Genomic DNA, 576716 nt, shown 5'->3' on the forward strand with positions numbered 1-576716 from the left:
CACTGACAGAAAAAAATCCTGTGTATGTTGCATATATTTATGTCATAAAATCATGGTGTGGTATTAGATGCCACAATAAGAATGAGTTACAGAAACCTCAGAAGAACTATCCAGACAGGAGTGTCTCAAGATTTTGCAGATGAAAAGGAGCTGTCTGATCTAGGAAATGTAGCTAGTAATAAACCCACTTTTCATGTATTTCCAGCTGATCAGTTACATGTACAGAACAAGAGTAATGACATTTTTTTCTGCTATTTAAAAGAAAAATTGTCCTTCTTAGCAGTTAACAGAAGCCTGCCCTGCAAGAAAAATTCCTGTTGGATGGTATTTCTCAGGACACAACCTGATATAGATGTATGGATGGGGGAGTGGGGTGTTGTTGCTGATAAAAAGGAATACATGCAAAGGGCATATGCAGATTTATGAAAAATAAATTTATTACATAACACCTTGTTTTAACAATGTTTGATTTTTTTTTTTTACTCAGAATACTTGTGTCATTCATGTAAAATAGTTTGATACAGTACATTGTATGTAAGTTTTTCCTCATAAATTCTAAGGCTCTCCTAACAGCTTGTTCCTCTGCAGTAGGAATGGCACCCCTAAACAACGTGCGAACGTTTAAAAAAATAATTAACCGAACAAAATTTAAAATCCACTACACCAAGCTGGTTCTCAAAAATCATGACAAAATATCTGAATGGATGCCACACCTTTTTAGGAAATATCACTCATGCTTTTTTAATCCCAAAGCATGCTCACAAATCATTAACACCAACAGGAAAAAAAATAAAACACTGTCTATGACAATCATTTTAGTTTGTTTGCTGAACCAAACATGTTTATATCAATGACAACATACTTATTTTACTATCAAATAGCAGCTTTAAGACCAGTCAAGTCATAGATTTTAAAACAAAAACAAAAACTTATGTTGGAAATTAATCTTTGGGACGTTTGTAATTGCTGGGAAAAAATGCAAACACTTTCATGTTCTTAAAAAAATCTCATTGTAGCAATTGCGTCGGTCATAAAACACTGATCTAGGTGGAAAATGAACCAACCCACAAAAGTCACTAAAAATAAACGTCTATCAAAACTGTCTGAGAGTTACAGTTAGTTTGCTTTTTTGCCATGGTAACATATACTGTATGCTTCAAGTACCAGTTCAAAGATGTTGCGTGCTATTTTGTCAGATAAAGTTGTTACATCAAGAGAATTCACCACATACGACAACAAAAATGCTTGCCCCTAGCACATTTCACAGTTTCAACTGCTACAGACTGTCACTGAAAAAAATGCATCGGTCAGTCTGAACCATGTCAAGTAAACTACAGAAGTAGCATATCCACAACACAAACTGTGCTAGCACTTTCTTTTCAAGTCTAACCCCAAAACCAGGTACAATTTGGGAGTCACTACTCCGCTCTGTGGCAGGGGGTGGATCGTGGTGGTCAGACAGGTTGGAGGTGTGGTTGTACAGTACATTCTCGTGGCCCAAGCCGGGTTCCAGGCAGGCACAGCTGCGCGGCCGGTCCTGCAGCATTAGCAACAGTGCATTGACGTCGTCGGGGTGCAGCTCAGTACCGGTGAGTCTGATGCGAGTACTGTGGCGGCTGCTGGGAGGTAGCTGAATATCCCATGCTGCTCTGTGGCTGTGATGTGCTTGGTCCGGGGTTGGGGTAGGCAGCATGGGGGTTGGAACGCTGCAGAGGGGCAGAAGCAGAGGACATGCAATCCTTTGTAACAGGGACATCACAACACAGTTTCACCTACTGATCTATTCTTCAAGAGGTACCAGGCACACACACAGTCTCAAAGCAGATGCACTTCCAGGCTTCTTTTCACTTACTCTGATTACAGCAGGTAATGAACACCAGGAATACATCATATTAGAAAGTGACAGTTGCCACCCTTCAGTTATCCATCCTAATGACCTCCTGTGAATCTTCACCCATCATAGTCAAACCTCCACCCAACCCTCTGGATGGCTACACTGCATCTGCACATTACACAAGGCTACCACCACTCACGGCAATACTCTTCTCCACTTGCTCCCTTGCATTAACAAGAAGGTAGGCTGGGATGGAGATCCAGATGAGGCATCTTACTGCTGATGAGCCACTCTGCCTTATTCTGGAGATTTTCACATATTAAGAATATATTTGCCACCCTTTTGTGTGACCTAGGAGTAAAGGCTGAGAGCGCTGTGACTGGCCTAAGGTGTCATCTAGCAGCAGCCTTAAAATACTTGAAGGAGAGTTTAAAGACAACGTGTTCCTCTGTGGAAATAGATATTTCAGGGGAAAATAGCAACAGATTGCGGCTTAGGAGGTTCAGGTAGGACATTGGAGGAGGGACTACTAAGGGACACTGGAAGAACTTGTCCAGAGAGTCTGTGAGGTCTCTATATATGAAGACTCATTTAAGTAAAGCCACAGCTGACCTGAGTTAGTTAGCATTAGCAACAGTCCTGCTCCATGCAAGAGACTGGGCTAGATGGTATCTGGAGGCCCCTTTCAACCAGCATTTCTACAATTATTTACTGAGTGGAACATTCATCATTGCAAGAAGCTCTGAGCAAACCAGAAATTACCTACTTCAATTTTAACCTAAAAGTTTTTACTTACTGACCATGTGTTATAAAGGAAAGAAGGACTGCATATGAGATTTGCAATCTAAGCATCTGACTACTTTGGAGCATTTAATATTTAATTAAATTAACACAATTTCAGTACATTACTGTGCTGTTTTACATTCATGTTAAGGTTTACACACACAGAAACTTTGCAGCATTGTAGAAACTGCTGTGTAGCTTCTGAACTCTTGATATGACACAACATATTAGGTTTTTTAGAAAAAGCTGCTTCTGATAAAGGTCTGGAAACTTATCTGAAACGACAATTCCAGGACTAGGATATTGCTACTGAGACCCAAATAAGCAAAATTGTGGTGAACCAACATCCTGAGAAAGTAAAATATTAAAACAGCTTTACAGGTAAGTCACAACATAAAATAAACAACCCCATTTTTTCCTGCCTTTCCACATTTAGAAAGGAAACTAGGCCCAGGATGCTGCGATGATGGCAGAAATAAAAAAGGCAAACTCTAGTTGTTAACACATGCTCATAGGACTGAGCTAACACTATAAACCTCTAGAGAAAAGGGGAAGAAATGGCTGGACCAGCAGTTAATGCCAGTGGGAACAAACCAGCACTGCTGAACTTCACTGTTAGCACAGTGACTGAACTTCTGTGGCATTTGCCTTCAGCCTTGAGAGAAGGACTAAGTCACTCATCAACAGAAGAGTCACAGCTCTGGGTCACCCTTCCCCATCTTACAAATACAGGATGTACTTCAGAGAGCAAAAATTCTGAACATTCATTGTGCCCAAGTGTGGCTCCTGTATGGTGGAAACTATCACAAGTTTAACCACTTAAAAACTGATCATTCATATCAGTTGTAAGCACTCTCTGCGTCCTTACTTCTAAAAGAGATCTTATTTTAAGACAAAGGCAATGAAAAATCAGATTCTTTCACGACACCCAGTGCAACAAATGGCTTTTGTTTAAGAACAAAAGTAAATATCCAATCCTTTCTAAATACCATTAAGCACCCAGAGGGGTTATTACAAGCAAAAGCTCAGAGTAGTGGAGTTGCTACAGCCTGTTAAATCACATTGCCTTTGGGAGTGTCACACTGCAGATTTGAACAATAAGTCAAGGAAGTCTGTGTGCCATGTGCCTACTATTTTTACGCATGGCAGAAAAGGATACAAGGTCAACACGCCCTGCAGAGAATAATTCAACTTCTGAGTGAATGGAGAAATTGTCTTAGTGTGCCTTGCCCAGGAGATGGCAATCCTTCTTCACAAACTTTATAGGGGGAATTTGAGCAAATTAAACAAAGAACAAAGGAACAGGTGTTTGGTTAAAACAGAGGGCTGTACAATAATGTTTGTTTGCAGTCTCCTCAAGTTGCAGGATCAGAAGTAAAAAATGTGAGGAACTTTTTTCAGGGAGACCTGAAACCATCAAGAGGTAAGTCTTAACTGCTTCTGTTCTAGTGCTAGCACCTTTGGGTCTCCTCCCTTTGATTACTGTGTTTTCCAAATAACTTAATCAGAACAAATCTACCCACTGCCTTCTTGCAAGGCTAGGGGGAAGATGATGAAGGGTTTTTATTGAAAACCAGGTATTTTGACTCCTAGAGAGACAGCAAAGAGATTGGTCAGGAGCAGTCAAGTTACCCATAGGAGCTACTGAGATAGCAAAGCAGCAGTTATCACTATCTCAAAAGAAAAGTATTCTGAAATTACGTTTATGAACAAGGGCTGCCCCCAGCTGTAATCCTGGGATGGATCTCTGAGATGACAAAAGTTCTGCTGAGCATGAGCTGAAAACAAACTAATGTCAACTCCTGCTGAGGCAATTTGAGCCCTCTGACTTGTCAACTAGCAAACCTCACCTCTGGCTCACAGAAGTCTAAGCTGAGGTTTGTTAAAAATGCTACAAAGCAGCAGCAAAATGAGGTGAAGGGTGTGTAAATAGGGCACATAAATGGGGCTCCCTGACACAGTACATGCAATCACTGCATCAACCTCCTTAGATATGTGACTCCACCTGAGGGCAGGATTAAGAAACTTACAGCTGCATTTGCCTTCTGTTATGTGTGTGTTTTCAAGAAGTGGTAGAAAGAGTCAATTTAAGAGGCCAAACCAGCAATCAACTGCAGCCTGCCAAACTGAAAGGGATGAAACTCCTGTAAAATAGCCTGAGACGGATAATCTAACTAGAACAAAGATGCCATTTATACTTAGAGGCACCCCACCCTGCAGCACTGTAGTTAAGGCTCACCACTGTCTCAAACAGCTCTCAAAATGTACACCGTTCAAGGAGAGTGACTTGAAAAATATGTGTTATTCATGTTCTGGGATAAACTGAACGAAGGCACTTGGGGACTATATGAAGAGTCTCACAATAAAGCTCCTGAAAGTTACCTTATTTTATGTTTTTTAGTACTTTCAAGTTTTGGCCAATGCTGGGAAGTATACAGATTTAGATAAGGATGAAGGTAATGCCTCCAGGCAGCCTTTAAGGATATTTGGTGCCCTCTGGAACAAAGTCTGAAATGCAAGATTTCAAAGCCCAATGGTGTTCATGGAGAAGCAGCACCAAACTGAAAATGCAAGTCGACCGTAGTTTTACTGACACGGTTCTTTAACTCTCCCTACGTTTTGCTACAGAATATAAACACAGCTAAGTAGGTTTCCAATATCAGGGTCTCAGATTCAGATATTAATCTTTAAATTACCTGAAAGCATTACCAAAAAAATTTCTGACTTCCTTTTCTTTTGTTTTCATCCAAGACTCTCTGCCAACTGGCCTCCTGTACTATGCATTTCATGTACAATAATAGTTCCTGCAGACTAACATTTCCAGTAGCAAGCCTCCTCTTGCAATCTTCTATTCCCTAGGTTTCCAAAAATCTGCCATTCTCTAACTGACCCCTACATGTATCATTTGAAGTCTTCCCTGCTCCTCTTTCATAATTTCTTAGCTTCAATTAAACTAAAGGTTCTGTCCTTAACTCTCTTCTCCCCAGTCTCCAGTAGTAACCCAAATAACTCAGGTATCGTTCCCTGGAATGACTAAACTATTCTTATGCTCCAGGCTCTGATTCCTGATGTCTGACCATGAGCTCAAATGTAGGAAGGCTAGAATACATTTTTCATGTTTTCCTCAAGTTTTTTTCCCCCTACACTCCTCATCTTCCTCACTCTTTGACTGCCACCATCTTGCCTGTCTTCAGATCTGTAATATTTGGTTTACTCAACCTGGAATCTCCCTTGATCTTCAAAACAGAGATTATGACAGCATCATGCCAAGTCTTTGTCATCCAAAATACTGTTTTCACATCCACCTGCCCAACTAAAATTCTTGTTCAGATTCTTATTTCACAATATCCTTTGCCTCCTACCACTATGGGTTTGTTCAAGTAAGAAATGGCATTTATAGGTGATACAGTGCACAGCACAACTGGCTCCTGTTCCACGACCAGCATTTCCTAATATGAAGGTAATAAATTAGTAACTGTAGTAATATCTGATCCTGATTTCGTTACTGCTAACCTAAAGAGCATCAGCATATCAACAAACCATCAACTAAATGAATCTGAAAAAAACCCTTGAAAGATGTAAAAAAATATCAGTTAATACAGTGACACTTACAAAATTACTTTTTTAGCTTGAAGAAACACTGCTGTAAACATGAGAAACAAATAAAAAATATGTGAATAAAACAAATACCTGATAGTCTGAGGTCATAATAAGTCCACCTGAGGTAGTGGTAGGAGGAACAACTCTCACTTTTTTCAGTGGGGGTCCCTGTGTGTGACTGTTGTCTTGGTTCCCTGGATGACCAGTTCCATTAGTATGGTTATTGCCCTGCTGCTGCTGCTGGTTCTTCTCAATTGTTTAAACACAAAGAAAAATTTCAACTCAAAAGCAGTACATGAAATAACATGAAATCAGGAAATAGTGTGAAAGCCAGTGAAACATGATGATACTGTTCTTCTAGTACTTACTTTGTCTCCTTTATCATCTGGTTCTTCTTCTGTTAAAAATTCCCGTTTTGGGTAAGGGATTTGACAACCTGCAAAAACACTGCCCCCCAAAAAAGTCTATTTATCACTGTATTAGAGCAGAAGGGTTAGACCTGTAAGATTCATACTTCACCCATGCCAGTTTCAAATTGCCTGAGCCATCCCTTTCCCTGTCTTATTATCATCATAGTAACAACCTATTCACATTTGATTTTAATGTTCAGTTGACTCTTTTACACTAATTTAAAGTCCCAGTAGATTTTTCACAGTTTCTGCTAACTGCTGGCTGGAAAGGTATGCCACCCGTTAGGTATCTGCACAGGCAAAAAGAGCTGTTCACAATTTCAGGAATAACAAAAACAATCCTGGAAACTCCACTGACTACTAATAAAACCACCTGGAAAAAGGTTTAAATAGAAATGTCACCTGTCAATTCATATCTCATGGTCCACATGGATTTGCTACTGCTAGTGCAAGCTAATATTTACCTGCCCTTAATCAGCAGAATGTATTTATAATGAAGTCTCTGTACACCTGTTAGCAATATTCATGTATTCACATTAAAAGGCCAACCTAAACTTGAGAAAAAAGACAAACACTGTCCTAAAAGCAGTTTCTGCAACAGCCAGGCATTCACATGACTTTAAACCAAGAAGAGGGGTCAGGAGATACTATAAATAATCCAGTAGGTTTTAGTGAAATAGTTGAATTTTTAATTAATTGTTTATAAATATACATATTTTATAAATTCTTCCCTAGATAAGGGTAGAGAATCACACATGGGATATACTAATAGTTTTCCTAAAAAGGTGTATAATCTTCTCTCTGGCTAGTCTTTTGGGAGGGGGGCTTAATTTTTAATGAAATCATTCACTGTCCATAAATTTTCTCCCTTTTGTAAATCTGCCTGCGTAAACAAAATTGAGATGTGTCTACAGAAGATGGCTTTAAGTTGTTAAGGATGACAGCACAGAGACACAGAGTTGACTTTCCCCACCCACTGAATTTACAACAAAGGCTAAGACAGAAAAATGTAAACTAATTAGAGAATGTCATCTGGCATTCTAGAGCAGAGAAGTGGACCTGCGGCACTTAGCAGTTGTCTACCAAGATCTGTAGCATGCATAATCAACCTGTCAGTGAATAAGAAGATTAGTGCTGCAACTAATAGGATCTAAGTTCCATAAAGCAAGAGATTAATAAAAATGCTATTTAATTTTAAAAACCACAAATGGCATTTAAGTGGTTTCTTCAGTTGTTAGACAGTAAGTATTTAGCTCAATATTCACAAACATATTTAGGGAAGAGAGAAAGCACACAGTTCCAAAGCATCTCTGAACGTACTGAGAGATTAATAAACTGACCACTTACTCGGACGTGGGAAGAGGATCTTCCAAGAAATAGGGATCCTGCATAGCCTGTTCTGAGGTAATTCTCTTAATTGGATCCATAGTGAGCAATTTCTGAAGCTGCAAAAAAATAAAAGATAAAAAGCTCTGCATTACCAAAACCATTTGCAGAAACTTTACTGTATTCCTGAAAGACAATACAAATGTGTCTGAACTCAAAAGCCTAACTACATTATGCCATAAATGGCATAACTACATTCTTCTCTTCTTTTAAAATAGTAACTTCATTTCCTATGAAAGAACACATTTTCACTTGCAAAGCCCAGGACACTCAGTTCCAGTCACAAATGCTGTATTGAAAACATTCAGAAACTTTCCATAATGTACTAGCAAGATTTGATCATACAGTAGTTTGGGCTGGAAGGGATCTTTCAAGGTCATCTAGTCCAATCCCCTGCAATAAGCAGGCACACCTACTAGAACAGCTGAGCCCCATCCAGCCTGTCCTTAACATTTCCATGGATGGGGTATCCATAACTTCTCTGGACAACAAGTTCTACTGCCTCACCATCCTCTGAGTAAAGAATTTCTTCCTAGTATCCAATCTAAATCTACCTCCTTTCAGTATAAAGCCATTACCTCTAGTCCTATCAAAAAAAGTCCCTCTCCAACTGTCTTGCAGGCCCCCTTCAGGTGCCTGCAAAGTACTATAAGGTCTCCCCAGAGCCTTCTCTTCTCAAGGTTGAACAACCCCAACTCTCTAGACTGTCTTCACAGGAGAGATGCTCCAGCCCTCTGATTATCTTTACGGCCTTCCTCTGGACACAGCACTCCAGCTGGGGTCTCACGAATTAGGAATGAAAGACCAGTGATTTTATTTAACTCTAGTGCTGAACTGCAGTGATGCATTCTAAAAGAAAGCAGCTTAAAAACCCTTGGATCTGATCATCAGAGAAGGTAGAGCTTCCAATGACTTGAATAAAAGCCACATGGTCCTCAGACATCCAGGCCTCTTAACCATCTTCCCTTTTCTCCAATTTGATACATACATACATATATATATATATATATATATATACACACACACAGAGTTTATTTTAGTGGCTTGAATGTTCTTTAAAAAACAGAGAAAAAGGCCCAATATAGTATAATTTCTGAAACAACATAAAGCAGGCACTTCCAGGGCTGAGCAAGTGCATAATTTTAACTGGAGTCTTCATTAAAAAAAAGTAATACATTCTAGAAAGAAAATTATTGTTGTAAAGGTTCTACAAAGTATTCATAAGAAAGCTATATAAGATTAGCGCACTGGGAAGACATATTAAAACTTTCCGAACTACATGTTCAAGTCTTAAGTTAATTTTATTTTTAAGTCTAAGATACAAGCTTGTATCACAGAATCATCTCATAGAATGATCTGGGTTGGAAGAGACCTTAAAAGATCATCTAGTTCCAACCCCTCTGCTGTGGGCAGGGGCACTTTGCAGGTTGCTCAAAGTCCCATCCAGCCCGGTGTTGAACACTTCCAGGGACAGGGCATCCACAACTTCTCTGTGCAACCTGTTCCAGTGCCTCACTACCCTCACAGTCAAGAATTTATTCCTAATATCCAATACAAATCTACCTTCTTTCAGCTTAAATCCATTACCCCATGTCCTATCACTGCTTGCCCTTGCAAAAAGTCCTCCAGCCTTTCTACATGTCCCCCCTTTAAATACTGCTATAAGGTCTCCCCAAAAGCTTAATAATGAATATGTAAAAAAAATGAGGCATATAGGAACTTTTAAAACGTAAAAAATAAGCTATTGAAAGTACGCAAAGCAGCAAAATGGCTGAGTTGCAGCAACACTGCAAATTTAATTGAGAGCTAAACATGACTTGAAGACAGAAAACTTTAAAATTACTGGACACTGAAGCTAATCCAGTGAATGACACACAGAATAATTTTATCAATGTGGAAAGATACAGTGATTTTGCAACTCTCAGATTGTAGAGTATCAGTTATTCCCAACTTTATTTACAAAATAAACTTAGTCACAGTGTACTTGACTCCAGTTCAACTCTTACTTTGAACAACTGTAACTTATAGGAGGGGTTTGATTTTTTATGTATGCATGAACTTACCAAGTGGAATGCCTTACTATCTGGTTTAACTTTATGTTTTTCCATATATTTGATAAGGCTGCAGTTGGTATACCTAAAAAAAAGGAATAAAAGTGACACTTCTAATGTGTAAATCATTGATAGTGCCAAACTTTCTTAGTAGCCACAAAACATATTAATAAAAACAGTTTAGTCTCCGTTGCAAATCTGCTAAGCAGGGAAAAACCACAACTACTAACACCAGAGATTGCTTAAAAATCAGACACTACATAAGGCATCTGTTTCCCTCATACGCTTGTAAAAAGCACAGTTTTAACCCACATTCAGACAGCAAACTATCAGTTGGATTTAAACTGCCTGTGGGCAATTTTACTACTATATTATTTGATTCTGTGTATTTCCCAAGACAGTAAAGATGCAGATAAATACTAAACCCATTTGAACATACAGGTTGCTACAAGAAAATTCATTAACTTTTTTGAAGAGGAACTCAAAAATAAGGTTTCTAAATGGTTACAATAGCATGGCAGATGCAAGAAATGCATGTAACTGTACAGCCCCAAATCCTTCAGCATGGAAATCAAGCAACAGGGTGGCATTTTAAGTGCAGGTTTTAGATGCTGTCAATGTGACAGCAAAGCTGAAGGGTATTTTTTTCTTTAGCCTTCATAAGCTACCCCAGACACCAACCCTAAAAATTATACCCACTGTTTGCTGGAAACGGTATAAGGTTACCAGACCCCTTTTATGCAGCTATTACAGAAAAATCATTTCCAGGACCACGGATTTGGGAACAGCTGTGACAAACTGTGCTTTGCCAGCTTCCAAGCTGTGTGGGGTCTTACTGGCATCACCTGTTTCACATCTGCTACCTTACCACTTACAGGCTGTCTCTGGCTACCCCCTTCTAATTCACACCACCTCAACAGGCCAAGTTCACCACTACAAAACAACTTCATTTCTCATTTCACAATCTAAGTCATAACTATTTCATAGTCCTTGTTTGGCATTTACACACAAAAGAACCTGAGCTACAAGAAATTTAGTGTAGGAGAGAGATATGTTTTCTTAAGAAAGCTCAACTCAGACTTACGTGTTTCTCCGGAAATCTTTCATTAAAGTTGAATGTTCGGGCATCTTTTTTATGTCTTCCCAATCTTTATCTGCAAAATCAGTATTAACTTTGGTTTTTCCCTTTTCCACAAGTAAAACAAAGGGTTTCCAAGTATCTCCATAGCCCTTTTTTGTTTTTTTTTCAGTCTGCTTCTCTAACCTTGCAGTTACTTATTTCTTTATATTCTTCAGCCCAGATTTCTTCATCACCTTTTCACAAAAAAATCTTACCAACACCTAAGAGGTTCCAGCTGTGTGCTGATTAACTCAAGAACTTGAAAAAACAGATGCCAGCTACAGTGAAAATCACCATATGCCCCAAACACAATACTGATGAAAAACAAATCGGGCATTGTGCCTGAACCCTTCAAGACTGTTATTTAACTTATTTAGACACAGTTGCATCTCGGGACAGGAGTACATAAGACTCCAGCAAACGCTGTCTCCTTCTAAGGGATTCTTCATTCTGACAGCTTTTAATTACAGGAAAATATCCAGAGGTGCTTGCGCAAAGTCCTGCTGTCTCAACCGAAAAGAAATCTGTTAGCCAACAAAAAGTTAAGAAAAAGTAAAATTTGCACACTCAAACTGACAATTATTTCATCTTATCTTCTCTGAAGCCAAGGCCAAAATGGATTTAAAAATTAAACAAAAAATTTACTATCAGCACCTAACCTCACACATATTACAGTCTAACTCCTGAAAAGGCTCTATGGGCAAGTAGTTTGGTTCAATTCAGATCTTTACGAAGACTGATCACAACTGAGATTAAAAGTATTGGGTGAACAAATAAATCAGAGATTAATTATTTAATTATTACTTAGTTAAACAAAATGTTCTCCTCTTTCCCAAAGACATGTGAAACTATTTCAAATATAGTGTCAATTAAAAAGCAAAAAAATTGTTGCAACTAAATGAAATATATTTCTTGATAACAACAAAGGATCTTCAAAGGTCAAATGCAGACCATTGGAGAGGATTAATTAAATCAATCAGGGAACAGTAATGAGAGTATCATCTATTTATGTAAGCTATAGAAAATCAATGTAAAACCCAAAAGAAGTAAGAAAAGCATAAAAAGGTAAAATTTTAGGCTAAAAGCAGAAAAGAACAGTGCTGCTTAAAGAAGTAAAACTAAGGAGGATTTTCCAGAAAATAAAAGTACATAATATGCAAAAGAAACATTTCCAAGAATCTCATAGAGCAATACAGAAACAATGAAGTACATACACAAAAAAAGTCAAAGGGAAAAATAACAGCATGTTAAATAACAAAATTCTAGAACCACACAAACATATAGACCACAAAATTCATGTGATAGAAAGAGGAAAATCCACAAGAACAGTCAAGAAAAACATTTTTAACAGTGAATGGACAACAGCAGGGAACACAAGCAGTGAGAAAGATAACCAAAAAGTAAAAATAAGGCCCCTGTTATCCTGACATCTGCAATCATGTGAACCCTAGAAGACGAAGCATTAACTGCGCAGATGCAAGGCAGCCTGTAGAAATACAAGATATAACCAACACTGAGGGGAAAATGCAACAAATTATATCCACAATGTTATTTGTTTTGGTTCATGCAACCAGTTTGTTCTTCTGGTTTGAAATAAAGAAATTTTCTCCACACCACAAGCTTTCTACCAGGGAAAAAAAAAAAATTAAATACCCTCCCTTACTTCCAAATGTTTATTTTAGCATAAAATATTTATGTTTAATTTAGCATAAGTTAAACAACTGCATAATATTCACTAAATGTATATATTTTGCTTTGTTTCATGTAATTATCAGTTGCATTCTACATCTATAATCAGTACCGTTGAAATGCAGAAATACTCCTGATTTTTAATCATCCAGCATTTCAACATAATCTTTTAATAAAACACTGATACTTGCATACACAAAGATAATCCTATCATTAATAATAGGGGAAATACATAATTTGACCATTAGATTCTATATTTATACCTAATGAAATAAAGACTGTGTTTGAACAGCTCTGTTGCTTTGATCAGCTGTCACCTTCATATGCAAAGAAAGCCATACAGATATCTTTCTTTGAAAAGTGGTGATAAAAAAAATACAGTATGTACCTGCAGGAAATCCCATTACATTGAATATTCTGTCCAGCTGGTCATGGTGATAAGGGTTACTAGTTTTGATATCTTCTTGTCGACAATGGAATATTGGCTCTGATGTTAGCAGCTCTGCAAATATACACCCTATGGCCCAAATATCTTTAAAAAAGGAGAACAGAAATTAAAAAGAAAAATCAAATTAATCTTTCCGAAAGCATCTGGGTGAGGCAGAATGTCAGGGTTTAGCTTATCAGAGATAAGGTTCCTCCACTGAAAATGTCAAGTTTCTATTGAAGAGATGTAACACTTCTTCAACTTTTTCTTTTAGCTATGGATGGAAATACATAATTCAGTAACTACATGGGAGCTGAGAGAGCATCATACAAGCTTTTGTTGTTTTTTTTAAAGTGTAGTTACCATTTAACATTGTAAAAAAATTAATCTAGTTAAAAAAAAAAAGCAAAGGAAACTACTTGGGTATTTGTGGATGCATAAAACACAAAGAAAAGCTAAGCAGCATCTTGGTGCTTCACTGCCACACTGGCCTGGCCAAGATGGGTGTCTTTTGCTGATCAACCACTGAGTTTTATATTAAATGACCCAAAATATATAAGCTGAAAAGCCACGATATTGGACTAAACCAAATGCTATTTATAAAACCTTGCAGAAAGAGAGTAACAAGAAAATTTCTCCACGCTCACATACATCACCCTCTTTTTTTTGTAACATTCATTAAAATAAAACCCAAGCCCTAGCTTCCACAGCTTTTATGTTTTAACTGTTGCATCCCAATCTTTAAATCAGATAGCCTGCATTTTCCCAGTTGTATTACCGATTTTTTCTAGTATATACAAATGCAATTTTTAACTTAAAGTAATGCTACACTGAACCTTGAATAAACAAGAAAAGGGTCATGAACAAGGACAAAAGCAAATGATGCAGCGAACATAACCCCATTAGTCAGTGTTTCTACACAGTCAGTTTTTATCTACACTGAAAAAATTATGTACTGAAGGCTATGACTGCCCATGCAGTTTTCACATGCTGCAAGCAGAAGAAAGTGCCAGTAAAGTGAGGGAACATGCAAATACAATAAAAAAAGCAGTTTAAAGGAACATATAAAGAAATGTATTTGATCTATAAAAGAAACACAGTATTAACAGAGAAGTAAATGAAAATACATTTGAGGCATAAAGATTAGAATGTCTGACAAAAACATCGACACAAGCTCTTAAAAAAAAAAAAAAAAAGACTGAGTTCTGAGGAAAGAATACAGAAATGACACAGTACGCTGACATACATCCTCCATGTCTGTGCAAACCAAGTGAAGCATTGCAGGGGAAGTTATCTCCCAAAAAATGGTTGCCAGGCTCTAGCATATCTTTTAAACCAGCCAGCAAAAGAAAAACTTCCCAATCCTTTTCTCTACAGTCTCTCTCCCTTCCATAGCAAAGCTGTTCACACTCAGTAAAGGTGAACGTCCCTCCAGCCTGCTGTTGGGTTGTTCCCTGTCCTACAGCCCCAGCACACAACGGCTCTGGCCATCTGTCATCCATCTTTGAAAAAAACACAGAGAGGCTAAAATGCAGCTTGATTTTACAGTTTAGTTTCAGTACTCAATATATTTTCCATTCTGTACATTCCTTATTTCATGTATTTATTACACTAGATAATAACCTCTGCAATAAAACTAATGCACTGTGCCTCACAGTCATCATAACATGAATTCTACTAGCAGTTTAAAGATACATCCATATTTTTATTTAACAGCATTTATGAAAGTCTTGTGTGAAAGCCATATAAACTTAGATTGTATCACAGGGCATTTGGAACCAAAACCCAGAAATATTTCATTCCTATATACAGCCAGAGGCCGCAGTAAACTAAACAACTTGTTAAAGATTAATATTTCTTCAAGAAGCAAGTAACGCACCTTTAACTCAGCAACTGTCCTTTGAATTATTTATCAGTACTTCAGTATTTGGATTCAGATTACATAAAGAACAAAATAGTCAGTTTTCGTCCAATTTACTTACCAATAGCTTTGGTATAATGCCTTGCTCCAAGAAGCAACTCTGGAGCTCGATACCAGAAGGTTACAACTACTGGATCCAAGTCTGCTAAAGGCTTCAGAGGTGAATTAAATAATCGGGCAAAGCCCATGTCAGCTGCAAAATTCAAAGAGAGATGCTTTAAAATTTGAGGAAAACTACCAATTATTTTTTTTTTAAACAAACTGATTGAGTTTACTTGTTAGTGCTACCACCACTGCTAAATAAAGTGCAAACGCGGACTGTAGCAGATATGAACTCTGTGAGCAGATTTTTCTTAAAGCTTTTGTAGAAGTTACTGGATGGCATAATCTACAAAGTATATAATTATAAATCATTACTAAGCCATTTAGAATGAAGAATTAACCATTGTTCTGAAGAAGTGCATCAACTCACTTCTTAGGACACTGGTAAATCCTGACTCATTTTACTGATACTCTCTGGTAAAATACTCTGTTATTATAGGATGGTTCTTCAAAAAGCAGTTTTTAAAGTGAGCAAAATGCAGGTTCTGCAAAGGTTAGAATGATTTATAATACATACATGCACATGACAAAAGCTTCCTCCTCATGAAGTTAGCTGTAGCAAGACTTCCTTCACACAAAACCAGCAACTAAGCCTACAGCATCTGCCTCCCCGCTGATTTTCTGTCAAGATGTATTTCCAGTATCAATATACCAGCACTGAATACCATTTAGGCTATAATTTTAAAATTCTGGTTGTGGGCACTATATCATTAAAAACTACTTTTTAGAATTGGCATTATACAACTGCCTAGAAAGCTGTCTGAACTATCAAATATAAGTCTTACAGGAAAAAATGGGCAGAGACTAAAACACGCAGCTTCTCCCACCAGGTCTCTTTCCCAACCCACCACTCCCCAAACCCCAAGACAGAGGGACTCTGCGGTGTAGGGATATTCATATGCTGAGAAAGACTCAAATGAAATGAGATGAGTAGCCATTCCAAGGGAAAAGGACCTACATGAGGGAAAACTGTAGTGTAAATATGGGTCTAACTTGACTACAGAATTCTTCATTATTTTTCATATGCATTCCTATTTATGATTGTTTTAATGCATTTAAAAAGAGAAACATTTTACCGTTTTCTACACTGAAATATCAATTACTCAAAATTGATCAAGTCACTAATAACTATGAATAATAAGGAAAATTGTTGGCAGAAAGTGAATTTATGACTCAGAATGACACAAAAAGCCTATGAAATTATTTTAAGTTATGTATTTTTTAGAAAAATTAGTTACACTGGAAAAGTGGAAGCCCTTGGTATGGGTATAACTTCTGCATTCTTTTACTGCTGTGGCAATATCTTTAGAAAATAAGAAACAAAAATTCTACATTTTGATAACACACTTAGAAATCCAGGGATCCCCTCCCTCTTCCCCCACTGGGAATGGATGGCTCAGAGGACTGGCGGCCCAATACAGAATCTTTCATCTGTCCATTAACAGAGTGACTTAATTTAGTTGTTTTCTAAGTTATTCCCAAATTAATTCAAAGTTATAAGCTAAGAAATAAATGGGTGGTCTACATGAAATTACTAGCAAGCAGTTGTGTACAGCAATTATCACCACCACTGTCAGAAGTGAACGTGCCCAGAGGATGACCTACATTCTCTGTTTTGGAAGCAACTGCTCAATGAAGAATAAGGTAACATGAAGGAATTCTCCCTTCTGCTGTCCATGCTGTGCCTGTTTTCTGTGCAGAAGACTTCAAACCCTACTGTCAACCTTAAAGCTTGGAAGGGCATTAAAAACTTTCAGGGTAGGATCTGCAGAAGCATTCAGCCCTAGCCCATCTGCTCTATGAGTTTCAAAGGGCAAGGGAAGGACTAGAGCAGCACTGAATGCTCCAAGAAAATCCTACCCTGAATCATTATACTGGTGATTAACAATATAGTTCAGATAAACAAAACACTAAGAGAACAGAGCAACAATGCAGAAGAATAATCTCATAAAAGAAAGCCAGAGGGAAGTGAAAAAGATGAACTAGCTTTAGAAAACCCTTCCAAACAAGGCTGCCTTACCATAACAAATGTAAGCAGGCTGTGCATTAGCAGCCTGCTGTCACAGCACTGCCACGATAATGCACAGCCCGCTACAGTTTATTACTGTTAGACTACTGTTAATTTTTGTTTACGTATTTAATTTAAAACAATTGAAGTTCTATAAATTATCCTCTCACTCCAAACACTAACTCCCACCACAAAATGTTACAATAGTGGGAAAACATTGGGTCTTTCCTTCCCTGGTAAATCCCAGGTTGAGCATTTAGCAGGAGTTCTCACTAAGCATTTTGGGTGGATTACTGTGTTTTCTCAACTTTTAAGATCCCTTTGTCTACCTCCAAGGGACTTGCCTACTCTTTCAAGAATATTTTGTAGTCTAAATGACAACTGTGATTCCATTAAAAAACATTTAAGTTTTGTAGCAATGAGTAGTTCCCTATTTAGATTTTTATAAGCAGCAGCAAAGTAATGTCATGGCATTACAGAGGTAAATGGAGGAAATTTTAAAATCCCCTTTCTTTCTCCTCCTTTCCCCCTAGCTAGTTGTCATCTTTTATTCCCACATCAAAATCCCCCACCCCACACAAACACCCACTTAAACAAAATATAATGACATTTTCCACGTTTTATTGATGAGGCTACAGCATTTCATCGTCAGAACTGGTGCATGGGGCTAATATCATGAAGTCAGTCACTCAGAAAACAGCATTTGGGCAATGTGCCCAGGCATATACTAGTATTACAGTGACTACTTTAGGTGGTACAACTGCACTTTCAGAACATTCTAACTTAAATGCTACACTGGGACTTATCAAAGATATAAACATACCAATTTTTACTCTTCCTCGCTCAGGACCTTCACCCATAACTAAAATATTAGCAGGTTTCTGTGGAAAAAAAAATAAATATACAATACATATACCACGATAAACCTAAACATTAGTCTCTGAAAAGTTAGTTAAGGTTTGTTTTCCAGTTTTAAACCAATTTCGTATTGATAAAAATGCCAAGTTTCTCTGTCCCGGTAAAGCTGTGCAAGGATCCAGACACAGGCTCTCCCTGACTGCATCTTCCTTGCGTTTCCTTTCGCTGTTGCTGTGCTCCAGCACCATGTTCCCTCACTGACACCCTGGTGTCTATCCTCAACCTGCATGAGCTGGCAGCCGCCAAGCTGCTGACATTTCTACCCAAATTGCCATAGATCCTTTGGCGGGAGGCAGTACCACTGCTGTCCACCACCCCAGCACAGGGATGGGAAACCAGCTCTACAGTTGCCCAGGTTTATTAGGCACATTTGCAGACACATTTTACATAAAAAATATGCAAGTGAGATACAGATGAAACATTACCATATCACTTAATATCGGAGAGAAAAATGATCTAATTATTCCTATTTACAAGTGTCCTGTGTACAATTTACCAATTCACGTAGCTGCAAAACTGGAAAGCATTGCCTTTACATTATTTTTCTCTCCATCTTCTCTTTCTTTGTTTTACTATCGAGGTGAGTTAAAGAATTGAACTAGAGCTCAGTTGGTTTGAAACATAATTAACTCCATAATCCTGTATTTCCTGTTGTCCTGCTTCTTGTAATCCATTCTTGGTATCTGCAGTCAAAAGATTCCTCAAATGCTAATGTTTATATAATGAAACCTGCAGTGCTTATTTTGAGGGGAAAAAAGTAAGGAAACTCACAACTAAAGCTGATAATCTATGTCAGACTTGCTCTCAAATAGAGTGATTTAGATACCCTTCGTTCTGTAAATCCTGGACAAAACAGGGGCTCCTATTCAGGTGTGACCTGTAAAAATTATAAGGCTGAGTTACAGCTCTTGTCTTGCTTTCCCAGTTTAAACTGATCTAAGGAAAAGAGTATTCCACCAAAACAGTTTAGACTACCTAAAAGTTAACATAACAAATCCCAATATCTTAGTGTGATTTACTGAACACATTCTAGGCAATTCCCAAGCCCTTCCTGAATCTATCAGGCTCTGTTGTAAACACATGCAAAGAGGCAAAAGATCACAATTTGATAAGTAATAAGTAATTCACATTGTGTAAAACAGGTACAAAAAATTAGTAATCCAGAAAAAAATTTCCTTGAGAAACATAATTACTGTTGTTTATGAAAGGCTCCAAAGTGGATTTCTGTAACTCTACAATTCGTGTACAAAATACGTAAAAGGAATCTGAGGTGTTGCATTTCTGAGAGCAGGTTAAAGATGGAAGAAAATATTATAGCTTGACTGTGATCAAAAGAGGTAAGATATATCCCATTGTCTTCCAACAGCAATAACAGATCCAACTTGTGCTGTATTAAGCTCAGTGATTTGCAGAAGAAATTGTCCCCCATACCACCACCCTCCCCGTTTCTATTTTGTTTTTTAATAAAGGCATACATTCCAGGTAAATACTGCTTCAACATCAAAAAAATGCAGTAGGTGGGCACACAGCTCTCAAAGCACTCCATTTAGATTGTTTCCACAAAAGTTCTAGAAATAAACAAGCAGCGTACATCTTTAAATTCAGAGTTAACGCTGAACTTTGTAGCAATTCAATCCGTTAGGTAAGAAACACACCATTTCACCACATAAGACTTTCTACTGTTACACTGTGACTCAAAGAACAAAACCATACCTTTCTCAAAATGTGCTTCAATATAAACAGGGTGCTAATAAGCTACATGCCTAATTAATATTTTTTGAGTAGAGTTAATGACACATTACACAGGCACTAAAATTTTTCAGATATATAATACATCGACCTAAAGCATCATTTTTCCCCCTGCAAATTCACAAGTTGATAATATTCTACAAAAATGCTTGTAACATCCCCATGGTGTTTTCACCTTAAGATATTTTACTGTTTGGATTTTGATAAGGACAAGGAGCCCTATTCACACAAAGACTCCATTATACCAGATGGCTAATCAACACAGCACTGGGTAACAATTCCTGCACCGAAGATCTTCTACCCTAAGTTCAAGGTAGGTAGAGATGAGAAGAGAAAGTACAATGAGATAAGACAGTACTGGTTAGCAAAATAAGTATCAACACCCTGACTCACGCTCAAGATTTCAGGAGTTACAGAACCTGTTTAACAACAGAGACAATTTAGAAATCCGTGTAGGAGCATTCTAAAGCTGCAAAATGAAAAACACCCCTCAGTTGTTCTGGAATAACCATTCACAGCAGTTCACCTTTTTTTCTAGAGTCAAAGGTCCTTCACTTAAACAGCTCTGTTTGGAACAGAAGATTCTTCCTACAGACAAAAATATTTATATAGTCATACCACTGTAAAAATACAGCATCACATTTAAAAAAATTAAATTTTAAATAAGATGTCTTATTAGGAAGGTTCCCATTTCTAATATCATTGCATGAGTAGCCTGGAACAACATTTTTGGTTGAAAGAATTTTCCAAACAAGACCATTCAATTTAAATGCACATATGCATTTTGAGGAATCCCTGAAAAACACTGAAGTTCACTAACAGAAGTCAATATATGGGTCAGGGATCCTTATTAAGTATCTTTTACTCTAATCTGTCATCTGGAAAAAAAAAACCCAAAACCAACAACTCACAGATTTTGGGCAACTCATTACACATTAGAAACTTATTTGCAAAAAAAAATAAGCAGAAAGAGAAGAGAGAAATCTGGATAAGCATTAGTTTAATTTGTTAATTTTCAATTAAAATTTAATTATTCAGAAAAAATGAAAGCTGAAATAGCTTATTCAAATTACTTGGGCTGAACAAGTGAAGAAAAATCTTTCAGCAATTTTTATACTCTGTTCTGAAAACACACTAAGACAGCTATCTTTTTTTTTTATAACTACAAATAATCAACTTGAAGTCACTAATTTTTGTTCTAATAGAGGGATCTTTAGTTTTGCCATTAAGTAAAATAATTTGCTCATGCCAAACAAATGCAAATGAAAAACCTGTTATAATCATAAACCAAATGTGAAAAGCCATGCAGCAATTTACAGCTGTAACTTCAGAGACTAACAAGTTTCTGGCAACCCCACAGAACTACACTTCAGAAAAATCACCCTTCCTTTCCCAAACCTCACCTCAACAGCAGGGGAAGAATTCACTTTCATGAATGAATTCTTGTGACCATAGCACAGCACTAAATTTTATCTGGCTTTGTAGGATGCTTTGTTGCGATACCTGGACAAATCCTAATCTTGTGCATTTAATCACTATTACTATCGATGAGAGAAAAAAGATCCTCACTGAATCATTTTTAGGTGCTTCTAATTTAATCATTATTTGCAAAGTGTAAAAAGAAATCCTAAGAAGCAAGCTAATTTCGAACAAAGGACATAAAAACCCACAGGCTACAGCAGGAACTTCAGGCATTCATCTTCATCCATCTGCCTGACCTGACGCGATACCACTCTCTCTTCACTCTGATCCTGAAGTCCCTGGTGATGAAGGTTGCACAATTCCCAGGCAATCTATCCTCTTTCATTCTTCTCCACTGCACTGTCTTTCCTTTCCTTCTCACACAACAGACAAGGTTACTCTCATTGCCTCTTCTACATCAGCAGAAGGAGCAGACAGCCCCTCCTTCACTGCAAGAACTTCTTACACTTCCCAAGACAAACCTCTCTCTTCAGTCCTATCACCAAGATTAAAAAAAACCCAAACACGTGAACTCATGCCTGCTCCGTGTTTCCTAGTTGGTTATTTTTTTCTGGATGTATGATCATTCTGGTGGATTCCCTTTAGCTGTTCTGCCTTGGGTCACCTATTTATTTCAACTCAAGTGCTCCAAATTACACACTGCTCCTGTTGAAGCTTCACTAATGCTAAATGCAGTAGAGGGATTGTTTTACATACCTTGCACAGTATCTTCCACTTTATATGATCCTTATATGATATTTATATGAGTGAGGTATCCTGCCTCACTCTGTAAGACTATTGACTCATGTTAAGGTTACCAGCCATGCATTTTCTTCACATCTTTTCTGCAGGACTGCTACTTAGAACGAACATTGCAGTCACACACTGCTGCTTAACATACGCTGAAAATGTTTGTGTACATTCACAGAGAGGAAACTCAAGACTTCAAAACTTACTTATCTAAATTTCTATTTTGAAGGTAAAAATGCAAACAAAATGAAAATTATACCAGTCTGTCTTGATGAGATGTGACCAAAAAAAACCCAAACAAAACCACCACCATCACCACCACAACAAAAAAAACAAAACAAAAAAACAAACCAAAACAAACAAAAAAAAGCCTCACCACCAAAACCATCATTCCTGTTGCTCAGAGCAAGTTATTGATAGGAGCAGGAGATGATTATTTATTCTGTGTTTGCATACTAGATGTCTGGAAGTCACAGAACATTGTCTCATGCTCCAGAAAAAGTACTTTGCTGCTGAGTCCTCCTCTAACTACACTTTACTCATCAAAGCAACGAGGAAAAAATGCGCCTTTTCAGACAGCTTAGCCATTGCGATCTTTGATTCTTAGTACTTTTAGCATCAAACCAGGTCTGCAGGAACTATTGATCTACATATTTTTGCTACTAGTCTGTTTCTGAAATTGGTAATTTTCAAAGATTGATTTTAAACATAGCTATTGGTGACTAATACAAATTCCTTTGAATTGTGTATTATATTATTATTATAACGTAGATAGATGCTACCTCCTCCCCACCCCTATTATTAACTCTTTGCAGCAGTCTATGTATATTTATGAACAGACTCATACTCTTTACACCTGCATTTTAATGCACCTTTTAACAACGTTTTAGTATCATCCTTACTAATTTTCATTTGGATAATTCAATACTTATGAGTTTGACTACTAAAATATTAGTCCGCAGAGGATTCACAGTGATGGGGTGAGTCACACCAGTGACTTTTGTTAACCACTGCTATTTGTGCATCATTAATGGCTGTGCCACCAATATTCAGAACTGGCCATGCCATCCATTTCTACCTGTGACAAGGTAACTGATAGAAGTGTAACATTCCTTTTCAGTTTAAAAAAAAAAGTAGTTTAACTTGAAAAGAACAATGCTAAGCAAAGGGCTTTTATCCCTAAAATGTTTTGCTTTTGCAATCATGACCTCAATGATTCTATTAAGATTTATATTTAATGACTTCTTTATATTTTAGATTTCAAAGTATTAAACAATACAGGAACAGAATCAAAAACACAACCCTACAATCATACCAAATCAAAACTGAACTTCTTCAATTGCATGTGACCAAGTGCCTGAGAAGTATGAAACACAAATAAGTTAAAAATGTCTAGCTGTGAAATTCATAATTCAATGGCACAGAAAAAAATAATCAAAAAGGTTTAGAAAGACAACTGCAAGGGCTTAGCAAAATGTAGCCTGCTTAAAAGAGCACTTTTGTGGCATAGCAGTAGAAATTTTAATATATTGTTGTGGTTTATCACTTCCCAGTTAAGTCCTCGGATAAGAAGAGCTGTGAAGCAAAACCTACTAGGCTTCGGTCTATGACCAACAACACATTCAGTGTTCATGCTTCTTTAAGTACATCTCTAATAACCTTGCTGATCTTCAAGCAGTCATAACACACACCAAAATAGTTCCTTATTATCAAGGTGGGATGCTCCCTTATTGCATTCTTAGGGACTGGAACTGTCTTTTTGGAATATTTTCTGATTGAAGAAAATAATCCATTTTCCTTCCACTTTGAAAAAAACTGACTACTTCAATGCTAAACAGCACTCTCTCACAATAACAGTGTCAATACATCCTCATTCAAGTGATAGTATCAGCACTTTTCTGAAGTTAATTTCTTTCCTTGAATTCAAAGATGTGTATTCGCAATCAAGATAATTTCTGTTGCATCTATTAACTGATTTGGGGCTTTAAAATAAATTATAATCAAAAGACCAGCACAACCACTGGTGAAAACAATGGCTCCACAGAACTCAACAGGTATTAAATCTAATCATCAAAACACTTTTTTATTACAGAACACATTAATTGTGAAAAGCACTGGAAAATTAAGAAAACCTATTTTAATGTAATACTTCCTGCAATTATTTTCCTATAAAGAACATCCCAGAGCTGTTTAAAATAAATAAATCAAGCATCTAAATAAAATTCTCATTAAAACCTGGAGTCGTTAAAATAATCAGTAACAGCCAAACAAAAACAAAACTCTAAATTATCAAAGCACACATGCTCAAAAATTTTAAAAGTACAGGAAGTGTTTGGCAAGATAAAAGGATGCTGTATCTATGCCAGGGAGGCCTTCTGCTACTTACCATCAACTGTATTTTATCTCTGTTTCAGTCTGATAAAAGCTGCTGGTCTCACTATTACATTTTTATGCACTGAACACAGTCCAAAAATTTCCTTTCAAAGCCTGTACACCACCTAATAGATAGGTTTTTCTATCACTTTCATTGGATCTGAATTCAAGTTGAAAGAAAAAAAAATTAATTACATTTCTCAGGACATCAGGACAAGCTGCAGGGCATGACTTTCTGTATTAAGTCTCCAAGAAAGGAAAGGTGGGTATCATAGGCCAAAAATACTATTATAGCAGGAAAATCTAACAAGTCAAATATCATTAACACATCAGTCAAAAGTGTAGTAACAAACTTTACACACTGAAACAATCAATCTTGAAGAAATATATTTCCTAAGGGTTTTGCTAAAGCACCAGATGTCAGGATGACTCTGGATGCTGTGGACACATCAGATGCAAGAGCAGAGCGTGCTCTGAAACTGGTTTTTAGGTACTATGTTATTCCACACATAATTCCAACTCCCTTTTATATTTAGAGTTCTGCCTCACAAGCAGGGATTTTGAATGGGAAATAGAAACACTGAGTACCATTTTTACTCATTAATTTTGTTGGAGCAGTTTCCACAGGTTGACAAATATTCAGTAGTACTGTAATGTCATACATCCCAATCCTTTCACACAAAGGCAGAAAATTGCCTTATTTACTCCTTGGATTGCATGCAGTTGTGGTAACTCATACCATTTTCCTTAACAGCCCTATTTTATTGTTTTTCATTTTAATAATACTCTCATTGCTTCCATATCACCCTATTTGTATTGACTAACACAACTCCTCCTGTTCTGGATTAAGAAAAAATAACAAAGGTGAAAAGCCTATGTATTAGTATGCACTTTCCAGTGGTTGTATGGGCTTTCTGTTTACCCGTTAAAGCAACTTTGTATTTCAAACAACACCTTAAAGATTGTGTTTTGTGTCACTCATGTTAAGAGCAAGACATGAAGTTGGGAGTTCATAAAGAACGAGTTTTTTATAAGTTTATATAAGTTTGTCCTATTTATAAGGTTATTTTAAAACTGCTTAAATTTCATCAAATGGCTGTTTTCTTATAATCTTTTCCTCTACGAGTATAAATCATACAAAACACAGCATTTTCTTTCTACAGCAGACTGCAGTAAAAGCATTTACTATGGCTCCTTCCTGTATTTTGAACAATTTATATTCCTCTCTCTCACAGCATTTTATGTGTTAACTTGTTTGACACAATCTTAAGGTATTTAGCAGTTAAAAAAAAAAAAACAAAACTAAACTGCAAACTGCATCTGTTTCTAAAATCATACTCTAGGGTTTTTTAAATCCTACTGCAGAGATTTTATTGACTAAGCTTACTTCAAAGGTAGATTTGTGATGAAAGAGCTTCCAGTCCCCCATACCTCTCTCAGGTCAGAACCACAAGTTATGCTGATGCTTTTTCTGTCTGGCTAGTACAGCTCATCACCTTAGTGGCAGAAATTCCATCTGAAGTTTCTACAATGCCTTTCCCCTGTAGAAGTCTTACCTCTAAATGTATTTATCTAAATGGATATGAGTTATTGCAGCCACTTTACCTGTAATTACTGCATGGCAATGCACTGAGATGACTTGAGCTAACCTTCAAACAGTGAAGGATTACCTACATTACTCTTTCAAGCACCAGAATTAGTTATTTGGCCATCTTGGAAAGCCAGTACATGAAAAAAACAGGCTAATAATGAAAGAACAAGTTCATAGTTACAGAAAACAAAGAGATCTACTATAGTCCTCCCATGAGCTAATGTCTTTGCATCGTCAAACGTGTCATATATATACAGGGAGATAGATAGAAAAATTATCTATGTAGCAGGTATCCATCTATGAATGATATTCCTCAATATTACTTACATGACACCCATATAGTTTTCATTACATTATTCTACTTTAGTTATCAATCTACTCAAATGCCTTGGAATTTAAGTTGAAGTATTTCTAAGCCTAAAAAAAGTAATAGCAAAAGTACTTTACCAGTTGGCTCTGGTGCAACTCTCAATGCATTTCTCCCACAACACATACCCTCCTGTATCTGACATCTATTTCTCATGAAATTTGGTCTGTTTTGATATCCTATCTTCTTACCAAATGTACCTGAATTTTGCTAACAGATACAAAGGTTACTCGGGGGAAAGTAACAAAGAACCAGCTTGCCCAGGTGACCTTTGTCTCCTTAAGCAGCTACACAGTATCAACACATCAAAATAATGGGGTTTTTTCCTTGTAAAAACAGAACTTGCTTTTTTTTTAAACTATTTTTTCCTAGAGACTGTAAAAGCAATGCTATTACTTTGCATATCTAGAACTCTAAAGCACCACCTTGTTTCCAGTTCACAAGTCAATATGCAATATGAGGACACTTGTGTTTCTGGTGCTGTTATTAAACATATATTCCACCAGACAAGGACAAACTTCCCAAAGGCACAGAAGAGGTCTGCATTGACTTCATATCCTGTAAGGTAAAGATACAAGTGGTTATAAAGATCAGTCCTGAAACATTGGATCTAGTCCTGAAGGACTCCAAGGAAACAAGGAGAGAGAAAACAAAAGCAGTACTCTTCACATTTATAGTGTTTATATTAATATAAAGAAAAACTACAAGTTACTTTCAGATTCAAATTTGTAGTTCCCCTTTTGCAATAGCTCTTCACTGCCTGTTAATCTGTCTAGGATTACTGGTTAAAATTATTTGATTTACAATGATGTAGAAATGTCAGGGAAAAAATACTCCACTTCCATTGCTTCTTGTGTCTGACAGTTCTACAGCAGATAAGGTAAAAATATATCACTAAAACATCAATAATCATGTAATGCAACTTCATGTCTACAAATACTAATCTGTGTTGCATTTGTATGTCCCTAAGACATGTGGTGGCAGTTCAATAGAAGTTTACACTGATTACAGAACTCCAAATTCAGAAACTCTATTTGTATTTTCTCCAGGCAATAACAGTCTCAGAGTAATTCTGCCTAGGTTTGGTCACATTATTGAACTGGTAAATTAGCAAAGCTCCTCTTATAATACATATATTGCTCTCCCTTGACCTCCTCTTTAAACTTTGGACAAAGATTGTATTTAACTTACTGTAGTTTCAAAACAAGATAGAGCAAAAAATAGTTGCCAGTATTATTGCCAGCTGTAAACATGAAGGTTGTGAGACTTCGGTTTTATCACCACAGAGGATTAATTATTTTGAGGATGGTTTATGGAAAAGAAATACTGAGCTAAAAAGCAGAAAAACCAAATTTAGGTTCCACCAGACAAAGCATAAGTCAGTACCCCAGACAAACTGATACAGTCAGATCTTTTGGAAACACCTGCAGAAGATAATAAAAGGCTACAAAAAAATTACAGATAAGGTTGGACTCAACAATCACATAAATGGGGCTTTGAACAAAAGCAGTAGTCTAAGAGAAGTGGATTTGAAAAACCCATACCTGAAATAGAGATTTCTGACATTTCCTTGCACCTTACTTTCATTTGAATCAACTTAAGAAATAAGCTTTTCACTTGGAAGTCAGAAAAATACCCACCAAATGTTCCCCTATTCAGCACTCCATCTTATTATTAATTTGAAACTAATAGCACTGTGTGGTAAAATATTATCAAGATTTTTAGGACATTTTGCTAAACACCAGTTGCTTGGACAAAAATTTTCAGGTGTTTTCTGTTGATCTCACATACTATGTAAATCTTTGAGTTTATAGTATCCTTTCACTATCCTTACTTAAAACTTGTTAAATGGCCTTGCATTTTCTTATAAGACATCTAAGGTTAAAGATGATCCATCTATAAAAAGCTATGAAAGAGTACATTCATATTCAGGAATTGCTTGAATGGATGTGCCCTGTGAACTATAAAAAACAAACCCAAAACTTTTCACTATCTTTAAAGACTGTCAATTTACAAAATCACCAGGAAGCCTTGCAATGAAGACTAAATATTGTGTTTTCATTTATATTTTCCATTGGATTCCAGTACTTAGCACCTCCAGCTAAGAATAAAAGATATAGGGCTAATCCAATAAAAGTCTAAAAATACGAATCTCTGTAACACTTTAATCCTATAGAATTAACAGGTTTTTTAATATCTTTAGGTATCTCTTTCTAGAGACACTCGTGTTACACAAGTGTTTCATACCAAAGTCCGTAACAACTGATGATCCAGTAGAAGTATATCTTTCATTTTTTGACCACACAGTTTCCAAAAAAACTTTTGGTGATACATCACCTTTTTTCTTCAGGAAAAGAAAATGGCACCACATCCTCCCCCTCATCATACTGCTGTCAAGATATATTGCAAAAACGTCTTCCTTTGCTGCAAAGTATTCCACTGCGGTCTTCACATTGTTACTTATTCCATATGAGCTATTTGATCTTTCATATTCATCTTACACTTGTTCCCTCATAGCTCCCCATTCCCTTGGTTTCTCTTCTATTATTTGTCATGAGCTGGATTTTAGACTTTGAAAAAACAGTAAGTTTTCAAGACAGATCAAATGATGAAGATATAACACATTCACAGAATAACTGGGGTTGGAAGGCACGTCTGGATATCATCTGCCAACTTGTTGAGGGTGTGTTTTCTCTCTTTGTTCACATCACTGACGATGATGTTAAACAGCACTGGTCTCAGTATCAACCCTTGGGACACCGCTCTAGTGACTGGTGTCCAGCTCAATTCCATGGCACTGATCCTTTGAGCCCATCAACTCAGTCAGTTCTCAATCCACTTCACTGTGCATTTCCTAGTCTCTACTTCATTAGTTTGTCTACAAGGATGTACAGGATGAAGAGTTGAAAGTCTTACTAAAGGAAGCTATATCCACTGCTGTTATGCCATCCATCAAGCTAGTCACTGAAGGCTTTCAGGTTGGTGAACCACGGTTTCCCCTTCATAAAAATCCATGTTGACTACTCCCAATCACCTTCATATCTTTCAGATGCTTGCAAATGCCTTCCAGGAGGATTTGATCCATCACCTTTCCAATGATCAAGGCAAGAGTGATTGACTGGCGTGTAATTTCCCAGATTCTCCTTGAAGACAGGAGTGACATTTCCTTTTTTCCCCACAGGTACATCCCCTTCCTTATGGCTATGACCTTTCAAAGAAAGTGGTCTCACAATGACTTGCATACATGAATATGAAGCACATTATTTTATGTATCTCTATAGGCTTCTCTATGGTAAACTCAAAGATCTCTACACAAACTCACACATCTCTCTGTACTTTTCTAACTGGAAGGCTGGTAGTACTGCAGCAATATGCTCCACTTCTACTTTTAAATCTGCATTTCTATAAAGTTGACAGACATTATTCAGTCAAAAGTTTGACCCAAGAGGCTATTTCTTTCAAGTTTTTTGGGTTGTTTTCCTTTTTTTGGTAGTTTCTCTCTTTTTTTTTTTTTAATCACTGGCATGAGCACCAAATACTTAAATTTTGCAATCTCCTGTGATCCATTTCTATATTTGGATTAGTTACTCGCTTGAAAGTTTAATCTAAGACAAAGAAAATACTAAGAAAAGCAGGCAAGGGAGTAGTCATGTTCCCCATAAATAGAAGCATTAAGGTACACTAGATATTATTTTAACTAGAGAACATTTAGAATTATAGTAAACTACAACTCAGAGAAGAGCACGTAATTGTAAGCATATGCAAGAAAACAAGGTTCTGCCAGACACACTGTTCTTTTGTGATCTCATGAAAGCGCACACCTAATGAAAAACACCTTGCAAACAAAAATCCTGGGAAATATAACAGCTGACAACCAAAAGAGTGATTGGACTTGGACTGGGCTTTTTTTTTTTTTCTCCTCTGAAAGAAAATCACTACCAAGTCATTATAATGCCTTTCCGGAAACGATGCCTATTACCTGTTGATATACTTAAACAGAGTAGAAAACCACTCTGCTTTTAAAAGCTGCAAACTTCTTTCTAGTAATGTGCACAGCTTTTCCTATTAATTATTTCTTCTTTTTAAGCATTTAGGTTCGTTCCTTCAAATGACCGCAGATTTGGAAGCTCTACAGCAAGACCAAAGGGCATTCCTGTATTTCTGAAGCCATCATTGAATATTGATGAGGGAGAAATCCTTGGATTCTAAAGCTCTAATGGGGAAAACAGTAAGCTGCTAGGGTAAAAATTCCACGTATTTAACTTTGCCTAATGCACACAATTAAGTGATTCACCTTCCAGAGCTTGAAAAGTAATTAAGATTTTGTCTACAAAAAAACCCCACAAAACCACTCCGGCAGTGGCTTCTCCTCACTGATTAGAACATTTCTAATCCCAAACCTGGCAGCAGGTATCCTTGGGAAGAGTCCAGGTGCCAGGAAGTTATGTTCCAACTATAATAAAGCTTAACTACCTCAAAGCAGCAGTTTAGCTGAGCTACACACTAGAACGCATTCACTAGCAGTATCCTGTGCTAGTTTGCAAATGTTCACCTCCACAGAGACACAATCCCAGACCAACTAGGACCCAGATGTTATTGACAAAGGTTTACAAACTGTCATTCCTTTGGCAAGATACAGGAGGAGGGGAACAGGAAGCAGGAGCCCAACACTGTGTTAACCCCTCTTCCATACCTGGCTTGCCAAGTGGCAATTCATCTGTTCAACACCCACTCACAACCCCACATAAAGAAATGGGCCAGAGAATGTAGTCTGAAGATTTAGAAACAAAAATAATTTTATCCTAGTGTCCCAGCTGCAGTACTATAAGTAAGACCTGTGAGATTTCCTCTGTGGTTTTTTGTTTGTAGTTTTTTTTGGGGGGTGGTGGTATGCTTTTAAGCATTGCTGCACCATGGAAGTACTTCAAATAGTTTAGATGCAAATTCTATTATTAATGTAAATTGCAGACTAATCTTACTGTCAGTGACCACACATGTAGTGGAGGGGTGCTCCTCTCTTAGCTGAGACTGGATCCTGACTGTGTAGACAGGACTACTACAAAATATTATTAAATAAAGATGCACTTTCAAACACTAACAGGCATGGCACAAAAGTTACTGTACCATGCAAAGGGACTGCTGTTTTGAGCCCATTACTCGAAAAAACCTTCCAAGCATGCTGTAAAATGCATCTTCTCTTTTCCCTTGCTGTTGAGGTTGCAGATTGATGAAAACAGATCTATGGATAATCTTCTGCTTATGCTTATTTTTGGGGTAAAATAAGAACTTGAAGCAAAGGAAGAAGTCCAATAGCTGGATATTATAAAATGGAAAAAATACTAGGAAAAGAAGTCAGCAAAATGCATGCTTCATAACTAAATTCAAAATATTATTAAAACTGTAATTGATGCACTTTGTAGTAATTACATGAAGCGTTCCTATTTCCTTCCTGCTACAATCAGAGCATGAATAAACTATCTGCTTTCAATTACTTTAAGCCATGAAATTTAAGAAAGCTGAAGAATATGCAAGTCAAGTAAGAAATTTTAAGAAGGCTGGCATTTATTTGTTGAAAAATTCTACTGGGGTGTTTCAAAGACTTATGGAAAATCTAACTACTGAAGCACTGCAGTATTCAAAGATAAATACAATCAACATCTCCCTTGCTCTGATGGAAATGGTGAACTGGCTTTCGTGTACCCAGGGAAAGAAAACAAACAGTTAACTATTTAAATAGTTAAGTTACTGTAAAGATTTGTAGGCATTTTCTTTGTTAAAGACAAACCATGAATACAAAATTCACAGTAGACAATTGTTGTCTTCTTACAGAAGGATACAGAAGGATAGTCATTTACACAAACCTTAAATAAATTAAGATTCCTTGATTCCAACACCGTGAAGACAAATTTCAGTCTAAGATCCTGTGATTTAATAGCCACTAAGTTATACTGCGTGGTTTGTGGACACTAGCAAAAAGGGAGTTGCTTTATGCTATACTTTGTTTCTGGTTAAATAAGTCAAGATCTCAAACTCCAGAACATTACCTACCTAAAAGCTAACTTCACTAAGACGTCTTAAAAAAAACCCCAACAACCAAACAACCCAACAGAAAATCAAACCAAAAGCAGAAAATTGCACTTAGATGGAAGATAATCATATAAATAACTCATATCCTTTAAAAAAAATCTTTAGTTTATGAGAGAGAAGTAGCAAATAACAGATTTTTCTGCCAAAGTACTACACTCTTTGGCTTTCTACCACCCCCAAGCACCATCACTCTTATAATAGCTAGTATATGACATGAAAGCAAGTGTGTTACTTAAGCAGCTCTGTGGGTGTATCTAAATCCAGGAAAATATAAACCACCTAGAAACTGCAGCAACACCTATCATTTTAAAGGCACAGTAAGAAAAACATAGTAAATCTGTCCAGCCATCCAATCTGGAGTTAAAATTGACAACTTAACACTGTTATTCCTGAAGAGTACCATATTCTGGAATAGAAAACCACATCTAAGCACTAACATCAGTTATTCTGCTTTGAATCAGAATATAGGTGCTAGCAAAGTCCCAATTTTTAGCTTTACTTTTCACCACTCTATCTTTCTAAGATAAAACACTAGGTAGAATCCTTTTTGTTACTCCGGTTACTCCCAGGAACTCTACGACTAAAATAAAAGGAAGAGAGCACTGGCAGGTACAATTCTGTCTTTTGTCCTGCATGAAACATGTGCCTTCTAAATGCAGCTCAAACTGGACAGTTTCAAAATGACAAGCCTGAAGGTTTCCACAGACAAGGCAGCACAGGCAGCCCCTGTACATCTTTTATAGGATTCTCACCAACACAGCTTGACAAGGTTCCGGTGGGAAGACCTCTCAATCTCTGCCTCAAGCTTTTGGTCTTTTCCTCAGATTATCAAAAGATAGCCAATTGTGAGGTGGATTTTCTGCTGGAAGAAAACTTCATGCTGGACTGAGACCACCAACTCATTTCACACAGACCAGAAAATGAGATGGTAATAGTTTTTTGCAGTTGCCAACTTATACTGTATTTGAGCTACAGACCTAGATGTGAAAGGCTCTGTAACAAATTACCCATCTCCTGAGCCATCCAGTTAACAACATGCATGGTTTTCTTTTAAGCATAACTGAGTTTTAAGTTAATAAATTTTCTGAAACTGTAGAAAGTAAAATATGAGAAAAATCTGATTCTTGATAACAGGTCATTTACTTTCTGTATGCCTCTTAAAAATATACTCAGAGTACTATTGCAGGCAGAACATTAAAGGAAGACATTACATTTTGGTTTCAAACCAAGTTGTCTAAGTAGTAAGATGCACTATGAATTTCTTTATTATATTTTGCTCCACTACTTTGAGTTATCACAAGGCCACCAGAATATTTTTGATTTTCTTTTTTCCACTCAGTGCTGAGGCTTTTGTTCTTTTCCTAAAACCAGGAGCAAATTAGAAGCAACATTCATACAATGACTTTGATAAAACAAAGCTTCTTTGTATTTCAGTTCTGAAAATGACGTTTAGCAGAGATAAATCTTTTCCCATCTTTTAAAAAGAGATATTGGCAATCTGTAAAAGCATGTATCAGGCATGAAAATAGACAAATAACTAGTCCTTGACCACATTCCCAGGAACACTACTAAAACCTGTTCAAAGACTAAAAGTGTTCAAAGACTAAAAGGAAGAGTAATAAGGAAGCCAGACTTATTGCACCAAACAGAACAGAACTAGTAATAAGGACTCATAGCAATGAAAGGTCAAAGTAATGATACTCTCATACACAAATGAAATTTCAATAATTAGAACTATCCTATGTAGGTATCATACTTTGATCACATTTTTTTTTTCACTTTACTTCTAAGAATAAGAGCTAAAGACAACTGGCTCAGGAAAACTACCAAATTTTAAGACAACAGACAAAACAAGGCCAGCTAGCTATGAGCATATTTCAAGGGCAAATAGGTAAGAATTGGTGGGATTCACCAATTTAAAAGAATTTGATGATTAAAAAACACTCAGGTTCAAAACATTTTGCTTACACTGTGGTTTGGACAGACAGCAGTTTATTTGCAGAATACTTCAGAAGTTGGCATGGCTATATTTCTGGTAGATTATAAATATTAGGAGAAGATAATGGCCTTCAAAAGCTACTTTCCTATGTAAAACTTAATTTTAGAGAATTTTTATTTTTCAGCAGTTCTTACAGCCAATCATCCTCTCCCCCACCTACACAAAAGCCTCATTTAGTTATTTATCTTCCCTGCAGTGATACTACCAGAGGCATTTTCTGTACCTCAATGTGCCTGTTATTTAAGTGAACACTTTTAAAATAGTTTGTTTAGAAAAATCAAAAAATGAAAACAGCCATCTGATACACTTGCCCTCATAAGCATATCAGATCACAGCCAGCTTTTAAAATTCACACTACTAATCAAGGCTGTTTGACTGCAGCATAAAAATACATATTTATTAGCACAAGCGTTTTTGTTTCCCAGTGATTTTTCATTAAAAAAACAATCCTTGCCCTCAATCATCATCCCAGTGCTGAAACCCATTGTGGATCCACTTACCAAATCCCTGTGTAACACCCAGTTAGCATGCAGGTAGTGAATACCATCTAGGATCTGATATAACAGCGACTTCACCATTCCTCGAGGTAACTGAACTGGTTTCTTGTTTGCTTTAGAAGCCCTGTGAAACTTGATTATATGCTGCGAAGGGGAAAAAAGAAAGGAAAATTAAAAAAGTGTAATGTTTGCGCAAAAAGATTGCCACTGATTGCTTACACAGTCTTCTTAGGCTTTTTCCCAACCCTTTATGATTCATTTTCAAAACTAGAAACATGTACCTTAAGTACTAGAAAATTAATACTGTACTAGGTAAAGTGATCACTGTCTCAAGAAAATCTCTAAAAATGAAATCAGTTTTCACTGTGGTTTAACCCCAGCAGGCAGCTAAGCCCTATGGAGCTGCTCACTCACTCTCACACACTGGTATGAGGAATACAAAACCAATACAACTGTCAAAGCTAGTTTCCTAGCAGATCACTGATCCTGGAGGTTTTAGAGATGTTTTTGTTTGGGGAGTCTTTTTGCTAAGATATGCTGATATCTTGTCTGTCACATCACATAATTACAAGGGCATTACCTCCTACACTATTTTACTTTTAGGTTTTTCTCCTACAGTAATAATGACAGTGTATTATTCAAGACCTAATGCCAAACAGAAACTTTTGCAAACTGTACTGGGAGTTTTTCACATTTAAATCAGAAGCTCGGATTTATTGCTTCTTTATTCACTATACTCTTAAAATAGTACTGTCAAAAAAGAAGCTGCTGACAGAGCAAAGCTATAGATCTGTCCATCTGAAAGTCAGCCACCAGGCCTTTAGCAATTTTAAGTGTATATACAAGCAGTGATATCAGCAACAATGAGGAGTCCAAAACAATTATGTTGTCTTAGCACTTGAGTCTCAAGTGTCACTAACTTCAATAGCAAGGTGTGCCACGGCCATGGTAACCATTTCCATTCGTCTCCTTCAAACAGAGGCAATTTCTAGAACGAACTTCTTAATTCCGTAATGGCTCGCACTTCTGTGATCATCAAAATAGCCCTGATTTTGTCCATCCAAAACCTGGCACCAGACTTCTATCATGTGTTCTTCCTACCTTCCTGATCTCTCATATTCCAGGTGCTAGTTAGCTAAACCAACTCCCCCACACCCTTTGGGAAACTGCCTTTCCTCTCCTGCCACAGCCCAGCTCCATACAGCCTGCCCTCCTTTGCTTCAAGCATCAAGTTTGGCTTTCCTGTGAGGAACAGGCACATTCCTGCCCTGCCAATGATAAAAATGAAGCTGCACAGAGGAAAGAAACACTGATGAAAAGGTGACAGTCCCTGCACAGTCAGCCAAGCACCATGTGCATGAGCATCCCTCAGCTACAAGTTTTCGCCTCCCACTTCCTCTGACTCCAAAGCTAATGTTATTTTTCACACAGTGGACAGAGAGAAGTGAATCTTCAGAGACAGGCAGAAAAACAGATGGCTGTCCTGGACTTTTTTGTTCCTGCTCTAATACACTCTGTGCCCTTTCCCAGCCTTACTTGACACCTGTTGTGCTAAATATGCACAGCACTGGAGGGCTTGGTCCATAGCTGGGGCCCAGAGCCAGCCCAGACACTGCAACTAAGTCTCTTTCATCCACGTACAGGGAACAACCAGGAGCTGGTATGACTGGGGAGCTTTGGAATTCATACAGGTATGTGCATGTAAGCATAGAAGTCAAAATTGAGGGTCATTCCTAAGTTACTTATATACAAACCAGTGTTTCATTAACAGAAATGCTTCTGCAGTGATTTAGGTTAAATATGAAGCAATGCAGAAATGTATAAATACAAAGACAGGTAACTAATAGTCACAATCATCCTAACAAATATAAAGCCTTGCAGCACATTTTGAAACAGAAAAAAACCCCGAACATTGCTAAATTTCTGTAGCTTAGCATATCATAAATGCAGGGAAGCAGTGGGAAAAAAAGAATGTGCTTGTTTTTCCTCTACATTAAACAAAACCAAAACCAACTTTACTCAATTTCCTGAAGATGATGTGGTTTTTGTTTATCAGCCTTCAGAATGTCTCAACATTTCAGCTGTTTGATAACTTTCTTTGTCTCTAATTTTATCTTGGTAACAAAATCTCAATGCCAAGTACCAGAACTTCCAAGACACTTAACAGTGAGAAAGTATCTTTGACTTAGCTTAGCAGAAAGAACACTGACACACTAGTTTTTAGGCACTAGTTTTTCAGGCTACTGAGTTATTCCCAACTACAAGAAACACTATTTTCCAAAATTAATTTTACTCTGATTTGTGTTCAGCTACATGCTGAGGAAAAAACAACTCATGACTAATACTGTTAAATTCTTACATGAACACAAACATAAAAACGTCCATCTCATTCCAAATTGCTTCCACTGCACCCTTTGATCTGAATCTTAGTATCTTTTAAGGTTAGTATTACAATATTTGTACCATTGAGAGCAATGGTCAACTTGTATGTCAATTAATTCGAGGCACACACACCTTTTTTCAGGGAAGACAAGGTTGCATGGTATTCTTAATTTTTCATGATCCTACTTTTATTTTTTTAAGTATTCCAAATGGGTATTAAGCTTAAAAATACTGAGTTAACAGAGGAAAGTGGTATCTATCTTAAAACAAGTACTTTTACTCCAACATGTTTATATTTTAAAGTTCTATCTTGCAATTAGGAATAAACAGCTTTCCTCCCGAATATATAAAATTTCTGCAGAGGAGTTGAGTAAAAATTCTTCCTACTGAAACATATGAATTAAATTTCCATTATATACAGTGCCACTACTCTCACTTCATGTATTCACGGATGACAATCAATGTAACAAACTCTAAACTGTCCTAATCAGAAAATAAGTTTGTCATTTTTCAAAGGGAATTCACTTGTATCATCAATTACATTTTCCTGCACCCTACTTTAACTGTAATAGGCAGTTCTATTCTATATTTATTTAACTAGAGTTCTAGCTACTGAGAACTAATTGCAGATTTTTATCTTCTTAAAGAGATCACAGGTTAACTGTGTACTGTGTTGACTCAACATTTTCCGTTGCTTTCCCTTTAGTACTGAAAATGCATCCAACAAGCATGGAGTATGAGGCTATACCGTGCTTAAAATGATGTCTCCCCTGATCTTGTCCCTTTGCAGCAGCTAAAACTCTAAGCCTGGTACCTACAAACAATTTACCTTACCCAGAGGTCATGCTCAGCGTAGTCAAAGAGAAGCCACACCTTCCTGTCAGCATGAGAAAGAAACACCTTTTGCAGAGAAATGACATTTGGATGCTTGAGCTCCCGCAGCAACTGCAAAAGACAGAAAGTCCGCAACAGTTATATCCACACATCCAGAGTTGTGAAAGGGCTGGAAAGTCCTTTTAATAGTCTTTGCTACACACTCTACAACACAAATAACAAAAGTTGAAATCTGCAAGTCACAGAGAACCACATATCTTTTAATGAAAAAAAGAGTCCTTGGTTTGAAATCAAAGCTGAAAGCAGGTCATAACCCCCTCAGGGCATTCACTCCCTACTCATTTCCTAAAAGTTGAAGTCTATGTAAACCTCACTATTATCCAGGATCAAGACGACTCCGCAAACAGCCAGCTGTAGCATCTGTCCTTTCCCACAGGCTGTAATCTTCGACAGTGCCATCTGGGGGACCCAATTTTCTCCTGACTCCCAGTTATCTGAAAATGTCACATTCTGGTTGCGGACATTTGAAACTGAATGACTCGTTTCAGAGCCTGTCGATGCAGTCAGCTAAATGAAGATGTGGTTTGTAAGGTGGAATCAGCTGATCTACAAGGTCACCACTCTCTACAGAAGTAGGTCCAACTCCCTCCTACAACACAGATTACATGAGACAGTGCACTCAAGAAGCCACCCATAAAACAGCTCCCAGTTCAAGAGAAAACTACCCCAGATGCACAAAGGCAATGACCTGCTGCAGAGCTCTTGAGCCAAGCACTAACAGCAGAGACAGCCCCAGTGACCCCAGTGAAGGGACACAGCTAGAAGAACTTCTTTCAGCAGCACTGAGCCATTAAGCCTGCTCAGCTGCTTCAGAAACTACAGCTTTAACCCCACCAAAAGAAAAGCATGGATGAGATACAACACAACAACTGAATACAGACAGCATCAGTCTATTTGAGCTCTATGGGTCATACTGCGATCATATCATACTCAATTGTTAAGAAAGAAAAAAAAACTTTATCTAAGCAAACTATGGTCAAGCGTGGCTACCCAAGACTAGATGAATTCTTGCCAGCTCAGTCTGCCAGAAATGATGACATTTGTAATAAAAAGAATTGTGACAAATACCTCTAATTAAAATTTTGGAGACGGCCAAATAAAGTGAAACAAAGAACTTTTATTAATAGCACGCTGGGCGCACTGCACTCGTGACCAGGTCCAAGTACACCCCAAATGTGAGGGATGAGCCCTTTAAAGACTCTTTGATTTACATAACCACTCCCTCGCTCCTCCCATGCCAAGCCTCCCTCTTTTCTTCCTTAAAAGGTGATAGTCTTCTTCTTGCAGTCCATGGGTTGTTTTAACCAACCTATCAAGTTGTTTCCCTGCCCCAGCCGCATGGTCCCTTGGCAGTGAGCCCAGACTGGTCTTACTGCCTTACATGCCTTCCTGCCCGCCTTCACACCATAACTGTAACAGTAAGTAACTGTAGGTAACCCTGTAAGCAGAACAGTAAGCAGCAATAGGTAGCTGTAAGCAGAACAGTAAGCAGCCCACCAGTCCTTGGCCATAAAATGGCTCCCCAACCCCCCAAATAAAATGACCTCCAGGTATCTTGGCATGAGGCAACCACGGAAACCGCTGCTTGTAATAAAACCGTCTTATTTCCTGCAGAATGGTTAAGGGTTTGGGTTTTATTAAAACAATGGAAATTGAAACTACTATTTGAATATGCAATTTTACTTCTGAGAATGAATTATTTTCAAGAAAATATAATTTTCCCTCTACGTAATAGAGGAAACAAAAAAATTCATTCCTTTCTACTTATACCTTTGTCACATATGGTAACTTTTTAGAAGCTACTGAGACAGTAAAATGGAGGTAGATATCCACATGTTTGTTTCCCTCTTTTCTATTTCATTTGAGATAGACTCCCATCCCTACTCACTGAGCAGTCTTCAGTGTGGCATTTCTTGAACAAGAGGGCCTATAGCCCACAGAGATTTTCTCTCAAATATGAGATCAAACAGGGAGACAGAGTTGAGGAGACAAAGCAACAATACAAATCAATGCAGAAAGCAGTAGTTTCAGCATGGTAAAACTCTTAAGATCTGTCAAAGCATTACATCAAGACACTTAAAGGCAGGATCCACAAGAAGTATGGAATTCTTTAAATTCTTCTAATTCCTACAAAGCATAAGATCAGCATGGGAAAACCCAAGAAATGCTTATTTGCAAATTTTTATCAATTACAGGTGGGAACTGCCTGTGGTAAATTAACCCCAGCCAGCAGTTAAGCCCCACATAGCCACTTTCTCACCTTTCTCAGTCAGATGTGAGTGGAAGAACAAAAAAAAAAGCAAGCAAATTTTTGAGTGAAGATAAGACAGTTTAATAAGTGAAGGAAAGAGGAAATAAACAAGCACCAAACCCACAACAAAACAACAGAAGCAATGAAAAGGCAATCACTCACAACTTCCCACAAGAAGACTGATGCCTAGCCAGTCTCAAAAGGGAGGAGAGGCAGAGTGGGAAACAGAGAAAGCCTGAACACTGTCAGCAATAGCCAAAACACTGGTGGGTTATCAACATTACTTTAGCCACAAATCCAAAACACTGCATTCTACAGACTGCTATGGGTAAGATTAACTGCATGGCAGACAGAGCCAGTACAGCATGAAAGACCAGCCTCTCAATGGTGAATGAGGTTACAGTGTTTAAGGATACACTGTGCCAGTCCTTATAACCCAAGAATTTTTGTTTAATCAGCATAAATTCACATCTTAAATTTATGCTAAACATCTTGATGAATTAGCTGTACCAGAAGACTGCATGATAGTTCAGCAACTAAGCATCCATACCAAAATGCCATCATACTTCCTGTGGCCTGATGGACACATCTTTACCAGACACAGACTATTCCTCGATGAAAGATGCAGATATTAGTAAGAGCTCTAGAAAATAATATTAATTTTCTCTTTTCTGTCCTATTTTAAGTCTGTCCTACTCTTTACTCCAGAGGTAGCAGCTATCACTTAGCTAGAAAATCCAATCTCTATACATCAAATCTGATTCAGCTTGGAGAGCACATCAAGAACCCATCACCAAAGCTGGTCCAGAATATCACATAAAGGTGAGAAAATTTTGAGTACTGCAGCAGAAAGCTTTCCTGTCTGCATTGTGAGGTAACATAGATATAATTCTCATTCATTTGTGCTAGAGGTAGTCAATCCCGCAGACTTGGAGATTCACAGCATTCCTTGCTTTTTCCTCCCCAATCCACCTTGATCACTCCCTTTCTTGCCTTTTATCTTTCCTCTAAACATCCCAGCAGTCCTCTCAAATGCCCAAAAAACCCCCTATCCTCCTGTATGATCTACAGCAATCTGCTTTCCTTCTCATCAGTTACAAAGCCCCCGCTGGCCCTCCTCAAGGACACACCTGAGGAGTTCCTTTTGTGGTCCATCACCAACTGTCACTGATGGCAGCTGTTACTGTTTGTGCATCTGTGTACTCAGTTTATCATTATTGCTGATTTCTGCCTTTGCCTCTCGTGCTAAATAGCCGTTAACTACATTCTGCTTAAAAAACCTGATGGGTTTGGTCAAAGCCAGACAGCTACAGGCACCCCAGTGAATAGGATGGCTAACATACAGCAGCAAAAAAGATCGCTGCAGTGGTGACAGATGATTCTTGAATCACTGTCTTGGAAAGGTTGAAACCCTCAGAGTGACAAATGCAAACAGTGTCTGAAGGGCAGAAAGAGCTCATGCAGATCATAACACATCACACGGTCTGTAACAAGCATTTTCAGCAACCTCAGTCTCTCTCTAGCCCATATGCCACATGCCTCTCCTACCAGATGATATGATTTGTGTCCAGCAGCTGACAGAGTTCAAAGACAGTTCAGACACAGTAGACTGCAAGAAACATGGTCTGAGTATTGGTATGATGCCTAGTAATGATAAAAACTCTTTTTTGGCCTAATGACTCTGATACCTAATTGCTTCTGTCTCTCCTAGCTCAGTTCTGTAGAACACAAAGAGAAAGAAAAAAACTATGTGTCTGGCTATCAGTAAATTGCCTTCCTTTTCATCTGTGTATCACACGATGATTCAAACCTATTCTCTCAATCAGAAAGGTTTCCCTTTTATTGGTTAGACCCTCTTTAAAGAAGGAAGACCCAAAAGACCTTTAAAGAGATAGAAATCAGCAAATGATGAAGATGCCAATACATCTGGTTTGACTTGTGTTAGAAGCCCACGTTGTCCCTGACTGGTCTTGCCCTTGCTTTCATATTGTTCAAGATCCAGCAAGGGAAACAGCATCCCTAAGTGTAAGTCCTGGGCTTGCACTGAGGTTCCTCTACCTCCCTCTTGAAATGCAGAAATACTCCTTCCACAGCCATAGGGCAGCTGGGGGACAGCAAAGGAAAGTGTCCCAACGATGCATAAAATCGTTAAATTGCTTCACAAACCAGGACAAAGTGGAGTAAGCCAGGATGTTATTAAATAATCAACAGGAGCATTAAGGGAGCCTGGCAAACTGCTGCATGACTAAAGCCAATCTTTTCTTTCACTAACAACAATTATCTTTCACATCAAATATGAGCTGAACTCAGCACAATTCTTTATGAACATGATCTCCTTCCTCCGGTGATATTCCCACATTTCCCATAAAGCTCTCCACCACTACAGCACTTCTCATGAGCCAAGACACTGCACTTTTCACATAAGTGAGGATTTCTAGCTATACTGCAAATGCCATTCCACCCTGCTCTTGATGCTTGCTAATATTTGTGGTCTGTGGGGAATGTTAACCTGCATAGTGCTGCAATATTACCTTGCTTCTAAAATTCAAGTTGCATCAGGTAGATTTAAATTAGTCATCAGGAAAATTTCTTCACCCAAAGGCTTGTTAAGCAGTGGAACAGGCTGCCCAGGGAAGTGGTTATGTCACCATCCTTGGAGGTATCTAAAAGACATGCAGATATGGTGCTAAACCACTGGTTTAGTGGTAGATTTGGCAATGCTGGGTTAATGGTTGGACTTGATGATACAGGTCTTTCCAAACCTAAACAATTCTATAATTCTATAAATGGAGCACAGACTCATTTGTTAGAGCAACTGGCCAGGTGACCTGGCCTAGAAGGAGTTTCTCTGATGTCCTGATCAGGACATTAGCTGTTTTAGAATAAGCAGCTCCTTGCCCTCACAGCCTTTATTTGAGTGCCATGCAGCACACTTCCTCCAAAGCTTAGAACAGTCAGAAAGCTGGCTACACACAAAGTCATCAGCAATATCAACCAAACATTCATTTAAACAAAATTCACTGTTGTGTTATCTTTGCTAGTTTAATGGCATAAATTCAAACTCTAATCATCATCTCATTCTTCAAAAAGATTCACATCAGTTTCACCAAAGGATCCGGCAACAAACATCATATATTAACAGTCATGCCATGGCCTTAAGATGGAAAAATGGGCAAACAAGGACTTGGAACAGAAAGCAGATTGCAGTTGATGCAGAAAGGCAATTTTCAGACTGGAAAGCGACGGACAAAGATTTAGTCATCCTGTAACAGATAAGATGCCAGTGGAATTACTGCTAAAGCAGATGAGTATAGGCAGTAGTGAGACATTACCTGAAACACTATGCATAATTCTGGCCAATTCAGGGAAGATTAATTCCAACTGCAACAGGGCAAAGAAAGATCAAGCCTATGCCCAGAGGAAGAGAGCGCCTTCAAGGCTCAAAGGAAACAAGCAAGGCTCAAGGTTCAAAGGAAACCAGCAAGCCAAGCCAAAATGCTTATAGCCTGCCAAAACAAAGCCAGAGAAGAAACAGTCTGTATCTCTCTTTAAAATGAAACCAGAAAAGCTATTCTAACTGACAATATTATCATAAAGGGGTATGAATTAGTCATGATTAATTTTGGCTTAAGATCTGAATAATATTTATAGAGTCACTACTACAATAAGACTTGGGAACTGCCTTCAGAGATTTTTCTTTTCCTTACACGTTTAACTTGTAGTTTGCTAAATTTTTGAAGGTACACTTTGCTCGTCTACAAGAACAGGAGCAGAATATGAGGACTCTGGAGATGTCACCCAGTTCTAAGCCACAAAAAAATCTGAAAAAGCCTTCAAATCATTATTCTTGGTTTCCTAACAAACACTGGAGCTCTACTCCAGTACTTTACATTTGTTATTTAAACAAAACCCCAAGTTTTATTACACAAGTTCTTAAATCCTAAGTTGCCTTAGCTGCTATCCAGTAGATTCAAGATCTGTTTGTTTCAATGTAAATATAATTTTACAGTTTCATACTCTCATGAGTCAGATATTCCACAATACTAAAAAAAGAACAGAATACCTGCTCAAAGTACATGCTGTTTTCCTTTCAGAAGTGTTCACATGAAAGCTTACAAAGGCAATGTAACAAAGTTATAATACTGCTCACTCTAAGAATTTATTATGAAGCTGACAATACATTTCTGAAGCTCCAGTTCTTCAGACAAAGCAAAAATTTCACATGGTTGTATATTTTATTTTTAAGTCCTAAATATGCAAAAAAGAAGCCTGACAACACAAAACATCAAGAGGAAAAAAAATGTATTTCTGTTTTTAACTCCCACCATTTCTAAAACAAATGAGTCCTATGTAATCTCACATGCACATCAATATTTATTAGCATCTCCTATGTCCAAACACATTCAGAGTGTTAGAAGAGGCATTATTAAAGATCCTCTGAAAGTAAGGAGATGGACAAAGAACCCTGATGAGGCAGACATTGGATGTCAAGCTTGGTCAAATTCTGCTGTTCACAGAAAACGTGATTCCTAAGGATTTCAATTAAAACATTTAATCACAATACCTTAATGTCTTTGTCTCACTGTCATAGAACTAAAAGTAATGCTACCCTCTCTTTACACAAAATCTCTCAAGAATATTGTTTGCAGCCCAGCAACACAGTTTGATAAAGTTATTGGGACAGTTTTTTGTTCTTTACCAAGGGAAAGTGTTGAAGAGTGAGAATCCTGGAGTCACCCAGTTTAGCTTCTGCCTTATGGAGTCTCTCTGGTTGCTGCAAGCTGCAGAATCCTTGGTCACCCTCAGACCTGCTCTGAAAGACCTCTTACACCCTTCTTCCAGCCCTTCCACTGGCAGAGGCAAAAGAGGTTTGATAATCATGTAAAGACATCCTCTTATCACCCAGGGCATAGAAACCCCAGTGCGTGGGGAGGACCAGTTCACCTCTAGAGTAGCCTCCTCTGCCAAGCTCAACTCAGCCAAGACCACTTATGAACAGCAGCTCCCTTCTCACCTTCTACAGGGCACAGGCCTGCTGCTCCAGCTCTGCCACTACCTCTATCACCTTCTAGCCCAGAAGCTGAAAGCCAAGGGGATGGAGCAGATGCAGAGATGAGCAGGTCTGCTGCAGAGGCTCTCCCTTTCCCGGGAGTTATGTTAAGCCACAGTGCAGCCAAAGGATAGTTCAACTCAGCTTGCTCACTCAATAGGAAACTAACAGAACTGCTCATCTTCCCCCCTTTGGTGAAGATGAACGTCCACAGTCTACAGTCACACTGTCACCAGATCCAACACAGAAGATACCACCTTTTGTGCTAACAGCCTGCATTTGTTACAACAGGAAACCATAAAATCCTATGAATGCCTCCAAGGCCCTGGCAGTCTCAAGGCCGTTTTAACTTGCACAAGCTGGATATGGTGTTTGACAGACACCACAGAGACAGGAGACAGCCAGAACATCACATTGTCCACCCCAGATCTGTCACATTCAGCATTTCCACAACTGAAAGTCTCTGCTACCATACCTTGCACTTCCTCTTTGGAGACAAGTCAAAACCTAATGGTATCATATAAAAAGACTACGTGTTTTATATGTTCCATATAAAACAGTTTTTCCAGGATATTTCTGTCAACCAGAACAGGCACCAAAAAACAAATCTGCATGGAAGACCAGTAAAAAGAAAAAACAAACAACTCCCCCACAGCTAAACAACAAAAAGGCAAACAAAATCCCAACCCAAGCAACTCTTCACTGATCGAACAAAGCAATATGCAAGCATATTGCAAACCTGCTAAAACTGAACGAAAAATGCTAATCAACACAAAAAAATGTCACTTGTTTGGTTCAAAACCTAAGACTCCTGTATAGGAAACTGCCCAAGCCAAAATCCTGAAGCTCCGTTTAAAGCCTGGTTAACTACTTCAGCATCCTACAGCCTTGAAGAATTCTCTTGCCTTGCGAACTGTGAAATAGCATTTGCTGCACTATTCCAGGTAGATAGGCTTTAATGACTTTCTTCGATGTGATTAAATCAGAAGATGAGGAATCAGTCATTTGGGCTTATATGTTTTGCATATTTTTATACAAATCTTCTCACCATTCTATCCCACCTAACACAAATTCTTGGCATGCTGAGCATGCAGTTTTTAGTGCCTGCTTAAATCCTCAGAAGTGAAATTGCAGATCACAAAACAGATACCCAGGATCCCAAGCACCACACAGACCTGCAGAGAAAAAGAAATGAGCAGCCAAATATGTGGTTAAGGTTCTGAAAGAGGCAAGATTCACAAATGTTTATCATGATGGATGAATGGGGAAAAGATTAAGGAAGAATATATAAGTCTTCAACTATCTTGATGTTAAACATACTGATTCAATTAGCACAGTAACTGTTAACTCCACCAGCAAGACAAAATAGTTTACATAAAATGATAGAAATAAGAGGTTGAGGGGGTTTATAATCAAGTAAGAGACTAGCTAGGTTCTTGAACATTAGGTCCAAGTTCTCATGCTGTAGAGAAGTACAGAAACGTACAAAGTCTTTCACATACGTATATATATTGAGTTCATACCATCACCAAGTCAGCTGTTTAAACTCAGGTCTCTGACCTAGTTCAAACTCTTCCCTACAAATGATGGAAGTCGATAATTATTTTATTTTTCTGAAGCTTTTACACTGTTCTTCATCTCAGGTGTCTGTATCAAACTGATGTCTTGAAAGAGTAAGTTATGGACATTTTTAAACATAAAAGTTATTCAATACTCCAAAACTGAAGCTGCATATACAAGACAAAAGCCATGGCAGAGCTGTAAAAACTAGAGTTCTACTGGGATTTATACCAAACTACACTCTTCCCAGATTTTCACAGCTCTCCGGAGAAACTGAAATGCATATAGCTCATATGCAAATGGAATCGTCCTAATTCCTCTTAATAGCACCATGCTCGTAAAATGCATTAATCAGGGTAGTCCAGAACACATTGTAACAAAGTCTGGCATGCAGCCTTGACTTTTTAAGTACAACAAAAATAATTTTATTAGTTAGATGTACAGATCACGTTAAGGTACAAATGTTAAATCTGTAGCATTTTCATACATAAACAGTATGATTATTATCCTCAATTTGATCCATCTCCATGTAAGGTTCATTTTGCTCCTTTTACAATATTAATTGATAGAAGGGGTGGGGGAAAAAAAATCTATTTAGCAAAACACCATGGAAAACACCACTGCGGGGGGGGGAAATCTCCTGTTCACTCCAAACAGCAACATCAAGAGAATGGCAAGAAAAATAGATTCAAGTCCAGGGTGAATTATTAATTCAACTGCAGGAAAATTCAACCACAGTATTAGGAGTTGCAATCCTGGAAGCACAACCAGAAACAAAGTCAACAACAGTTCAGTAAATGCTAATTCAGGTTTCTCTTTCTACCTCTATGCCTGCTTTTGGGCTCCACTCCCCTCTTTGCTCTCAATACCCGCTTTCTTGGCAACTTTGGTATGTTCAGCACATTTCCCTCCTTCCCTCACCTAACCCTGTTCCACGTGGGTCCTGTGTTGTACTGCTGTTCTCTTCAAAGAGCATATGCTGCAGCAGCTCAGAGAAAAGAAAAAGCCTTCCTGCTGCTCGCTCCTTTTCCATCAATACTGGTGACCTTGCTGCCCAAAGGGAATGAGCACACAACACTCCTCAAGCCAAACAATGAGGCCAAATTCTTCCTGACTGTCAGCCAAGTTAATGATTCTCTTAATAGACAAAGTAAGCTAGGGTCCTATCTAGAGCAGAGACACCTCCCCCTAACATCAGTCAGGCTTCTCCTGCCAAATTTTAGCAGAACAAACTCTTCAAATCTTTTTAGGTAAATCACTGCAGAAAGACAAAAAATTATCCCAAATTCCTCTGAAATGGTAGCTGGCATTTCCTAAAGGTATTCAGTCAGTCACAACATTTGGAAAATTTCCACCAAAACAGTTGAAATCGGCAAAATTTAAGACCCTGTTTTCAGTTCATTTAGTTCAGAGTGAATGTCTACAACAGCAGAAGACTCAGCTTTCATCACTGGACAGAAAGAGTATCTCCTGAAGAACAGTCTTTGTGCATCGTTTCTTTCACCTCATTCAGTTCAAGGACTAATGTTTTTGATATCACAAAGTCAACTGGAATTTGACAAAGTGGGAAAGCCCGGTACTAACTTCAGTCAAGAAAATGAAATTAGAGTAAAGTTTTATACTCTTGAGGAATACGGACTGAAAATAAACTATACCCTTCCCACACAGCCCCTGATATTACATGCATTTCCTTTTAGTATGCAATTTCACTTGAAACATTTCAATAACAATAAACTCAAGCAGCAGTAAAACATAAGAATATAAAACAGTTCAGAATACTGGTTTTACCAGTATTGCTTTGGAAGCTTGCTGCAAACCATAACTACATCACACTATTCACCAGTTTCTAATAACATGAAATATACAAATACAAACCTGAAAAACTGAATGAAATGTTTAAATAATATTCATGGTTGTATCACAGCCTCTGAGACAATTTCAGTTTAGTTTGAAGTCTTTGCTTAAATAGAAGTTTAAATGTTTTAATCATTGTAAGCCAATAGGAACTAATCTCTTCAGGAAATGAAGTACTAATGCAAAAACTCAGATCAAATGTGTAATTTAAGTCACTAACTCCAATCATGTTTTTAAAGCACTTGTAATGGGTTTGTTACCCTCCCTGGGAAGGAAAAGGAACTAGACAGACCACCTGATTCATATCATGCCAATAAGGTATTCCATACCATGTTACGTCAGCTCAGATATAAAAGAGACGAGAAGGCAGCAAGGCTCTCTTCTCTTCCAGGTAGCTGCGTGGAATAGTCGGGCCATTTCTTCAGAGGAGGAGAGTGTTCTCGTGGGGAAGTAGTCTTTATTGTTAGTTCTTCTCTGTGTGTATAGTGTTTATAGTTTTTTTCCTCTTTGTGTAAATATTAAACCACCTTTCTTAGCAGCTTTGGTTTCATAGTTTTTTGTGGTGGTTTTTTTTTTTTTTTTTTTTTGTTTTTTACTTTTCCCTCTTTCCTCCTTCCCTCCCCTCCAGGGGGAGGTTGGGCACAGGTCCGGTGGATACCTGGCATTCAGCCAAGGTAAACAATAACACCACTGCATTTAAATATGGTTTGCCCCAAGGCAGGCAGTAAATTGTAACTTAAAAACCCCGTCCTTTTTAGACAGCAAACATAACAGGTACCTAAAATCTTCCATGACGTTTGTACTTACTTTATACCTCTATGATAAAGACATAGTACCCATAGTAGAATAACATGATTCAGCAAACAAAACTCAGCATGCATCCAAGTCAACACTTTCAATAAGTCTGGCTAGTAGAAAGAACTGTTACTTACTGCTATTTCTCTGCATGCAGACATAGAAATTCCAGTACCTTCTATCTGCTTTAAAGCGTAATCTTTATCATCTTTCCTGTGAAAGAGAAAAAGAAGGGTTTTTTTAAAAAAATTGCACCGTGAATTCTAAATGAGCTCTTCAACACCATTCAGAGGACAGCTTTTAATTAATACAAATTCTGCATCTTATTTTCTTTTGATTATTTACTAGTTTAATGTCTGGATATCAAGCTAAACCTTAACTACCACACTACCTTGATAAAGCTAAAATATGTCTGCTCTCATTACACTGAGATGATTTTAAAACCTCTGTTTTAAATACAATGATTAACGTTTCTTCCATTCCTTCCTTATTAAAAAGAAAACAAAGCAAGCAATTAGCACGCACTAGAAATAAGCCTAGCTAGGGTCATATCTCACATAAATTTATTACTCTGGAACACAGTAAATTTCCCCATATTTTAATGAATTCTTGAGTAGCCCAGAACTAATGTCACATTAAAACATCTTTTTTTTCTCCTACCAAAATGTGCCTGAAAATTTTATCACTATCAGGCTAATAAAATTACTAAGATTGATTAAAAAAAACACCAGATATTTGCGCACTCTGAAGAATCCAGAAGTGGGTTCCAGTGGAAGGCGTCCCTGTTCATGGCAGGGGGGCTGGAACTAAAAGACCTTGAAGGTGCCTTCCAACCCAAACCATTCTACAGTTCTATAAAATGCTTATTCAGCTTTAAACATATATAACACATAAACAAACCACCATCACCTCCTTGTACTTGAACCAGTATGTACCTTACAGTCACTTATTTAAAACGTAAGCCTATTAGTAACTCCAGCCACCAAAAGCAAAATGGAGAAGAGATACACTGCAGCAAAAGAAGATACTGAACTCTTGCCCATTCTCAGCCTCAAAGACTCAAAACTTTTAAGAGATGGAATGCTTGTCCTTCCCACTTGTGGGCTGGTATCCACAGCACCCCTGGGGGGCATGACACTTAACAGTACTGCCTTCAATATTTGGAACACTAGTATAGCTTCGAATCTCTAGGTTACATAAGAAAACATATTAATTTTTAATGAATCCAGCTTTCAGAGCTGTGAAGAGTCATCCTAAAAAAATGCAACTCAAATATTTGAAAGGCAAATAAAACCAAACTGTAGCTAAGCATTGAAAACATATACACTTGTTTCCTGCAGCTCTTGATAACTATTTGCAAGGCTTTGAATTGCTTTCTTCCTTCCCGAAACACATGCCTTCCCCTATTCATCACTACCTAGGGAAGAGCAAAGAAGTGAAAAATGAATGGACAAAATCTGAACACAGCTCATTAAAAGAAAGAACAGAACAGCAAATGGATAAAAGCAGATTTCAGCAAGAGGCCAATTACATGGATGCAGCAAGATAACAGATAAGAAAATACACAAGATCTGACACAAACATGAAAAAAAGTAGGTAAGACAATGACAGGGGGCAATAAAAAGCTTGCATATAATAAAACCTGAAATTTGCCAGTCTAGAAGAGAAAGAGCCAATGCTGAGCACAAACACATACGTGGCCAAAACAAGGTGTTATACAATCTCTTAGTTCTCACGTTAAGAGGAAAACAAGTTGTATGAAGCCCAAAAGCAAGAAGCCATTATGGTATTAAGCACATAATTGAACTGTGCAACTCATGATGACAGAATATTACAGGGATCAAAAGCACAAACAGACAGAAGATTAAATTACACAAATTTGCAGCTACTACTCCATGAGCAGCTACTGAACATAATCCCAATCTGCACAGAGATTTCCTACACTGCTCACAGAAAAAGACAGGAAAATTTTCTCAGCTAAAAATTGTTTTACCCTCTGCCTTAAGATACCAAAGGCTTGCAGCTGTTACTGGACAAGTGTGAAGCAAAATGGATTGGACTACAAGTTATTCTCATTGCCCTATGTGCTCATCTACTTAGTTTTGAGGTGTTTGGAGAGATCTCTTTTTCATGAACAGTGCTACCACACAGCTGCTACTGTTACACACATTACCACTGACTGACTAGGGAGCAAAACTGGTCAGACTAAAGGTTATTCTCATTGTCCTATTGCTTATCTGCTTAGATTTCAAGGTATTTGAAGGAGAACTCAGTATAATAAGAAGTACTACAATGTAACTGGTGATATTACAAGCATTTCTGGTAGCACTGTCTACAACGAAGCCTGACATACATTTAAGACAGTACAACTATTTTTAATTGGTCAAATTTTTAACAAATTAAATATGGACTAAAATTTTCCATATCAGATGGTAGACCCTCTCTGGAAATTTTTAGAAAAAAAAACCTCAGCTGTTTCCTAGAAAAAAACTGGAAAAAGACACTTTCAGTTGTGTTTGTTAACTCTCACAATCAGTGCTTTAATGCTGAAATATGACATGGTGGCTTAAAAACATAGCATTTGGTCTTCTCAAAGCAATGGATGAGTATGAAGTCTTTGAAAATTATTTTTCTCACATTAAAAGCCAGTTAAAGAGCTGAGATCCAGAGCTCCAATGCCCAACTTTGCTTTGCCCTTACAGTGACCCAGGGCTGTGGGGAATGAACTGCTTGCTCCTTTGCTCTGCCCAGGTTCTGCATGTGGAAACCCAAAACAAGTGGCCTCTGCCCTGTCCTCCATCTATCCAAGTAGTCTATAGGAAATATAAGCACGGTGAAAAGAAGGAAAATAAATTACAGTTTAGGGATAAAGTCCATTTTTAGCCCCACAGTACTCTCTCCTCCAAAATGCGAACAAAATAACCAAAGACTTCCAAGACTTAAATTCTCTGAATTGTTCTGACACAGTTGAGATACAAAGTAATAAACCAATTTCCAAACCTCTCTAAAATCTGTTCTACTCGGAGGCTGCTAACACACCACGGTTACCCATTACACCACTAGTACCAGCTTCTCTATTTACAAAAGCAGGAAAATCCTACTTCTACCTTTGAGTCAAGTGAGATTTTCTTTATAAAAACCTAGTGTAATTCTTTGTGAGCCAAGGGAACTGGGAAAGTGGCTTTTAAAGGGAGTGATGAGTGTTTACAAAAGTGTTAGGAAGCCAAAAGAAAGGTCAAACACGAGGACCAAGCTCCTTTTACAAAACTCAAAAATATTTTGCCAAGTTTGTTTAGAATCATAACAGCAGCCCAAATGGCTTCCCCAAGATTTTGGATAAGAGTAATTTCCTCCTCTGAAGATAAAGAGAGATGTTTGAAGATAAAGAGAGGTTTGATGAAAAAAAAAAAAAAAAAAAAAAACAGAAAAAAGTAAGAAATAAGGGAAAAAAAGGGGGGGAACAAAAGCCCTGTTTATAAACAACTTCCACAGCTAACTGTAACACTGTAGCAGCTTGCATTTTAAGGGCCCCGCACCATAAAAAGAGTAGGTGTTGCTCTTACAGCTTGAATAAAAAAATTGCCATCTTTAAGAGAATTAAGTTTTTATTATAACATTGCTTCAAAACATTATTTTTTTTAAGTTCTAGTAAATTCAGAAGTACGAGAGCACCATAAGAAACATTCAGTCTCCGAAAAAATAAAAATCAAAAGGAACAGGAAGAGACACCTGCTGAATGTGAGCATGTTGCAAAGCTTTAGTATTAAAAAGTCTGGTATTTCAAAGCCTAATTTAGAAGGATACTTTAAGCACAAATATGTTCAGCAAGTGTGAGAAAATATCCCGCAGATGGAAAAAAAAAGAGACCTATGACATAAAAGGCAGATTAAAAAAATTCTGTTATTTCATCTCACATATCATAAATTTTGTATAAATGTGTTGACACAATACTACAAAATATCCTTCATTTGCATCATTAGAACAGTTTAAAATTCAATTCAGTAATAAATATAGCAGAATAAAGTACCAAAGCCTTAAAATCGGTGATAATCATTCTAAATTTACATTACGGTTAAAAATCTCAAATTCAAAATTAACTGGTCAATGTAGGAATAGTCTTGTCCTCATAAAGAAGGAAATGTAAAACTTGGTTGCAATTAAACATTTGAGGGAAACAAGCTTTACAGTTTTCAACTACCACAGGGAACCGCAGCATCTCTTCCATGGAAAACTCTAAGCAATCTTTTAATTGTTTGTATCTCTTAATCCCTAAAGAATAAGAAACCTGATAATGAAAAGATAAGCCTACCAATAAAACATGTGGGGGATTTTTAAATTTCTCTATGTTAAAATACAAAAATCAAACATAATGGCAAGTTATAACATTTAGGAGACTTGGCATTTTTACTTTGCGGCATCATTCCCTGCCTCTTCCCCCACGTCACAGCAGTGGTATTTTTTCGTTTTCTTTTTCAATAAATGAAAACCACCCTAGACATACAAGACAGGAAGTGAAGTCTACAGGAAGCAGTAATTCAGTTCTTGGGAAGCATATGAATACACAAATGCAGTTTTTGAAGAGAAAATATTTTATAAATTTATACTGAATGCCAATATTATAATCACAGCAAACATTTAAACACCCACCAAAACAATACGTAATTTTCTAGAAAGCACAGCAAGATGAGGGCAAACTGGTACCCATTCAAATGATGACTTGCAAGAATAGAATTATCTGTTTTCTCTTCCAATACCACATTCATGGCACCAAATAATCTTGCCAGAATAAAATACTTATACCAGGAATTCTATTGCATTTTGTACCTACTACCAACCCAGAAAATAAGTGTGTTGGAGAATCAAGTGACAAAGGACAGAAGAGAGGCTGAGGTTTTCAATGATTTTTTGGTACTGGTTTTCACGTCACATTACACTTTCACAACTACACATTCCCAAGGCTAGTGGCACAGTCCTGGTGAAAAGAAGTAGAGGAAAACCAAATTAGGGACATCAACAAATTGGACAGACACAAGACCAGGGGGGCTGCATTCAAGGGTGCTCAACGGAGCTGGCAAATGTCACTGCAAAGCCACTCTGTCATCTGCAAAAGGTCATGGTGCTCAATGGCACATTCCTGAAGATTAGAAAAGGGCAAATATCAGGACCCTCTGAGAAAGGAAAAAAGGTTCAGTGATATTATAGGCCAATCAGCCTAACCTCAGTCCATGGAAAGGTTATGCAGCAAATCCTCCTGGGAAGCTATTTTCAGGCCCATGAAGGAAAATAAATGAGTGGGAACAGCTGGCAAGGATTTTCCAGGGTAAGCTGTGTCTGGTCAACCTGAGTGTCCCATACAGCGAGAGGACTAGCTCTAGGGACAGTGAAAAAGCACTGGATGTTACCTCCACCTTAGCAAAGCTTGTGACATGATCTCATCTTACACTCGGACAAATTAGAGAGCCTAGACAGCATGTGGCTGCGTAGGGTTGAGCTGCTGGGCTTAAACCCCAACAAGCACATCCAAGATATACTGCCTTTATAACTAAATAATACAGTAAGTATTAAATTTACTGGGCTTTATTGACACAATCCAACCGGCTGAGACCGAAAAAAGCTTCAAATTGTAAAAACATTTAAATGCATGAAACCCAGCAGTTATCATTGCATACATTTCAATGTACAAAGCTGAACAGGTATAACTACAGAATGAGATGTAACAGTTCTGTGAGGATAGAGGGTAACAGTCAAATAGCAAAAATTATGTGCATCACCAAAAAATAAATCATACAGGAAAACAGCTTGGTACAAAGGCTGAGAAATTGCATTATAAGCACCTGACTTCCCAGAAAGCACATTTAGGTCAAAACTTTTGTCAAACTAATTAGCACACACAGTAGGTCTCATCACTGATCCTGTACCTCCAGGTAAAATAAAGACCAAAACCTTACAAATCATTCTCTCAAAAAAATCTGAGCTAACAGCGATGAAATGATAACCACTTCCACTGTTTGTAATTTCCTTTTTTCAAAACCTGCTGGGTTTCATATATTTAAATGTGTTGAAATTGTGTTGATAAAAAGAACTGAAAACTACCAATGAAGTTTTGCACAATGGCTTGCTTTGGTTTGCTGCTGAAAGAATCCCATCTTCATCCACACACACTCCTGTCCTTTGCGCTAGAACTCAGGTACTCATTTTCCAATGGAGATGAGCTTATTCAGGGAGTGGAAATACATATTTCCAAGTTTTTCTTTGGTAGACTTTTCTGCCCCATTAGTAAGCTGAAGTGGCCTTCTGACTGCTCAGATGAGCACTGGAGTTACCTAAAGGTATAAAGCAGACCTAGCAAAGTACAGCAGTTTCTGGTCACATTTAAGCTGAAGTTTGGTTACCTTCTAACCACTACTTTCTTTCCACGTCAGCTTGATGCAATACACTCACCTTTGCCAGAAAGCTGCAGCTAAGTGCGACACCCCTTGCAGAAGTAATTCTGGAAACTGGAAAAACTCACTACAGCTAAAGCAGTAAACTTTTTCAAAATATGGACACAATATAAACTAGAATTATGTTCTTTCCTTATAGCTGTTTGAGGGGGGACTTGAAAGTTATTTTACCTTTACTGATGCTCTAAGCATACAACATAAAATTTGATTATTCTAAAGACAATTAATTTTCCAAGGGTCACTTGTGGGTTTTGTTTCGTGACCACATTTCAGTTAAAATAAGTTGGATGAAACAAAACCAGAAGACAAATATGAGCTCAAATTACTGTTTCTTCATTTGACTGCACTTAGAAACATTTTGAAAAATGTGGTAGTCCTATAACATGCATTAAGCCAACAGAAAATAGGTTAACATTATCTTCTCTATTATAAACTGTGCACCACACAACCAAAGCATGACTATTTTTAAAAGTTCAGATTTATTCAAGCCCAGAGTATTTAAATGTATTTACAACCAGATTAAAGTTTATCCCATCATAAATTCCAGCTTGTTCCTTTCAAGGAAAAAATCTGCCAAAAATCAGATAAAATCACAGATTCTGTCATGAAAGCCTCTTACGTATTAATATATGAGAAAGGATCATGAATAATACAATCCACTCAGAAAATCTGAGAGTCTGAACTACTTTGTCAAGCATTTCAGCTAAAAACAGTAGTTTACAACTGTTCTTCTCTCCTCTACAAAGTTACCTGCAAAGAGGTGATGAGAATAAAGGAATACCTCTTTCCTGGAAGAGGTGTGCAGAGAAGAGAATGAATTGCAGCTGGTACGAGTTAATCTGCACATGAGGATAAATTCAGTTCATAAAATAGTGCGACTTCTTATATATTTGCACTTGCCACTAAGAGCAGCACCTCCCACCAGCCAGCATCGGTATGTGCTTTAGTGTCACATACTCACAACAGTGCTCACTCCCAAAGGGGAGATTCAGATTGCTTCCATATTTCTGCAGTAATAAATGCTATTTACTTCTCCAACTTCAAAGATGAGATTCATGAAGAATAAAAAATGCTTGGAAGTGTGTTAAAAATAATAGTAATCGTCTGTCTAGAATCAGCTAGAGCTGGATGGAGCCTCCAAATAATAAAGCATCCCTGCTAAACTTGCATGTTGCAGAAACTTCATATTTAATTTTAATTACCCCACTGATCTCTTCTTTCCCTTATTTTCTTCCAGAGAAGTAACAAAACTATATTACCATCTTAATGCTAGGCAGCAAATATCTTCCACTTTTGTCAATAAATTCTACCTGAATTAAAATTTAACTTTAAGAAGGTCTAATAGAAAGAGTTATATGTAAATACTAAACAACTCAGCAGAAGAAAAAATTTAAAGATTTATCTTTAAGGCAACATTTAAATAAATTTGCATGGTTGAGGTTGGGGCTTTTTCCCTTTTCAAGACAGGTACACAATACACAGAAAAAGGAGAGAGGCAAAAGACAGCATATTAGGAAGCAGGGAAAAAAAGCCAGTTTGTGCTCTTGCTTATTGCTATAAGCCTCCCTCCCCACCCCCCCAATATAGCTTATCCTGAAAGAAAAGTAATGCTTCAGAATGGCAAAGTCTTGTGAACAGTTTAATATGCAATTTTTATAAACTGTGTGCTTTAAGAAAAAGAAAAAATTTTTAAAATTATTAAAGTGCATAAGGTACACAGTTTGTGCATGAAGCCTATTTTATGGACTTGGATGTAATTTTACAAGATGTCATGTGAAAATAAAAACCCATATTACTCACCAAAACACTAACACAAAGAAATTCTTGCAGGGGGAAAATGCACTAACAGAACTGAATTTATTAAGGGTCTAGCTAAGGCATCCATACCTTTTCCATTCCCAAAATACTTAAAAGACATGGCAAGACTGCTGGGCCAGAACGGCATCATTATTCTTATCAGATAGCAAGGCTTCTGCTGAGAATATTTTCTACTTCAAAATAAATCCTTCAATAATCAGAGCTTTCAATGGGTAAAGAAAAGGTAATTTCCACAGCTGGAGGAAAAACCATCAACAGCAAGCTAATAAACACTAGGGCTTCTGAGAGAGCTGATGTGGTGAATGTCAATTACTGATTCACTTTTTCCCTTTTGTTCTTAGATTTTTTTTTAAAATAACACTTTTCACCACAACAGGTAGTTTGGCAAGAAGTTCAAAGTAACCAAGTAAATTCAACGATGCACAGTACATGTGGTTCTTCTGATCTAAGAATTTGCTGCTGTCAAAAGGAAGGCTTTTTTTGACATCTCTGGCCTGCTGCTGCAGAAAAATCCTCTCCCTTATGGCAGCTCTGATCTGTGCCACACTCTATGATATGATTCACCTCCTGCACTTTCCAAAAAGTCATCCACTCCTAAAAAAGAAGTTAACTAATGTTAATTAAGTTGATTAATGTGAGTTAACTAATTCTGTCAGTTTACACCAGGGCGATGAGTATCAAAACCAGCACTAATAAACTATGTGGTAAGAGCAAAAGGCAACAAAGGAATGAGTAGAAGAGAGAGACAGAGAGGGAGCAGAAAAAGCAAGATGCCACTTGCTTCACCCCCTGCTTTCTGATGGTGGTGAAACCACAAGGAGTTCAACTAGCCATAATTCAAAAAAATTGAAAAACATACCAAGCCAATCTCGACCCTAGCCCTGCAATTAACTCCGGCACAAAAGTTCCACAGAGAAGAGAATCCCTGGGATTTGATTACTTTTTCCTCCTTTCTCCCACAAAACTGTAATTTGACAGCCAGCCTAAAACTTAAGTTTTAAACCATGCAATTATGAAGATCATGCCCATGAGACTAGTTGACAGGCAGCAAACCCATACTCCAGACTCAAAGCTCCATGCTGCTTTATTAAAGGTCGTGGTAGTTTTAGCAGTACTTTCATAGGAAGCAAAACAAGAGGTGCCAATGCAAATTGTCTCTAAAGGAAAAGATTGCTGTATTTCATCTGCACTTTCCTCCTGCTCTCAGATTGTTCTTAAGTCATCTCAGTATTTCTACCACTTCAGAAACCAGAAGTTGCATAAAGAGGGTACAGCCTTTCAAACCATCTGTTTTGAAAAGGAAACAACAAACTGGGCTAAAGCACTCAGCTAAACTGAAGAAAATCATAATTTCATTAGTTAACTTCTATTTTTGGTCCATTTTTCTTCAGTAGTCAAATCTGTGAGATTATTTGGTTTACATGGAAGAAGTTACATATTTTTTGCTTTAAAAAACTTCCGTGATGAGAAGCTTTTTAGTCACAACTTTGCCTAGGAGCTACAGGTTCATATATTATATTTTCTTATTTAATAGCCCTTAATGGATTTTTCTATCTTCTCAATGACACTTGTGATTTTAGAGGCTTTCCCTGTCCCTCGCTCTCACAAAGAAGAGTCCTCTAAGGGAATAACTGAAGTTTTCATACAGACACCACTCAACATTTCTTAGTATTGTTGTTGGTCCTCCTTAGGTCTATTATACTCTGCCTGGGATGAAGGGATTAAAAGCGCCTACAGTACTGAAAATAAGACTTACAGCAACAGTGACACTGTGCTTTGTGCTCCACTCCATTGCTAGTAAGTCCTGTGATTCTCTCAGCTTTTTAGCAATTACATGTACTGAACTGGCACTTTCACTAAACTTTCATTATGAACTCCACAATCTTTTTCTTAAAAAGATTACTTTTTCTTAAAAAGTAAAAAACTCAGAGACTACAGTTGTGTGCATATAAAGAAAGGACTATTTTCCCAAATCCCTCCACATGGGGTATGACATGTTATTGGAGGAAGACTTTGTGATCAATATCATGAGGACCAAGCCTTCATGATCAGTCCTTGCCTTCACTATCCCAAGTAACACTCACTCATCAGCAAAGCTGCTTCCCAACAAGTGATTTCCAAACAAAACTTTTGAGCAGCATAGATTCCTGAGAGATACCACTAATGACCTCTCACCATTAATTCACATCTCTAGCTTCTCCATCCAGAGGAGGACTGCCTCTAAGTTCAGCTTAAGTCTTTGGTAGCTGATTTAACAGAATGTCTTCTGGAAATCTAGCTAGATTACATCAACTGCATTGCCCTAACCTCCACTGGTGGATATTAATAGACTTATAAAGTGTTGAATGTGTTTTTTAAGGCTGTTGTCTCTTCATCTCAGCGCTTTTCATGTGTCCACTATCTCTGCTCTTGGTTCACCTTACCAGTTAGTAGTTTTCACTCTCCCAAAAAGTCCTTTTAAAAGCTGATCTCACCACTGCCCCTTTCCAGTCTTTCCTAACTGGGTCAATTTAAAGCACACGGTTATGCTTTCTGGTTAGAAGTTTGCTCCTTCAGATGTGCAAACACATCTCACCTTGACAACTGACTGCTCTTCAGTTTATTCAAACAGGCCTTTTCCCAAACCCTGCAGTTTGAGTCAGATCCCCCAATGAATGCCTTCACCTCCAGTCTTTTAAGTTCTTTCACAATGCATGGACAAAGTAACAGCTTTTCTCTTGCTGTCCTTTCATCTTCTATAAACACTCCTTTTATCGCTCAGTGATGCCTTGATTCTACAGATAGCACTGCAGGACTGACGTATCAGAAAAGACGGAGGGAAAAAAAATATTAATTTCATGCTATTCTCAAGTACTGTCTCAAGGTGGAGGGAGCTTCCGCATGTTTTTGAGGGCTGGGGTAGAAGGGGGTTGCCAAGGAGGTTCTCATATTACAGTTTTACACTTAGCCTACAATCACTTACCTTCTATTTCTTTATTCATCATTCATATTCATTTTTCAGAGAACATATCCTCACTCCCAGGGGCTTCCTTTATTTTAAGATTTCAGCATGTCAGATTTTTTTAATTGATGTGTTTACAGTGCATACTCACTCACTCACTAAGCCCAGCAAAGCTTCAGAAGTGATTCCCAGGCTGTTTGCAACATTTCACCTTCTTGGCTCTTTTTCAGCTTTAAGAGGCCACCTCCTCCTATCATCACCTCCCTTATTTTCTAACCAAAGTGGTACTTCAAGCAAATTTTTTAACCTTGTATAGATTCAGGATCCTTCAGCAGCAAAGAACAAACCATGTTTGTCACCCACAGTCCTCAGTAATACCCTTTTGAATCTGCTCTTTCATCCTGCTGTAAGCCAAGTCCCAAGTCGATTCTCCCTCTGTGCGTGCCTTGACTAGCTGTTTCACTAACTACTCACTACCACAAAGTTTTGTCTTGGCATCCCTCCCTGACAGAAAGCACCCACCTAAATGAAATGAGGCTAACGAGTTGTTCATTGATGTATTTTCTGCTTTGTAGCCTTGCTGATCTGCTGATCCGACACAGCACAGGCAAACTAATCAGGCAGATGTAAATGCAGTCTTAATGATATTTCCTCCTTACATTTTACACACAGAGCTTTCCATGTTGCAATAGCTAGTCTTTTTTTTGAGTCTTTTGGTATTTGACACTCATCTGGCAGAGTCACATAAGCTCCCAGTTGAGCTTTTATAAAATCGAACCAACATAACAGTGAATGGCACTGTTAGCACATTTACTTGTGAAGGGTTGTTTTGTTCAACCCTGCTTAAACAGGATTGAAGTTCACCCAAAAGGAAATGAGAGATTTTGAATGCCAAGCTGTTCAAGTCCAAAAAGTTAGATAAGATTCAAATTACACTCAGGGACAAATTTGCTGCCTTGCTGTCTTGAAGTTCACCTAGGTAAAGTTTGCCCCAGTAGCTTTTGTTGAGCTCCATATCTTGGCACAGTAGTTCCGTGAGAACAGCAGAGCTGATGAAACCTGACTTTCCAAGGCTTCATTGTGGGATTATCCATTATCTGAATGCAAGCTGTAATTGGAAGTACACCTGCAGCTAAGGCGCCCAGCTCACAGGGTAAGGCTATGCCTCTCACAGAAAACACATCATGGCCAGAAACACAAAGTGGAATCAAGGGATTGCTGCAACTCAGATCCTTTTGTATTCCAGGTTCTCAGCTGCATGTATTATTCACACAGATAGTAATAAATTGAGTCTTCTTTTTTAGAGCAACTCTCAAGTGTCCTTTATTCAAATGTCAACATCTTGTATGCAAGGTGTTACAAGCACACATCAGAGAGCTTTCCCAGAAAAACAGGCAGATTGTTTCAGTGACCTTTAGTTGTGTTCTTCCCTGTTCGAAAAACATGTGAATCTTTTCAAGGATAATTTTAATTTTGGATGTTTAGGCTATCATCTGTAGTTGAGAAAAATCACTATGTTCTCTTGAACATTTTGTCCTTTAAAAAGAAGTATCTGGAGCTTTAATTCTGACTTATAGTTCTTTTCCTGCAAATTCTGAACTGACTGCACAATATGCTTTGCCATCCTACCACTCAACACTCAAGGTAGTTAAGACGCAGTTGAATAAAAACTGTTGCCTCAATAGTAGTATCTTTCTGCTTGAACATTACGTATAATTGTACAAGGATTCTTTGGCATCCCAATATTCCTATGCTTAAGTCAGTCTTTTATTAGGACATGCAAAAAAACATGCAACAGGGCAACATCAGTAGAATTCCATAAAAAAAAAAGGCAGAATATTAAATTATCTATCCAGTACCTTTCCTATATAAGCTACTAAGGACTTCATATACTTCTGTGCAAAATCCAATACCTTTATTCGTAAAATCATTGGGTTGGAAAAGACCTTCTGAATTCAAACAGCTATTTCTCAAATGGGAAACCTACAATACACAAAAGTTAGCAATTCATTCACAAGTAGGCTCATACCTAACAAAAAATTGTAACTATGAATAAAGCTATGCTGTAATCCCAAATGTGCTATTATGGGGCTTGACAAGGTCTCAGAAACCATTTGTTGAGCCTTGGAGGAGACAAGAGAGAACAGCAGGCTATTCGGCCAGAACACAAAACCCTCCTGAATGGTTATCAGCCCACACGTAGCAGTAACACACAGCATTACACACAGCATTACGTGCCAAGATCCCGAAGAAAAGATGGGGGACATCGGGGGGAGAGGTACATGAGAGTTAAAGCACTGGTGGGACGAAGTCTGAAACTGAAACTTTATTCCCATTCGTTCACACAAGACAGGCTTCTGTACTCCAGACTCAAGACTACTTTACAGGAGAAGGTAACCACAAAGAAAGCAAGCCTTTTATTAGCAGCGAAGTTAAGTATCTTGATGCTCCTGCCTCGGTTTCATTACTTTACTTTGCCACATTTTAGCTGTATTGAACCTTAAAGAACATTTCCAAGACTTAAAACAACAGATGAGGATGAACTGTTATCATCATCTACCTAAAGTCACAATACAGAACTCTTAAGTATTTTATAATATTACAGACCTACTGGCTTTGTTAATATTTTAAACAAGCATAAAAAAGTGAGCTAGTTACACAGTGATTAAACAATCTTCATATTCTTACTCAGTTTCAAAATGAGAATTCTGAATACATCCCTTTAGCATGGGCCCTTTTGTCATATTGTAAATGTTTAAGATCTGGAAGTTCCTCTTTCCCCAACACATACCCAGAAAGCAAAACATTTTAACCTCAAATCACTTGAGCTGAAGAAATCTAAGATTCTTCACAGCAGCAGACTGGCAGAAGACATGCAGATTATTACTTCTGTACAACACATTACTTACCTCATCCTAGGAAACAGCCCTAGCTGCAAGCATACTTTCAATCTGAATTTGCATTTAGACAGTGGATAATTCCACAATAAAGCAAACACCCTTGGGGAGGAGAACAAATACATCAGGTTTCATAAATGTCATCACTCACGTTACTACTGTGCAAACTACAAAAAGATGCAATCAGAACCAGCACGGTCTATGTAAATTTAAGACAGCAAGGCTGGAAGTCCATCATCAATTTTCCAGTATCTTAAAAGCAGCTAGTACCTCGGATCCCTTTATGGAGGGACTCTGTACAGACACAGAATTCTTTGGGTTTCAGAAATACAGATGTTATTAGTATGTAGAGCTATAAAATTAAGATTCCTTTTTTTTTCTTATGCTTAAGAGACTTCTGATGGTTTTGGAGAAATACTTAAAAGCTGTATTTTCCACAGAACCATTATCGCATGCAGAGACCACGAACAATTTTGCTTAAAATCAGCAAAAAGGCTAGGAAATACATCTGGATATTCATCCCTTACAGGTCATTTTTTTAGAATCTGTAGAGGCCAGCAAAGGTCCTACAGAAGTATGAGAGGTGTTAGAGCCTCAGCACACTCATCCCTGAAAGCAAGGGAGATGCCATCCCCTGGGTTGTTGGGGTTTTTTTGGTTAAAAATCCCCCCCCAAAAACCATTATCAGATATGAGGAAACACTTTCTCAAAATCTGCTTTCAACCTGTTCACTAAAGAACTGCTACTGCATTGCAAATTACCTGCGCTGTGTGTATTTCCCCCTTCCTTGCTTATCTACCTCAACTTTTGTTCTGTAAATACTTTTCTTCAAATGCACAAAATTACAAAATTAGGTCCTACTTTAATGCTACTCTTTTATTTCTGCTTTCAGACATAAGGGGCTCCTTCCAGGTCAAGTCTAGAATTTTTTCCATAATTTCTACCTGGATTCTCAAAACTCAGTGCTGAAAACAAGAGCTGCAAGATCTGCCATCCTGGTCCAGGAGACTCCCAGGACTGACTCACCTCTCCCACCCTACTCATTCTCTAAGACAGACACCCAGTCCTACTCTACACCAACCACTGATTTCAGCTCCAGGAAAGTTTATAACTTTTCTTCCTGTCTCCAGCCTGTTTGTTAACACAAAGAGAAATGCACTGTCATAGTCTGGACCTAGTACAGCTGTACAAACAGGAGCTTTCCCATGAAGATACGATGCCCAAGCTCTGAGCTGCTGAATGCTGCAGAGCCTCACAGCCACCTCCACCGCTTCTCTCACCTTCCCGTGAAGGGCAGTTGAGTTCCAGGTTCATCTCCTCTTCCTTCACAATGTGTTTTTTCAGTGCACCCAACAAATGCACATGTTCTGCACTGTTGTCCCAGAACGAGATAGTGCAGTACATGGTTTCCAGTACTCCACTAGGCATTCTGGTATCTATGGATAGCCACGTTTCCCTTTCACCTCCATCACTTCTATTGCATTAATGTTACCCCCAAGTCCACTCTCTTGGGTATCCTTCATGATTGCATGCAACCTTCATGGCTATAGGCAAGGAAATGGAACAGTCTCTCCCAAAGATCCTCATGAATTTTTCAAGTTTGGTGACATAAACCAGATAAGAAAACCCCAAAGAAACTATTCTCCAAGATGAGGTGAAGAAAGTAACACAATAGCTTCTAGCGTACTGCAGCAGTCTACCAAAAAACCCTCTTGCTTACCAAAAAAATACCCAGTACACGTGTAAGAGCCCATTTTTAGCATGTAGAAAAGGAGAGACAATGAAATCAAAACAAACACAAACATCATCTCTCCCCTTCAACTGGTTTTCAGTTGGATGCTATGTATATACACATACACCATTTCAGAAGGGCAAACATTCCGCAGTCATTCATGTTTACCAGCCATTTCCAATTTATTCTTTTCATATTCAGTTACATACTAGCTAAATGTGTGCAAAAACTAGGATGGCATTAGGCTCCACAGTCCTGGGTAAACAGTTGGACTTTATGATCATAAAGATATTTTCCAACCTAAATGCCTCTAAGATAAATAGGGAGTTTTCTTACATATGTAGAAGTCTAGAGGGTAAAATTACTCTCTGGGAAACTTCAATTGTCTGTCTGCAACCAATGCCATTATCGCTTAAAAAATTTTAATCATTTTTTAATACTCCCCAAGCAGAAGACACTACAAGATCATACAACTATTTATGACCCTCTCTTCACCCACCCCCAACCAGCAATACCCTGCATCAGTAGCACTGCAACAAGTAACTACCACACTTGTGCTTCCATGGCTTCCAAGGCAGTCACGGAAGGAAGCCAGAGAAGTTCACCTATCGCTCCTACTACAGACTCTTGTAGAAGAATTCAGATTAACATCACACTTCAAAATGAAAGGATTATCCTCTGCAGTTAAGAACAAGAGGCAAGCTTGAAAGACTGTATGGCAAAAATACAGACATGGCAAAACATTTTATTTTAAGACAAAAAACCAGCACACCAGGCAAATAGTAAAGACTGAAAACAGTACTCTTTACTCTTAGTCAACACAAAACAAAGGAGATTCTATAAGGTGCACGAGGTGTCTCCTTTTAAGGCTGTAGCCCAGCATTTCTGCTAGCTGCCAGTTGTCAGGACTAGCACTCACCATCCTGCTTTCCACTTCTTACTAAACTAGTTTTATGTTTAAATCCAAATAAAAGAAAGTGAAAGTTCCCTTCTGGAACTGCAGCTGCACCTAACAGTATTAACCACAGCAGAGATGGGAAGACAATCCACACCAGCAGCCTGTGCACTGCCTCATGTCCTCATCTAACTACAGCATCTCAGTCTTAATGACAAGAATAAGGATCCATAGCAGAAAGAAAGAATTCTGTTCCAAAGAAAGTTGATAGGTGAACAAGGTGAAGAGAAAAAACAAAACCCCCAGTACTTTGCTTAGAAGGTCCTGCTACCCAGATCTTTGCAATTAATGTCCTGCTTTTCACTGTCATGCTACTTGGCTAATGCAAATTATTCTGTCAAAAGATGGAAGCATCTCGGTATTAACTGGCCATTCAGAATGATCTGCTTCTATTGGTATTTCAGGTACACCAAGGAATGGCTTTTAAGCAGTAAAGTTGAATAAAGAGTCAGATTTTTACAACCATTTTGATACAGTGGCAAAACAACCACCTTTCAATGCCAAAATGGACACATCTGAGCTGTAACTTGAAAGTCTTGTGAAGTACATACCACTATGTCGGCTGTTGTTGCATACAACCTTGCCATACACAAACCCAAGTCACTCTACTTTCGTCATGTTTCCACTGTAGTTTTCACATTCCAGTAAGACTAAAAGTCTAGTCTTAAGAATAAAGAAATGTTTCAGTTTCTGCTACAGTAGTCAGCAAATTACAGTTCTTCAGATTCCAATGATAATAAAGGACATTGCTGTTCTGTGGTTGAACAAAAAACTTCAGAAAGACTTTCAAAACAGAAAAATCAAAGAATACTCAAGATCTAGAGTGAATATATTACTTCAATGACATTTGGCTGAAAGCAGTGCTCTCTCATGACATGCACCTTCTGTATAATCAGTACTCTCAAAAACTATGCCCTGTTCCCTCATGAGAAATCAAGTACAGCAGTACATGCCCCCATTATTTACATATATTATTGTAATTTATAAATCCAGAATAAAACTACGTAGAGATCTTTGGTGTTTTTCTTTGTTATTTTGCAACACTGCTCTCATGCCCTCCCGTTGGCACTGGTCATAGGCTTCAGGTAGAAATGAAACACTAACTCATCTTTGCTGCAGGGTATGCAAATAAATCAACACATCTGTGACAAGATAAGATCACACCAAATAAAGTCCAAGGGCCACCGAAGGACTCACTCATCCACATGACCTTAAAAACCTATAAAGCCTGGAGCCAACCAACCAGGTGAGAAGGGAAGGAAGCAGATGGAAGACAGCTAAAAGAGTGGTTTACCATAAGTATTTAAGAGCACAAGACTTCATGCAATACAGCATGCCTACCTCATTATGTAGATATAGTTTAATTGGGAACTTTCTAACTACTATGGTGAGGGATCCAAAAGAGACTCAGGGCATATATTCTAAGAAGATAATAGCACATATTACATACATAAATAAAGTCTGTGGCATTTAGAAATTCCACACTATTGTTGACAGGAGTCAGAAGCCGAAGACTTGCATGCTGGCTCTGTGGCTCTCACCACTTGTCTGTAATCTCCACCAACTGCTTCAGGTCAAAACAGTTAAAATCAACACACAAATATTCAGCCAACAAAAACAAACAAACAAAAAAACCAAAACAAAACAACCGCAACCATAAAAGCATAAAAGTTACTATCTCATGTCTATTAAATTAAGAGAAGACAAGAGTTTTTGGAAGTTGATAGAAAAAACTAACAGCATGAACTTCATAATACAACTCCTGTAAAAGCTCGATACAGAACTAATCAAGAAGTTCCAAGTCCAGTCCTGCTGATTCCCTTCTCGCCAAGAAAAATTTTGACTCATTACAACTACCTGTGGCACTCCCAAACTCAATGAAACTCTCATTAAAAATCAGTTTGATATAAACCTTGACAAAATAATATCATTTGATGTAATTCCATCAATACACACCCACAAACACAAGACAAACTGCAACTAATCTACTAACAACCTTATGAAGGGCCAGAAAGTGTTTTGAAGTGTTTAAACAACACAAAACAAAAAGACATCAAAAACTCAGAATTACTTAAATAAACCAAAGTGGGTTTTTCTGCATGCATTGCAGAGCTTGGCTTGATCTCTAACTGAAGAGCTTAACTTCTACAGCAGAAGAACATTCAATGTGTTACAACAGTTAGGCAGAAGTGACTGGTTCTGATAACATTTCAGAACTGACACTAAGCTCTTATCTTTTTCCTTTGACAACAGGTCACACAGTTTATCTACACTGCATTAAAATATTTCCTTATTATTTTCAAAAAAAATTCCATGTCCCCACTCTTCAAATGCTGTGAAACAAGAATAGCACAAGCTTCTTGTACATTAGCCAAACCATTCATTATTTTCTCTAACTTAAATACATTCTGCCTTCTATTTTTTCAAAGATAAATACTCTCCATCCCTTTTTTCTCAAAGTTTCTCCTTATACAAAAGTTTTTTAAACATAATCATCATTTTTGCAATATCTTTTTAACTGGTAAGTAGAAATTATGACATGTTATATTAGAAAATAAGTAACCCAGTAATTTACTGGACATCTACTTTTCCACCATTCTGGTGTTTTTACAACTCATACAGACCCTCAAAGTTAAAAAAAAAAAAAGTAGATTAGATTTGATTGTTCCAAGCATGCCAGTCCAGCACATAAATATATTTTCATAATGTCAATTACAATGTGTCAGTATGTTCAAATGAAAGAATCTGTTCCCCTCGCCTATAGCAATGCTTTCAACACAGAACTGTAATAGCTGAAATATAAAAAAAAAAAATCTCCAATTCCATTGGTGTTTGGGACCAAGATCACTTCTCACAGTTCTTGAGAGTAACTGGGAGAGCACTAGTTTGCTTACTGTTGGTTCCCCACCAGTCTCACAACTTAAGCATCTTTCCCAGACTACGAAAAGCCTTCAATAGAGCACTAGAGGATGTTACAGTTCAATACTTTCAATTATATAATTTTTTGCTGTCATAATTAAAAAGTGAGATGCTGCCTAACAGTGACATTCAAGAGTTTCTTATTCTCATCCAAACCACATCCAATAAACAGGAAAAATGAGTATTTGGAAACACTCCAAATTGCCACTGAAACAGACAGCCTTGCTCCACAGAATAGGCCTCTCTCTCAGATTTCTGTCACTGTATCATAAAAACTGAAGGAGAGGAGAGCGAAGAAAGCAGTGCAAGATCAATCCCATTAAAACTGAGCACCACTGTGACGTTATCACACACTCAGCACATGGTTCCAGTTCCAGGAGAGCATGTACCTGGTGTGCTGCCCAAGCTGGGCCACCAGGTTTGCACAAGCAGCCCCAAGTGTCCTGCCACCTCAGTCTGCCCATACCTGGCATTTGGCTTCTAGCGAGCTTTAAAGGTGCTTTATCTAGTCAATAAAAAAAATAAATAGATAAATAAAAATGTGTATGTTAGTCCACTAATCAAAAACTGCTGGCATGTTTTCCAAGTCCAGTATAACTCAAATAGGTAGGTTTAATATCCGGGTTCAGCAATGGTCCTGAGGGAGCACCCAAATCTCATGCTAAGCAGCCTTTATGCAGGAAATAACTGACATTTTCTGGACCAAAAAGAAAAAAAAAAAGGTAAACTATCCTACCACCACGAGAGACGAGCAACAGTTCCTTTATCTGAAGACTGATGTTCAACACACCATGCCTGCAATTCCTTCTCAGTGTCTGCCTTTAGAGTCAATTGTCTTCTTGTATACCTTTCTGCTATAAAATTAAAGCTCATGAATTCACAGAGCTTGTTCTAAGCAGGTTTTAGAGCCCACTGCAGGTACTGCACTGATGAAAAAGACAGCACCACTCATAAAAAGCCAGGAAGATGCAACCACATAGACCACAGCCTTAAAATAAGAAGGATTAAAATAAAAACTTGAGAATACAATTTTCCTGCAGGCAATGCACCAAGTAGAGCTCAGTTGTGATGCCTGACACTCGGCTGATTCGGTGTTCAGCTGGGTCAAGTTTGGCAGCTAATATGTGAGGAACCCCCATGGAGCTCTACCTGGTGATTCTCAAGAAAGACCAGGTGAGACCCCAACCCTCACCTTATGCCAAAGGGCACTTCAAGGCTTTTCTGCTGGAGCAAGGCATGAAATCCAGGTTACACTGTCACTGGGTCATTAGAGCACATCAGAAGGATTCTCACTCCATCAAGATTCCTATAGGACCATCCTCCAAAATGTTTCTGTGTCGATCCAATGGCATACAATTAACTTCCTACAATTAGGACACACAGCTGCTATCTAGTTTTCAATTGCCATACTGCACCTCAGAGGCAGCTGTAAAAGCAATAAAATAAAAAAAAGGAGGTGAAGACTGCAGTCGTACTACAGACGCTGCTCCTAGTACTCTTGAATTGTATTTTTATCACGAAGGGCTTTAGAATACACATCTGCACAAACTGAATTCCTAAAATTTACTTCTTTTCTGTGATCCTTCTATTCATTAGACATCCATAGTAAAAGATGTCATTTAAGGAAAAGCTGCATCAATATTGTTAACAAAATATTTGTAGTCCTGCAGCCTGCTCTTCAAAGTACTCTAAAAATTACACTGTGTATCAAAAGACTTGAAATATTTGTGCTATTTAAAGAAAGAATTAGAACCATGTAACAAAGTTGAAAGCACACTTGTAAGCTCAAGAGAAATATAAAAAAGAAGGTTTGAGCTGTATAGATATTAGAAACAATTAAAAATGGGTTATTGATTGATCACTACTTACCATTCGAGGAATACTACAACGAGAGAATATTTTTTCAATATTTGCATGTAACAACATGCAAACATTGAAATCTGTTTCAGATACTCTCTGCTGAAAGACATAACATCCATCTACCATAGCTTCAGGAAAACTGTTATTTCACATTTGCTTCATCAATTTTATTGATTCCCTTTAGTTAAAGGTATGTAAATGAAACCCTCAACTTCAATCCTAATTCTACCCTTATAATTTAAGATCACATATGTACAAGTATATCACAAGCTGCAAATGCACCTATGGATGTTTCTATTTTACAAATTTTAGTGATTGTCCAAGGGCAATTACACAGCGTATTTAAAAGTTTTCAGAATCAGAAAGGCAAATGAGAAGTATCAGGGAAAGGGATTGTAAATGAGGCACTAAATGAACAATAAGGCAAAATAAAATGGAGACAATACATGTTGCTCACCTTTTTTTTTTTTTTGTAACTTTATTCAAATACCATACCTTGATTTCCCCACTCACCAACAAGAGAGGATTTAAAATCATAGACATCCTACAATAAAGCCACCTTTGAGTAACTACCCATTTTTAAAGCAAACAATTCCTTTTTTTTTTTCTGAAATTTCTCAAAATGGCACTACCACCAGCAACTCTAAACAGCTTCTCCCAAACAACATGAAGCATACTGATAGTTTCACCAGAATTATGTCTGATTACGTGCTTCAGCAGTATTTCCTACACATAGTGGCAGTCCACCACGCCGAACAGCCGGAAAGAGCCTGACACGAACATTAGAAATGTGGCCGTATCTTTCAGTACCTCAGTCTATTTTTCATATTACGGATCTCCTTATCAGCACAGAAACCAGGGCTAGCTGTACCAGCAAAATTAGTACCTGCATGTGAGGAGACTTGAGGCAATAGCTTATCACAGTCACAACTGGATTTTTCCTCTTAGCCTCCCAGAAGCAAAAGAATTTGGGCAAGTTGAGAACTTCTCCTATGAACAGTTTGAAGGATGCAAATATCAGAGGTGTATAAAAAAGTAGCTACCTGACTCATACCACTAAACAAAATTCATGCTGAAGTAACTGTGCTGCAATTAATATCAACCTGTTTAAGACACAGACAAGAAAAGGTGCAATCAGTCACATTACAATCATTCTACAGGTAATGGCTAAAGCATTTCTTTCTAGAACTAAAGCTTATGTAAACACGATTGGATCATATTTTGGCCATGACTGACCACTGCCTACTTTAAAAGTATTTTTTTTATTTATGGAATGTAAAAATAAGACCCAGACTTTTAAAATACACCTTATTTCAATGACAGCATACAGAGCACCACTGCAATGAGACTGTAACAGAAAGAATGAACGTAATTTAAAATTTAGGAACCTTCTACAGGAACAACCCGTACTTCTCCTGTTTCTCCTACTCCCTACTTCCTATTGTTCCGCCGTTCAGCAAGTGATGCCATGTCACGGACGACGGAAACCTAAATGACAGTTTGCTAGGTCTTTCTTGAAAATGCTTATGCCAAGAAAAATAATTTACTCAGGTCTGCACCGAGAACTGGTCATGCACAAAGGATGATTTAAAGCATTCTAAAGCCTCCAAAAGCACGAGCAGACTTTGGCTTCCGAAGCTGCCAGCAAGAAGACCCAAAATGGTGACTACAAGTAATAAATCATAAAAACCAGCATTGTTTAAAGAAAAAGAAACAGCAAAACAAACAAAAAAAAAACCCGTTCTATGAAGCCGGTAGTCAGGCTTAACAGTGTAAGCCGCCACTCATTTACTCACAATGAAAACCCATTAAGCGAAGGGTTTTCCTCGGCCACAAAATCTTTCTCCCCAAATGCACCCGTGCTGCAAGCAGACCCCGTCACCGCGCTGAGGGGCTGCAGACGCCCGGAGTGACCCAGGGGAGCCAGGCACCGTCCGGCCGGGATAGCGCGGGGCTCCCGGGCAGGGATGGGACAGGGCCGGGGAAAGGGCGGCATAACCCGGGGGGCGGGGGGGCACATGGGGGGAGCACACAGGACGCGGCCCGGGGCAGGGGGGTACGGACGGGCCGGGGCCCGGGGGTGTGGGGAGCCGCGCTCCTCGCCCCCTCTCCCACTTACTCACCCGTCCTTGCGCTTGGCTTTGTAGACGTGCCCGTAGGTGCCCCTGCCCACCTTGCAGCCCTCGTACTCGAACAGGTCCTCCACCCGCTCGCGCTCCCCGGTCAGCTTCACCTTGAAATCATAGTCCATCTTGGGCGCCCGCCGTGACCCGCCGCCGCCACCCCCGGCAGCCGCGCCCCGCCCCGCCGCGCACACCGGGCGGCGGCAGCAGCAGCAGGAGAAGGAGGAGGAGGCCCCCGCGTCGCCCCGCGGAACATTCAGCGGCGGGGCTGCTCCCTTCGCTCCGCGCCCCGAGCCCCGGCGCTCCTTCCCTCCTCCCCCGCCTGCCCCGCTCCGCGGCTCCGCCGGTGCCGCTGCCCGGGCGGACTCTCGGGGCCGCGCCCGCCGCGCTGCCGCAAACCAACGTCGCAAACCGCGGCGCCTCCCCGGCCGCGGGCAGGGCACCACGTGCAACGGCCCGGCCCGGCCCGGCAGGCCCCGCGCGCCGCCGCACGCCGGGAGATGTAGTACGGGCGGGGCGGAGGGCGGTTGGGCCGCGCTGCATGCCGGGAGTTGTAGTCCCCGGGCGGGACACAAGGCCCGCCATCAGGGGCACCGCGAGCAGGGCGTGTTCCCATCGCGAGGGTTGGTTATGGGGGATATGCCGGTCCCCAGCTCCATCCAGGCTGGCGAGGGCAGACTGGTTGGTCTGTGCTGCTCTAACAACCTGTTAGCATCGTTGAAATTAAGAGAATCCCACAACTGAGGACACAGAATCACAGATTATTCCGAGTTGGAAGGGACCCACAGGGATCATCAATGTCCAACTCCTGACCCCGCACAGGATCATCCCCAAGGGTCACACCATGTGCCTGAGAGTATCGTACAAACACTTCTTGAACTCTGTCAGGCTTCCACTTCCCTGGGGAGCCTGTTCCAGTGCCCAACTACCCTCTGGGGGAAGAACCTTTTTCTAATACCCAACCTAAACCTCCCTGACACACCTTCAGGCCATTCCCTTGGGTCCTGTCACTGGTCACCACAGTGGCCCTTTTAATTGATAGGGTTCCTTATCTTTCAGTGGGTGTTTTGTATTCCCTTCTTTCATGCTGTCTGAGGAATCAATTAAAAAATATATGCTGAATTTGGCTTTTTGGAGTTTTCCTCTTTCTCTTTTTTCTTCTAACATTCGTGGTTTGCTCTATCATATCCTTCTGTTCCAAGTTTGTGTAATTTCTAATACATCCAGAATACACACACTTTTGACCCTTTTTTCATTTGACATCACCACACCTTTGAAAAATGTCCAAGTTCTCCATAGGAAAGCCACTGCTACCGTGTTATTTACACAGATAATGTGCAGAGGGATGGAGACAGTTGTCAAAGCAAGCTATGTCCTGAGAGGACAGTAGTTAAGGAGGGCTGACATCATTTAACATCTCTCAATGTATTTCAGGGAATTGTATTTCAGGTGAAAGCCTCGACTGTCTGGGAACGAGCTCGATTGTGATAATAAGTAGATGCTGTCTTTTGGGGTACAGCACCAGCTAACAGAGGTTCCGTATCCAAACAGGAGCAGTGGTACAAGAAGCAAAGCTAGTTTTGGGGGGTGTGTGTTTACATGCTAATGGCCATGGCGATGGTGCTAGAGTCAGAGTCTGTGAAGCAAAGCTTACAGCTGGAGAATGTACAACAAGCTGCTTACTCTGTTTTGCAGTCTTCAAAAATAGAATAAAAACACAGAAAAGTACATGTTTAATGTTTTGTCTTTCTCATCTTTATAAGTGGATAACCTATAACACTCAATCATATCCCCATGCCATTAGAATATCCACTCATTCAACTTACTAATTTTCCAAATTTGAACACGGTTTTGCTTTTCAGAGAACTTTATGTAACAGTTTAACTGCCTGCTAAAAGTTTTCCATATACCCAAAGGGACATTCTTTAGCAGTGTGACTCAGGTGTTCCCAGCTTGGTCTTGAATGAAAAAGGTTCAGTCCTGCTAAGTGCTCTACATCTTCCATTTTTGTTTAGTCCAGGGAAAGCTGAAGGAAAGAGAATAATGTGGTGGCTTTTTTTTTTTTCTTTTCTGTATGCAAAGAAAAACAAACTGTCATACTTGCACAATTTGAGTATTTTTAGAAACCTTGCAGTTGTTTATGGGCAGATGAGTGAGTTAGCTGAATAGTGGCAGCACTTAAGAACACAGTTTACTTAAAGCAGGTAAGTAAAGTGCTGGTTCTATAAACAGTTTTCTATGAAAAGCAATGTGTTGTTTTTTTTTTTTAATTTTCCACTTAACTATATTTTACTATAAAGTTGATCAACTTGATCTAATAAAGCATCCTAGATTCTAGCTGGAGTGCAAGTTTTATTAACAAACATAAATCAGGTCTTTGTATCCAGGTGCTGTATAGGAGAGTTGTGCTTGCATTCAGTGAAACATCTGTTTGCCAGACTTGGGACCACCTACAGTAACTATCAGTCTGGTTGTGTTATGTTCCTTACAGAGAATCAGTTGTCACCATCCCTGGAGGTATTTAAGAGACGTGCAGATGTGGCACTGAGAGACATGGTTTAGTGGTGGACTTGGCAGTGCTGGGTTAATGGTTGGACTCAATGATCTCAAAGGTCTTTTCCAAACTAAATGATTCTGTGATTCTATCTCAACAAACCTTGAAAATTCAGCCTATGAACTCCTGGTTATTCTTGTTATTGAAAAGAGCCCTATCTGAGAGGAAATAAACCCTGAAATTAAATATTATTTTATTATTTTATATTATTTCACATAATCCTAGAAATATTCAGGTTAGAAGGAATCTCTGGATGTTATCTAGGATAATATCCTGCTCAGAGCAGGGCTACTTTTAAATTCAGGTAGCTTGAGGCTTTGTCTACTCAGGTCTCACAAACCTCTATGCAAGGAGATTCCACAGCCTCTCTCGACTTGACTATCCTCAGGGTAAAATTTTTTGTCCTTCTATCAGTACAAATTCTGGCTCTGTTTTCCCAGCAAGCTCCTTTTCAGTACTGGCAAACTGCTCCTTCTTCCAGCTGAAGAAGCCCTGGGGCTCACAGCCTCTCTCACATGGCAAGTGCTCCAGCCGATGACCATCTTAGTGCTCTCGGCAGAAGTCACTCCACTTTATTAGTAATTTTCCATATCAGGATTGTTCTACTGGAGACCTCCCAAACTGGGCATTGTATTTCACGTGCAGGGAATAATGTAAAGGGAAATACTAACTTCCCAATCCCTTCCTGATAATCAGTTTTCTGTGTTCACAGGATCACATAAAGGGTCAGGATGGAGGGACCACAGTGGGTCATCTGGTCCAACCTCTCTGTTCCTGCAGGGTTCTCTAGACCATGTTATTCAGGATTGTGTCCAGATAACTTCTGAATGACTCCAGGGAAGGAGACTCCACAACTTCTCTGGGAAACCTGTTGCAGTGCTCAGTCACCCTCACAGTAAAGAATTACTTCCTCATGTTGAGGTGGAATTCCTGTGTTACAGTTTCTGCCTGTTGCCCCTTGTCCTATTGCTCTGCACCACCAAGAAGAGTTTGGCTTCATCCTCTTGATTATTATATATATTGATAAGATCCCCTCCCAGTCTTCTCCAGATTAATGGCTGTCGGGTCCTGTTAAACTACTGCCATCAGGATCCCTCAGCCTGTCCAGTAGAGACAGTCAGCAAAGCCCCCAGTCAGTATTGTCCCAGAGGGCTGGTCACTCCTAGATAGAGGACTTTGCATTTGTCCTCATTAAACTTCATGAGGTTCGTGATGTCCCATCAACTTCATATCACCAATTTGGTGTCACCTAGACATACAAAGATCCAGTATAAAAAGACTGATTATGAAGCCTTGCTTTGATAATATAAAATAATAAAATATAATAAAGTTACTTTCTAAAGAACTTAAAAGACTGAACAGTCAAATTAAATCCAGGCTCTCAGATTCTCTTTTATACGAAACTTAGTAATTGCCTGAAGTTTGCTGCCCTCCATAGGCTATTTTTATTATAGTTGCAAAGAGAATTTTCCTGTGGAAAGCATTACCACAGTGCAATCACATTCCAAGAAAGAGCCACTCTTGGTTTGTTTTATTAACAACACAGCATAAAATGAACAAATACTTTACTTAGTTATAGTGTGCTGTTGTGAAACATCACTATGAACAGGACATGAACACCAAATTCTGCATTGGAGGACAGGTCAGTGGAAAATATACTAATTCAGTGTAAGGTTTCTGTATAGAAATATGGGTTCATTCACTCATCTAAATAATAAATTTCTTTTTGCTGAGGAGTCCATATGTGGGCTTGATACCAGAGAAGATGTTGAGTTTGACAGTGGAACAATGCTTACCAAAAGCAGACTGTAGGATGAAAGGATTTCAAAACCAGGATCAAAAACAACTGTGGGAAGAAACTGAATTTTCAAGGGATCAGGGCACTACTTTATACACAGACTTTCATTAGGAAAGTAAAATTGATCTTCGAGAAGGACATATTTTAATTGATCCAGGCAAAGAAAATCATAATAGAATACTAATTATTCATACTTTGGCAAGGAACATGAAAAACAAAGAGGGTATCATTTCCTGAATGCAGTGAGCAGGAAGGAGTACTCTCTGGTCTGGCCTCAGTGTTAAGACTGTGTCCCAGCCGTCAATTTGTCTCATGGAAACCACCTCATAGCACAACAGGAATGTAAACTAACACCAAACCTAAATGTAACACTTGTGTAAACTCTTTTTCTCAGCCAGAATAAAATTCTGGGTGTGTAGTGAAAGTATCTTCCTGGAGGGTGGCTCTAGGCCCTTCCTAGCAGCTCATTCATTACTGAGAGTTTTCCTCTGTATCCAGACCAGTTGCACAGAAAATACGCCAACTCTGTTTATTTCTACGAGGAAGTTTAAACAGTGGTATGAGCAGTTTGGATATTCTAGGGATGAGGTTCTTTTGCGTAGTTGAAGCACCCTTCTCGCAAAATCCTCTCATTTTGCTGATTCAGAGAGTCTGTGCAAGACGTGAAACACGCTCCAGTCGTAGCCTGGCAGCTTCCACCACGCATTGTGACAATCTGCAGACGCAACTCGGAGGAGCGAGTTTGTGGATGTCAATGTATCCACAATTAGCATATGCAAAATTTGTGAAAGATTCGGCATCCCGTGTGGAAAAACTTCTGTCTAAGGCTCTGCAAATCGAAATTGCTAAAATCGCGGCTTGAGACGAATCAGCCTCTGTGACGGGACCAAGCAATTAAATTTTTTGAAAATTTTAGCGAAAATGGAGAAGGCGGAAGATTCTTGCAGAAAGGAAGGTAAACAGGAAGGAAGCAAGGAGAGGCAGAGTCATGGAAAACGGAGAGGCGTCCCCTTTACAACAGCAGCAGGCCTGGGAGCAGTGATTATACACAATCCTACTCCTCAGGGGTGTTATTGTCAAGTGCCAAGTGCGCGTGCGCCGGCGGGCGGGGCTCCCGGCAGGGGCCGTCCTCTCCCGCCCTCGGAACCTGCGCCGGCGGCGCCGGTAGTCGCCCGGACCGCAATTGGAGCTGGAGCCGGTGCCCGGACCGCAATCGGGGCTGGAGCGCGCTCCGCTCGTCCACTCAAGGGGTCGGTATCGTCCTGGTGGAGGCGGCTCCTGCCGCTGCCGGGAGACGAGGGGACCGGAGCGGAGCCCGTAGCGGGGTTGAGCCAGGCTGGTCGGCGCCGTCACCGGCAGCAGGCAGGGACAGGCTTTCGGGTCTCCCCGGCTGCGCTCTCGGCAGGCTCCCCCCAGCCGGGGCGGGCGGCAGGCATGGGCCGGTTTACCGCAGCGGGTCGCGCGGCCAGGGCAGCTGGGACCGCGGGCATTGCCGGAGGGTGGCGGTGCGGCCGGGTCGGAGTCGGTCCATGCCGGGCCCGGCCGGGAGCCCCGGGGGCACAGAGGCGGGAGGGCACGCGCTGCCAAGCCCTGCCACCATTGGCCGACGGCCGCGGGCCGGCCCGGTGATTGGGCAGGAGCCCTGTCAGTCACTGCCCTCCCCGCCCCTTCCCCACGGCGACGGGCGGCCGGGCCGGGCCAGAGCCCGGAGAGACCCCAAGAGCCCCGGCCCGCCCGGGCACCTGCCCTGTCCTGCCCGGGAGGCCGCACACCGTGGGCCCGGCGCGGCGCTCGCCTCTGCAGGCCCTGCTGCCGGCGGGGGGGGGTGGGGGCGGGCGGGCGGGCGGTCCCAGGCACCGGGCTTGGGTCGCGCTGGGTGTCCCGCGGGCTGTTCCTTCATTACTCTCTGACTCTTCGTTTCTCTCTTCTTCCTTCCCTCCTTCCCCAGGCTCTGTGCGTGGGGTTTTCTGGGTTTGGTTGATTTTTATTTTTGTGTTTTGGTTGGTTTGTTGTTGGGGTTTTTTTTAATTTTTGAAGTCGGTGAGATCATCCTGCCTGGAGGCTGCAGTGTGACAGAAATGCTTAAATAGCCCTCTGGAGCCAGAGGGGAGGTTTCCTCAGCTAAACTCCGTAGTCAGTCGCCTTACAATCAGGTGCTAGTCTTTCAGAAGATGAGTACCTAATTGAACAGGAGGAGTAGTAATTCATGGAAACAGGCCAAAACCTAAAATCATAAGGTATAAATTATAAGGACTAAATCTTAGGTTGAAAATTCTAGAAAATGTATACTGTTGGCATGTGGGTCCTGTCTCTGCAAAGGAAGAGTAATCCTGAGTCATAAGTGGATTTCGATTTCCGTTTTTTAGTTAATACCCTTCAACTTTTCAATACTCTGAAATATTTTAGTGACAAAGTACCTCATTTTTGATGCAGATAATACCCTTCAACTTTCACAAGTAAAACATTTTAAGTGCCAAAGTACTTAGTTTGGATGGCTTTTGATAAATAAGGATAGTAGTTGTCATCCGTGCAGTTATGTTAAACAGATGGGACGACCAAGCACTTCACACTTCTTAACTGTTTCTAAGTGAGTCATTGAAAGAGTGTGACTAATCATCCTACCATACAGTTGTCAACAAAAGAGTATTTTTTTTTTTTACTACCACCCACAAAATCAAAGAGATTTCCAGATTTGCTGTGGATGGTAACTGAAAAGTAAAGAATGTTTCTTTTGAAAAACACCTTAAATTTAGTTTGAGGGGGACTACATATGATATACTTGTCATTCTAAGAACATACATATATATGATTTTTTTCCGTGTAGCAATACACTGATGTTCCCAGGAAGTCGCTTGACTAGGTATGGTCATTGTGGACATGTTAGTTGTTTTAAGGCTTTCGTCTAAATAGCAATCTCAAGTGAAACTAAATGAATTTTATCTGTCCTCTTATCCCTTCCTGCTTCACCTTCGTTAAGTTGTAAGTCATCCAGGACAGAGGCACTTCAGTATTTAGTGCGGTATGGATTGGGTGTTATGATAATAGTCAAACGATGGGTGTCGTCAAGGTAATGATAGTGCTAATTAGTGGGGGGGTGTTGGGGCTTGGGTGGGAACTGCTATTGTTTTGAGGAACTCAGGGCAGTAAGAGAAAGAACTACCTGAGAAATTTGTATTTAGAAGTGTGATTTGAGAATTGACCTGATTTGAGCGTAGCTCTTGTGGGAAATGGAAGTCAGCAGTTAACTACAGTTTGTGAGGCTGAGCCAAGAGGGCAACAGTGATTTTAACCTCCCCACAAATATTATGGGAATGGAAAGTGTCTTGAAGGGGAGATACTCTACTTAAAAAAAAAAAATAAAAATCTGAGTTAAAGAGCTGGGAGGGAAGTTTCAAATGCATCAACTTTATTTTAAAGTTAGGCACAGGAGGAAGATGAGTAGAAAGACTGATTGGGAAGAGGTGTATAGAAGTGCAGTTACCAGGGGCTGGCAGGGGGAAGTAAGATAGGCTGGAAAATAATGAGACCAAGGATACATCAGAATGGATCTCACAAAGAATGTAAGAAACGTATATTAAATGTATGCCAGCTTCTGCTGTTGGCAAATACACTTTCTGATTTACTTTTTTTTATATCTGCAGCATTGATAAAGATTTGCTCTTAATTGAATGTGTTTCTAATAGTCAGTTCGTTTGGTCTGTTTGTTGTCTCATCACCTGTCCTGTGAAGGCTAATTACTGATCAGGAGTGTGCTGAGAATGCTGTTCTGTGTTTGCCCCGTAATTTAAACTTGAAGTGACTCTTATATGTGTGTGAATTGACAAAAAAACCCCAACAAACGAAAGGTATTTAACCGCATGCAAGCAGAGTGGTGCCCTGTGGTTGGGATTTTTTGGCCTGATGATCTGTGTAGAGAAGTGATCTCTTTTGTCAGGTGTCTGCCTCAGCAGGTGTTACAGATGCCTTTTGTTAAACAAGGAGCTGCATTGAAAGGATGTTTTTTCTTCTTTTAAATTGAGTGTTGAAGAGCAAGTTTTCTTCAGAAAATAGAAAAGCTGATGCTGATGGGACTCAACACTGGACCACATCAGAGAGAGGTGGTAATGGCACAGAAATTGAAGGTTATTTATGCCTTCTAACAGTGTGGACCCATTGGTTCAGTGTTTGAAAAGTGATGAAGAACTATGCGTGAAGTGCAGCCCTTTTCCTTTTACACCTGTTTTCTGGAGATGGGTATTCCTTTGGTAGCTAATCCTTGGATTAGAGTGTGCAAGGAAAATATACAAATGATGTAAAAAGATGTCAAAAGAGTCATTCCACCACAAATAAATCCATAGGCTTTGTGCTATGTGAAGGGTATTACCGATAGAAATACCCCACTGAAATCCCTACGGAAATATGTAGTCTTACCTTACTTGTGGTTGTCAGAAGTCTACACTGGGTAATTGCAGTCCAGTAATTAGAGAACCATGTTTTCAGTTATACTTCATCTTGTAAAATACTGCACACTGTTATTGTATTTTACTTGGAAGAAGGGACGTAGATCTTATGTTATTTCTTTAACTTTCTAAAATATCCTTGCCTAGCTAAAAAAAAAAAATAAATCTGTCATGATTTTTTTATTTTAAAGTTGCCATACCAACCAATAGGTCCTTTTAGTGAGGAAAGGGGGCTTGAAACTATTTTTGAGCAAACTACAAGTAAAACATTTGCATAATAAACTTCTCTGTTTGACTTGACAAATAACATGGAGCTTGGTTCACTTTAATCATCTTTAGCTATTAATAAACTAATTTCATTGAAAATGAAAAGAGGAAACTCTTTACTGTAAATTAGGTAAATTCTTACTGTAATTGCTGCGCAGTCTAACCTTCTGGTTTTGTTCAGGACAGCTCAGCATTATTATTATGGATCGCTCTCGACACCGCACAGGAAATGGCAATGAACAGGCATCTTCACGAGAGCGTAGTCGTGGCGAAGATGAGAGACAACGACAGCTGGAGCGCCTTGGTAGGGAGGAGGCTTATTACCAGTTCATTAATGAGCTCAACGAAGAAGATTACAGGTTAATGAGAGACAGCAACCTGCTTGGCACTCCTGGTAAGATGTGGATACCCTCAGTAGAAAAGATGTAATGCGAAGTAACGCTCTTGCTGTCAGGCACCACATGTGGTAACATGACTCAAGTAGCTTGACTTCTGTGGCTCTGTATAAAGGAAAAAACCTCCATATGGAACAAAAGTATTACACTTTCAAATGTAGCATCTTTGTGTACAGGTAATATCCAAACCCAAATAATTAACATTTGGTACATTAAAGTATATCTGTTGATATGTGGCAATTTTGGGGGCCTCTAAGTTGTTACTGGAAGCCAGCATATTCTTGACATTTTCATCTTCCACCCCAGGACCTACTTCCTCTGTTATCTGTGTACCTGCATTATAATTTCACACTAGTGCTCTTTTCTTTCTGGTTACATCAGTTTTATCTGCCTTCTGAAGATTTTCATTCAAGGTAGAAAATGTTATTTCTGCATGGCTATGTTGAGGCAGTTATAGTGTCTTATCTAACAGCTTTATCAAAATGTAAATTATTTCAGGGGAAATAACAGCAGAAGAGTTGCAGCAACGCTTGGAGGGGGCTAAGGAGCGTCTGGCATCACAGTCTGATCTGGATAACAGAGAAGGTGAAGGTAGAACTGTTGGAGGTAAACATTCTTCATTCATATATATAGATACACATGGTACATGATGCATAAATGCTGTTCTGTACAGATATTTAAGAGAGACTTATCTCAAGTCTTACTTTATTCCATTGCACCTCTCTGAATTGTTAAAAAGTAAGATCTTGAGATTTCCTAATGATATGAAAACAAACTTGAAGTACTTGATGAAAACTGATTTATGTTGACCACAAATTATTTGCTCCTATTTTCCTTTGTTAGTAAATGTAATAGCACAAAAAATTAATTCTTCAATTCTTAGAGGTTTTTCCTATGTATCAGAGCAGTTGGAAAATAAGTTAATTGGAAAACAGTTAATCTCTCTACTGTTTTGCAATTCTTGTTGTTTTATTTCCATTTCTTCCAGTCAAGTGAGGCTTGTTCATATTATGTGCATTCTGTCTTCAATTCCCCAGTAATATTGGCTTAATCATTTGTCCAGTTCTAATCAGACTTAGGAGAGGAATTGGCAGCTCAGAAATGAAGATACCAAAGTTCTTGCAGGTTTCATGGACATAGGGAGATGATGGAGTAGGGGGAATGTAATTTGATCTCTTCAAGGGAAAACCTTCACTGTTATCATGACCATTGGCCTGCTTTATACACATAGTTAGCAGTAACCAATTGGGCTTGTAGTTGGAGGAGATTTGAAAATGGAGCTGGTGGATATTGTAGTAGGGAAAGAGTATATTTGCACAAAAGGAGAAAATCTGTTGAAACCATGCATCCACCTGGATGCGCTCCTGTGTCACCTGCTGTAAGTTGTGGGAACAAGTTAAGCCAGCAGCACCTGCATTCAGTTAACTGGAATCAAAAGGGAGTGTTCGGCCTTGGAGCTGGGAAGGAGCGTGTGAATGAAAACACTGAGTTTGCAAAAAGTCATGAGAATTCTAGTTAATTGAATGACAACACCAGGTGCTGTTTACCAAAAGAACCCTAATAAAAGGGGAATGCAGAGAGAGTTCTGTGGAGAATCTTGAAAACTGAATCATGCTGTGTGTGCAGCCTCATTTCTTCAGTGCTCATATTTGCCATATTAAGTGACCCTGCCTTGGCAGGGGGCTTGGACTAGGTGATCTCCAGAGGTCCCTTCCAACCTTTATGATTCTCTGATCATTTGTTCCACTGCTTAGGGAAAACAACTTTTAAAAATGCTTTCCAAAAGGAGACTAAATCTGTTATGCTTTTTCTTGCTGAATCAAAATCAGCTGACTAGAATACACCCAGATTGATAGCTTAAGGAAGGAACAGCAATGTCCTGCTACTGTGTCGTCTCTGAAGTCAGAGCCCAGCAAGCATAGAGGATTTAGAGTGCATCGTAGTATGCTGAGCATGCAGTCATATGACTTTTTGCAATTCTTTGTTTCTCAGATTCTGATGTTCTTGGAGAAAACTCAAATGGCGACTCTTTGTTCGAATGGCTTAACACATTTCGTCGCACGGGAAATGCCACTCGCAGTGGACAGAGTGGGAACCAAACCTGGAGAGCCGTGAGTCGAACAAATCCGAACAGTGGGGAGTTTCGTTTTAGTCTTGAAATCAATATAAATCATGATCATAACAGTTTTGAAACTCCTGGCGAGGAGTATGTCGATATAGATGCTGCCAGACTGTATTTGGAAAGAAGACGTCAACTAGTTGCCAGTTCAGTAACCCCACGAACAAGGAGCATGGCTGCAAGGGAGGCAAGCACTGAAGCTGCAAGGACCAGGTTTTTAGGACGTACCATGGCACTAAGGTCTGAAGTAGCCTCTCATGCAGTCTCAGGGAGGCTTAGGAGTAGAACAAGGGAGTTGACAGGCCTTTCCCAAACAAATAATACTACACGTAATAATTCTGCAGCTGCTGGTGAACGGAGAGAAATGCTGGGAAGAGTTACTTCTACAAGAGTCAGAAGGGGTAGAGCGAGAACAAATGTTCAGATGAATACAAACCAAAGACTAGAAATTCTGCGGCTGAGGTCAACCTTAAGTAGTCGAAGCCGCTCTCCGCTGCAAAGGCAAGGTGATGCTGTTCACTCTGAGGAACGTGGTCAGAGGCAGGATAGAAATGCACAGCAAGTCAACAGAAGTAGAAGACAGATACCTCAGGCTTCTCCACAACCTGCTGAAGAGCAAGCAAGAGGCAACACTCAGGCTTCTCAACTTCCCAGTGTAGTTCCGTCCTTGGGAATAACTTTGGAGGAGGAGGAATCCAGTAGGCCGGTAGCTGCTGTCAGAAGGCATCCAACAATTACACTAGATCTCCAGGTGAGAAGAATTCGTCCTGGAGAAAACAGAGACCGTGACAGTATTGCCAGCAGAACTCGTTCTAGAGTAGGAATGTCAGAAAACACGGTTACCTTTGAAAGTGACAGTGGGGGATTTCGGCATACAATATCACGATCAGAACGGGCGGGTATTCGAACCTATGTTAGCACTATACGGGTACCTCTCCGTCGTATTTCAGAAGCTGGGCTTGGTGAACCTTCATCAGTGGCTCTTCGCTCAATCCTTAGACAAATTATGACGGGCTTTGGAGAACTGAGCTCTTTAATGGAAACTGAATCCAACTCGGAAGTGCAGAGAGGTGGTCATCCCTTATCAGATGCACAGAACAACTCAAGTTCAGCAAACAGCAGCGATCCAAGTGGGGTTTCGTCGAGAAATAGACATGCAGCAGAAGGCAGCAGGGAAAGAAATGGACAGAGGGATGACGGTCAACGCTATGGGCGCCGTAACGAGAACCAAGATAACAGGCAGTCTCAGGATGTGAACAACTTAGTGGAAAATGGAACACTGCCCATACTTCGACTTGCCCACTTCTTCTTGCTGAATGAAGATGACGATGATGATCGTTTAAGAGGTTTAACCAAAGAGCAGATTGACAATCTTTCTACGCGGAACTATGGGGATATTCACGCTGAAAACGAAAGAAGTAAAACGTGTAGTGTTTGCATTAACGAATATGCAGCAGGGAATAAACTAAGGCAGTTACCTTGTATGCATGAGTTTCACATTCACTGTATTGATCGCTGGCTTTCTGAAAATTCCACTTGCCCAATTTGTCGGCAGCCTGTTTTGGGGTCTAATGCCACAGACAATGGCTAGAATTATTTGTACTGCTCAGTTCTCAAGAATTTGCTTCTGCTCTATTTCTAATGAGCCAAGCCAGATGAACTGACTTACAAAGGGGTCCATTTGTGGGGGGAGTTTTGTTAAATTTCTTTAAAAATGATAGGAAACTTGTCTAAATCTAGCAGTGTAAATACTATTTTTTCCAAATGCAGGTCTAGGAATACACATAGAACCAAATGATATTGGTAAAGTTTATATTTTTTTAGGTAATTTTGTTATGCTAAGCACTTTTGTAAATACAGAAATGCAATAGTTAATCAGTCCTGCTTAATGTATGTTTTTTAACGTTGTAATGAACTCGCTTTATTTAGATTACAAATTGTTTCACACAGACCCACCACTGTGTTGAAAAATTAGTGGCTAAATAGCCATTTGTTAGCTTTTTGTTCTAAGAACAATTTCTTTTACAGGAAGTTTCTTGCTGGACATGTTTGCTAAAGATATTTAAGTTACTTGAAGTGCTTATTTTAATAGACTTTTCTTTTTAATGTTGAAATATCCTTTCCAAAAACTTGCCAATTTGGTTCTATTAAAAAAATTCTATTGCAATTTTTGCATGTAGGTTTACACAGTTCTTAATGCTGATGTTCTTATTCAAAAGTTGATGGGTTAGTGGCATTGTAAAATGTACATAATTAAATGCTGTCCTTGACAATCTGTCTTTTCAATAATGACAGCAATCAAATCTGGTAATTCCAAGAGGCTGTGTCTTACTTATTTGCTTAAAGAGTAAATGAGCACTGAGGAAGCCTTTTTACTCTTCTAAATTACTGAGTTGATATTCTTGGGGGTTTAACTGCCTTAGTTTAAAGAAGGACAATATTTCCTTGACTATTATATTGTCTACAATATGCATGTTTTGGGTATTGTACTCAGAAGAACAAAACAAAGACTTGAAGTGCTTTTGTACAGAAATTAAAGGTACACATGTAATATTTGTCCTCTTAAAACATACCTGAGGACCAAATTGCAAAAGACACTAAAGAGGACAAAATAAGCTTCCCTGAAAGTCCCTCGTATCAGTATAATTAGATACTAAATTTTATACCAATAACTTCCACTGAAATAAAGTTGTGAAGTAAATAATGGAGGGTTTGTGTGAATTACTGTTGATTGGTAAGATCCTATAGATTGGTAAGATGATTTCTTATTCTTGATGTTCAGTCTGTTTTCACTTTATTCTTTCCTTGGTATTCCTCAGCTCTGTTCCTGTGTTTCCAGAATGCCTGTTAGCTGTTATGGTGAATAAAAAACCCAGCACAGAGCACTCTTGGGGTTTCTGGAAGAAACTGAATGTTACAAAGCTTCTTCTGAGCAATGAGTATCTTGATCACTAGAGAAAGGCAGAACTATGCAGTATTCTGGTGTGGGTGTTTGTATATTCTGAATGGTAAGAAGAAAACAAGTCCTACTGACTTTTTTCTCTGCAGATGGTGGCCTTGACAAACGCACTTCTGTGTCAGGTGCTTCAGTTAAAGCATCTGCTCATGACATCCTTGAAGGGTAGCTATAAAATCCCGTGTTGAGCTATTGGATGTCTACTTCAGTTTGGCAAATGAAAAGCTTGTGTTATAAGTTCCAGAGAAGGTCTTGGTTTTATTCATAAGAGTAGTTCTAAGAAATTCTCTTTTGAGATTTAGATAAGTTTAAGGATACAATTAAGACATCTTCTGATGTGATTTGGCTGTTTATTACTGCAAACATTGTTGACCCTTCCTTGAGTGTGGCTTCCTTAGCTGCACTGCAGAGTGAGGAGATGTAAATGTGAGTATTAGAGCTAGGTTATTTTTTGACCTTTTTTTCTGTTACTTCTATTAACTCCTGATGTTGACAGTATATAAAGATATGGATGCTGTCTGCTGCTCCTTTGTCTCCTTATGGCTTTCATTCGTATTTTTGAAAGCTACCTGATTCGAGGGACACATTTGTAGAAGCCTGCTTTAGGCTCACTATTGCCTTGCTGGTTGGGTCCTTCAAGGTCAATTTTAACTTTAATCCTTACAACTGCTTCACTAATGCTCTAGAGATAAAGGGAGATTTCCTGTGCCTTCTTTCACTCAGGGAGGATTTTGCTGTGCAATTGTAAGCACAATTGCATACATGGTTCAAGACAAGATCCTCTATGACAGGCTACATTTAACTGAGCTGTTGGGGGGAACATCTGAAAGTGAGAGCTTTCTGTACAAACTGTAGGCTATGGGAGAAGAAACATGAAGACTTCCGTACTATATTCTTGTCCTGCCCCATTTGAGTTGGTTGTCAGGTATTTCCCCTCCCTTGGAGGAAGGAGCATGTTTTATGTTCCTCCACTTTCCTGGGAAATTGTATTGATGGGACCAATTAAATCATAGTGATTCAGTTTGGTATTGCCTTCTTTTACTTGCTTTCCTGGTGATACAGCTTCAGTTCTATACCACCACAACCCCCCAAACGCTCCTTTCCCTTCTCCATGACTTGGGGGCTCATGTTCCTACAGTCATACCTGTGTTTAAGAGCTTTGTTAATTTGCATTTCCTAGCTCTTCTCCAACCCACCTGTGCTTTTGATCTCTGCAGCTGTCCATTGCAGAGTTACAGTTTGGCTTTTGTGAGAAGCACTTGTTTTATACTTGAAGGTTTTTAGTATCTTACATTCCCTCGTTCTTGTACTTTAGGAAGCAATGCAACCATAACGCCTCTCCATTCACTTTGCTAGTGACTTAGCCCATACTCTTCCTTTCTTTCTTTACTTTTTTTTTTAATAACTGAGGTATCCTATTTAACCTCTTTTTATATAGAAGCTATTCTTATCTAACTAGTCTTGTTGCTCTTTTGAAATGGGAGGACTGGTGCTCATGCAGAATTCGAAATGTGGATGCACTACATATTATATCATGATATAACAACTTTTTTTCCCTTTTGTGACCTTCCAAATAATTCCTATTATTCTGGATTTACTTTTGTTTGCTGCTCACCACTGAGCTGATACCTTACCAAGTCATGCAAAAGATTTCACAATCACTTTTGTGAATGTCAGTTGCTGATTTAGAATGGACTATCGCATGCTTTTTTGTGTGTGTGTACTTCGCATATTTCCTTTTCTCTTGGGTTATTCTGTGTGTCGTGCAAATCAAATTTCCTCTGTCCTTTAATCATCCTGGGCACCTTGCCTCTTGTGATTTGTCCTAGCATTTAATATCCCAATAATTCTGTAGCATTTGTGGATTCGATCACTTATTTCTTTCTTCTGATCGCTTACAAATATGTCACATAGCACAGGTATTTAAGTATCTAGAAATAAATGGTCAAACCTCGATTTAGAAGATGTTACTTCTAAATCAGCAGATTTGTGAGACTTCTTTTTTTAATAAACAGGGACTAGGGGTAAATATATGAAGAATTTCAGAAAATAAATATGTTAATTATCCTTAAGCTGATACTTGTTGAGAAGAACTTGAAATCTTAAGTGTAGCACTGACAGAATTAAACTTGTTTGTTAATTATTAAGTTCCCTTAGTTGTCCCTGAATTGCACCTGATTAGGTGAGCTAATAACATGTTTTACTCTGCATGTAAAAGGGCTGAGGAGAGGAGTAATAGTTGCTTACTCTTCATATATGCCCAGTAAAGGTGCCACAGCCTTTATCTGTATCCTCCTTCACAGGGCAGCTTTGTTGTGTTACTACTTTTCATTAAAAGAAAATCTCTGATAAGTAAATCAGCACAATGATTAAGACACTTGGTCTACCCAGCTTTGTCTATAAAATTAGAAAGGCATCATGATATATTTGTGCATCACATTCATCATCAAGAGCAAGGTGGAGTTTGTGTTGCAGTCTATAACTAGAATAACCTGTGGTCAGACACTAAAGGAAGTGTGCATGAATAACATTGAGATCACTCAGCTATTAGTAACTTCATTTCTGCAATATCAGTCAATCAAGTTCAAACAGTTAACATTCCAGGGTAGATTTGTTTTTAAAGTGCTTCTGTAAACAAATGTGTTAAAAGTACAAATGTCTGGAAAATTGATTAAATACATAAATTTTTGATTCCCATTTGTTATTTATAACAAAGATCAACATTTCCTGTACTATCCAAGATACAGTTTTTTGACGTGCTATTGAAGTTCAGAGATTTTCAATATTTGTAGCTGAGTTTTATTTAATCCTTTCCCACAAAAAGAAATACCAAAGCCTAGTGTTCAAATTCTGGAATGCCACAGGTTTATGTTCTTTTTGTTCTTCCCTCCCCTTGTAAATCTTTATTTTTCTCTCTCATTAAGATGCAAATGATCCAATAATCCACTGCATTCCATTCCTCTTGAAATTTCAGCATAATCTACATCTTCTCATCGATATTTTACATTTACTTCACTTAAACCTCCCAGTTTGAAGTTTTCTCCCAGGGAAATTCTTGGGTTGTTCTAACAGCTCCTATTAGCATGTTTTTCTTCCTTTCCAAAGTAACACTTCTAGCTGCTGTAGAACTGTATTTGTCTCCCTCTCTGAGCTCCATTTCATGAACACATCTCACCTGCTTCTGGATAACTGGCTTGCACGGAAGGCAGCAGAAGCTAGGTACTTCCCAACCAGGTTTATTAAGTTAGGCTATGGAATCCTAACATCATACTCTGTACAAGAAACCTCAAAAACAAATTTGGGCTCTCCTGTAGTTATTGTCTTGAGGTATCTACTGTGGAATTTGTAACCTATATGTGGTGGTAGGTCCACACACTCACTGTTCTTGCACCATTTCTGGCATCAGCTGTTGCATGAGGGATTCACCTGTTGGACTGATTATGCACCTCTTGGGGTTTTGATTTAAACCACGTGTGATGATTTGGTTATCTGCAATTCCTGCCTGTCAGTTGATGTGAAGTTAGCTCTTATTGCTATAAAAATGTATACTGGAAAGTAGGTGTTACCATATATTGGCTTACCTGGCCTGCAGCAGAAAGCTGCCTGGTGCTGAGTTCTGGCTATTCCTAAATGTGCTGAGAAGGTAGCCTAGCCTGGATCAAACCTTCCACCCTATTCATGTGGTAGACAGGAAGATCATGAGAAATTAGAGGCAATGAGAAACTGATTGACTTCCTAAGGCAGCTGGGAGCAACTCTATGGGAAATGTTGGGCAGGAGAGTGAAGGAGAGGAATTGTCTTCAGCAGCTTTGAGGCCTGAGTTTGGGTGCAGAACCAGCATGAGACTGGGCAGGCTGACACCTGCATGGCTGTGTTCAGAAGGTCTCAGGAGAGTCCTGGAGGCTTCTGTTCTGCTGAAGGAATTAGCAACGGGATATGCGTGTCCATTCATGTGTGACACAGGTCCTAAGAGTGAAGATAAACTGTTTAATCTCTGAGATTGAGGGGTCAGAGAAGCTAGCACCAGGTACTCGGCCAACTTGGCCACCCTGCTGGTCCGGCTCCTGGGCTTTATTTTCTCATCTTTCCTAGAAACCCAATGCAAATTAGTGCCTGGTTTCAGTTTAAACTGAGATATATTAAACACTGAAAGTAACTTGGGAAGTGGAGCATTACAAAACTGGGATATGTCCTGGTCAGCTCCTGCTCCAGGGTGCACAGCTATTGGTACTGGCATCAGGCTGGCTGCTTCTTTGGAAGAAGTGACATGTTAATTGGTGACATTGGGAAAAGTGATTTATTTTTAGGGAAGTAAATAGCAGAATGTGGGCAGAAGTTTTAAAAATAACAGTTTATTTAAAATGAAATATTTAACTCAGTTCAAGTGGTAGCACTAACTCAGAGTCTCTAGAAAGCCTTAATGTGAAAAATAACCCAGAGAGCTGCCTTGGACAGGGCCCTGGCAAAGATATAAAGAAATATTAGGCTGAGTTAATAGGTTTTTCCATTTTTTGCATGTATTATGCTATCAGCAACTTTCTAGCTGATATTATGTCCCTGTATGTCTCTCTAATAGTATCTTCTTTAATAATATATGACATAGAAATGGATTCCTGTGTTGCCAAATAACTGCAAAGTGAGCAGAAATGTTTTAATTTTATCCCATTCTTTAGACTCTTTCCAACTTCCTTTTGCTTCCCTTCCATTTTCATTATGTCTCTTTATACACCTGTAACCATTTTCATTCCTTCAACTTAGGAACAGACTATTTCCACAAAGTACTTTCCTGTGGCACTACTGAAAAGTTCATGTGAATCGTGACTAGAAAGGGACAGGGATTTGGGATAATAGGGGCATCACTCTTCTTGGTTTTCAGTCTGACTTGCAGGGTTTATTAAGCACCAAGTGTCCCAGAATAGCTCCAAAACTAATACAAGGGTATCATCCTGGTTTTGTGTTTCAATAGGTCTGTGGCATATTTGTACCATAATAGTGATGTTTGCTTTATACTGCACCATAAACCAGAAAAGCAGGAGCAGAGAACTGAGAAAAGCAAGATATACAACATATATTCACAGTGCTGTGGCCCAAAAAGTTTGTCAGACATGCTAATATGAACTCAACAATATAATGGAAGAAGTTAGGACTTATGCAGAAGCATCGCCAAGAGAGGTTGCACAACTCCTCTTGGCTTGACTCAGTGTCAAGGGGTCATTCTATTCATGGTTTTAGATCTTTAGAAATACAGGGAGGGAATTAGTTACCTAGAGGGGTTGTTGTCTGATATGCAACTGAATCATAAGTGTGGCCTTTTCATCTAAAAACAATAGCCAAATGGAAAATGGAACATGAAATATGATAGTTTGACTGGAATGTGCAGGATAGGTTATCAGGCTGGTTTTGGCATCAAGTATCTTGTTAAGCCACAGACCTGGTTAAGTTATGTTAATATGACAATAAGGTCTGGCTTGGATCTGGGATAAATACGGCTGAATTTGTACAGCCAGGCAGAGGTGCACAGCCTAGTTCTAGTAATATAAGACTGTTGATTAATGTGAAAAGTGAATATATCAGTACATAAAGAAAGGAACCAGAGGCACGTGTGAGAGAGGACAGTTCTCTGTAGTTATTGACAAAACAATTAGCAGCATGTGCAAATTTGGAAATATAAAAGGAAACAGTAAATTATAGCAGGCTATGTCCTACCACTTCATGTTTTTGCCTTGATGGGAAATAACTATTCTGCTTTTAAAAGCAGATGCTGTTTCCCCATGTCAAGCTCCCACTGGAGTAACTCAGTGCAGTCATGTAGTAACTACCAAGTGACTGATCAGAGCCCAACCAACCTGGTGAGGAAACCAACTCTACCAGGCCAACTAGGAATGATGTGGGAAAGGACAGGACATCCTGCAACCAAGTGATGAAGTGGTGGAAGAACTTGATAAGCAGAGTGTGCAGGGCAGTGTGGGCAAGAGAAACCTGTTAACAGAAGAGAGTTGAAGCAGAGTCATTCCAGGTGTGTTCATACAAATAAGGTCCTACAGGCTAGTATGGTGGAGCAGATGTTTTACTTTCTCTAGGAAATCAGCATCTCAAGTGACTGTAGACCAGTGCAGACAGCATGGGGAACAAGCAGGGGGAATCAGATGTCTGTGTGCAGTTAGAAGGCTATGATCCAACCAGGATCACAGAGACCTGGTGGGATAGCTCTCACAACTGGTGTGCTGCACTGGATGGATACAGGCTCTTTAGGAAGGACAGCCCAGGACAGTGATGGGGAAAAGCTGTCCTTTGTGTGTGAGAGCAGCAGAATGCATGAATTCAGTGTCGGGGTGGATGAGGAGTCAGCTGAGAACCTACAGGTCACGAATGGTGACCAACATGGTCAATGTTGTGGTAGCTGTCTGCTGTAGACCACCACATCAGGAAAAAGAGCTAGATGGGATCTTCAGACAAACAGTCCAGAAATTTTCTGGATTTTCATTTCACAAATGCTAGTACTCTTGCCAGTCTCCTCATCCCATCAAAAATTTAAGGAGTATTTCTTTCACAGTATACACCCCTGAAAAGAGTCACTAAGTTGATTGAGGGTTGTAGGATTTACCAGTTCCTGAAGAGACTTTGAGACCTGACTCTCCTTTTGAGTGCACTGACCATATACATCAGTGCAGTCTGCAGGATTTCAAGGGAGAGAGGGGGCAAATGGCAGAAAGCTCAGGACTGCTGTTATCCAGTCATACACTGTGGTTTTAACTGTGGAGCCATGCATACCCAGCTTTGATCAGAGCAACATTCAGAACAACAGACATGGCCAAACTGACAATGCAGCACTCAGAGATCAGTCTTTAAAATTAAAAATATAATTAGCTCTTCTGAGATGCTGTGCAGCTAATATGATTTCAGCCTGCACACAGAAGCCATCAACAACAGGCAAGTACTGCCCAGCATCCTGCAGACTTCCCTCAGCCTGCTCATGTTTACAGCAGGAATGGGGTTAGCCCACCTTTTGGATGCACAAGGTACCTCAAAGCAAAATTTCTCCTATTTCCTTTTTTTCTCTGGACTTATGCTGAACTTTGACTAGTCTGAACCAGACCTGGAGCAGGTTCACCAGATACCAGCTCAGTGCAAGTTGCTCCTTAGCATTCACACTTAGCCCAGAAGGTGTTTATCCCACCACTAAATTTATCTGTAGCGTAATGTAAATTGCCTGAAGTGCAAAAATGAAACATATACGCAATAAACCAAAAACAAACAAAGCTTTGGTTTTCATCCACAGGTTGAACAGCTATAATAGGATATGTGGGATCACTTCGTCCCATTATTTTAAGCAATCCTTTATAAAGGCCTGGCTTCAGGCATTTATAACCCACACTCGGGGTTCTTGTCCTGAAGTAAAGTGGGTCAGATACAGTATGTTGCTTCTATTTCCAAGAAAAGCACTTAAATTTTGTTAAACCTTTCCATCTCATCTTTAGTACTAAGCCTTCATCTAGGCCAGTTCCACTGTAATGTATTTCCTTACACAGCATTGGATCTGCTATGCTGAGCATTTGACATACCTTATAGAGCCGGTGAGCTATTTTTGCAGTTCACACACATTTGAGCTACATTAATAATGGTTCATCTTTTACCTTCAGGCATGCATGCCCAAGAAAGCATACTGTGTTGCTATTTTAATACAGAGGTCTTGCCCTTATCTGAGTGAGTAATGCATGAATAGAGCACTTGGGCTGCTGGTACTATTCCTTCTACTGGTTTTTAAACGCATTTTGCATGCAATTTATTGCATTTGTTCCATGTTAACAGGGTATATATAAACTCTGAAAGAACAGGAATTGCCAATATGTGTATGAGCACAGAGTTAGTGTGTAGTTAATCTGCATATGTGTAGCAGTTAACTTTAATACACATACAGTGATTTTAAAGGATCATATTAGTCCTTACCTAGCCCAGTAGTTTGTCTCTGCACATACACACATATACACGTACAATGAATTGAATGCTACAGGAAAAAAAATATGTATTCATAAGGAAAAAATATAAGCATCATAGTGTAATGTTTACATCAGAATTGTTGCATATCCGGATTCAGGTCCTTCTGTTGAGCTACTTTAGCATTGCATAAACACTGCAGTTGGGGGCTATCTCCAATATTGTTACAGCTGATGCTTTTTTTCCTGTTTGGACTGTTAAAATTCCATTTTCTTATTTTGTTTTTCTTCACATTTTTTGTTCCATGTAGGATTGAAGTAAAAACCCAGGTTCAGGGTTATTTCAGCAAAAGGTCTGTAAAATTTAGCACGCCTCCCCATCCCTTTTTTTAAGGCATCTCCAAGTCCACAGACTCCAATTTTTAATTTTTTTTTTCCCTTGGACATGAATCTCAAAGGATGACTCTGGCCTCCCAGATGATTTCACTCATGACTCCCCTGCACTCCTTGTGAGATACCCCTGAGAGTAATGCAATTTGAGACCCCAAAAAAGAAAGTACCGGGATGAGATTAATTCTCACTTTGATGGTGGTAGAATTAGGGAAGGCAGAACAATTTGAATGAGCCAGTCTTGGACAGAAGCACGCTGAGGGCAAAAGCATGTCCAGAGCCCCAGCGCAGGGTTCCTCAGCAGCCCATGGCGTATCCCTTGCGCTGCCTGGATCCGTTGAATTCACATTAAACTCTCAGCGTCCGAGAGGAAAATATGTCGCACAGCAGGAGAGGGCGCCAGTCAACAAGGAGCAAGTGCTGGCTCGGCAGTGCGTCCTGGAGCACAGACCTGCCTCCGAAGGGGAAGGTGACCGGCAACGGGGCACTGTGTGACGACCCTAACTTAAGGGGAAGGAAGCACTTCAGATTCGAAAATGCTCATTGGTCGAAAGGAAAGACAAAAGTCAGAGGGGCTGCAAACAATCAGAGAGTTTTATTAGTAAACTACAGACTTTGCATGGAAATTGGTATGTTAGCCCCTGATCTGCTCTATAGGCACACGGCAGTGGGGGTTGGATAAAGGAGTAGGGTGGAAGGGAAAAGAGAAATTAAAGAGGCTAATTAAAAAGGGAGAAATGAATTAAGGAAAGGAAAAGAGAAAAGGAGAGGAAAAGAAAAAGAGAGATAAAAAGGGATCACTAGCCCTTACTCCAGTGTTGATCCAGTTGATGGGATGCCAATCCTGCTTTCACCACTGACCCAGCTGAGGGGATGCAAATCCTGGTTTCACCATTGATTCTGCTTATAAATGGCAGTTCAGCTGTGTCAGTCTAGCTGATGAGATGTCCAGGGTCTGGAGGCACCACCCAAGCAGGGAGGGGTACCTTTTTGTAGGCAGCAACCTTTTTTGGTTGGTTTCTCACTTTCTGTGCTAATTAGTTATCATGTGCAGTCCGTTCATTTAGGCTTTTCTGGAAGTGGGTCAGAGGGCTTCGGGGGTCTTTGATGGTCCTAATCCCACCATATAGTCCATGTCCTCTTCCTGCCAATCATTCCAGCGCTTGGGCTGTACTGTGTTGTGGTTCTTTCTAGCAGAAAAGTGCTGTCCTCTATCCACCTGGCTACCCTTCTCTGACCAAAACTTGTTCTTTCTCCTGGCATGTTAATATCAGTAGTCCTTGGTTATTACCAACAATTCTTGTCTGTTATTGCTAACAGTCCTTGGTTTGCTCCACAGCCATCTGGTTATCAGTGTTTGAGACATACACATTAGCCCCTTATCTTCTGGCAACTGAGAGCTCAAAAAGATCTCACTTTGGACCACTGTTTATAGGGTCGTTAGACAGTGGACTTTAGTCATAGTAATTTTTCATACTGGCCAAAATTTGAGTCAGTAACTTTCTTTGAAGGTTTGGCAACAGAAATATTATTCCACTTGCGTTATTATTCAGGCAAGAAAAATAAGTTTCCAAGGCTGTTCCTTAAAATACACATGCTCATTAGAAAACACTAGTTCCTGAGAACAGACAGTGTTTCTGATAAGCTCAAGAGGGACTTAGTCCAGGTGCAGTTCGTCTTGGCTGGGGCCTGATGAGCATTTCTCAGATCACAGTGAGGCCTGAGGTGGGGGAGACGGGGGAGATGTGATTAAAGTCAGCTTCTCTGGACCTCTAGGCACTGGGGGAGTGGCTAGCACCGTGCACCGGGAAGCGAGGGGAGACAAGCTGCTCCTCCCGCCGAGCCCCAGCTGCTTCTAACAGGGAGGGGGGAAAGAAAGGATTTGGGACAAAACGCTTTCCCTTCGTGCTCTGCAGGGCTGGCGCTCCTTGGACGTTGCGCCAGCGCCCTTTGTTTTTCGGGGCATGGAAATACTAGCGGGACGATCAGATAAATGAATGCTAATTCTGAAACAAAATTAATTAACTCAAGTTTAAATAAACTCGAGAAAAGCCAGCTGCGAAGTGCATTGACCGGTGTTTTACTCCCGATGTTGCCCTGCAGAGGCGGCACCTCCAGGCGTGGAGCCCGTCCCGGTGCCCGGTGCCGGGAGCTCTCCGAGGTGCTGGAGCGGGTCCCGTCGGCTCCCTCCCTGGTGTTCCCCAGGGCAGGGGCACTGGGGCCCTGTGTTCCGCACTCCCGTCGGAGCTTTGTTTCTCCAGATGGCTCAACCGAAGCCAGCGCCGCTCCCTCTGCCTCCTCTGCCCTGGGGAAATGGAGATGATGACACTACCCCTCTGTAAGCTTCCTGGAGACCAGTGTCTAGGAAGCAGGTTTCCAGCCTGCAGGAATGGCTCCCAGCAAAGGAAGAAACCTCAGTTTGCAGGACATGAGTCGGACATGTTTCCTGAAAAGCAGCAGGGCAGAGAGCAATGAGCCTTTTGTCCTAGTCCACCAAAGCACTGCAAACAAGGACAGCTGTGAGTGCTGGTCCCTAGAGTACACAAGATCATAGAACCATAGAATAGTTTTGGATGGAAAGGACCTTAAAGGCCATCTAGTTCCAATGTCCCTGCCATGAGCAGAGACACCTTTCACTAGACCAAGTTGCTCAGAGCCCCATCCAGCCTGGCCTTGAACGCCTTCAGGAATGGGGCATCCACAACTACGCTGGGCAACCTGTTCCAGTGCCTTACCACCTTCACAACAAAGAATGTCCCTCTAATACCTAATCTAAACCTATGCTCTTTTAGTTTGAATCCATTCCCCCTTGTCCAGTCACTCACTACACACTCTTCTAAGAAGTCCTTCTCCACCTTCCTTGTTGAGTTCCTTCAGGTCATCTGTTTTATATACATATGTGTGTGTGTGTGTGTGTGTATGTGTGTATGTATATATATATATAAAACTCTCTGCTATACTAAATTATATTTCAGTGGGGTTTTGTCTTTTTTTATTATTATTATTATTCTGTGCTGTACATGACACTATTTTTTTCTGGTATCAAAATATTTTGAATAACATGTAAGTCACAGATACACTATATACTGAACTCTATTATTTCCAATCATATGGTGGCCTGGATGTAATAGCTGGTTCAAAGCATATTGTGGAATATTTACACATGCTGCAGAATATGGTTCAATCTTAACAAGTGTGTCAGTTCTCTCAAGGTTCTTTTCAGTCTTTCTGAGCACACCTACTTGGGACCAACTTTTGCTTTTCTGCATTTGTTTACAACTGTACAAAGTGAGTGCCACCAAATCAGTGTGGCAGAATTATATGCCTGCCTTGGATTCCCTTTGCACCAATCTCATTGATTACAAAACCAAAGAATATTGGACTCACATTAGCCAGCAACCTAGCTGTGGGACAGGGAAGTGAATCAAAATAATGAAAATGCACCTCATGCATTTTGAGAACTATTTACATTCTGAAAATCAATCTTAAATGTTTCCTATGAAGACAGGCTGAGACAGCAGGGACTGTTCAGCCTGGAGAAGAGAAGGGTCTGGGGAGACCTTATAGCACCTTCCAGGACCTGAATGGAGCTGACCAGAGAGCTGGGGAGGGACTTTGTACCAGTGAAAGGACAAGGTGTAATAGCTTTAAAATGGCTCCTTTAAGAGATTACAGATGAATCATACATGGATTGACACATGTTCACATATTAATAGTCACGTCCTGTATTGGTCTGTAGAGATCAGCATCTCTGCGAAGAAGATCCATAAATTGTTTTACTTATTTTCTTAAGCTGAGTGATGCCAAGCACACTTTCTCTATCAATCTAGAAACAGAGGTCCTGGCTTTTTGACTTTTTTTTTTTTATAACCTTTTTAAAAATGTCATGACAGATACCCCCTATGTATCTCAGCATATTATCTGCATCATGCTCGTTTTGATCCTATGCATGTAAGCAAGGGCAAAGTACCACAGCACAAAGATTTAAGACCAAGAGAATCTATTATGTTGTTTTGTTTTGTTTTGTTTTGTTTTGTTTTGTTTTGTTTTGTTTAACACAAGCAGATTTAGACATGCAGAACTTACATGTGCTTACTCTCATCCTGTAGCCTAACACCACCATTGCTGGAAGGAGGCCACAGGCTTATGACTAACATAATGATATATAACATAATAACATAAGGTGTAGAGAAATACAGGCCTGGTATGACAGCAGGGTCCCCTCAGAGTGGGCTCACAGGACACTGTAGAGCAGGTATAGGATGATAAGAAAAGGGGGACAGCCTTGGCACTGGAGAACTTGGGGCTATAAAGAGCTCTCCAGTAGTCAGCTAAAGCAGTGCAGACTTGAGAACTGGAAAAAGACAGTTTAGGGATTACACAAAGAACAAGTATGTAACATACATAAATGGCATCACATATAATACAATTGGATTAAAGTGGAGCTGTAGACAAATGAAGAAAGAGTAAGGTGTAAAAGGATTTTAAAACTCCCATAAAATAGCCCCTTATTAGTTCTTTGCTTTTTTCAGCAAAGAACTTGTTGGGAACACACGGATGACCAGCCACAGCCCCAACACCCACTGCTTGACAAAAGCTGGCAGTGTCGGCCCTAGAGGGGCAGTGGGAGGGTAAGCACAACACCAAAAAAAGGACAGACAGGAAGAGTGTGCCTACAAAGAAATGAACTGCATTATTATTCCTAATTTTTTTTCTTTTGTTTAAGTAGTAGTAGCATTTTTTAATTTCTTTCTTTTTTCTTTTCTGTATTAATTAGCTTTCACCTAATAGTTCTTTGATTAGACTGAGAATGGTGTGCTCCCTTTTTCTTTTCCCTCAGAACCAAACTCTTTGCATAACATTAATAATTGTAGCAGAGAATGCATCTTTTGGAAATTTGGGCTTAACAATCTCTCCAAGGTCCCAGACGGTATCTGGCACAGTCAGAAATACCATAAAGATATCCTGTCTCCCAGTCTGGCACATTAGCTACAGGACCATTCTTCCTGCCTTTGCTTTATTTATTACATTGAAATAATTATTATGTATACTGAGCTCTTTGAAAGTACATTGCTATAAATACTAGAAAAGTCATCACATTGTAATTTGAAAAATACCAACTCCTTTTGTTTTTGGTACATCATTCAAAACATGGATCCATTATGACAGACCCCAGGGAATAATACTGCCCTGACTCATGGTCCAATAATACACAATTTAGTGCACATCAGCGCTACGACAAAGACAGGCATTGCATAACACAATGACAAGGGTGAGTCCTGCACAGCAGAACAATCAGTTTCTTTTCTCAAAGCTCAGGGCTCACCTGCAGCTTGTCAGTTGTTACTGATGAACGTGAGCTTTCAGAAACATAACCAACATGAGTTCACCTCTGGACTGTACACTTAGTTTTCCTGCGGGCCCCACTCTTAAGCCTGCTGAGCAGGATCCAGGTCCTTTCTCAGGTACCAAGATTATCCTGCACACTTGGTTTCCTTAGACACTTTTGCAGTCCACCTTCTCCCCTCAGCTTCCCGTTAGACTGCAGTGTACGATTATACAATTTGTGACTTGAGACAGACATTGCAGGCAGGCCCTCTGAGACTTTCAGTCTATGCAGGGGCAAAGATGTGATTTCTTTCTTCCATGCCATTACGCTTTACAGAAATGCCTGCTCATTAATGTTCAGGGAGCTTCCTTCCACAGGGACACATCTCAGGCTTGTGGAGGTAAGTGTGGGTTGGGTAATTAAATCTCTTCAAAGTGCTCAAGTAGTTAAGTTTACAAGTGAGTAGCCTGTGTAAATGCAAGGCAGATGATGTGCTATGTGGAGCACTCTTTGAGAACACTGAGTGTGCAGAGGTGAAAGCAAGTGTAGTACAGGTGAAGGAATGAGTGCACTTAGCTGCTACGGGCTCACAGGTTGACAGAGTTGACAGCTTACAGTTTGACAATACTTTTAGCGTCCTGTTAACACAGTTCACCTCACAGCTAATTTCTGATTTAAAAAGTAAACATGAAACCAGGAGTTGCCATTCTTTTTTGGTTCTTTTTTTGGAGCACTTTCTTTGACTTTGATCTGGCAGCTCAAACTCAAAGTGAACTTCACTTTATTTTTGTCTACTACCTAAGAATATATGTGAACTGATATTCTGTTATCCAGGCAATTCCTACTGGGGCGAAGACACTGACTGCAACAGAAAATAATTTGTGGAGAGGAGAAAGAGTAAGCTGATGGAGAAAATGATGTTCATGACAATAGTCAGCTCCATGTCATGGACTTAAAATGGGAAAGGCATGCAGGAACACCAGCATTCAGCATTGCCCTTACTGGATGATTTCATTCACACAAGCTCTTGCACCAGCCTTCTCCCAGAGTGATAAAATCCACAAGTGATAGTTTCTCATAGGCAAGAAATGTCTGTCTGCAGCAGTCCAGTCCCAAAGCAAACATCTTCAGGTGGGCTATGATGCACTCAGAGCCATTAGTGTAAAATGCCAAATTTCTAGACTACTTTGTATTTATGAAGCACAAAGTGATTTGACAACCAAAATTCTATTTGCAACATTTAGTGAAGTTGTAGCTGGAAAGTATCAGTTTCCTTATTATCTGTGAGGACATCAAAGTACAGCGAGATTCAGCGGTTTAGCATTATTTATGACCTTTGAAATACCACCCACATTCTCTATTGTGTATGCTAGCCAACTCTGTATGGTAGAGTGGTTTAGACACAGATTCAGGGCCGTTTTTCACAGACCTTCAAGGTACTGAGGACCATTTCTTATACAGTAGGTCTTCTCAAAATTCAGTATATCCTCATCTCATCGGAGCTTCTGCCTCATTTAAACTATGCTACCTTGAAGCTCACTTGGTAGAGAAGGTAACCCATTAAGACGTGGCAATCACTGCTAGCTATGCCTGGTTAAGACCGACGAATGTAAAGACTGAGAGGCAACTTTTTAGTTATTTTTTTTCCCTATTCACTTACATTTCCTCTTTGCCTGTCCTTGGCAGGTAAATTCTCATGGTTGCAAATGTTTTGCACAGAAAGCTGATGCGCTGTAAGAGTTAAGTGCTGTATTGATTAATATTTCCTCTATTTCTTTTTTTATCTTTGATTTACCAGACATTTTGAGGAGGAACGATATCTTTTGTAATGAGGCTGGCGGCATGCCACAGTGATGAAAGATGCCCTTGTAACTGGAACAAAGAATCCCGGCTAAGGACCCTGATCCCAGCGGGGGCTTCGCTGGGATTCTTTATGCTCCTAAAATGTCCAGTAAAATCCTAGTTCCCGACAGACACCTCAAAAGAACCCACAAACCCCAGGTCCTGACTTTATCGTGCCGTCTGCAATGGCTCACACTCGGCGCACAGAGGCTCCCCGGGAGGGCACCCCCAGCCCGGCGGGGAGCGGGGCCCGGCCCGGGCTCAGCGCCTCGCCCGCCCCCGCAGCCCGGGCGCGGCGGTGCCGGCGGCCGCAGCGCGGCGTCTGCGTGCGGGGGGGCCCATGGCCAGCCCGCCCCGGCCGGCCACACCATGCCGAACAGGGCCGGCCTGGACACCGCGCTGAAGATGTCCCTGCGGCGGAAGTCCTCCAAGATCCACTCCTCGGCCGGTAAGGAAAGAGCGAGGCGAGGCGGGCGGGAGCGGCGCGGGGAGGAGGCGCGGCGGCGGAGGAAGGCAGGCGCGCCGAGGGAAGGCAGGCAGCCGGCGCCTCCATGGCGCGGCCGCCCGGCCCCGCCGCCGCCCCCTCGCCGGGGCCTTTGGGAATCCCGCAGTGCCGCCCCCGCCCTCGGAGTCTCCGGTCGGGATGGAGGTGCTCGCAGGCCGGCGCTGCCCGCCCGCCGCCCCCGCCACAAGGGCACCGCGCACCCGGCCCCCGCCTCCAGGCTCCGGCCCGGCACTGCACCCCGCGGGGCCTGCCTAGCCACTGCACCACCTTCCGTCGGCCCGTCCGTCCGTCCATCTGTCCATCCATCCATCCATCCATCCCATCGGGACCCCCTAGGGCCCTCCCGGCATCCACACTCCACGCGGGAACAGCCCGGAGGGGGCAATGTGGCTCCCTTCTTTCTCTTGGTTTTTGACAGGGAAATCTCTGTGTGGGCATCTGCTCAGAGGACAGTATGGCTGGTGGAGGGGAGGCAGGGGTGCCCCACACCCCACCTGGCTGGTCAGGGTCCTCTGTCCTGTGTTCTGGAGTGGGAAGAGCATCAGGCACTGCAGTGAGCCTGCAGAGAGGTAAATGATAAGGTTTCTTAAGAGGTTCATGTAGGAAAATGTTCTTCAACTAGCTCATAAGAAAATACCAGAAATGGAATACTTGGAAGGTAGAATTCTGGTCCCAAAGGACTTGGACTTACTTCTGTAGGACTAAGGTGCATTCAGAATTTAGTTGTGGTATGTTGTACTTAGGGATAGATGAAGCATTGGTGACATTGTCAGTGACTTACAGACACCACTTCCTGTGCAAAATATTTAGGTGCTTCGTACGATCTCTGCGGTGAGTAAGGGTGCAGTATAATGCTGCTTTAGCACTTTTTGTTTCAATAAGGAATGTGCTTTTGAAGCACATTTCCTGATCAGCTCTACTTTGGGTGAAATCTCAGAGCACCTTGGAGAGCATTTGCTGGATGGCTTTTGGATGGCACTGTACTTGAAGATGTCCTCCAGCCACTTGTGGCTGTTCAGCTCATGGAACCAGGCTAACTTGAAGGAGAAACCACCTTTCCTTTGGCTCCTCTGCACAGCCTGGTCACTCCAGTAATATTTCCCTGTTTGGCCGCACTCCTTGGTAATAAGGACAGAACTTCAAGGACTTCTGCATAGCTGCTGAAGTGGGATGCTAAGCAAAGAGGTGTGTAATGACAGCTCATGGGAAATGGTAAGGTTTCAGAGTAGGATTTAGCACATTACCAGCTTTACTTATCTTCAACCTAAGCCATTCAGATGAAACAGTTGCAGTTAAGCAGATTCCACTTTCCAGTGTTTGGGGTTGTGTCGACTTCTGCAGTCCAATCTGAAACCCTATCCTCTTACAGGGAGGCTCCTTTTCCGGAGCTGGAGTTTGGCAGATCTGTTTGTGACCTAAAATTTGGAATCCAAACCGAGGTTCCCTTCGGATATTGGATGCTTGGCACTTGGAGAGTGTTTAGCTTGAATGTGGGATACATAAGGAATTTAAGGTTTAACTTCTGTAAATCACAGACTCAGACTCACAGAATGGATCAGGTTGGAAGGGACCATAGCTGGTTATCTGGTCCAACCTCCCTGCTCAAGCAGGGCCATCCTAGAGCACATGGCACAGGATTGTGTCCAGATGGTTCCTAAATATCTTCAGTGAGGGAGACTCCACAATCTCTCTGAGCAATTTGTTCCAGAGCTTGGTCACCTGCAATCCACCATTGTACTTGTGGGTCTAGGTGGTTAAGTTGTGCCTCAGTTATGCTCTGTGTGCTTGAGGCACCCAAATCTTCTAGCTGGGACTTATCTATACACAGCTTCTGACTTTTACATGTTCTCTTCATTTCACATAAGTACAATCCGAATTAGATCATATTTTGAAGAAAGATGGGGTTGCTGTTTAGCATTATGATCACTGCTTCCTAGCTATTGAACAATATATTTCCTATCTAGAGTATTTTTAAGGATGACAAGAGTAATATTTAGTGTAGGTATATATAATGCCTAAAAAATTACATAATAGAGGTTTGTGTGACTTACTACATAGAATTATTAAAGGATATGATTGTAGTTGGTTTAGGACACTGAGCAAACTGATGGCTTAGAACAACAGAGCCAATCTCTCTGCCACTCAGAGAGAAAGTCCTGCCTTCCCCATTCCTGTGTATTCCCATTGCCTTGCTTGTGTCAACATTAGACATTAGACATTAGATGGTTACATGGTCACCTGGATCAGTGCTGATGTGGCTCACTATCAGCCTGTAGAGTCTGAATGCCAGCAGGGAACAGAAAGGCAGGAACTCTGTTTGCTACAGCATGCTGTGTCTTGGTGTGCAGACCTGCTGTCTGTGTGGGCCAAAAAGGTTCAAGTGAGGGGCTTTGGGCTGTGTGAACCCAACTGTAAAAGCATACATTTGGAGACTGAGACACTGAAAAGCAGTACAGATGTGGTTGTGTGGTGGCATTGCAAAGACCCTTCCGAGCTAAATGGTGTGGAGGGGGAACTGGTCACTCTTTTGTGATCCCTAGTTAGGATCAGGTAACACTATCTCTATCCACCAGGATTTTCTTGGCACCTATGTATCAGAATGTTCTACCTTCTTTCCTTTTTAGAACAGAAGATCTTCCCTGCTTTAGAGACTTGTAGTTTGTTTGCTAGTTCTGTTTACTTTTGAGGGAGTTTTGGTAATCTTAAAGTATTAGGTTTTAGTTTGGGTCACTGAGATTTATTTTCATACTATGTAAAGTATTTTAGTAGCTTATAGGCATTCTTCTTTAGTCAAGAAGAACACTACCTCTGTGTCTAATGATATCTTTTCATCTCAGATTTTCTACACTCTTACAGTATAAAATGTAATTGGTATATTTGGTAAAGTTTTAAACTTAACACTGGTATGAAGCACTTTCCAGAAAAGCAGATGATGTGGAAAGGAGAATTTAGAGATGGAAAGTCACCTCCTGCCACTCAAATGATCAGTCCTGTTCTTTTTTATGCATTTGCTCATTAATCGATTTTTTTTTCTTTGTACAGGTAAACCTTTTTATTGCTGTAATGTTGTACCAGCTGAGCTAAATTGATTAGATTTAAATTATTCTCAAAGAAGTCTCCAACTCCTTACTGTTGGAACCACAGACATCAAAGACTAACTTTTTCTTCTCCTTCCTGCCTCCTTAAAATCACTAAAAATAAGCAACTGTCAATAAGGCATTGGATGAATATACAATGGCATTTTTATTTTAGGGAAAAAAATCGAATTCCAACTTTATAATGGATTAAAGGTACAAATGATCTTGGTGTTATTTACTGTGGTCTTTTTCAACTGCTCAATGATACACATCAGCAAGAAGAAATATTTTCAGTGTAAAGGCAGCAACAGAATCTTCTCTCAGTTTATGAGGATCTGAAATATAAACATCATTACATGCTATGAGACAATGCTCCTTTTGTATGTTTGCCATCTACATTTCCTGTGAAATACTTGCTTATGGTTTATGCTGTCATTTTGGTCTTAAGAACAGTGACTATCTCTTAGAATCACTTCTTTCTAAAGAATCCATCTCTTTCTTTTGTTGGAAGAATGTCTATGAAAGAACTTCTTTGGGCTATTTTTGTGCTGTGATATTATTACCATGGTTGCTACTGTTGGGAAGTGTCATACAGAGCAGTTATAACATCACACAGGCCATGTATTTTGCTCAAAGCTTCTATCTTTGAGAAAAAAATGGTTAAGCATTGGAACAGGCTCCTCAGAGAAGTGGTAGAGTCACCATCCCTGGAAGTGTTCAAAAAACAAGTAGACGTGGCACTTTGTGGTATGGTTTAGTGGGCATGGTGGTATTCGGTCAAAGGTTGGACTTGATGATCTTAGAGATCTTTTCCAACCTTAATGATTCTATGATTATTTGATTCTATCTGTAGCCATTTACAGCCGTTACAGGTTAGACATAATTCCTATAGATATATGTAAAATGCACAGGAGCTATAGGTGAAATAGTTAATCAACTTTGCATTAATTACGTCCGGCTGTTGATGCTTCAAATAAGGTGCAATTTGGTATTGTGGAGGACAGGTTCAGATGGTGTAAGAAACACAGTGAAGGCTAGAAGCTTTCACCTTGAAGCTCATTCGAGTCATGTCTACTCACGGGATATCTACATCCGATTTTGCAGGAGCATGAGCAGTTGTCCTGACTGCATTTTTAAACAAGCATACCCTATGGAGGGGGTCAGCAAAGTGCTGAGCTAAAAAATTCCTAAAATACTAACATTTAAATTTCTTAACTAAGAACAAAAGCCCTATTCTGCGTGAGAAATGTACCTGGCAGGAGTAGTGACAGTAAACCTGTAAACAGAGGGGTGTACTTCCTCAGCAAATGCTTTAACTGCCCGTGAACATTATCAAGAGTTATCGAAACATTTAGCAAGACAATTGCAACCATAGCATTGGCACACAGAAATTCTACCCTGAGAATGTGATGAGAAACTTTTCCAGGTGAAGACTAAACTTCTACTTATTTCATGTCAGAAGTTACTACTAAATAGACTACTTTAGTACATGTTTGTTTATGCACACTTGAACTGCATGGTGGTAATTTTGTGTAAGTGTGACGGAGCTCCTGTTTCTTTTCATCCATGTTTAATTGGCATGTAACATATTATAATGTGCAGCTCACTCAAGCACATCAAAGGCCCAGTCCTATTTACATAAACACCAGTGACAATTACGCCTTTTGACAAAGAGCTCACAATAAACCCCATGTTTTAAGTTACTACGTTTCTATAGTAGCACAAAGGGGAGTCTTCTCAATCAGTGTGAGATCTTGCTCAGCTGTAAAGTGAGGTGGTGACAGTGACAGGGCTAACTGGAGGCCAACTTGACTTTCTTCTGTCTTGGGTAATTCACTTAAAGCTTGTTGGCTGTGATGAGAGTCAGTTTGCATTAGGATAGGAGGGAATTTAAAATACCTCTGCTTACGACACTGAATTAGAAAAAGATGATGTGTACACAGTTACTGTGGAGCAACTTCGTAAATAGACAAGGTCCTGAGCAGTGTGGCAAAAGAAACATTTTTTTTGCCTTATTGTGATGGGGGAGGTGAAATCATGAATAAATCCATTAAAGATCAAACCACTCAGATGATGAGGAATACAGTTATTCAGAAGTTAGTTGGGAAGATAAGAGATTTAACTAAGATTAAATTGAGTTCTTAAGATTAAATTAAATGAATGTATTTAATAAAAATAAAAAAATCCACTCCACTGTATAGTCACTATATTAACTGTCTTATGTTATACTATTTGACTATTCATAAATCCATTGCAGACAGACATATGTACTCTCTATATGTACTGTCTATATATAGGAACTATTTTATTTCTTCTCTGCTCCACTCTCTCTCTACAGGACTTTTGTTTCAGATTTTAGCTCCCTAGCAGTATCTGCTTTTAGTGTACCTCCCTGTGCTGATTAAGTCACTGTTTTCATTTTCTGGGTAGACCTAAAAGCACTGCCCTGCTAGTGTGATTTGGCAGGAATGCTGTTGTAATTCCATGTAGGATGAAAATATCTAACAGTAAAATGATTGCAAGGAAAACTGCTTGTCTGTTCAGGGTCCTAGAATATCGTCAAGATGATAAAATTGCTGGGTATACTTCCTGAATGAAACTTACTGGGTATAGAAAGAATTGTCATTTGGTATATTGCATTTTCATTGCCATAAGGTTTGGATACAATCTTGATCTCTGCCAAATCTGTTGGTGTATTTTTACGTGGAAATCTATCGCTTCAGAAATGATGTTACTCTCAAGCATTCCTTTTTTTTTTTTTTTTTTTTTAAATAATTAACCCTTCTTCCCTCCTCAAGAAGTTCCAAGCTGATAGCTCCCATTGACTCTACATGGCATTTTGGATGATCATCTGAAAATTGATGTCAGCATCTCAAACTGATCACTCCTTAATTAGTTAGTAATGCACAAAGCATTTTTATTGTAGTGAAGCCCTGCTATAAACAACCATGTTATCCATTTCTGCTCTTCTAGAAAGTTGTCAAGTGATACTCTGTAGACTTGCTACATGGTGGTACTCTGAGCTGGTTCATTTCCCTTTGACCATTCTTCTTTGAGCTGTCAAGTATACCCTTCAAATAATCTTTGAGTCTCAGAGAGCCGATTTGCTACTTGTGAAGCAATATTCTAAGCACCCATGTTAGCTTTAGTACTATGGCGGATAAGTGTTTCATATTTATTTTCTTGTACCATGTTGCATTGTGGCAGATTTTAATTAGTCTGTAATAGCACAAATACCAGAATATCTGTTACAGACAGTGTCTGTAGAGCCTGATTGCCAGCATGTTCTTTTAAGGGATAGTTAATCACAAAGTCAGTCTTGTACATATAGCTGGAAGAGCAGAACAATATATTAGACTTTGAAAAGGCAGATGAATATCTCTGCAGCAACAGCTTTCTGCTTCTGGGACAGCCCTTACGTGTAGCAGGCCTTTTTATTGACACAAATATTTTCCTTTCAGTCTCTTATCTTTTCTAGCTCAGCCTTTTGGAGCACTTGCGGGTAGGTAAGACATGACATCTGAGAGCTTTAGATAACTCTAAAGCTTAAAGGTAAACTCAAAGGTTAACTAAGGAAAAATCACCGACATGGTTGATGATTGAGGAAAAAAAAGGTTAAATTTTATAAAATTTGATTTTTTTTGTGCAAAATAAAAAAAAAAAAGAATTATCAATATTGAAAATGTCTTATTTGAAGTTATTCCAGTATTTCTTAGGAAAGCTCTCAGATTTTTGATTAGCATTATTGCCACCTTTTCATAACGAATCCTACCTACTAGAAAAGTTCCTGGGCAGTTTCTTTCCAGCCCCAAGAATGGATAGATGCCTGCCTCTTTGAAAGTTCCAGGGTCTCAGACCACTGGTTGAGACCCATGTCTTACCATGGCGATAATTCTTGATTCTGGACATTTTTTAATATACGATTACTGGAAGCTAGAATGGAGCAAGCATACCTGAAAACAGAAGATGCAGAGTTTTGTATTTCAAGCCAAGGCACAATAAGGCAAACTTGACATGATACAGATTTTAATGAGTGACCCAGTCAAACTACCTACTTGCACTTGTCAGAGAAGCGACAGAATCCATAGTTACAATGCCACATACATCCATTTATGTGACATTCAGAGCAGGTTTCCCTTAGAAGAAACCCCAGCTAGAGGTGTAGTTATCCTTGTGGTGAGCACTAAACCTAAATTAAAAAGAACATGAAGTGTCAGTACATCAGTCTCAATACTCTCCATGTTGTGATGAAGAATCATGAAACATACTGTGGATTTTTCACTACATTTCCACGGCTACTCAGCCTTACATAGAATATTTTTGTTATTTCTAGTTCTAATTAGCCATTTGGAAATTTTTGCATTGGGGCATCAGTGCAAAGGGCAGATAAATGAGAACTTGTCTTCCATTGGACTAAAATGGTAAGAGCCATGGTTGTGTCAGACTCATCATTCATAAGAGATCCAACAAAGTGTGTCGGATTGTTTAACCAAGGGTTTGGTCTGATGAACCTACCTTCTTTTAGAGTGTTGTAAATCAGGCTTAACACAACTGAATTTAATGTATACATTCTATAAAGCAGAGAAGGCAGCCTTATATCTTATTTAACACTGACTGCAAGCTCTTGATTTTTAATTCCTAATCTCTTGAATGCAGATAACCAAACATATTTATTTGATTTCATCAAATAAGCAGGTAGTCAGGAAGAGTGAAAACAGAAGTGTTTATCTCCTTACAATAACATCACCCTGATGAATTTGCTACTCTGAACAGGAGGGCTCATGTGTCATCTCCTGTTGACCCAGCACTGTTCTGCCTATTCGTACAAAACACAGTAAAAGCAATCTAAGATCCCGTGCCTGTGAGATCTAGGAACATTCACTGCAATGCTTATACAAAGGATATATGAAACAAATACCCCAGACTTTTCTGTGCCTTTAAGTACTCTAAGCAAATGTCACCTTAACTTAATAGATGCAGTTTATTTGTAAATGGGAGACAAAAGATACTGAAAGAGTATTTACAAAGTCAACCTCAGCCATCATAACTCTGAAACAGATACGGAGGCTACATCTGCATTTGTCATATCAGTTACACATCTGGGAATCAGGATTTAACTTGGAAACTTTAATCTGAAATCCAGTTGACATTTACTCAACATTTCTGCATCACTGGAAAGGCTCACCATAGTTACTGCTTCAGTGGTCCTGTGGCTACTGAACTGAAATACACTGACATCCATCCCCGTGCCTTGTTTTCTAGAGGGACAGAAAGACAGGGGAATTAAAGTATGCAGGGATTCCCTAGACTGGTGAGGGGACTACTCCTGCTTTACAGATTAACAGTCAGATCTTTTTCCTAGAGTTTCACTAATACAAGTGTACATCTGGAAGCCAACTTTGTGCCATTTATCTGCTTGGTCATAGGAGGTAAAAGGAGCTTTCATGAGAGCTTAGCAGACAGAAGGGAGGAGAGAGTGCTAGCCTTTTCCTTCCAAACCCTTCCCTCAGCCAAACTAATCCTAATCCTGCACTACCTGGAGATTGAGGACTATTCACTAAAATCTTGACCTTTACTGAAGTTTTCCCACAATCTTCAGTAAGCAAAAAGGTTTATACCCCCTGGTTTTGATTGAAGTGATCTTATCTACAAATCTGAAATTTACTTATCTGGTCTTTAAAAAGTTTTTAAACCCTACAGGTCTTCATTAGGGTAAAAAAAGGGGGTGATCAGTCTTCAGAAAGAGAAAGGAGTGGCTGAAAAGATCCAAAATATTTACCTATAGAAACAGGTCGTACTAAATATTGGTCCCCATCTTTCTTGTAGGCACCCTTCAAATACTGAAAGGCTGGAAAAACATGTCCCCAGGCTGAACCTTCTCCAGGCTGAACAATCCCAATTCTCTCAGCCTTTCCTCATAGGAAAGGTGTGTTCCACCTCTCTGATCATCTTGGTGGCCCTCCTCTGGACTTGCTATAGCAGGTCAATGTCCTTCCTGTGCTGGGGACCCCACAGCTGGATGCAGCACTCAAGGTGGGGTTTCACCAGAGCAGAGCAGAAGGGCAGAATCACCTCCCTCAATCTGCTGTCCACACTGCTTTTGATGCAGCCCAGGACACAATTGTCTTTCTGGGCTGTGAGTGCACCTTGCTGGGTCATATCCAGCTTCTCGTCCTCCAGCACTCCCAAGTCCTTCTCCTCAGGGCTGTTCTCAGTCTGTTCATCCCCCGGCCTGTATTGGTACCGGGCATTGCCCTGACCCAGCTGCAGCACCTTGGGCTTGGCTTTGTTGAACCTCATGAGGTTCCCATGGGCCCACTTCTCAAGCTTGTCCATGTCCCTCTGGATGACATCCTGTCCTTTAGGCATGTCAGCCACACTACAAAGCTTGAGAGAGATATAAACTCTGAGAGTGTTCTGCTTCCTGGACTATGTTTTCTGACATCCTGAATTCCAGGTTTCTTTTTTTGATTCTGGAACATGGACAGCCTTTGGATACAGCTGGCAACCAAACCACAAGGGAGTTCTATGCATTACCTACTCAAGAGGTAGGATGGCACGTGTCTTCCAGCATTGCTAATGCCAGTTTATCAAGAGCTTCCTTCTGTGAGATGTATGCTGTCGCTAAAATTGCCCAACAATATAGATGTAGCTTTCCCTAGTGCATTCCAGGTAGCCCTTCTGTCATGGGTTTCTGTTAGTTGGGACTGTGAACACAGCATTTTCCATACACACTATTGCCCCATTACCATTCCCTCTTTTCTGACTGAGTGTCTCATAGGAGGTGTGCAAAATCCAAGATCCTAGAGTAGGCCAAAGAAGGTCTCTTTAGTTGTAGGATCTCCATTGAAAACAGCTGACGTGGAAGTCTTACTTTGGCTCACAGACATTTAAATTGTTGTCTATTTCCATCACTGACTCCATACTCTATGCTATTGTAGCAAGGGATCATGGGAGTTGTAGTGCTATCTCCCTTAGGTGTGCTTAGCCATGTTGGCTATGGTAGTTCAAGTTAGATGGAAAGGACCGTGTCTGGCATGGCATGGGAGACAGAGCAGTAAGTGTTCCCAGCCTGGACTGCAGAGAGACCTTAACAGTCCTAAACTTTTACCATCAAGAAAGACTGGGCTCTGAATAAGAAGATTCTGCAGTCCTCAGCAGTGGGTGGTTTTGTTGAAGTTTTGGCCAGCTAGCTGATTACCTAAACCATTTTATTTGAGGGCTTTCTGCCAAAGCCCAAAAGAGAGAAAAATGGGAATAAAATAGCTGCAATAATAAATCTGATACGATTTTGCTGAGACAGTGCAATTTTGTGTCATTGCTAAATAGCATAGGATTTAAATAATTTAGTACTCCTTTTGGTCCTTTTTGCTTCATTAGGCAGCCAAAGTCCCAGAGTGTGTGTACTTGCCGCTCCTGCTAGGATTGCTGTTGTTTACAGAGACATTAAACTCTTTTATCAGTGTCATCTTCTATGTAGACAAATCCCAACAACCAAAGGCAAGAGTTAATCTTATACCTTCTTCCTGCCAGAAATTCTCCCCCCTTTTTTTTTAATTAAAGTCCCTTGTAAGACACCCAGCACTTCACACACAAACATCTTGCTGAATTTCTGCATCACTGTTACAGGCTGCAAATCAAATCAGAACAGTTTTGCCCACTGATGAGATGGTAGGATTTATATTTCTATGTCCCAGTTCATGCCTAATCAGGGCAGATGGTACTATTGGAGCATATACTGTCATTAATTTTGGACTCAGCAACTGTAAACAACCATATATTTTATTTCCATCAGAATTAGTACACAAACTAGCATTCAGTAATAGATATCCTAAGGAGAAGCCTTAGGATAAACAAAATTTACTGAGGTAGAGAAGGACAACAGTGATGTGGTAGCTTCTGTCTTTGTGGGGAGCTAAAGCTGTCTCACTTCAGCTCCAAGTATTTTGTGATCAGTGTTTCCAGAGAAAGGGAATAACTTTAGTTATCTACTTCATAGGGCATATGAAGATTACAGGCAGCTACGCAGTATTTATATGGTGCAGGAAAACAGAAGGAGGTATACAAATATATTTCTTTAGTCAAGTAAGTTTACAGCCACTAGAGTTACATTTTTTTCATAGTTGCCATCTGGCTTTGGTGGTGTCAGACCTCATGAAACTAAGTCCACATGGATATTCTGGGAAAAACCAAACAGAACATGACCTCTTATTTAATCCAGTATTTCTTATAAAGGTTTATTGTTACAAGGGAATTTTATAAGCCATATTTCTGTAGGTTTTTGGCATTAATTTTTATTGTTTAAATGGTTTATTAACAGTGATTTTACACTAATATAAATAATTCTAATAAGGAAATTGATATATTATTTTTTAAAGACTAAAATTTAAGAAGAGTGATTAACAACCTGAAGAAGGGGGAAGGGAAGTCCTACATTAAGAAGATTGGCAGTGCTTCAACTGGAAGACTATGCTGTGACTGAGGCTATAGCCAAAAATAGAATTGGATTAACAGAAGAAAAGCAAGTAGCTAAAACTAAGGTCAAAGCAGAAATAGATGCTTTAGAATTATCTCATACACCGAAAGATAGGAAGAGATATTTGAGGAGTTTTCCTATTATATGCACCTGTAAAAAGGAAAATCAGTTTACAATAAGAGAAACTGTGAAAGATCACTCAAATAGTAAGTCAATTAAGAAGAATTAAGCTTTAAAATGTGAGGAAAAAATTACAATAACTTTTTCTGGTTGTTTATACAGGATTTAAGATGCATACTATCAAAAATAAATTTAAAAATAAGCTGTAAAAGATAGTTGTAGTAATACCAGCACTTAAAAAAGAAACAGTAAAAATAAGTTGTCTAAAAACTCTCATTCAGGTGGGGTAACATAGTGACCAGTCAAACTGAATAGGTTGTGCTGAACTCCTCACCAGAAAGCAGTCTTAACTAGCTAATAACAAGTTCTACCTGATGGCAATTATTACAGCTCTGTTTACACTAATGAGCTCCAGATCCATAATTTGTGGGTGAGACAAGATAATGCACTGATAAGAAGACTTTAAAAGAGGAGAAAGGTAGTAGAAGGTCATGTCTATAGAGATTCTGGTAGGATAAGTTATAACCTATAAGAGACTTGTCCTTTCTTGTAGCTTTGAATTTCAGTCAGGTGAGTTTTTTTGAAAGGAAGAAAGGTTGCACTTGTTAAATAAATTTATTTTTAATGCCTTCAACTCTAATGCTTTGAGGTCGATAGTGACTATCCTTATGTCTTCTTCAATTTTCTATGTGGAAAAGCTGAAAGCCTGTTTTCCTGATAGGTAGGTTTATACATCAGTAATGTAAGGGTCTAGTAGCAAGCAAAACTCATGTCTGCTTTTTATTGTAATGGTTTTGTTCTTTTATCTGTGATTAGATATTGCTTGGTAAAAGTGTAGCTAAAACTTAAATTTGGACAGCAGACAATTATACATCTATATCAGAATAATTCCTTCCTCTAATCATGTGTTCCTGTTGTCATATGCACTTAAACTGTGTGCTGTGAGCACCTACAGTGGTGGCTCTCAAAAGCTGCATGGTAGGAGTTATGTTAAAAATGAAATGTATCCTTAATGTATGAGGCTTCAAATTTATTAGGGTATAAGGCTTATCAGTGATGAGGAACTGTTGTTTTAACAATGAGCTCAGTATTAAGATAGTGACTGGGTGGAAGGGATTTCTCTCCATTGAGACGTTCTACTATTCACAGCAAAATAGAACAGCTGTGGGGGAATACTGTGGTAGTAATATTTCTAACAACCTCTAAACATGATATAACAAACTAATGCTTACCATTTGGGGGCTTCTGCTCCTATATGTCTAAATATCTTCTGTAATAGTCTGAAGAGAAATCAGGCTTTTAGGCTTTCATGAAAAATAGCTGTATGAAACTTGTCCCCAGTAGTTATTTCAGAGAACTGAGTGTTGCTTTGATGTTTTATTTAAAAAAAAAAAACAACAAAAAAAAGTGAAACATACTGGGGATGGAAGTGACTACTTCCCTTTCACAAGGTGTCTCCACTTTCATGAAGACACTTGACCAACCTGTATATAATCCAGGAGTGGCTATAGGTCAGGATTATCTGAAACTCTCTCCTGAAGAGTTTAGCACCAGTTTTGTGTCTTCAGCCATTCCTTACCCTGAATATAAGGAGAGAGAAGAGTGACTGACATCTAGCTGATAAGACTTTCTTAGTCTTATTAGACACCAGTGCTTGCTGTACCTGGATGGATGCACTGTCATTAGAAATTGAGTCAGCCAGCTGTTGATATTCAGCTTTCAGCAGTGGTTGGCTGGTTTCGTTTTTTTTTTTTCTTCCTTTCCTCCCTAGGGCTACTTTTTAATGAAAAACTCCTCCAGTACTAGCATATGAGTCATAAGCATAATTTCCTCTAAATTCACAGCAGCCTATGCAATACTAGATAATTAAATATTGAAAAGGTCTGTGATTCTTGTCTTTGCTCATTCTAGAAGCAATTGCAATAAAACTCTCCCTATTGCAGGCAGGTACTGGAGTGTCTCAAAAGTGACAGATGGATACAGTACAAATGTACTTAAACCTCAGAAATGATGCAATAGGTCAAGATGAATCCTAATCTGATGAAAAACAATCATTTAATGTTTCAACAATGAAAAGCCCTGTGTGAACCGTAGCAGGAGACGTATATGGTCACAGCCCCAGCTGGTCCAGTCAGCATAACTCTGCCTAAATCAAATTCATTGTCAACAGTCTGCAGCAGTTCAGGGGCTGATATATAGGATTCCCAGAAAAATCTGTGGAAACACCATAATATATCTCTTAGAGGTCAAGCCACTAAGACTGTTAGCTCTCTTTTGGTGAGGGGGGTGGAGGGAAGAGGAAAGAATATTTTTAAAACTCATACAGTACAGATGCTCTTGACAAGGTAGCTGTTCCAGGAAGAACAACCAGCATAAGAAGGCTTATTATGTTGGGATTTTTAAAATAAAAATGCTTTATTGGGGAAAATGTCTCCAGCTATGCTATAGTTCAGGACTTCAGCATAACAGTAGCAGGTGGCTGCAGCATTGAAATAACTGGCAATTATATTTTTGATATAATATGCTTCAAAGGGAAAAGGAAGAATCCACATGAATTTCTAGCTCAATAAGCTTTACTCTCATCCTTGATCTGGTCTTCTGACTGAGGCTGCAGAGCAGAGATAAGACTGGCTGATACTGCAAACCTGTAAGCTTCTCTTATCTGTGACTAGTGCTCTCTTCCTTCAGGGAACAGGCAGAGGAGTGTGATGGCAGCTTTTCTCTTGTCCTTGGTTAAATATAGAACTGCTGTTGAGTTTTCTCTTTTGGAAGTCTGTTTATACATCCATTAAACTGAAAATAAACTTGTCCTACACCAAAGATATTCATTAAGTTCACAAGTCTGTTTTGAGCTTTGTGCAGATGAATGTCTTTGTTAAGCTGCCCTAATCATAACTATTCTGTGTTCTGGTTTTGGTAGTCCTTGGTGGTACAGATCAGTTGTAATCAACATGAGAGGTTCTGCACTAGATTCTACACCTGGTGCTCAAGGCTCAGAGTACAGGAACTATTATTTTGGGTCCAAATGTAAGAAACCTGAAGTGCAGACACCCATTCCTCCACTCCCTTGCTGTAACTCTTCTGTTGGGGAGGTGGTGGTTTCAGTCTAGCATTCCAAGTCCTCTGGAAACTGCCATGTGGTGAGGAGGGCTGCTAATTCTTGCACCAGCATATTTACTCTCGTTTGAAGGTGCCTTAAAAGGAAGAAAATGTCTGTTAGAGACAGAAAATGCATCTTAGGAATGTGCTACCTCTCTGCATATGTCCTTTGTTGTGATCGTGATATAGGACTGTGGAATCCCTCTGCCATGTATCTGTTATTCCTAGAGCTCTGAAAATAGTTAGCTTGAGGTTTATTGTCTTCCTGCTGGTAACAGTCAACTCTGTTGTCCACTCTGCACTGGGGATGGTATTTCTTGTTTCTCTCACTGAAGGAGTGTGATGGGTCTGTGTGGGTTTTGCTCATAGCTCTGGGCTTCAGTGCAGTCTTCTACATGGATGTGAAGTGTGCCCTTCACCATGTGGGATTGCTGAACAGTTCTTGTTCTGAAGGTGGAGGACTAAAATAGTCTGTCTGATTAACAAGACAGTATTAACTTTCTTCTTGCATTATGTCAGACTTCAATGTAATTAGTAGGTATTACATTAGAAAAAACACCAAGAATTAAATAAGAACACGATAGACTAATTTTATTAGTTACTGCACTAGGCAGTTACAAAAGATACTGTTTTGTGCAAGGCATTTGGATGCTGCTTGACACAGCTGAAAGTATACTGCAATTAGAGAGAATGAATTGGTTGCCAATTTCCTCTCTTGAATGCTTCCATTAACAGTCCCACTAACAGTTGTAGTGAACCTTTAATGAATACAATAAGCCACATAATCCACATAAGCCTGTGTGGCTTGGTACATGGTATGTTCTGTAATGGTACCATATAGTCATGTTTTCTATCTGATTTGCTAAGTACTTTATAAACAGTGTGGTATGACTTCTATTAAAAAAAAAAGTTGCCTCAGTGAGAATAAATTATAACTTCATTTTCTCTTCATTATTTGTTTCATATCTACTTGGTTCTTTGTTAAGCATATTTGGAGAAAGCCAGAAGTAACAGAGTAGTAAGGATATAGTTGATTGGTTATGTGCTGTTCTTAGTTTAACATTCAATCCTTAGAATTTGTAGTGTGATGCTGGATTACCCTTTTGGGTAGGCTCATTTTGGTGGCTTGTGCAAACAGTGGAAGTGCTCTGTGATGCAGACAGTATCTGCTTTGTGCCAATTCAAAGGCATGTCTGAGTATCTAAGGCAGTAGTTGGATGCTTATGTCTGTACCAAATAGTAGGGCCTTCATCTAACAGAGCCAGGATGAGGTAAATTTAGGCCTTGCTTCTGCAGCAGCCTTGTCACTCCTTCCTCCAAGTGATCCTTCCCTGTTGTCTTCTGCATTACGTGTAACATCGCTATAAAGTAGAGAGAAGTGGTTTGAAGAAATGCTGGGAGGAAAGACTGGCTGTATCCATCAGTCAGTCCTTGATGATCAGACTTAGTAGTCTTTCTTCCCTCTTGCAGAGGAAGGGATATATGGATTTGAAACCCTGGGATTCAAGGGAGTTTGCTTTAACCTTAGTTTCCTACTCTGTAGTCAGGTGTCTCCTTGTAAAGGCAATATCAGCTGTCTTGTGTGGCATATAGGTGTGCTCAGGGTATGCTCACATGGTCATGTACTTAAATATATTCCTGAAGGCTTGTGTTCTGCTAACATCCTCTGGAGTATGGACTCAGGGGTTCGGGGATGTTATGTTTCTGTTTTGGACAAATGTGGATGTAAAAGGTGAGAGACATCTGGGGAATTTGGTAAAGGTGAGTTGAGAGTTGCCCTCAAACGTGCTGAGTGGGAGCCCCACTGTTTCAAAGATGGCTCCACCTGCAGGATCATTCTCTTCCAATGCCATAGCACAGGTCAGCATTCAGGATGTTGAAGCTGTCAGCAGCACTAGTGAGGAAATGGGGTTTGGTAAGACATGGCTGGCTTGCTGCTGGTTGAACCCTTTCCAGTGGCAGAAGTTGGCAGTGGTTAGATGAAGACATGGTGTTGGATTTGCTGTGCTTTTGCAGTGGGATCCATCACAAAATGTAGAGGGACTATCACTGGATTGGTTGGCAATAGAGCTGTCTTCTGCTGTGTTTTGTTCTTAATTGTTAAAACTTGCCCCAATACTGTTATCAGCTCATATCTGGTCAGGGAAAAATATTCATCCTGGTGTCTGTATAACAGATGAGATGCACTGAAGAAACAGTGCTTTACTAATGTGTGCTTTCTTTCTACTGAACTCTTCCACAATACCTGTACACATGCGTACAGACATGAGAACAAACATGACCTCCTGAATAAATTGTTTTCCCAGTGCTCTTACAATTTAATAAAGCAGTGGGCTTGTCTTACTGCTAATCTGACTGCTGTAGGCTGAAGGCAGGTTAGCAACTCTACTGATCATGCCTGTTGCTTTTAGCTACAAGACCCTCACCTTACCCCATTAAGGGTAGGAGCAATTGTGTCCATATATCTCATAGCTGCTGCACAGTGCTGCCTAGTGAACAAATGCCTGGTCTAAACTGGCTTTGACAAATCCAATGAATTATCTGCAGCCTAGTTCATTAACCAAGTCTGAACAGTGACTACTGTGCTATTAGTATAGTGGTGTATTTTGCATGCTGCCTTTGCTCTTCCTCTCCTGCCGCCTCTTCATCAGCACTGAAGTTATGAGGGTACCTGCTAATGCCCTGGATGTCTAGAGCAGGGGTACTGTGTAAATAATTCATAGGGCTTACAGGTTTCAGGCAAGTCTAGTTAGAGTGGGTGGTGGAAACTGAAGTTGAATGCTGATAGAAGATGCACATCTTCATCTGATGCAACTTTGGATTTTGTTAGAGCTATTCTAGATCTCACTGTGGTAGCTGAAGCCAGCTTTCCCCAAGACTCACCAGATTGCTTATCTTAGTTGCCAGAACAGATCTACCTCTACGGTATAACCTGTCTGCCTGCTATGGATTCCTTTGTGGGTTTTTGGTTTTGTTTTGTTTGCTTGTTTTGTTTTTTGTTTTTGTTTTGTTTTTGTTTTTTTTGTTTTGTTTTTTTGTTTTGTTTTTTGTTTTGTTTTGGTTTGTTTTTGGTTTGTTTTTGGTTTGTTTTTGGTTTGTTTTTGGTTTGTTTTTGGTTTGGTTTTGGTTTGGTTTTGGTTTGGTTTTGGTTTGGTTTTGGTTTGGTTTTGGTTTGGTTTTGGTTTGGTTTTGGTTTGGTTTTGGTTTGGTTTTGGTTTGGTTTTGGTTTGTTTGTTTTAAACCCAATGTGTTTTGCTATGTAATGAGGATTGCTCATAAGGGAGTTGCTATGGATCCATTAATCATTAGAACAACTTTCATGAGAAGAGTGTTGGGGCTGCATTAAATCTGTCTTGAGAACCTATAGGGAAGAGGCTGTGCTTGGTCTCTGTGCTTGTAACTAGAGTGTATCATCTTTGAATCTTTAACTTCTCAGTTAGACTTTGGCCAAAGGCCAGAAATTAGGCCATAGGGCTTTGTTAGGCAAGAATTGGTAAGTGATGCAGTTTGCTTTTGGATTAGTGGATGTGTGGCCTTTTCTTTTATGAGATGTTTTTGTATGTGTTTCAACTGGTAAATGAGTTCTTGTCTGGCCTGTTAGAAGGCAGCAGTCTCAGGCATAGGTCAAGTGCTACTGCCACAGGATATGAGGAATGCATTTCTTTGCTTTATCCTGTGACCCAAGATCTTGTTAAATGTTTTTATTTTCCTTATTACAGAGATCTAGCATTCTTGCCTCTAGAAAGAAAAAAATAGCGAAATCAACTCTATAGCACTTTTAATGCAGACTTAATGTAAGTGCAAATAAATGCAAGAAGCTGTAGTGGCTTCAGGCTACTTACAGCAAATAGAATTATCTTCACATAATGAATATTTGTCTTTTGTTGGTGTTTACCCAAAATGATATTAAGAGTAAAAGGATGGAACAAAAATGCCTGTTCTCTTTATTGATAGTATTACATTGTTTGCAAGTATTTAATCTTCTTTATTGACATCAATATTTTGGTTTTTTAAAGTAGAAAGCCATTTAATGTGGAAGCAAGTGCATTGATAAGTGACACAAAGGCATTGCTAACTGGATTGCAAGGATTATCTATTAATAGTCGTGCTATTTTAGTTTGTTTTGGTGGTCCAAGTTAGTAGAACACAAGCTAGGTGGAAGGGTATTAGTTCACAAAATTGAAAATAGTTCACTATGATTATTTAGTATTATCTTTAGATAACAGATGTATGAGACATTATTCCTATTTATTTAAAGGAATGGTTTTCATGTTAATTGGAAAGGAGATCCAGTGACAGTGAGTGAGAAGTTGGTTGTCCTGCTAGTAAAATCTAAGAACTAATCTGTTCCTGCTGCAAGGTTTTTTCCCCTAGTAGTGTTTGTTAATCAGCGTTTGAAGAACTGTTCTCTGGTAGTCTTGAATGTCTTTGTGAAAGTCATAGATTACTTTGACTGACAAAGCTGTATTCCTAATATACATGGCAGGGGTGGTCTTGCTGTACAAGTACAGAAGTGGCTTCAGAGGTGCAATTAGCTCCCAAGTTTTGTCATATCATATGTTGGCAACGTTGCAGAAGGCATGTTTACAGTAGGATTCTGCGTCTCCTACGTTTGAATACTGGGAGGTGCCTCTTTTTCTAGCCACTAGCATGGGAATATGAGTGACTGTTATCCTCTTTCATGTTTTCTATAATGATAAAATTTATGGTTTGTGCTTTAATTTTGACTGTGATTGCTTGATAAACAATAGTTTCCGGAAAGAAAAGCACTTTGTAAACATCAAGGGCACTGGCTAAAGGTAGTACCAAGCTAATCTAGGAAGAAATGTAGCTTTATTGAAAACTTGTTCTCTCTTCCTTTGCATGTTGGTGTCTTAGAAAATGCGTTTTTTTAAGATGATAACTGCACTTGAGTGTGTGTAGATGGGACAGTGTTTAGAGCTGTCCCATAAGAAGTCTCTAAGCATGCATGCTTATGTAGTGAGTAGTAAGCAAGCAGCACAAATTCGGTGGTAGGTGTACATCATTCTTATCCTTAGAGCTTGCCTAGTTTTATGGTGCACTTTTGTAAATAGTAATGAAAAATCATACTTCAGCAAGATGCTTTTCTTTCAGACAAGCTGTGGGGGCTTCAGGCCACAATACTCTCTCTGTTGTGGGATTTGGTGTACTTCTTGAGATTAAGGCTTGAAGTCATTCTTGAAATGAATTAATGTTTTAGTACCTTGCTGGATTTCTTACAAGAGAAGTCAACAACTTGGAAGACTAAGTTATTCAAACTACAAAACTTCTCCAAGCTGCAGTAAATTATTTTTCTTTAAATTTGAAACTTATTGGTTGCTGTAAGACTGATCTGAAACAAAAGACTGCTAGCGGATGGGACAAAATACCTTTACTGCTAGTCAAAGGATGCCTCACAAAACAGAAGGTAGCATAACCTGGCTGTTTTTTCAGGCTCTCATTTTGCTCTGGAAAAAACACTTGGGATTTCCTTTCTTCCCTTTGCCTTTTGAAAAGGAAGTATTTGAAGTAATTTTTTTCAGAGAGGGGAATATAGGAAGGTATCCTTTAGAGGATTAATAGATTGTGATGAAGCTCAGATTTACTGATTTTAATATTTATTTAAATAAATAGAATAGATATGTAAAAAGCTGAGTCCTCTGTAGATCTTATGGCAGGATGGACTTTGATGCACAATAATGAAATCAAAATTGTTATAGTTTTTGCCATTAAAATTCCATCAGCGTGAATTAGCTGACTCATCACTAATGTCATCAAGATTAAGTGACCTTAATCTTACTCAAACAACATTATAGCCCAGAGTAAGAGGCTGGAAATTGATTTTTTTTTTCTTGTTTGTACTGCATGTGTTTGTATACATGTGTTTACTATTTCCTGATATACGGCATGCTATCAATAGCTTGGAGATGATCTGATAAAAACTGAAAATTCTCTTAGTAAATTATTTGAGGTTACATTCTCAAATACTAAATTATTCGAGGTCTCCCTAGCTGCTGAGCTGCTCTAAGAATTAATTCCCTTCCCAGTCTATGGTAGGGAACCTGAATCTTTGATTATACAAGCTAGGGAAATATATTTAAAAGAGAACCTACAGCTACTGTTTCATTATTAACAAATGCCTGTTAGAAGAATAGTTTTCATGACCCTGCAGGCAGTTCTATGCACATCTGTTAATGTTTGCCATCACGAAAGAGTAAAACTGGTGCTCAATTCAAGTTTTACTTCAGGACTCTCTGAAAAGATGCTTTATATAAATCTTAAAAGCATGAATACTGGAGGAGGGCAAAGAGCAGGTTTCTGAACTTAAACAACATCCAACTATGAACAATAAACAGAAATTGGTTATGCCTTAACTCTTGGCTGGAAAATACTCTTAAATGCAAGTGATAGTAGCAGTTACTACCCTGCTTGCTACCTGCATTTGTAAAGTTGATTTCCTTACTAGGAAAACAGAGCTTGAACTAGTGGGGTTTGATACAACAGTACAATTATCTTAAATCATTTGAACACACTGTGTGAGAAACTGATGCTATTTTTTAATATTCAGCCATTCTGAATATTCAGCAGCCTCAGACAGAAGGGAGTAGATGCTACCCCCACCAATCTGTTTGGAGTTGACATGCTAAAGCTTTTTAACATCTTAGAATGAAATAGCAGTTAAACTAGTATTGGGTGGGATGATGAGGTGTAATGAGTGGAGAACTTGTCAGTTTATCCCAACAAAAATCCCATGAATTTTCGTGATACCAAATCCATTTTGAAATTATTCAAATGTGGGCTTTCTAACTTAATATTTAAACAAAATGTCCTATTTCTGCTGTAAGGTACTAAGAATCCAAATAGTTATATAACAAATATAATTTATGTCTAAATATAACTGTAAAGAAGTACATTCCAGACTTGAGAAATCATTAGCTGCTACAAGACTTGAGTAATTGCTAATTAGTGTGGTTTGTGGCCAGTACTCATGGAGTCACTAGAGTAGGAACAAATGCACTTAAGCCAGTTGTGGTGTTTGGTTTCTGGCTTTTAGTCCTTCTTATTGGCTTGCCAGAAACTTGTCCGATGTATTGACTGGCTTTCCATTTTGAAGTATAAAGAATGAAGAGATATTTGCTTTATTGCAAGTTATTAATTGGGCGAAATTTGTTTTTTTAACAACTTGCAGGATTCTGAGCTCTGCTTGTGGCTGTGGGCATTGTGCTGGTTTCCAGTGCTGTGCTGCATTTCTCTTTGCCCGTCCCATCGACTGTGCTTAGGGAAGGTGCCTTGCTGGCCACCACCGGTAGATACACAGTCAAGTAGTCACTTTGTGTGGAATGAAGGTGCTACAGCTGTTCAGCACATAGTGAAGTGGTCATGTATTTGAGGGTGTGGGCAGAGGAGTGGCTGGAAATCTGAAGTCTACGTGTTAAGCAGCTTAAACTTCTCTACAGAGTAGTCTTTGGGGAGCACAAATCTCTTACTCCCCGCAGAAGGAAAAGCTCTCTACCATTTTTTAGTAAGGAAGTTAAAGTACAACTGTATGCAGAGGAAAAGCGGATACAATACTATCTACTCATGGATTCATCTGTGTAGGGAATAGATAATGTTCTCAAGCATTGTTCTCAGATGTTTTCCTCATGCATTATGCAACATGCTTCCCTAATGAAAGCAGGATAAGAGCACCTAAAATTTTGAACTACCTTCCTCTCCTGAGGAAAAAAGCACTTACTTGTAGCTAGCAGTGTCTTCCATGGTTTCCTGTCATTATGTTGCTCATAATTATTTGATATCCCTTACGTGATTATCTCTTGCCAGCCTTACTGGTGCCAGTTGTCAGGTCATGTCTGATTTTCTGCTCCATGTAGCTTTGTGTTCATGAAAGAGATGGGCTTGATATACCTCTCATATGTGGAGTCTGGCTTTGCACAGGCATGAACAGAACTAAACCCCCAAGCTGATGGTGTAATGCTAGTGTGCTGGTAGCTTCAGAAAGACTGAACTGGCCAAGGTGCAGTTGGTACTTAATAGCCAGTGGTGGTTCCTGTCTTCTTTCCTTGCTAATGTGGTCTGGCTTTCTCAGAGTACACAGCTGTCCTAGCATAACTCTACTCCCTTGCTAAAAATAGCAGATGCACCACTCAAGTAGGCCTATGGCCACAGGGAACTATTCTACAGATCTAATACTTTGCTGGCATGGTTGCTTCTGATACAGTTCAAAAAGCTGAATCTTTACCTCCTCCTATGACTGTCTTCTGAGGTTTTAAGTTTTCTATTCCCTATCCAAAAAGCAAACAAATAATTTGGAGTGAGGCAGTGGGAAGAAGGGGAGACAGACTGCCGGGGAGGAAGGACCCTGGAAAACGGTTCTTAGTGCTTGATAATGATATATGTGGCCCACAAATAAGATTACTAGTCATGGTTATCCAAGGTGCATCTGACATAAGTATATGTGACTCTAAAGAGAGACACATACTCATGGGGTTACTACAGGTAAAAAGCAAATGAAAACTACTATTTCCTTTCTTAAAGGAGAGGGTTTTTTATTAGCTGAAGTGATAGCTGAAATAGTTTTTAACCTTTTCATTTCACAACCAAAATACTTTGCTATTAACCTTGCTCACAGGCAAGGGAAAGTAAATTAAAAATAATCCTTAGACACCCATTCACCTCTGCAGGTATAATGACCTGTAACCTCACAGATACCGTCTCTGGTAGAAACAGAACTTGAGTTCTACTGTATCTTTGTATTAGGATTTCACTTGAGAAATTGTGCTTTGAAACCTAGTGGGGAGGGTGTGTGTGTGTCAACAGTTGAGGAACTGTTGTTTCAAGTGCTGAAATACAATGCTGAATTTCCCTTTTTCTTTTTTTTTTTTTTTTTGAAACATATTAAAATGTTTCAGTGAAAGCCACAGCTGTCTCTTTGTTCATGGGTATACGCAGACACCTACTGCACACTTGCCTTCTGTGAATCCAATGCAGAGCAGTTTGAAAGTGCAAACATATATTTCACAGATTACCATGGGGATCACTTTAATCAGCTTTGAGACCTGCTAATGCTGTAGAGATCTTTGAAGGACTACTGCTGTTTTCATCTCCATGCAGCCAGTGCAAGAAGGAACGGACATCATGTCTCTGTGCCATCGCTGGAAGAGATGCTTCTCTCTAGGTAACTGTACAATGGGCAGCTGCTTTTGTTGTGCATTACACTGAACTGGGGGTGGACAGAATTAAGAACAACAGCTTTGGGAACACTTTAGAGCAAAAGGTCACTATGTATTCAGTAAATCTTTCTAATCTAGTGTTGGCTACAAGCCAATGTTACAGGCCTCTGGGCTTTTAGCAGAAGACAACAGATAGCTTTAAATAATAAGCATATAAATGGAAAAACATTTATTTTTCTTGTTTAAATTGGTCTCTTAGAAATCAAGTTCAGCTGTGCTTGCAGCTGATATGCTTAAAGCTGTTGGTAAATTGTTGCAGAGCAGATGCATTACAGAAAGGAAAAAAGCATTTGGGTGTCAGAATGCTAATAGAATTATGATGTGCCAAGGATATTTTTAGCTTCAACCAATATTAATACAGGGAAACAGGCCTCAAAGGTGGGAGGAGAGAAGGCTGTAACTGCTTTCTTCTGAGGATTAGCTGTGACTGTCAGTTGTGCTAAGGAGATTTCTGGTGGCTGTTTTTGAAATATTTCACTAATCATGTAACAGATACATGTACCTGATAGTTATGTATATGGCCCAAAATGGGATTACTAGTCATGGTTATCCAAGTGTATCTGACAAAAGTACTAGAATTTCAGGATCTTCCTTGAGCAGTGGGATTACTGACAGGAGAGATGCTTTTTTTTGTTTGAAGTGTAAGGGTCCAATTTAGCTGTAGCTTCTGCCACCTTATGTTCACTTTTTAAAAACTATTTTAACAATCAAATCTAATGCATTGAAGGAACTGCAATTAATGAGACTGGAAGAAGGGAGTAGAATTACAGTTTTATGTTGTTAAATGCAATGGTTTCAGTGTTTTAATTTTTTCCCTTTGTATAGAAAGATTTTTTTTTTGAGCTGAAAATTCAAAATAAACTTAAAGACACAGCTTCTTTTATTTCAGAGGCTGAAAGTGTGTGCAGAATGAACACGATGTGTTTTTACGTTTGCCCAATTCATATGCATTTGACCTGTTGCCTTGTCCATAAAAATGCTTCTAAGTTATGTTAAATGAGTAGCACTAAATCCAGTACCCTCCTCACTGTTTCAAATGCTGAAGACTTGTTCAGTGTTTTCTAATGTGTGCATGTGTTTTGAACTCGATTAACAGCTGGTAGGCCATGCTAATCCAGGAATTAAAAAAAAAATAATTTGTGAAAAAAGCAGTGAAATGTTGACATGTGACATTACCTACAGGTGAGCAGAAACATTGTTCTCCAGAGTCTTAAAACCATGTAACCCCAAACATAGCACACAGAAGCAGTGCCTGGTATATTGACTTCTTGCTGAACCAATGCCTCCATTACCTCCTTTAAAGCTGCGTTAGTGCTGCTTTTTGTGGGGCTTGTTCAAGACATATGCTGTTTGTTAGAAAAAAATTGGTGACACATTTCTTTTAGGATGCTTTGGTGTTGTTATAGTATTTGCTAAGTTGTTGGAAACCTGGAGCATATGGAACTCATAGGTAGCTTTCAGAGTTAAATCTGAGTTTGAGAAGTCTGAACAGCTTTGAGAAAACCTATTGCACATGAAGCGTTGGGATTTAAACTTGGGGGTTTCAGTGGCAGCTTGGGAGGTTCCTCAAGCTTACTGGAGCTGCAGTACTTCTTGCCTATTTAAAATTCTGTTGAATTTTGGTGTCGAACAGTAGCTGCTGAAGCTGAGTATTCAACTTTGTGTCAGGCTATTAGATCTAATTCATATGCTACCTGAAATTTATTTTTTCAGGCCTCAGATGTATCATTGGTTCTTATAAATCAGACACGTGTTGTGGATACCAAAAAAAACCTGCTTGAAGTCCAAGTTATGGTGCCAAACTCCTAGCAAATACACAAGGGAGTTTGGAGAACAGAAGGAAAGAGCAGAATAGGAGTGAAGCTTCTAGCAACACCGTTTTTGTTCAGTGCAATATGGGAACTTAAAACTAACAACAAGCCACTTGTTTTAACTGGTGTCAATTATTAGTGCCCCTAATGTTTTTGTAAACTTAGTCTGGAAGCTGGGGCACAGGAAGAAGGAATTATCTTTTTCACTTACTAGTGATACAGGTTCAACCTCGGAATTTAGCTGACAGCTGTGGCTATGAAGCTTGAGGCAGAATAAGAATAGATCATGTGCAATGTTATTAGCTCAGCATTATCAGCAGAAGCTGCTTGTTTTTGACATTAAGTGAGAAGGTACAAAATTACTTAGGAGATGGAGAAGAGCTATTTTAGGCCAAGTACTGTTCCTCTTGTGGTCTCACCAAGGCTGCATATGAGGATTATTAGAGGGAATAGAAACATCAGACCTTTATTTTGTCATTCCAAGATGCAAAAGAAATGGACGAAGGAGACCTTAACACATACCACAGGCAGCCCTAGGCACCTTTGCTTTCCCCTACCTGAGTATTCTGCCAACTCATTTTTGCTTTGAACAGTGTGACTGTCTGCTGTTCATACAGAGGGAAGTGAATTTTATTGGATGGACCTGCTTCTTATCCCTTGCCTCACTAAGAGTTCTGTCCTGTCTCTTGAAATACGGAATATTTTGCATGACAGTGCCTCTGAATCTTCTCTATATACAGTTTCTGTGAAACTGTAAACCCCTGAGGCTGCTGCTGTTTAGTTCTCTGAAGTGTCTCTAGCATTCTGCTAGAAATCTGTTTTGTTTGTGACAACATTTAGCTGCTTCATTCAAATGAACTTGGGTGTATGGATCAACATCCAGGCTCCAGCTGTCTCTGGCATGCAATTCCATTTTCAGTTGGAGGCTGCTCCTCAAAACAAGCAGTGTTTTGTGCCTTGAATGTCTTAGAGTTAAGAACTTTCTAGTTAGTAATTTAAGATTATTCAGAAAGACCATTTTCAGTGTTGTCAAACTTAGTTTAACTCTGCGATAAACAGAGCATGCACAAAGCATGTACTATTCCTTTTAGGCTTAATGTTAACATTAACAGGGCCAAGCAAATGTTCTCCTGATTTCTTTAGTCTCAACAGTTGCTTTTGTATCAGCTAAGGCTACAAGAAGTGTGTGCAGTTCTAGTTAAGCAAGAGCTACTGATGCTGTGGGTCTGTTAACACAATTGATCAATCAGCTATGACCTACTGATCCACCTATACTGTGAGTATCTCTGTATCTGTTATAACACTGCAGTTCTTCTGTAGTTACATGATACCGGTGAATTGGTCTTCCTTGGACTGGCGAGTACATCCAAGCTTTTTTTTTGGCTTAGCTGAGTTCTGTTTTTATAGCAGCAGTCTTTACAGTGATCCCTGAAGTGCACCGTTAGGTGTTTGCACTGTAGGATATTTAACACTTGTATGTTCCTGAAGGCTGGATTAATGCTTCTGTTAAGGACTGACACTTGTAAACTGCAATGTAGCAATCCAGGCTTCAAAGTAAGCAAGCCCAAATTAGAAGACACTCACCTGTCTTGTGTTGTTGACTGACTAAATGAAATTATCCCCCAAATTGGTCTCAGAGTAGGCTGACAAGTGATCTCTTTCTAACGTGACAGCTTCTTTTACAGAGAGAAGCTTGATGGAAGCTCTTTCTGTGTGGCAGCTTCTCTTAGTAGTTACTTACTCTTGCAGGTAACTACTCTTGAGTTTCTTAAAACTTGTGAAATCCATGAGCATTATCACATTTGCTAACTTTTCTGCCCATCAATACCCTTCTTAGTCTTGTTAATTTTGATAATATACACACATTGCATAGCTATAAAGAGAAAAAGAGCTAAGTTACAGACCTGTGTCTGTTTAATTTTCTCTGCAATTTCTGCGTTAACTTGATGGATGACAACTTCCTCCGTGCATCCTGAAATCCAGAAAATAAGGTTTGTTTGTCCAGTTGTCTCCTGTTGGGCTTCTGAAGATTCATTTACTCTAATATCCTTTTGGGGCTACTGTCTTCAACTGAGACATCTTCATCCGACTCTTGCTTTGTTTATTGGTCTATATCTTGCACAGAAAATAATTCTGTGAAAATAAACTTACAAAACTGATTTCCTTCTGTGCATTTATAAAAGATCTGCTATAAAGGTGTGGATGACTTTCCGTGTTCTGATTTGAACAGGGAAGTTATCTGAGAGCTTTAAGATTCCCTGTCCCAAGTTTGATTTGTAGTGGGACTGTCCATAGCAATCTTGAGTTGCTTTAGCTGAACACAAGTTTTTTTTACTTGAGCTTTAGCTGTTGACAGACACAAATTGAGGTTAACTTTTAAGAATAAATTCTAGTGTGAAGAACTCCAACCTGATATTGTTTTGCTCACTTAGTATCCTCATAGTTTTTCTGGAATATGCAACTGCTTAGAAAAACCCAAACAAAACCAAACCCCTGAAAACCCAAACCAGCAATTACAGGCATTTGGAGAATGAACCCATGAGTTACAGAGTCAGAACTGATTCACTTCCACCTTTTCTGTTTTATATTGTCTCTAGTCTGTAAGAAAAACAGTACCTTCCCTGGGACTGTATATAATACTGCTTATGTGTCTTCCTGCAGAGGGGCTTGGTCTGGCTGAGTAGTCACTTAGATATCTGCAATAGCATTTCACATACTAACTGTACTGATTGTTGTCCACTTTATTAATGTTGCATGGTGGCAAGCATTTCAGCTTCTTAGTGTACGAGCCCCATTGTAGGGTTCCTACTGCCTGGAATGACAGATATGAAGGGATAGCTTTTGCATCCAGCATCACAAACGTTTTCTGATGATACTCTGAAGGTTGGGTACATGTGTTCTCATATATTGTGTATGTTATAGCTAACAACTGCCTTCTGTCACTAGAATTTGTCATGGCCTCCTTGTTATCCTAGACTGAAGCCCTGAATGTTAGCATTCAAGTCTAAAAGACTTTAACTGCTTATGCTTAGCACTCATGTTGGCAGAACTGACACCATTATGTTTTTAGGTAACTCTTTACCATCTAAGCTGATTAGACACTACTAGATCAGAAACTCAGTATTAGTCAAGTCCCAGCTGAAAATATAAAGTCCTTTGCTCCTTTTTCCCAGTCAACTTTTCCATTACTGTGAAAATCTTACACTTGTTACTATCATGTATAAAAGATTGTTTTTAGTAAACAGAAGTTCTGGTTGGCCTCAAACCACAAGGAACTGTCTTGGGAAAGCTGAGGAAAGTTTTATAACTGCCTATTAAAACTGACAAGATTGTTTATATTTTCATGATCAAAGTTAATTGGATACCAAACTTCTTAACTGTACCTGCTGAAAGCTTTAAGTTCCTGAAAGATATGTTTTAATAACATCCATGGTGCTTTTACAGAGAAATGCAACTGTGGTATTACCTTCCAGGCTTTTGCTATTATGAACTCTGGTTATTTGCAGGTAGGTGATCTAAAGACATCTTACTTTGCAGGACTTATCTATGATGAAGGAAGCATGTTTAAAAGTACTTTTCATAATAGAAGAGCTAGAAAACAAAAGCTCCACTGTGAATTCTTCCACAACTTCCTTTCTTCAGACATGAGTATGTCAGAATGTTTGCCTACAAATTTACACAATGGAACACTGTAGAAGTTTTCTAAATTCTTAAAAATTAAAGCCATAGCATTGTCAGGTTTTTTCACATGAACTGGTTGTAACTTAAGGTTTAGATATTCCAGTCCTAGTGGGAACAAAGCTTTCCCAGAGGACCTGGTGGCCAAGTTCATGCCCTGCATCTTCTGTTGAGAGCATGCTGTGCTCTATCTCTTTGAACTTCTACCTTATGCACTTTTAGATTAACGTTTAAGTGCGTTTCTGTTGAATAGTGAAGGCAGATAATGAAATAGTGTAAGAAAGAATGGTTTCAGGTAAAACCAGCTCACTTAGCCAAGCTTCAAAGTCACTGTTCAATATATTAACTTGTTGACAATTCTCAACTGCAGAACTCCTCATTTGGTGTCCTCTTCAATATTCAGTTTGTGACAGGAATCCTGTGAAAAAAATGTTATCCCAAGAAAGTAATGGTGTTACCAAAGCTAGGTGGCTTGTTAAGAACTAACTTTGTATTTCAGTGCAGAGAAAACTTGTCTGCCACTTCCCTAAATATGGCTCTTACCTTCTCAGGTGTTCACTTTGCTAACTCTTTCTTTGAGGCTTAACCTATAACAAAAATGCCATGTGTTCAGTAAATGACAGTTTGGAGGCTTGTGGTGAGGCTCTCTCTCTCTGAGGAAAGCAGTCTTTCTTATGTCTCTTTATTCAAAACTTACTACAGTTGGAGGCATACAGAGGACTCTCTACTTAGACTTGTGATTGTATAAGCTTAGAATTGCAGAGTTCTCACAGTGAGAAAGGACTGCTGGAGACTGAGACCAACTCTGCTCTAGTGGGGGCAGCTTCTTTAGCTCAGTGTCCTTTCTTGTTCTAGATCCTACTCCTGCCAAGAGTGTGCAGAATCAGTATGATGATTCCTGGCTATAAACGCTCTTAATGTTGCTTTAGGTTCTAAATGACACGAAGAAGCCTGTTTGGTGAACTTCTCATGTACAAACTGCTGTCTCTCATAGCTTGTGGTTCTGCTGTCGTGGTGAGGGGCTTAATTGCTCGATTATCGCTCTTTGTTAGAAATGGAACCTGTGTTAGAGCAATTAAGCACATCACCAAGCTAGAAGTAGTAACTAGCTGGCTAATCTTCTTAAGAGAAAAGTGATAATTTCAGCATGAGTTCTCTTGTGACTTCTGACAGTTGGCAAGCATCCCAAGGAACTTTAAAAACACTACAGAATTCACAACACTTTATTTATTAATCGTACAGAAGCTATGATTATTACTGAGCAGACATTGAGGAGACAGATACACATGGAAACTGTCATCTTTGCAGGCCTGGTAAGAGTATTAAGCCATAATTCATTGCTTTTCAAGTGATAATAAATGCCATGTGAATTTGTCAGGGCATCAAGTCTGATTTCTCTTATGATGAGAGAAAGCTATAAAATCTTCTTATTTTTGTCAAGCTTTAATCCTATCTTTTTTTAGAAAATAAATTTGTTAAATAGTGTGAACTAAGAGCCTTGAAGAAATGAATGGGCTTTATAAAAGGGAGTTTATAACTCAGGTCTCACTCATTGAACTTTGAAAGCGCAGTGCGACACAGTGTGACACCTGCACTAAGTGTCTTATGCCTCAGAATTGAAGCAAGGTATATTGGACAATGCTGAAACTCTGCAAGGATCTAAGTAGTTGAGTTACCATCCCTGAAGATGTTTAAAAAAACATGTAAAAGTGGTGCTTCAGGACATGGTTTAGTGGTGGACTTGTCAGTGCTGGGTTTATGGTTGGACTTGATGATCCTAAAGGTCTTTTCCAGCCTAAACAATTCTATGATACAGACTTAAGATCGATGTAGTTAAACATCCAAAATTTGATGTAGCTAAGCATGTGAAATGAAGAGGCTGTAAGGGACAACGGTCTACTATTAATATTTCTGCTAATTAAAGCATGAATAGTTTTATACAAGATAAATTTCAGAGCAGAGTTGCAAATCCATGGGTAAATAACAGAAAATATGCAGGTCTTGTGGGAGAGACACCTTTCCAGAGTGGAAAGCTGGTGTGCCCTAAAATGAAGTCAATGAGTCTAATTCCTGTGGATTAGGGAAGTAAACACTACTATGAATAAAAACTGCTGAGACTTCAGTTTTAAGTTCTACCACTGTAGAAGGTGGTCAAGTCTGCTTTATTTATCCATAGCTTTTCTGAAACAAGGAACAGAGGTGAAGTTGCTTTTGCATGGCTGAAGTGATTGTTTGCATGTGGTCAGGTGTCCTTGAAGGGGATGCTTTCTGAAGGTGGTGTAACCCCTGGGACTGCTGCCCACCAGAACCCCCCAGAAGGTCAGAGCTCCTTAACTTTTGTAAGTGCAGGGAGAGGAAAGCATCTACAGCCAGTAGTAAAGGTCGCTGTCTGCAGGCTTTTTAGTGTGATCTGCTTAGTAACAGGGGAGGGAGGTGAAAGGCATTCCTGATGGGCAGGATTACTGGATAATCTTCCAAAATGAGCGTTATTCCACTTAGAGTTGAAGCAGCTTGAGCCACTTTGAGAAACAAAAACCTTTTGGCAGCTGTTTCTACACACTCACAAGTCTGCTTTGAAAATATTTCAGTGCATTCAAAGAGTAAGGCAAATTTTCCTTGCAGTACCTGTCTTGGAGAAAGTAGCCAAGAGTATAGTGTGTTAAATAAACCTAAGTAACTCTGAACTTTATCAGCTGTATTGACTCAGTTAATCCTTAAAGTTGTGGGACAGCTTCATAATACTTTGTGGAGAGGAGAACTAGTCATCAGGAGAACTTCAAGCATCAGAGGGATATATGAAAACCAAAACAAATAAGGTCTTTGGAAAAAACCAGCAATTTTTACAGCATGTTTTTCTAGAATAATTGTGCTTCTGTTTTGGAGCCTGACTAGGAAAACAGATAAAAGCTTCCTTGCACTTAATGCTCTTAAGAGTGTTGTTTGATCTCCTTTGCAGTTACGCAACATGGAATCAATGGGAAAGGACAAGTATCCAGTAGTGCTCTTAGTTCTGGTTTTTTTTGAAGGGGAGAATACTCAGCAAGGTTGAGCTGTTGTGGCAAGCTTCTTTAGGCTGAATAACCTAATATAGTATCATAATGGCATTGCCTTGCATAGTGTATAGTCTTCATATTTCACTTTCTGAATTTATGTCCTTTTTCACAATATAAAAATGATCCGGTTGGCATATTTTTGCTCTCTGAATTAGTTTCAACTGAAATGAGTTATCAATTAATTAGCCTCATACTTACAAGTCAGCTTAATGTCTCCAAAGTGTGAATTCACAGTGTGCAACGCTTGCCTTTGGCAAGTTGAAAGCACATCAGTGTGTTAATTGCATTACCTTTATTGGCCCGCTACTAGCACCACAAAGTTTGTGTGCTTGACTGTATCCTACTATGAATGGGTAACGTTGCCCTCCAGTGGCTGACAGCTAGAGGAGATATAGAGCATTGTTTGCACTAGCAATAAAGAATCAATCACTGAGAAAGTCTGCGATGAGTAAGCTGTTAGCTTAGAACTATATTGTGTTTAAATGGGACAAGTTTTCACACAGTACTAGTACTTAAGTGCTCAATATATTAAGGCTGTGTAGGATGGAAGGTTTTCTCTCAAGCTTTAGTTAAGGAGGACATAATTTCAGGGAGCTCTCCTATTCATTGCAAGAGTCCTTTTTAGCCACTATCTGATCAGATCAGCTTCTTTTGCAGTATGATTTTGAATTTATACAGAAATCAGAAATAGATTTGGCTTTACAGCAGTTGCTTCTAAATGTTAACCTTTGAATGAACCTTTCAAATAACCCTAACATAACACCTTTAATAGATTATTACAAAACAAGTAGTCTTATTCTTCTCTAGAGCCAGCTCTGCTAACTTGTAAATCTATGGCTTATTGAATAAACTGATATTCTTATCTAATATATTTACAGCTCAAGTAAGTCAAACTATCTCCGTGGCTTAGAATGGAAGGGGAAAGCAATAAACCTGTCTCCACAACGTGCTAATGTTTTGAGGCTTGACAGAGGAAATAGCTGGCTCCTTTCCCTCATGTTTTCCCATTCCTTTAATGCAAAGCTAAACAATGCTTATAGAGCTCAATTCACTCCAGAGCAGCTGGAGATGAAAATAAGCTGAAGAAGCCTCAAGTCGAAGCTTTGAAACTGTAAGTGTAAAGCAAGACAGTCTTTTTCTCCTTTCAGTCTAAAACTGAGTCTTGTCTTTGAGTACGGACTCCCAAGCCAGCCCCGGCCGTGGCCACCCCGTACGGTTGCGGGCGGAAGGCCGCTCGGTCCCGCCGCGGGGGCCTGGGCGAGGTCTGGCGGGGATGATGCGCCGCTCCCTGAGCGCGGTTCCGGGCTCGGCCGCCCGGGATGCGCTGCCCGCGGGCAGGCAGCGCCAAGGAGCGGGACGGACCGGGAGCCCCGCGGCGGTGCGGTGGGTGCTGGCTGCCCCATCCCCCCCCGCTTCCCCTTCGCCGGAGCCTACAAGGCTGGAAGGCGGGGGATACCGGCCCCGGGAGAGCCACCCGCCGGCTCCCGGCGGGCGCGGGGCTGGCGCTGGCCCAGGCGGGCGCGGGGGCGGTGCTGCCGGGGCGGGGCGCGGCCCATCCCCGCGGGGCGGGGGGCGCGGGCCCCGGGCTGTCCCCGCCGCCAGCTCCCTGCGACGGCCGCGCTGCCCCCTCCCTGCCCGGCCATTATTTACCAGCCGCCGCCGTGGTAAACACCGTGCAGGGCGCGCTCACCGCCGCTCACCGCCCACCCGCGGCCCTTCCCCGCGGCGCCGTGCGGCCCCGCCGGCCGCGGCCCCCGCCTCGAGAGCTGCCGGCCCGGCCCCGGTAGGTGCGGCTCCTCGCTGACCGCCTCCTCTCCGCGCTCTCCCTGCAGGACCGGTCTGTTCAACATCGGGCTATAAGAAGGCGGATGATGAGATGTCCGGAGCCACGTCCGCGGCGGATCTGGACGAGGCACCAGCCCGCACCATTTACTTGAACCAGCCCCAGCAGAGCAAGTTCCGCGACAACTGGGTCAGGTACGGAGCGGTCCCCGCTTCTCCCTTTCCAGGCGGCAACCCGCACACCCCGCAGCCGTGGGCAGGGAGGGCTCTGGTCCCTCTCCCTCTCCTCCCGACCCTGCCCACACCAGGTTTCAGCACAGTAAAATGTGTCTGTGTCGAAGCAGGCGGGTTTGTTTGGTACGGGGGGCACCGGGGTCTTGCCACCGCACGAGGGAATCCAGCGGCAGCAAGGGAGTGAGGTGCTGGAGTTAACGGTAGTGAGAGTAGGGAGCTGATGGAGCTGCATGGGTAAGATGCATGAAAAGATCTGCACTTAAGGAAAGCCACTGAATTTCGGAATAACAGGACCTGCTCAAGTATTCCTGTATGCAAGGGCTAACCCGTGGAAATTTAGTGGGAGTTTTAGATAGAATCCACTGTGTAAACTCCATAAAGTGTTCTCTTAAAAAGTTGCATTCAGTTGAAAGAGCAAGTAGACTAAGCATAAAAAAAAATAGTATAGAATAGCAAGGAAGAAAAGAAAAATATGTCTAACAGGATGAGGATGTAGTTTCTGTAGTCAATCTGGCATCCCCATGCATGAAAGGCTGTGGTCCACTTGTGTTCTTTAATTGAAGACCAGAGGTAATTTTCTTTGGTGTTTGGAGCCTTTCATTGTAGGTGTGTGTGTTTAAGACTTCTAGTGGTATGGTTAATGCCATGTTACTGCAGTTTGGAAACACAAATAACATGCACTGAAACATGGAGTATGAAGATGTGTAAAATCAGCAAGTTGTGGTGGCTGTGCTCGCCACACTTGCCTGGGGTTAGTTGGATTAGCTAGATGAACAGATGGCTCCCGCCATGAATAAGGAGGAGTGTTATTTATCATCTGTTTGTTAGTGCAGATGTTTGGGTTATTGTTCATAGGACAGTTTACACAATGAGTGCCTTTTTGAAAAGAGAAATTTTATATCCTGCTGAAGTGATGATTTCCATTAACTGTTCTATTGTGTGCATTATCAAGGATAATTCTAAGAATATTCTCTGGATGCTTGTGTTCTGGCCAGCACAGCAACTTATTTATACTTAGTTTTCTCATCAACTTTGACTTGCTGTATAGTCTTCTGGGAAAGCCTGTGGTTTAGGAGCAGTTAAAATGACAGATTTTCTTAGTGTCTTCCTTATCCTACATAGGTAGCAATACTGGATGTTGAACATTTTCTTTCACTGCTTTATTTTCACTTCACTAATTCAGAAATTACTTTGACCATTTCTTGCGGATAGACTACTTGTGCTTTTCCTGACTTAGAGAGGGGAAAAGCAGGGAATAGAGGGTTGACAGAATCTGTAGTTTAGGTTTTCCAGAAGGGATTCTGTTCTGATCTGGCTAAATCTTATGGAAAAGTAGCATGTGACTGTGCTACCAAGAACTTCTTCCTGACAGTGCTATTACCAAGGATCAGTTGTGCCTTACTTGCTGTCTGGAAGCCATCCCCTGATAGCTGCGCAAGCTTCTCAATACCTTTTTGCATCTTTGCTTCATGACAGGCATTGTGAGTCAGGAGGACTATTTGTGTGTGAGGGATAGGACAAAATACAGGTACTGTAATGGCAAAGTAGACATGTCTTCATTACCTGATTAGGAATCTTAGCTCCTTAGAGTCACTTGGAAATCAAGTTAATTTTATAATAATTTGCTGCTGCTTAGTAAGAAAGCTTTGATCTGACTTCTGAAAGGGTGACAGGCATTGCCTGTGCTCCTTCCATCCTCTGGATTAGCTTTCTTCCCTCAGCCCCGTGGGACTGAAGGCAAAGGTGACTTGAGCTGGTAATATCTGAGAAAGGGGGCCTTGTGTGGAGTATGAATGGTTGTTTATTTGCTTACGTAAGTATATTAGAGTTGCTCTTGAGGAGCTGCAGTTCTGTATTGCCCTCAGACTTTTTTACTTACTGTGTTCAGCTTCAGAAACTCATTCAGCACTGGATTTCTCTGGACTGTTGGATTTGCAGATGTATTGTCTCCATAGGAAGCATTAGTGTACCACAGAGCAAGGTGCTGTGTAAGCAGGTAAACACCTCTGTGTGAAGGCTTGTGGTAAATTAAACTGAAGAAGAGGATAAAACAGCTTGTTTTAAATCATGTGAGTTGTGACTGTCATATTTTTGGTAGTCATCTTGTATTCTCTGAATAACAGTGGGAATTTGTGAGCTTTCATAGAAAGTTTTCCACATTAAGAGTGGTGTGAAATAGCTTGCTCAAAACAAAGCAAAATACAACAAGCAATGGAGGTGCAGACTGTGAAGTAAGGTAAGTTAGTGGTATGGCTTTTTGTGTAAGATGTTTAGAACATCTTGAGCTTCTGAACTTTTGGGTAGAGACGCACTGTTAAAAGTGAATTCCAGTGTTTGTGGGAGTAAAAAGACAAAGTGATAAATACCAATATTTTTTAATTTTGGACAAGAAATATGGATAATTCCCTAATACCACTTCTAAATAGTATATGGTGATATTGCAGAAGTTAAGTGGATGGCAAGATGGCATTAACACTTCCAGAAGTCTTGAAGTGTGAGGATGTAGAAGGAAGAAGCCTTTTCTCTTACCCAGGTTTTCTGGCATAAATGAGATTATGAGGACTTGTAGAGAAATGACTAATTCTTTTTGTGTTCTTGGAACTTTGTCATGATCTACTTCAAAACATAGTGCTGTGTGTTGTCGGCTGGATTTAACTTGGCCACTGACCTGCACATGTATATGGCTGTCAATGTTCTTTATTATACTGCAGCAGCACTTCTCCCTTCTGTAGGAATGCCTTTTCTGCCTGCATCAGGAGCTTTCAACCCTGCTGTGTTCAGTTTGGAAAAACTCTGTATATGTGTTACTCTTTAGACCTTTTAATAAAAAGTAACTTATGTTCTGTTTTCAGCTGAAGCATTTTAGAAGCTTTGAAATATGTAAAAAATTGAACAAATATAATGGCTTTGTCCAGTGCAGCTGTGCTTGTGGTATTAAGTATGTTTTTATGAAAGCTAACTAGTACTTATTTTAACATGTTCAATTTACATAACTTACTTTTGTCTGTTTAATCAGAGCATTTCTGTACTTTAAGTTCAGTGAGAAATGAAACATTTATGTTGGGAAAATTCCCAGACATTCTGTATACAACTCTGTGCCACTTACTGTGACACTTGTGTTCTGGAGCAATCCCTGTGCTTACTGAAGTCCTACATCCTGGGAAGTGGCTGGACGTCGCCTGCTGATGGAAAGTAGGGAGTAAGTTTTTTGTTGTCCTTTGTTTCTTGCAATGACCTCTGCTTTTGCTTTATTAAACTGCCTTTATCTTGACACATGAGTTTTTTCCATCTTATTTTCTCCACTTGGCCTGCTGAGGAGAGGTGTGATAGAATAAATCAGGGAGCACCAAGTGTCAAGCCACGGTCAACCCAGCAAAGTTCAGAAACAAACTTCCCTATTGCCTTGTAAAACCAGAGGAGTACAGGTGGGGTGTGATGATAGGGGCTTGAATGCTGTGTCAGTACTTCTGAAATCCCCGAAGAAATGGCATGAATACTTTTCCAAATGTATATTTGGTGAAGATTGGATATTTTACTTAAAGTGAGAATGTTCTATAAATTTTGCTTTCATGTAAATACAGTTCCTGGATGTTGTGTAGTAGTACAAGAATCTACTCTGACATCAGTGGCTTGTGCTGAATGTATAACAGTACTGAAACTTTCTTCTAGTGCATGCAGTAAAAATCTGGTCAAGTGATTTGAGCCCCTCACTTGTTGCGTATGCTAATACTGATGCAAAAGAAGTTTGGCTTCTGGTTTATTGATCCAGGAAGAACAAGTGTGCTGAGATAACTTTAAGAACATTGGAAAATCTCTCTGAATTTTCTAAGTACATTGGAGTTGCTCTTGTAAATGTTGCTCTAGGTGATATTCTTCTGCTCCAGGCCTGGTAGTGCATCCTGGTGCAAATCTGATTTGCATCTGAATCAGGACTCCAGCCTCAGTTTGTGACTTGAGTGAGAGGTTGAGGCAGGGCAGCAGTCAGGAAGGGCAAAATTTGACTTGTTTTTAGTGGATCTTGAATCTGAAAGTCTTGTTTGAAAGCTTCTTATCTAAACAGAATTTGGTGGCTTGATCTGTTAGGGAGGTCCCAAAAGTTGCATTCAGATATCCTGAAAATTCTCGGTTCAGAAATTTTCTTCCATACAGGCAAAAGTTAAATTTTGTTAAAACAGGTAATGATCAAAAAGCCTTTGGTGTTTACTTTTAAATTTTATGGGATCTTAAGACTCAAGTAAACAGGTGAGAAAAAATTTCTTGTCTCATAAGGCAGAAGCACTTCCACTGGGGAATTTAACACTGAAGACTGTAGCAAGACTTCTAGTAGCATCACAAGTCCTGTATAAAACAGTCTTCTGTTTATGTGTAATCCCAGACTGTCCCATCCATGTCTGCAGGAAGCTTGCTTGTGACAAAACTGTAGACACAATCTATATTCTTCCTTTATTCCATGTGTTACATTAAATGAAGAAAAGTGCATTGCTTTATTGACTTCTGAATTGGTACTGTAGAAGCCACTTGTGATTCAGAAGCATTAATGCTTTTTGAATATGTGGGGAGGTTCTCACTGTGCTTAATGAGTCCCTGCTGCTGAAATACAAGTCACTGGTATCACTAGCCAATTAGTATTGACCCTTGTAACCCGAATAGCATTCACTATGATCTGTGCTTGAAAATGTGGATGCTAGTCCACATTTGTCTGCACTACCTGAATTTATTTGCACTTTGTGTGCACTTAGTATTTGCACAGTGTGTTCATCTTGCACTAAAATGTACCTGTGGTCTTTAGGTAAAACTACCCCCTCTTCTATTTATTCTTGGCAGAGTTCAGGCCCTGGCCGTTTGTGTTACTGTGTTTGTATTACATTTGGAAATCTCTTCTGTTGTCATGTGAACAGACTGCTTACCTGACTGCAGAACAGCATTTTGAAATTCTTCAAAGAAGGGATGTATTATTGTATTCTGAATGGTACAAGTCTAGTCACGTGTTAAAATAATCCTCTAACAATCCTCTAACTCTTTTCAGTTCTAGGTAGATACTGTTCTTAACTGAAAAAAAAACAAAACAGTGTTACATGCTCTTGTAAATAAGCAAAAACTTGTTTCTTGCAGTGCAGCTGTTGCTGATACTGCAATCTGTCACAATGAAAAAGTCTGGACTACAGCTATAGAATGATTCCTTTAGCCATTAAAACTCACTAAAAGTAATTGGTATTGTATGCCTGTTGTGTTTCTGAATTGTATTGATATATTTGAAGTTGCTGCGTTTTTGGTCTTAGTGGGCTACGCCTACGGCCTGAACCCCTTGACAGTTAAATTGTTGAATTTTGCATAGATGAAATGTCTGGATGAAAAAAACCTCAGATGTGGGAGTTCTAGTGCCCTTCCACCTGCTGCATACTGAGCTCTCTGGTCTCTTGAAATTGTTTTGGATTTTTTTTGCGTGATAAAGTTCATAAATCAGCAGTAGCAACACAGCAGGAGATTTAAACTGGGTACCCTTCTTCCTCTTCTTAGATAAAGTCACCATTTAAGTGACTTTCAGACTCTGGAGCCAAAACTTAAATGGAGTCTGACTTAATACAAACAAAACTGTTTTCCCACATATTTGTTGACTAAATGCTGGCCCATATTCAGTAGTGAGTTTTTTCTCCTGTGACTCTGCTTTTTTTATGTATTCCTCCACTGTTGGTGATCTCCGTCCAGAGAAATAGGTGAACAAGAAGAAACTAAATGTTTTTGGTGATTGTCTGTTAGGTTTGAATAAGGGTGGAGTCAAAGCAGGTGTGTTTCAGGACTTAGAGGTGGCAAGTATAATAAATCACGGTTAGTCGAGTCTGTGCTACGGACTTCACTGACTACTAGTGGTCTTCAGAGAAAGGTAGGAAAGCAAGACGTTCTCTTAAGTGGACCTAAATAGAGCTTAAGGACTGTAACAACTGCATTCCACTTAGTTTCTCTGGATTTTAAAGATAATCACGTTTCTCTCAGGACTGACTAAATATTAATCTCTTCTACCATCCCTCTGCTTGTCACTAAAATAAAAGCTGCTTAAGTTGTGGTGTTAAAAAATGGCTTTAAAACCTCAAGTTAACACTGGCTTTTAGTCAGCTAGCTACCTTATGTGACTTGTTTGATATTTTTTTCAGTCATCTTCACACGTTGATACTGTGTGAAGGCTATCTTCTGTTTGCATAGTAACTAAATGTGATACTGAACTGACTTTATTAGACAGTAGTATTTTGAGGTTAACTGTTCTGGTCAGCTCTATTTTTATTGAGTTCTATTTGCCAACAGGGCTACTGAAAAGCAAGGGTGTGTTTCTGTAGTGATGACCTGACAAGTATGCTGAAATAGTATCATGCCTTCAGAGCTTTTGGTACTGTTTCTAAACAGTCTTCCTTTAATGTATTTGTTACTGAAAAATAGCCAGGAATCTGGTCCCATTCCTGTAGGGATTTCATGACTAGAGAATAAATGGAAAGGCTTTTTCTATTTGCATGCCTTAGGAAAAGCCTCCAGGGTACAGGATTTGGAAGCAAAAGTGCTACTGCTTCTATTAAATGTGACCACGCAGTCATGGTTTCTAGGTTAAACTGAGTGTAAGCAGTTATGGTAGTGCCTGCTCTATATTAAAGCTGCCATGAGCATTACTGTAGGAGGCTTTTCTAGTGGAAGTAGTACTTACTTGGGTGATATCAATTACATTGGTTATTGCAGTCACAGTGCTGTGCTTTGCATTGTTAACTAGAAAGATGTTGATAACACACCAGTATTTTGGCTACTGCTGAGCAGTGCTGGCATAGCCACCAGAACCATCTCTCAACATTCCTTCCTTCTCCCTGGGAAGGATCCTGGGAGGGGACACAAGTAGGCCAGCTGACCCAAACTAATCATCCATACCATATGATGTCAACTCAGGTATAAAAGCTAAGGAAAGGAGGAGGAAGGGGGGACATTCATTGCTTGCAATGTCTGCCTCCAGAGAAGCTGCTATGCGTGCTGAAGCCCTACTAGAGCTTTGATCATAGCACTTGGATTTAGAGCAACCTCCTCAGTATTCTGCATGGCAGCATTGTTTGTTGGTGAGATGTTCCTATGAATGGGTTTTCTCTGTACTCAGAGTAGTAACTGAATGTTGTTTTTTCTGTTAATATCACTTGAAATGTGTAAAGCTTGCTGCTATGCCTCCTGCAGCAATGGTGACTGCCTGGAGGTAGCTTGTGTCACACTGCTTCTGAGACTTGTAGCAGAACCTTAGATGCTGATGTCAGACTTGCTATTAAGTGTCGTGCCTGGCAGGACCTTAGCATGCCCACAGCATTGCACTGAAGACAGTGTTTGAGCTCTTAATTCAAGCAGATTGTCTTGGATTTTTTGGGTGTTGGGTTGTTTTTTTTTTCTTCCTCCTCTGTTACAGGGCATCTGATCTTTTGTACGTGTTAATGGAAACAAAGCCTGTTTGGTGAGAGAAGAGTTCAAGTCTGTAACATGCACTTTAGTTACCCAGCCTCTTTGCTGTGGTTCAGATGTCTGTGCCAGCCTTTCTTAGTAAGTGTTTCTGCAAATTGTATTAAAATCACCAACACCAAGCAGTATTCATTCTTAAGCTCTGGAGAGTATTTCAAGTGTGTGAACTGTGGCATGAGTAGCTATGGGTGAATACTGCCTAGGATAAGTTTGCTGTACTTATCACCCCTGGAGATGGGACCACATGTGTCTCAAGGAGGTTCTGTTTTCTTAATCATGATTATCCTGAAGGTGAAGTTCATCTCAAGAGTTGTCATTCTAAAGGAAGGGTTGGAAGAGCTTTAGATGGCTGACTGTGAAAATGCAGAGCTGTGTTCAGCTGCACATTGCCAGCACACATATGTGTCTCAAGGACATAACTGCTCTGCTTCGATTACTGACAAAGTTTTCCTCTTCAGGGATTATGCAGTAAAGTAAAACTTGACTTTATAAAATGTTTTTGAGACACAGGGAAAATGGCAACAGCGGAAGTGATTGTGCAAAAATTACATATGAAAGAATGGAGGAAGTATGCTGGAAAACTACTACTGAGTTCTCAGTGCACTTTTTGCTACTTTTCATTTGAGTGTTATAATAATACTTAATTACTAAGTAATACTTAAGTAATATGGTAGTAGGTTTAAGTATGTGAATGACACCAACTTTTTCCAAATTATATAGTGATTACTTTGAGAAAAATCTCTGTGCTGGCCTAAAAAGAGTGGGACCAGACTCTTTCAGCTGTACTCATGTGTATCCAAACTCATTTGTTTAACAGGATTTGGTACTGTTTCTCCCAACTTGCCCAGTGGTATAACTTGAAGCTTGACTTATACAAATTAGGTTGCAGGTATAGAGGAGATGTCTCTTCTAATGTTTGCACACCTGTTTAAATGTTAAATTTGTTTGGTTAAGCAAGGTTTGCATAGTTAACAGCTGTTGCTTCAGGAAACACCAGTTTGTTGTTTGGTTTCCTCCATTGCTCCCCTCACCGTCCCTGCCACAGCCTGTTCTGTGAACTGCAGACCTCCTATTCTTTGATTTGGGTACCAGCCACTTTGAAAACAAGATGACTCTGATTTGGGCTAGCCTGTGCAGATATTTATCTTTAGTGACCAAAACTCTGGTATGAGTGAGCTGATTGATTTTTTTTTTTTTTTTTTTTTTTTTTTAGCTATTCACCTGTAGATTTTAATTTTCCTGAGCTTTGATTATTCTGAAGTCATCTACAATGCATCTATCTCTTGGGAGGGAGCACAAAGCTTTTTTATATTATTTTTAAGAATTGTATTTGTCCTTTTAAGTACTGTTCTTCAGAGCCAAATCAATTGAATACTTCTGCCCAGGTTAGACTATTAGCTTTTGGTAGGAAGTTTTCTTTTTGAATAATATGTACCTGCTTTTTATACATACACATGGTTACTGTATGGTAACAGCGGAATGTAGCCATCTGTAATTACAGTGGTATATATTTTCTGTAGTCATCTGTAATTGCAGTGGTATATATTTTCTGTAGTCATCTGTCGTGTTACTTAAGCAACAGAAAACACAGAGTGACTTAGGATGTACAAAACTTTAAAAAGAACCTTATTGCGTTGGCATTAACACAACTGTTAGAGTAAGAATTGTGTTTGGACCAGCTAACCATGAAGTTGGTAAGTGGTAGAATGTTCTTAATAAATGTTGCAGTTTGGTTGCAGTCAGAAAAATTTTTCCTTTAGTTTAGTCATAGCAATCGGATATCCAGAGGAATACTCTTCTGATATAATGTCTACCAATGCTTGATTTTTTTCATTAGTCCTGCTTGGGCCGTTCACTTTTAGGTCTAAACTGTTAACTTGGTTAACCCATATTTTTAAGTCACAAGGTAATTCTGAGATGTGTTTAATTATGTCCTGTATTAAAGGAAGGTTATTACACATGAGACAAAAAAATACTTACAGTTGGAAGAAATTAAAAAGTACTTCAAGGAAGTAATGTCATTTATATAACTGGACTATGTTACATGCTTTAAGCCTGGATGCATGATTTCACTCAGTTGGCTTAGTTAATAGGATCTGTGTTGAAGTCCATCCATCTGAAATTTCTGTAAAATATCACACTGGGTATTTGATTATATGTATCATACATGATTCTGCTGAGTGGTTGTAGCAATACGAAGTCTGTAGGCTGTAGTGATAGAAATGCTGTCATGTTTCCTTTTATAAGACATCCAGTTAAAGTAATATCTGATTTTCATGAAGTACAGTAGGGATTTGTAGGTGCTTGAAGAAAAAACTAAGTGATAGATGCATCTTAACTGTTTGTTTTTTGGTTGATCTTGATTTTTTTTTCTCTTGCCCCACCGATTGTGCTTGTATCTCATTACTGCTTGATTTTGGAAGATGCAGCAGTGTCTCATTAGATGTCTTGGAGTTGGGGATGGGAAAGATAAGAGGAAAAGGAAAATGCTTAAAGAAAATAAGTTGACTCAGAGAATGTAGTTCTCTAAGCTCGTACAAACAAAGGTAAGAGAACCCCACTAAACATAGCTGCTTGTGGGTTGTAGTAAGAGTTTTATGCATAGCAATCCATTGTGAAAGGCAGATCCTCTAGCTAAAGCATTTGATTATACTAGTCCTTCATGATTTTTGAATAGTAATGCTGTGGATGTTGGTTGACCTGGAAGGTTTATTGGAGGTAGAGAAAGGACCAGGCATAATGGAAAGGTGCTCTTGGCACTTCTAGGAAGCTTCAGTAAAACAGCAACTGGGAAACAATTTCTCTTTTTTTTCTTGAAGAGAGTAACTTAATGATCCTTATTCCTTGGAAACACAAGACTTCTTTAAAAACCAAAACCAAACACAAACACAAACAAAAAAACCCAAAAAACCCCAAACCTGAAACCAAGACAACCAAACAAAATAATACCTCAAAACTCCTGTCACTGCTTGTCTGGCCTTTGCAAGGCATATGGAGCTGCAAGTGCTCAGTTGTTAAAACTCCAACTCATGCTGATGCCCAGTAGTTATAGCGGAGAAATGTTCAGTGCTAATTGGATGGGGAAAAGTAGGGTAGAGTTGTGCTTTGTACTCTAAAAATATTTTTTCCTTGTGTAATGGAACACTGTGCTACTGGATAGACTTGGTCACTTGCACAGCTCAGACAGGTTCTGCAATGTGGTGAGTTTCCTTGCACTGTCTCAAAAAGGTATGTAGATAAATAGGTTGTAAGTAATGTGTTCAGAGAGTGAGGACTTTGCAAGATCAAGAATCTTAATCTCTTTTAGGTTTGTTTTGGTAACTTGGCAGCATGGGTGGCTTACTTTAATTTGAAAATGGAATGGTTAAATCATCATGATGTCGTCTTGGAGACTTTTTTTCTGAAGTTGTATTCATGCCCATTATGGATTTGATGTGAAGAGTACAAGAAATTACATAGATGACATAGATTAATTAGAAATTAATTAATTAGAAATTAATTAGAAATTAATCTGAAAAAGTGAATATTGTTCTGAAGGATTATTTGTAGCTGAGTGTAGAGTGGTTTTGAACTAGGAAGCGAGGCATTTTAAAAACGTCACTGTAGAGTTTCTCTCGTATTTGACTTTGTCTCCTCCAGCATTTAAATTCCATGTTTTGATGAAGGGTAAGTACCTGATCAAGTGCTTGTAACTGAGATGAATGATTGCCTGTTCATGGTGCTGAAGTTTGTATAGATTGTAAATTCTCTGTTAGTTCATCTGATAATAGAGGTACTAGTGATGAAAGTGGAACTGTCAGCCTCTTGGGTCTGTGATAGCTCTTTTGTTTGATACAGCTCTTTATCATAACACAAACAACTTATTTCCTTCGTGTTCTAAATATGCCTTGACTTTATCTTAGAATTACTTTCTGACGCTGGCTTTTTGAAGACTACTTCCAGCTTTTTAGTCATGATCTGTGATATTCTGATGAAGTACTAAGATGAAAATTTTCTAACCTGCAGCACAGCCAAGTACAGTGTGGTGACATTTCTACCTCGATTCCTGTATGAGCAGATAAGAAAAGCTGCAAATGCATTCTTCCTCTTCATTGCCTTATTGCAGGTATTGTTTTATTGCTTTGTCTTGCTTATAAATTGAAATAGTAAGGCAATACAAGTTATTTCAGTTATTATTCTTAACTGCAAATAAATTCTTAAGCATATTTTAATAGTCATATTAATTAGGTATGTGTTAGGTAATTGAAATTGGAAGACAATTTAGATACTCTTTTTGAAGTAGTTTGTAAAGTCAAACTCCTTTTTTTCTTATGAAGTAAAAATAAGTATTGTCATAAAACATGGAACTATTGACCATAGTGAGAAAAGAATGTGTGAATTCTTGTGAAACTGCTGTTTAGATAGTTCGGGTTATCCCTGCTTCCATGTGAATTACATCATTTGAATGCTTTTCTTCTGAAGAGAAGAGAAATAGAATAAAAGGCAGGTTACTGCAACTGTATCTTGTAACTTTATGGTATCGTTTCTTCAAACCTACTGAGACCTTAGGCTAGTTTGCCCACTGAAATTGGGTGGCAGTCAGAAACAAATCAGAAAGCTCTGTGTTCTCTCTTCCGAGAGCTTTACAGAAAATTCTAATTCACTGGAAATTAATTTTAAATACAAATATAAAATGGGTATCTCTTTTCCCTCTGTTCACAGCAAATTCCAGATGTCTCTCCAACAGGAAGGTATACCACCTTGGTGCCATTGCTATTTATTTTAACAGTTGCTGGCATCAAAGAAATCATAGAAGACTACGTGAGTATGGCTATGGGGAAGGCTGTGCTAATGTTTCAAAAAAAAAGCTATAAAATGCCATAAGGCCATGCATCTCTGTAGTCTTGAGTCATCGTTTAACAGCAGCAAAAGATCCTTTTGACTTCCAAAGCTCTGAACTTGACTAGAATTTCTGTAGCCCACTGAGATAAATATTTTCATTACACATGATGAAAAAGAAAACAGTAGAAATCAGGATGCTTGTTTTTACCTCTTCAAATTTGCTTATTCATGCTTTTATTAGAAAGACACTAAGTGTGCAATGCTGGAGTCCTGACAAATATGTAGCCTTTTTAGATGGTCTGGAAAATGCGGGCAGGGAGGAAGCAAGCAACCTGAGCACAGAGCATCCTGTTTTGGGGGAAATCTGCACTAACATGCTTGGATACCATTTATCAAAAAAAGGTCTTTCTGCTTGTGAAGTACTGATGAAAAAAATTATTTAGGTATCAGTCTAAACAACAGCACATAGAATGTGTAGTTCAACTGCTATCTAAATACAGTGCTCCTTATTGTTCCTTTTTTCTTCCAAAAAACTGGTTTGAGATATACTTTTTTGCCATTGGAAGTCAGGTTTGAGCCTGACTCAGTCTGAAGTTACATTACACTGTTTTATAAGCCACGTAGACTTGGATGATCTGTGTGGCTTAAAAAAAACCCCCACAACAAAAAAAAACAAATCCAAAAGCAAACCAATAACAAAAATATAAAGGCAGAAATTACCCAATGTATCGTCTTGCAGTTTGTCTTGTTTTAGCTCTAATGGTTTTGGAATTTGTAATGAAGTGTCATGAGGTGTAATAAATGTTTTGTTTCCTTGCAGAAAAGGCATAAGGCAGACAGTGCAGTGAATAAAAAGAAAACAGTAGGTAAGACTAGACACTCTTTAAATACTTAAAGTGCAAACAGTGAATACTTCCTTTTGAACAATTCTGTTGTTTTAACAGTCCTGATGGTGGGAAATGCATGTCTTGTGGACTTGGTAGTTACCTGTATTTTAGGATATGTTAGGATTTTACTTTGCAGAATGTTTTAGGCTGATCATTGTCTGACACTTAAGGGTGAGGCATTGGGGGGATTATTAGAATTTATAAGTTCATGTAATGTCAAGATTGTCCAAAGGTATGTAGTTCTCAGGTCCTCTGAGAAAATCGAGCAATTTTCTTCTCTGCCAGACTCCATCCTTTCCCCCATACCCCCCCCAAAAAAAAAGCCAACAACCCCCTGAAACACTACGAGTTGGTGTTAAAAGAATTTTAAGTCATTTTTTTAAGTGCTGCTGTCCATAAAACATAAGAAGTCTGGGAATTTTGTAGCTTTACTTTCCTGAAGTGTCACTGAAATAAATTTTAACACTGATATCTACTGAATGCCTGTGAGTCTCCCTAATGTATTAACACTCGTTGGCACTCTGTACCTGAAGACATCACTTTGATTTTCTTCATCTCCCTTAACCAAAAACCTGTACAGAAAATAGGTAGAGCTTATCAATGACCACCCTGTGATCGGCCCATGCCATAGGGCAGGTCCATGTTCCCATGTTGGACAGCTTCTCTTCTGTTCCTTTGTGCAGATCTGCAGGGGAAACAGGATCACCGGGATTTGAACTCTTGAGTAGAGCCCCTTCCTCCCAAACACATATACCTGAAGTATCAAAAAGATAGAGGAACACATGGGGAAGTGAACAACCTGCTAGCTCTCTGCTTCAGATAGTCCTGCAAACGTTATGCCTGTTACTCGAAGTGAATTTGGTGCTTGAAAATTTGGGTTGATCATTAAGTTTGTATCTTCATCAAAAAGCATTGCTTTACCAGTTCTCCGAGGTAATTTCTCTAAAAGAGTCTCTACGAGATGTTTCAAGTGCTGTATACACTTGAAACTTGTTTCAAACACTGTATTTATTAGTCATTGCAAATTGGCAATTAAGTTCGTGTAGCATAACAGGCCTTGTTATAGGTAATAAGAAAGATGGTCCTTTCTAAGGTTAGAGAGCCAGTTGTAATTAATTTGTAGCTAGAGAACACCTGATAACAAACACTTCAAGGAAAGTTTATCACAGTTATTGTGGACAGACAACCTTAAAGAAAACAAAGTATTCTAATGGAGCTAAGCTGAACTAAGCACTTGAAAATTACTTTAGTTCAGGTTTTATTTTTTACATTTGAATACTCAAAATAAATTTTCCATCTGATACTTAAAATTATATCCTTGTACTTCTTAAGAGGAAGGCTAAAGAGCTCATCCTTGAAACGTGTATTATCAGAATGAAAAGCTAATTTAGGTTCAGAGTGGGATTAAGATGAATTAAATTTAGGTTCTCTGTGTGCCTTTAGGTTCCTCTTATAGCCGAGTGATGTCTAATCAATGCATTCAGTACAGAGAGCAGTTGAGCTCACTGAGAAGTAGACACCTGCTCTCTGCTTGGCTGTGTCCTGAGCTCTGCTGCCTGTAAAGGCCAGTTGCTTATTTCAGCAGCATTTATATAGGATTTTAATTTATCTTCATGTTTGGTTTTTTAGAGCAGTGGGGTATCTTCAAAAGGCCTTTGCTGTATTAAATTTACCATGGAAAACATTGGTTTGCTTTGCAGAGTGGCTTTGGTATGTAGGAATTAAATTCACTTCAGAGCAAACTAAACTGAAAGTTCTGCTCTAGGTGAGCACTGTAAGTTTCCATTAGGAGATGGAGCCTGTTAGGCTCTGAGCCAGTGTTTCATATCTTTGGTGGCTTCATGCATTTGTATATGGAGATGATGTTGAATCAAACCAGACTAGTTGTAATCCAGATGAAGCCCCTCAGCAGCACATTGCATAGATGTAGAGGGCTCAGTAATAACCTTTCTGATGTATTGGTCCTCCCATTGTCAAATAACAGAACTAAGTCATGAGCATTTAATGCTATAGGGGGTGCACTTAAATAGTAGACACACACAGGGCTAGCAAACTGTGGCACAAGTCTGATGGGAGATGCTTGCCCTTCAGGAGCCGCACTTGAAATGGCCCTACGTGTCTAGGTGTGAGTGACAGCATTAAGTCCTAGATCTGGAACACCAGTACACTGGGTTTTAGTCTTAGAAAGTCTTAGATAGAAGGTTTATATTGAAATTATTTTTGAGTTGGAACAGTCTTTTTAGGTACTTGTCCTTCATTATTTTAACCAGGTACCTTTTGACAATGAATAATTTATCAATTTTATCCTGTAAGTATTCTAGAGCAGACCTGTCCTTTTCTGTCCTTTGGAGTTAAGCACAGTAGAAAGTGCAAAATTGCAACCCAAAAATTTCAATGTGAACTTCAACAGCTGGGATTTTCCTTCTGCTGAATTTGGTCATTTGTTTTCAGCAGGGCTTTGAGCCTGCTTGGCGTTTAAGATTCAGCCTTACATGGGCAGTTGGTAATGGTAGTGAAGGTGGATGTGTCAGAGTCAAAATATTATGAATAAAATGCCAGAAATAAGATGAGAAGCGAAAATTCTGTGGTAAGTCATTCACAGATGCTTCCTAATACTTCTTGACAGTGGGCAGTAATGCCTTTTGTTTTAAGGAAGGTCACTTCCCACAAGAAGCAATGCTGCCCGTCTGCAGGTTAGTGTGAAATGATGCCAAGAAGAAATCAGGCCGCCAACTGTTGTCTAGCAGGGGATAAAAATTATATAAATATGAAGGGTAGATTCTTCCTTGTTCTTGGATTCATGAGCCTACAACTGTAGACAAAAGTATTGTCTCAGCTTCTGAAAAGTACAGTTCTGATCTGTATGTTAGTTCCTGTTCTGGTCAGTGCTTGCTACTGCTGATATAGTTGTTTTGAAATTTGTCTGAATTGTGACCATTTATCCTATAATATAACTTTAAACTTTCTTTCCAGTTCTAAGAAATGGGATGTGGCAGAACATTATGTGGAAAGAGGTAAATAAAACCTGGGGATGGGAGGGAATAAAAGTAGCTGTTGAAGAATTACTCTTGCCAGAATGAATTCGGAGGCTTAGAATTAATGTGCAGGATGTGAGAGTTCTCTTGTCTCTTGGGATGGGGCTGGTGGGAGGGATCGGTTCTGTTGCAGTAGTCAAAATCGCCCTGAGCAAGTCACCTGAGTACCCATCTTTAAAACCTAATACTATGTTACAGTCAAATGCTAATGAACCATTGTGGTTTTGCTTGTGTAGTTAATATGTAAACTGTAAAGAGTATTTTGTTTGTAGTCAACATCTACAAGAGTAACTTTCACTGCAATACTGTACCTCCCCTGCAAATCTAAAAGAGTCTTGCTTTGCTGCCTGTGCTAAAAGGTTCCCAGGTTTTGAGACTAATTAGTAAGCTGCTTGTTCAAATAAGGAACACAGGCTCTGCTGCTACTGAGGCACTTGGGACCCATGTTCTGTGAAGCCCTCTGCAAGGATCTGGTCAGCTTTGTCTCTAGGACTTGGAAGTTGCTGAAATGCCTTAGGATATATTGATCTAATTGTGGCTCTTAATGCCTTTTAAAGGAAAAAATTAGCCCTCTTAGCTAATAGTTGAGGAGAACGTGCCCCCTGTTAAAACCTCTGGGAAATGACATCAGTCTCAAGACACTTAAAAGCAATCCTGCTGAAGTGTTAGGCTATAGTAGAAACTAAAGATTACCAGGGCTTGTGGTGGCTTGTGTTGGTTCCTGTTCATGCAGTTCCATGTTGTATTTTTGTAGAAAAGGTGGTAAATTTATCTTAAAGCTAAGCCTGGAATCTGTTTTTTTTTAAATAGCATTGAGCACTTCCTGAATCGACCTGTGACTGTATCTGCATGTTGTCCAGGCCTGCATTTATTGTTAGGGAATAACAGTTCTGTGCTAACCACTTTGGTCACTTTAAGGCAGACTTCTGATTTTTTTTTTTTGTGCTGAAATTGATAGGAAATTTATTTTCAGTGGGATCAGAGTAAAACTAATGAATCTGCTTGTTCAAACATGCCATCTGTTTCAATTTGTAAAAATTAATGTCTTAGAAGTATTTTAAGCCCATTTCAGACTTGCAGCAGTGCATTGGCACCAAACAGCCTGATGCTCATCAAGCAAACCTGTTTTACTGTTTTGAGAGTGCTACTTGATTCTTTTTAGAATGAAAGTCCCATGCATGTGACTAATTAAAGGTGGTGTTAATTCTTGGGCCTTCAGTATTCTAGAGTTCTGAACTCTGCATATGTCATGTAACTATGTCAGGGAAGAACTGGATTATGTTATATATCTGTAGAGATGATACTACTTGCTAGTGGCTAGTACAAGCAGTGCATCTATGGAGAATTAAAGGAAAATGATAGTGAGGATTGGGTGGGTAAGTAATATAGAGTATGAGTAGAAGAAACTCTTGATACTTGAGGTGAAGTTTAAAGATGTTTTTTTTTTTTTTCCCGTGACGAAGTTTTCAGTATGTTAAATAAAACTAAAGAAAAACCCTTAAATTTGGATAATGGCAGAATTAAAGAAAAAACTAAGTTTTATTAAATATAAGCCACAGAAGTTAACAATTGCAGTGAAAAGTACTCTGACTTTCAGAAGCACTGTCTCTAGCTGTTCTGTGCATGATGCTGTTCTTCTGACTGGGTGAAAGAAAATAACAAACTAACATTCCAGACAAGCAAACTGTTTGTTTTTCTTTTCCATGCTACTGTACTCCTGACCACAGGTAGCAGTAGGCGATATTGTGAAGGTCACCAATGGGCAACATCTTCCAGCAGACATGATCATTATATCTACCAGGTATCCAGAATGGGTGTGGAAATGATGTGTCTGATGAACTGAGGTGCAGAGGACTTAAGTCTCTGTATTTGTTATTAATAAAACCAGACATCAGATGGCACTAATTCTACTCCACATCTAAAATGAAATTTCAGCAATGTCAAAACACTGCTTTACTAGGCAATGATTCATGTATCACTGTAGATAGGCTCTTCAAAAAGAAGGCTTCTTCAAGACTTCACTTTGTGAATTACAGGTACCTAATACTATGTATTGATGAGTTTGTTGGAAGACTGAAGGTCCTTTACACAAGCTTCATGCAGTCAGTGGCTCTATGGCCTTCTGAGAATCCCTCCACTTAATTAAGGAAGCTTAAGTTTCCTTCCAGTTAATTCCACTGAGTGTTCAGCATATTTTCCTTCCCCCCAGGAATGCTTTCTCTTTAAATTATAAATCTAAAAGGCTAGTGTTGTTGGCATCAAATAACAAAATAGCTTTTTGACTTGTTTACCCCTTGTCTTGGATACAACGCACATATGGCCAATCTCTGACATGGTAGCAAATAGTAGCCTGTTGAGTCCTGCTTGGTTTAGTTTGAAGTATGGGACAACTTTTCATTCAGATATGCTGACAAATGAAGCTTGATCTTAGAATATCCTGAATTGGAAGGCATTCACAAGAATCATAGAAATCCAAGTCCTGGGTAGGACACACCAAGAATCACACCATGTGCCTGAGAGCATTGTTCAAATGCTTCTTGAACTCTGGCAGGGCTGGTGCTGTGGCCACTTCCCTGGGAAGCCTGTTCCAGTGTCCAGTCACCCTCTTCAGTGGGTGAAGAATGTTTCTGTAATAGCTAACCTAAATCTTCCCTGACACAGATTCATGCTTTTGCCTTGGGTCCTGTCATTGGTCATCAGGGAGAAGAGATCAGTGCCTGCCCCTCTGCTTCCTCTTGTGGGGAAGTTGTAGACCACAGTGAGGTCTCCCTTCAATCTTTTCCTCTCCAGGCTGAGCAAGCTAAGTGTCCTCAGCTGCTCCTCATACAACTTCCCCTCAAGGCCCTTCACCATCTTTGTTGCCCTCCTTTGAACACTCTCTAATATCTTTATATCTTTTTTATCTTGTGGCGTCCTAAACTGCACGCAGGATTTGAGGTGTGGCTTCACCAGTGCAGAACAGAGCTGGACAATCACCTCCTTTTTACTGGCTGGTGATGCTTTGCCTGATGCCCCCCTCCCCCGGCACAGTTGGCCCTCACAGCTGCCAGGGCACTGCTAACTCATGGTTAACTTGTTATTGACCAGGACTCTGGGGTCCCTTTCCATGGCACTGCTTGCCAGTGTCTCATTCCCCAGTCTGTACATGCATCCAGGGTTGCTCTGTCCCAGGAGTAGAATCTGGCACTTACCTTAGTTAAACTTCATATGGTTGGTGGTTGCCTAGGCCCCTAATTTGTCTAGGTCTCTTAGTTCCTAAAAGCATTTGAGCGGTACTTGGCTTCTGATCTAGATTCTGTATTGTGTAGAACAACTTCAAGCCAAATCAAGACCCCATAGTCTACTTAGACAGATGAAGTTTAAACATAAGACAATATCACACAATATTGTGATGGTAATAGCAGACAGTAGCACAGTGCCTGTTCTTAAACATGTTTCTAATAGATGAGTCTTATGATACCTTGCTGTTCTCCATAATTTTCTCCTGTCTGTGTGCTTTTCAACAGTGACTGTAGGTTGCTCTAGTCTGTAGGTTACAGTTCTCTTACCTAACCTAACTTTTAAAGGAACTTGTTTTTCAAGCTTCTCTATTTTCTGCTCCATTCTTCTTGTCTATACTGTTTCTGAGAGGTTTCATTTTTTTCAAAGCTATATGTAGAAGCTCAGTCTTCTTAAATTGTCACATGATGAAGGATAGAGACATCTTCATTCCATTGTACACAGTATTGTATTTTTTTAAAACAAACACCCAACTTCAAATAAGCAGTTGTCAACCTTAATATGCAGTGAAGCTAAACTTTGACATCAGTAGTTTTCTATTTCAGCAATGAGGAATATTCTACTTAAGAACTTCTCTAATATGTTACACTAAAAAACCCCTCTGATATATTTCTTGTGTGGGTCAGCTTTTTGTTCTGCATTAGTCTACTGTTCTGTTCTGCTAACCTGCTGTCATTAATAACCACATAATAATTAGAGAATTTAACCCAAGGCATGTTAATTTGGGAGAAGCTTTGCTTGATATAAATAGCAATTTCTATGGCAATGCTGCTTTACAATTGGTATTATTCTCATGATTCCTTTAAATGACAGTACTAAGTGTCCTCAGTTCACCAGAAAGCTCTGCATGCTCTGAAGGATTTGAATCTTATGCTTGTGTGTTGATCTTCTGTGTCTGAGCTAGTTGTCAGAGGTGAAACAAACAACTGTTTTTATCTTGACTCTTTTTCACATAGGAAAAAAGGTGACATCAAATGAATTTTATGTAAAGAATAAATTTACATGAAGGAAAAAACTGTTTGAATCCAAATGCAACTTTTTATGGAAACAATTCCACATTTTTGTAGAAGTGAGAGGAACTGTATTGCAAAAGGTCTACCTCCTGACCTAAGCACATCAGTTGTCAGGAGGTAGACCTGCAGATAAAGTGTTTGGCAGAGGTAAAATTGGAATCAAGCTGGACTTCATCAGTGTCTTTCTTGGGTTCAAATTCAGGTTGCCCATATAGGAGGAGACAAAGAACAGACTCTAACTGTACTTTTTTTAAAGAAAAATATGGAGAGAATAATCTAGTTTCTTACTGTGTTACAAATGTACCTATCCATTTCTTAATTTTTTTTGTCCTAAGGAGCCTTTATTACTTACTCTTCTGCTAATTGAGTACTTTTGCTGTTAAAGCAGTTGGTTACTTTGGAAGAAAACTAGTAATGTATCAAGAATATGGGAAGTGATATGCTGAAGAAGCACTTGTTTGAATCCATATGGGAAACTGATATTCCTTAGCAACCTGAGAAGACAACTGGCAGAAAAATAGTTTTGGTGGTTCCATACAAAATTTTTAAATCTTGAGCGGTATGTCAGGTAAAGAACTGGTAGAAGTACCCTTCCTTATCAAAGGTGCTACTCATGCAGAGCCCCTTCATGTTAGATGTAGATAAGAGCTTAACTAGTGGAAAATTCAGCTCTTTGAGGAATACTTGTGCTGCTATCACTAAGGGCAGAAACATCTTTGGAAGATGCAGATCATAGCCCTCAATCTTAATCTTAATGAACCTTTTTCTGATGCTCAAAAAAAAGCTGTTTGAGCACTAACTTCAGATGAACCTCCACAAACCCCTCAACTTTAAGGTGACCTTGCAGACATGGTCTTTTGTGTGTTCAACTCACAGACAGAATTCAATAGCAGAGAGCATTACTCTCTTCATTCCAATATATCCCTTTTATCTTCAATACGTGGTATTTTGTCTATGGTTCTTGCAATCTGAAACAATTTTATGGATTGCAATTCAAAATAATCCACTTCAGGCATCTGAGTTTATTATGACATGTTAAATTCTTACTAACCCTCTGATTTAGACTTGTCTTTCTCTGTACTTTGGTGTATTACCCTGTTCCTATCCAAAGACATCTCTGTTAAATATGTACTTTCAGCTGACTCTTTCATGGTTGGATACCACCAATATGGTTTTCTGTCTTCTGCAGTGTATTGGAAAAGTCTCTTGTGAACTGTATTAGTACAAAAGCAGTATACAAAAAGTACTGAGTTTTAATATTGAAAATTTCATGCTCCTTCCAGTGAACCACAAGCCATGTGCTATATTGAAACAGCTAACCTCGATGGGGAGACGAATCTTAAAATACGACAGGTAAAACAAATTGAATTTTATTGATTTATTTGATTTTTTTTATTTAGGTATTTAATATTAGCTATGAAGCAGCATTTACCTTAACTGACGACAATACAAGTACTTTTTTTTTTTTTAAAAAGGGATCTCTTTTCAGGTGGCTGTAAGCTGCCTTTTCAACAGATACAAACCCAAGCAACAGTGCATCATATACAAGTGTACAGAAACTAATCTGGAGCAAGTATTTTAAGCCCTCAAAGACAAACAGACCTCTGTTATGTTTTGCCAAAGGTCCAGTAAGTGGGATTTAAGTCCTGTACATAAAAAAAGAATATCAGCAGCGCTTGTGATGAGAGGTTCGGTTTCTTCTGTCACAAGTGCCATTCTAGGAGCATTATGCAGAGGCAGAAGCTGAGAGGGACCTTTTATATGTTTAAGTTAATTTATCTCTTTGCAGTAAGTAGTGGATCTTTTTGGATCTTTTTAATTTGATTATAATCAACACCGTTCATTATAGTGTTTAGAAATAGTTAAGAATCTTCTTTTTTTCATTAAAAAAATTAGATTTGGATTTTGAAACACAGATTATTTGTTTTTAAAAATCTGTATATTTGCTATCTCTTTCCTGCATTTGTAGAAATGTGATTTACTGTTGCAGTTCTGCCTAAAACGTCAGGTCTTGAGTTTCTGTAAGATCTTACTTGCTTCAGGACGCATGGTTAAAATACAAAAATATGGCCTTGCTCTGGCTTGCAGTGCTGCAGTCAAATTCTGGCAAAAGAAACATGAAATGGATCCCTCTGTTCGTAGGTGAAAAGCAGTGGAGCACTGTACATGTACTCTGAGATGGAGTACCAATACATTGGATTACACTTGCATGGCTGGTGAATCATTAACTTTGAGCAGGATTGGAGCATAATGGCTGCAGTGACCCAAGAGACTACACTTAGCAATGACTATATTTAGCAGCAATAACACGTTAGTGGAGCTATACTTTGAGAGAAAAGCCAGGCCTGTTTATACTGCTTCTCTTCTACCTCCTCTTGCTTGTGTGCAACTTTGTGCTTTGTGGATGGAACTTTTTTCTTGGTTAAAGAGATCATGTAGGTAAATATAACTATCTTGTATAGAGAGTTTAAATCGATCTTGTTAGCAGGTTCGTATGTGTCCGTAATAAATCTTGCTTGCACCATTTTCCTAAGTTGCCTTCTAATAACAATTTTTGACAATCTCTTTTGATTTGGTCTTTGCAGGGCTTGTCTCAAACTGCTAGTCTCCAGTCCAGGGAAGAATTGATGAAAGTATCTGGGAGGATAGAATGTGAAGGACCCAACCGTCATCTTTATGACTTCACTGGAAACTTGCGCTTAGATGGCCAAAGGTATTAACTTGACAACAAAGCCAAAGTCACTTGGTTTGGAAAAACGTTTGCTGTGTTCTTTTAGTCTGTAACAGTGAGCACATGCATGTTTTTGCTCTGGAAGAGGAGAGTAATAATTAATAATAGTTAATCAGAGCATCTGCCAGTATAAGATAACATAATCCTGTCTTTGTATGGAGCCTTCTGGTTGTTATGGGAGTCTTGGTTTCTTTGTAATTATGGTGAATTTTTTTAAAAAAAAGGTACATGTAAAGAGAAGGAGTTGGGGAAATGGTAGGGTTTTTTAGGGCTGTCTTGTTACGCAAGATACACAGAGGAAATAGAAACCTGTCCCTTCCAGCTAGAGCCAAAGGCTGTACCGAGGTCAGGTCTATAGAGAAAAATGATCCCAGAATCTGGAGGCTTTATCAGTGTGACTTTTGTTTGTTGCAGCTGTTGAAAGAAAAGTACTTAGTACTTGAATTCACAGATTTTGAAAGGTCGGTAGGAACATACAGGTTTCATTTGGCTGTACCTCTTTTCCTTCACAAAACCTGTATTCTTTGGGCAACTCAGCTGTGTAGTGACAGATGGAAGAATAGCAGATCATCATTTGCATCTGACTTGAAAATCATGTGGGTAATACAGTTTTTCCCAAATGCTTGTATATTGGTGTATGTGATACAGTGTGCTTGGAGTAGATAGTCTCTTTGCAAGTGTGATGCTTCTCTGTCCTTGATGCAAGAAAGAAAGTAGTAGCCAAGGTCAAGTGCAAGACAGGCTTATGTCTGCCACGTAAGTTCTCAAGTTTTGGGTAATTAGAGCAGCTCCCTTGTATCAGCTTTGCCCTACTGTGGTTTAGCAGGAAGTAGAGAGGTTTCAGTGCTTTCTTCAGTTGTGTGGACAATCTAAGGTCATTGTATTACTTTCTCCTCTTTTTTCCCCTCCCCCCCTCCCACTGAGGTGTAAGTCTGAAAGTAGAATTACTGTCCTTAGAGTGTTACCAAGAATTGAAAGATATACTTCTTGCTTTGCAGCCCAGTTCCTGTTGGGCCAGACCAAATCTTGCTGAGGGGTGCACAACTGAGAAACACTCAATGGGTCTTGGGTATTGTTGTGTATACAGGACATGATACAAAACTCATGCAGGTAAAGTTTTTAAGGAGATTTAAATATAAGCTGGTCATCTTTCCTGTATTCTCCTTGTTACTGATTCGATTTTATGAAATGCTTTCACTCATTATAGCTGTTAAAGACCTGGAGGCCTTGAGGAATACAAGGGTACTGTTGTATTTGAGTTTGCATGTGCACGTATGTAAACACTGAAGTATTTGAAAGCAGTTGAATATGTAAGAACTAACTTTCATCTTGATTTATCTGGTAGCTGGATGACATTTAAAACTGAGATTTAACAGCTGAGGACATAGTGAAGTTGATTAGGTTAATACTACTATTACCCTAATGTCAGGGAGTACCTGGAGAGACCAGCAATATGTGTTGCTCCTTGCTGCTGACCAACAGTAGAGGGACAGGAAGTGCTTTAATGACTCTGAAAATAAAGACTGAGTTTGCCTCTGCAATTTTATCTTGTATAAGCCATTGCCAGGCTTTTTTTTCTTTTTCTGCTGCTGTTTAGAATTCAACCAAAGCACCTCTGAAGAGATCAAACGTGGAGAAAGTGACCAACATGCAGATCCTGGTTTTGTTCTGTATTCTCCTGGTAATGGCCCTTGTGAGTTCTGTAGGTGCCTTATTATGGAACAGAACACACGGCGAAGTCGTCTGGTACCTTGGCTCCAACAGTGAGTATCCAGGCATTGAGCCAGGGATGTATCAAACTGTAGGGCCAGCCAGGCTCTTAGCTTCATTAAATGAATGCATAAAATAAGAAATAGAAAAAGAAGAAGGAAAGCCTCTTTGCTAGCTTTTTGATGACCCTTTTTTTTTTTTTTTTTTTTTGAGAATGGGCTGGTGTAAGTGAACTCACCAGTGAGGCTTCTGTTAATAAAACCTTCTAAAGGTTAGGTAAATATCACTGGGCTCTACCACCCAGGGAACAGGGCAGAAACAGAAGAGGGGCAAGAATTATTACTGGATATCTGGTGTTTCCATTCTTCCATCTCTGTGGAGATACCATACACAAATTGACCATACCCATATTATCATACCCAAATTTATTCTCAGAGGAGGTCACATACTGCTGCCTTACATGTGTCTGTCTGCATGATAGACAGTATCAGTCTGATGATGCTGCCTTCAACTCGATGCTTCTATACAGATGCAAAGGATTTTTCTAACTTTTCTCAGTCAGAAATGCTGATCTGCTCTTTTATAGAAAACTTAAATGCTAAATGGTTAGGATTGTTATTTATTGGATAAAGTTTCTGTCTTTGACTCCTGTTATTTTTTTGTGAGAAAACTGATATTTTAGTGTGTTTATTTGAAGGGTTTTGTTTGATTTCGTTCCTAGTCCTTGAACTTATTAGTTCAGTATCAAAGTCAGACATGAAGAATGAAGTACTCTCCAATAGACGTCCATTTTGAGGAGGTTACATTAGCTAGAAAATGTTGTTACGAGCATCTTTAGATGCAGATTTTAAAACAATTATCACAAACTGAAAATGGCTTGTCTGCCAATGATTGCAAAACAGATGGCAAGTGTATATTGTGCAGTTTTAAGAATTGCAGTTGTGTTAGTAATGAAAAAATCCCTTAGGAAGAGCATGGAAATGCCTCATTTTTGACTCTGGGTTTTTGTAGTTGTATTGTCTTCTACTAGTGGTGTCAGCAACTTTCAGAGTTTCTTCCTTGCCCTCCCCTTTGTTTTTTAATGAGTAAGTTTAAATTTGTGCCTTCCAGTGGTGGGAGCAATACTGGAAAAGGTGAATTAAATGAACTCTTGAACTTATAATATAAAACCTGTTCAACTTGAAATAAACTAGGATGACGTAATAGTCTGTATAGACACCTTTTTGTAAATTGAATGCACAATTTCTATTACTTCTATAACTGCCACACACAGGAAAGACACTTTTTGAGGTTATGCAGGTAGATTAATTTTTTGTTAAATGTCTAATCTGTAAAAATTGTATTGGAAAATGTTTCAATACCAAACAAGTTTTGACTTACTGTAAACTTACCAAAGATATGGAATTAGGGTGTACTCACACTTGGAGGTGCCTGTGTCCAGACTGATCTTCACTAGGCTTCAGCAATTTTCTCTGGGTTCTGTCTCCTCCTTGTTGTCTCCCCTGACCTTTAATTAACTTGTAATACTGAAAACCCTGAGTTATGAGCTCTGACCCCATTGTGCTGGATGTTCTGTGTGCTGACTATAGTGCCTCCCTAAGCTTCTGGGAAAGTGAAGAGCATACAAATGTGGAGACTTTGGTTGTAAAGAGAGGCTCTGGGCAGCACCATGAACAGGACCTTTCATCCTGTGTCTCTGCTGAACCTTGTGCATTCCTGCTGGCTGTCTGTAAATGGTTTCCTTTCCCCTTTAGGACCAGTTGTGATGGCAAACTTACTCAGGCAACCTGCCCAAAGTTGTCACCATTAATAACAGCTTCTTTGCTTAAGCAGGATGCCTTAGTTCATTTACTAGATGTCTGTTCAGCAATCGGTTGTTCTGTTAGATTTCTTTAGTGTGGGTAACTTCTCAATTCTGACAATGATGTCAGACTTTAGAATTAATTTTAGTGTTTATTTTTTGTTTCCTAACGCCACTGAGACAAGTAGGCACTTTCTGAAAGATAGTTATATTACTAGTGATATTGGTGGCTCTTAATTGGGCAGTTGACACATCAGATAAATGTCTAAATTTGGGTTATGGTGGGAAATATTGTACTTCTCGCCATCTGTTTAGCAAAAGTTTTTCAGAAAGCGTTCTGTTCTTTAATATATAGACTCACAAATCTTGCCCTTCTTCACCTGGCATAATATGCTGTGTATTCAGGCATGTGTTCTGTGGGTGTTTTATATATATACTATTAAAATCAATATTAAAAAGGCCCTTATAGTAGATGTCAACACACTTGCTGATTATTTTAGCACTGCTAAATCTGACTAGACCAACTGCATAAAGATGATTGCCCCTATACTGTCCCTATACCACTCAGACTTGTGTCTGCTCATATCCTTTGTCTTTCGGTCCACAGAAATGCTGTCTGTCAACTTTGGATACAATCTGCTGACATTTATAATCTTGTACAACAACCTTATTCCAATCAGCCTTCTGGTGACATTGGAAGTTGTCAAGTTTACTCAGGCTCTTTTTATAAATTGGGTAAGTAACAAGAATGAATATATCTCAGTTCTGGATGTTGACATTTAAAAAAAAATAACACAACATCTTTGAGACTTTTAATTAATTTTCTGATGCAACTTCTGGGAAAGGCAGGGGAAAACTCAAAGGATTTATTCTGTATCAGTTCTGTGTTTCACAGGAATTAAACGATTTAATCATAGGAATATCCCCTGTGCAAATGATGACTTGTATTGTAGGCCTTTAGGATGAGAAAGAAGTGTCAGGTCTTGTTGAAGGAGGTCTCTCTGCTGACTCATGTTCAGTAGTTATCTTTTGAAAACTCTTCAGTACCTTATATCTCCTCTCAACCACAGCAGAGGGAAAGACTAGACTTGTTTGAAGGTGTGGTATTGCTTTTTGGTTTTTTTGGTGGTTGTTGTGGTTTGGTTTTTTTTAAATTCTCCGGTATGGATCGTATTTTTGTAGGGAGAGAAGTTGGTGGTGCCTTATGCAACCAAACAGTGATCTTGCTCTGTTCAGGCAAGCTTTGACTTCAGAAATGTCTTTCTCTAGTGATGTCTCTTAAGCTGAACAAAACCAAGAGGAATACCTTGTGCTGGTATGCGTTAATCCTTCGACTTTCAGTAATATAGTAGGTTCCTAAAAATACAAGTAAATGAGGTCTAATATGTCTGTTCCCTGAGCTGCTTATGATGTAGGAGAGACGCTTTTCTGAAAAGTTGCTTTGGTTTGTGTAGCAGCTGGGTTTTTTTACTCACAATAAAATGTAGTAACAGAAGGAATTAATTTCATGAAGCCATTCAAATTGTCTTTTCAGGTATAAATGTGGCTAAAGCAACTAATTGTTGTAATTGAAGACATGTGATTAGCATGGCTAATACCTGTTAAAACTTCCTACTGTACCGTGATATTTTTTTTCCATTGCATCTCTAGTTTGTTAACTATCTTTAGTTAAATCTGGCTTTTCTCATGTACATGTAGTATGGAGGTATGCTTTGGAAAGGAGGCACCCATATTCATCCTGGGATGATGTTCGTGTCAAGCCTTCAGAACCTCCACTAATGGCATTAGACAGTCAAAACAAATTGGAACTGACTAAAAGAACAATGAGTATTTCAGTGTTTAATTTTAATAATATAGGTCTAATTTTGCTCTCATTTCAGGACATAGATATGTATTACCCTGAGACAGATACGCCTGCAATGGCCAGAACCTCAAACCTTAATGAGGAACTTGGGCAGGTAAGACAAAATTTTCTTCAGTGTCATGTTTGTGATTTATTCTGGCAAGATGGAAGGTATGAGAGCAAGCTGTACAAGTCTGCTTTACTCTGTTGCTCCATGGCTCAGGTTAATGGGACATGTTTGTCATTAGTCTGAGTCTTACAAGTAAAATGATGAGATATTGTAGGATTAAATTTAATATAGGCAGTTTTATGCTTGGGAACTGAAACTGTTTCATATGTTCACTCTAAACTGACTTTTTTTCCCTCGAAGGTGTTGAGGAGATGATCTGCCTTTGTGACTGTCTACACCAGAACAGAATGTATAGGACTAAGCTTGGCTTAAGAGGAGGCCAACAGCCTCAGCCTGTGTTCTTAGTTCTTGATGTTTCTGTTTGCTTCCCAGGAGATGGAGGTTAAAACAATACAGTTCTATTCATAATTTATACTGTGCTCCTTCAAGAATCTAGATTTTCAACAACTTGTAGTTGTTGTGGATTTGTTTATTCTGCAAATGACATTTCTTCAAAATAGAAGGGCTTCCCAAAACAAGCGTACTGGAAAATACAATGTTGCTATTGGAGTTTTGTAGTACCATTGAGAAATCCTAGCTTTTTTCCGTGACCATCAGTCATAGATCTTTAACTGAACCTCATGAACTTAGTAATTGTGTGATTTCGTATTGAAGACAATGTTTATACATTTAATGTACATAATTTTTTTGTGCTGCTCAGCAGAGTTGGAGTCAATGTTCTTCCTGTTTAAGCTGATTGGTCTTTTTCTTTGGAATGCTAAAATTTGATTTGTATTCAGATTACTTTGATGTGAACTTAACCTCTAAATTATGGCACTATTTTTGTCTGAAGTGAAGATATGTGGCATAATGTATATTCTTGGCCCATATGTTATTTTCAGAAATTACTTACTAGTGATTCTGTGTAACTAGACTGAGTTTTTTGATTCATTAATTGAATTACCTGTTCACAGATGCCTTTAAAATTTTTGTTTTGTGTAGAATTACTAGTGGCTTGAAGTTCCTCAGATGTTTGGGTACCCGCTTTGACTTCTAACTCACATAAACTCCATTTCCAATGCTGTATTCAAGCAGCAGTGTGGAGCACAGCTAAAGGATCACCTAATTAGTAGTGTAGTGCACTGTCTTGAACTGAATTGCATTTATTTGAGGAAAAGCTTGTTCCGGCTCCAGGCAAAATATTTTGGTCTTTAAATTGTGTAACTCCTATGCTAGCACAAGTGTTGCTGGTTGAAAATCATACGTGGTACAGAGATACGACGGTGGTATTTAACTTGCAATTATTTTTGGTCTGTTGTAACCCACTGCAGGTGGGAACCTTGAATCTGCTCATGCTCCAAGATGTCATGTTGCTGTGTTGGGGTGGCCTCCAAGTTCTACCTGAAAGTCACTAGTTCCATTAAGGGGTTATTAGTTTGGGCAGTGCTGACTGTCGCTTTGTGTCTTGCACTTGAGGACTGTTTATGACTGGATACCAGAAAAAGCAGCTTTTGTTTGACTACAGGATACCAGTTGAACATACCCTAGCATATTTCTTGCACTTTACTGCTTATGGGGGTAAAAGCACCCCAAACGTGTTCTCAGTGATCTTTGGAACATGGCATTTCTTTGTATTGACCTTTCAACAGTCTTAATAGTCTTTGTTTTAATTTCCAGTCTTGCTCTTTGACTTCAGTATAGCTGACAGATTTGTTGAATGTCCAGCTGGCACAACACATCTGTATTGACCACTCTGGAGCCTTGGCAATTGATACCTACTATTTGAGCTTTTCTACATTTAGAAATCAAGAAGAATTAATGCCATTAAACAACTTGTCTGATTATTTTTCTGTAGATCTGGTAGACAAACCTACCTGTAATAAGCCTGCATTGGCCAATATTGTGACATTGTATTTCTTAATCTGTTCTCCACTTTAAGTTTTGTAACTTTACAAGTTGAAAACTAGACTTTTTTTTTTCTTCCAGGTGAAATATCTGTTTTCTGATAAAACAGGCACTCTAACATGCAATATCATGAACTTTAAGAAATGTAGTATTGCTGGAGTGACATACGGGTAGGTATGACACTTTTAGAAACTCTCTAGCTTAATGTGTGCTTACTACTGGTACAGAATTTTATAGTGGAAAAGGATTAGAACATTCTGTTCTTCAGTTTGTGTTTTAGTGTATTTTGTGGTCTTAATTAATAGTTTTCATTTTCATGTCCTGCAGCACAAATTATGAAAGTCAAACCTGTGGAGTACTTTACATGAAGTAAAGGCAACTTACTTCCTAACTTACCTGATCATAATTTAAACAAAAGCAGAAGTGCTAAATAACCTCTGGCCTTTCAAGAGGGAAGAAGCTGCAGCCCAAGGGTAGCAGTTATTAGTCATGTTTCTGTGACTTGTTCGGATGAATCAGGATTTTGTTAGAATCGTGTAGCTCTAATTGTAGAGTTTAATATTCCTTGTATAGGTATACCTACTTCACGGTTTTGTTCTACTTCTGTCTAAAGGATCCCTTTGAGTCATGCCAGTACTCCTTAGCACTTGGCCTTTCGAGTCTTGAATACTAAGTCTTTGTATTTGCTTAGTTTTAAATGGGTAGTCTTAAGTTTTCTGTGCAAGTTAACCTTTGAAATTCATGCTAACTAAATTAGATATCTCAAGAGGCAGAAAACTTGATTCAGATGTATGAACAGCTGAACCTATGGTTCCAGCATATGTTTTTGTGTAATGACTCATTGATCTTCTTTTTTTTTTTTTTTTTTTTTTGGTTACCAAAGTGGAATAAATGTTCTTTTCTTTTTCTACTCCTCAGTCACTTTCCTGAGCTGGAAAGAGAACGCTCATCAGAAGACTTCAGGTAAATATATTCCAGGATGTTTGTGCTCTGTATAGCAAAGTGGGTACAATCTATATAAAGACTTTCCAATTTGGGGCTGGAAGAAGCCCAAGGGAGCAATGTGTTTGAGTAAAATGGTCTTTCAGTGGGAGCCTAATGCAGAGCTGGTGGGTGGTGATGGATCTTCTCTGCATAAAGAGATGGTATGTGAAGGGGGTGAGGAATAGGCAGCGGCTGGGGTGGCTTTGATGCTAATGCAGTGCTTATTTATAAATGTAGACAGTCAGGTTAAAAGTAAACTGCTTTACACTAACCTTACCCCCTAGCTAGAGACCAGATGTTCCTCTTTTTAATCACTAAGTTCAGACATGACAAGGGGAAGAAAAGGGACTTCTTTGTTAAAATCCTATGTTTTAGTAATTAAACTGGGAGAGAGCTTAATATATATAGGTGTATCATGTCAAAAGAATCCTACTCCTTTTTATTCAGGACTTTAATGAGTAGAGGTAATGGATCTGTCCCATTCTGTAGGAACGAGTGAAAACCTGGGGGTGTAACAGAGGTGTCAGTGTAGCACATTTTGATTATCAGGAAAAGGGGGAAGAGCCAGGGAGGACTGACATGGAATTGAATGGCAAATATAGGCAAGAAGTGAGTTCCCACCCAAGAAACAGGTAAACACTGAATGCTGTTAGAAGAGCACTTGCTTATGAGCTAAGCTGGGCTTCTCCACTGACACAAATCGTTTTTGTTATCATCTTTTAGGAAGGTGATACCATGATAGGTTGCTACATCTGCTGAGATGTAATTTCTATTGGTGCCTCTTTTCTTCCAATATATTGCCGTTTCTTTTCTTTCCCTGTACATTTTTTTTTCTAGTCAGTTCTGTGGAAGTTTCTTTCAGGTACTTATATGGACTACTCAGACTTAAAATCCTCCAGAGTCAACTTGTGAAGCAGAACTCTGACTAGGGAGGGAGCTTAGGTATATTGAACTTTTGATCTGTTTTATAAGCAAATTGCCTTGAAATCCATTTATTTCAAGTGTGCTTAAAACTGTTTTTGCAACATCTGTCCCAGGAGGTGCATTGACACTTGAATCTTCTCAAATACACTGTCAACGATAACCGTTTCTTGCTGCTGCTCATTTTTAGCACTTTCTGCATTACTTACATGATCTTTTCACAATACTTTCAAGGGCACTGGAGTCTTATTTTGTTTTTTAAACTTGCTTCCTGAGAAAATAGTTGAAGTATTAAGATTGGCAATGTTGCCACTTGTTTGAATATACTTGTTTTGCTCTGCAGCCAACTACCTCCTTCCACGAGTGAATCATGTGAATTTGATGACCCAAGGCTGCTGCAAAACATTGAAAATGATCATGTAAGTCTACTCTTTGAATATCGTGCCTCTTAAATGCCCTATTCTAGGCCTGTCTGGAATTGAATGCGGAACAAATCTATTTGTGTGATGAAGTCTGCTCCATGAGTGTGTCATGCAAGCACAGAGGGGATAAAAAGGAATCAAAATAGCTCCCTCCAACGTCTTTCTACCCACTTGTCTTACTATTGAATTAAAGAAGCAGTGGCATCGATATGGATACCAGCTACCTATAGAACAGCTTCACATATGCTGTCGTATATGGAAGATAATGTTTTTGTAGCAAGTAATGATAGAAATTATAATTGTTTAAAAGAAAAACTACTGACTGTTCAAACATCTGTCCTGTCAAAATATTGTTTTTAACAGTAACCTCTAGGATTAGAAGGTGGTTCTGGTACGAGCCTTGCTTTAAGTATTGCAAACGTTTGGAATTTCAGTTATGTAAAGGATGTAAGGGATGAGACTTAATTGCAAATCTGAGCTTAGCTTGAGGCTTAGTGATTAGTAATTTTAACCCAAGTGGTTGAGTCCTAAAGGGTTCTAGTCTTTAGGGTGTCAGTTGATTGTTTATTCAGAAGTCATGTGGCTATGAGGTGTCTGACTGGACACCAGACAATTCAAACACTTGCAAAAAGCATGACCCTTGTTCTCTGCAGGCTGTCTCTCAGTATGGGATCTGAGCGCTGGCAAGCACAAACTCCACCAGCTGATTGTTCTTTTTAGACAATATAACTTCTGTGACCGGGCTAGTTAACTTTAGTTATGAGCATTTCAAATGTAGTTACAACATACTGTTTGTCTGCAGGAAAGCTTTGTTTTCTGCTGTACGGTACTTAAGAACTTGAAATGCAGCATGGTGTAAATACCTAAATGAATTCTTAATTACTTGATGTGGCACTACGTATTCCTCGTGGTGATGGAGCTAAAGATGGCTCCTGTGCTCAAACGTACGTCAAGGTGACCCTCCCAGTACAGTGCACTGGTTTCCTATGTGGCTTTTGTAATCATGTTCACTGGAAGGGTTTTCCACTGGACATCACTTGCAGCTAAGACTTGGATATCATCCTGTTCCTTTTTGTCCTGTTTGTTCATTTATGGCTACAGTTATGGCTTGTGGCAGTTGCTGACTCCAGGTATTCGTTCAGGTTTAGGAGTAGGCTGCAGATAAAGCTTGCTTGCACTCTTGCTGGCTGCTGTATAGATAAGTGCTCTGGTATATTTTAATAGACTCAGCAGAAGGGACATAGATGAATTGAGTTGTGAGATGAAATTTCTCATCTAACCTAGAGATGACCCCTTATTTTTGGGCTATTTAATTATCTGATCTTCTCTGTGTAGAGTTTGTACTTTGGGAGATAGAAGAAATATTTGCTGTTGTAGCAGGCAGATAAAGAATTTTGGTAGCTTCCTTAGGTGTCACTTAGTCTAGACAGCTCAGAAGTCTTTGTTCTTTACATGCTGAGCCTTATGTATCAAGCTTCCTTTTGGGTGGGAACTTAAATGGATAAATACTGTTGTCATTGCACAGCTGACTGTTGGGCTGAACACACAGACACTGGGGAAACTTCTGGGTAGTAAGACTGAAAATGTGCCTTGTGTAGGCCAAAGATGTCCTTCAGAGCCTGACTGTACTGGAGGAATGGATGGTGATTTAGCACAAGATGTGGGAATGCAAGGGCTACATCTGACAGTTTGCTTGGCACATTCAGGTGTATTTGTCAGACTGTGTCAGTGAGATTAGGGCTGAATTCCATGATAGTGGTAGAGGGAAGGGTCTTTGTAGCTTTTTTGCATTTGGTCAGCTGCTAATGTGCATAAGCTGCTTCTTTCTGTCAAACTGCATAATGTCTTATTTTTCATAGCTAATAGATAGCTGCAGATGCCATTTGCAGATGTCTGACAATTTCTACTCATTTAGTGAACTGAGGTGATAAAACTGAAGTGTTCTAGCACAAGCTGCCTAGTGGGGCTAGGTGGTACTGTACTTAGTTGGGCAATTAATTCCCTTTAAACATTTGACCTTTCACAACTGAAGCTTTAGGTGTGATATCTACAAACTCTTAAGTGCTCATTGCTTTGGTCTTGAAGATTTTAGGTTTTTTTTCAGTCCAGTCACAAGTGTTAGTTTAGAGCTGTCTCAGTGCCAAGTAGTTTTCTTTCCAGGTTGAAAATAAAAAATTATGTACTTATACTCCCGAGACTGTCTTCCATCTGCTAGGAAGATTTTTAGCATCCTGTGTCACCTCTAGATTTCATAGCTCTTCTGGGCCACTGGTGTGTTAGGGCTGACTGATAGCCAAGTTCACTCTTGAATAGCAGTTCAAGAATTATTGCCCCATAGGAAATGTTCCAAGGAAAAATAACTTGTCTTGAAAACATATGGAAGTTTCTCTTGCCTGCTCTGGGATTTTAATGTGGAAGAAAGTACCTAGGTTTGTCTGCCTGTGCTTTTTCTTTGGAACTGGTTCTTTTGGATGAACTCTGAATGATGCTGTCTTCTCTGTATAGAGAAAATGGCATAAACTCTTAGTTTAGTAAGAAAAGATCAGTTGTTTTCTAAGATGAAAATGAATGTTTGGTGAATACACTAGGTAGTCTTTATCTTGGTGCTTGCTAGTTGCATATGTGCTATGGAGATGCAAACCTCTTTGCTGTGGGGTTGGTTATGTTTTACCTGATGATAGGAGAGCAGGGAAGGAGGTCAAGAAGTGAAGGAACTATAGACTTGGATCTCATCTTGGACTCCTGCATCTCCCCGAATTCTCTCTGAACTTCATCTATGAATTCCAATTTGCACAAGAACTTTGTTCAATGGCCCCCAAATTCTCTCTTGGCCAAGAAGCAGGAAAGTATAGCTGCAAATGCATAAATTGATTCAGTGAGTATGTGTTAGGAGTAGTTTAGCAGCTGGCTTGGCAGAACAGACAACTGTTGTGTTCATGTTGAACCTTTACTACACTGAAAGTGTTTGTTTAGACCTTGCTAATATGTCTACTTATTTTTGTGAAGTGTGTGGAAACTGAGGCTGTTATCTGATCAGGCTTTTCTGAAATGACAGCTATCATCAGCTGATTCTTAATACCTTAGGAAAGCAGAACCAGAAAAGTATATCACTACTAACTGGGATGAAAAACTGGAATTTGGAATACAGTAATGCCAAAAGTATGTTTAGGTAGTGAGATCTGGGAGGCTTTAGTTTGGAAAGTAACTGTTGCTGGAAAACTGTGCAAACTTGTCATTTTATAGCTCACAACTAAATTATTAGAGCTTAGAGAGAAATATTTTTCATTTGTCTGCTTTTGTTCTTACTATGTGTGGGACTTTGCTACTGTTGTTCAAGTATAAGACAGCATCTTTTAATTATAGGTCATATTTCATTGTTTTTGGACAAGATGAACTTGCATTTAATTCTCTTGATATTCAAACACTGGTTAATGTTCTCTTTGAGTCTGTGCCTGAAATATCCTGGTCCTCTTTGGTTTTACCGGCTTCTTTGTTCCATGTGCCCAACACGGCTGGATCCTCACACTGCTCTCCAGATATTTTAGTGAACTAAACAGTAGGAAGTTAACATCTTTTTAAGATGGTGAGTCATAATTCTCCTTGGTAATCAAGTACATAAGTATTTTTGTAGTTGTCCTTGGCAGAATTTGCCACTTCCTTCTTTGAAGGAGTAAGCTCAAGTTGTTAGACTGTGCTTTAATATCCCATTGGCCATTTCTAGACCATTTGCTCAAAAAAATGTCAGTCCTGCTCATCTGGAGATATTATGAATGGAGGCACTGATCTCATACTGCTACAAGTAAAAAGAGAGGTGAAAAATCTTTAACTTCACATTCAACTTCCTTGTAATTTTATCAGCCGGCTAGAGAAAAGTAGTTTGTCTTCAGAATGACCAGGCCAAGATAAGGACTTCTGTGATATATGTGCAGTTATGTAGCTCTGCAGAGTACAGTTTGCTCCCTGAAAAATGGAGGTTTGGCTCAATGTTTTGTTCCTCTGAATAAGGGAGCAAGGAAGGGATAAAAAGTTGTGATGCAGCTTCATGACCAGTTGTCTGTGCCTTGCTTGATAATGGATATTGCTGTGCCTTCTAGATAGCTAAACTTTGCTTTCATGGTGGATAATGCTTTATAGATAACAATCCAGAAACTGCTTTCAGAAATAGGGGATTGTTTCAATATGTATGTGGTTCTTAGCTTGTAGGGGCAGTAGGCAAAATAATTTAGCCGCTGGGGTGTATCCCTGGTGTAGGTGCTTGTACACAAATTTTTTCATGGACCTTTGGAAAAAAAAACCAAACCAAAACCAGAGAAAGAAGCAATGGCTTTTACCCAGAGCTGTTGCCACATAAGGAGAAAAATGAGGGGGAAAAGGCGTTTAAAATGAGAACTACCGATTGTCTGATGAAAAAGAGACTAAAATATGCCAACTTTGTTCCAGCTACAGATAAACAGAGGTGGAAAAAATGGGGTGGAAAGAAATAAGGTTGACCTTAACAAATGAGCAGGCAAGAAATGTCTCCGAGACCATCAGTAAGAATTTGACTACTAAAATATCAGAGACTTAATAGAGGAAAATAAATAATAAGGTAGAATCAGTTAATCTGTAGGACTTCTGTCCTGTGCTGGGGTTAAACTTGGTATGTTGGAAGGGATGTGTTGCCACAGAACCCATTAATGAATCTTCTGTTCACAGATCTGAAAATTTGAACGCTCTACCCTGATTCATGCCTGTGCAACAAATATTGTTAGTATTGGAACAATATAGAAAGGAAACAAGTGACAGCTGTGTGGAGGAGCTGTTGTGATAAGCTGGGACTCTGGTGATCTGTTGCAATAGAATTGGAATGTTGCCCTGTAATACATTGTGAGCTGTGAAAGTATCAACGCAGCAGCAAATTATGTTGCTAACTTGAAAACATAAATATGTACATAGAAAGAATTAAAATCCATGTCATTACTGGAGACAGGTTGTTTCCAGCTGATAGAACACATACTGTGAAAGCATGTTAAGGGGCTGGGTGATAAAAGTGTAAGAAGCACATCGAAGGTCTGCAACAATAGATACTGAAATGAGAATTTGGCAGGCTCTGAATTTTGAGATGGAGATAAAACTTTCCATTATTTCCAGTGAAAGCAAATAGAAGCAGTAACCTCCTGATTGTAATTTGCTGTGGACTTAACATTTTACACATTACTCTCTGATTATATTCCACATGTTCATTTTCTTGAACATAGCCTCTGCACCCTCAGCATGTCGCAAGTTACAACTGTTGTTATTTTAGTGGCATGTTACCGTACAATTTGGAGGTTTCAATATGCAAAGATAAAGGTCCTGTGTGAAACAGTTACTTTGAAAATCTTCATGACGAAGTAGGTGAAGTAAAACAAGGGTATAGGTCTATGATATTCAGTTTTTTTATTCCACTCTTTTCTAATACTCTTACTTTTTTACACATGTTGACATAGTGTATGCCGGCTGACATGGTTTTGTGGCTTTTATAGTAATTTACTTCCTACTCATTAAACCTTGATATTGCCAATAAAAACTCTATAAACTCTCACAGAATTTTTGCACATAAAAATATCATCTAGCTTCCAAAGTCAAGTAAGGCTTTCTGCAAAGGTAAAACTACTAAGTTCGTGTCTGACTCAGTCACTGAGCAAATGGCTGCTGTGACAGAAGACACTGATGATCCACAGAAGATCCAAGTGTGGATGTTATGGTTACAGCACAGTTGGGGAAAGGGAACCATGTGTTCACTTCAGCTGAAATGAATTAGTTGTGTCTGGTTTTGAGCTGGGCAGCTGAGTACCATTTCTGACTGCTGAGACTATAAATACTGTGCCAGAGGCAGGAATGGAGAAGAGGGAAGAGAGGGGTGGGGGACTCAATTTCAAATCACTATAACTGCAGTTGCCAGAGTTGGCTATCACAGGCCTGTGGTTGAAGTGCTGTAGCATCTTTGCTGAGTTGCAGACCTGGTGTCTATCTAAGCACTTGGGGCTGACTGTGAACAGTGTTTTATATTCTATGTTCTCGTGATGCTAAATGCGTAGGGACCATTGATTAATTTTATACTTGGCTGGATGCTGTATTTCTGTGGAAGGGCACATGATATTGCCTTCTATTGGCTGTTCAGCTGCTGTCAGCTCTGGATGTTCATTGCTAATGGAGCAATTGCATCAAGTTTAATTCTGATGTGGTTACTGTCACTCTTTTAGAAGCTGCCATAGTAATATTTCCTGTTGCTAGATTGTCATCAGCTTGTGGCAGATGTCTTCACCTATATGAAGCTTGGGGTGCTACAGAACTAATGCTTGTATATTCGGGGAGGTGGGGGAATATTCTGGCTTCACAGCTCTCTTCAGCTTAAGTGAGGTCTTTATCATTAACACTCTTAATTCATCAATGCTGGCCCTAAACTCTGCTGTCTTGATCTGCTGTAAGTAGAGAACAGAATGTTTTTTGTTTGTTTTTTTTTTTTTGGTCTGTGATACCTCTGTGGTCTTCTCAGTTTAGTGAATAGATGCTTCAGTCTGTGTGTAATGCTAAACCTCACTTTTCTGGTGTCTTGTCTAGCCCACAGCTGTACACATACAGGAGTTCCTCACGCTGCTAGCCGTGTGTCATACTGTTGTTCCTGAGAGACAAGGAAATACAATCATCTACCAGGCCTCCTCTCCAGGTTAATTGTTGCTTTCTTTTTTGGGAGGGAAGGAGTTGAAGGAGTAGAAGGTAGATGGAAGGGAGGTCCATAAATTTCTGTGAAGATCATTGATTTTGAAAGAATGATGTCCCCCATGATGGTAGCAGTAGGTCTGGCATCTCCTGTCATCAGTACATGCTGCTTTTGAATGTCTCCTATGAAACTACAGTGTTCATGATGTTCCTTTAGAGATAGGCTGGGCTCATGATGCCTTCTGCTCTCATGAGACCTTCTACTCTGGCCTTTCTGCAGTGATGAAAAGCAAAAGTAAAACTTGGAGTCTGTAGAGCTGATTCATGGAAGTAATTATTTGTTTCTGCATTAACAACTACTTGCTTTATTTGGCATAAGTACAGACTGTCTTTCTTGATCTAGTAGTATCTGCGTAAAGCAAAATAGGGAGCAACCAAGTGCTGGTACATGACATGGTATAACCAATAGCAGAGTCCTGGCCACATTCAGGCCTGCCCTTGACACATTTTTTTTCTCCTTTAAGTTAACACAGAGGTATTGAAGAGTATAGGCATGGCCAGAATGCAGAACAGCATGACTCTGCTCTCCATCAGTTTTATCTCTGTTAGTGAAGATATTTTTAGAATTGCTGTAGTGGTGTTTTGAGTGAGGAAGCAGTATCATTTCTCATTTATGTTCTAGTGTGTCTGAAAAGTAGGGTGAAGAGCCCATGTAAGGAAGCTCTGGACAGTGTGATGAACCATGAAGAGACTAACAGTACTGTAGAGACATTAGGGTTGCTTAAACTGGGCACTAAATTCACATGTGTGGTGGTTGTGCTTAATGGCACTTGCTCCTTAATGAGGCTCTTTAGGTACCTACTGGAGGTACAAGTGTTGACTCTGGTTTCAGCTCTGTTATTTGAGCTCCTAATGACACTGCTCATTTTAGTCTCCAGAAGACAATGCTGTATTTCGGTAGCATGTGAACTTAGTGCCTTTACAGCAGAAAATGGATTAAAGGCATATTGTAGGAATTTGGAGTAACAACATAGGCTTTGATCTTCTTTCAGAACAGGTATTTTTTCCCTTTTTCCTGTAGAAAATTATGACTTCTCCAAAGAACAGAGTTTAATGCTTCAGTAGTTACAGGATATTTTATATGGATTGAGTACAAAGTTCGTGTAGTAGATATTACATGGCCTTTGTAGAACTAAGCATTGAACCTTTTTGTGTAAGGGTGTGCAGAGCTACTCTAGCAACTGTACACAGGACAGTATATAGGAAAGGGGACTTCTGTTCTGGCAGTCTGACATATTTAATATGGGTTTTGGAGGCCACTCTTACATACCAGATGAAATTTAAGCTTTTTGTTTGTTTGTTTTGGCAGATGAAGGGGCATTAGTGAAAGGAGCAAAAAAACTTGGTTATGTCTTCACAGGACGGACTCCGCATTCAGTTATCATCGATGCGGTAAGTGGTAGATGCGCATGGCACAGGCTGCCAAGCTCATGCAGAGCCTCCCGTGTGGCTCCTGTGAGGGCCCCTTTCCAGGGTCCTTGTGGTGCTTACAGGCAAAAGGCTTTTGCACACGAGGCGAAATGGTTTTAATCTATCTGAAGATGCAAAGTCCTTTACCCTTCTGTGTGGCATGGGCAATAGGAAGTTGCAAGCTTACACGGGAAATAACAGCAGTTGTGCCTGAAAAATATTTTCCTTGTCTGGGAAGCACAGATGGGAACACTCACACTCAGAAGCAAATTCATGTCTCTGGCTGACTATTATGTTTAGTGGTTACAATTCTTCTAAGTGTTTCATTTCTTGTATTAAAAGGAATTTTTTTTCTTCTGAGTAAGATGTTCTGCATCTTCTTAAGATGTATCTACTTAACAAGCTCTTTATGCAGGGATGTGTAGTTAATGGGTTACAGTTGACACAGACAGTGTCAAACTCATGGGCTACGTTCAGACTCAAGTTGCAGTCTAAGCTAAAGTGGTTCCAGATTTATACAGATGCAGCTGGTAGGGTGCTTTTTACAAATGATGGATGTATTTTTGTCCTTCCTCTTGGGTGTGTTCACTTCCAAATTCCTTGGTACACTGCCAAGATGAGCACTTAAAACACATCTTCTAGGACTTGTCACAAACTTTTAACAATTTCTCAGAAATTACTTCTTAATTTAAGGGGAAGAATTTAGGATGAGCAGTCATCTAGAGCTGTCTAGGTGCTTCTCTTCTTTGCAGGAAGAGCCAGGCCTACCTGACCTAGCTTTATACTCCCAATACCAAGTTAGGAGCATGGTCAGTCTACAGCCAGCAATAAAAGCTGTCACTCCCAGAGGTTCCTGTCCCTCCTCATTGCCTATGTCAGTGGCAGCACATGTAACATGGGTCAGAGATGCCTTTTGGTCTTGGGGATATTGCTGAATTGAAATGTGCCTTGTAGGACAGGACATAAGTCTATACTACAATCAGATTTTACTGCAGCACTTTCTTTAACCACATGCTACAAATACCACTGAAGTTTTGAGACTCCAGTAATTCCTACTACTCCTTGTGTCTGTTATATAACAAGTATGGCAGGTGTTTTGAAATCTTGCTCTTTCTTCAGGTGGTTCATGCTCAACCCTAGCAGAGAGTTGTTGGTGATAAGAGGAATTTCTCCTCAGTTAACTTTTTTTTTGCCACGAAAAATGTAATTAATGTTCTTGTAAATTCAAGTAAAAGAAATGCTTAGGGAGTTCAGTCAAAGGTTATTTTAACACCAAATCTGGAGAGCATCTTTATTTTAACTTGGAAAAACACTCACAGCCTGTTGATAGCTGTTAAGAACTAAATATGCAGCTTACGTTTCAGAGCATGCCTGTAGTTTTGGAGTAAGATATTGATTCCATTGTAATGGTGTAGCAGTAGTAAATGAAGGATGCCACAATACTGAATGTTGAAGGAAGTTCATTAAATTGGGCTCTGCGTACTTTAACCAGCAGAGGGAGCCATTGCCATATTTATTTATACTGGGTTGTGTGAGAGACACCTGACCAGCTTGCATGTTTGCACGTGTGAGAACACAATGTGGATTGTACTTATAATAGTACGTGCTTTGTTTTGTAGCTGGGGAAGGAGAAAACCTTTGAAATTCTTAATGTACTGGAGTTTTCCAGGTGAGTTTTCCTCTAATATACTAAATGCAGCATGAGAATACCATTCTTGTAAATGTGTTATTGAGATAAAAAGATACAGCTGATGCAGTAGAAAAGCAGAACTTCATTAGTTCTTGTTCTGCCCCTTCATCTTCTCATTTCTGATGCAGGACGAGTACAGAGCTGGTGGCTGTTGGCATGTGAGCATGAAACTCTCCCTTGCCACTGCATCTTGATTTATTGAAAAGTTGCTGCTCTGGAAGTGTTTTGCTGTAACGTGTGGATATCCTAATGTGTTACTTGTCTTCTTGAAGAACATACTTTGAGATCACGCTTTTATAGATCTTCTGTAAATTACTTGGTTTTGAGTAGATGGAAACTGCAACTGGAGCTGCCCCTTCTTAACAACTGCTCCAACTATGAAAATATAAACATTGCAAGCACTTCGAGCATGTCAGGTCCATTAGGATGGGCATTGCTTGCGTAGCAAGAAGCTTTGTTTGATGAATTGGATCCCTAAATCACTGGAGATGATTTTTATTTTTCAGTTGATAAAAGTTATGTCAGTTTGGATGGTGCTAGTCAGCAGTCTTTTTTGGTGTTTTTTGTTTTTTCTTTTTCTACTCTTACTGTGGATTAAAGCCTTGAACTCTTGTCCTCTGCTGTCTTTGAATTGGCTGGCCTTGCTCAAAAGGACTATGTAAAACTAAAGGTGGGGGATATTAGGGTAGGCAGCTTTTCTTGTGTGCTGGCTTGCTTTGAAGGTTATTCTTGACTACTTTGCCCTTTCCTACTACATAATGTAGCTACATAAGCTACTTGTGGAAAGTATCTAAAAAGGCGCTAAAGAGTCTTTGGGGGTTTTTGACAAGCTGACCACAGTACCCTGATGTCTATAACAGGACTGTAGCCTGCTTGCAGCAGAAAAAAGCTATCTTACTTTTCCCCTGCGTGTAGCAACTTCCCACGTGACCAGCAAGGAAGTTCCTACAATGAGATTTCAAGGAGCATATGGAAGTTTCCCAGTGTCATTAGCACGTTGCAGAAATTCTGGCCACAGCTAATTGCTGCCCTTCTACCCCCTCTTTAGAAAGTCTCAGAAGGGATTGTTTTATCTTATGATACGTGCCAAGAGCTTGCGTACTTACACGTTGCTCTTGACCTCTGAAAAGAGACCAGATCTCCCAGAGCAACTTCAAGAGGAGAAGGAGAGTTGCTCTATGCTCTGATCTGTTTGTTCACATTGGCAAAAAATTGTCCTTTTGCTAAGGCAAATGTTTATACAAAACCACAGGTTCCTAGGGTTTCCTTGATGAGAGTTGATTTGGTTGTGTCTGCCTCTTACAAGTTGTGTTGTGTTTTTTCTAGTACATCTTTTAAAGGAGAGATTACTAAGTAAAATGCCAAAAATTATCTTTAAAAAAACCCTATCCTTGCCTATGTTCCTATGTTAAATGTCTATGTACAGTATGCTACTGTCCACCTTTATGTTATTTTTAAGATACATGCCAGGCTTGACTGTCTTGATAAGCAGCCTTGCTCAGGATGTTTGGCTTCCTTCTACATAATTGCAGCTATATAGGTCTGAGTAGACCTATATAAAAAACCTGTGGGGAGGCCAAGAACTGGTCTATACCATAATTCCATTCTATGATGTTTCTGCTTTCTTTTGAGTTAGGAAGTTAAATAACTGCCCTTGACAGTGGATGGTTGTTTCGATGTCTGTTACACATATAATAGATACATCCAGCCTTAATGATTCTGTTTCTAGAGTGAGTTCCCAAAACAATTTTGCTAGAGGAATAAGAAAAAGTTGAAAGTAAATGTGGCTCCCATTTTTTCCAGAGCATTTTATCCTATCTTGCCTTTTTCTTGCTTACATTTGAGTGTAAGTCTGTGTTCTGGTTAAGTGCTTGGCAACAGGAGCCATAGGGCTGAAGCTGGAAATGGGCAATTTAGTGTTTCTCTCCTTGCTGTCAAGGGTTGTGTGATCTTAAGTTACTACTCTTATATCGCATCATATCTCAGATGCACTGAACACATGTGAGAAAATTCACTGGCTGGAACAGGAATTACTCTTGATCGCTTTGACTAATGAAAGCAAATATTTTTTTTTCACTAGCAACAGGAAGAGAATGTCAGTGATTGTTCGAACTCCAGCAGGACAACTACGTCTCTACTGCAAAGGGGCTGTAAGTAATTATGCTGCCTAATGGAGAATTAACAGTACCAGTTATTGTTTCAACAGCTGTGGCTGATGCTGGCATTTCATGTCTCATACATAATACCTGTTAGCTTTCTGTTTAAGGCCAAGTGATTTAAGAGAGCTGTCATTCTTCCTCTGACTCCTTTTGCAGGCAGGAAGATTGCTAGGCTTTCTACTGCCCAGTTAAAATCCTGAAACTAATGGGAGCAGTACCCTTTACTTCAGCAAAGTCAAGATTTCACCCAGCTGTGCTGTGGGAGTTTAGGAGCTGGACTAAATGCTGTTGTCTGAATTTATAATATTAAAATCTGTTCTCAAGTGGTTGGCTGTTGGTCTGGCTCTTCTACACCTCTGCACCTGCTGTTTGTCATCATGACTTGCTCCATGTTGTGCTTCTGTCTCCACTGACAAGAGCAATAATCTACCACAGTACAAAGTCTGCAAAACTAGCGTTGTCCACAACCAGAAAGTCATTCTAATGTCAGTGGAAAATTATGGACCTGGCTTTTTTTCAACAGGGAAAAAGTATTTTTGACCTCTAAGGCTCTAGTTTACTTGAATTTGTCCTGACATATAGGTCTGGGTGCGTTGCTCTATTGCTTCAGTTTACCTCCCCTGATTTGATAAAGATGTGCTGGCTTCATGCTGGAGTGATGAAAGTGTGTTAAGACCACTACCATTGTGCAGTAATTTACAGTTGCATGTCTAGTAGGACCACACAGACTTGCAACTGCTCGTTGTTCATGCTATGCCTGAATTCACACTGTTTTTTGGAGTGTGGCACTGGAGGGGATGGAGAAAAGGAGAGTTTGTAGTACAAAATTTCATATTGTCTTCCATATGAGCAGCCCTAGATGTACTAACAGAGCAAAAGTGTTGCAGTGATTAGTGTAATCTGGTGGTTTGTCTGCTGCATCTGCCACTCATCTGAGATGTAAGTTAACTGCCTGTTTTGCATTAACTTTTGCACATTCTGGTAGTCATCCTCTGTCCTGTCACTTCCACAGTAAGTTGGTTTGTATGCCTGTCTCTAATCAATGCTAGATGTAGGCCTGTTTACTTAGCTTAAGAGCATATGTATGAGTAAAAGTAGGGTTTCTGTATTTTACATGTTTGTAACAACTTGTTCTGGTAGTTGCAGAATAAAATCCGGAGACTCTAGATACGATGGTGCTGTATTTTGATTGCAGCTTTTAGCCTTTTCAGTTGTCCTTTGATTTAGTGATGAAGAAAGCTGTTGCAGGAGGGAGGTTGGTTCTGAGAGGATTTTGCAGTAGAATGAGATCAGTGTTTCTGCCTCTTAATTTTTAACATCAATGGGAATCTTTTCTAGAAAGGATTGCAGGAAACTCTTCTTCTGCATGCGAGTACAAGTATGTACTGAACTTAAGACCAGACAGTTACTCTCTGAAATCAATAGATTGTCTTATAACTTAGAGAGAAATGTTTTGTACTGCCCAATAATGGTGACCTTTTTATGGAAAGAGGGGAGAAGGGCAGAGTGTACTTCTGTCTTCATTATTTAAAGTGGATGCAGTATTCCCGCCACTGGGCACAACCTAAATGACTTAATCAAATCAGAATCTCTAAAACCCAAATGTGTTACTTTTAAATAAAGTCTTGGTTTTGATATTAGCAAGTCCATGAAGGTTGCTTCACTTGAGCTTGTAAAAACACAAATGGAAACTTCATATGTAGACTTACTCTGTTGTAATGAATTTGGTTTTAATAGGATAATGTAATTTTTGAGAGGCTTTCAAAAGATTCCCAGTATATGGAGCAAACACTGTGCCATCTTGAATACTTCGCAACAGAAGGTAAGAGAAACAGCATGCACTGAGAATTCAGTTTTATCAAATTACTTGCAGCATCTTCTACATTGTCTAAGATAAGCAGTGTCAAATAAGATGATTATGAAGATAAATCGAGAAGTGTGTAATCAGCAATTTAAAAACTGTAAGATGACTTTAAGATTAGAGAGGTTTTTACCCTGCTTCTGTGTGATTTCAGTAGGGAAGTGGAAAAGATGGTGTTCTCTGTGTCCATGATGAAAGGGTATAAGTTGTATTGCCCAGAATAACTCAACTGCACTGGAGTTAGAGTTGTAAAAGTTGAATGCCAAAGTCCCTGGCTTTACGAAGCAGAGTGATAATCTGAATGTGCTGGGAAGCCTTGTAGACCAAGACATCAAAGATGACCTGAAATGGTCTGTATGGCCTTTGGCTGATGTAACACCTCTGTTCACAGGGAAGCACTTGGCTTTGTTCCCTCTGCTGCAATAGCATAAGATACTTGTGCTGTAGTAAAACCATGAACCAGTGGTTTTCTTCCTAAATCTGAAAACATCATTCAGCTTTTAAATATATATTTTTTGCAGACTCCCACGTTCCCAGTAAAGAAATTTTTGTATTTAATGGCACACGTGCATTTCTGCTTAAATCATGCTAGGAAAAAAAATTATTACTTCTCTATGTAAATTTTTGTCAGTGGTGTAATAAATTGATTTTCATACTTCGCGGACCCTATTCACTATTATCATACATGTCCCATTATTAATGTGAGTTAGATTTATACACTGAAGGAGAAATTGGTCTTGCTAAAAAAAAATGGATGATGTGGTATGTTTGACGAAGTAACATCTCCAATCACAGTATGTAGCCAGTTTTTTAATTTGATCTTAAAAATACATGAAAGCAAGGCTTGTTTTCATGCTCACTTAGAAGGTTAAAGATGACACTTTTGTTGGTCAAGTATGGCTAGATTGCAATAGTGAAAATCAGGGACTGGAGACATCTAAGTTTTTACCCATTAGACTCTTGATTTGCACCAACATTAGTAATGAAATGAGCCAGACTTTTGGTTTACATTTGTGGAAATTTAAGTGCTTTAAAAATGTCGAGGGAGATTTTGTGGAATCCAGAGTTTAGCAATCTGTGTTAATAGCTCCTGTTGTTCCAGTGAGAGAGTTGGAATTTAGTGTTCATTAGGGCATTAATGATTTACTGATTCTCAGTGTAATTTTACTGTGGATAATGGCTGCCTTATGTTTCATAGGTCTGAGGACATTGTGCATTGCTTATGCAGATCTATCAGAGAAGTCTTACAGAGAGTGGTTGAATGTCTACAATGAATCCAGTACAGTTCTGAAAGACAGAACTCAGAAGCTGGAGGAGTGCTACGAGATCATTGAAAAGGTGAAACATACTTCTTTGATTAGATGCAGGTTTCCTTAGATGTGTATTTTTCAGTGGAATTTGGGCTTTATACAATAAAGTAAACTGTTAATTTAGTAGATGAGAAACTGAAAAGATGTTCTTAGATGGCAGCCTGTTCAGTCCATAGATCTCTCAAGTTTTAATTTGTAAGTCTGAGACAAACTTATGGATAAAAAAAAATAATTTCTACTTATAAAAGCTTTTCACACACATTTTTTATCTTCCTTTTTTGTGTAAGATTTTTGTAACTTGATAAAGCTAATGTATAAAAATCGTTGTATTGCACCAAATTCCCATGTACTAGTATATGAAGAAATGCACTGCTTTTCATACAGCAGTCACAGTTCAGGTGTTCTGAAGGCTTCATTGTAGGCACAATGAAGTCCTTACCAAAGCCTGTAGTTGCATGGACTGAAAAAAGGTGGATAAACTGCACTCCATGAAAATTGCAGAGCCCTTAATTTTGGAAGGGAAAGGTAGGTATTGGAGAAGCAATTTGAAACACTGATCCCACATAGAATTAAATGTTGAAGTGCCAACACTAGGGGCCAGTGTTTCTCCTAGCCTTGTTGGTCTTGCTGCTTTCTGAAATGCTGGTAGTCGCACTCCTCACCTACAGGTGTTCACGCTCTTCCCCCTTGCTCCAGGTATTTCACTCTCATTTTATTTAGTGGTTTCTTTAAAACATGCTTTGAACTTCAATTTATTTTAAAATTAATATTAAAAATGCTACTTAAGTTCTGGAGCACTCTTTTTTATTGGGGCAGAATCATAGAATGGCCTGGTTTGGAAGGGACCCTAAAGGTCATTGAGTTCCAACCTCCTGTGATGGGCAGGGACACCTTTCACTAGACCAGGTTGCTCAGAGTTCAATCCAAACTGGCCTTGAATACTTCCAGGGATGGGACATCCGTGAGGAGGTTGAGACTAGGATGGGAGTTAACTGTCACAGGGTAACAGAAAAGCTCCAAGAACTCTTTCAGCAAGAGCTGAAGATTGAGTCTTTGTTTTCAAAGTAATGCCTAAAAATCTTCTTTTGTGTTACAGTGTGTCAGTAACAGTGGCTGTCTAATCATTAATTCTGGGTAGCTCCTTTCAGTGTTCTGCTTCTTGCGCTGTGCTCTTGTATTCCTCTGTTGTCACTGAGGTGAAACACGAACGTGGCTTTAACTTAACTTTAAAATGTGTTCTCAAACCTTTGGTCATTTTTGGTCATCTACCTTCCACCTTTTTTCACAATTCAGTATCTTGAAAAAAGGGGAACCCACACATGGGTTTTCGAATTGGAGCTTTGGACTTGGTACCATATTGGCAAGAACTCTCCACTGTATGCCTTTCCTGTTATTGCTTGCTTGCTGCTCATACCAAGGAACAGGGTATTTCCAGATAAACTGGCTTGTGGCTGTGACATAAAATACAATGTATTTTAACAGGCTAATGTTTGTTGGTTTTTTTTTTTTTTCATCTAAGAGCTCAAATTGAGAGCAAGAGAGCTACTTTGTCAGTCTGAGTGTTGAAATGGCTGGATCACAGTACAAGTGCACATGCAGAGACCAGTTTGAACTGGCTTCCTTCCCCAGTTGTACGCTGGTTGAGAGGGCTTTGGTGAGCCCAATAGTAACTCCCCTGCTCAGGTAGCTCAACCATGCTGATCCCTGTGCTGTCATGTTTAGCTGTTTTGGGGGGAAAAAAGACAATCTGCAATTGCACACTTGGATTCCATTTGTAGCAATACTGAGAGCATTTGTAGGACTTAATGTTTCATTGGGAGGCTATAGGGTACTAAAGCATGAGAACTTGCATGAGCTGATTCTGCTATCTTTACCAGCTGAATATCTCATAACAAAAATGAAGCTTTATCAAGACCTGCAACTAATGCCAACTTACACACCTCTATGAATAATAATTTGCTCTTCTGTTCTTTAGGCATCTGTAGATTCATACAAGCAGAAGCTGCTTTAATGCCCTCTTCGTGGTATCATAGAAGGGTTTGGGTTCAAAGGGGCCTTTCAAGATCATCTAGTTCTAACCCCCCCCCCTCCCATGGACAGGGACACATTTCAGTAAACCAGGTTCCTCAAATCTCTACCCAGCCTGGCTTGGAACACTTCCAAGAATGGGTCATCCACCTCTTCTCTTCGCAACCTATTCAGTGTCTCACCACCCTCATCTTTTTCAGTTTAGAAGCATCACCTCTTATCCTGCCACTTCAGCTGTCTTTCTCCATATTTTGTATAAGCCCACTTTTTATATAGAAAGGCCACAATAAGGTCACCCTGGAGCCTCATCATCTCCAGGCTGAACAACAGTAACTTTCCTAACTACTTCTGTTCACTTCATCTGTCTTCATTTCTGTTGAATAATTTTAGTCTCTACCAAGAATAGAAGCTGTTACTTTTTCTGTATAATTACTGAAGTGATACAGTATACTTAAACTCAATTTATATCAATTTATGTTAGATTGAAGATCTTTACATGTCTAAGGAATCATTAATATGCTTTTAAAGGTAAAATTTGAGTAGACTGTACCATTTGACAAGATTTATTTCTTAGCTGTTTTTTCTGCCTCACTTTTTTTTCTCTAAGGTAGCCATATCTCTTCAAGAAATTACTGTAGAATTGCATAAGAATATGGCAAACTCTGTAGTTTTAAATTCATTATATGAAGCATGTTTTTCTGGCAGACATCTGTACATTGACTAGAGATACTTGGATTGATTAATGTTCATACCACTTGTATTACTTAAATGTAGTGATTATATCCATAAATAGTTGCAATAATTTTTGCTTTTAGTGATTGTATCCAATCTGTATGTACATTTTATGGACAGAAATTAGTTTAAATGATGTGATGCCAAATGACTTGTTTTGTGAGCTTAAATACATAAACTGTGACCACTCATCATGTTGCTATGGTGATTAGTGAATGCTCCAGTATATACGTTCATCCATAGGTTAGCTTTGAGTTTTAAAACTTCAATTAATTATTCTTGAAATGTTGCCATCTTTCTGATCAGAAACACTCTGTTCCATTCTGTACCTCTTGAAATGTGAATTGTGTGCAGAGGAAGTAGAATAGCCACACCAGAAATTTACTGTAGTATAAATTGCTTGTCAAAATGCAGTATTAACGAGAGGCAACATGCTGTCTTAATTCTGTTTTGAGTGTGTTTCACACAGAGGTTTAACTTCAGAAAACAATCCCTCAAATTCTTTTTTTTTTTTTTCTTTTTTCAGGATTTGCTGCTTCTTGGAGCTACAGCCATTGAAGACCGCCTGCAAGCAGGTGTTCCAGAAACAATAGCCACACTAATAAAGGCAGAAATTAAGATATGGATTTTGACGGGTGACAAACAGGAAACAGCTCTCAATATAGGTATCCATCCTTCTGGTTACTCTGAATTTGTCTGATACATAGCAGGTTACATGCTATGTGGGATTTTAAACAAAATCAGGCCTGCTTCGTATAGGATGGTTCCTCTGTAGCAGGGCATGACTTTGGAGAAGGGGGTTTTTAGTGAAATCTTCACTATGAGTGTTGGGCTGTATTCAGATGTATTGTTTTTTAAGGCAAAAGGGACATTTCTACTCTTGATTAGGTGCAGTTCTTTTATGGAGTGAATATATGTAACTCTGCTTTCTGATGGAAACCGAACAGCCTAACCAGGCTAATGTTTCCGATATTCTGTGCGTTGTATGAAACTGGTTTAGAGTTTCTTTTTTCTTACTGACTGCCTTTTGTAGGCTTTAATAGAGTTTGGGATATGATGAGAAATATGGTAATGCAAAGTGTGTAGATTACAGGTTCTTGCAAACTGTGTCTGTGAAAGAGGGTGGAAGCTTGAATAATTGACCCTGATGGTACATCTGTTCGTATGTTGTGATTGTTAGCAGAAGTGTGTTGCTGCTGATGCTCGCTATTGAGTGTGTGTGTGTATGGAGATCAGTATGGGTTGTTTTACTGAGGTATAATCCAGATATCTTTGTCTCAACCTTGATGCATCCTGGCTTACAGGCTACACCCTTTGTAATGCAAAAACCCCCCAATGTGCAATGATGTGAAAAGAAAGTACAAATTCAAGTGTTTATTAGACAAGTGTGCTTCCATACTGATGGAGTACGGTGGTAACCTAATTAAGACATAGGTGTTGATCTGGTTACCTGTTTTTGCAGCATAAAACTGGAGAGTTTTAAGCATTTGTAAGTTTAGGTTTGTTATTAGAAGCAGCCCTTAAACATTACATTTCTTCTTGAACATGAGACCCCACCTGTAGTATTGCATCCAGCCCTGGGGCTCCCAGTACAAGACACACATGGACCTGTTAGTGTGGGTGCAGAGGAGGGCCACAAAAACTATCAAAAGGCTAGAACATCTCTCCTATGAAAACAGGCTGAGAGTTGGGGTTGTTCAGCCCGGAGAAGAAAAGGCTCTGGGAAGACCTTTCAATACATAAAGGGAGCTTATACAAAAGACTGAGTATGACTTTTTACCAAGGCCTGTAGTGGCCAGGCGAAAGCCAATCATTAGAAACTGAAAGAGTTTCAGACTGCACATGAGGAAGGTCATAAATGTGTCTGATAATGGTTAATATTCCCAACACCTATCCAATACTAAGATTTTACTGTAAGGGTGGACTGAACTGGAGGTTCACATTGTAATTTCCATCCTATTGCAATTAGGTGCTGTGCTCTCTAGCACTTCTGCTACCATGCTCGTCTTGCATTGGATATACCACATGAGTAGGTCTAGTAAACACTCAAAACGCAAATCTTTCAGCCCTTTTCTCAGTGGGGATGCTGCGAAGGTGGGTAGCCTGGGTAGCAATACCTTGTACCATCACAAAATGCAGCCATGGCTAAAATTTCTGAGCTGTGCCTATGCTACCATTATGCTTCATGCAATGCTAGTAGTCTCCTAGGGAGTGGCTACTCAGGTCTTAACTTAGTAGTAAAGGCTTGGGAAAGGAACATATCCCGATGTAAGCACATCCCCTACCATGCCATCCCATACCTCCCAAAAGTAGCATCTTTGGCAATATAATACCATGATGCTCTTGCATTCTTTTTGATGACTTTTCTCCCTGTCATTGTAAGTCTGCCCAGAAGACAAAATAGCACTCTGTGGTGATCTGACATCTCACATAAGTAGGTTCAGTTACAGACCATCACAGTTCTGCCAGGAGTAGTCTGAAATACTCCCAGACCTGTCTGCATGCAGTTCTAAATGTAAAAAGCTTAAGTTGTCCCCTTATTCATATAAATAGAGAGTCTTGAAGTCAAGATGAGCTCAAGAAGGCTAAAGAAATGTCTCCTTTAACAGGAGGCAACCTATGCCGCTAAGGTTCCACAGTTGCATTCAGATTTGCCAATTAGTCTGTTTAGGTGTAGGTTAAGGGGAACATTAACAGAATACGTTACTTTCTCAAGCTCATGTTGACTTCAAGATTCTCTTAATATTGATGCTCTGTAACTGAACTTAAATTACCTTTAACAAAATTTCAGGCATTTTAATTTTTTTGTCTGGTTTGTTTTGTTTTCTTTTTTTCCTTTTTTTTTCTGTTTTGGTTGGCTTAGTGAAATTTCAGAATGTAGTCTGTTCCAGTTCCAGTTCCAGACTGACTGGAATTTTTGTGTACTTCTCAAAACCAGATCAACTTTCATAAGTCTTTGTATGTTGAAGTTGATACCAAGAGATGAAATTAACTGTTACAGTTGTAGAAGAAATAAGGTGGATGGCTTAAGTAGACAATTGATTTAAAAGCTAATTATCGGTTTCAACCACTATATGCAGATTTTACTTTCTTTACAAGCAGTAGTCAATGAGAGGAGGGAAGCATCATCTTTTGACTACTGAAAAAAAGGTATCTACAGATTTTGGCATAAGTACCTCAAATAAATTGCTATATTAACCAACAGCAGGGAGCTTGAACACAGGTAAATGAGTTTTTTCTGATGGCCGTGAAGGAGACAAATTTCTAGCTTCTCTTTAAAACTGTTGGTTTGTTGTTTCTTTTATTATAGTAATCTGAGGAGAATAAGCATCTCTATGAAAAACTTCTAAATTATCACTTTGTTTAATGTACAGTTTGGTACTAAAACTCTGATTAGCTTCATGTTCAAGTTAGCTTGAAAGTATAAATATGTGGCAGCCTTCTGGTTTTTGTATGTAACTCATTAAAAGACAGTAATAAAGATCGAACTTAAAAAACAACCCACATGTGCACTATTTTTCAGGTGTAAATATGCTATCTGGGGAGTAAAAAGTATTTTCACTTTCTCATTGTGTGTGGAGGCTATCCTTATGGAGTCTTGCTTGCTGTATGGATGTGTGTGTGTATTGAGGTATATTTGAGCTCTTGGCAGGTGTATCAAGGAGCTGGAGTACTTTGTTCTTCCAGCTTCCTCTTGATTCTTTGTTTTTCAGAATTTGCATATGTCTGTCTCCTGATTGCATTTTTGACTTCTCTGGAAAGTAGTAGTTGACCTTATTGTGGGGTGACTGTATGCTTTCTACTCAGCCATGTGCCAATCAATAATTTTGCAGGTGAGGAGGGTGTTCATTATAAGCTTTAATGCTGATCAACCATTTGAACTCTCTACCTCTAGAAAATGGGAGCTCCAGGTTCAGAAACATCTTTGAACACGACCTGCTAACAACTCCTGGAAGGGTTAAGTGTTCTTGTAGCTTCATCCTTTTTCTTCAATCAGTCTGCAGACTCTGGATCTTCATTGTCTTTCACTGAGACAAAAACACCCATGACAGATTTCTGTTTACTACCATCCTGGTGCTCAGCAGACTTACAAAAAATCAGAACTGCTCTATTTGCAGTCATTAACTTCTTTAGGAACAGATTTGTTTTCTAGGAATTCGGGAATACAGTATTTTCTCAATGGTATCCCTCCCCTGAACAATGAATCAGTCTCTACAGTTGAGCTGAGTGCTCTTACCTAGTGTGTGCATTCATAACTATGAGCACTGCCTTAAAATCATAGAAGGGTTTGGGGTTGGAAGGGACCTTTTGAAGACCTAGTCCAATCCTCCTGCTGTGGTCAGAACATGTTTAACTAGATCAGGTTGCTTAAAGCTCTATCCAGCCTGGTCTCAAACACTTGCAGGGATGGGGCATCCACAACTTGTCTGGGCAATCTGTTCCAGTCTCACCACCCCATCATAAGAAATGTCTTCCTCATGTGCAGTCTGAAACTCTTTCAGTTTTAAATGATTGGCTTTCGCCTGGCCACTACAGGCCTTGGTAAAAAGTCATACTCAGTCTTTTGTATAAGCTCCCTTCATGTGTTGAAATGTCTTCCCAGAGCCTTTTCTTCTCTGGGCTGAACAACCCCAACTCTCAGCCTGTTTTCATAGGAGAGATGTTCTAGCCTTTTGATAGTTTTTGTGGCCCTCCTCTGCACCCACACTAACAGGTCCATGTGTGTCTTGTGCTGGGAGCCCCAGGGCTGGATGCAATACTACAGGTGGGCTCTCGTGTTCAATTTTTCATCACTCAGTATCCCCAGGTACTTCTCAGTAGGGCTGCTTTCAATCCATTCATCCCCAGGTCTGCCCTGATTGATATTTGGGATTGCTGCAGCAAAGTGCAGGACCTTGCACTTGCCTTGCACTTGTGGAGCTTCATTCTGTTTCATAGGCCTACTGCTCAAGCCAATCCAAGTGCCTCCTGGTGGCATCGCTTCCCTTGAGTGTATCAAATGCACAATTCAGCTCTGTCTTGTCTGAAGACTTGCTCAGAGTGAACTTGATCCCATAGCATGTCACTGGAGAAGATACTGAATGGTATCAGTCCCAGAACTGACCCCTGAGAACAGTGCTCATTACTGGTTTTCATTTGTGTGTTGCACCACTGAGTGTAACTCCATGGGTGTTGAACCACTGATTGCAACTCTCTGGATGCAGGTGTCCAGCCAATTCCTTACTCATCTAACAGTACATCCATCAGACCCATATCTTTCCAGTTCAGAGGTGAGAACACTTCTCGATGAGCTGTGCTTTTTTTCAGTTGAGGAAACTGAAGCAATGCCAGCACACTTGCCTATATCCCTATGCAAGTTTGAGCAGGTCATATGTACCCTCTCTGAACACAGAGGATAATCATTCTTGCCTCAGATGCTGGATTCTGTATGCCTGCAGTACGAATGTGCCTGTAGGCTATGATCCTGAACTCTGGTTAAAGCAGTCTGGTTAAAGTCTCCCAGGACACTTGAAGTAAGTCCCAGAAGTACCTGATTCATCTGCTTTGTGGACTCTTAATCAGACTTTTAAATTACAGAGCTAGATATCAACTTGCAGGTGTGAATTGACATTTTATATCTGGCTTGGAACCAGCAGCTGATCTTACTCTACTCAGAAGCATTGAGGAAACTATGTACATACGCTAGGGAATGTATTTTTGCTTGCTGTATTAGTATTGCCAGTAATAACTATTATAAAACTATTATAAAACTTTAAAATATTACTGCAAATGTCTAAGATTATTACTGGTAGTCTCACAGTTGCCAGCCACTTTACTTTATACTAGTGCTAGATTTTAATATCATCTTAGCCTGGAATTGTATATAATGTATAGATCTTCTATAAACCCTTGTTAGGCTTGGCTTACATTCTCCTATTCCGATCTTGGTCTTCCTGTTTTAATGTGATAGAAAGATGCAAAATAGCCTCAATTGCAGGGTAAGTTCTTCTGAATCCATGACTTCCAAGATGCACAGCAGAGCAACTCTGTTTTCCACAGTATCTTTTTTTTCTTCCTGCTTGACTTGTAGAATGGCATCTTACTCATTTTGAAAGAGGTAAAGTGAAGCAGTGGTTTAGAAATTACAGCTTACTATTGCAGCTGCTATTCTAATCAAACACTACTAGAAAATCTTTTTGAATTAGTTATGCTGAGTTTATAACACGCTACTGTACAAGACTGTTGCCATTGCCTGGGGAAAGAATAACCCTGGTATGGAAGGAAGTGCCTAAATTTGTACTACTCTCTTTTTCTTCTCAATAAAAATAAGGAAGTGAGTTTTCAGCCTGGGACTAACTTTTAAAAATGGCAAACTGACTTGAGAAAAAAGTCAGTGTTTTGTCTATACCTGCTGGAGGTTTGTTGCTCAGTTCTGTACTACCACCTAAGACTTGTTCCCAGGCAGAATCAGAGGCTGTCTGCAAAGCTTTCATGCTATAGGCTGCATTTCATTAGAATATATTTCATCCTTTTCCCAACAGGTGTGTATGAGTTCAATGTCATTCTGTATTGTTCTCTGAAGCAGAAAGTAAACCTTGGCTCGTTAACAGAACTAAGATGAAAATGTATTTGCAAGGTTGCACTTGATATTCATAGTCTACACAGCTGTGAAAATGGAGGACAAACTAAGCTTATGCAGGTAATCAAACCTGCTGCCTGAGAGTGCCTGGCTGTGCGATGTAAGCATGTCTTCCACAAAGGAAAACAAGAGATTTGCTTTCTTGACAGAAGTCACTCATGCAGGCATGTTAACCCAGGATTATGCCTACAAAACTAGCCCAATTATAAAAACTTTGTAGCCTGAGGAAATGATTTGCATTGCAATTGATGAACCAGTATGGCCTTCCTAAGGAACCAAGAATCCCATAGAAAATGTCATGCCTCGGTTGTTCTGTTGCTGTTGTAAGATATGGAAAGAGGCACTTCATCTTTTTACATTGACTATACTGTTATGCTTTTGAATCAGTCAGCCTTGCAGTGGTTCCTCACTGGGACATTACTCTTACAGTGCAATAGCCTCCAATTGCTGTACGAGAAAAGAGACTTCCTAAGATCTCATTTTATTTGACAGCAATTTCTTAAACTTACTGTAATTCATTTCTACACAAAAACACAGTAGAAATACAAAACAATTCTATTGTATTTCTTTTTACTGTGTAATTTAGATGAGCAGTAAAAGGTGTGTGCTTCAAATAAATTCATTCTCTGCTGTTTTATTAAGCATACGTGACTGTGTCAACCCCAAGTGAACTTGTACGTGCAAGTGAGCTTTTAGGATAAAGCAGTGAGATTGTCTGATGCAAGTTTGCATTTGCCTCTTGCCATTAATATGAGTGGGAATTAAACTGTTTATTCTGCAAATGCTTATAGTTTTATAGATCTAAGAGAGGTTAGGTTTGTGGTGGGTTTTTTTTTGTTTGTTTGTTTTTTTTTTTTTTTTTTTTTTCTTGAGAATTTTCATTTTCCGTTTTGGTGTCCTGGCAATAGTGCAGAACTGCCTTCTGACTGCTGCTCCAGACTATGGCAACTTGCTCTTTCTTGTTCGTGTCCCAGTTTTACACTAAGAATAAGCTACTACAGTTACCTGGTTCCTATAGGGCTTAGTAGGGCCTCTGTGTATGTCATTGATCTGTAGTTTTTAATGATGCTCAGAACCTTCCGCACTGAACTCTCCAACTAATCCATGTATGCACTTCTGGTCCTCTGGCACAGCTGCAACTGTGCATTCAGATCTGTTCCTGTAGTGCGTGGAGGGCAATTCTACCTCCAATGTAGATGAAAAAATAAAATAACTTTTGCTGTAGGGCTGTAGGCTGTATTTGATTCATCTAGTTCACATGGTGCTTTCTTTAATTTAACTATCTCAAGTGATGTATTTGAAAGTGCAGATAAAACTCAGCCTGTGTTGCTAGTAAAATTGTCATTTTGGTGTGTGTCTTATGCACCAGTGTTTCCAGCAGTCTGTCTGATAGGATTAACTACTCAAAAAGTAAATTGTCATCTGATCTATAGATGCTTATCTCAAGGTTGAGCTCAGCCTTAGATAGTCTTCCAAAAAGTAAATCTTTGTGTGTTGTTTTTTTTTTCTCTCTTGCAGGGTACTCTTGCAGACTCATTTCACAGAGTATGTCTCTCATCCTGGTCAATGAAGAATCACTAGATGTAAGTAAGCAAATTCTGTTATAAGTCTTGACAGAAGGAGGTGTTATTAATGAGATGGAAAGTTGTTGAGCTTTCTCACTGAATTTCTCCTGCTTGCCCTTAGGGTAGCAAGATAAACAATGCACAGGTGTGTTGTGCAAAATGTACTCCTGAGGTCTTCAGTCACAAGCTGTAGAAATCAAACTGAAGTCTCAGAACAAGAAACCTATGAGGTTCATGGGTTTACTTCTGGTGCAAACTGGAAAAACATGTGGCATGCCAGCAGGAATATAATTAGGCTTTAAGGTATGGATATAGAAGTAACAGGTTTGAAGAAAGAAAAAAACAAAAAATAAGCTAAATAAGTAATTTCAATGTAATAAGCTATCTTCAGTATTGTATGGAACAGCTGTAACCAAACTGAGGCTTGAGCAAACTACGTTGTGAACTTGCCTATATACAGTAGCTTTTAAAACCTTAAATCAAAATTTGCCTATAAATGATAGCCATGCTCCTCATCTGTGTGTAAAAATTAACTAGAAAAATCATACACTTGTACATGAATTTTCCCAGAAGATCTTTCCCTGTTCTGTGTGTTTCAATGTCAATATCAGTATTTGATATCACTTTGATTTCTATTAGAGGTATTTGTAGAACAGATGAAAGGATCTATAATAGGCAGCATCTGACAGTTGCATTTAGAGTTGGCAGTTCATTGTGCTTGACTGCATGGGAGATGGAAAGCCTGCATCTGAGTGTCAAACGAGTTATTGGATACCTGCAAATCTGGTGGAAGTGGGTCATACTATTGTGGCAAAGTTACCACCTGATAAGTGTTGTTTTCCAGTTACCTTGATATGATTCCAATAATTCAATGTGTAGAAATGTTTGGTTACAGAATCTGGCTGTAAAGAGTATTGGAAATTTATCAGTAAACATAAATAAAGAAAGCTTTCAGAAGATGAACTTGACCCTTGGCAAGTTTGATGACACCAAGCTGTGTGGTACAGTTGCTACACTGGAGAGAGGGGGTGCCATCCTGAGGGACCTGCACAGGCTTGAGAGGTGGGCCTGTGTGAACTTGGTGAAGTTCAGTAAGACTGAGTGCAAGGTCCTGCACCTGGGTTGATGCAGTCCCAAGCACAAGTAGAGGCTGGGAGGAGAATGGGTTGAGGGCAGCCCTGAGGAGAAAGACTTGGGGGTGTTTAGACAAAAAGCTCAGTATCACCCAGCAATATGTGGCTGCAGCCCAGAAAACCAGCTGCATCCTGGACTGCATGAAATGAAGCACAGCTAGCAGGTTAAGGGAGGTGATTCTTCCCCTCTACTCTGCTCTCATGAGACCCCACTTGGAGTGCTATGTTCTGCCCTGTGGGCTCCCAACATGTGATCGTGTTGGAGTGAGTCCAGAGGAGGGCTGCTAAGTTGGAGTCTGGAGTGCCTCTCCTACGAAGACAGGCTGAGAGGGTTTGGGCTGTTCAACCTTGAGAAGGGAAGGCTCTGGGGAGACCTTATAGCACCTTCCAGTGTCTAAAGGGGACCTGCAAGAAGGCTGGAGAGAGGGACCTCTTACAAGGGTATTGAGCGATAGGACGAGGGGGAATGGCCTTATGCTTTAAGAGGGTAGGTTTAGATTAGATATTAGGAAGAAATTCTTTTACTAGGGTGGTGTGACACTGGAAGAGGTTGCCCAGAAAAACTGTGGATGCCCCATCCCTGGAGATGTTCAAGACCAGGCTGAATGGGACTTTGAGCAACCTGGTGTTATGGAAAGTGTCCCTGCCTGTGGCAGGATGATTGGAACTAGATGATGATCTTTAAGGTCTCTTACAACTCTAACCCTTCTATGATTCTATGAAAAAAAAAAAATTGAGAACCATGGCATGTCAGATGAGGAGAAAAAAAACCCCCTTATTGGTATATAGTCAATGGTCTTTTAGGTGAAGAAAATGGATGATTACATGATACACCATGAAGACATACCTAATATTGCAGGTGACTGCTGCTTTAGCTCAGATAGCGTATATTCTCAAAAACATGAGCACAAACTTGTGGAGCTTCTAAACTGGTTCATCAGAAATACTTTGTATTAAATCAGTATTGTTTTCAAACTAAAGTAAATATGTTATTCACCAAAGTACTCTTGTTGCCCTTCTGAATGTAGAATTGAATTTTTTGTAAGTCTGAATAGGAGACTTGTGATTTGTTGATAATTGCTGCTAGTTCTTTTAATTCTAAGGTGTCTCTAGTTACTTACTGCCAATTTTTCAGTGTGGGATCTCCATAGTAATATTTATTTTGTGTTACACCTGTAACAGAAATTTTGACTCCTGTTCAACCGAGCTTAAAATCTATCCCTAGAAGATTCTCACACTGGAATTCTGTAGCATTATATTTAATATATTCCACCTCTGAAATCCATTAATACTAAAAATGAGTTTTTACAAGATCCAGGTTGAGCTTAGAGCCTTTAAATATTGATACACTTACCCCTTTGTGCAGTCCCTGTGTGACTTTCCCCCCCCACTTCTGCTCCTTGGCATGCAGTAGCAGGTGAGATGTGATCGAACAACTGTCTTGCCTTGGTTTTGAGAGCTAAATTTTTTCGAAGTCATGCGCTTCAGGATAAAAATCAATCATTTCTGTTCTCTTCAGGGAACTCCTGGGAATAGAAAAGACTAATCCCTAGCTTGATTCAGCCGAATTCTAGAAACTTAGCATAATAATCTGCAAATGTCTATCCCTTATAGACTTAACTGGATGCATACATATACTCACTTGTTTTTTTCTTTTCCTAATAAAGGTTTTTGAAATGAGAATATTTTGAGCACCAGATTTACTTTGAATGTAATTCTTGGACTCGATTTCTGCTTAATTAAATTGGAACACCATAAAGTCTTACTGTGCAGCTCTTAACCTGGAAAAATTTCTTTCATTGGCATCTCTTAGAATTTGAGTTGTGAGAGAAGTGAGAGGGGTAGCTGAAGAAGGGAAATCAGGTGATTCAGAGAGACCCCTTCTACTGGATATTACAGCCAAGGAATGTTAGGTGTGTTCCTCCCCGTCAGTCCTGTAGAAAGAAGAGCTGGGAGCTGTATCAATTGCTTATCACATGGGGTTGTATTTAATAGTAGTGGAAGGGCAACACTGGAGGGACACAGTTCTGAACCTGTAGGTAGTATTTTGCTATAAAGTAATTTTGCTGATGTAAATGGAGCTGCACAGTGAGTGTGTTCTGCAGAACTCACGTGCCTGGACTGACAGTCATCATCTGGCGTTATACACGGATGTGTAACCCACAGCAAATTGACATTCCAGTGTAAGAACCCTCAATGCTGGTGTCTGTTAATCAGATATGACTAAAGGTATAAGCAGAAGTTGGCTTCTGTTGCTTTTGGGATCCTGGTTCTTTTGCAGGAGAGAGGACATCTGTGCCTTATCAGTGATGTCATGCTGATTACTCCCAAAAAATGGGGGTAAAGTTATTGTCAGCTTTTCAGACTAAAACCAGAGTTACCTAGTACTCCAAATGCTCCAAAGCATTGGTATCGTGTACTTCAGTCATACTAAAAGATAATAAGGGATGCAGATATGGCTGCGAAGATGAGAACAAGCTGTGTACTACTAATACCTTGTAGATGCTTTGAAGGTTACATCTCGTGTGTTGCACTAGGGAGGAAACTGGGATTTTTGTCTCTCTCGGTATCATCTGCCCACATGCTTTGACCAAGGAAAACTGATCAGTGCAGGCAAGCTCAGTTTTAGCCAAGCATCAGCTCTCCTTCAGAGAAGCATCTGCCGTGGTCCTCTAGTGACTTGCGGCTAGTAAGTTACTTCAGTAGTTACCAGTCAGCCTGGAATAGTAATCAGCTCTTCTGTGGACACTGGGGATTTGCCAAGGAAGCTAATTAGGAAAAGAATACATTTCCCTATTGTACCAAGCTTTTCTTATTGGTCAAATTTCTATTTTTCCTTATCTAGAAATAGCTATCAAGCCAGTAAGTGGTTACATAAGGAACACTGTCTAGTAGTCAGATAAGTCTTCAAAAATGTTAGGTAGAAGGGGTTTAGTGTTTTTCTTGTTTGTTTTTGAGGAACAAATAGGATCTTTCATAACTCCAGGTACTTGCTAATCTGCATAGAAAGTTAGTTGTATGGATGTGGAAAATATACAGCTCTTAGTGTGAAAAGCTGCTTTGATTTGAGTGTGCTGTGTAGAATTAGAAATGAAAGAATATAGGTGTTACCCGGACCTGTAGGTTTAAATACACACAGGACTGTGTAACTTAAGTGTTAGATTACCATTTTTTCAGGAAGTAATACTAATAGGTTTGAGCTGTGAGTGGTGAATGAGTTGGGCTGGTATTTTTGTTTCATCCTGCTTTTGCTTTTCAGAATTCATTAATGGCTGTTCTCCCTTATCTGTGGCTGTTTTTTCTCTTGGTGTTTTCTGGCACTGTGATAGTTGATGTGGATGAAGTGGAGGTACTTGGACCTGAAGGAATGCAAGGACCTTTAGGAGTCTTAAGAGAAGGTTACTGAATAACTCTTCTTTCCATAGCTGAAATTTTGGGAGTGGGGGAGGCTTTTAAAAAAGCAAACACACTATTTTCAAAGTTACTTTTACTCTCATATCTTGTTTTATGAGTGATGGTTTCTGACAAAAGCCAGAAAAGAGCTTGCAGATTTAAGCTACAGGTATTTAGGGGGTTAATGCCTTGTCCATGCTACAGGACAGAATAGATCATATTACATAGAAATGGAGAGGAAGAGTGTGTGTTCCCTGAATTCCATCTAAAATTTGCTGTCTTGTTTATAAGAGTTCTCATATGTTAGAAGAAAATGACTTGGAACAAACCCTATTTCTCTTAAAACTGCTAATGATCTTCACATATGTGAAGGCTTGTATCAGCAGATGATCCTGAGTATTATCCAGATCTATTTTCTGTTGTGTAGGTAACAATATAGTAATGGCTTCAGCTGGATGGTGAAGGAAGTATCTGTGTGCTTTGAAGATGGAATTCTGTGCAGCGTACTGATAATGCTTATTTCTATTAAGTACAAGAAAGGACGGAAACGTAAGGATGCATAATGAAGTGTTAAATGGATTTTGTTAAATGAGAAGCTACCAGAAAATGCAGTTTTTGCTGATATTAAATCATGATGGTGTGTTTTGAGGGGAATAAGGCTAAGCTGGTGTCATGTGTAGGTAGATGAGTTTTGGATAATGATCCTCTTGATTGACATGGCTAATAGTGCACATCTGTAAAAAGAATTCAGATTTATCTTTTGTGATGAAGGGTAAGAATTAAATAGTCCTCCTCTCAAGATACTTTTGTATCTGATCTGCTTTTATTGAAGGGGAGTCTCTTGTTTGTGAAAGTTTGTGTGCAGGTTTTAAGAATAAGCAGTGTTCCTTTCTTGGTGCAGAGCCAGCCTAAAGCAATAGGATTTATTTATCTGCAGTGTTAACTTAATGAAGGTAGTGGAGAACTAACTGTTTCAGGGTAACAGTTAGGGTATGTATCATATATTCTGAATCATATATTCAGAAAATAGACATATGAATTTGGTTCCCATAATACTGACTTACTACTACTTTGTTAAATCCTTTTCTGAAGATTATTTGCTTTTTCATGATAATTAGAGGATCATTCTTGCAGCTGAAGCTTGATTACTCCAAGCCTACCCATCAGTCACATAAAGGAATACATCTCTTTCACATGGAAATGAAGAAGAAAAGATGTTTTACATCTGGTTGAAGCTAGAAGAAGTCCCATAGAATTTCTCTGGGTTGATCAGTCTGTCAGAAACTACAATTAAACAGTTCTCTAGATGTATGACTTTAATACCTGACTAAGTATGTGTTCCTTCTGCTTTTTAACCTTCTACATAGAGTAGAACTGATCAGAGGAATCTTTTAGAGACTTGTAGGGTTCTTGCCTACCTTTGCCATAGCTTCGAGAGTATGATCTCCTTGCCATAGCTTCAAGATAAAAGTGATTTGGATATCTTGAATTTTCAACTAATTCCCAAATCCTAAATTATCAAAACCTGTGTTCTAAGCAGGCCTAAAATCACAGTTCTGAAGTGTCAGAATGTAATATTCTTTTGGAGACCTTTTGGAATGGGTGCTCATCAGAGCTGAGGTGATTCTTATGTCCTCCTGAAGCTTCCATCATGCTGGGTTGTGGTTGTATGTATGTATGCTTGTCATGCACTCTGGTTTTTCAAGCTAGCCAGGCAAGGTAAGAGTGTCCTGGCATTCCTGATGGACACCAGGGTTATGGTCATGTTAATAAGACTTACAGAGAAATTGCGTCATGAGTTTAGAATTGGTGTAATCTCTTCAGTTCATTCAGCTTGAGTCTTGTGCTCCTCTTGGGTAAACCTTTTTGCTTCTATCCCGAAATAGGCTAGTTTAGGAAAACAATCAAATTCCTCAGTGAACTTAGCCATTCACTTACACAGCTGTGTTCTACCTCCTGTCTCACTATGATGAAAGAGACATAAGTGATCCAGTATGGCAATTCACATAACAAAGCCCTCAAAAATTTTAGATGAAAACTCGGTTGTCTAGCCCATCATTTTGCTAATATGCTTGTTTGTTAAATGCATGTGCCTTTGCATCCTTTTGTGTTTGTTTCTGGTCAGGTCAAGAGCATTGCTCAATTCAAGATGGTTTTACTTTTTCTTACTTGTTATCTGTAACATTAAGTATAACTAACTTCATCCTAGAAAGGTAATCTGGGTGTTCAGTTCTACCTGCATGTCCCTCTTGTTTGATGTATGGCCGTAGGCATTAACATCCTTCAGATTAATCTTGGGAGCACATCTTTTCTCTGAGACAAGAACTGTTCAGCTGTGGAATATTCTGATTTGGGGCCTCTGCTAGCATATGAAACAGTGACTGGAGAGTAGAAATTAATGTTCATACAAACTTTCCAGATTTAAGCACTTGCTTCCTCTTCAGGCTAATACGTGCAGCCTGCATTCAGCTCTGATCTGCTGTGACACTCCGGAAAAGAGAAAGTGACCCCTGAGACAGCTGTATATTCAAGTGTTTTTCAGCCCGGGATCATATTGATAGTAGGTTGACAATATCCAAATTGCACTAGAAGACTGAGAAATGACAGTGAGTACTTAGTGGAATGCTGGATGTAAAATCTTTGTCCATTTTCTGTGTCCAGCAAAACTGGCACATCACAATGAAGCTTTGCTCTGATTTGAAAGATTGAGAAATTTGGTGTCTGTTATTAATTCAAGTTCTTGTAGCTAAAGTGTAGTATTCACTGAAATACAGCTATTTGTAGAAAGAATGGTATCAAATTCTGTAGTACAACTGGGGACCATTTACATGGCTAATGGTGACCAAGGTCATCTGGCTTTGAGAACTCTGTCCTTGGAGGGGGGGGGGAAGGTCAGCAGAGCATGTATGTTTGGATACAGAGTTTAGTAGTCTGTAGAACTTTGGGAAAATGTGGATTAATAAAACCAATTAATAGTGAAGGGGCTTTGTAAGATCTGGGTTGGTATGGTAATAATTTGTCTTGATTATAGAATTAAAATTTCAGAACTTATCTGTAGATAACATAAGGAAAGGGGGGATGGGTTCGCAACTTAACTAGCTGATTTTTTTGAAAACTTGTACTTTTCAAGTTATTAAAACTTAATTGGTCTGTCTATAGTAGGTTTAATATTATCAAGTTCTCAAGGGATTTATAGTTCTATCCAAGGCTTGACAGACAAACTCTACAGTTCAGTAGACAGAGTTAATAGGTTTAGTAAATATTAATAAAATAAATCTATTGTATAACTAAATCTTTAGGGAAATTACTCTGGCAGTTTAATTTTAAAAAGGAAACATGATCTTGATGATTTTCAGGAGTTTTCTTATTAAAATTATTTTTAGTAATTGAAGTGGGTATCATATTTATTAGATAAACTTCAATAAAAACTTCAGATGTATAGGGTAAACTGATAGGGAACTAGCTGGTGTGTTTTTAAAACTCAGGGAAAAAGAAGTCTTTGAAAGTTAGTGTTCACTTCAGGGAATGGTGTTTGTTTGACTAGAAAAGAGAAGCCTGCCTGGGGCTTTCTTACAGAGAGAGCATCTTTATATTCTTGGCTTTTAAAAAAAAGTAAAAGTGCTGGAAGCCATCAGGATAAAAGCAAATCAGGTGTTGTGGCCAGCTTCTCAGTTGAGTGGGTAGCAGTATCTCTGCTGAGCAACAGTTATAGTGTGTCAATAAGATTTGTTTCCAGTTCTTCCTAGAATTAGACTAAAGCAGTGAGACATGAACAGTGCAGCAGCAGAGCTGTTCTTGCTTCCTGAGCTACCTGTGGATGTCCAGGACATGTCAGTGTTCACCAGCTGTATATGGGAATAGAATATTCATTTAAGCTGTAAGGATATTGATCAGCAGTGTTAAGACTTGGCCAGATTTGAATGCAGAGATGAGTCTGAACTTATGTGAAATGCTGTTGTAAAGCCCTACTTTATAATATAGAGCAGTTCAAGTTAAACAGAACTAGCATCTAGATATGGGCTGCCCTGTGACCTCTAGACGCATTATGCCGTGCAGTCATTCCTAGCAGTGGCAATTGCCAACAAATACATGTCAGTTTAAATGTATTTTTCTTTTAAATCTGCAAGGAATAAGCAAGTCTCTCTTAGAGGAAGGAAGGGAATAGAATGAGTTATTTGTGGGAGTCTGGCAGAGTATAGAGAAGCTAAAAAAAGATGCACTTTCCTCTGTGGTTCGTTACTCAACATTAGCAGTTTTATTGGAACTTTTATTGTAGGTGGACAAAGTATTTTGGAGAAGTCAAGTAAGGACAGTGGAGAAATTGAATATGATGGTTTTGGAGGGAGAAAAGGCAACAGATGGTTGTTTAGTGTGTTTGGGGTTTTTTTGGGTTTTTTGTTTGTATGAAGGAAGTATGTGAAACTTCTTAAGAAATGGAAATTCTTTAGCTACTTGAGGTTACAAATAAAGTATACCTTGTGACAAATAATTTGATTCACGGTTGTGCAGCACCTAGGAGCCCACACAGCCCTTCAGTTAAGGAAATCTGCAAATCAGAGGGATAGTTCTGGCAAAAAGTGTTAGAAAGTATGTTTGCCAAGAATACTAGGAGCTCAAGGTGCCATGCTCAAGGAAATAAAAAGTTGCTGCTGTAGCTCTTGCACAGAACCGTAGTAGAGTTACTAATCTCCCAAGAGCAACGTAGGGCTTCAGTGTAACTTTTTGTGGTGGTCACTTACAGGAAATTCTCAAACTAAATATTATTCAAAATAATGGTAGTCATGTAGGACTAAGCATGGATCTAGGACATCTCTTAATTTTATAAGTGACGAAGCACTCCTACTCAGACTGCCTTAATCTCTACACTGGGAATTAATTACCTTGACTGTTTGCTGACCTAACTGCCTTGCATTGCCTACTCACTGAACATAAAATCTTGGAGTGCCTCTATTTGTCAATCACAGATGCATCTTCCAAAAAAGTACCCGATTCCTTACTTGGGTTTTGGCTGTTAATTTACATGTTGTTATTGTTGCTCTCATTGATTCTAAGATAATCTTTTAAAAACTGGATAGAAGCTTGTTACATAGGTACTTAACAGAAGCCTGGTGCTAATATGAACTATAGTAAACTGCATATTTTAAGGACTAAATAGACTAAATAACATGGACTAAAATAGGAAATTTTTTTTTTAATGTTCTAATAAGACATTGAACAAGACATAGAATACATTGTGCTGTGAAAATGGCCAGTGTGATTTTAAGACCGTGTCTGCTGCCTAATAAATGCAGTTTCAGTAATCTTGAGTTTGGGTTCTCGTGTACAGTTGGCTGGTTACAATTTTCTTTTCCATTAAGCATTTTTGGAGCACATCATTATTTATGAGCAAAGGTTAACTAGGGCCTGAAGGAAGCTTGAAGCAGCAAAGTACAGATGTATTTGTAGCAAGACCACTGACCAAGCTCAGGATAATTACTGCTGCATGTTATTTAAAGGTAGACTCTTTGTTGTTCAGTTCTGCTAGTGTCTTCCAAAAGATGGTGTTCTGCCTTAACTAATTTCAATGTCCAAATTGGTTGCGACCTAGTTCCCACATGGTATGATTGCAATTTAGGTAGTCAGAAAGGCAACCTGTGTGATGTCAGAATCAATATTTTGCTCTTAAAGTTGTGAATATTGTTGCCTTAACTGTGTTTCTTTGCAATGGAATTAGAGCTTTGAAAATCATTATGGTGCTGTCTTTTGAAACAGTACATTAGTGTAGACTTTTTTCAGTGTGTGAACATGATCACCTTGTCAGCTAATGAAATAAGCTTTAGGAGGAATGCAGTATTTGGACTCTTCAGAGGTTGGGATAAATGGGGGCTCATCATCTCTGAGTTTCAGAGGTCTTGCATACGGTCTAAAAAACTGCTGGGATAAACATTATTTTTGGTATTTCTGATTCTTGTGAGAATTCATTGCTTCAGGTAAAGCATTTGGTGACTTGGAGAAGGCTTTTGTGGATTTTGTATTAGATCTAAAGTACTAAATTGCTGAAACCAGTTTTTACATGATATTAAGGTTATATAATATTAAGACTATTTCAGTGGGTAATTATTTGTTTGAGAGCTCTCCCGCAAATTCTTATCAATATCAGAACTTCAAGATTATCAAAGTAGTTGTATGAAGTTCCTTGAAAGCTAACCTTAGTCCAGCATCAGGACAGCTCTTACAAAGTGGTCCTTGGATAAATAATTCAGTCACTGAAACAGGCAAATATATCTCATTTTCATTCCTCCCAAACATACTACCTGGGATTGTTGTCTCCTGTGTAGCTTTGAAAGTACGAAGACGCTAAATTGTCAACTGAACACGTAGTCTTTCAAATGTGCTGTTTGTCTGGAATTTCAGTGCTGGCTGAACTATGGATGAGCAAGAAACTGCCTTAAACATTAAAGGCTGTGATGGCAAGGGCAGATGGTATTTTAGTGTAATTTTATGTAATATTAAATAGGACTTGTTTAGTGAAGGCCATTTTTCTATTCCTGTGCAACTTGGAGGTGCTCAGAATGCTGAAGACTTTACTATATTTTTTTCAAATAGTCTTAGTTAACAAAATTACTAGGACTGCTGCCTAGGGAACAGTTGAATGGAGGCATTTCCTTCCTTTGATCTTCAAGGAGGCCAGTGGCAAAGTTGCCCTCATTCCTGCTTGGATCCTTTTCCACCGCTACATAAGGACATGTCAAGGCCAGACCATGACCATGCAGTGCCTCTCTGAAGCTGCAGTCAGGAGATGTGTGCTTGTTCATGCACATCACCCTTTCCTAAGGATATAGCCTGTGCTGACAAGGTAATGCTATTTAAGAGAGTCAAGTAGCATAAAATAATTTCAGGCTACTGACTGATATTCAGAAAAATCTTGGTACCCTGTACTATCATTTCTTGTAAACCCTTAGGTTTTCATGTTTTATCATGTTTTCATGTTATGTTATATTCATGTTTTTAGAACCCTCTGTATAGGCTTCAGGGTCTTCAGGAGCCTCCAGCCATTCAGCTTTATCATTAAACCCACTCTCTTCTGAGCAGTTGAAGCTGTGGTATAGTAGAAGACCCTTTTTATAAAATAAATTAAATTAATTTGACTTGGAATTGAAGTAAAAATCAGTATGAAAAGTGACAATTGTATTGCAGCTTGTGGAGTACCTGTGGTGAGCTGGTCCATACACTCAGGTAGCCCTTCTGAGATTTCAGGAGGTGAGTGGAGGTTGTACCTTGCTGCTGGTTGTCATGTGCCATATGGCAATGGATGGGCTGGAGGAGCTGCCTGCCTTGTGCCCTGTTGAAAGGGTGGAACTAAAGACAGGAGGGTGGGTTTGGATTTGTGCCACATCTAGTTTGCTTACACGTGTGCTGCCAGTTGAAGTAATATGAATTGCTCCAACAAAGCTTGCTTATATTTTCTTTTTCAAACCTCTTTATTTTTCGTAGAATTGTAGAATGGTCTGAGTTGGAAGCGACCTTAAAGATGATCTAGTTTCAACCCCTTCTGCAGTGGGCGGGGGTGCCATTCCCTACATCAGGTTGCTCAGGGCCCCATGCAACCTGGCCTTGAATATGTCTGGGGATGCAGCTTCCACAACTTCTTAGGGCAGCAGTTTTCATCCTTTCATCACTCTAATCTGCTAAGCTTGGATTGCAAGACAGAAAACTTGCATTTCTTTTGGTGTTATGAAGGTAAATAACATCAAGCATTAATTGATCTTCGTAGAACTCTACTAGAAAGTCTGTCTGTAGACTTTTTCTGACAAAGTTGTTAAAGCTGGACAATCTTATGGTATTTATCTGATGTTATTGTTGTGTAGTACTGATTTGGTAATCAAACTGCAACGGAAGAGTTTGCATCCTGACTAATTTTATTTGAGCAAAACTAGTAAGTAGATTCAACAGGCTGGGTTGCATACAACTGTTTGGGTAATTCTGCCATGCTTTTCTCATTTCATGATCTAATGCTTTGCAGATAGTTCTGTTATGGGTCTTGTATCAGCTGGACAAGTATACGGCTATCTGGATTTCTGCAATCTTGATATTATGACACTGACTTATTTAGTTTTCTTAAATAATCTGCTGTGCCAGTGCTAGTGTTTTAGATAGCTCTCCTATCACTTTCCTTCAATTACTGAATGAGAGTTATTTGATCTATAGATCTAGAACTGTTCAGATAGTAAAGATCTCTGCTGACCTAGCAGCAATGTTTCCTTGTATCTTGCTTGTGTTACTCAGTAGCATTTCTCTCCTTCCCTGTGTGTACCTGTCCTTTCACACTGTAATTTATGGATTTAAAAAACTGTAGTCCAAGGTAAACGTTTTTAGATCTGCTACTGTCCTCTTGCTTGGACAAAAAGCTATAGAGCTCTCACTTTTAGTTTTGAGACATGAGGGAAAATTCAGTTTCCCTACATCTTTGCTGTTCCAGTGTTCCCGTCTCCACTTCTTCCTCTGCCAGTCTGTGTTTCCCAGGTGTGGGAGTGTCCAGGCCCGTGTCCTTTAGGGCATGCTTGGTGTTTTCCTTGTTCAAGGTGTTCCACATCCTTTATCTGCCCTTGTGGGGCAATTTGGGTGCTGTTTTGTCTTAAACAGAAGCATGGTCAGGCTTAAGTGCCTTATTTGTAGTTGCTTACTGAAGGGGCTGGCTCAGGCAGGGGAAGGCTGCCTTGCTGTCTGCTTGCTGGGCTCTTGTTTTGTTAGAAGTCCTGAGAGGGCACAGATGGGACTGAGGCCAAGAATGAAGTGTCTAAGATAGCCTGCCTACTCCTGAGCAGCTGCCAAAGGGCAGGAAGCCTGACCTAATTCTTTAAGAAGTCAAAGTGATCCCAGTTGGATGGAATCAATGAGTGTGCATGTTCCCCATTTCTGGGAGGCTGTTGAGGAAGAGATAAGATCATGGGAGTACAGCTTATATCAGATCCTTCTGGCAACACCTTTGTGTGTTGCTTTATTTGCCTGGTGAACCATGGGTAAAAAGGAAAAATACATAGTCCAAGGAACATGAGTGACTTCTGATGCTTGTCATGCTGTAAAGGTAGAAGTAAAATCTCAAAGGGTATTTCAAGAGCTGTAAGTTCTCTCATATTTCTGTTCAATACCTGTATTGTGTCTAAATCAAAACCAGAGCTTTAAGCAAACAACTTGGGTTAAAAGCAATCTGCTTCTTAAAAGTCAGTTTTATTACAGAGCTTGCCTGTGCTAATCACTCACTCTGGAACTTGCTCTGCTTCGCCTGGAGAACCAGATTTGATAGTACACAAGCACTTGAAAGGAAGACTAACATGACAAGTTGGCTTGTTGCATGTCTGAGTCTGTCTTGAGTAGCTTAGAGTTTATAGTTTGCTGTTTGGCTTAATTCTCAAAGCAGTTTCCTTTTACTTAAGTGCGGGAATAACTTTGGCTATGAACTCTGACAGTGGTATGGCCTCTGTTACTTACACTAGCATGCAACTGAACTATTAACTGCACAGATGCTAATAGCAGTTGGGGTTTTTTCAAGGGGGATTTTGGAGAGGAAATTGAGAGTGGAAGACTAAAAATAATTGAAGCTATAGCTTTCCCTAGCCCTATTTAAATTTTATTAGTCTGTTGAGAGGAAAATTCTGTCCTTCCAACTTTATTGTGATGTCTTACAAATTGACATTACCTTAGGTGAAAAGGTAAAACCAAAACCTTTTCTTTTCCAGACTGCCTATGTAATATGACTTGAAAATATGAAATTTTTTTCTTAGTGCATTTCTGAAACGTGCCTATGTCTGTACCGACAAGGTAAGCGCAACATTAGAAGAGCATGTTGTACAAATTATTGTACAAATCAATCTACTCAATATTGTGTTTCCTGTGCATGATATTGTTTTGGAGAAAAGATGAGTTCTGTCATCTAGTCTCTATTTAATTTTGACTAGTGTTCAGTCTTTTATACGTTAATATCAACATGGATTCCTTAGTTGCTAACAATGATAAAACTCCTTTAGTGTAGCCTTGGCTGCATTGTTGGCTGTTATTTCTCTAAGGAAAGTTTGTTCTGATTTCATTGAATCAGGATAGCTATATTTTATATATATCAATCATAATATATGCATGCACTGCTTCATGTGTATAAAAACCCCCATACACAGACAGGGATATTAACATATGAAAAAGCATCTGTAGCAGAGATCTAGTTCTTTAAAGCACCCTATCAGTCTATTAGGGGTGACCTAATTGTGGCCTCCCTGAGGGGAACCTACAAGAAAGATGGAGAGGGACCTCCTACAAGAGCATGCAGTGACAGGACAAGGGGGAATGGCTTCAAACTGAAAGAGTGGGTTTACATTAGATATTAAGAAAAAATTCTTTACTATGGGGGTGGTGAGGCACTGCAACAGTTTGTCCAGAGAAGTTGTGGATGCTCCATCCCTGGAAGTGTTCAAGGCCAGGCCGGATGGAGTTCTGAGCCACCTGGTCTATGGCAGGGGGTTGGAACTAGAGGATCTTTAAAGTCTTTTCCAACCCAAACCATTCTATGATGCTATATAAGGAGAAATAACTCCCCTCCTGCTTTTTTTTTTTTACTTTGAGGGGAGTATATTACAGGCTGACTTGTATGTCCACACACCAGAGTCATTTTCTTGGCTGAAAAGTCCTTAGCTGTTTGTGGGCATCTGAGTGTATTAACAAAACACAGAAGCATGTGGTTCAGACACTGTAACAGAGAATCCTACATCATCAGGATCTAAAACAAAAGGTTGTAGTTTTCTTGATCTGAAAGGTTGATTTTTATCTTTGAGAAATTACTTTGCAGAAATGTAACTTCCTTGGAGGTCTAAACAAAAGCTTGCTTCTGCTGTGGAAAAGGTTGACTGTTATATTTGAAAGAGGAAAAGTAATTGGGACTTCTTTGACAAAAGTAGAAGGAAATAAAAAGCCTATTCTGTTGAATGAACTAATTTCATAAAGCTGAAATATCAAAATATAAAGACACTGAGTCATTCTGGCTTGTTAGCAAAACTTACAGACTGCTTCCTCTTTGCAGAGTACAGTTACTTTCAGTAATCATGCAGGTGTGCAAGTGTCCAGAACAAGCTTTTTTTTTTAAACTGTTCTGTAGTCAAGCATCTAATATGTATTGAAAGCAATGCACAGATTGACGTACATAGAGCAGTTGTGGAGTAAATGAAAGTCATGTAATAAGCCTAATGCTGTTATTAGTGTAAAGAGAACAGGGTTTTGTCTATATTCTTTGAAATCCTTGGTCTTCCCAGGATACAGATGTTTCTTGGTAAAGTTAGAAATATTAAAAAATGCCACACTGAAAAAATGTGGTATTGTCTTTCATAGCATTTGCAGAACATTTGATGAATCGTCTCTTTGACTTCACTTGTTTGTACCATTGTTTCTTATGCTGCAAGCTTTGCCCTCTGAGAACTCAAAGGATTGCAGAAGGCTCATGGATTTTAAGATGGTGCCTTTGGCAACCATGTTGTACTGGATAACTACTTAGGATGTCAGTTCTTTGGTCTGAGAATGCTGAGACTTTTGAAACTTTCCTTGATTTCTTTTTTTTTTTTTTTAAGAAATCAGTATTTTAGTGAACACTTCAAGTCAAGATTCACATTTTTAAGATGCCACTGCTATAATCAGCATCTTTCTCTTTAATCTGAGGAAAAATTAATGCTGCAGGAAACTGCAGATTTTGTTTCAGAAGGCTAAAACACTAGTACCACCATTCCTGGCAGCACACACTGCCATGATATTTAATCTGCAAGATGAGAGATGACTAGTTAGTGTAATCTTGAACAAATCAGTTTTACTTTTTAATTTGGCAAAAACCTCTCTTTCCTCCTAATTCTTCTCTCCTTCTCCCCCTGAAGCCCCCAACTCTCCTTAATACAGGCACTGCTTCTCTTTACTGAGAGCTTCAGTTTAGCATGCAACCATCTGATAACTAAGCTTTAAGTTTGTTTGAGCATTTAACTACATAGTCTTCAAATGGTCAGCTGTCTGATGCTCCTCCTTACCGTGATCTTGAAGTACCTGCAACACTTTATACAGGATATGTGTTTGAGATGGTATGTCTGACTGAGACATTTGGAGATGATTTTTCTGTGATCAGACAAAGCTTGTAAAAAGGTCTGTTCCATTTTTCTTTTTAAACTATGTGGAACATGCTTGGAGATTGACATACTGATGATAGGATAGATGTTCCTTCAGGGTATATTTTCTTCCCTATTTAACCAAGTTCCCTGGCTCCTGCATAATCAATTTGTTACAGAATTGAAAACATCCTAGAGTAATCATCTACAGCATGTTTTATAGCTCTTGATGGTCGAATTCATCTGGACTTTCAGCTGCCCCTGGAGACAAAAATATTGATATGATCTGTTTATCTAATATCAAGGCAAGGTTTGGTCTGAATATGTGATAACCTGAGACTCGCTATGCAGATTAAGAACTCTTGGTATATAGACGTTTTAAATTACTTGGCTAACTGTGAAGGAATTTCAGGTTGAAGTTAAATTCAAAGCTATGAAAATGATCTGAATGAGGCTATCTAACGTCTCTGGGTCCTCCATACAATGTTTTTCTTGGCATGGTAGGAGATACTATTTATCAAGCAGAATCATAGTGCTATTAGACAAGCAAGTTCTGCTGCGTAGAATCAGTGAGTCATTTGGTTGACATGTTTTAGGAATGGGTTCTTGTCTTGCCTTATGTTTTTAATGATATTTGCACTTTCTGTTTAACAATATTTGCTTAGTATTTTATATGTTGTGATTCTTTAAACACCACAGTGAGCTTAGTATCACAAATGGGTTTGGATGAACAGATGGCATGTTGCTGGCGTTGTGTAACTGTGGTATCTGGGCTTATTAAATACTTCCATAAGAGAAATGCAGATGCTGCTTGATCAACTTCAGACTCTTGTGGGAAGGCCATAATAACATCTTTTGGAAGAATTACCCACTCATACTACTCAGAGTTCAATTGACTCTTCCAGGGGCTTTGTGAGTAATCTTGTTAGGAATGATTTAGAAATGGCACCATGTTTTCTACATGGCACCTGCAGAAATGGTTTAGAATAGACTGTTTTCCAATGACTGTACATACATGGTCCTGTTCCCACCAGGCTTGGAGAATATTAAGCTATTTTGGCATTTCTGTCACTGGAATCTGAGATCAAATGTCTTATAATTAGTTCAGGCTGAAGTTCTGTCAAAAGCATGCTTGCTTTATATTAGAGAGGGAATAGGGGGCACTTGGTTATTCCTGTCAGTCTTTCTTTGGAGAATTACTTCAAAGTGATGAAGTCAAGTAATTGATTGGGACTTATAAAATCAAGTTAGTACTGATTAATGTGAAGTGTCATTGGAGCAGTCACACTGTGTGCTCTTATGTATCTCTTGAAATCAGCATGTGACACAGGCTAAACACTGCAGTAGTACTGAGCAACAGCTGTTGATGAGCCTGTTTGGTTTTTTTCTTAAATTTTTATCTTACTTAAAAGAGTAAATTGAAGGTATTCATCTGGGATCTGATCTTCCATGATCCATTTGCTGAATGGTTTTGTGTGTACAGGTTGAATTTGCAGTGCATCCTGTATTTTAAAGGCTTCCTAAACTGGGAGATGCTCATACTATTTCTTTTAAAATGTGAAGTGGTGAACTATTGACATTCCATTACTGTTCATCTTTCAAAGATTCTCTTGACTCTCAACTCTAGAGGGTGTCTTTATAGTCTCCTCTTCCTATAAAGCTAAGGAATGGATGTACTCTTAAAATTCAGTTTTAGAAATGTGTAATTTTCAGAGGCATCTCTCCATAGTGCTATTTTCAGTGAGTTAGTAAAAAAACAACCTCCCTGCTAATATTTCTACTTCTGGCTTTACAGGAACCTTGGAGGTGATGGATTTTCATATGACGCTGTAGTTTTTCCTTGCATATTATTGAGGAATTTTGGTACATAACTTTCTTTTCCATGAGTCATCTTAGTGTATTTTCTCCTCTTGGGTTTTCTGCTGTAATCCCATAGCTCACAAGTCCCAGTATTACTGCTGCTCTTTCAGATAGGGTCATCTTATGAGACACTTCCAAGCTCCTCATGTCACTCAGTACTTGTATGAGCATGGGATGGCACGTTCCTGCATTTCTAGTCCTTTATTCTGGTATCTTCTAAAAGAAGCTATAGAATAAAAGGAAATGTGCAAGATCATGTTATTGCACAGTCAACCACACAAGATAGGGAGCAGAAAAGGAGTAGGTGGGTCATAAGCTGAACGTGAGTTAAGTGCTGTGTTGTGAAAAAACCAGAAGGCAGGAAAGTATGGCACTGGAATATAACCTGCTCTGTTCAACATATATTGCCTCATCTGTCATGCTATATAGCAAGAATAATGTCCATACTACTGTCAAGTTTGATTTTGTTTTGTGTTTTGTTTTTGGTATTGTCATATGGCTTTAAGGGTATATGAAAGCCAGAGTAGATTTGTGGATGCTCTTGAGAATTGCCTCATTGTTAAAAAAGTATGCAAATGCTTCTCTGCAAGTTTTTGTAAGTTGAATGTGGAGTTCCATGTTATTGTAAGGTTGATTGTATTAGGCCATGCATATCCTCGTATTAGTAACTTGATATTTCCAATTCTGCTGATATTTTTGATTTTCCATTTAGTTGGCCAAAAGCCATGGCTTTTTTATCAGTTCATGTAAGCAGCTGACACAGTGCACCTAGCACAACTTTGCTTGGATTGGTATTTCCATCCACAACCTAGTTCTGAAAGTACACAGAAGCAGTTAAAAAACCAACTGCTTGAAGACTGATCAATTGTGGGAATCACAAAAAAGAGGGAGCAGAGGAAAATGAGAACAAGTCCTGCAGCTGAACTCTTGCTGTACACATGAAGTCATCTTCACTAGGCTTTGTGCCAATATGCTTTGCACTCTTCCTTATAACTAGGTCTTTGTAATTTGCCTATTTGCTTTCGGAAATTGAAATAGTTTGCTGTCCTAGTCATGTTTGGTACCAGACTTGGAAGATGGGCAAAAGTGAGGATCAGTTCAGGAAGTGGTATTTCTTTCTTGGTTTCAAGACAGGTTTCAAGGTTAGCTCTTGCAAATGTTTTGTTTATTGCGGAAAGCACTTCCAGTGACTCTTCTGCCCAACAGGTGTTACACAGTGTTTTGCCAGCTTTGGTTTAAACATTAGGTTTTTTCTTGCCTTTATGTTGATTATTCCTATTCTCCTGTAAATTTGCTTCTGCCAGATGTCTTGACAGATCTCTCTAGCACAGTAACTAGGCAGATTGAAGTCAAAGCCTTCACCTAACATGTGGTGAAGCTTTTAGGTTGCAATTAATATGTAGTGGAAAATCTTCCATGAAGTAGGGTTGACTAGTGTTATCTTGAATGTGGTTATGCAGTGGAGTGCTTGCTTAATTCTTAAGCTATCCTTGGAAGATTTTCCATTTAATTTGATTTAACACTGGGGAGCAGGGGGCATGGCAGATATTTTGAGTTGAAACTACTTTTTTTAGCACAGTAAAAAAAAATGGTTACATGTTACTATTCAGATTATCAATGCACAGGAAGGAAAACAGAAGCCATAAAATGTAAATCCTTGGACTGTTAAAATAAGTTGAGCTGGCACTGCAGTGCACTTCAATGAGTTAGCAGATTGTGCAATTTAAATCTCGTATCAGACTTAGTGGTTTGGAAATTAATTATAGGATGATGGAAGAAGTTAACTTGGAAAATTCTTTAAACTGCTGTAGCTAGCAGTACTTTTTACATAAATATAGAAGCAAGTAGTGTATACAGTTGACTTAAACTTAGAAGTTACTTTAACTATAAACTAATATTTCTTACTGCAGGAGCTTGTTCTGCGAGAGTCATGTTAGGTCTTCTGAGATGGAGGAATGGCCACGCATGGAGGGTGCATGAAATGTAGATGCACAGGAAGGCCAGAATGTAAGGCTGATTTTGACCTTATGGAGATATGTCTATTAGAGGTCACAGATCCAGGGATGAGTGGCTCTCTTCAGCTGAAGAGACCTCCTTGCCTACGTGATGCTACTTGCCATGTTCTCTTCCCAAGATCTTTTGCCTTGTGGGCCATGTATCACTGTATGCTTATGACAAAACCTGAGTGTAGTGGCTGCCCAGATTTCTGTTGTTTCTGTCTCTCACTGTCATCTCAGTGACTTTGTGAGCCTTCCTGGGGAAATGCAGGGGAGGAAGGAGAAGAGGTGGTTTGGAGCTGATCATCTTATAATAATTGTCCAGTTCTTCTCTGGGTATCAGCTTTTTTGTAAGGTAAGCTTAGGGAATGGCTGTTATCCTGCTGGAGTCTTTTGCACCCAGTTTTTGCAAGTCCTACTGACTTAGTTTTGTTTGGTTTTTTTGATTCTTTTTTTTTCCTGGCAACTGTCTGATACTGGGTTCTGTGTTGGATATTGAATTACCTCACACACCGACATTTCTTGCTGTAGTGTGCACACTTCGCAAGCTCTCGTGGGAGGGATTGGGCAGTCTCCACTAAACAAAAAACCCAGCAACTACAAAAAACCCACCCCAAGGCACACACAGAAAATCCCACTAAAGATTAAGTTATATAACCTATATAGTAATGTTCCTAATGTTTTTTATTACAGTATGAGGAGTTTGCTCTTGTTTTTAGTGAAGTCAGCAGAGCTCTGATTAGGTTCACTCTGATTGCATTGACTTTCCAATTGACTTTAAGCATCATGTGAAAAGTATTAGTGTTTGCTCTGTCAACCTGCAAAATAATAGCCTGGGAAATCCCAAACTTTGTTAGTCAGTTTTGTAATTCAGATACAAAGTTGGGCTCAGCAGGGTTTTTTCTGAGGTTTTAGAAAGTGAGATTATACAGGCGTGCCATCAGAAGGTTTGTTAAAGATCCTGAGAGTGCAGTCCAGAGAAAAGACCACACAAATTCTGCTTCAGGATGTTTTTGTTTTCTGCCTGTCAACAAATTATACTATGCTATGAAGATTTATAATAGGGTACTAATAATGTTACTTGGTGTTCTGGATGGAAACTATGCACACAGAGAACAATAACATCTGAAAGTTTATTTTAAGACAGTAACACAAGTAAATGCTCTGTTCAAGGTTTGTATTTGTGGTTATGACTTGGTTAAAATGGAAATGGAAAAACAAACAGGAAAAGCAGGTGAGATGGGTTGATTATGCAATATGGCACCATGTCTTGAATTTAACTCAAGCCCAGAGACCATAATAATTTCCCTTAAATGCATCTGTCAGACTTGTTCATACTTTTAGAAACAAGGCCCCCAGTCATGTCAAATGTGCAAAAGTAAAATAAAAATAAATTAAAACCTAATTTCCTTATCTTCTTCAGTTTGAGTTCTGTGGTTGATTTTTTTTTTCATGTTTGTGCTCTGAAGTTCAGTGGTCTTACGAGTATTTAAGCCGTAGTGAAGCTCTAAACTGATCATGTTGCTCTGATTGAACAGACAGCTTAAGCAGGTGCACATGTCCTCTCCTGGCTAATGAAGTGTCCATGTTTATTGGAATAGCCCACTGAATCAGGGCTACAAAACCAATGGACTTTTCAGTTTTTGCGCCTTCTGACTTTTACTTAAAACTGTGTATTTTTAGTATTTGTTGGAAATTCATATGCCAGTACAATAAGGTCTGATTGACAGGGACCTTTCTAGGCTTCCCCAGAGCAGCTGGATGCTCTGTATGTTAAAAGAAAATCTTGAGGGAAGGAAAACAAAGTTTATTATGGCTAAGTGAGATGCTTGTAATATTTGCTTCTAATACTCTGTTTTTGTCAGAACTCCTGACAGACTTTCCCTTTATACTTGATGGGTTCTCAGTAAAAAGACAGGGGTATTCCACAGGCCTGAGTTTATCCAGACACTTTCTTAAGATTACTGTGATTTCTGCTCCACCATGCTTGTTTTAGTAAAGGATTTATTTAGTTTTGCTTGATGTGACTTGAAGAAACTTATCCCTTGATGTCAAACACAGAGTAAAAGCTAGGTATCAAAGTAGAGATTTCTGCTCTAGTTTCCAGTAATGAGTTGCCCACAAAAGGATATAGTTGTCCATGGTTTCTGAATGTTTGTTCCTCTGCTTACTTAGGAAGTCTTCATTATATGTATACCCAGGGAGTTTGAGGTCTAGTTTATTCTTCTTAATTGCAGTGGCCTACAGGAGCAGTAGTTTGTTTTTGTTTTTAAAACATAGCATTTGTAAGTAGTTGGAAGAAACAGAAATAATAATTCATGCTTTTTTACTGTATAAACTATTAGGTTGTAATTTAACCCGGTGTATAGATGAGTATATTAAGAGTTTTACAAATGCTGGTTAGATTAAGTGCCCAATTTGTAATTCTTAATTTATAGCCTTTTGAGGTATTATTAACCTTGTTACTAATCGAATATAAGATGAATAAGTTCCATGACCAGGGCATGAATTGGATGAGGCTTGTGCATAGCTATGATAATAAGCTGTGGACATAGTAGTAATCTCATTTGATGAGCAACGTTCCCTTTTATTAGTCTTGCTGTTGCCATGTGGCTTTTTCTTTTGAGCAACCAATGATGGATATTGAATAACCCTCCTAAACTTGCCCTCAGGGTTCTCCTGTGCCGCTGTGGGAGAGAGTGGTTAGGCTGTGGCCCTTCATACTTCTTTGGATCAGGTGAAAAATGAGGGTGTTTCCCTTGAAGTGCCCAAAGTGCTAGACAGGAAATAAGGGCAAGGACTGACTCCCTTGGTTTCAAATAGTTAGTGGAGCTTTTAATCCTGTGGGTGCCTTCAGGAAAAGGATGGGGGCTAATTCTGCATTTGAGAGCAAGAAAAATGTTTGAGCAACACTGAGAGGAAGCAGTAAAGACAAAGAAATGACACTCTTAAGTTTCCAGGGGTGGGAGTTCTTGGAATAAAATTTTATTATTGATAACATTACCGAAACTTTATTCCTTATAGAATCATGGCTGGGCTTCGCAAATGAAGATTTGGGAAGGGCTCTATCCACATTTGTCACAAGCGTGCTGGTGGCTAAAAAGGCCAATATGAGACAGGCATGTCTGATTGCAAAAGGCACAGCAGAAAGACTCCTTAGGTGGTAAATTCTGCAAGGCACGATTCTTTCTGCATTGTCTTTTCTCCTTGAGAGTGGTCCTGCGTGCGTTCTCAAAAGAAGCAGCAGCGTTATAGATGGTGTGTCTCCAGACCTCCCGACTGGAGGCCAGAGCAGACCAGTTATGCTGATCAATATGGCCAAGGCTGAGATGTTGTTTCAGGGAGTCCTTGTATCTTCTCTTTGGGGCTCCTCTCATGCAGCAACCTGTGGCAAGTTCACCATAGCAGTGTTGAACTAGATAAAACAGCTTTTTTCCCTGAAGACATACCCTTGTTTTCCCAGCACTGGTCTCTAATGGTTTAAGCACAGTCATCTACTTTGTGTTAAATTTTCAGGTACAGTCATAAAATCATAAATCTAATCCCTCACATTTTAATGGGGAAACAGGGAATAATGCAGTCATTCTTGTAATGAAGAAGGTGCAAAAGGTAGTCTGAGTCTGAAAGGGCTGAATTGGGCAGTCTGTCATACTCATTAACTTAATCTGTAAATTTTTCTCCAGTTTGGGGCTAGTTTTCTTGTGAATCAGAGTGAGTTTGTTTTGACTACTGTATCAGTGAGTGGGGTGAGAGAAAATGAATTGCAAAGCAACTTTCCCTCTTTCCCTCCCCCCCTTTTCTCTCCACTTTGTGTGAAAGTGGCCTGATCCTCCTCCCACCTGTTTGGCCCAGGAAAGTTAATTCATTTGGGCTGCAGTTGAAAAGGATGTATGCCAAGTACTGTGGGCACATGCATCATACAGGACTGTGTAGTGGAGATGCTGGAGTCTGCACTGAAACAAGACATGGTTTCCTAAGCAAGCGGAGGCAACTTTTGCTGATTTGTGACAAATCAATATTTATGCACGAGGTTCTGTAAAAACACAAATTTATGTCTCTGCTGATTTGCATGCACGTATACTGAGCTCTGTTGCATAGTCTGGAGATGCCTTGCTGTAGTTTGGATGCACTATTCTTATATTATGAAGAAACATGATTTCTTTCTATTTATTCTTCAGGCAACAAGAGCCTCTCTGACTCAACACTGTACCAGTCTGGGGGAGTCGCTGGGCAAGGAAAATGATATAGCCCTGATTATTGATGGCCACACACTGAAGTATGCCCTTTCATTTGAAGTCAGGCAGAGCTTTCTAGACTTGGCACTCTCCTGTAAAGCAGTCATTTGTTGCAGGTAAGAAATTTCTGTGACTTTTTCAAGTAACAAAATGGGTGTGAAGCCTGTAAAGTTCAACCTACTATGCACCCTGCTACCAAGCAGGTTGCTTATTAGTGTCTTCCTTGCTCCTATGGAGGAGGAAGCAAGTCCTCCACTAAAATTGTTATCTAATAATGTAGTTCCTTCTGCCACATTCAGTCCCAATTGAGTTTGATCTCTTTTATGAACTGATGAAAGATCATGAGAAAACATTTTGCCTGATTGCCTGATTATAGTAGACACTGATGAGGAGGAATAGTATGGATGTAGTCATTTGTAAGCAAAAAGTTTGTGTTACTGTTCAGTTCAGCTCTAGAGAAGGTCTCTGGATGAATTTGTCTTGACTTAAAATTTTATGTTATGTGAGCATGTGGGTAACAGTGCAATTTGCCCTATTTAAATGTTAGACTTATGCTTGCTTTACGATGTCACAGCAGAATTTATTGCCTTTTGTGGATTTAGCTGTACACAGATGTGATCCTATGTCATGACTACTTCAGAAGAAGGAAATAAGAGCCTTCCTAGAAATACGAAAATGAAAACCAAAAGTTGACCTACTTTACTTTATGGCAGGAGGGCTGCATAATTTTTAACTTGGAAAGATCGTGCAGCTTTGAAGACTGTATATGTATTTGTGCTCATTCCTGGTATCTCGGGAGAACTGTGACCTAGAAGGAACTGTTGATTTAGGCAGACAGGAAGTTTTATCTGCGTCCATAAGCAAGACCTGCTCTGTGGGGAATGACTGTATGGAGACCTTGCACTACTGTTTCGCAGCCTTACTTATCTTTATGTGTATACTATCATACAAGTATGACATGGCAAAAGCAATTGCTGTCCATGCACCTAAAGTAGGTAAACCCATGGGCTTCTGTCTGACTAGCTTCTTTCCAGATGTCTCCTGGACTATCGTACTGCAGGGCACAGTACTGGGGCTAGTGCTGTTTAGCATCTTCATTAATGACCTGATGATGAGATGGAGGATGCCCTCAGCAAGTTTATAGATGATACAAAGCTGTGAGGAGTGGCTAATATACCGGTGACTGTGCTGCCATGCTGAGGGACCTTGACAGGCTGAAGAATTGAGCAGAGAAATCTTATGAAGCTCAAGAAGTGGAGATGCAAAGTCTTGTGCCTTGGGAGTTACAGCACCTTGCACCAGCAAACTGTGGGTGTTGCTAAGCTAGAAAGAACCTTTGTCCAGAAGGATCTTCGGGTCTGGGTGGACAAGCTGACCATGAGCCAGCATGAATCCTAGTGGCAAAAAAAGATCAGCAGTACCCTGGGCTGCAGTGTAAAGAGCATTGCCAAAAACTGAGGGTGGTGATCCTCCTTCTCCACTTGGCATTGGTGAGGTCACATCTGGAATGCTGTGTCCTGTTCTGGGATCCTTAATAGAAGATGCAAACAGGTTTAATGGTGTCCATTTAAATGGAGTCCAGTGCAGGAACCACAAAGATGATAAAGGGGCTAGAGCATCTTTCATATGAGGAGAGGCTGAGAGAATTGGAAGTGTTCAGCCTAGAGAAGGCTCAGAGGGTATCAGTTTGTGCTCCCTGATACTCAGTGTATCAATTTGTATGAATATATAATAAGAGTGAATGAAGATGCAGGAGACAGGCTCACCTCTGTAGCACTCAGTGACAGGACAAAATGCAGCAGACAAATTAAACCACATCGATGTCTGTCTCAACACAAGCAAAATCCTACTGTTTTACTGGGAGTGTGGTCCAGCACTGGAATAGGTTTCCCAGAGGGGTTGTGGAGTCTCTGTTCTTTGAGACATGAAAAATTCAACTGGATGACGTGGTACTGGACAACCTCCTCTAGCTGATCCTGCTTTAGCCAGGGGCATTTCCAGCAGTCTCTTCTAATGTGGGTAATTCTAGGCTTCCGCAACTGGGGACAGGTGTCTCATTTTTTCCAGGCAGTGCTTTTTGTCCTCCTAGTCCTGTTCTGAATGGTTGTCAACTTCAATGACTTTGTTAAACCGGGTTTTTAATACCAATTCTTTTGCTACTGCTGATTGATAATTTCTTTTAAATTTGGGGAGGGGCCTAAAGGGAGAGGGCATTAAGTGTTAGAACAGAGGGTCTTACTTTTGCAGCTGTTTCATGGGAGTGAACAATAGTGTTTTACAAGAGGGAACTAACATAATTGCAGCAATCTTTTGAATGCAACAGGCCCAGATGTAGGTTCAGTAAGAGGGTTGGTGTAGAGTTACCTTGGGCTTAGAGAGCACCAAGTGCCCAGGAAGGGAATTGACCCTGGGTGTAGACTTATGCTCTGTTTGTGGGGAAGTTAATAAACCATGAGCAAATAGAAAGCTCTTCCTTTTGTACTCTATCACAGTGCTTTGGTAGAGATCCTTCCAAGGCAGTTTGTTAGTTTATTTTTCAAAGATTTGACAAGTTAAGTCAAAGACCTATGTAGCTGAAACAAATAATAAATTGCAAATTATTAAAATTATACACAGAATATATGTAATTAAGATAATGAATGATCCTGTTTTGTAAAGAAACATGCAATACTGGGCATTTCCTCTCTTATTATTTCGTTATGGGAGCCAACAGGAGTTTTATTTATTACTGAATTAGCAAATTGAGGAACAATGCGGAAAAAATACTATAAAGTATAAATCAAAGGGGAAAAGATGATGTAATTTCATAGGCTTAAGAGGAGGAATGAAAATAACTGAGTTTTAAGTCCCCAGGGAAAAGGAGGAATGCTTTTAATAACCTTTAAGGCTTTGCAGGAACCTTCCATTTACTTGCCAGGTGCTTGGTACTGAGGCAAGAAAAACATTTTTTTTTTTTCTACTCTGGGTTGTTTTTGATAGTACTTTGTGTGTAAAATAAGATAGTGCACTTAAATTTCACAGGAAAAAGTTTTAAAATGTAATTGGCATAGCAAGAGGAAATTTCAAATTAAATGGTTAGTCTTCAAACAAAAATGTTAATTGGGAGGGGGATCAGGGTGTTTAACTTAGTGGTATGATGTTTAACCACTCTAGGAGGAGTTGTTTTGCTATTCTTAACATTGCATAAATTTGTGAGACTTAATATTTCATAAATTTACTAAAACATTTTCATCTCCTCTGGGGAGTTTCAGCTGCATTTTGCTATTCAATTTTTTTTTTAAATATACTTAAGATACACTGTATATTCACTTACTGGACTTTAGGCATAAACTGTAGCTGAACTTGATTCTCAGGGGTAATCTCTTAAAATGAAACTGTAGTAAACCTGGCTCCATTTTGCATTAAGAGGGAGAGATGGTATCTTGTGATAGGGTTAAGTCTTCCACTGTTACAGTATTTCTATCAGGCCACTGGCACAGTGGAGAAAAATATACCCCTTGGGAGACTTGGTAAAGCTAGCAAAATCAAATCAAACAACTCTTTAAGAAAAAGCCTTGTTTGTTAAAAGTTTTTCCAGAAACTGACAGATCTTATTATCTTCCTTCATACTGACTGGGATGTTAGTATGTCAAGGGCAAGCAGAACTTACTTTTCAGTGGAAGTAAATGTTGTTTTGAGGGCAGTTGAACTCATGACTTCATTTGTGAGATCTGAACTGTTGATTGCCTATCTCAGGTTTTCAAATGTTCCTTAAAGGACCTGTTTTTATTGATGTTTTGTGAGAGAACTAAATGTTAAGGCTTACATAGAAGTGACATTATTTTTTTAATAACAAAATGTAGTGTTACCATTCTTCTAGTGTTTTTACACTAGCTAGTTTGTACAGCAGATTGCCATTTTTGGCTTTTCATATAAAAGTAGCAGCAAAGTCTATAACTTATGTGTTATGGCAGCATATTTAATTCTCTACTGAGGGGCCTGCCTTGAAATATTTGTAATTGAAATGTGTGGTGTTTCAGAAATACTTTTTTATGACTATGCTTTGGGAACTTTTTTGTTGTTTAATAGAACTTTTCTACAGGTGACAGTGAGTCTGCCTTTGTATGGGTTTAATGCCATATTAACAAGACTTGCATCAGGAAGAAGCAATTAACCAGCATTTTAGATGTTAAATAATTCCAAGCAGTTTGTAAGTACTTCCATACTTAAATATAATGGTTGGACAGTAGAGGTGGTCATTTAATTTCTCTTACAGATGTAAGCAGAAAAAAACAAGCATCTCCAGAGTGGTGTGTAGCATAGGGCTGGGACCACATCTGTCATTGGGCTGCCTTAGCATTGTTTCTTTTTTCTCTTGTATTACTGACCATTTCTGCAATACTGCTTGAGGTGATGGTGCTAGAATATTGTTTCAATGGAGTAATACTCTTCCAAACATAGACTTAGATCCTGCAGCTTTTCATCTGAATGAACGAGTTGATGCCCTTGTAGGTGGCATTTCAGGCAATAGGAAAACCAAGAAAAATGTCTCAATTGCTGTAAAATCTGTCAACTTTAACTTTTCTACTATACTTTCATCAGATGTCCTGTTCTGCGGAGATATCTATAAAGTGGTGTAGCATGAGCAGAAACTTAGGAAATCCAGCAGCACCAATGTCTGTGACTCTCTGCTATTTCCACAGGGGCTCTTGCCATCTCATAGCTAATACATCATCATGATTTTGCTTGCTTTTAGGTGTGAAAGGTGTGTGCAGTTGTTGCCCAGTATCTGAATACTGACTGGAGGGCTTCTGCCCAACCTCACCAACTTTGTGAGGTGATAGTGGCACAAACCGTTGCTTTCAGTACCTTGAGCTGTAGCAATAATGGTTGGGAACTGAGTAAAGAAGTAAACAAGATGAGAAAATGGTTGTTCTTTAAACAACCCACCAGCAACAACAAACTCCCCTGTTTTTCCATCTGCATTGCTAGTGTATGTAGTATGCAAGGGTAAGGACATGAGCCCACAAGCATCGCTTTGAGAACAGACACTACATATTCTGGAATGAACATACCCTTTGACTAGAGTGTGCCTGCTTGGGTGTTGGAAGGGCTTTAATGACCTGCAAACAGGAGGCTGGATAAGGGAAGGAAAGAAGTGAGTTGTGAAGAGTACCTGTTGCTAATTGCTAGTGTCACTTCATCAGGTAAGTACTGAGAAGAGATGGGTGAAGTTGTCTTAGCAGTCTGAGTTGTAAGGCCATAGCTTAGGTGCTTCTGGTCTTCCGTCATCATTTGGAGGAGACACTAATAATACAGCTCACAAAATGAACATCTGGAATACTCAAATATTTATGCCCCTAAGTCTCATATTGTTGCTGGTGTTAGTATTTGACAAAATGATTGTTCTGTGCTGTAGTTCAGAATGTACTTATTTATTAAATCAAAAAAGTGTCTTGTTGGCTTTCATTAGATAAGATCCCCATTTTCATGAGCAGTGGAATTATGATTGAGTATGCAAACCAATTCTAATATTAATTGGTCCCAAAGAAAGTCATGGATGTGTTACACTTTGCTGTATGTACGTTTGTTTCCTCGAAACACCTCCTTGTCACCTACTAAATTATCAATGCTAATTCTCTTGTTCTATTTTTGACAACTCATGACAGCAATATTCACCTCATGACTTTGAAAACCAGGAGGGAAGAATCATTCTGACAGCTTTAAAATTTGTAGATAATTGAAGTGGGAGGAAGGTTTGGGGTTGCAGGATTGTGGTGCTCTTTGCACTCCTGAATAAAGAATACACAGATGATTAGAAATGATTACCTAAACTGTCCAATGTGTATGTAGGGATGTGTAAAGTGATCTCGGGATTTTATGGTTACTTTTCTTAAAAGCCTGTTGGCTGCTTTGCAAGAGCTAAGTAAACTTGCAAAATACCACCAATTCTGTGTTGGAAAGCTAATATGGGCCAACTTCAGGAGAGGTTGGTCTTAGAAATTTTAGTAATTGTTTTGCCTTTTGAGTGACAGAGTGAGTTTCTGCTGAATGTTCTGGCTTCTGTTTGTTCTTGTTAATCAGTGTCCTGAGCTTTGACAGCTCCTGAACGTCACTCTCATAGTTTAAATAATTCAAATACATAGCTAGTGTTTAAAGGGTAAAAAAATTACTATTGTTTTAAGTCATTTGTCTGGTCAACTGACAAGTCAAAAAGCCAAGACTTGACTCTAATCTTGAGCGCATTAGTGTTTCTCCAAAATATGACTCAATTAGATGCATTGGTAAACATCCCAGACTCAGGGTAGTATTTCGTAAGGCAGTACATGCTTATTAAGTCAAACATCCATGAATCACTTGTTCACTTCCCTAGGATTATCTTTATTTACATTAAATATATAAACAGTTAACAACAATTAATACTGTTTTGACTGTTTCTTTTTAAAAGACACAGGTGAAGCATGTTTCATTCTTTCCCTTGGGTAACTATTCAGTTGTCTGACAGCCTGAACTTAAATGATTCCTGCTATATGGCCAAACATTCCTTATCACTTAACTGTCTCCCATTAATGTGACTGTGACTATACTTAGAATTATTTTGTGTTTCTTGCCGTGTACTTCAGATGAGGAAATAATTCAGAGAAAGTGATCTCTAAGTTGAACCAGTGTTCCAGTTTCCACTGCCATTCACAATTTGGTAAAATATTTGCTTTTTTGAATTTAATTAAGAAAAATAGTTAATTGACTAAATTTGTGTTTTTGACACTTGTGTACTTCAGTTTGTATTGGGTATCTGTTCTAGTGTTGAGATTGTTTATACGAGATGACCAGCTGAGTGAATTCTCATGCCCATAAGTGTGAGTACGAATGAAAAATCTGTTCGTGAAATATTCTACTTCACCTGAACTTCCTCTTTCTGTTACTGTTTTTACTGGCAAATTCAGTTATCAGCACGTATGTGGAAAAAGTTCGAGGAAAGGCACATTTTCTATATTTCATGTCCTGATAAAAACTTAGCAAGTTTCTCCTCCAAGTGCTGTTTACCTTAGTTGTTATTTTTTAAGTTCATTTGTTGCCTTTTTGTGTTGTAAGCCTAGTATTTAGGTGACCAAAATCTTAGCATTTCACTTGATGTATTTCATAAAAAGCAAGAGAAATTTCTGTCTTGAGCAATGGGGTGGTAATACTCGCAAACAGTTCCAAATGGTATCGGTATCATTTTTTTCACCACACTGCAGTACCTTGTCCAAATTGCTACTAGTCTCTTCAGTTTCTGAGCAGGAGCGTCCAGCAGTGCTATGTTTAGCCCTGCACTTCCCAAATTGGAAAATAAACATTCCATAGATACTGCACATGAGAAAACACTATGCTGCTGGAATGTATGCTGTTTTAGAAGAAAGATAAAACTGTGGTTTGGAATACCTTCTGTTCCATGAGAAATTCATAGTACTGGTATATTTTTCTTTCCACAAGTGTTAGTGTGTTAACCCCTGTGTTTTGGTACAGTTCCAACTTGAACAATTACTTCCTTCTCACTGAAATTCCTTCTGCCTTCTTTACTGAATATAATATTCTTCACTTCCTATGCAAAGCTGTTGAGGGTGACAGTATGAATACCAAAGGTCTCCACATTTTAATCCAGAGGTAGTACACCAAGGTCATACTTGTGAAACCCACCTTGAACTATTTGCATCACTTCATTTTAGGCTTCTGTTTTGTGAAAATAATTTTGGAAGTATGTGTTATCACCACTCTCTTTAATGAGAATGTGTAGGGGTTTGTGTTTTGGGCTTTTTTTTTTTTCTGGAGGAGAGGTTGTTTGTTTTGTATGTGTTTGTTTTTGGGGTTTTTTACAGTTAGGGGGTGGTGCATATTGACTCTGGGCTTACCCAGTTCTTCCAGTTTGCCAGTGGAATTATAGAATAATAAATTAACTTTGTAACTTAGCTGTCAACAAAATGTTTGAGCTCTTTCAAGATGGCTTGTGTTGCATATATAATATGTGGCCTCTAACAGAACGTACAAAAACATTCGTTGGTGTATACACTTATGTTTCATAAGACCAGTTTCTAATTAGGATGTTGTGTAGGCTTAACTGCAGCTCACTGACCTGTCTCAGCTGAAGCTTCTTCACAAATCCAAGTTGTGTCAGATATTCCAATTCTCCATTAGACCTCAGTTATGCAATTTTTTTCCTGTTTGGGCGTTCTGGCACAATTAGACTCTTGACACAGTCATCCCTTTTTCTAACTGCTTCTTGTTTGCTGCACCAAATACCCTTTTCCTGAGTTCCTGGAACAGTATGTTATCTGCCAGGGAGTGACTGAATGTTTCCTCTTAAGGAATTCCCTGCTGGTCCATGAGGCTGGATGGAGGCCAAGGGGGTCTGGTACCTTTCTGCAGTCTTGCAGCTGGTTTGTAAAGGCTTCTGACTGTGTAGAAAAGGTCCTTAATTCCTTGCTTACCAGGTTGCAGTGGCAAAGAAATATTTCACCTTTTCTGTTTTCTTGTAATGGCTTGTAGAACGTTACGAGGGAATAGGTAACCTCATCTTGATCAGTGCTTACTATTCTGAATTTCCTTCTCTGAATATTGGGTAGTTATAAAAGATCTCAAAACTTCTCCTAGGAGAGGATTTGAGAATACGCCTTGCTTTTATGGAAATCCTTATTTTTGTCTTCCAAATATTTGAATTTCACTAATACCCTGATGCTTGAATTTACAGAGGACAGAGGCTTCTAAAGAATACATGGTGCTGCACTGCATTCAGAAACAAGACTCAAAACAACTATGATATTACTCCTTTCATAAGATTCAGCGGAGTCTTGTGCTCTGTCCCACAGGTCCACCTAAATATTGTGTTTTCCATTGTTAAAAGTACAAGCTATAAAATTACAGAGGCAGTAACAGTCTGTTCTGTAAGCTTCTTAGTACTGCTGGGAATTGCCTTGATGAGAACTCTGGGCTTTAGTGCACTGCAGTAATATGCAGGACACTGAACTGGTGAAATAGCTCTGGTCAGGGTTTCCAAAAGTGCTTAGTGTTGGTAGAAACTGACTCTAGAGTATGTCTGAGTTCAGTAGGAGCACGGCTGAATCAGTACTAGATATTTGGAAAAATCTGACCTTCCACTGAATAGAATGGCTAGACTTAGACATGTTTCTCTGCTGTTCATATCTCTGAAGTTGTGACAATAAAAACAAAACTGTGCTTGAGGAAAATAAAGTTAACCTGATTTGATTCAACAGGCTAGACTAGGAAGCAAACTCTTTGAGTTTGTTCATGAGTAGAAGAGTGAAGAGGCACTGGTTCCAGTGGGTTATGCAGTTTTTGGCCTGCTTATGTGCTTGAAACATATAGATCTATAGACTTGACTTTTCTTTAACTATATGAGTAGATCCCACCATATTCTGCAGGGCAATCAAGGCTGCCTCATAGGAAGCCATTTAGCAAAATACCTGTGTTTGTGGTGTGATAGCTTTTGGGAGGGGTTAGACTTTCCTTTGTACAGTTGCCCACAGAGAACAGAAATCATTCTTTGCAGAATCTTCTGTAAGGTATGGTCACTTGCTTATGCAGAGCAATACTGAACTCATCCTTTTAAAAAAGAAAAATCTTTCTCCCTGTGCTAGTCATTCTCCTTAGTACTTCTAAGAAAAGGTAATCTAGCAAATGTGCGAGGACTTGCAAAAATATACTCCAAAACTTGACGAAAAACTCATTTTCTGCTGTAGCAGAACTACCATTAAGCTTGAGAGGCTGTGTGTTCTGAACACAACTGGCAAGATTAAAATGGTAGAGACTTATTTTCTGCATTTACCAGTAGGCTCTTCTTGTGTTTTCTCTGAGAAAGGAGGTTTAAATAACTCCAACCTATTTTGGGAAGGCTACTTTGATATCTCCTTTTGGCATGTGTGTTGCATGAAGTTTTCTTCTCTTTTAAACTTGCTTCTCCCATAGTGTCTAGAACAGATGATACAGTGATAGGCATTGAAAATTATAATGTTTTTAATATCTTGCTTCTTCATAACCCCCTTGTCTTACTGTTTTCCATGTCACTTACTTTAAATTGCTCCGTATCACACTTTGATCAGAATGTCTGAACCTGTGTTGCATGTTACCTGTGGTTATCTACCTACATGTAATCTTGAAAGAGCTATTACTTTTGGGCCCTAATAAGGGAGAACCAAGAAGTCTTAAAAATTAACAAAAAAAACTTGTGACATCATGTGTTAGTGTCTCAAAATGAAGACAAGATACTAACTGCATATAGTTGGGCTGAAGACATCTGTCTGGGAACTCAAATGCATCTTTCTGCAAAATAGCTTCTTATTCTTGAGAAGGATGTACTGAACATTCAGAGGTTGCTGGCTGAACTGATCCTCCTGAGTGGAGAAGCAGGATTTGACAGTCTCTGTGGAGGCTGGAAGGTCTTAAGAATGTTTCTGCAGTTCAAGGAAGGTGGCTCTGTTATGTATGTAGAACCATTTGCCCTGGTTCAGTACTCTCTGTACTCTCTCTTGGTTTTAGTCTTTCATTTGGTGAAACGTTAAGCTCAGAAGTGTCTGTACTCAGAAGGTGGAGGGTCATTTTTGCATACGAGATATTTGGTGTCCAATATATCCAAAAGGGCTCCGAAGGGGCCCCAAAAGGGCCAAGGTTCTCTAAAACTTTCTACCTGACATTCCTCATCCTCCGGGTGAGGTACTTCCATATGCCTTGGTTGTACAGACAGATCATCCAAATCTATGCATTGTGTGATGGGTCTCTTGGAATGGTGGGTCAGTGATTTCTTCCAGGAGATGCAATGGCTCTGTACACTGCCATAGTGATATGAGTGTGTCCAAGACTAAACTAATGATGTTGAGATCATTGCCTGCAGATCAGATGTGTGTGCATGTCTTGGCTCTTTTGAGGGCTATTTGTGGGACCTTTGTGTGTGTTGTTCTTCCATCCCCCAATGAACATCCTTAAAAATGACAAGAGTAGCTGACAAAAACTGGCAAAAATGCATAAAGTTGTCAGACTTGATACAGACATATTTTGAGACCTAACTTGGCTGTGATTTTTATAAATGGAAAGTAGCTGTACTATGGGGTTTTCTGCTGCTCAGATCAGGTCTTTGTAGACTTTTGAATGTTGATTGATATAGCAGGAGTAAGAATGTGACTGAGTTAAACTTAGAATTGAGGACAACCTCCAGGGTAACAAGCAGTTGCTGGATTTTTTTGTTACTGTGCAAGATGTAGCTGCATTCCTGTTGGTTAAGAAGTTCTGATTGCATCTTGGAAGGAAAAAATCAAGCAACACTTGTAAGCAGTTCCCTTCAAGGGAACGTGATTGCTTTTAACCCGTGGTGCTTGTGACTGTCCTTCCACTGGTTCTGAGTGGCTAACTTAGCTTCGTTTTTCCAGTACAGCTGGTTTTAGGAGTCTAAGGAAGAAATATGTGCAAGCTTTCTCCTTCATTGTTTCTCATGTCTGTTTCTTTTGATAACCAACATGTGTGGGCTGGAAATCTAAGCTGTTCAGGGATGTTTAGTTAGGGTAGGCTTTTAAAGGCAACATAGAACTAGGTTTTATCCTGCCCAAGTGTAAGAATCTAATGAATGTTTTTACTTTAATTGCTGAGCTCAGGAGTTCTTAGCACATTCATGGGATTTGCTGGTTTTGTCTGGCTGGTTGAATGGGTGAAGTAAACAGTGGTGATTTAAGAAAAAAAGGTCTAAGAAGCCCACTTTCATGCTTGTTGACAACAACAGAGTTGTTCTGGGAGACTGTCCTGCTGTACCTGGTCAGCTAAAACCCTGTTCAACTGTTTTGGCCGTGTCTGCTTCTAACAATGGACTTGAGGTGATACGGAATTGTAGAATCACCACATAGGTCAGGCTGAAAGGGAACATAATGGGTTATTTGGTCTAATCTCCCTGCTCAAGCAGGGTTATCCTAGAGCACGTGGCACAGGATTACATCCAAACAGATCTTGATATCTCTGAGGGAGAATGCACAACCTCCCTGGACAATCTCTTCCAGTGTGTGGTCACTGTGTGTACCTGTGATACACTGCAGATAACAAAATGAAAAAAAAATATTAGTGGCAGTAGCATACAGTTAAAAGACAGTAAGTCAAAGATGTGGTGAAGTAATTTCAAAACTACTGAATACTATTCTGAAAACTGTCTGTGAAAGGTTCAGTACCTTGTTGTATGGCATTGCTTTAGAGACTTTGAGAAATTTTCTTCTCCCCAGGACAAGGTGACTATTATTCACATTTTGAACTTTATTTTTAGAGTTTTAAAATACGAAGTACCTTCACATTTAGAGAGTAAATATTGCATGACTATTTTTGAAACAGATGACTGCACGATTTTCTGGTTTATAAGAAGCTGGTGTGTGTCTACAAGTATATGCAAGGTTCACGTTGGTTGTATGGATGAGAAGCTGCAGGTATTTTTTTCCTTCCTGTGACCACTTAATTTTATGGGTTTTTTTCATGTTGTGGCTAACCTGGCAATCAATATGGACAGAGTACAGGCATCTCATTTGGGCTGGCATACCTCGTAAACATGCAGGGCATGCCCCAGTGGAGGCTGGTGGACCCAGCGGTTGCTGTCCAGTGCACTGCTGTGAGCATGCTGTGCTTGTGGAGATCCTGGGCTATGAGAAAACCATGTACTTTAAGAAATTGAATTCTGTTTTCTAATGTTTAACCAGGAAGTATATGAATGTTTAATGCCGTGGATTCTAATTGGCCATCAGGGTATTCCCTGCAGAGAAAAGACTGTTTAACTCATGTCCTTGGCTGGGGAGGAGTTACCCTTCTGATACTGTGTGCTGCTGGGGTGTCAGTGCCCACTGCCGCTTACTCGGGTCTATATCTGAGCTTTTAAAGCAGTTAACATGATGGGACTGGAGAGTGTAGACTACCTCAGTCTGAGATGATAGTCTAAACTCAAGTAAAGGGTGAAGGTAGAGGTCCTTTTTGTGCATAATAGCCAGTGGCTGGGGGCCCTTTAAGCATAACAGAGTAGTTGTAGCCTTCCCCAAAGCAAGCACTGTGCCTGATTTTGTTTGAAAACAGAGAATCAAAGAACTCCTTAAACAATTATTTGATTTCTTATAAACCTGTTCTAGTTACTGTTGGTATCATTAAATTAGTTGCTTTGCTTATCCAAAAGACTAATATTTTCTATGATGTGGACAAAATGTGTTCAGTACCTAATCTATGATGTGGTTAGTGGGTCCCTCCCCATCTTAACTGTGAAGACCTGAGGATCAAAGGAAAGCTGTCATTTAACTACTCTTTCCTCCTCAACCACTACTTTCAAATTGTTGGCTTAAAACAAATATTTTTATTTCAAATTGCAAATAGTAAATGAATTCACATTAAACTGAAAAGAACTATATGCAAAAGAAATTGAGTCTGATTTACATGACAGAATTAAGGAAATGTAGAGTTAAAGCTTCAAATCTGCCCACAATGCAACTTGTTGTACCACACATTGCAAAGTTTTGGAGATCCTTTCAGTACTCAAGAGAAATCTTGTGACTAAAGAATGCAGTCCTAGTTTTAATTTTTCTGGTTTTAGTTTCTTCTTTTGTATCCAGTTGGTGGAGGTAGAGAGAGGATCATATAGAAATGTCCAAGTCCAGTAAACAGATGGCAGCAGCTTCTTTAGAGCTTTTGTGGTTTATTAGATGAATAAGCATTTAGGGACCTTTTAAAAGCATATATCCTGGACCCGATACCATATCCTTAGTCCTGAGAGGTCAATATTAATCTTTTGATACAGTTGGGATCTATTACAGTATATAAAAAGCTCCACTGATTCAGAGCTCTTTTTTAGTGGTATTTGTGCCTCTTATCAAAGGTTGGCTTCCAATGTGCAGTTCACAGCTGTGCTGAGAAGGGGAAGAAATGTTCCAGATTTCTGGCTTTTTTGTAGGCATCTCTTGGGGTAAAGCCAGTTCTTGGTCTCTGCAGTCCTTCACTTAAAAGATCGGTCATGTGGAGCACCCACGGTGGTACAAGGGGTCAGACTTGTTGCTCTTTCAGTGACTGGCAGCAACATTTTCAGTTCCTTGGCATGCTAGGGTTAGATGGAGTTTGTGAAAACAGAAAAGAGGTTTTCTCTCAGTCCTAGGTGTCCCATGGTGTGATGGAGGCAGGTCTGTCATTTCAGTTTCTTCACAGCAGTGTGAATTTTCCTGGGCCCTCTTAACATAGAGGGAATTGCAGTGAGCCTGAAGAGCTTTGCTGAAAAATATAAGCTGCTGGGGTCACAGCAAGGAGCTTGGAGAGTAGACAGTGCAAGAGGGAAAGGGATACTGTCAGCTTACACTGGAGTTTTTATACTGTTCCAAATCTATTTATTTAATGTGTGACACCTGATTGCTCCCTACTAGTTTGCCTGTGTTTTTGTGTTTAAAGAACAGGGCATTTTTATTGTGGGATTCTGGCATGGGTTCTCTAATTTGTGCTGATGTTTTAAGGTGTGCAGCCATTTTATATGTATACAGCAGTGTAACAAGACAGCAGTATCTAGATTTTTAGAAACCACATCTTTCACAATCATGGTCTCCTTTTCATATCTGATTTTCCTCTTCTACAACCACTGTTTGCATTTCCTTTTTCCCCATACGCCTTTCACCTTCTTTACATTGCGCCTTCAGTTCATTTTTGGATTTTAGTCTTGCATACCAGGCAGACAGGCTGATCTGTGATCTTGTTGCCAGTTTGCTGTGTTTAGGGGAAAATTAATTTTTTTTCTCTATTGGATATGTACAGCAGAAGCCAATATTTTACGAGATGGTAGAGAGCAGGAACAGTGGTGGCAGCAGTAATTTAGCTGAAGGTGCAGCAAACAAGCCCAGCTCATGCTCAGTATTCACACTCTGGGTCCAGAATGGGTTGGAAAGAATTTTGGTTTTGGCCTGAGAACAAGAAAAGGATTAAAACCAGTAAACTTACTTTAAGTTTTCTTTTTGAGAAAAAGAAGGAACTGAGTGCAGAATGGAGTCCAGTATGGTGTTTTATGTAGTGATGACTGAAGATCGTAAAAAGACTTTCTTCTATTGTCAGTTCTAATTGGAGGCTGGCACTGATTAGCAAGAGGAAAGAAGTCTAGAAAAGGAAAGACAAATGGGGAATTTTATTGAGTGGAAAGCTTCTGAACAGAAGAGGCCTTCTGTTCCTCTGCGTTCTAGTGGTTTTAAAGAAACGTACGAACTGTTTGCCTACAAACTGTTGATAATTCCTCTCTCATCTCTTTCAAATGTAAGGCAGGGAGAGGATAGGAAGAGGTATTAGTGCTAAGTAACTCTTCCAAAGATGGTCTCTAGTATGATTTGTTAGGAATTCCTATACTGTGAGCTTTCATGCAGTGGCGACAGTGACACGAATGTCCTACCTGGGACTCTTTAGCAGTGAAATCTAAGCTTTGGGACTATATCTCCTGGTGATATGAGAAGATCCTGTTGGAATGTCAAACATTAAGTGCTAGTAGCATGAAGGCTGTATATAGATTATATAGTGTAATGCATTATATAGGCCTATGGATCACATGGATTTGACTCTTAAGTCAATTTAAATTGTCATGTCTCTTCCAATTTAACGCAGGGTGTTGTCTGCATGTGGCTTAGTCACACCTTAATTAAAAAAAGCATCTCAACAATGATATGGAAGTCAAGTTGCAATGCTGAAGTTGGCAGGTTGCAGAAGCAGGGAATACAGAGGCAGAAATGCCTTCTCAGGAAGGAGACTGAGCTGAGAATCTATTTCAGCTTCTTGCCTTTCACCAGTAGAAGTAACGGGGTGACTCTGCATCTGTAGTGCTTGTTTTGGAAGTCTGAATACATGATTTGTGCTCTCAGTTTGCTATGGAGACTTGAGACACCTAACCTTCCTCAGCTCGTTGTGAAATCAGAGTTATGTGTGTGATGATGCCTGTTCTACAGGCTTTTCACAGTGAGAGGCTGTATTAACATGTTGTTTGTTACAGGATGGATTCAGGCAATGGATTGATGCTGCAGATACGTAGGTGGGAATTTGTATTTCACCATAATAATGAAAGGACATCTGTAAATGAAGAGTAACTTTATTTTCAAATATAGCTACCCGATTTACAAAATTAGCAAGTGGGTTTTGAAAGGCTGATGATGGCAACAGATAGGAAAAACAAATGCAGCACCCATATCTTAAAGTACAGGAACAAACTGTTGTTTGACTGTGAAATTAATAAAATATCTAGATGGCTTAGGTGCTGAAAGTAGTTGATCTGCAGCTGCCACCAGCTTCTTCAACAGGATGAACTGCATAGTGTGAAGTCTAGGCTTCTGTAACCAGGCTGTGGCTATCGCCAATGTCTGCTGCGAATAAATTGGCTCCCTGTACGTATGTTGACTTACAGTAAGAGTCCTCAGGGTTAATTCTGCACCCATCCTTACATAAAATATTAATACCAGCACTGGAAGGTACATCTGTAGTAGACTTGAAAATAATGGAGCTGTGACAGATGAACTGCTGGTCTCTGTAAATGAAAAAGCATACTATCTCCTCCTAAAAAAAATTAAATTACAGTATTGTTTTGCAGGTAGAGAAATACTTCATGTGACGAATATTTCAGGAAGCCATTTGGAAGCAATTCCTTGTAGAACTTGGGAAAAAATCCCCAACTTCATTGGCCTAAATATTGCATTGACTAGAAACTTGCTGAAGCAAAAATAGTAGATGTGGCAGTAATTTGAGCTGAAAGGCAGAGAGCAGTGCTTGTAGGATAAGTATCAGGCTCAGTTAGAGCGAGTGTCTTAGTGATTTAAAGGAGAAGGTGAAATAGCTCATCAGTTAAAATCAGAATTTGATATTAAATGGGGATTTTTTGCAAGTTCAGATGGAAAGAAAACATAGAGTACAAAGTATGGAGTGGTTAAGTCTTAGAAGACAGTATAAAAACAGGCTAAAATATCTTGCGTGTTTTAGTGAAGAAAGAGAGCTGGCATCTTTTTTTATGTGGGAGAAATTTGTTCAGCATGTTTTACCTGGCTCGGCTGTACGAGTTAAGAGACGTGCTTTGGCAGCTGTAATTAGTGTTGAATTTTGATTAATACCGAAGACTATGGGTAGAAATTAAAATTGGGTCATAAATACTGTAACAAATCAGAGGCTATTGTTCTTAAGACCGTGCTTCTGTAAACGGCAGCCTGATTCTGCAAAGATGCTGAGGGGCCATATCCCTTAGGATTCAAAACAAATGAGGGCATTTAATACTTCAGAAACCAAACTCATTTTTAAAAGTTTCTTTCACGAAGACGTAGTTATCACAGTTTATGCTCTGAGCTAAGCTGCGGTTGAGCCTATTGTTACTCAGTGTTTATGCAAACTACTGTTTCAAAATATTCAATGGCTCAATGAACCAAGTTCTTCTTCTCCTATTCTGTTTGTAGGGCACTCACTGGAGGAGTGGGGAAAGGCCAATTGTTCCCCCTTCCCCAGTCTGTGTATGTGTGTGTACAGTGCCTGGGGGGTATTTCAGAGAAGCAGATGAATGATCTCCAGTGTATTTTTACATTATAACACACTTTAGCTGTGTAGGCAAGAAGTAGGTTTTCAGTGTTGTTTTCTGTGCACTGCTGTGTGGAGTTTTCTGTGCACTGCTGTGGTGTATTTTCAATAGATCCTGATTCAGAACTTCATTAGCTTTCAGGGAACAGAGCAATTCTGGATCTACTAGTGCTATATTTGTCAGTCTTGCCAAAAACATTTTACTAGTTGCTGTTGTAACTGATGCTTGATATTATTATAACTTGGGGAATGCATTGTTTTATAAGTGACATAAATAAAACATGTAATACTGAGGAAATCCAGTGTTAGCCATTTTACAATTGGTCGTGCTCATTGTAAAGGTAAGTTTAAACTCCCTAATAGAAAACATTTGACAGTTTTCTCCAAAATGTCCACTGATATATTCTGCTTAATTAAGACAGACAAACAGGACACAAAGTACTTAACATTTGCTATTACTCTTTCAAAAAATGACTTTATATGGATTTTTTCCAAAGCCTTCCACTTTCTCTATCAAATCATTCAAGTATTTTAAGGATTTATTCCTATTAAACCTTTCAAATTCCTGGTTTGAGTTAAGTCCTAATGCCATCAGTGTGCCTTACCATTGGTTCTGAGTATCTCATCATGTCTTGCATTTGAAAAACTGTCCAATAATTTTCAGAAGTGCTGCGATACTGAGTTTTGCCAGTACTGAAGAAGGGAAAAAACTTTCAGCTAGCAAAGGGTGGAACTTGGGTGGGCTCCAGCAGAGGAAATCTTGCATCAGGCAGTTCATAAACTGCCAAGAAGCCAGTCCTTGAAAAGACAGCAGTATATATGATGGGTTTTGTGCTGCTTATAGTTGTCACAGGATGACTCCGAATGTCATTGTGAACCCTAGTTACTGGATGCTTAATCACTAATATTTTCTGTGTATTTTGTCACAGAGGGGTTGTTGCACTGAAAGGGAAAATCTGGAGGATGGAGTGCCTACAGAGATGCTTATGGCAAATACAGAGAGCAAAAAGAGAGTAAGCTCAGAAAAAGTGGTATTTGGGGAACTTAAGAGATGAGTGGTGAACTGCTGAAGTAAGGGATAGGCCACTTGGCTTTTAAGATGTATATTAGGCAAGCCTGGAAGAACGTTGGAAATTAAAACTTAATGGAGATCAGAGTTTGATGGTGAATGCTGATCTCTTGGAAGCAGCATTTTATATTGTTGTGTGAGAAAGGGGGATTTGTAAAAGTAAAAATAATTGCAGTAGCTGATGGAAGATAATGAGGGTTGGAGTAGAGGCTCCTGTTTCATTTTCAGATGTGCAGGCATGAAGTATGGATTCATCTTGAGAATGCAGAGTAGATTTGAACTGAAGTATCCCAGGCTACAGCTCAGTAACCTCTTCATGATGAGCAAACAAGCAGTTCTTGCAAAGGCTTTCACAGTTCTGTATGTGGCTTATACACTCTTCAAGTGGGCAAGAGTTTAAAAAAAAGATTGGAACAATCTTGTACAGCAGTGTGGAGTATTTCTTTTTCCTAGGATCTATATGGGAGGTCCAGTTTCTACAGTCTGAGGTCTGTCATGGATGTACTTGCACTTCCTGTGATGGAAGCAACAGGGGAAACATGAAGTGTGGGTTGTATAGCAGACAGCGTTTCTCTGAGTCATGGAGAACAGACAACACCATTTTCCTTGACTTGTAGAATGAGATTTTTGGCCCAATAAAAATCTTCCTGTGAAGTTGAAGGGAAAAAATAAGTGAGGTTTAAACATGGGTTTATTGTCAAAATATTGTTCATTCTTTTTATGCACAATATTGAGGTGACAAGTAATTACTGAATTGGGTAACTGAATGGGAAAGCCTCTTGGATATAATATACTTTTAAATAGTGGATCTACCGCAGCCTTAAACGAGTCTTTCTAGTAACTTCTTATATTTACTGTTCCTAGAAAGAACAGATCTTACCCAACTTTACCAACTAGTGACTCTCCTGTGACTTTTGCTAGTCAAGAAAAAAAAGCAGTCACCTTATACCATAGCAAAGAGAACTTGTCCCATTATATAAAGACTGTTAACTGACTGGACTTTGATGCTTTAAAATTACTAAGCTCCTCAAATATCTCACCGTAAGGAAAGTTCTCTGCAGACTCACCTCTGCTGTGATGTGTGCATTTTCCTCTGAATTGTTAATTCCTATTAGCACAACAGACACCTTTTGAGGGCTTGATGCAGAATAAATACTCTGTCTGTAGTAAATGGATTATCAGTTTTGTGATTACAATCTGATCTGTTGGCTGGGTTTTGCTGACTAATAAATCACAAGTTGTAAATTGAGAACTGTGTTTGTTTTGGTGATGACTGGAATTTTGGTGTGTTAGTAGATAATTTTGAGTATCAATAGCTTCAGAACTTATCACAGGTAGGGAAAAAGCTCTTTTTATAGTAACATTTTGCTTAGACAATCTGAACTAACTTGTAAATTCATTTAACCCAGGCCTATCATTGAATAAATTTATTAGCTTTTGATAGGCATTTGGTAGCAATCCAGTGGTGAATGCCTTTTTAAACTTGATTTCACTAACCACTTCTCTCTAACAAATGGTATCACTGTCTGGAATTAAGAAAGTTGAATGCTCCTGAACAGCCAGTCTACTGCTAATGCGTGGGAGCACATCTTTTTTTCTTTTAAGCAACTTATTTAAGGGGTTTTGCTTTCTTTATGTGTTTTTTACAGTCTTCATGCTACTTGTGCAGCGTGGAAGAAAAGTAGCATAACATAATTTTAAAATTAAGTTTCATGGTGTCTTTGTGTTCCCTCTCTTGTACCAAAAGGAGCAATAATTTAAGTGGTGTAGAGGCTATCCCTGTATACGGAATTGAAAAACTATAGAAGTTCAATTGAAAAAAAAAACCTAGTGCAAAGAACCTTTAGGGTGAAGGATATACTACATGTGGAATAGTCAGTTTAGAAAAAAAATAATGTCTCATGTAAAAGAGGAAATGTTGGAACTGGGCATGAAATTGCTACTAGAAGATTGCAAGTACTGTTCACAGCTTGTACCAGAGTGCCTTTGGGGAGAGGAGCTCTGTTCTGTAAGGAGCTGGATGAGTGGTTAGAAGTCAAGAGAAGGAGTGGTTTTTCTGAGAAGGCTACTCCCAAGTCCTGACAAGAAATGAAAAATGGTTGGAATGGTCTTATTTCCTGTGTACTGTCTCACAACTTCCATGTAACATTTAGACCCTGATAGGATCAAATTATGCTGCTACTGTCTGTGGCAGTCGGAAGAGAAATAATTAAGTAACCCTTTAAAAGTTAAGAAGCTGTCATTTCTTCCTCAATTGTACTGCTAGTTGAGTGGTGTGCATAGCTGTCAGACAACATGTTAAGGAAACTTTTTGTTATGAAATGTACTAGAAAATTTTCAGTACAACACTATGAGTAGAAGGCTTGAATGACCCTGTTTTAGTCTAACATTTGGGAACGAGTGCGGTTAAGGAAGATAACATTGAAGACAATTTAAAGTATCCTAATATTTGTCTTATTAGCCAGTTCTTGAGGAATTAATTTACGTGAGTTATTCCCTGGAGCTCCTGGCATAAATCCTCTCTGGAAGTCAGCTGCAATAGCTCCCTGATTCTCTGAGGATGGCAACCTCAACATATATACTGAATTGCCAGACATAGTAGTTATCTGAAAATGGTTTTACAGGTGAGCATTAGACTCTCCCTTCCTACTGGCCATGTACTGGCTTTTATTCATTTGTTTTCTTAGGATCTCTGAGCTGAACTGATAATTTTTTCCCTGAAGTACTATGTCTTTCCAAATAATTATGTACTAAATAGCTTCTTTGTAGAAGAAACAAATGCAAATCTTCCTTGAAATCAACCCTGATGAATAATCACTTAAAACATCAGGTTGCTTTTGTGTTTTTTTGTTTAATGCTAGCAATCCAGCTGTATTTTCCAAACATATTTGAACAGGCACACCTACTCAGTTTTAGAAGTTTTATAAAGCTGTTTTCCAAGAGATTTGATGTCAGAAAGCTGTGACTTACCAAAGTGATTTAAAAGATTGTAAAGGAACTGTTGCTTTATTAAGGTTTGTCTTTGCCATATGTAACTTTAGGATACGGTAGAGATGGGCAGTTTTTCATAAACTCAAGAACAAGCTTGCACTCCAGTGTGAATGCAGCCACTGATACATAAACTCAGACATGGATTTGCAGATACTACTGACAGATGCCAGGGTCTAGAGGACACTGATTAAGGTGGTTCCGTAAAGGTAACTGATATCACACAAATATGAGGAGTAAGTGAACATTTGTTTTTCTACTGCTCCACTACTACAAATCAGAGTGGAATGTCGGCTCAGAAAGGGCAGTTGTGTCCTCCATGGGAATGTTTCAAATTTCCTTGATCTTTGCAATAATAAAGCTGCTAGAAACATCTGAGGCTCTGCCCCTCACTTGCTTTCACTTGATGCCATGGGGGTAGTGCTCAATTTGTGCGGTAATGTGCTGGGGAAAAGGCTGCCTGAATGGTTGTCTAACAAGGGACTTGAGCTATTATAGAGCAGTAAAATCCCTTCCTGTTTTAAGCCATGTCAGCAGAAGAAGGAAGGAAAAAGCAGAAATTGCCTGTTGGGTATGTGTTGTTCTTTTGCCCTTCCTTGTTCTTCCCAGTATTTTTCAGTGTTTTCCACTTCGTTCTCCTTTTTCTGCCAAGTGCCAAATTGTGCCATCTGGGGTTATAAGTTTGGCTGTACATGTGCTTTAAAGACTCACTAATAAAATTCTATTTGCAATTGGCTTCTGTGAGGTGCTAAATGCCGCCTGTTAGATGCTGAGTGCTTGATGCAGTGTAGGATTAGGATTTTAAATTAAGTTTGTGCTTTATTGAAGAAAATTTAAGGCAACAATTGAAACATAAGCATTGAAAGCAGGAATACCTTCAGATGGTGATGACATTTTATCTCTGAGGTCAGATTCAGCATGATACTTGATGCCTTTGGAACACTCCACTAAAACCAAGGGAACTTGTTTTTGGCATGCTTATTGTCTGTGGGCTTGAGCCTGTTTCTGTGCTACTGATTGGGCACAACTACAATCTTTGTAATAGACAATTGACTGCTTTAACCATCTTGAACTATCTTAGAGACTTTATTTAGTGCTCATCCATTTGAAAGATAATAGTTCACTTAATAGCTTTTCAAAGGAAAAACTGCAAGAAAGTGTCATCTTTGAGAATACTTGCTGTTTGCATGATATTTATTTCCAAAGTTACATTGTGTGTTTTTTGGATTTAACTGTACTACTATTCCATTATGTCTGGGAATTAAAATAAATGGATCTAGGTTTTTTTTTCAGTGTAAGTGGACCTTCAGGGCTTCATGTTATCTTCCAATGAATGATGATGAATTCATCATGTTCTATTGTAGTATTGGCTGAGTTCCTGAAATTGTTTGTATACAAGTGCTTTGAGAGCTGCCAAAGATGATTTTGCTTTGTGGGTTCTAATAATGGAATAAGTTTTGTTTGGTGCAACTTTATTCATAGCAAATTAATATTTTTATAATGAAAACCTGTGTAAACTAATAAAACAGAATATGACATAAAATTTCTGCCTTCATACTATTCCTGCGTATTACCGAAATTGACTGTCCTGTTGTATTGAGTTACAGGAAGGTTATAGAAAATCTTGCTACAAGTGATTCACAGTTCTTTGTAAGCAATTGTGCTTTTGCCTGTTCATTCAGGATAGTGAAAAGATTTTTGCTTATAGTATAATGAAAAAGCATATGGCTTTTCTTTCACCCACAAGGAGAAAGAATCGTCAAGTCTGCATGGATTTTTTTGGTAAGACACTGAATCCCCTTTACATGCAGCAGGGGCAGCTGTACACTGCATAATGAAATGCAGAACACTCGCTTGAATTTTATTGTAGCAATGACAAGGAATAGCAGGCAGATGGTTTTCTTTCACCTAAAAATTGCAATTTGCAGTGAAAGCAGTGAAATTGAAGCACAAGCTGCAGTTCCAGCCTCCCCTACTTCCACTGTCCTCAGGCCTGCCAAAATCCAACCCCCAAAAGACACCTTCCTCCCATCCAGCACTGCAGTCTTGAGTTAAACAGCAAAAGCAAAACAGCATCTGTGCTTAAGAGATGGCTAAGATGGAATTAGATTATTACCAGAGAGTAAACACTGTTCTGTTATCTTGAGGAAAATAGCCCTCAGCAGATGTGTCTTCTCTCCTAATTTGAGCAATTTGCACAAATCAGTTTAATGCATCTTTTGGCCTTAATGTGACACTTGCATTCTCAGACAGAGAAGGTCCCACCAGCAAGGGGAGAGGAGGTGGCCCAGGCAAGGCGGAGAGATGCTCAGTGCCAGCTTCAGATGTTGAGAAATGTGAGAACTGACACCTGTCTGAGACAATTCTCAAACGGTGACATGCAAAGCAGTCCTCTCTGGGATTTAGCAGGGGAATGTGTTATGGTATAGTAACAGCTGGCTACAAATATGGATAGCAGGCTTGAAAGCACAAGCAAAAGACAGCCCATGCTAAGCTGGCTACTGTTTTCTTCCTAATACTTTTCTAATTAGTTGTATGGGTAAAAGTGAGGTCTTTGGTTACTCCATTGAGTCTTCTGGTACCCACACTGTGAAATTGCTCTACTTATGAAGGTTTTGCTCTTGGTTAATTACAATATTTGTGTGTCCCCCCCCATTACTTCCCCTTCTGACCGAAATGTTTACCAGCTTTTGGAATAACTGTGGGTGGTTTTTTTCTTAGGTTTTAGAAAATAATAAGCTCCTATTTTGCTTTATGCTTTATCTAATTATGTGATAATTAGATTGAGTTAGTCAATGAAGATCAAGACAGGTCCGTAAACAGTTAAAAGATAATATTCTTCTGAGGCAGGAAGGCATTAGAAATTAGTCTACGTGTCTTGGTCCTATGAATTGTCTCATTGGAGATGGAAGGAAGCCTAACAGGGGGTTCCATGGACCCAGCCCTGATCACAGTTTTACAGCATAGGACCACTTTTAGAATACGTTTCCCAGCACTTTCTAGTTTAATGAATTTCTTCCTATCACATGTAACAGGTGGGATTTGGAGGGAGGTTGTGTGTGCAGGCACTGAAGTGGGCCTCTACCAAATCTTCACCATTTCTTTCTCCAGTCCTGCTTGGGTGAGTCTTAACATAGATGTGGCTTGACCAGATGATTCTACTGTGCTCTTTGGTGTTTTGGGATAGTGTGAGGTTGGACTGGGTAGCCGTCCAACATGCTTTTTGAAAGACTGCTTCATGAAAGGCCCAGTAGCTGCAGGTAGATGCTATCAGGTGGCTCTTTCAAGCTGTTTTGAAGGTTTAAATGCTGCTGATAAGAATTTCTGCAACTGAGCAGAAATACTGCAAATAAAGAGATGTATTTCAGGCCACTGGGGAAGTGTTCCTTATAACTGGTGCATCAAAGCCTTGCATAAAGGTGGAGATGAAAAGTTGTGAAGCAGACAAGTCAATAAAAGAAATTAAAACAAAATAATCATCACAAGGCAGGAAAAAAAGTATATTTGGTATGCTACAGTTTAAGGGCATCAAACCTGGCTGATGGGCTGGATGAAACTTTAGACTTTGAACCAGGCAGTGTTTCAGTGGAACAGTTGCTTTGGATTCTCTATTGTATTTGTATAAAAATGAAAGATGGTCATGATGCTGAAAGATTATGTAAGGACACTTGCATGACCTTGAAATTGTCTAAAGATTTCTAATAGAGATTTCAAATTATTTTTTTTTTTACAACAAAAGTCCATTAGTCAGAAGAACAGAAGGACTAGTTGAAATATTAAGAGAGCCGCACATTCAAATGAGTGTGAAAAATATCTGCATGAGAAGTGGAGAACAAAGTGAATGTGTTTTAAGGGTTTTAATTCTTTAAAAAACGTAAGAAGGTTGTCAGTGGGGAAAGCAGGGATCATAAGTACTTTAAAGCTTTTGGTTGGTTGTTTTTTGGATTTTGTTTGGATTGGGGTTTTTTTGTTTGTTTGGTTGGTTTTTTGTTAGTTAAGAACCAAGAATATCCTATTGCAAGGAACAAGCATTACTTTACCAGAACTTATTGCTTTCTGGAATAGAAAATGAAGGCGTGAAGACTTCTGGAACCAAAGTACTTAAGGAATTGGAAACTTGCCCTTTTTAGATCTCCAGATCTCTTTGTAATGTTTCTGTTCTAAGAGAACTTCCATCCAACTTAAATCTCCCTGGTCTACTGTAACTCTTGCCCTTCTCCTAACTCCACCTAATCTGCAAATTGCAGCATTCTCTCCACACTGCTTTAAGATGTGTGGATTCATGGTGTCCGTAAGTTATGCGTGTTCACCTGTGGCTTGACTTGAGTCTGAAAAGCTTGTTGAACTCAAGTTTTTATGCAAAGTATTAGAGGCAAATGAGAAGGAAAAGCAGACTGCAGGGCTTAAGAGGTGATGTGCAGGTCAGACCTCCACATTTCATAGGTTTATAGTAGGGGGTATAGTAGGGTTTATAGTGTGGGGGTAAGCACGCAGCACAGGAGCATGCTTCTACAACTAGATCTTTCTGACACACCCACACCTCATTTCTGCTACAAAGTGAAGACAAAAGATGTTTATAGGCACAGTAGATCAGAAGGCAACATGAGTGCATTGCAGTGATTAAAGGAAAGAGCTGTGGAGCTGTGTGTGTGAACAGGGTTCTTGTCAAGTGTGTTCATAAATGTCACTTGGCTTATCAAAACTATGTAATGTTAAGGGAAAGCAGAACTCCTTCAGGAAGTTCCCTCTATTTGTGAGACTAGGGGAGTTCATACAGACTGTGTTAAAGCCCATTACCTGGAGTACAGTTTGATAGTCTGTGTTAGCTGGTAGAGTGTAACAGCTTAATAAGGTGTGTAATATTGAAGCACTGAAAGATAAAAACAGTGAGATAATCACAGATGCATTGATGGAAGTGGTGTGTGTCAGGCCATGAACTGGAGTGAACAAAAGACACTTCAGTCAGCTGCAAGGAAGCCTGTGAACACACTGGGGTAATTTGCCTCAAGGCCAGTGTTTTGCACAGTGTAAATAACAGAGGAAGGACTTGTCTGAGGAGACCTAACTGCTGTCATGTATCAGACTGGAGACCAAGCTAGAATGTGCAAGCACAGCTTTGTTTTATTCTCTTGGATCACTAGATATAGCTCAAACCTGTGACTACTTTGGGCCATTTCAATTGTTTGTTTCTGTAACTCCATATTAGCAGATAGTGATCAAATTCTTCTTAAATTGATGAGGGGTAGTCATAGTAGACAAAACTCATCTATCTCTACGTGTATGCGTAAGGATGATGTGGCAAATACATGGGACTGAAAGGATGCAGTTGTTAAATGTGTGGTGGTGACTTAGAGTGATTAAGGAAAGCCTTTAAAAGTACTTCAGTGCACTTAAGTCAGAAGAAATTAATTATGCTGGAATACGTGGGCACTAGCATTGTTTTATGGACAGGACTGGAAGAGATGAAAGGTGGATAATAGGTAGCATGTTCTTTCGAAAACTCTCAAGGAAAGGAACACAAAGCAAACAACCATATCAACTCAGGGATAAAAACAAGTGTTAAAAACTTTCAATGCAAAGCCATTTGTGTTTAATTTTTTTTCACATAAAAATGGATCTAAATTAAAAAAAACCCCAAACATGTAAAATGGAGTCACTTCTTGCCTGGAAAAGATGTGTGTTTTGGGGTTGTTTTTTTTCCATTTCACTGAAAACTGACTTTGCACTCACTGTGATCCAAAAGTCTCTCTTAAATTACCTTTGCTACCAAGATCTCATGTTCTTTCTCATGGGGAAAAAAAACCAACCTACACACTGTTTTCTGCTACTGCATTAGTCTAAATTAGTTAGCTATTACTGAGGGGGGATACACACCAAAAAACCAAAACTCCATCCTTTTCTAAAAGCTACAAGATTCTTGACATTTCAGCTCTTGAGAAGTGTGATTTATGTTATCCTAAATCAGTCTCCTTGATACTAATCAATACTTTCTCTTGGTTTTAAAACAGGAAATAGCTTCAGTCTGTGTTTAAATCCTGCAATGTCTCATGTCATGACCTTTTAGTAGTTTGTTCCTTTTCTCCCCCTTTCCCTGTTTTTTCTTCTTTTCCTTCTCACAAAGGCTCCTCAGCTTGTCTTTGAGTTTTTCCTGAACAGTGGGAACTGTAGATGTTTCAGTTCCTGCTTTGGGTATGTGTATCTTAGAGGCTTCCAGTACCTACTTTCTCACCTTCTTTGGCCTTTCCCTTTGCTTTCCTTTTCCTTTCATATCATGCTGTACTTTTCTCAACTCTTCAGCTTCTTGTGTCCACTTCAGCCCTGGGGCATAGGCTTCTAGTAGTCTGAAAGCCTGCTGCTCCATCTGTGGAGATAATGAACTTCTTGACACCAGCTGCATAAATCACTGTTGTAGATGGTAGTGTCAAGTCAGTAGGAGCATATGGGAGAGTAATTGTGTCCAAACAGGCATTATGGGCATCCAGTGATGCTGTGCATTAGGAAATAGAAAGCCTATATTTCTTTACAGCATTTTGTTGGGTAATTCAGTAGTGTTAAATCCATTCCTGAAGGAGTGTGGGGACACTTGGTATCTCTCCAGTGGTTTTCATTTGTTTCATTTGGAGACCTGACAAACCAAAAGTATTGGAGGGCTAGTAGTCTTAGCTGAGTAGACACGTATTAAGAGAACTCTGTACATAACTTTAACAGACCTTGGCATAATTAACAGGATCTTCCAGGAGGGGCCCAAGGACTAAACTGGCTGGGATATCATGCTTAGCTTTTGCAGACATTGAGAGTGGAGACTCCTGGCAGAGCAACTGTCTGACAGGACACTGGTGCAGTAAGGAATGCTGGTGTTAACTTATTCATTCATGTACCAGAATAAACAGATGGCACTGCTACACTAATGCATATTTTCTTTCCCCTTGGTGCAGATATTTACTGTCTTTATGAACAGAAAATGTTTTAAAAAAAAAGTGCAGAAGAAATGTCTGCTAACTTAATGACTACTTTATTCCTTTTTCCTTCCCTGCAAGATATGCTTTTTCGGTCTGTTTTTTTTCTTTGTTGCTTTTTTTTTGTTGGGTTTTTTTTTGTTGGTTTTTTTTAAAGAACTGAGTCTCATGAGTGCTGTCCTCAAGTTCAGCTTCCTGGTTAAAAATCTACGTGCGGTAATATAATATTCTTTTCCAGGAAAGATTTTTATGGCATATGTAAATGAAATAAGACCAGCCCCTGGTGGTATTGACAGGATGCTGAGAAGGAAGCTGACTCTGTATTAACGTGCTTGGAGCTTAGGTCATTCTCACCGAACCCTGCAGCTCTGTGAGGTTCAGCTGCTTGGTGGAGATGACTTTGCATTCTTTCAGTGACCCTTTGTAAAATACTGTTTCATTAACGAGAAATTTTTTTTTTCCAGACATCTCTTTCCTAAATTATAGATGATACTGATTTGGATGTGTAATAGTTCTGTTTATACAGGCATAATTAAAGAAATGTGAGCAGGAATCCAGCCAAAATCTGGTGTAAACTTTACAGTGGGAATAATCACTTTCTTTTGTGATCATTCCATTCTCTGGATCAAACTGACTTCTCCATATTTTAATCCCTTTGAGACTGGTGTGGTTTCCTTTACTTAAACTTCGAGAGAAACTTTGATTTCTATCAATTTCTTTGTTTTCAATAGTAAGAACTTGTAGTGGGAGTGGAATGGGATTTCAGGAGACATCAAACATCACTGGAACATGGATGTGCCAAAGCAGTTTATAGGCTTGCTGTGGCATTAGATGTATTGCCCTTTTAGAAGGTCTTCTTTTGTGCTGACAGCTTGGTTTGAGGAAACTTCAGAGATCTCTTTCAGGAACAGGAGAAAAATTATCTGGACAAAACTGATCCTCAACATGTTAATGTTGTACTTGATGAAATGTGTGTTAATTGGTACATTTCTTGCAGAACTCATCAAGTTGCCTTATTTCACAGCTGGAGGCTTCCTTGGGATTCTGGAACACTGAGAAGAGTATTTATTTCCTATGTTCGGGAAACAGTAAACTTTGGCTGCCTTTTGTAGTGCTGTGTTGAAAGCAAAGCTTCGCTCAGGTTCTTTTGCCTTTTAGTAAATATGTGTAGCATAAGAAAAAATATCCTTCAATTGAATAATTGGTTGTTTCCAGGAAGTATTCTCTGTTTAGAACGTTGGTAATAAGGCTGAGGACCTTCTGTCAAGCAAAACACTAGCAAAGGAGGAAAAGCTAGTTTGTCTGATGCAAATTTTGTTGTATCCTCTATGGATTGAAGAACCCTTTGACATCTATTCAGAGTGATGAGTGGATGCAATCACCCAAACCAGTGTAGCTAGACTGATCTCAAAGTCTTTCAGTTCTGCAGTGGTGCCCAACATTTTGTTGTAAAACACCTGTAGTACAGTTAATATTGAGACACTTTCAGGGCCACGTGTTCTGATTATCCTCTGCTTTGTAGTACCAAAACTTCTGCCCTCTCATTCTTCTCTCCTGTAAGTGGTGACTCCTCTCCTTCATCTGATCACGTGAGCACATGCATTTGCTGTTCATGTTCACTTCAAGTAAAAATAAAGGCATTAACTGAGATGAATATACTTTGGAAAAATACTGGTTTAATGTTTTTGCCAATTTTGAGATGGCTTTTTATCTTAAAGGATGACTCAAGAATGGTTAAGGAGAAATATGGAGTGTCTGCTTGCGTGTACATGGTGTCTGAGTTCTTGTGTGGGGAGGGGGAATCTTGATGTAATTAGATCTTTGTTATCCTTTCCTGGTGAGAGCTCCTTGGGACCTCTCTATCCCTTTGTGTTTCCTGTTTGCTTTGCCTTCTCAAAGTGCATTAGCTCAATTAGGCATTTAAGACAACTGCCACCAAAGAAGCAAAGGAACAGATATATCAGTAAATACTGAAGTGTGTGGAAGAAGTTGATTCTCCTTGTTAGCTGTCTGACATTTTAGGAACAGTAGTAGCTGTGCTTTCTTATTTTTATCCTATGCTTCTCATATCTTTAGGGGATTTCCTCAGTACTAATGATTAAAGTCTGTTAAAAGCTGAATATTCTAAAACATGCCATTGCTGTTGCATGTTCTTTTTGTCTCTCACAGGTAAAGAAGAAACTGTGGTATACACACAATGAAATGAAATTAGATCCTTTCATTTTCTTTGCAACTGATTATTCAATTAGAAATTGTTATCTTGGGATATTTTTGTGAAGATCTGTATTATCCTGTCATAAGATTTGATTCTTAAAGGTTGCTGCAGCCTTCAGGTATGCCATTTACAAAAACTGAAGAGTTACTTAAGCCTAGAACAGAACAATAGTGAAAGGGACCCTGCAACACAAAGTCTGTTATTACAGAAGTGTAATAACTCACTTAGACTCTGCCAGATACAGAAAAGGCAAAATCTGAGGTAAGGAGATCATAGCAGATGAATCCATAATGTTCATTAAAAGGTTGGCTTTTCTCTTTTGTGAACACTTCCCTTCTCAGAAAGACATAGGCAATGAGAGTAGAAAAATAAACTTGAATTCCCAATGTTCATAAATACTGAAACTTTTCAGAATTTCTTGGATGTCTGAGCTATTCTGCAATTTTTTCAAATTTTTATATGCTGTCAGTGGTGAAAAACTTGTAGAAAGGCAGGCTGTTCATGACAGAGTATTATGTTTCACTGCACAAATTGTTATCCAGTTCACGGCAGTTCTAGAATTAGGTGAACTGGATCGTAGCTTTTCTTTTCCAAGAGGTTTTTAGTAGGCTATCTCCAAACTTAATGGATAATAATGCAGTATAACTGTTCTTTGACTAGTGGTAAAACCATATAGAAACTTATATTTGCTCTAGTTGTCAGCTAATGATCTTAAACCTGTTTTCCTATATTAATTGCAGTGGTCAGCGTTGGACCAGATCCAGTCTAATCCAGTTTATTTCAAACAGTGACCAGTAGTCACTGCCTTGGGAATGTGTGTATAGGTAGTGAATGAAACTTCTGTTGTCAGCAGCTATGTCTTCATCTTGTTTTCATAATTCTTCATTGACTGTTTTTTGTTTATAATTTTTAAATCTTTCTTTCTGAGTGTGTTTAAACTCTAATCTCAATTAGATATTTGTCTATAATCTCAAGCTGGGCAGAATGTGTTATGAACTGTGCAGAGGAAATATTTCCTTTTGCTTTTAAATCTGCCCGGTAATTTCTTTGGATGCCATCAAGTTCTGCATTTGAAGACATTATGGATAATCATACCCTGGCTACTTTTCTTCTCCCCTTCCTCCCCATCAAGTCCACCTCCAGGATATTGACTTTTAGTTGCCTTTTTCAGATAGAGAGTCCTTGTTTGAAAGGACTTTAACATTTTTTTTCTTCCCTGCCTCCTGTTTGTTTTTTTTTTTTGACTTCTTTTTATGTGATTGAGAGAGAAGAGCTGCCTGCCAAAAATGTTGATATGCAGTGGATTTATGTGTTTGCATAATGGGGAGTGTTGTTGTTTATATTTTGTGGGTTTATAAAGTTGTTGCCTTTTTGGACACAGCTGAGCAATTTCCTTATTGATGTGTTGAAGGTATGTAAACATATGGCTTCTAGATAGTCACGTCCAATGTAAGGCCAGGACTGAGACAGATGAGTAACTATCATGCCTGAATTTGTCTGAGATGCATGAAACAGGCCTCCCATATGTGTAAATTCTTTTAGGAACTACCTCTGGTATGTATATTGAAAGTACCACATGAAGAGCTAAGTGTCCTCTTTAGACTGTGGGAGTTTAAAACCATAGCTAATTTTTTTTGCCCCTGAGATCAGGTTTAGGTAAGGTATACCACCCATCTCCTGCTGTGCCACTTGAAGAATCACAGGGTCAGAAAGTATGCTGAGTTGGAAGGGACCCACAAGGATTGAGTCCAACTCTTAGCCCTTCACAGGACCATCCCCAAGAGTCACCCCATGTGCCCGAGAGCATTGTCTAAATGTTTCTTGAACTCTGTCAGGCTTTGTGCTGTGACCACTTCCCTGGGGAGTCTGTTCCAGTACCCAACCATCCTCTGGGGAAAGAACCTTTTTTTGGTATCTAACCTAAACCTCCCCTGACACAACTTCATGCCATTCCCTCATGTCCTGTCACTGGTCATCACAGAGAAGATCAATGCCTGCCCCTCTTCTTCTCCTCACAAGGAAGTTGTAGACTGCAATAAGGTCTCCCCTCAGTCTCCTCTTCTCCAGGCTGAACAGACCCAGTGACCTCAGCTGCTCCTCATACGGCTTCCCCTCAAGGCCCTTCACCATCTTTGTTGTCCTTTGGATGCTCTCTGAGAGCTTTAATATCTTTCTGTGGATCTTGGTTTCTAAACACTGTTCCTGTTATTTCTTCCACCAGTTATTCAGAGAGGTAAATGTCTTCATCTTGTCTAACTTTATCCCTGTCCACAGAAGGAGACTTAGTCATCTGTCAGTACCTAAAGAAACAATTTGTTTAATCTTTTGTTTTTTGTGCATCTGGGGCATGGTCAGTTAAATTTAACCAGAGATTTGTTTTTCTAGCAGTTAAATAACTTCAAATTATAGAGTACCCATCACAGAGGAGGGAAAAAAAAAGAGATTGTGCTGAACCTGGGAGGGTAAAACGTAATGCATTGTAGCCAGAGTTTGTACTACTTGTGACACACTTGAAAGAGTCATACACCATTGGTTCAGATTTATTTTTGTGTGTGTCTTAGTGTTCTTCTGTAAACACTACAGCAGCTTTGTGAAGAAACGGGGTATTGGGACTAGTGGAAAGTTGAAAATGTCTTCACTAAAGTTATACCAGAGGAGTTTGTCACTGGAAGCTCTCCTGTGAAAGGATGTTGAGGGAAAGGTGAGTTAGTGAAATGGAAGACAGAAGAAGGAATTTTAAGCAGCATAAAAAGTGAAGAGAGAGGTCATGTTTGTTTTCTCCAATTATGATTTCAGGAGAGTAACTGGCTGCAAAATTAGTTAATTATCTTGTGTTTATTGTAAATTCCTATGCTTTCTCTGAAGACACCAGGAGTGCCTTTGCTTCATAAATCATGTTAAATCAAAGCACTTTCATTATATTACAGAACTCTGTAAATTGATGTCACAACTTGAGAAAAACACTTTTATCTGCAAGCACTTAAGAACGCTGCCACTTTCAGAACCAAGCAAGACATTAGTAGCTGGCTTGTTGAACTCCTTTCAGCTTTCATGCTGACACATACCATATTGAAGACATGGGTTGTTTGTATAATACTTGGTTTGATCTTTTTTCCTGGTACTTTCGGTACTGTTGAATCAATCAAAGGAAGTTACTGCTCTGTTGGGCATTAGCATACATTTAGATATTTCTGTATTAAGAGCTGTTCATCGAGGAAAAGGCTTTTATGTCAAAAGGAGAGTAAACAGTATGACCGTGGCTGCTTTGAGCTGTTGACCCACATATATTTGAAAGCGAGCCTGTTTGTACTAGCAATTATTCCAGTTTCCCTCCTCTTTTTGAAATTTTAATTCATTTAGTCTTTTGCAATTGTGTGAAGGCTACAGATGGGGAGAGGACTCAGTGGCTTTTGTGGTGGTTTGCTTGATTCATTCATTCGTTAGCATGCACAACAGAGTTGATTTCTTTATCTACTGCTTCACGATGTACTGGGAGTAGTAATGCAAAGACAGTTGCTAAATATTCATAATTTGTGCCTGACATGTGGATGTAACTTCCCTCGGAAACTTTTTAAGGTGAACTTACTGGGAGAACTGAGTTCTACAGAGGACTGACTAATCATCCGGACCTTATTCAAGCCTCATTAAATTCAATGGAAGGATTAATTTTTTGACTGGGTTTGTAGTAATTACTGTCAGCTACTAAATTGAGTAAAGAGCCACTTAAAGCCATCTGTGGCTTTCCTAATGTCCTACTTATGCTGTTTTATAAATGTCACAGATAAGTAGTCAAGCTCAGGAAGGGACAGAGAAGAATAAAAGTGTGTCTCAGATATAAAAGGCTGGGAAATCTTATTGTAGAAATTAGCATTGACTATGATAATTATTGTCCAGTGCAACTGAAAAAGGTTTTTCTTAAAACCTCTGTCTTTGGTCAAACTTCTTTGCAAATATATGTGACATAGCATTTAGGAAGATTCCAACTCTAATATATATGTTTAACTTTCATAGCAACTGTATTAGAGAAATCAGGCTAATGGTCAGTTTTCAGTTCTACTACTTATTCCTGCTCAGTTTCTTAAATTAGGAGAATTAGATCTAGTTCTCACTTTCTTTTTATCTAGCAAAGGTGAGGGAAAGAAACTAGAAATGTCTATTACTACAGGGTATTTCTCTGAGAAGTAGGGTATGATCAGACATTATGAACTAATGAGATGAAAATGTTAATTTTTGCTGGATTTGGAAATAGTAACGTGGAGAGCTAAAGATCTAAGTCTTTGAGAGCTGACCTTCTTGGAAGCAGTCTTTCCCACGTGGAACTTTTTTGCTGGATCAGAGTAGTTTCTGTTGAGTCTACACTGGCTGTCTAGCTTTCTCAGGAGATATGTTTATTTCTTTTGATGGATTGGCTTTTATGCCAGATGTATTTTTTAACTGAAAAGTCTGTGGCATAAAAATAACCAAGAAATTTTATAGTGTCTACCCAAAGAGCTGTTAACTTAAAAGTTGCCAAGTCTGATGTATCCACTGTTAAAATACAAAAAATTCAAGTAAGGAAATTATGCACAAGGTTATTTATATAACTTCAGTACCAGTGGGTTATTCAGGCAAAAGAAAGGGGATGATGTGATGGCGAGAAGAGTTTGAAGTGCTGATGGATGAGAAAAAGGCAAGGCTAGAAGGAGAGGACTGTTTACCTCGGGAAGATGCTCCAATAACATGGGATGATGACTACGTGTAGGGGAAGGAGATGAGGTCACTTCTCTACTGCAGTGCCCAGTTATGCTGGCTCACTGGAGACCTTTAGCACACAAGGCAGCATGTGTACTAAGTGTACTTGTTTGAAATCCAGGCCTTGGCTGTTGACATAACCACATGGGAACCCTCTTCAGGGACCATTTCAGTCTTTTACTAGGGAAGTACCTCCATTACCACTAAACTGAGACTTCAGGTGTAGAACAGTCTAGGTGGAAGAGACCTCTGGAGACCTAGTCCAACCTGTCACTCAAGGCAGGGTTGTCATCTACAATCATGTTTGCCATAAATTCTTGTAGTTGAGCTTTTGGACAGAGGTTCTGCAACCTTTCTGGTAGACCTTTTCCATTGCTCGACACCTTCATGAAACATCCATAAAATATCCCTCCTAACTGTCCCTGTTTGCAATCTGTGGCCATTGGCCCTTGTTTCATTTTTGATGCAACAGGAGACTTGAGGTAACTCACCTTTCTTCCTTGATACACGATGACCCTGATTTTTCAGTAGTTATGCAGTAGTAGTTTAGCAACTCTTGTTGTTAAACTGCCTCTCAAGAGCACAAGCCCAAGTGACACGACCTCCTCTTACAGGTTATATATTTTAGACCCCTGACCATCTTAGGAATTCTCTGCTGGACTCTAACTTTCTCTCCCCTCTTTCCAACTTGGGCTCAAAACCTGGATGTAGTACAGATTTTGCCTCACCTGTGCTGAGGAGAGGGCTGATAATAACTTGTGTCTTTATCCTGGTCACTCTTGTGTCCTGAGTCACTACCTAGTATGTGATGTGTCTCAGTCACACTAATTATGCACTTTTGACTCACATTGAACCTGATGCCCACCATAACCACGTTATGGGATGACCATTTCCAAGCCTGCACTGGTACGTGGGGTTATTCTTCTCTGAAATGCTGAGCTTTGCCTTTCTCTGTCTGAACTCCTTGAGGATGTTGGCTCAGTCCCTGAATTTCTGAAGGTTCCTTTCAATAAAAGCCCTTTGATTCTTTGTAATTTAGTCCCCCTAGTTCAGCATCATCTGTGGACTTGCTGAGGGATATCCCTTTTGTCAGCATCTGGGTTACTGATGATGTTGAGCAGGATGGAATCTCATGGTACCTCTGATCATTGCTAATTGGACACTGAATATCTGACCTTGTTCCCGTGAACTATATTCTGTACAAAGAATGTATTAGTTTTGTCTCAAATATGTTAAAATGTTTGGATCCTCACTTGGGCTAATTGCTGTGCCTTGCTTCAACGTGTTGGCTTGTGTTTGGGGTATTATTTGTACTGGATATGAACAATGTGAATATGAATAAAATCTGTGCTCATAAAAACTAAATATCAGGGTCTCTACAGTACTGTTATACTCGAGTGCATGGAGAGAGTAAGGAGTTATTTTGTTTCATGTAAATAGTTTGGAATTTTTTTTACATTCAGAAAATTTAGTAATTTACTTTTGGCATTTAGTCTGTTTTTATAGAAGTTTTTTTGTAATCTAAATTGTTAGCTTTGATTTTTAAGTCACAATCAAGTGTGAGTGTAAGGCTATTAGTAGCTTGTGATCTTGATGTTTTTCCGTTATACTTCTGGGAGAGTTGCTCATAAAATCTCTCTCCATCTTCATGAAATGAGTGTTTTGCACACTTTCAAGTTAGATTAGAGTTGCTGTGGCCTCCTGGAATCTTGTGGTAGAAACCTTTGATTATACCTTGCACATCACTGCCAGCAAACTTCTGGCAAGGCTACTCCAACCTATTTGGAGAAATAGGGTGTATAGAACTGTGTAGATGTATACAACGTGTAATCACTTTTTAAACTTAGTTTAAGAAAATACAGTACCTAGAAGATGTGTGCTGATGGCTTCTTTGGTGGTTAGAGTACAAACTGTGCCATGAGAACTCTTATGGTGGATTCCCATACACAGTTGCCGTCACTAAAACAATTGGCACATCTGATTTTAAGAGGCTTGAGATCAGTCTCTTGTGCGTTGCCTCCATCTCTTCCCCCCCCAGGCTCTCTGGCACAGTCTATTTGAAGATGGTGTCTATGTACCTTGTATCCTGCAGTGTAGACTAGCTTGTAGAAGGCATTTGTTGTATGTCTGAGTCTGTTGAGCATGAGCGCTTTTCGCATTATCACGTCTGTGTTCAGCTTCTGCAATGTGTCTTAAGATCTTGCTTTCCAGTTACCAGTTCATATTTGAATGTGAGATTCACTTTTTACCTCAATACCTGTTTGGCTATAGGATTTTTCGGTGTGTTGTATTTAAAAATGAATTGCTGTTATTTGAATTTTGACAGTATGTAAAATATATAAAATTATTAACTTTTGATATCTAGTAAACAGATGTAAGTGAACTTAAGCTTCCAAGTCTTAGCTTGTAACAAAAAGATAGACTAAAATTTACTGTGTAAATTGACAGTTGACTACATACTGCTATAAAAGCTGTATTATTGAGTCAGGTGAGCATGCATCAGCTATAAGCCTTTCTCTAAACAGAAATTACTGTAAAATGTCTTGCTTTTCATGGCTGGGTTTAAAAAGGAAAGCATCAACTTAGCCTTACTGGTATGCTCTGGTACATGTGGAGAGTATCCTATCTAACTCAAAAAAGCTGCTTTCCTATTTCCTTTAGAGCCTGTTTTTCAGCACTGGGCAACTCATTGTTTTTCCTCCCAGGTGTTTTACTTCTAATCTGGTTTGAGTCATAGAGAGTGTCAGTGAATACAGTTTGACTTCTAGCAATTCCTTTTTTGTCTCAATTTCCATCATATCTTTTTAACAAGATGTTTCATGTGGTCTGGTTCATGTAGCTCTTGCAGTTGTAGCCGAGGCTATGGGTGATCTAAGTGCTACATTAGCAATAATAAGGTAGCTCTGTCTGATACTTCAAATTTCCTTGGCATTAATGACTTGGATATACTCAAATTCAGCATTATTTTGGCACTAATGGTCTGAAGGAGGCCAGTGCTTAAAAATCATTGTAGCAGTGAGAGGACACTTCTCTTCTAAGAGTACACATGGTAGAGAAGTGTATGTGAAAGAAATCTGCTCTTCTCTGTCCCCGGTAATGCACTGGTACTTCATGCTGCCTCTCATTTGCCCAACAGTTCACCTTAAAAGACCACTAGTTAATAGGAAAGGGCTCATTATAATGCCCGCTGAAATGTTTCAAAGCTGGTTTTCTCTCCAGGAAAGAAGGTCCTTTAGGCAATATTGTTCTGCTAGCTTTCAGGAAAAGATTAACTTAAATGCACCTATTTTCTCTATGCTGTTTCAAAGCTCCTTATGTATAATTGTTCATACGTCTGTCTTTATTCCCTTATATAGAAGGGGTGGAGGAAAGCATGATCTATCCTGGCAGCAATTACTTAGTATTAACTAAGCATGTCCTGTGAGACATGGGCATGTGTGTTATCAAACCGGAACTGCAGCATTTTGCATCCTTTCTGTAAAGATGCAAATGTCTGACATTCTGAAGACTTGTCTCCTAGTTTTGTATTCTTAACTGTGGTGGTTTGAGCCACCACAAAAATCCAAAACTGGGTAATGCAGTCTTTCTCTCGTGGGAATGTTCTGGGCCCCTGAACACTCCCTAGCCAACCTTCAGCTGTTTGCTGCAGTTTTTCCTCCTCACGAAGTCCAAGAAAGTAGCTTTGAGTCCTTTCTCCTCAGTCTGCTGTGTGATCTCTCTCTCTCAGTCTCATACCTCGGTTCGTAGGCTGCTGCAGTGTAGTTCAGGTTATCAAGTGTCCTCTGAGTCAGTCAGTTTTTGGCTGCCCCCAGTCAGCTTCGGCAGGGCAACTCCCGAGCTCTTGGCCCATCTCTAGTTTTGCCTGGGATTCTTCTCCCGGGCACCGGGCCTCCTCCTCCAGCCCGTCTCTTGGCTCAGCTTCAATGCTGAGCCTCTCCTCCACTTTACAGTGGAGGGAAAGAAAAGAAGCCCCCCTCCAGCCTTAACTGCAGAAAGGAGGGGGGAGAGGGCTTGGCTGCAAAGCCTGCCTCTCCTCTTACCTCAGGTGCTGTGAGTCGCGTCCCTCACAAACACTCACTCCAATGCTGTCTCTAACTCTGGCCTAGGCAGAGTTGGGGGCTGCAGGGCTCCCCTTCCCCTCTGAAGGGGGAAAGAAGGAGCCCAGCCACCCCCTGGCCTTCTCCACCTACACCCAGCAGACACCAACAGAAAAAACCACTGCCAACAGCTTCCGGTGCTGTGTGTATGTGATTTTTCGGCAGAAGTGAACAACATGAGTGGCGATTGGCTCTCCAGGGAACACTGCCCTGGCACCCAGTCACCTCTGAGCCCCCCAACTCTCGGGGGGGGGGGGGGCAGTTTCAAACTGTGACAAGGCATAATTCTAAAGTCAGTGAAAGTTTGGGAAAACAGAGGAAATTGTGTTTTGTGAGGCTTCTCCTTGTGTGTGAGGCATTTCAGGCTGTGCATATATACACTGTTAGTAAGAGCAGTAAGAAGCAAGCATGAACACTGGACTGTGTGTGTTCATCCTGTGCTGTTGAAGTACTCTCTGACTCTACCTGGACTGCACCAAAATGCTTGCACAGACTTCTGGGGACAGACCACTCAAGCAGCTTGGCAGAGGTGAGACCAGACTAGGTTGGCCTCCTCTTGCCCAACAGTTGCCAACATTGTTACAGCAAGTGGTGTACTTAGGCTTCATGTGACAGCGTATATGGCTTTAGTTGATGTGCTCTTCTCTGCAACAGTCCTCACGCTTGAAAGGTACTTGACAAACAGAGGTGCAGGGGACCAATATAGTTGTGTTCACTCTGCTGTTTTTCTGTTTTGCCGTTACAGAGGCAGCTACTATTAATCAAAGTTGTTTTCATAAGCCACAGGACATTTCCACACCTCAAACAAGATATGGATATGTTGAACCATGTTTGAGGGTTACAGGTGCCCTAGAATATGGCCATGTTAGTGGCTGGCTATGTGCAGAGATACTGTTAATATATCTTCTTGATGTAAATTTGGTCGTATTAACTTAAAGTAGAGGTGGTGGCTGATGAGTACAAAAGCACCCCCTTACCCCTATATGCTGTACTTTAATGCTTTGATTTAATCATGAACTTAGTGTATAACTGACTTCGCTAAGAAAAGCACGAGGAGGGGAAGGAGGAAAAAGAAAGCAGTAATATTCTAGAGCAGTATTGCTTGTATTGAATCTGACGTTAGAGGTTAATGTCAAGATCCCTTTTTCAGCTTGTGTTTGGGAGTTGTGAGAATACTGTGAATGTTCTCCTGTAAGTTAATACCTAACCTGGCTTTGGACAGAGCACACATTTAATAGTTGACCAAGACTGAGCTGATCCCAGTCAGACTTTCAGTTGTCATTGTCTTTTTTATATAAAAATTGTTTCTGAATTTTTAATCTTAGTAGGAACACCCTGGTACTCAGCTTCCCCAGCTGTGGAGAGATTATGGAAAGTAGAAGTTCAGGGTTTTGGTTTTTTCTAAGTATTAATGATTTAGAGACTTTACTTGTAGGCGTTTTGTTCTTGTTAAATAGACTGAACTTTGGAGAAGTATGGGAAATAACTTGCATTTTGGTGGTGTTGTAATGAAAATTTTGGGACCCCACCTTTCTTCCTTGATACATGATGACTCTGATTTTTCAGGTATACTGGTAACTCTGAAATTGAAAATTTCACGTTTTTACCAATGAGGTACTTTCACTTTGAATAGTGGGTCCTCCACATGATTGCAGCCCTGTGACCATAATTACTGACTAAGATACCCTGCTCCAGATTGTGTCTGTTTATCTGTTCCAGGAGCATGTAATTCAGAAATCCTAGGCTTTTTAACAGTAACATGTAATTGCGAGTTGATCGCTTATATGTATTCTTACATTAAATTCCAGGAAACATTTCACAGAAGGGGTGAAAAATAAATCATTCAGAGTTTTGCTCTGCATGATTCCATTGGGTCTTTTGGCTTTACTGCAGGGCAGAGCCTTGATAAATGGGCTGATGTGCTTATTAATGGACATAGTGTTAATTGTCACTTAATCTCACCGTGTATTGCAAAATTCTGTAAACTGCTCTGCCCTGTGAAACACGTGTGCTTGCTCTCTGTGCATGCCTTCAAGGTTATAAAGGCACTAATATGTATGTTTTGCAGATTGAAATTTTTTTGCTCTGTCATTAGAAAAAGGCCGATTTCTGTGTTGTGTGAGAGCTGCTCAGGCTGGAAATGAATGTGCCCTAATCAACTTGGGGTGACGGAAGCCCAAAATCAATTTGATACGTTAATTTCACTTTAAAAATGTATTATATGTGTTGCCACTAAGTGACCATTATAGTTAAAAATGCAAAATAGTCTCTCATTCAACACTGTGCTTATGCCAACTCATCACTTTGCAAATAACTTGTTTTCCAAACTAGATTTTCCATATTTAACCATTGCTCTGTAAAGCAGGCTGGAGGAAGGGCAATCAAGACAGAAACATGCAGGGAGGGATATCAAAGAGGAAGAAGATGCTGACTTGAAATTTAACCTTGTGTTCACTGAAGTGTTGTGTATTATATCACACTGTTTAATACATTGAATCCTGCTTATAAAGAGACTATTTCCTAACCCTTGTCCTCTGGAGATCATTTCAGTGGCAACTGTGAATGGCAAATGAGTTATTGAAAAGGGCATTTTTAAGAGGAGATGAACTACAACCTGAAAGTACATGTCTAAAGCCAGAGGAATTGCACTCTAGAACTGTCTGTTTCTTTCCATTGACTATTAAAAAAAAAAGTGGCATGATAAGTGAAGATAGAGATGTCTCCATTGAAAACACATAAATGTAGTTGGATGCATCAAGTGCCCTTGGTGCTTTTTTATGGACATTAAATTATCCATCATTTCACTCAGTGCTGTCTCTGGAGTTGTGCTGACTCTCTGTACTGCACCAGAGCCACCCCCTATGAAAGTTGTCAGCAGGGGAAGGAATTTCAGAGCAATTAGTAAATATAAAGCATTCGATGTGATGCACATTTTGAGTCAGTGTGATGTGTTTGTGCTTTTGTTCACTTTTCTTCTGTGTGGGTTTCACAGAAGTCTATCCAAGATATCTCAAGAACATGATGACTGCAATTCAAGCCTAACCCTTGTTTGGATGACTCATGGTTGAGATCTGCATCCTGGTGTATGTCAGGATAAATCACTGTATTTAAGAACTGCTAAATGTGATGCCATTGTAACGTTTCTTTCTTTCTGAGCATTACTGTTCGTGGTGTGTTAATTTATCTTGCTTATTTTTCTGGGAACCAATGCATACACTTATGTGACAGTATTGATAGCTGTCAGCTTTCTAGGCTGTCTCTCATCTGCCTTTTCTGAAGATGAGGTCACTGAGCTTTTTGAAGTACGAGTGTATTTGTTGATGGAATAGGGTAAAATCATGTTCACTGCAATAAAGAGTAGACTCTTAAGGGCCTTTTGTGTTGCATTAACAAGGCATTTCAAGGAAGTAGAGTATCAAATTCACGTTTCATGTTAAAGACATTAATGCCGTTGTTTGTACCTGTTACAGCATGGAAGCTGAAGAAGGTAGCACTTGAAACAGCTTCCTTTTTTGCCTTCCTCTTTGCACGAATAAACATTAAAAATTTAAAATGTGGGTAAGAATGTCTTAATTTTTAATTTTGTATTGAATTGGGGGTGTTGAATGTATGCAGTCTTCAACAGAAATGTTTTAGTCTCTTTTTTTTTTGTGGAGAGGACACAAACAAGTCCCCCCAAAAACCAATACATGTAGACAGAACAGAGGACGTGGCTGAGACTAAGTGTCAAACTCTGCCTTGTTTAGGTGTGGAAGAGCTCGTCTCTTCATGGTCCTTGTAAGATGGACTAGATATAAACTGATCTCTTATAACTTACTCTTTTTTGTGCCTATATCTTACAGATAAAAGGACTCTAATTAGAGTTCACTTGTTTTGTTCTTTATTGATCATGTCTCTTTTTATAAAGAGTTGATAGTTGCAGTTGCTAGTTCTCTATCAGAACCCTGTCTTCATTTGGTCCTTTAGACTTGAATGCAATAAATAAAACTAATTATTTTCCAAAATACTGCATTTCTATTTCTGATCTGTGGTTTAGTTCTGTATACTTCAAAATGTCTGCAGTTTAAGCAACTGTAGTTTAAGGACCTTGTGTGAAAAGTATTATTTTCAGTTGCTGTCATGTGTCTGTAACTGCAATAAATACAGATACACAAAGGAACAGAATTAAGAAACTGTTCATCACTTCTTGCTGACAGTATCATGTGGTGTGTAGCTGACCAATGTGATATAGGGCTATTTGTGCTGATTGCATCTTTCCCATCTCATGTGTGACTGCATCTGTCTTGGTGTATTAGATATAGTCTGGGAATAAGTCTGGGAATAGCTGCCTTGCCAGATTGCAGAAAGTATGCAGTAAAGGAGTTGATTGTTTTAAATCAGTTGAAGTACATTAAAAATTAAAACTCTATTGCATTGCTTTGCTGTGTTAAAATGGATGTTTGCATGTTTTGCTTCTACTTACTTTTTGGATTTTAAAAAATTTTGGTACCGAAATGAGTTTCTAAATAGAATGTTTGATACTTTTTTTTAAAATATCACTTAACTGTTGGTTTAGGGGGTGGGCTGTTGGTTTTGTTTTGTTTTGTTTGTTTTTTTTCTTGGTGAAACCTTTCACTGTATTATGACCGAATTTATTAATTACTCTGGTCGTCCCATAAAGTATTCATGATGAAAAAAATTGGAAGATTTTCATCTTGTTTAAACTCTCTTAAAAAAATAAAGTAAGGCTGACCAAACCTCCCAGCAAAATGCTGAGTCAAATCACAGAATATCTCAAGTTTGAAGGGACCCATAACAATGATAGAGTCCAGCTCCCTGCTCCTTACAGGACTACCTAAGACTAAACCGTCTAAGTAGAATTGTTCTGAACAGACAAAACATATCAGGTAAGAAGTTTGCTCATAAACATTTGTACTCAGGCTTAAGAAGTAAATGCAGACTTATTGTTTAAAGCCATTTGGCGCTGCTCTGCAGAAGTCAGTGGGAAGCCACTTAAAACATCCTCTGTGGAAACCATCTGTGTTATTGCTCTGCGCTGTGCCCTGTGCTGTTTCTTCACAAGCTTCCTCTAAGTTCAAGAGGGACATTTAAGTATTTACTGAGAGTAACAATATAGTACTTCGTTATCTGAAAAGTACTTGCCCCCTTGCTGCCTTCCCCTGTTTCCGTATGAATTTAAGTGATCTAAGGATAGTTAGGTCCATATCTTCCTGAGAATCCCTGTCTCTGGGCTGTACTTCTTTCCCAGTTTTTTCACAAGGTATACTTCTTTGTGCCCTCTCTTGCTTCCACCTGTCCCATTCCAGATGAAGCGATGTGGTATGAAGGCATTAGTCATCCCTTCAGGATGGAAGCTCCTTTTTGTGTTAATCTGTTAAAGGTGCTGATAAAGACTAAGCAGGTTTGAGTCCAAAGAGAACCTTCTATTTTTCTGTATTAGCTTTTACTCTTTCAAGAGCAAGGCTACTGGAAGAAAGTCCCAGAGGTGGGCGAGGACCAGAACTGTTGTATGGCTGACACTTAGCTTCATATATCCCTTCCATCATCCGTGAACACTTTATATTGCAAAGCTAGATGTTGAATGCTAAACACTTTATAAAGGTGAAGTCTTGAGCTCAGGCTCTCTGCAGCCTGAGTAGGTTAAATTCAGATTGTCAGGGAAGCAGTTTGAGCAAGAATCTGAAGACTCGATCTGGCAGCTACAGTTGTGGTTCTTGAAACTTGACTTTTTTTTCCCTGGAGTATGTGTAAAAGAGACAACCAGTCTACAAAAAGTCGATTGTATCTGTTGGGAAACATATTTTTCAACAGAGGTAATAAAAATAACTTCAGTATAAACAAATATTTCCAGTGAACTCTTGAGTTGCACTTGAAGAACCTTTATAAGAAGCATTGCTGTCTGATCAGTGAATGAGTACATGAGTAAGCAGATGATTTGAATGCAACTGATGTTTTATTCACAGCTTAATTCATACTTGAGTGTATATCAAGGCAAGGCATATATCCTGATATTGCTACAGTGAGCTCTGCTGTGAAAGCCAGGGATGTTCCATCAAATGATAAGTACCAATAGTTGCCTGTCACTGCAGATTTTTTTTTTCCAAATAGTTAGTTCTTTTCGTGCACTTTTTACTTTGAACTTATACATTTGTCTGCAATCTTTGTGAACTTGTCTATTCCTCCTCCCCTTCCAAGATATCACCTGGGGGAAGCTGCACATTAATAGTATCCTGTGCTATAATCTTCAGTCATCATGTAGACAGCTTACCAAATGTGGAGAATTGGACCACAGCTCTGATCATCTGGCTAAGGGGATTAATGTTATCTAATGCAGTGCGTTGGTACCAAACAGATTATTAGGAGCAGAAGAGGTTTGGAGGCTGAGAGAGTGAGTTGAAGGAGGAGGGGTGTAAAACCCCTCAGGAAATCAGTAGCCATCTCAATTGCAACTTCTGTAGTTAATGTACTGTGTGCAGCAAAATGTATTCTCTGGAGTTGTGGGCTGTATTTGATGGGGAAAGTGTCAAAGAGGATGCTTGCTAAAAAGCTGCTTTTTAGAAGAAACAACTATAATGAAGTAACACTTTGTGCTGAAGTCTTGTCTTAGATTTCATCTTCTTAAACCAAGTGCATAAATATTTGTGGCATTTAAAATGCATATGTAGTGTTTCTGGTAGTTTGTTTAGTCTTACTAGGCAAATAGGGATGTTAAACATTAACTGAGTGTTATATAACTGTGGATATAATTAAATTTAATTTGGTCAAGACAGTTAAAGCATACTCTGTGTACATTACATAGTAGTTGATAAATACATTTCTATAGAGACTTCCATTGACTTGCCAAGTAATCATTGTCACAATTGTCATTGATGGCAAAGTTCACTTAAAAACTACACTGCAGGCACAGGAGTGAATACAGCCTGTGTTAGCTTGCTTGACCTGTCCCAGCTAAACTACACTGGAACAAGCTTCAGCATCTCTGCCACATTTTGGTCATGTCTGAAGTGTCTGTTTAAACTACAGAATCAGAGATGCTGTTCACGTTCTGTCCTTTTTCCTTCCCATGCTCCTTTAAGCATTTTTGAAACTAGGGAGCTTCTTAGCTATTTCTGTTGCTACATAACTGAGAAGTGAACAGAAACTGAGCTTCCGAGAGATGTGTATGTCTGAAAAGGGTGTTAGCAGATATGCATAATACTCTGCTGTGAAGAATAATTGCAGGAGGGGACTGCCAAATGTATATGGTCCTGTGCACTGGAGGTGTCCCTGGGGCTGGTGAGGAGGGTCTGTGTGCTTATCAATCCAAGCCCTGCAGAACTGGCTCCATGTCCCTCTGGAGTGCACGTTTTGTGGCTTGAAGTCCCTTTGACTCCTTGCTCCATACTTCAGTATTTTATTGTGTGAATACTGGGGGGAGAGGGAGGAGAGTGTGTGGATGATAGAACTGCTTTATAATTACAAACCAACACCTTTCATGCACCCTAGGTTGATAAGTGCATTGGGGTTTTGTGTTGGTACTTTAACTGGGCTTCTATAGTGCCCACAGGTGTTTTCACTGCCAGGTAACAGAGTTCTTCATAAATCTATCCAATGGTATTAAGTAAATTTTATGGCTCAGTCAACTTTTTCCTGTATTCGGCTTTTAGGAACAGGACAGCTGCTAGGCTTCTCAGGTGGTTTAATTCACATATGAAGTTTCAGCCCAGCAAATTTCTTTTTCCCCAAATTACCCATCAAATTATTTTAAGAGTGATTTACTAATAAAATACGTATTTAGGTATTTACTAAAAAAAATCAAGGCCATAAAACATAATGCTGGACAAGATAGCTCTGCTTTTTTTGATCAGCAGTAATCCAGTTGGGTGTATTAAAGGACTGTGTAAGTTGCTCGCACAGGAAATAGCCTCTAGAAAAAATGCTGTGTAAAAAACCCTCTGTCTCCCCTATTCCCCAAGCTCCCCGTTCTCCCCTTATTTTAATAGTAAAGCTTTTAGATATCAGTTACATTCTTTTTCTGGAGTGATATGTGACTGACTTGAGATGTGGAGAAGTTTTGTCTAAAGCTTTATTTAAGGAAATATAAAATGATTTGGAACTATAAGTAAAAGTGATGGGGAAAGGAATTAGAGTTGTTTGTACAGATAGGGTTAGAATGGAAATGTTTAATCTATGCATAGGTATTTCCACAATACCTCATGATTTGGTAACCTGATCCACCTTGTCCATGACAAAAGGGCATTTTGGGTGTCTTCTTTAATTTAGAAATCTAGTCCTGAGTATTTTTCCACTTTTGCGTGGTTTAGACTAGCTCAACTCTTTTGAATTCCGTGAATTTTTGTTGACTTGAAACTGATATAAAATGAGAGAAGGATCAGGTTAAAGTAACTGCCAATAAATTTGATAAGAATATTCAGATGTCATGGAGTCAGCCTTTTGTTTTTGAGTTGGAATTGAGTAACATCATCACTGAAGTCAGAGTTGCACCAGAACACAAGGCCTGTGTAAGATTAGGAGGTGGCCTTATGCTTTCTGATAGATTCTATGTGCTTAGTATGAGATTGGAAAGATGACTTGGCAAATGGGAAGCTAAGCTGGAGGAGGGAATAGAATCATTTAGGTTAGAAGAGACCTTCAAGATCATCCTAACACTGACAAGTCCACCACTAAGCCATGGCTCTAAGTGCCACATCTACATGCTTTTTAAATACTTCCAGGGATGGTGACTCCACCATTTGCTTGTCAACCCTTTCCCTGAAGAAATTTTTCCTAATATCCAAACTAAACCTTCCCTGACACAACTTGAGGCCATTTCCTCTTGCCATTGTCACTTTTTACCTGGTGCAGGAGACCCCCACCTTGCTACCATCTTGGTGATGGCTGTAGAGAGTGACAGGGTGTGTTACCCTGCCGCAAGCCTCCTTTTCTCCAGGCTGAAAAACCACAGCTCCCCTAGCTGCTCCTTCTAAGACTTGTGCTCCAGCCCCTTCACCAGCTTCATTGCCCTTCTCTGGACTTTATCCAGCACCTCCATGTCTTCATGGTGAGGAGCCCAAAACTGAACATAGGACTCAAGGTGTGGCCTCACCAGTGCTGGGTACAGGGAAACCATCACTGCCCTCGTCCTGCTGGCCACACTATTGGTGGTACAAGCCAGGATGCCATTGACCTCCTTGTGTACTTGGACACACTGCTGACTTATATTCAGCCATTGTCAACCAATACCCCCAGTCCTTTTTTGCTGGACAGCTTTCCAGCCCCCAGCTTGCAGCACTGCAGGGGGCTGTTGTGGCCCAAGTGCAGGACAAAGTGCTTGGTCTTGTTGAGCCTCATACAATTGGCCTCAGCCCATCAATCCAACCTGTCCAGATCCCTCTGCAGAACCTTCCTGCCTTTGAGTAGATCAACACTCTCACCAAACTTGGTGTTGTCTGCAAACTGACTGAGGGTGTCCTCGATCCCCTTACTGAGATCACTAATAAAGAGATTAAACAGAACTGGTTTAATAATAAGGTAAGCCTGCGGTACCTTTCGCCAAACCATTGAAAATGTCTCTGTATGTGTTAGTGGTCTTTCTTCTCCTGGATAGTGATGCAGTGTTGATAGCAGACAGGGAAGCCTGCACCGTTAATCTGGAAACTGTCATAGCTGAAGACAAAAGTCACTTCTCCAGTGTTGCAATATAGAATCACTGGTGTATGTCAAAGAGTATTAGGAGGTGCTGTGGAAGGAAAACAAAACTTTGAAATCTTTAGTATCGGTTTGGTCTCTTTTGCATCAGATACGAACAAGTAGAATGTGAAACTATTTTTAAAGCTACTTTTTCCTTCTGAAATAGCTTGGCACAAGTTCTGAAGCGTAGTTAGTTGTTGAATAAAGAAACTTCCCAGCAACTGCCCTTTGATTATTTCTTAATGTAGATTACAGCTGTCCTTTTGGGAAAGGCACATAGCTTAGCATGTGAGACACTGACACCTTTTTCTTTCCTTTTCAGAGTATCTCCTCTACAGAAGTCCGAAATAGTAGACATGGTCAAGAAACACGTCAATGCCATAACACTTGCCATTGGGGATGGTGCCAATGACGTAGGAATGATCCAGACAGCTCACGTTGGAGTGGGGATCAGTGGCAATGAGGGCATGCAGGCAACCAATTGCTCGGATTATGCCATTGCACAGGTCAGATGCGAAAAAGAGCAACTGCCATATCATCTTGTCAGAAATGCACTGTGCAGCAATGTAGAGCTTGATGGCTTCTTCTCCCCTTCAAACTAGAAGCATCTCTGCTTGTTTCCTTTTCCAGGCACCTGTCTAAAACATATTTTGGGTGTATTTTGGAAATTTGTTATTGTTTTGCATTCTTCAGGGCAAAGCTCTACCTCTCTTCAAAGTTTTAGCTTCCTCCTAATAGCTGTGCAGTATCTTGGTTCTTGAGTAATTGGGGGAAGCACTTTCTGTGGTGCTTGTGTTAATATGCTTTTAAGTAACTTATCTGTCTTGTTGCAAGCTCTTTTCTCTTACTACGAGTAGGGCTTATAACCAGATGTGTGAGAGTTTGGCTGTTTGGCAGTTCTTAGAGGTGTCTCCTCCTTTATTTTTATTCCACTCACTCCTGTGGTGCATCCAAGAATTGGTCACAGTTCTAGAGGGCTGTACAGTGTTTTCATTTTACGTATGTTATTTTGATTGTTATTTGGGTGAGTGCTCCCAAACTATTCCATCCAATTCAGCACTGATTACTTGAGCTAAAAAGGAGAGTTAAAAGCCTTTTTGCCTTTTTTATTGTATTACTGAAAAAACAAGATGTAGAATAAAGACTTTAAAAAAAACAGAAGAAAGGAAGGAGGTGCTTCAGTTGCTGGACATCCTCTTAATACTATTTACAGCTGAAGTGCTCTGTGTATGTGTTTGAGACTGATGAAGGGCAAAAACAGATGGAGCTGATGGAAGAGAGATCAATCCACTGTCTCTTCAGTGATCTGTGAACTTCAGCTAATGTTCCCTTCTGGCAGGGTGTAGGCAGATTTGTTCTACCAAGTGACATGAAATACTACCATCTTTTGATAGTTTCAGTAGCAGGTGATGTTTCAAAAAGGTTTGGCTAAGTGTTGTTTGCACACATAACTGTTTATTGTGTTAACCCTGCTGAGAAGCAAAGTGGCACTCTCGAATTGCTGCTCTGTACTGCAGTCAGATGAAGCACACGCAGTATCAGGTTTGAATAACTGAGACCTTTCACCAAATTTATCTTGAGAATTTTAGGCAGTTCTGTCAAGTACTTACTCTGTCATAAAGAGTTGCCTATTTCAAATGTATAGCATTATAGGGAATGCCAAAATCATTGTCCATGGTATCTTGTAATGACTTTTTCATTTTTAATTTCTGAGGATTAAATGTTGCTTCTGCTGTATAATTTAATCGAATGCTCTTTACTTTGACTTCCTCAGATAATTTTTTACTTTTATTTTAATAACTAAGCATAAGCAGTGAGAGTTTATCCATGGAAGACCCTACACACTGAATTACTTTTGTGTTGCAGTAGCATTAAATCTGGAGAAATAATTCCATGTTCATGTTTTGCTTCTGCATTAACAAAATCCCCTGTATTTTCGTTTAGTGTTAGAATGTGGAAGTTGCTTTTGGTTTAAAGTCCAGTTAGTGAGTTACTGAACATAGGAATTAATCTTTTTAGTTCAATATGAAATAAAAGCTGGTCCCACCAGCACAGAATTGTACCTTTCAAAAATCACTAAAACACTGTGGAACTGTATTTTTTGTGATTGTGTAGAAGTGCTTTGCTGATTAGAAAACATATAAAGAAATCCCTCTTGTAAGGGAGACTAATACTGTGTGGTAATGTGGGCTTTAAAAAAAAAAAGTGTTCAAAAGAAAAACTCGATCTCCGTGGAGTATGTTTCTTTCAGCAAAGACACATAACTCCCACTAAAGTGTTACTGTATGTGCATGCCTTGAAGGCAGAGTATGTTCTTATTGAGTAATTTAAGACGACCACTCTAATGTAGCATCTCATGTTCAAATGGTATTTCAAATGCAGTGGTGCCAGAAGTAGGCACTTATAGAAGAGAAAGTCTCTATATAGGCTCATTCGGGATTCCAGGGAAAATCAAAGCATAAACCAAACAAAAATAAAAAGCCAACTTAGGTCTGACTCCGCTCCAAATAGCTTCCACAGGTGCAAGGAGCATCTGTTTGAATCATCCTTTTCCCTTTAAATGAAATTGTACCAGTGATCTCTATTTAGAGAATTCCCAAATCAAATGATCTAACTGTTTAGTGAGACGGTAATAGACTTTAATAACTTTTTTCCTCAGTAACTAGCTTTATCATCTTAATCCAGAGAACATCTGGTGTCTAGGGACTGTTCCCTTTTCTTAATTAGGAAAGCTGCCTTTTTCAACAAATGTTCTTATTTCAGTTTTCTTCTTTGGAAAAATTTGCTTGTATTGAGTATGCATTTTCACTGTCTTAAAACCCCCCAGCATGCCATCAGCACACCCTTCAGTCAAGATAGAGGTATCTTTCTAGAAGATAATCTCTGTATGAAAGAAGTTATGCTAGGGTCGATATAGAGACTGTGAAAGCTTACACAAACTGTTTCACAGGAAGGCTGGCCAGATGGTCGTAATGTTCCCTGCTGATTTAAAACTCTCTAAATACAGGAGTGTCCAAACAAGGGCAGTGTTGTAGTAGAGCCCCTGTCTGTACTGTTACTCTGTGCCAGTAGCTGTGCATTTGCATAATTTCAGCGTCAAAACAAATTTAATTCTTTGCCATGTCGTAGTGGAACTCTTCACCAGTGTGAGCAGGCTCAGCACGTTATTTAGGCTGTGAGTACCTTCCTTACTGTGTTCTGCAGTTCTGCAATGCGCTCATTTTCATGAGAGCACAGATGAGAAAATTAATGGTAGGATTTTTCCTGCCCTGAGCTCCAGAGAAGACTACATCCAAAATGGCCAATCCTTAGTTTCAGCAGAGACAAGTTTTCAGGGTGTGTCCAGCTACACTCTATGAGAGGTTTGGGGTGACTTTTAAAGACATAGTGGCAAGTTTCCCATCACCTCTGATGTGTTTTGTTAGTGATTTTGATGAGGAAAGTTGTTGCTGTCCTGCATATTAACTTGAGGTATTAGGTGTCTAATAGGTCAGCTACTCCCTTGTGAGTCTCCCAGTTTCAGTCCTGGCTCAAGTTGGGCAGAGACTGAACCATGAAACTTGGTTCATTTTTGTTTTCTCTCCTTCTTTACTGGCATATCCTAACAAATCTGAGTTGCTGATGCATGGGAGAGGGGCTGCCCTTACAGGATTTGTGGTTCAGTGATTTCAGTGCTGGAAAGCATGGGACCAGAGCTCTCTCTTGACAGTCCTAACTCATTACTTTAGCTTTCAGTTTCAAATAAGTTTTAGTTAAAATAAATTATATAGAATCTAAATTTAGGCAGACAAGTCACTTTGTGGAAAAGGAAGCAAAGCACAATAATGGTCCCACCTTAGTGTCCCAGATGCCTTCAGGTACACACGTACTAAACAGTAAACACAGTCACCAGTTTCAGCTGGGGAGCTGGACAGAGGAATGCTTCAGGCCATAAAAAAAATTGACTAACAAAACCATCAGTAGAAAATGATGCATTTCCCAGGCTGGATTATGAGACTGGTTCTATAAAAGTTCGATTTTCAAAAAAGTTGAGTTTGAACTCTATCTGTGGTTCAAACTAGCATTAAAAGGTACTCATTTGTACAAGACTTATTTACTTGCCCTTTTTGGCAAATGCCCTTTATATATATATATATATATATATATATATATATATATATATATATATATATATATATATATATATATATATATTTATGCTCCTTATACAATATTTTAGGTGCTTTCTATAACACATGATCGCATACATTTTGTATGGTGGAAATGCTAATGTAAATATCTATTCTCTGTAAATGACTCTATGCATCTTTTTTTCCACTTTTGTTCCCCCTTGTGCACTTTATATCATTTCAAGACAGTTCTAATTATTAGACTGTTCTTTTAACACAGAGAAAAGAGACTCTGAACCTTGTAAGCCATTGAACTATAGGAATGGAATACCAGTTGAAGACTTTTTGCTGATACAAGCCAGTGAAGAACACTTTAAAACATTCAGAAGTTTTCTTACAGAAAGGATGCTACCTGTTTATGTGTTGTTTTTTGCATGTACTGCTAAGCTATTTAAGTTTGCACTTGAATAGCTTTCGTATCTGATTTGAGGATTTTTTTTTTCCTGAGTGCAGGGATTTACTTTATTCCAATTTTTTTTAACAATTCTTCATACATGTGAATACTTCTTTTCTGTCTTTCAGTTTGCCTACTTGGAGAAGCTGTTGTTGGTCCATGGTGCTTGGAGTTACAATCGAGTTACCAAATGCATTCTGTATTGCTTCTACAAAAATGTGGTTTTGTATATTATTGAGGTAAGAGTAACTAAATGGATGGGTCTTACTGGTGCTTACTGCTCAAATTCTCTCTTATAAAAAGCAAAACTCATCCAAATGGATTGAGCTAAAATGATGGGTTTTTTCTTCCATATTTAACAACTTAAAATTCAGTTTCCCTCCTCAGATTTAGTTGACTGTAATCTTGTAACATTTGTAAAAGGAAAAATGAAGGTTTCAGTACAGTGGAACCTGGGATATGAGATGTCAGGGACAAAGTTAATTTCTTCTGTACAAATATTCTTATTGAAAGCATCTTTGTATTCATGGAAACATTTCAAGTAGACCTTATATTTATAAAAACTTGAATTTGGGGCTAATTTAAATCAAAAGTCTGATAGAATTGGGAAAAACTCTATAGACAAATAGTAAACCAGGCAAAATTATAGCTGTTGTTTCCAAATTACAAAGTGTAGATTAGCTGGAACTGAAATTAGTTTGCCTTGTTTTTTGGAAAGAGAAGACATAATTTTGCCCTACAGTGCCAGTGAAATGATAAAATCAGTCAGGTTATTTGATTTCATAATTAAAAGGTAACTAACTGTCTTTTGAAAATTAATTGCCTGAAGATGTCAAGTAGTGAAACTGGATTTTAAAGAGAGCTGAATACTGTTATTACCATTAATACATTGCATTTCAACCTGCTTAGACAGGAGTGTAGTTCTCATGCTGCAAAATATAGTCTTGAATTTAAGAAGTATCAAGAAGGGATTTTTATCATGTGCTGTTGCTTAGAAGCACATGAGGAACTTGAATTCAGTGGTTTGGTCAGTTGAGTATCAAGTAATCACTTGGTACAGCAATTTCCACAGTGTTCATCACTTTTATCAATATAAGCCTGTGTGTGTGTGTATATATATATATATTAGGTTTTCTATTTCTTTCTGCAGTTTAGCAGCCATGAATGAGGTTGACAGATAGGAAAAATGCAACATTTAGAATTAGGCAGATAGTTATATCAGTTACAGGAGACAGTGGATAAGTAATGTTTTGCTATTAAGTAAGTCCTGTAATGGTCAGTGTATGTGTATCTGGCTCTGTCAGGGTTTGATCAGCTTTTGTGCATGATGTTAGACTCTTAGAGAACAAATACTTTACACTGACTTGTTCCATTTTTCCTGTGCTGTTTCTGAATTAGCTGTTGGTTGTTAAAATTTCAGTACAGATTATTCTACTGCAAGAGTTATCCCACACATCATGTTTTTAGGAAGGTTTTTTACATGCTGTTGGAGATGACAATAATATTTGTTATTGTGCAAAAGGAATATAAATAATTTTTAAAATTACTTTTCTAGTGGGTTTCTTATTGAGCGTGGCAATTGCTGGGGTTTTCCCTGAATTGTTCAGAAAATGCTTAACAGCTTCACGATTATCTTCTATGATTCTTTTCTCCATTTGAAAATTAGTGTGCAAGTCCTGCTTCTAGCCCACTGTAGCACTGTTTGTCTTTGCTTCATTTACTGTAGTCTGACAGGTAAATTAAGTTCTGCATTAAATGTTGTATGGCTAAATTATGCTTTCCCATTGAGCAACTGTGCAAGGGGTTGAAGGCAAGTGAACGCCACTGGGACCTCTAGCCAGAGATAACTGAATCATTTTGCCATAGGGAGGAATTTTATTAGCCAGATATCTCTGTATGATACATACAGTGCAAGTCTGCTCTGAGAATGTGGGGTCAGATATTCTCTTCGCTGTCTTAGTCTTTGTTCAGTTCTTTCTGCAGGCTGTACTGAGGCAAAAGAGCTTTTGTGTCTCCTGATATCCATGGCTAAGATCAGTTCCATCAACACCTGAGCACTGAAAAATATGTTACAAGATGCAGCCCTGTACCTCAGTTACCCTTCTGTGCTTATGCTGCATAGAAGTTGGGAACAAATTTAAGACTTAAGGAGGAGGTAAAATGACAGAAGTAATCTTGTAGTCCTGCAGCAGTGGGAAGAGCTCAATTTGGTTTTAGTTTGCTTTACTAGCAGCTTTAAGGAACTTCCCCTCCAAAACTGTATAAAACCAGCCAAATTGCCTGGAAACCCAAGAGATACCAGTTTTGGTATCCTGGGGATGCAAGGGAGAGAGGAGAGATCTTTAATTCCCTCCTTAGCTTTGCACAAAGAAAGATGAGTTGTTTTGTTGTTCTGCTGTGAGGCTCAGGAGTGCTGATCAGTCTGTGGTATGGAGTGATGCTCATGAAAGAGAAGCTCCACAAGGGAATAAATCCTTCAACTTAAGTGCACTTCTGCACTGTTGCACAGTTGTGCGTATGGTGCATTCCTGATTGTTTCCCAGAGCACTGGACAAATTTAATATCTACCTTTACTTTCTGCTTGGATGTGTGGTGTATGGAGAATATTCTTTTAGCATCATAATGAAACAGGGATTTGAACATGAACTACTTTCTAAGCGTATCTTCTGAAAGATTGTACTGAGTAAATATTTATACAGTTGAATCAAAAAGCGCACTGTGAATATGACTGTCAGTTATACCTTTGTTACTGTACCTGTTTTATTTCAATGAAATTTTAACACCTGAGGAATAGATATTGTAAGCCTTACATAAATGGGTTTTGCAGCAGTGAGGCACTGGGGCTCTTCATAACTTTTATTCCCTGATACTATCCAAACACCAGAAGGAAGAGGTCGTGCTCCAGCTTAGCCTACAGAACATCTGGACACAACTTGCAGAGGCATGCATTAAGATTAAACTTAAGTTAATTAAACAACGATAAATGCTTGAGAAGAACATTGCTGTCTCCTTTCCTGGCACCCCAATGTTGGTATACTAAAACCCCTCATACACTTAGAAGTTCATCTTGACACCTGTCACTCTTATACCCAGGGTATCCAAAGTGTTGCATCTCTGAAACATTAAATTTTATCAACTTTTCTTCAGGTTCTGGGTTGAAATACGGACTTTGGGGTTTTGTGGGAAGGATACTCAGGTAACTGCCATCATGGGCTTTACTCCTGAGAGATGCTGCGGGGTTAACGCTGGTGCTTACCTTCCTGCAGTGGCTTGTTGTTTATGGAGAGACAGGTCCAGGAACTGTTTTCAGCTGCTTTGATGACTAAAATGTGCACCCATATTGGGACAATTTCATATAGCTGGAGAGGTAGTATAACAGAAGCCTTGTGGTTTAGTGATTGCAGGGGAAACAGAGGTGAATATATTTTCCCTCTTGCTTGATAAGGCCCTCCTAATATTTTTCAAGAGGTGAATTTTAAGTCAGCAGAGTAATAAAGCTCAGCGAAGTCTGAGAAGATTTTTGGCTTGGCTTAACAGCTGTGTTCCATTCCTTTCTCTGGCTGATCTCTCCCTTAGCATTTCTTCATCGTTGTCCTTCTGCTGTTCTCTTGATTTCTCCCCTTGATTTTTGAAAATACAAAACTCATTGAAATACAAACAAAAAGCAGAAAGAGCAGCAGGTCCTGGAAATGCAAGTCCTTTTGATGTGCTTCTTAGCCTGAGCACTTGCATATCACTATTGTCGAGGTGCTTTAGGGTATTAAGTTGAGGTTCCCTTGCTTAGGGAGTCACTTACCAAGAGGGGTGCAAAATCAAACCTTTCCATCCACAGAGCTGATTGATACATTAATTGCTGCTGCTTTCCCACTCTTGACTGGCCGTGCTGGTTGCAAGGGAATCTACATGGAAAGCTACCAGTATGGCTGCAGGGATGAAATACAAATATAAAGCCCTCTCTTTGATGTCCATTCCTATATTTCCCGTGTCTGGCTGCAGTAGCGCTGTACACTAAAGCCATTTCTGAGGAAAGCAAACCATTCAGCATCATCCTGAGGCAGAAGGTCAGTGACAAGGTTTTGGCTTTTGAAGATTTGACAGGCGAGTACCTGGGTATCCTTACAAAATACCATTTCATTCAATTACTTATGTACCTGGCTTTAAACTGACTAGTGAAATGAAAGATCTGTTTCACATCTGTCGAGCAGATATATTTCACTGCAGATGACATAAAGTTGTCCTGATGGTATCAGAGCTTTGAAATATAGCTGATTTCAAATGTAAAAGAATACAGGAATATTGCTTTCATGTCATTCTTGGAGAAGTAAAACACAGCAAGATCAAAGATGAGATCAGAAATATCAGGTAAGAGTTTAAGACCTTTGGGAATGGTTCTGTGGAAACAGTAACATGGAAGATAGCTTTCAGGCCAACACAATGTGCGGGAAAAGTGTGCTCAGTACTTCACTGCAACATGTTGGTTTTTTGAAATGTGCCTGGTATGAAGTGCTTTTGTATTATATTACAGAATGAGTTGGGGGTCGGAATAGGTGGTCCCAGTGTCAAGGTCTGGCAGTGGAGGGCCATGGCAGAGAAATGGATGACAAGTGGGAAGGGGAGAATATAGCGTCCATCACTTGATGCTGCATTATTCTAATTTCTGCCTTAAGAATCCAGAGATGAATTGTAAGGTGATATTAGAAAGCTGTTTCTTTGTGAATCCTGAAAGGGAAATCTTAATATGTGAGTGGTGTTAAACAAACAAGATAGGAAGAAAATACCAGGATCATAATTTTTCTTCTAGAGTTGAATTTTTGAGTTTCAAAAACTCCGAGTAAACACAATTTATAGATAAACATGCTTTTAAAGAAGTGGTGGTTTAGTGAGTCAGCGAGATCTGGCAATGAGAGCTGTTAAGTACTCCACACACTTAGTGGTCACCACTTCAGATGAGCTCACAGCACAGGCTGCAAAAGCACACATGAAATGTTGCTGCTTGAGACCTTTCATTTGTTTTTTCTGTTTTCATGGTTTCCTGTCAATCACAACAGGTATTTTTAAAAATACGGAAAGCAGACATGGGAATTTTAACTCTGTTATCCAAATGGTATGCAGAAATGAGTGTATCTGATATGTTACTAAAAAATATACAGCTCTAATGCTTTGGTGTGCTTATCCCTGATTTATGTAATCTGACTTCTGCCTACATCCCTGTGCTTTCTGTTTCCAATTGATTTTGCCGCTCTGAGGTTGCAGCCAGGCAATAGAAAACCAAGCATGGGGATTTTTGCAGTAAGTTGAGGACTGAAGCTCAATAATTGTTGTCATATAAAGCAACTTTCTTAAGAGATGAGAGCAGTATTTCCCCCCAGTGTTAAATTAAGGATAAGAACATATGGTTGCAAAATTTTCTAACAAGGATAACAAAAATACAGGCAGCTAGCTGTCTTGTCATACTTATTTATTCAAATTATTCAGTTGCCTGTTCAAATACTTCAAATGCCGATAGGCATTTAATAATCATTACATCTGTGTTCATATACTCAGTTCATGTGGTAAGCTTAGCACAATGCTCTAATTATGATGAAGCAAAGGACGAATGTGTATGTGACTTCCATTTTACATCATTTGGGAATCTAGCCTTTGGATTCTCACAAATGCACGTGTATCCTGAATAAGTAAGTTAACCTCCATAGACAGGTGCTTTCAGGTAGGCAGAAGGTGGGATTCAGTGTCCTTAAGATTGGTATCAGGTATAAATTAGGTGCCTGAGAGAAATGTATGTAGATTACATTTATGGATGCTCTGGGCTCATGGAGGGCAGTATGGGACTGGCAGGTATGTCACAGGACCTGCTGATGACCATCACTTGTCTGAATCACCAGTATTAAGAGGTCTATGTTGAGGTGGCTTAATCCTATCCAGAAAATGAAAGAATCTTTTTTTCTGTTCTTATTACTCATTTGTTTTTGAAACATGTAAAAGGAAAGGAATCCAAATCTCTTAGCTTGGGTAATGTTAATCATTCAGTTCAAAAAGTGCAGAGTATTTACAGAGGGTACAGCACAGAACTTGGAGACATGGAAAGCACAGTAATGGATGCAGTGTGAGGAGAAAAGCATGTGAGACTCAGCACTGGCTCTTGATAATTTGTGGAAAAACAGGTCTGACAGGTGTGCCTATTTTTCTCTTGCACTGTTTATCAGACAGGCTTACCATGCAGAAGACCTAGGGCAGCATAGAATGCTATCCCCTTCCCACCTACCAAAAAAGCCAATTACAGTCTCCAATTCAAGAAAACATTCTTTAGTAGCAATAGTTACAGGAAACAGATACTACGAATAGCCTGCCAACGTTCTTGGAATATTATAAAAACAGTTGGCCAAAATTGTCCAGATAGTGCTTTTCTTTTTGTTCTTAAAAATATACCCTAATTCTTTTTACAGTACCTGGTTTGTATCACTACCACTGACAATCCTGTATTTCTGAAGAAATTCAGCATTATGTATAGGATAGTCTCACCAACTTTAATCCATGATTGACTTCTTGGGTTTGGCTTCATAATTGACCATGTTAACCCCAAGAGTTTCCAAGGAGTCACTAAAAAAGATGAATCCATGCTAATTTACCTCTCTTTTTTAGTGCTATGCACTGCACAGTGAATCACTGGAGAGCACTCCATCTTCTCTGAAAACTAAATTGACCCAACTATGTAATGGCTGGATTTGAATTTTTCCAACCATTTTTAAAAGTCATGGAAACTATCAGCATTGCTCTGAATTTATGAACGCTGCCTTAATTACACCCTACAACCAATGCAACCTGTAATTTTTCAACACTCCAAATATTATAAATGATAATCAGGTTCCTTAGCATGGTCTGAAAATCTCTGGGTGAAACACCCATCAGGTTCAATACATACTGCAGTAGATTACTTCAAGAAGAGATCTACTGTGACATTTTACTGGACACATAATACGTTTGAGAGTGCCTCGATCAATTTACTGTGTACATTTTTATGCGTAAGAGGTATATGAAAGGCACAGTGATTTTTTTTTTTTTCCCCTTGGTAAAATGTATGCTTAATCTGGTGTGAAAGATCTTAGATTCGCATTTGGTGGGCTTATAACAAAGCAATGATAATGCTGTTCTCTAAATTTGAGGCCATTAAATGTAAAACATGTAGTCAGTGTGTTCATCATGAGCAATGTGTTCATCAAAGCCAGAATCCTGTTATCAGTAAATGTTTTTTCAGTTTAACTATGTCACTAATAAAAATACAAGTTCATATTTAGAAGGGAGATAACCTAATGTGAGGAAACTTTTACTAGGGAAATTAAACCTTTATTATGAAAGGTAGGAAAATTCAAACCTAGATTTTTTTCATCGCAAAACCAGCTTTGGAATTCAAGTGTTCATTGTTCTTAATTTGAGCTCCACTCTCTTTCCAAAAACTAAAAGTTTCTGTATAAAATGTAACTCCTCTTATGGCTTTGAACATTGACATGAAAAACATTGGCTGCTCTGCCTCAGTATTGGATAACCCATTGTTTTAATAAAAATAAAGGGAAATGAATCCTCCTTTCACCTAGACTAATTCAGTGTATGGTGTATTACTTGTAGGTACAGAGCAGGCTAAATTTCAACTTTGTATTGATGTTAAAAGTGCAAATAAGCCTCATCATGGAATTACCTGTGCTTAGCACATTCATGCTGAGTTTAGCAATGTATGCTCTGCTGCACTGAGGGGAACAATTTTGAGGCAGATACTTAGATGCATGTTGTAATACAACTATTCACAAATACAACCTTTGTGAAAGGCCTGCACTGGTTTTCTTTATATTTGGCCTATACCTGTATAAATAAACTTCCTTTAATAGAGACATTATTCATTTGCATAGGAATAACTGAGAGCAGAGTAAGGTCCTATGCATCTTGCATGTATGGAGCAGGGGTTTTTGTCTGTTTTCCTTTTTTGTTAAACAAGCCATGGGGCTCTTATGCTGAGGGTGTGAGGGTTTTTCCATTTTTGCTTGTACCTCATTGCTTAAAATAGCAATGTTCAAAATGCATTTCTACAACAATTTACTTGCTTTTCATTGAATCATAGAGTATCCTGAGCTGGAAGGGACCCACAAGGAGATCATCAAAATCTTAATTCCAGGCCCTGCAAAGGACAACACCATATGCCCAAGAGCATTGTCCAAGCATTTGAACTCTCTCAGGCTTGGTACTGTGTCCACTTACCTTGGGACTCTGTTCCAGTGCTCAACCACCCTCTGGGTGAAGAACCTTTTCCTAATATCCAGCCTAAACATCCCCTGACACAGCTTCATGCCATTCCCTTGAGTCCTATTGCAGGACACCTGAGAGAAGAGATCAGTGTTTTTGAAAACGGTAATACACATGCTTACAAAGGAGGCTGAAGAGGACTTGCCCTGGCACCAATGACTGCTGACAAATTGGAACAGTGAATCGAATTCTTTGGTGTAGCTTTGAGGCGCTCAAGTTAAAATGGCTCTGTAAACGTGCATATTCTGTGACTTAATACAACTTGGAAGACTTGAGTCTTCCAGGGGAGAGAAAAGCAGAATTACTTCTACTCAGTTAGCTGTATCTGCTGCAGTTAAACTCAGAAGTTATCCTGGTATTTAAAGACATTGCTCAGCCTAGGTGTGAAGAGGGGTTTGCTGCAGTTCTTTTCGCACAGGTCTGTGTAAAGCATTTTTAGGTAGTGACAGAGAGTTTGGAAGTGTTGCAGACAAGGTATATTACTGATTCACAAGTCATACTTTTGTGCAATTTCACAATGGGGAACTTAGCTTGGAGCCCACATTTGAAAATGTATGGTGGCTTGCCTGTGAGCAGTCCTACTGAAGTCACTGCATTTTCTACTTCTCTGCCAGTTCTTTAGAAATAAAATGAGTTTATTTGTCCCAAGCCATGTGCTAGGATACTATTTGTTGTGTGCACACAAGAAGTGTTCTGGTCTGCATGGACTGTGTTTTGCTTGACTGAACTGAAGTCTGCCTGACTGCCAACTGCTCGCCTGTGGTACAGTAAGGCTTTATGGCTTAGTTTTTCTCGAGCATGGGTAACGCGAACATAACACTGAAACATTCTGTTTTGTGTTCAGTTTTATAATCTTGAAGCATTTTATTCATACTTTGTCTCTTTGTTCTTGGCAAATTCAGCAAAAAAGCTAGCCTTACCTGAGCTTCTGTGCTACAGCAGTCTCAGTGATGACTTCTCCCTTGTAATTTTTGGTAAGGGCATTTCTCTGGCATCTTTAGAGGCACCACTGGAGTATATGTTTCTAAAGGTCAAATTTTTCGTGGGGCCTTGTAGCACAGATGCATACAGCTGATGAATTCATAGCCTTTGGTGTCTTAATGCTGCTTCATAGACAACTCCAAAAACCTTCTGAATGCTAGCTCAGGAATGTAGGGTCACCAGATTTTTGGAATATAAAACTGCTTTCCAGTATCTGTGTTGTGAACTGAGCCAGTCCTAATTATTTTGAGGTTTCTTGGGTTTTTATGCTCATGACCCAAAGAAGCTAGGACAGAGAACAAATTCAACTGAATACAAATTCTACTTTTAAATGCTGCTAGAAAATAATTTTGCCATTTCACTTGGATGAGCACTAATGATAAAAATACCTCTATCCAGTTTCACTAATTAACCACTAGAGATTGTTTTATCTTGGGATGCATAAAAGGCATCTGTAACCTAGTTTAAATGCATGCACAGGATTAAAATAAAATGTATCTTGTGTTTGTCAAGGAAAAAATCCAAAGTATAGGTTTGGAGTGTTTGTTTGCTTGAGTTCAAGGTCTTGAGCCAAATTTTTTTATTAGAGCAGGGTCAGAGGTAAAAAGTATACCATATCCTCCATGATCATTCCGCAGTATAAATCTGCAGCAGCATAGGTGTTACTTGGAAACGTGCTTTTACAGCCTCTTCTGTTGTAAAATTACTTCACTGATTTGACTGTATTTCACCCAAGGGATATCTACCCTGTAAGGAGCTAGATCTCTCTGGCTGGAAGCAAAAAAAAAAAAGAGTTGTTGTCACTCAGTGCCCTTGAGAGACTCCCTTCTATGTGGGAATTAATTGAATTGGCATTAGGAGGTGCTGGCCTGGGTGACAGCACACAGCTTTGTAACAGCTTTGAGTTATCTGTCCAAAACAGGTTATCTTCTCATTCTCTGTTGAGATGTTGAGTCAATGCAGATAGCTATGACTATTTATATGCTTTTGATTAATTATGTGCTCTAGAGAGCATGTAATTGCTTTTTATATCTCCTTGCTCTTTTCAACAAAACCATTTACATGTTAAAATTCACTAGAAATAGCAAATTATGCTATTGATAGTATTACTTCTGAGTTACACTGGCTGCCACAAGAGAGGAACCCCGAAGAGAAGATACAAGGACTCCCTGAAACAACATCTCAGCCTTGGCCATACTGATCAACTGGTCTACTCTGGCCTCCAATCGGGAGGTCTGGAGGTACACCATCTGTAACCCTGCTGCTTCCTTTGAGAACGCACGCAGGATCACTCTCGAGGAGAAAAGACAATGCAGAGAGAATCGTGTCTTGCAGAATTTACCACCTAAGGAGTCTTTCTGCTGTGCCTTTTGCAGCCGGACTTGTCTATCTCACATTGACCTTTTTAACCACGAGTGCACTTGTAGCAAATGTGGGTAGAGCCCTTCCCAAATCTTCGTTCGCAAAGCCCAGCCATGATGAACACAATCTTTTTAGTTGAGTCTGTTGCAGCTCCTGCCCCTGATATTCTAATGACAATTCATAATGTTGTCTGTTACTTCTCCTCTTCCTTGCTATTTTGAACCCGATTCTTTTCATGAGCCATTGCAATTTGAGTGTAACTGCTGTGAAATAAGGGCATCCTGGTCCAATGGATTTTTTTGATATTTCTTAGCCAGGATTCACAGCTCACTGTAATGAGGTCTGTGTCAGGCAAGGGAGAGGAGATTCAGGACCAATACTTAAAGGTTGAGGCCACCATTATTTTAACACACATTTGTGGGTATACTTGAACGTGGAATATAAACATCAGTAATCACTGATTTTAGCTTAAGCTAAAACCCCAAAACTACACCCCAAAAGGCACAGGGGCACATTCTGTGGAAAAATAAGAGCAAAATGTTCTTGGTGCATTTTTAGGTGTATGTTACAATCTGTTTCTGTTCCAAGACAAAGACATGGAGAACCACTGGTGGCTTCATACTTTCAGAAGAGCGAAGGAGGTCAAAACTTGGTCTGCCAGCTTTTAAATGTGACAGTTATTTTGCTTTCTTTCTTTTTGCTGGATTTCTTTCCTTAATTACTTTTGCATGAGTGCATTTGGAAAGTGAGAAGATGGAATATATTAGCCTTAACTGTATCTAGCTTCTGCAGGATTCATTGAAAGTATATATATTTTTGTATGAACTGTATAAATATTGTGTGTGTTAGAAAAGAAATCTAATGCTGTCCTTTCTCATCCAAACCCAAATAATGCCATCTTTATTAATAAATGACAATGCAGATTGATTTTGTTACTGTTAACTGATTAAAATATGTAGGCAGCTCAATAACAGCAGAAACATAAGGCCTCAGTAGCTAGTAATGCATGAACCTCTCAGCATTATTTGTGATGATGGTTCCTGTCAAGTTCAATTTTGGTAGAAAAGTGAGTCTCTCTTTTGGGTTTACTAACAGTGTCTTAACCTTTTCTCCCTTTTGTAGCCAAGGTGTGACAGGTGTCTGGAGCAGCTAACCAATATGACAGTCAGCCTGTGCTTTGTGTCAGCTGTTATTCATTAGACTTAAAAATGACATGTGGTTCTGTACTATTCAGAAATGTGTTTACGCCCATTAATACATCCTGATTAATGGACAGTGTATGGATAGACTATTGAGTTTCTCTACTTTTCCCTGGGTTTTTTTGTTTGTTTGTTTGGGGTTTTTTTTTGTTGTTGTTGTTGTTATTGAATATGTAAATGCTCGATATCTAGGAAGTTTCAAGCTGTGACTCTTATATTGGCATTGTTAATCCTTGTTTGCCTGCTGCAGTCTGCTTTGGTGGTACCACACTGTGCAGTTGCAGTGTGGTACCACCAAAGTCCATCAGCTTTCTCCACTGGAAGCTTTGTGCAGTGCTCACCTTCAAGGTGCCACTTCCCTAAGAAAGTCTAAATCCCTCCAACTGTGTCATGGATGTTGCTGTACCTATCACTGGGCTGTGCTTTCGCCATCACTTGAATTCACCACTGGGCTGTGCTTTAATCTGACATTAACACACACTGTCATTTAAAAGGGTAGTCTGGTCATCATTTCTCCCTGCAAGTATGTTCTTTCCCCTCCTTCTTTGCCAAGGCATTAGTGCTTGCACAGCTGCAGGATAGGCTCTTTAAGGTTAGAATTCACCTTCCTGATGTACATGGGAATCCTTGGACAAGAGGAACAATCAGCTCTTCTCATAGAGTTATAGACTTTTGTCAGACTTAAATGTGTATGTTATTTTAGTAAGCTCAGGTGGGAGCTTTTGCATGTGTATATCTGCAGAAAAGACAAAAATTTTTGTGAGATAGAGCAAATAAAGGACATGAATTGATGTTCACGATATCTGTAGTAATCACATGGCATAACTGCTTGGGGACTTATAATCAAGCAATTTTCCCCTTTTGGGCTGCCTTGGTATCTGTAACTCAAAGACATCCCAAACACAGACCTAGGTAAGAAAGAAGGAAGCTGAGAAATGGTAGTTGATCCCAAAGGCACATCTGAACAAAAAACCCTTTCTCTATGCCCCCCCTGTTGTTCACATGCATAACAAAGCTATGATATCTCAAAAACTGGGAATGCATTAGAGACTATAATTTTAGCAAAATATATGCACAATTACTGGATTTTATGGTGTGTGATTTGTGGCATTGTAGGTGTGTGGAAGTCTTAAAGAATGTGTGTTAGGCCATCTGGGCAACAAGGAGGAGCTGGCTTGTGCTAAAATACGAGGTATTTCTGCAATGGAGGAGTGATAAAATGATAGCAATGAAAGTTCTGGCAGACTTTAGTTCTTTGGAAGCAGTTACTACAATTTTTTAAGCAGATTCTAACTAATGCTGAGTTGAAATAAGAAAGTGGTAGCGGTGAATCTAGGGGAACAAGGAGGAATGTTACCTAAAACCGGGATAGTGCTTCAAGGGATATGAGACATGAGAGTTGCCATTCTCTTCAAGTTGACTGATACTGCTGAGAAAGAATTTTAGGGAAGGCATGAGAGGGAAAACGGGAACACTAAAATATGGCTTAGGATTGGAAATCTGTATATATTTGCCTTTTGGGAATGTAAAAAGTTACAAGTAAGCCTGGCAAGCCCTCCATTCTTGGACTTGGTGAAGAAAGGGGAGTGTGTGCTGGTGGTCTGTGAAGGATCTCTGTGGGCTTTATAAAGCCCAATTTGGCTGTAGGGGGAAAGGAGGTGCCATTTGGATAGGCACAAAGCTCTCCCCTTTAAATTAACCTCCTTTCCTGAGGTGAAGGTCTGTTGTCTCTTCATTGATGAAGTCATTACCTTGTTTATATTTTAAAAGGATAACACACAGACTAATGCAACTTTTAGCATGCTGATTTTGGTACCTATATACATTGTGGGTACATACATGGTTTCTAATGAATGAGACTTAGTTCTGCTTGCTCTCAGGATAGCCACACTCCCTGGGAACTACTCATGAGCATGAAGGACTGTCTGCCCAAAAGCTTGATGTTCATTTTTTATTTTTTAGTCCGACTGTTCCCTATAGAACATGTCAGATCAGTAAATTATGATCTCCTGAGAGCTCTGTTCTTGAGAAACTCAACACAGTTCCTCTGGTCATTGCCTGTCACTCTTCATGTAGCTGATGCATCATAATCTGAGTGTTGATGACTGTTGTTTCTTGGGTGGGTGTTTTGGTTGTGTTGACTCAATCTGTCTTCCTACTTATTTTACTGCAGTGTCGATGGGGAATCATGCTCATGAGATGTTTCAGGTGCTCTCTTTACCCACACTAGTATTCACTTGAGATTGATTGCTAAATTTCTTATTCCTTTCTTATGAAGATGCAAATCTACAGATTTGCATTGCAACCCCAAAGCAGTAGCAAATTATACAAATTCTGGATACAACAAACTCTACTTGGGGTTCAGGCCCTTAGTTAAACTTCTCATTTGTAAGGAAAATTGGTGCTACATACACTCCTGTAATATAAAGTCTAGCAGTACTCCAACATCTGCTGTCACATTAAAAATAATGAAGATAGATAAAATATTAATTATCATATTTCTCCATTTGGAAATATAGCTGGAAGCCACTCTGGTGGGCAGGAAATGTCTGCTGTCTTTTGTTTGAACAGAAGCAATTACTATTTAATTCTAGTAAATGGGGACAAACAGACTTTCACCTGCCAGGCTTCAGTTATTTCCCCTTCCCCCACTGGCATCAGTCACATCAACTCCTGCAGTGAGTATGTGTCTCATTTCAGAAAGCAGTTTTGGCAGATGACTTCCTGCTTAGTAGTATACAGATAATGATATCCTAAAAAAAGGGCATGTTGCATTTAAATAGCTCCTGCTTCCATTGCAGATATGAAGTTCTCCTGGCCTTGGCTTGTGCAGTTTGGTACTGAGATCAGTCTTGTGTGATAACACTGTAAAAAGTAAAATTTAAAAAGTATTAGCAAGTCTTGTCAACACTTCTGGAGCTGGCGTAAATTTTGAGTTGGACACTTCCTCCACTGGGTGCCCAGGTCCTGTAGAAGTGCCCCAAAATAATTAATTATCTGCTTTTGCTAAACCATTCCAGGAAGTTCCATACCTGAAAAATAATTTGGGGTAATACCAGCATTGTTCAGGTGCTTGCTACTGCAACGTCTGAGACTAATTGCAACTATATCAGGGAAGAATTAGAGGTTTAAGGCATTTTCTTAGAAATGCACATGTTGTTCTGTAGCACTCAGGTTTTTTTCCTTCCAGTCCATGAAAGGCTTCCTTCTGAATTGAATGTGCATGTTTGCATGTGCACCACCTGAAGGTGTCTTGTTTTACCAGTCATAAAAATGTTTAGTGTATGCTGTAAAGCAGAAAGGTACCTTTATAGAAGTTGTCAGTCACAGCTGTTCTACTGTGTTGGGGAAGAGGAGCAGGGCAAAAAAAAAAGGTACAAGTTGTAGTAGTACAAAAATGAAAGCCAACTTACAGGTTTCTTTTAAGTATTTCAAACAGCTGGAAGTCCAGCACAGTTCCGTTTGAGAATTAATAGCTTATCTATTAATGATAAGTGAATTTCAGCTATTTCCTGAAAAGCTGACTCCCTTGGATGCACATGTCTCTTTGTATCCTTGATGTATTTCTCAAAGAGGAGCTATTTCTATATTTGCATTACTCTTGCCTAAACCTGTTTCCCAAACTATTTTGAAATCCCCATTGTATGTACAGCAGGAGACTGTATAGTTGCAGTGTGTCAGACTTGGTAATTCCCAATATCCCTCATCTTTAAAAGAAATCAGTTGCTAATGAAAACTTAAAAGGAATAGAGTAGAACAAGGATATTGCAATTAATATTTTCAGTATTTGAATTTGAGGTGGTGGTTTCCCAAGATCTGAAACAAGAATTACTTTGTGAACTTTGTGATATGAATAGAATCTTCTAAAAAATATCTGTTGCCTTAGGAAAATTAATCTGATGCAGCCAAATCAGTTTTCTCTGTGGTATGAGTGTAAAATGTTGTTACTTGGTGTAGGAAACAGTTAAAAAATTAGACCATCTCCCTGTTTCCTTCTTTCCTAGAATGAGAACTTCTTTTGCATCAACAAGTCATTTGTGGTCACTTCTCCATTATGTTGATACCTTCTTTACATTTTCTTTACCCATGCTGTGCACTAGTGACACATCTCTCAAAGCTTGTCTACCTGTTTTTCTGCACTATTTCTGGACATTTTCCTACACCCAATCTCTCTAGCAAAGAATATAAAAGCCTAATGCCCCTGAATATAAGAATATAATAGCTTATTCCATAATATGTTTCAGTGCACTAAAGGACTTAATCAATAATGTTCAAAACTGACAGCTGGGGAATGCCTGAAGGATGACAGATTGTCACTAGGGATGATACAAGTTGCACTGTGTGTGCATTTTTAGTAAGAATGAGTCTCTCTAGAGCCCAGGGGTCTTAGGAAATGCAGGAAACTTGAAGAAAATGCCATCCTGGCTATATCCGACAGGGAAGTAAGCTCACTGTTGTGTGTGTGGTAGTCTCTGTCGTGTTACTGCTGGTCACGATCAGGAGGATTTCTAAACTTCTGGAAGGTGCTTCCTAGGGGCTCATGGCTTTTGTAATAATTACACTAATTATGAACACAGTTCAGAAGCGTAGCTTAGGCATCATTGGCGTTGATGTACAAATGTCTTCCTATATGTCTTTCCTATATGAAGGAAAGGCACCCTTGTTCTGCAGTTGTTTGTGTTCTAGTTATTCATGCTGGCCTACCACAGATAATCTTTCTTTCATCACATTATTTATGTGTTTTCCAGTCAAGATAGGCTTCCCTGAAGTGCTTCTGCTTGTGTTGCTTGATCTTTTACTCAGAACTTGTTATAACGTTGTTAAGTATTTACGTGGTGTCTTGTATAATTTGTTTCTATAAAATATGATTACTGAAAATGTAAAAGTGAATCTTTGTATTCCCCATTAGTTTTTGATTGCCCTGTCACTGCAGAATCGAGTGGTTAGAGTGAAGTCCTGATTCTTTCTCAGGCTTGATCTGTTTAGACCTGAAGACAGATTTGCAAATTGCCAGCTGACTGAGATGGGCCCTTGTTCAAACAGGCAATTCATAAGCTCGGAAAGGGAAGGATTAACACTCATGCTTAAAGAAAATAAAAGAAAATAAGCAAAGCTGTATTTTCAACTATTTGAAAATATGAAAATACAGTAAAATTATTCTTATAGCTTTTCAACAGACACATAACAAAATGGTTTTATTAAATAGATTGTAAGTTATCATATATGGTTTGCTTTTTTCTTAATTGATGATTTATGGCATGGCTTTCCAATCGAGATGTGTGGTGTGTAATACAATATATATACTGAAGTTTTGATTTGAACCTGATAACCTATATTAAGTTTGATCATGTGTGGGTATTAAAGGGATTTACAGTAAGTAGGAATCGATCATAATAAATGACATATGTTAATACCGAGTTCTAACTCTGCGCAGTGCCCACAGCATTGTTCTGATTTGAAGTAACCCATTGCAGTTAAATTGAGCACATACATACAATTGGCTGAATTTGATTCCCTGGCTGTTTACTGTTTGTTTTCTTGATACCGCACAAGATCTGAATACTGACGTCTTTAAAAAATGAAGTGTCCAAAGTTTTCAGCTCTTTATCTGTCAGACATGGTGAGGTGAAGCGTAGAAGACCTTTAGAGAAAAGACTGAGAGGAAAAAAACACCTTTAAATCACTGCAGGGAGAGCTTCAGAAAAGCAGAACCCAAACCAGTGCGTCTCTGTTTTCAAAGCAGCATATGTAGGCGTAGCTGCATGACTCTCATTAAGTTCATCTAAGTCATGCAGCTAAAGCCCCATGCAATGTTTTGAAAATGTAGGAAATAAAAATGGTCTTAAACCAGACATCTGGGCTTCTATCCAGTTTTCTGGTGATAACGTCTGAAGCATGCCGTTAATAAAGCATCATCCATGGGCTAAATTATTAAACTATAGAACTCTTTGCAGAAGGCTTATAAGTCAGTTTTATTTAAAAAAAACAAAACAAAGGAGAAAAAAAAGCCAAAAGGTTCTGTTCACTCTTCAGCAACCACTGCTAACCACAGGGCCCTTTTCCATTTGAAATACATTAACACTTTTTCCCCCCTCATACTTTTCAAATGTATTTTTGACTTCTTCCCACAAATTCCCACAGGTTACCCATCTCAAGTCCATGTTCTGCTTTTAATTTTTCTGGTAAGGTGCCTTCTCTTTGGTTTCTTTGTCTCAGGTGAAATACAGGTGCCAGAGTGGGGAAAACCTTTTCAGAGATGAAGACACTGCTGTTTCCTTGTCCTTTGTATTTTGATGCTGACTGTAAAGTAGTGATGTTAGTAATGCTTTAGAAGCTTAATATTAAAAAAATTCTTGATAGCGAGGAAGGTGATCTAATTAACTACTGCTATAGATGAAGATCTTCATGAGCAAGGTTTGGTTTTACCTTCAAATACCAACAGCTAAGCTGTGTGTAGTTGAGAGATTATTTTAAGATTTCCATAAATATGAGTAACGTGATCATTACTATACTGTAGTCTCAAGTATGTTATCATTTCATGTGTTACCAGTTTTGACAAAGGTTGTGTTTTGTCTTAATCTAGTATAACGTAAGAGGAATTACTAAAAACGTAATTGTGAAAAGATGAGCTACTTACTTTGTTGTGACTCAAATGTCTTTTGTGGCTTTTTGGAATACTGGAATTTAATGAATTCACTGTAATATCTGTAATTTTGCCAAGTTGATGGCAATGCATGCAGAGCAGGCTAAGAGAAATATGTCTTCAATGGCTATGGCAAGTAGGAGCACTTCGGTCTTGAGAAGTTGCATGCAATATGCTTTACTGCCATACTTGTGTGTATGGTTTTTTTAAATTAACCAAGGTGTAAATTACTTTGCAGTGCTGGATTTGCTTCAGTGTATATGGTTAATCTTTGGAAGACATTGGAATTGTTGGTTATAACTCTAAATTTAGTGCTGTGTTTAGAAGAAGCATTGTGCTGTATTAGAAATAACCTTGAAAGGTTTTTAAATTTCTATACAAAGCAAAACAAGTTTTCTATGGGTTGCATGTTACACCTCTTGTGAGAGACCTTGACGCTGAGTGGAATTAAAACCTGAAACTACCAATATTCACTTTTCTGGTAATTTTTTGGGAAAACTAACACAGCAGTTTTGAGTACAGTATCTTGTTTGAAATATGATTTATCCTGCAGATTTATCCATGAGAATGAGTTGATTTTACAGTTCAGTAGTATGCATATGTATGTCATACTGTGAACTTGCCATATCAAATGAATGCCCTTTATTTGTTGTGTAGGTGCTTTGTTCTTAGTTTTTTTAATCATGGAAAACTCAGAGTTCCCAATGCACAAAAGTAGTCATATAAACTGGTTTCTTCAGAGAAGCACCCTGTTACATGAAAAAGGACCCAACAGTAGCCCTGGCAACTCCTCACTTCCTTAAATCTCTGGACATATCTCTAACAGTGGGAAGAAGGGAGAAGCTTCTGTAGAATCTAATTACATGTTTTCTTGTGTGAGGTCTGTTTCTTGGTATCTGAACTTGAAGTCTGGAAACATGTAAAATGTTGCACTGTAGTTCTGGGATCAGGGTGGTGATTTCAGCTGAAAATTGAAATAACTTGTGCTCTGTTTCAGAAGCATGAATAATACTTGGACACAAAAGAGGGCATGTTGATTGTGAGGTAATTCAGATGATTAAACCTAAGCTGCTGTAGTTTTTACTTTAGGAAATATTTCTTGTCAAATTCCCTTCCTCTCTAAAAGAAAATATACAGTAGTCTTCAATTAGGACATTGTAGTATCTGAGTAAAAGGAGCATGTGTTCATGCTAGAACCTGATACTAGTAAGACAAAGATGGAGGATAGCTCCCCAGGAATGACTGAAGGCACTGAGGGCTAAATGTTTGCGTGTCAGCCCCTTACAAAGGACCTCCATCCTACTGCAGTCCGGGAATTACAAGTGTCATACAGACAGTGGTTCTGAGGCTGGGGCTTTTTGTCTGTGTTTTATTTTCAGCACTGATAGGGAAAAAAAATCCCCAGCTGTGAATGGCAGCTTCTAAATGGCAAGATCACTGATTAAGTAACCACTTGCCATCTTAAAGTGATCTGAAGAGCTGACATTATAGCAGTGAAAATGGATTGGATAGTGTTTCTGGGGATTAAGCAAGATTAAAAGAAATTTTTTGTTTTAAAAGCATTACTTATATTTATAATTTACCTGAAAAATGCCAAGTTTACTAAGGGTAGAAAGTCTGACGTATATTCTGGATGTATTTCTCCAGAAGTGGTTGGACGTGGCTGTATGTAGTGGTACATTCTCAGTTGTTAAAATTGAGTGACTGAGACAGATCCCAGTGTAAAGTGGTTTAAAGTTTCTTCTAATATTTGAACAGTGCAAGCAAAATAATAAGCTTTTTCCCCCACCTTTCAACCTTCAGAGCTGAAATCCCCTCACAGTGAAGCAAAGGCTATTTCTGACATCCTCCTTCTCCTCATATAGTTATCCAAACTATAAACAAATGTTCTCTTGCCTGTCATATGGGCTTGTCTACACAAGGAAGTTACAGTGGTTTAACTGCAATGTGATAGTAAATCCACTTAAATTGGTTCCAAATGTTCTGTGAGCACTCTAAGCCTGATTTAAACGAAATGATAGCCTGGATAGTTTGTTCCACAGACTTAAAACCTGCATTTAAAACTGAGTTGATTGTTGTGCTGCAGTATGGTAGATAGTATTAAATAAAACATTAAGTTGCTGTCTGTTGTGATATTCCATTTGGAGTTGAAATGACTGTTTCTGAGAAAGTGCTCCTGAGAGACTGGAGGCTGGGAGAGCCCCATGCAATACAAGGGTGACTTGCTTGTTTAATTCCAGATGGGTCTCTGGTGTCTTTTGAGGAAGTGATAGCCATGCTGTGTTTTTCAGTTTTTCCAGAGAGCTGACTACCAGGCTTATAGATGTGGACTGGCTTGTGTCCACGCTGCTCAGTGCTAGCACCTGGAGGAATAGCAGGGCTCACTGTCTTATGGCCCTTTGTGCTTGTTCTGAGTAGGCCAACTGTGTGGGGTTTTTTTAAAAAACACTTAGAAGTACTGGAAAGAATGAGATTTGTGTTTATAGCATTAGTGAGGTCTCGTGTTGCGGATATAGGGCAAGATAAGAGGATATTTGAGGGTACTAAGCCTACCAAGATAGCTTAAAGGGCTACGTGTGTTGAGGGTGACAGTTTTCAGACAAGCTGTGGGCCATATGCAGTGAAAGGCATTTCATAGCTTAAATGCTTTTGCCAATGGATAATCTTTCTAATGCCTAGATTAAAAGGCTACTTCTTTTACCTCTTAGAAGCATTGTTTAGGACAAATATTTTTTCACCCATTCTGGCCCCGAAAAATGTGTTGGTGATCTGGGTTACCACTCTGTTTCATATATACTGGTCACTAGCCCTATTTTCTAGGTAGAGTTGGTAAAAATCTGTTGTTACACCAAAGTATTCGATATTACTAATTAACCAGCTGGTCGATGCCTCTCCACAAATTTCAAGGCAATCCCTCCACTTCACTTGACTCACTGGTGTCCTGTTCAATGTTCCTTTTCCTTCTTAGCCAGATAGGTCCTAAAAAATAAACCCGTCAGCTGCTGAACTATCTTCTGATTCATATCAAGGCTTGCACCTTGAGCTCATTGTTTTGAACCCTACCTAAAACTCCTTGTCAAAAGGTGTTGTGTTGCAAGGGCTAAAGAGGAAACAGGAAAGCCACAAAGGAGTAGAGCTGTTGCAGGTAACTACACAGGCAAGGCATGTAGCATATCCATAAAGCTGGATATTTCCAGATACTGGGTGATTACCTGCAAACCGTGTGGTTCATAGCCTGCTCTAGGGCTTGGCATGTATGCATGCACTGTTAAAAATAGGCACCGAGGTGGGATGAGCCATTTGTTTGAATAGATATGACTGTCTTGAAACTCTTATGCAAAGTTAGCATTTGCAGTTCTTTGTGGAATTGAGATGCTCCTTCAGGGAGCTGAGCCCTTTCCCAGTAACCAGGATCTTAGGAACACTGATACATGCTTCCAGGGAGGAAAGAATCTGTGACATATATGACTTGAACAGAAGTTTCCCCATACAGCTGATTACTCTTATTTTCTAGGCCTTCAGTTTACATAATATGCTGTGATGGTTCTTTTTTTATTTTATTTAAAGGTCTTATTGTGTCTTCACTCAGATGTTAAATGGCAACGTTCTGCACCAGGAAGAGCTACTTTACTAAAGATGTATGCTGTTCCTATCTAGAATGAGGGGAGAATGCAAGAGAGGGAAAACCATAACTATGATTTAGTTAGGCAAATTTTCATGTAATAGTTGGTTTTCATACAGAAGATGTCTTTTGGAACCTCTGCTGTGTTTGGAAGAGTTCTCTGTCCCAAGAATTCATTAAGAGGGTGTAAAAATGCATCTCCCCAGCATTCAGTTCATTTGGCTTGCAAATAGAACACATCTATTTATGCCCTCCTGCATTCTTCAGGTGCTTTTATGCACCTGAATCTAGTTCTGAAGTACAACTACTGTTGAAGAACTAGAAGGGATGTGTACAGCAGCTAGATCAAGTGAATCATGGTATGGATGCTTTCCGTACATATGTCCCTGCCTCCCATTTTCTCATCTAAGGTGTTTTCCTAGCTACTTTGATTTTTCTTTGTACACAGATATAAGAGAAGATACAGCAAATGCTCTAAAGGGTTACCAAGAATTTCTTTGTACGTATCACAGTGAAAGCAAGCTAATCGCTTTCCAAGAGAAGTTCAAACGTTATTTCTTTAGTGAGAAGTACATCAATGAGTAATTTACCAGTGAAGTGATTGCACATGTTTACAATGTGCTGCATATTTTGGCAAAAGATGTTTAGGACCCAATTCTTTTAGCTTTTGCCAGCACGTAAAGAAATAAATTTAGACTTAAGTTATCAATATTGTATATATTTTCTACATGAGAGGAGAGGCAAAGAGAGCAGGGGACAGACCTTTTGTGAACTAGTCTTGGAGCCTTAAGAGAAGGAGTAGCATGTTTAAAAGCAGCCATGTAAAAAGGAAAATGCTAAGTCCTGTCTGTTTTAAGACTCCCACTGACCAAGAAAATGGTTGTATTACTAGAAATGGAACAAATGCAATAAAAGTAGTGGGAAGCTTTTTAGATTGCATCCTGTGCCCTGGTAATTTTGGGCTAGAATGTTGTCTCTGTGCTGAAATGCTAATAGAGTTGTGGGTAATGAGAAACATGGGCTGCTCCTGGGATTACCCCTGTGAAGGTTTACTCTTGTCAGTATGACAGAAGATGGGCTGCAGTTTCTGTAGTGATTTGACTTTTTTCTGTTGCTAATTTTGCTATTTTCTTTGGGTTCCAAGCTGTCAGAAAACTTCATATAAACTTCCTGGATAAAAGTAGCTTAATTCAAGGTCTTAGAGAGACTGAATTTTATTTCATAGGGAGAAAGGAGGGAAAAAACAGACTTGCAAGGGGAACCTGGCACTTCATGTAGCCATAACAGGGAATCCTAAGGGGACTGCAGTTCCAGACCTGAAATGACCTTGCTACAGAACTGCTCCTATTACGCTTAATTCAGCAGCTCTGCAGAAGGATTCCTTTATGTGGTGACAAGAAAAGCAAAGTCTGTGAACCTGCTTTTATAACAGTAACATAAGGGACTTGTGTGAAGAAAAGTAAGAAGAGAAAGAATTGAAGTAAAATGTCCTATAAGATAGGAGCTGAATAGTGACAGGGTCTTGGTCACCATCAGCTTTATTCAGTCAGTTCTGGGATTGCATCTGGTCCTTGGAAATTTTAAAATAATCCCTATTACTCTAAGACATTGCCTAGGTTCATATCAAAGAAATAAGAATGCACAACTGTATTTTAGCTACATTAAATGAATATTGATTTCCATATTAATTTTTATCCTAGTGACGTTTGTGCCATATACAGGTACAAATGAGTGCATTTGGACATGGATTGGTAACTCTACTTCATTAAACAACATATAGATTAAATGGAAACTGCCAGCCACACAATGCTACGAGAAGAAGCAAACTTAAGAGCAAAAGTAGTACCGTTTTCTTAATGAATTACACCATTCTACATGGTCCTTTCTCTAATTCAATACCTATCTTGCTCCTTCCTGGTAACCTCTGCACCTAAAGGGTTAATGCTTCTGGATTCAAAAAAACCTACGTGTTCCTATGTTCTTGCAATGCTATCCTGGGTTACTACAGGAATGAGGTCTGGGGTTGGGATTTTGTTGTGTTTCACCTAACAGGATGTGAAAACATTATGCTGTGACTTGAGAGAAACAGGCTGCTTGTTAGTCACTTCATCGCATGTGTGTGTGTATATGTGGCAGAATGTGTGGTACTGTAAGGCCAGTTCCAGCTGGAGTCAGACCCAGGTGTATTCTACCAGTGTTCCACAGAGATAGACAGTTCTAATTTGGGTATTTATGTACTGCTTTTTGAGATTTCTACTCTCCTCTTACCAGATACACACAATATTGGGGGGGTGGGTTGGGGATCTTTTTGCATTATCTGTAGTTTTTTCTAGGGCCAGATTTGTGTTCTGTATTTTCCTGTTTTGGTATGAGAGGTGTTGAAATATTTTGTTGTTACAGTCTGTGATGATGTGTTTTATTCAGGCTGCAGTGAGCCCTAGTATACATCCCAGATATCAAGAACCTTGGTGCGTTTAGCGTCTCTTTGGACTTGTGGCATTATCAGGCTTCACTCATGGAGTGCTGTGTGTTTTGTTGGCTTTCCTTCTGCTTGTATGTCCAATATCAGATTGGTTGGTGTTTTTTGTAGCTGTTTCTGTGCTTTCTTTCCATTGCCCTTACTTGGCTTATAGTAGTAGCATCCTTTCTTCAGCAGTTCCCTAATCTTCTATTTCAAATGCTGCCTTTTTTGCTTTCAGACATATTTTTTCTTAATGGATTCCAAGTGCTTAGCAAAATGTTGGGTGGATAAGTTACCTGAAACTGTTGATGTTTTCTCACCTATTAATGTAAATAGTTTAACTTCTATCTTTTTTTATCTGTTTATTTCAGCACTATAGAACAAATTAAGAATAATAAACCTAAAGCACTTCTATTACTTTATCATTGGTTAAAGATACCACTTAGCTCTCTTTTGTGAAGTGAGTCATTTACACAATTGTGAAAGTTGTAGCAAGACCAGTCTGGCATGATTATGTGCTGAGGAGATACCATAAGCTATTAATAGTCATATTGTACTTCTCAGTTCCACAATTATATGCTAGTACTCAAGGGCAACTAAAGAATTTGATCAGGCAAATCTGGGAGGCAAAAAAACCCCCAAACAACCCCCCTCCACCCCCACCCCCCCAAAAAAAATTATCACTACTGAATTGACTCCAACCCTGCAGTCACTCTTGTGTGCATAAGTGCATCTTCCATGTCAGTGGAAACCTTTCTTTATAGTTGCTTTCTTGCTGCTAAATAAAGGAGTGTTACAAGTAGTGTTTGCTTTGTAAAGAAAGGCTGATGGTACTGGGAGTTCATGGCATGAGTTTGCATTGCTGAGCAGCAGACGGCAGCCTGGCATGATGTTTCCAGCTTAGTAACCAAGCAGCTGAGCCCACCTTGTTCCCTAAGCAGGGATAGGAGTAGGATGTAGCCAACAAGCTCCTGCCTTGTTTCCTCTCAGCTAGTGTACCTTCCAGCTGTCTCAGTCTGACTCCCAGCCAGAGCAGGGCACTGGAAAATGATCAGCAATTTCCCAGCATCATCGGTCCTGGTAGCCTTGCTCTAACTGTGGTTTTAGATCCCTTTGACTGTGCAGATATGTTGAAGCTCTGCATCCTGACAGGGCTTGACTGAACTGTCCAGAGCCATGTTGTTGTATAATTTGAGTTTTGGAAAGTCACTGTGTGAGTCCTGTGAGTTCAAGATTGTTGCCTTATAAATCAGACAATCTTAGTGTAGCAATCTCAGCTTTCTTGATACTCCAGAAAACTTAAGGAAGGATGAAAAACAAACTGGGAAGAGCTGACTTTGTTGAAGGGGAGTGTTCTGAGGGATTCCTAAGTTCATCCAAAGTTTCTGGAAAGTACACCTGCCCTTTGGCAAGGCAGGCCATTTCTTATCATGTTATCATAGGCTTGCTTCTGCAGCAATTAGTGTGCTAGGCAAATATTAAGTCCCTGGAATACTTAATACAAAAAGAGCTGGAGAAATAGCTTGCCTTTTCTCTGCTTTGTTTCATAAGGTTTAAGAAAAACCCAAAATGTTAGATTACAGCTCTGTTAAATTTGTTCTAATGGGTTGCATATTCATTTTACCAGTGACGTAAACATTAAAAGCATAATTTGGCATACTGATGAGATGTTTGTGTAACTCAAGGGACACAAAAAAGTAAACCACCACCTCACAAAAGGCGTTTGCATGGCCTGCTATGTTTTGTTGATTTTTTTAAACACATTAATCAGCATATTGGGGCCAAGTGTTGCTGGAAGAGTCAAACTTCTTACGTCTTAGTGGCGAGGTCCTTTGATGTATACTGTGTAGTCTTCTGCAGGTGTAGTATCTTTCCACAATGCTCAAAACTCCCAGGACAAGCAGCATGATTATTCTTTAACTACTGAGGGAAAAAAACAGAACTTTGCTATTTCTTATTTAATTTTTAAGTCTTCAGAATTATTCCATGGATTTTAAACTTTAAGAATTGTGTGTTTAAGTGTGGGGTGAGGCTCCTCTTGCCCCCTTCCTCTTTTCTATTCTGCTCTGTGCACCTCCTGTTGAGTGTTACCTGTGCTTTGGGAAAGGATATTGGTTAGAGGAGCACTCAAACAACTTGTATAAAGAAGGAATACAATTTTCTACGTATGCTTCTTCTATAAGCAGAGAAGGATAAAGCTGATAAAATCTCTGCTATATAAACCCTACGAAGTCAGCAACAGAAGAAATAATTGCTGTTTAGGCTTATTTAATAAATCAGTGTTTAAAGCTAGGAAATCTCTGTTATCTTGGCTTCTTTAGTATGTACCTGACAAAACATTGCAGTCAATGCATAGGGGTTTTTTTAATGAGACAAAAGCAGCATGAAGCTTTGAAAATAATTTTTAACACTAGCAGACAAGACTGGAGATGATTTTTAACCTTGAATAGGCACTTGTTTGGGGTGCACAGGCCTAGAGCAAATGCTTTTCAATTGTAAAATATCAATCTCTTTTCAGCAAAGAGTTAATAAACACTGGGGGGAATAAAAGGAGCGAGAGAAATATTCCTCAGCAAATGAAGACTGAGTCTCAGGCAGCCATGCCTACCCTGTCAAATCTTATTACCAAGATGCTTTACCTGTATTATAAAATTGGTTCTGTACATTCTCTAATGAAGGGATTATTTTAAGGCTGTGAGCATTTGGGCAGGAATAAGAGCCTGGCATTGAGAGCGACATCTGTAATGAGAGATTTTAAATCAGGATACATTATTAATCAACTGCACAGGAGACACACAAACCTGCTTTATTGGGCAAACTGTAAATGAGCCTATTTGGTAAAGAACATGCAAAATGTGTGTGTGCTGAGAGAGGATATTTTGAGAATTTAACTAATTTCTGAATAATAAAGGCATCCAGTCTGGCTGTAATTGGTGCCTGTGGCAATTGTTGATACCCTGACTACATTAGCTTTCTGTGCCCTCTAGCAGAATTGCAAAAACATTTCTAGTACTCGTTAAGCTGTCTATTATCAAGATTTCATAAATATACACGTTTAGAATAGATGATTTGCTATCCCAGTGCCTTAGAGCACTTAAATAAATTAGTTCCTACTATTTCAGGCATTAATTTTGCAGTAATTATGCATGAAGCAATAATGCAATTAAAATTGCATTCCAACTTGCTCGAGTGGGAATATTTTTTGAAAATAATACTTGATCTTTTCTCAAAATATGCTCTAGAGCAGGTGGATGGGCTGGGTGGCTCAAAACAGCAGTGCAGGACTGTTCTACCTTGAGATCTTTTGGCATGCCTGCAGCTGAAGTCAATATTAACCAAGTATTACCATCTGTTGGCTTTTGCTGACCTCTGATTTATTTCCCTCTCCTCTTTCTCTAGTGGCAAAGTGCCCGCATCACAGCTGGCATCAAGTGCCTCAGCAGTGGAGTTTCTTATTTAAAGAGTGCAACCACACTTCAAGGCAGGAACCATGGGCTAGTTTTCAGTTTGCAACATGTTCCAGTTTCTTTTTGCACAGTACCTACTGGTTTCACATCTTTGCAATATCTGCTGTAATAAAGCACAGCAATATATTGACCCAGATTTCAGCCTTAGGTCTGAATCTCTTTACTTTTAAATTGGACTTCTTTTTCCTTGGGAGAAAAATATATATTTTGTAGCTGAGTTACAAATAAGTTTTTCCAGCTTTTTGGCAGCTAAGTAATAGTTAAAGTGAAAAGATTTCTTTTTTCCAGCCAGAAAAGAGGTTTAATAACTTTGGGCCCATTTGTTCATAGCAGTACTGGAGCTGAGCCTTGCAAACCCCTGGAGCTTGGCAAGCCAGCCAGACTTGGCAAGTTTTCCTACCAGCTTACCGAGTCTGAGTCAAGCATGGGTTGTTGCAACTTCAAATATATTTAGTACATTTTGTTAACAGGAACATTGAAGTGGAGGGGTTTTTTCCCTTCGCTGACCTTAAAGTGTACCATACTCTCTTTACAAACAGCTGGTCCTTAAACCATGCATGACAGTTTATGGCTAGTGTTAAATTTAAAATATATATTTTATGCAGAGTATCTGATTTCCTCTTGACACTAAGATATTGAGGAAGTATAAGACAGTATCCCACAGTCTTTCTGTCAATTGGCATTTGATAATGTGAATTTGTGGCAAAACCAAGCTTTTGCCTTCTGTTTGGAGCCTGTGGTGCACACAGACATACATAAGTGTTGGGAATGTTCATGATTCTAATTTTCACCTGTATGGATCCTGCCAAAAGAAGAAGAATTCAAATTGGACTGTGGAAATGGCAGAACACTGAACTTCCTAAATGTCAGTTCTTCCCTAGCCAAGTTATATCAGCCTTGAAATAAGAAGAAAACTTCTCTATAGAAAATATCTTTCAGTGTTGAAAGATGCTGCAGAAGACTAAAAATAGTGATGCCAGATATGTTTACCCCAGTCAGACACATCTATTCTCCTATGGTAATTGACTCATCTCAAGGTCATTTTAGCAGGATCTTTAATGAATTCTGCATCACAGTTGTCGTAGGGTAGTACCTTTCGAGTAGAAGGAGTTGGGCTGTTGAATGGGTATTTTTCACTTGTACTTTGATAGTATGCTGGTTTGTAAGGTGTCTTAACAGCTATGATTTTCACAAGTTTTATGTGATTCTATCAGTATTGCTAATATTTTTGTTGGGAAATGTGAATCTAAGAATCTAAGATGTTAGATTTGCCTGGTTTAGGGCTTGTCTTCTAGCCATGGGCCAGCTACAGAAAGTCTGGCTGCTTTGTTTTCCCCTCTTGATGGAAAATCAGCAATGTCTGTTGCTGGAGGACTAGTTGTGGGAGGCTATGGTTTCAGAAAGCAATTGTTTCCTAAGGAGCATGAGCCAATGTTATAAAAGGCCTCATCATTTGCTACCAAACCTTTGAAGTTTGCTTTGCCCAGTGGGATCTAGAAAACTGAGCACAGTCTGAGGTTGCCGACTAAGCCAGACAGGCTTCTGATTTGTGAGCTATTTATGGTTTCTAGAATTGCTGCCCTCATTCATCGTTGCAATTAATTGCAAGAAGCCTGGAGATGATAAATGCCTAGGTCATTATTGCTAAATATCTGTGAGTATACTTTTTTAAAGCTCTGATTCTTCCTAGAAGAAACCCTCCAGTTCCTAACTTGACAGCCCCAAATTAATTGTGGTTTCTTTTTGGGACCTCAGGCTTTCTACCAAAGATCTTTCATATGTTTCATTTGAAGAGCTGATTTATACAACTGACTGAAACACTGCAAGGGTGAGAGTGCACTGGTCAATGTGCTACTTTGGGCCATGAATTGCATCCTTAGAGGAAGATAAGGAGAGTATTTGTTCAAGGTTTCAATACAATAGAAGTGATGATAAAAAGTTGGGGTGTAGAGTGTGTCTTCTGTCCTTTTTCTGGACAGCGCTGATGAGGTGAATGCTTAAATGCTTATTTAATTTAATGCGTATTTGACAATGTGAAAGAAAGAGGCACTTTTTTTAGGAAACCTAAGAAATATTTTGCTAGTATATTCTAGGCTGGTGCATTTCAACTAAGTGGTAATGGAGTGAAGCTGGTGACCCTTAAGAAGGCTTACAAGGGCACTGTAAACTACAAACTGCAGGTATGGAGAAGTGCAAACTTCAGAATACTATGTTGTGAAATAAATAGGAACTCCCTACTAGAAAGAGCGGATGAAGGTTTAAAAAATGGTGGGAAATAAGTTAAAATAACTGACCTACTGTGCAAGGCATAGCTATAAACAGATGAGTTGGGATCAGTGTAATTGCTTTTTACTTGAACACTGAGAGTGCATTAGAACCGATTAATTTTAAAAAAGAATGGCAATATAGTAGCTGTAAGAACAGCTGTAGAGGGTCAGAATAAGACCTCAACTAACCCGGTCTCTGATTTGTGAACAGTGATAGTTCTCTGACATTCTCATCTGGTGTCCAGCTTTCCTTCTGTGATTTTTTTCTAATTGCCTTTCGCATCCGCAGCATCATTTAGCATGCATTTCCATAGATCAGCAATGTATCGTGTGAAAGCATTTCACTTTTTCCTTTTGTGTAGCCTGCTAATTTCGTGTCTTGCAGTAGTGCCTGTTTGAACAGCTATTTGTTATTCTTACCAGTCTTGTAAATATTTTAATCTTCAATTAAGTTACCTCTGTCCCACGCTAAAGAGTCCTAGTCTGTTTAGATATTGCATCTATGAAAACAGTGGTAGGTCTTGATGCAGTCTCATTTTCTTGTCTTCTTTCCTAATTATTCTATATCCACTTTGGGTGGGAGTAGAGAAAAGATCAGATGACGTACAGTTAAGTAAATGCTATCTGAGGTGTTTTCCTAGGACGCTAGTACTGCACAAGTGAGCCAGAGAACAAACAATGCTGGTAGGAGAGTGCTGCCGTATGAACGACAGAATGGTGACAGAAAAGATACCTGGCAGTAAGTGTCATGGGCTCTCAGGGGGCGAGAAGGGAATAAGTGTGCTTGTCACTTCACTGCTCTGTAATACTTAGTGCATCCCATGCAATGTGAACTTGTGACTTTAACCTGCCAGATGTCTGCTGGGAACTCCACAAAGCGGAGAAGAGGCTGTCTAGGAGATTCCTAGAGTGTACAGAGGATAATTTCCTACTCCAGCTGGTAAATGAGCCTACCAGGGATGGAGCCCTGCTAGACCTTCTGTTCACAAACAGAGAGGGGCTGGTGGGAGATGTGGTGCTCAGTGGACGTCTGGGGCACAGTGATCATGAAATAACAGAGTTTTCAATACTCAGGGATGCAAAGAGGACCATCAATAAAACCTCTACGTTGGACTTCCAGAGGGCAGATTTCAGCCTATTCAGAAGATTGGTTCAAAGTGTACCCTGGGAAACAGCCCTTGAAAACAAAGGGGTCCAGGAGGGATGGATGTACTTCAAGAAGCAAGTTTTGAAAGCACAGGAGCAGGCTGTCCCCGTGTACCGAAAGGCGAGCCGGCAAGGAAGACGACCAGTCTGGCTGAACAGGGAGATTTTGAAAGAAATTAGGGTAAAGAAGAGAGCCTACCAATTATGGAGAAAAAGGCTGGCTACTCAGGAACAGTTTAGGAATATAGTTAGGTGATGTAGAAAGAAAATTAGAGTGACGAAGGCACAACTTGAACTGAATCTCGCCACCTCTGTGAAGGATAACAAAAAGTTCTTCTACAGATACATCAATAGCAAAAGGAGGGGCAAGGAAAACCTCCATTCTTTACCGACTATGGGCAGGAATATAGTTATCAAAGATGAGGAAAAGGCTGAAGTATTTAACACCTTCTTTGTCTCAGTTTTCAACAGTAAGACAGGTTGTCCTGAGGACAGCTGACTTCTGGAGCTTGTAGAAGGAGACAAGAATCTGAACAACCCCCTTGTAATCCAGAAGGAAACAGTGACCTGCTGAGCTGCTTGGATCCCCACAAGTCTATGGGAGCAGATGGGATCCATCCTAGAGTGATGAGGGAGCTGACAGAAGAACTCGCCAAGCCTCTCTCCATCACCTATCAACAGTCCTGGCTCACTGGGGAGGTCCCAGATGATTGGAAGTTGGCGAACGTCACGCCAATCCACAAAAAGGGCCGGAAGGAGGACCCAGGAAACTACAGGCCCATCAGCCTGATCTCAGTGCCTGGCGAGGTTATGGAGCAGATCATCCTCAGTGCAATCACACAGCACCTACAGGATGGACAAGGGATCAGAACCAGCCAGCACGGGTTTAGGATGGGCAGGTCCTGTCTGACCAACCTGATCTCCTTTTATGATCAGGTGACCCACCTGGTGGATGAGGGGAAGGATGTGGATGTGTCTACCTGGACTTCAGCAAGGCCTTTGACACCATCTCCCACAGCATACTCCTGAAAAAGCTGGCAGCCCACGGCTTGGACAGGGGCACCCTATGCTGGGTCAGGAACTGGTTGGAGAGCCGGGCCCAGAGAGTGGTAGTGACTGGTGCTGCATCCAGTTGGTAGCTGGTCACTGGGAGTGTCCCCCAGGGATCAGTGTTGGGTCCAATTCTGTTTAATATCTTTATTGATGATCTAGATGAGGGGATTGAGTCCATCATCAGCAAATTTGCAGATGACACCAAGTTGGGGGGGAGTATCAATCAGCTGGAAGGCAGGAGGGCTCTGCAGAGGGACCTGGATAGGTTGGAGAGTTGGGCTGATTCCAATGGGATGAGGTTCAACAAGGCCAAGTGCTGGGTCCTGCACTTTGGCCACAAGAACCCCCTGCAGCGTTATAGGCTGGGCACAGAGTGGCTGGAGAGCAACCAGACAGAGAGGGACCTGGGAGTTTGGATTGACAGGAAGCTGAACATGAGCCAGCAGTGTGCCCAGGTGGCCAAGAAGGCCAATGGCATCCTGGCCTGTATCAGGAACAGCGTGGCCAGCAGGTCCAGGGAAGTGATTCTTCCCCTGTACTCAGTGCCGGTGAGGCCACACCTTGAGTACTATGTCCAGCTCTGGGCCCCTCAGTTCAGGAAGGATATTGAGGTGCTGGAGCAGGTCCAGAGAAGAGCAACAAGGCTGGTGAAGGGACTGGAGCACAAGTCCTATGAGGAGAGGCTGAGGGAGCTGGGGCTGTTCAGCCTGGAGAAAAGGAGGCTCAGGGGAGACCTCATCACTCTCCTTTCTACTCCCTGAAAGGAGGTTGTAGCCAGGTGGGGGTTGGTCTCTTTTCCCAGGCAACCATCAGCAAGACAAGAGGGCATGGTCTCAAGTTGTGCCAGGGGAGGTTTAGGTTAGATATTAGAAAGAATTTCTTTACAGAGAGGGTGGTCAGACATTGGAATGGGCTGCCCAGGGAAGTGGTGGATTCTCCATCCCTGGAGATTTTTAAAAAGAGACTGGATGTGGCTCTTGGTGCCGTGGTCTAGTAACTGCAGTGGGGTTGGATCAAGGGTTGGACTTGATGATCTCGGAGATCCCTTCCAACCCAACTGATTCTATGATTCTATGATTCTAAAAAATGTGTCACAGGATATGCTGCTATTATTCTTCCAGTTGCCAATTTACTTGCAAAAAGATAATTTTTTCCCCTTCTTATTATATTCTTTCCTAAGCTTCTTTCAATGCCCACTGACTGAGAAACTTTGTTCCAACCCAGTAAAGCAGTTCGTGCTTAAAAAAGGTGCTTAAGCAAGATTAGTAGGCTCAAGGAAGTTGGGTCCAAGGAAGGGCTCAGAAAAGTTTACCTGTGCACTGAAGCTTACAGCTGTTTCCTGGGATCGTGGCATTACAGAATCTGTTTGAAGGCAACTTGGAGTCCATATAGTCCAACCTCTTGTTTAATGTAGGGTGAACATGAAATGCAAACCAGATTGCTCAGGGCTTGTCCAATTGGGCAAGTTCTGTAAACTTGTAAAAGGATAGAGACTCCCCAACCTCTTTGTGCAATTTCTTCCAATTTTGATTGTTAAGTTGGTGGTTTATTAAATAATTATGTTTGCATCATTTAGACAATAAAACTGTCATATAATCATGATAATGTGACCGACAAGCAGATATCACTGCAGTTCTGGGACTGTAAAAATAGGACACAAGCAGCGCATCCATCAAAACACACCTTGAAAATTCTAGTCTTTGCTGACCACAATGGAAATGAGATTGGTTTCTGGCTTCAAGCATGTTAATTTGCCAGTGTTAAGGATTTTGAAATAGTTTGAGACCATCTATTTTTTTAGTGTAGTGATGCAAGTAAAACAAATTGCTCCATCACCTAAGTATTTTATTTTAAACAAGAAGTACTCACTCAGTATTTAAAATGTAAGACCTGAGAGTAACTGCTTTGCACTCCTGATAATTGTTTTTAGAGCATGACAAGCAGCTGTCTCCAGATGGTGGTCTGTATTCCACATCCTTCTCTACTGTAATGGAAACATATACTGCAGTAGTAATCTAAAGCTTTTTGTAACTTGTCTCTTTTTCAGCTTTGGTTTGCTTTCGTTAATGGATTTTCTGGGCAGATCTTATTTGAGCGATGGTGCATTGGTCTGTATAACGTGGTAAGTGTTTTGACTTGGTAATGCTGGGGACTTGTATATTATTTTGTTGTGTCCCATTTTTCACAGGTACCTGTCATAGACATATATGAGGGAAGGTGAGTTCATTTGTAAAAATCATTTTGAATCCACTTTGAGGTAAGAAAAAAGTAATTTAAAATGATGCTTTTATCACAAAAATAAATTTGGGAGAATGCCTTGAAAATAGATGATTAGCCTAATGTAACCTGCAATAAAGCTCTGCAGATTTTTAGATAGAATTTGATTTCCTCTTTCAAAGCATCTTCAGTCTTTTCTACCGAATATTTTGCTGATAGTTCATGTTCAAAATGTCCTAATCTTTGAGTTTTGATTAATTTTTTTTCTCTCAGACCCCATAAGAGTTAGATGCTCAGATAAGTGTCATGCAGATGCTTTGGGTTGACTCATGCTACATTAGGTACAGAAAGAGAAGTAGCATCACTGTGTAACCAGCATTTTTCACTTGAACCAAGGACAGGATGTGTCAGTTTGTGAGTGATTTCTGATTTTTGCCGTGGTCTGCAGAGTGCTACACTGTGTACACTGTCACTGTTGGAGAATCCTTTGGATTTCTCTTTGCAGGGAGGAAATTTAATTTTTTTCTTTAAGAAAACTCATTCCAAATATATGATAATACAGAAAAAACCAGCAAATTATCACTGAGTAGTATTAATGGAAACACTTAACTTCTGTCACATTAATTTTAAAAATGATGACACAAACCCTCATATTCCATAAAATTTGATACTCTTAGTGGAAGATATTTATTCAAGGATTTATCATTCCCTTGATTCTCTTCACCCTAATTTCTTGACTGTTACTCAGTCTCTGTCATTTGTATTTAGATATTTGCATCTATTATCTTTAAACCTCATTTGATGAATTTACCTACCCTACCTAAAGCTTCTGGATGAAACTCATCTTCTATAACCAGTGAAGTAGAAATTAAACCTTGTTTTATAAGCTTAGTATTTTCTAAAATTAGAACTGGTTGCGTGGACTTGTGAAGAATCAAGTGCTAGTAGGTTATTAGGGACTTCCACAGTTTGAAGGGGTTAGATTTTGAAGTGCTTTTAGATCTGTCATTCTATTCTGTGCAGATTAACCCTTTATTTCATTAGTAGTCTCATTAAAATATGAAGTGTATGAAATCATAGTAGCATTATAATTCCTGATTTTGTACTGGTTCACATTGGAGGTTTGCCTTCATAAACAGAACCATTAGAAGATTTACTTCAAGTGAGAATGTAAATGCCCCAATAAGCATAGGAAACCTGGCAAAATACATTAAAGCTGTGTGAGAACATGGCCTTCTATGGAATATATTGGACCAGTGGTCTTTGTTTCAGTTCCCTACCCCCAGCCTGCTGCCATTTTCACCATCTGGTTTATCACTTTATGAGCAAAAGACACACAATTCCCTCTGGATCTAGGGTTGTAATTACCGATTCTCACTCGTCTCTCTTCCACTGTGTGTTGTTCTTTGTCCCTGACTGCCAGCTCGCTCCTGGTGGGAACCACAACCCAACTTCTGCAGATACACATGCACACTTGAAACAGTTCATAACTCCAAGCTGTTTCTTAACCTCAAGGATATTTCTCAAACTGTTAAAAATATATGTATGTATAAGATTAGTACTGATGTTTCTGACATAAACTGTTAATGTGCAAGGAATTGAATGGAGTTTAGTATTCAGACTTCCACGGTGGTGTTATTTTCAGTCTGTGCCTGCACTGCAGACTGCAAGAAACACGGATACCCAAGCTGGCTTTAAATGAGCTGCCTCAGATCCTGGAAACACTTTAAGAGCAGCAATGTCAAAGTCAGTGGAGGCTAATTTACTCTGCTTCTGGCAAAGCGTCCTGCTGCCTCTCTTGGAAAGCTTCCGAGGCTTGGTCATCTAGGAGTCTGCCCATAGCACAGCCAGACATATACTGCAGTTAATTTGTTCCTATCGTTTCATGCCTGCCAGGGGAATCTCCAAAATACCATAATGCAGAATGGCCTTTGTTTTTCAGTAGATTTTTTTTTTAAATGTGATTTCCGCATTTGCTTTGTCTGTAAACTTAGCTCTGATTAAATATATTACATATTTAATTATGGCAACAACTGCAGCTGTATTGGAACCCATTCTCATGGCTATTTTGTAAAAATACTTGTCTTTCCTTTGCAGTCTGATGTGTTTGACCCTTGCTAGATTAGCTGCTACATCAGAAAATAATGATGCTTGACTTCTTGGGTTTGAGCTTATTGGTTAAATATACTAATTTTATTTCATGTTTCTTTTGTTCATAAGTCAATGTTTGAGAGTTATGAATTGCTGAAATTCATGTTTGGACTTGTTTGGACTGCTTAAAATTGTCAAATAACATGTTAGGTAGTAGTGAGTCTTCCCTGAAGTCTGGGAACTTTGCTGTTTTCTAGATAATGAAATATTATCTGAGATCCACTTAAAACTAATAACTGCTTTTAATTAGTATTTGCTTTCCTTGCAGATTTTCACAGCACTGCCACCCTTTACTCTGGGAATTTTTGAAAGATCATGTACTCAAGATAGCATGCTTAGATTTCCACAACTATACAAAATTACTCAAAATGCAGATGGTTTCAACACAAGGGTAAGGGAAAGTCTGTTTCTTTAAGAGCAACTATGGGCATTCTTATTTTCTAGATTTTTCTTGTTAGAATATAACTTGTTTTCCACTGTTACTTCTGCTTTATGCTAGCCACTAAGATTAAGATTGTTCCGTCTCCTAGTTCTTTTCAAGAATATTTTAATTTTCAAGAATTTTTAAATTAAATTTTAAAATAATATTGTATTATAAATAAGGATTTCTGCTGTGACTTCAACTGAAACTGGTCCTGAAATATCCATAAACTTTGATTCAAAGTAAGATTTCTATCAAAGTATGATATTTCAATTCACAACTGCTGATAAGTCATGGGTTTGCCACTTCCAACGGAACTGGATAACATTACCTGGATTTTATTTAATATACATGTTTTCATAACGCTCTCTGCTAGGGTGCTTTTTCACAGCTTTACTATACCTCCATTCCAGTAGTTCTTTTGGAAAATAAAATTTGAATTGGTTTATTTGGTCTTCTGACTTTTGAAGAACGCTTTTTACTTCATTTTGCGATTTAAATGCTGGAAAATGCCAGCATTTGGTATTCCATCTTTATTCCGAAACAAACACATCTAAATTTACTTCTGAATCACGGAAACTGTGCATTTGATTTATCTGAAGGCAAAATTGTAGAGTACGTAAAGTTCTAGTTTGTACAGAGCTGCTGTTATCTTAAAAACCATGGGGCACAAAGTATTTGTCCATTAAGAGAAAACTGAATCAATCTTTTAAAATCACTCTTTGAGGTAATTAAAGAAGGTTGACTCTGTCTGTCTGCTGTATTTTGATAAAGATGTTAAATTGCAAGTGTGCTTGCCTATTATCTTTTAAGTTGGTAGAATAAAACGATCAAACTGGACCAGTGTTTTTCTTGTGAAAAACCAGAAATTATAGGAGGAAATAGATCCTGCAGAATTTTAGGTATTTCACTTCAGGACAAACATTGTCCGATGCTAAACTACACAATGAAGTGTTTGTTAGGAGTTAGAGAGAGGTCAAGAGTTTTGGACTTTACTGATGGCTTGGTTTGTTTTCCCTCAGGTTTTCTGGGGTCACTGCATCAATGCCCTTATCCATTCCATCATTCTTTTCTGGTTTCCACTGAAAGTGCTGGAGCATGGTAAGGGCTTCTTTATTTCTTATGTCAGTAACTGATGTTCAGCTTTACAGAGCCAGTGTGTTTGCAGAACAGGGGGTCTTAACAAGTCTCAAGAAAATAATGCTGACAGACAGTTAGTAGTCTGTAGCTGCTGAACTTTGCCAGTTACCTAGTGGCTTTCAGAAATTATTCTAATTTAACATAGTTATTGTTCATATAGTGACTTTAATATGTGAAAAATGAACCTGTTGCTTTGCAGAAAGTTTTACCCAAATACTGAATAATGTCTTATAAAATGCCTTTTTTTTTTTTTTTGGTAGTGGGTTGATACCTCAACTTCTAGCTGCATAATGTTCTTACAGCAGCTGCCTGACAACCATTTGCTTTATATCTTGTTGAACCTTTCCTATTCAATAATACAGTACTGTAAAAAGTAGGATGAAAGAGAGATTTCACTACTATTTAAGTCTTGTGGAGGAAAAAATGAATTGGCTGAAATGGAAGTAAACCAGATCAAGAGCCAGAGATATTAGGGAAATGAGACTTTTTGTTGTACAAATTAGTGTTATTAAGTCTTGCTTTTAATGAAGGGTAATGCAACTACGTGGTATTTCAGGGACCAGTAAATCCCACATGGTTCCTACCTATCAATATAGTTGTGTGGGAGGGAGGAACTGTGGGAAATCTGTTCTTTTACTGTAGTAAGAAGTAGGACTAGATCAGATGAGGAATTTAGGGATGATGATGAAGGGGATAGTATTTATCTAAAATAACAAACAATTTTTTCAAAAGTGAAACTCTTTCCTGGAAAACACTGATTTCAAGAAAAGCTTCTCAGGTCCAGGACGGATTAATTGGGGAGGAGTTCAAAGAAATGGAAAGGGAAGGAAGATGAATGCTTACATCAGAGGCATGATGGTAAAGATACTTGTGGGAGTCAGGTTCATGTTTCTCTATCTCGCTGAGTAAAATGTCAGTATCGTATCCTCAGTGGGAGCTTCACATGCTGTCTGATGGACCCTATAAAGAAGGGACTTCCCTTTCCTCTCTATGTGGACTGGGAGAAGGTTGAGTTTTGTGGGAGAGGAGTTTTTATGGTTGAGTGGTTTTTGTTTTGATTTGAGGTGTTTTATTGTTCTCTTTCACTGTTTTTATGAGAAATGTTAATCTTGAATAGCTCCTCTTAAAATCCAACTTCAGAAATTTCAGGTTGACTTCTGTAGTAGTAACAGCTAAGGAAAAGTACAAGTTTTGTTTTTTTCTTCTGTAGATATTTTCTGGTTCCTAAATAGATAATGTACTTTTCATTTCACCAATTAAAATTACAAGACCAAAATACCATCTCGAAGGCTAACTTTGAGTTCCTTTGAATAGGTTTGTTAGCTTGCTTTCCAAAGAAGAATGAATATTGAATTTTCAAGTTTCTTTGCATTTCCAAGTGCAAAGGGATTTCAGTGCCAGAGACAAAAATGTGCCATTCACACTGGGACGTTTTTAACCTGTCAGGTTCCTTAGAATATGAAGTACATATAGACCATGAATGAGCACTTGTATAGTTTCAGAAATGAATGTTCACTGAGTGTCCTGCTATTCTCATTAACAGAAATATCATTCCTTTCAGGACTGCATAGCCTTTTAAAGTGAAAGGTCATGCAAATCACTGGAGGGGGGAAAGATGTTAACTTACTGCATTAAAATGTAACCTTAAAAAAATTGAGACTTAGAGCAAAATTTATTCAGTTACTTAAATGTGCACTGTGATGTTACACTAGAGCACAGCCAAGTCATTATGTCAGGTTATTCTATCAAAATTGATACATATTTGGGCATACCTTTTTCTTAATAAACTGAGACTTTTGGCATCAGTAGAGTTCAACAGGCATGGAGGACTGAATTCTGTAGTGCTCTTCACCTTTTCCATTGACACCAGAGGAAAGAGCAAAATGACAGTTTTTAAAACTTGACATATACTTGTGAATGATGTGGGAAATGCCTGACACCACACCATGTACTGCAGGAGGAGTTGGGGTGATAGAGATGCCTGTGGCTAGAAACCAAACCAGTTCCTAACCAAGCTGTCTCAGGCTTTACTCCTGTTCCAATGTTTGTGACTGGTCTATCTGCTGCTGTTTCTTAGTAGTTAACATTCAAAAGAGAAAAGCAAGCAGGGATACAGAACTAGCAATTTCTGGAAAATGCTCACAGCCTGTCAATTCTTTGGAGACAACCACGTGCAGCCATGGTAGAAGAAAAACAAAACAGGTAGCTTGGGTTAACTACACATACTAAATATAGAGGATTTTTTATCTGTAAACTGGGCAGAGTCTTCACTACAGAGGTCAGGGTGTCTGAAACGCTTCTTTATAGGCTTAAAAATTTACTGATCCTGGAGTACATGACCCTTCTTTAAGAATGTCAGATTCAGTTTTGCAAATAAAACTAACAAAATGGTACTGTCATAATATAAGCACACTGTGCTAGGCAGTATGTGTTTAGGAATAGGTCCAGGGTTTTATCTTAAGTGTTTTTCATCCCTGCTGTGCTTGTATTTCTCCAGCAGTTGTCTTAAAACCTGTGAAAATAGCAGTACTTATCATGCTTGAGTAATGCTTGAAAACTCCTGTGAGTTTAAGTTCACTTGGCGTTAGTGTGGCAGTCTAGTTTGTTTTCGTGGTGTTCCGGTTTTATTCCACAAGGGCTAAGGAAGACTAAATGACATTTGAAGTATTGCCAAGGTTGGCCCTTGCACGTGATAGATTAACGTGTATTTACCCTTGTGCACACTTGAGTAGAGAAAGGGTATGTGGAGGCTGAATACTGCTCTGTTACTGAATTAACTTCCCGTGAGATATTTTTGATGTTACATGTGTTCTTTACAGATAAAAGTTTTCTTCTTAATTCAGCTCTCTTTCACCACAAATCAGTTGGTGTTTTACTGGCTTTTTCGTCACAAGCACACAAATAATGAGTTTTATTAGAGGTGACAGTAAGTAGTACAGAACAGACTGACAGAAAAATTGACACACATACCTTAGCTCTTAGAGGCAAATTACATGTTATACTCTGGCAAACATTTCCCCTTTTTCTAGGCCAGCTTCTGGCAACCAGGGCTATGGATATATGCTCTATCTGAGCATCATGTATGAGGTCTGGCTTAGCACAGCTTCTGCATTGCCATTTTCTCAGCTTCTAAAAGTGCTTTTATATGTTCAAAAAGGCAAGGTTAGGACCAGCTGTTTTCTCCTGAAAATCTCTATGTTATTTAATCCATTCCATTGATACACTAATGTCAAATGTGATAATTTTTATGTTTTTTTTTTCAGATGCAGTATTCACAAATGGCCAGGGAATTGACTATTTATTTGTTGGAAACATAGTTTACACTGTAAGTTTGTGCATCCTGGCAATTTTTGAATGGTAGAATTCTTTAGAGTCTTTTTTATACCACCAGAAAACTGTGTAAACCTGAAGAAAGTGTGTGAGTAAAGTAAGATCAAACTGATGCCGTGTGCCTGATTTTCCCTCTTTCTTTTTAATTTTTTCCCAGACATGCGCCTGCAATAGCTTATGCCTTGTCCTTCCCTAATCCCACACTGCCAAGTTCCTGCGTTGCTAGCTACCTAAAATGGTAGTAGCTTTTGAGATGTAAAGGGAAGATTGGGCCATGAACATCTTTGAATTTGAAAGTGTTAGTAATCAAGTTGTCTTTTTTCTTTTTTTTTTTTTTTTTTCCCCTTACAGTATGTTGTAGTCACTGTTTGTCTGAAAGCTGGCTTGGAAACAACTGCGTGGACTAGAGTAAGTGTTTTCCAGTATCTTTTATTTTATTAGCCCACCTTCCTCCCTAATGAGTATTAATGCAGAAAAGAAGTACTAAAAATCACTTGAGACTTCAGAGTTCTAATTGGATCTTTCATGTAAGGATAAACTGCTAAGCTCCCTAAGTACAGATGTGAGAGGAATGAACTCAGAGATCACACGATATGTGTGATGAAAAAGGACAGCCTGACAGAAGTGGGAAGAGTACGCTTAAGTGTATTGTCAACATCTCTACTTAAAAACGAGAAAATTTTGCATGAAATCAACATACTACTGTAATTGCTTAAGGAAATAGATCTGTAGCTCCTTTAAAATTAATGCAATGGGGAACAAAAGGTGTCTGCCCACAGATACACAACTGGGCTTTGAAAACATCTTTGAACCAGGTAAAAAGAACTAGTGACTTCACATTGGTTGAGAGTTTTGTTTGGAAACTTAGTGTAATAAGGATGTTAGTTAAATACTGATGTTGATTCCCAGATTTGAGTTATTTACTTGCAATGAGTGAGGGCTTTGTTACTGATAGGTGACAGAATTCAGCAGGGCAGTGACCTCCAAAGAGTATGTGGGGATAGGAGAGGGCTTCTGTGTTGATGAACCTTCAACACCTTTCTCCCCTGCTTTCCCCCAGCCCCTCTGAAACACTCATTTTTTGATTCTGATCTAATCCCTGTTTCTTCACACCAGTAAGATACCATATTGGAATCTAGTTTTTGTGATGTACAAAGAAACTTTGCTGTTTTGAGGATGCTGTATATTCTCATTTTACCAGTTTCTTGGAGGGGCTTGGCTTACATCTTGTACCCTCATTGTTTTTGTTAGTTATGTTTTATTTCATTCCTCACAGAGGAATTAAAATCAATGAGATGATGTCTGTTCTGAATTTTAAAGATGAAATGGTATCTGTACAAGTTATTTAATTGTTGGGGAGATGGTAGTATTTTCTGCCTCATTCTCTCATCTGAAAATAAAATCTCTTCTTTTTTTCTGCTGTTGCTTATGAATCAGTTCTGTGTTGTGTACCAATGTTTTAAAATGCAAAAATATTTAAATTAGTCCCTCATGCACTAGAAGAGGGTATCCAAGTCTGCATTGGAGGCATGTTAGCCCGCTTAGATCCTGTCTTACTGTGATTTATTTGATGGTTTCTCCTCTCTCCTCTTCCCTTGGTAACTGGTCTTTTCAGTCACGGGGGGGGTAATCATGATGCCCTCTTTTCTAAACTTTTGTTTTAAAAGATACCATAGTGGTTAGTAGATCTCGGTGTTCTATAACACTGACATTTGATAGAGAAATTATTGTTATGCACAGAAAAGTAGTTGTGTTTAGAATCAACTTATCCTCTTGGAATCTTATGTTGGTTATAGTTATTGTTTCAGCTGAGTGAATCAACACACAGAGAATCTTTAGGTTACTTTAAGAGTATTAAATGTACAACCCAGAGTTAAGCCTCTTCTCCATCATCAAGTGGATTGTTTACAGGCAGTTTGTTCTTGAGAGTTACAGGGACACTGCCACTTGGGAGAACACGATGGGTTCAGTGGAAAGCTTTAAATAAATAATACAGAGTCAAAGTGGTTGAGAGCATGGTATATCCAGTAGGTAGTGTGAAAGGAAAGGTTTTGGAAAAATGGTAACATGATGCATAACAAAATCTGCACATTAAAGTTACGTGGAGCAGTTTCATGTTACATGTTACCTATCTGGAATACTGCAGTAGGCTTTTTTCCAAACCCTTACAGCTTTCTTCACTGCTTTATCACACTACATGAACTGTTTCAGATAAATAGGACACATGGCAGAGCCATATACTATGTCTGGGTTTTATGTGAGAACCTTAATTTCTTTTTTTCTGACTGTCATTCATTTAACTCATCTGATGGACTTGCTTCTGATTTGCACATGAATTCTCCAGGGTTAAATGGCAGAGATCAGTGGAGAATCAACAGTGAAAAGGTTGGTGGGGTGAGTGTATAAGGAACATCTTCAAGCAGGGCAAGGAGGGCTCTTCATGAATGCAGAAGCGCTTTTAAAGGTAGAGAAGCAATTTGGGTAGATATAAGCATGAGCTAAGGAGATGATTGGGACAACCATGAGAAGAAGGTAAAGACAACATAAAATGAGCTAAGTCTGCTCAGCTGGAAAGGGTGAGGTGAAGAGCTGCTAAACTCAAAAACTGTCCTGCCAGCAGATTGCAAAGAAAAACCTGAGTGAGACAAAATAATTATGGCATTTCATTAGCATAAATAGACCTCCTACAAAATAAGGCTCTGTCTTAGGTTGGTTTCTCTGCTTGATTTTATTTTTACTGTTTTTAATCATAAAGTCTAGGAATCTACAGCTTGGAAGCATCGGTCCAAGCTATCCTGAGCCTTCTGTCCACTTGTTTGAGAGGAAGGCTGTGGCTTGAGGGTGTATCATGTCCTTTTTTGGAAAGCAGTGCTACCATTACATGGGACTGACTTTTCTTAAAGTTGAGTTCTTGCAGAAGCCTTGCAGTACTTCAGCTTTGGGAAACTGAGGACTACAGTTGTTCACTGGGGCAGGGCTTTTAGTCAGAATCTTGATGTGAATTGACCGTAGTTTTCATAACAGCAAGTAAACTGAAAGGATAAAATCCCTCTTCTCCTCCAAGTGTTTTAAAAAAAATAGAACCAAAAATACTTCAGTCTCTTTGTTTTCTTCATATTAAAACTGAATCAGGCATGAGAGGGTTTTTGTTTGTTTTATTGGTTGGGTTGGGGTTTTTTTGGTTGATTGTTTTGTTTATTGCAGGCTTGTTTGTAATGAAGTAGTTGCTGGTCTGATCTCCTGGGTGAAACAGAATAAATAGCAAAATTTGAAAACAAATCTTCCTGCCCACTGTGTGTCTCCAGGAAGGGGCCTATCCCATGTCCTGCTCATTAGCCCAGCAACTTTTAGGGTTGAACAAAATTCCACGTTTCTGGGAGTGCCTAGAAGAGTGTTCTTTCCACTGCCCCTGACATTTTGCTGTATGAATGCTTCTAGTGTAAGGTGGCCTCTAGTTGGTCTCAACTATCTGCCAGTCTGTAGTGGTGCTGCAGACTCCTTGCTTGTTTGTTTTCACTGCCTCTGCTGGAGAAAGCTGTCCTTTCCAAGGATGTTAAGTGGTTCTAGAGTAGGACAAATCTTCTCCTTCTTCCAGAAGTTTGTATCTGTCTCACAGCAGGCAGAACACAGTACTCCTCAGACACTTCTTTGGTTCTCAGACATACTGTTCAAAAAGTCAACAGACACAGTCATCAAATAGAAAGTATAAAGCTGAGAACTGAACAAGCATACTGTGTCCACCACAGCAACCAGTATGTGAATTCATTCCCATGTTCCTAAACTCATATGTAATTAGTAATTAAGATTTATGCAGGTATTTCTCTGAATTGCAGCCAAAGTCATCAGCCGCAGAAGTTGTTGGCACCCAAAAAAGCTGGAGCAAATAATGAGCTCAGTTGCTTGTTACAACTGAAATTACTGATACCATCCACTGCAGTGTAAAAGTAAAACAACTTAAATCATCCTGAACAGAAAAACAGTTTGGGCGTGTAGAAAAAATTACTTTCTTTAGTGCAACTGAGATGAAATCTGTGCTGGACATATTCTTGGTCACTTCAGAACTACTTTTATTTTCTCTTAGTGAGTCTACAGGCTAAAGAACCAGTAAAGATGTAAACTGTGTTGCATATCTGTAAATCACTTAGAACACCTTTAAAACAAAAAAAGCAAAGTGGATCAGTAGATGTTAATTGTGGTAGTGTATTACATAGCACTGCATCTTCCTCTGTGAAAGGTGAGTGATGCGTACAGTTTGCATGTGTACACTGCCATAAGGGATTTGTCCATGTGAATTTTGACCTAAGCATTTGAAAATTTCCACCTTGATTTATGTGAATCTGGCACGCAGGAACTAGATGAGAGAAATCAGAGTTGCAAGGAAAATCTGGTGGTTTTTTTGGAACTCCAAATAAAATAGATTGGCTGAGAAGACTATCTGTCTGCCCTGTCGCGAGGCAGAGATTAAAGAGAGCTGCTTTATGATGTTTGAACAACCTGTGCCACTGGCCTGAAACCAAGAGCAGTAGACAGGCCTGAGTGAGACCGACAGAGACCTGAACAGGGAAACACTTGTAGGTTGGGTGAATGGAGGAGGTGACCTGTGTTGACTCTCCTTTCCCTGTTGCTTGACAGTTCAGTCACCTGGCCGTCTGGGGAAGCATGCTGCTCTGGCTCGTGTTCTTCGGTGTCTACTCAGCCATCTGGCCCACGTTTCCCATCGCACCAGACATGCTGGGGCAGGTCAGTACGAACATTTGGCTGGGTGGGGAGCTGCCCAGCACAGCTCCCTGAACACTCACACAATGCTTGGAAAGGAATTGTGCTCTAATGAGAGTGCTTGTTCTTCTTTTTAACCTTTTCTTAATCCCTGCATTCATTTAGCTTAATCTCCTCATTAGAAGAGCTCTCTTTCTCCCCAGAAGTGACATCATACATGATTATGTGCACTGGGGATACTATATGACAATTCTCAGTTCATGTCGATAGCAGTGAGACTGACTCTTTCATTAGTGCCTTCCTGGTAAGATTTTGTGTGTTTGACTAAATATCATATTTATTTGTTGTTTTGTGGGTTTTTTTAATCATGGATTCCTTCTTTTCCAAATATTTTGCTTTCATAGTGTTCTGTTTTTCCTTCATTAATTTAAAATAAATTGAATTTTCTTGAAAATCGGATGAGGTGGTCAGAAGCAGAAGGGGAGCTGCTATGTTACTGATCCTTTTATATTACTAGAGGAATTCTGGATTTGTTCCTTCCACATCAGCTGAGTTCCACGTGGTGAAATTTTTCCGTCAGTGTTATTATTTCAACTCGTGGTGAGAAAATCAAGTTGCAAGCCTGTCAAAGTCATTCAGGAGCCTTGTGCATGTTTAAAATAGGGGGCTACCATGAACAATTAAGGGCGTAATAAATGTAGGATAGTATGTTACTCTGTAGAAGTGGAACTGCTTTCAAAATTACCAGCAAAATGTATTTTGTAGTAAGTTTAGACTTTTCTTTGATGGAGAGATGCTGTTTATGATACAGAAAGAAGAAAAGCAAACTAATAATTTTAACAAATTAGCTAAATATGCTTAGATTGCCACCCTTGTACTACAAAATAATGATACAAAAGTCAAGTGATGGCAAGTCACTTAAAGATTTTTGAGGTTACTCCTGTGAGTTGGTATTCAACAAGAGTAGTCAGACATGATTTTTTTGCTGGTTCTAGCTTAATACATATTTTATTATCATGTGCCAAAACACTGAGGGTAATGGAGGCTATTGTAGATTTTCAACAGCTTTTCACAACAGAGACAGACAGCTGACAGGCTGGGATCAGCAAAGCCTGACAGACAAAACCTCAGTCCTCTGACAGTATTTCATGGTGATCTTTATGTGTTTCACAGCAGATACAGCATTGGTAGCTCTAATTCACATTTTCATATATTGGGCAGAAATTTGATGTCGGTATCATGCAGAACCATGAATGACTTGTCTTCCACAGGAGACTTCTAGTGCTTCCACTATCATGTCAGCCTTCTAAAATTCAAACAATACGGTGAGCTGTTGCTTTATACAAGAAGGGTCAGGCTATTGGCTTTAGCTTGGTGTTTCTTCTTTTTTTCCCCCCAAAATAACTCTCTTTTTTGTTATTGCAACTTAAACAGAATTCATGTTGTGTTGGTCATCAACATTTGCTCCAACATATAAAACCACAGGTCTCAGAACAAAAGCTTCATGTTAATAAGGCTTTGGTTTTGCTTGAATGTTTTTAGAAAGTGTTTCTATTTAACCTTTGGTTTCATGGTCTGGTTTTCTGACACTGTGACTTGAGAAGTGATGCTAATATCTTGCCAAGATGAAAATAATGTAATGTACTTTTTTTAAATGAAGAACACATTTACTTTGACTGATAAAGTGTCTGCTCCAGTACTTGTGGAGTTGTGCCCCTGGGTCAGTAATTATCAATCAAAAATGTTAAGAATAGGTCATCATTCTATGAAGATGCTTTTTGAATTCAAGCAGTCAGAAATAAGCTGTTGTATGGCTTTCAGTGTGTGCTGGGGGGATCAGTATCAGTTTTCTTGTATCTATACCAGCTTTCTTGTATTTTTGAGAGCAGGAGCAGCAGTGGAAGAATGTTGGGTTTTTGTTTCTTTTATCTTTTTGTAAAATCAGAGGAAGGTCCCAAGGTAAAGGGAGCTTGTTTACCACTTGAATTAACTCCCACAAAGTCTCTTGAGTAATCAGTTGCTGTCATGAAACTAGCTCGTGGTGAAATGAGCTGGGATTGTGCTAGGCTCTAGCCTGTAAAATGAGTTATGTTGCTGCTTCCCAGACTTAAGCAATTCCTTTACCCTTGCTGTCTTCTTCATTTATAAGTAAACAAGGTATCTTAAAAGCTTTGATTTTGTTTTAAATCTTGCCAGTATGTTTATCTTCAACTAAAATGAACTCCAGGATATTTTAGACCCTCATAGTATGCAAATCCAATAGCACTCAAAGGGAGCTGATTTTAACTGTAATACTCATCTAGCATTTGGGCCAGCCAGGAGTCTGTGCTGTCAGTAGGAGGCATAGGAGGTGCAAAACATTTTGTTCTGTCCATTCACGAAATGTCAGAGGGGAGCCTAAGCAGACTTTTAAGTATGTTAAAAGACGCTTTTTTTCTGCTGGGGTTTACTAAACTAAGTTTGCACTAAGTATTTCTTTATCTTGCCCATAGCATCTTGAGCATTCTCACAGGGAAGATAATACCATTTTCCCTCCTTGAGGGCAAAGGGAAGCAACTTACTTATTCTCTGTCGTCAAAGAGTCAACATATTTCTTCTGTTTCCCCTACAATATTCATAATGGAATACATGTGACATAATAAGACAAAACCCTGATTAAAATCTCAATAGTCCTTGATAGAGGTTTTCCAATAGTATGACATCTGGTACTTTGGAAGTAAACTCTCTGGCTCTTTTGGGGGAACCTTTTCAGAATGCAATTTTTCTTTAGTAGTATAAGGAATAATAATAGAAGAGCAAGGAAGCCTTCTGGTAGCTCTCTTGGCCTTCCTGAATATTTGCACTTTTTCAAGTGAAGTTCTTTTTATAATTGCGGAGAACAGTGACACTGAAAAAAGTTGATGCCTTTTTTTATTGTCTTGCCTTTGGAGCTAAGATACTTTGATGGAACTTACTGTGTTTGAATGGGCACTTCCAGATGACAATATTTTGTACAATATATGAATCCTTTCCCACCTTTCTGTAGTTATGACTTACCACCACAGATTGTTGAAAACAGGTAGATGTCTGTGTTTTTAAAAAGCTACCTACTTTGATACTCATTAATTATAAGAGGCAGTACAGAAATGTACTGCTCTGAGGATGTGGCTGCCTTTTTAATGATCGTTTTCATGAACTTTTGGGGCATTTAGCTCATAACCCAGTGATATTTTGTTGACCAGCACATTAGCCATAGTTCTGCCCTCTTGCAATCTTGGGTATTGTGTTTGTTTGCCTAGGGATGGGGATTTGGTGTCCTGAAGGGAACAGTGAGCGCTAACAATTGTGCTTATTTCTTGCATATATCATATACATGGTGTGTGAGATATTCTGCTCGTATTCTGTTGTGTGGATTTCTTCATAGGAATTGAAGCATACTTTAGGTTTATGGGAATAATATTGCACTGTTTAGGATCAAAGTCTCTCTGTAGGTATTGCCACCCACACACATACCTAAATACCTGTACCTGAAAGTGTGTACAGGAAGGAGGATGTTATGACAGTGATCATGCTTTGAGTCTTGATTTAGATGTTATTTGAGATAAGAAAAACAGATTTCATCATTCCCTGCCTTGAGCTGAAATTTTTAGTGTTTTAAGGGAGAGTGGGGTTGGCAGGGAAGGGATGTTGCCATCACCCCTCTGAAGCATCTGCTGTTGTTGATGATGAAAAGACTGCTTCTTAGATGTGATTTTTTTTTTTTACAGTTTATTTACCTTAATATAAGTGTTGTGTTTTGTGTCTGCCTCATTAGTTGTTGTTACCATTAAGGAAATTTCTTTAGGAAGATGAGTATCAGTCTCATTCCCCCTCTGCCTAGAGGAAAGGGGGTAGAAGAGGGGGAGTTTTAATCTGATTTTGAAAGGGTCGTTATTGTGGTTATTCTACAGTACAGGTTAATGTTCCTAATTTTTTTTGACATTTGCTTTAAGCTGTGTGTGGTCATATCAGAACTGGGGTTTAAGAATCTTTTTGTGTTTGAAACCCGTTATCTTGATCTCAGGACGTCAGGAAGCCCATCTTATCAAAACCTCATGGCTGGAGGTTTTGAAGTTGGAGCTGCTGCACTTCCCAGTTACTTTTATACACCTGTAGTTGAGAGAAAACTCATCAAATCACAGTCCAAACAATTGTACCACCAGCATAGTGGAAACAACTCTGTGTAAGAGCCACTTTCATAACTGTAATGACAGGTGTGCTTTTATTTGCTAGTGCTCTTCACATCCTAGACAGAAGATATTTCTTGATTTTTCCAGCTGAACTGTCAAATTCTTGCTAGGTTATTTGTCTGCTTATAAAGACTTTAAAGAAGCTGTGCACGAGCTTTACCTGGATTAAAGGTGATTTTTAAAAGGTCCCAGTAATGGAGATCCCATGTAATGTGACAGTAGCAGGATTTGCTTGTATTAATGGTTTGTTAAGAAAACGTTTATCCCTCCTTTAGCAAAGCTTCCCATTCCTCTGTGTATGGCATTAGCAAGACAGGTTTGCCTTGAGTGGTGCACTGTTGTTGGCTTTTGAGGGATGGAGGTGATGTAGATGATGGGATGGACTCTGGTTGCACAGTCGGTTTTGTAGTTGGCCTTGAGTCTGAAACTCTCAAAAATCTTTCTGGTTGAGTTCTTACTAAAGCGTGTGAAAACTTCATGGGTTACTAGACTTGGAAATAACACAAAGCAAACCCAAAAAATCCTGAAGGCGAGATAATCATTATTGCAGTGTAATAAACAGGTTTCACATTACTACTCTTTCAAATCCACACTGCAAAACTGACAGCTTAATGTACATTTTCGTGTTTTCCAGAACATTTTTGTCTTTCTCTGTACATTTGAATCTTTTTTCCAGAGGTCTCAGTTGTTGTTCTTTCTGGCTTCTCATATTTCTGCAGTTTGGTGCTAGTTAGAAAATTGGCTGTTCTGATTGTGGTTTGTTTGTCTGCAATTGGTTGCACATTACATTGTGGTGTCAATGTTTTGGTTGGTGAAAATGCTTCATCCAGCTGTTATGCGCAAATCAGACTTGGCCTGCAGACTGAGGTCCTTAATGCCTGCTGATCGTGTTTGTTTTTATTATTATGCACAGAGGTCTCCATGGCACTTGATGTGGTTTTGGAACTTTTTCTGCTCTTTTGGACTAGGCTCTGAGCAGGCAAATTAGACTAACGAAGCATGCATATATTTTTAAGCATCTGTTGAGGGAGTGGGTTTGTTGTTTTTGTGAGCCACACATGGCTTTCAGAAATTAATCTCTCACTTCTAGATCTCTGGCATGGTCTTCTACTATGTCATACAGTGCAAAGATGAAAAAATTGAGATAAATGAATGTTTTAATAAACCCTGAATGTGAAACTAATAGATTAAGCATGCTTATTTTCTGGAGACAAATCCCCCAAAACATCCCCTTTACCTATTTGGCAGCTCTGCAGCAAACCCGTCCTAAATATTTCTAAAAGATGTCCCAGACTTAATTTCTCCTTAGAAAATATTTTATGAAGACTTTAAAGCAGGACTGTATAGGTAGCTGAGTCCAGCACTGTGCTGGCATTTCCTATCTAGAGCCATGTGAAAATAGGATTAAGCCATGATGGTAAAAACTCATTCTGGTTTGGGTATTGGCAGTGCAGAGCAAGGCGGTCAGCTGGCCTTTAGACTTCTCTGAAGTCTTCATGTTTCTCTGAAGTCTTCAAGACTTCCATTTTGATTCCTGCCCTGCAGAAGAGCTGCGGCTGGCAGGTGAGTGTGTTAGATGGGGGAGCAATAGGAAAGGGAGTGGTTATGAGTGGTTACCCCGGGGTTGCACAGATGGTGCATAAGAGGTCAGCTGTTTTTCCTTCAGTGTAGCAGTATAATCTGGATGCCAGCCACACTGTCTGGCCAATGTCTGTTTGGAGATCAGGTAGCCTTAACAAGTTTAAATGCTGCTCAGTAGCTTAAATAGAAATACAGAACATTTACACTTCTGTGTAATTGGCTGATTATCCAGATTTACTGGCTTTGGACTGGGGTGTAGCGGTGTCCAGGAACAAGCTCCTTCACTCAGGATAAAATTGTCATTCTATGGTAATGGACTGTGCTTCAAAAGTTGCATCTTTTTTCAATTTGGAGTCCAGTGTTGCCTCACGTCCTTCAAAATTTCCCCAAATTGCTTTTTTCATATGTTAAAAAGTAGCAAAGCCTTGTTGCAAGCTTGTGGAAAGATGTTTGGAAGATATCCTATTCCGTATTTTCTTAATTAGAAACAGCTGGCTTTTAAATAGAGAAGAGCAACTACTGTATTGTACGAGAGGCAGTGTGTACTAATACTCGTCTACAAAAAAATTCTGTGTTTTGAGCCCCATTGACAAGCAAGAACAAACTAACAATGTATGACTTGCCGTACTGGATCAGAGCATTCCCAATGTAGGCTGTGTTCTGCATTAGAAACTTAAGGATAAAAACCAAACAGCTGTGCAGTGTGGGTTTGTCATGTATGACAAGGGTTTGTGTGCATCTTAGTAAGAAAAAACTTTTTTTTTCCTGTTGGATAGCATAACTGAACAGTAGCCAAACCGTTTTTATGTCTTTTTTGAAGCACTCAGCCTCTGTGGGATCTTTTGCAGATGAGCTTTGTAGGCTAGCAGTGTGCTACATGGTGGGGTGGGTAGGGTGGGCTGGAGGGCAGTGCAAGAGGCTTCGTAGCCAGGAGATTTGGATCTGCCTCTGCATGCATTCACTATGGAGCACTGCTGTGTGAGCTTGTCATGTGTGGGAATCGGCCGCATTTCCAGGCGGCGTGAAGGAATCAAGCAATATCCTCTTCCTATGCGGAGGTTACTGCCTAAATTGTCTGAGATGATGAGGAGAGGCAGGAGAGAGAGGACTTAAAAGTAGATCAATATGCTGCTATTCCTATAACCTGTAGGACAGAGAGAGAGGAAGATGGTAATTGTGTATGTAAGTTGGTTTTTAAAAGAGTATTTAAACTCATAGCAATGAAGTGGTTGCTCCTTTCGAAAATAAGAGGAGTGGCAGATGGGATCTATTTCAGAGGGCAGGAGGTGACTGTCTGTGAGTTGGAATTAGTGGTTTTATGGCTTTCTTTGGTCACACTTAAGTCACTTTGTTTTCTGATGGATGCAGGGAAGCCCAGATAGCAGATATTTGGGGGTTGGTTGGGGTCGTTGTTTTTACCTTCATTCCTTGGGGACAGAAGGGTCATGTTATGTTTTCCTTTGAATTTACATGTTATAAAGGGGATATTTTTTGTGGAAGATTTTTTGTTTGTTTTGCTGAATTTGTGCTCCATGCCACTGTTTCTTTCCTGCACTGCATTTTTGTGAGACAAACATAACTATTTCACATGGGAAAATATTTCCAGATCAATTTGAAACATACCTTTATTCCCTTTCCTCCCTACAGTATACATTTCATGAGATCATTTTTTCCCCCAATTGTATTATGTCAAAATTTGATTCAAAAAGCCCTGAGGAGTGGAAATGATCTCTCTTATGTTGTTCTAACGTTGGTACACAGGCTTCAGGAGTAGTGAGGCTGGGAGGACTACAGCCCTTCCAAATACCCTGCCCACTGCTGTGTCAGCCAGTACAATCTGTCCCCTACAGCTTTCCTGTTAACTCGAGAGTTGACAGCAGTGATGGTATCTTGTGTTGCCTCTCTACTGGCAGATGTGGTAGGCAAAAAGCAACTCTAAACTGAATGCAGTGACTTCTGAGAGTGCCTTTGGGCTTTTGAGTCTGTGAAGGAAGTCAAACTGCACCTCTTTGGCTTGTAGAGTGTAGTTTCTCATTTGGGTATTTGTAGCACTTGAGGTGGTGTATCTATACCAGTAACCTTGTTGGAAGGTGTAGGAAAGAGACTGTGGAAGAGTCACAGTGTTATAAAAGTGGCATGTACACACCTTTCCAGGGAGCTGCACTTTCTTTAGATTAGTACGTTTCAGTAGGATTGATAGGAGTAAAGAACAGAATAATACACATGTTGTCCTTAACATAATGCCTGAAGTGTGGAAGGGCCATTCATGATTAGATGTGCCCCCATTGGTCTCTGTAGCATAAAACCCAACAACAGCACTTCTCAATAGCTTGATGTTGTTAAGCAGGTTTCTTCCTCAACTAAGAGCTGCAGCCTCTTGCTAAGCATCTTGCAGAGCTCCATCTTGCAGCTCTGGGCACATCTCCCTTTTCCAGTATATGACTGAAGGCAATTTCATGCTTACTGTAAGTCAGCAAGCCAGTGCAGAGAAAGCTTGGACAGTAGTGTTGTCACAAAAGACAAGCAAGTATAAACATCCTTTTTCTGTAGTGTGGGAGTGCTTTATGGAGAATACTGGGGAGGAGAAGGAAGGATTCGGTACAGAGGCTGAACATTTAGAATAATAGTTAGAATTGACCCAAAATGGGTCAGTTTTTGTTTTGAATAAAATATTCCAAATTCATGGTGTCGAACAGCATTTTTTGTTTCTCTAAGTGTACTACTTACTACTTCTTACCCTGGTCAGTATCTGGGAGGTGCCCGTTCCTTCCAAAGAAATGAGCCAGAACAATATTTTATGCAGTATTTGTTTTCTTCATCTCATTCTCTCAAGTGATGGACTTGTTTAGATTGAAACATTTTCAATTTCTCATTTTCAGAAGGTTTCTGGGAAGGGAGAGAATGAATGCCTACCAGACATCAGTTCCACCTGTAATAGTCTGTGAGCTGCACCAATACTGAGCAAAGGAGATGCTGAGGGAGTGGGATTCTTAGTTGGAAAGAGAGCAAGGAATAGAAAAGGTAGAATGAAGAAACTGGTTTTGAAAGTTTCCACACCGTACTCAGTTCATTGCTTGCCATTACATGGGTGTGCAACATGTGAGTGACTGACTCTAAGACAAGATAATATGGTTAGCAGAGTGTCATTTGAGATGTTACAAAAAATGGCTGTCACCTTTGCAAGGACTTTTTTTGTGCAGTGTTTTGGAGTAGGCATCTAGGTAAACATCTGAAGGGTTTTCTTTTGGTATTTATTAGTCCTCTGGTTCCTGTATCTGTCCATGTAAGCCGTTACTTGCACTATGCTATCCAGCAGTGTGTATACATTCAGTAGAACTGCCAGTGTTAGGCATTTCATTTTCATGTGTGGAATAAATATGCTTGTTATGGGGTTCTGAGAGAATTTCTAATAAAGATGTACCAAAAGGAATGTTTTTAGGCCGTTTCTATTTCAGAGAAGTAAAAAGAGTACCCAGTTCAAGCTTCGCTTCAACAGAAGCTGCATTCAGGGAAAGCCTTTCCAAATTCAAGTGACATTTCCCCGCTCTGAAACAGAAGGAATTTCTTTGATAGTGCTACACAGTTGGCTTTCATTGTGCTTTTATAAAACTGGATACCAATATAAAACAATTTTTAAAAAATGGAGCAGGGAGAAGTGAGTATATGGAGTAACAAGATGGTTATCTGGTGGGGAGCAGAACACCTAGAAAAAACATTCTGTCAATCAGTTTTTCCTAGGTGCCTATAAAAAGTGCTGTTGTCATTTGGGGTTTAGGGAAAATCTCATTGAGTTGATGGGTCTCATCTCAGCCTTAATGTTCATTCAGAATGTATGTGAAGAACAGTTGAACCCTTGAATCACTGGCATCCTCACACAGACCAAAAGGTGTATGAAAGGAAGCCACAAAATCTGAAATGTTTTCTAAGGACTCAATTAACATTTAGTAACAAATTTATTTGATATCAGCTATGTGTAAGGGAGAAAATATTACTGAGGAGTGTGGAATTATATCAAAAAGTTGGAAATAGCCAGAGAAGGGACTGAGAGGGAACTTCTAAGTAAAATTACTGACTGAATTTAGGGTTAGAACTGTGAAGAGTAGGTGTGGTCTGTTAGAAGTCAGAAGTTTATCATGTTTAAGTGTTTATCATGCTTTTTCTGTGCAAGCAAGCAGAATTGTTAAAGCCATATATATTCTGCATCAGCTTCTAGTGAAAGTGGCCTGCAATTACTCAAATTTAGCCAAGTGCTGGCTGTCATGGGCAAGGCAAAGTAAATGACAGCCTCTAGTGGATCTGAATACTGTGGTTTATTTCAAGACCAGAGAGATTAGTACTCCTACCCTGTTAAATTATTCTCATTCGCATCCTCCTCGTACACTGTTACGTTTCCTAGGTCTTGACTTGTCATCCCTGCAGGGAGGTCGTTGCTGACCTGAAAAGCTGGGCAGAGAGTTGGGTTGGTTCCTGCTGTGCCACTGCAAGTGTTGCTGGTGAAGGTCCCTGGCCGTACCTCAGCATTCATATTTATGCATGTTCCTGTTCTCTGAGATCTTCTGCCACTTCCAGGATCTTTCCTGCAGCCAGCATCTTCATATTCTTTCCAGACATTCTCCTTCATTTTTTTCTTAAGACAGTCACTTCTTTTTCATGGACCTTTCTTTGTGGCATGGAACTCAAAATACCTGGTTTTCCTCATATAAAAAGTCTATATGCAGTAGCACAGAACATGATCAGCCTTGTAATTCGGAGTAGCATCTCATATCTCTCTTCTAGTTAGAGGATTCAGGACATGCCACTTCTGTTTATTCCAAATGTTACCAATTTACAACCAGCCTGTGCCAGCTGCAGCTAGAGCAGGTTTCTGCTTGGTTGTTCAAAATTTCAGTTTGAGTGTTGAAAGATGCACACACGCCCTCCCCCAGTTCTTTACTGCCTTGAAGCTTTAATAAAGTCATAGAGTCATAAAACCATTAAGGTTGGGAAAAAGATGATAGAGTCCACCTATTAGCCCAGCACTGCCAAGTCCACCACTAAACTATGTCCCCAAGTGCCACGTCTGTATGTCTTTTAAGTACTTACAGGGATGGTGACTCTACCACTTCCCTGGACAGCCTGTTCCAATGCCTGACCACCCTAATAGTGAAAAAATTTGTCCAAATATCCAATCTAAACTTCACCTGGCACAACTTGATGCCATTTCCTCTTGTCCTTATTGCTTGTTACCTGAGGCAAGAGACCGACCCCCACCTCACTACAGCCTCCTTTCAGGCAGCTGTAGAGAATCATAAGGTCTCCGCTGAACCTTCTTTTCTTCAGACTAAACAACCCCAGCTCCCTCAGTCACTATTCATAAGACTCATGCTCCAGACCCTTTGCCATCTCTGTTGCCCTTCTCTGGACTCGTTCCAGCACCTCAATGTCTTTCCTGTAGTGTGGAGGCCCAAAACTGAACACAGTATTTCAGATGTGGCCTCATCAGCGCTAAGTGGAGTGGGAAAATCACTGCCCTGGTCCTGCTGGCCACATTGTTGCTGATACAGGCCAGGATGCCATTGGCCTTCTTGGCTACCTGTACACTCTGCTGGTTCATGTTCAGCTGTCAACAAGCACTGCCAGGTCCTTTTCCACTGGGCAGCTTTCCAGCCGCTCTTCCCCAGCCTGTAGCACTACATGGGTTGTTGTGACCCAAGTGTGGGACCCAGCACTTGGCCTTGTTGAGCTTCATACAGTTGGCCTTGGCCTATCAATCCAGGCTGTCCAGATCCTTCTGTAGAGTCTTCCCACCTTCCAGCCGATCAACACTCCTACTAAACTTGGTGTCATCTGCAACCTGGCTGAGGATGCACTCAATCCCCTCATCCAGATCATTGATAGAGAGATTAAACAGGGCTAACCCCAGTACTGAGCACTGGGGAACATCACTGGTGACCATCTACCACCTGGATTTAACTCCATTCACCACCACTCTCTGGGCCCAACCATCAAGTCAGTTTTTTACCCAGGGAACAGTGTACCCATCTAAGCCACACGCAGACAGTTTCTCCAGGAGAATTCTGTGGGAAATGGTATCAAAGGCTTTACTGAAGTCCTGGCAGACAAGATCCACAGCCTTTCCTTTGTCTACTAAACAGGTCACCTAGACTGTTTCCTCTCGTCTGTGTTATATTTCCAGAAGACATCTGATAGGTTGAAATCTCCCACAAGAACAAGGGCTGACGATCATGAGACTTCTCCCAGTTACTTATGAAATATTTTGTCTGCCTCTTTATCGCGTTTGGGTGCTCCATAGCAGACTCCCACCAGGATATTTTCCTTGTTGACCTTTCTCCTGATTCTTACTGATAAACCCTCAACCCCGTTATCATCATCATCAAGATCTAGACATTCATAATGCTCCCTAACATATAAGGCTACCCCACCTCCTCTCTTTCCTTGTCCATCTCACCTGAAGAGCTTATAGTGATCTATTGCAGCACTCCAGTTGAGTCATTCCATCATGTTTCCAGTTTTCCTGCTATGCGATGTTTTCCAGCTTGTCCTCTTTGTTATAGGTATATAACATGGTGTATATATATACCATGCTGTAGGTATTGGTGTAAATGTACTTCCATTGGGCTAATGAGCCTACCAGCTTTTTGGGGGGAGAAGCACTATTTCCTGTGTGACCATTCTCAGAAGCTTCTATGGTTTCTAGCACATCAATAACCCTTGCATTTTTGCTACTTCATGGGTCTCTATCCCTTACCTCCACTGAGATGTCAAACCAAAGAACCTAACTGAAACATTGGCGTGCCACCCCCAGACTTATATTTAGCGAGACTGGTTTTATCCCTTTCCCCCTTCAAATCTAGTTTACAGTTCTTTCAGTGAGATCTGCTACTTGTGCAAAGATCCTTTTCCCTCTGTGAGGCAGTTGGAGCCTGTCTGTTGCCAACTATGTTCTTACATGTTGCTGGTGAAGTGCTAATCTAGCAAATGTATATATCATTAAAGGTTTTATTCCTTTTCTCTAACACTCTTCCACTAGAAGTATATGCCTTTTGTTCTAAGCCTTTCACACCTTGTGTAATATACACAGTATGTGAGAGATACACACTGTACAGGGTGATAATAGAGGGGAGAATGGACTTTGTTAGTCACATGGATGTGAATATTTGGACAAATTTTTTCTGCTCTGTTTCTGCCATAACACGTTGGAAGCACTGCATTGGTCTGCATTAGCAGCGTAACAGAAGTTTCCCGTGTGTGATGTGTCCATACAGTGCTTATAGGGCTTGTTTATGGTGGGAGCCCTTATGCTATGAGTGCAAAATTTCAGATTTCTGAGGGCAGAAATGGGCTGGAGACACCTGTAGAAATGACTTACTAAATATAGTGTGTGAACATTAATGACTGTAAATACATTGTAACATCAGCTGCTCTCATCTGTTGCATCAGAGCTCTTCCCAAGGCTGGGTCTTCAGGAGTGATTAAATGTCGAAGTTTATTGCTAAACTGACAACTTGGATTGCACAAAGCAAATAAGTTCAATTTAACCTTCTGGATACTCATCAAGGGGATCCTGGGCTTTCCATAAAGTAGTACTCTGTAAGCAGGCATGTACAAGTCTATCAACTTGAATGTGTCTGCAGTTTTTTACACCAGTAAAAATCACTTCAGATACTGCTCTAAGACAGACTACAAGAGGGGTTGTGTGTGAGAAAGAAATGTCAAGAGGGGCAAAGAGAAACAAGAGCTGTGGAGGACATTGCCTGAGTTATATTGTGCTCATTAATTCAATTTGAGGCAGGAATGTGTGTAAATAAACCCTGGCAGCTGCAGCAGCTCTCATTTCTGCAGGGCTTTGGCAGGAATGCAGAGGCCAATGGATATGAAATCCTGGCTCTCTTTTGAGAAATTGCAGGCAGACAGCTCAGCAGCCAGGAGAAAGAACAATCTAAGATTTACTGAGAAGACGTAATCACTTTAAGCAGACTTGAAGAGTGTGGAGTTTCAGACATGCAGATTTGGAGGTAAAATTAGTGCAGACAAAAACTAAGTCATTGGAAAACCATGGGGCTTACCTAATTCTCCTGGGTTAATGGCATTATTCATGTTCCAAATATCCAACCTTAAAATATGGAGCATGAGAACTGTAGCTGTACCATTCAGTGTCTTCAGAGTAACCTGAGTCTGGGTTTTCAAAAGCAATTGTTTGTAGGTAGTGTAGGTGTTTGTGCTATGTCCTAAAAGTCAGATATACTGACCACATTAAGTAAACTGGCTTATGTCCCAAGGAGTTTAGTCTTTGGTCCTCTTCCTGATGCTGGATCCCCACAAGTGCCTGTAAGAGCATTCCCATCACTTCACATGGTCCCATAATGTATACCCCCACTAAAATATTCAGAGGACAGATATCTCAATGGGTCCTGCAGAGCCAAGGATGAGAGAGGGACAGTTCTGCAACCTTTAACAAGCAATGATGGATTCTCAGACCAGTGGATTTTTCAGCTGTATTTTTTTAAATAGTAGCAGTTGCTACTTGTCTGAAACTGATTTGAATATGAGCTTGATATGTCAATGTTACATTTAAAAAATTTAAAAAACCCCAAACACAAAACCCCAAACAATGTGAAGAGTCCCTGACCAAAGGAGAATGCTTGGTTTTGCTGGCTTTAATCTAGAATTTTAAATAATAATGCCACCTAAAACTAAAGCAGTTTGAATTTAAAGGCACCCAGATGAATGTTTTAATAACAGTGTTAGAGGTAACTATTAATTGATTATATTTTACCAAATGCTCAAAGTGTGGTAGTTACTTTACTGCTCTATGAAAAAGCAAGACTTTTTCTTCAAATGAAAACCAACTTCAGCGTAGGTCTCATTTATATCTTGGTTCCATTGTCTTCAAATATTTGCATATCCAGAAATTTGTTAGAAGTGGGCTGGTAAGGGAATCTGTGTGAAAGCGAGGTCTAGTAAGGTCAGAATTATAAAGCAAAAGCTGCAATTGGAAGAACTTGACCTTAGCAATAATAATGCTACTTAGTACCCGAATGTTCATTGGGTTTTGGAATATTTCTTTGCACATTAGATAAATTAGTGCAAACAAATGTGCTGATGTATTTAATTGTATTTTTTTTCATGTAACAAAGTTTGTCAATAACACTTTCAAATTTCAAATTAAATTTCCTAAATAGCACTTTGGAATATATATATACTCTGATTTTACCACTGTTCTTTTCTGTAGTGCAGGCACCTATGTATAGCAAACGATAAAGCAGGAAGCATCCAGGGAGTTTCACAAACAAGCAGATTAAGTGTTTGGATTCTGAACTGGCAACTATTTTGTTAAATAGCTGTATCTCTGTAGCTGAAGCAGAGCTACATTAAATACACTGGCTAACACGTTGTAAGTTTTTCTTACAGCTCTTTGAGAGAATCCATGAACAGACTGAAGATTTTGTGCCTTTAATTTGGAGCAGTGATGGACGTTTGGAAATACAGGTCATAAGAACAGGGAACTGGGAAAAGGCAGCCCAACAGTCAAGCAGGGATAGATCCGGTCACACCTAATACTAGCATTATTTTTGTTGAAAGTGGCATAAAAACAACAGCATACAGAAGTTTACTGGTCTTTCAGGCAGTTGAATTATAAACTTGTCATTTATCTGTTCCGTTTACTGTGGAAAGTATCTGTCTGAGAAGTGGTGGTCAAAACTCAGGGCAAACTGCTGAAGTCATTGGGTACATTATTTTATGCTCCTCTCTTTTTTAAACTATTGTTTACATCCACTGTTATTGTCCCTCTCAGCCCAGCTCACCCTTGACACTGCTAGCTTCAAACATCATCTAATGTGTGATTTAGCAATAGAAGAGCAGCAAGATCTGTTCACACCTGCTGTCTTTCAATAGCTGCCTCTGGGTCAGTAGCCTCTGGCTGGCTTTGCCGTTCTTGAGAAACTTGAATTTTAATCATTTGCTCCTGTCAAGAGCAGCATAAGGAACACTCTTTCATCAGTCTCAGTACAGTGAGTCTGAACACACATGTGCAAGTCCCCTGGAAGTCTCTACTTGCTGCTAGTTTTGGCTGGAATAAAATCAGTTGTGATTTGTATTCTGCCTCTTGTACGCTTCCCTGTTGATATACAGAAAAGCATCCAGTGTTTAAAATCTGCACACAGCACAGCCTCTCTGGCATGGTTGCTTTCTTCCTGCTTCTCTACCCATTGCTGCCCAGCACCCTGGTGTATATCCCCACTTAGGTATTCCTGGGTGCAGCCACAGTCATTTGAGTTCACAGTAGTTGTTGCCCACACCACATGTTTTTTGTGTATGTTTGGATGCATACAGTGCTTCAGAACTTAACTTCTACTAATGTACCTGCATCGCTTTGTAGGCAAGATTTTCTCTTTGTTTCTCTTACGTCCTAGACTAAAACTCTTCTCTCGCTAGCTGCTCAGAGACATATGAGGAGCAGCTTTTGCAGTGTCAAGTTTGACTCCTCCTTGACTGGCTCCTTGCAGGACCCCTGAGCTGTGCAGGGCTGGCAGCCACAGTCCTGCTTCCTGCTCACTCCCTGGGCCCCTTGCACCTGTTCAGTTAACCACCTCAAGGAACGTCCCATCCAGAGAAAGCTGCTCCTTTGCCCCAGACTGTGCAGTGCGTATTCCAGCAGGGCTTCTAAAGAGCAGAAAGGACATGAGGGAGAACTTCTGTGAGCCGTCCAGCAGTCACAGCCTGGGATTGAAGGGCATTTTCCAAAGTGCCCTTAATTAATTAGCGTTGCTGTGGCTAAAGACATACAGGAGCCTAGGTACAGCTTTGAGTGCTAACACTGCAGGGAAGGCCCTGAAGAGTCATTTCAGCGAGTTCTTTGCTTTCTATTTGATTCCTTCCTTTTTCTTCCTGTGGGACTTAAGTAGGACAGGAATCACAGCCTGATTGGAACAGAATTTATCACAGTAGAATACATTACTGAGTTAGAACTCTTTGTGTTTAGCTACTGCTGGCCATTTGTGTAATCTGTTAAACAGTTTGGAAAGTTTTAAACTTTGTACCAGAACTCAACTATGAAGCGTAAAACACAGCTACTGCTGTCTTAAGCTGAAAAATCAATTTGATAGTCTCAAATGTGGCTGCATTGCTATGCTTCAGTCATCACAGCGACATGCAGAGCCCTTCTTTGCCACAGCTGCACTCTGCAGTTAGGATTTAGCATTCCAAAGCCCAGTGAGCCTCCTGTTCTGCCTCCATGATCTGCCTGTTTTGGGGATTTTTATTTACTAGATCAGACATCCTAAGAGGTTTTCTCTGTGCATTTTTTTCAAATGTGGAACTTCCTCCTTTTAACCTATACTGGCCAGCATCTCAAATGAAGTGGGTTTTTTAACCTTGAGCCAGTGATGGGTTTGAAATCTGTCTTAAGGTCATAAAGCAAGAAGCTGAATTGGATAGCAGTGAAAAAGGAAAAGATTCACCAATGTCTTATCTTGCGCACGGGCCAGTATATGCTTTCTACCACATAGTGACCACATAGTGTTGTCATGCCGTTTAAAACACTTGGTAGGGATGTATTTAATCAAAATAATTTCATTAAGAATAGTTTTCATATCTTCTAGGGGAAGCAGCTTTTGTTGTTGGAGCCCAAGGCTCCACGGCTGAGAGGATGGGAATGTTAGTATGTTAAAGTAATTATCGCTGTGATTTTATAGACTAGTAGGTTGTGACCTTTCTCTGCCTCTCACTGGAAAGCTGGGGATTTCCCCCTCTGTGGTAATCGAAATTTCCTATTGTTGAATTCTTATGGTGAAAAAATCCCAAGTAGTTGTCAGCTTCCCCATAGAATCAGTCTTGTTGTGGGCTTGACCAATGTCCCTGTAAGGCTTGGGTGGATTTTAATGTGACTTTAATTCCACCATCAATGTGTGATTAACAATATGACTGCTACTATAATGGCATATTTGCCTTCAAACAATAGCTTGCAGTGCTGTGTAATTTTTTTCATTACTTGGTTGCATGTATCATGTTCGATAGCAGTACTTACTGTGCTGTGTGCAAGATGATATATTCCTTGAAATCTTGTAGGGAGGGGGTGTAAGAGTGTGGAATACAGTAACCATTCATACACACGAAATATGCCAAACTGAATACTAGAATATAGGATAATCGTGGAAATGTGGTAATTTTTAAGCTTGTCTAAATTAGCTTTCTAGCCCACTGCATCATCCCCTGAAGTCAAAAAAATGATGCAGTACAGAGCCACCATCTAAATTATTTAAATGTGTTCCTTGGAGAGGAGATATGTTCATATATAAGTCTAAATGAATAAAGATTTATTGGATTTTTTGATAGTACGAACTGAGTAAATAGACAAGAACGGGATGGGGGGAGGGGTGGAATTACCAATGATCAGGTGGTGAAAAAGAAACCCTTGTAATGAATAACATTTCTATGTAAGTAATATATATGGAACATTTTAATGACAGTATTGAAATACTGTACTTCAGCTGTACAATACTCTTCTTGTAGAGGAACTTCACTAGTGCTAGTTCAAGGTCTTTTTTTTTTTCCCTTTGCTATGCCATTTCCCAGCCTTGAACTACTGCTTCACTTTATTATTTTCCCATCCATCTGTTGTCTACCTATTTGACAGTGTTGATTTCTATGTATTCCCTTCCACCATATTCAAGATCTTTAAGGGAAAGAGAAATCAAGATCTGATATAGCTGCTCTGTCTTCTTTTCTGCTATCAGCAGCATTGTTCTCTTTTGCTTTCTCCAGCAGTTCTGCCCTAAACACTTGCTGTGTCCCAAGTTCTTTTACAGCCTTTGACTTTCTTTTATTCAGTATTACTGTTTTCAGCTGACATGTATCAAACCACACTGTTTTTTCTACCTGTCTCACACAATACTTCCTTTTGTCCTTTTTTACCTGTTGTGTCTTTATTCACTGTAATGTTGGTGACCCTTTGTGCAACTTCGCCTTCTCTTCAACCAGAATGTCTTGAGTCCATTTCTGTTATCTACTTATCACAGACTGGTACCTTCTTGACTAATTCTCAAGCCACTGGCTTTTATTTGTCTCCTTTTTTTGATAATTCTGATATTATCTTCTTTGTGGAAGTCACCGCTCATCTCAAGCTATCATGTTGGAGTCTTGCCACCTTAGTTAGTGTGGGAAAGCAATCTGATCATAAACAGCAAGTTGTAGTTATCTTTTAATTATACTTGACACTGCTGGGAGAAAGTGAAGTAGGTCTTGATGAGAGTGTCCTAGCAGAATAGTGACAGAGTAATGGGCAGAGCAGAAGTTTCCTAACAACTATTGACTTTGAGTCTTTTTAAGCAGTGGTGGTGTTTTGTTCTGTATGGGAAGCATATGGCAGATACTACTGCAGTAGAGGGTACTAGCTGTCATAGTAGTCCAGGGTCACAGGTGCTGTGCAACATCATGCTAATGTTTTCCAGTTACACAGTTTGATTCAGGAAAAGCAGTGCAGTGGATTTTAAAATATTATTTCTCTGTACTTAATTTCATAAATTACATGCTAGACAGTTCATTCAAATGCATGGTCAACACAGTTCATTCAAATGCATGGTCAACACTTGTTGTAGTGTTCAAAATAGGTGTGCAGCTGTGACATCTTACTAATAGTCTTCACCCATATTTTGTCATAAAGACGTGTGTGTCAAACTTTGTCGAGCAGAGAAGTACATCAAAAGGGTTAAGAATCCATAAAAGAGATTAAGGATCAAATGGCTCCACAGAGGAAGAGAGAGCTCAAGACTGAATAACGCTGTGAGCTTTCTTGGAACAGAGCACTGCCAGCTGCTGTTATAATCCCATCACTCTCAACAGGCACACAGCTAGTCTGGGACAATTGTGTCTCTGGGTTCAGTATTAAATGAGCTACTTTCGAAGCTGGCATGCAGAGTTATGTCATCCTCATGATGAAGTGGCCTGTAATGTGCATCCTTTACACATCTGTAACCACTTAGGAATGCCCCTTATGTTTTCCAAACTGTTACAAACCACAGGATGAACAAGAGGAAAGAAAGTATGGAGGATCTAGGGGAACACTGGATTTTAAAATGAATAAGCTTCCAGTCTAGAAGATAGTAAATAACTTCAGAGGAGAGACTTCTGCTCTGACTAAGCACTTAGCTTTTTCTTTTTTTGGAAGCTAATCTCTTTAATACTGTGTCACTGGATCTCCCTTTACATGGCTTGTACCAAGCAGACATCTGGACTTAGGCCTCTTAGCAGACAGCATGCAAACTCAGCCCAGTAGCAGTAGATGCAGATGATGATGTTCATACAGTTGTTGGTCTTCTAACAGGTACACTAGGGTAAGCTGAGAGATATAGGTACAAGGAAGGGAGTATGAACACCTGAAGGGCTTAGACTTTCTTTTTGAAAATAATTTCCCTGCCACTTGACTTTTCCCTTTTCTATTGCTCACCTTTCCTCTGTCCATCCCATTGACTGTCTGCATCTTTTAGTGCCTGCATTCCTTTGCTCAGAAGAGATCAGGAAACAGGTTGTCATTTCCCATCACACTTGAATTACAGTAGCTGGTCTAAGAAGTATAAGGCAGAGGCCAGCCCATTACTCAAACTTGCATGCCCTGCTTCAGCTACAATGGGGATTTTAGTGCAGCAGAGTGTAATGTGGGAAGCACTAGTCTGGAGTAAAGAGTTTGAGAACTTTTATGCGTGTCCTGATGGTTTTACTGAAACTGCCCTGGTGTATATTCTAGATCAGACTGTTACACTGACTAGATCAATATGACTTTTCTGAGAAGAATCAATAACATGTTATTTTCTTAATGCTGAGTCCTTTAATTTGAGTGTGGCACTAAGGATCTACATCAGGAACTGCTAGCAAGTTGAGGGGCCTTCTGCAGAGCTGTAAAAGAAGTTCTGGTGCTCAGGCCATCTTCCTCTCCTGTAAAACTGTCTTTCCAAAATGTTTTTTGTCATGACAAAGAATGCCCTTTCCTTTCCAGTACAGGTACAAAAGCAACTTGCTGGTCTGACTGGAGACTGAATTCTACCACCATCCTGTGTGCCAAAATTTCTCTCATTACAACTCACAATCAGTCAAGGGCAAGGATGTTGTCTAGCACCCAACTGCCCTTGTCCACTGTAAATAACTTTACGCACCTATTCTTTTAAAAATAGTAGAATGGAAGGGATTAATTTAAGAAGAGGATTCAGACCATTATTCCCTGAGGTAAAATAGGGTTTTCACTCGGATTTGCAAATGCATCTTGGAATTAAAATGCATTTTTATATGCCCTTGTGTCTACTGCTCAAAGCTGTGCTCTTTCTATGTTAATTCTCTCCTTCCTTGATTACTCCGAACTCCACTGTTTTGATATCCCTAATTCCCAAATCATACTTGCAATCTTTCCAGTCTTCAACATAAAAAATTCTCCTTTCAGCCCATTAACCACACCCTGCATCATTTCAAATCCTCCTCAAGCTCCTCATGCACTGTTTCTAGTGTTGGCAATTCTTGCCAGTTTGTTACAAGGCACTGGAGCCTGACCTTTGCTCAGGAGGCTGTAGGAGAAAATCTGCAGTATACCCGTTCTGCTTTCATAGGCTTTGGAAGTTGAGTAAATCTCTATCTGATGTACTCTAGCATGAAGGAAATTGCTCTGTTCATCAGACAAGGATCCCATATCTTCACAGTTGTTAGTGATAGTCATTGAATATATGTACCTCTCAACCTTTTCTGTTATTTGGTATTACTTTGGACAGATGACCCATTTAACACATAAGACAATTAAGCTTTTAAGGGTGGTATCAAGCCATTCTAAGAATAAAACCTTTTTGTATAAATATAGAGAAAATATGTTGTTCTTTGCCATACTGCCTAAAAAGCAGTATATGCTGTAGGTTTAATTATGCCACACTGGTGTCATAGTGCTTTGCATCCACTTACACCTAAGATGGCTTGAGGTTAGTGCTAATGTCTCTGTACTAGTATAGAAGCCCACTTTGGCCTCTCTAGTATATCACATCAAATGCTGTTGTGTTTTGTTTTTCTCCCTGGTCATGTTAGTACAAAATACTCTGCTAGCACACCCAGAGTTAATCGTTGCCGTATACCTGAGATACAAGATCAAGCAACTGAAACGCTGGAGGATGAAACTTAGTGGCTTATTGATTTAGCAATATAGGTGAAACTTTGCCATCTGCTTCCACCTTCTGTTGCAGGCCTATCAGTGTGTTAGGTTTCCAGTTTCTTTTTTCTATGCTCTCTTTTATGTTACAAAAGGCTGATAGTTCTCCAAAGCATAGGATGTTTGGTGTTAACCTTCTGGCATTGTCAAGTTCTGACTTTCGTTAGGTCTTCTCCTAAGCAATTCTGCAACAGGGCACAGCATGTTGCTGTATGTGATAAATTTTGTCACTGTTGTATGGGTGTCTCCAGGGGAGAGTCTGAAATGAGAACAGAGACTACTTAAATTTTATTTGCCTTGAACTGACTGATGGTTTTTAACTGATCTTTCAGTATTGGCTACCTTTTTATTTCTTGCAACTTACCACCAAGGTCGTAAGTATGTTCCACTGAGTTTTATAGCTTGTGAAGCTAGAATGATCTGTCCATCCTGGTCCTCCCTAACCTTTCTGGGGCTTAGTTTTGTATTAAGAATAATTTTTATAAGACAGAAAAGAATATGTTTTGTGGAACATATATCACAGACAGAATTTACCACTCCTTTTTCAAGATGGTTGTAATAAACAGTTGAACATTTGGTGGCCCCTGCCTGGCAGCAGAAATTATGGTGGTTGAGCGTGCCCATCTATGCAAGATGACATCCTGTGTGGTTCTATGAAACCTTGCCAAATGGTGAACTGAATTTTTTTTTGAAAGGAAAACATCAAGGCAGACTTCTGATGCTCCATTCCTGAGCCTTTGTGAATAGTCCAAAGATGTCTACACTACTGATTTCTTTCTTTAATATCACTCTGAAGCTTGCCAACTTCCAATTGAAACACATTTTAATAAAATAAAGCCATGAATGTAGATTTCTACTTTTGTTTTTACTCCCGAAGTGTGTTGCAATGTCAGTAGTGTAAGTCATGTACTGGAAGGCTGCAATTAAGTCACCCTGAAGCCTTCTCTTCTCCAGTCTGAACAATCCCAATTCTCTCAGCCTTTCCTCATGGGAGAGGTGTTCCATTCCTCTGATAATCTGGGTGATCTCCTCTGGACTCACTCCACCAGGTCAGTGTCCTTCCTGTGCTGGGGACCCCAGAGCTGGATGCAGACTTCTTTTGATGCAGCCAAGGATACAATTGGCTTGCTGAGTCTCTCGTCCACCAGCACCACCAAGTCCTTCTCGACAGGGCTGCTCTCAATCTGTTCATCCCGCAGCCTGTATTGATACCAGGGCTTGCCCCATATGGGTGCAGCACCTTGTACTTGGCCACGTTAAACCTCATGAGATTCCCATGGACCCACTTCGCAAGCTTGTCCAGATCCCTCTGGATGGCATCCTGTCCTTCAGGTCTGTCAACTGAACCACTCAGCTTGGTGCGCTCAACCCCTTTGTCTATTTCATTAATCAAAATGTTTAATAACACTGGTCCCAGTACAGACCCATGAGGGACACCACTTGTCACTGATGTCCATTGGGACTCAAAGGTGTTGACCACTATTCTCTGGATGAGACTGTCCAACCACTTTCTTATCCATCTAATAGTCCATTTGTAAAATCCATCTCTCTCCAATTTAGAGAGAAGAATGTTGTGTGGGACCATGTCAAAGGCTTTACAGAAGTCCAGATAAATGACATCTTGTCGTGGTTTAGGAGTAGTATTCTTCAGTTTAATCTTCCCACTGAAACCGTTCCAAGCCACAGACCGCTTACTTGCTCTCCCCCTTCCCTCCCCCCCCCACACATGCAGTGGGATGGAGAGGAGGATCGGAGGCACAAAAGGTAAAGATCATGGCTTGAGATAAGACCAATTTACTGGAAACAGCAATGAGATAAGAAAACTAGTGGTACAGCAACAATAATGACAGAGGCTACAAGAAAAGAAGCATCATTGCTCACTGTGGAAACCCTCAACAGTAGACAATACCCAACTGCTCCCTCTGCCATGCTACTCCCACTGCTCCCTCTGGCTCAGAACTGGCCCTTCCTATGTTCACTGATGGAGTCACTCCATCATAGGAGGCCACTAGGTTGGTCAGGCAGGACTTGCCATTGGTGAAGCTGTGCTAGCTGTCTCAAATCACCTCCATGTTCTCTGTATGCCTTAACATATAGGATCCTCTTTCAGGAGGATCTGTTTCATGATCTTCTCAGGCACAGCGGTGAGGCTGACAGATTGGTAGATCCCAGGGTCCTTGTTTCTACCCTTTTTAAAGATGTTTCCCTTTTTCCAGTCACCTGAGATTTAATCTGACTGCCATATCTTTCGGAATATCATGAAGAGTGGCTTGGCAAATGCATCAGCCAATTCCTTCAGGGCTTTGGGATGCACCTCATTGGGTTCCATAGACTTATGTACATTCAGGTTCCACAGGTAGTCATGAAGCTGATCTTTACTTACAGTGGGAGGGACTTTGCTCCCCCAGTCCCTGTTCTGCTGTCCCTCCACTCAAGAGGTGTGGGAAGAGAGGTTGCCATTGAAGACAGAGACAGAAAAGTTGAGTACCTCAGCCTTCTCCTCATGCATTGTTACCAGTGTTGTTTATCAGGGAGGGTACACCTTCTTTGAATTTCATATCCTGAAGCAAATTTGCTTATGGAATATGATTTTCACTGTGGTCAGACACCTGCTTTGAACCTGAGTCGCTCTCGCGTTGGTTATTTGTCCAACAGATGAATCTACCCTGCAGCTTTTTCCTTCCTAGAGCACTTGAAGGGCACTTAGAACATCTCTATACGCTTCCTAGTTCAGTGAAATTTGACTGAACTGAATCTACTGCCGAGATGGGGATCTTCTGCCAAACTTCTTTGAGTTCAGCCAGTATATTCCAAAGTTTAAGGAGAGTCAGACAGAACAAGGCATAATAACCTAATTCTTACTCCTAACACAGAGGCTTAAAAGATATCCCTGTTACTTGTTTAGCACTAAATTCTGCTGATACAATTTGAAGCTGTCATGATAGAGTAGTTTAAAAGTCACTGTGTTGTATCAAGACAATATGATGAATGGTGAGGAGTCTGCCAGAAGAACAGTACTGCATCCCTGAAAATGAATCATCTTTCATCTCCTGCTAGGGCATGCTGCTGACCTCAGCATGCCTTGTTACTGTTTTCATCATCTTTTTAGACCAGGGTTTGAAACAGAGATAAATACCTGGCTTTTACACATCCCAGATCATTTTACTTTTGATGGGTTCAGAAGCACAATTGCATTGAGTGCACGTTGTCTTGAGGGGTTCTTGGCCTCTCATGTCCTGGCCCTCCTGTCAGTCTTCATATTGTTCACAGATAAATATGTTGGTGAGAAATTGGGCCGAGCTAATAGCCCTCTGAAGAGGGATAGTTGCTGTCTGAGCATGAGTTGATGCTATTGCATGGACTCTGGATGCGGCTGAGTGTATTACAGCCAAGACTCCTGGAAGGTGCATGAAATCTGTGAATTCCAGCATGATTAAGAGGAGAAGCTTAAAGACAAGTCAGTAGCCTGTGGTGCAGAAGGAAAACAAGCAGGTCATCAAATTTTACAAACCTAGACAAATTGCTGAGCCTGTTCTTTCTGTACAGCTTAGACATGGCCATTACCTCTAAATAGGAGATTCCCTTGAAGGTCACAGGGTGTCTTTTAAGAGTTACACTGTTTTTTCATGGTTTGACAGAGTAATTCTACCTATTCCCTTCCATATGTTTCACTTGGTTCAGGTGCTTTTCAAGTGGAGGTGTTCACTGTTCTGTATTGCAGAGTAAGAGTGGTATAGCAGAATAGTTACTGAATCTGCTAATGGTGCCCCAAACTGGGGAAGCACTTCTTTCACAATAGTTGTAACAGCAGTACAGTACAAAGAGGAGCATGTTTTTCTTGGAACAAGGTCTCTGGAGTACTTCTAAAATCACAAGTAGGAGCTTACTCCTGTAGCAACAGGATCAGTTTGCTTGAGGAATATGCGTACTACACCACTTCATATAAAGCAGTATGTCTTTTTGTTAATTACTTTTAGTTTTGAATCCTATCTTGCTATTTCATGGAGTTGCATAATATCCTGAGTTGGAAGGGACCCATAAGGATTATTGAAGTTCAGCTCCTGGCCATGCACAGGACAACCCCAAGAGTCACACCATGTGCCTGAGAACATTGTCAAGCATTGTTCATATGTCCCAAATGTTTGATTTTCCATGTGAGATTTTCACTGATAATTGTTAGATGTAGTGCTTTAATGGCACTGTTTCTTCCAGAGGCTTCGCTCTAGCTGCAGCTGTCCTTTTTGAGCTGTATTTAACTACAAGATAATCTATGCTAAATTTGAATGGGGAAAAACATCTTATGCTTAGTTTTACCTTTCTTTGTAAAACCTGGGAATACTTTCAAATATACTTTAAAAATTGCGTTTCTGCTCCAAAAATTTAAACTTTCAGGGCCTTTTTTCTGCCTTATGCTTCTGCAAGCACAACCTAATTAAAGTCATCTGAAGATTCTTGCTTAAAAAAAAATGCTCCGTATAAATGCAAAGAATTGAGAATGAAAGGATTTAACTGGCTTATTGTGAAAGGACACAGACCTATTGAGTGCAAAGTTGGTTACCCTTTCATCTATGTACTCTATGCTTTAGGTAACTTCCTAGAGATTCCATGTCATCTAGCTGACATCTTGCCCTGGCAGAAAGGTGGACTAGAAGATCAGAGATGGGGCGAGGACAGCAGACAATAGCCATGTGTCTCTGCAGTCGCAAGCAGGCTTCTGCACAGACAGTTTCTGCCCTCAGGACTGACTTTAAATAAAACTTGGTGGAATGTGGAGGGTTCGGTTTGGCTTGGGTTTTTTGGTGTTGGGTTTTCTTTTCCTGAGAAGTGAACTATCAAGTCTAATACAGTTGGTTTATAGTGAACTTTGATACAGGAAATGCTTTTCCAGATAGTTGGCACGTTTTGTAGTGTTGATCGTGATTTGTAACAAGCCTTCAGTTATTCTCGAGGCCCTTTAATTGGTGTCTTCTCTAATTGCATGTCTAGTTTGCCAATCTATTTTATATCATGCTTTTCATAGCAAAGAGGAAAATATCTCTTACCTATTTAATGCTTGTCTTTGGAGCGTCTGGTCCTATTTCGGGCTAGAGTTAACAGGTAAAACCTCAGGAAAAATATGCAAGAGTTAACATGTAAAACCTCAGGAAACAACTACTTCAATGTTTCCAGAAGTAAAAGAAATAATTATTTGGATGCCAAAGAAAATAACTTTTTTCCTTTTAAAAATAAGGATTTCTAATAGAAATAATTGGGTCCCATGGCGAATCTGAATTATTCAATCAGATTTGCTTAATTTGATCTTTAAAACAGTTTCCCTTCCTACTTGCCAACTGTCAGATAGAGAAATGTTGATGATTTTAAAGGAAAAGTGAATAAGACACTAAATCAGGACGAATGGAGCAAAAAGGACTGGAGAACGAGGTTTAACACTGTGATGTTCATGTGCTTGAAATTCCCTTGAATAGCTTATTTGTATTTTTGTTATTGTTGTCAGAATAAGAATGTTATACATAGAAAATTGGGAATCTTGAGAAATAAGCACACATTCAAGTCTGGCTTTCCAAATTCATCTTGATACCGTTCTGGGTTTTTTCATGTTATGAGGAAAAAAACACTGTGAAAAATTGAAACCATGTGAATTAATGACACTTTAACAAATTATAAGGTTTCGTGAAGGAGCTTACTGGTTAAACCACAGAGTCATGATCTGTGGTGCAAAAATAGCCTGTTGGCTTTAAAAGTATCTCAAAGCAGGTTACATACAGTGTCTGCAAATGATAATTTTGCTAGCTGAAAATAGGTTACTAGGGGTATACTCCAGGGGACTGATCTTTTTAATAATACTTATATAAATAATTTGAATGAGAATATCAGATCTAAGATCATAATATACATTAACTGATGATACTGAAATTAGAGGAAGGGAATAGCAAACACTTCAGAATTTATGTAACCCTATTGAGAGGGATTTGGGATGTTTTAAGTGTCTGAGTCATTCAGTGAAAAGCATGCTTTAATGCAAGCAGATGTAAAACAAGAAGTCTAGTGGCAGCCACAAAAAACAGAGTATATATTAAACAGAACAGTCATGAAGTTCGCTGACCAGACATGAAATTAAGGTTTACCTTACATCTGTTTAGCTGGAAATACAAGCCTGGTATAGCTGTGCAGGAGAAAGTAAGAGGGGGGGATTAATACTAGGAGTGAGAGAGAAAGAGGAAAATGCAGTACAAATCCAATTGTACAGTGTGTCACTGGATCACAAAAAAGGCATATTTCAGTCAGAGGATGCACATGACACTAAAAAACCTCCAGTAGTGAGCTCACAGGATTTTTCTCAAGGGCTTTGTTTCAGTAGGGATTTCATTGTGGTAGGGCTGAAAGAACAACTGGAGGCCAAGTCATCCTTTTTTTTTTTTTTTTTAACAAGAGAGTTGAGCTCTAGGCAGGTGGGTTTGGGTTTTATTTTAGTGGATGTTTTTCCTCATGTTTTGAACCTTTGACTTAGTAATTCTGAACCATGAAAATAACATCAAGAGACATCTGAAAAGGAGAGGCTGAAGTGTCTGGGTACTAATGGGTATTTCTTCACAATGATAAAGTAACCTGAATCTAGAGGAATACTTAGAACAGCAATAGAAGTGGTAGAAATACCTAAGGCAATCAAAGCCCAACAGTAGGAACTAAAAGAGTTGGTTTACTCTCAAGTGTGCTGTGGGTCTAACAGGAAGATGCAAAAAGCTGCTACCACTTTTAGCATGATTTCCAACTACAGCACTTTAAAAGAATTCAAGTTCAGATGGCATCACGAGCATCAAGGAAAAAGAGCTAAAAGCGTGAAGCAAATACGGAACTGGACAAATCTGTGAGAATGTGCCTAGTCCAAGATAATTTTAATATGGCAAACCTAAGATGGAAGTCTCCTTTTTGGGCATCTAAAATGTGTTTATTAATACTGAATAAGTATTTAATGTATTACTTTAGTGGTCCGTGACAGGGAAGAAAGACAAAGTTGCCTTAGCCATGCTAGAAATAGAGCCATGCTTCCAGATGTGGCCAAAGCAGACAGCTTCTGTTTGGATGGTGGATGTCCAATATGTACTGTAGCAGCTGATGAAAAAGGGGGGTTGATTCATTCTCTCTTTGCTCTGAGATGACCTACCTGCCTCAGAACCATGGCAAATGTAGTGGTTCCTGAGAGGACTCTCAAAAAGGGAGAGGGATTTTTGTATTGGAATTGTCTCTTTTCGTTCAGGTAAGTAATCTTGAGGTGGAGAGTAAAGACAGGCTCTAGAGCAGAACTCAGTATTGTCTGTGTCTTTCACTGTCTTGATGGATGCAAATCAGGTTCACTTTAACCTCATCCGTGTTGCAGAAAATACTACTGTTATGTCTGCCTGACTGTGTTTTACTCCGTGTTAGTCCATTAGTCTCATCTTTCCCTGATTCTTCTTTCTTTCTCACTTCCTGAGATATTCTTGGGGATATTATTGTTCTGGGATTCTAATTTCTGACTCTACCTGAAAGAGCAGGTTTTTCATGATCTTGTCCCACTCGGGAGCATATATAGTATATAAACCTCAGGATACAAATCAGAACATTGGTGGAGGGTAGGGTTGTATTATGTTGAGACTCATAGCTCTTATGAAGAACCATGGAAGGAAATTTGGCCAACCAAAATCCCAAAGGTAGGTGTGAAGAGGTAGGGAATAGGATTTTATTCACACAGCCAATAACAAATTGTGATTTGGTTAAAAGATGAATCTACAAGCTGGTATTGATCTTTGGGTGAAGTGGGGCTGATGATCTGTTGCAATTATAGCAATGCTTATGTAGGCATGAAAGTGTTTAGAGGCGAGTGTTTCCCGTCTCATTACAGACATTTCATCTCTTCAATATAAAGTTTAGAAAGAGGATGTGATGTATCAGAGGAACGTTAGAAAGAAATAGTACCTGCTTTTGGTGTAAGGAGGAGAGGTTGGTTGCAGACCATGTCAAGTCTCTGGGTTACCTGAGCAAGCACCAGAGAAATCAGAGGCTGTGGGGATGGCGGGTGGGGGGAAGTATGCGGAAAAGCAGACCTTCTAAAGACAGTAGGCTTTGCCCAGTGGTGTGTGTCTGTAAAAATTATCTGTCTTTTCTCTTTTTTTAAAATAGAAGTAGTTCTTAGGACTTTCCCAATGGAACTAAAACTCGTCACAGTTGTATCTTGTGTGGACACTGGTCTTATTTATGAACTTCATTCAGTCACAGGTACAAACTTTGCAGATGCAGAATGCCTTTGTGAATAGGAGTCCTTCCTCTGATCATTTCCTTTTTGTATCCCACATTTGGTCTTGATTGTGTATCCAGTGAATTCAGTGGGAAATCTGCCATTGACTCTGATGGGAGCTCAGGCCCTCAGGTCCTCATGCTTCTAGTTATTTCCACTCTTTTATTTAACTAATAAGAATTACAGAAATGCTTCTCTTACAAAAATATTCTTTCTGGCAGTAAAAAATATATTTCCCCTGAGAGCTATTTTTGCTATATTGCTATTGCTTTCTGATCCTTAACAGCCGAATCCTGGTTGAGCCCCTCATGCAACTAGTCTATGGGCTTATAGGCTCTGTAGTCAATCAGAGAGCAAGAGAAGCACGACACGGCCCAAGGACTGTCTTACTGCTTTTACTAAAATGTGACCGGAGGATGGTGGCGGTGTAGAAACGTAGTTTTCTAAAATGCATGTTTTTAAAATGGGCATAGAGATGCGTTACACTAAATAAATACGCTTTATAGGTGATCTAATCGTCTGCACAACTAATGGCATGAAAAGGAACAGAAGCCATACAGTTTTGTGTTTTACTGAGTGGAGTGTTTTGGACCCTTATATCGTGTAACTTTACACCTAGAGATGGGAGCAGGGTAGCAGCAAAAGCTGTTCATATCAGGTTGTAGATAAGGGTGTCACTGGAACCTTTTGCCCCCTTTGGGTGTCTTGTAACAGCCTTTCATAGCAGCTGTTCCATTTTAAGGATGAGTGCACACAACAAATTCCAGACATCCCATAGCCGGTGCAGTTGCTGAATGGTGAGTTTAGGCTTCATTTGGTACAGACCTTGAGAGGGCTGAGACGGAGCTGTCAGGGCTTATTGTTAAGCCTACAAGATCTAAATAAAGAATACATTTCAAATTCCAGTTGACACTGTTGTTTTACCAGAGAGAAATAAACATAGAGCACATATGTTCTTAAACTAGTTGTATCCCTGTTGCTTTTATTTTATATTTTAACTGTGCACCTAATAATAAGATGATCTCAGGTTTATATCTTTATAACCTCTGATAGTTAAATAAAGAAAGTAGAAAGGCAGATTTACGCAGTGACCAGAAATAAATGAATATTCATTGCTGAGGATAAATTGACCTATATGCTTTTCTTTTTAAATTGTCTTCAATCTCTCAATTCTGTTTGAGAGCTTGAAGTGTAACTAATGCTTCTTTTCTGAAGTATGCTTTTAATAAGTCAGCTTTTATTAATATTAGTAGTTTATATGTTTATTACTCAAATAGTTACAAGTGGAAAGTTGGTTTTTCATCATTACCTAAAATAACTTTTTTTAGGACAAAAAAGAAATAACTATACATTTGAGATAAAATAATAAAAGTCACAAGAATCAAAGGACAGCCTCAGCCTTAAGATTTATTAAAAAATCAAACTGGCACCTACTAGTGTTTTTTCCTGTAACTTCTTACTCTTTGGTAAGCAGCTGTGTTTATTCTTTTAAAAGCTCTTGTATAGATGATTTCTTGCAGAGTTTTGTGGGCTTTTTTAAAAATAGAATTTTCTTTTAAATTTTTTTTTTCAACTAACACAAAAGCGTTCTAAATGTTCTCCAAAATAAACAAAAAGCTGCAGAAGGAATGTCTGGAATGACTGTCACACATGCTGGTGGAGAAGCAGAGGTAAACAGAGTATTACATATTGCAGCAGAGCTACATGTTCATTTATGACATGGAGATTCATTTTAAGAAAAAAAATTTTACTAGTTGATCGAATTTTTCCATTTCCTTCCACAGCATAGCTGGTCAGGAAACTGCATGTGTGTGACTTGGTCCATGATGGTTCATCTCTGGATGGATTTCAGTGTTTTCCAGGGAGTTGCACGCCTGTCTCGATCCCCGTCCAGCCATAAATCTTCACAATGCATGCAACTACTTTAGAAGCGCGTCCAAAATGTGTTGCTGTCTGACCAAATGGTAGCATAGCTCTCCCAGGAGAAAGGACACATTGTTTTTGCAGTTTTAAATAGACCCGAAAGTGTAGTTGTAGTTGTCCAGCTATTGAATTACTTTCTCAAGTGTGTTAGGAAGTACACTTGTTGGTAGGGGATACAGTGGACGTGTGTAGTCATTGAAACTATACAGAGCTATTTTCCAATGTCAGTATCAAAGTGTATTTTGGGGCAAAGAGTTGTGCTCATTTTATATAAGAATTATTCTGTCTGTAGAGCTAAGAGAAACTGGACATGGTTTATCAGTACAAGATACTTGTGTGCATGTATAAGACTGCAGAGGTACATAGAAATGGCATATGTTGAGGTTAATTGCACATATGTATAATGGTGTCAACTATTACATCCTAAGCTCTCCCAAGAGATAATAAGCAAACATGCTGAAGACAAATGGTCTAATTTTTTTCTTCTGCTTCCCCGTTAGGCAGTCTATGGTTATATAGTTTTGATGATTTATTTCCTCCTCCCTCTTTCTTTTTTTGCTGTTCCTTATGCTCTCCATCCTTCTCGCATTATTGTCATCTTCCTCAGCACCCCCTTCTTCCCTGTATTGAGCTAAGAAAAAAAGAACTTGAGTTTAGAATAGCTGAAAAACTAGTCAAACCGAGTAGTTCTAGATTTATTTCCTAGCACCCCATACTACACCCATTTCAGCTTTTGTTTCATGGTGGAAAAGACTGTTTCTTCCCCTACCCATTTAAGCTTTGGTTTTTGGTGCTGGAGTTCTTTTCACTTTTAAGAGCTTTGTTCCAGGTATAAGTGGTTTGGTTTAGGAACAACCTAGGGCAAGTAGCATGCACTGGTAGTGAGATATCAATAGATCTAGATGGAATTTGCATAAAAATTACCACTTATATCATCATTGCTCCTTAGCCTAATTAACTTGTGTGTATTCCTATAGAATATAGACTAGGTTTTTCTTTAGGTGATTTCCTGGGAAGTAGAGGACTTCTGCGATTATTCAGGTAAGATCCTATAGTTCCCTGTCCAAGGTTATGGTCTTTCCCACTATACTACAGCAAGTCCTGCAGCCTGTAGGTGGTGGCTGGTTTTTCTTTCAGAATTTTTAACATAGCCTGTTCCATAGCGCATGCTGGCTCTTGGAGGGAGAAAAATACATCCCCCTGTGTATATGTATTTCTTTACAGAGATAAATTGCCCAAGGTATTGCTTCCCCTGTCACCTGTCTTAGGCAGACCTGGAGAAGTTTTGGGGTTTTTTTTCCTGCTTTGTAATGTTTTAGGGCTAAAGAACAGTGAAGAAAAAAGAACACTCAGGTGTCATCAGGTCAGTAGTAGTGGCTAGACATGTGACTGGAGAATGTTGGTGATCTTGAGAATTGAGAACTACTCATGTTTGCAGGTCTGTCGTTCAACTGAGTCAGCTCTCTGAAAATGAACAGTAGTGTCTGTCTTTACCTTGTTTGTCAGTCTCTGTTCTGTAGTTACCATCGGGGAAGTCGTAAGTTAGTGTCTGTCTGTCTCTACAACAAGGATCTTGTTTGTAATGTGCTGAGAGGTAAAAAGAATTACACACTTGTCTCATGGTTTACCAGTCCACAGATGACAAAATGAGAAACACTGATCTAGCAAATTACCTGCATGTAGAGCTTTAATCTGACTTTGGCCTTCAATTTCCAAATAAGGTGGACATGCCAAGTAGATTGTACTTTCTTGAGCTTGTGTGGAATTGAGGTTGTCATTCCAGCTAAGCACTCTGACCTGCGAAAGATATGCATGCATCAGTTGCATGTAGAGATACAAAGTATGCTGACACCATCTCTACAATCTTTAATTAACAGCTTTCAGTAGAACATCAGCTTGTCAGTCATGAGCATGTATAGTATTGAGCCTCACGAGTCAGAGGAAGTTCGGTAGCAGGGCTGAGCGTGCTACAATGCTTAATGATTTTATTTTTCTATCTGGGGCCAAGATGGCCTCCCTGATGCTTTAGTCTCTCATTAGTAGAAGATTGAAGAAGACCAGCATTTTGGAGGCTGTATTTGAATGCATCATAATGAAACGTGGCATTGTGCAGAGATCATTTTTTCCAATACTGTCTTAAAACTGGAAAAAAAAAATCAGCTGGCATTACCCTCTGTCTTCTCACTTATTGTTTTCCTCCTCCTTTGCTGTTGTTACCCCAACCCAAAGCAGAATATCTTTCAAAAATAAAAATCTTACATTCTGCATAGTTGAATAGCTCGTCTGCGATACACATCAGGTCACTGTCAAGCCAAAGTACATATTTTCCTTACTCTTTACTCAGTGCCCTACAATCCCTGTAACTTTAGTTTTGGTTTCCAGCCCAAAAGAGGAGGAACTTTTTTCATTTTACTCTTTTTCTCTGAAGCAGAGGAAGGTGATAGGCTTTTGTCAGCAGTGACGGTTCTAACTCTTAACCCTTGGAGGAATACCAGAGGTGCATATTACAAGGTACCTAATGTTACTTATGTGTTAGAGGTTGAGCCTGCAGTGGTGTGGAAGAGCTCTCTTACTGGGATGCATCCTGAAAAACACAGTGTCAGAACAGCACTCCCGCAGAATTTGATGTGGGTTGAATGTGGGGTTATTTACACAGTTTGTAGGACTGGGGTTCTTACTGTTGTTATAGCTATGTCATTGCAGCCTGTTAGCTTTGAAAAGTGCATGTTCATATTTCTTCCATAAAGACAGCATTAAAGAATAGTTTTAAACACCAGTATCCCCAAATATTATAAATTAGCATTAAATGAGCTTATAATAATAATGGGAAAACGTTTAGGAATCACGACCTTTAGAATCATTTGAACTGTCTGCTTTCTGTCAATTTTTGCCTTTTAGAAAGTGCTAATTCTTGTTAAGTCCGCATGAGAGATTTGTTTAATGAGCAGATTAAATGGGTGATTATACGTCTTTTAAAAATGGTTTTTGTGGATGGGCTTCATGATGCCACTCTCCCATTTGGCACAGCAACATAGAGCAGTCTTTTTAATTACCTCAGCAGGGTCACTGGGACCCAAGCTGTTTGCTTTATTAAATCCTGATGGTGCCTTTGGAGCAGCTCCCTCTAAACTCCGCTGTCACAATTGTATCTAAATTAGCATCTGAGTGACCCTCTTTTCAGGCTTTCCAAACCCCAGCTGACAGGGATTGCCAAAAGATGCTAATTGCTTGGGCCGGACTGGGAACAAGGGCTTGCCAAGATAACAAAAGGACTAATGTTTCTTTCAATATGCGTCCAGATTCACATAAGTACCTCTTTTAATTACCAAGAATTATTGTAATGCCCAGTCAATGGAATAATTGACCCTCAACAGGGAGAGCTTATTATGTAATAAATAATGGCGTCAGCCTTGTCAGAGTAGCAGGTACCAAGGTAATTTGCTGAACTGAAAAGGGCTTTTCTCAGCAAGGGCTCTAGGGTAGACCAAGGCATCCCAGTAGGAGTCCAGCAGAGGGGACTAATTTGAGTTTAACTGAGAGGAAATGAACTAAAAGCTTTTGGACTTATCCTTATGATGACAAAGAAGGAAATAAAAAGGATTGGATTGGTAGTTTGGCAGCTTACATTTAAGGGAGTGTTGCATTGATGAGTCAGACAGTCAAGTGTTGGGCAGCTACTTCTAGTCTGTGGGGTTTTTAAGAGCATATTTTCATCAGGAATACTCGGGGATAATGAGAGGGGGCTTATGGCATTGTCCTAATTTATATCTCTATCTCATCACTGTTTATATTCACTGTACTTGCACAAGAATGAAATTACGTTATTGAAACCAACAATTGATACATGTACAACTTTTTTTTTTATGTGAAGTAACAAATCCAACGTTTTTACCTGTTCTCCTATTCTTACGCTTGCCGTCCTTTTCAACTCCTGAATCTCAGGAGGTGCTGCAGACTGGAGGGGTTATAGATCTGTTCTCAACGACACCAGGGTAAAGCCAGGGTTCATTTATTTTGTTAGCGTGCCCAGAATAACTCAGAAATCAAGATCTGGCCTTCTATTCTGAAGTCTCCATGTTCATAAAGGAAATACAGATTACAGTAGAGCAGTTATACCGGTGTTCAAAGTAGGCTCTGGGGATAATCTAGCAACTCTTGGCAAATATATACGGAAAACACATACAGACATGGAAAATCCTTCCCCTCCCCTTTTCAAACATTGAAAGAATCTCTGCGCATAACACTCTCCTGAGGGAAATGTTTGTAGTCTCATTTTTGACAGTCTTCTTGTCCTTTTAGGTCAGACTGTTGCAAGTTTGACTTGAGATATGTTGGCAGAGCTACTTGGGGAGATCTGCATAGTGCCTGACAAAGCAAGTTTTGGACCAAACCATGCTTTTTAGTGCCTTGTTTTTATGATTAAGGTCACTCCTGCAAAGCATTCATGAAGCAACAAAATAAATATTGACTTGGCTAGGTGATGTATGAATAGCACTTTTTGTTGTGTTTATAAGGTCACCGGAAAGATCTGATGGAATTACCTCCTTGTGCTGAATTTCATTTGAGTTTATTGACTGTGTTGTCCTTTGGGAATACTTTTTGTGATGCATGGTACATCAGTATTCTGAAGAAAATGCATTCTAGTTCAGAGATGTTTCCGATGTGATGCTCTTTTAAGTTAGATTCTTCTTGTTTTGCATGCTCCTTAACTAACAGCGTGGATGTCCAGAGGAGGTTTAGCATAACCGAAGAAATATTTCAGTCGAAGTCTGATAAGCTGAGTATGAATGGAAAAAGAATGTTATAGATAAATTGCAAGTAAGTCATATTAAGCTCTTTAATAGTGCTCTTCACTGTTACTTCTAATCTGTCCTTACGTGTCACTCAGAGTCAACATTTTCAGATTGCCAGGGCAGGAGTAAGGAGCAGGCCTGAGGATAAATTTTGCCCAGTAAACCCAACCGTGTCCTTCTGAAGAGCTTGCTCTCCTTTGAAGAGGCTTTCAGATCAGGATGGGATGGCAGCACAGCAGTGGGTGTGGAATTGGGAGCTAGTTCTACTTCATCACAGATATAAATATTTTCTGAAGTTGGAACCCAGTTTAAGCTGTACTTTCAGGTTGTATTAAACTCCTACTGGGGCTGCATGTTTTCTCGATAGAGTTTAAGCTGATACCATAAACCTGGGAAATCTTGAGAGCATCCTGGCTCTTTCATTCTTTCGTTTCCTTTCTGAACTGTGTATTTACTCATACTGCTGAAAACTCCTGAGACCCTTCAGGAGGCTTAGGCTTGTTAATGAAAAGTCTCTATCCCTACAGTGTACTGTGTATATTCAGCACGAGAGAAAGGGGAGAATCAAAGAAAACATACAGTATTGCACACAGTGAGGGTCGTCTATATAGTAGGGTAATGAATACGCAGATCTGGCTGGAAAGAGGAGTTCTGAGGTGGGATACTGAAGGGAAAGAGTGAAATACCTTTGATAGCATTTTCCAAGAAGCAGCTTCAAATAAATTGAGGATGTCCTGCCGCTGCTTCTCTCAAACTCTTTTTTATTTTTTGCTCTCAGTAGGGCTTGAAGCAGTTAGAGAGACTGGCATGTGCCCACTCATGTTTGCATGAGATTCCTCTCATGATGAGTTAAGGAGATCAGTATTATAAAGCTTTATCTTCCTATTTCTGCTCTGTGGGCAGAAATATCAGCTGATCATTGTCCTCCTTTTATCGGTGACTGGAGGGCTGGTCGTTCTGAAGCACCGAGAATTGAGTGATAGCTAAAGTAGATGATGAGGTGGCAGGGAAGTTATGAATTATTTTACATCTATTTTCACCGTAGAATATGAAGGGGAAATTATTATTCCAAGGGCATTTTTTTAATGGAAATCAGTGTGTGACCTTAGCAAATCTTAATGTCTTAGGAGAAAGTTAGGAGATCTATTGAAAATTCAAGAGTAGTAAATCACTCAAATACTATAGTGGAGATAATGACAAGATAGAACAATAAATCTGCACTCTTTAAATTCCTTGATAAAACAGTTATTGTATGAATGGAACATAGTAAGCACTTTGAAAATCCCTTCCTGTTCTTTTTTAACAAATGCTCCTGAAAACCTTAAAGGTATGCAAATGAAGTCTGTCTTCAAGGGAAAGCGTAAGAATTAGATATAACTTAATTTTACTTCAGCTCTTGGAAATGAAATTGAGGAATGAATTTTCCTATTAGGACAGCAATAACCATGAATAACTCCATCAGTTATCTTTTAAATTTTTCCTGATATGGTTTTATGTAAGTGAATATGGATTTCAGCCTACAGAGATTTCATACATGAAGAGTATAAGGGGAAAATTAGGTTAATGTAACTTAAGTCAAAATGGCATGGCTTTGGTGAGGAAATTGTAGTCCTTTATATTATCAGCATTATTGAAGAAGTTGATGGAAGATAAAGGCAACCTGAATGAGACAAATGACTTGGCTTTTCCAAAAGCTTTCCATAATGTCCCTCCTAAGATTCTGTTGAGGAAAATAAATAGCCATGTAATGCAAGAAGACAGAGTGCTAGTGTGGATTAAAACTGTTCAAGCAGGTGTATACATAGGAAGCAGGATTGACACAAGGTTAGTGAAGTGACATAAACACAGCGATGCTTTAAGGCAAAGATGATGTAGGATGTATTCTGTCGAGTTTATCCAAAGGGGAGGCTGATGAAGGAGATCCTAGAATAGAAATCACCTGGTCTTGGACTGGTACAGAGATAGACAAAATCAGTGAGGGATTGACTTGGGGGTCTCTATAACACAAAAACTGAGGAATGGGAGAGAAAAGTGAACAGCAGTTTGTCAAGGACTGCTCAGGAGGAACTGTCAGACTAGTAGACAGTGATGTGTGGTTGCAAGAAGCAGGCAGATTCTAGGTAGATTTAGCTTGAATATTGAAGCATGAAGTAATACCTGAATCAAGAAATTGGAAATTGCTCAGAGGATTAAGATGATATGACCAAGAAGAAACCTTTTAAGAGCATTTGGCATGTAAATACTACACTGTGTACTATGAGGGAAGAGCTGACCAGTCTTCTGCTTATCATACCCTGCAAAAATATGGGGATGTTTGGTGAGATCAAAATGCTAATGAAAGGTCCCTTTTCTATGGAGTAATCAAACTACCCCAAATCATGTGCTGCACTGAGAGGCATTATAAATAAATAAAACAAACCAATCTTCAATAATAGTGCATCTAAGCAGTACTGCTATATAAATTGTGAAAATACATGTAGTTATGACTGCCTAGAGTAACATTTCAGTACCCTTCAGACTTCTGCAAGAATTATCAGTCTGTCTCCTCTTGCAATTCTTACACAGTGCTTGGGTCACTGAACTGCCACAGCAAGGCCTAATGCTGGCCATCACCAAGACCCATCTACCAGATGGATGGCTGAAGTGTAGCATTGCTTCTTCAAATGTTAAAAACTATTCTGTCAGAACATGAAGTTCTTGCTGCTCTTTCCATTTCTAATTAGCACAGGTGCTAGGCCATAGCTCTACAGTTGTCACCACTTAGCTGATGAGGAAACATAATTTTTGTTGGATTTTTTTGGAGACTGGTTTGTTAGAATTTAATTCTGCAGCAATGAAATTTCTAGTGAATCGGCATTAACTCAGTAAAATAGTGTATTTATTAACCCTGACTGAGGAAGCATGTTTAGTCTGTAAATTCTTGCAAGGATGAATATTTGTCTCTTAAAAAAAAAATACAAAACCCTTTCAAGAATGTATTTCATAATCAGTGAAGGAGCTCAGTTTGTTCTGTTGCTTCCTCTGTAAACAAAGCTAGCTGAGCTCTAGTTATAGTATGGCAGTTATGGTACCATATATTATGGTCATGTTTACAGAAATCCTGAGCAACTGCTGGCCTGCAATTATACCAGCCTAAGCAAGCAGAGGAATTCTCCAGCCATCAGTCCTTTCACAGTCTTTGACCAGTTTCCAAGCAGCAGTTACCTCAATCTTACCTTTTCCTTCCATACAGGCTGCACAAATACTCTAATACTTACTTTAGACAATACCCTGGACAGACTTCTAACTTGAACAGTTTTTGTGGTAGCTGTTTTCGGAAAAATGTGATTAGAATTTTTATTAAACACAGGAGAGTAGTTGTCATTCAATCACAACTTTGCAAAAAGTGAGGAAAATTTTGCTTCAGCTTTCTACCAAATACATTTTTTACTTCAAATTTAATCCTGTGTAAAGCTGAAAATGCCAGAAAAAAAGGCTCAGAATTATTATCCAGGTTCATTATTATGGTTGTCTTAATATAGATAAAATTTGGTTGAAATTATTTGGTTTGGGGATTTTTTCCATATTATTAGTTTACAGTGTTCCATTCAAGTTTTCTGTCATGTAAAAAAGGTTTGAGGTTTTTTTCAAATGCTAATTTCATTACTTGACCACCTTGGTAGGCAGGTTAGCTTGTGTGTGAAGTCTTGGCAATACAGAGGAGCTCTGGAAGAAGGAATGGACAGATTTTCTTAATCATACTGGTTCTAGCTTTTTTAATCAGTGTTTTTTAACACCTCTTTTATTATGTTGCCTGGCCAAACCTTTAGGAGAAGGAATGTCTTCGTTTTGTTCACAGCATCTTTAATGTTCTGGATATATCCAATTAATTTGTAAAACTAGGGTAACATGTATGCAGTAACCTAGTATTTCTTGAGTTAAAAATGGTAAAATTCAAAAAAGAAAACCCATCAATTAACGGATTTGATTAAAATTTAACTAAATGCTTTGGAGAAAGAATATCTTCATTGAAAATTCACTAAACAAATGTCTCTGAGATAATCATTTATCAAAAGTAAAGGAGGCTGCAAATAGCAATGACTTGATTCCTAGGCAGAAAGACCTTATTTAATGGGATGAATTAAGATCATTAAAATACAATACAATGAAATGAAGAGACTAATTGCTTTGCAAGTCACCTTTTATACTAATATTCTATCTCACTAATTCTGTGCATTGATGTTGAGAAAGCAGATGGGATTAAGGAAGTTGCTTTTCTAGTCACAGGTATTCCTTTAGAAGAAAAGTGCACTAGGTGTTACTCTGTTAAGCTGTTGCCATTAGTTATTTTTTGAAATAAAACAAATTCTATGTACAAGAGAAGTGCAAACTGAAATGTAAGTAAACTGCCTGCAAAATTTTTTTAAACTTGTTTACTTGCCTGCTGATCTGTACCATGAAAGACTTAGTTGCAAAAACTGGCTTCTGGATTAAGTGATGTATCACTGAGCATTAGAAATATGTGCTATATTTACAATGTGGAAAATATTTATTTCATAGCTTATTTGGGCAGATGTGAGCAAGTGTGGGAAGTATGTTAATATATGGAAATGCGTAACTCTTTAAGTCAAATATTTCCACAGTTGGTAATATCCCCAGCACAGATTAAATTTCCACCCAAAGCACAACCATGTTCTTCACTGCCCTTCTCAACCTTGCCAAGTGAAGGCATGTCACTTCAGCAGGCATGGATTTGGTTTACTCAGAAGTGTTTTGCTCTGGTCACTTCCATAACAGGCCAAGCAGGCTGAGGGTCACTGACTGTCCAGCTTTAAGCAAGAGGATAGTGTTTAAACAGGATTTATGGCAAGCCAAGCCATACAAATTGTTGCTGTATCAGGTCACTAATCCAGTTAGTCCTGTCTTCTCTCAGGTTACATGTAGTAGTAGTATTTTTCAAATAACAGGAATTGAACCATCGAGGTTTGATTGAAACATGAAAAGCTGCTAATTAACCATACTAATCTGGATGGCAGTGGGGAGTACCTTATGCCCTGATCCATGAGGATTTATACCCTAAAAACTGTAATCCCTGCCTTGGCCCTTTTTGTCATGTTTTAGAGGGCATATGTTACTGATCCATACACAGGCCAGCTCAATCACAGAGTGTTGGCTCTCTTTGAATCCAGCTGCTAAGCTACAATAGAAGAAAGCTAAAAATATATCAGATATTTTCCTAATACTCTACTGCCATGAAAGCAACTGGGTAGTTGTAAAAAGTCATCACAGAGTTACAAATGGGAGGAGCTGCCCCCTTTAAGTAGTCCCTCTAATTGCGCAGTGCATTCCAGTAGGAAATCTGAGGGTTGACTTTTGCTCCACAGTCTCATACCAGAAGAGCCAGTGGAGGCAGGAGGGTTCCTCCACAGTTTGGTAGGTTGTTGGCTTCAAAGTGATCTTGTTGAAATGCATTCTTCAGGCTCTGTGGCATGGATTTTCACTTTTAAACCTGCTCCCTCTGTGACTTGGAACACCCCGTGTCCTTTCTTTCCTCCTGCCAAGGGTAATTAGCAATGGGAAACACAAGGCTGGTGATCTTGCAGAATGGAGATGAGCTTGTTCTGTTTTCAGACTCCCTGGAAAGAACTAAGAATCCTGTTTGTGTTCTCAGACTCTCTCATGATGACATATTCACATCCAAGCCCATTACTGGGCCTTATCTTCATTTACTTTGTGATAGAGTTTGACAGCTATATGGTTGTCAAGATGGAAATTTCCAAGATTTTTGTCAATGGAGAATATTCCCATTAGTAGCCGAAAGGGCTCTGCTGCATACATTTATGCAGCTGAGTAGGCTGGATTTTCATGCTGCCTTTTATTTTGTACCTTTCACTGGATTTAGAGATTTTATTTCTCAGTTAAGAGTGTGCTTTGCATCCGCAGAGAGAAAGGTCTTTTTCTGACATACTACCAGGTTGATGTTCACTGAGCCCCTAAATGTTTTCTGTCTGCTCCTTCTCTGTAAGATCTTAACCCAATGCTAATATCCATGACGTGCCCATCTTGTGAACGTCACCACTTGCTTCCTCCTTAACCTTTCTGTGGAAGGGGTGTTTTTGGTAGTGTTCAGTCAAGATGATAGGGAGGTATAGGGAGTAAAGCTACTTTTTGCTGTAAATTTCCACCAAAGGACATGATGTCTTTTGCTACATATTTATTCTTTGTATGATAGAATGAACTGTCCAGTAAGCATCTTGTCTTTGAAGGAAAATGTAACATCCAATGCTGTCATCATGCAGTTAACTTTAAGTTTGAAAAATCAGAGAAAAATTTTCCAGAAGAAAGTGTCAACTTTTTCAGTTTATAATACTGTTCGTGGTCCTGAGCAGTCTCATGAAAGAAAAGTTAATTCTTAGGCTGCAAAGTGTTTCTATGAAATACTTAGGGAAGGCAGGAGAAACTAAGAATTTGCCTTGTACTTTGCAAGGGTGAAAACACGGGGGGAAACACTACTTAAAATACAATTCTACTATTATTAGTTCTACTTAAAATATGTAGATACAGATATCTATGGAGATGGGGCACCAAATAATCAAACGTAATAAGCAAAAATGCTCAAGGATAGTTTGATGCAAAGGGATCAAAACAAACCCTATATAACCTCAGCTGAAGAGTATTTCTTAAGAGCTGCTTTCTAGAGTGAGGAAATTCCAGTAGAGCTTTCCAGTGATAATGGCAGTAGTAGAGCAAGAGGGAAAATAAATTGCTTTGTAAGAAGCAGATTAATATTTTCATGAGGTGACAAACTGACGGTAATTTTGTATTGCAAAAAAACCTGACAGATGATGTGTACATTTGAAGTGGTGCACCAGGAGCCCCAGCAGAGCACTTCGCAGCTTTTAGACAAAACTTTGTAGATGTGTACTTGAATGATGCTCTGCTGCTTTTGTGAGTTCAGTGACCAGCAAGATAGTTTCCATTCTCATGGAAATTCTCATTAGTCTGTCATAAATTTTCAGTTACAAATAAGTCAATTTGGCATTTTAATATTATGATATATTTGGTATTAATTTTTAATGATTTATCATTTTAAAAGAGTTGGCTTAGAGTTCTACACTCTCTCCTGTGCATTATATGCCCGAGTAGTGTGATTACAAGAGTAGGCTCTTCTGGATTTAGTAGACCCAAGACATCTCTTATTTATAATAAATCCCAGATGTGAAAGATGTGTATTTCCTTGGTAATTGCCTTTTTGCATCAACTCGGATATTGAGTATGGAATAAACCATTAAATACATATGTATGTCATATCCTATTGTTCAGCCTTTACTTAAAAAATCATGGTCAGCAAGATTCCCAGTAGGTGATGACTGGCTGGCACAATTTTGATTATCTTTTGATAGGTAATCCTGTTATCCTGCCTTTCCAGAGGGGGCAACCAGGAACTACAATTGGTTTTAGGGGTTTATTCGCTATTACAGCAGAATCTGATTATTCCATTTAGAGTGGTATTTAGAATGCTTTTTGATAACTATGTTGATATATACCAAATCAGAAGAGCAGTTTTTAGCAATTTCTATCCTTTTCCTTTAACCACTCTTATAGTGCATAGCCAAGAAAAAAGTAGGCTTTTTTTTAATATCCTGCAAATCTTTTCAAAATAGTAAGAGGAAAACTAATTTTATATAGCTGACTGAGGTTAGGAGCAGTGCATACTTGATTAGTTCAGACCACACAAACTCTAGTTTGTTTTGGAGCTGTTTAATTACAGATTCTTTCAGCATTGGATTTAAATTATGGTAGAACTGGAAATCTTAAAGCTTTGTGCTACTAAAATTCATCTACAGGTTTCATAATAAAAGTCAGAGAAAGTGCTTAACACAAGTATCAGATTATGTGTCTAGAGCACCAGTTTGTTATATTTTGTTAGTTGTACATTTTGTGACATTGGAACTGGGACTTTGAAGGTGGTGGGTTGTTCTTTTGGGGCTTTTTGGAACAGGAATTCATTTAAGGTGAGGAACAGAAGAGGAAATCAGGGACATGTGTGTCTTTCTTCTCTTTGTAGTTGAAGCTGTGGGTAGAGCAGCTGTGAGTTCAACAGCTAAATGTAGGGTTAGAAGCCAGCACCAGTCTAGAAGTAATCTTAGTGTATTTAGTTCCATACTGTGTGTGCCTTGCTACCAGTTCATTTCTGTGCTTACATAGCTCCTGTCTGCCTGTGCCTCAGCCTCAGTGGTTTATTTCATAGGATTCCTTTTTACTTAAACCACGTAGACTGAGGAAGGATGGTTTTTTGTTTTTCTGGGGAGGATTTTTTTCGAAGAGATTTTTCTCTCCCACTCAGAGACTAAATTGGCCTGTGCAATACTCATAATAGTCTGTTTATTTTTGTGCTGTTAGACTGGCCTCACTTTTGGTTTTGGGAACCTCTGCACTTTCTAGATATGTCAGAGTGAGTAGGGATTGTGTACCTTGAATGTCAGGTCTTCTACTATAAAGCTCTACTGAAAACCTGTGTGGTCTTGGGGCTTTTTGTGTTTGCATTAATTTAATTGCTTCTCTGACCCCTCTTCCTCTGTTGGCCTTTCAAGCTCTGTGGGTTCTTAGCCTCACTGATATCTCTCCACAGGATCTTTGTACCAGGAAACATCCAGGCTTGTCTGGAACTCCCCCAACCCTGCTGTCCAGTTATATGCAGCAGTTTCTCTGGCTTTTATACTAAACTTCTGGTTTTACAATTTTAATACCTGTAATTCACTTCCTTCTGTTCTGTTAAGCTGCAGATGAGGAGTTTATTAGTTTTAGTTCTCTTCATAACACATCTGTTTCATCATCTGACTGCTTTTTCATTTCTTTCTGAAGTTGCTCTCTGAGAAAGGGAAGTAATTTATAAGTATCCTTCTGGACCAGTTCTTTTATGCAGCTCTTCCAGTTATTTGATCACCTGTGTTAATTTCTTATATAGTTTCCTTTTATTTTTTTCCCTTTGGGTTACTTTTCCATACTGTATTTCTTCTATAGTATCCTAGGCAGTGCTTTTAAATTTAAGTCTTTATCATTGCAGTCAAACTAGAACATATTTTCTGCCTTAAAAGCATGCAAATTAAATTTGATCCTACGTTAGGAAATCTTTCAGTCTCACTGTATCTGTTACATAAAATGCAAATTGGGGATCCACAAGTTAAAACAGCAAGAGGTACTGCAGTTTGAAGGGAATGCAGCTGTGTGACTTTCCACTATTTTTTGATTTCACTGACTATGTCTAAGCAGGCTCTTGGTCTGCAGGGAACCCTAACTGTCCACATCAGAAACATGTTGAAATAAGCTATGGCTCAATTCCAGCCCATGCACACCAGCATTTCTCTTCCATGAAAACTATAATGTAGGAAATGTTACCTTCACAGTCATGTCTTTTCCCTGTGTGGACTTGAAATATGACCCAGACACACCCTCAAACTTAATGGCACCCCTGCACCAGCATTCAGACGCATGTATCGAGTCTCACTTGGGTTTTTATTTTTAGAGGTCTCCCTCTTTCCATTCAATCTGAATTTCCAGACCTAATTTTCCTATAGGCATACCTAGATATACCTCCTTTGGACCCAATGTATTAAAAAGATAATACATTAAAAGTCCTCACGGATGTCTGCAGTAAAATTTCTAAAGACAGGAAAATCCAGTGGTTCAGATCTTCACCTTATTTCTGTCAAATATTCTGATGTTGACAGTAATATTACTGGGATGCCTTATTTCTTGGTCTGGATTCTTTACAGGTTTCATAAAAAAGATCTACAAATTCTTGTGGTGTCGTGCATCTGAAAGGGATAATGCTTTTAGCTGAAAATAGAGCTCTTCTGTTTGGTATTTTTTTTCAATTTATAACTTAGATATTCCCACTTTTTTTAAAAATCTTTTCTTTCCCATACATGTGCAAAGTTGTTCTCTGAATGCTCTAAGGGTAAAGGTGGTCTTGGGAAAATAATGCCATATATGACATCAGTGAAGAGAGGCACTCTGGAGAAAGGCCTGTCAGAGGGGGAGCTTACTTCAAGATTGCTGAACTGTGAATGTGGCAGGAAATACCCTAGGCAGTCTGGCTTCCCTAGGCAATGGCTTCTTGGGATCTCTCTTACTTTCAGGTACAGCAAACTCAATGGACACATGAACACTCAGTTGATAAGCTTCTACTGCTGGAATGTGCTAATTTAGATCTTGTTGCATGGAAAGGCTGTAACACTAATAATTGTGTTGTAAACCAACCTAAGAAGAAAGCCTGTCAGGTTCAAAGTGACATCTAAGCAAGCACTGGAGTCTGCTCTAAGTGAGGGAAGGTTAAGAAAACCTGGATTCCATCAGTGGGACTGAACTCAAAACTGGTATGTTTTTAACACCAGTAACTCTTCCAGGGATTGAAAGCAGTGATGTCTCTGAAGGAGGTTAAAGCAGCTGTCTTCTGGGTATTTCATGTTAGTTCTAGCCTTGGAGAACTCCAGGTTCACTTCTGGTCCATTTGCCAATTCCTTTCAGTACATGAACTCCCCTACATTACACTTTCCTGTTTGTTTTCTGAGGACCATTACTGTTGTAATAGTAATGACATGATAGTACCCTACCTTTGACCTGACAGTGAGTCCTCTTGTTTGCACTTGACTAACACTGGCAGTCAAAAGTCACCGAGTTGTGTTACTGTATTATTTTCCTGGAGTTGATTGACCTCTCCTAATTACTGTAATGTTTAATTTCTTTTTTGTTTATTTTCATTATGTTTCATAATTGATTCTGGATGCATGTATATGTATATCTAGCATCAAATCATAGAATGATTTGGATTGGAAGGAACCCTAAAAATCATTTAGTTCCAACCCCCCCGGCATGGGCAGGTTCACTATGTATGGGTAACCTTTGTTTTTATCCTGTTGGTTTGAATCCACTTTGCAGAGAATCACTTGTTTTGTAAGCAGCTCTGTTGTTTTGTTTCTTCTAGACGTTCAATACTCATAAATCTGAACTTACAGTCTCAGACAGTCCTGAAAAATATACTTAAGTATGGATTAGTAAAAATGGATTAGTATAATAGCTTGGATATGGTCTTTTCAGGCCTTGTCAGCACCTTGTTCCTGTGAACATGCCCTAGAACTTGATTGCCAAATGGCACACAGGGTAAGGTTTACTTTGCCAATTTGCATTTGGGTTTGCTTTCCTGTCTTTAAACTGTTTGAGGTAAACCACAGGTGTCTGGACTGAAAAGTTTGCAGAAGGCACCTAACTCCTGAAAATGCATAATCAATATATAGTGCTACAGTCATTTCCGTAAATGTTAGTGGCTAATAGCTGTCTTAGGTTGTAATCATGTTAGGGCAATATTGAATGTGGTAACACCCTGAATCTGTCAAAACAGACACAGAAGCTCACAATGTGTAGAAATCAGTCACTTGATCTCTTTGTTGAAGCAATGTGTCAGTTGTGTACTTTAATAACAGTAGGCTTGAACTCTTGAGCTAATATGTGCGACCATACCAAGATCCAAAATGCAACAGTCTGCCTTTTCCTAATTACTTATTACAAATGCTTTTGCTAATGAAATGACAGTGGCAATTTTAATGCCCTAAATTTAAGAATTTCTGGCTCACTTCCAGAGGAGAATATAGTAGTGGCAAAAATAATTTAGCATTTCTCTAGCATGCTTTAGCATGGATCTGAAATCATTAGAGGCAAGCTAATATCTTCATGATCATTGTGCAATGTCCTCTAGGAAAACCCTGCTTTAGCAGGGAGGTTGGACCAAGTGACCCCATTGGTGGTCCCTCCCAACTTTTAACCCTTCTGTGATTGTATTGTCATTTGCATCAAGTGGATAGAGAAACAAAATTATAGATGGGGGAATGGGCAGAGTGAAGTACATCCAGTAGCAGGGCTTTTTAGTAAAGGAGGAGACAACAGACTGCAAGTAACTGTGTTGTGACCTCTTTCAAATCAGCAAAAAAGCCTAAAGTTTGTGCTGAAATTTTTCCTGGCTACATTTTGAAAGGTTTGGAAAAAGACCACAAAATGCATGCTTGTCAAAATGGTGGGAGTGGGCATCTGTCTATAAGGGGTATTGCGAGCAGAAACAGAAGTGATTTGCCTTTTGTTTTACTGCTAGGGCTGTTGTTCCACTGAAATGCAGGAATCAGACACTGAACCTGATGAAAGTATAAGTGAAGGGGGGTAGTGAGGTTCCTGTGCCAAAAATGAGTATAAATTGGAAAGGCTGAATATGGGTTAGGAAAATCAAAACAATGTAAATATACACAGATGGTACTGTCAGTAACACAGAAGAGGTTAAAAAAAGAAAAAGCAAAGATTCTTGTATGAGGAAGCACCACTGTCACATTAACTTGGGGAAGAATTTGGCTTGTGATATTTAATGTCACATCACTCATTTAGAGCCCTAAAAATAGTGTTTATAATAAAACCCCTGACACAGCCATGACTAGCGTGATTCAGATGGCCCCTTTCCTTTTTTAATTTGTGAACAAAGCTGTTCCTTTGAAGAGAAGTATTTGTTTACAATTGTTTATCAGTGCAGGAAATGGATCAATTAGATAGAACGTTTTAAGTTAATTGAGTGCCACTACTAAAACCACCTGACATTGTGCTGATGCCAGCAATGCCAGCTGAGAAATCTCATTGTTGTTGCTGTGGGAAAGGCAAAGACATGATGGGAAATGTTATTTTTGGCACTCGAAGGATTAAAAATTTTAAATATTTATAGAGTCTTATCTAAAATACTGATTGGTTATTAGTGCCTTGAATTGAGGCAGGGATGTGCAAATCCCTAGAGCTTTATGACCATACCCCATCTGAATTAGTCTGAACCATTAACAGGGAATTGACAGTCTAAATCTTCCTCTAGCTATATCCTCCTTTCCACACTGCACTGCCTTTATTTTTTTCACTTGGATTGTTTCATTAATGATCTAGAATGTAATAACAACATGGAAAAAAAAGTTGCAGATTCATCCCTCTTTGAAATATTTGGTTTCAGAGCTATATTTATATCTTTTTTTTTTTCCCTGCTACACAGGCTCATAATCCTTTTTGCCTGTGCAAAAGCAGAATAGCAGAATGACTTCATTAGCATGGTGCTACCTTGTTGCTGTAGCGAGTTTAGCAATCTTTTCTTATTCAACAATTCTTGCCTGCTGATTTAAGGGGGTTTTGGAAGGGGAAGGGGGGAGCTTTAACATAAATATTCTGGATTATTTTTCCTGGCACATTGATTGCCTGTTTTGAGACTGGAGAAGCTCTTGGATGCATTTGTTGATGTTGCAAACCCACATTTTTTCTGTCAGTTGCAGAATAGCTCCAGCTTTTGACAACTCTAATGAGGTCTTTGATAATGCTTCTGCTGCCTGTAGCAAATGGGCTTATTGTGGGAGCCAGTAACCCTTTCAGAAAGTCCCAATTTCAGAGCTCAGAGAGAAACAGGAGAGCACAACCTATAAGTAAAGACTCCTATCTCGCCTAATCTTGAATCTTGCAGGAGGACCCCCTGAGGCTACAAGTTGAAACTATTTTGTGTTGCTAAAGTTTATCAACTAATATTAAAAAATAAAAAATACTCTTTTCCTCTGATATGATTTTCATGTTGCTGTCAGGCTTGTGGTAAGAGAGTGAATGCACTTGGAACATACTTTAAGGGCAGAGCAGATAGGAAAACTCTCCAGGTCAGTTACCTCAAAAATAAGTCTCAAATTCAGTAGGCTTGTGAACCTAAGGCAAGCTTAATTAAACTTAAAGGAAAGCAAAAATAAGAATTTTAAATGCTGGTTTGGTTCTCATAAACCTGAGTAAGCCAAACTCTGGATTACTCAATTATATATGGTTGGGGGATTTGTTTTGTGAGCATTTTACTGCGTGGTGCAGATTCTCAGTATCCTTCTCTTCTGCTGTGCATGTGTGCCAGTCTCTGAAGAAGGAGAGAAAGGAGTTTTAGGTTATGATTTGGGGGCCCAGAATATGCTCCATGTGCCCCTATTTCATATAAGGCTGCCCTCAGACATGCTGGAAAGTATTTGTAAGGAGGAAGTGATACAATGATGCTCTTTTGAATATTTACCTGAGAATGTATCTGTGCAGTTGTTCATGTCTGTGCCTTGGAAAAGGATGTAGTTTTGTGGTGTGTGTAGTTCTCACTTTGCGGTGCAAGTTTAATAGGAAGGTGCAAGCTGGCCCTAATGTGTGGTTTTGTGGGCTGAAAGCTTGTCACTTTTGAAGGAGCTGAACTCTAGAGCTGGGCACTCTGGTACTGGTTTTCCTCTCTTAAAAATGTTCATTAAGGAGCTCTCCATAATACCTATCTGCATTGAGTTATCTTTGTTCCTTTCACTTTTTGATTGAAATACACATTGCTTTATCATCAGTGTGGTTTACTTGTCTTTAAGCAAAACTAAAAGCTTTAAATCCTCTCCTGCTGCAGTGCATTTAATCACTGAGGCTGGTGCTGCCTTGCCTCTCTGTGAGAGGAGTTAGTCAAATTCCAGCTTCTGTGTGCGCAGGTACTTAGTTTCTCACATCTGAGAATGAGGGATAAAGGAGTAGTGTGAAATTATGCCACATGGTTATCATTTTGAGACAATGGGGTTATTCACTGTAATGTCTGTTAGGTACCCTTGCAGAAGATCTTATGCATGCTAGGTTCATGCATTAGAAGAAATGGATCAGATGTTTTTTTATCAGCATCTGTCTTTGGAAACCAGCGTCCCTGATAATGATTGGTGACTGTCCCAGAGAACTATCAACTCTGTTCATCTTCTCAAGTCAGGCTTCTCAGCAGGCTGGGCGTCACAGAGTGTCATCACCTGAAAGATGAACACAAAATTATGAGACTTTATGAGACAAAAATTAATTTGAGAGTAATGGAAGAGTGGGTTCTAGAAGGTAGAGGAAGTAGGGGGATCTGGGAGATGTAGGAGTAAGAAGGTGGGTAAGGGTCACTGCAGTGTCAGGGGGATTGGACCCCTCAATGTTACGTATCCTCTCAATCTTGCCCAATTGATTTCATGATAGAGAAAAAATGTTTTATCCCTGGAGCCTTTATCTGCAGCCTCCAGCTGATACAATCTAAATAATGCATCTTCAGTCCCACTCTAGGTACCTAACCTATTGTCTTGGCTGTGGCAATGCCCAGTGGCAGAAGATTAGGAAGAGTATGCAAATAGAAACAGATATAATGGTACTTTTGTGATGTAGTCTCCTAGCTCTAAGCAGCTCAGAGATTTCAACACCTAGAAACAGTACCTTTGTTTTTACTAAACTTGAATGGGGTTTTCTTCCAGGAAGCAGTGTAATTTTAAGTTCAAATTAAAGTTTTCCAAGTAGTGTGATCACTCTCTGGTCCACAGCAACCTGCATGAATCATATGCTCTATCTGTGAAAGCATATTACCTCTAAATGGTTTTGAACCTGCCGCTGGCTGTCTGATCTGGTGTCTCCAGTTCTTGTACTAGAAAAAGAAAGGAACAGTTATTCTTTTTACCTGCTTTCTGCCATTCTTACCTTTATAGGCCTTTATATAGTCTCTTTCTCTCTTTCGGTGAAAGTCATCTCATTAGTCATTACTCATAATGAAGCCAAGCCATACTATGATTATTTTAGTTACCTTTCTTCTCAACCTTTTCTAATTCTCTAGTGTCCTTTTTGGAATGAAGGCAACATGCAGATGAAGCGCAGTTGGTTGTTGGTTTGGGGTTTTTTAATATCAGCAAAATATTTAAGTTTCTTCAATCCCATTCCTAGTAAGTCCTATCACTGAATTTCATTTTTTTGGACTGCTGGATAACAGGATTGCATCCTTGGGCCTTCGGCTGACTATTACTTATATTATTTTCCTCTACGTCTATCACTTTCTACTGAAACACATTGAATTTTATTTTATTGCATAAAATGTCCCTTTGATGTTCTTTCTGGTTATTTTGTATTATTTTATAGTCTCTCAAAGGGAAGACAATATTTCCTCTAACTGTTGCCTTGATATTCACCCCTTTCCTAGACTCTTTGATTATCTTGTTTGCCACAAATCATAGTACAGCCTTCTGTAGAACTCCCCCGATGATCTGTCTCCACCCAATTTGTTGTCCTGCTCTTGGCTTTGTGTTACCTAACTGGCTACTCTCCTGTGCAGGGACCTTTCCGACTTACTCTGTGGTACCTTATTTTCTGATGCTCTGATAAAGGACTTGATCAAGCTGGACCAAGCAGAAATTAGAAATCTGAATAAACAGAGGTCATCCAGTGAGGAAGTCTGACTTAGGCAAAGAGACCGCTTGTGCAGCCTGAAATACTGTGCCCAGAACTGGGTGGTGTGGGCACAGCAACAGAGTGATGCCCTGGCATTCTACCTCCCAAGGAAATAGCTGGTGGAGGTGGCCTCACCTGATCTTGACCCAAAACTGCAGTGTGATGTAGGGAAAGCTGTCTTAATTGCTGTGAGTGTTGGTTTTCCTTACCTACATGTCGTGGTTTAGCCCCAGCCAGCAGCCAAGCACCATGCAGCCACTCACTCACTCCCTCACCAACTGGATTAGAGAGAGGATCAGAAGGGTAAAAAGTAGAAAACTCATGGGTTGACATAAGGACAGTTTAATGGGGGAAACAAAAGCCAAGCACACAAGCAAAGCAAAACAAGGAATTAATTCACTGTTTCTCATGGGCAGGCAGGTGTTCAGCAGGAGAGCAGGGCCCCATCACACGTAATGGTTACTTAGGAAGACAAACTCCATTGCTCCAAACATACCTCCCTTCGTCCTTTTCCCCTCCTCTTTATAAACTGAGCATGATGTCATCTGGTCTGGAATACCCCTTTGGTCAGTTGGGGTCACCTGGCTCTGTCTCCTTCCAATCTCCCATGCGCCCCCAGCTTCCTTGCCAGTGTGGCAGTATGAAAAGCAGAAAAGGCCTTGGCTCTGTGTAAGCCCTGCTCAGCAATAACAAAAACATCTCTATATTATCAGTCCTGTATTCAGCACACAAATCCAAAACACAGCCTCATACTAGCCATGGTGAAGAAAATTAACTCTACCCAGCCAAAACCAGCACACTACAGTATGAGTAATAAAATTTTCTACCTCACAGACATGGTATAGTGCTCAAATTAGTAAGCAGCATAGTTCTTGCTGGAAAGCCCTGAATAGAAAGAAACTGGGAAATGCAAAATATTTTAAATATTTGATCTAATTCTACTTGAGCATCAGTGTGACTCGTGCTCCAAGTCACTTAAGTGTTCTTGAAAAATGCCGCAATCATTAGTAAGCAGCTTGCAGTGCAATTGCTGGTCAGATGTGTGCACAGGGAGAAGGGGGAGGTACCCCTATAGGCTGAGATAAACCTCCAAAGTCCTTAAAGGGGAAAAACAGTGGTTTAAATTAAAAGATTGCTGGCAAGCCTTTTAAAAATGCCAGTTGTCTGATACTAAGAGACTTACAGACTTTGGGATTTGTTTCCAATGTCACTGATACAGCTTTGGAAGATCTTGATATTTCTACTATTTTAAAGTTAATTCTAAAATTACTGATCTTCATCTACTGTACCTTGTAGGGCTTAAGTAGAATGTCAATCCACCATTTTTAGTAGTCAGGCAGAAACTATTTAAAAACTATTCCTGATGATATGCAGCTGACACGATTTTAAAGAACAGCCGTATGGGAGTGTTTCTTTTAAAACTACACATAACATGGCATTGTAGGATTCCTGCATACAGAAGAAAATAAACCAGGTCAGCACAGGTCAAACTTCAGTCTTCCAGTGTGAAAAGCATCTATTTTAAGTGGAAGATGAGAAATGATATGGTAACTGTTACCCTGAAGTGAAAAATCATGCTGTTTATGTATTTAATTGGTCAGGGTTTGCAATGGGGCTTTTAATTCTGCTGCTGTCGGATCTTGTACTGCTGCTGTCGATCACAGGTTTTCTCTTTCTTAGAAGACTCATGGTAAATTTATTTTGGATAGTTTCTTAACAGGTGTTTCCTCGACATTGCGAATGCTTTAAATGAGAACTGTGCTCCATGTCCGGAGTTCTCAGCTGAAATCACACGCAGCCTGACACGGGCGCTGGTGTGTTTACTCATCTGTGGCCATACTGACAGCAGGCCCTGGTGGGTCCCTGCTGCCCGGCCTGGACGCAGAACAGATGTCGGGGATTAGGAGGAAGGATCCAGGGAGGCTTTCAGGCTGCACGTTGGCGGAAGTCATTCATTGTGGAGATACAGACAGGGCTGCTGGGCCTGTGCTGAGGAGTCACCCAAAATGGGTCTTGGTGTGTTTGAGTATCTGAATCAAAACCAAATGTTTTCCTGGTACCTTTTAATTAAAGGGAAAGCATAAATCAATACCAAAAAATAAAGTTAATGCAGCAAATGATATTATATTTCAATAGTGTTCTTCCCAGCAAAGAAGCTGGCAATATGGGTCTCCTAAAGTCGCTCTGCCTTGCATGCTGTGGGTGGAAAGGCTGCCCAATCTGTCCTGCTGGGAAGGAGTGTGAGGCAGGAGGTGGCTGTGCTGCCTGACTTGAGGCCGGGTGGCCAGCAGATTCTCTGCACCTTGGACTAGCACTTGTGGTCAATTTGTCATTTTGTCAGTGTTTTATGATAAACAGAGCATTTCCTGTGGGACTACCTATCTTCAGCAGTCACTGGCTCTTATGTTTGGAATGTTGCATGCTCAGAAATCAACCATCTGTGGAAACATAGGGGTGGCACAAGATGACCAAGACTGAGCAGTGCAGAAGATCTGCCGTGGCACTGTGTGTCTCCTACAAACATCAAATACTGCACTGCATTCCTTTGAGGCTTGTCAGGCATTTCTCTGGGCTGGGAACCTAACTTTTGGCTGCAATTCATTTATTTGTAGATTCAGAGCAGGTATCTGTAGCTGTGATTCGTGATGTGGAGAAGAGAATTTATATAAATCGTTACTATACTGTGATGATGCTGTTATGAAGGTTTCAGTAAAGGGTTAAAGGAAGGAAGAAGGCTTTGGCAAGAGAGTGTGGTGGGAATCATTGTAGATGTACTTTGTATGTGGTAATTAAAGGCACAGAGACATGGGGCTCTATGAAGAGGTCGTATGTGCTCAAACAATGGCATAAATTGCTCATTGGGAATGAAAATTAAGAGAAGGAGCAAGGTTTTATGGGAAAAAGTACATATTTGTGGTAAGGCTCCATTGATCTGAGATGAACTGCAGTCATGATAAAAATAACCCCAAGGTTTTGTGGCCTCCAGGAGAGACAGTATGACAGTAAAGAAAACTTTGACCTAGCTGCATTTAGAATATGCTTTAAGAATATAACCATTGAGTGAAGATAAAATCTCAGGTGAATATGTAGTGACTGAGCTAGTAAATTACTCTTTCTGGAGAAATACGATGCGGGGAAGTAATGACTTATCTAATGTGAGTCAACCATTGCTGTAACAGATTAAGAACAGATTAAAATGTCTAGAACTGAGTTTAAAGGCCACAGTTTTTCAGAATGCAGAACTCCCTCTATTGGAAGTGATGTACTTTCAGCTGCTGTTGACTTTGGTAAGAATTTAACCTGCTCATAGATTTATAAACCTATGCCCCAATTTAAAAAACTTGGAAAAGATCTACTTCTGAGCCTTGCAGTTACCAGATCTAATTCATGCTATATGATTATTAGCCATTTTCTGAAATTCTTGAGCTGTTAAGGAACCCACAGGATGTAAGACATGGGGGAATAGTGTTATCCTAGTAAATTTAATCTCAAGTCGTATCAGGAAATAAGTAAGAACGGAATACGAACAACAGTGTTTTCCGTTTGTGGGTTTCAATGCTCTAATACACTGCAAGCAGCAAATCTGTAGGTTCGCAGTACTCTCCAACAAACTGCTTGCAAGAGAGGTGTCTGCCTACCCCATCGAAATTGCTACATCAGGACGCTGGAGAGCAGCAGTCTTCCTAAAGTCAACACATTTGCCAGATTTGGGGACAACATGCTGAATCTAATTTGAACTAATACTGATAGAAGTGTTGCCACTGGCCATTCCAGATTTTTATATGTGCCACAGAACTTGAGTTTTGGTCAGCAGCTTCAGTCAGGAGATAGAATTGTTTAAATGGCTCAGGCAAGTGCATAGATACCTGATTCTACTTACCAGAAATATTTAATAGTGTAGTTAATGTGGTTTATGTTTTTATGTTTTTTAATCCACTCTCTTAAGATGGTCTATAAAAGCCCAAAAAAGCTTAGCACAAGGATACACTCTGTGGCAAAACAGGTAGTAAAAGAGTAAATGCACATCTCAAATATGGTTTTTTTGAAGTTAATAAAACAATCATGTGAGATGAGGAAGTGTTATTTGATACTAATATAAAAACCCCTGTTTTTCGATATAGTATTTGTTTGTTTAAAACCTTGTTTTTGAAACACTCCGTAGAGGTTGATTCTATCTTCTGTGTTTTCTGAAGTTGGGATGTATGCTCACATTCATACCATGAAGCCATGGTAGAGGTAGAATAAGACCAGGGTTCCTGAAAGTGATCTTTCTGCTTATGGCAGAGCATCTTTTTACTTAGAAATGCTACTTTGCTAATAGTGAGGGGGATGTGTTTTATGTGAGGAAACCGGTGCTGTTGCAGTAGCACAGCTGGAAGATTTCAACACACAAAGCCAGGAAATTTGAGGGTTCTGACTCTTTGTAGGTATAACTTTGTAGGTATAACTTGTATCTTGGCTAGCAAGCAACAGCTTCTGCTAAACATAATTACTCTCTTGGAGTTTTAAATTCAAAGGTGGGTTCTATAAAATTTCACTTTTTTCCCCCCTGCAGCTTTCATGATAAAGGCACAGTTATTAAATAAGGCTAGCTACTATACAAGAGTGGTTGCTCCTAAAACCTTCACAGAAAGTTACAGGCAGCTAACAAGAGTGGTTGCATGTTGAACATTACTTCAAGAGGAGGACCATAATGTAAAGGATAAATTTCTTTTTATATGCAGAGTAGAAGTTTATACTGAAGTGCATGAAGAAGTGAATAAGACAAACATTGTCGGGTCTGTCAAAGTTAGTCTTTTGTATTTACTTTGTTCTTTCTATTCATGCCTCTTTTGGTGTAATTTGAAAGGGAAGGAGAGAAAAAATACAAGGATTCTAAAAAAAGTGTCTGTAGGATTGACTTTGCTTTCATACTGGGAAGGACACTTTCCTACATGTTTTACCTTGGCTTGGTGAAGTTACAGCCCCGTGGCAGGTCACTGCCCACCAGTAGCTAGCTACCCATGGGCCTGCCCTTCCACATTTTCAAGGGTGAGTTCATTTTAAATTGAAATACAAAAGAAGATTATACTGTGTTGCACAACTGTCCAGTTGGGTAAATCTCGGAAAACTCAAACTATCTTATGATTCAAAATAGCATCAAGCCTGATGCAGATGAGGAAAAAGAAATCTTGATATAAACATTGTCAGGGGCTGGTTGTTTTTCCCCAAATTGTTCGTAGTCCTCACGAACATGTGCAAAGGAAAGAATTACTTTGATTCAATGATTTTAATTCGTGCTGGGGGAGCTCAGACTAATACAAAATTATATTTTATAGTTGAGTTTTTTTAACCAGGAAGAATAATTAGCGTCTCATGCCATTTAGGTAAAGTTTTACTGAGGTGTTTCATCCTCTTTAAGGAGAAGTTCTTTGGTTGACAAGATCTGTGTTTCCTAATAAAATTTCAGGAATCCACTTATCCATTTACATGGAATATGATTTTACTACTAAGTTTTAACAAACGGTCTTCTCCAAATGACTTTGAAGAAACATTAATTTATGGGGGTTTTTATTGAGCTTACTGTAATCAGTAATGAAAAAAATGATGGGCTGCATGAAATTGCATCAGAGTTTACACTGCTAGTGAACCATAAAATCAAATTAAAGCACCATCTGATTAATTTTCTTAATTTTTTGCTATCAGAGTAATAATAGAAAGTAGCATGGGCAGACTCCTTGTTTAATTGGTACTGTTGTATACTAATTAGATAATGAGATACAATAATTTCTTCCTTAAGTAAGGCTCCAGATGTAGAATATATTTTTAGTTAACGCAAAGCAGAGCTCATTAACATCCTTTGGGACACATTAGTTGATGATATATTCATTCATCTATCAAATATTAATTTCTGTGAATTACATTAAGAAATAAAATAGAAGTAGGTTGCTAACTTGCTGTGTTTCTCCATTATGGAATAAGAATTCCTGACAAGAAAATAAAAGCATGTAGGAGCTCTGAGGATTTCACTGTGCTCCTGTAGTGTTATAACGCTAACTGTTTTTTCCAAAATCATGGCTGTGTATGTCAAGTTACTTTGGGTGGAGCTTTTTCTTGCCCTTGAAGATACTAATTTACTGGTTTGTAGTTTTGTATTGCTAATTCCTGGAATTTTCTGATCATGAAATAGCTTAAAGGAAGCAATTCGTCTTTTTTGAGTTGCCATTGTATTTTTCTGAGTCTTCTGTACTTCAGTTTGTATTTTCCTGCTTTCTTTTATCCATCATAACCAGCAACTTCTTTAACGAAAAGTTTCTTGCCTGAGACCCGTATCTCAAAATTCCTTGGGTTTTGCTAGGAATGCCAAATATATGCCTTTGTGATATTGTGTTGGCATTTTTCTTTTTGCTCAAAGTACTGCTCCTGTTGTCCCTCCCTACATTTGTATCCAGGTGCTACATTAAAATTACCAATAAACTGGATAACTATGTCATGGAAGCTACGCAGTGGAGAGATTTCTTACTCTAGGCTTCCGTATGTCTTTGACTGGCAAAATTAAGGGAAAAGGGTAAAATATGTGAGTGAGGTGTCTTGATTTCTTTTTTTTTCTTTTCTCCTCCTACTGCTCTCAAGGGGATATGGCTACATGAGCAGACACTGCAAGAGGGAGGAAATAGGTTTGAGACTGGACCAATGTATCATTGTGTTAAATCCAGCCAGCCAGTGAGGTCATTGTTTTCATCTGAGTCATTTTAGAACGAAAACTCTTACATTGTGGAAAACATTGCACATCTTTATTTCAGACATGGAAATATCCAGCCAGCCTTTCAGTGGCAGAGCTCTGCTGATTTCATCTGAAGTACTCCTGACTCCCAGTGGTGCAAGCAGGAGGGGAAATAAAATTTTTCTGCCTCATTTTTTACCACTTTGCCACTAACCCAAAGGAGTTACTCTTTAGGCACTTTTGCTGCCTAGACTCTTGTTGAAGAGGGAGCTGGTAAATCTGTTGATCACACCTTTCAGCCCTGAATCTAGTAAAGCTGTCCAGCCTGGAGCTGGCTACAGTTATGCTGTGGGGAAGTCCTTAAGCACCAACTCATGTTGAAGCTAGACTGTATTCCACTGTGCACAGGGAAAATCCTTGAGACTGCATTCTTGGGTATTGATTATATTTCATATTTGGACTTCAAGAGGCTCATTCTCTGTGTAGTGTGATTTAACTGAGGAACTTGGGCAGTCTGCCCAGCACTGCAATTGAGTTGTGTGAGTAGGAGCTGGCCCTGTCATCCCTCTGCACTTTCAGCTTTAATGTATATGATCTTTAAGGTGAGTCTGATATTTGTAGCACTTTGAGGATCTTGTATAATACAGTAATTTTAACACAATTTGTCTGTCTAGTACAGTATTAACAGCATGGGGTGAAGATACTGACCATTCCACATAAGCTAATAGCAATAGCAGGAGGTTTTGACTGCATGTAATAAATGCCTTTTTATCATTTGAAGTGTGAGATAGTTGATGCTTTCAGAGTAATTTATGAAAAATTGATTGGTTTATGGCACAATATCTTCCAGTTGTTACATGGCATGTGTTTAGACTGTTAGTATATGGCAAGTCTTGTGTCTGCTTAAGATCTGTTCAGTTACTTGATTGTTGAGAAATTAATATTTTTACCCATTCAAGGTTAAACTTCCAGGTCTTTTGAAAGAATACTACCTAGTGCTGGTGCTGAAACATTCAGGCTTAAGAGGACCCAAAACATGCAGAGCATGCACAGTGCAGCTCTCTAAAGGAAGAGAGCTCTCTAGAACAGGTGTGGGTAATGGTCTGCAAACTATAAATATATATTTGTTGGGGAGTTTGCACAGTGATATTGTTGACAATCTGTGATAGTTTTTTTAATGCATGGAATCTGTTTCTACTGAAGTTAGGGTTTAAATTTTCTTATGTAAGCATTTAAAAAAAAATCTGCTGCAAAGATGTCTAAGCTGAAGTGCAATAATTTCAAAATTGGGGTAGCATGTTTTACTTTCTACTGCAAATATTTCCTAGACATTTAAAGCAGTGTCTGAATCTATAGAGCCTTGTTGAATCTATAGAGCAAATGGAAGGCCATATTTCCCAGGAGTCTGGAAGTTTCTAGAACATTGCTGTAATGTGTCCCAGTGCTAATGCTTGAGCTTCTCAAGGAGAATAATATATTTGTCCATACACCCTGCCTTTGGGTGAGGCACTGGAACTTAAAGATAAACGGAGGAGGATTGTTTGCCCAAGCTAGCAGCACTAGTGGGAAAGTGTCTGTGATGAAGGCCCTTAGGAGTAGCACCTCACAACAGTGGGCTGAGGCAGAGATAAGCTTTGAAGAAAACTGTCTTCATTGACTGTATAACAGACATGCTTGCAAGTGACTTGCCTAACATGGGATGGGAGCAGAGTGACCAACTGGGATTCCCCTGCCCCAACTGTAGCCTTTCTCAAATGGTGTGCTCAGACCAAGCCACTGGTCTAGAACTAATGGAGGAGAGGTACTGGCAGAGATGTCTACCTCATGCATCTCAGTTGGCTATTTGAGGTGGGGTTGTCTGCTGCTGGGGATGCATTGCTTTCTGCTTTGGGTATTGAGGCAATGCAGATGGAGCAGCAGGGCCAAGGCTCCCAGAGCTGCACTTGCAGCTTCAGCCACATGTCTCATCAGGAGGATCCTTCAGTGTCTTAGAAGTCTAGATCAATAGTATTGAATATCTTGTGCTGTTGCCATATGTGAATCCCTCACAATAGTCATGTGGCCATCTTTTCTCTCACTCCTCCTTTCCCAAGTGCTGCCAAAGGTGGAGCCATGCTATCATCCACATGTGACTACTGGTGACTTAAGTAGTACGCCATCACCTGACTGCAGGTTAGACTTGAATCCCTAGCTTATAAAGCTGGAATTGAACAAATATGAAACCACAATTGAGTGACTTATCGCGTCCTTACCCATGTCTCGTGGAAAGAGCTATGATCAGGCTCCAGGTGCACTTCCAATAATACTTTTTATCGTGCTGTAAATATAAAGCCAGCTGTTTCCATCATGATCTTATGCTTTTGCTGTTCATTTTTTGTCAGAGTTAAGATGCATGGATATATGAGGAAATGAAGTCACAAAGAACTTTTGTTATTCAAAATAAAAATTTAAATTTTGTCTCACTTTTCTAGAATGACAGAAGATGATTGAGATCCTTGTTTGGTTTGTTAGAATCATTTACTGGTTCCCAGTTGTCTAACTATGCTGTGAAAAGAATACTAAAACAGTCTGCATATTGACTTCCCACCCCTGGGCACTTTTGGCCTTGTCCTTCTTGGAAGTTGCTGAAAATAGTGGCACCACCTATTGGTGGAATAGTACAACTAGGAATGATGCTTATTTGCATACTAAGGAAAAGTAGTAAAACAGAGAAAAAAGTTCAAAATGTATTCCATATTGCAATTTAAAATTTGTTTAAAAACAACCTATTCTGTATTTGATATGCTTGTGTATAGCATGTTCTTGAGTTAAAATAAGCAAACAAAAACTCCGAAAAACCCCAAAAACCAAAAAAGCACACCTTAACCTAGGCTTTGTAAAATAATAGTACAAAACAGATCTTCCTGGTCATTCTGAATGACCAGTATTATCACTTTTTTACTGTGTTTAAAAGAAGAAAAAGAAACTACTCACTCTTGCAAAAGTTGTTTACAAGAGGTTAAAGGTATCGGGACCTAAATTATTTTCTCCTCAGTTGTGAAATAGCTGGAGCCAAGATTTTTTTTCTTTCTTTTCTTGTTCCCATTCTTTCTTTTTAACAAATGTTACCAGTTCTCTAAAATGAGTGCTTTGTCTGTGGCAGATTAATCAGTGCTTGAAAGGCAGTCTACTGGTGGCAGCAGTTTAAGTTGCAATGTCCTCAGTAGGAGGACTTGCATTAGTCTCAAGTGTTTTGGGGGGGTGCCTTGTGATTAATGATCTCTGGTAGTTAGATTTGGATGGGATAGTCTCTAATGTTTACATCAGTAGACAGAATAAAAATTACTTAGTTGCATACTGTGGGGCCTGTGTGATGACAGAGCTGCTCAAAATTCTGAATTTTTTTTAAAAACAACCTATTTCTACTGCTTCTTGTGATCTTTACCAAAAAAAAAAAAAAAAAGAAAGAAAGAAAGAAAGAAAGAAAAAGTGATCATTCCTGTTTGGTAGCTCTGCTTTTCGTATCTAGCAGGGTATAACTGATAGCTGAAAGGTGTTATTCACTGGGACTGGGTATAGAAATGCCCTGTTTCACTAAAGATGTAACGTAGTACTGTCTTTGCTGTCAGGAATAGCTGAGCAACTGGAATGCAGCACAGCAACAGCTGGGAAGCCTGAGAAAAGCTTTGCTGGGATATATAGGTGTTCTTATTGTAGCTTCTGTTCATAGCCCAGCTCTCTATCCTGCAAGTTGGAGACTATCCTAAAAGTGGGTAGTCTGTGGATGTCCCCAGAACATGCTAGGTGATTTCCAGTGAATCCTCTGCTGAGGAGCCCCCCATCCTGTGAGCAGATGGTGTGATCCTGCCAGAGAGGAGACTGTTCAGAGGCAGAGCTGTGCATGCAAGACAAACCAGTTCACTGTCAAGCAGCATAGAATAACTCCAAGGGGAAACTAGAGGTGAGCAAGAAAGAAACTTCCAGATGAGCTCAGAAATGGAGTAAAATTTTCGTAAGGATTGTGTGGAAAAAGGCTTGCCAGTAGTAAAATGAGTGTTTGACAGGGTTCAGATGAGATGAATAGTTTCACTGTTATGGTGAAGTTTTTGGAAGAACAATACTTGAGTAAAATACATAATTGCAGGCAAAAAGTATTTGGCTTTGATTTTTTTTTTATGTGAGACATGTCCAAATTCATAGCCATTGGTTGAGATGTCAACATTTATAACAACAATAATAGCATTTAAACTTCTATTGAACACATACTCAGATTGTTCTGCACTTTGAAAGTGTGTCAAGTTGCTTTCAACTAGAAAAGCGAGAAGTGGAACGTAAAATATTTCAGAGCAAAAATAGCAGAAAATGCATATGGAATACTATGGACCCTTTTTAGCCTTTATTAGCAAAGGCAGCGTAAGGATGGTCAGTGGAAATAATGCTGATGTGGTTCTGTGACTGCTAGCACTTGCAGGGTCACAGCCAAAGAAGAGCAAAGCATGAGAATAAATCTCATTAAGTTTTGGCACTGTTATTACAGTTCTGCTTTTTGGCTAACAATGAAGTTATGAATTCTCTCTTATTCCTGCACATCCTTTTCTTTAAATAAGCATTAATCAAAACTGCCTGTATGCTTCTGGCATTCACATGTGAATGAAGGCATGAGGGCTCCCAAATAACTGAGAGCTGATTCTGGGACTGAAATGTGTTTGCTTACTGTCTGTGTGGGTGGCAAAGTGTCCATAAATGTTTTAGCACTGTCTAGCTTGCTCTTGGTTTCAGTACAAGATTTACCACTGGTCTGTCAGTCCAGCAATAGCATAGAGGATTTAACATTTAAAAATTAAAAATGCTTTTGGAAGTACTCGCTACTGGGCAATCCAAGGGCAAGTTACAGAATCACAGAATCAACCAGGTTGGAAAAGACCTGTGAGATCGAGTCCAGCCCACCACTCTTGTCAACTAGACCATGGCACTAAGTGCCACATTCAGTCTCTTGAATACCTCCAGGGACAGTGACTCCACCACCTCCCAGGGTGGCCCATTCCAATGTCTGATCACTCTCGCTGTAAAGAATTTCTTTCTAATGTCTAACCTAAACCTTCCCTGACACAGCTTAAGACCGTGCCCCCTTGTAGTACTGCTGGTTGCCTGGGACAAGAGACCGGCCCCTACCTGGCTACAACCTCCTTTCAGGCAGTTGTAGAGAGCGACGAGGTCTCTCCTGAGCCTTCTCTTCTCCAGGCTGAACGACCCCAGCTCCCTCAGCTGCTCCTCATAGAGCCTATGCTCCAGTCCCTTCCCCAGCCTCATTGCCCTTGTTTGGACACTCTCCAGCACCTCAGTGTCCTTCCTAAACTGAGGGGCCCAGAACTGGACAGAGTACTCAAGGTGCGACCTAACTAGTGCTGAATACAAAGGGCAGAATCACTGCCCTGGTCCTGCTGGCCACACCATTCCTGATCCAGGCCAGGATACCATTGGCCTTCTTGGCCACCTGGGCACACTGCTGGCTCATTGTCCTAGTTAGGACAGCTGAGATCAGTTCATCATGGTGGGTGTAACCCAAAACTGTATTCTATAGCCTTCCATGTCATTTCCCAGAAACTAGACTATTGTTGTCAATAGACTATTCGCACCCTCTGCCCATAGAGCATGGTGGGTGTAACCCAAAACTGTATTCTATAGCATTCCATGTCATTTCCCAGAAACTAGACTATTGTTGTCAATAGACTATTCGCACCCTCTACCCATAGAGCCTGACTCCTCAGGCTATAAACTAGGTGTTAAGAGGCCTGTGAGATAGAAGGATGTTTCTGTCCTCACACCCTTTGTGAACTCCCCGCCCTGAGGGGAGTACCAAGCATTCCTGCCTGAACTGGAGGATATATAATCTTGGAGTTTTGGAACATTTTTTCAACCCACTCGTGGGATCCAGAGGACGGCTGCATCTCATCGCTCTCAACCAGACTTAGACCACCACTGGACTGCGATCACCAGTTCTGGCCAGACTGCAGCAGCTCTCCCACCAGCAGGTTCTTCCCCTCTCCCTTTACTTTGGACTCAAACAGGGCCCAAGGAACACCACTTTGTTCAGGCCCCAGGGTACTGGGTTATACATTTGGGTTTTTGTGGGTTGAGACCAATTGTTTGTTTGTATTATTGTACTTACTGTATTATTTTAATAAATTGTTATTCTGACTTATAATCTCTCCTTTGAGTTGGGTTCATTCCCCCTGCTGGTTAACTTTTAAACCAGCACATTTTGGCGCCCAAACGTCGGGCAGAGAGAGAGAAGTCAGAATCACAATTTCATTTGAAGCATTTGTCTATTTGAATATAGAAACTCCCTGATCACCATGTTGTTTGATGCACTCACATGGATGTTGTATTTGAGCCTGTTCATATTTCCACAGATGGCGTATTATTTGCCTGTTTTGATGCTCTCTTTAAGACCAGGGAGAGGGATCCAAATTGTTTTATTAATATATTATGTTTATGTCATTCTAACATCAGAAGCAATGAGTTTCATTGTAAATGTGTATTCAGTCCTGTTTGCCTGTCCTGGTTTGGGTTGCTACCTCTGGGGCCTCATTAAAAATCGTACCCAGCTTTTTGGGGGAACAGGGGTGGATGGTTTCCAGCCTCCCACCTCCTTCTTCCCCTTCAGACCTGCTAAAACAGTTTTTGAAAATATTGAGTTCCCTTTTGATGTTAAGGACAGCATAATGTTATTGTTAGTGTTGCTCTGTCTGCTCTGTACTGTGTACACCATGTTTAGGGTCAGAAAAGTGCCTTTTAGGGAGGTTGGTTGGACACCTGCCCTGGGAGCAGATAATGCTGAATGGCACGGGAAGTGGGAGGCCATCAGCCAGTATTTGGAAAAGTTTTCTCCTCCAATGACCTGGAAATTCACCCCTGAACAACTGCAGGATCCTGTTAGCATGATAAGACTGGTGAAGGAAAAATGCTCTGGCAGCTCCAGAGATGGCCAGCTCACAGCAACCTGCTGGGCCCTGGCCACTGCCTACCGGGCACTGCTTGACATGATACAGCACTGTCAGGGCGAGGAGAGAAGGACCAAATCCGCAGACACCACGTCCACCCAAACCACAGCTGAGTCAGAGGGAGAAAGAAATGAACCAACCAGCACCGTGTCCACACAAACCATCGAGGAGCCAGAAGAACAAGCAAAACCAATAGCAGTCGCCCCTGTCCAGAAAAGGAAATCAAAGACTAAATCAGTTCGCATAGCAAATGATGACGAAGAGGCGGGACCTTCACATCCACCGGAGGAGACAGAGCCAGAAATAATCACTCGGTCCCTATCCCTGGGTGAGCTACGTGAGCTCCGGAGAGAGTTCACACGACAGGCGAACGAGTCCATTCTGACCTGGCTGCTCCGAATCTGGGATGCCGCAGCTAACGATACGATCCTAGATGGGAGTGAAGCCAGACAGCTGGGATCCCTGTCTCGAGATGTAGTCATTGATCAGGGGATTGGAAGGAGGCAGGAAACTCTCAGCCTCTGGCGGCGACTGTTGTCCAGTGTGAGGGAGAGATACCTTTGCAAGGAGGACCTCCACGTACAGCAAGGACAGTGGAACACGATGGAACAAGGTATCCGGTGCTTAAGGGAGTTAGCTGTACTGGAGATAATCTTTTCAGAGGATGAAAGATTCCCTAAGAGTCCAGATGGCGTACAGTGCACCTCCCAAATGTGGTTAAAGTTTGCACGACTCGGGCCAGAAATGTATTCCCGCTACTTAGCAACGCTGCAATGGAGGGAGGGAGAGGACAAGGTGGGAGCATTGGTTAGCAAACTCAGGATTTATGAAGACACTGTCACCGCCCCATTACGAGCCCACGTCTCATCTGTGGAAACCAAACTGGCTGAACACGTCCGAAACCTGGAAGAGAAAATTGAAGAGGGACACCAGAAGCTAAGAGAAGAGATTAAGGAAGGGATTTTCCATATCTCGCCAGGACGAACAAGAGTCTCTGCTATCAGGAGCCAGCGTTCCCCAGCTAAGGAGAGAAGGTACACTCCACGTGGCGATCTATGGTTTTACCTCCGTGAGCATGGAGAAGATATGAGGAAGTGGGATGGGAAACCCACCTCTTCCTTAGCAGCCCGGGTACGTGAACTGAAAAGAGGAACAAATACCATAAAGAACTCTTCAAGGGTAAACGTTGCTCCAGTCTCTCGTGGGCAAGACTCCAGACGGTACAGGAATGATGATACGTCTGATCCTCTTGAAGGGACCTCCAGGTCATACCCACAAGAAGAGCACAATGAGTACCATGACCAGGACTAGGGGTGCCCTGCCTCTAGCCAGGTAGAGGAGAGGGACAATCGAGTCTATTGGACTGTGTGGATTCGGTGGCCTGGCACATCAGAGCCACAAAGATATAAGGCTTTAGTGGACACTGGCGCACAATGTACATTAATGCCATCAAGATACGTAGGGGCAGAATCCATCTCTATTTCTGGGGTGACAGGGGGATCCCAACAGCTGACTGTACTGGAAGCTGAAGTGAGCCTGACTGGGAAGGAATGGCACAGACATCCCATCGTGACTGGTCCAGAGGCCCCGTGTATCCTTGGCATAGATTACCTGAGGAGTGGGTATTTCAAAGACCCAAAAGGACTTCGTTGGGCTTTTGGCATAGCTGCTGTGGAGACGGAGGAAATCAGACAGTTGAACACCTTGCCTGGTCTCTCAGAGGACCCCTCTGCTGTGGGACTGCTGAAGGTTGAAGAACAATTGGTACCGATAGCCACAGCAACAGTGCACCGTCGGCAATACCGCACCGACCGAGACTCTGTGACCCCTATACATAGAATGATCCGTGAACTGGAGACCCAGGGGGTGGTCAGCAAGACTCGCTCACCCTTTAATAGCCCTATATGGCCAGTGCGTAAGTCCAGCGGAGAGTGGAGGCTGACGGTGGATTACCGTGGACTCAATGAAGTCACACCACCCCTGAGTGCTGCTGTGCCGGACATGCTGGAGCTCCAGTACGAGCTGGAGTCCAAGGAAGCCAAGTGGTATGCCACCATTGACATAGCCAATGCCTTTTTCTCCATTCCTTTGGCAGCGGAGTGCAGGCCACAATTTGCTTTCACTTGGAGAGGTGTGCAGTACACCTGGAATCGACTGCCTCAGGGGTGGAAACACAGTCCCAGCATTTGCCATGGACTGATCCAGACTGCACTGGAAAAGGGTGAGGCTCCAGAGCACCTACAGTACATTGATGACATCATTGTATGGGGGAACACAGCGGGCGAAGTCTTCGAGAAAGGAGAGAAGATAATCCAGATTCTCCTAAGAGCCGGTTTTGCCATTAAACGGAGTAAGGTCAAGGGACCTGCTCAGGAAATTCAGTTCCTAGGAGTGAAGTGGCAAGATGGACGCCGTCTAATTCCAATGGAGGTGATTAACAAAATAGCAGCCATGTCCCCACCAACCAGCAAGAAGGAAACACAGGCTTTCCTAGGCGCTGTGGGCTTTTGGAGGATGCATATCCCCGAGTATAGTCAGATTGTAAGCCCTCTCTACCTTGTGACACGGAAGAAAAATGATTTCCAGTGGGGCCCCGAACAACAACAAGCCTTTGAACAAATTAAACAGGAGATTGCCCATGCGGTAGCCCTTGGGCCAGTAAGGACAGGACAGGACGTGAAGAACGTGCTCTACACCGCAGCCGGGGAGAATGGCCCTTCTTGGAGCCTCTGGCAGAAAGTGCCTGGGGAGACCCGAGGACGACCGCTGGGATTCTGGAGTCGGGGATACAAAGGATCTGAAGCCAGCTATACACCAACTGAGAAAGAGATCCTGGCTGCCTACGAAGGAGTTCGAGCTGCCTCAGAAGTAATCGGCACCGAAGCGCAGCTCCTCCTGGCACCCCGACTACCAGTGCTGGGCTGGATGTTCAAGGGAAGAGTTCCTTCCACACATCATGCCACCGATGCCACATGGAGTAAGTGGATGGCTCTGATCACGCAGCGAACCCGGATAGGGAATCCTAATCGCCCTGGGATTCTGGAAATTATCACCAATTGGCCCGAAGGTGAGAGTTTCGGACTATCCTCTGAAGAAGAGGAGGAGAAGGTGACACGTGCTGAGGAGGCCCCACCATATGACAAGCTACCAGCAGATGAAAGACGATATGTGCTCTTCACGGATGGCTCCTGCCGCATTGTAGGGACAAACCGAAAATGGAAGGCAGCTGTATGGAGTCCCACACGGCGAGTTGCAGAAGCGACCGAAGGACAAGGTGGGTCAAGTCAGTTTGCAGAGCTTAAAGCCGTTCAGTTGGCTTTGGATATAGCTGAACGAGAGAAGTGGCCAAGACTCTATCTCTACACTGACTCATGGATGGTGGCCAATGCTCTGTGGGGATGGCTGGAAAGATGGAAAAAGGCCAACTGGCAGCGCCAAGGGAAACCCATCTGGGCGGCGGAGATGTGGCAGGACATCGCTGGCCGGGTAGAGAAGCTGAGTGTGAAGGTCCGTCACGTGGACGCTCATGTAGGCAAGAAACGGGCTAATGAGGAGCATCATAACAACGAGCAGGCGGACCGAGCTGCCAGGATTAAAGTCTCTCAGGTAGATCTGGATTGGCAGCACAAAGGAGAATTATTTCTGGCTCGATGGGCCCATGACGCCTCCGGTCACCAGGGGAGAGATGCAACATACAGATGGGCTCGTGACCGAGGGGTGGACTTAACCAAGGACATTGTCTCACAGGTCATCCATGACTGTGAGACATGTGCTGCCATCAAGCAGGCCAAGCGGGTGAAGCCTCTATGGTATGGTGGACGGTGGTCGAAGTACAGGTATGGGGAAGCCTGGCAAGTTGACTACATCACGCTCCCCAAAACCCGCCAAGGCAAGCACTATGTACTGACCATGGTAGAAGGAAGCACTGGATGGTTGGAGACATACCCCGTGCCTCATGCCACTGCCCGGAATACCATCCTGGGCCTTGAAAAACAAGTCCTGTGGCGACACGGCACCCCGGAGAGAATTGAGTCTGATAATGGGACCCATTTCAAGAATGGCCTCGTAGACACCTGGGCCAAAGAGCACGGCATTGAGTGGGTGTATCATATCCCCTACCATGCACCAGCTGCTGGAAAAGTTGAGCGGTGCAACAGACTGCTGAAAACCACCCTGAAGGCACTGTGTGGGGAGACTCTCAAACACTGGGAGCTGCATTTAGCAAAGGCCACCTGGTTGGTCAACACCCGAGGTTCCATCAATCGAGCTGGCCCTGCCCAGTCAGAACTTTTGCATACTGTAGATGGAGATAAAGTCCCCGTGGTACATATGAGAGGAATGTTAGGGAAGACTGTTTGGATTAGTCCCACCTCAAGCAAAGGCAAACCCATCCGAGGGATTGTTTTTGCTCAGGGACCTGGTTCCACGTGGTGGGTAATGCAAAAAGATGGGGAGACACGTTGTGTACCACAAGGGGACCTAATTTTGAGTGAGAATGGTCTGTAATGTTTCATTGTATATATATAGATAGATAGATAGATAGATAGATGTATATAGTTTTAAAGGGATATAGTTTTTAAAGAGGGTTAATTTGGGCATGACATGGATGGCATAGAATAAGGGGTGGATAATGTCCTAGTTAGGACAGCTGAGATCAGTTCATCATGGTGGGTGTAACCCAAAACTGTATTCTATAGCCTTCCATGTCATTTCCCAGAAACTAGACTATTGTTGTCAATAGACTATTCGCACCCTCTGCCCATAGAGCATGGTGGGTGTAACCCAAAACTGTATTCTATAGCATTCCATGTCATTTCCCAGAAACTAGACTATTGTTGTCAATAGACTATTCGCACCCTCTACCCATAGAGCCTGACTCCTCAGGCTATAAACTAGGTGTTAAGAGGCCTGTGAGATAGAAGGATGTTTCTGTCCTCACACCCTTTGTGAACTCCCCGCCCTGAGGGGAGTACCAAGCATTCCTGCCTGAACTGGAGGATATATAATCTTGGAGTTTTGGAACATTTTTTCAACCCACTCGTGGGATCCAGAGGACGGCTGCATCTCATCGCTCTCAACCAGACTTAGACCACCACTGGACTGCGATCACCAGTTCTGGCCAGACTGCAGCAGCTCTCCCACCAGCAGGTTCTTCCCCTCTCCCTTTACTTTGGACTCAAACAGGGCCCAAGGAACACCACTTTGTTCAGGCCCCAGGGTACTGGGTTATACATTTGGGTTTTTGTGGGTTGAGACCAATTGTTTGTTTGTATTATTGTACTTACTGTATTATTTTAATAAATTGTTATTCTGACTTATAATCTCTCCTTTGAGTTGGGTTCATTCCCCCTGCTGGTTAACTTTTAAACCAGCACACTCATGTTCAGCTTCCTGTTGATTGGAACCCCCAGGCCCCTCTCTTCCTGGTCACTCTGCAGCCACTCTCTCCTCAGCCTGTAGCACTGCATGGGGTTGTTGTGACCACAGTGCAGGAGCCTGCACTTGGTCTTGTTAAACATCATACTGTTGAATTTGGCCCATCTATCCAGCCTGTCCAGGTCCCTCTGCAGAGCCCTCCTACCCTCCAGCAGGTTGATACTCCCCCCCCCAACTTGGTGTCATCTGCAAATTTGCTAATGGTACACTCAGTCCCCTTGTTCAGATCATCAGTAAAGATATTAAACAGGACTGGGCCCAACACTGATCCCTGGGGGACACCACCAGTGACCGGCTGCCAACTGGATGCAGTCCCGTTCACCAACACGTTCTGGGCCCGGCCCTCCAGCCAGTTCCTAACCCAGCAGAGAGTGCCCCTGTCCAATCCATGGGCTGCCAGCTTTTCCAAGAGTATGCTATGGGAGATGGTGTCAAAGGCTTTGCTGAAGTCCAGATAGGCCACATCCACAGCCTTCCCCTCATCCACCAGGTGGGTCACCTGATCATAAAAGGAGATCAGGTTGGTCAGGCAGGACCTGTCCATCCTAAACCCATGCTGGCTGGCTCTCATCCCCTGTCTGTCCTGTAGGTGCCATGTGATCACACTTAAGGTTATGGAACAGATCATCCTGCCAGGCACTGAGGTCAGGCTGACAGGCCTGTAGTTTCCCAGGTCTTCCTTCCAGCCTTTCTTGTGGGTGGGTGTCACATTAGCCAGCTTCCAATCATCTGGGACCTCCCTGGTGAGCCAGGACTGGCGATAAATGATAGAGAGCAGCTTGATGAGCTCTTGTGCCAGCTCCCTCATCACCTTAGGATGGATCCCATCTGGTCCCATAGACTTGTGAGGATCCAAGTGGCTCAGCAGGTCACTAACTTCTTCCTCCTGGATAACAGGGAAGTTGCTGCTAGATGTGACTTAGTTGTTAGGTGAACAACTTTAAACGGAGATCAACACCAGGAGAACATACTAGATGCTATTGATGAACATTCTGGCAAGGCACTGTGATGGCTTTTCTCGGTTTAAAAGCTTTACTGTAGTGATTGGTAGAAGTCTTTTGTTGTGATCAGTCATGTTTAAGGGTATAATTACAAATTTTGTCTTCTTACAATATATTTCAAAGGTTAGTAGATATTTTGTGTAGTTCCATGTTCTGCAGCTCAGCTTTGTGTTTATCTGTGCAATGCCTTGGCACTCTAGCATTGCAGGCTTGCAATGCTTGTGTGCTACAGTAGTGAGGCAAAGCTGAGCCAGCCAAGCCTGCCTTCCACTGGTGAGGCAGCTGCTACAGTTTTGTGTCCGTGGGTACGGGCCTCCCTGCCTTTGGCAACGTTGCATGTAAATGTCGGTAGATGTGTGTATGGAGCATACAAAATATTGGGAAGTAAATGTTTTGGGAAAAAGATACAGCAGTGTCCATAACTGGCAAGAGAGCAAAATCTGTCTAGACACTGGAAATCCTGTTGAAACCCTTCGGCCTCTATTTCAGTTGTGTCCTCGCACCAAAAAAAAAAAAATCCTTTCTGTCCCTAATGTGCTGGAGAGCTTATTCTGATGGGATTCTGATGGGAAGTGTGTGTGTTGCATGCAAGAGGTGATGACGTCTCAAGTCTTCCATTTACTGAACCTGGGCCTTAATCACCATTAATTTAGCTGCAAAAGATTCTAATGATCTAAAATAGCATTTTTGTAAATAGTGTTGTATTTCAACTTTGTTCTATAACTATGTGTATATGCTGGGTTGTGCAGGGTTTCTTCCTTCTCAAATCCCACCAAGCTTTTTCTTCAAGCATTGCAACAATGCGAAAAACGCAAAGATAAACTTTGAACTCTTTGTTTGTAAAAAAAGCCATTTGCAGGACAGGAGTGAATCTTTCCCACCCTGGGTTTCAGGCAGCAGTAGTTTGAACAAGAAGTGCTGTATTTAAGTGGAATATGACTGAAACATTTTAGTGAGAAACGTGTTTTTTTCATGTCAGTTTGATCCTGCTTAGAGATCCAGGATGGTAGGTAGAAACAGAGTAAGCAAAAGGCACAAAAGATAGTCAGAAGGGCAAGTTAAATATACTTATGGTGCTCTTCTCCATGACTTAAAATGTGTCTGCCTGAATCCACAACTTAATATCATTGGAGGATTTGGTCAAAATGCTTTTAAAAAATTGTTTTCAAAAATTTCTAAGGAATCTGAGGTCATAAAGAAACATTGCAGTGAAAAATACCATTAGTATTTGTTAATTGAAGGCCTATCTTCTGTTAAGAGTTGATGAGGCTTACCAGCACCATCAAATTTCAACATCACCCAGTACCTGTCTGATGCCAGGTACTTTTTGCTTGTAAACAACCACTTAACATGTAATGGCTTGAAAATACTCATGATTTATTTGTTTGTTTCCTTCACAGGCTGGAATGGTGTTAAGATGTGGATACTTCTGGTTTGGCTTGTTTCTTGTGCCCACTGCGTGCCTTGTTAAAGATGTGGCGTGGACAGCGTAAGTCCCAGACCAGTCCTCTTCGTGTTTTAGGAATTATTCTGTATTCACGTGTTGTCCAGTTCAGTGTTGTTCTGTAAAGAACTATGAAGTCTTTCAGTGAACGTGAAATGGTACTCCTTTGGAAGGGAAAAAAGGTGAAATGGGCATGATTTCTCACCTGTCAATGCAACCAGCAATGTGAGAGAATGAATAGTTAGTCCTGAATCTGAAGGAGGAAGCCTTATCTGAGTAATGAAGGTGTGTCACCTTATGATTATCTGTATTGTCTATCCTTTACTTAAAGGCAAATTTAAACTGGACATTAGAGACTTTCTATTCCTAAAAAGGAGCAAATAATTTGTTCAACCTGTCTAAGCTTAGGTAGAAAGTAAAAATGTCACACTCTAATCCATTCTCAGTAAGCTGTCTCAGTAAGTTATTCATCAGCTGCTTTTTAGGTTCTCCTTCAGCAGCAGATCTTCCAAAACTTAACTGAGAGAAGAGCAATACTCCACACTTTATGTTTGAAGTTGTAATGATTCCTTCCCTGACCAGAGAGGAGGAAAAAACTTGTGAAATAGAAACTGGTCTAATCCCCTTCTCTCAAAACTCTGTGGTTTCAAAGCATTACAGGAGGCAAGCAATTTCAAGAACTTGGATTCAAAGGGAAGCAACTTACCTTCTCTACCATTGCAATTTGAAATGCAGAAGTATATTTTCATTTAGAATTTCTGGTGTTTTGTTCAGCATGCTTTTAAGTGTCTTAAGCACTAAACCTTTCATCCTTTCCCTTGGAAAACAACTAAGAAGGTTTTGTTGCATGGATATGTAATAACCTTGTGCAAGGAGGACCCAAGACATTCTTGGGCAAAAGGCAGATCCTAACTGGAGTGAAGGAGAAATACATGTTAGCTTTGTCACTTTTCACAAAGGCTCAAAGTGGAAGTATCATAACACATAACACTTAGCTCCAGGAATGACCTGTTGGTCAGTCAAGGAAGATTCTTAGAATCATAGAACCGTTTAGGTTGGAAAGTAGCATCAAGTCCATTTGTAAACCTAGCACTACAAAGTCCACCAATCTGCTTTACGGAGAAATGCAGAAAATACTGACAAAAAGCAGAAAGTTTCCCAAACACAGGCAAATTTCAAACATCATTATGAAATCAAGTCATATGCATAGATCTGAAAAATGTGGGTTTTATTCATATGGGGTTGATAGCACAGCTAAATTAAATTGGTAGTAGGCAAATCTACCAATCAGTAAGTACTTCTTAAACGCTTTCCTGTTGTCTCCCTCAGCTTAATTTGCATGAACTACTGCTAAAATTAAAACTAGGTATCATACTGTAATATTTCTTTTCAGGGTCAAACTATGATTTAATAGTCCAGCATATCAGAGGGCTTTTTGTTGCACTCACTAAACTTCTTCAATTGAAAATTATTTTAAAATTCTAAAAGTGAAGTCAAAATGTTTAAATTTAGATACTTAACTGTGTCTGTGACCAGCTCCTTAAAACTCTGGGGAAAAAAAAAATCTTAAAATTCATTTAGCATAACAGGCCTTGCTCCTGTGTCAGGCATTATTTAAAATTATCTGCTTAGAAGTCAGTGGAACTTTTGTGATTAAAGCTAAATAGGAGATGAACTGTTTGCAGCATCAGGGATCAAATTTATGTATAGATGTCCAAGATTACACTTCAGTTTTTTAAATGTTTTCATGATAGTTGAGTGTCCTGAAGTTGTCCTCTGTTCTTATCAGTTCTTGGCAAAAAATGACTCATGAATTGTAAAACAGGCCAGGCCATGGCAGGCTCATCCTCAGCTATTAGTCATTTTAAACTCTGTTACTGACTCAGCCTGTTCTTTAATATTTCTTGGAGAAATCTCAGCAACATAATCCTTTCAGTGGTTCAGACCAAGAATGTACAGAGATTGTGAAGCTCTCAAGACAAACGTGTATGATTGATATGCTAGATATTTTCCCAACAGATTTTAAACAGAAGGCTCCTATCAACATTAAGCAAAAAATCTGTTCTGTGAGCAGGACTTTTTTTTTCCCCTAACCCATCACTGAAAAATTAACACCATTAACATTTTAACTAGGATAAATGAAATGACACAGCTATCAGCACTGCCATATGGAAGGAGTAAAGGTCTGTTTGTTTTCCAAGAGGCTTGCCATTTAAAACTGGAGCCTAAGGCCTCTGGAAATCTGCCGGCACATTTCCATAGCAGTGGTTACACCACATTGCTCTCTGTAATTCAACAGAATATGGTTTTGGCTATAAAATTACAGCAACTCTGATTTCTCATGATCATGGAATTTATCCCTTTCGATTTCTTTTGGATGTGAAGCGTATGTCCGCAAGAGGAGCATCCATGTGACCCAAAAGGTACATGCCTAATTGCAGTACAAAATACTGCCAGAATACCATACACATGCTACAGAGTTTTTGTCTGGAAAAAGGTTGATTGGAAAGACCTATACAAATCTTTGTTTCTAGACTGCTGTGCTGCATGCACTATCAAAACTTCTAGTGCTGGAAGCAAGAACTAGTTTTACGTGTTCCCTTTGTTACACAGGCTCCGTTTGTCAAAACATCACTTACCTCCCATGTTCTCTGCAGCTCCAGGCTATTTTTTTCCTTTTTTTTTTTTTTTCTTTTTAAATGAATCAAGGAAATGTGGAAAACTCTCTTTAAAGAGAGGGAAGCTTATTATTAATATTTGGTTGAAATACCACATTATTAACTTTGGTCCACTACCCTGAATTCAGTGCCTTGGTTTACCTTATAAAAGTTCTAGTTGTGCAACCATTTGAATGAACAGAGCTTTATAAGGTGAGTGCTTCCTCACAGTTGGCACTTGTGACTTGAATACGTGTCACCAGCGCTAGGAAGTCTTGAAATAGCTGAGCCACAGAGTTACGTGGGAATCATAAAAATGCAGAGTGTATTTCAGCAAAATCAGGCAAGAGGGCAAGAATTTAGTCATAATTGGTGTCTCAGTACTTACATTACAGTGAAAAATTTCCTGAGCCTTCCAATTACCAAAATTTTCGTGTACTTTTTTTTTTTTTTACTGTGGGGGAAGAAGCATTTTGCACTTACCAGTTCTGCTGTGTGAGAGGGTACAAAGAGTTCTTCCCTTCCTTGCACATACCTGCAGCCCCTGGAGTGCAAGACTTGTAAGATGGTAATGAGGATAATGGCCCACAATAGAGGTGGTGTCGTGTTTGAGAAACATTTGTGAATGCTATCATGCTTCTCCCTGGCAGATTCTGGCCTCCTGACCCCCCTAAATATCCTCCTAGGGCAGCAAAGGGATGCACTTCCCTGGCTTGGAAGGGGAAGGGCCATACAAAATACAGTTAACCTTTTGCCCGTTCTTATGGTCTCTGGTCTTAATATCCCAATGTGTGAGGGGAAGGTGAGTTTGTCTTTATGTAATGCATCAAATTGCAGCTGAACAGTAACATCGAACACAAGGTCTCATCATTTATTGAGAGACTGTGCATCTAGGGCCACTTGTAAAGTACTAAGCTAAAAGCTTAGACTCCTCCCTGTGTTTCTGTGTATCAAAAGTTTATAATGTGCTGTAGTGAAAAAGTCATAAAGTTTCAAGTCCTGTTTCCAGCAGTCCATGGAATATTTGCAGTTGTCTTTGATAGGAGCAAGCCCAGACTCTGAGGCAATTGTAGTACCATATTTTAATATTTGTTTTTGAGGGAACATGTGGATAGGTTAGCTCAGACCCTTTTTATATTTTTTTATTTATTTATAAATACTTGATTACTGACCCTTCCATGGATATTCTTGCTTCCAAGTGAAGGAGTGACTCAATGCACAGCGACTACCTGTGGGCTTATTGTTGCTTTATGGATACCCAGCCCCAGCAGAGCCCTTGTGTTTCATTGTTTCACACTACTTACAAAACACTTCAGGTACTCCCAACTTCAGGCCAACAGTATTTTTTCCGTGCTGTGCCGTATCAGCCTCCTTGAGCTGTGCTGCACAAATTGGACTTGTTGCTCAAGATCTGTTAAGTTTTGGATTCAATATTTATTCTAAAGGTGAACATCATTTCTTATGATGTGTGGCAAGATACACATGGACCCTTGGGAGAGGCTGAATAACTTGTGCATATGTGTTCTTGTCTATGGGGAAAACTGGTTATAAAGGATTTGAAAAATTCCAAACATGCTCAGTCTTCAAGTTTGCAATAGTAGGTATGGCCTCTTTAAAAGGTAAGAGAGAAGTTCAAGGTCAAAATTTCAATGCATTTATTTGAATTAAAGAATGCGATGATGAAGTCAACCAGAAAGATTATAAGAATTAATAGCCTCAAAGCTTTCTCATTTTAATAGCTATATTTTCCCTTCCTCAAAGAGGAGACCAGTCTAATCATTAGCCTAACTAGTTATAGCAACTTGAGTCTAATTAATTTCTGTGCAGCTGTTGGTAATCTCACATTGTTGAAGCATTATGAATTTTAAAAATATCCTTGCTACTCATTTCTTTCTACACAGTATGTTGGTGTTGCAAATCATACACCTTTGTTGGTTTAACAGTATGTTCTTCTAAGTACATCCTGATAATCTTTACTTCCAGATTTTTCTATGCTTCATCTTTTGTTGTTCTATTTTTTTTCTCTTAAATGCAGATATGTTTTGAAAGTAGTTTTTATTTTAGCTTCTCATTTTTAGGCATTTGCCTAATTCAGCAACACAAAGACCAGAGGACTTGGATATCTTAGTATTAATATCAAGGCAGTGTCATCCTAAATAGTTTCAGCAAAGATTTTGCGGTCTTTGTTTCTTATTCCCCATGGAAGGAGCTATAAGTATCATAAGTACCTTTTAAAAATAAATGCGTCTTCATTATATTTTAATTACATATACACCAGTCATTCTTTTTCTCCTAGAGGGAGTTTGACATTGTTTTATATCATTGGTTAAAGATTTTAGTGTCTGCATGTAAGATTTTTATAAAACTTGTAAAGGAATTTTTGCCATCTCTGGAGTTGAAGAATATTATTTTAATGCCATGAAGCAAGTACTGTCTCAGCCAACTTGGCTCCATCTTGTCTTCTTTTGCAGTCACATGCAAATCGTTATATTCTCATGGGACATTTATCCTCCTTTAAGTGACACAAAAGAGGAAGCTGATCAAAAACTGCCCATTGAAGAAAGATCCCTGCTTCTTTTTTTCTTGCTTTGTACATGTCAAGGCGAAGGGGACTAGATTCTCTCCCCTAGATCAATGTAATTTAGGTATAATAGCACTGGAGCAATAGGTACAACTGGGGCTAAAAAGATCAAGTCTCTTTATGGGGGGAATTGCACTCTAAATTTTGGTTACAGGTGTTGTACATAGGTTGCTCTTTCAATCCTCAAACTGAGGAAGCAGGTCACAACCAGTCTTGTTACTGTGAGTTTGGAAGTTCATTGGGGAGAGAAGTTCCTTTCCAGTCATGTGAGAATGATAAACAAAAATCAAGGGGTTTGAATGGCAATTACTATCTGAGACTTTCCTCGGGTTTTCAGAGCAGTACCACACATAGCTCAAAAGACAGGGTGGAATCTTGTTTTACTGCCATGAATATTCAGTGAATCCCAGCCCTTTGTCTGAATGCCCGGGTCCTGAGCAGTTCCACGGCAGCGGTGTCAGATCTCTGTGGTCCCATAGCTTGGCTGCTTAGTTAGGTTTTGAGTGTTCTGTTGAAGCAGCCAAACTCTGTTGTATTTGAAGTCCTCCTGATTTCTCATTTCTTACGTATTTTTTCCCAGGTATTGTGAACCTGAACTAACATGGAAACACTGTGCCTTCTTTTCCAAATCCTTCAAGGGAAGGCCCTGTGCCTCTCCCCTGACAGGTAAATTTGGGGGTTTGTAGCAAAACAAATGTTCACATGGCTTTTTTGTTTTGTTTTTGTCTTTTCCTTGTGGTACAGGGCTAAGCATACCTACCATAAAACTTTGCTGGAACAAGTTCAGGAGCTGGAGACGAAGACAAGAGAGCTGGGAAAAGCCATGCTTCGTGATAGTAATGGAAAGAGGTGGGGCAAGTCTATGCTAAATATTTAAAGCAACAATTTGTCCTTCCTGTCCTCTCCCCTCCCTATTTCTCGTTCACCATTCAAATCTGATTCTAGACAGGGTAAGAAGACTTCTCTCCTCTATTATTCATTTATTGTTATTCCCTTTCATATATATCTGTTCCCCCCCGGTGAAACCAGCCCTTCCATTTTCATTTCTTCTGCATTACTGCTGTGAGGCTGTATTGGAAACTGCTGCTCAGTCACCCTGCCTGGTAACATGTAGTGCTATTACCTGGCTACTGGGCCAGACTGGTTTTGAAAGCACTTTGTCATATATCATCCAGAAAAAATTAAGAAATTGTATGATAACCATGTTAGGGGAGGGAACTGTCAGCAGCTCAGGATATAAAGATTGTAGCTAAAAGAAGAACTGTCTAATCCAATGTGCCCTACTACTTCATCCAGTTTCACCTTAATTTTTTTTTTCATGCTCTTGCTTTTTCTACCACAGCTTACAGGCCTCTTGCTTTCAGGATTCTTAGTTTCTTGTTTTGCCTCTCCCTTATAACCGCACCATATGGACTTGAATATATTGCTATTATTGAATCTTTCATTGTATGGGGAGAGTATGTGTTGTGTGGGAACTTTTGTCTCTTCTGAAAGAAGCTAAAGAAAATCATGGTCAGGCTTTTACATCCAACAGTTTCATTTACCATCTCAGAATGGGGTTCTGCATCAGCTGGTCGGAAAAGCTCTCCAAGTTCAAAAAGGTTTTAGAACTAACTCTTCTGTTTCTTACACAATATGGCACCACATGACTTGCTAAGAAACTACATGATCATTAAACTGGATTTTAGCAAACCTTATAAACTAGCAAACTGAGTGGAATGGGGCTTTTAAAAGATTTTGTTCTTCTGGGGCAGGGTCATCCTTTGAGCCTTTGATGTCTATTCTGAGGTAAACTAATTGCCATATTGTAGCTGCTGCTAAGACGAGCAGATAGTAGATTTTTTTTCAACTGAACTTGTGAGTTAATAAGGACTGTTTTTAGAGAAAATTATCAGGGAGTGAGTTTACTGAGATTATGATAAACTGCAAAGCTTTAAAAAATGCTTGTGTGAACTTCAGTGTGTTTATAAGATGTCCTTAATGACCAGAGTTCGCTTCTCAGAGGCCAAGACAAAGTAAACACAGTGTTATTGATTAAGATCACTTCAAAACACTTGGTATCTTCAGTTTTTATTTAGAGTAATTTTTTTGCTGTGGCTTTTAGATCCCACAGAACACAGTTCATAAGTTGTACTCACTAGCAAAAGTCAAAAACTGCATATCAAATGATTTAAAAAGAGAAAGCAAACTTTGCAGCACTGGTCAACAAAGGCAACCTTCTATGCCAAAATTAAAACCGATAAAGATGCTTTAAATCAGGCATTTAATTAAATAATGGGCCTTGTTTTTAGAGTGCTCAGCAGTCACTTTGAAATCAGTTGGGCCAAAGCACTTGGTTACCATGATCAGGTCAGCCTCCCAAGCAAGAAAGGTATAACTTGGTGTTGGGAGGTGCTGACTAATAGTGAGATTAGATGCCAGCCAGGTAAGTGGAAACAAGACGAGCAGAAACTTGGCTGCTCCCAGGCACACAGCTCTGCTAGTATAAGCCCCTTGGGTGTTGCTATGGTTCCTATCCATGCATAGTACGTGAGGTTGCATTGGTGTTGGTTTGTAGCATTTGTGTTTTTCCTGCCAGTATTTAATGCCAGTTACTGACAGCTGAAGAGGAAAGTGAGTCAGCTTTCTGCCTGATAGATCCCTGGGTTGCAAGGCGGGTTGACATGCTGTTAACAGCAAGAGACACTTAGCATTTGATCTGTTTATATGTGCGTGTCTGTGTCTCCAAGAACTTGATGGGTTTCTTCTCTGTTTACACACTGTCCTGACTTTCTGTAAATTTAATGGCCATGTTGTAATTCATTCATACGCTGCATGTTTTCATAGCCTTTTACTTTATTGCATTCTCACTGCAAACTCTTTCATCTGCATTCCTCCTCCATATAGCTTCACTTCATTCTCGAAACGCTTGCATGGAGATGATGTAAGGAATCCCTTCTGGCTCTCCTTCCCATTTTCCCTCCCCCCTTCTTTCCATGCATTTGTTTGTTCTCATTCCTAATTGCTCCCAGATTTTCTGGGTGGTCCATCTGTGAACTAGATAATGGTAGAGTGCCTCTGCCTGCTAGGAGCTGGTGTGCTGTGCTTGTGTTGTGGCCTCCTGAGTGCTCTCCAGAGTTTTTCTGTCTTTTATCTCCTTTGTTTGTCTCCTGGCTCTTTCACACCTGCTAGAAATCATGTGCTTGTCCAAAGGGAAGGGTGAGGGTGGGAAAGAAACAGAGTTGGAACTTTCTGCAGTTACAGTCTCTGGTTCATGTTCTTTATTTTTTAAAAAATTCCTTGAAGCTGGTGGAAATGTGTTCTAAGGCACATGCTTTGTTCTGCCTTCCTGCCCATAGCCCCATTGGGCTTGGGATATTTCTGGCAATGTGACATTATGCAGGAAGGGAAAGTAATGGGAGTCTTCTCATTTCTAATGGAAAGTGTAGAGCTGTGTAAAACCTCCACGGGTCTGTCTGTCACCTCGGCTCTTGGTTGGAAGTGTTCCTGAAAACATACCCATTAGTTGTTGGTTTGTTCAGTCAGCTGTGGAAGATAAACTGGCTGTCATCAGGGTCTATTTTCCTGGCCCATATAGCGGACACTATTTTTGTTCAGTGTTTTTCACAAACAAACAACAAAAAAATCATACCCAATTACAGATAAGAGAAGGATTTAGGGAGCTAATTGCTTTTATAATTTCCTAGACATTAGACAAAAAATGAGGTGCAAGATTTGAATGTTCAGGACTAATCTGCTAAACAAAAAGCAATTTGCAAAGCTCCAAAAGCATCTAGACTTGCACAACAGGATGCCGTTAGTTTGCTGTGGCTCAGCTGAATTGCTATAAAATGTGAGCAGATAACACCTGGGTCATCTCTGCACTTGGGAAAGGAGTGCTGGGAGAGCTGCGTGTGCCACTTGATACCTAAATATGCATATTGCGTCTTAGAGGGTCTTCACCCTGCCAACTGTTCTTGCTAGACACATTTTTCTGGGCTAATAAAAAATGTCTTCACTGGTGCTTGCTACATGCTTTTGAATCTTAGTCCCTTTGAACAGTTTCTAAAATGGAACTTGCTTGTATTGATCTAAAAAAACAGGTGCAAATTTTTACCGTACCAATGGCAGGGAGCAAACAGCAAAGGAAATGGTAGGTGAGGGACTGTCCAGTCTGTGCAGGGCAGAGTGTCAGCACTCTGAGCACTACAGCTGGGTCCCAAAACCTTTGCAAATAGCATTACAGTGGTGCCTTGGAGATTATATCAAGTGTATAGTTTTGAGCTGTAAAGAGTCATGTTCTGATTCCTTTGTATATCTCATCTGAATAGCTAAAAACTAATTTTCATGGAAGCTAGGATGATCAGTCAGATGATTCCAGGAGCAGGGGATTCATCAGGGAAGCTGGAAAACTGGCAACTCAAGAAACAGCTTGAGAAGCAGTAGAGGGATTGTGCAGTAAGGAGCTGGTGGTGGATCCCATGCCACGCTTGCCTGCGTATGGAAGATGAGTACCCACACTTGCTCTCCCCAGCCTGGGCACCTGGCAGCGCTGGGCTGAACTTCAGCCCAGCTGTGACATGAGCAAGCCTTGGTGTGGGAAGGCAGAGGGGCTCCCTGGCACGCTCATGTAACAAAAGGCAGGCTTTAACACTAAATTTTCATGAATTTAGAGAGGTGAGAGGGGCAGCTTGTGTGCCAAAGCAAACATGGACATGAGAAGACACCTGCCCAGCAGATTTAATCATGTTAACATGTGAGATTTGCACAAAGAAAAACAAGTTTTCTACAGGTTTGTGTTCAAAAGTGGCATTGAGTTCAGCTGCAGAGATTCTTGTGTCTTTAAATAAGTTTACAGCTTAAATCTTGGCTCATAAAGGGCCAAACCTTCAAGTCCTCATTCACTTTTCACTCCATCTAACCTCTCATTGAAGTCAGCAGGAGTTCAGGTGGAGTAAAGCCTGATTAGGCACCAAAGCAAACTTTACTTTGGAAACTCTTGTCACTTTATTGCTCCACTGGCCAGCTAATGGAGAGTGAGCAAAGCTGTGCAGCACCCTCTTTGCAGCAGTAGATTTCCTGTTTCAGAGGGTTTCTCTGTCTTAGAATTGCCAGAGAGCTCCCTTTGAAAGTAGCTTTTTGGTTGTTTTTTCTGTCCTGTTATTAATTGCTTGGTGGCCAGGATTAGAAGATTATTTTATACTGAAAAAGAACATGGGTTTCGTGATCTACTTTACAAGGAGCTGAAGGGCCTGTATGGGGTGTTGCAGGAAAGCGCCCGCATCACTGAAATATTGGGAAGAATTTCTTCAAACGGTTTGGAATTCTGGGAGGCAGTGTCTTGTCTTCAACAAAGGTGAAAGGAAGCAACTACAGACCTAGCGAGGTATTGCCGTGAGCAGTAAGGAAGCGCTGCAGTGTGTGTTTGTGCAGCGTTTTTCAGTATGCCTCTTTCCTCTTGCTGCTTTCAGACTGGGGATGGCTATGGTGCCTCTTTTACCTCCATTGCATAAAAGTTTTTTTGGTACACCTAAAACAGGAGCTCCCCACTGTCTGCCTTCAACAAGGAGGCATGCTGGTGTAAATTCTCTTTCGTTTACGTGCTTCTCACCAAATCTAACTGTTGCTTTAGTGAAACGTGCATGACCAGCTCTCGCCCTGAGAGCAAGTTGTCTTATTTATCTTAGCCTGGGTTTTATTTGGTGCGTGAGGGTAGATGCTTATCTCATTTCAGAAGCTGCATGACCTAGTGGGTAATTGGTGAGCTGACACAGGTACCCGTGGAGATTTCCCCACTCTACAGGTCCCGGGGGAGGAGCAAGAGGGAAACATGGGGAACCTGTCTCAGGCTTGTGGCTGTGCACAGAACTGAGAGGAGCAGAGGCCTCAACCTCGTGCCAGCAGAAGCAGAAACGGCAAAACAGACTTAACTTTTAACAAACACATGAATAAGGTGAGGACCTGGTCTCATGGTTCCTGAGGAAGCTGCAAGCTTTTTCGTTAAGATCAACAGGACTGAGGCTTGGACTCATTCTATTTCAAAGCACTTTGTCTCTTTATTGATGCATTTCAAGTTACATCTACTTGAAATGGGAGACCATGCCAGTAAGGCCCCTTCACATCAGCAGGTACAATGAATCTTACTTGATTCAGACTTAGTCTGGTGCTTTTCAGCTGGTTAATGGCATTGGATGTTTGGAGCCGAATTCTTGTTTCATGAATGTGTTGACTTCAGTGTATTTGCTCAGGATGTGCACGACTGTGATCTGAATCCAGCCCATCCAGTGCAGCTGAGCATAAAATGAGGTTCAAGAGGGAGAGGTGTATTTTGGGTTTTGAGGTTTCAGCATCCTTTTTATCAGTTTTTCCAGATGTTCTTCACACCATTTTTGGGAAGCAAAGGTGAGATTTCTCCACCAGCATACACAAGAAAGTGACTGGCATATTTATGATTTTTCCTTGCAGCTTTTCTAGTAAAAAGATATTAGACTCCTTTTACTAGCAAAAAGCACATAAAATTATGTCAGTGGGGTTTTTTTAAATTCTTTGATTCCATATGGTAAACATTCATGTATGGTAGGTGGAAAATGCATAATTTTGTTTTATTTTACACTTGACCCTTTCTCTCTCCCTCCTGTCCCATATAAGTAAGGCATCATCACATTATTTCCTTGTTTTAACATGTACAATTAATTTCTGGCATTTCTAACCCATGTGTGTGAGGCACTTGAAATCACTAGGTTTGATTCCACTGTGGGGAGGCTGTGGGGCAGAGCTGGGAAGGGGCAGAGGACAGAGGAGGTTTTGGAACCTGGCCAGAGTGTTAAAGGTGGGGAGTTACCATGTTCCCACTGATACTGGGGATCCAAGTGCCTGGTTGCTAGTGCAAACCAGTTGGAGCTGACATGCCTCTTCCCTGGTGCAATTAATTATTTCACATCGTCATTGTACCTATCATGTAACCTTGAGGGAGATCCATTGCACAAATAGGGTTAAAACCTGGTGACATGGAGAAGGATTTACAACTGTGATCAAATCTGCTACCAAAGTCAAAGTTGATGGAGGTACAGTATCAGCACAAAGGCCAAAATGAAGCTGTAAATTGAAAAGAAAGATTAGAAAAAAGAGAACATAACAAGATGAGAGTTAAAACTGATTAAGGGGCCAATCCCTCTGATGCCTAATCCTAAATTACTGGCTTGGGCACTGGGGATCTCCACAGGGGAGAGAAGAAATCTTCCCCTCCAGGCTGCACAGCAGGAGAACTGCTCCATAACAACTGTTCCAGCCTAATGGCTTCAGCAGTCTGCCTGGACCCTGGCTCCCCTCCTGGTTAACATGGTCTGGAAAGAGAGGCAGGACAGTCAGCATTCACCCTTCTGATTTGCGGTAAAGAATAAAGTGCTAAGTTATGCATAGCAAGAACAAGAAAACACAAGTTGTATTAGGTATTAAATATTTAGTGGACAATTACAAAATACTTAAAAGCTTACAGAAAGGCAATTTGGGGTTTTTTTCAGATCAGCTAAATGTCACGGGCTGTGCTCTAAATTGTATCACGACACTTTCAAAGTTCACCATTTTTTGTTGTTGCCTTGAGCTGTTCTTAAGCTTTATTCTTAAGCTTTTATTTTATCTCTAAAGAAAAGGAAGAAAAAAGCTGATAAGAGGAGTTCAGAGTTTTTGAAGACAGAAGTAACTTTAACTTAAATGAGAGTATGTAAGTGGACTTACATGGAAAATCCAGAAAACTTGGAATAAAGAAAAAAACCAAAAAACAAAAAACAAACCACACACAAAGACCCCAAACCAAAAAAACATCTATACATAGAGACCAAGCACAGAAAACTTCAACCTCCAAGGTGACTAGTTCTGAAAAAATGAATGAGTAGGAAAAGAATGTTATAATTACAACTGTATTGCCACCTTATCTGTAAGGGATATGACCCAGCACCCAGTAGAGTAAGTGCAAAGTGAAGCACTTAGGGACAAGAAGTCAACAGCACTGATACCAAAAGGAGGATAGCTGAAAAGCAGCAAGCCACACTTTGCCTTTTCTGCTTCTGAAATGTTTAAATTGAGTCAATTCCCACATTTTGGAAAGGCTGAAGGCAAAACTGGGCAGTGTTAAGTTGGTTGACTTTGGGACAGCTAACAAGGGTGTTTGCCCCCCCTGTCCCAAGGAAATGTATAAACACATGCATAGTGTTTGCAGTGCTTAGAAATGGAAGGTACTTTAAGGAGAGAGATATCTCAATTATTTTCTTAGGGTTGTTGCATTTCAGAGAGGAATGTGATGTTTAGTGTCCAATTTTTGATGGTATTTTTAAAATGTACTTGGTCTTATTGTGGGTTCACCCTGACTGGACATCAGGTTCCCCTCAAAGCTGCTCTGTTACTCACCCTCCGTCTTTGAGCTAAGTGACATTGGCTCTGTAGGACACGAGGGAAGCTTCTGGCAGCTTCTCACAGAAGCCACCTCTGTAGACCCCTACTGCCAAAACCTTGCTACGCAAACCCAATCTATACTCTTCTGTTCTAAGTAGTAGTCTTTGAAAGAAGTTTAGGAGTAAGTCTCAAAAATGAAGGGTAGAATGGACTGTCCAGCTGATTCTAGGAGTCAAAAAGGAATCTAGCTTTTCTGCCTTAGGACATTGTTAATGACAAAAGAAAATGTAAATCATCCTTGCTTGTCACTAAAAGGAAAAGTTTTGTCCTACTTTTATCCATTCCTCTTTAAGAACCAAGTTGAAGAAGATGGTGTGGGCTTAGAGTGGAGGAGAATTTGGCTCTAGAACTCTGTATACGATCTGGGTGCTGCAAATGGGGGCTGGCTGAATCTCACAACGTGCCTTGGCCTCTGCTGTTGCAGGATGGTTCTGCCATGGGTACAAGGTGATGTGGCAACAGGGGTAGACCTGAGTGCACCTGCTGTGGGGCCTGCTGCTGCCCTCTGGCTGCAGGTGCTCCTTCATCCAGACCTCTGGGGTGCAATGGGAAAGCTGCTGTTTGGCTGAAGCAGCATTCTGCCAAGCCAAATCACAAGCTGTAACAACAGTGTTTCTTCAGGGCATTGGTGACAGCCATGGATCTATGGGTTTCTGTTGATGTGGCTGCAAGTCTGGCTTAATAATTTTGCAAACCACTCGTTACCAGCCGTGATCACATGGGCCCATCTTTACCCTGGCTCCTCAGCTAGATCAGCTCCACTGTTGGTGGGGTCGACATGTTAAGTGAGCTGAAGGAAGTCATATGGTGTGGGGAGAACTGTCAGGTTCTCCCACTGATTGGTAAGGGCTGCTTTAGCCATCAGTCACCACGGAAGGACATCCATGGAGCTGTCGCTGAAGGTGTTTGACACTCTTAACCTTTTCACATCCAGGCGGGATAAACAACTTGCAACCACCCCTGGGCTGAGCTCAGTACCCCATGTTGCAGGCCTGGAGAGCTTGCTACATGGCTGCTCTCAGTATGTTCCAAGTTATCCTTGCAGGGCTACACATCCAGATACATTTGATGCTTAACAGGCAAACATTTGGCTGGATAATGTCAAATATAGTTCATAAAGAAGGAAGGTTCCCTAAAGAGTTACCTCCTGTCTGGGGAAGGGGAGTTTCTCTTCTGTGGCTGTCACATGTGCTTGGGAAGCCTGCTGGAGGGGAGCTGCTGCACTAAAAAGGCCTGAAAGTGTTATACTATGGCAAGGCATAAGGGCTCAGCTTCCCTGGAAAGCTGGCTGTTGCTGAGCCCTCATCAAGGACTTGATACTCCTTAAAACATGGCTGTCTGCTGCAGGAATCACTTCTGACAGGTTACTTCTTGCACCTCCCAACCTACAAGTGACACAGGCAACACTTCTGTCTTTATTTCTCTGTGGTTTGTGCTGGTGACCCTTTGATCTCCTAGCCATGGGCCGGAGTTTTTTTGTTGATGGCTCGCTGAATTTTTACAGTAGAATGCAAAAGGAGGACGGTTTGATATGTCTGTTTCATCTGGATCCAGAGTGATTAAGGACCAGTGTGTGTAGACGCTGACTCTGCAAAGAAAATGCTGATTTTTGTTTTATTGTTTATATGCGTCAGACACTTCCTTGTGAAATGCTCCAGAGGTTTCCTTTGATTACACTGCAAATTCATTATCAGTAATGCCTGTTTACCTTTTAAATTAAAAAGACCTCCTCCTCTGACCTCAGAGTAAAACATTCCTGCAATCCAATGCTAGATAACAAAAAATAACATCTCCTCTTTGTGGATCAAAAAACCAGCAGATGCCCATAGTTGCCACTTGTGCTGTTCTGCAGGAAGGTGATTCCTCTCTGTGATGTCTCTGAAGCGCAGAGGACGGAGGTGTATTTGCTCACTCACCCAGTCAGGCTTTTCTTCCTGCCCTGAGTTGTTCTGGGCGTTTGAACACAGAGTTTTGCTGAACGCTCAACATTAGTGTGACTTGCATTTGAGATGACTTTCATGATTTAATTTTGAATTCCTGGTCTGCATTAATGTTGTTTTTACATTCTTCTTATGCCAAGCCTGTGTTAGTTATTTCTCTGTCCACTGCATAACTCTCAACAGTTCCTGTATGCACATTCAAGTAATGCACTTGAGACTAAACTAAAAGAAAACAAGTTAAACTGAGGCCTGCGGCTGTTCTGGGGGAGTACCCTCAGCCAGAAGGGAGTATCTGAAGAAGAAAAATAGGTCTCCTCTGGCCAATTACAAAGGTGTGGCCACAGACTCTTCCTGGTGTATGGTACTTGCTCTCTGTCTGCCAGGACCATGATTGATTCTGTAAGCCTTTAAATAATTCACTAAAGGTGAGAGATGAAACTTGTGAATAAATCCTCAGGAATACCTGAGGTAGTGAATAAATCCTCAGATATGTCCTAGCAGCCAGAGAGGGATCTGTGAGTCCTCTTTGCCAGGTAATAGGTAGGGAGAAGCCACAGCCCCCAGTTGTTCTTCAGAAGACACTTAATGGAGTTTGAGAGCCAAGAGAATGAAGTGAAAATCAGCAATCTGCTTGTAAAGGATTTGGTGGTTAGGATTGATCAAAGCTGGAGAAGTCTGTTTTAGACCTTTCTTCTCGCTCTGTGTATTTTATTTTGTTGTGTTTTTCAGTGACTGAAAAATGTCAACAAGAAACAGCAAACTTTTGTGTAAGTTACTGTTGGTATGGAGGCAATGAATTATTATATTTTAATTCTAAAATTTCAAAAGGGAGAGAAGAATATCCTCTTTTCCCCTCAAAATCTAATCCACAGCTAAAGATGGCAGGGATAGAAACTTTCTAATCTTTTACTCTGTGTGTGGCCACATAGGATATTTTGCAAAAACTTCTTCTCCCTTCCCTCATTCTCTCCCATCCCTGCTGTTGCAGTCGTGGACAATGCATTGCAAGATGCTTCTTCCAATAGGAGGAGAATGCAGGCCAGCCAGGGCAACAGTGTGTTTAGCAGAGTATGTGGCAGTGGAAGGAAAGAGGCTGAACAGAGATTTATCTGCTGCTTTTTTTGAAAATGCATGTGGTCAGGAGTATGGCTGTGGAGTTAAGGGCAAAACTTCAGTCTCAGCCTTGAAGGATTTTCTATTTTAAACCAAGCTGTACAATTATTTACCTGTTGCTATGTGCTGCAGCAGCACTGTAGGATAGAAGAAACAGTGATGCTGCACATGCAGGCAGTATAGTGAGGGCTTCATAGTTATTCAGATGACAGGGAAAACAGCTGCAGCTTTCTTGTTCTCTGGAATTACCCACGGAGGCTGAGTATCTTGCACTGAAGAGCCGTGCTTCTGCCACAGGTTCTTTGCATGTTTTGAGGTGGGGGTAGCAGCTGGGAAGTGGGGGTAGAAGCTGTGCGTTTCAGTTGTGTCATCTCTAGCAGCCCTGGTAGGGCTTTGCTAGTACATCAGTTCTTCCTTCTACAAAGTGGAAAAGCAGAAACAAAGGAAGTCATTTCATATGTGTATATCTGACTGAAGAGGGGCAGTGAATTAAAACCAACGGCAATAAGTGTATTTGCACATTTGGTGTGCTTCTATTCTCTATCTCCTCTAGTACATTGTAACAAAACACAAACAAAAAGTTCAGATCTTGTAAGAGAAGGAGGGCTCTGATGTTTTATTTTGTATTTTTTTAACTGGACTATGTGTGTGTTTTCTCAGGGAAGATTCAATTTTAAGAGACACCTGCATCCACTTTAACCCTCCCTGTTTTGTGATCCCTGCTTTTCCCACCAGCCAATTAGTGGACTCAGGAGGACATTCTGGGTCAAGCTATACCAAATACTACAAATCCTCATTAACGCTAATTAGCGCTCAGTAGAGCTAATTTGTGGTGAAGCTCATCTTTTTTTAATTACTTCAGCAAATGAGACAGCAGAACCTTGTGGTCAGCTTTGAATTATTCTGTTTGTTTTGATGCACCTCATTTGAATGTGTAAAGCCAGATGTTTGTTGCCGAGATTTAAGGGCTGTTTGCTTTTGTGAGGGACGAGAAGAAGAGAACACAAAGATTAAATGAAGGTCTCTGTTGACACCTTAGGGCTATTCAGTTAGGAAGATGGAAGAGTCATTTTATTCATGGAATTGAAAACATTGTTATGAAATAATGTGTTACCTTTAGTTTACCTTTTGATTTGTCATTCACTTAATGGATTTGTGTGATGTTTTTAGCACAGACTTCCAGGCAGGCAGAAGTTGTCTTAACCCTCTTATGAAGCCATTGCAAAAGTATTCCTGGCCCCAGGTATTCTGCATTATTGATAGCAACTGAATCTGGATTTAGCTGACTTGCATACTGACTTTTTTTTAATCATTTTTTTCATAGTAACCCTCAGAGTTGGGACATTTTAATATTTATTATTCTAATCTACTGTTTGTTTAGTTCAAAGCATTTTGTCTGTGTCCTTTGTCCTTCATATAATTACAAATAGATGGTGCCTCTCCCTTACCCCCTCAGAGGTCACCAACCAAAGCATATCTCACTATTGCCTTCCATAAGAATGTCCAAGTTTGTGATTTCTTCCATTCTGACACAATTTTTGAGGTCCTGAATATGAACACAACTATCCTGTGTTCAGAATATGATCTTATGATCTCTTATCCTTTTGCCTCAAGGCATCTTAAGATGCTATCCTTAGACCCCATGGGGGTGCTTAGGCACTGACTCTGAGTCACTGGAAAGCAGAATTAAATTGAAAATCATGGCTAATGCTTGAGATTCTTAACAAGCAGTATTTCTGTGAACAAGGCTTAACCTGTTGCCTGTGAGTCCAGTGTTGTTATTAGTTTTGCATCAAAGTGTGAGGGAGACTGAGAGGTCTTCACTTTGTTACCTGCTGGCAGCAGACAAAAACCTTTTCTGAAAGTGGGGACTCAGTATGAGTGCAAACACTTTAAGAAAGCCACTTCACTTTCCTTTCAGGGTTTGTATTGGGAGATCTAGTATCTGTTAATAAATCAAATACTCATCCATTTCAGAGAGCTGTGCTGCAACTGTGTATTGAGAGCTTATTTTATAGTACTTGACTGGTCTTGACTTGCAGTCTGTTTAGTCATCCCTTCTACTTAAGCCACAAATGCTCTAATTCTTCATGAGTTTTTCTTTCTCTGCATAGATATAATGCAATATAATTTCCCAAATGGGAAAATCAGATGTGACTTCAGTTTTGAAATTGTTGATTATAATTAGCAATATCAAAGATAGTGTAGCTTTGGCTTTCTTAAAGCTGCAATGTGTGGTTCCTGTTCAGAAGTCCCTTGACAGCACACTTTCCTCCACACATTTCATGGAGAAGCCTGAGGAGCTAAACATTATTGGCCTGCACTTCATCTGTTGCTGTGTGGTAGACAGACAGATGAAGAATTTGTTCCTCGCGCTTTTTGCTGCTATGATTAATTCCATTCTCAGTGTAAGAATTTTGTGGCAAATATTGCTTATTTGTCCCTTAAAATAAATATTTTTGATCGATTTAAATTTCCTTCTTTAAATTGCCCTCCAGTTCTGCCACTGAGACGGGAAAGACTCTTCTTGCATATTCTTCACCTGCAGAAGGTGAACAAGTGTTCCACTTCCATCATTCACAGGACAGCAGTTGGTTCAGACAGTGTTTCACTACACCAACAGGTTACCCAGCAGTCCTCTACAATCAGCAGGAGGTTGTACAAAGCAGCATCGCTAATTTGCACGTGCACTAGTAGTGATTGGCTCTGCAGGCTGCCAACTTTGTGAGCAAGCTGTTAAAGGTTAGAGAAGTCTCGTGTCTTGCTTCATGCCTTCCATTGCATCGCCCTTACCTGGTGTAGTTAGTACATGCTTTCTTTGTAGTACATGCTTTCTTTGTAGTACATGCTTTCTATTATGCTGCCTGCTTGGAGCGGTTAGAAATTTCTTTCTGTATGTACTTGATTTTTTTTTACAGACAACAACCAGTCTTTGGTTTTTTAAGCAACTGGGTCTTCCAAGATTTTAGAAGCTTTCATACGGTAACCCTGGTTTTAATGGAAACCTGTGGCCCTCTCTTTTTTGAACACATGCGGATCTCATGATCTTCTTAGAGATTGTTTGACAAACTTGGTTGGAATCTTTACTTTTGCTTCCAAATCTTTTATCAGCTTCTGTTTTATATTGAGGGAGTACTACTGACTGCAGGCAGAGAAAGCAACCTGGCGTATCTGTTGCAGGTGTGATTCTGTGGTGTCAAGGGAAGGAGTGGGGAAGAGACCAAGTGTCTGAAAACACTTGACAGTTTGTAAACATTTTAAAGGAGGAGTCTGTAGGCTCTACAAGCTTCCAGTTCAGGTGTGTGAGCTTAGAGACCCCAGGAAAAAGAAAAGGATTCCTCCCTTTCTTTTGTGGACATCTCATTATGCACTGAACAGAGGACTGAGCCTGGCTGTTACCTTAATGGACTATTAAGTGGAATATAAGCCTGCATGGCTGGATTACATATTATAGGCATCTCAGAGATTCTTCAATTACTTTCTTGTTTGAAGTTAGCAAACTGCTTCAGTGAAAGGGAGTTGTTTGTTTAAATCTGTTGTAAGCTTGTTGCCGGCAGCAGCTGTGCTTGCTGGGATTTCCATTTAATGTACCAAATGCACGTGAATTTGTAATGCATTGGCATTCAGGTGTGTATCCATGTTTTCAGCATAACTAGTGGAATTACTGCTTGTGAATAAAGATGTGAAAGAAAAAGCAGACTGTGAAAATGGAGACACAGTGTAAATGTGGTGCGAATGGGATAAAGACGCTGCAAGGAGCTGCTCCAGCAAGTAGATTCCTTCTATGCACTAGCTCCATCTGGGTGTTAGGAACAAGGGTGAAATGTTAAAAATAGCCCAATTGTAGAGAACTTTGAACTAAAATAGACTGTAATATCTTTCTGAAAGTAATCTGATGTTGAAGTTATTTGAGGCTCCAGTGCAGTGAGATTTGATAACGTTATTTTAAAACCTCATCAAACTTAATAGGACTTGTATACATAATTAAATGCTTTGAAAGGTCAGGATCTTAGTCATCATTTGTTAATTCTGGGCATAAAATTCTTGATTAAATGAATGTTGTGTTTTTAATAAAAATCAGAGTGGAGAGCATCTCTAATGATTTGTGTATGTGTGTTAAACCTAGTGTAAGCATACTGTATTTTTCACCTCAAGTTTGTATTTTTACTTTTTGTAAATTCAACAATAATTTTTTCAGGCCTCTGACAGGAACTGTGAAAAACAAAGTTTTGTGTTCTTTTTTCAAAAAAGGATAGAAAGTTTTCTTTCTCATGAGGAAAATGAGAATGTTCTTTAGGAGACAGAATTAACTATGGTTCCCACCTTTTGTTGCTTCAGGTCATTTTGCAGGTGTGATAGAAGCCTTCTACCTTGTGCTAAGCTTCAATGCTTTGCTCCTTTTCTCTGAGGCCATTTGTGGGTGCTGTGATTAATGTATATAATACTAAAGAGAAATCTTCTTTTTAATGTTCTATATTACTTGATCAGACTTCTGACATGGTTTGTAATAATTTAGAGGCATCAAGCATTCAGAAATTACAATAGCGGTAATATTAGAGATGGACTGACTAAAAGTAGACTTATACAAAGTGTCCTTAGAAAGGATGAGTTTCCATCATTAGACAGTTCTCTTGACAATGTGCAGTTTTAAACAAAAAAAAGGGAAATTATTTTTCATACTACAACCATCTCAAATATTGACAAAGTCAAAGCTGCCAAGTACTTTAAATACAGCTGACTTTTACCTTGAAATTATCTAGTTACTCACTGGTATTTTTTCTTTTTTTTTTTCCTCTCTCCCTTAGCGTGAACGAACGTGATCATTTGTTAAAAAGGCTTGGCAGGAAAACTCCTCCGAGCCTTTTCCGTGCTCATTCTGTCCAGCAAAGTATATCACGTAAGTAGCGGATCATGTGCGTGTGTGTGTTTCACAGCAGTCAGTCCCAGATGAGCGAAGCAAAGGGTGATTATTTTTTAATTAAATTGTAGGTAGAGATAATCTAGCACAGAGGCTGAGCTGCCAAGCAAGACACATACATTTGGAAGTGGAATTAGTGTATTTGGCCGTAGGCAAGTGGAGCTCAAATGCGGTTAATTCCTCAGGAACCAATCAACAGGCCCAAATGACAAAATCCCAGTAAACAGGTTCTCTAAAGGTAGAATGCTGATAGTCTTAAGGATACTGTAAAAAATCAAAAACTCTGCATAAAATAAATGCTGTGATAGAGCCTAGCTTAGATAGAAGTGGTTTCTGAATGAGAAATCATATTACCTGTGGTTAGCTGAGAATACAGCCATGTTTCAGTAATGCCACTTGGGATTCTGTGTGTTGCTGATGAGGAAAGCCGTGGCCTGCAGAGCTGCCTCTCTCCTCTCCCACTTTGGCCACTGCTGGGAGAAGAGTAGTAACATCACATCTCACTACTGCTGCTGTTTCAAATAAATTGCATTTGTTCATCTTCCTAGAGGAATAGGCCTTGTATCTGCTGGACCTGATGGGTTTTTGTCAGTGTTAGAAGGGCTTCCACAGTATTAAAAATCATTGTTAACAGCTCTGTAGGCCAGATACACTGAAGGATCATGCTGTCTTGGGGAACTAGGAAGTCCAGTCAGCCCCTTGTATTGGTAAAATGCAGTCTCTCTTGTGGTTAAACTAGTGGTCAAAATATGCTCATCTTACTAAAGAAAACAGCCCCCCAGTGTGCAGTACTGCAGCGCACAGGGCAAGGGGCAGGCACTCAGGATTTGAGGTTCGTATTGCCATTGCAGTGAGAAGTGACACCTCTGACTAAAGAATCACTGAAATCAAATCTCATTGCTAGCTGTGTCGTCTTCTGTAGCAGAACTGTTATGGTTCAGGTCATGGAGGCAGGGCTGGGATTCGAAAACCCAAATACCTGAGATATTCCTGTTTTCCACAGGGAATTTGACTAGAAGGGGTGGAACAGTGATGGATCTGATAGTCTTTGTCCTTCATAGATCTGTTGCACGGCCATCACTTTAAAGGGGTATAGAGTCCTCAGCAATCAATCCCATTGCTCCTGGGAAGAGAGGCTGGTGTGCAGAGCAGTCCTGTGGACCACATGTTTCTGCCAGTATTTAATCCTTTGTGTCAAGCAGCCGGGAATGCTGGTAGCAACACAGCTTTGGACATGCAAACATGATCTTTGAGAAGATTGCAAAAGCTATGGTTGGCAGAAGAAATCTGTAAAACGCTTAAATAAATTGTGTCAAAGTAGTCTGCTGTAAAGCCTTAACAAGGTACAGAGAGAGATACACTAGTCAGACTTAATATGTGCTTTTAGTCTCATAGAACACATCATCAGGTTATTAGTAGGTAAATAGCTGTTGGGAAAGAAAAATGAGATCAAAATAAATCCTAGTTTGGATAACCAACTTCCCTCTAAATGCAAATGATTAAGTGCTAAATGAGTCAGACCAGTCAGGACAGGTTACAATCAGCAGTCTGTTTTTCACATGAACATAAATTTTGATTTTGAAACTGTTGGGACTGAAAGATGCTTTTTGTGGTGTATCCATGACTTCTGTCATCTCTTGTCAAATATTATTTTCCAGTGTTGCATAGCTGCTATATGTACAAGGCCGTGTGAAATCCAGTGAACACGTGCTGTTTTCACAACCTTAAACTGTTTACTAAATGCTAGAAATCTTCAAAGCAAAGAGTTGATGAATGGGGCAGTAGCCTTGACATGCCAGGCCAGTATCTTAAATCATGCTACAAGCGCTGTGTTTGAAGTCTTGAATTGTTCATGTTTCTACCAGGCCATAAGTTACCAGCCTGTGAAGACCAAAAATTGCTTGTGTGACTTCCACTCTGAATCTGTCACTTGCATATAAAGCAGGAAAATGGTTTGTTTAGTTAGCGCTGATGAGGGCTTAAGCAAATGAATTACCTTAGTCCCAACAAGGAATGAAAATGGGATTAAATTTCCCCTAGCACAGATTGCGAAGATGCAGTACTAGTTTGAGAATCACTTTATTTTTGACAACAACCACTACCAAATGTTTTGAGATGAAGCAATACCGAAATAGCTTTGTTTCCAATCACATGGAAAGGAGAAAAATCTCATGGAGAGTTTCCAGGCTACTACTAGTGGTCTGTGGTGGGAGGAAAGAGCTGACTGAGTTAAGTCTGCACAGCCCTGTGAGAAAGGCAGAAGCTCATTTTGCGTGTGTTTCATTAGCTCTCTGTTGGTAAGTCAGCCCCTCTACAGAAGCACTAGCACAGCACAAGACTTTCAGGCATGATTTGATGATTTGTGGCTGGGATGCTCCCATATGGCACCAGGCTCTTGTGGATCCAGCCCCCAAAGTGGGTAGCAGAACCACACAGACAGTGCCATGTCAGTACTGTTCAGGAGTGCTAGCCAGGATTAGTCTCTTAAATGCTTCCCTCCCTAAAGAGACAGTCTCAGAGTGGCTGCCTTGGAGAGTAGGCCCAGTTTAGTAACCCCTGGAAGGGTATGCGCTTAAAGTAAAACCTTCATGGCTGTTTTGCTTGCTCTGACTTTGTTTTGTGTGTTCCTGAATTTTGTAGAGCTGTCAGAAGCATGAAAGAAATCTGTCTACTAGCTTGTACTATCAAAAATTATGCGGTTTCTTCGTACTAGTGTAATGTCTGGGAAGTTTACTTTAAAAAAAAAAAAAGGAAAAAAAAAGTGAAGCTCCCATTTGGATGTCATTGTCATGAGACTTTAGTGGAAGAGTTTTATGCGGTTGTCAAGCCCATGTGCTAACATAAAACCATCTTAGTGGAATCACGTAGGCAGCAGTGACGATGCTGGTACCCAGGCTTGGTCTGTCTCCTGGCGAAGGTGTCTGGTGAAATCGGGAATTCCCTGATGCCATCTGCTTTCTGAAACCTCTTAAGACTGAGCAGGAAATGTCACCAGGCTCCTCCCAGATGTGTCTTTGGACCCTTCCCTTTAGCTTGCTGTAGGGTTCACACTTGGGGGAACGAGCAATAATGACTTGCAAAAGCTCTCCCTCAGAGGGTTTGCTGGCAACGAAGTTTTCTCTAGGTCTCCATCAAAATCTGTGTCTTTTTTTTGCTGTGACTTTTTGAAAGTAGCACCTCCTTTAGAGAAGCTCTGTAGATTCAGAAGATGCCTCTGACCTCCCCTTTCCTTCTGTGTGACTGACCTGTATCACCTGTGCCTCCAGAGCCTCACCAGCAGGATGGGAGGAGCGATGTTCCCCTCTTGCTCAGGTACCCTCAGACCTGTCCATCTATAAGGAAAGTCCCACAACATCTCTCTAGTGCAGTTTCCCTCCTGTAACATCCCTGGCAGTGTTAGTTATCATTTGTCTCAGCATGCTCTTTAAAAATAGATCCGAATCCCACTCCCATTAAAGCACAACTTCGGCAGAACTCCCCCTGAAATGCCAATAGCCGTGCCTGAATGAGGATTACTGCACTTGGCCCAGATTTCCTGTACTAGCAAAGAAAATCCCTCTTCCTTTGACAGAATATGGTGATTGCATAGAGAAAATCTGAACACAGAGCATATGGTTTGCACCTTATTAATCAACGGAGAAAAAGCACCTGTCATCTGAGGTTCATTTCACAATATGGGAGCTGACAAATAATAAATAATAATAATATGTTCATGCTGAGGGCTCTAATCCCACTATTTATTCACCACTAGCAGACACCTTCTTCCTCTCACTTTTCTGCTGATGCATTTTGATTTGAAAAACAAAGGTGTAGCTACTTGAGATGTTTTTAGACTCCTTTTCCTCTTATCTTGCATGTGTTTGAAATATAATATGAATTCTTAATTTTTTCCAAGCTACATGTTTGTTGATGTTAAGTGGAGTTTCAATCTTCTAAAATTAACTTAAGAAAAAGAAGTAGGAATAATCAGTTTAGATTTGATGCTGTGGCATCTGACTCTATTTTCTACATGCAAATATCAGTAGGTTAGTATCTGGGATGAAAGAGATGGGGTCATTTGTCAGGAATTACTCTTCAGTCCTTTAGAAAACACAGGCACAGTTTATCAGGAGAGGAATTAACGATTTCTGAAAGCATTAGTCAAACTGTTCAAGATTTTAAGCAGCTCTCCCTTTCCCAGGTTAAGTGGAAGTGGGTTGCTGGAGAAGTCAAAGCTGAGTTAGCATTCACTGTTTAACTGGTAAATGTGAACTGTGACATCATAGCAAATATCCTTAAAAACTGTGCAGAACCAGACATTTGCCTGAGAGAGATTTGGCTGGTCAATTGATACCCTAACATTGATTTTTCTTATGTCAGAGAGATTTTTGCTACCTAAGAAGCAACATTTACTAAAAGAGGATTTGGTTGTTTGTGGTTTTTTTTTAAGTCCCTCCCATCCTCACCAACCGCTTAAAAATTATAGTGGATTTGAATTTGGGCATTTTTCTCCAAAGGCAAACAAAAGGGAACATTATTATACTTTGGACTATACTAAACCATAATACCACAGCATGTATGAAATAGTGAACTGCTGCAGCAGGCAAAGGTTCTAATGGACTGCCAGTGAAAATTGCCCTTTTACTGGCTGGCCTAAAGAAATCCTGAGACAAACACTTTGAGTGTATCAGAGGAGAGTGCAAGGAGTAGAAGGCCTCGAAAATAAATCCCCGAAGTGACTAGACCTGTAGGCGGTCCTTCTGTGGAGAGATTTTTCTGGAATAAAAAGACCACCCTGGACCCTTTCTTGGTCCTAGTCTTGGAAGTTGTTGCACATGGGTACGCTCATGTATATGAGTATGTTGAGCTTCCACAAGTTGCTGTTTGTGTTCAAGGCACATGCAATGGAGATGGTTGCTGTAGTCCAGCATCAGACAGACCAGAATAGCCATTGCAGTAAACAGAAAAAGAGTGTGTTAAATTAGAAACCTAATGGGAGACTACATTCTGATCTACTAGTAGAATATCAAAGCTTTAAGAAAACCCAACAGGATGCTTTCAAAATTGAATAGGTTGTCTGATAATATCTGATGCTAATGAAACCTTAGATTTGATGAGAATGTGAATCTCCTCTTAACAAGTGAGCCCCATTGATAGATATTCAAAAGTGTGCCTTTTCTCCATTAATAGAAAGTCTCTGAGTACAAAGACCCTTCCTCCTGTGACAGCCATGAGTGGGTTGTGCCCAGAAAGCCCCAAAGAAATATGCTCCTTCCTTGGGCTGCTGCAGGACAGCTGAACAATGAGGGCATTGTTCCCAGGGCAGGCTTATAGGTGTGGTTTTAAAACTAGAGTTGGGGGAAAAGTTCAAACTTCCGGAAAGTTCCCTAGTAACTGGCAGATGGAAACTTTCATTGTTTTTGGATGGGGTCTAAAAATAGTGGAAATGTAGAGCTGCTTGGGGAGTGTGGATGTGGAATCAAAATGTGTGCATTTTGATTCCACAAGGCACAGTAAGCTGCCTACACAGCTTGAAGTTCAATTTTAATTGTAATGTGAATAGAAAAAATGTAATAAGAACTCATCTTCCTGTATGGAGATCTACAGAAAAGTTTTAAATGAACTGCCAAATGTTGAGCTTCAACTAAGTAGGTGATGTGCAAGGGTCACAGACTTTCCCATGACGTACACACAAAACTCTCGTTGCTGGTATTTCAGGATGGGTGAGGAACATGAAGATGTAAGGATACCCCTGGTACTCTTAACCACCGATTGTAACCTGAAATTTTTTTGTCACTTCAAGGTGTTTTCTACTGATGTGAGAGTGGTGAACCTGTTTCTTTGACTGCCTTTTGCATTGGCATTGTGTAGTGATTGGGGTGCCTGGCTGTTTACAGGCCTATGCTAGCACAGGAAATAGGCAGGAAGATACCTGGGCCTGATGGTCTTTCTTCACACACTTGTGTGGTCAGTGCTGTATTTGCAGTAGTCACGGCAATGGAAGACTTCACTGTGCTGGATGATCTTACTGGATAAGTAAATACAGGAAAGCCATCTCAATGCAAATATCAGGTTATGGGTCATGAGCTTCAGTCTTTAGGGCTTAAGCTTACAGTCTTTGACTAAGTTGACTTACCACTGAGAATTTAGCCAAAAAAGCTAACAGGATGCTGGCCCTTAACATGGAAGAAACCCACTGGAGGTATTTGTTTAAGTGTCAATCTACCCCTTTTTAAATGAAAGCCTCTTTTTATAAGTAGTATTTCCTTTGCAATGATCCAGCATGGACGTACTTTTTTCCAAAAGACTGTTTACACTTCGTGAACCTTCAACTAGAGGCAGGAAAAACCAACCTGTGCCTCTGTAGGGGTATGTATATTGGCATGGAATTGGTCAGGGAAAATAAAATGGGACACTGGGATGATCAATCATGTAATCAAATCAAGGTTCATGCTGTCCTACAATCACTCCAAGAGGAAGATGTGACTGTGATCTATTTCTATTTGAATCCCCTCCACTTAGCGGCAAAGATTTCCTGCTGTACTTGTGATTCAGGTCAGCTAACCTCTCCTGCTAAGGGAGCGTGCCCTCTGCCTTAAGAGCTTGAATCTACAGTGGAATCCCAGTGGCTTCAGAGGGGACATTTACCTGCATTCTGTGAGAGAAAAAACCCTACACATTATCTAGTGGTCAATCGTAGTGTTGCAGATTCTCTTCTCAGCAGCTTACTGCTGTACAGGAGTTGCTGACCACCCTCCCTGTACGGGCATCAGCCAGAGAAAAGATCTAGGACTGCTTGAGCATCTCTGCTTGAGTCACATGGTCCCAACTTGGTTGTTAAGGTGAAGATTTAACAAGCCTCACAGGATACAGTTAATTTCTGGTCTTCTGGACTGCTTCTGGCTACCAGCATTGGTCACCTGCTTCAAAGAAGGCTGCATTCAGGCCCATGGGGAGCAAGTCTAGTCTATAGCAGCAAGCTTCTTGGGAGCCTCATATCCCTCCTGTCTTAAGAGGGTGTTCAGCCCTGTGTGCCTTTCTGTCACACAGACCCTCTTTGTTGTGCTCCAGCCTTACCTCAGTACCTGGTGTAGGGGGGAGAATTAAGGGAGGACTTCTGAAAGGCATTTGATAGGTCTCTGGTTAGTAACTGGGATGTGTCCTTATCTGATTATGTGGTTTTTAGCCTGGGATAAATCTCAGACAGGATTTGAGAATTCTCAAGCTCCTGCTTCCAGAGTTCCTCAAGGGAAATGGACTGTTGCCCATGGAGAGTTAGCCATGGTTTAATTCTTGGATTCTCCCAAGTCTTGCCTGCTTTTCTACTACCAAGCATTATCTGGTTAGGTGTAGCCTGTGACTTTCCTATTTCTTTGTTTTTGTAACTATGCTAATCTGCCCTTCTTATGTTTTATGATTACCCATTTACACCTGAAAACCACGTTTCCTTGGCATCACAAAGTCTGTTGTACTTTGCTATAGTTTTTCATTCAGAATTTTCTGTAGGGTCATGTCTGCAAGTCTGTCTGGTGCTTCACCATGTAGACCCATTAGCTTTTGTGACTGTTGTACCAGCATTGTGGTGTTCTGCAGATGATGTCAGAAATGTCACTTGCCTTGTCCACAGTACTTTAAAAGAAATCATGCACGTGGTTATTTTCATCTGAGTAATTTCTAGGGAGACCAAAGGATTGTGCTAGCTAGCAGGATTAACAAAATAAAGACCTCCAGAATATGTTTGTTTACTCTATGCAAAATATGGATGAATGAAGTTAAGAGGAGGATGTGACAAAGATCCAGTTGCAGGCTAGACATTTCCATATTTCTCCAGAGGAACTGCTGATATCAAGCAAACTGTAGAAGAGTCAAGCTGAAATGCAGATCTCTATTTCTCTCTAAAGTCTTTAAAGAAGCTCTGCCACTGTAGGAGTACACGTGTGTTCAAATCAATCTGTAGCTTTCAAGGCTAACACAGAGGGAGTCACTGACTGTATAAATTAACTGGTCTGGGGAGGGGAGCAACAGGATGAAGCTGGCAGCAGTCATCCTTTCTATGCCACGTGGGCAATGCAATGCACAGCTGTAAGCATCAGAAGTGCAGCACAGAAATGAAGATGGTTGCAGTCTCAATCATGTAACTTTAGTAATGCCTAAAACTGTTTCTAAAAATGGACTGCGCCCTTGAGCTCTACTCTAGTGATTTAATTTTTTCTCTTCCTTTGCTTTTTCAGATGGGTATGCATTTTCTCAAGAAGAACACGGTGTTGTTTCCCAGTCGCAAGTTGTTCGATCCTACGATACAACCAAAAGGAGAACAGAAATAGAATAAATGGTTTTTACTTGATGGGTGGTGGGAATAATGGGATTTGGATCAATGCATCCACTGTTAACACATTCTTGACTAGAATTGGTGGCAGCAGCCAGAACACCAGAGAACTCATTTCTGTGGCCTTAGCCAACAAGTTTCTGTATTCTCCCTGCAAACCTTGAGTACATAATGTGGGGGGAAATCATTGTTTGACTTCAGTTGCAAAGCTCTGCCTAAAGTTTTGTTTATGTTGTTATGAAGCATTTGACTGTGCTATGTGAGGTGTGAAATTAAAAACAATGTTTTACCACTATTTAAAACATCAGCATAAGGTTGTTCTGGGAGAAAAGCAGAAAATTTATGTTCCATGAGAAACAAGCCTTTGCTTAATTGGAACGGGGTGCTGAGATTTCCTGTTTTGTTACACACAGACCAAGTGCACACGACTGCATGCAGACTTTACTCCTTCTGGTATTCACTGTTTACTAATTTGGCTGAAATTTTCAACAGACCATTTGGTGTAAAATTTTTGATTGCAACACAGTTTGTAGCTAAAAATGCTTATTTGCCTTCTTATGACAGAATAACACAAGATAGCAAACAATTACTTAGAATATTTCATGCCCTCTTACAGGATTTATTAGGGATCTGTCTTAGCTTTCTGAAACCCAATTAATAGCTTACTTACAAAGCCAAGATGTGGAAGTCAGAGAGCTTGGCAGGGCAGCTGTCTTGAGTGCATGGCATTGTACACAAAGATTAACTCAAATAGGTGCCTCCTAACGCTTCCTGATGTATTTGGATATGCACTTCCAATGTAGCTAGGGATTTCCCTCCATAGTCCCCTTCCCACTTTAATAGCAGAACAAAACAGCGAGAACTTTAAAGGTATAATCTTGTCAGATATGAAGATATGCATCCACACAGGAGGCTGATGCTGTAACCCTAAAAAAGCATTTCCCTGACCAGGTAGGATAGGTTTGTGAAGAAAAGTTAGGAAGGGTTTACACACATGTGTGCACACACATGTACACAAACAGAGCTGGTCATTGTGAAGAGAAGACCTGCTGTTTGTTTGTTCAGCCAAACCAGTCCCTCTTCTAGGTCTGATCCATCAACAGGCTTCCCAGGCTTCAGACCTGTGAGCCCTGGAAGAAATGCTGGCTCCACAGCCTTGCTGTGCCAGTGGGACAGGCGTGCTGCTGCATAGATTGGAATTTGGGGGGGAAAAAAAAAAAAGGCAAAAACTGACACATAAGTTAAAGCTGAAAGAGCTCTTAGAAAGCTTATGCTGTCCTCCAGACAAGTTCTATTAATTTTAGTCGCCAAGCCATGTTTCTGAATAGTATAAAGTAAATACTGCAGTGTTTAAGCCAGGTTTTGTGGTTAATGTATATACTACATCTGTGTATTTAGAAAGTTGGCGTTGTTTTTTGCCCTATTGACCGTCATCCAGATTTTTTTATTAATTTAAATATATCCGAAAGCAATTTGAATATGAATATTTATGTTTAGCAAAGGAAAGGAAAGCACCAGACTGGCCAACTGGCTTAATCTTCCTTAAGGGTTGTGAGTAAATGCCAGTGCTCAAGTGTCATAATTCAATTCCCAGTGCCACCTCAAAGGCTCAGAGTCCTCTTCCATGTTAAAAAAGGCAAATTTTGCTCCTGCAGCACCAGTCAGGATTGGTCTTGGATTAAGTTGATGGCACAGAGGAAAAAGTCATCACCTTCTTTCTGCAGTGCTAATGAGACAATTATGCAGTAGGGGAAACGTGCAAATAATTTTGCCATAGGCATGAATGTCAAGGGGCCAAGTGTGGATGTGTGTATTTTCTGGGAGATAAATTTTGTTTAAAGGCACAAATACTAGTGCAGAGAATAAATAAGGGAAGAGTAAACCTGATCCCAGGAGCTTCTAAATCTTAATACTGATATAACCTGTTAAACACTTCCTTTTATTTAGAACCCAAATCTATTTAGGAAATGTGTGGTGTAAGCCATTCCTCAGAACTGCTAATTGTTTCTTCCTTTCGTAAAAACACAAGGAAAATTAACTTCCCACCAAGACAAAATAAGATCAGCTTAGTCTTTGTACTCTAAGCCACACACCAAACACTGGTATGTAAACAATTTGGAGGCTTTTCATGAGGATGCAGAAAGAAACTTTTAAAAACCTCTGGATAATGAAGAAGGGCAAGTAAACGTGTTAAGCAGAGAATAGAAGGGATCCTGGAGTCTTTTCTGTTCTTAACTTACTGCAATAAAATTTACAGAACATAATGGGAAATGCTGGGGAGGAGAAGCTGTCATCTGATGTGATTTATTTTATTAGTGCAGACTATGGGCTGTATCATTTTGACCTCCCTGTAAATTGAGGTCAGTGTGTGTCACAAACACAGACCCTCCCCGGAGTGAATGGTGGCTTAGACTGAGGTACGTGTGTTGGTTGTCAGCTCAATGGGAATTGCACATGGGATTTGTCGCAGGGCTATACAGTATGTGACACTGGGGCTAGTGGGTCAGACTTTATCATCACTGTAAGGCCTTAATCTCTAGCTGAGTTAATTCTGTAGAACCCACCCGGGTCAAGACCTGGCATTCTTCTTGTTCTTTGGAGTCATTATGGGAATTAATGTATTGTAATACGCTGTAGACTGGCTGTTGGAGTTGCTTGTCTTCATGAACAATGATGAGGTGTATTCCAGCAAAAGGAGAATGGCAGCTGCTCTGCATCAACAGAATTCCTTGTTCATTAAGGCAAATGCATGTAGCAGTAACAGCAGCCTTTGAAAGCACTGTGTGAAAGTGTTCTCAACTAGACAGGGTATCAGAGCAGAAGGAATGGGAGATTTCTGCATTACCGTCCAGGCTTAACTACCTAGGATTGATCAGAAAAGGATTTCCTGGGCAGCTCTCTGCACTGACCAAAAGGAGATGGGTTTGAATATTCAGAAGAGAGTGATGATTTACCTAAATTAAACGTGGATCTAGTTGCTGCTTTTTGTAACACTGGAATCACTGCTTGCATAGAAACTGCTGTTCCTTTAATGACTGCCTAGTAGCAAATTGAAGCCAGCGAGTGGGAGCCTGAGCTAAGCACTGCTGAGAAGTCTGTTGACATTTTCTTTTCCTTGACAGGACTTCAGGTCTTGCTGTAGGGAGCTAAGCATGGGAAGTCAGTAATAACTTCTCAAGGAGAAATGGTGAATAACCAATAAAAGTATCTAGGTCAAACTAAGCTGCTAATGTATCTAAAAATGTGTGTAGAGTTAACATGAACTATATGGGCTGTAAATTAAGATAACAGTCAAGCCTCGCTAATCTGCGCTTCACTAGACCACATGCCTCTCAGTGCATGCCAAAACTGTGCAGTCCCCTACCTCAGCCAGCAGCTAATAGCAGATGCTGCAGGGAAGTCTCCTCTTACCAAGATTACATTATTTTTACAGCATGTAATGGAGTGTGTTTGCTGGGAGACAGTCATAATAATAAAGTCATAAATAAGAAAGCTCAGGTGGACCAGAATATGTGAAATGTAGGGAATGTGACGTAGTCAGTGTCCACACTGGGTGCAACTTGGCCCTGTATGGAGAACCCAAGAGCTTGAGAGGTGCATGGACCTTACACTGTCCCTGTCCTGCAAGCTTATTTTGTCCTTTTGGGCTAACTCACTAAATCTGCTGTTTCACATTGCCTCCAGTCATCAGTGAAAATTAGTGATGTCCTATTTACATTGTCCCTTGGTTTTGTAAAAAATTACTTAATTTCATCTTTAAATGCTCTGACTGTACTTCTGCTATTACACCTCACAGCTCAAGTTTGAAGCAGAGCAGCCCTTCAGTGGGTGTTTGCCCCCAAGAAGCACTTCAGATTTGTCAGATTTCTCATAGTGTTAAGCACTGAGGATAATTTTACCTTAGTTTTGGATCCACCCAGTATCAATGTGTTAAACTTCAGTCAGTTTGCAGGAAAGCTCTTTGTGTCTTGTTGAGTCTAATAAGAAACAATGATGTTATGAAATACCTGAGGGGTCGGAGAGGAGAATTTGTACTATACCTGTGCTATATAACTGCTATATTTGAGTAGCAGTTTGCTTCTGCTTATGAAACACAGCATTGACCCTGCATATGTTCCTCAATGTCTAGACAGTTGGACTCCTTCTGTTCTGTCAGGAAGGACCCTTTTACTCATTTCTTCCAGAGTCTGTCTATGCTGCAGCTCTGTGCCTCCTCGAGAATGCTGAGCACCAAGTAGATCCAGACCCTTGTCCCTACCTTGTACCTGCAGGGTCCCCTGGGCGCAGCCCTGAGGCTGTCCAGCAGGCAGCTCTTAGAGGCACAGCTAAAGTGCCTATCAAATGAGATTTGAATTCAAATCCAGGTGTTGTTCCTAGCCATAACTCATAACTGTCCCTCCACGCTGCTCAGGAGGTCATGAATCTGATGGCTGGACTTGTACACAGCCCACTCTCATCCCACTGTGTGAGCAATCATGTCACTGGGCAAGCGAGTTGACAGACAGTGATGCTTCTCTTTGGCATGTTGCTTATCTGCAGGCATGTCACTGTTCCTCAGAAGCTCTCTGTGCAGGAGATCCCATTTTGAAGTGTGGCTCCCCAGCCAGGCTGAGAGGGGCAGCCACAGGGAGCTGGCTGTTCCACAGCACGGTAGCATAGTTGTTTTTGTATCATAGACAGTGGCCAGTGGGACTCTGCCAGCAGCAGCAGGGGTAAAATGAGCTGTTCCAGGAGCATAGCCCCTGCTTCCTTGGAAGTTACCTGTTAGTGCTGGTGAGGTGAGGCCTTTGACATGACCTGAGCTTTCAGAGAGGCAGTTTTTTTCTGGAGCTTATTCTTCCTGGTGCTGAGCTTTTTGGGTTGGTGAAACCATACACACTGATTTTTTTCTTAAAAGCTTTTTTGTCCTCTCTGGGGTTGGGGCAAATCTTGTAGGCTTGATAACACAGTTAATACAACTCTATTCCCATTTTATTTTTCCTACTCTTAGAATATTGCTTATACTGACTTCTCAAAACTGAATAACTCCAGGAAGGAAAGAGCTCAAATCTCTCATCTTCAGTATCCTATAGACACCCAAGAGAGCCTTCACCACCTTTCAGCATCTGTGACCAGAGCTGTGTGTCTGGAGAAAGCCACAGGACAGGTCAGTACAATAGGAGACATCAAAATAAGTCCATATGGGTACAGAAAATAACTCTTTCTGTACCTTTTCCATATGTAGCAGTAAGATTAATGGAGGCTTTGAGCTTTGTTGGCAAATGAAAACCAGAAAATGCCCTGTGCTGCTTGGCCCCAGAAGTGAATCCCAAAGGTGATCACTTCTCGGTGACCTGCAGAAAGCCCTGACAGCCTGACTGAGTTTATCTGGCCAGGAATGTGCTCTCGGATTGGCTGTCTGGAGAGGTGAAGGTACTGGGAAACAGAATAGTTTGGCCAAGACCACTGCTGCTGTTAGAGGTTAGAGAAGGGAGGAATTCCTCAGGCTTCCCTGAAGAGCTGTGATAAAGCTTTCTTCTTTGGTTCCTTCCTGAAGCTGAGTTTCTCTGGTACCAAGCTGAGTCCTGGGTTGGAAAAAGGAAAGGTGTCCCTGCCAGAAGTGCCCCCTACTTAGCATACTTTGGCTTTAGTGGGTTGTTTCATGGGTTATGACAGATTGCTAAATTGTTTCCCAGCTACTGTTTTCCTCACGGACCCACCAGAACTGAGCACTGAAATTATTTCAGTCCTGACTGAGAATCCTTCGTGTAGAGTTAATGGGACTTCTTAGGTGTTGCTCCTGGGCAGGTTCCTGTCCCTGAGGCCAGTGCAAGGGACTTGTTAATCTGAGGACCTGGATCTTTTTGTGATAGAGTGTGAAGCCTAGAAGTTGTTTCATTTGGATTCATGGCCTGCTTATTTGTGGTGTGGACAGAAGGTAAAGCAGCTGAGTACTGGTGTTTATCCAAAGGCTACCTTTATATATGAAGAAGGTGAGACAAGTTCTCCTGAAGTCTGCCACAAGGGGTTCATTCTCCTTCAGCATCTCTGTAGTTACTAAAGAGAAAGAGAAGTGGGTAAATGACAAATTCTGTGTGGTCAAGCCCAGCTCTGGGCAGTCAAACAGAGGTCTAATGATGAAGAAAAGTCTAATACATTGCCAAATTGTCCCTATGCATAGCTGGAAGGTCAGCACCTTGTAATTATGGAGTGATGAAGCCAAGGGAAAAAGCCAACATTAACAGAAAGACATGATTATTTTGATTCTAACTACTTTACTGGGTGGCTTCCCTGCGAAGATGTTCCAGATGTCATCTTGGCATAAATTAATTTCAAAACATCTGCAGGGTTTGTTAGAAAACATGGAGTTTACCAGACCGTGCATATGCTCTCCTTTGCCCTTCTGGTTGATATTTTGATTCAGGAAGGGAATGAGGGTACTTGCTTTTCTTACGGTCAAGACCTCATAGACTGGAAAGTTGCTCAAAGTTGTTTCTAAACTCTTTAAAAAAGAAAAAAAAAAAAAAAAGAAAGGACTCCAGATATACAGCAATGAGGCAGCTAAGCCCTCTGGGACTGTGTGCATGTGTGTGTTGGAAGAACTGTCTGATTTGAAAACCTCCCCCTGTCCCTCCTCCTGCCCCCAAAGTGCAGCCTATTGCACTGGGAGGTCAAATATTCAGCGTCTTGAGTGACAGGATCTTAACAGCATCTTTTTCATCAGCAAACCAAGTCATGTGCCCACTTGTCTGTCTTATCTGTACTCAAATTGCTTAAATATTGTTTCAGATGGGGACGTTTTAATCTGGATATGCAGAGAGGAGTGATGCTGTGGGGGGGTGTTTAATTGGCTCCCAGCAGAGCAGCAGTGGTGTGTGGGTTTTTTCCTCTAGAAGTGTTACCATTTTCAGGTCCTATTAATGTCCTTTGGTAGTTTAAATACAGCATCGCATTACAGTGGAGTTTGTTTCCCTTCCAGACTGAATACAAATGAAGGTCATTTACTTGTATTTTTAGAAGGTTCAAAAAACTTAGACAATTTGTAGCTTTGAACAGCATTGTTGACTGTTGTATGTCTGCACAAAAATATTTCCAATAAACCTTTTATTAAAGCAATCCAGTGGACCAAGGCTTGTTTGTTTTATCCCCCCACAAGATTTGCAGCAAGAGTTCAGTGCTAAATGTATTTGAGATTTAGCCTGAAAAGCTGGTGAATGGATTATTTTTATTTTTTCGTGGCCTTTTGGGTGTGTTTTAAGGGCCTGCTTATTAGTGCCTAGGACAAGGCTTGAGTTCCTTTAATGGGTCTCAAATCAGGCCCCAAAGCAAGACTAATATGGCAAAATAAGAATGGTTCTGCTGAGCTTACAGCAGGTGCACGGTATTTGAATACCATCTCCAGGGTGAAAACCATCTTCTTATATAAGCTAGATGGAGAGAGAGTCTCCTCCAAATGATACGCTCGATCTCACCAAGGCTTCACCAAAATAAACGTTGGAAGTCTTTTGTCCCAACTAGGTCATATAGACACAGCAGAGGAAAATTAAGCCCCAAAGCCTCCTTTGCCTCCTTACTTGCAGCTAAATTTGCAAGAGGCTTTTTTAATACTGGGCTTGCACACTCTTGTGTTGGAGGGGGGAGCATGGTCTGATGATGCAGAGAGATGTGAGGTGAGGCAAGACTGTGGCAGACTGGTTTCCTCCAAACTATCCTGAGCACAGGGGCAGGATCTCTCCTGCTTCTGCCTGCTCAGGAATATCACACCTACTCTCTGTTGATGGTGCTCAGCTGATGCTGCTGAACTCGCTCATGTTACCATACCTGGAGAAGTAACTCTCAAGATCACTTGCCTCAAGCAAGACTGACAGCATGAAGCACCACACAAAGGCTCTTGTTTCCCCAGCATCCATATGCTCTGGGGGACACAAGCTGTGATCCTCTCTACTACAATATATTCTTTCCATTTAACAAATATTTTTTCATAGTGAGCTGTGAATCACATCGTCCCTTGTGCTGGACCTGCTGCGAAGTGAGGGGGCTGGAACACCAGAGAGCCTCAGCAGCTCAGCTGGGTGAGCCTGGGCCGTAAGACATGAGGGCACAGCCAGCTGAAGCACAGCATCACCCTTCCTGAAGAAAGCCACCATGCTGCACAGACTCGGAGGGGTAACGCAAGTAACGGCTGAAGATAAATTTGCAGAAAATGCTAGCCTTACCTGATTTTTGGTGACCACGGGGAACATGCATTATAAGATCCCTATAGAAAGTAAAAGGGTATGAGCTTTAACAAAGAGATCTTTTTGTCCAAATATTATTAGATGCTGGAGTTAAACAGATTTTATCAGGAGCAAAATGCATATTTATATATAGTCTGGCTAAAACTTTCCCTCCTTAGGGTGCTGTAACTTGGTGAATAGGTTGTTTCCTTATAGATTGCTGACAACCACTTTTAAGAGCATAGAGAGACTTCTTTAAAACAAGTTTCTGGTGTTTTTTTTTAAATTAGGAAACAAAAAGATGTAAGCCAAATTTCCCCTCTTCCCTTTACAAGTCATTGCTTGAGCACATTTCAAAACACTTTTATCCCAAAAGCCAGAACTAGTTTATGCTTTTCCTTTGCAAAGAAATAGAGAGTGATGAACTCCTTGTGTATCCCTGTTGTGCTGCAGTAAATGCTTGCTCCTTCTCTGGGCCTCCACAGCAGCAGTCCAGCCTGCAAGCATGTAGCAGCAGGAAGTGCACTGTATGTAAAAGCTTCTCACACATCTGGGCAATCAATTACACCAAAGTAAAATTGATGATAAACTTACATAAGCTTTATTCAGTTGGTGGTGGGAGAATTCGATGCTTAGCCAACTGCTCCCTGCACTGTCGTCTCTTGTACAGCACACGAAAAGGGAAATGATTCTCAGAATTGTTAAATGTAATGGATTGCTCCTTAAACCCCTTATTAGATATATTAGTTGACTAATCACCTCAGAGACTTTCCCTCTTAACAGTTTGACAGGCAAGATTGTGAGAGAGTCTAGTGCTCATGTCCCAGAGCCAAATATTTGTTGGAGCAGCTGCTAAGTGTTGATGGCACTCTTGGGTGCCTCATACCAGACCAAAGGAGAATCAAAGTCCCTAAACCTGTAGATTAATGCTCAAGTCTGAAATGGGAACATTAAAAAATAAAAGTGTAACTGAGAAAGGTCCAGTTGAGGAATGTTAAGGAAGAAGATTTAAGAAACATAATCCCTTTTCGTGAGCACTGCTGCAGCAGTACCCAGTCACCTAGAACCAGCCCTCCCTCCAGCACAGCCCTGTGCCTCTTTGAGTTCCCCCAGCATTTGGGGTGCAGCAGGTCCTCGGATACCTGCAAGGAGCAATGAGTTTGTCCTGCTCCCTCCTCAGCAGAAGTACACAGCTGTGGAGAATTAAGGCTTGAAACATCACTGAAAGCCACTGCTGGTTCTTGGCTGTCTGTACTAAGGAAGGAGCCCCAGGGCAAAGGGGGAGTGGGCTATGTCCCAGGTGAGGGAATGGTGAACAGTGCTGGTGAGACTCTGCTGCAGTGGTCATAGTCAGCCAGGACATTCACCATGAGGAAGTTTGATAGGAGGGAGCTCATTTTGCATTTTTCATGCAAAAATGAATGATCTGATGGGACAGTGGGGTGATGGCCAAAGAGGTGGTCCTGGTTTCCCTCTGCATTCCCCTTGATATTAGGTGCTGCCCCTGTGAGGGTGCCATGTCAGAGTGGTGGGGACACTGAGCTTCGTGAGTCACAGAAAGCAGGCCTTCGAGTGACAAAGCTGCAAGTTTTCAGGGCAGTTTGGCACTTAAATCCTGCAGTGAAGAGTCTGGGAGCCTCAGCTCTCACACCGGTCTTGTCTGATGGCTCAGCTGGCACTAGCCTATAGTCTGATAGCAAACATCCAGCAGAGTTGTCACAATAAACCAAGACAGTTTGTTGCCCTGTGGTATTGCTGGTACTTGCTGGTAATCAGTACAGACAGCAGGAGCATACCCCACTCCCTCAGGAGAAAAAGACTGGAAGGAAGGGACTGTGGTTTGGGTTTGTATAATGCACTCGTTTTGTAACTGTGCTGGTCCATCTCACTCATTCCTTTCTCCACACTGGAACTGCCTGCAGGCACACTAATACAGGCCTTTTTAAAAAAAAAAAAACCAGTGCAATCTTAGTGTCAGCTCATTTGAATGTGCCTGGTATCAGAGCTTGAGCTGCATACCATTACCACACATGTTAATTAAATCCTGTATAATGACTGCATGTATTTATCCCTACATAGTGAAGCCAGCACTTCAGCTTTTAAACTGAGAGCCTGATTCTGACTGCACAGTAGGTCAACAGCACTTGCCTTTGGTTTGCACTGATGTAAACTGAGAATCATTTTTTCCTGCGTAACGAGACATTTACAGTCACGCGTAGACTGACTGATGTGTGAAGTCAGTGGGATTGATTGTGTCTCTCAAAAGCAAATATTGAGGGAATTAGCAGCTGCATAAGCCAGTATTTATCATTTGGGTAATAAATCATAGCAGAGAGTGCACAACACACCAACATCCTCATCTTGTCCTATAACTGGTGCGAGTGAACGTAGCACCATTGAGCTGCGGGAAGCTTGTGGCCCAGCAGCATCAAATACTCTGCCAGCTTGTCCCTGTCAGATTTCAAAGCTCTTTCTAAACCTGATTGAAGGAAGCCTGTTTGCCCCATCCCTGGAAGTGTTCAAGGCAAGGCTGGATGGGCTTCTGAGCAACATCTAGTGAGGTCTAGTGAAAGATGTCCCTGCCCATGGCAGGGGGTTGGAACTAGAGGATCTTTCCTTCCAACCCAACCCATTTTTTTATGATTCTGTGAAGCTGCTCAGTATCTCAAAAGGGAGACAGATAAGTAACTTTATTGCTGTCTTATTACTGCTATCTGACATAATGTTCACTTGCCCTCGCTTAATAGCATTGATAGGCTCTGAAGGAGTGCATTTTACTTTTTTGTTTTCAAGTTAACCGACAAAGACAAACCAAGGTGGGCTGTGCCCTGAGCTGGTTCAGCATTAAACATGAGGAAGGCCTGATGGAAAACAACTCATCTTTTGAATTAAACAACATTTTTCAACTTGATGTATCACTGTTTGCCTTGATTTTGCTGGAGGTTTTCTGAAGGACTGATAACAGCCAATAAAGGACTGCTTACCTGAACGTGAAGGATTATCATGTTTAGGAGAAAGGATGTTATTGCTATTTCAAGGTTTAAGGTGAGTTTTCTTTTATATTTCCTGATGTACTGTCAACAATGCAAACAGAAGACAACACATGTCTTTGGTGAGCTGCATGTACCCACTGGGCCTTGCCCAGTGCAGAAGGTGATTGTTTGAGTTGTTACCTGCCTGGTTTCATCTCATCAGAAATAACCACTAAAATTGATTAACATTAAAAAAAGTCAACTAACTTTCTTTTGACAAAGCTAGTGGCCAGTACAATGCTGGAGGCACTTGCAATCTGAGAGCTGTGACTCGTTACATTCCAGAGACGTTTCTCTCCCCTCTTCTAATGAAAATCAGGAAGTAAGAGGATAGTTGGCTTCTGACACACCTAGCAACTTCTCAGCCATGCCTAGTGGAATGTTTGCTGCCTTTTTCTTGGTATTTGGAAGATATCACCTTTGATGTTTAGTGGGCAAGTGTTTTCCTAACAAAGCTGTGCCTCTACTCACTATGCCCCAGATGCCCCCATCCAGCACAGCTGCCCCCACAAGAGGTCTGGCTCAGCAGTCACCACAGTGGAGTGCCCAGCTCCCTGCAGGTCACTGGGCAGACGTGGGGGCAAGCAGGAGATGGACATGGCATGAGGGCCAAGGAAAGCATTGTAAACAAGCCAGCATGGAGAAGCTGGAGAAGGTGAGAGGTGCAGTGTCACAACCCAGATGAAAAAGGCCTGGGGTCAGGTTGGTGTGCTGAGATTTTCCAAATATAAAGTACAAATGAAGCCAAGCACTTAGGACAGCATTTTTGTCAGCAAATCTCAAGACCAGTAAAGTGTCAGCACAGGAAGGGAGATTTCTGCAGCAGAGAGAGAAAAGCCAGCCCTGTGCCAGGCTGATGCAAAGCAGCCACACTGAAATGTTGGCTCAAGTGAGGACTTCCCACTGGTGAAGCCCACATGGGTATTTTGTGCTAAGTGGTCCAGCGTGATGGGTATATCCCCACTGCTGGGCCACAGGAGGCTACAGCACAGGAGTGTTACAGCACCAGTGGCTGGTGTTATCTGTCTGTTCAGGTTCAACAGAAATACTGTCACAGGGATTAAATGTTCTGCTACAGGACAGGGGGCACTGTGAGCCAGCATCTCATGGAGCTGGCTCCATTCAGTGTAGATGGGGAAGGAGAGAAAGGATGGCACAAGCTTATGTAATTTGTTCAGTCCATTTGAAAGGGATCCTGGGCAGGAAAATGTTGCAAGCCTCTCTGAGGACAGAGAAATATTACAAAGAGACCTACAGAGAAGCAGGAAATATGAGGAGGAAACAATAAAATGAGATTCAGCTTGGAAAAATACAAGGGAATACAAGTGGGGAATAATATTTAGTAATAACTTCAGTGAGAGGAAAAGAGTGGAAAAACAGAAAATCTGGAGGGAGAAGAAAAGTTCCGGCAAGACCAAAAGTGAACATTGAATGAGATTTTTTGAAAGGAAGGTGCTGAGGTCAATGTGCTGAGCTGAGACCTGCACCCCAGCTCGCTCTCCTGTGGGCATTAAGGGCCACATGTAAGCAATGGCTTCTAATTGTGCCACACTCCCCACTTTCCACTAATAACCTTGATGATGGCTGGTAACAGCTGTACAGGGGCATGAAAACCCCCTGCTAATGGGCTTTGTCCTCTGACTGTGCCCAGCTAGTAGGTAAGACATTTTGAAGTGGTTCTCCACATGTGTGTTGTGAGGGGGTCACGTCTCTGATGATGATTTCCCTGCATAGCTCAGTGGTATGGGCACTGTGGTCAGTACTGGCCAAGACTGATGGGATTGCCTATGGCCACCTCAGGGGCACAATTCCCCTTGTGAGGACACCACCAGCATCTTGGTGTGTGCTCTGGGCAAACCAGCGCTGGCCTAGCCTGTGTGGGATTTGCTGGCTTCTGCCCACCATCACTACTGCTCACCCTGCACAACGTGACTGAGCACTTCGGTGCCTGAAATAGGTAGCAATGTATTGAGAAACAGGGACAGAAACAGGACAGAAACACTTTAAACTGCAAGTGAGCGAGAACATTTAAGGGGTGTAAGCAGCAGGAAAAAAAGAGGAATGTTTGGGAATATAGGACTGAGTATCAGGATGAAATTGAGCGAGGAAAGAGGTGTACAGCTTCTTGGGGTGAGTTTCCTGAGCCACACATCATCCCTCATCAAGCTGCGTGACTTAATGTGAAGAGCACTCGGCTAAGGTTGCAAGATGTGTGATGTCAGGAGCATTTCCATCCCTTCTTAGGGATCCCTTATAAGGCCAAAAATGTATTTATGGGCCATGCAGCAGGTTTAGAATTTTTTAGCCTCTTGCATTTTAAAGAAAAGAAGGAGACCATCTCTCCTGCAGAGCAGCTGCACATTCCTTGGTAGGAGCTAAGAGCTACTGTGCCCATCCTGGTTCCTGGTTCGAGCCCAACCCTGGACTGCTGTGTCCCAGTGCTATGCAGCAGCACTGCACAAGGGTTTTCCAGTTCCTGTATTGCATGTGGACTATTCCTTCTGAGTTGCAATCCAAATGACCTTGGTCTCAACTGGCACTGTAGCCTATAAAAAGTAAATGCACCACCACTTGCGCTTGCTCAGAGTTCATCAGCAAGTTTCCACACTGTCTTTCCCCATGCCATCCATAGTCACCACATGGAGCAGGAAAAACCCACCTCTCGACCGTGGGAAAAAAACATACCAAGGAGGGAAACACCCCACATAAAAATACAAGGAAAAGCTTTGACACAAACTGTTGGCCTCTCCTGCTGCACAGTGCTTGCCACCTCAGCACATCTACTCCAAGCCATGGCTGACCCCCCCCCCCTTCCCTGACAGCTTTCTGCTTCCAGCCTTGCTCCCTCGCCTCCCCCAGATGCTAGGAAGTGGTGGCATTTTAGGACATGCCGTGTACAGCCTGACCAAGGCTACTTTTGTCCCAGACTGGTCTTATTTGAGTCATAAACAGGCAGATCCAACAAAGACCCAGTTTCCTATCCATGCCCTCTTGGCTCTCCCAGCCATCTGCCTGCCCCACAGAGTGCAGTGCCAGCATCGCCAGCAGCGGCAGGGAGCAAACACCAGGAAAGCAAAGTGGCCTTGTCCCAGGCTTGCATTATGCCCCCTGGCACAACAGGGGTTTGGTTTTGGTCTTGGTCTCACTTATGAGGATGGAGTTTGCTCAAGCAAGAAGGGTCCCCATGCAGAGGGCAGTGAGAACAGCAGGGCCTCTTACTGAGTTGTACACTCAAAATGCTCAACTGGTAACCATGAGTCCTACTGAAACCAAAATCCCCCAAAAATGCTGTTTGCTGCAGAGCATTTGGTATTATTTGGAAATGGGGAACCTCATGGGTCCATGAGCTCTGGCCCATCCTGCTCCTGCTGCTGCTCCTCAGCCACCCTTGTGGCTGCTGAGACATGAGGGGTCCCCATCTCATCTGATGCTCAGATGCCATCTCCCTGCTCCCCTTCTCTACAAACATACACCCTCACACATGCCCCACTGGGGCACCATGTTCAGCCATGTAAGTTGATGGGTTTACTGTTAGTCTTTAAAAATGCAGCAAAAAATCCAAACTTTGCTTTTTTCTGGAGAAGTGGGCTGGTCAGATGTGCTTTTGTAGACAGAAGAAAGTAAATTATTAACTGGAGAAAAAAAGAGCCTATGACAAAGCAAACAAAACTAAAGTCACACTGTAAAGTATTTATTAAGAAACAAAGGGGGCTTTTTTCTTCATTTGTAAGAAACACTTTAAAGCAAGTGCTCTTTCAGAGATTTAAAAGCTATATTAAATGGTAACATTGGTTTTACATTATTGTACATGACATTAAAAAAATCACCACATCTCACAAAATTCCTTCTATTACAACTCAGGTTTCTCTGCCTTCAGTTGTAAATTAATTTCTACAGACTTAAATTTAACTTATTCTTTTTTCTTTTTTTTTTTTTTTTAAACAAGTAAACAATATACAAAGATTCACCTGAATTTCATAGGTCAGAGAAGGTGTCCTTGCCAGGGCCTGTGCAAGGCAGGCAGTGTGTGCACTGGTGGCAGGGGGAGCTGATTTGGTTCACAGCTGGGAAACGTCATGACCACAGAGATGAGCTGCTTGTCTGGCCATGCAGGAACAGGCCAGGTCTCACCTGGGGCCAAGCACCTCCAGCTCCTTCTGAAGCCACGGGCAGCTGCCAGCTCAGCTTGGGAAGGTCAGAGTGATCACAATACAACGTGGCCATGTAGAAACCTAAATCCCCATGAGACCAGACAGCAGGGTGGGTCCTTCAGAAGCTTGGCAGCACCCAGCTCTGGTGCAACCACTACCTTGAAGATCCCCAAGCACCACGCTGAGCAGGCAGAGCAGGGCAGACACTGACACCTCCAGCAGCCGGGCACTGCCTTCCCGAAGACACCCAGCCTGGCTGGAGGGGATGCCAGGTCCCATACACCAATCTTTCTATCCAGGTCCTGCACACTGACTGGGCAATCGCAGCCAGGAACAACAGATCTGGGATAAATTACCTATTCATTTCCCCATGGCAGCAGCCAAACCATTTCTGCCCACTGCAGACTGCCTGTGTGTGGCATGTTTATGAGCAAACCACTGGATTTGGCAAAGTGTCTGCACCTTATGTGTCATTTAAAAACAGACATACAAAAAATAACAGTATCACAGTTATTGCTACATATTGATACAGTATCAGGCAAGAAGAAACCTTTTGTAATGTCTGGTCTGGTTACAGTAATTGCCTGTTCTTTTGTACAGAGCCTCAGTCTTCTGTTGCAGTGTTTTGGCTGAAGAACAAATGGATGGAAACGCAGAGACTGTGCTTTCTTAAGAGACAAAACCAGCCTTAGTTTGCTACATCTGGGTTGATATATTACAAGTAGCATGATCTGATTATTCCCTGCACGCTGTTGCCTTTCCACGTGGAGAGGTGTTCTCTCCAGATGAAGCGAAGCAAAACAGAGCCAGCAGCTCCAGTGTGAAGTGTCCCCCAGTCCACACCTCACCATCTCCCTGATCCCCACGGCACTGCAAGCACCCTTGTCCTTTGGTTGGGCCTTTTTCCTTATTATTAAATACAGCTGTGCCTTCCTAGTCCCCTGCCCCACAGGTAAAGAAGAAAAGAGGACGGGTTTCAAACCTGCGCCAGCCCTACCGTGTCCCAGCCAGGGCAATTCTGTGTGAGACTCCCCTACTCCCACATGGGAGGGCAGGGGACTCAGAATGGGCTGGCGGGGGAGTAGGACAAACTCCATTTTCCTACAGGCAGACTCAGCTGCAAGTAGGCTTTGGGGCTGACAACTTCATGCATATTCCTGCAGGTTTACTGTTTCATGAGAAGTGAGGTTAAACTAGGCATATTTGGAATCACAGTATGACCTTTCCCTGTGAAGGCAGTTTCAGCTCAGATGCTGCCAGCTGTACCAAAGCTGTGCTGAGTATCACAAAGAGCAAGCACCTCGTACTGTGTTTTTAGTAAAATGTTCACAAAGATAGTCTGTGCAAACCACTACTGGGTCCTGATCTTGAGACAAAACGAAATCAAGGATTTCAAGTGCACTGGAAGAAGAGCTGAATAATTCACTCTTCTAATTCCTACATAAATACCAGGGACAAGGAAAACTGGTCTTTGCAAGACAAAGTCTCTCGTGGCATTTCATCCCAAACTGGATGTGTGTAAGAAGCCGTGAAGGCTGGTTACCAGTGCCCTGCACGCAGGGATTGCACTGTTTGGCTCTTGGTTGTGATTGTCTGTAAAACATCGGGAAATGTCATTAAGGAGCTGGGAGAGGAGAAGAGAGGTTTAAGTACTGCGGTCTTGTACAGTGTAACAAAACTCTTTCTACGAATTAATTAGGCAAATACTTCTGACCATGTCATACCTGAAGGGCACTTAATGGCTCCGACATTTATCTCTCAAGTACAGTAATGTGAAATACATATGCATTTTCAGCATAATCCGCCGCTGCTGTAAATCACGCACTGGAATGAGAGCGTATCTGGCAACGTTAATTCCGAGATATCATCCTTACAGTTTCTGGCAACAGACCTCGTTGAAAATAAATGGTTTATAAACACTGTCTGACATGCATGAGCCTTTCAAAATTATTTACAAGTGATGTTCTGGGAGCTTCATTCCAAGGAAGTATTTCTCCTCTGTTCAGTTTAGATATTAAAATCTTCTGGGCAGGAAGGGGGAGGAAGGCATCAGCGCTACACAGTCACAGCTGGGTACATCTTCTGTTCGCTGTTGGTGTGCGGGTAGGGAGACTGGATCTGCCTGTAGCCACTCTGCAAACCGTCTAGGAAGGGGGGCACCGGGGTCAGCGGCATCGAGTCATGCTGCACAGTGTAGCCCACGTACTGGGGGTGCAGGTACTGCCCCTGGTGCGGCACGATCTGGGTGGCCTGCTGGCAGTTCAGCACTGAGAAGTTCGTCGGCATGTTGACATAGACATTATTCATGGTCCCTTCTGGCAAACAGCAGTTGGTCTGGGACCTGGTCGGTGGGGCTCTGGCCCCTGAGTTGGCACTGGAGCTGGAGCTGGCAGCTGTGCTTGACTGGCGAGAGGAGGAGCCCCGGGAGGTGCTGGCACTTGGGATCATGGGGATTGTCTCCATCAGGCGGGTGCCCCCAGGGGCTCGACTCTGCTGGGGCTCCTGCTTGGGCCGCAGGCATCTGCAGCAGCAAGCTGCCACCAGTGACCCCAAGATGATGAAGGCGACAAATACAGATCCAACGATAAGGAATGGCACATAGATGGGCACTGCAACAGCAAGGAAAACATTGTCACTGGGGCCAAAGACAAACCTCAGCAGCTCCAGCAGAAGTCCCCCCTCATCCAAGCGGAGCCCATTCCTCCCAGCACAGATCAGTGCAGGGCAAGCACTGACAACTGTGTGTGCAGCCAACCATTTTACACTGGAATGATGAAAAGGGCTGCCTAAACCAACAGCTTAAGTTTCCAAAAGCATCTTTACAGTTATTAGCAGGGATGAAAGCCCACAGCTCACACCTTGAGGGAGGACAGCTCACTCCTGGTGACGGTGGTCTAGTCCACATTAACCGCTGCTCCACCTTTCATCAGATTGCGTCTCCAATATGCCTTGCTAGAAAAATTAGGCAAGACATTGCTAGGTTTGAACAGTGCCTTAGGGAGATACTTTGGGGGCAGGATCCCTGCTGAGGGCTCAGGAGCATAAGGTAGTCAAATACCAGTGCTGCATCAAATCCCTCCCCATCACCAGCCCACTCTGGCTTGTTGTCACCCCCTGGGGAAGGGAGGCAGCAAGGCAGTGACCAGACAGCAGTCACAGGGACTCTGACACCCCATAGCCCTGGGGATGAGCATCTGCTTGCTCTGCACTTCAGCCCTGGCTTTAGGGAGAAACTACAGAGCAGGCTCTGGGGAGACTGCACCATGCTCCAAAGCTTCGCTACCAGCAGAGGGGCAGCATCACTCCTAGCAAGGCTTAATGAAGGGACATCAGGGCAGGACAAGTGAGGGTGGGCAAGGGGTGGGAGCAGAAAGTATGGGCGATGCTTCACGGGTGGGATCAGGAGCCACCAAGCATGGCAAACACCATCCTTGGAAGGACCTGGGCTCCAGGCACCACTCCCAGGAAAAAAGCTGTTTTCTCTGCCTCACTAAGAAATGTACATGGATATATCCGAGAATAATGAAGGAGAGGTGCATCCCTTCAGTGCTTGTGAATGCTCCCAACAGCCTGTCTGGAGTTCATCATTTCCACCAAAACCCAGCAGCCCCAAGACTCCAGCAGGGCTGTGGACCCCTGCTTGACCCTGTCTGACCTTGCTAAGACAGCCACTGCTAATGACATGCAAGTTCACAGTGCCAGTGCAGGGCGATGGCTCCCAAACCTATTGAGCAGTAAACACCAATTTAAAAAAAATGCCTTGCTCTGAGAACTGCAAAGAAGGTTTATCTGTCTGCTCAGGTCAGAATACCTCCTTGCACAGCTGATTACACGGAGCAAGTTTTAACCAAAAGGACACAATTCTTCCATCAATTCAGCACTTTTAAACAAAAGGCTGCAAAACATCATCTCCACTTCTGTGCTAGATGCTGCAGCGGCTCTTAAGCAGGTGCACACACTTGCTACAGACAGTAACGCACAAGTTTTGCAAGAGTAAATCTGTCCTAATTATAACATCACTTCAGGCTACTTCTCGTGTGCTCAGCATGCGTGAATGGGAGCAAAGGTGCTGGGGAGCCACCGAGGTTTTTTTAAACAGTAGTAGAAAGACTTGAGTTTATCCTTGAAATTCAATCTTGTAAAGCCAGTCCTAAGTGGGGATATCTGAGCTGGAAGAACATACACAATTACAGTGGGGACCAGCCAGAGTTCTTTTGACATATCCTGTTACTTTTTCTCTTTTGCTCGTATGCGGTCGTCTCATTTTTTCCTTCTCTTTTGAATGGGGAGCACAACTGGAGCTGAGGAGCCCGCTCGAAGTGGCGGCAGAGCTGCGCCAGGCCGGGACTACAGGGAGTGTTGTCACCTGCTCTAACGGAGACGTAGCTGGGATTTCCAATAATAAGGGCAGGAAAAGCCAGGCCTTCAGCTTGGGCACTTCTCCCCGTGTAACAGCCGCCGCCGGGCCCGGCCAGCCCCACGACTCGACGGAGGAGGGAACCGGCGACATGGGGGGGAAAGGGCGGGCAAGACGTTCAACGCAAACCCGCGCGGAGCCGCCGAGCCGGAGGGACCCGCGGTGCCACCCTCGGCGGGGCCGCCTCACCTGCCGCGCCGTCGGAGCCGTCCTTGCCGGGCCGGCCCGGCTCCGCGCCGCCCTGCCGCCGGTCGTTGTCGCAGGCGCCCTGGTCGAGCCGCGCCTCGGCGCTGGAGCAGCAGTATCGGAGGGCGCAGCTGCCGCAGCAGATGGTGGCGTCGCCGCCGTCGAAGCGCTCGGGGCACTGGAAGCCGTCCCGCCAGCCGCCCTGCCCGTCCAGCCAGCCGTGGCAGTACTCGCCGCTCGCCGCGGCCCCCGCCGGCAGCAGCCAGCCCAGCGCCGCCAGCAGCAGCCAGCCCCGCATGGCGCCGCCGCAGGGGCGGCCGCGCCGTCAGAGCCCCCCCGCGCCGGGGCAGCGCCGCCCGGCCCCCCGGGGCAGGCAGCCGCCGCGCTGCGGGGAGTGTGGCCGCGGGTCCCGCCGCCGCCGCCACATGCCCGGGGCCGGCCGACGGGGTGCGGAGCGGCTGCCGGGACGCACCGCCCGAGCGGCACCGGCGGGGCGGGGGGCGCCGCTACTCGGCTCTCGCTCGCCGCCGCCGCGCCGTGCCGGCCCGGCCCGCGCCCTCCTCCGCGCCCATGGGCGCAGGCCGGCGGGTGCCCACGATCCTCCCACCGACGGACTGGGGCAGGCGCTGAGGAGCCGCCAACACCTCCCTTGTGCGCCCCGTCCGGCACCGCGCCCGCTACGCCGCTGAGCGCGGGGGGCGCCGCTCCCGCTCTTATAGGCGGCGGGGGCTGCCCAGCGCGCATGCGCCCGCCCCGCCCCTGCCCGACGGGGCGGTACCGCTCCCGCCGCGGAGAGGAGGAGAAGGAGAGGAGGGAGAAGGGGAAGAGGGAGAAGGGAGCGAGGAGAAGGGGACGGGTGCGGCACCAGAGGCCAGCCCGGGGGTCGCGCTGCCTCTCCCCAAGACCCACTGTGGCTGTCCCAGACAGGCGTTCTCCCCACCGCATTTCCGGGCGCTATGACCGAAGAATCCCTCCGCCCCCAAAAGAGCGGCCGCCCATATTTTTGCCTCACGGCTTCTTAAAAGTCAGCGGCAAACCAAAGATGCACCTTTAAACACGCCCGAGGTGTCAGCAAAGTTTGTGTTTTCTCCTTCCCTCTGAGACAGCTCTTGTGGCACCGATCGCAGATTTCACTTAAACCGCATTACGTCAAGTAAAATAATACTTCTTTTAATAAAAAGGCACAAACAGGGCAACTCCGATAAGGGGTACTGTTTTTAAATCCTGCTGGTAAGGACTGTCACTGCAAGGAATGTGACTGCAAAGTATTGTTTATTTCTCTCATTCTTTCAAGCTTTTCTTCTTCAGTGAAATTATTGTCTTTCCCTGGCAACATATCGGTCCTTCCCCCGCCCTCTTCATCCACCTGTTTTGTTCTCTTTTCAGACACACTCTGGCGCTGCAGGCTTTCATGGAGCTGCTGGTCCGGTGGAGCAGATTCTGCTCAAATTAGGGCCCAAGTAGTTGCATTTTACCCCTTGAGTTTCGCTGTTACTCGCAGTTAGTACTTTCCCAGCCACAGCCCTTCTGCAGCTCAGCCAGTGGCTGAGCAGAGGTGGTTCCCACACACCTCACACCTTACTTACCTCAGAGATGATTAGTAACCCGGAGCAGCTAACCTTTGGAAAAGTCTGTAGTTATCAAGATGAAAAGTGAGATTGCAGCTTCTGTGCCATCAAATCGACCCAGCTGGGTGAACAAGATGAAACTTGCAGCGATTTGAATGATGGAGTTTGAGATGCTCCATCTCAAAACCTGTCAGCTCTGGCATGAGAAGCCCACCACAGACAGCTGTGGATTTTGTACACTCCCCCCGCACCACCCACAACACCCATTGCCCAAGACACCCTGCGCTGTGGGTCAGCAATGAGTCACAGCAAGGAAAGGGGCTTGTCTGGGGAAGGAATTAGAACCATGAGCTCCTGCCAGTGACCTGTCTTTGGTTGTCTGGCAGCCACAAGTGACAGCACAGCAGCTGTTAAATGCTTACATTCACAGAGATCTTCCTACAAGATCATTTTCTTTAAATCTGAGTTGGAGTCACATTTTCATAATAAGAAAAGCAGCTTCTCAGTTCTTTTATACGTGGCAAGCAAAATACTTTCCCAGCCCCGTCCTTTGAGCTGATGGTTCACTGATACTCAGTATGGTGGATCTCTTTCAATAGCAATAACAGACTATGAGAAGATAGGTAAAAAGCAAATTATCTAATCTAACCTATCTATACTCCAAGTTAGGAGCCTCAATCACAACAAAGTACCAGCACCAGATCTCCTGCAGAGATTATCTGTAACAGGTACTTTATATATTCAAGCTTGGGATTTGTTTCAACTTGTATGGGTAGCAGCAGAGATAATAGCGTACCTCATTATGCTTTTGTAAAACTTAAAACATCTGGCATTTTGCAAAATGCTTTAGATCCTATTTAGCAATAGACTAACTAGTGGAGGGTTTTTTTCCCTCACTGTCTTTACAAGCTGATCAGGTATGATTTAAATTTAAAAGCACACAAAAAAATCCAGAACCAAACTATGTGAAAATATGTAAGTATGGCAACAGTCTTTTCCACTCTGTGACTTTTTCACTCACTTTCTGGTGTCTAGCATAAATTAGCTTAATCTATTTCAATATAAAATAAACTCACCACTAAGGTCCCAGGTCCTGTAGGACACAAAACCCACTTATCCCATCAAACTGAGTCTTGTGCAGCTTTTAGATATAACTGAAACATCATATAGATGTTAGAGTGGGGAGAGATTTCGAAAGCCTAGAGATATTCAATAATGATCACATAGTCTATAAATCTCTATCTTCTTCAACTTTCTTTTAATTTTTTTTCTACAAACCTCTGAATTTTTAGTCCTACTACCAGGTATAGTTTTCTGAGGCCTTTGGGTGAGCAGACATGTTCTTTGTCCTCTCCAGCCAAAAGCATGAGCTCAGGAAAGCAAATAACCACATTTTACTTCAGTAATTTGAAGAACTTGCTATTCTGCTATTCCTGAAAAATCATCTCCCTTAGAGCAGGGAAAATAAGAGGTAAAAGAACTTTTGTTAGTTGTCTGAAACTGCTAAAGTACATTTTGCATATAATTTTTAACACTCTGAGCTGTAAACTGTCAGTGCAGCAGTGTAGGGGATAAGCCCATCTACAGCACTTTACAGCTTCTAAAGGACCCAGTGTTCAGCTGTTGCACTGGCTGTGTGAGAGCAGTACCTGCACACCTATATGCCTGGGCACAGAGCTGTGGCACAGCTCCCTGTGCCGCTGATCCTTGCAGGTAGAGCTGCTGTGGGATAATCGCCACCATATGCTCAAGTGACTGCGTAAGACCAGTATGTTCTTACCTTGTAAATTCATTCAGTCACTGCATTGACAGACATTCTCCTTATTATAACAGAGGCATTTTTGCTGTTTTTCTACTACAGTCCCTCTACAGATGGGAATTTTTTGTGCCTTCAGAGCACGGTGCCTTGCTTTCCTAAGGTTGGTAGGCCTCATTTACTAATGCTCTTTCCAAATACAAACTGCTCCTAATACAAAAAAAGACAATACCAGAAAAGGCGTGAAAAAAGAGATAATAAAAAAGCACATCTTTCATCCTGAACAGCTCGCAGTTCAAGAAGGGGAAAAACAAGGATACCCCACTTTGGGTCTGAGCTGCTGAACTGTTCACAGCAAGGTACTGCAAGCATTTGCTGGGGCTGGCTGTGGCAGTGTGCATCAGACAGGAAGGAAAGAAAAGAAAGGACAAATAAAAGGAATTTGTAACAATAGGTAAGAAACAACAGTCCCTCTCTCTCCGCCTTGGGTGTACATCCTCCAAGATAATGCAGGAACCCAGACCTCTCACCTTATTCTGTATCTCTGTCTGTTTTGGTTGGAACCTCCTTAGAGCTAGGAAGAGGAAAGCCCTGCAATGCAACTCTCCAATCTGCTGCGAGCTTCTGTAGGTGTGTGTGGCTCTCACTGTTAGGGATGTTTTGCTTTCCCTATCATATTTCCAACCCATGCTGTTGCAGCTTGCCACGTTCCCTTGATGGTCAGAGAGACACAAAACCAGCAGCAACTCTTATTCTCTTTTCTTTTTCACCCATTGGAGATAAACTTTAGATGGTGGATGGATGCTTTCTTCCTTTTGGGATTTTCTGTTTCATTCTTGATAGCCTTGTCACTTGGGTATATGTGAGATTACCTGCTTTTCATTGCCCAGCCCTGGATGCCAAACAGGCACTTTTGTACCTTTCTCATTATATTTAGCTCATGTACCTGTCATTACATCATTACCATCAAACACTTTTGCAGCCTTATCAGAAACCTTGAAAATCTGGATTTGAGAATTCTTTGGCCCTAAAGTTGTGTCCACGACATTGCAAATCAGGATTGTAAATTAAAACTTGTAACCTGAAGTCTTCTCCCTCCCTTATTCTAGAGAAAATCTAGAATTCATTATCATGGTACTATTGTTTAGATGATTTGGCCACGCTTACCACAAGAGCTGCATTTTATTGCAGTTTGTACACCTCTTCAACAGCAGAGATTCCTCTTCCTGGTAACATAAAATAAAGGAAGCCATTCCAGTCTGTGACCCCATGTAGTTGTTTGTGTGTTTTTAACAAATCACCTTGGAGCCAAGGGTCGGCAATCCCTGCGTCTTTCACATTTATCCTGGCAAAGTCGCTTCTCAGGCAAAACTGTATTTCCTGCTGATAAAGCAATGCCTTGCTGCCCCCATGTGAAGTTAGTGGGAAGGGTAGTGTTATTGAAACTCCATCACTATGGGTTTTGTACCAGAGAACTGTTGAATTCAAGACTGCAATCCATACTGACAGGTTTTACTGATGTAGTTTCCCAGATGAGAATAGTTACCAGAATATATGGGCTTAACTTAGTAGGGTTCCTTTTCTTTACACCTTGGTTATTAACTACCTTTTACACTAGTGTAGGTGTACCTGTGGTAAGCATAATTTAAACACCATCAATACATTTAAAGCTTGAAACTGCCACTCCGATTGTGGTATTACTTGCATAAGCCAGACTGGTTTTTATTTCTGCTTAGGGACCATATTTAATATCTACATTTTAAAATACACATGTATTCATAGCAGAAGGCTTTCTTTTATTGGCTCTCATTTCCTGGAAAATAATTAGATCAAGATGACCCAAGGAAAAAAAACCAACACTCAAAGAAAGAGGCAAAGGACTATAAAAATAGCTTTGAATGAAATGATATGAAGTTACCACACTCCTCAGGGGCTGGGCTATGGATCTGCAGTGGCTATACTGGCACTGAGCATGTCAGTGGGCAAAGCTCGGCTCCTGCCGTCAGTGCTCACTGTCTCAGAACACGCAGCAGTGACAGCAGAAATCAGCGCTGGCACCACCTTATCACAGCCGGCGCAGACACCTCCCCTATCGCATGTCTGGCTCCAAAATGCACACTGTCTTGATAATGGGGTTAGGGGATGCAGGCTGAAGGGAGGTGAGCAGGGTAACAGTATCTGTGAGTGCTGGGGGACATCTCCGTCCAAATTTACCAGTGTAGGAGGAGACTGTTTCTCAGAAAACATCCCCCCGGTTCCAACACACAGCCTTTAGGGAGTTTGTTAGCATTGTCCAATTACTCAGCCCTGATCAGTACAATTGTCAGGCTCCCTGGAGTCTTAGTACACTGATTTTGGGAGTTTCCACTTACTGCAGACTCAACAGGTTGCTGTCCAGTATGTAAAACCCTGGACACAAAGATGATGTGCACATCTTCAAACTGCACTAACCAACCACTCCAGACACTGGCAAAAAACAAAAGAATTTTAGCCTTTTTTTTTCAGCTCCACAGACAAAAACAAAGGAAGAATTACCTGTGGATTAAATCCATCTTCCCACTGCCTGCCCTCACAGTGACACTGGCCAATTTGACAAGGCATCATTTTTATAAAGTTATTTCAACTAAAAAAAACCAGGAAAGCTCAGGAATTTTCCACATTCACACTCTAGTTTATGCCACACAGGGCATAAAGCATAAGCATTTTATCAAATGCAGGCAGAAAAAACTAAGGATAATTTCAAAACAGAAATTTACTGGTGCTCACCTCCTCATGCCACAGTGCAAGACAAGGATTTAGTCACCATGCAGTGAAAGCAGCATCACCACACAGCTGTAGCCCAGGTTATTGCCTGTACAGTAAGTTCAGTGAGCTCTAGCAAGTAAAGAAGCGCTTCTTCTCTGGGTACAGTTCAACAGGACTTGGTACAGCTAAATTTGCAGTTTTGGGTTTTATAGAGGGATTATTTCTGCAAAGGAGCAAGAAGCAGCAACTTGTTGTGGAAAACTAACAATATTTATGAGAATATTTTATAGATCAGGACATTTTTTTATACTGCTTACAAAAGAAGCAAAAAAGACTATTGTGTCATTCCTGTTTTACTTGACATTACTACCATAGCTCAAATACGACTTACCTTAAAGATGATCTAGCCCGGCAAGGAGGGTTTGGAATTTCTGTCCCACTCCATTTCCCAAGGCTCTAACTTTAAATGATACATCCAGCACTCTGTAGGGATGTTCCATTTTAATGTTACTGTTTCTGTCACTGCTGGAATGGTATCACCATCCGTCTGCCTGAGGTCAGTATATCACTGTACACCACTTTAGCCCCCATATTTCCCAACAGCTCTGAAGCCTGTTAAGCCCTGATGCCACCCCAGCATGGATACTGCCATGACAGAGCAACATGTAATGACTGCACCAGCTACTGCAGCACTAGAAGTAAGTCACAGGGAGAGGGGATGATGAAGGTGACAATTCTGAAGTGTAAAATCACAAATTACTCAGAAGAGTATTTCTAGCTAAATACTGTTATTAATGAATTATAATTTTAAGCTAATAGGCATTTGTATTAGACCTGTATCTTCACTACAGAAATTAAATCTGGATGAGCTACCAGTCTTTCTGCAGTTTCAGCCACTTCTGCACATCCCTGATGCAAGCAGGAGGTTGCTGTTGGCACTGACAGAGCATCATCACACCTGAAGCCAACAAAAACAATGTTAACAGCCTTTGCTCTTTGCTCTCAGAGCAGTGCTCAGCATCAACTTCACTTTGCTATTGCAGGATCAAGTAGGAGCTTTGCCCTGTGGTCTGTACTGCACAAGCTTAGTTGGCAGCCAAAGGTCCTGCCCTCCCTGGGAACGAAGCTTGCTGCTGGTTTGGCAGCTGGAGGTATGTGAACATGTGCCTGCTTCTTTAAAGCTATTCTTGTACTTTAAGCATTACACCACTACTGTGGGGGTAAGCAAAGGCAATGTTAGGTGTAGTGAGTTCCTTCAGACAGCCACCAGTTCCCTTAGTCAGCAACCAAAATAAAAGGTAAAAGAAAAAAAGACAATTCCTGTTTGAAACTGATACAATGTTCATTTCCATGGCATCAAGGCTAGCACTTTCCTTTTGCTATCGCTTCAGTCGGTTCACTTTGACCTGGTGCTAAATCAGAAGTCCCATAGCTGCCTTCGGCATTGCTGTTAAGGATACAGGAGGCAACACGCTGGAGAGCTGTGCCAAGCACAGCTGCACTGAACAACAAAGGCAGCACGCTGGTAAGATACAGGGATGCTCATCATCACTCCTCCACACATTGTCACAAAATGAGTGTCTTCAGCAGAGATGGAGAGATGTCCCTACACTATGAAGGACTAACTGCTCACTGCCATTTCATCCACTTAGCATTTGTGACCCATTCCAAGCCTTTTTTTTAAAAGATAGACTTTTTTTTTTCCCCAAATGGACACCTTTATCACATGTATCTTACTTTGTCCCCAAACAGAACAACAGTGAAAGTGTTTATGCTCAAAGGTTAAATTCCTTTGTGTGGATGTTGATAAAGAAATAAGGGTAGCCCAAACAGCCAAGGAATGCTAACACTCTTAACAGGATGAGAGGGGTTTGGATGTTTTTTCAGTTTAGGGTATCTTCTACTTAGGTACTCAACCACGGAGTTAATAGACTACCCAACTGTACATAGTTTGTGCATACTTTTTTCCCCAAGGTTTCACTCAGCTGAAAGTCTACTTCAGCTGCCTGTCATCATCTTTTTTCCCCATGAGAACTTACCCACATCTTCTCTTAATAAGAGTATGTGGTATTTTTCAGAATTTCAAGTTTTGTATAATAAATAGTTTGATTTTGAATATTCATCAAGTCTGTGTTTCTTTCCCATTTTACTACACCACAGTGTCTGATCAAAACCTCATCCTCCTAGCTTGCTTGGAAGGATATACTTCGCCTCAGAAGTATATCCTGTTAACACAAAGTGCCATATTAAATACAGAGAGCCAGCAAGGGATTTTTTGACCAGGAGGTATATACCGGCCTCTAATCAGAACTGGATTTTGGAAGCAATTATATCACGTTCTAAAAAGCTGCTGTCCTTCTTCTGCCCAAGCACATGCCTTAGGGTGACACCTGCATTAGAGAAAAGAAAGAGAGAAATCCATCAGTCTGTGAAACATTATTGAACAAACAAATTAAGTATCTTTTGCTCTTTCAGCTGTTTAGGGTAGGAATACATATTCCAAGTTTTCCATAAACTGTTCAAACAGAAATGACTTGATATCCTGGTGGGGACCGATCTATACTCAAAAGTAAAATAAACCCAGAAGCTCTTCGAGTTTGTAGATGCTTCTAAACTTAATCATAGCCTGTTCATAATAAGCTAGAATTGCCTTACCTCTAAAAGGTGAGAAAACAGAAAACAAACCATTCTTTGGAAAAGGTATCAAAGCTAAAGAAACACGTAGTCTACTCACCTCCTCACTGTGGCATGTAACTGCAGCCGTGGGCTATAAAGATTAAATTCCCAAGGCTGAGTAAAAAAAGCATTAAGTAATAAACCTCCTAGCAACAGGAGTCAAATGGGTGAGAAGGACTGTTCAAATATTGAAGTTTAACAAAAGTCTACCACCTTAAAGGCGTTTCAGAAAATGTTTATGACCTGAAAACAAAAGGTCACATGTTCACCACTAAACTATGTCCCTAAGCACCATGTCAATGTGTTTTTTGAACACTCCCAGGGATGGCAACTCAACCACTTCCCTGGGCAGCCTGTTCCAGTGCTTGACAACAAGCCTTTCAGTGAACAAATTTTTCCTAACACCCAATCTAAACCTCCCATGGCACAACTCGAGGCCATTTCCTCTTATCCTGTCACTTATTACCTGGGAGAAGAGGCCGACCCCCACCTCACTGCCACTTCCTTTCAGGCAGTTGTAGAGAGCGAGAAGTTTCCCCTGAGCCTTCTTTTCTCCAGGTTAAACAATCCCAGCTCCCTCAGCTGCTCCTCATAAGATCTGTGCTTCAGACCCTTCACCAGCTTCACTGCCCTTCTCTGGACACACTCCAGCACCTCAATGTCCTTGTTGTGAGGAGCCCAAAACTGAACATAGGACTTGAGGTGCAGCCTCACCAGTGCCGGGTATGAGGGGTCAATCACTGCCCAGTCCTGCTGGCCAAACTATTGGTGATACAAGTGCACCCATCCAAGCCATGATCAACCAGTTTCTCCAGGAAAATGCTGTGGAAGATGGTGTCAAAGGCTTTCCTGAAGTCCAGGCAGACAACATCCACAGCCTTTCTGCTAAGCAAGGACCTGCCTTTCACAAACCCATGCTGGCTTGCCCTTGTCCTGCCATGTGGCAGCACTCGACATGATCTGCTCCATGACCTTCCCCGCCACGGATCTCAGGGTGACAGGCCTGTACTTCCTTGGATCCTCCTTCTGCATCTTCTGGTAGATAGGCAACACATTGGCTGATCTCCAGTCAACCAGGACCTCCCTGGTTAGCCAGGGCTGCTGGTAAGTGATTGAAAGTGGCTTGGCCAACTCTTCCACCAGCTCCTTTAGTACCCTTGGGTGGATCCCATCTGGCCCTGCAGACTTGGGGGTGGCACGGCAGGACACTGACCATTTCCCTACACACGCTGCATGACAGGGCTTTGTGGTGGTATGTAACTGGCAGCCTCCTGCCACCTGGTGAAAGCAGCATTCTCCATCAGAGCTACTGGAATCCTGACAGGACTCCCTTGATTTTATATTTTAATTCATTTGGTAATGGAGTTAATTTATAATTTTTTCCCCAAAAAAGTTAAAATAAAAAAAAAGAATCGCCAATGTAGAAAACAAAACTGCTATTTCTACCTACTAAACAAAACATTCAATCAATACAAGAAAATCATATTACAAATGCAGTTGTTTTGGGATTAGAAAAATATCAAGATATAAATATTTGAGATCAGAAGAAATTATCCCCAACTGAATTAAAATGAGTTGTCCCATTCACAATAGGGAGCCTTGCGCACTACATCCCCTCACCTCTTCCCACACTTCTCCTCCCTCACCAGCTCCATCCTCTTTTTAAGCAACCTACCAGTCTGGTTGGGTGGAGATGGCACGTCACAGCTGGGCTGGAGTTCCGTGGGCACTGTCGCAGCAGGTAACCGCTGCCTTCCAGAGCTGCTGCAGGCATCACCTCCCCTCCCTAAACCCACCTGCCCATTTCCATGAGAAGCTGTACCAGTCTACTACAGGGATAATTCAACCATCCACTGGTGTCTGGAGGCAGCAGCCACAGCACTGAAAGGTACTTAATGAGAGGGAAGAGCGAAAAAGCCTGACAGCTGTTTCCCAGCAATTAGTCCAAAACCTACATAATTTATTGCTGGAAATTTCTGGGGGTAGCCAGTTCTTTGTTCTTAGAAATTTGGATAAGGGTTTTAGGGAAACAAACTTTTTACAGAGCATAAAGCATTTATGCTCTATGGTACAGATAGATTTTTTTATATTGTTACTCTTAATTTCTCATTAAGTACGTGCAAGGTGCCTCTTTCATATCTCCTGCTGAGACATTCCAGGTATAACCTGGAATAACACGTAAGAGAGCTGACATGATTGACTCTGGATTATTTCTTCTGTTAGCATGAGTAGCAGACTGGAAAAGACCAAAGAATTACCACTGATGTCAAAAAGGGAAAACAGGCCACTAAACCTGCATTCCTGAACATTATTTTAATTCAAAAAATTGTGTTATAAAAGCAATCAAGGTTGAAAGCACAGTTATGTTACAAATACGCAGATGGAAGGAGTACAGCTGCATCTGGATTTTTTGTGGTGAGGAAGATGCATAAACTCTGTCTCACTCCACCTTATCTCAACCTCCTTCCTCACACTCTACAGGAAAGCAGTAAGGAAGTGTAGTAGCTAGCTAACTGATTTGCCAGAAACAGAGACAAATGCGAGGGCAAAGAAAGTTCTGGACCAGAAAGAGGTTCCTGAAACAAGCAATCTAAGGCATAACTCTCTCCCTCCTCCTGCTATCTTCATCACAGAAAGAACACTGAAGAAAAAACAAGTTAATTCTAGTAAAGAAAGAGGTCACATACATAGCTTTACACCACAGCCGTACACCAAGGCACAAACTAACACAGAACCCCATCTTACTCCAGTACATACTTTTCTTTCTTTATAGAACAGATAATCCAGACTTGATTTAATTTCATGGTATTTAAGTATAGGTCATCTTCTTAACTTGCTTTGTAGAAAACCAAGCCACACCTTGAATGTATTTGTATTTTGCATTCTAATCATATTACATATCTTTATACTGGGGGAAAAAAAAATAATTTGAAACAGTGTTTACAATGTTGATCCCTGAACATCATGACTACATTCAACCACCCAAGTAAATATTCTGGGAATATAATTATTTCAAATCCCATTTTGACTTCACATGCTGAAGTCCAGCATGTGATTATTCCATTTTATAATCTCATTTTCACTTAGACTAAATTAAGGGTATAACTGTTGCTTTAATGTGAAAAGAAACAGAGCACAAGTACCCGGGAGGCTCAGACTGCTTCCCAATTTACAAAGCCATTCCCAGCACTGTGTTACATTACACCACGATCCAGGTTTATATAGCACACTATGAAGAGATTCTAGACAAACCCACAATACAGTACCTCCCTTCATTCCACCCTTTCAAGCCAGAGATCAAGTCCCTAAATTCAGCAAGAAAAATTTTGCACTATATAAATTCTAGGAAAAACGATTCTACATATCATCAATGGGGTTTTTGTTTCCCTTATAATGCAGGAGAACAGCAGGAAATGATCTTTCAGATAGGCAAATATGTATTACAAGGATCACAGCATTATTGTTTTATTGTTTACACAATGGTAAGATGCACATATGGACAAACAGTACACATTTAGAATTAGTTTCACAAATTAATACATTATAAGAGAGTCCAGTGGTTTAACATATTAATTATTTAAAAAAGCAGTAACAAAGGAATACAAACATTACAGTTTTGACTGCAGCCCAATAAAAGTTTAAAAACAGGTCAAAATCAAAATAAACCGTGAGCTTTATTTTTCCGTGACATTAGAAAAACCACATTATAACCCTTCCTAAGAGACTGCTCACAAAGATGCAATAACATACAAGTACAAAAGTGAAGAATTCTGTGCTCAGTTTCCCTTAATTTTATCAGATCAAGTGACAAACTGAACATTTGTTGAAGAGCAATCACTGCTGAATGCAGACACTTCCAAAACATACAAAATGGTAATAACACTTCAACAATAAAAAGCAAATGACAACTCTGCATAAAAAGCAACTTGACTCCAAAGTTTCATGCTCACACTTCAATCCAGTATCATCATTTGCAAAGACTCAATTGATCTATTTCCTCCTTAAGATATTTTTCCCAGATATTCCTAGTGCACACCGAATTGGAGATGCAGCACAACAAACTATGATGCTGTAATATATAAGACTCAAACTACTGTTGCAATAGCTTTAACCTTTAAATTACATAATTTTCCCCCTCCATTCGTTAGCAGCAACTTATTGTACTATACCTTGTATTAAAAGCAGATATCCAACTGCTTTTAAGTCAATACCAGCAGTGCTAAGAAGCTAGTGAATCAACTTGGTTTTGGAAAGGCTAATTCAGCTAATTAGCACAGCATATCCCATCTCCCTCAAGTGCAGGGAAAAGCTCATCCAGCCCTGCTTGCATGCAGACCTTGTGGCATCCTGAGCTTTCAGGTGAAATCCTGCAATACCCTCCCTCTTCAGCTCAGGAGAAAAAAATCCCTAAAATTCAAACAGTTTGGGAACACTACCTATGAAATGTCTGTGTCAAAATCTCAGATACTTCTTTAGAGTTGGCTGCTAAATGGGCCAAGAAAAAAGATTTAAAAAACCCAAAAACAAAAGACCTACTAACTATTATCTACCGAACTTCATGAAATAGTAAACATTGTCAGCTGGTTTTAAACAACAAAACACAAGAAGCAATGATGACATAGCCTAGGACCCACTATTTGAAACTCTGTGGGACCACAGAGCAACATGGAGAAACAGAACACACAAAGAAAAGGAGATCTGTCTATGGGGAAAGGTATGCACATCTGTGTTTTATACATATATATATACACATACATACACACAGATGTGTGCACTGTACTGTATATATTTACATCCATATACACAAAGACACCCTGAAGTAGATTTAAAGGCCATATCCAAGAACAGAAGATATGAACTCTAGTATTTGTACTAGAATAGATTTTATCTGTACAAAAAAAAAACCCAAACAAATATGCATATATTCATATGGTATAAAGCTTATTAACAAAAAATATTCTGCTACTAACATTAGGTTAAATAGATGATTTTACAAGATTCTTTAATAATAATGCAGTATAGAACATTTCTAAAACTAGGGCCCAAAATAAAAATACATAAACGAGTTTCTATTCACAAGAAAATAGCTGTTCAATATGATTTTATTTTGTATTTCAGACAAGGGAAAAGTAGCAAAATTTTTATAAATCTCCTGGGATGCAATTTAATTAATGCATCAATCTAGAAAAATAGACTTTTCAGATGAACAAAGTTGATTCACTTCCCCCTCCCTAAAAGGGGTGCCTATCTTTTCCCTCGCTTGTTTCCAGCTGGAGGTTTCTTCAGCTGAAGAAGTTGCCCTCCTGTCCCAAAGCCTGCAGATGCAGGATTAGACACCCCGAACGTCAGGCCAGCTGATGCTGTGATGCCGGGATTGCTGAAGTTAAACCCAGATGTAGTCGAGCTCCCAAAGCCTTATGAAGGAAGGAAAAATATTTTAAAACATAAGTTATATCAGGACTGCAAGTCTGTTCTCCTTGAAGTTGTGAACACCAGGCACTTTATTACCAGCATTTGTAATACTTTATACTAACATTGTAGAACACATTGCTAGTGCACTCGGGCTTGCCAAGAGAACTTGGATATTACAGCACTAACACAGTCTATCTCAGTGAGTGCAATTATATCCTAAATCACAAGTCTATTATACCATTATCCTGCAACAGTAACACCCAAAAGTCCCACTGAAACCGTACAACAAAAGAACCATTTTCTTGAGATTCCTCAAGTTCTCAGCATAAATATGCAGTGCACTTCTAAGGTGGGAGAGAAGGCAGAAGGTAAAAGTGGACCATGGCCCACTCAGTTCACTCACAACAGATAAATGACAAAGTTGGAGTCTGAGCACCCAGTCGTCTTCCTACTAGCTTGGCTACCTTTTCCTGGCTTTAGAACATGCATGGCACATACCACACCTTAAATATGAAGCAGAAAAGGGTCAAAATCCTTGCCAAATTCTTTATATTTAAAAATACCTTTTATGATTTAAACTAAAAAGCAAAACTGGAGACAAAGCTTTGGAAAAACTGAAAGACTATGTAAGCAAATTGTGTATTTTAACTCCTCCACCCTCCCCTATCAATGTAAACAAAGTGAACGTTTGGTTCAGCTATGAAACAATATCGGTTGAAGAAAATCTGCCTCTAGTTTCCAGCAACAGTAACACCAACTCATTTAACTTTCATTTATAAATTTATATCACTTGTGAACAACCAACTTGGCTAATAATTGCAACTATTACAGAATACTAGAAATTTCGCCAAGATTAGTTAATAAGAAGCAGAGCTTCATAACTTCCCTTTATGTTCTCTCAGGAAACCAAGAAGGCAATCAATCACACAAAATAACAAGTACGGCACAAGCAAGTTACAATTTTAACAAAGAGCTTCATGCAAGTTGTACCTGGAAACCTGTAAACAGTTAAAATATTAATGGGACTGATTCACAAGTAACAAAGGGTATATTCTCAACATGCATTACTTAACATTGTTTCATTAGTTCTCCAGTAGTAAAGCAATCCTTAGATCACATCAGTATCTTCAACTCAATGCCTAAATATTTTGAAAGTACAGAATTAAAAACCCAACTGGTTGTCTCCTCAGAATCCTGAAGCAGCTTTCACAAGCCTGTGTCTTCTATTCTTAATCAGGGAGACTCATGAATGAAAAAAGTCTTTTAATAACCAAAACTGTGCTTGGTAAGTTACCTTTTTATTTCAAGTATGTACCTGAGATAACAGGTAAGCATTGCTTCCTATAAAAAACATCATTAATGCCATTCATGATAAAGCTGTATGTGATCTATAGTGTCAGGAATTCAGCAGGCAACAGTAAAGTGTTCATAAATTACCTCCCCGTTGCTGCTCCTAGATGCAGGGATTATTTTGAAGCATGCAGGGAAGGCAGCTTGAGCTTTATTTGAGTAATATTAGAGTAAGAGATGCATAGATTATGTGATAGAAGACTGAAAACATGCTTGTTAATTTAGATACAATTTGGAAAGTAATAGCTGTTATGTTAGAAGTGCCATTTAGGGCAGCCATAAAAGTGTAGAATGGCAGATGGGAAATTCATCTAAATGGTTTTGTCCCATCATAACAGCATAGCAAGGCCATGGTATGGTACTTCATTAAAAGTAAACCAAACCCTAAAGCTGAATACTCAAATGAAAAATCTTCAGGAAAAAAAACCTTGAACAAGGTATACATTGAGTCTTATTCCCATTGCAAGGAAAGAGAATCAGTCACGGAATAGCTCAGTTTTAGAGGGAAGAATCACAGAGTCTTGAACTATAGCTACAATGTGGTCAGCAATTTCATTGTTGAAATTAGTATTACTTATGTGTAAACAGCCATTTTCAGAAAGTAAATGACAACCTGCCCTTTGAAGGCACAGCCTCTGCATGTCCCTGAAGGGTGTTAAGAGGTTTTGCATCTCTGCTTCCATCAGCCCTTTACCTAGGTAAGCTAAAGATGGGTATACACCTCCCCATAACAGTATTTTTAATTTATTTTAATGCTATGGGGATAAACAACAGTTCAGCAGATCTCAAAGCCAATCTATTTCTGCCTTCATCCTGCACATCACAATGGGTGCTCTAGATCTAAAAGTATTTCCAGGACAGCTTTGACTGATTTATTATAGCCTCTGTATCTAAAAGCTGCTCATAGTACCCATGGATTATATTCAGGTCCATTTTTCAGCAGTATGAGTATGTCCAGCCACGATCCCACTTGATTATCTCTTATCCCATTTACTGAGGCTGCTGTTCTTCAATGAAAATAAGTCTCCAACAAAAATTCTGAACTCAGCTCTTCAAAGAATATTTAGCATGTGTTTTCACAAAAATTGTGTTTGTACACCCCTTCCTCCCTTAACATTTTATCTATAAATTCAGTGGTGATTTTTGTCCTTTTCCCATCACTTTGAGAGTCCTAATGCCCTTTACAACAGCCCACTCACACCGGCCTTTCTAGTTGCCACTAAATAAATAAGAGTAGGAATTAAATGTGACTTGGTTTGGAGTCAGCTTTCCACTGTGCCTGTATGTGTTTCAGGGGGAATCCGGAGACACTGTTCCATCTTGCTACTGTGTGCACTAAAGGAACTGCAAGAAGGCTGCTCTGCTTTTCATCTGCTGATACAGTGGACACAAAGACTGCTCCTGGATTAAGCCAAATTTACTATTAGAAGACACTCAAGTACTGTCAGAGAACTCAGATTTTTCTCTTCAAACACACAAACTGAAATTGAGAAGAGCAGTAATACCCCTAGAAACATCTTCAAATCTTTTAAAGCAACTAAATCTAACTCATACACTTGACAGAAGCAATTTGGAGATCTATAATTTTCATTCTAAGATAAGAACAAACTCATGGAAAACGTGGAGGAGAGTTGGGGCATTATCTAAGCAGCCTAGAAGAACAGGGTGTTGGAATACTTACTAGACATTAGCCTGGGAAAATATTTAAGATCTCATATCTAAACAAAAGCAGCAGCAACAGTAAATCCCATAACCCACATTCACCCCATTTGTCTAAAGAAATAGATTCAGAAACAAGACACAAGTATTATACGGTAATATAAACCAGAATATGGTTTCAGGATCCTGTAAATGTTAGCTGAGAAACAATACATGTAAAAGAAAATATAACCTGGCGAGCCTCAGGCATCATTCAAACCCATTTATGCATCCTTGATAAAATTAAACTGAAGATCATATGCATTCCAGATGCTATATGGTAGGATTATGGGTATAAAAAGTTAAAGTTAGTGTGTTTCTGGGCTACCTAATTTTTTATAGAGGTGTCGGTTCCATAATCCCAATCTAGATCAGGACTTCATGACCACTTAATTTTCTAGCACAAAATAACAGAAATTACATTTCATCTTTTTCTGTTTCTGGTTACTACCTTCTGCAGCTGAAACTCTTGATATAACTGAAAATCTACATTTTATTGGGTCCAATTCCTGCACTTGCAAACGAGAGACTGATGGCACTGCCTCCATGACAAAGCCTGGTTTGAGGAATACAAGGAAATGATACCTAAAACTGCCTCTGCACACCACCAACCTAGCTAAGACAGACTTGCTATTTACTTAGGTCTGATACTTCCTTAGTGATGGAGAACTGATCCATACAACTGGTTTTCTAATTATATTTTTAATAAGCTAACAGCTAAATTATGAACTTTGTACTTTAGCAGCCTGAACTGCTGCAATATTATTTATATACATAATATATAGAACAGTTAATTTAATATAGGTTTCAGGAAAAATAAGCTACAATATAAAAACATAAGAAGTCTAAGTCTTTCAGGTGTTTCTGATATTAAAAACAAAGTATAAGAAGATTGATGAGTACACACTGTATACTGTAAAATCAGAGAAAGTTCTATCAAGAATTTACTAGGTTGTTACACATTCATGAACGTTACACCAGCTTAGTGAGCCATTTCCACCTTATGATACTTTACAGGCCATGCAACTCATCACTAACCAAGGAAAATCCAGAACAAAAAGCATTGCACTTCCTAATAAATACTAGCAAAATGCTATTTTTGTATTAATAGCCATTAAACAAATACTTTGCTTTAAAAAAAAAACCCCACATGCTACCAAAAGACAATCCCAGGAGACATGATCCTCCTTCCATCTGCCATTGAAAAAAAGACTGTAAGACAGACTATAGTAATCTATTTACCTACTCATAGCTATTACTCCTATTTAAAAGGTAAATAGAGATGCAAGCTATAGAAGTTACTAAGATTTCAGACATTTGAGTTAAGGAGCAATAGGATCCATATTTTAATTTTATCACCCCCAACAAAATGAAAACGAAAAAGTGAAATGAATGCTGTGTAGTTCAATTGCCACAGAAATGTTTTCAAAGTAGTTAATGTAATCATTTAGGAATATATACAGAGATAACATATGCATAACTTACTATTCAAATAGAAAGAGTAAGCAGTTATACACTTTAAAGGAAACCTTCTGGGTTTCTAGAAAAGAATTTTAACTTTACTTGTAAATACAGTAAATCAAATTACTGGTATATTTGTCACAAATTTATATACTAATTTCAATAGCTCAGTAACTGCTGCCTATGCATTCAAGTAGCCACTGCTTTTCTGTGCCTCAGACTGCATCTGATCCAATCTGATGCACCTGATCTCCTGCTTCCACTCCTAATTAGAAAGACACCATCAAATGGGAAACATTAATGCTCACTCAATACTATCTACCTAGGAGACCTTTAGCAGAACCTAAAAATTGATCTGAAAATGTGTATTTAGTAAGTAAACAGTTACTTCACTGGTGATATACACATGCACCTTTAAGCACCTTTGTTTCAGGAGCTTTCTTAGACTGAACGCAGCAGTTGAATTATAAGACTTTTCCTTTAAGATAACCTTGAATTTCAAATTAAAAGAAACAAAAAACCAACCTGCACTTAGACTTCCTGATGGCTTACTTGTAGTTCCAAACCCAAATGATGATGCTCCTGTGGCACTATTTCCAAACGCAGAGCTACTTCCAAATCCTAGTAGAATAATAGTAAAGACATACAACAAAAAAAATTCAGACACAGCAGTTAAAGACACATAGGTTTTGGGTGAGTATTCTAAAACCAAACATATCTGGTAAACAAATAGTCCTAAGATTACTGTCTCAAGAGTATTTTATTCTCAACACAGCACTGTGTTAAGAAAAGAGTGCAAAGTGGAAAGTATTAGAGAAAAATACTACCTTCAAAATCCAAAACTGAGTAAAGGAAAAGCTATAAAAACAGGCGTTGTAAATTATCAGAGTTTAAGAAATTTCTATTGAATTGCTATAAATTGACAGGAAAATGGTAACCAAATGTGCTAAAACTAAGAAAATTCAGATACAAGTTGTATCACTTAATATTACAGAAAGCCATAATCTTCATCTACAACTCTGGGAGAAAAATTATGCTTAAAATAGAGTAAGCATTTTTTTCAGTTTACATTTAGTTTATTTTAATGTCATGCCTCTCCCAGGCTACTGGAGATTAGCTTTATCTAGGAAACTACTGAATGGGTTAAAAAGAGAAGAGAAACAAAATTTTTAACGTGAAAAATCATCATATAAAGGACAGCCATAAACATATAGCTGTAATAAAACTCATTCCTTTAGTTTTGTAATTGTCCTTTATAATTGCATAATATAATTTTTTTAAGATTTCAAATCATGTTATTAATACAAGATCACTTCAAAGGAAAAGTAAATTGATACTTGCAGTTTGAGACAGAGGCCAGACAATAGGAACTGTAAGAAAACTATATTCTCTGATTTTGGCTGTCTCGAGAGCTTTTCCAAAAAAGAACAGTATTTGTATCTGAGGAAATTATGCTCCCATCTTATGTTTCAAGTGTCAGGGAAAATCCTTTCATTTACTGCAAACTGAGCCTTTACTATTCCTTTACAGAAATAATTTTGATATTTTAAGACTAGTAAGGATTGACCATACTATCTTGAAGCAGTGTTCCCTAGTGTTCTGAAGTGTTTTAAAATCAAATGAGGTTTCAGGGTACATAATGGCAAGTATCATATGAATGTAAGATAGTTCATTCAAATGATACACTCTTCTGTCCTATCTAGGTTGAAACTGATAACCAATAGTCAGGCAAGGTGTCTGCAATTATTTGATGAAGCATAGGATCTACGCTACATAACTTACATACTTAAATGCAAAAGCCTCTGTTTATCATTGACAAAATTCACAGAAAATTAATCAAGAGAGCAAATTTCCCCAATTAAAATGGTGTTTCCAGAGTATACATTAAAAACTGTCCCATTCAAAAAAACCCAAACCCCAAAGATTAAAAAAAACCAAACAAACTTAAGTAATCATTCTGCTATTTTGTTTCCAAGAACACACCTACAGGTTATTTTGGAGGTATGTTTTTATTTTTCTACTTGCTTCTATCAGATAGTCTTTTAGATTCATCAAAAGACAAACATTTTTCAAATCAATAATGCAAGCAAATACCTTCCTAAGCAGATAACTAGAAATAAAAAAGAATATAAGTCAACTTTTTCTGACAAAACTAGAAGCAGTTGGAAATGTTCTTTTATTTACATTGGTAAGACTGGTGAACAATCTTTACTCTATAATGTTTTTGGTAGAAATGGAAGAATTTTATAGGGATTTTTTTAAGGCATTTAAAAGACTGTGGGAAAAACTGGTAAATCAGAAGAGATTTCCTTTTAGCCCACTATTCTGTTTTTTCTTGTTTAGGCGTATACAGATTTTCTTCTATCTGAAAAAGCTTAAAATCTGAAGAGAAAGGACATTGGTAGATTTAAAGATAATTTCAAGGTGAGTATTTAAGGCAAAACTCATGTAATGTTTAAATTACATCACCTTTCCAATACTGAGTGATGCTTCATTATTTTAAATACTTTACAACACCGATTTGTATGTTTGGCTCACAGGCAAAAGGTAGGAGTGTGGACTGAGGTTGCAGAGAAGAGAGAATGTAGCAAGAAAACACATTATGTTGGCACTCAGCAGATGTATCAATTTTCTTTGCAGATCTTATAAAAGCTTCAGAGGACATTAGTGTCTGTGGGAACCCCAACCTACATAGATAGGAAATTTATATGCACATTAGCTTCTACTAATCACTTAAATTCTATCTGTAATTCTACTACCGAGAACACATTATATTTAAATGAAAAGGTCTACATTAATTTTATAACTTTTTTAATACCACCTACTCTTTTATAGTAATGTGTCCTCCTGGAATATATTCCCCATTAGCATTATTAATATTTTGGTAAGTATTTTTCCCTCACTTTCAAATGTTGCTTTTTCAGCTGGAGGCAGGATTTTTTCTTCCACCTCAGCACTGAGGCACAGAGTGACTGCTAAAGCAAAGCTGTTTCAGCAAGCAGAATCCCAGAACTGTAGTAATTTTTTAAGATTCATTCTTGTCTCAATCCAAGCAGAAAGGGGCCCTACAGTTAACAAGTGAAAAACTTCTATGGATGAGCTACAGCATGGTCTAATGTCTCAGGTGTATAACTTTCATATATGTAAAATTAAGTCAAGTTGGAGTTACAGATGGATGTACTTGATGTACTTCCCTAGCTTTAAGAGCAGTTTCTTTGTGATTACCTCTTCCTGTTTATCCCGAGTTTTCACTACAATGGCTTAGCCTTAGCAACTCCTTCTGCAAGGCAGGAAGAAGCCTGGAAAGCACAGACCTCTGAAATTTTAAGGTCTTTCCCTGAAACAGATCATCCTCCTAGCAGAGTTAAAGGTTTGCAAGAGATTCAGATGTGCAGAATAAATTCAATGAAAGATTAGAAAAGTTAAAGTGTACCTCCAAGGCTTGAAGAACCTAAGCCACTTGATTGCAAGCCAGTGCCAATACCTGAGCCGAATGGCGTTCCAAAACTAACTCCCAGAGATGGCTGTGGCCCTGGTATAAAAAAAATGAGAACAAACTTGCCTTACTCTTTCATAGTAAAGAGGTCCTTTATTTACTTATTCAAGTTATTTGATAATGTGAACATCATTGCTTTCAACAAATCCCATTAAGATCCCAAATTTTACCTCATTAAAACTTCTCACTTAACTGACTGACTCTACATTCACCTAGTAAAAATCTAAGAAAACACTGATTGTAATAAGGTGAAACTAGTCAAAACTGATAACATAAGAACACAATTCAGTATTTTTAAAAGTTAACCAGTCTCACCTTAAACTTTAAAACATTAATCAAAACTTTGAGATAACTCACAAGTAACAATATTTTGCCACCTTATTAATGGAATCAGAGTAAGGGAAAACCTTCAAATTAAAAACATAAGAACTGGTCCTAATGTAACTAAAACTGTATTACCTAAAGTTAATTTAATAAAGAGGATTCTTCAAAACTACTTAAGTATTCCATCCAAATTTAAACAGAGTACTAAGATAAAAAACAAGACAATGACTTTATTTTATTAAATTTATTGTTCATTTTTAAGCAAGTCAAGTACACAGTAACATGACAATTCATTTTTTTCCACACAAGTGATAACTGAGTTCTGTTAAGGTCTGCTACATAACACCATTCAATAAGGTAAAACCACCTGTTTAAATAAGCATTTACAAAAGGCACAGTTCTGTGTACCTTAATGAATTAGATACATTCAAAATTTCAGAGTCAGAGTTTGTTCCATAATTTAAAAAAGTTGACAGTACTTTCCCTGCATATTTGCAATAAGATGCAGGACTGTCAAAAAACAATTTCAGTCTGCCAAGATGAAATTTACAGCCTCAGTTCCTTTTTTTTTTCTCCTTAAACTTGGGGAATAAACAATCAACTTGCTAGCCCATTACTAACACATTTTAAAATAATTAATTCTGATAAATAATTAATATATTTTGACAGTTTTCACAGTACAATCTTATATTCCTGTCTTTTTCAAACAGTTTCCAGTGCACTATTTAAAAAGTTTAACCATTGAAGATAAAATACAGTGCCAAACTCTTAATCCACAGACATCCACACCTTTGCTCAAGATAGCATCTTCATTTTTGAACATACTTTACATACTGTATCTGTGAAAGTGATGACTTATTCAAATATTACTATAAAGCTCAGACGATTTTAGCCTTTTTCCTAAACCATTATCACACCTGGGCTACTTTCATTCAAACTTTCTTCCTTTCTACTACAAAATTTCCCATTAGTAATATTTATACAGAATTTTAAAATGTAAATATTTCAAGCTTTTAAAATAATTTCAGTATTTTAATATCTAAATGGAAAATCATTTTGAATCAAGTGAAAGGCACTGTATATTGAAAAGTAACATTTTTTGCTAGGAACACAAAATTCTTATGTGATCCCAGCTGAATAACATCTGTATACTCAAAGTAGTGTTAAAACTAAATTTTAAGGGCAACTAAAGATGTTAGCTTTCAGTCTCTGCTTAGCAGGGAATAGTTGGGAAACCCGAGCTATTTTTTTCAACTTAAAAAAAGTGTATCAGGTGTTGCAATTACAAAATTTCACATAGATTTCAAACTAAAAGTTGTTTACATCCAGTTTAAATACTGATACGTCTACCTAGCAGCTCTTTAAAAATAAGAAAAAAATTGTTAACAATAAAAAAAACAAACCCCCCTACACAAATCAGTAATCTAATAAAGTAAAAGAATTCAAAACCACATATCCAGTTCCTTCTCAAGTACACAGGTTTCTGTCTCAGTAGGAGGCACTGTTAGTGGAAGACCTTTTAAACAAATCACTACAGTCCTCCAGGCCAAGCTTTTTACCAAATGCAACATGCAGTAAAAACATTATACTAAAACACCTCAGATCATATAAAACAGGATCCTATTCCTTAGGGTAGCAAGCTTTTCACTGAGCAACAGCATATGATATTTGTTGATTTTGTACCATAATGTTCTGAAGGTATCATCACTACTTATAGTTCTTGTAAATAAACATAATCTTCACCAGCAAAAAACAAGCAAGATTCTTTGATGCCAAAAGCACTAGCAAAAAAAAAAAAAAATGGCACTTCTGGCTATTATAGGTACGAGACAAATTCTTTATAACAAGTATTCTAACATTTTAAAACTTGATATATTTTGCCCTATAGAGCATTTCAGTTTAATGAATAGGACTCATTACAGAGAGTCCAGACAGGTCAGCCAGATTTCCTAGTGACATTCTGCAATTTTTAAATCACAGCTGGTCCAAAGAGTGAGCAAATTTAGTGTCACAACTTAGATCTGATTCTGACAAAGTAATACACTGGGTGATACTAACCTTGGTTAAAATTCAACCACACAATAAAATTTTTAAGTGCTATAAGGATTTCAGTATCATTTCCCATTAGCACTTGAATCTCATACTGAATCAAGTCAAAACGTGCTAACAGCTTGATCAAGCTTTGACTAACTCTGTACTTCACCAGCTAAGGAGAGAGTAACTAAGTTGTTGGGGGATATTGTATTTTAGAGGAGAAAAGGTGAGCTTGAAGAAAAGCCTTTCTTTAAAACAATTTAGTCTTACCCAAGAAAGATCAGTTTCAACCTCACACATTTACAGGTCTCACAGAATTAAAATCATAGAATGCTTGGAGTTGGAAGGGACTCACAAAGATCGAGTCCAGCTCTTAAGTGAATGGCCCATAAGGGGACTGAACCCACAACCTTGGCTTTATAAGCACCATGCTCTAACCGAGTTAAATAATGACTCAGTGCACTAGGATTTAATTTCCTCTAAAAATCTTACTGTAGTCCAATCAATAATAATAGGTAGATTAGCCACCATCACTTTAACTTCCATGCTGTTCAAGATTTCCCAGGGAAGGTGCAGGTGAGGCAGAGCTTAAAATTCCAGCTGCTATGGCACAAAAGCATAACCAGCCTCACTGCTATCAACAAAGCTGTGCTCGGACCAAAAACGCTAAACTAGAGAGAAAGGTTGTGTGCAGACAGAAGTTAAGCATAATTTTAATAACTCTAGCTTCAAAAAACTGCACAAAAATTGTGCTTCAATGTGCACACCACAGTCCTGGTGTCCTGATTATCCATCCCAGGTGCCCAGTGGAGTGCATCTTTGCTCCCTTTCTTCCATATGGCCAGGATCCACTGGCTTTATTTATTTCAATAGAAGCCAGACACGTCTTGGCATACAGAGAGATCACAGGGTGCCTATCTACACCCAGGAACTGGCATTCCCTGATCCCACAGCTTAGATGTAGCTATTAAACTTTTGACTTCTGAAAGCAAATTTAAAATAAATTATTTTTTATCTTTTTCAGAGCAAGAACAGTAACTAACTCTAACTTCATCTTATGAAAGACTTAACCGTGTAAACAAATATTTTTTTAAAAAAAGACTAAGCATCCTGATTCCTCAATACTAGAGTACCATGTATTACATTTTAGTTAGAAACTTCAAAGGCCAGATTAATTTTTTTGTTTTATTCTTATCTTCAAGAACAGCAACAGCAGGTCAGGTATTACACAGACCCCCTGCCCCTTCTTTACATACACCTCATTTCACAGCCTTTTCTCTCAGAACCTTCTACTATCCCTCATCTACCCCACCCTTCAGGATTTAGGTCTTGCACAGAAATATGCACAATTTTAACTTGTAGAAGATAGTTTATCCAAATCATAACATAATACAAAATTAAAACATGAAGCATTTGCAGTTCTACTGCAGCAAATGGCCATCTGAAAACTCAAACAAGGAAAAGAAAAACTAAGGGAAAACTAAGATTCCTGCAAAACTGAAAGAACAGATTCTCCTCCTTTTCCACTAAAACTAAGACAAAAAGTGGTAGCCTTAATCTGAAACTGGGAGAAAGTCAAGCACTGAAATCAGTAATTTAGGAAAGCTATGAAATGCTCCCATCCAGCATGCTTTTAGGACTTCAAGACATCTCTGAAATAGTTTAGGCCTGACTAATTCTATTTTTGAACTAGAAGGAACTCAAAGTACCTTTTCTATTCATCTAACCCTACTTTTTAAGAGTTTTAAGTATTCTTGAAGTGCCACTTAAAACATCAATCTATCTCTATTTCTCCAGGTCTTCAAGTAAGCTGCATGGAGGGTAAAAGTATTCCAACTGAAAATGTAGTAAAAAAATATTGTCACCTACTTCTGTTGGTATGTTTGATGTAAGTTAATGGCCTTGCTCTATCTGCATCAATCTTGTAGTTGGCACATTTTCGGCTTTTGAAATACTCAGTTCAAACCAACCAAAAAAAAACCCCCCCAAAAAAAACCAAAAAACAAAAAACCCCAACACAAAAATCAAAAATCCAAACCAACCTACACACACTCCCATTTGCTCCTTTCACTATAATATGTTATAGTATAGTCACCTCAGTTCTATTGGTAAAGGTCAATTCTGCCTTTTTTCTTCTTTTTTTTTTTTTCCTTCCTCTCTTCACTCCTGTTCCTAAGAGAATATTCACAAAGTCGTGCCATAAGTGGCATAAGTTTACTGAAGTTATTAGCAGCTCCCTTGAATCTGGACTAGTAAGTCCAGGAACTTCAAACCCCTCACCTCAATTCATGAAAATGCAGGAATGACTTTTAAATGTGACATCCCAAGCGTATGTCTTTCATAAAGAACTAAGCCTGTAATGACTGTAAGAAGTATTTAAAAAAACCAAATATAAGACAAGGAAAAAGATCAAGAAAGGGTGAACTACTTTGGCAACATTAAGCTGCACAAGCCACAGTCCTATCTGTATTAAAAACCCTGAAGTGTGACATTATCTCATGTTTTCTATTTAAAACCATACATTTTTGTAGACATCATTTCAACAAAATTTCCATAGATTAACATAGCAGCAACAAAAAGACTGTGGCCTGTGACTGAAATGTAGAAGAGAAGTATTTCATAAAGACTTTGTATTTTGTTGTGTTCAAAATATTTTGCCATATTTGTCATTTAAACCCATCTCCTTGCTGTTTAGAAGAGCCAGGGCTGGAAGCACATTGTATTTTCCTCTTAAGGAAAAAGCAAGGACAGTCTAATAATTTGTCAAACTTAACGGTGATTGCTGCGTAAGTTTTTAACTAGAATCATTCAAAATATAACTGTTGTTATAAGACAAGAGAAGGAGCTAATATGACTTTCAGTACACCTATGATAAACATTTTAGAAAATAAATAGTGGAATGAATGCTTTTCATAATTTGCTGACATAGACACATGTTCAAGTAAAATTAAATGGAATTTACCTCATTTCTGTTCAATGATGACATATTAAGTCAGTTCTCTACATTCTGGAATCCCTCTCAGAGAGGGTTGGTTAGTATTACAGTGACAATTAAGGTGCCTTAAGTTATTTCCTTTGCCATACATATCCATTCTTCATTAGCAGTGGGTCATAGATTTCCTCTGTTTTGGTCTTCCTCTTACACGCATGCAGAACCACTGACCCACTCTACTTCCTCTACTACTTAGTCACAACAGCAGAATGGCCAGCAAAAACTGCTCCAACATCACCCTGACAAAGGAGTTGGCTATAAAATAAGCCAGGCACCTGACTTCCTATTCTACAGATGTTTGCTGCACTATCCTTCCTGTTCTGCAGCATTTTTTATTTTACAGTTCAAAGTGCTATATAAAAATGCATTGTTAATTTTACATAGGAAAAAGATAGTATGCATTTAGATATTCTCTCCTCGCCAATTTAAAATAATTTACTATAACAATACAGTTTCTGGAAAGAGGCTATACTATGTGTATTCAGGGATGTTACTTAAGAGTGAAGACTCACATTCCAAGGGGTAAATTAGAACAATACAGTAAATATCACTAATACAAGTAAATTCACAAGATTAAGTATCTGTTGTATAATTATTGCTAAGTCTACCCTGCATTTTTCTACTGGCTATGTATCAGTAACTTTGCTTATCACAACGTTTAGATTTTTAGTCTAACACACAGGAAGACTTCATAGAAAATTTTACACAAATTTACTATTGTGGTAACACTAATAATCTATAACTTGAATGCACTCAGACCTGTAGCAGGCTGTTGCTGCTGAGTAAGTGTTGCAGCCATCGCAACGGCTGCTGCATTTGGTATGTTGCTGAAAGGAGTCGGTCCAGTGGTAACACGTGGCGCGCTTTGCCACTTCTTAGCTTCTGTTCGTCTTGCCTCAAACACATCCATTGCATCTCCCAGAAAGCTTTTCCTGTAGCCAAGGTATTGGTCTTTGAGCATCTGAAGGGGGTGGGAGGAAATCATTTTAGTTCCATGTATCTGACATAAACCCTTAACTTAATAAGGAATAACATTTCCTAAAAAAAAAAAAAAAACCAAAACCACAAAGCCCCCCCCCCCCAAAACCCCCCCCCAAACCAACAAACACCATCACCAAAACAAACAAGAAGGTCCCCCACAACCCAAAAACCCCTTGTTTGGCTATGAGCTAGAAAGAACTGGTTTGCATCAGATACAGCCAGAACAGGTTCCTTACTAAAATTTTGCAAAGCATTCAAGCATAATAGACTAACATACTAAATGGTATCCAAATCTTTCAAAGTTGGTGCTAATCAGGACAATTCAATTAGTATCACTGTACTAGCTGATCTAAGGCAAAATAAAGACACATTACTAGCTTATAAAAAAACAACCCTCTTTTCAGTGCAACCCTTTCTTCATGGAGTCTGCTTTTGCTCACCTATCACCTTCACCTGTCTTTCCTTCCTTTCACTTTAGCATTTCTTTCTTAGCACAAAGCTAAAGAAACTACCAGTATTTTAGAATTCACTCTTGTTTCTGATGCATTTCATTACTGATATTACACAGTCCAAATGCAATAGATCATTCTGCCTTGGGGTAAGAAGTAGTCCAAGCCTGTTGTCTTGTGCCCCCCCCTCCACTCGCCTATGCCCTTTCCCTCCTCAAAACCCCACCACCTTCTGTGGCAATACCAGCAAGGCCTGTTCATCATGAGCAATTTCTACCTGTCACAGATGAGGAAACTAGGGATATCTTAGGTAACATAAAAAGTATAAATAGCTTTAACTAAATAACTGATAGAATGACTTCCATCTTACAACAGAAAATCTTTAAATGCAATATACTTATTAAAGAACAACAGATTCAATTTCATGGAAGGCATACTACGTTCTGTATTCCTGCCCAAAGGTATGCTTGTTTCCTAGAAAAGGAGTTTACAGTCCAAAAATTCTGACTCAGGATTTGAACAGCTGTTTCTTAAACTGAAGAAAGGTCTTTCCTATTCAGTCACACTGGCAAGGTACTGAAGATACTATTGCTTATACTTGCATACTAATCAACAATAACTCAGCACAAAGACCACTGCATGAGTTCAGGCTACACAGACATCTCGGAAGTGAACTGCCCTGAAGATATTCGGGGCACTTTTTGTGTAATTCTGCTGAAAATATGGAGTATTTTACATATTCCATACCTGTTACCAAAACAGAGTTAACCAAGAGCAGCACAAATATCTGATGGCAGGTGGCTGTAAACCAGTGAGTATCTATGCTGACAGAAGCAATGCCATCAAAGCAATCTAGATCATACAAGATCCTCAGTATTCCTGAACTTTATTCAGGAAAAGTAAAAAGTTTCAGATGTTTAGAGAACTAACAATACTTTCCAGAAGAAACTTAGAGAAGGAAATAAGATTTAAGATATCTATTTCCATTAAGGAAGTCACTTAGCAGAAACAAACACTTGTACTCCTCTCCAAGTTGGTTTGTTTTGTTTTTTGTAACCAAGAAGGGTTCTGACGTTTTCAAAAAAATTATGGATTGTAGAACAGTGACATTTTGTCAACATCTCCAAAACTGTAAATGGGAAAAATCAAGCCAGAGTCCATGATGGAAAAAAAAAACAACCTAACTAGGACCTTTGATACATAAGCATTTTTTTCACAGTAGTCTTTTTTCCTTCTATACATACAACTTACCATGAAATCCAGGTTCAAAGAAATTAAACTAGCCAGAATACAATTTTAACCTCAATTCTTTGATATGCTGAAAAATCTTATATATGGAAACTTACTTTTTTTCTCCTATTACCTATTTGATCAAGAGCAGATTTAAATCATCTTTGTTTGAGATCAAGAGGTCATTAGGCAAAAATCAAAATATAAAAGCATGAAATCTAAGACATTTCAAAAACTGATCAACAGTTATAAGGAAAGGAGTTAAATGAAAAACATTTTGTTACCCAAGTGATTGTGGCCAGTTGCTGTCATTACTACCAGTAAATACTTCAAATTTGACTTCAGTTTGGAACAAAAGTTACTTTTTTAATCAAAGTACTTCTCTAGGACAGTTTGAAAATTTTTAGAAGCAGTGAAATTAACAGAAGCGGGAAAAAAAGAGAAAAGAAAACCTAAAGATATATTTTCAAAAAAACAACTCTTTGCAGTCCTTTCACTAAATACACAGGAACACATGAAAACAACATACCTTTACATTTTCATGGATTGATTGAAGTTGTGCAGCTAAAGCTACAAATGTTTGATAGATTTTCTGCATAGCCATAGACAAATCTGTAAGAGGCATGTAAAAGGCTGGTAAGTGACAATCTCATTACCAGAAGATTTAGTATTTATACTAAATTAAGAAGCTCACCCAAAACCCACAGAGCACAAGCATGTGAACAAGTTAATGGCTATAAGATATACAGGATTACAGCAATTGGGTGACACAAGGCTTCAAACTTTATTTTGAAAAGTACTCTTTTCTCAGATTTATTTTTATATATACAGTAAATAGTTACCTATGATTCTATCATCTGCAAAGCTAAAAAATAATATTTAAACTAACTTTATCCAATTACAAAGGAACATTTTCACCTCATCAGCTTTTACCTATACACAGTTAAATGAAATTTTCTTGCATTTGTATATATTTTCCACTCTTTCTGACTTAAAGCACCGTTAAGTGTTGAGTTGATTTTGTCAGAGACAGCAGTAGAATGGAAGATTTATTTACATTTAAAAGACATAATTTTAACAAGCATCATGGGAACTCTTAATCTAGTTCAATCCACAAGCACATCATAAACAAAGAGAAACAACAGGGACCTTCTTGCTCACAAAAGTCTTGTATTTAGGATATCCCACGTCCTACAAAGATATGAAAGTATTTTCAGGGCACTGACCCAACTAACATAAAATTTTAGTATTAAAAGGGAAATCTCAAAGATTTTGACAAAATGAGGCATCTGCTGACAAAAAAATGCTTTTCTCAAAGAAGCAACGTACAAAAGTGGAGGACAAGAGTGCTGAAGTGGTCTTTTATTGTAAAAAGATCAGCTGTATTTCCTCTGAAGGATGCATATAACCGACTGAAATGCAAATAATAGCTATCAAGTTCTTGAAGATGCATGGTCTAGCAATGATTCTTGAACTGAAAATGTCTGCCTGTCCATAGGGGAAATTCTCCATTATAAAATCAAAAAACTGTGGAATTAGCATCATGCCACCCTGCAGGGTTGTGAAGGCAGTGGTGTCTAGGAAGACTGGCCACAAGTTTCCAAAGACTCTGGAGGCAATTTATTGATACTGAATACTAGACACTTCAAAATTTTCAGAACATTCTGAGTCATGGAGTCCTGCATGGCAAACTACGTTTTTCCTGTATGGTAAAGGCTACATATGCAATACAGTGTTGACATCATTTGTTGACAGTATGCTCGTACTGGCACAACAGATTGAGCCTTGTCCACACAAGCAAGGAACCTTTAGATTCTAGCAGAAACTGCTGAAAAACCTTAGGAAAATCTGTGAAGGCATCCCTCTCATACTCTTGATGAACAAGAAGGCCACACAGAAAAAGAGAGGACCCTCAGGATTCAGCAGATTTTCTACTCTGGAAGCTATGTCTACACAGTCCTCTTTCTTTTTGACATATAAGGTCCATAGTTTATGTACCATCCTGTGATGGCAAGATTTTCAAATACCATTTAGCACAGAAAGACATGCACTTGAAATCACTGCTTATTGCAGGACCTGTATCTAAAATGGCCCAAAATATAAAACTGTCTATGATCACAGGAATGGTAACCAAACAGTAGAAGACTACTGTCCAGAGGTCAGTATTCTTTAACCAGAAAGGTGTTCTCAAGACTGAATGATGTGGCAGCAAACAAGACTAAATTTTCTTAGTCGATCAGAGCTGAAGGCAATACCAACAGGCTCCAAACTAAGGAAAAGTTCCCATTTTGATCTGGAGCTGGCAGAGGAAGCACTCCTATTTGCCTGGTCAGACAGCCCAGTGCAAAACAGAAGGTGCCAGACATCACCTAGATGCTGGAGGGAGATGTGGATGTCAAAACAAACCAAGCTAACAAATAACACCTCAGAAACTGGATCCATCTTCAAAAGCTCAAGAACCTTTATGAATTTAACCTTTAATTTCAAATTCTTACATTGAAGAACTAAGGAATATATCTGAACACTAATTTCTGTACATTAAATGAGAAAAGCCAACAATAACAAGAGAGGAGAGAGATTAATTACTAAGTTTATGTTAAAGGTATAAGTTCGCTAAATTCTTCATGTATGAAAGATTAAAACTGAAACATTTACCTTGTGGAGTTATGTGTGAATTATTTGCTTGAGTAGCAAGATGATTTTCCAGTTCTTCTATTTGCTGCCTGTATTGCTGCAGCTGTACTTCAAACTGTTCGACCAAGATTCTGAAGTAGCTAGATGAGTAAATCAAAGAAATTGTATAATTATACTTCGTTATTTCGCCAATACTTTTTATCTGATCTGTATTAGCTGCCAATTTTCATTCAATTCATTGCAGTGTTATGTTCTATGACATTATTGACATCACTTTACTACTGGAAGTCTAAGACACTAAGATAAATTAAATGCAGAAAGAAAACACTGATTCTATGAAGCACTCCATGCTACAAAAAGCAGAAAAAAATTGTAATAAGTTCACAGAATCACAGAATGATTAGGTTGAACTAGATGACCTTGAAAGGTCCCTTCCAAATCCTCTCCCATAAGCATGGATATCTTCAATAAGATCAGGTTGCTCAGAGTTCTGTACAATCTGACCTTGAATGTTTTCAAGGATGAAGCATTCACCACCTCTCTGGGCAACTTTTTCCAGTGTTTTACCACCCTCACCGTAAAAGATTTTCCTTATATCTAGTCTGAATCTACCCTCTTCAATTTAAAATCATTACCCCTTGTTTTAATAGGCCCCCTAAAAAGTCTGTCCCTGTCTTTTCTACAAGCCCCTTTTAAGTACTGAAAGGCTGCAAAAAGGTCTCCTCATTTCTTCTCTTCTTCAAGCTGTATCATTGACTATTTTTACGAATAACAGCAACTCACTCTGCTGGGGCTGTATTTTCGTGCTGAAGACCAGGAGGAGTTTTCTGAGTTCGTAATGCTATTTCTGCATTCTTTAGCTCCTAAATAAATAGGGAAAATTAATAAAATATAAGGTTCTGTATGGAGTGTTCAAAAAGAAAAATAGCTAGGACTCTACTATTCGTTCACATAAAGTATTTTCTTCATATATTTATGTTAAAATCGTGATAGAATCTGACCAGAATTTCTCCAAAGAACAGACTGCTAGAAAGTTGGAGAATTGCAAATACTAACAGAAGTTTGGGGAAGGAAAAAAAGATAGCACATACTGAAAGCACTTTAAGCACTCAAAAGTTGAGAAAATATTACACTAAGCTGTCAGAGATTAGATCTTTCTATTGTACTTCAGAAATATTGTTATAATTACTGAGGACTAGAGGGGAAAAAAAGGAACATTCAAGTGCAAGGAAGTAACACACCTAAAAGAGAAGAAACAGAGCAAGAAGGATTATTTTATCTTTTTTAAAAAAATATTAACTAGTTTAGAAAAATACTTCTCTATGGAAATGATCATGTTATGCATGATAATTACAGCATACACTTCTGTTTAATATTTCTAATAACTACCATTAAGAATTTCTCAGTGCCTGGTTCTGTGATTATACTCAACTGCATCACGTACAGAAATATGAGAATATAATTAACAAGTTTTTGTTTTCACAGAAAATTGTTGGCAATGCACAACTAGAGAATAAAATACAGAAAAAAATCAACATTTTTACTTTAGAATAAAATATTACTTATTTATATAGCAGTACTTGACACGCTAGATGAAATAAAAAGTGGTACAGAACTTCACCTGAAAAGCATTTGCATCAAAACTCAAGCTCAAACTGTCTGCAAAGCTAAGATGCAGACTGGTGGACAGAGTTGTGACTCAAGTTCACTAAATGAAAACTAGTGCTAATTATGATATTTAGGTTCCTGAAATACTATGGAGTGTTTTTTTGTTTGGTCGTTTATTTTCAAAGTCATCAGAAGAACATATACTTGCATTTTTGCTGCTCCGGAGTCCAGCGCGTTGTTACAAATGTGTCTTCACTAGCAGCTGAATATATTACTGACACTGAACTAAAGTGGGCACACATTCCCTTCTGTTGCCTCTGCTAGGTAGGAATGCTTTCCTGAATAAAGGTCATTTTTACTGCTGTTGTACTTATCTCAAAATACTGACTTCACAGATTTCAGTCTCCTCCGGTAACTTCAAATAGATCAGAAGTGATTCAATTTTTCATTTTTTTTACAACTGTTTTAGTTTGGATGCATGTGTTAACTTTACTGATAAAGAAGGCTAGTTATCCTACATGAAACAATCAACATACAAACTCTACATAACAAAATTTATATTAATTTATACCTGTGCAGTTTCAACTTTCAGCTTGTCAATATTAAGAGTGTTTCTCTGTAATCCACTGGCAACTACAGACAGAAGCTGTTTCAAAGCTTTAATGTCTTCTTGTACTTTAAGCATTGCTTTAGAGGACATTCTACTAATTTCTTCCTGAACTTGCTTTTGTTCTTTCACAAATTTCCTGGGGAAGGTAAAAAGAGGGGGGTGAAGAAGAAATAAACATAACATATTGAATCTGAAGTACCCAACTGTTTACCTCTTGGTCATATTACTTAAACGGCTACTATTTTTTTCAAAACCAAGTACTGAACAGTAAAATTACTGTATGGCACAGTACTATCTTAACTCCTAGCATGCTAATACTGTAAAAGTACAAAACAGAAATGAAAACAAACCCCTCCCCCAAACCCTTAACTTCAAATAGCAAGTGTTTAAACATGTCATGCTGAATGACAAACTAAGATATTTTTAATGCTATATATATGTAGTAATATATAGCATCTATATAAAAGCAATTACTATTTTGAACTCACAAATACAGTGACATGCAGCCAAGTCTACAACCCATTCCCTCCCTGCCCGAGGGAAGGCTCTTTTGCAGTTCTCTACTCCATATGAGAGCCACAATACACATGCAATATGGACATAAGGTTCAATACTAACTATACATGTGCAACAAGTTTAATACTCCTAGAGAGATGGCTAAGATTCCAAGGGCATATTGTTGGACAGGCCCATTTGCATAAATGCATGAAAAAGAGAGACTGAAAAAAGGCCAGACTAAGACTTCAGCTACTAAAATTACCCATCTACTCTGTTCTCAAAGTTGACCTGTCAAAAGGCCTTGGGCTCCATGCAGCCGCCAGTAGGGTGTTCCTGACATAGAGCATCAACAGTACTTCAGTTAATCAATTATCACAAATAAAAACCACTACTTACTGTAGATTTTCTACATCTTGACAGATTACTGGAGGTAGATTTTCATCCTTCAGTGCTTTGTTATCTCTATGAGAGACAATGAATGTTTAGATGGTGTTTTCATATTGCCAAACATTTCTGCATAACTACCAAATATCACTAAATCATTCAAGTGAGTGATTAGTTCTGCACCCACTGCACAAATGTTGCAGCTAGGAATGATTAGGATTAATGCACACTACTGATACTAAGCCAGGGTCCAAGCTTGCGGTGTAATCATTATACACATTTGCAGAAACCATTTTTCAGACCAGATGATCAGCCTACAGCAGCTGCCAAATAAGCATTTAAAGGAAGAATTGCCACATTTAAAATGACAAACCAACACTACTAAATTGCTCATACTGCAAATGTTGGTTATGTACATCTACTCTTTTTTCAATATCAAATCGGTAGAAAAGCTAAAATTTTTTTTAGCTGTTTTCTAATAAGACATGGACTGCAAAGAAAATCTGACACTTACTCTGGTCTTGTTCCTGTTTTATCACCTAGAAAAATAAAAACTGTAGGTCAGAAATAAAGCTTCGAAGAACAAACAAAACAACCTTAATAAGATTTTAGGGAAGAACTAATGACTACATCTGCTTGGTTTCTTTTGATAAGCAGAACAGATTAGACTAGCCATAAAAGAAAGATTTAATTTACACCCCCTTCACAGATAACTGTCTTTTCACAACCAATGCTTCAACAGTTGAGGTGCTAATTTCTTGGCACACCGAGTAACACAAAACATCTTTTGGCACTACGTAAGTCACTACAAATGCATAAACAACTGCAGTTGCATAAGAAATCTGTTCCTGTTTATGCAACCACAACTCACTTAGACCTGCACCCACGAAACATTCAAGTATTTAAATTCAGCAGCAGCACTTTCCTCTCAAATACAAAGGTAATGAACGTTTGCCCACTGGAGTTCCCTAAGAATTCTGCTACTTCAGTAATGAGGTTTTACAGAACTGAAGATGTTACTGCTTATCTACCACCTGCACACGCCAAATCACACATCTGTGGACTAAGATGCCAAATGCCTCTGAGTGACAGAACACAGCTGAAAACAGTATCATGAATAACACAGATCATGACTATTTCTAGTTATGGCCAAGGACAGTAATTGCATCCCATACCACAGCAGTCTCCTAGGAAGAACACTCACTCAGAAAGCCAAGAAACTGGCTTCATCTTCAGCTGGATCCAATTCACGTTCTGTCTTCGCTCTCAGTGCCACCAAGACAGAAAGTAGCTATGCAGCTAATGCTAGTGCCACAAACTGTTGCACAAGTCAGGTGCTCCTGCCAGGAGTAGCTACTACTTTTGGAAGCAACATCTACTTGAACTGTCTACAGACTGTCACCCAGTACATTAGAGATCCTGCACTCACAACCATTCCTTATGCCTTTTGTTAAGGGAAAAAAAATAATCTATAGCAAGTTGGGAGGAAAAAAAGTGGGAGGGATAAACACCAGAATTTAGGACTTTCTCTGCTGATAACTGAAAAATTAGGCAGGAAACTAAATATGCTTTGCTTTCTCCAGTCACCTTTTCTCTTTTTTTTTTGTTTGTTTTGTTGTTGCTGTACATCAGGACAATACTTATAAAGTAAAACATGCAGATTTGAAATCAGATTTTGCTACTTTCTGGGCAAGCAAGTGCTTCAGATTTTACATTTTTTAACATTCTTTTTAGCAATACATGAGTAAAAATTAGAACAGTTTTTTTTTTCCTGCAACCATATTTTAAAGAAATACAGGACAGTCAGTTTTTAGAAGGAAAAGCTTTTATAACCAATTGCAGAGGAGAGAACATAGGTGCTAGTCCGTATCTGCCCTGGGATTCCTAGGGCACTTTTCTTTGCTAGCCACATCTCCTGCTTCCTTTATCATGAGGAAAAAGAAATAAAAACCTCAAAATCATAGAAACCACCACTCTCAAACCTTAACACAGTTCCTCATATAGTAGTACTAACAAGTATACTGACAGAACTAAGTAGCAGCACCTAAATAGGGATATTTGTCAGGGCTGCTTAAGCCAGCACTAGCCATTATGAGAAACACTGCTAAATTAAAACAAAACCACAAAAAACAGTCTCCTTTGACATTTCCCACTGCTTAGCTAAGGGATTTCTGCTTATCCTGACAGTCCAACTGACACAGTTCCACTCTTCAATATATAGGACAATTCAGATACTCACACAAGTTTCTCCCTGAAGAGATGAACAAAACGACACTACTACCAAAGTAGATTTTGAGTCTGTGGTTCTCTGGTCCTCATTTCATGACACTTGTATGTTACAGAAGTGTTGTGATATCCCAGTATTATAGTAATGGAAATCCCACAAGTACACAGGAATCAAAGCTTTTCACCACTCCCAGTTTCGGTAATAAACACCAAAAACAGCATCATGCAGAGCACTCCACTTTGGACAGACAATATGCCCTCTCTTCTACAAGTAAGGAGACCTCTCTCTCCACAACTTATGTTACTCTGCAAAAGTGGTTTCATAGAGTTTCTATTTTTTTTTTTCTCTTTTAGCTATTGGCATACCCAATTCAAAATTTCACTCCTGAATGAAATCAAGAAATTCAATTAACAGCTCTGATTCACCAGAGAAAATGCACATTTTAGAATCAGCTTTAGTTAAGCTTACTCTGGAAGTATAAAAGCAAGACTTACTCTGGAAGTATAAAAGCAATTATTAAGTGTCCACATATCAATGCTCAATAGTTCCTTACTTAAGTATTTTGAAGCTACCACAGAAGTTTTTGTAACTTGTTATAACAATCTGGATAGAACGTATCAAATAGAACTATGCACCATCAGAAACACAGATTTGAAGAATAACACGTAAAATTAGTCCATTTTAATTGTGCAGGCTTTCAAAAGAAGAAACCAAGTTTAAGATCTTTTACAGCTGGAGAATGCTGATTTCAAAGCAGTACATATTAGCACTACTTAAACAGCTCTGTTCCTCCCTCTAGTGACAATCTGACATAGAGCTCTTTAGAAACCTGCGACCAGCGAGCAGCCCTGTGAGTCTTCACTCCCCGAAAGCTAAAGGGTTGAGATCCTGGTTCTCAAGCATGACACTAGCCTACACTTATTTTTACATAAATAAGTTCATTTACATTACATTGCATTTGCACACAAGATCTTGTTCTTCTGTACAAGCACAATATCAAAGAATGAATTTAACTGAAATGCCTTGTAAGGAAGAGGAAATTAAAAGTCGACAGCTTCAATTCCCCACTCCTCACACAATGAAATGGTGTCTTTGCCGTAGTGTTCTGACAACTCTCTCAATTAAAAAAAAAAAAAAAGAATATTTAAAAAAAACTTACTCTTTTTGTCTGAAGAACTACTAAAGTCAATGCCACCAAGACCTTCATTGGCAGTAGTTGAAGGAGCCGCAGTTGTGCCTAGAGTCAAACCCAAAGCATTCTGCCCAAGTCCTATAAAAAAATCCAAACAGCATTTTTGCACTTCAAGTGTTGATAATTCAAACTTATTTTAAACTAAAAGCATATATAAACTTGCTCACAGTTTCAGCGTCCATTTACACTTGGATTGAAAAATATGCAAAATAAGCAGAGAAGAAAACAAACTGCATGAAGTTTCATACAACTTTACATAAGTGTTTTATGCAATTTCTTCATGTTACTTGGTAACTAATTAGATCACTAACTTTAACAAAGAGCCAGTTTGAGCCCACTTGATGAAGCTGAATAGCCATAAGTCTGTGATAATATGCATCCCAGGATCCTGAGGGAACTCGCTGATGATGTTGCCAGGACACTCTTCATCACGTCTGAAAAGTCACGGTGGTCAGGCAAAGTCCCCGGTGATTGGAAAAAGGGAAACATCGCTCCTATTCTTAAAAAGGTGAGAAAGGAAGACCTGGGGAACTACAAACCACTGAGCCTCACCTCTGTGCCTGGAAAAGTCATGGAGCAGACCCTCATGGAAGCAATGTTAAGGCACATGCAAGACAAGGAGGCAGTTTGAGACAGACAGTATGGCTTCACTAAAGGCAAATTGTGCCTGACCAGTCTGGGGGCCTTCCATGAAGGAGTGACTGCAACTGCTGACAAGGTAAGACTGACTGTTGTCATCTACCTAGACTTCTGTCTGGGACCTTTGACATGGTCCCAAGCAACATCCTTATCTCCAAATTGGAAGCATGGATTTGAAGGGTGGACTATTCGGTGGATAAGGAATTGGCTGGCTGGATGCAGCCAGAGGTATGGTCAATGGCTCTATGTCCAAACTGAGGCCAGTGATGAGTGGTGTCCCTCAAGGCTCTGTCTTGGGACTGGTACTCTTCAATATCTTCACCAGTGACACAGGCAGTGGGATCAAGTGTACCCTCAGCAAGTCTGCAGAGGACATGAAGCTGAGCAGTACAGCTGACACAACAGCAGGAAGGGATGCCATCCAGAGAGACCCGGATGAGCTTGAGAATTAGGTCCATGAGAACCTCATGAAGTGCAAGGTGTTACACCTAGTTCGGGAGAAATCCCAGACTTGAATACAGATCGGGAGAACCCATTGAGAGCAGCGCCAAGGAGAAAGACTTGGGAACTCTTGTGGATGGAAAGCTGGACATGAGCCAACAGTGTGTGCTTGCAGCCCAGAAAGCTAATCATATCCTAGGGCTGCATCAAAAGCAGCACGGCCAGCAGGTTGAGGGAGGTGATTCTGCCTCTCTGCTCTGCCCTCATGGGACCCCACCTGGAATGCTGCATCCAGCTATGGGGTCCTCAGCATGAGAAATACACGAACCTGTTGGAGTGAGCCCAGAGGGTTAGAGAGATGCTCAGAAAGCTGGAGCACTTCTCCTATGAAGACAGTCTGAGAGAGCTGGGGTTGTTCAGCTTAGAGATAAGGCAGCTCCAGGGAGGCCTCGCTGTGGCCTTCCAAAGGAGGCTTAAAAAAAAAAAAAAAAAAAAAAAGAGGGAGAGTGACTTTTTACAGGGGCAGATAGTGACAGGGTAGTGGGAATGGCTTCAAACTGAAAGAGTAAGTTTAGATTAGATATTAGGAAGAAATCTTTACTGTGAGCATGGTGAGGCACTGGCACAGGTTGCCCAGACAAGTTGTGGATGCCCCATCTATGGAAGTGTTCCAGGTCAGGCTGGATGGGGCCATGAACAACCTGGTCCAGTGGATGGCATTCCGGCCCTTGGCAGGGTGGTTGGAACTAGATGATCATTAAAGTCTCTTCCAACCCAAACCATTCTATGATGGCATAACTATCTTTCTGTTTCATTTAAGAGCAGTGTTACCAAAACTACAACAAAGCACAAATTCTTCCTCTAGAGCTGAAAAAAACAGGAAGCCATGAAATGACAACATTAACAGTAAAAGATTTTATTCAGACCAAAACCCACCAAAATAAGGAGCTTTCAACTTCTCCAGTTATAGATATTTTTGTATCATTGCCCTCTCCCATATACGAGTAACTTCCTTGAGTCAATTATGACAACGACAAAGATTTCCTTGCATTTTCATTTTAAAAAAGTATTAAGTACAAACACATTTAAGAATAAGAAAGGAGACAATTATTTCAGATTTAATTTTTATTGTCCATGGACAGCAACACTGTTCTTAACCATAGCACTGTTAAAAATTACAATTCCGCAGGATTAAGACTTTGTATAAACTTAAGTTATGAATTTGTACAATCACACACTAAATTTCAGTGTTTTGAGACAGAAGGAGCAAAAAAACTAACTTACCTGTTGCTGCTGTGCTTGTATTCTGGAAGAGTGAACCTCCTAAACCTGCTAAGGCTCCTCCTAAGGAAAGGCCTGTGGAAGCAGTTGTAGTTGGAGCAGTTGTGCCACCCAAATTTAATGTAAAGCCAGTAGTTCCTGCAGAGAAAGGAAACCAGCTTCATGCAGACACTGCATTCAAATGTGTCCATAGACAATCTCAAATAACTGAAAGGTCTGAACAGCATGTTCATCATAATTGGATAATAAACTCAGACATTTTTATTTCCTTCAGATTCTTCAACCACAGCCATAGACTTTTAATTATATGTTATTTTGTTATACGACCACATAACCCTGATCAGTCTATATTTACCTGCAACTATACAGAAATTTTGGCAGTCCCCCTGAACACTAGAGAACCTAGAATCTGGCACAGAATTTATTTTACAGCATAATGGAACCCATAAATGCTACTGATTTTTATACTAAAATGCTGAAATTTTAATGTTTATGCTTAGCATTAAAATATTTACACAAGACACATGATACAAGAACATTTTCATGGTAGTTTGAGCTATCTTCTGAAATTAAGCATCCCAGCTTTTGGTAGGAGAGAGAAGAATCAAGTAGAGAAAGACCATAAGCATAAAGGGACAGAGCACAGAGGGCACAGATAGCTGAGCTCAAATGCAGTCTCCTAAGGCTAAGAAAAATGAACTCCAGTCTAAATTATTATCATGCATGGTGCAGTTCAGCTGAGTTAAATATGACAGCAGGTGTACATCAGTACGAGAAGTAATTTGGAAAAAAACTTATTTCTGCTACTAGTCAACCATTTCAGGCCATCTGCAATAGGCAGACATTTTTCAGACTTCACAGCTGTTGAAAGCAGGAAGCTTTCAGCCTGGAGTTAACAATATGAAAGATGATTTTACGTGACGAACAGCTATTGTTCTTCGTAACTCTTGCTACAATTCTAATGACTTAGATTATATAGTGTCTACATCACCTGGCATACTGGCCATAATTCTATCTGTATTAGAGTACTCAAATTTAGAACTCAAGAAGCCCATTGAACCTTTTCATTTAAGGACCATAAAATTATGTAAATAATGAAAAAAAAAAAACATAGAACTGTTTTACAATAGAGATTTCCTGTTAAAAAAAGCAAACAAAACCCCCCCAAACCCCTAAACATTTTCCTACCTGCAGCAGGAGTTGATGTAAGAGCAGATGATAATGACAGGCCACCCGCTGAGGTAGAAGTAACAGGTAAAGCAAATGGTGTGGCTGAAGCTGCAGGTTTGTTGAAACCTAAACTAAAGCCTGTAGTAGCCGCTGATGTGGTGGCAGGCGTGCCTAAAAGAAACCCAAAACCAATTATTGCTCTTGGAACATTCTGTTTAAGAATGAATGCTAAATTCACCATCTTTTCTGCATTCTTCCCATTTAACCATCACGAGTACCACAGTGTGCAAGATCACTTGCATCACGTAAAATATCCCCACAGCGCTTTCAAATAAATTTCAGATGTTTACATCAATTGCACAGGCATTTTTAGCTCCAGAATTAATAGGGATCCAATAGGCTTTAATCGTGGACTGGCAATTATATCTAGTGGCAATCTAAAAAAACTGTAACAAAAAAAAAAAAAAAAAAAGAGCTTCCACCAAGAGTATCTAGTAGATGACACAAATATAGGTAATTGGAGCTATAAACAATACTGCTCAAAACACAGAGTAAAAATTCTCAGTTGGATGTGCATACCAAAATGAATGCACATATCCTTTCAATTTGCAAACATGGAAAACTTGTTAGGATGTTATTGCCACAAACTTTGCTTTTGAACACTTCTAAAGTAAAATAAATAAAAGTTCACACTTTGTGCTGTTTTCATGGTAGGAACACATTTCGCATTCTAGAATCCATACTCCAAAGTAAAAGAGGAGTGTGCACATACATCCAGAAACCACAACAGTAAACACATTGTTTGTATTCTCAGTAACTGCTGTTTGTTTTGGATTAAATCATTTCATTCAGCTATTGAAGAGAATTAATGGTCATGTCCATAGTACTGGCTTCCATGCATCACACAGTCTCTTCTGGGTTAACAGCTGCTCCTCCCTTCTTCTGCCCATTTCATTTGCTTCTTTATTCAACACTATTTTTCCTATTTATTTATAGTATGGTTTCCTAAGTTCTTTGACTTCGGTGAGTCTTGTAGCACCACTCCCATCCCCAACATTTGTGGTACTCAAGTTCAGTTACTCTTCAGACCTCAGCAGCCCATATTTAAAAAGAAAAAAAAACCAAATGCGAAACAAAACAACCCAACAACAACCCACATATTCCCGTATTTGTAATGACAGCTGAAAAACAGTCACCCCAGGTGCATCAGAGAAACCAAAAATATTCTCAAAGTCTGTTCCATTTCAACCCTCTTTATTCTTCTAAAAGAGATAATTACCAAACAGACCTGTTCACACAGAGTTCGTTAGACCAAGAAATTCTGTATTAATAATTCTTTGATAACATATTCTACCTCCCCTCTGCTGAAGGATGAAGCTCATTAGGGGAACATAAAAACAAAGTCTAACTTTTCACTGTGACTGTTGTACAGGAATTGAATAACCCTTTAACAAGTAACAGTGTCCAGAAGTGCAGGGCCTCACTCTGGTTTGCAGTCTTAACTTTTGGGCTGGGATATACATGCTCAGATATGATCACTAACTCTGCATTACAAGAAAGATCTACCTCCTGAGGTTTTCTTGTGTCTGTATAACATTAAAATACAAATGACGTCCTTACCTAGTGTCAGTCCTGTAGCAATAGTTGTTGCTGTTCCGGCTTTAAGAATGAGAACAAATAAATAGAGTAAGAAGAGTAATTGAAGACCACAGAGAAGTTATGACAATAACAAACATGAAACAAAACACCGAAATAATGCAACATTATGGGACAACTATTATACAAGTTTTCTTCTGTAGTGTGCTTAAAATAAAACACTAACACAGAAAACAGTATTTGTAAGCACCAGCAGCACAAATCAAAGCATAACTGACTTTAAAAAACATTTTTCTTTATAAGAAACTGCTACCAATGAAGTTGATTTTAACACAGCAGAATAGCGAATTGCATGAAACTTCAAACAAATGAAGGTAAAAAAATGGAAACTAGTAATTCCATCAAGTATTTTTTTCAGTCATACAGTAGTGTATAACATCAGCATGGAAGCCAGAAGATTTACAGTATAATAAAGAGGATTATAGAGTCCAAACTCCTTGTAAAATCCTGTGTCTCAGTTTAGGGTTCTGCCCTACTGGTAACTTAAAGAGATTATTCTGAATACAGTGTTACACCATCTCATATTTTAAAAACCATCTGATTAGAATATCAAAAGAGTCATTGACAGCTAAAAGAAAATTACCCAATGTAGCCAACCACATTAATACAGGCTTTCAGTCTACTGCTTAATTTATTTTATAGTAGATTGGTTCTTAGAACTTTCCCTATCTACTCATAGCAGCATACAAGAAGAAAAAGACCACTTTGTCTAGCAATATTGGAGCCAAAGTAAAATATATTATGTCTGCTTGATGGCTGAAGAAAAATACTTCCAGTCAGAGAAGTTCTACTCTTTTGCACTCCGTTACTCCTATAAGAAGCTGTCTGTTTATAGGCTGAATTAGAGACCTAAGAAAATACTATTCAATTTCTTCATGTGTATTGCTAACATTAAAAACCCCCAACAAAGGGGGTTGTACAAACCAAGAAATGTTTACTACTGTAGGATTACATTTACTGCATTACAAATGCTAACAATTTCAAAATGTTTTAAAATATTTTCTAGTTCAAAATACAACTCATTCTTACATCATAACTTTGAGCATCCTGGACTTAGGACTCAAGACTTAGATTTCTAAAAAACATCAGGATCCAAATTATGGAACAATTTACACATAGCCCAGGCAATTTTCTGGTAATTGCATCTGTGTTTCTGCAGCACTGGTACTGCATGATGCACAATAAATTTAAACTGCTCAATTAAACTGTTTTACAGAACTATGTAAGTAATACTCAGAGCTACGGAACTACTGTAAAATAGTATACACGTTATAATGACCCAGTTTTTGCAGACATATAATTTATTTTTTTACTGCTGAATCAAATTTCTGCTGTACAAGAATTCTTTTCTACCTGTACTGGTGCTTCCTAGTGTAAAGCCAGTGGTTGATTTTGATCCAAAAATTCCACTCCCAAAGCCCACTGAAGGAGCCGATGTAGTTGCTGTAGCAGTGGAAGAGCCCAGAGTTCCAAAATTAAGTCCTCCTGTTGAGCTATTACAAAATAAGACTATTAGCAATAATTATATTTCCAAATGAAAACATCCACCACCACCCCTCATTTCAATTTCTATGAAATGCCATCATTCACTTTCTCAAACCACAAACAACCTAGTTGGGCAAGACAGAGTTCAAGCTCACTTTCTGCTCACAAACAGAAAGAGGAAGCCCTTTTCCCTTTTTCCTTCCACAGCTCTCAAACTCCCACTGCTTCCCTGACACTAACTCCAGCATTTGTTCAACTCCTGCTGAACTGCTAGATCTTGCTAGACCAGTGGGAAATTTCAACTTTTCCCTGTTAGATCATCTCATTAGTTCTGCCTGATTATTCTCCCTGTTCCACTGAAATGGGGGAACAAGTGCTAGAGGAAGCACAAAGATGACAACAAATCTGGAAGATCTTTTCAAAGCAGGTTACAAGTCCAGTTAGTTACCTCTGACCAGAAACCTCAACCAGTGTTGCTTTCTGTCTTTCTTAAGTGATAAGCAGTGACAAAGAACCATCCACAGCAATAGCACAACTTTGCCCTATCTTACCATCAAAATACACTGAAGTATGAATTAATTTTCTAACCAAAACACTATCCTTTTACACAGGTGCCAACCACAGAGGACCCATGCCTACCATTCTTTCTTTTCTGTCTACGTGTCAGAAAGTTACAGAAATAAGTTTCCAGAGCTATTTTCACAGGTGAAGCGATGGAAAGAATCAGAGATCAGTCATCACAAGGAAAATTAAGCATTTTTAATTTCTTTTGGGTAACTATGCATTTTAGAGGTTTCATGCCAAGTAGAGACCAAGCTTTACATTTAGCACAAAACACACTGTCATTGTACAAAACACAGGAGAACACAATAATCATTATTATCTCCAATCACAGCCAGATGAGTCTATGATTTTAAAAATTTTGTTCTTAATTGACGAAAGATCGGGTGAATAATATATTTGTAGTAACTTCCTGCTCCCATCTGTGAGTCCTTTTAGGAAAAAGGTAAGTTTTGTCTAACTTAGACACATTTTGCAATAGTATAACAGTAGCACTGAAACAAAATGCAATTTAGACTTCCAGGCAACAGCTGTCAAGGAATCTTTTAGGTTTCAAGTGTTCAGTATTCTCTCACTGTTCCTTTATCTCTTCTCTCCTTTTGTATGAAGGCAGCTCCTAACATAAGTTAAACCCAAAAGTAAATCCTTAAAAAAAAAGGGCTATAACTAGCTTTTGCATTAGAACTTTTCAAGCCATCTACAAAACCACTTACGGCAAGCCCAGCAAAAGTTGGTTGCAAGTTCAGAATCTAGGGGGGAGTTATTCTTTAAAAAGTTATTTGGGAAGCAGAATAGCCAAGTAGTTTAGAAAGACACAGACCCACCATGCCTAGGCGTCCCACAGGATTCAAAGCATTTCAGCTTTCTTTACTCCCAAAATTTCAACATACCAAACTTCAGTATCATGACCTAACTGCTTGCAAACTTGAACACAACACGGTGCTTCTCTCCCTAGTCAAGAGTTTATGTTTCTCATCTTCTTCCAGTCCAGGAAAAGATGACTCTTCTGTGAAGAATTTTCTGATTTTAGCATTCCAGTAGAAGAAAGCTAAGATACAAACTATGCAATTCAGCTCTACAAGAGGACAAAAAAACCCCTGAACCAAAACCAACCCAAATAAAATGAAGTGGCATTTCGCTTGGATTTTAAGATAGAAAGATTCAAAATGTAGGAACAAAGCAATGGCAGCATCTTCAGCAGTAGGAGAAAGCATGGGCCAGAAGGACTATCTACTCCCCACAGATGGAAGGAAGAGGAGTTTGGGTCACTCTAGTCAAGTCTTAACCAATTTTAGACCTAGAACAAAGCATTGCACCTGGCTAAAACATACAAGAGAACACCAATTAAGAAAGCATATAAGTACCTGAACGGCTGTTCGTACAATGCAGGAATTAGAGGGGTTGGCATGTCATAGAGACTTTGGGCCAACAGAATATAATCTTAGACTCATCACACTGATGAGCAACATTTATGCTTGGACTAGACAATAAAGACCCTTTTCTCCCAACACCTGGCAATACCATCTTAGATCCAACCCAGAAGAAAAACAGCTTCTTATAGTCTCAAACGTATTCTCAAGCAAATCAGTTCAGAGGGATGTTCAAAGAGCAGTAAAAAGCCCTCTTCCTCTATGACACTCCTTGACCAATAGCCCTGAAGACTGGCCCTGCTTGTAAGAATAAACAAATTAATAAAAATACAGAGTGCTATACTGCTATTAATTAGTACCTATTAAGCTTTTTTAAGAGATAAAAGTGTCAGCTAGAACAAAAAAAAAAAAAAACAAAAAAACCCAAACAAATCACCAAAGATATTTAAATTCAATAGGCAGTTTTTAACAAATGCAGATCAACAAGACAAAAGAGCTTGCCTTGTTTCAGTACATTTAGAAAATTGCTTTTGAATAAATATTATTTTAACTTGCTCATTTTAATCACAGGAAACCTGTATTAAAAAAGCATGAAGCAAAAGAAATCTAAACTCTTTACCAAGTCCATATAAGCTTTACTGTGAGAATTAAAATAAACAAATATCAATTAAAAAACCCAAAACACACAAAACCCTAAACAAACCCTCCCAGCAAAACCAAGCACAGGTAACACAAGAAAAGTCACCAACACGTAATGACCACAAAATTTACAGTATTACGAGGGCCTCAAAAAACTTGTTCCTTCTCATATGGGCTTCAGATCCAGATGTTCTTGTCCCTTCCCCTCACAATGCTAATTCCTGACACTTCTGACAGGTGTTTCCAAATACATCTGCTTCAGGTAAAGTTCCCTTGAGTAGCCCACCCTATTTGCTTAGTTTACACTGCAGTGATCAATTTTGCCTGATCACATTTGGGAAATACTCTAATGCAAAGCCCTACAACAGCCCTAATCTTCAACTGAGGCACAGCAGCAAGCTGGTCACAATAAACAGTCTCTGCTAGTACAGTTGTGTGTAAAGAAACAGAAAAGGGTGGAAAAACCAGCAACAAGACTTTCCTTCCTTACCTTTACTTTTACCAGGTATTCTGAGAAACCTAAATCTAACGCTTTCAGTCCAGAGCCTGCTGTATGCCACATGCACATCAAAGTGCTCCTTTTACTCTGAGAAACTCTACAAAAATGCAAGGTTCTATCAGAGAGCACGAGGTCGAACCTAACTTCGCAAAGATATATGGAATTTCACCTTTCAATACTATACATTAGGGTTTCAAAACCAACAAGCTTCGTACCGCACACACAAGCTCAGGCTGACTGCCAAGAAGCACCTGGATACGCATCTGATGTACATCCTGCGCTCAGGACGGCAAGAAAAACCGCGAAGGGAGGCACCCAGGGCCAAAACAAAGCGAAAAGAGCAGCTCCCTTTCCTACGAGCTGCTGAACAGATCGCTCCCTACGCTGTACTGAAGGCGCAGCCTGGGAAGCGGAGGAGTCGGGAGGGCCGGGGCAGACACGATGCACCGAGGGCCGTGCGGCCCATCCGGGGGCGGGCGAAGCGCCGAGCGCGGGCCCTGCGGCCCCCCGGCACTGACCCGCTCCCTCACACACGCACGGGCCCAAGCTGGGCCCGCTCGACAGCCCCAGGCCGCGGGGCAGGGCCGAGCCCAGAAGCGGGGGAGGCGCCGCGTTACCTCGGCGTGGCAGCTCCGAAGGAAAAGCCCCCGCCTGCTCCTCCTGCTCCTCCCGCGCCGGCGGCCGCCGCGGAGCCCAGGGTGCCCCCGCCGAAGGAGAAGCCCGCAGACATGGCGGCAGCGGCGGCGGGAACAGCCGGAGAGCGAGGCCGGGGGCCGGCAGCGGCGGGGGCGGGGGCCGGGTCGGTAGGTGGGTGGGTGGGTGGGTGGGTCGGGTGTCGCGGCCCCTCAGCGCCGCATCGGGCCCGGCGCAGCTCCGGACCAGCGGCGGCACCAAGCGCGCGGACACAGCCGGCCACGCTCCCTCCGCGCGCCCGCCGCAGTGCACCACGGGACCGCCCGCCGGCCCTTAAAGCGACAGCAACGCCCGGGAGCTGGGCTGGGAAACACCTCTGGGATCGTCGGTTCCAAGGTGTGACCGAACACCAGCGTGTCCACTAGGCCACGGCACTAAGTGCCACGCCCAGCCTTTCCTTAAACACCTCCAGGGACGGTGACTCCACCAGCTCCCTGGGATATCCATTGTGATGTTTAATCATCTTTTTTTTTTTTTTTAAATCATCCTCCCCGGATCCTCCTTTTCTCCAGACTAAACAACGCCAACTCCCTCAGCTGCTCGTCATAAGACTTGTGTTCCAGACCCTTCCCCAGCTCTGTTGCCCATCTCTAGACAAGCTCCAGCACCTCAATGTCCTTCCTGAATCGAGGGGCCCAAAACTAGACACAGGACTCAAGGTGTTGCCTCACCAGTGCTGTGAGTACCCCTGAGTACAGGGGGATGATCACTGCCCTGGTCCTGCTGGTCACACTATTGCTGATACAGGCCTGCTTGGACACCTGGGCACACTGCTGGCTCATGTTCAGACACTGTTGACCAGCAAAGCATTAGCAGCAGGTCGAGGTGAAGATCCTGGTGTCTGCACGACTGGAGCCCCATCCCTATGAGGAAAGGCTGAGAGAGCTGGGAGACTGCAGCTTGGAGAAGGCTCAAGGGGCACTTACAATACATGTATATTCCTGAAGAGAGGGTGCAAAGAGGACAGTCAGGCTCTTCTTGGTGGTGCCCAGTGACAGGACCAGAGGCAAGTGTGCACAGACTGAAATACATGAGGTTCCATCTTAATATTGGGAAACACTACAAGCACTAACGAGGTTGCCCAGATAAGTGATGGTTCAGAATCTCCATCTTTAATGATATTTAAAAGCTACCTGGATATGTTTCTGAACAACTGGCTCTAAGTGGCCCCGTGCAAGCAGTGGGGCTGGACTAAACATTTCCCACCTCCACCTCTTTGGGATGCTACAACAAAAAGAACAATCTTCCAGGAATATCCCCATTCACAAGACACACGGACTGAAAGAGAGACTTGGATAACCAGGGAATGGCTCTTTTTTCCCACACACCTATTTGTCACTCCTCCACAGAACCCAGGGCACTCTCTCCTCAGTGCCAGATTTTCACCTGGCTGCCAGGCCAGTTTCATAGCCAGCACTGAGCTCCGTGGCTGCCAGCACAGCTGCCATTCCCTGTGGGATACAGCGTGGCGCTGCCCCTGCCCCACTGGCCAGTGCCTCCCGCTGCAGCTCCCCGCTTCATTCAGGCTGCCCCTCAGCCACTCCTGTCCCTCAGTCATCCCTGCCTGTCACGTGAAAAGGGGAGATTTTTCTCAAACCCTTAATGTTTGAATAGTCTGTCAGTGCCCCAGGAAAGCCGAGGCCCCTATGCCCAACCAGCCTGTCAGTGCTGGACTCTTCACTGAGCAGTCTGTCAGATCGAAGGGAGGTTTGACTGACTTGCTCAGGGTCACACACCAGCAAGACCACCTCCTGGGTCTCCACATGTTTACTCACTGCCAGCGAGTGCCAGTGCTCTTGAAGGACTCACATTAACAGGTTACAGAACAGCACTCTTTATTAATAAGATTGTTACAGGCTAAGGTTCGAGGACTGCCGGTGATAGTATCTGACTACGAAAACATATTTAAAGCAATATACCAATTCAAAGCAACATACTAACAAGCTCTAATCCCTAACAAAAGTTAGCTCAAGATAATCATTCAGTGTGCATAGACAATGGCTCTTAATGCGTACCTATAGGGGAGAAGACATTTTCAGCCCATTGACTGATCCCAGAAGTTACAATGCAGTTTTCCTCTACTTCTCCACTTTTTAAACTTACTGTTATACTATTTCTTTCATTTAGGTGAAGCTTGAGTGACTTTAGTCTTACATCTTACTCGATGAGTGGTTGTACCTTGGGGGCAGGTATCTCAGTATAGTATCTGAGGTAACCTTGGGATGGGGACACATGTCAGTCCAAGGGGAATGACTTCGTCATGGTTGCTGGTTCAACAGCAGGTCATCTTCCTTTATCTCCCTTGGCTTTCAGCTGCTTGCTGTGCAGTTCGTCATTCAGAAAGTACCATCGAGTTCCCTCCTCTGTAAGGGTTTCGACAGAGTCTGGCCGCAGGGCCTGCGCTCCGCTCCACCCTCCGTTTAGTCCCCCTTGGATTGTATTGGGTGTGGGAGGTCGGGTACGCCGACCGCGTTCCAACCGGCGGAGTAGCGATCGTGTTTTCTCCTGTAACTTCCGTACCGTTACCTTTTGACCCGCCGTCATTTTCCCGCGCCGCCCCTCAGCCTTCCCTTCCCTTCATCCCTCCCCACCCCTCAGCCCTCCCTTCCCTTCAGCCCTCCCTTCCCTTCAGCCCTCCCCGCCCTTCATCCCTCCCTTCCCTTCAGCCCTCCCCGCCCCTCAGCCGTTCCCGCCGCCCACCGCGAGGGGGCGCTGCAGGGCGCGCGCTCGGCGCTGGCCCCGCCCCTGCCCCGCGCGGCCCCGCCCGTGCCCGGAAGCGCTGGCGGAGCGGCCCCGGCTGGGCTGTGTCGCGGAGGGCGAGAGGCGGCCGCGGCCGGGCGGGCACGGCCATGGAGCACATCCGCACCACCAAGGTACTGCCGCCGCCGCGGGACGGCACAGGGGCGGCAGGGAACGGCGGCGGTAACCGTGGGGCCGGGAGGGCCTGCCTGGCTCGGCCCGTCCGCTGCGGGCGAGGGCGTTGTTGTTCTCCCTCCCTCCCTCCTGCCGTTTTGTGGCTGTTCCTCCCCGCGGGGCTCTGGAGCGGCCCGTGCCGCTGGAAGGAGTGGGAGCTCCGGTGGGGAGTTCGGCAGTGCTGCTCCGGAGGGGCCTCGTCTCGGTAATGAGGAGAAGATGCTGAAAATCGTGGTGTAACGGGGGGGGTTCTCTGGCGGGGAGAAGCCGTCTGGGAGGGAATTGCACTTGGTTTGTGTGCTCGGGATGTGGCTCCGTGCAGCTTTTCCCAGCTTTGGAGGCAAATCTGTTGTGAAAACAACGCTTCTGTTTTTTCCTGTTTTGAAGACTCCGGTGAGTGTTGTTAAGGACTCAAGCCGTCAGTGCATGTGCAATGTGTATTAGGCTATTCAGAAAAATACCAGCTAAGCTGTAGTTGACATTTTAGACTTGCCCTGGCTGCAAGGGCTGCTCTGTTTGGTCCTGGAAATTGTGATTAATTCCTGAACTCGGCAGTCTGATTTTAAAGTAGATTTACTGGTATGTTTAGAAAAGGAGTGGTCATACTTCGGTTCCAAATCGTGGATATATAACCAGTAATTACATAAAGGAACAGGCTTTAAATTTTTTGAGTAATAGCTTATATAACTTTTATATAAATGTGTATAGCTCCTTTTATTTTTTATATACATTTGTATGTTTATGTGTGAAACTGGAGGAAGGTCTCTGATGAAGCTGTTGTTAGTGACACTTAAATTCACTGGGTGGAATAATCTTTCACCAAGCTGACAGATGGGAGATAAAGTTTCCGTATCAACCTGTTTACTTATAAACCTGAAACTCCTTGTTTGGGAATTTAATATTGTATGGTTACAGTCAATAGCTGAGTTCAAAATGATAACTAGGCTAAAGCCGAAGTCTCTTGATGAGCAGAGGAGCTGTTGAAGTTTCAAACCTGCAACTGAGACTAGAAAGGCTACAGGTAGCTGACTTCTTTGCATCTGCAAGTGGTGGTTCTGCACGTTTTTGGGGCCTGAACACAACTTGTAAGATACAAGACTTACTACCTGAAGCAATTATTTTTATAATTCATACAAAAAAATTTATCTGTTCAGAAAACATCAATTTCATGGCTAGAAATAGCATGGGTTTTTTTTTGTTACAAATGTGATGCTTGACTAGCTTTTTGTAAACTGTTGATTTAGTGAATATCCAGTTGGATTAAAATGCATATAGGCTAGATGGTAATAATTGAGTATTACAGTTATAGGAAGAAAAAAACCTTGAAGTACAACCTGCACTGTAGGTCTTAAAAGTTCAGGTTTTTTGTAGGTTCAAGTTGGATCTCATTCCAACTGTTCTGAAACATACCTGTGTTTTCTAATCTGACAGCACTCTTGTTTTTTCAATTTATTTGATTAAAGTAATAGTAAAATAAAATAACTGTAGTTTTGCACAAGTTAGCTTCTCTGCAGGGCAGCTGTTATCCTTAGGAGAATATGATGGAGTAGGTTTTAGACCTCCTCAAACTTCAGTTTGCTCAAAATGTTGACGTTAAAATTCTTCTAGAACTGTCAGCACAGCTACCTGAAATTAATTTCACAAAAAGCTAAACTTTAACTGTCCAACATATTTATGTTGAATAAAGAAGTGAGGTCAACTTAAAAATTGCTTGTGAGACTTTTCTACTAAAGTAGCAACAAATGATGAAACTCAGTTCACAACATGGGATGGAGAAATTACAAATAAGAATACTGTGATTTCACAATTAATCTTTAAAGTGTTCTTAAAGATATTTTAAAGCAAAATGTGGTAGAAAAGACTGGAAATTCTTCAGTCAAATCTGTTCAAGTGAAAATACTTCTGGATTTTCTACTGGAGATGGAAAGTTTGCTTGGCTTGACTGCTAAATCCTAAACTTACATTTGCAAGCCTAAAACTTAAATGGGAAAGGGAAAACACCTTTTAGTTTCAGTGAATGTCATACAAAGTTACAATGAAAAAATCTTGGTAACTGATTTTGCCTTTGGTTAATTGTTCGAATTTAATCCTTTCACTTTCTTAATGCAAGACCTCAGAAGTGTAGTTTCCCCCTTCCTCTCTGTTTCAACTTGTCTCCTCTACGAGAACATTCCTTTGGGGTTTTTTTCCTGTTAATATGTAACTCCTAGTCATGATAAACTTTTTGGTGACTATTTGCCTGTAAATACTCTGTATGATCGAGGTCGCTGTTCAAATTCTTACTGGTTTAAAAACTCGCTAATTTATTAGTGCTAGCTACCGTCAGAATACTGCTTCTGACTACTTAAATGATCCTTGTTTACAAATGTGCTAAAACTTACTAGCGGTCTTCAGTCTCTCAAAACCATCATCTTCAAAACTGATGGCTTTTTCCCATGACTGAGGAGTTGCCAAACTTCACAATTAAAAAGCAAAACAAAACAAAAAAAAAAGTGTATAATTAGCTGAGTACCCATAGAAATGGACTTGAGTGAAGTTTGAATGAATGTGTCATCTATGGAGGCTGAATCTAAATTACATTTCAGTTTTCTTTAAGAAAAGTATACCTACAATTTAGTTTTCAGATTCTTGAAGACTTTACGTATGTTTGAGGAAGCTGGAGCACTAATGCCTGCCCTGATCTAACTTTGAGGATAGCTGCCTTGTTACATGAAGGAGAATGAAAGCTCACATGCTAGGATTTTGTGCGTTGTGTTACTGGAACAAAACTGGAGCAGTTTCTGTGCACTTCTCTATTTGCTGGGGAGGTGCAGTGCCAGGTACCTGAGCACTTATTGCTGCAGATCTGCCCAATATGAATTCTCTGTTTTGGCTGTGCTGCATTCACTTATGCTTCTCTATATCTGAGGACTGATACTTTGCTGGTTTCAGCATAATGTATTTTGAAGTACTGATTGCATGTAGTTTCCAATTTTTTTGCTTTATAAACTGAAATCTATAATATCATAATAATGCTGACTTCTAGTAGATATTTTAATTTCCTCCATTCTATTTTGTATTAACTGGCTTTTTTAAATTGAAAAAACATTTTTTTTTTCTGCTTTATATGTGCTTTTAGAGATAAACATGTTTGTACATATGATTTAACTGGCTTAACATCAGCACAGTAGATGTGGGCTTTCCTAGTCACCTCATCTCAGTGATGGCCTGACTGGCTTGGAAGATTTTGGAGTTCTGCCATGCACTTAATGGTGGCAAAGAGCTTTAACTTGGCATTAATGAGACAGTGCTGCCAAGAAATAGAGGAATGCATGGAGATAAGCCATTTGCCTTTCATGTCGTTGCACACCAAGAATCATGTAATGTGTGCTTCAAATACAGCAAACTTTGGAGCCCGTGAAGTTATAAGCAGCTGATAAAATGCAGGCTATCTAGAAATCACTTTCTTTTGAAATGTTTTCTGTAGGATTGAGTTAACAATGTTGATGGAATACCAGGAGTCATTTGCCCTTGCCAGACTCAAACTTGAAATATCTGCTTCAAATGCCAGCACAGTCCTTGAATTTCTATGAGTTTTTATAATTATTAATATAATCCTTTCATTTCATTTGAATGTATTTTGACTATAAGGCAGGGTTATGATATTCTAGATTTTTAAAGCTGAGGATTATGTAAAAGACAGTACATACCTAGAACTGAAGTCAGGAGAACATAATCTTTATAGCTTTGAGTCTGCAGACAGCTAGTGAAGCATCTTGCTGAGATCAGCTGTTAATTCACTGCTGGCATCTCAAGAACAGGAAATTGTTAGTGTGTATTTACTCTATTTTGGGGAAGCACCCTAAAAACTTAGTAATTAATAATTCTTTTTTTTTTTAATTATATCCTTGTCTCTTTTACTAGTAAGTAACAATAGTCAATGTGTATGGAGTAAGTATTCTGATGAGCCTAGTGTTGTGCCTTCATTATGCACTCTTGTATTGAAACAGGGTGTTTTAACTAGTCAATATTCTCAAAGCTTATGTGACCACTCTAGTTCGTCCTGAATGGCCTTGTGCGTGCTGTGTTATGTTTTCCACCATTTTCAAAATTATTGCACAAACTGACAAAGCTTTTGCTAAGTTAGGATTTTACTTTCTGCAAAAATTCAAAATTAAGTTTTGTTCCCCCTCCTCTTTTTTCTTACAGGTAGAGCAAGTGAAATTACTAGATAGGTTCAGCACGAGCAATAAGTCAGTGACGGGAACTCTATACCTTACAGCAACTCATCTGTTATTCATAGATTCAAACCAGAAAGAGACATGGGTAAGGATAATGATTGCTTGTGGCACGGGTTCTCCAGATACATTTGTTCTTCCTGATCTAAGGTTGAATTTGTTTACTAAAAGGGTCTTCTTATTTATTTCCTGCACTCTCCTCCTTCATGGTATCATAATAAGGTAACGGTTTGCAGATTATACTCTTGCATGACACTGCTGCAGTTGACATCAGGTAATGTTGAAAATGTTCACTTCTCTTCAAGCTGCTGTAATTTTTTCCATAGCCTTCACTTGTATTCCTGAGTCAATGTGTGGTGGTTTTCTCTAAATAACTGATTTACATCGCAATTCAGAGGCAGCAGTGGGAGACTGCTTGATAGTTTAAGTATCAGGTTTAAAATTTCTGTGTTAACTACCTCGTAATTAGATTCTGTCTAGGTTAAATGAGACAGCAAAAATCCAAAAATCTAGGTTTTGGTGAAATATTGAAGATAACATGCACTTTTTTAGAGCAATAAGCATCTGTTTCTTCAGAAGTATTCATCTCTGCAATAAAACATTTCAGAAGGGACTGCAGCTTCTTGTTGACCAGTACCAATGTTGTACAATCAAAGCTGGCTAGGACAGCAATTCCTATTAGTTTTTTCTACTCAGTGCCCTGGTGGCACACATGTGGTCATCAAGTTCTACCTGGCACTGGAGACCAGCTACCTAGCTTCAGTTAGTGCCTTAAGTCTTTCATCCTCCAGGATGAAATCTTCTTTCCCTGACTGTGGTTAATTTTTTTTCCCTGTGGGTATATTTCCCTGGATTGTGGTTGTCTGACTAAATACCTCATGGTGCTTTCAGGAAAATTTATTTTTCTGTTATTCTTGAATACAATGTACAACTTTGTACAAACCAAACTGCTATCCTTTCATACAAAATGGGTTTTTGGGGAGAACATGATTCAGAAGCATTATTTGCTTGCGTCTCCCTATGCAGTACCTTAAAAGGTTTCATTCTGGGGAAATGAAACCTATACTCAAGAGTACTGCATTTCTGATGATAGTGCAAGTACCAAGTATAATTATCATAATGTCTTCAAGGTATAGTCTCTTTGCAAATGCATATTTGGCAGCATAATTTTCAGATGTCTGTCAAATTCTGATCAATATTTAAGAGGAGTTGATTGCTTCAGTGAGGTAATTGAAGTTCTATCAAGAACATCTTGTTCTGTTTAGGTAATGTATCTTTGCCTTTCTTCCCACAGTTGAGCAGCTGTTACTTGGCTGTGTATTTACCTAAATCTTGTGTAGATTTGCCACATGGATAAAAATCTAGGGAGGACTTTTTTCTGTCCATTGCTGTGACAGTCTTCTGTTAAAGTGGTCAAAAAGCATTTAGCTGAGAGACTGTCTTGTCTACATGACACAGTATGTAATACAGGAGATGTTTTTCTTATCTCCTGTTCATTCTGTAGATGTTAAATACTGGAATTCTAAAATTATCAGAATCTTCTGTATCTTTTATACTTTGAATTTTTTTCCCTGACTTACTTTATTTTTACTTTTTGAAAATTTTGAAGTATGTTCCTGTAGATCCTTACGAAAAAAAGATACCCTATCTGGACACTGCCTAATTAGATATAAGCCTGTCAGGTAGCAAAGTTAAAGCAAACTGACCAACCATTTTACATCTCACTTTTGCGTTTAGAAGGATATTTGCTCTTTCTTACCAACATTAGGTAACACTTAAAAATGACAAAAGAGAATAATTAAATTTTTATCAGTTATGGTATCATAACCAAAATGTCGTTCTTGGATTTCTGCTTCTAAATGTATTTCTTTTTATAATCGATGAACAAAATTAGTCAAAATCCGTATTCAGCATTGCACAATGTGTCTTACATCTGCTAATCTGAATAGTATGCTGTTCTTATTTCTCATCAGCATGCTTACACTGTGAGTTTTTGTATGTCACAGATACTGCATCATCACATTGCTGCAGTGGAAAAACTTCCCTTGACTACTTCTGGCTGCCCCCTTGTCATCCAGTGCAAGAACTTCAGGATAGTTCACTTTGTTGTTCCCAGGGAGAGAGATTGTCATGACATTTATAACTCTTTGCTTCAACTGTCAAAAACAGGTAATACTTGTCACTGTAAAAGACTTTGCATGGATATATGCATGGATAACAACTTGACGTGTGTGTGTGTAAATCCGTGGCTCTTTTATTTATTTCTTTAAAAAACATGCATTATGTAAAGTCTTACATGAATTGTATGTAAAGAATTTTATTGATTAAATATTAATCTACATAAAAATTCAGAAGATGTGTTGTCTGGCTTTTGTAGGTCTCTGATGTTCCCTAACAGAATGAAAGATCCCTTTATTTTTTTTTTTTACATTTCTGTCCCTGAATATAAATGCGTATAGTCTTGCTTAATTGTGTGTTCCATAGATAAAAAACTATTAAGCAAATACTAAATTGTTACTAATTTCATGCAGTTTCAAAAATAAAGCTGAAATATTGATGCTAGAATAACACTACTGTTTCAGGTTTACAAAAGACTTCTGTCAGTTAGTATGGCCTTTTGCATTTTATACTTTGTGTTTAGAACAGTGTAAAATGTCATCTGTGATAAGTGAATACCATATTAGGAAGAACAAAGTTTTTGAAATCTTTTTTGTTTTAAAGGGAACTTTAAAACTTACTGGTTTTAAAGGTCAGTAGATATAAATTTCAGTTCCTGCCTCTCGAAATAGTTTGTTCCATCAGCTCTTGTGAAGTCTTCTAGTAATTCTGCCTTTTGCCTTGTTCAGTTTTGTCAGTCTTCATTTTGTGACCTGTGCTTTGCCCTTATGGCATTAGAAATGTCTCTTCTGAAATAGGTCAAGTACACTCAAGAAAATTCTCATAACCTACCTCTAAATATCTGTAACTGTGTCAGTTAACTGTAGGATAGTTGCAGAATAAATATTTGAGGCAGGCCAGGTATCTATTTAGTCTTACCTCTGTGAATCTTGAAGCCTGAAACTTTCTCTCCATTACATATTCTTTACTTTTTAGCAAAATATGAAGAACTTTATGCCTTTTCCTATAATCCAAAACAAAATGAATCTGAACAAGTCAAAGGCTGGCAGCTTATTGATCTAGCAGAAGAATATAAAAGAATGGGAGTGCCAAATGCTTACTGGCAGTTGTCTGATGCAAATCGTGATTATAAGGTAAGTGTTGTAATGGAAATATGTTCTGCTCTGAATCTGTTCCTGCTTTATACTCGAGTTCTAGGCCTATAGAAAACAGCTTAATGCTATGAAATCACTTGGCTTGCAAGGTAGAGAGAGTAAACTGCTTAATCAGTGTGCAATCTCACAACTTTCTAATTTTTCCCAAGTTTTTCCCAAGGCCTCATTGAGAGAGTATGTGTGCATGGATTCTTTGGGGTTGTTTCTTAGAGTATAGTTACCTGTTTGAAGCCCAGCCCCAGCGATTCTGTTGCTCTTCGGCTTTGTGATTTCTCTCTTAACTGAGCAGGATTCTACTTTAGCATTTGCAGTGTTGGGTGATTCCTAGATTAGAATTCATCTTACTTTGTAGTCTGCAAATACAAAAAAAATGAGGGAAATAATTCCAGTATTTTATTTGAAACATATTCTTACCATTTCTACTGAAGAATTGCATTCCTGAGACTGAATGCCAGTATGACAGTACTCTGCTGTGTAACTTAGATACCAGTTTGTACTACTTTATCTGTGGCTCATCTCCTTGTCTGAGTTATTTACATATATGGAGAGAAACATACTAGTGTTTATCCTTTATCTCTTATTTCTTATTTTACCTAATATCTTTCAAATGGAATGGAATAAAACTAGGATAGGCTTTGTGCCTTGCATGTAAAATTGTGTATCTGTGTCTTTCAGATTTGTGAAACCTATCCTAGAGAACTTTATGTTCCCAGAACTGCAAGCAAGCCCATAATTGTTGGTAGCTCCAAGTTCAGAAGCAAAGGAAGATTCCCAGTGTTGTCATATTATCATAAAAATAAAGAGGTATAATGTGTCTTCCTTCCTTTTACCATAAATGTGCTGAAAAGTATTTCTCAACACTTGGCAGTAGTTCAGGGGTGTAGGTAAGGAGGTTCAAGGATGGTGACTTGTATGAAAATGGTGTGACTCATAACCTTAAATACAGCTGACACTAGTCATGGCTAACAGGATGCTGAGTTAAACTAAGACAGTTTACAAGAAATCCTTAAGTAATCAGTTGATAATCAGTTGAATCTCCTAAAGTTTTCAGAAACTGACATTAAAATAACTGAAGATAGCTTTCTGTTAAAGGATCTATGTTCCTTGATGTATCAGGAATAAAATCTGTTAGGTCAAAATGGCGGGTAAAAAAACCCAAACAAAACCAACAACAAACCAACAGAATAATAGAATTGGTTCTCCAAGGAGTTATTTGCAAGGTAAAAAAACCTACAGGATGAGAAATAAGATTTTACAGGGAGTGGTGTAAAGCAGTCTGTCTCTGCTAGGGGTTAATATGGAGAGAGAGAGAGAAGGACAATCACCTTGCTGAGTTGAAGAATTTATGAATCATGACTGTGAAGCTAGATGGATTTGAAGATAATTACTATTTGCAAGATACCTTCTGGTACCCAATACCTTCCAAAATAGAACATATTATTGAAAATTACTCTACAAAAATTACATTAGATAATAACATATTGTGCTTGCAATAATAAAGTCATACTTGTGTTAGTAAAACCAAACATAATCCATTTCATGTTAAGGGAGTAACTTGCTTTGCTAAACTGTACTTTTTTCCAGCCTATACTTTTTTTGGGTTTTTAGGTCCATTATGTAAACTGATACATTGCCTATGTAAAAGAGCCTGAAAAAATGTTTTGATAAACCTTTAGATTTAAATTGTAGGTACTGTGTTGGAAGGTCTCCAAGTAATGTACTTAAAAAGTTGGAACTTTATTCAGTTTAGTGATGTTATCTGCTGAATAAAGCAATTTGTTTCCATGTCTTTTTAGAATTATGCAAGGCATTTCACCTACTGATATTAAACTGATGCTAATTTGTTCTTTGTTTTCTGTGGTAGGCTGCAATTTGCAGATGCAGTCAACCTCTCTCAGGTTTCAGTGCCAGGTGCCTGGAAGATGAACACATGTTGCAAGCCATTAGTAAAGCAAATCCTTCAAATCGCTACATGTATGTCATGGATACCAGGCCGAAGGTGTGTACTTCAGGTTCTTCGGACAAGGCTCTTTTCCTGGACAGTAGAGTACAGGGATACAGTGTAATTCAAAAAAATTTGGAGTGAAGTATGACTCCCTCATGAGCAAAAATGTTTTAAGGAGAAGGCAAGGCCTCTTTATGGAGGCGTTTAATTACTTGCTTTCTTAAAGAAGTTGAATCTACCTCAGGACTCAGCTAGAATTCACTGAATATGATGCTGAACTTTTGGAGAGGTGCATTTAAAAGTATACTTAAGAAATGAGTAGTTGAGCGGGATCTAAGTAATTTTAACTGTTTGAAATTAAATTCATGAAAAGATGAGCTGAGGTTGGGTTTCTTTTGGAATGGGAGAGGAAGTACTGTGTTCTGTGTAAGTGATCTGTGCAAACTGTCTGTCTTGGCAAGGAAGAAGTAGAGGAAATGCTGTTGTAGTGTTCTGAGGTCACCATAGGGTTAGGGTTTGAGTTAGAAGGGGCCTTAAAGATCACCTAGATCCAACCCCCCCCTAACCAGGTTGCCCAGACCTCCATCCAACCTGGCCTTGAACACTACTACCAGGATCCCCAACTTCTCTGGGCAATGTTTTCCAGTGCCTCACCACTATAATTCATCACTGTCTAAATAAATTGGATTATGTTATGTTATTAAGTTGACTTATGTTATGACCTGTGTTGGAATGTGTGGGGTAACTCCCGCTCTTTAAGACCCATTTGCATTTCAATTGGTACTAATTTCACTCAAATGTCTGAACACAGAAGCTGGAAAAGTCTGAATCTTACTCTTTGCTTTTTAGGTGAATTTTTTTGTAGTGTCTTTGCTCAAAAATGTTTGCAAACAGGTGAGGGTTTGTTGGTGGGAATATGGAGGACAGAATAAGAAATTACTGTGCATTATTCAGATATGTCAGCTCTAAATATAGAACTTGGTTTTTATTCATCATCCCTTTAATGCTTTCAAGTTGATTTGTCATGAACTGTATATTAGAACCTGTTTATACTATGTGCTCTTGTGTTTTTTTCCCAGTGTCTTCCACTGAAATTGCATGACTTTTGTTTCTTAATTTGATATTTTTATTTCAAGTACTGTTTATCAGTATTTTTGTTTTCCTCTTTTAAGCTTAATGCAATGGCAAACAGAGCTGCTGGGAAGGGCTATGAGAATGAAGACAACTACTCTAACATTAGGTTCCAGTTTGTTGGCATTGAAAATATTCATGTGATGAGATCCAGCTTACAAAAACTTCTGGAAGGTATGTTTTAACTGTACTATCATAACGTATATGAAAATAGGATGAGTATTTTTCTAAAGTCTTTAATAATATCTTACACAAGCTGCATTGATATTTCTATATTTTATCCCAGTTCTATGTTTAGTACTAGTTTGCTCTGCTCTGTGGTAATGAATTACCTTAAACCTTTACCTTCAAACTGTAAACCCAATGCATGGAGCTGTTTTGAAGAAAACTTAATGGCATGTATGTCTTGAGTGAACTTGGTTAGTATGTCAGTGGCTTGTGGGAAAGACTGCTGTGTTTTCTAAGCACGTGTACAATGTAATGGAAATATACAAAATAGTGTTTGTCTGTACATACATTTTCTTATACAGAATATCAGTTCTTCGAGGAGCACTTTGGTCCACAGAATTTGCAATGAGCATGTGGTCTGTACGAAACTTGAGCTGTTTGACCTGGTGAGCCACTTCTGTGCTTGTAGGTGTTTGTAGGGAAGGGGGCAGGGAAAATGTGAGCCACTTCACCATGCCACTGCCTGCCTTCTGGTGGTGAAAATGGCGAGTCAGAATTATGTTCATAATTCCACTAGTATTGTATTTAGGTAAACAACTGAGAGAAAAATTAAGATGCTTTGTGGAGTACTAATACTGAGATTAGAATACAGTGGCAGAAGTCTGATAATACATGTATAAGTGGTTGGCTTCCAGAAATATGCAAATATATCCAGTCATGGAGAAGGCTTACGCCTGTATGGAAGCCTATGTTGATGAAGACATTCTGGCTCCATTAGTCAAGAAATCTCCCAGACTAGTGGTGTAGTCTTACTTTGCTTTGATTGAGCCTGTATGTGCTGCTAACCTATTCTTCAGGCCTCTGCACAGAATCCTACTGAACTTTGATAATATGTATTTTTCCAGTTATTCCTGCATGTATTTTTTCTAAGGGAAAGATGAGAAGCGTGATCCTGAGCTTCAGTTTTTAGGTTTGGCGTAATCCCTCTTTCTTTTACTAATATCTTCAATTCTAGAAAACTCACTAACAAGTATTGATGGTTTTTTTACTTTTTTAAGAGCCCTACTCCTGTGTAATAGAGTCTGATGCAGAGATGCGTGTGTCACACACTTAAGCTTCACGGAGTTCATATTCTTAGCCATTTGACTTAGCATGCCACCAACAGTACTTACTAACTATGTTTCTGTAGCTTTCTTTAAGGATGGAATATGTTTTAGTTTTTCCTCATGTGGAGAACTGATTTATTTAAACTTGATTGAAACAAAATCATGAGTGATGTCTATTAGTTGTTCTTCAGATCAGGTCTTTTGGTAAATTAGCACAATTGTTTTACCTCTGTTCAGTCTGTATAATTCACTAGTTTTGCTGAATGCCACTCTAGAATTAGAATCCTCTTTAGGGGTAGGAAGAACCCTTAAAATTTAGGGATGTATGCAATAATTTACTATTTAGACCCCTGGTTCATCACTTAAGATGAGGAAAATGCCATTTAGCTTCTGTGTACTCGCTTTCTCTGAACATGCTGAACTAAATGTTCTCAAATTAGGAATGTGATATCAATGACCTTGTTTGTTCAAGGGCCATTGTAACTGAGGCTGTCCTCAGTTGTTTGGGCTTTTTGTGACAAACAACTGTTATTCTTCTTTGGCATGTGTCTTGCTCCTAGGTTCTGTGTCAGAATTCCTTCAGAATCTAATGATTCCGCTTTCAAGTGGAATGTAAGACATAATCCTTCCCAACAAAACTTTCCTAAAACAGTTTTCTTCAGTATGAACATGACTGCCCCCCTAATGGGCACACTACAACATTAATGGGAGAATCTTCACATAGACTAAATTTGTGGCTGTGACATTAAATACAGAGTTCAGGTTTTGTATATTCAAAATATAGTAATGCATGTCAGAAAAGATTGAACTCTAATAAGCAAAAAGCTTTTGTGTATGTCAGAGGCTCTGCAGGAAATATTTAAGGAAAAGGCTCAGTAATAGCTGCTATGATCTGTTACGTATATTTTGATGATGGAAGCGTGTTAACTGAGGGTGTTTTGTGGGTTTTGTATATGGGGGAAGGGGTTGTTTAGGGTTTTTTACTTGTTAAAAAACAACTTCTGCCTGCAACCCACTGTCCTTCAGTCTACAGGTCTAGTCACTTCTTAAACTGCTGCCTGAGGCAGTAGTGTAAATAAGGACAAATAAGCAAGGGAATGATGAGGTTTTGGGACTTGTAGGGCTTGTGTTTTTTATGATGGCAATCACAGAGTCAAAACTGTCTTGAATTATATTTTTTGTGAAGTAGCTAAACATCTTAGTGGTACCATAAATCATCTTTGACCCTATAAAAGACCATAAGGATCTGGAAAATTACTTTTTTTCAGCACGTAAGTGTCGGAACAGTGTCAATGCAATTTCTTTATTTAATCACCAAGTAGTATAAAAATGCCTTTGTTAATTCACAGAAATAGAAACTCTGTGGGCTCAACATATGTGTTCCTATCTCTGCATCCATTTATAAAAGTATAGAGATCTAGCTAAAAGAGGGAAATACTGTTTCTGCCAAGCTGAAAATTTTGATCAAAAGCAGATTTTGACAGCAGTATCTGGGTGAAAACAAACTGAGGGCTGGAAGCCTGTTTGTTTTCTAGCTGGAAAGCTTCTGCTTTAAATCATAAGGTACAGAATGTGGGGTGAGCTGCCATGAATAGTGCCTCTAGACATTGCCTTTTTTGTCTAGTCCCTTCCCTGCAGATGTTTGAATTTCCAGATATTTGACTATTTTTAGTTTCTTTCCTTTACCATAGAGTGCTAGAACTGTTTGTGTGCTATTGTGATTGAACAGGTGTATGGAACCACTGGTGTAGAGAGAATGTGAGCTAGCTGAAAGGATTGAGTAGTTCTCTCCGGATTTCTTCCATGTGCTAGACCTTTTGGAAGTGGAGCTCTTGCCTAATGATGCTCTTTCAAAGACAAGGGAAAACTAGCTAGCTTGCTTCTACTGATATCTACAGACTAACCTTTAAAATTAGGTCTTGTATCCAGGGGTTTCTTGATGTTTTGTTATCTGATTGCGCTATTGTTTGCTAGGTAGTTTTGTAGATGACAAAGATCTATGGGTTTTAGAAAAGGTGCTGCAATAATTGTTTGGAAGCCTGTCTTTGTATTCAGCCGCATTCGGCGCTACAAATCTTCCTGAGCAATGGGGAGTGTACCAAAACTTTGGCTGAAAGCTGAGAAACGTCTAGTGCAGATACAGGAAAGCTCTGCGAGGCAGTGGTTCAAGAGTTTATAGCCTTCATTACATCAGGGGCCTTGGTTGAATATGAAACTGTGTCACAGAGGGATTTGGTGAATTTTGTTCTCTGCTTTTGCTGCTGACTCACTTCCTTCCATGATCAGAGATAAAGATTATTTTGGAGCTGTTATATCCCTACTGCTGGCTTTCATTTACAGAGCCTTTTTATTTTCATTGAGGCCCAATAGTTTAGAATCATAAAATCATTTAGGTTGAAAGACTTTTAAGATCATTGAGACCAGCTGTTAAGCTTAGTGGAAAGTAGGCTTCCACTGTGGCAGGGGTGGGTATTTTTGTAGGTGGCAACCACAGGTACCTTCTCTTAGAATTACACATAGCTGAAGTTATATTAGCCAGCAAATTTTTTTTTTTATTGCCAAAAGTTTGTCATATTCGGACAGTAATGTAACTACAATTTTAAGTTGCTACTTAAAATTGTACAAGAACCAGGTTATCTGTCTCATGTGAATTGGTAATTGTCTGTGTGAGAAGCTTTTACTCTACATTGCTTGGTGCTATGCTGCAAGGCATCTTTTTTCTTTAACTCAAGTTCTTCCTTGCCCTCTCAGTTGGCATTATTGTTACAGCATCAAAGTATGTTACGGAAGAATGGTAGAGATCAGTCAGAAATGTGGTGTGTCAAGTCTGGAGGTAGACAAAATCTCAATGGATTTAATTTCTTCACCGTGTCCTTGTACTGCACTTTATTCTCCTAAGCAGGGTGGAGGTGATGAAACTGGCAGTCTGACTACTCTGAACTGTGTATATTGTCTGGATTCAGCTACTTCCTACTAGTAGTAGTAATCTTTAAGTACTTCTGGTAAGCCTTTGGCATTTGCATTTCCTTCCTTGGTAAGACAAGGGTAAGGCTCCCTGTTGGGGATAACCAGTGGATTTATTGGGAATGTTATTTTGTCAGAAAGACACAGATCTTGTCACTTGTGATTACTGTAGGACTACAGAGTTGCATTCTGGATGGAGATTATTTTGGAGTACCCCTCCCTTAAACCATTTGAGTAGTGGTTTCCTGAAAGAGTTCTGTTCAACTTACAGCACAGAAGATTAGACACAAAATGCAATTATTCTTCTTTCTACATTGCAGGGTTCAGGTAGCTGCAACTGCTTAAGGCTTTTTAACTTCTGGTTTCTTTCAGTCAGTGGCACAAGGGGTTTGTCTGTCAATGACTTCTTGTCTGGTTTGGAGAATTCTGGATGGCTGCGTCACATCAAAGCTGTGGTGGATGCTGCTGTCTTCCTAGTCAAGGTAACTTGCATGCTGCTTCTTTATGCGATAGGAAGTTGACTTGCTACCAGGCAAAATTATGCTTAATGTTATGTAATGTGTAAAATTCTGCAACTGACCTTTTTTGGAGATAGGTGTTTAGTATATATACTGGTACATTGGATATGCTGGCTTAAGTATTACATTTTTCTTTATGATTGGATTGATTTCTTCATTTCTTTATGCCAGTTAATGTTTTGGGATTTTTTGAATGCTATTTGGTCATCTTGCTGGGAGATAAATGGATTCTTATGGTTCCTGGTTCTTTAGGTATTTCTGAAAGGTGTAACCAGTTTGGAGGAGGATGGAACAAACTTATTTAGTGCACCCTGAAAAACAGAGCTCCTGGGGCAGTAATTGCAGAGCAGCCAAAGTGGCTATGCTGACTTCATTTGGCCAGGATATGGGACTCTTTATGAGGAATTTGGGGGAACAATTGCCTTTGCTAGGCACTTACGAAGCCAAGGGCTTGACCTGAAAGGGCTGGGTGAAGAAAAAAAACCTGGATCTTTGTTTTTACTGGGTGAAATAACAGGGAGTTAACTGAGTTAAAAGTGGATGATTGTCCTAAAGATGACCCTCACAAACATCTGAGCTAACAGGATTTCATTTGTTAGCTGAAGCTAATAAACATTTCCTAGGCCTTTACTTTTGTGTAGTATAATGACAAAGAAGTGAGTATCTTTAAAGATGTGTTGATGGTGTTTTGTTTTTTTAATCTGTACTCTGCAATTTGTAATCTAATTCTTTTTTAGTTACGTTCCAAGCTTTTCTTGTGAGTTTAGTTTTATAAGGGAGAGAAAGAGAACTGGGAACCACTGGAGATGTTAGCTTCTGCAAAGGTGGTGGTGGAATTTCTTCTTTGTAAGGAGTTTTCTGTATTTCCGTGGAGAGATTCCTAACTTTCTGACGGTTTTAAATTCTTTCCTCATAATAAACATTTTTCTATCTTAGTTAAATAAAATGACCTATGCTGTGAGTTTGGGATAAAGGTAGCTTTTTTATTTATCTACTAAATTTTGACTTTTGTCTGGAAAAGAACATTCATCAAGAAACAACTGTGTTTTGTAGGCAATAGCGATGGAGAGCGCAAGTGTATTAGTGCACTGCTCAGATGGCTGGGATAGGACTTCCCAAGTTTGCTCTCTTGGAGCTCTCTTACTAGACTCCTATTACAGAACAATCAAAGGATTCATGGTAAGCTAACTGTTGCATTGTTGAGCTCTTCCTTGGTAAATAAAAGATGTAAAATGTTTAAGTGTGAAAGGGAGCAGTGTAAACATACTGCCTTTTTTTGTGTGGTTGCAAATCTAAAATGGGATTTGCAGTATACTGATAAATCTTTCTTACAGAAATACTTTCTACTGGAAAAAACATTTATTTAAAATCTAAAAAACTGAAATACAAATAGCAGATTTCTTTAGGCACCATGTAGAAATGTTGCCATGATTGTCTTTTGCATCCAAAGAAGACATAGTCCAAAGTGCTTATGTGAGATAGCAGACATACTAAATTACAGCAACTCTGTATTTTATCACTTGTCCCCAAATCAACATTTTTAAAATGTAACAATGACAACTCCCTCAGTGCCTGAGGATGTTTAAGCAATCTAAATTTCTTCATTTTTCCATAGAGAGGAAGAGGAATTTCAGTATGATTATTCTAAATTTTAAAGTAGGAAAATCAGTAGTGTTCTGCAGTGGCAAGGCAAGGTGTCATGGGAACTCCATAGGGATAGTGCATAAAACTACTACAATATATTGATTAGAACTGTCACAAATATTACAAGTGATGAAAGTGAAGTTGAAGATGAATTGGAAGAGGATTAAGTTGTGAATAGTGAGAATGTGTGTAATCTTTAGGGAAGTCATTTAGTCTCTTTGGGTTTGTTTACTCCTCGCTTTCAATTAGATTTTTGTGAAGACTTCTGCAGTGGTCAGATGGTACTGTGTTCCTTTTGGTGCTTGATTCTGTGAAGTGATAAAACAAGCTACTGTTGATATTAACAAGCTTACTGCTCTAAGTGTTAGAAAGATTATATTGTGTGGTTTTATGTAAACTAAGATAGCAGGAAGGAAATACTAAAATTTTTCCTATGCTTTGCCATATTTTGAAAGTTGATAATCTAGTGAAGTCATACATTATGCTTAAAGTGAGTCTGGCTTAAGAGCAATTATCTGATTAGCAAGTTGCTGAACTTTTTTACTAGTTTTGGAAATGTGCTTTGAGAATCTCCTCTGAAAGGCTTCCAAGAAAATAAAGAAGCTATAAAGTGACAAATGGTTGCTCCTACTGTTATTAATTGGACTCAGATTTAATACAATTTAATCAGAATACAAAATAATCAGATTTATTGATACAATATATGGATAACCTGTGGATTTAATACATGTAAGATGTAAGATTGAGTAACATTTTTCATGAGAATTTGGTTTGTTTACCCTCTAGGTCTTGATAGAGAAAGACTGGATCTCTTTTGGGCACAAGTTCTCTGACAGGTAGTTCACTCCTCCAATATAGTAAAATGTATACAGCAAACTGAACTAAGAATGTGGATGTTAAATTTCTAGTAACACTGCGGTAGCTTAGCAGCAAGCTATTTTCAGTAAACAATGCACTGTATTCTATTTATTCAAGTATGTATTGGATAATTGATTTATATTGTAGACATAAATTTTTAGTACTACTGGTACCCTGCTCTCAAGTGTTGATGACAGCAGCTAGGTCTGCACATATGTATAGACAGTGCAAAACCAATCTAAGGCTATGTCCCAGCTATTTAGGCAATATGAAACGCTTAGTTTTGATGTCTTTAAAGAAAAGTTTACATTTATGTTTACTTTGATGATGAAGTCACACCTATCTTTAGAAGTCCTATATGTTCAGAGTTCTGTTTTTTCCCTTGATCTGCCTGTCATCAGCTATGACAATAGCCTTGCTGCTATTTACTGCTTATTAATTTGCTTTTAGCTGATATACTCCAAAGACTGTGAAAATAATAGACACAAAGGAACTTAACTGTCTTATGTTGCTATTCTGTACTGAATACAAATGTGTGATTACTTATAAGTTAGAAAAACAGGTTAAATATAGACTTATTTCTATTCCAAAATTGCCCCAGTTCTTGAAGTAAGGTGCTCAATCTCCAACTAAGGCTAATGTCTAATTAATGTGCTGTCATTTAAAAACAATTGCAGGTAAGACTTTTTGGATTTCTAACTTTAACCAGTTTCAATCTGTTTATGGAATCTTTTTCAGATGTTGTCAGTTGGATGGTGATCCAAAAGAGATCTCACCGGTGTTCACCCAATTTTTAGAATGTGTGTGGAATCTGACTGAGCAGTTTCCACAAGCCTTTGAGTACAATGAAGTTTTCCTCCTTCAAATCCATGAACATGTCCATTCATGCCAGTTTGGTAACTTCCTTGGAAATTGTGAAAAAGAACGAGAAGAATTAAAGTAAGCAGGCATATTGTAATGTGTCTTTCGTTTATTCTGTCAGACTAAGAACTCGCCTGAATCTTCATTTTAGACTCTGAATAGAAATGGAGGCAGGATTGGTAGTACAGAAAATTATGTTGAACTGCATCAGGGAACAGCAGTGCTTCTTGTGCTTTTGCATTCTGGAGACAGTCTTTCTAATTCTGGGAGAAAATCCCATGCTGATTTTTCGTAGGGAAAGTTAAGGTACCTTTCTTCCTCTTTTTTTTTTTTTTTCTCCTCTCAAAGTAGGTAAGCTTAAGTTTGAAAATATCACTTCATTCCCTCCCCCAGTCTCTTTTTAGGCAAGCTTAAAATTCTTACCAGCTCAAGACTAGCCAGTTGGAAGAATTAATAGGGTAGCTTCCAATGCTTTCAGCTGGCAAACTTCTGTAAAGTTTTTGTCAGTTTGTCTCACATTGTATTTTAAAAGCAGTAGTACTTCTAAAATTGGCATTTCTATCCAACATTAGCGTATGCCAGGAAGAAGTTGATTTTACTAAGAGCTTTTAATTCAAGACTTATAAGTATTTCTGGTAACTTTTTCTTTTTTTAAAGATTGATTTATTAGTTGAAGAGCTTCTGTTTTTTTGCTTGCAGTCACTGTGTTGACCTTTATCTCTTTTTGCTTTAAGAGTAAAAGAGAAGACCTACTCCTTGTGGCCATTCCTTTTGGCAGAACAAAAGAAATATCGGAATCCTCTATATAATCCAGACTTTTTGCCAGAACTAACTCTTTTGGAGCCTAATACAGTATCATTCAATTTTAAGTAAGTTTAAATAAGACACAGTATCTCTTCTTCAATTTTGTCATTATCCTGCATAGTTAAAACTGTCTGCTTCATGCAGGTTTTGGAGAAATATGTACCATCAGTTTGACCGAAGTATGCATCCCAGGCAGTCTGTGCTCAATCTTATAATGAATTTGAGTGAGCAAAATAAACAACTGGAAGAAGACATTAAAGAACTGGAAGCTGTAAGTATTACAAAATAAGTGCATGTATATGTGACTTCTTGTCTTTCAAATTCACATTTAAAGTTGTAATAATGCTGCTAGCTTTCACGTGAATGTCACTACTGTATGCCTGGCACTTACTCTGTGGAATGTTGACTTCTGACTTCCACTGTATGCTTCTGTGATGAATGCCAGACTATGCAGCCAATGTTTTACTCTTAGGCATCATTCTGCTTTACTGATGAACTGAACTATGTAAAAGTTCTCCTACTATCAAAGCATTACTGAAGATATTTTAATGTAGGTTAAATTTCTGTGAAACTTATCTTGGATAAAAAGGTACCCATCATAGCTACAACTGTGTTGCTAAACCAAGGAGACTGAAAATGTTTTATTTCCATTATAGCTACTAAAATGGAAGCAGTAAGTATTGTCTTTTTAACTTCATATGCAGGTGCATGCTGTTGTAAGTCACCATAATTATGGGTCATGTACATTGTAATGCTTATTTCAGGACAGGGCTAAATACAAAGATGTATATAATTGACTTCTAGGTGCTAGTGTAAACAGCCAGGATAGGCTGTATCTGATTTTATTCTAGTATAACTTAGTGGCTTTTAATTGATATTTCTGTTATAGTCAGTTAAGGTGCTGAAACTTCAAAATAATATGTTTTAAGGAATGCAAAAGTCTTCTGATTATCAGTTTTACTACTTGTGACTGGCTAGAAAGGTAACACACTCCTGTTTGTTATGTTGGGGGGAGAAGGGGGAAACACAGCTTTTCTAGGAGGGAAGATTTTATTAAACTGGTCCTACTGTAATGTAATGAATGCAGGTCATTTAATCTTATACTGTTTCAAATCTTAATTGTATATTTGAAAGTTTTTATACAATTGAAGCAATAAGATGAAAACTCAAGATGAAGCAATCTAAAGAATAAGCAAGATATAAAGTGAAGTCTCAGTTTTGAATTTTCTAGAACCTCATTCCAAGATAATAACTTCACCTGAGCCCACATTTGTCACTTGAGTGATGAAGAGATGTATTTGTTTGAAATCTTGATGTAGACTTTGCTACTACTGTTTCCATCTTCAAAAAGTTGATGTCAAGAAACACCGAAGTCTTATGGACTTAGTCTCCATTCTAATAGAACACAAATACACCAACAAACAAATCTGTTCAGTTAAGTAGTGCAAGCTCCCAGTTACTGGGTGAGTGAATTCGAATTAAAAACAAAACGAAAACAAACAAAAAACCCAAACCACACAACTGAAAAAACCCTTAATCCAAATCTTTCCTATTCTCTTGCTCATACTTGCAGGATAGGTCCTTTTTTCCAGTCCTGCTTTTCAATTGACATGTTTTAGTGTATTCCTGCATTTGAACAAAACGTATTAGTATTTTTTGGATCTGAAGTCTATTGGCAGGTTTTTAGGAAGGATATATAAGGCTTAGGTATCAAACTGCTATGTCTTTTAAGAGACTCATAATCTACTTATTAGCAAGTTTCATCTACTTACCAGTTACTGTTAGCAAGCTCCCTGCTTATTAATTGGCAGACAACCTTTCTGTCTTCTGCTCAGCTACAAATTTTAAGCAAGCAGTGCTTGTAGCATCTGCTGTGGAGAATAATGTAATATCCAATGGCCTAACACTTAACGTGACTGTTACATATCTAGCCTAGGGTATGTCATACAGGATTCTGTAGATGCTGAGTTGGCCAACAAAAGAAGGGGATTCACTTCCTTTTGAAGCAGAATATTATCAGTAAAGAGTCATGCCCACTGTTAGTAACTATTCTCTGTATTTCAGAAAATAAAGCAGATAAACGGGCAGTCAGATGTGGTCCTTGTGAAGGAACATCAGCAGTCTGCTCATCCTGCCCCCGTGGCACTGAAGACCCCTCCATGCTTCAAGAAGGAGCAGCCGCCGATCCCTGGGAATGAGGCCGTGAGAACTATAGAGGGCAGCAACACAGCAGACAATCGTTACAGTGAGCTTGTGTCCGAGTTCTCCAAAGCTGAGCCTGCTGTTGTCAGCTTGGAGTACGGAGTGGCCAGGATGACCTGCTAATTAAAATCTGGCACTGTGCTCTCCTTGACTGATTGAATGGAGAGATGGATTATTTTGAGGATGGGTCTCTGCTGCATGACCAAAACATGATTTGTATATCAGCAAGTTTTGTTAATGTAGGCTAGAACAGCATGCTAGTCGTCAGGTGTTTGCTGTTCTTTCAAGGGAAAAAAAAGGTCTAGTTGTCTTGTTAAAAGAAACGGGCATTTGGTAAGTAGTGACTAAAAATCAAGGAATGGTATGTCTTTGGACTTAGGTCAGTTTGCACTAAATTGATTAAAATAGTAATATTACTTTATTCGTTATAGGAAACCACAGGTGTTCTTTCACAAACTGATTTGATTTGGACAAGAAAACTTGAACTTTCTATTTTAAGGACTGAAGCTACATGTATATATTGCATTAGATATGAATATGTATACCCTTGTTTAATGTCATCCAGTACTAAATTCAGTGTATTAAGTGCCATGGAAAAGTATGACACATTTCAAATCATAAATAGTTGGCCTTAAACCTGTCAGATCAATTATATTGTTCTTTACTACTGCAGTCTACCTGGCTCTGTTTACATTGTATTTGCTCAAATTTTTATATCCTTAAAAGAGGACTGAATATAAGGAATGAAGCATGCCTATGCTGGCACAGCCTTTCAGCAAATAGCTATATGAATGTTAACTTACCACTTAAGACTGTTTTGTCTTCCATTTCCTCTGTTGTTTAAAATATAATAGATTGCCCTGATTTTCCTCTCTGGCAGCTCAGTAAATGGAGCATCACTGAAGCTACAGGTTGTCTGACCTCAAATGGTTTCATTTGGGCACAAGGTGTTTACGTGTAGAATAAGACATGTCACATAAGAAAACAAAACTTAGCTAATAACTGAATAGTCAGATTCTTTTAGATTATTTACTGTGTGCTGTGCAGTTGTTCAAGTTGCAAGACTGCAAACAGAACTTCTGGAAATGTAGTCTACTGATACGGTTCCCAAGTGGGGGAAAAAAAAAAAAAAATCATTCATGTGTCTGAAGCTCATGAGAAACTGAGTGTCTCCTAAATGTTTCATTAGAAGAAAATTTTGGTTATTAGTGAAAAGCCCTTTTCATCTTGTAAAAACTTGTTCGACCTGTGCGTATTGTGAATAACTTCAGTATCATCTGAGATTCTTATGTAATTGGAGAGAGGAAAAAAGCTTCTAGCAGGATGCAGTAGAGATCATGGGACATAAGAAAAAAAGGGGGAAACTTACAGTTTGTAAGCTTAGTTAGGTATCTGTTATTTTCTAGTAAGAGAGAAGGTTTTTGCTGAAGTTTGTATCATGATAGATTTTCTGAGCACATAACAGAATAAGGAAGAAAAATGTTGATGCCCAGTTCTTAAATTATAACTTTGGGTATTAAGATCTCTAGGTATGATGTTAGATTAATGCTACTGACCTTTTATCTCTTGATTTAAATAATTTTTGTTTTCAAGTGAAAATAAGTCTATTCTCATCCTAATCCCTGTGTTTTGTCAAAATTACTGGCGTGCTACATAATTTGATATGCAGCATTTCCCTCTGCACTGTATTGGTCCCAGGACTCTATTAGCAAGGCCAGTATAGGTCACGGTCAAGTTGCACTTGTGAAGCTGTCTGGGAGAAATTAGCTGTGATGCTTGTATTTGGCTATTGATTCACCCGTTTCACTAATTTGTTTTTTTAAAAGCCTTTTGGTGTAAATAAAGGTTCGTAAGTATTTTTATTCCAAAAGGCATAAGCATATAGTGTCATATTTAAAATACATTATCCAATTATTTAAACACATTTAGAATTTCTCCACTACAGATTTTGATAGTTTTCACGTTTGCACAAGTGGTGTGCCTTACAGGGTTGCAACAAGAGAGGTTTTCGTGCCTTGTTATTTATTGTCTCCCCTCCTCCCTGACCTTCTGTATTAACTTTGTTCTGTGGTTTTTCTTTGGAAAAACATCTTGTATATTAAGCCTGTATTATATCACAAACAAACTTATCACTGAGAATATACATGTTATCAAGTTGTACTTGTGGGGTTTTTTTTAATATTTAGCTGCTCTGGTGTGCCATGTACACTTTTCATATTTATTGTTTAGAGTTTATGGACTCAAAATATTATATTAAGCTTTTTTGCAAATATCACTGTATTTTGTTTTTACTTTAACATCCCTCTGAGTAACCCTGTATACAAGGCTTTTGGAGAGTACTGTTTCAGTACTGTTATAGTGAGTTCATTTCAGTCTTCCAGTCCTTTTAATTGGCAGAGTTCACTTCTTAGCGAAAGGAATCAGAATGCCATTTTATTTTAAATCAAGGTAGGCATGTTAGGTCACTTTTAAAATGTTACAAAACTGTCTGCTCAGGCACCAAACCTGTTTCTCTGTCAAATAATACAATACTTCCCGATCTGAAGTAAATATTTTACTCCAGTTAATATGTGAATAGTGTTTTATAAGGCTGTTCTGTAGAGCAGCCATCTTGGGAGGTTCAGATGGCTCTGCCAACTCAACTCCCAGGGTCGCCAGTGAGAAAAGTTCCTGCAGAGAGGCATCTGTCTCTTCTTATTTGCTGTTTAGGCTTAAGCCAAAACTACCTAAAGCACATGGGACCTGTGGTGAAGTGAATATATCGTAGTGAAGTGAGCTCCAACAGAAAGCTTGGCAGGATGGCCAGGACTGAGCACAGTGGGGCTGTTCTGTGTCCTTCGAGAAGGGTTTAAAAAACATCCAGTTGACTAAAAAACTGTGGCAGTAGCCTAGGAGCAGAAATAATTTTAATTCTTATTTCAGTGGATGAACTTGTCTTCATCATGAATATGCTGCTCCAGGAGCAGTTACAATACTGTAAGGTGCCTCATACAGATCAAAATAATGTGCAGAACTCTCTCAAGCTGTGACATTAGTTTGTAGTTGAGTGGTGTGCTTGCCAGTTGCTTGAGAATATAATATTCCAGACAGAAAGTTGGTACAGTTGATTCTGCTCCATAGGTTGCAAGACTTTGGCACTTGTCAATTCTGCGCTTCATCTTCAGGAGATCTCCATGAAGTCTTTGCGTTTCTATATTTTGTACTGTGCTTGATCTTTTTTCTTTTAGTGAACCAAGCTGATAGTTTCACCTGAGAACTTATTTCATTTTGTACTCCAGGCAATTTAAAATATTTATTTCACTAGTACCGAAAGAGTTGGGCTTATTTTTTGGGAGGCTTGCTGGTGTCACAAGGTATTCTTCCATACAAGTTTAAATATCCAACAGTTCTATTTTGTAGGGCGACTGCCAAATCAGACTAAGAAATTAATTAGGCAACACTGAACTGAGCCTGTGCATTTTCTACACATGTCCAATTACTAGTGACCTAAATCTAGGGCAAAAGCCTGAAGTCTGGAGAGTCCACTTAGAGAACTGGAACAGCAGTCCTTCCATAAAACTGCACATTCCTATGTGGAACAAATGCCCTAGAATAATGGTGTTGTAGAAGGAAAGCTATCACAAACTGTGACAGTTTGATGTGTCTCTTCCACAGGATAAGCATGCCAAAGAATGCCTTGCTGGGAAAGGTGATGTGCTCTTCCTCTCTAGTTGCTGTTTTCCTGAGGCCTTTTGATACAGTAACACATCAGCAAATCTCTCAGAATTTGCTACTCCCATTCTATTAAACTGAGCACATAACTGGATGCTCAGTTGGGCTGAAGTGGGGCTGGGGTAGCTTAGCTTAACTACTGTCCTCTTAAGGAAGTGACATAAGTAATAGAAGGAAGTTCGATGTTAAAATAGCACAGGATGCATGCTGTCAACATCTGTTCTTTAGAGTCCTGCCCTGCTCTTGAGCAAGTGTGACTAGCATGAGGGCCTCGTGTAAGCATGATTGCTTTCTAGTTAGTTTAAAGATAATCTGATTTCAAACTAGATCATCCCTCCAGTGGTATTTATAGATCTTTAGGTCAGAACCTAAAGGTTACTCTTAAAACTCCTCTTTATTTGCTAATAGTTCTAAACCTGTAACTGATCACAGGCTAAGTGTACTGGTTGTGAAACCTATATTAACCTTTAGAATTAGATCCTTAGGCTGAAGTCTGCTTTGACTTGCTGTCAGCGTTTATGCCACACTTTCCTTCTGGTGTTGCTTATTGTGGTGCTAGATGTCTGCCGGATGTAACAGGCTTCTTAATGCTTTGGATGTTTCAATAACCTGAAAGTACTGCAGCTTTCTTCCACTACTCTGAAGGCTCAGATCAGCCTCAGTGAACAGTGTGAGTGAGCTCATGTTTGATCTAGTTAGCTTGACCTGCCTACATGTTAAATTGCATTCAAAATCAGCACGGCATCATAATTCAATAGCGCAACTTCTGTATGCACAATAGACTTAAGGAAAAGGGGGATCCTTTTCACAGCATGTAGCAAGGAACAGGACACTGCAGGGGTATGACTCATAAAGTAGAAGAAGTAGAGCTGTTTTGATGTCCAGCAGCAGTTCAGGGACTCGAGATGGAAGGTCAGAAGCATGCTGCTTCTGAGATCAGTTTCCAGGTCCCAGAGAATTCAGTGACCTGGTCTGTTAAAAACTTGCAGCTGAGCAGTTCTGCACTGACATCAAGCAACAGAAAATATATATGGATCTGTGTTTCTTGATTTACTTGCTTCATGTAATAAATGTCCTGATGGTAACTTTGGAGTGCAATATTTTGTTTATTCTTGTTTGTATTTTAAGGTCAGTTGCATACCATTTAAAATTAAGTGAGATTACAGTTTTGGCACAAACTATAGGTGTTTTCCATCTTAATGACAAGATTAGCATGTGCATATCTTGTGCTTTGTATCTCTGCATATATTTCTGCTGAATGCTTTTCTTGCAAGCAGGCAGCCCTGGTGAAGTCCCATGCTGCCCCACCAAGGCATTCCTCCTTACTTAGCATTACAGATTGGTTTCCTTGCTCTGTCTTACTATTATTCTTCAGTCTTACAGTTTATCTTTACAGCTGTCTGTTGGCAATGTCCCCTGGCAAGCATCTTTCCATCGAAGAAAAAGGGTTTGTTGCTTTTCTGTCTCTCAGGAATTTTTACCCCTGAACTAGTGAACTTGAAAAATAGTGCTTACTCTCCCCTTTGGGGCTTCTGAGTGCCTGTTGACTTCCACAGTCAGTTTGCTTACACATTTTAACTTCAGACATGGCTATTTGGAAATAAAACATTTAGTCAAACGTTAGATGTGACAAAGGGAGAGAAAACTTTTCATTGTAATGTATCTGGAAAGACTGGCTGTTTCACTAGCATTTATTGCTCTATGTAATGCTCTCTGTAGAAGTCATTTATCTGTGTGCTGGAATCATGCTTGATGTATATTCCTGGAGAAACTTTAGCAAATGGAGTTTTGTAACAAGTATTTTATTTGTACGTGTTTTCAAAATCCATAAAGCTTAAAATAAAATGATCTTAATATTGCCAATCTAACTGGACATTAAGTAGTCCATTTATAATAGCAGTGTGTGAACATTAAAATTTTCATTTTATGGATGACTCATACCTGATACAGACTATAGAATACAGAAATGACTTGGCCTATTTATCAGTTTCTTGAATGATTCTGTAACTTTTAGATATGGGAGACTGGCTCAGCTTTGTGTTATTCACTGTACACTGCTGGTCTGTTAATTACAATCACTATTCTGAGCTTAATTTAGGACTTAAGTATCAAGAGAATTTACGTATTTACTTATTGTTACCATTACTGCATACTTGGTAACCCAGATAAGTGTTTTCAACAGCTACAATGAATCTTGTTAGGAAATTGGAATAGTTTTCTGTAAACACCAGCTTCTCTTCTCAGTGACTTTTACATTAACTAGTAAGAACAGTTTTCTTTAATTCTTAGTTAGAATTCTAATTCTTAGAATACAGCTGTATTCTTCATTTGGTAAAGACAGCAATATTTTTTGTCATGGTAATAAAGCTCTTCCTAACTTGTACTTGCTACACAGTGCTCAAGCTTCTTCCAACAGCATTTTGCTCATATTTACTTCAGCTGCATCCAGCTTCATGCTGATCTGTGCTGAGAATATGGTTTCTGTGCATAGTACAGATGGAAACGAATGCACTGGACCATTGGACTATGCAATTTACAGTCAGTGTTGTGATCTTTATTACAGAATGGGACCCTCCTGCTGTAGGTACATGCAACTTAAAGGGCTCTCTTCAATCCATTGGAGGCTTTTATTCAAGTGGCTTCCTTTTGGATAAAGCAGGCTGTATGTTGAAATATACTGTGGGAGAATCTGGCTAGTACCATTAGGGGAAAATGTCAAAACTCCTGCTTAAGTCATAGCAGTATGATTTAACCATATGCCACAGCAATCACAACATCCATCAGCTGGTTCTGTGTCCAGTGGCACAGAACATGAAGTGCGTGAGCATGTTTATCCACATGTTCTTCTGTGCACAGGTGCAACTGGCTGTACTGAAAGTGCAAGTTTTGTATGTGCATACACAAGTGGAGCAAAAAGCTGAGTTTAACTTGCTCCTAGAATAACCTAGAGGCTTGCTTATTTATTTTAGTGACTTAGTCCAGGGAGCATTCATTGCCTCACCTGTCTTTGAATACAACCTGCCAGAGTTCATGCATTACTTGGAGAGTGCATGTTTAAACTGAGGATAGGCAACATATGTGAGAAATAGTTGGCTACTGTGCAGAATGGTTGAAGTGAGGCAAGTGGGACATAAAAACAATATAAAGGCCAAATGGAGATGGACACGTCATTCTTGATTTCTGTGGTGACCACACTGGGCTGTGGGAGGAGGAAGGACTGATATTACAGTGGCTTGAGGGCTTCAATGCTAGCTGAGCTAGTTCCAGAATCTGATGAAAGACTGAGTGATCCTAAAAATGTTGTCTGTTTTGTGTTTATTTTTCCATCCCCTGAAGCTGCCCTGGGTAAAACATGAAAGATGGCTGCTTTCTTGCAAGAATATGGCTTGACAGAGAACAGGGCTGTTCTCTGAATATTCAGCAGTGTGGATGTTGTTCGGACACGTTGCTCGGTTCTGACACTGCTCAGGCTGAGTCCCTCTGTGAAAGCATGAGGCTGCTGCAGCTTAGTGCTTGGAGATTCATGTGAGAATGCTTTAGAGGGGGAAATGCTGTCAGTGTGATTGGATCCCTCTTTATCTTCTAATCCCACTTTAAGCTTTTAGTAAACTTGTTTTTAGCAGTATATGGCTGGAACAAATGATTCTTGATAAACCAGGTGTTTTTTGGCTTGGTTGCTGAACTTTGCATGTGCACTGGCTTTCTAGGTTATCTGGTGATGTGCAAGTGTCCCATTAGTCCGCAATATGTCAAAAAGATAAAAGTGTGACTACCATGACAGAATAATAACTTTGATTACTTTTTATCCTTGAATGTGAGAACAGCACATGAGTGGGAAAAATAAGTTCTAATGGCTGTTATATCATTTATCTAGATGGCTTTTAAATGCTCATCGTGGGTACGGGAAATGTCAGAGGAGGCTATGATTCCTACATGGGCTATTCACTTAAGAATTGGACTTGATCCTTGTGGGTCCCTTCCAACTCAGAATATTCTGTGAAATTTCTGTACCTACAGCAATTATGAAGCATACTGAAAAGGAATGGTTAGTGGAAGAAAATGGATGAATGTTTATGCATATGTTAATTCTATATTTAAAGAGGGTTTTGTTTTGAAAATACTACTTCATCAAATATTTAAATTCCAATGTGAATGCAGCAAGAATGATAGAGGTGTGTGGTTAGTAGTGTCTCAAAAGAGAAGCATAAGCACTCTTGGTGCTTGGTACTTTATGAAGACAAAGCTTTGTAAATATTAATCTAATGGTTCTTTTTAACAATTTATGATGAGTTGGCTTGGGATGGTGAATGCTTTTTGGGACAGGAAAATGTAAAGGGAGAATATAGAGCACAACTGGATGTAAGCATCACTATGAATTTTGTGAAATATGGTGCAGAGGAGAGCACTGATATTTTGATAGCTGTAAAAAAAATTGAGGCTGAACTGCACTCTAATTCCTTTGCTGCTGCTTATATCCCATAGTACACGTCCATCCATGCTGCCAAAGAACAGCCTGGGAGGAGAGAGATAACTGATATCCAGCAATTTACTGATATCAGCCAAGAAAAAGGAAAGAGAGCTGCTTCCCAGGCATAGATTGTGTGGAGGAGATTGCATACCAAGAGTGGGTCATGAGATTGTCAGAGGATGAATTTCTGCTTGGACTGCTGGTCGGCTGGAGTTCGGCAGTAGGGAAAGGATTAGGTTTAGCAATAAGAACTACTTTAACTTATTGATGTTTGAAGTATTGTAGTGTATAGAGGAACTGAGATATTTACATTATCCTAAAGCTGAGTTATATATAGCCCTAAAAATTCAAATTCCTGGATCTCTATTAGGCTTGTTCTATTTCAGCATGAGAATCCATATGTAAAATTCTGCTTTGCTATCGTAAAATCTTGCCAAAAGTTTATTTAAAGAACACAATTTGGCAGAGACTGCTTTATCATCTGCTGATATGCATTGAGTCCTCTATGCTCTCTTGTGGTTAAGTGCTCTTAAGGCTATTCAGTTTCTGGTGATTTCTGCTATTTTCTTGCTTTTCCTCTCTTCTCTGTCTATATTCAGTTAGACTCCAAGGCAACTGAGGCTGAGAAGAGCTGCTCATGTGTAGCTGCAGAGGTCAGCCAAGGGACAGTGGTTTACTACTGAGCTGCTCATCTTGGTAACAGCTATCCAAGTCAGCAAGGTAGAAAGTCACCACTTGCAATTTCTATCAACTGTACACCGTGCTTGGTGTGAGCTGCAGAACAGTGTGGTAATATGGAAACTGGTATTATGGTGGGTCTGTAGAACTGCTAATGGCCAGACCTCCTTCTGAAAAGGACCATTAGGCAAGAGCTGGAAGAACAGCACTTCTGAGCAGCACTTGAGGTTGTGAAGTGTGGTGCTCTTTCCTTTTGAGGATTAGGGAGAGCTGCTCTGATTTACTGCAGTTAAAAGGCGCTCTGAAACTCTGCTGCTCATGTGCAGTCTGTTGCTTCCTAGGTTTATTAGCGTAACAAATAATGGGGTTCCTTTAGTGTTAAACAGCAGTGGGTGTATTGAGGCTGTGCTTTTTCCCTGAGAGTGTGTTTAAGAATTGGTAACCATGGCCTAGAATGAGCTAAGGCATCTCAGGTGTTATAAGGTCAAGGAAACTTGTTTTTTTAGCAGCATTTGGTCCATTAAACAACTACAAGTACACCACCAAGTAAGTTTCTACTGCATGTAAGTTAAGGAAAAGCTCCCCTCCCAGCTCTCTGGTAGAGCTTGGGCTAAACTGAGTTTTCCACTTTGGATAACAAATGTTCTGTATTTGGCTACAAATTACAATATGCTTTTTAGGAGGAAAAAAATGTCTAAGATACTCCTGTGTCTGTTAAATAGTTTTTGAATTTAATGTAGTAATTTGAAACTGGTAGGGCAAATTTAAAACTGGTAGGACTTTGTGTAAAATACATTTTTAATCCATATAGTTTTATGAAAATAAAAAAAACACAATAAAGATATCTTTCGGATGAATTCTGAAAATAATACTGGGGTTTTGGTGTATTTTTTTCATACTTTTTTATATAGTGGATTCATACTACCTGAAGTGGGTAAGGAATGCTTCTCTGAAAATGATATAATGAACACTGTGGCCTCAACATTTGACACTTTGTTAGGAGTAGGATGGTTTCCTGCATGCAAGGATTGTTTTGAAATTATCCGTTGTCTTGAAGATGTTCCTACTCGATGCTGTGCAGAGGCATTAACTTGTTTTGGGTGAAGGAAATGATGTATTCACAATCTCTTGGGTTTTTCCAAATATTTTTTACTTTGTGGAATATTTTTATTAATATCCATCAAATAACGGTGACATGTACTCCACAATGTTTTCGTTGCCCATTCTTGAGTGTAAGTCTTCAAATATACTGAGGTTTAGGAGAGGGAGGTGTCAAGCCTTTGTAGTCTGTTCATATTGACAAACCAAACAAAGCCTCATTTCACTTTTAAAGCTTCATTGAGGGTGAAGGGCTCAGCACAGATATGCAGTCATGACCTATTCGTCCAGCTGCTTACTCTTCTTTAGGGACCTTGACTCTCTGGACATAAAGCTAAGCAGAATGGGGCAGGGAGAGAAGCACTTCCCCAGAAAAAATCTGTCAAAGCTAAGTGCACCTTGTTGTTTGAACATAAAATACCTGGAACCAGCCTTTATGGTGACTCAAAAATTGAAGTATTAGCTACTGTTAATTTGAGTTTGAGGCAGCTCTCAACATGTGTTCAGTTCCTTGTTTTTACTGCCATTCAAATGACAGTGTCATTGGAAGCGCATACCCACTGTTGTCCTTGTTGCTTTTATGTGCCATCTAGGCCAAGATAGAACTATGGAAAGAGCCCGAGGCTACTGACGTAATGCAGTTATGCTGCTATGACATTATCATTTTCAGCTGTAATTTGATTTATTTGCACTTTAAGCATTACTCTCTTCCTTCTGTGGTGCAAAGATAATAGCAACTGCCCTCTTACTTTCTGCCATTTTTGTAGACTTTAATATGTAGTTGGTTATGTTTTATCAAACTAGTTGGACAAGTGTGATTTTTGGAAAACAGATTTTATTTAAAACTAAAAGCCACAAATATGTCAGGGAAAGACATCTGTATAAAATTACTACTTTTATCAAGTCCTGTAAGGCTACAAACAGGACTGAAAACATGCAGAATAATGATGAGGTTGCTGAACAGTTCATCAACCCTGAAATTCTCAGTCATTTCCAGAATAATACATTTAGCTGGCTAGAAGAGCTGTGTGGAATACAAGCGAATTTCATATGAGACCTAGAGCTAGCAAGGCATGTTAGGTAAACTGTGCAAATTATTTAAAAGTTGCCTCAAGAGATCCTAGCACTAATTTAATAAAACAGGAGCAATGCAGAAATACATGTCAAAGCTGTAAATCATAGACAAGCAATGGAGAGATGAAATTACTCTGCCCACTTCAGCCAGTATCCATGTAAATTATCAAAACCCTTGAGCACTCTCTCCAGTGACCCTGAAGGAGGTATCACAAGCTGCTGGCACATACCCACGTCCCAGTGGCACCCAGTGGGATTCATCCCCAGCTTTATATACCCACTTCTGTGCAGACGTAACCTCTGAACTGGTCACCCTTGGCTCCTTGCACAAAGGAACAGCTGTTTCTGGTGCACAGCTGCCCTGAGGAAGGTGCATGTCTGAAATGGGTCATATGAACCACATGGTGAAAAAGCCTGTTTCTGTCATTTGACTGCAGGGAGCCTCAGGTGACCCGCTCAGTCATGTGCAAAGTCAGGCACTGTGAGTCTCTTCCCTGCTGCTTGTACAGGTTAAAGGTCTAGAATTTGGAGTAGCTGAGAAATATGCCTGGGAATGTAAGGGCTCATGAAGGAGCAAGGTGCCTAAGATGTTCAACACTGCAATGGTTATGAAATGGAGCACTTCATAGCAATGGCCTCTAGAGCAGCACTTGGGAGCATTACAAGGACCCTGGACACCTTGTGCTGCTTGTGGTGAGTTGGGGGATTCACAGTTGCTATTTCTAGACACCACAGTCTGAAGTCTCATCCTACTAGTAGCAGAGCTTGGACTGCAGCCCAGGGATGGGTTTGCCTGGCTGGCAAGAGAAACTGAAGAACAGGATTCAAAACACCAGTGTGCAGAGCAGAGAGCTGATTAAGAAACTGCCAGCAAGAGATGCTGGTGCTTGGTGAAACATGCAAGGAGGTCTGGTCCCAAATTCTGCCTCTGGTCTGCTGTCTTTTAGCTATTAATGTCATGGTTAAGAGTTGCATGTGAAAGGAGAGGTTCCTGTTCATTTTCTTAATGGACCTGGGTGGGTTCAGGCAGGCACCTCTCTTGCAGGGCTGTGCTGACACTTGGGCTGTGTTGCTGGGCTGAGCAGGGTTGCAGTGCAGCAGAAACCCGGAGAGAGCATCACCCTCTCCTCTGTGGTCTCTCCTTGGACCTTACCGTGATGACTAAAGCTTGCCTTGGAGCACTGTGGTGCTTTCTATCCCTCCAGGGAAGCAAAGCAGGCCTTCAGTAACTCATCAAGACAAACAATTAAAGAGAAGGAAAGGGGTGTAAGAGGGAGCACAATTCTGATGGAACTTATCTAAGATGACTGTAACTCTGGTCTTCATCTTCCTGGCCAAGTGCTCTGGGACTCCTTGGGGCTCAGGGGATACAGTGAGACCAGCTGGGATAAGGGGAAGGCTTTGAACCACAGTCCTTACCCCAGGCAGGGACATTTGAGCCTAAAAGGCCAGAAGAGACTATTCTAAATAGATGAGTTAGCTCTGAAAATGGTTGCGTCTGAAGTGGCCTGTGTTGTAAGTATGTTACTGGGAAAGGCAGCCTAGAACTAAAAAACAGGTTTCTGCAGAGCTTTGCAATGCTAAAAGGAGATGTACTTTGTGTGCTTAACATTTGATGTCCCATGATGTCCCTAAGGAATATTGCTCCCCCATACACATGTGTTTCCTAAAGGGCTCAGTGATACTATTGTTGGATCCTAATTATTTCCAAGGCATGTTCCAGATGTGTCATGATACCATAGGTATACCAAGGTCTGAGGCCAAGAAGTGATGCCAGCAGTTGAGTATGTTGAACTGGGAAGTGGAAGAACGTGATCTGTAGTGCTGACTACATTGAGGTGCTCCTCACTGGTGATGAAGCCCCATGTGTTGTGTAGAGGTGAAACTTTTGTTCCCTTGGGCACATAGGAAATCCTCCTCTCCCTTCTCTCTGAAAATGCAGAATTGGGAACAAAAGATAAAAATTGCCATGTGTGTGGTGGTTAGCAATTGTGCTGTTAAGTGAAGGTATTAATTCATTACCTATTAGTTTTGGTCTTTCTGAAGGAGATTTACTTTAAGGTAAATGTGGAATACTGTAGCAATTGCTATAGAAAGCCGTATTTCCTTTTTATGTGACAAGTCTAACAAAATAGTGAATTATGCAACTTACTTTCACCAAAGCATCTGAAGTAGTTTGTATATATTTCTATATGCCAGATTCTTTAGGTGGAACAAGTAAGATTTTTTTTATTAGACCTTTGCTCTCTGGAAAACCAGTTAAATTACTAGTGGATATGAGATTCAGAGAAAGATATTTTGTTTCTCTTAGAGACACTTTAATAATTTCCAGACTGTAATAAACCAAGAGTTAGTTCTCTAGCTTTTTTAATTGTTTTGTATGATTGTATGAGAGTAGGAAGATGGCTTCATAGTTAAATGTGGAACTCTAGAAGATGTGAATTGGATGGCAGAGTCTGCTGCAGGCTATCTCTGACCTCAGATAAGTCTTTTAATCTCAGTGTTACTCCTGTTTGCCTGTGGAAAACTATGATAATATCCTCTTTTCATCAGTTCTCCCTTTGGTTTGCTTAGATTGCAATCTATTCAGGTCAGAGATTTAGCTTTATCTGATTTATATGGACCAATTTAACTGAGGGCCCTGAAGCTGGATCTACAGATAATTCTATTTTCTAATAGTACTATATGGAAAATATCTTCAATTAATCCATGAATCCACTAAAATCACACTGAATAACAATTCCTCCCTAACTGCTTGAAATTTCTATCAAATTGCAGAATGGCAGTATTATATCTAGATGATGGGAACAACAGTATACAGCTGACAAATGAAGGTCCCCAGTGTTGGCACCGTCTGAATATTTTATGCTAAAGTGCTGTTTTTAATCTAAGATGGCTGGTACTTGATGTGTCTTAACATAATGTCATAAGAGCTTGTAAAGGAAAAAAAGTAAGTTCTGCAGAAGCCATACAGAAGCATTGCCCCAGTTGCATCAGATCTGTTGGGTAAGAAAAAGTGCTGAAGATCAGTACCGGTGAAAATCAAGATATTAAATCTTTCTTTTCCATTAGCTTGTGAGGCAAAAGTGAGGAAGAATAAGAACCTAAAAACAACGCACAAAACAAAAGTCTAAAGTGAATGGTTTTAATGTATTAGCTCTCCTTTGTAAACAGAAGAATTGAAATTGTTATATCTAGAGGCCTTGGAGAAACTGGGAAGTACAGAATTAAGCAGTAATTAATGAAAACGAGAATCCAGAAAGCTGTTCAGAATCAGATAAACAACATCAAGGAGCCAGATTTCTTTGCCTTCAGTGAAGCAGGTCCAAACCTCTGAGTTCTGATTGCCTTTCTCATGGGAGCTGCCAGCTCCTTCTGGTGGGCTCTTAAGTCCTCATGCCACAGCACATTTTCCTCCCCCCCGCCCCAAGATGATTTTAGTCATCTCTCTTGGGTGGCACAAGGAACCTGGGACAAGGGTGCAGAGTATGTATCTAAGTGCTTATGTCCAGATGTTAGGTGACAGCATTTGAAAGTCCTCTGGATACCTTTGTAGACAATGGAGAAAAAGATGTTTCTAGGTAGCAGTTTTAGACCTCTAACTCCAGGTTTCTTGTACTTGAATGGGAAGGATGATTCATGTCTGAAATAACTTTTCCTTCCTTTTGTAGGATAAGTGTGGCAGTGGATCCCCAGGGGCTCTGTGACATACAGGGGCAACACAAAACTCATGTCCCAGTTGTGGCTGGGGCTGGTGCCTACCTTTAATGTCTGCCTCAGTAATTCTGCCTTTGCTCTTTCTGCAGGCACCTATGTGATTGCAGGGACATACCCCAACCCATCCCTACTGCCATAGCCTGGGACTCCCATTCTGTTTGTGGAAAGGGCGAGGGCACTCTCAGTTTTGGGGAACCGAGCCTGATCCGCTCTCTGTGTAGGTGAGCCTTGGACAGTGTGAAAGCCCTGGTTTGCATTTACATGATTTAGGCAGAAACATATGTGGGGATGCAGGTTGAGATTGCATTGCCAGCTGTTTCCAGGAGCCCTTCCTCAAACAGTGAAAGAAAGGGTATTTAGAAATGAAGGAAAAAAAAAAAGAAATAAAGACTTACAGATAAATCTTCCCAGTTTCTGCTCTCCTTTCCTTTCAGGTGTTGTCTATTTCTAAGACAATATACATTTTAATGATATCTAACCTTAAAAATATTACTTTATCACAAATGGAAGTGAATGTTGTAGTCTAGCAGCCTTCTGACCACTTGCAAAAATTTTGGTTCCTCTGTGACAGGAGAAACTTGCCTGCCCAAGAGGGGTCCCAGTAATGAAATGCTGAGGGAGAAGGGGTGTTTCTGAAAACCTTCACTGCTTTTAACAAGTGCTGCTGCCTCTTTGCTTGTGTAAGTCTCTTGTCTGTGTGGGTCTCTTCCCAAGAGAGAAGTCTAAGGCAGAGAGAATTTCAAGGTTTCAAATTACACACTTCACCAAAATGTATAATTCATACTTATGAGAATTGTGTACAAATTCTTGTTGCATTGTATAATTTGTGCATATGATCTCCTGTAGTTCCTTGGCGAATATCTTCTTTTTTTTTTTTTTAATTAAAAAATTAAAAATATTTTTATGTTCTCTCACTTTTCTAAAATTTCCCAATTGTTTGTAATTGGACTTGTCTTAGAGATCATGTTCCCTTTTTCTTGCTGGATGGGACATGCCTGAATGGGGAGCATGAACATTGTCATCTCAGTGTGTGAAGATTTAAAGACAAAACACCCAAGCCCTTCACATGTGACAATGCTTGTTGGCTATGGATTTATAACCGTGGCCCTAAAGCTCATGTCCTGCTGCTCCCATACTAGTTTGGTCATCTTAAATGCTGTTGGTTACCCACAGCTTTCACCAATTTGAAGATGCTTTAAAGCACTGCACACCTACAAAGACTGAGGCTTCTTGAGGAAAATAGACATGTACTAGATTAGCACTCTTCAATTTATATGGCAGCTGATATTTTTTCTACTTTGTCTCCTGTTTTTTTCAGGAGCCAGAAACCTTATGTTTTTGCCTTAATAGCCTCTAATTAATACACCTGACATCTCTTCTTCATGTAGTATCTACATATGATCTCTGTTTTTCATGTTAGCAACTGAGTTTCATGTCATGTGTAAACACATGCAGCTTGGGTCTCCAGTGTTTTCATCAGCAGCTTACACTATACTATGCTCTTTCCTAATATCCTTAATCTCTCGGCTTCTGGAAAATAGAATAGTGACCTACTTTATTTTCTGCCTTCAGAGAAAAACAAAGTGCACGTGGTGGAGCAGCAGCTGCTGTTTCCTGACAGCGAATGAAGAGCTGTAGTGCCCCTAGTTCAGAGCTTTGCTTAAAACCATTCCTGTTTTTACATCCTCCTCCCCCTGCTCCATGTGTGTGGGGGCACTTGCTGCAGTCCTATCTCTGATGCTTGGATGCCCATCCAGGTTTTGACAAAACAGAGGACAAGAAGAGATTGTCTCCACATGAGGATGAGTTAATTACAAGGAAAGTGAACTCAGGGGCTGCAATCCCCTCTGTCAGTGCTCCCTGATGCAGCGATGACTCCTGCTCGCAAAACTGGAAACATGCCCAGCTCATGAATGTGTGCTGTGTATCATTCTCCTGCTCTTTGACCTCTGCTTGTGCCACCAGTTACTTGGAAAACGTGGGAAGTAGGGACCATTGCACTGCTTTCACTTCGCGACATGGAGGGGAAGGGAGCCTCTTTCCTATGGTTTCCTCTCCCTTTCTGCAGTGGATGGTGGTGTCAGTGTTGACTCATCACCTGCTTGGGACATCTTCCAGTATCTCCAGGAGCTCTGGTGCTTCACAAGACTGTCATACAGTGATGAGAGCTAGGCACCAAAATAGAAAATCAATAGTATGCAAGCAGTCTCCTCCCACATGTGCTTTTGAAAATCTCCCCCACAACCTTTTGCATCAACACTAACCAGATTTCACCTATAAATCTGCTACACTTAATCTCTCTAAGTACCTCTCCAGCACTTGTCTCTCATCCCCAACTTAAGCTCCCTTATTGACAGATGCACACACACACACAAACAACTTATTTTTCCCCCCTCTCAATCCTCTATTGTTCAAAAACAACATATGACGACAGCTCTGGCAAGGCCGTATCCATCTTGTTTGCACTCAAAGTAGCGACCCATTTAAGACAGGAGGATAGAGCTTTGCTCTGGCCTGGCTTTCATAGAGCTCCTTGTGAGAGGCAGACAGGCAGCCCATGGTCTCAAATTCGGAGGCTTATGTGGCCATCTCCAGCTTCCCTGCAAAGCCATGGCATGTCATCTGCGCAATTGCACAGTAGTGGCTGGATGTTTTACCCTTGGCTGGCTTTAAGGCTGTCTTCAAGTTATTGTTCCAAAGCTGCCTGATGCAACATCAAAGCAGCAGCCCAGACAAAGCACATTCAGGCTGGGAGCTGGGGTGGAAAGAGGGAAACTTTACAGCAGAGCAGTCATGCAGGCTGTTTTTACTTTTGCTTCAATGGGAGTGAAGGGCAGGCAGGAGACCTGCTGGTGGAAGAAATTTTATAGGTGGGAGCTTGGCTGGAGAGAAAATCCAGCTCATCCCAGAATGCTGTTAGCTTCTTGGTTTTTTGGTGGTTTGTTTTTGGTTTTTTTGGTTGGTTGGTTTTTGTTTTGTTTTGGATTTTTGTTGGGGTTTTTTGTTATGTTTTTGTGGTTTTGTTTTTTTTTTGGTTGGTTGTTTTTTTTAGTACATATTGATTGGAAGTGTTGGAATATTTGGACTAGGGCAACAGCATGAAGAGTTAACATAGTGTCTGAGATAAATGCATTGCTCTTTCATGTAGTAAAAAGAGATGAGTAAGCTGAGAATCCTAAAAAGAACTAATCTCCATTTCAGGTCTTGTTTAATTATAGAATATCGCAGACCTAATTAAATACATAATCAAGGGCAAATAGGCACGGCCTTACACCAACTAACAAAAGTATAAAAATTCTACTGGAACAGACTGAATTTCTGTACTTGGAAAGCAAGAAACAGCCACAGCTTCTTATAGCTTCTCACATGAGACCAGGAGGTCTCATACTAATTATTTTTCCACTTGCACAGCATCATCAATTTAAGAAACCTAAATTAACATTAAAGCATTAATTCACCGTATTACTAATCTGTTCAGTAGCTGGAGAAACAGAAACCTGAGTACTGAAATTATGTACCTGTGTTCTCCCACAAAATCAGTGAAAGAAAAAGTAATGTAAACTGAGAGTCTTGACATTCACCTGTTCTGTCAAGATTTAAGAATCTAAGGAATTTATTTGTAAACATTAAAAAAAACCCCAAACCACCCTGGAGAGAGTGATATCACAAATTTAACTAAATGAGGCAAATAATTCCAGGCTGCTCTTGTTAGCTAGCAGCTCTTGAGTTTGAGGGGTTTTCACTGAGCCCTTGTGAATCCCTTGTTGACTCTCCAAGTGTTTGCCACTTAAAAAACCTGGCAATTCTGTATTTTTTACTTTTTAAAATGAAATTGTCTGTCACATACACATAGCTTGACCCTGAATTCTACAGTTACTCAAATCACACATGTCCACTGGATCAATCGTACCCTTAAGCAGGGGACATACATACATGTATGAATGTCTCTCTGTATGTCACACATGAGCTATTTATTTTCAAAGGGGTTTTGATGCCCTTTTTAGCTCCAGAGAGAACTGGTATGGCTGCCTTTGCAGTGTGGGCATGGTGGTGATGACTTCATCAGTGTGCATGCTGGAGAAGGTGCTGGCTCTGGTTACAGATGTCCTGGCTCCTCTGCTTTGAGTCAACCCAGATACTGGGGCATGTCTTGGGATACAGCACTGTGGTGCAGATATTTTGGCCTCTTGTTTGGCTTTCCAGTCTCTCTGTTTGTCTATGCCTTTCATCAGGCCCAGCAAGAAGCCTAGTCAGACTTCTGTTGCACACCAGCTTGTCCTCCCCTGCCTTTCGTTTGTTGCTCCTGTTTCCTTTTGCTCTTGTTCCTTTTTTATAACTTGCCCATTTTAGGCAGTGCATTTTATCCTCTGTTCCTGCAGGTGGTTCTCAAAAAACCTTGTCCTTTCCTGTTTGTTCTTCACTGCCTCAAGCAATAAAGAACTGAATGGGTGCACTACTTTTGAGGACAAGAATATGAAGTGTCTGTTTGAAAATGCTGTTGAACACAATGTCTCTCATCTGCATGTATGGGAAGAAAAGAAGTAAACAAATCAACTGTGTAACATTCAACCTTTGACGAGTATCAAGGATAACTCTTCTATGGGGTATACGTTTCCTTCAAGGAATTTTTAAAGGACACAGTTGAGAAATGGCTGGAAATAAGTGATCAGAAACAGAAATCAGAGAGGTTTTACCTGGGACTTCTTGTGAAGCTCAACTGCTTCCCATGCTTCCAGTTTCCTCTCTTGACAGTGTTGCCTTAACAGTGAGAGGAAACTATGAGATGAAGATCTGGAAGGGCCAGAAGATCAGTAATTGGTGAGTTGAGCTTGCTCACACCAGTAACAATGCCTTTGTGGTCAGATGTGGCAGTAAGGATGCCAGCTGGAATCTGGCCCGTGGCAGGCAAACCCAGGAACCATTTGGGTGTTAGAGAGAACTCAAATAGTCTTAGTTCATGCAAAATTAAGTATTTTTTTCAAGGTTAATTCAGTTATAAAACTGCTGTCTGGCCAGATTTGTTTGCACTTGCCTGGAAAGGACAAAAGAGAATGGCATGTGTGGTTTTTTCCTTCCCCTTATCTTCATGCAACACTACCGGCAAGTTCAGGGTTATTTCATTTCCTTGGTTTTCGGCCATGTATGGAAACGCCTGTAGAGTGAGGGTTTCAGTCACTTCTCACCGGACAAAGTAGCCTCAGGGGTTCTCTCATGCTCCCGTCATGCAGCCAGGTGTCTCCTCTGTCTGGAAGGCACCAGAGGATGGGCAGTATTGCAGACAAGAGGTTCCTCTCTGAATATCTGTGAGTGTTCACTCCTTATCAGTCCCACCAGGTCCCACCTGTGTCAGTTCTGGTGAGACACCACTGCAGCAGCTTGGTTTGGGGCTGACTTTCTGTTGCAGCACTCATAGCTGTTCCTGCCTTCAAAACATGATGTTAGACTGCTGGCTGCCCTGGCAGTCGATGTTGCCTGCACTTCAGCCACGCTTCCAGCTTTACTTTTCAGTAGATTGCTTTTCAGTACAACTGATACACTGATGCCATCACAAAAACGCCGGTGCTGGGGCTTGGGCCAGGTCTGCTTGAGCCTGTGATCTGCTCCTGGGCATCGCTTCCATGTGCATCAGCCTCTGTGTTAGCTTGTGCTGCAGCAGCCCAGGGTATGTCTCAGCTGAACTGAAGTCTGTGTTATACGTTAGAGACAGAAGATAATGTCTTCATACTGTATTGTCTGTATGGCATGGCCTTGTAATTTTTCTGTCTTCATCCTTTTGCTGCTTTTTAAACAGTTCTTCATTCCTTAGCCCATCTGCTCTCTGGAGTGTGGGGCTGTATCCACACACAAGGGCCAACCCCAGTACACACCAGCTCCTGCTTTGCAAGACGTTAGGAGAGATTACTATCCATCCCAGGGTTCAATAAAGTTATTTGTATATTTATGGAAAAAAAATTAGCCATTTCTATTTTGATAACAGTGGTTCATGATACTCTTTGTGTTCTAGAGGAGCAACAGAAAGAGCTTCCAAAGTCTGCAGTTACCTGGTGCAAAAACTCGAGAAATGTGCTCAAAACCAAAACGATTTCACCAACATGAGCTACCATTTGTCCAGCTGAATGGCTGGGGACTGGGCCAGAGTGAAGGAGATTTGCAAATATTTTTTAATCCTGCTAAAAAAATTGTTGTCTTAATAGGACTGTAATCCACATATACTGTAATACTGGTTACTAATTAAATCATTTTGAGACTTAGAAATGCAGATAAAGCAAGCAGGGATTAAACTGGTCTGCTACTTTCAGTATCTTTAGGAAATTCCCAGTTGAATTTTTACAGAAAACTGCTTAAATGAGCACAGAGACAGGAAAAAACCCTTTTGGACAATTACTGTCTACTCTGTGCAGCCTGTATATCCCTAATAGTAATGTCTTTGCACACATTAAGGGAAAAAATGATGTGGTAAATATGAGGTCAATAGTTTCTACGATTCAGTAATATCCAATATTTTATGAGTGAGATAAAAATATTCTTCATCCTTGTTACTAACAGATAGTTTCAGCCTGGTTGAAGATCCAAAACTGATGAGTGTGAGGTATATCAAATATGGCCCAGGAGGCTTCTGGAGGCATTGTGTGTAGTTTGGGCACAATGTGCCTTACTAGGAAGAACGCACTTGGCATTTTCCTCCACGCTGTCCACAGCTGTCCTCTTCCCTTGAATGCTTCCCTGGGAGGTGCTCGTCTCCCCTTGGAGAGGTCTGATGGGCTGGCATTAGACGCATTCACTTCCACAGTCTTCGTGAGACCTACAGGAAATGGAAATCCTCTTCTGGCTTTGTGTGGCACCTCCAACCCAGTATTTCCCTGACTGTGCAAGAGTGATCTCTTTGGTGTTCCTCAGGGGTCTCCAGACCCAAAGAACAGGAACAGTGGGGAACCAGGATTTTGGGAACCATCTCCTGAGTAGACCCAAGGCTGGCCACAGTGCATCCAGCTGCCCTCTCCAGCATCCCCACACCAAAATTTACAGCCTCACTGTTCTGCTTGTACTTTGGCTCAGGTTCTGCAGGGCCTGGCTGAGCTCTGTGTTAAGTCAGCTGCTATTCCTGTATTAGAACTTTGATTTTTGGTGCTTTCATTTAACTGTTTATTAAGATGCCTAAATGCAAATGTCAGCACTCAAGTTATGGTTTATACAATGTCTGCACTTGGAAATGTGTTGATGTAAATTACGGGCAAGTGCAGCTTTCTGCATCTTTGAGAGCATTGTCTTACACAACCAGGACCCTGGGGTTCTGCTTGATCCTGGTGTTACAGATATAGTATAAAAATAACTACGCTTTAGAGCTCTGCCTTTGTAATTTAACCCAGTAGTATGATTTTCCAGCTATGGCTTATAGCAGTAAACCCTCAGTAAAAAGCAACACACTGGACAGAGATTTGTAGTGGCATGCTCTTGTATTCTCTCTTTCAAAGGAAAGTGAAAAACATGTTACCAGTGTGAAATGAAGGTGGATAGAATGTTTGATTATCGCTTCCTGTCATTTTAAGAGTATCCTATGCCATTCTTGTTCTCTTCAATTCTTATTAAGTATAAAAGAAACATGACAAGCTATTGTATTACAAGATAATAATTTACCATCTGATGCTAAGTTACTTAAAATTTTCAGGAATCTTTTGAGATTACTATATTCTCTTAACTGGTAGCAGGTTAATGTATTTCTTTAGTGGAAATTACTTTTTACTTTTGATGTTAAGAGAAACTTCTCTGAAAATCTTTCTCCCTTGCTAGAAGCAAATAGTTTGTAATGCTTTATTATAATTGAACATCCATAATGTTCAGTGAGTGGAAAAAAAGAAGACTCTTACAAGAAGTACTGTATCAATACCATAAATGATTAATAGAAAAGCATCATTCCCTTAAAATGCTTCACCATATTTGCAGTGCAAAAGACAAGTCAGATGCTGGAGTCTCACCAAATTTACATTAGTGCTCTGTGCTACTGTATTCTGCTCTAATTATTATTATTTTATATGCCTTTTTGTCACTGAATGCTTTCCAATTGTTCAGTAAGGGAGCTAATTGGTATGATTTGGTCTTTTTCTTATCCTTTTCCTTTCATTTGTGCAACTGAGTATTTTGGTAGGTTTTGTTTTCTTTAGGATACACAAACCTATTTATTTATATTGGAGAAAAGAGAGAGAGAAAGCATACCTTGTACGTGGGACCGAGAGTTGTAAGGCTCAATGTTTCCAGTCCCTGTGAGATTCCATTCCCAGAGCAATTGGGCTCAGTGATTTCCAAGAACACCAAGACAGCTCTCTCTTTCTGAGAGCTGCATTTGGGTCAGCATATTTAGGTTTTCAGATGCCTCTAACAATTAACCAGCTCAAACCCTCCTGCTTCCAGGAGATAGCATCCTAGCTCTGCAGCTAAAATGTTCCTAGAGAACTGAAGGAACACAGATTTAAGCCGATTCACAACAGCTTTAATTAAACCTCAGTTAAACTGGTTCACATTTAAATATCCAGGAGATATATCCACGATCCACAGTTAATTACCACAGCACAGCCTAATGCCCTTTTCTGTGCCCAGGGTGGTGGGCTCATGCTTGGGGGCTGGTGGGGAGGGCTGTGCGGTGCAGAGTTCTGCTGAGCTGCTCCAGTCCCCCACTCCCTGCTCCCCTTATCCACTGCTCCTGAGCCCTCCCTACCCTCTCCCCCCACACCTTGCTGAGGCCCAGCAGCCCTGGGCAAGCAGCTGCAGAGCGTAGGGAAGGCAGGTGGGGAGCCCAGTGCCACCCCAGCAAGCCACTGCCATGCTGCTGAGAAGGAGCTGCTTGTATGGTCATAGGAGTGATGGAGCTGATGGTGCCCGGCACTGCCTGCAGCCATATGGCTGCTCCAGGGGCTCCCTGGCACTGCCCCAAGCAAATCCTCTTAGTTCAGCTTCACCCTTTTTCTTGCCTCTTTGATGTCAGTTTTGCCTTGGTCCCTGCTCCAGTCCCAGTTCCCACTGCAAGCTCTTGCAGTCAGACCATGGTCATACCCTCAGAGCTCTCATGGCCCAACCAGAGCTCAAGGATGGAACATTGGGGTTATATCTGCTCTCTGCACAGGGTCCTGCCTGCTAGTGGGACACCAGGCACAAAATAGCCTGCATTCATGCCACTAAACCATCTTGCCCCCAAAACCAAGCAGCTGCATCCAAACTACCTTGCCTGCTGCTCTGATAGCTGTCATAGGCACCTAATTGAGATGCATCAGCCTAAGGAGAGCAGAAATGTATTCTTTAATTTGCCTGGCAGCAAAGACCAAGAATGAAGAACTTAAATTTGCTGCTGATTCTCTGCTTTGATACCTTGCTAAGGTGTTTGTTTGTCTCAACGTGTTACAGGCAGGTAATAAACAAAAACCTACTTTCCTAAAGCTGTTACAAGGATTTTTGTTGAAAATTAGATGAAGAAAATGAGAAACAGTAAATAAAGTGTTCTTATATAGAGTAGAAGTAGGTGCAAAGCCTTAGGTACCAGGAAGGGCGAGTTCACATTAACAATAGGTTGTTGCAATTTATTTTGTTCCTCAAAATCTAGATAAGAAAACAAAAATGCCTGCTGATCCCTTCTTCAGTTTTGAGACAGCATGATAAAAAAACATCTGCTAAAGCTAATGACTGCATTTGCATAGATTACATGTAACAATCCAGCACACAACAGGGTGTCCTGCCATGCAGACAACAAGCCACAAGGGTGATGCACTTCTTTGGCATTTGTTCCATAAGTCAGCTACACTTCTACAATAATAGCGTCAGCTCCTTTCCAGAAGGGCTTTGGCTAGCAGTGCCAGAGAAAATTACTGACTCCTTCTTGTCTTCCAAGATGAAAGGTGTAGGGCTCTCTCCTGCCAAGTGTGGAAGAGTGGTGGAGGAGAGAAAACAGCTTTCATGGAGGTACCCTGCAAAACCCCTTGGCTGGGGCGGGGGGGGGGGGGGGGGGGGAAGGAGTCAGTTCTGCTGGGCTTAGGCTGAGGGAGGCTGAGCCCTGATGCCCAACAGCAGGGGCATAGGGCTGGCCCTAGGCAACACAGGATGGCTGCGCACAGCTCTGTCATCAGCCAGGCTGAGGGAGAGCTGGAGCCTGCCATGGGGCAGCATGGCTAGATGCCATCTTGAGTTGGAGGGGAAAAAATGGCTCCTTTGTGTTTTTAGCATGGTGGTTGAGTTTTATGGCATCGCTTTGTTACTCTTGCAGCATTGGCTATGGACAAATAAAAGACAACAATTTATATCCTAAGGCAAACTGGCTCCTATACGGTGCTATTCCTTTTTGCTGTGCTTAATTGGGCTGACAGAAAAAGACAACAGCAGCAATGGTGGGAATGAAAAATGCCTTTGCTTGTCCTGGCTTTGACAGCAATCATCCTGACAAGGGATTATCAATTGATCTGAGATAAGTTTTAGTGAAGGATGCAGTTTACTGTCTGTTTATCCCCTGTACTAGTTCATGGATATGATTACACTTAAAAAAATTAATACAGAGAGTTACTTTGAGAGAGAGTAGTAAACTGTTAGGCCTGTTTAAGACCAGAGTGTGAAAAAGAGAGTAATCTCTCTGAAAAAAAAATGCTTTGGGACTTCTGTGTGTTTATATTTGCACATATGTGTGCGCACGTGTGTCATGATGCAAGAAAGTCAAAAGAGAGAGAGGCCATAGGCACGTGTTTTCAAAAAAAAATCAGGTCATTTTCTCTGGCTTGTTTCTTCCAAGTCTGCAGATCTAACAGCCACAAGATGCTTCCTTCTGGCTTGGTAATCCATGAGTTCGGGCAGAGCTTTGTGACCACCTGTCAGCCTATTTTTGTGAAGTTCCATGGAAAAAATCCACAAAAATGAGTGGATGATCTTGACTGCCCCATTTGATAGATATGACATCTTTTGCATTGGTGCATGGTTTTCCCATTGGTTTTGCTGGAAGCAGGAGATGATATACCCTGGCCAAGAATCAAGAGAAATGGGCTTTTCCCAACTAGCCAACAACACTGGGAAAACCTGTGCTGCTGGTTTCCAGTTTTCTTGCCCCTGGCCCTGATCCAGCACTGGTTTGGTGGGTTATCCTTGGTAGATGCTGAATCCAGCTATTGTGTGTGGAAACATCACTGAGAAGAGCCTTCTAGGTCCCAAGGGGCTGGGGGTTGCTTGCTGTGCCTACCATGTACCCTACCAGCCAACTCAAAGGGCCTAATCCTACATTTCTTATATGCTCCTTGTGCAAATGGTACTCCTCTGGAAACCTGTTTTGTCTGAGCAAGAAGAAGAGCAGGAGTGGAAGTCCAAGTGATTATTCCCCTTGGTACTAATCTATTCTTAAACTGCACTATACTCTTTAGATATTTCAGTAACATTGTCATAAATCAACACCCACTGCTTCTTTTTTCTTAGTGATGAAAAAAAGGGAAAAAAAAGACAACTGAAATCTGTCCTTTAGCTGACATTCAGTTAGAATTGATCGAGCGATCTGCTATCAAAGCAACAGCTCTTGTCAAAAATAGCCCTTTGGAAAAAAACCTCTGGTGTTATTTGTGTCGCATGTACAACACAATGCCCCTTAGTGAAAGCAGGGCATCAGAGACCAATATTAAAAAGAGATCAGTGAAAGTGCCGAGTGGGAAATTAATCGTGTGCTTCTCTACAAGCTACCAGCATTCCTGTGACTGCCTCCAACTAACAAGTTCACTGATGTGCATCAAGGCATCGTTTCTAGAAAGAACAAGCAGGGTCAGATTCTTTAGAAACTCTCACAGTTCTGAGGGACAATACAACCAAAATCTAGGCTGCTCCAAACCTTTCTCATGGTGTAACTTTGACCAGAGTCCTAGTGCTGCAAACCCACAACCATCTTAGTAGATCCTCTGGTGCAAGTAAAAGGCACTGCCACATGCACATACATTGGGCAATGCCCATGCTTGCATTAAAAATGATGGAAAATGTTTTATTTCTGTGTAACAATGTTTTTTCCAAATGGAAAATCTGAAAAATGTTGGTTGATATTTTTGGGAAAGTGAGGAAACAAAATCCACAAGTACTGAAACATTTAAGGAGGGGGCCGATTTGAGCAAACTTAGATGTTTTTCTCCGAACATTCAAGATTTGCTCAGAGCTTTTAGGATAAGATTTACCTCATCCACCCTTAAGCTGACCTGTAAAACAGGTGAGATAAAGCACATCATAAGAATACCTGTCTTTTGGCCCATTAGAGAAAGGGTATTGAAGCTAACTAGCTGAGATGCAGCTGTTTATCCTGCTGCTGGTTAAAGCATGGGGAGACAAAACCTAACCTTTGGTTTAAGGCAGATGGTATTCAGTGGTCCCTACAGGTCTACAACACATGGGGTAGTTTAGTATGGCATCTTATAGTCAACCATCATTTGGAAGATGCTGAAGATATTTCCTATTTTAAACAGAAAATATAGACTGTCTTTTTCCATCCAGGAGTAGTTGCAGTTTTCAGGCTCAGAAAAAAAAGTGACAGTGAATTCTGTCATTAGTTTTGGAAATTTGTAATAATAAAAATCACAATCCTTTCTCTCCTTTCCTACAACATTGCAAGGCACAGATTTGGTCCCAAAGTTCTTCAGTAATTCCCTCGCAGCCTGTGTATTTCACATGTGCTCAGATGTCTTTTTCACATTTGTCCTCTCAGCCCTTTCACTTGAGCCCGAAGACTTCCACATGCTACCATGGTGCTCGCACTCAGCCCCTCCAACTGATGTTACACCTAGTGGCTGGTTGCTTTATACTCAGCGAAATGAGGGAAGGGAAGGAAAGCGAGACAGAGCACTCCGGAAATCAAACTAATAATGTATCTATCAGTATTTGTAATGAAAGGACTTTTTTTATTATTATTTATCTGCAGCAGCTGAATCTCACAGTAGCTTTGCTGGCAAATTGGAGAAGTATTTCCTACTAATAAAAAAAAAAAGCATAAGTAATATGATCACATCTATATAGGAATCCTATTTAGGGAGGCTCTGTTTCTGACTTTGACATTCACTAACACTACTCAGAAGTATTTCTGCTGAAGTTGATGGAAAGGGCTGAGGTAGTACAGGGATGAGGAAAAACCTCAGGCATCCCCTATGCAGTGCAAGTTTTCTGAATGCTTACCTCTCAGTAACAGCGTCTTCATCCTCCAAAAATCATATTCTGACCCAGTATTCCCCTGGTCCCCCTAATCTGCTTACACTCTTGTTTGGGCTTTTAATTAAAGATAGTGGAGAAGACCCATCCCTACTGTGGTCCTGTTATCTGTAATGTCTGCTGAGACTGCACAGCCAAGATTTCATTTTAATTTATTTTTGAAGTAGAAAAACTTAACTAGCACAATTAGAAATAAAAATTAAGTCTTTATTATATCTGGAATGCAGCAAACATCCTAAGAAGAATGTCTGTATGTCCACCTAAAAATCCCATATTTATGGGATTTATTTTTCTTTTAACCTTCCTCTTTTCAATTCAGTATATGGAAGAAAATATACTCTCCACATTTCCAGTAATTACAGTGCAAGTAAATCTGGGATTGGACTGGGTTAATTCTTAGAGGTTCTGGCTACACTGTTGCAGCAGGATTAATCTAAAGGGTTTTGTTTTTTTTAATGCAGAGGGCTAGGGCACTAACATATTATTAATTAGAAGTAAATCTGTCCCTTGGGGGACTACATGCACTGCTTGCATTTTTAGCTTGTATTTTGCTTTAAGACAAATGATGGCTATTTTCCACTTTCAGTTTCTCAGTTGCTTCCTTATTTCGCTGTAATCCTTTTGTTTTGCATTGGGAAGAACAGTTGGATAACAGAGATAGTATGCAGAGGATTGATTTTTTTCAATCTGTTGACTGAACTGGAAAACATTCAATAATTTTCTTTGGGGTTTAGCTCACATTTTGCTTCATTTAGGGAGAGTTATTGTTATTTTCCTATTTTCCTCTTTAAAACAGCAAAACATTTATACAGAAAAAAACCCATTTATACAGAAAAGTTGTTTCAACAACAAAAAACCCTACCCAAATCTTGGACGAACTACTGTATTTTCATCATTCCTCACCTGAGATTGTTGACTTGATTTCAGAAACCCCATGATTGGTTTGCTCCACCTGAACATTCAATGGTTTTGGAACTGTTTTTTATTTCTCAATAAAATTGCACCCAGGAGGGATGCTGAGGCTGAGTGACAGTAACAAGAGAAAACCTCACAGTGCCCACAGGATTCCTTTCACATTCAAAGAAGTTGTTGGCCTTTGCTCCAAGGATATTATTAGTGAGAACAAGAAGTGTTCTTCCACTTAAGTGCTCACTAGAAGGTCTCAGGTCTAACACACAGTCTTCCAGGCTCATGAAATGAGACTTCTTCCCATTTAGCTAGACTGGACCAGTGTTTAAACATGTGAAAAGTTAGCGGCTGACTTTTTCTTTCCTCCATATTTATGCTGCAAAAGGTCATGATTGTTTACCTGTTCAAGAATCTGAACCCCAGCACTTGTTTGTGTGATTTCTTAGGTTTAGAGGACATGCTGGTTACTTAAGTTACATAGTTTTGCAGCAGGCACTTTGAAATTCTATAAGTTTGTGGAGTTCTAACGTAATTTTCTGAAAATAGAGTTCAGGTCTCTATTTTGAGAAATAGGTCTTGTTCTGCTCACTGAACACTTCCCAGTACTGCAGCTCTTCAGCCAATGAAACACAGTAATGACAGTTTATTATCTCCCAGGAGAAGGGAGATATTTTACAGGGACATGGACATCTCCCAGTCATGATGAACTTTGTACATTGCACTGATTTTTTCCCAGTACATTTTCCCAGTGACAGTTTTTCATATGTTAACCAGGCAGTTTCTGGTGAGCATGAAGCCTGTGTGGAGATGACAGTCTGATAGAGCATAGGAAATTCACTTTATCCTTCATCTTCTACTTGCCACTCTTTATTCTTCCTTCCATATATTGCATTTTTTAGATTCCTTTAAGAAGTTTTTCCCTGAGACATCTCCAAATTTGAGCTGTCTCTGAGTAAGGGTTGGCCAGGCAATGGATATGCTGAACTGCACATCTACGCTCTTTATGCCTCTGCAGCTGGAGAAAGTTTGGTTTGCAGAAAAGGATGTGGAAAATGGTCTGATCTGGGAAAACAAAGGCAGGAGTAACAAAGTAAGTGGTCCCAAAGAGGTCCTAGGTGCTGCCGCATGGACTGGAGAGGTAGGAAGGAAATATTCAGTTTTAGAGGACATGGATCTGTTGGGAGACAAATGCAAATGAGTGGCAAATGTTAGAAACCCAGACATTTTTCCCCTGTAGCTGTATGAGCAGGTACTTGCCACTGATACGTGTTACAGCAAGAAGGCTCACATGGAAAATAAGAGGGATTCTTTAATTTTCCATTTCTTTTTCTGAATTTTTTTTGCCAGTTTTAACTGTTCTTTTTTTCTAGTCCCAATCACTCCCTAAGCAGATTTTAAGGTATCAGCAGACATCTGACAGTGCTTATGTCTTCCCTAATGAGCCCATTGATTTTGTAATCCAGGAAACAGCATCTCTTCCATTTTCTGCTATTGTAATGCATTGAAGAGTTTATCTGTGCAGTAACACACCTAATCATGTAAAAAGAAACTGCTGTGTTCAAAGGAATTTTTCAGGTAGTAAGCTCGTTTTCCCTACTAACATCTTATTGCTCTGGGCCTCCCTGCACTCATCCTTAACTTCTAGACCCTGACGTGGAAATTATCTAGGGCTTTTTAAAAGCCTTCTGACTTTCTCCCATCACCAGCTGGGGCCCGGATGCAGGCACTGTGCCGGCCAAAGCATTGCAATTCACTTTCTGTGATTCACTGCTTCTCGTTAGGAGGACCTACAAGTTTTAAATTGATGGAGCCTCTTCGAGTCCCATGAATTATATATACATATGTACAACTAACAGTGGCACTCAATGATCTTAAAGGTCTTTTCTAACCTAAACAATTCTATGATTCTATAGTATATGTGATGGTTGAAACACAATTATGGAGAATGCTAACAAAAAAAAAAAGGTAAAGAACTTCAGCAAAAAAATGGGTAAACTCTGGCTTAAAACTGAGCATATCCTGGGTATTACATTGAGACAGATGCTCCTGACTCTCTGGAGTCACTAAACCTATACAGAAATGAAGCATGAACTGAAAAACTCCCGCAGAGATGTTCAAACAGCTCTGTCCTATCGCCCTGCGCTCAGTGCTCCCATTCAGCATGTGAGGCAGCCTTGAAATACCAAAAAAATGGGGCTTCTGTCAAAATGAGGGACAAAATTGTTTCCTAGCTGTAACCCCCATCACTAATTCATACTTGGTGAATCCTAGGATGCTATTCAGTATTCATTCTGGGCCACAGACCGCAGTTTCTGGGGGATCTGACAGTGTCTGCCCAGTATAATCACTGGGGAGAAGCAGGGTGAGTCTCTGCAGCTGCTTTGTAATTACTGCTATGCTGATGCTGTTTCACCTGATGGCTCCAGCTGCAGGGGGTGCCCCTGCGGCTCTGGCACTCTGTAGGGAGTAAGGCTGGGACAAGACTGTGGTGCCTGTGGGTCACTGGAGAAGGCACCCTCTGTTGAAATGAAGCAAAGCCCTGGCTTCCTGAGTATCACAGCACAGGTCAGTGGTGGAACCAAGGCTGAGAGCTGGACCAGCAGGCTGTGACAGTAAGCTTCAGCAAGCAGCCCAAAATAGCTGTAGGGTATGTCCAGGGAACAAGGAGAGAATAGATTCCACCTCAAAGTCCTTAATTTCTTTTTTAAAAAATGTGTACCTATAAATGCTACACTTTTTAAATTACCCTTTTTGAATAATTTTGTTATATAGCGTTTCTTGTCTGGTTTTCTTCATTCATGCTCAGTCTAAACATGAAAAAAAAGCTACCTTGGAGAACATTTCTTCCACAGAGCTTCTTCCATATCCCCTTCAGCTGGAATAAACCTGCTGGTGTGGCTGTGCCATGCAGCTCAGCATGGGATCTCTTCCACCATGTCAGATGCCCCTCAGGCCAAGTCATGCTCTGGGGATTCAGTAGGAACAGCTCTCCTACCACAGCTGCTCAGTTGCCCCTTGTCTGCATGTCACCAGGAGCTCCCTGATGGCTGTGGAGTCTCTGTGTGCTTTTAAATTAGAGTTGCCCATTTGCTTCCACTTTGCAAGGTGTTTGTCAGTCTGTCTTCCCCCTTGCCAGGCAGACAGAGTTATGACACTTTTCCCTGTCAGAAGCAGAGTTCGATTTTAGACCTACAGAGACGAAGGGAAGCCATAAAGAAATCCCTACCATAATTCAGGGGACTAAGTGAATTCATGATGAATCCATAGCTATCTTCAGGTTAAATCAAAATAATAAAAGATAAACGAAAAAATGGGAATATTTAATTTGTCACTTTTAAAATTCAGTGCTTTAACCTTTCATTTTAGAATGACTATCCATTTCCAGAGGTACTTCAAGGTTATTTAAATAATACTTTTAAAGTGCAATAAGGATTGAACCCAAATGTGCAGAAAAAAAATTAATTTGTCAAAACATTTCCCAAGCAGTAATTTCAGGTTGACCTCAAGTCGCTTTCCTCCATTGACAGTTGGATTTTAGGTTGACTGAAAAACAAGCTGAAACTCCACCATCATATGTTCACCACCATATCACCACAGATATTGACACAAAAAGAAAGAAGATGTAGTAATTTGTCTGTTCTGTACAGCTGTGAAGCTTTAAGCCAGCTCGACTCTGCCTTTTGTATCTCTCTATCTCCTTCCATTGGATTCAACACTAGTAAGGAGAACTTGTGAAATATAAAGGATTGGTGAAATGTAGCAAAGCACCAGTAGGAAAGTGCAAAAATTGGTAAGTTCAGCCATGTGACCCAGTTCTACTCATTAGCATTTTTCCCACTTTTTTTTCAAGATACATGATCAGACTTTGTTCTTTCAAATTTTGAAAGGACACCTGGCTCTGTGTATTTGCATTTGCTCAAGAGCATTTGGTGTTTTCACTTTTTTTATCAAATTTCCTTCAGCTGTTTAAAGAGCAGAAATATGATCAAGTAATGGGGGAACTCATGACATGGAACAATTGATGGAGGCACACTCAAGGTGAGCAACTTACATCTATTGGTCATGGTTGTCCCGATGGCTTCTGGATGCTAGGCATGTTTATGAACTCCACTCTGTAAAACGTAACTCACTCCTCCTCTTCCAGCCAATATCTTGGCTTCTGCCTCATCTGTCCTTCCCTCTGTCTCTTGCAGAAGGCAGGAAAGACATGCAAGTTGAATGATGTGCTCATATTGCTCTTATTGAACACTTGTAATTCTGAATGCAAATGGCACTCTTTATACATGAACAGGACTAAATTCACTGGATAAATTATTCACAACAGATAATTCAACCTGCTCTCGTGGGAGAATGTAATGAATGTCTGATGATGTTAAAAAAAAAAAAAGCCACAACTAATTTTTCCAACCAGTGAAGTCAATGGCAAAACCTTTTACTGACTGGTCAGGTTTGTCTAGTTTGGAGAAAAGGAGACTAAGAAGTGACCTCATTGCTCTCCACAGCTTCCTGAGAAGGGGAAGTGGAGAGGAAGCATTGAGCTCTTCTTCTTGGTATCCAGTGACAGGATGCGTGGGAATGATTCAAAGCTTTGCCAGGAGAGGTTCAGAGTTTAGAGGAAGGAGTTCTTTATCAAAAGGGTGGTCAAACAGGTGAACAGGCTTCCTAGAGAGGTGGTAGATGCTGTCAGTGAAGAGGCATTTGGACAATGTCCCTAATAACATGCTTTAACTTTTGGTCTGCCCTGAAGTGGTCAGGCAGTTGGACTAAATGATTGTTAGAGGTCCCTTCCAACTGTTTTGCTCTATTCTATTCTATTCTATTCTATTCTATTCTATTCTATTCTATTCTATTCTATTCTATTCTATTCTATTCCATTCCATTCCATTCCATTCCTATTCTGTTTGCACCTGAGATAGATTTGCAGCTAATGAGGATTAACAAATTTTGTGATCAGGGTGACACCAGCTACCCTTGGACTACTGGTCATCATCCCTGGCAATTCGCCATGGGCATGATTTGGGTGCCATGACTGGGCAGTGGATACAGGGTCTGGGAAAAGGTTTGCGTAGGGGCTGCCACCCCCCTTCCCCTCCACGGCAGGGGAGGCGAATGGGGTGAGGGCTGGGCTGTGCCCCAGCTTGTACCACTGCTCCCCGCTGGCCGAGGGCAGTGGGGACATGCGGCCTCGGGGCACTGGGGAGAAACAGGGACAGAGGGATGGCGCGAGTCAGCCTGGTGAGGTGGGAGATGGGGAAGTAAGGGAGGGGGGTGAACTTGGCATCCTTTGCCTCTGCCCCCGGGGGTATTTACGTCCGGGTTCCGCCTGGGTGTCCCATGTTCCCACCCGTCTGTTCCTGCCGTGTGGTGCACTGGTACCTGCAGACTGTCACCACCCGCAGCCCCACCGGCCCCTTTTCCTCTCGGCGCTGCGGGTGCTTCGCTGCGCCGCAGAAGCGCACGGCCTCAGCCACGCAACGCCCGCGGTCCGGGGCGCGGAGGGACTGTGCCGGGAGGACACAGCGGCGATGCAAAACGCTCTCATAAATAAAAGCTGAGCCCTGCCCGCCCGGGCGCGGCACCCTCCCAGGGCACCCGCGAGCCTGGCCGTGCGAGGGGGAGGCGGCGTGAGGCAGTGGGCAGGGGCCGCGTTATGTAAGGCCCGCGGGGCGGGCGTGGCGGGGGCGCTGCCGGCGGTGCTGCGGCGGCGCAGGTCGGCTCGGCTCGTATCGGCTCGGAGCGGGCGGCGGTGGCCGCCTGGATCGGGCCCGCGGCGGCGGAGGGAAAGCGGCTTATCCCCCTCCCTCCCTCCCTCCTCCCTGTTGCCATGGAGACGGGCGGGCGGCGGCGGCGGCGGCGGCGGGGCTGTCAGTGAGGGATCGCACCGCGCTCCGCGGCGGAGGGGAAGCCGCGGCGGCGGCGGCAGCGGCAGACATGGACTCGCACTGCGACTGTGCCGAGCCCCCGGCCACCGAGCAGCCGTCGGGGAGGATTAACAAAACTGCCTTCAAGCTATTCAGGAGGAGGAAGTCCGGGGGCACCATGCCGAGCATCTTCGGGGTGCGCAGCAGAGGCGGGGAGGGGAAGGGCGCCGGCAAGCCGGGGATGGTGCGGAGCCGGACGCACGACGGCTTGGCCGACGCCGTGCTGGAGAGCAGCAAGAAGGAGGAACCGGTCGGCGGCGACCCACAGGGTCGGGAGGCGCAGGAGCGACCGGCCGGCAGCCTCGGCGGCCCCGCCGGCCCCGCCGGCAGCGCGGTGGCCAAGTCGCACAGCTTCTTCTCGCTGCTGAGGAAGAACGGCAGGCAGGCGGAGGGCGCGGAGCCCCGCGCTGGCGGCAGACAAAAGAAGGGGCTGAAGGGGATCTTCAGCAGCATGCGGTGGCACAAAAAGGACAAAAACGGCAAGGAGGAGAGGGGGGAAACCTCGGACATCCCGTCCGGCCTTATCATGCCGGGGTCCCTGACCGCCAGCCTGGAGTGCATCAAGGAGGAGACGCCGAAACCTTTGTCTGAGACCCCGAACGGCGCGGGAGACGCGGGGCCGGAGCCGCCGCGGGAGAAGCGCAGCGGCGAGGCGCCCGCCGAGGCTGAGGAGCCCGAAGCAGGCGGCGGGGAGCCCCGGGCCAGCAGCCCCCCGCACCGAGAGGAGCCGGCCCCCGCCGCCGCCGTGCGGCGACTCGAGGAGCTCAGCCGCGAGCGACCGGAGCCAGGCGCCGTAGAGGTTGGGACTGCGAAGGATGCGGCGATAACAGGTGAAATTCCAATAACGACTATCCCCCCTGTTGAACCTCACTGTGATAGCGGTCAAGAGACGGCAGCTGCCCCTGACCCTTCCTCTGTTGATCCACCCTCAGAGCAGTCGATTGATCGTATTTGTTTGATGTTTGCTGACGTGACTTCACTGAAAAGCTTTGACTCTCTTACAGGCTGCGGAGATATTATTGCGGACCACGAGGAGGATGTGGGCGGCGGGAGTGGCGTCTGCGAGAAGAGCACCCCCGTGGCCGGCAAGCTGGGTGCCGCCAAGAAGCACCCCACCATGGTGGCCTACCAGGGAGGAGGGGAGGAGATGGCCAGCCCGGACCAGGTGGATGACACCTGCCTGCAGGAGTTCTGGGATATGCTGTCACAGAAAGACGAGACTCAGGCAGAAGGAGGAGGAAGTGGAGGAGGGACAAAGAAGCCTGAGGAGTTGAAGGAAAACCGAGGTACCGAAGGGGCCCAGAATAGGGTGGTGGTGAAGCGTGGTGACCTCCACCAGATTGCCATACACGTCAACCACAAAGAGGAGCAGAAGGGGAGAGAGAAGGAGCAACACGAAGGCATCCCAAACAGTGACGAGGGCTACTGGGATTCCACCACCCCTGGTCCCGAGGAAGATGGTTCCACAAGCATCCAGAAGGAAACCATTCCCAGGGACAGCTACAGTGGGGATGCTCTCTATGACCTCTATGCCGAGCCGGATGAGAACCCACCAGTGGGGCCTACAAACGAAGAAGTCACCAGCGTGCCACGCTCCAAACCCGTGTCGCCGATAACAACCACGAGCTCACTGAAAACACCCTCAAGCACAGCGAAGGACTCCAAGATACCCATCAGCATTAAACACCTCTCCTCGCATCCTGCCAGCCATGGAGCAGACGCCAGTAACAGCCATCACGTGGCACACCATCACCTGGCCAAGAGCGAGATGCACAGAACAAAAATCCCTGTCTCTAAAGTACTGGTACGCCGGGTCAGTAACAGGGGCGTAGCAGGGACAACAGTGAAAGCTACCACGCACCAGGACAGTGCCAAAAAGTAGTTGTGTAAGAGGTGGAGACAAAGACAGACAACGAGGTCAATATGTGAAAGTCTGCATACGGGACCACAGATAATGAATTAGTTTTGCGTCACCTGAAGAAAGGCACCTAAAAGGCTTCCTTCACTGTACTCCGTGGGCCTGCACTTCTGAATCTCTTCTTACTGGACTGTTTGGCTAAATATAAAAAGTCAACTTCTTTTTGAGCACTTTTTTTTACATTTGTATCTTTTTTCTGCAACACTAAACTCTGGGGAGGTTCATTTTTACACACCTTTCTGGATGTAGGACTTGGATTATGAGCCTAAATGACCATCTGCAAAGCAGTATCATGAGTTCTTCAAAGGAACAAAGTTACAAAAAGGAGCAACATGAGAGGTTCTTCAATACACTTATCTTTTAATCATTTCTGGGGGAGGAGTGAAGGGTGGGTGCCTGGCTCTGAAAATGATGTTTGCTCTACCAGATGTTGGAAAAAAATGCCAAGCAAAAAACAACCAACCTAACAGGTATTTTACCTGCTGTAGGAACGAGAGCACTGCTCAGCAGCAGACTTGATTGACTTGTGTGCAGGAGCTAACTAAGGAGTTAGGTGGACTTGTCTAACAGGAAAACGTATTTTTGTTTGTCTGTCTCTCTGGTTGGTTTTGATCTGGTCTAATGTAAATGGGTAACAGACACACCTGACATAGATTCAGATGTTTACATCAATACTTGTCAGATAATGCATACAATCAGGTTCAGGGAAACATTTTACTAAATGCCAATATATACACACTGTCCACATTTATACAATAACTTTCGCCATGTGTAAATATATACATGTTTTAGCAGATTTACTCAATGCTACAGATTTTTTATGGAAAAAAAAAAGTCACCCGTCCTTATTATCTAGAGTTTAAGCAAAAGTTAGTTTTTATAGGTAGATAATTTTACAGTTCTAAAATGATAGAACTTTGTGTAAGTACCTTAAATTAGAGCAAAACTCTGGTTTGTATGGGCTCATGCATCCCCAGATAAGTAAGTCTGAAGTGCTGATTTTATCCTAGTGGCACATTCCATGGCTCAGAGCTGAGGTTCTGACAGCACTGCCACTGCAAACCTCTATTTTCAGGGGTTTAGACACAGTTGCTCTGGGCTTAAACCTTACAGAGAAGGAACCCAGCAAAGAAATGTGTTTTTTAAGTATTATTTTTTAAAATATATAAAATTAGTTTTTGACTATTTAAAGAAAGTTTGGGTTCTTGTTGCTTTTATTTTCATTCTTAATAATGTCAGAATAATTTTACTTTAAGAGAGAGAAAGAAAATATGGTAAGCTAGTGGTGCATAAAATGGTCTGATGAGCTTGTATCTTATGAGAAATGTATTAATGGCCAGGACATTTTTAAATAGTGGCTACTGTACATGGGCATTGGCAACATTTTAAAGAAATTTAATAGGGTTTTAATGTGCCTGAGGACATATTTTTATGATACACTGAAAAAACTCCAAAATTCACTGAAGTTTAAAGGTAAATGTTATGTATTTACAAAATATTTTGATATACATATTTAATCATCAGACCACATTTAATATAAAATATATGCTCCAGTGTATCTAAAAAATAATATACATTTTAAAAATATACATGTCTATATTATGCAGAGAATCCTAAATTCACATCACTGAAGCTAATGGGTCTGATCTTACATAGCAGTTGGTTTTATTGTCTCTAAAAACAAAAGAAAAAAAGGAAAATAAATATACAGAATATACATTTGAAGGATATTAAGGTTATAGGCAAACCATAAAAAGCCAGGATATACCATAGTAAGAATTGTATATATGTATATGTGTGATTCATGGTTCACTGGGGAAATGACCTTAGAGTCACAAAGGTAAAATTGGCATCTAGTCCTGAAATTGCTGCAGGATTTAATACCGAGTTGCAACACGCCAGTGAAAGTGTTAGTTTTTCCTGACCAGTCCCTGTTTTCATGGTTTGAGAAAGAACCTTAATACACTTCAAGGAAGATTATTTTATATGCTTTCTTTCTTATGTGTACGTGTGTGGTTTCCTCTCTGCCTCCCCACGCAGTCGTGTTGTACATATGCATGTGTAGTCACACGCACCTCCTCCCAGGGTATGTGCACCATGCTCATGTGAGCACAGCCATGCGTGCCCGCTCCCACGCACAGGCTCAGGGGATCTGTCTCCAAACGTGCTGGCGATGGTTTCCTTCGCCTGAGAAAGGGATTTGCATTTGGCCTGACTCTGCTTGTGCATTTTAGAAAGTTAAAGCTGAAATACCCTCAAAAGGACGTATGTACAGAACATGGAATATTATCCCACTCCTCAGCCCTAAATCTAACATTCCTTTTTCTGTTCTTTTGTTTTTGCTCGACTGTAAGGGACACATCTTTCCTTGCATGACAACTCTGCGGAAAAATCCTAGTTCCCCATTTTGTTCTAAGGACAAATTGTGCTGAAAGATTCTATTGGGTACTGGAAGTTGAGAGGGAGGGAGGATGTGGGGGTAGTACCATAAAAATTGGAAGCAGTGAGTACAGGTAGTAGGAGTGGTGCATCTTTAAAACCACTAGGAGATACCAGCTGTCGTCTGTACAGGACTTGTGTGTGGCAAATTATTCATCATATATGTTTTTTGTTCGCGTTGTGGCATGTCTGTATTGAGAAACCAATATGACACTAGACTAACTCCCTCTCACGGAACCATTAACACGAACCATCATTAAAATGCTTTGTCTTCCCTTCATTTTTCTCTCTCTCCTTTGTTTTCTGCCATGTTTTTCCTCCATCCTCTGCATGCTGGTGGGCGGCTTCCCCCCACGGTGCTAACCCCTGGAGCGAGGAGCCCTGGACTGGCAGTCGAGCGTGGGTGGGAGGGCGGCCGCCCTGCCTGCCGATGCCAGGTGCTCCCCAGTCGCTCTCTCAAGCTTTCTATTGCATACCCAGTGTAAGTACATTTTGCAAATCTCTTGGTGGTTTGTTTGGCTGCTTGCTATGTACATATTTTAAGGACAATCATATCCTTAAAAGGAAAACAGGAAAGTAGCTGGTAGTAGAGCGTCAGTATTTTGAATCATTGTGGCATACTGACGTTTGATTCAGGGTAATGGTTATGTGAGAGTAAAGACAAAATTCAATGTTCAAATTAACTTTGTACTTATAAAATTCACTTTTGTCTTTAAGCCATCTATGTTCTTTATTTCAAAAAGGTAATAGAAAATCTAATATTTACTAGGGCTTTCAATTTTCACACAAATATATTTGTATAACTCCACACAATGCCTAAAACAATCATGGGAAGGAGGTTCAAAGGCTTTCTTTAGACCTGTATTTAATTCCTGAAAGATCCCCGTAAAATACTGTGAGATGCCTAAGAACAAACAGTTAATGGCTTCCTGGATTTAAAGGCTGAGACAAAAAGAGGCAATAGTCCTGAGGCATTCTGTTGTGGCTTGCATTCTTATTTATGTTACCCCGTTCAAGCATATATTTTTCTTGGCTTTGGTAGGAATTGAGGTAGAAATGGTGTTCTGAGTCCCAAAGATCACATTCCCAATGCTGTCGTTGTTTTGATTTTCTTAAACAATACTTTTTAAAATTTGTTTTATTTGTTATTTGGTGGTCTGAATGATGCTTTGTAATTAACAGCTGTATGCCGTTCATAAAGGATTTTATAGATCAGGACTCAGTATTTAGTTATGTGTACTCTTTGCACTTTCAGGTCTCTACTGGTAAATTTTATATATTCCTAGAGTTTTTCTATATATTGCGTAGTGTTTTATAGCTAGCTACAGTGATTTCAGTGGTATACATTCCCGCCCTTTATATCAGCACAGAAGATTTCCCTTCGGTAGCATGAAATGATGTTTTTGTGGACTTCTTTTGTCATGATAGGAGCTAAGTTTCTGTACTATATGTGTGGCCTGCAACAGACATAAAAGGTCTTATTTTCCATGTAGTGCATATGCATTTTGCTCTTGCCAGTAATAGGACTCAACTACATATAATAGATTTCAGAAGAAATTCTATGACTAAAATAAGAAAAATCTATGTTCAGTCTTATTCCATCAATCACCAGCATTTTCTTCATCCACTGTGAATATTCTCACTACCGTCATTCAGGGTAGTAGAGGACTGGATTTTAAAAATTACACGCATAGATGTACACTATGAAAATTAATTCACTGATTATTTTTTAATGACTCTTACTAAATTATTTATCTAAGCTAAGTGAATATTGCACCAAAGTCTTAAAACATCTGATACAGATGGCATTTTCAGTAAGATACTATGAGTGCAGATGAGCCAAATTAACAGGCTTTGCTTAGCAAAGCAAAACCTTGTTGTTTCTTAAATTTTTAGTACTGACTGAGCTTGCAGATCAAAGGGAGCCATTGATTCTGCGGCATGGCCATGCACCGAGGTTTTTCTTTCCCTGCTCTAATGGACTCCTTTCCGAAAAGGCTTTTGAGCAAGATAATGGTACAAAAGAGACAGATCACAGTAACAATAGCCACTTACAAGACAGATGGTTATCCAACAGCCACAACGGGGGACTCCAGGCAAGGTGGCCTGAAAATGTGTTTTCATAGCTACTGATATGAAAGGCTGAGGCTTCTGTCATGGAAAAACAAACTGACACCAACTCAAAGACACTGCAGAAATGTGTCTTGGCAGAGTTTACACTTGACAGCTTCTGCAGGGTTTGGTTTTGTGTTTTATTTTGGCTTTTCCTTTTTTTTTCACGCCTTTGTTTATGCTCCCATTATAATGACATAACCCCACGTGTCCGAGCAGAACTGCACAACAATTGACTCTTCTGAGATTCAGTGCTGAAAATACACTGTCAGCTGTCTTCAGTGGCCTGGGACTGGTTCCTGCTGAACATCCCTCCCTTCCATTGAGGGATGGGAGGGATGGGATGACAGGATTCTCTTGTCATGAGTCCACGTGCTGTTTACTGTGAGCAGGAGGTATCTCAATCTGTCTTGCTGTTTGTGTTCAGGGGACAGTTTATTTTTAATTTGACTCACAGAATTTTTTTAGCTCATTAGTTCACATCTTGTCTTCCTTGTGAGCATCTCAGCTAGGAACAGTCAGCACTGAGTTGGTGTTTCCTACGTCCATTTCATGTAGAGAGAAATGGAAGAACTTGTCATATGCAAAGGAATAATAGCTATACCTACTTGAGCCACATCGTGAGGGTCTTTATTCCTGCAAAAGCAGGTTGTTAAAGCTCTTCTTGCCTTAGAAGACTTCTCCATCCAAAACAGTGAATACTATTGCCTAGGACCCTTTTTTTCTTTTTTCCTTCTATATCTCTCTTTCCCTTTCAGCCATACTGCAGTTGCTTGGGAAACTGAGATTTTTGATCTAGCCTTCCAGCACTAGAAAAGAGGAGCTGCTGTCAGTGTGTTCTTCAGGAGATCTTTGCTTCTACTTCTTGGTCTTGAAAAAAAATTAAATTCCCCTCAGAATAAGCTGCAAAAATATTTAAAATGGAGATCTCTGCTGTGTGATCTCATACACATGGGTGAGGATGTTGAGTGATATTTTGCACAGCATGGAATGCATCCCTCCACTTTCCTGTTGTGGACAATTTAGCAAATCTGTCAGGGAAGCATGTCACTCTTGTAGGAAAGCCCAGGAGCTGTTTGTTATGGAGTCTGTGCCTGGATTTTCTTTATCTTTGATAAGAACTGCTTTCCTTTTTCCTTTCTGTACATACTTAAATAAATAGAGCCAAAGTTGTAGTGGAGAGAGGAAAAGGTTATGTACCTCATAGGGTAAGGAGATTCAACTGCTAGTCTGAAAGGCTTCTTGTAGCAATGGCTAAAAGAAGAAGATTGCTTTATCTACTTTGACATCAGCTCCAAGCAATGGTCTGCAATAAAAGCTAAACCAGCTATGGCCACAAAGTTAGAAAATGGTCATTTGCCAACATGACAATCTCATTCCAAGGTCCAGTTCTGCTGTGGCAGAGCTTCCACTGACTCCAGTAAGAACTGGCAAAGGTCCTTAATCTCTTATCTTAAGGAAATAGGAAGTGTTTCTTAAATAAGTCTTCCTTTTTTCCCCCAAATATTAGCATTATTCAGGTGTTTGTGCAGTCTTTTATATTACTGTGGTAGTGTTTTCACTGATCTGAATGCAAAACATGTCTGTCCATTGTTTTTCCATCTTAACAAGCTGCACTCCTGCACATAATTCCAGTGCTCAGCATGTTTAAATTACAGCTAACACAATCACTGGCTTCCTTAATTTAACTCTTGATGGCAAGAACAGGACCAGATCCTTTCTACAGTTCTAAACCTCCTGCTTATTTTGTTATTGTTTGTGGTTTTGATATGGTAACTAATGAAGCCTCCCATTAACTATTTCACAGCCACATTTTTAATATATGTTGTTAGGGGGACCAGTATGTAGGGACGGAATGGTAAGATCTTTAACAGATTTTTATTATTTTGGATGATGTTGCATCAAAACAGTTGCTAAATCGGTATCGGGTTGTTTCCGTGGGCTTTTTATGCAGATGCATTGGGAGCTTTGAACATAATGTGCTCATAGAAGAAAATTGGCTAAATCTGCTTTGAATTAAGCCTGTTCTTAAAATATTGGTTAATGGCAGCAGACAGGAAGGTGTGTCCTAACTCACCTGCACCCTGTGGACTGGGGGAGCAAGGCACCTCCAGTTACTGGGAGCATTTTCTGTCTGACCCTGCCATGTGGTCCCAGCAGAGAGGTGCAGGCTGTCACCATGTGCAGGTGTCAGCCCAGCTGGACAACAACAGGAAAAGCCGGGGTGGTGGCACTGTGCTGGAGTGGGAGGGTTGACAGAGTGTCTGTGAGATGGAATGAAAGCCAGGGCTGAACTTCTTGTCCTTGTGGAAAAAGAGATTTATACATATGCCTGTAAAATCTGTGTCCTTTTTTTCTTGCATTGGTGCTTGGATTGCTGTGCTACACTGGGTTAGGAGCTGGTGTGATTCTGCGTGTGCTGAAGCCAGTGCTCCTGCCAGTGGACTACAGTATGACTGCTTTCATCAACACCTGAGCAGTGCCCAGTGTTTTAGTTTCTAAAGACAGTTTCAGCACAGAAATGTCCACAAATCCTCTGTAGCCCAGCACTGATTCATGGCATCTCACTGCTCTTCCATCCTCATTTTTCCAGGAAGATGTGAAGACCCAAGCCCTAGGCAGGGTGGGGAGCTCTGGCTGCACCCTTGCAGCCCAAGGACAAGTGGGGAGGGAGTGTGGCACACACAGTGCAGCGGCACTATCAAGTACTAGGCACACACAGTGCAGCAGCACTATCAAGTACTAGGCACGTGGCTTGATAAAAGCAACATTATCCTGCTTTTCGAAAGAGAGAGCAAGACTAAAGCTGTTCCTTTTTTTTTTTTTTTTTTTTTAATTAAAGTAAATCCTCTGCCATGGGTGAAATTGTAACAGTTAGACAATATCTTATTCCACCAGTATTCTCTCTGAAATCAGTGGATCTGTTAGCGGTGTCAGTTGTTATTAAGGTTGAGTGAAAATTCCATAATTTGATCCCATCTGAATTTTCCTTGCTCTGCTAGTAGAATCTGCCTCAGAAAAGTTCTAGTGTTGAAGCTTGTGGTCCTGTTGAAATGGGGGATGAGGTATGAATGTGGTTGGTGGAAAATACAGATTTGATAAATCCAGTGTTTCATGACTTCAGTCTTTAATGACTACCCAATTCTGCTTAAATGTCATAGTATGCATGAGGAAATGGTAGCAGGGACTGCTCCACACTGCATGGGACAAACCAATGCTCTTGGTGTTTCCTACGTGCTGAAAGGGACGTATGTGTCCTGTTAGAAGTCACTTAGCCTGTTTCTATAAGACGTGTTATAGCTGACAGATCACTGTTAATTACAATTTTCCCTCGTATTTTGTGTCAGCCACCCCCAATAAGGTAGCATATGACCTATTCAAGGTAATGAGTGAGTAAAGCCAGAACTCTCCTCTCCTCTTATCTAAAAGGTTTGGTAATAATCTGGCTAGTCTGTGTGCACCAACTTTTTCTTAGTGAAAGCTCACAACATTCCGGGGGGGGGTGTTTTTATAACAGAGACTGTTAGACACACTCTGCTCCTTTCCACTTCTACAAACTTTGATGAGTATGTGTCTCCTCGAATCACTGTATTCTTAATGTATTTACAACTTAACTGATAGCAATAGATGTCTTTCTTCCCTGGCAGTTCACAAGGATATACTAATCAGTGTTTACTATATTTTTAATTCTGTAAATATTTATTTTGGTACTCTGTGTATTTATTGGCACTGATTCTGGTGTTTGCTTATGTGTCATTGTAAATGTTGATGGTTTCAATAGTCTTGCTTCTAATGAATGTAAGGAACTCAGACTAACTGCACTTTTCTTCCATTCAAAAATCTTAACAGTGAAAAATATTCCCACTGTCATGTGTTATAATGAATACAGTTAATAAAACCAGTTGTCACTTTTCATTGATGAATGTGAAGGTTACTTTTTGATGTTTGAGCTAGAGATGGAGCCAGTCTATTCAGTGTGCTGGAAAATACTAGGCTTTTGAAAGCAAGACATTAGGAAATTATGTCACCAAAATACCATAAAAGAGAATATTTGGGCTCGTGTGCACTTTGATTTTTATGTAGACATGCCTTTAGCAATTCTACTAATAACATCATAGAATAACCAGACTAAATTTGTTACTTAAAGGGGGGCTTTCAGAAATGAGAGTTTTGGTCTTCTGGTCTTCCATTTCATCAGCATGTAGTTTTTGTTTGGTTTTGGTTTTTCTTTCCCTTTAAACAACTTAGACAATGAAATGGACTGAGCTTCGTTCTGTTTTTTTAAATCGGTTTTGTTTCCTGCTTCTCCCAGTTGGGAAGCCAGCAGGGAAGCTGGTTCTCTTGACACAAATTGACTTTGGAGTTGCAGTTTTGGTGTGACAGCCAGAAAACACAGTCTGCTGTAAGCTACATTTCCCACCTTTAAAACTGGAACTTCATTGCTATAACTATGAAATGAACATTTCATTTAGAAGAACCTCTGTTTTGCAACTCTCTCTAAATTTCTTGCATTTAGAAAACACGTGAAGTATTCGCATCAGTCAAGTTTTAATCCTTAAGTTTATTTATTTTGCTTAGCTAAGTAGCACCGCCTTGCTAAGGGTTCTCCCATGGAAGATACTGAACCTGCCAGAGTAAGTACTGGAATAAAATCTCCTCAGTAGTTTTCAGGCAATAACAAAACAAAAGGTATGAAAAGCTCATTAATGCTAGTAAGGAGCAGGACATGGTGACACAGTATAAATTGATCCTATGTTCACAAAAGCGTAACTCCTCTTTCCAGTAGCTGGAATGAGGCTGAAGAAAGGTTTTTTTCCCAGTGATTTAATGCACAAGCAGTTTTAGATTCAGGCTTTCTCAGCCTGTGTCCCATATTGCATGTTCATGTTGTTTATCCTATGCATCTGAAAGCAGAGGAGTTATAGTTTAAATTTTCTGCCACAGAAGATTGCCTAGTGATTATTTGTGTCCAAGTATAGCTGCTGGGATTCTGGGGGACAGAGGGGTTTCAGTGAAGTGCAGGGCAGATGTACAACAACTTATGAATCTTGATAATTGTAGATGTGTGATGCAGCTGTCACCACCTTCCACAAAACTAGATGACAGTAATCTGACACATCCACTGTGACAGAAAAAAATTGAAAAATCTCCTGAAACCAGACTTAGCCCAAATATTCCTTTTGAAATCAAGATGAAGTTTCTAATATTGAGCTAAAAGTTCCTCCCTAATTCAAACCAAAATCAGTCACACCTTATGGTACATCTCTATGACTTTCATGGCCACCTTACTGGAAAAGTGTTTGCAATGGAAGTGATGACTTGGAAATCTTTCTGTGACCCATTCATTGAAGATGAATGATGCATCCAAAATCTATCAAGCAACAAAGAGAAGATAATATTCTTGACTCCAAATAATTGGTAAGGAGTGTTGGCAAGTCTAATGGACCAGTCAGCTGACCATCAGTGAGTACTAGCCTCATTTTAAACCCTTTCCCTTGAATCATGGTATTTTTCCCTTTCAAAGTGATTGTACAGGAGTTGTTTACTAGGAGCTCACATTGAGCAGCCAGTTGCTCCTACCTACCACATTGCACATCTGCTTCCAATTAAAACCATTCCACAGTGCCCTGAGGGGGATGGGAAAGAGGCTCAAAGGTTCTTCAAAGGGTTATTTCAGCAGCCATGGGTGCTGCTATGGCAGCTGAGGACCAAGAACCTGCTTCATCTCTAATGACACATCACTCTTTTTGCTCTGCAAAGACCCTTAGCACTTGGATCAGGTATTCACTTAGATCTTGGGAGCAGGAAGTCTCCTGTTCTGACTAATGAAGGAGACTTGTCCTTGAACAATATGTATATTTTTGCCAGCTTAAATGCAAAGAGTCACTTAAGTACAACTCCCCACAGCTACTCCAAAGACTAACAAATGACCCATGCTGACGCTGTGTCCTTATGCAAAGTACCTTCACAAAGTGGCTCTGTGCAGCACTCCTGTGTGAGCTCCAGTGAGAGGTGACCTGGAGCCAAGGGTTGCCATCAGAGAGGGGAGAGAGGGCTTGTGCCTTCTGACAGAGCACCGTCCTGGATCGGGGAGGTCCGAGTCCCTTTTCCACTGCTTCCTTTCTCAACTCACAGAAGCCTGCAGATGCCACATTTTAAAGTTGTATCCACAAAATCAGCTGCACCTAATTGTGGTCTTGCTCAAAACTTGTGGTCTGAGGTTTTATGATGAAATTTTGCTATCACTTAAGCTCTTGCACCAGGCAGGCTCAAAAGCATCACATGGCTGGATCTGCTCTCCCATGTGTTGTGGTGGGACTCATGGACAGGCCCTTCCTCTGGCCTCATCAGCCTTCTCTGTTGGTGTCACTTGAAACTCATAAGTCCCTTGGACAGAGAAGAGACTTGAGTAAAGATCCTCTGAGTAAAGGTCTTGAATGAGCAGAGGTTGACTGGGTAGAATCTTGGAGGTGGTGGGAGAGGTTGAGGCAGTGAAACCTGGGGCAGCCAGAAGCCTTGAGGGCAGCAGTGTCCTCTTTTGCTTCACAGGGAGATGGTTGCCTCCAGGGCACCTCTGTGGCTAAACGTGCTTCTAGAACATATTCAGCTGTAGGCTACCACAGCGTGGGAACAAATGGTGCTGAGCTCCTTGCATGGAGCTGGGAACACGCAGGGTGACATGACATGCAGAATGCAAAGAAAACAAAAATCCTATGACAAAACACTATTTTAAGGACAGAATTTATGCTTAATCTGTATGTCATGTAAAGCAAATCTATTCCATTCCTACCCAGCTCCATTTGTTCACCTATAAAGATGAATTTTGCAACAAAATACGTTTGAATAAATAAAGACAAATGTGTCCTAGTAAATATGAGTAATGTAAAACCTCCTTTTGATTATGGCTGTGAGGATACTGACCACAATCTAAAGTGGACATGAAAAAATAATCTGTTCTCCTAAAGTAACATGGAGGATCAGAAAAATGTTGAAAACAACAATCAGCAGGATTGTTCTGAGTATTTCTTAAGGAAAAATAGAGAGAGAAAAGAATTTAGCTAGTCTGGGTCTGTCTTTACAATTGGGATATATTGCATCTATATCTGTCTTTCTGTGACTTTCTACCTTTCATGTTCTGCACTAATAGGTTTTGTTTACTGATGGATAATAAGTCATACAAAAATGAAATACTTTAGTGAAGAAATCACTCCTGCTACTTTTTTGCTTATAGATGTCTTTTTTTCCCCTGTTAACTAATTAAGTTTTTGATCCTCCCAATTAGACCATATCCAGTCATTGTCATGCCAGATTTAGTGTCTGATTATGGAGCTGCTGGATCTGAACAGCTTAATTCAAATCAGTAAGAAATACTCCTGTGCAGCAACTGCAGAAATGGTGCTTGCATCCTTTGCAGAGCTGCCTATTGCTGCTTTCTCAGGGGCTTAAAATATTTATGTCTATCAGCACTACATGCTGTTGAATTTGCCTGTATTTTTTTCCTAGAGTCTGATAGAAAACACCATAAATCCGCATGTTTTATGGAAAAACAGTTGGACCAGATTACACAGTCAAGTTAACTTGTCTATGCCAGATCTCAATTCTTTCTCAGGATGTAACATGTATTCAGACCGATTTAAAATAAATGACTGCTTCAGAAAGCAAAACAGACATCAGAGCACAAGCACAAAGGCAAATGTCAGCCCCTGGCTCCGAAACGACCAGGGTCCTAAATCCGAGCTATGAAACCTTACATTTCTGCCTCAGCGCAGCCAAACACACAGCACTATTTATAGCACAGCCTTTTACTACCCTTCTGGTAGAATAGGCTTCATCTGAGGATTTACATGACTAACCAAAAGCAAAAGCCTTTTGTCCTTCATTTCCATAAGAGAAGGCCAGTGTTAAGCTGGTGTTCATTGGGCTGAATTACAGAAAATATCAGTTACTAGAAAACCAGTTACTAATTCAAAGGCATCTGTTACCATGGCATAGGCCTTCTCTTCCCTCTCCATGTCCCAGATTTAGCACCAGTGATGGGAGCTTAGCGAAAGCTCAAAAAGAACGGTTCTTACCTCTGAAAAAAAATGCATAGTCAAGGAAGACAACATGTTTTCATGGCAACTAAGGAGTAAAGGGTTAAGACCTAGGAGATGGCTCTGAACCAGTAAGCAGCACAAAAGACTCTTATTAGCAAATCAAGAGCCCAATGTGCTTTCATTTCCCCCTTTGTATCTTCAGTTAAATCCTTTGGGCCACAAAGTTACTGCTCCTGCCAAGGACAACAATCAGCAGAGGTGATTATTTTAGATTCTGCTACATACCCTGAAGTGAAAATGAAAACCAACCTTCCTTTCACCATCCCATCCGATTTCCAGGGCAGGCCAGGCCCATCAGCTAGTCCTCATCCTTTCGTCTTGCAGTGCCAGCTGCAAGCACCCAGGCTCTCCCCTGAGATGCCACTTTCTCACAGATGCCTGCCTCTTCCTGCCTTCCAGATGGCAGTGGGATTCTTAACAAGCTCCCCAATTTCTCTCTCCCCCTTGGGATTTCATTTCAGTGTTGTCACATCTGTTTTTCTCCAGTTGGATTATGTGCAGGAGCATGACTTACAACGCTTCCTCGAGAGGTTACAAACCTGCAGCTCCTGTGGCCATGTCAGACCTCCCTGCTGCGGAAATGTTCCCATGCAGTGAGGATCACAAATGCTCTGCTATGGCTCAGCTGCTGAGCAGGGGTAAGGACCACTTTGTTGAGGTTTGTAGGCTGCTTGTTATCCTTATCTTATTCTGCATCACTGAATTTACTCTTTCCTCCCTAGGGCTTCTCTGCAGGGCTTCTCAAGGCTCCCCGATGCTGTTACAGAGCTGTTTAACACAGCTCATGAAGGAGAATGGCTGCAGAACAGGGCAGAGATTGGAGTGATTGGCTGTGATATCCTTTCGCAGATGTCTTCTGTGACCTTGAGTGCAAAACTACACCCCTTTGCTTTTTCCAACTTTTAAGTGAGGATTGTGAGCCTTCTAGAGGAAAGATTTCAGGTGGCCAAATTCTTCAAATTTTACCCCACTGCCTGTGAAGCAATTTGAGAAGTGAGTAGGGGCATGCTGCAACAGCATCACTCTCATTCTTCCTATCTTGCCCAGACTGACCAGGTGCAGATGTGGCCATAACCTGAATGATAAATGGGAGGGGAAAACCTTCTCTCCTGTTTTTTTTCCTGTTTGTGGGGGTTTTTTTGCATGGGGTGGGAGTGGTAAATACCCAGGGGGAGGATTTGGATACTAGGACCACTGTTATTTAATATCTTCTTTAATGACATAGATGAATGGATTGAATTCACCCTCAGCAAATTGCAGCTGGCACCAAGCTGGTGGTTTTGTTGACAGACCTGAAGGACAGGCTGCCATCCAGAGGGACCTGGACAAGTTTGAGAAGTGGGCCCATGGGAAGCTCATGACGTTTAGCAAGACCAAGTACAAGGTGCTGCACCTTGGCTGGGGCAGCCTTTGGTATCAATATTGGCTGGGGGAAGAACAGATTGAAAGCAGCCCTGCTGAGAAAGACTTTGGGGTGCTGGTGGGTGAGAGGTTGGACATGAGCTGGCATTGTGTGCTTGCAGCCCAGAAAATCCAGCGTATCCTGGGCTGCATCAAAAGCAGTGCTGTCAGCAGGTCGATGGAGGGGATTCTGCTCCTCTACTCCACTCTGGTGAGACCCCACCTGGAATACTGCATCCACATCTGGGGGCCCCAGCACAGGAAGGACATCAACCTATTGCAGTGAGTCAAGAGGAGGGCCACCAAGCTGATTAGAGAGATGGAGCACCTCTCCTATGAGAAAGACTAAGAGAAGTGGGTTTGTTCTGCCTGGAAAGGTGAAGGCTTTGGAGTGACCTAATTTTGGCCTTCTAGTACCTAAAGGAAGCTTACAAGAAAGATGGAGAGACTATTTACAAGAGCATGTCTGTGTAGTGCCAGGACAACGGAGAATGGCTTCACACTGAAAAAGAGTGGGTTTAGATTACATATTAGGAAGAAATTCTTTACTGTGAGAGTGGTGAGGCACTGGAACAGGTTGCCCAAAGAAGCTGTGGATGCCCCATCCCTGGAAGTGTTCAAGGCCAGATTGGATGGAGCTCTGAGCAACCTAATCTAGTGAAAGATATCTCATGTATTTACAAAAGATAACATAAATTTTTTTTAAGGGACATTGGTCTGGAGTCAGAAGGGACTGGGGATGATGCTAAAAGGACACAGCTTTCCTCCTGTGCTGGGCAGAGCTGGCTGGATTGTGTTACTGTGGCTTTCACCTTCCCTTCCTGCCCAGGAGGCAACAGGAGTGAAATGTTATGAAACAGAAGTACTGGGAAACCTAATTCAGGCAACATTTGTTTCCAAATCACATGGTGCTTCATGCTCTCATAGTTTTTAATTGGCTCCTGTCTGGGTGTATTCTCTGGGTTTCGAGGGTCGATGTTGGGTGCTGCCACAGCCAGGGCATTGAGCAGCCACCTCCAGCAGCATCTCAGTGGGGAAAGCTGCTGCCTTAGCTCTCCGGTAAGCTGCCCTGTGCCAAGGTCTGCTCATTAGATGTTATATCCCATGAGAAACATATTAGTTAATTTTACAAGGTTTTGCTGTGGACTCTATTTCAGTGACTGGTTTTTATCCCAGAGCAGTGTCCTGAGGGCTCCTCAGCCCAGTCTGTGTCTGCCTGGGTGTGGCCCCTGCCTCAGCAAACCCCCTCCTCTTGGGTCTCCTTGGGCTATCCTTTACAGAGCCATAGAATCACTGAAGAGTTTGAGTGGGAAGCATCTCTGGAGGTCATCTGGTCCAACTCCCCCACTCAAATGGGGCCACCTAAAGCTAGTTGCCCAGGACCATGTCCAGATGGCTTTTGAAGAGAGAGACTTCCCTGGGCAACCTGTTCCAGTGCTCAGTCACCTACACAGTTAAAAGTGTTTCCTGACATTCAGAGGGAACCTCCCATGTTTCAGTTTGTGCCCTTTGCCTCTGGTCCTGTTGCTGGAAACCACTGAGAAAAGCCTGGCTCTGTCCTCCCTTCAGGTATGTTGATGAGATCTCCTAAGCCACCCCTTCTCCTACCTGAACAAGAGAGATATTTTCTGGAAGAAGTGTCAACAGGCCACAGTGCTGTCAGAGCCACATTTGAGAAACGTGCTGGGGTCAGGACCATCCTTCCGCAGTCCCACACCATGCTTTGCCTCACAACAGGCAAGCATGGGTGCCTGCCTGGAGCCCAGTGAACCTGAAGAACTTTTAGGACTATGTGCTGTCCTAACAGGGTAAGAAGGAACACACAAGCCCTCATGCTGTGTGTGATGGCTTCGGGCTGAGAGATCATGGAGGGGTCTTGTGAGAACTGAAGATATTTCTTTCTAAGCAGTAGCACCAGCTTGTACTGGTGCATAATGGTCTGAACGACCTCCATGCAACTCCCTGCAGTGGAGTTGTCACTGCTGGCAGTGCATGTGAATGCTACTGCTTTTTTCTAAGTCCCAACTCACTCTTCTTTTTCCTTTCAGATACTCCCATGAAGAGATGTTTCCTGTACGGAAGGTGAGGCACCAGCCCAGCCAGCCCTAGACTGTAAGGTGCAAATGATTTATTTAAGATGTCTTTGTACTCTGCTATAGTCCCCCAGTGGGATGAGATCCTCTCCAGGTTGTTTGTGTTGGACCAAAGCCCCACAGTGCCAATAGACCAGACAGAAGGCATGGGCATCTGGAGAAACCAAGTCCACCCTGAGGAAATGTGTTCAGGTGGAAAAGGCACTTGCAGGACCAAAGGCTGCCTGAGTGTTAGTCCTGTTTCTCCCATTCATTTGCTGCCTGCTTTTGTGTGAACCAACCCACCTACTCGCTAGGCATTTGCACAGTGCAAATGTCATCTGTTGGAATATCTTCTGCTCCAGATGTCCAAGCATGGTGCAGGAGGGAAGCCCAGTTTGTGGCTACTGTTTCTGTCTAAACTTGTGCTAGCTCCAGGGACCATTCTCCTCCATGACTCAAAGGTTCGATGCAAATTAGCTCCATGATACTCTTCATGAGGAGAGCTCCTTCAGCAACATGGGTCATAACTTCCCACCTCTTGCCTTCCTCTGCTGCAGCTATGATCAGCCCTTCCTGTGTGATTTGAACAGCACGCTTCCACTCTTCCTACCAGCACACTTTCTACCACCTGCAGAAGGGCTTGTGTGCTGCCCAGGCACTCTGGGTCTCAGGCTCTGACCCTGCTCTCGGTGATGCCAGATCAGAGCTGCATAAGTTATTTAGGCTGGGAGAGGATCAGATTTTGGCAGAGGGTTGTTGAACCCTTCATGTGCTAGAAAAGCTACAGTGCTTACAAGGCACAACTTCAACTTCTGTACAATTTATAATTTCCTTTAATTTCTTAAAGCGCTCTAATTTTTACACTGTTGTGAAAGGATCTTTGTTTACAATGATTGCGGAGGATAATATTTCCAGCATGGGTAACCATGGCAATGAATAATTCTATTCTTAGGAACCGTGCCAGCTGCACTAATGCCTTATAGTAGCACTCAAGGAGTTTGCTAATGAGGGAATTCTTGTTTATTGTAGGAGGACATTTTCTGGGTCCACACATTAGCCTGTAGTTTCTTAAAAGCACATTCTTTATCGGTAATACATGGAAGGAAAAATAACCAAACCAAACCAAGCAAATCTCAGTTACACAGTTCCTCTTGCACATAAGGTTTTCCTGTTTGGTTTTTTTTTTTTTCTTGGAAACTGTATTATGATTCATTTTGCAAGGAATTAATGGTATGTGATTGTATACTTCGTTTTTAGTACCACCTTCTACAATAAGGATGAGCTTAGAATACTCCAGAGCAGCTATTTCTTACACAAAAAGACACCACCCTGTAAACTGATCTAGTCAAAGATATGCAGGTTTTATCATTAGAGGAAGGACTTCAAGTATTTTAAAATATTAATTTTATACCTATTTTTATTTAAGTAAAGAATAACTTTATATTAAACTACTTCTAAAAATAAGTATTACAGTTTGGAGTTGAATTGATTCAACACCAAAGCACTGAAATCGATTAATATATTGTTCTTATGTATGTATGAACATGATTATTATCTTTGTAAAAAAAGTATGTAAAATAAGTAAAGTATTTATTTTTGCATGTTTCATGATTTAAAAGCAATTTAAATTATTTTAACAATAAATGTTCCAAATACAATACCTTTTTACCTTAATAATTTAGGATATGTTCAGTGGAAACCCTTAAGGAATAGCTAAACTACAGTTCCTGTCATTCCATGAACCATGGACTCAGAGTACAAAAGCAACTGGGGCAATAAAACATCCTCTCCTGTTTTCGGAAAAACATTGACAACAATCCAAAGTCTCTTACCCAAGATAAAAATCCTTAGGAAAGATTTATGGAGCAATTGTTGAATTGGGCAAAGTTGCTTGAAATGGTTGTAGCTTGAGGGTTTCTAGAAAACCATTTCTTAACCTTGTGCCTTTGATCAGAGAGGGTGAATGTCCAAACAAACAGCACAGCACAAGCCTTCAGGTTTTTTCATGTCACAAAGCGGATTGATCTCTTTTCTGTGGTTAGCGATTTGGTGCCCTAATTAGTGGGCTCTGTTTTCACCAGTCTCTAAGTGACCTA

General features: G+C 40.0%; 7 protein-coding genes across 25 annotated transcripts; 4 read left to right on the forward strand and 3 right to left on the reverse strand.

Moving 5' to 3' along the window:
• Window positions 1-413: 413 nt before the first annotated feature.
• CDK8 (cyclin dependent kinase 8) lies at window positions 414-74267 on the reverse strand. Of its 5 annotated transcripts, none has more exons than XM_051779049.1 (13): window positions 73598-74267; window positions 50047-50122; window positions 38340-38450; window positions 35127-35267; window positions 18155-18212; window positions 15283-15414; window positions 13262-13405; window positions 11149-11218; window positions 10077-10149; window positions 7975-8072; window positions 6586-6664; window positions 6308-6463; window positions 414-1706 (listed from the first exon to the last, which is right to left on the reverse strand). In XM_051779049.1, exons 1-13 carry the CDS (start codon window positions 73723-73725, stop codon window positions 1581-1583), a joined length of 1392 nt encoding a protein of 463 aa, XP_051635009.1. In that variant the 5' UTR covers window positions 73726-74267; the 3' UTR covers window positions 414-1580. The 5 variants fall into 5 exon arrangements, with proteins under 5 accessions (XP_051635009.1, XP_051635008.1, XP_051635010.1 ...); XM_051779048.1 differs by having other exon boundaries at window positions 6308-6466; window positions 73598-74265; XM_051779050.1 differs by lacking the exons at window positions 50047-50122; window positions 73598-74267 and adding an exon at window positions 39785-40187 and having other exon boundaries at window positions 6308-6466.
• A 4808-nt stretch (window positions 74268-79075) lies between these two features.
• RNF6 (ring finger protein 6) lies at window positions 79076-87873 on the forward strand. 7 transcript variants are annotated; one of them, XM_051779032.1, is made up of 4 exons: window positions 79076-79199; window positions 82837-83049; window positions 83549-83656; window positions 85043-87873. In XM_051779032.1, exons 2-4 carry the CDS (start codon window positions 82857-82859, stop codon window positions 86758-86760), a joined length of 2019 nt encoding a protein of 672 aa, XP_051634992.1. In that variant the 5' UTR covers window positions 79076-79199; window positions 82837-82856; the 3' UTR covers window positions 86761-87873. The 7 variants fall into 7 exon arrangements, with proteins under 7 accessions (XP_051634992.1, XP_051634994.1, XP_051634989.1 ...); XM_051779034.1 differs by having other exon boundaries at window positions 79134-79311; XM_051779029.1 differs by lacking the exon at window positions 79076-79199 and adding an exon at window positions 79788-80809.
• Window positions 87874-103853: 15980 nt separating this feature from the next.
• ATP8A2 (ATPase phospholipid transporting 8A2) lies at window positions 103854-434564 on the forward strand. 5 transcript variants are annotated; one of them, XM_051780107.1, is made up of 38 exons: window positions 103955-104068; window positions 127919-128072; window positions 138502-138646; window positions 150161-150260; window positions 150857-150955; window positions 151797-151842; window positions 154837-154877; window positions 156626-156699; window positions 160474-160543; window positions 161776-161903; window positions 162920-163031; window positions 163519-163684; window positions 166040-166167; window positions 167313-167390; window positions 169371-169459; window positions 170208-170252; window positions 171538-171613; window positions 178199-178304; window positions 179667-179749; window positions 181387-181436; window positions 183538-183607; window positions 185354-185438; window positions 186676-186815; window positions 190074-190212; window positions 197685-197749; window positions 222397-222569; window positions 272039-272222; window positions 276408-276518; window positions 310817-310891; window positions 313406-313528; window positions 314581-314659; window positions 317962-318023; window positions 318380-318436; window positions 322661-322768; window positions 397485-397573; window positions 403511-403615; window positions 419052-419143; window positions 427375-434564. In XM_051780107.1, the coding sequence occupies exons 2-38, from the start codon at window positions 128003-128005 to the stop codon at window positions 427470-427472; spliced, it is 3561 nt and encodes a 1186-aa protein (XP_051636067.1). In that variant the 5' UTR covers window positions 103955-104068; window positions 127919-128002; the 3' UTR covers window positions 427473-434564. The 5 variants fall into 5 exon arrangements, with proteins under 5 accessions (XP_051636066.1, XP_051636067.1, XP_051636070.1 ...); XM_051780106.1 differs by lacking the exon at window positions 127919-128072 and having other exon boundaries at window positions 103854-104068; XM_051780110.1 differs by lacking the exons at window positions 103955-104068; window positions 127919-128072 and adding an exon at window positions 137681-137780.
• Window positions 434565-442488: 7924 nt separating this feature from the next.
• Window positions 442489-447785, reverse strand: SHISA2 (shisa family member 2). Its single transcript, XM_051780125.1, has 2 exons — window positions 447454-447785; window positions 442489-445456 (listed from the first exon to the last, which is right to left on the reverse strand). The coding sequence occupies exons 1-2, from the start codon at window positions 447746-447748 to the stop codon at window positions 444903-444905; spliced, it is 849 nt and encodes a 282-aa protein (XP_051636085.1). The 5' UTR covers window positions 447749-447785; the 3' UTR covers window positions 442489-444902.
• A 7928-nt stretch (window positions 447786-455713) lies between these two features.
• Window positions 455714-497467, reverse strand: NUP58 (nucleoporin 58). Of its 3 annotated transcripts, none has more exons than XM_051780120.1 (16): window positions 497134-497467; window positions 493316-493455; window positions 491927-491965; window positions 490325-490477; window positions 489140-489274; window positions 486743-486853; window positions 483871-483895; window positions 483369-483434; window positions 482436-482610; window positions 481040-481119; window positions 480278-480396; window positions 478152-478234; window positions 475722-475923; window positions 469550-469648; window positions 466642-466737; window positions 455714-455909 (listed from the first exon to the last, which is right to left on the reverse strand). In XM_051780120.1, the coding sequence occupies exons 1-16, from the start codon at window positions 497244-497246 to the stop codon at window positions 455824-455826; spliced, it is 1722 nt and encodes a 573-aa protein (XP_051636080.1). In that variant the 5' UTR covers window positions 497247-497467; the 3' UTR covers window positions 455714-455823. The 3 variants fall into 3 exon arrangements, with proteins under 3 accessions (XP_051636080.1, XP_051636079.1, XP_051636078.1); XM_051780119.1 differs by lacking the exon at window positions 455714-455909 and adding an exon at window positions 459632-461609 and having other exon boundaries at window positions 469601-469648; XM_051780118.1 differs by lacking the exon at window positions 455714-455909 and adding an exon at window positions 459632-461609 and having other exon boundaries at window positions 497134-497466.
• A 2506-nt stretch (window positions 497468-499973) lies between these two features.
• On the forward strand, window positions 499974-527391 carry MTMR6 (myotubularin related protein 6). 3 transcript variants are annotated; one of them, XM_051780114.1, is made up of 14 exons: window positions 499974-500082; window positions 504311-504427; window positions 506346-506508; window positions 507433-507590; window positions 508287-508415; window positions 509476-509610; window positions 510729-510861; window positions 515298-515407; window positions 516497-516622; window positions 517874-517923; window positions 518684-518884; window positions 519541-519675; window positions 519755-519881; window positions 521675-527391. In XM_051780114.1, the coding sequence occupies exons 1-14, from the start codon at window positions 500059-500061 to the stop codon at window positions 521933-521935; spliced, it is 1869 nt and encodes a 622-aa protein (XP_051636074.1). In that variant the 5' UTR covers window positions 499974-500058; the 3' UTR covers window positions 521936-527391. The 3 variants fall into 3 exon arrangements, with proteins under 3 accessions (XP_051636074.1, XP_051636075.1, XP_051636073.1); XM_051780115.1 differs by lacking the exon at window positions 499974-500082 and adding an exon at window positions 500219-500327; XM_051780113.1 differs by lacking the exon at window positions 499974-500082 and adding an exon at window positions 500356-500515.
• A 29122-nt stretch (window positions 527392-556513) lies between these two features.
• On the forward strand, window positions 556514-566971 carry AMER2 (APC membrane recruitment protein 2). The gene is made up of 2 exons (XM_051780116.1): window positions 556514-557409; window positions 557584-566971. Exons 1-2 carry the CDS (start codon window positions 556590-556592, stop codon window positions 558459-558461), a joined length of 1698 nt encoding a protein of 565 aa, XP_051636076.1. The 5' UTR covers window positions 556514-556589; the 3' UTR covers window positions 558462-566971.
• Window positions 566972-576716: the final 9745 nt, after the last annotated feature.

Source organism: Manacus candei, unplaced genomic scaffold (assembly GCF_025592945.1).
Source record: "Manacus candei isolate 608988 ecotype Guabito, Panama unplaced genomic scaffold, ASM2559294v1 h1tg000014l, whole genome shotgun sequence".
NCBI lineage: Eukaryota > Metazoa > Chordata > Aves > Passeriformes > Pipridae > Manacus > Manacus candei.

Excerpts from the sequence above, each read along its gene's own strand:
- MTMR6 (XM_051780113.1), top strand. The coding sequence starts at position 500,429 with ATGTGGCTCCGTGCAGCTTTTCCCAGCTTTGGAGGCAAATCTGTTGTG. Across the intron at positions 510,862-515,297 it reads CTTACAAAAACTTCTGGAAG|TCAGTGGCACAAGGGGTTTG; the intron begins GTATGTTTTAAC and ends GGTTTCTTTCAG. Across the intron at positions 519,882-521,674 it reads ACATTAAAGAACTGGAAGCT|AAAATAAAGCAGATAAACGG; the intron begins GTAAGTATTACA and ends TCTGTATTTCAG.
- AMER2 (XM_051780116.1), top strand. The coding sequence starts at position 556,590 with ATGGACTCGCACTGCGACTGTGCCGAGCCCCCGGCCACCGAGCAGCCG. Across the intron at positions 557,410-557,583 it reads GAAGGATGCGGCGATAACAG|GCTGCGGAGATATTATTGCG; the intron begins GTGAAATTCCAA and ends ACTCTCTTACAG.
- ATP8A2 (XM_051780106.1), top strand. The coding sequence starts at position 103,990 with ATGCCGAACAGGGCCGGCCTGGACACCGCGCTGAAGATGTCCCTGCGG. Across the intron at positions 276,519-310,816 it reads TGGTTTTGTATATTATTGAG|CTTTGGTTTGCTTTCGTTAA; the intron begins GTAAGAGTAACT and ends TCTCTTTTTCAG. Across the intron at positions 318,437-322,660 it reads AAACAACTGCGTGGACTAGA|TTCAGTCACCTGGCCGTCTG; the intron begins GTAAGTGTTTTC and ends GTTGCTTGACAG.
- CDK8 (XM_051779048.1), bottom strand. The coding sequence starts at position 73,725 with ATGGACTATGATTTCAAGGTGAAGCTGACCGGGGAGCGCGAGCGGGTG. Across the intron at positions 6,665-7,974 it reads GATCCTCTTCCCACGTCCGA|TGTTTTTGCAGGTTGTCAAA; the intron begins GTAAGTGGTCAG and ends TTTGGGGGGCAG. Across the intron at positions 6,467-6,585 it reads CAGATGATAAAGGAGACAAA|AAGAACCAGCAGCAGCAGCA; the intron begins GTAAGTACTAGA and ends TAAACAATTGAG.
- RNF6 (XM_051779032.1), top strand. The coding sequence starts at position 82,857 with ATGGATCGCTCTCGACACCGCACAGGAAATGGCAATGAACAGGCATCT. Across the intron at positions 83,050-83,548 it reads CAACCTGCTTGGCACTCCTG|GGGAAATAACAGCAGAAGAG; the intron begins GTAAGATGTGGA and ends AAATTATTTCAG. Across the intron at positions 83,657-85,042 it reads TGAAGGTAGAACTGTTGGAG|ATTCTGATGTTCTTGGAGAA; the intron begins GTAAACATTCTT and ends TTTGTTTCTCAG.
- NUP58 (XM_051780118.1), bottom strand. The coding sequence starts at position 497,246 with ATGTCTGCGGGCTTCTCCTTCGGCGGGGGCACCCTGGGCTCCGCGGCG. Across the intron at positions 493,456-497,133 it reads TTCGGAGCTGCCACGCCGAG|CTCAACAGGAGGACTTAATT; the intron begins GTAACGCGGCGC and ends ATTTTGTAATAG. Across the intron at positions 483,896-486,742 it reads TAGTTCTTCAGACAAAAAGA|GTGATAAAACAGGAACAAGA; the intron begins GTAAGTTTTTTT and ends TTATTTTTCTAG.
- SHISA2 (XM_051780125.1), bottom strand. The coding sequence starts at position 447,748 with ATGCGGGGCTGGCTGCTGCTGGCGGCGCTGGGCTGGCTGCTGCCGGCG. Across the intron at positions 445,457-447,453 it reads CGGCTCCGACGGCGCGGCAG|TGCCCATCTATGTGCCATTC; the intron begins GTGAGGCGGCCC and ends TTGCTGTTGCAG.